The sequence below is a fragment of the Capra hircus genome, chromosome 15 (genome assembly GCF_001704415.2).
Source record: "Capra hircus breed San Clemente chromosome 15, ASM170441v1, whole genome shotgun sequence".
NCBI lineage: Eukaryota > Metazoa > Chordata > Mammalia > Artiodactyla > Bovidae > Capra > Capra hircus.
In genome coordinates, this window is record NC_030822.1 from 30295880 (window position 1) to 30872595 (window position 576716).

Below are 576716 nucleotides of genomic sequence, written 5' to 3' on the forward strand. Positions count from 1 at the left end.
GCAGTTCCCAAACTGGTTACATATTTTTCAGGGTGGCTGGACAGCATTCCAGCTTCTCCACTCGGGTGGCTCTGGAATGTATTGCCTGCTTGCCACCCACCTGGCTGGCCCTGTCCAGTCCAGCAGGGGAAAGTGATCTGTCATCATTCTGGAAACTCCTGCCTTTGCAGGAGGTGAGGTGCTGTGAAGGGAAAGCCCTGGACCCAGAACCACTGAGGGGCAGCAGAGGGCACTGGGCAGAGGCGAGGTCCCATTTCTTCCATTCCCAGCCGTGAGACCTGGACAAGCCTCAGCTCCACAACCTAACTCTCAATTTCCTTGCAATCTAAGAACAGTACGTGCCTCGTAAGTTTGTCAAGATAACTAAAGGAGATGATTTAGATTTTGTGAAATAATTAAAAGAGTTATGATTTTAGCAGGTGAAGAAGGTGGGCAGGATGCGGGTATTCCAAGAAGATAACAGCGGCAGGAAACGCGTGGTATTATGGGCAGAGTAGCAAGGTGACAGCCAGACTGGCCACAGATCAAGGTTCTCACACTGAAGGCCATCCTCAGAAGGGAGAGCAACCTAGGCACCCCCAGCAAGACGTAGACCTCACCACACCCCTTCACTCAGTCACCCTTTACAGAGGCTGCAGTATCTGTACCTCTGTCTGTGTGGGGCGCTTGGGGACTCTGAGGTGGGTCAGACCCTTCCACGATCTTGAGCTCAGTGTCAAGGTTGAGGGTGGAGGAGAGAGGGCAGGGGAAGATCCAGAAACAGTCAATGACATCTTAGGGTGATCAGGGCTGAAGGAGACATGAGGGCCCCTAATGGAAAGGGGGTGTGGTCAGGGAAGGCTTCCTGGAGGAGAGGACATCTGTTTTGGAAGATAGGTAGGAAATTAGGTGGGTGGAGAGAGAAGAGGAGCAAAGAGAGCAAAAACTGGGGCAGGTGATCCATAGTATTTTGGGAAACTGTCAGTTACTCTTATGGCTTGGGGCAGAGAGATGGTAAAGAGAGGGTAAGGCTGAGTTGGAGGACAGGGAGGAACTTTGGAGTCATCCTCTACCCTCTCCCAAATGTCCTCCCTGGGGCTGAAGGCCCGTAGGTGCCCAGCTTTGCCTGGTATGCTTTCTGCATCACAAATACTGGGGCCGGTCTGGGGAAATAGCTGAGGGGTAACCTCAGATGTTATCAGCAGGTGCTATTGCAGTGTGATTCCTCTCAGCCTCTTCTGGAGGCCCTGGGTCTCTGGAGCCCCTTCTGGAGTCTCTCTCCCTCTTGGGAGTCCTCAGGATCCTGACTGTGGGGGCCACCCATTGGCGTTGAGCTCAGAACATCTGAGTGTGTGGGTCTCAGAGGTCAGCCAAGCTGGTTCTCCTGCCTTACAGATAAGGAAACTGAGACCACTTCCTTAAACGGAAGGGCCTTATCCAGGTCTGGTGTTCGAATTATTTTCAGTGTGGGGTTAAGTTCCCCCCAGACAACCTCCAGGGCAAGACTCCAAACCAGCTGGCCCACCTCTGACACAATCCAGCCCAGAACAGAGCTACAGAGGTATGCTGCTGACCTGAATCAGCTCAGAACCATAATGCCCTGGACTCCACCCTGATCCATCACACCCGAAGGCCTCCAGCCACACTTAAGAGGCAAGAACCCAGGGTTCAGGTTCCAACTTGGAACGTCCATGCTGTGCAGCCTTGGTCAAGCCAGTTCCCCTCTCTGAGTCTCAGGTTCTTCATTGATCAAACAGGGAGAATTACTGACACATAAAAGCTCTCAGGAACCCTCTGCTCAAGAACCAACGATAGCTCTCCATGGAACAAGACCTTTTTCTATTATACACCTACTTTCTTCTGATCATTCACTTCCCCAACACTCACTGGCACCTACTCTGTGTCCAACTTGTGCTGGGTGATCTGGACAGAAAAAAAAAAAAGCAGGCCCAGCCTGGCCTACTCCTACAACTGACCTCTAGGGTGAATACAGAGGTGAGGAAGGCTCCCATAGTCAACCTCCCCACATCAGGGGCCAACAGCTGGGAGAGGCCAGGCCTGAGGACACAAAAGTAGCCTAAGCAGAACATGTGGGTCAAAAGGTGCACCAGGGATTTCCTTAGTGGTCCAGTGGCTAAGATCCCGTGCTCCCAGTGCAGGGGGCCCAGGTCTGATCCCTGGTCAGGGAACTAATCCTTGGCCTTCCCTAGTAGCTCAGATGGTAAAGCATCTGCCTGCAGTGCAGGCCTGGGTTCGATCTCTGGGTGGGGAAGATCCCCTGGAGAAGGAAATGGCAAGCCACTCCAGTATTCTTGCCTGGAAAATCCTGTGGACAGAGGAGACTGGCAGGTCACAGTTCATGGGGTCGCAGAGAGTCGGACACGACTGAGTGACAAAACACACACACGCACAGGGAACTGCAGCCAGTGTGACACAACTCAAGATCCTGCACGCCTCCACTAAGGCATGGAGCAGCCAAATAAGTTTAAACAAGGAACTTTAAAAATGGCGCACCACACAGACTCACAGAAGGAAGTTTGGGACGGGGAAAGATTTCACCGGGAGCAGCGCCACCTCCTGTCACCCAAATAGCAAGGTTTCTCCAGCCCTGTGGACAGCCTGAACAGATGCTATCTTAGCAGCAGCTGGGTCATCAGGCCACAGGCAAGACATATTTTCAGGAAGGAATTCAAACTTCCCTTCGCCTGAAAAGGAGAGGACCCCGCCTCACCCAGATGGGGATTCTGTCTTGAACGGGCAGGAAAAAGCTAGGGCAGGTGAGCAGGGATCCCTGCTGTCACCTTGGCTTTGTGGCCTCGGGCAAGGTATTCTCTGAGCCTCTGTTTCCTCATCTTCAAAATGGGGGCAATAATCTCCTTCACAAGGTTAAAACGAAAGTTGCTCAGTCGTGCCTGACTCTTTGTAACCCCATGGAGTCCATGGAATTCTCCAGGCCAGAATACTGGAATGGGTAGCCTTTCCCTTCTCCAGGGGATCTTCCCAACCCAGGGATCGAACCAAGGTCTTCTGCATTGCAGGCAGATTCTTTACCAGCTGAACTATCATGGAACCCAGTATATTTCACAGGGTTGGTGGAAGATAAATTAGGGACTTTTATAAAATGTTACTGGTAAGTTGTCTCTGCAGAGAGGGCACAGGGAGAGGAAAGCAGCCAATAGTTTAAATTCCAATAATCAGCACCATCCCTCACCATTGCATTCATGTTCTAGTATCGTCACAATGCATTTAGGTCTATGAATATCACACATCTCACCTGAGCATTGCACTTTACACAGGAGAGAAAGCCTAGAGATAAACCCACACACCTATGGTCACCTAATCTGTGACAAAGGAGGCAAGAATATACAATGGAGAAAAGACAGTTTCTTCAATAAGTGGTACTATGAAATCTGGACAGCTACATGTAAAAGAATGAAATTAGAACATTCCCAAACTCCATACACACACAAAATAACTCAAAAAATGGATTAAAGAATTAAATGTAATGCAGAACACTCTGAAATAAATTACAGCAAGATCTTTTTTGACCGACCTCCTAAAGTAATGAAAGTGAAAACAAAAATAAACAAATGGGACCTAATTAAACTTAAAAGCTTTTGCACAGCAAAGGAAACCATAAGCAAGACAACATACAGAATGGGAGAAAATATTTGCAAATGAAGGAACTGACAAGCGATCAATCTCCAAAATATACAAGCAGCTCATGTAGCTCAATATTTTAAATCCAAACAACCCAATCAAAATATGGGTGGAAGAACTAAGCAGACATTAGAAAACTGTGAATCAAAACTAGGTATCACCTCACACCTATCAGAATGACCATCATTTTTAAAAAATCTATAAACAATAAATACTGAAGAGGGTGTGGGGAGAAGGGAATTCTGTTGCACTGTTGATGGGAATGTAAATTAATATAGCCACTATGGAGAACAGTATGGAGGTTCTTTAAAAATCTAAAAATAGAACTACCATATGACCCAGCATTCCCACTACTGGGCATATACTCAGAGAAAATCATAGTTCAAAAAGACACATGCACCCCAGTGCTCATTGCAGCACTATATACAAACTGAGGCTAGGACATGGAAGCTACCTAAATGTCCATCAATAGATGAATGGATGAAGAAGACATGGTACATATATACAATGGAATATTACTCAGCCATAAAAAGGAACAAAATAGTGTCACTTGCATAGACAGACAGACCTAGAGGCTGTCATACAGAATAAAATAAGTCAGAAAGAGAAAAACATATACTGTTTATTGATGCTGTTCTGACCATGCCCTGCTCACAAACCTTCCATGGCTCCCTATTTGCCTTCAGGATGAAACCCAAGTTTTCATCTTGTACACCCTGAGTCCTGTAGTGCCCCGGGACACACTGTTAGGACAATCTGTGCCACCCATTCTGATGGCCTGACTGGTTTCCCTTTCTTTATAATGGTGTGGCGCTCCGCTGTAGACAGGCTTTCCCTAGGGACGCTGGGGACAGGGGACAGGGCTTAGCGGCTGCTGCTGCTCCCCCAGTTCATCTCAGTGCTGTACAGGATCCTGGCAGCACAAAAATGAGTGAGATCCAGTTCCTGCCCTCCAGGGGTTCTGAGACCTTGGGAATGAGAAGCAGGAGACAGAGACCTTAACAGTTCAGGGTAGAATTAGGGCTCTAAGACTGCAAGGGCCCAGACGCGGCTCCAATCCAACCTGGCTAAATAAGGACGGCTTACCAGAGGAGGGGGCATCTGCACTGGTTAGTTCTCCAACTGAGGAAGATGAGTAGAAGGGCATTTCAGGCAGTGAGCATGGACTATGGAATGGTCCAGAGGCAAGAAAGTGACTAGCATTTGCAGCAGATTACATGCATTTACGAGGATGGAAAGTCAGACAGGAGAGGTGGCTGGAGAGGGTGGCAAGGACCAGCTCTCAGATACCTTGAGTCCCAAGCCAAGAGGCTCAGATGTGATCCAGTGGAAGTTCTCTGAAAGTTTAGCCCAAAGAGCAAAATGACTGGGATTTGAATTTCAGGAAGTTACCCCCCAGGATCTGATCTTTCTAACCTCAAAGAGTGAGCCTGCCCAAGAGGACACTGGTGTTGAGCATGACCCACACGACAGCTCCTCTATAGTCCTTAAGTTCCGCATCACTATTATTCCCCTTTTACAGATGAGGCTCAGAGAAGGGACATGCCTTGCTCAGGGTCACATGGTGTACAAGGCATGATGGAGGGAAGGTCTCTGGGTGTCCAGAGAGCTTTTAGGGGGCCCTGTCTGCTCAAAGACTCTCTTTCCCAATCATTTCCACCAATAGACAGCTGAGACTTTATCTGGGCCCCACCCTGGCCCTCAAAAGCTCCCATTATTCCAGCCAGATCCAAAACAAAGTGGGCACTTCAGGCTGTAAGCCCAGGGAAACTGAGGGTGCGTACTGGAAGGAACAGCTGCCATCAGCCCCAGAGACCCCAAACTGGCATTTCTGGTCCGCAGCAGGGCCTGGCCCTTGGGTCTGGCTCCTGGGGGACCCTAAGCCTGACACTGGGAGCCCTCCTTAGGGGGGTGAGGGGGCACTGCCTTTCTCCAGGCTGACCCTTCCTACAGCAGCCCGCCAGATTAAAAGTCCCCAGACAGAGGCTTAACTGTCCTTCCAGGCCACTGCTCCGCGTGCCACCCACCCCCGGCCCCCGCCCCGCCCCAGTCTTGCCGATGCCCAGGCGAGGCTGCCACCCAGGGTGCCTCTGGAGAGAGGAGCTCGGGACCTCCAGGGTTGGCCTGTCTCTGGCTTCGGTCCCACGCTGCGGGGGCGCCCGTACCGGAGCATAAACACAAACAAGTTCCACAGGTTCAGCTACCCGACTCCGCAGGGGCGCACGCTCTCACCCAGGGACACACACACTTTCCCGAATATGCGCACTCACCCGGGGTATCCGTCCACATTCCCCGCGATCGAACTCCGGTGGAGCCCGAGCTTGACCACGGACCCGCCGGAGCTCTCACAGGGGTTTGGAGCCGTGCCTTCTCGGCCAGCCGCGCGCGCCGCTCTGCCTGCCCGGCGCCGGCCGAGTCGCCACCCCGCGCGCACCCGGGCCAGCCCGCCCGCGGCCCTCTCTCCGCCCGCTGGTCCTGCCGGCGGCCCGCCCTCACCTCGCAGGGCGCTAGTCCTCACGCTGTGCCCCGACCTGGCTCCCAAGTGCTAGCGCCACCGCGGGGACACACGTGCCCGAGAGCCTCGGCCGCCCCGCCCAGCTCCCCACCCCTCCGGGTCAGGCCGGGGGCGGGCCGGACTCCGGACAGACCCGGGCACTGCCGCCGCCACCTCCTGCCGGGGAGAGACACTCCGCTACCCGCTCGGGAACACTGCAGGGCCATAGCGCGCTGCCCGGGCAGGGATGGGCGGCGACTGACCTACCGCCTGGGGACCGAGGCTCCCTGGCCTTCCTCACTGGGGTGATGAAAGGCTTTCAGAAACTTTGCTCAAGTTTTGCAAAGTTCAATGTCTCTGTGACCGCTGTCACTGCCCAGCGCAGAGCTTCCAGAGAACCTGTTCAGGGACCTTGCTCAGAGCGCTGGCCTCCCATTGCCTGTGGGGAGGAAATCTGGGCGCTCAGGGTCCTGACCCTCCAGTTCTGGCAAGGAGAGTGAAGGGAGCCTCTTGCGCTCTCTCTGTGCTTAATCTCAGCCAGAAAGAGTCAATAGGAATTCCTTAAGAACAGGCTTTTTTTGGTCTGTCATCTTGAGCTACTTCCCATGAGCTGCCTTTTCAGCCTACTCCCGCCACACACATTATTCTCTTCTCTGCTCTCAACCCCATTCGGATGGCTCCTGTAGCCAGGGACCCTAGTCTATCCCTTTCCTGAACTGCGAGCTCCAGGAGACCAAGGACCAGTCTGTCTGCTGTCTTTCTCCTGGTCCCAGAGGCCTCAGGAGTTGCTTAATACTTGTTGGAATGCTTGAATGAATGAATGAAAATCACCACCACCCCCTTCTCATTCTGGTCTAGGCTTGGAGAGCGCAGGTTCTGACTCAGCTTCAGCCCTAACTCTGGGAGACCTTGATCCAATTCTAGCCCTTTTGGGGCCTCCTTTTCTCTGAAATAGAGGCGATCACAGTCACTCCTCCACCAGTCAGTGTTGTTCTGTGTGGGGCTCTGGACAGTCAGTGTCTGGACCAGTGCACAGAAGGTCTATTTCTGTGGCCGAGGAGCTTGCCCAGGGCCCTGGGACCCTGGGTCCTGCTAGGTCCCACATCAGCTGACTGGGCCTGGCTGCAGTCTTGCCAGGAGTGGGAATAGGGTGGACACACAGCTCTGTGTGGCTGGGCCGCCTCGGCAGTGCCCCAGGGACCTTCACCCAGGAGACACAAAGGCTCCTTGTCCAGCCTCCTCCATCTATTGTCTGAGTGGATCCATGCAGCTTCTAAGGGGCTAGGAATCCCTGGAGCCCCTACTTGAGGAGTCCAGGCCTTGGGGTCTCATTGTGGGGAAAGCCTCCTGGGCACTAGAGACCTCAGCCAACCCTCTTCTCGCCTCTCCCATCAGATGCCTACTGTAAATGCTATTTTGGCCCAGAGAAAAATTCCTTTGGTATCAGTATGAGGACCCAGGGCTCTGCCTCAGGTTCCAGCTTACTGGAGGGTGGCCAGCCCAGGGCTCTGCTTCTGCTCTGGTTCCACTGGCTCACTTTACAGCAGAAAAACCTGCATCCCTGAGACCCGCGGTGTCTAAGCTACCACAGCAGGTAACTTGGGCCTGAGGCACAGACAAAAGGGATTTGCCCTCAAACCCTACAACCAGCTCAGGTCCCCTTCTTGCGTCATCTCCTTTAAAGCTTCTCTGAGCCTCAGTTTCCTCTTCTGCAAAGTGGCAGTAATGATTCCTTTCTCAGTGGCTCATCTGAGGTTCTTGTTTCAGGGTTTTGCCCATCATCCCCAGTGGCCTAGGTGTGAAGGGTTAGGATGCCCTACTGTTGAGGGGCTGGAAGTCAAGGTCTCCTGACATCTTCCCCTGACTCTCTCCTCACTGGGCTTTGGAGCTCATCAGGTCCACCAGGTTCCAAATCCCCCAGCTAAGTCTCCTCTACTTACGGCCTAAGGAGCCGCCATCCCTCTTCAACCTGAGCTCCTTTGCTTTTATCTTTGTATTTACTTACATTTCCTTGTAAGAGTTTGATGAACCATTGATCCCAGGAACTGAGGCCCCGTGAGTTCCATAGCAAACCCCACCCAAGTCCCCATTATGAATGGGTAAAGAAAGAGCATGGAGGGAGCCTTCCTGTAACCACGCAGCCAAGGCAGGCTGATGGAGAAGGCCCAGACACGTCAGGTCCCCATGAGGAGAGGGGACCAGGAGAGGAGGCGGGGAGCAGGGTTCCATTAGCAGCAGCAGGTTAGGATGGGGAGGGCAGCAGCACTTCTCCCCAGGCATTAGGAGGCTTCCTGCATCTCCAGCTCTGAGGAGGCATTTGGCTCTCTCAAGCCTTCTCATCTTCCCTGACTGCTCTCATCTCCCCTGAGGAAGCCAGCTCTCAGAATCTGTGCTGGGGCTGGAGCCCCTGCCCTGGCTCAGGCCTTGCTGTTCAGCTGGGACATGACACCTCCAAGCCCTCCTTCACAGGCTAGGGTGGTGACTCTGTTACCCCTCCTAGCCTTGCCTGCCTTATACCCTCCCGTGTCCCCACCACCCTCATGATAAAGCCTGGCTCTACAGCCTGCCACAGGCCAGGGCCTTCCTCCCCCTACCTCACCTCCTGCCTCTGCTCCAGCCATGCTGCTACACTGGGCTATCTCCCACCTCCTGCCTGGCACTTGCTGCTCCCTCTGCCTGCAGTGCCCCTTGATGCTTCTCCACCCTTGGTCCTTTCTCCTGACTCCCCACCATCACTCCTCTAAGTCCCAGCCCAGGCGCCCCACTAGGTCCCTCTATCACACCAGTCATCACAATCTGATTACTGTCGATATCTATCTCCCCCTCCTATGGGGATCTATTTGAGGGCAGGGCTAGAGTTCATCGTATTCACAGTTAAATGTCCAGCACCTAGCACTGTCCCTGTCACCCGGACAACCTCCGTGGATATTTGTTATGTGAGTGAATAAGAACTCTACCGATCACATTCTTGTGATTGTATTTTCATTGCCTGAAAATATCTCATTTAATCTTCACCAGCACCCTAAGAGGTAGATCATTACCACTTTACATATAGAGAAATTGCAGTTCAAAAATCAGAAGTTAATGTCTAAATCACACAGTGAGCCTGCAGTAGGTCCCCTGGCCCTGAAACTGCAAGGCAGGGAGGAAGGCTGTGTGGCATTCCCAGAGTGATGGCTGAGCCGTGGTGCTGGCACCTGCACGGCGACTCCGGTTATGGAGAGCTGGACTGGCTCCAGAAGGCTTGTCTTGCTTGCTCTCTGGACTGCTGCATTGGCCTGGACCATCCCCTGCCTCCCTCACCGACCGGGAACTGTGCTCCTCAGATTTCCCCAGCAGGGGCCAGGCCTCCGATGTCAAATGCAGCCTGGAAGCTCTGGCTGTTGACGTGCCAGGATGCAAGCACCCAGGGGAGGCAGCCCGGGAGGCAGGAAGCCTGGTCCAGGCCAAAGCAAGCCTCTGTTCTGCCTCCCTGCCAACAGGACAGGCTACATAACTTGAGGGATCCATGGCAAAATGAAAATACAGGCCCCTTGTTCCAAAGCTAGTAAAACTCTCAAGATGGTATAGCAGAGTGCTAAATCAAGTATGGGGACCTTCGAAGCAGGGGTTGCAGACCTATGAAGCCAGGCCTATCCTCAGACCTTTTGTTTCTTCATCTGTCAAATGGGAAATGATGGCCACCTAGTCAGCAGTGGTGAGGATGAGGTGGGAGGTATAAGTAGGAGGTTCAGTGAACAGCATGAGTTTGGGTAGGGGGCTGTGTGACACCATGTGCTATTCACCTCTCAGCACTAGGTAGCAGACTAATTCTCATCAGGAGTTAGATTCCTCACACAGCTCCTTTCCATGAACTAAAAACTAAGGCTCGGGCAAAATGACTTGTTCAGGTTCACACACAGACTCAGTACAGGAAGCCAAGATCAGAGTCCTGGCCAGTCTCTGCAAAATGGGTGCTTTCTGTAACACAGGAGAAGGGTGGTTGGGAAGAGGGAGGGAGGGTGCTGCTCAGGACAAAGAGGGCCACTGTGCGGACACAAAGACCTGACCACAGAGGCCCCTGCGGGGGCTGGGCCCAGTGAGTGGATAGAAAAGCCCCATGGTGACTGGGGAGCTGCCGGGAGCTGCCTCCCAGCCTCTCCCTGGCCCTGCATTGATGGGGGCGGGGAGGTAGCATGCAGAACCAAAGAAACAGTTCAAGGAGGAGAAACAGACTCACAGCCAGACCCTTTACCCAGCCCCAGGCCCAGGCCCCCAGAGCTACCCACCCTGGCTCTCCCCAGCTTCTCCTGGGCAGCCTGCCAGCTTCAGGAATTCCCCACCCCCCGCCCCGCATACCACCCACCACCAGTGAGAGTAGGGCTCAGTTAGGTAGCTGACCATGCAACATTTCCAAGCTCACAATCCTGCTCAGAAACTTTTGGCTACTATCACCCCCAGAGGAAGGAAGCATAAGCCCTCACATGTCATTCAAGGCCTTTGTGACCTGCCCCGTTTACCGATCCACACTCTCCTGTCCCCACGCTCTATCAACCTTCCTCACCCTAGTCATATGGGACACTCCACAGTTCTCCAAAGCACTCAGTCCTTTCACACAGCCCTGCGTTTGCCCGTGCTCTTCTTTCTTCCTGCAGAGCTCGTTCCCCCTGCTCACTGCTGGCTGAAATCCTTTCTCCTTGAACTGGCCAGTTCAAGGCCTCCCTCTAACTAGGCAGCTTTCCCCAACCCCTCACAGTTGGATTTAACCTCCAATCTGCCCCCAAGGTTGGGTTCACCCATTCTCTTGCAGAGCTTATCCTGGTCTGGCTTGAGCTATAGTTTGGATCTTCAGAGCCTGCCTGGAGGAGAAGACATTTGAGCTGGGCCTTAAAGGGCAGGCGGACTTGACTGGTGGACAGCAATGGTAAGCAATGGACAAGAGCTCTCAGAACCAGAGCTCTCTCAAACATTTTATGTAAATCAACCTATTTGGTTCAGATAGCAAGGGGTCCACAGTTCAGAATGTGCTTAGTTGCTCAGTTGTGTCCGACTCTTTATGACCCCATAGATGGTAACCCGCCTGGCTCCTCTGTCCATGGGGATTCTCTAGGCAAGAACACTGGAGTGGGTTGCCATTTCCTTCTCCAATAGTTCAGAATGGCAGGAGATGAATGTGGGGTCCCATATCAAAGGGTAAGATAAAGTGCAAGCATCAAGTCATAACGGGTTTTATACAACATACTACAGACTGTTTCGGAGAAGGCAATGGCACCCCACTCCAGTACTCTTGCCTGGAAAATCCCATGGATGGAGGAGCCTGGTGGGGTGCAGCCCATGGGGTCGCGAAGAGTCGGACACGACTGAGCGACTTCACTTTCACTTTTCACTTTCGTGCATTGGAGAAGGAAATGGCAACCCACCCCAGCGTTTTGCCTGGACAATCCCAGGGATGGGGGAGCCTGGTGGGCTGCCGTCTACGGGGTCACACAGAGTCGGACACGACTGAAGTGACTTAGCAGCAGCAGCAGCAGCAGCACAGACTGCTCGTTTAAAATGCACCTGAATGTATTTCTCAGTACTATGGTTTACAAACTAATTCTGCTTTTATCTTTATTGTTTTCTTCCCTTTAACTACCTTGGGATAGCTTTTCTGTTAGTTTTCTACAAGCTTATTCAAATGAATGCCTGTTTTGTTTATTATCATTCTTTGTAAATAACATAAACATATAAAGCTATGTTTTCCCACTGCTTTGGGAAAATGCAGCTTTTGCTGTACATTGTACATTTTGATATGTAAAGTTGTCTTTATCTTTGTTTTAAAATAGTTGGTAATTGAATTTTTAAATTTCTCTTTGATCCAATAAGAGTCTTTTTGCTGCTGCTGCTGCTGCTGCTAAGTCACTTCAGTCGTGTCCGATTCTGTGTGACCCCATAGACAGCAGCCCACCAGGCTCCCCCGTCCCTGGGATTCTCCAGGCAAGAACACCAGAGTGGGTTGCCATTTCCTTCTCCAATGCATGAATGTGAAAAGTGAAAATGAAGTTGCTCAGTCGTGTCTGGCTCTTAGCGTCCCCATGGACTGTAGTCTACCAGGCTCCTTCATCCATGGGATTTTCCAGGCAAGAGTACTGGAGTGGGGTGCCATTGCCTTCTCCAAGAGTCTTTTTAGGAGGATATTTAGACTTAGGAATTTTTTCTTTTATTTATTTATTTTTGGCTGTTCTGGGTGTTCGTTGCTACAGGGACTTTAGTTTCAGTGAGCAAGGGCTACTCTTTAGGTGCTGTGCTTGGGCTTCTCATTGCAGTGACTTCTATTGTTGGGGAGCAGTGGCTCTAGGGCTCTCAGGCTTCAATAGTTAAGGCACTTGGGCTCAATAGTTCTGGTTCCTGGGCCCTAGAGCATAGGCTCAGTAGTTGTGGAGAACAGGCTTAGTTGCTCCATGGTATGTGGGATCTTCCCAGGTCAGGGATCGAACCCGTGTCTCCTGTGTTGGCAGACGGATTCTTTACCACTGAGCCACCAGGGAAGTCCATGTGTCACTTTTTATAGGATCCATGTTTTGGGACGTTATTAGTCTAGTTTTATTATACACATACATACACACATATTTTAAAATAATGTATATCTGTATTTATTTTTAGCCTATGTAATGTTTGTAACAGGCTTCCCAGGTGGCTCAAGTGGTAAAGAATCAAACATAGGAGCCTAGTGGGTTATAGCCTATGGGGTTGCAAAGAATCAGACAGTTGCTTGCTCAGAAGCAACTAAGCAAGCGTGAACTTAAGTATGAAACCATCTTTCCCTAACAAAAGAGCCATTTAAGATCTGTTTGCATTTATGTTTCTATTACAGACTGCTAATGATATATCCCAATACTTTATTTATATTAACCTTTTATTGGGGGCAAAGTGGGGATTGTGGTCCTGGGAAGAGCACTTCAGACAGCTCTGAGAAACTGCTCCAAAAAGGCAGGGAGGAATGTCTGTACATCTGTGATTTTGGTGAAGGGGGAATACATGCAATCAAGCACATATTTTCCCAGAAGCTTTATGCTAGTCACAAGGAGCAGGTGTCACCATGAAGGATTTAAGTGCTTATCTAGATATGAAGGTGGTGCTAATGGTTAAGAACATGTCTGCCAATGCAGGAGACACAGGAGACACAGGTTCTATTCCTGGGGCATGGCAACCCACTCCAGTAATCTTGCCTGGAGAATCCCATGGACAGAGGAGCCTGTCAGGCTACTTTCCTGCCAGTCCATAGGGTCGCAGAGTCAGATATGACTGAAGCGATTTAGCACACACACACAGATATGAAGAGCTATGAGAATTGGCCTCATAAAATCGGCTCCTGAAAATATCTAACTATCTGAAGACCTGTCCTGCCAGTTTTTCGCAGAGCACAGAATGCCTCATTTCTGCTCACCACCCTGAATGCCTTTCAGGGGGGTGTTGAAAATCAGCAGCTGCAGCAGCACATGATTTAATCCTTGTAGAGTTAAATGGCAAGTGCCCAAGGCAAGTGAAAATTGGTAGTTGACGAAAGTATCCCCCTTTTAGCCCATGTAATGCTTTTAGCCTCACTTTGTATTCGTTTTTTTATCACTATTACTATTCCCTACTTTTCATTTACCTAACATAGCTTTGTCTGTGGTTTTTAATGTATATTTTCTTTGTCGTTTAACTTTCTACTTCAAATTTTGAATGAGTAATGTATTTACATGTTTAGACAATTAAAAATACAAGAAAAAAAGATATTCAGGGGAAAATCTCCCTCCATTCTCCATTATTTACCTATCCAGGTCCCACTCCTCCCTTCACCCCTAAGCCAGAAAGTGGTTTTATTATTTTTTCATGTATCCTTGAGTTTCCCGGCAAACACAAATATTTCTGCTTATTTTCCTTTTTTAAAAAAACGCAAACAAAACATATATACACATAATCTTGCATTTCATCATTCAGTTGTAGCTTGGGGATTTTTCTTAATTAGTACATTGCCAGTTTCCTCATTCTTTCTAGGGGCTACAGAATAGCCCATTATATCAAGGTACCAGAATGTACTTATTAATCCTCTGTTGGTAGACATTTGGATTGTTTCCAATTTTTGCTGGTGCAAGCAATGCTGCAATGAATAACTGTACATATTTTTTGTCCACGTAGGAAAATTTCACAGAAATACTGTTACTAAATCAACAGGACTGTGTGTTTGTAAATTTGATAACTACTGCCAAATTGCATGCCATTGGGATTGTCCCGATTTACCCTCCCACCAGCACTGTATGAGAGACTTTACTCCTTCATAGTCTCACCAACGCTGTGATAGCAAACTTTGAGTTTTGCCAGTCTGATAAGTGAAAAATCGTATCTCTAGGAACTTGAATTTGCATTTCTATTATTTTGAGCATGTCTTTTCATAACAAAAGAGCCATTTAAGATCTGTTTGCATTTCTTTTTCTATTACATCCTTTAGCCATTTTTCTCTTAAGATTGTTGGGCTTATTGATTCTGTCAACTGAAAATATAGTCACAACCTGAAAGTAGATGGGAATCTACTTTGATGGGAATGTTTAGGACTCTGAGCCTGAGAAACAGCATCTCAGTAGTTCTGAGAAAACTGCTCCAAGGAAGCAGAAGAGGGAGTCAGGCTATATATATACAAGTTTGCAACAAAGGGAGCAGGTAGTCAGAAGCATATCAGATATCAAGTTAAGGAACTCAGCGTTCTGTGTGTGGGAAGATGCACGCCTCTGGGCTTACTCAATTCATTTCTTTCATTTGCACCTCAGCTTTGTTGTTGCTCAGTCACTCAGTTATGTCTCACTCTTTATGACCCCATGGACTACAGCACACCAGGCTTCTCTGTCCTTCACTATCTCTAGGAGTTGACTCAGACTCATGTCCCTTGAGTCGGTGATGTCATCCAACTATTTCATCCTTAGTTGCTCCCTTCTCTTCCTGACCTCAATCTTTCCCAGCATCAGGATCTTTTCTAATGAGTCAGGTCTTTGCATCAGGTGGCCAAATTATTGGCGTTTTAGCTTCAGTATCAGTCCTTCCAATGAATATTTGGGGTTGATTTCCTTTAAGATTGACTGGTTTGATCTCCTTGCAGTCCAAGGGACTCTCAAGAGTCTTCTCCAACACCACAATTCAAAAGCATCAATTCTTCGGCACTCAGCCTTCTTTATGGCCCAACTCTCATATCCGTACATGACTATTAGGCTGCTGCTGCTGCTAAGTCACTTCAGTCATGTTTGACTCAGTGCGACCCCAGAGATGGCAGCCCACCAGGCCCCTCTGTCCCTGGGATTCTCCAGGCAAGAACACTGGAGTGGGTTGCTGTCTCCTTCTCCAATGCATGAAAGTGAAAAGTGAAAGTGAAGTCATTCAGTAATGTCCAACTCCTAGCGACCCCATGGGCTACAGCCTACTAGGCTCCTCTGTCCATGGGATTTTCCAGGCAAGAGTACTGGAGTGGGGTGCCATTGCCTTCTCCAGACTATTAGGCTATCTGGGGCCAAATTCTGTTTCCTCATTCACCTTAAGGAGTGGCAGATGGTTGCTTCTTGCATTTCCCCAGCACCTCAGCAATCACTGTGGGGGGTGGCAGCATCTGCTGGATCACAGTTTTGGGAGACTTTATTACATTTGGAGGCCAGAAATTGCTGATGGCTGTGACTTTTCTTGTTTATTGATATGGCAGGAGATATTTTCATTTCACAATTCCTATTAGCTTTTTGTACTTTAGGAAGATTGTCTATTTCTGTGCTCTCTGAATTAAAAATATTTTTTTCCAATTTATCATTTGTCTTTTGAATTTACTTAGGTTTTTCTGTTTTTATTTTTCTGTGGTTGAATTGATCAATTTTTTTCTCCTATGGCTTTTGAGCCTTAATTAGAAAACACTTTTCTGTCATGGTCCGGACACACGGGTTGGAAAAGAATTTCCAGACATGAGACAGAATGAGAGGGAAATAAAGGTTATTAGAATGGGAGACACTGTTGGAACAGTGGGCCAGCTCAAGGGTGAACTGACCTTTGAACAGGGGTCCTTAGTCCACTTTTTTACTCATGGTACAAGGAGTGGGATAGGGGTCTTGGGGGTCTTTTGCTGATTGGATGAGGCATGTATACTGGGTAGGGGAAGAGTAAGGCAAGTACCTTCTCCCTGTGGGGTAGGAGGGGAGACAGGTTATACTGCTTAGGAGCACCTGAAATCTGTTAATAGTTACAACATGGGGAGAGAAGGATGATATGGGTCTGGTTTTTCCATTCCTGCATTCCAAGACCCTCTTTGGTTTTATCTGTTCTTTAGTCCTTGGGTCACCACATTTCTTACTCCAAGATCATTTCCCCATGTTTTCTTTTAATACTCATGTCTTAGTTTTCACATGTACATCTTTACTACACCTGGATATTCTGTGTATTTGAAGTATTTCTTATAACCAGAATATAGTCTAGCTGAATTTTATTTTTGAACTTGAGACTGTGACAATCTTTGCTGAGCATGGCGTAATTTATTTATATCTATTTCATAACTGATGTAGGCTCACTTTACTTCTTTATATTTGTGTTTCCTTACTGCTTTGTTTTCTGTTCTTTGCTGTACATCCTGGATTTTTCTCGTTTTTATCTTTTATAATGATTTAGAAAATGGAGCTCCAGTTTGTAATTTTATAAGCTTTTGGATTGTCGAGCACATATGTTTAAATTTGTATGTATCCAGCTGCTGCTGCTACTAAGCTGCTTCAGTCGTGTCCGACTCTGTGTGACCCCATAGACGGGAGCCCACCAGGCTCCCTGGGATTCTCCAGGCAAGAACACTGGAATGGGTTGCTATTTCTTTCTCCAATGCATGAAAGTGAAAATTGAAAGTGAAGTCACTCAGTCGTGTCCGACTCTTAGTGACCCCATGGACTACAGCCTACCAGGCTCTTCTGTCCATGGGGTTTTCCAGGCTACTAAAGTCACTTTCGAGTTCGATCCCTGAGTTGGGAAGATAGCACTTGTTGATTATGTGCTAGACACTGTGCTGGCTGATTTCCAAGGGTCTCTACTTTTTTTTTGGCCACATTGCAAAATGTGGGATCTTGGTTCCCTGACCAGGGATCAAACCTGTGTCCTCTGCATTGCAAATCTGGAGTGTTAACCACTGGACCACTAGGGAAGTCCCAGTGGGTCTCTACTATTCGCTGCATTTTACAGACAAGGAAACAAAAGCTAAGAGTGCTCAAGCAGCCTGCCCAATTTTTTTTTTTTAAAGGTTGAGTGCTTGTCACATGTCCAGTACTACTGCTGCTGCTGCTGCTAAGTCGCTTCAGTCGTGTCCGACTCTGTGCGACCCCATAGACCGCAGCCCATCAGGCTCCACCGTCCCTGGGATTCTCCAGGCAAGAACACTGGAGTGGGTTGCCATTGCCTTCTCCAATGCTTGAAAGTGAAAAGTGAAAGTGAAGTCGCTCAGTTGTGTCCGACTCCCAGCGACTCCATGGGCTGCAGCCTACCAGGCTCCTCTGTCCATGGGATTTTCCAGGCAAGAGTACTGGAGTGGGGTGCCATTGCCTTCTCTGTCACGGGATCTTCTTACAAAGCTTGCATTCTGCTTAAAGAGATAAAATTAACCCACTTAACACAATGGGAAGATACTCTAGGACTAACAAGTAAGGAATGAAAAGTTTAGTAAGAGTTAAAGGTCTTTGTTATGACCTGGAGTTTGGTGTTAGCCTGCCCAATTATTAATGATCTCCTGTGGATGATGCAAAATTTAATAGGCTTCAGGTCATCAGGGCCACCCCTGGAGCTAGAGTGGAAGATATCTCACTTAAAACGACACAGCTGAAAAGGCGGGAGGAGTGAATTCTTCAAATCCCCCAAAGATTTAAAATTCCCACAGTGTATTTCCTAAGGGCCTCACAATCCTGTGGTATCAACTCTTGAATTTATGCCAGTCTGCTAAGTCTAAGTCGCTTGCTTCAGTCGTGTCCGACCCTTAGCGACCCCATGGACTGCAGCCTACCAGGCTCCTCGGTCTATGGGATTTTCCAGGCAAGAGTACTGGAGTGGGGTGCCATCGCCTTCTCCGATGCCAGTCTGATAGTGAAAAAAATCACGTATCCTGTAGTTTTGGTTTGCATTTCTCTTAGAGAAATAAGCATCCTTTGATGTTTTCAAGGCATTTGCATTTTCATTTCTATAAACTGTTCACATTCTTTGCCCACTTGGGAGGCATCCAGCATATAACTACTGTATCAGAGCTTCCTGGGGTGTGTTTGTTTTGAGAATACCAAGCAGATGACTTTCAGAGGTTTATTCTGCTTCTTACAGAAAATCATTTCAGGGATCATAAGTTCTTTTTTTTTTTTTTAAGGATTATAAAAGTTATATTTATTCACGATGCTACATTTATTGCATTCCCTTAGAAAAATGGAGAACTATTTATGTACCCAATTTGCACATATAAAACTTTATACAAATTATGTGTAGCACATAAAGGCCTCTGGTACAGCTAAAATCCTGACACTACAATTTGGGTAATCCTGCTTCAGGGTCTCCAGTTTATCAAGTCTGTCCATAGAAAATAAAAACTGGAATTAAGTCATTCCTGCTGTTCACACTTAGAAATTATTTTAAATATAATAAAATAAAATTTTCAATTACTCTAAAACCCAAAAAAGGTTAAACCCGAAGGGGATACATTTTGTTACCAATTTCAATTTAACAGTATGACAAATTGACACCTTATTTTGGCTGGGTCTTTTGAAAAAAAGAAAAAAATCATCGTAAGTTTTGACATTATCTTTCCAAGTTGTGGCTGCTTCAGAAGTAATTTGTCAAAAATATTTACCAAACAATTAAAAATAATAATAATAATATCCTTTTACAAAATGGTACAATAACACCTTAAGGAACCAGAAAATACTAAATGTCTTTGGCTATACAACTAAAAGGCCATTCTTCCAAACAGAATAGGGCATATTCATCACCTCAGAACTATAGAAACAGCGCAACAGAAATATGCATAGAATTTAATGAGAATTTGTCTTGCCTTTTTTTCCCATTCTACCCATAATATAAGCAAGGAGAATGCAATGTACATAATCTTCCTGGATGAAACTCAATAGCACTACAAAGAAGATACCCAAACTTCTGCAAAGGCAAAGTGAATTAAAACAATTACACAACTAAGTGAAGACTGAAGGGACAAGTGTTATCTGCAATTTTCTTTTTTTAACTTGTTTGCTTCCTTTTAAGCGTCACAGGTATAGAAATTATAGCTCATAAACAAAGTCACGATCCTCACAAATGGAACTATAATAGAAAAATAAATCAAATGAAACATTTATTAATAAATGAAGCCTATTTTATTACTTCAAGTGTTAATGATAAAAAAATTTCAGCACAGCTGTTGCATTTAAAAAAGTGAAACTACATACTATGTCTCTAGCTCGGTAAACAGATGAACCTGATGTCGTTGAATGACATAACAATTGAGCATTGTACAGTACATCTTATGAAGACCCGTAAATTAAAGAACTACTGGTTTAAAGTTAGTGATTATGAAACAAATATGTATTCATAGTTTCAGCTTCTTTTTTCTTCCTCGGCCATCAGGTGCTCCATCCATTTTACGTTTCTGTGTTGAAGGTTTGGGTCCTCTTTTCTTCTTCTCTGCCTTCTCCTTTTCTTCTAGTTCCATATTTTCTCTTTCAATCAAGGTAATTAAGGTGTTACACCTCCTCTGGAGTTCCATTGCGGTTCTGGACTTTAGAAACCAGTCGAATCTGAACTGAGGAGAGTTGCGAATACACTGCCGCAGCTCATCATACACATTTTCCTTGTCGAATCCAAGCTTGTGAAGCATACAGATCAGGAAACGGTCTTCCTCTTCAGTGTAGTTTTTCCCTTTGTTAGTACCATAAGATATTCTCAGCTGATGAAAAGGTGCTTTGTACCGTCCGATCTTCGTGTCAAGTGCTTTTTTGATGCTAATTCTCCTCTGAATTCTCGCCTCTCCTCTCTCGATCTGAGCCATAATCTTTTCTATGTCCTGCAGCTCATTGCATCTTTCCCAGAACACAGCTGAGTATTCAATGACTTCTTCTGGAGTTTTTCCCTCTACTTCTCTTGCTATATTTTCAATATCATCACGACCCCACTTCTCATTAGCTTTGATAAACTGGTTAAAATCTCTCTTATTCCAATTGGTAAATCCCTGCGTCAGAAGCTTCTCTTTTTCCTCTAACTCTTCATCATTAAGGGGTTCAGCTTCATCAATTTTAAGCTGTTCTTCCTTCTGTGCCTGTGCTGCATTTGGTAGGTCAGGATTTCGAGGGACCTTATTACCAATTGTTTTTCTGTAATACAGAATTTCTTTTTCCAATAATTCAAATAGACATGGAGGAAAGAACTGGAAATCCTGAACACTGGGTTGTTTTGGAGGTCGAGGAGCCTTGGGTGCTTTAGGTTCACTGACGCGAAGAGCTTCCCTGAAATAGGCATCGACAGCATAGTTGGCTTTTCTTTCTCGTTTAGGAGGCTCAATCCACTCTGTGAATGCAATCTTTTGTTTTTCTCTGTAATCTTCTCCTTCAAAGTTATAAACGCTTGACTCTGTATCCATTGTAAAATTTCTAAGTGAGTTTTCACCCATCTTGGAGAGCTTTTCATTCATCTCTGCAGTCTTCTTTGCACCTCTTTCCAAAATACCATCAATATCCTCATCAGTAATCTCACTCTCCTTTGAAGCAAATACATGTGTTGCCCCATGCCTTATCATTTGAAGCATCTCATCTTTTCCAATTTTGTTCAGATTCTGATCCACAAGTCTTCCCTGCTGGATGACGATGGAATCCAGTCTGAGCTTCATCTCGGCACGCTCCACTATTCTTTCTTCTACAGTGTTGTCAGTTATGAAGCGGAACACTCTGACTGTCTTGGTCTGTCCAATTCTATGTGCTCGGTCCATAGCCTGAAGATCTACTTGGGGATTCCAATCTGAGTCATACAAAATCACAACATCAGCAGTAGCAAGATTGATGCCAAGACCACCAGCTCATGTGCTTAACATAAAAACAAACTTTGTGCTGTTTGGTTCATTGTACGCATTGATGGACTCTTGTCTCTCATCATGGGGTGTCTGTCCATCCAACCTACAGTACTCATAATTCCTCCACATGCAATTATCTTCCAAAATATCCAATACCCTGGTCATCTGACTGAAGATCAGTACTCGCGAACCTTGTTCTTTTAATTTAGGGAGCAGTTTGTCTAACACCACCATTTTGCCACTGTTGGTAACCAGATGCATGTCCGTTGTGTAAGGTGGACCCGGTTCAGCCCCATCAAAGAGATAGGGGTGGTTACAGCATTTCCGCAACTGCATCAGAATGTTCAGCAGCCGCATTTTGTCCATCTTTCCTGCAGAGTTCAGTATATCTATATCCTTCATTAATATCCGAGTATACCATTCCCTTTGCATTTTGCTAAGACCCACATAGATTTTTACTTCCTTCTTTGGAGGTAAACTCTTTTCAACATCAGCCTTAATTCGACGAAGGAGGAATGGACGCAAAACCATATGAAGCCTCTCAACTAGCTTTTGATCCCCAAGGCAATTATTTGTATCAAACCAGGAATCGAAGTCATCAGCTGAATTAAAGACATCTGGTAACAAAAAATTAAGAAGTGACCAAAGTTCATGCAAGTTGTTTTGAAGAGGTGTTCCAGTTAATAATAGTCGATTTGTAGTCTTGAATTCCCTCACTATTTCTGACAACTTGGATTTTTCATTTTTGATCCTGTGAGCTTCATCAATAACCAAGTATCTCCAATTAAATTTTTTGAAAACAGACTTCTCTTTAATAAGCATTTCATAAGAAGTTACACATACATCCCATTCTCCTGGTAACAAAACATCTCTGACAAAAGCAGCCCTCTGTTCTTTATCGCCTATTAAACAAACAGACCTAAGTGTTGGCACCCATCTCTTGAATTCACTCATCCAGTTGTGTAACGTAGACTTAGGCACCAAAACCATGTGAGGACCAGGAATGTTTCGATAGTGTTTCATGTACCCAAGAAGAGAAATTGTTTGAAGCGTCTTTCCCAGGCCCATTTCATCTGCAAGGATACCATTGATGCCATTCTCATACAAAGAAATGAGCCAATTTAATCCTCGGACTTGATAATCTCTCAGTTTACCCCATTTGACATATGATGGAGAGTCTTCAAACCGAGTGCAAACATTGGTTGCTTTGGAGCTTTCTGTTAATAATTCTTCATCTTCTTCTTGCTCTGTTCTTCGGTGTCGATAGTCGCCAACTGATAGCAAGTTCTGTTTCTCATCCTTGTTTATTCGTGGGCGCCCTGGTTTCATCTTCAAAGGTGAGGTTGGAGTCTTCTGAGCAGCAGGCTGAATGAAATGTGCAAACAGTTCTGTCTGCTTTAATAAATACTCAAACCTATTTGCCCGGTCAGTTTGCATTTTTTCTTCATAGGTGGGATCTGGTTCTTGGATTTCTTTTTGCTTTCCAGGAGATGCATTGTCAAATACTTCCTCCATCTCCGAGTCCGCGGGGCCGGCACTGGCCACGGAGGGAGCCGCCTGGGCTGCGACGCCCTCGGGGCCGCCTTTGTTGCTGCTGTTGCTCCCGCTGCCGGCGGCCGAGGCTGCGGGCTTGGAAGGCGCGCTCTCGGGAGGCGGGGGTGGCGGAGGGTCGGCCGCGGACGACATGATGTTCCGTCTGCGTCACCCGCTGCTGCCAGAGGCCGGGTCCGGCAGGGAGGAGGAGGAGGAGGCCTAGGCCTGGGTGGCTGCGTCGCAACGAGCAGATGGAGAAGCGAGAGGACTACCTGAAAGCCCCCTGCGCCGCGGCTCGGCGACGAGCCCAAACCAGGCCCAGCAACCTCCCCCTCTGGTCGCCTTCCTCTTCCGCCCATAAGTTCTTTATCTGAATCTTCAGAACAATTTTCTTCCTCCCATGTAGGACCTTTTCACAGGCCTTGTGTCAACTGTTTTTGTTCACTCTTGCTGCACTAGGCAGAGAAAATGCCAGGCCAGGCACTGCCTCCTGTCCCCCTCAGCTTGATGTTGCATCGCTCAGTAATGGTGGCGGTCTCAATTCCACTATGAAACAGACATTGTAGACACAAAAAATAGAGAAACTGATGGAGCTTATTAGGGAATTATCACCACTGTCATCAACAATAGCTGGAACTTAAATATCACTATATTTGTATCTATATCTAGATATAGATTATCTATTACGTATACCATAGTGAGTGAAAGTCCCTCAGTCATGTCCAACTCTTTGTGACATCATGGACTATAACAGTTCATGGAGTTTTCCAGGGCAGAATACTGGAGTGGGTAGCGGTTTCCTTCTCCAGGGGAATCTTCCCAACTCAGGGACTGAACCCAGGTCTCCCTCATTGCAGGTGGATTCTTTACCAGCTGACCCACCAGGGAAGCCATACCACATATAGTACAATATATATTATATAATATATATTATGGTACAATATATATTTATATATATGTATATATATATGCTAAGTTCAGTTCAGTTCAGTCGCTCAGTCATGTCCGACTCTTTGCGATCCCATGAATCGCAGCATGCCAGGCCTCCCTGTCCATCACCAACTCCTGGAGTTCACTCAGACTCACATCCATCAAGTCAGTGATGCCATCCAGCTATCTCATCCTCTGTCGTCCCCTTCTCCTCCTGCCCCCAATCCCTCTCAGCATCAGAGTCTTTTCCAATGAGTCAACTCTTCGCATGAGGTGGCCAAAGTACTGGAGTTTCAGCTTTAGCATCATTCCTTCCAAAGAAATCCCAGGGTTGATCTCCTTCAGAATGGACTGGTTGGATCTCCTTGCAGTCCAAGGGACTCTCAAGAGTCTTCTCCAACAGCACAGTTCAAAAACATCAGTTCTTCGGTGCTCTGCCTTCTTCACAGTCCAACTCTCACATCCATACACGATCACAGGAAAAACCATAGCCTTGACTAGATGGACCTTAGTTGGCAGAGTAATGTCTCTGCTTTTGAATATACTATCTAGGTTGGTCATAACTTTTCTTCCAAGGAGTAAGCGTCTTTTAATTTCATGGCTGCAATCACCATCTGCAGTGATTTTGGAGCTCACAAAAATAAAGTCTGACACTGTTTCCACTGTTTCCCCATCTATTTCCCATGATGTGATGGGACCGGATGCCACGATCTTCGTTTTCTGAATGTTGAGCTTTAAGCCAACTTTTTCACTCTCCTCTTTCACTTTCATCAAGAGGCTTTTTAGCTCCTCTTCACTTTCTGCCATAAGGGTGGTGTCATCTGCATATCTAAGGTTATTGATATTTCTCCTGGCAATCTTGATTCCAGCTTGTGTTTCTTCTAGTCCAGCGTTTCTCATGATGTACTCTGCACAGAAGTTAAATAAGCAGGGTGACAATATACAGCCTTGACGGACTCCTTTTCCTATTTGGAACCAGTCTGTTGTTCCATGTCCAGTTCTAACTGTTGCTTCCTGACCTGCATATAGGTTTCTCAAGAGGCAGATCAGGTGGTCTGGTATTCCCATCTCTTTCGGAATTTTCCACAGTTTATTGTGATCCACACAGTCAAAGGCTTTGGCATAGTCAATAAAGCAGAAATAGATGTTTTTCTGGAACTCTCTTGCTTTTTCCATGATCCAGCAGATGTTGGCCATTTGATCTCTGGTTCCTCTGCCTTTTCTAAAACCAGCTTGAACATCAGGAAGTTCACGGTTCACGTATTGCTGAAGCCTGGCTTGGAGAATTTTGAGCATTACTTTACTAGCATGTGAGATAAGTGCAATTGTGCGGTAGTTTGAGCATTCTTTGGCATTGCCTTTCTTTGGGATTGGAATGAAAACTGACCTTTTCCAGTCCCGTGGCCACTGCTGACTTTTCCAAATTTGCTGGCATATTGAGTGCAGCACTTTCACAGCATCATCTTTCAGGACTTGAAATAGCTCAATTGGAATTCCATCACCTCTACTAGCTTTGTTCGTAGTGATGCTTTCTAAGGCCCATTTGACTTCACATTCCAGGATGTCTGGCTCTAGATTAGTGATCACACCATCATGATTATCTGGGTCATGAAGATCTTTTTTGTACAGTTCTTCTGTGTATTCTTGCCACCTCTTCTTAATATCTTCTGCTTCTGTTAGGTCCATACCATTTCTGTCCTTTATCGAGCCCATCTTTGCATGAAATGTTCCCTTGGTATCTCTAATTTTCTTGAAGAGATCTCTAGTCTTTCCATTCTGTTCTTTTCCTCTATTTCTTTGTATTGATCGGTGAAGAAGGCTTTCTTATCTCTTCTTGCTATTCTCTGGAACTCTGCATTCAGATGCTTATATCTTTCCTTTTCTCCTTTGCTTTTTGCCTCTCTTCTTTTCACAGCTATTTGTAAGGCCTCCCCAGACAGCCATTTTGCTTTTTTGCATTTCTTTTCCATGGGGATGGTCTTGATCCCTGTCTCCTGTACAATGTCAGGAACCTCATTCCATAGTTCATCAGGCACTCTATCAGATCTAGGCCCTTAAATCTATTTCTCACTTCCACTGTATAATCATAAGGGATTTGATTTAGGTCATACTTGAATGGTCTAGCGGTTTTCCCTACTTTCTTCAATTTGAGTCTGAATTTGGTAATAAGGAGTTCATGATCTGAGCCACAGTCAGCTCCTGGTCTTGTTTTTGTTGACTGTATAGAGCTTCTCCATCTTTGGCTGCAAAGAATATAATCAATCTGATACTAAATTTACACACACACTGATATATTTAGTTCTCACAACAATCAAGATTGGCATTATTACTATTCCCATTTTACAGATGACAAAGTTGGGCACAGAGAGGTTGGGTTACTGCCCAAGCTCACACAGCTAGTAACTGATGGAGCCAGTACTCTACCATGACTTTCTGGCCCTAGAATCCATGCTATCAATTACCCTGACTGGCTTAGAAGATAATCCTGTGTGGTTGGGGCTTATGGCCAAAGGTCCATCTAGTCGGTGCTGCCCCTGGGTCCCTGAGAGAAGAGTAGGTAGTGGGAATTAGTCTGTTTATTTACTTAGAAAAGAGAACTATCGGGTCTTCATTCATTCATTTGTTAAAATCCTATCATTCATTCATTCAACAAGTATATATTAAATGTCTCCTACATGCCAAGCCTTGTGCCAAGTGCCAGAGACACCAAGATAAATTCTAGACATGGTTCTTGCCCTTAAGGAGCTTTCAGCAAAGGGAAGTGGGAAGCACATGGTCAGTTAATGGCACAGTATGACACATGTTATTCTGTTTTAGAGGGAGAAGCCAGTGATGTGTCAGCCAAGAATGTTTCTCAATCTGTTCCTGTCTACCATCTACTTAGTGCCATTCCTCCCTCATACTTTGTGTGTGATTTTCTCTTTATATAGTATCACAGCAAGTTTTTGTATTTTTGCTTATCCTCCTGATCACCTCGGAGGGAATAGATAGTGCAATTATCAGTCATATCTACCCTAATTTTTTTTCATCCAATAAACATAGCCTTGTTCCTGTGAGTGAAGGGGGGCCAGGAAGGGTTCTGAGGAGGAAGACGGGCACTTTAGAATGAGAACTCTGGCTGTACTGTGGGAAATAAATTGAATGGGGGAGTTGAAGCAGGCAGTGCAATAGTTCAGGTGGAAAATGAGATCTGAACAAAAGTTGTGGCTGGGGAAAGGGAGAAGGGTATGGATTCAAGGAATATTAAAGGAATGAAATTAAAGGGATTTGCTAATTCAGTCAATAGTGTTTAATGAGCAACTACTAAGTGCAGGCACTTTGCCAGGTGCCAGGAATACACCAGAAAACAAGTCCCTGCCTTCATTCAGTCTAGAAGAAAGAGACAGATAACTGGAGTTTTTACAATAAAAGATAATAAATGATGTGACAGGGGAAGTACAGGACACTGTAGAAGAGGGGGACCTGCAGGGAATGAGGGAGGAGTCGAAACTGATGCCGGGATTTCCACCTTGGGTGCAGGAGTAGATGGTGGCATCATTAGCTGAGCCAGGGAACCCAGGAGGGCAGAACCCTGAGGATGTCTCTCTGAGTCCCCCAAGCCCAGGACAGGCAGGAATAGGGGAGGTGGTGAGCAAATGACTAGTGAATGAATAAATAAATGAATGTGGGCTTGTGGATCCTCCCCAGCCCCCAGTCTGACCCTGGAAGAGGAAGATGGGGAGTAGTACAGAAAGAAACTTGAAGTTTCAAGAAGCCCAGTGGTTACTCAATGCCCACAAACCACTGACTCTTTTCAGTTTCCCAACAGGCCATATGTGGCTGCTGTGACTCCCTTGATGTCTATCACCCAGAGCCGGGCTGCCTTGACTCAGTGTACTTGGGGCCTGGGCAGTAGGCAGACTCCGCATACCCCTTAGTTATTTTGAGGCCACCAGCCTGGGCCCCACAGATTGTTAGAGGCAATGAGTGGGGAGAGAACCGGCCTTGCAAAGTCCTTGGGTACGTGTCAGCAGAGTTAGAGGCCCTTCTTCTGTCTCCCACATCCCCTGTGTGCCCTCTGTCTCAGCATCAATCTCCCAACTCTGGGTCTGTCTGCCTCCATCGAAAGGCAGGGATTGGCCGATCACTTTCTGTATCCCCAGCACCCAGCCCAGACACCCCGTTCTCCCTAGCACGTGATAGAACATGTGTCATGAGTTAGTTCAGAGCGCTATTCCTTGATCTCCAGGGGTTAGTCTCCTTGACCCTCAGAAGAAGTCCCACCAGCAGCCACACAAACACCAGTCCCATTCTTGGCATGTGGCAAGGTTATGTTCCTGACTGGGTAGGCTGAGGCTCTGAAAGCATCTGACCAGGTGGGAGAAGGTACCACCTACTGCCCCATCATTCCTTCCCTGACCCTGTCAATATCTGAGAGTCTTAGAATTGTGGAATCTTAGAATCTGAAGGACAGAAAGGCCCTCTGTGGTCATGACCTCCAACTACCCTTTTGTGAAATCTCAACTGTCCTGTCCAGGCTCTGATCACAGTGCCCTTGGCAATGGGAACTCACCCCAACCTAGGACCTGAGACCTGCCTTTTGTGATTTCTTTGAGGGTCTCCTTAAGCCCACACAGACCCCACCTGCCTGCAGGGCCCAGAACAACCCACCAGAGCCAGGGCTGGGCATGTTAGTGGGGTCTCTGCAACACTTATCTCCAGCTCTCTGCCACCCCTGAGAGATAAGGAAGTGAGCAGGAGTTCCTTTCTCCAAGGCCACAGTTAAAGTGTCATTACATGCAGTAACCAAACCATCAGTGGAGCTGCATCAAGGCCAAGAAGGACAAGAGACAGGCCACCCTACCAAGCAGAAAGCTGAAGTGTTGTAGGCTATTTTGAGATTGTGTGCAATTGTGGTTAAAAACACCTCTGTTATGTATGAGCTGTATAACCTGGTGCTTAATCTTTCTGACCTTAGTTTTCCTGCAGATAAAATGGAACACTGACCTGGTGGGCTTGCTGTGTGGGTTAAACAAATGTATGCAAAGAATTAGCCCAGTCCAGCACTAAGGAGGCATTCAGTGAACCAGGTTCTCACACAGCAATATCCAGGGACCACATGAGCTGTACACACTGCCTCACACACACACCACCCCTGGCTCCCCAGGACTCAGATCTGTCCAGGCTGATGGCTGACTGCAGTGCCACTGGGAAAAGAGAGGCCTGCTCCATCCTGGCCATTGCCCAGTGCTGTTTGGCATGCTGTGCCAGTCTTGGGGTCTCCCTGCCCCTCAGGTCCTTTCTACCTGAGCATGGGCTAAGGCTCTCCTTCCTGTTCTTGAGTCATTTATTTCTTTCACTCTTCAAACAAAAGTCATGTGTTTATTGAAGTTTTCCAAGTACCTGGATGGTACTGTATGCCAGCCTAGGAACTGTGCCCTGTTTGGGGAGGTCCACCCATAACTGACATTAAAATTTTGGTGTGTTTTGTATCGGAGTTTTCTGTGCATTGCAACCTAGTCATAATGTATGTATAACTGTATCCTTTGCTTTTTTAAAAAATTCACCATAATGGCATAAAATATTTTCCTGCATAAAATATATTTTCCTGGAATTTTACCATCTAGTCAGTTTGGTGTTTTGTTTTGTTCCTGCACTGCACGGTTTGTGGGATCTTAGTTTCCCAACCAGGGATCGAACCCATGCCCTTAGCAGTGAGAGAACACAGTCCTAAACACTGGACTGCCAGGGAACTCCCTACAACCTCCCTACAACTCCCTGCAGCCAGTAAAATTCTACCCCGTTGATTTCAGCTCACCATTCTAACAAAAATCCTTAACTTGTGTTGAGATTTAGCTGCCTCTTCCCAGGATAGAATGGTGCTGGTTGTCACCCTGGAGGAAAAGAGAGAAAGATGAGGAGAGGAAGGGGTCGGAAGTAGAGGTGAGGAGATGAAATCACCTCCTCTGGAGGTTCATTCTTCTTGCCCCTCTCTCCCCCTCAGGCTTTATCTGTTTCTAAGTATTGAAACCACCCCCCCGCCCCCACTGTCCCCGAGTCATTTGGGCATAGCTGATATCCTTCTCTTTCACTTTCATCAAGAGGCTTTTTAGCTCCTCTTCACTTTCTGCCATAAGGGTGGTGTCATCTGCATATCTGAGGTTTTTTATATTTCTCCCAGCAATGTTGATTCCAGCTTGTGCTTCTTCCAACCCAGCGTTTCTCATGATGTACTCTGCATAGAAGTTAAATAAGCAGGGTGACAATATACAGCCTTGACGGACTCCTTTTCCTATTTGGAACCAGTCTGTTGTTCCATGTCCAGTTCTAACTGTTGCTTCCTGACCTGCATATAGGTTTCTCAAGAGGCAGGTCAGGTGGTCTGGTATTCCCATCTCTTTCAGAATTTTCCAGAATTTATTGTGATCCACACAGTCAAAGGCTTTGGCATAGTCAATAAAGCAGAAATAGATGTTTTTCTGGAACTCTCTTGCTTTTTCAGTGATCCAGCAGATATTGGCAATTTGATCTCTGGTTCCTCTGCCTTTTCTAAAACCAGCTTGAACATCTGTGTATTGCTGAAGCCTGGCCTGGAGAATTTTGAGCATTACTTTACTAGCATCTGAGATGAGAGTGAAAAAGTTGGCTTAAAGCTCAGCATTCAGAAAACGAAGATCATGGCATCTGGTCCCGTCACTTCATGGGAAATAGATGGGGAAACAGTGGAAACAGTGTCAGATTTTATATTTTGGGGCTCTAAAATCACTGCAGATGGTGATTGCAGCCATGAAATTAAAAGACGCTTACTCCTTGGAAGAAAAGTTATGACCAACCTAGAAAGCATATTCAAAAGCAGAGATACTACTTTGCGAACAAACGTCCGTCTAGTCAAGGCTATGGTTTTTCCAGTGGTCATGTATGGATGTGAGAGTTGGACTGTGAAGAAAGATGAGTGCCGAAGAACTGATGCTTTTGAACTGTGGTGTTGGAGAAGACTCCTGAGAGTCCCTTGGACTGCAAGGAGATCCAACCAGTCCATTCTGAAGGAGATCAGCCCTGGGATTTCTTTGGAAGGAATGATGCTAAAGCTGAAACTCCAGTACCTTGGCCACCTCATGCAAAGAGTTGACTCATTGGGAAAGACTCTGATGCTGGGAGAGATTGGGGGCAGGAGGAGAAGGGGACGACAGAGGATGAGATGGCTGGATGGAATTACTGACTTGATGGACGTGAGTCTGAGTGAACTCCAGGAGATGGTGATGGACAGGGAGGCCTGGCGTGCTGCGATTCATGGGGTCGCAAAGAGTTGGACACGACTGAGCGACTGAACTGAACTGATGTCCTTCTGAATCGTTCCCCTGTTCATTCCATATGTCCTTCCCTGAAAGGAAGGGAACTCACTTTCTGGTGGGTAAAAAGCCTCCTTTTTCTGGGCCCCAGTCCTGCAGACCCTGGGCAAAAAAGACTCGGCTCCAACCTCCCTGCCCTCTTGTCACATGGCCTGGTTTCCAGGCCTCTGTCGTCCAGTTACCTTCTCCTGACCCAGAGCACACGCCAGCATATCCGAGAGGCCCCAGAGCTCCAGGTGGGTCTGGCTGGTGTGCAGCAGAGTAGGGCAGTTATCTCTCTCTGAATGCTACATCTCTCTGTCTTTTTTTGGTCTGTTTTTTTGCTTTGCCATGTGGCATGTGGGATCTTAGTTCCCTGACCAGGGCTGAACCCACACCCTCTGCACTGGAAGTGTGGCATCTTAACCACTTGACCGCCAGGGAATTCTCACTGTGTTAATGCTATCTTCATTTGTTCATTTGGTAGCTATTGCCTTGGCTCACGTAGAGTTGTGGTCAGCTCAGACTCTGAGCTCATTTTTGCATTGTTGTTGGTAAACCAGTTCACCCACATCCTATTCCTGGATAATCATTTGAAGAAACCAAAAAAAGGCTTGATACTTTGCTCTCTTAGGACACTTGAATTGTGATTTTTTTAACTCTTCCTCTTGGCTTCTTGTAAGTGAATTTGATACATGTGTGCAATCTTCATCAAAACCTACTGATAAGATGAGAACCTGAACTGGGCCCAAGGCAGGAACCCTCTTTACCACAGGCCCTGGTCCATAACCAGAGCTGCTACATAAGTTTGACCAGCTTCCTGAAAACTTGTGAAGATATATCACCTTCTTTAAAAGTCCAATCATGCATAGCTAAACACAAAAGAACTGAAAACAGGTACAAAAACAAATACATGAGTATTCATAGTAGCACTATTCACAACAACCAAAAGGTGGAAACAGCCCAGATGTCCATCGATGGATGAATGGACCAACAAAATGTGGTATATACATACGATGGAATATTCCTCAGCCATAAAAGGAATGAAGTTCTGACACATTCTATAGTACAAATGAACCTTGAAAACATTATTCTGTGTGGAAGAACGCAAACACAAAAGGTCACACATTATTGGATTCCATTTATATGATATATCCAGCATCGATGTGGGGCTGAGAGAGGGAAACAGGAAGTGACTGTTTGGTGGCTCTGGAGTTTCCTTTTGGGGTGATGAAAACATTTTGGAACTAGAGGGGCGGGGGTGTTGTACAACACCGTGACTATATAAATGCCACCGAATTATGCAATTTAAAGTGGTTAATTTTATGTTAAGTGAATTTCACCGCAATATAAAAAAAAAAACATCTGCAAACAAAGCATCTGCAAAAGAAAAAAGTCCACTGCTTTCAACAGACAGCCTTGTGCCAAGTATTGGGGCAGCTGAGATGGACGAGACCTGCTTTCTGTTAAAGCTGGTAACCCAGCTTTTTGGCCTTTGACGCTAGCAGGTTGCTACCTCCTGAGATTCGCCTCCCTCTCTGTGGATTCTCTCACTGGTTACCACTATCACCGCCAGGCAGACTTCCAGGGGTGCTGCCCCCCTACCCCGTCTTAGCGAGCTGGGTTGGTACACACAAAATGCATCCTCTTAGTGACTTTGAAGCGGGAAACCCGACAAACATAACCTTGGTCATGTGATAAAGGTTAACAACCACAGTAATGAGTCATGTTGATCGAATGTACCTTGCTCTGATGTGATGAGAACAGCGCTTCCAAAAAGAACTCTGAACTCCAGTTTAACCATGAGAAGAACATCAGGAAAACTCAAAATGAGAGACAGTCTACACAATTCTTGACCAATACACCTCAAAACTGTCAAGGTCATCAAAAGCAAGTGACGTCTAAGCAACTGTCCAGACCAGAAAGAGTGCAGGGAGGCATGATAACTAAATGTGAGGAGGAATCCTGAGACAGAAAAAGGATGTTAAGTAAAAGCCAAGGAAATTCAAATAAAGTATGGACTCTGGTTAGTTAAAAATGTACCAGTATTTGTTCATTAGTTGTGACAAATATAAGATGGTCCAATAGAGGAAATCAGGTAGGGGTATATGAAAATCCTCTGAACAATCTTTGCAACTTTTCTGTAAATATAAAACTATTCTTGGGACTTCCTTGGTGGTCCAATGGTCAAGACTCCATGCTTCCACTTCAGGGGGCACAGGTTCGATCTCTGGTTGGGGAACAAAGATCCTACATGCCATACCGCACAGGGGAAAAAACCAAACTATTCTTTTAAAAACTTGATTTTAAAAGATTGTCTTTCAAGTGTATGCTTTAAAAATCCTTACAAGGGCTATAACAAGGCTGTTCAGATAGAAATGGCAATGAAGAAATGAACAGAGTGGTATGTGACCTACTAGTTTGGTGTAACAGATGTTCTCAAGTGCGAATTGACCCCAGGAAGAAAAATAAGGGCTTACCCTACTTTCCAAGCCCCTCACCAGCCTCTTCCTGACTTGGAAGTCCCCTTGTAGACACCAACACCTTTAAATATCTAGACTAACAAACGTCTCTTGGTGAATGTCACACTGCACTTGAAAATATGTGAGTTATTTTCAAATATCTTTTGATATTGATTTCTAACATAATTTTACAGTGATAAGAGAACTGACTCTGTATGATTTCAGTACCTTGAGACCATGACTTTTTTGTACCTTGCTTTATGTCCCTTAATATGTTCCAGTGTCTCCTAATTTATACAGTCTATGGGAACTTGAATAGAATTTGTACCTGTTGTTGTGTGAAAACTGTATAATTCTTAATTATGTTGAACTGGTTCATAGGGCTTTTCAGATCTACTGTATCCTTCTACTTTTCTGTATATTCATTCTATTAAATTTTGAGAGTTTGATATTGAAACTCCAACTAAAAATCTTAATTTATCCACTTAAATAATTGTAATATATAGTGGAACTATATGTAACTTTGTTTTGTTCCAAGTCTCCTATAAATGCATTATCATACTTTCATAATTTAAAAAAGAAAAAAGAAAAAAAATCAGACTGAGTCAGGGTTTCACTTCCATGTCAAAGACCTCATAGCTGTTCTGCTTTCCAGGCCCTGGTCCACTCATCTTCCCTAGGGGGACTTAAACCAGGAAGAACTTTAGATGAGATGCCTCACTGCCTTTTCACAGGTGTAGTCTCAAGGCCTGATGGTTATGTTCTAAATCAACAGTAGAATGATATCTCAGTCCTACACAATATCCATAGATACTCCCACCCATTAATCAGGGATTATTTCCTCCTCTACTGAGCAAACATTCCTCCATTTGGTACATGATGATACCATGGATGCCTTTGAACAGGCCCTTTCTCAAATATAAATGCAGGGTGGGGCACTGTAGAGGCTAAAAGGAATGGTTTAGAATGTACAACCCTGGATTCAAACCCTGATTCCATTACTTATTAATTTATTTAAACCCTATGATCCTCAGTTTCCACAACTGTAAAATAAAGATTCATAATGTCTATTTTATAGAATTGTTGGAGGAAGAGAGAATTCATGTTATGTGCTTAGCACAGAGCTGATATAAGGTCTCAAGTTCCTGTCAAGGTTCTTGGATGGAGCTAAGAAGTCCACAGGCTCCAGGGAAGTGCCACCTGCTGCCAAGACCACCAATCCATGGGTGATACAGAAGCCAGAATAGAGAGAGAGGACTGGCTGGATACTGGAGCCAGAGGGAGAAAAGGAATGGGTAACAAAGGATCTATCCACAGATAAACTGAACTCCAAGAGTTACTGGTGAGGAGACTGGCACAGAATGGCTCTCAAGGCCTCAGGCATGTCCATGTCCAACAGTACTTTATATTCTCCAAGGCCATCATCAGGTGAATCATTGTGAAAACCACCCCCCGTCCCCCACCCGTGAGGACTTGCCCTGCACCAGGCACATACCTGGAGAGGACTGCAAAGTCCAGGAGGTCCAACACGTGGGTTGACTTGAGCTCTGAGAATACCCCTGTTGAGCCAGACACTAGCCCTTTAATTGAAGGACTGTGAGGAGGCCTGTATGGTACACTCAGGGGCAGCCAGGGTGGCAGAACAGTCAGAAGTCTCTGGGCATTTCAGCCTCAAATCACACCCTGGTGCCTAACACTGCCTGGCACGCAGTAGGTGCTTACTGAGGACACAGATGAGAGAATGGAATGTCCCTCTCCTCAAGTCCTTCACAGTCTGGCAGGGGAGACATGGTATACCACAAATCCATGAGGTATCTTGCCCAGAAGTAATCCTGAATCGTGGCCACTGAATACCTTGAGGGAGCAAAGCACTTGCAGGGCAATGCATAGTAGGACGGTGCCAGCCTGGGCCACAGAGGACGAAGGCTTTGTCTGTGCAAGGGGCCCAGCTGCCCCAGCATTGCTGGGGAGCGCATGACTCAGGGTAGGCAGGGCTGTGGGCTGGAGGAAGGGTGGGGCACCCTGGGAAATCACCAATGAACCCCAGGAGGAGCCAGCCTCACCTCTACCTTCCTGATTCCTTCTCTCCCTTATTGCTTCCGGGCAAAGGCCGCTGCAGAGCTCACAAGCAACAGCTTTGCCAGCATCTGCAGCATAAATCGGAGAAAGCAATGGCACCCCACTCCAGTACTCTTGCCTGGAAAATCCCATGGACAGAGGAGCCTGGTGGGCTGCAGTCCATGGGGTCGCTATGAGTCAGACACTGAAGCAACTTAGCAGCAGCAGCAGCATAAATAGCAAAGATCAGAAAGGGATAAAGCTGGAGTGAGCTTCTCAGTGCAGAGAATAGGCAACATCTCAGAGCATACTTTAAAAATAAGGGTGCCTCAGTGAAATAAAAGCTTGATCCTCAGCACTGGCTAAAGTTGTGTTAAAATCCTGGTTTAGCCTAGACGTCTAGCTCCTGAACTTCCTGCTTCTTTAATTTGGGCTTTGGAGATTATATCTGTAGGGGGCCTGGTTCACTGAGTTGGAGCTCAGTGCCTGGTAGGTAAGACTTCCCCAGTGGCTCAGTGGCAAAGAATCCACTGCAGTGCAGGAGACACAAGAGACGCAGGTTCGATTCCTGGGTCGGGAAGATCCCCTGGAGTAGGGCATGGCAACCCACTCCAGTATTCTTGTGGGAAAATGCCATGGACGAGAAGCCTGGCAGGCTGTAGTCCATGGGTCCCAAAAAGCTGGACACGACTGAAGTGACTAAGCACGCACGCCTAGTAGTTAGACACTGCCCGTCACTGTCACCGCACTGTTCCACACCATGGTGTGAAGCAGCCTGGATAATCAGACGCTGAAAGCAACAGGGGCCTCCGTGTAGGGCAGAAAGCCACTCACCTTATCTAATATTGCTGAGCAACTGTTTTCACCTACTAAAATTGGCCCTGCAACACCTGATGCCCTGAGCGTGACTGGTCCTCCGAGCCAGCTGGGAGCAGCCGTCCCCTTCCTCAGTTCTCTATCAAACCATCTTCTGTGTGGCGTTCTCAGCCCAGTTCTAGAGAGCATGACAGAAGAGAAAGACCCAGCCCCTGCCCTCTGGAATTGCACTCTCACAGGAGCGGCCACCCTCCGAGCAATGACACGTCATGATGCCATGTGGTCCCCAGGTCACAGGACCGCAGCACTGGAGCTCTTGGCAGGCTCTCAGCCTCATCTGTGCCGATTCGTCACATCCGTCACCTTCTCTCCCCCTTAGTTCATTGCACACACCTGACCTTCACCTGGAAGGCCCCTTTTCCAGCTGTGAGGGGGCAGGCCTCCTGGGAGGCCTTCCCCTGCTCTTCTCCCTCAGCACTTTTATGTTTTCCACTAACACAGACTGAACAGGTAGGGCCCCACAGGCACGAAGCCCCCAGTCACGTGGATTCATCTGTCCTGGGAAAGGATGATTATTCCCCTGTTTGGTGATTGTTGTGTGTCTGTCTCCCCACTAGATGGTGAGCTCCATGGAGGCAGGAGCTGTGTCTGTCCTGATCACTGCTATGGGTTGGGCACCTGGTTGGCTGAATGGCTCTGAGACCATGAGTCTGATAGCACTCAGAGGAAAAGGTCTTGATGGTAAAGAACAGCTGAGGGAGGTTCCTGCAGTGGATGGAGTTTGTATACGAGGGCAGCAGGCAGGAATACAGCAGGGATGTGGAGGTGGGAATGAGTCTGGGCTGTCCCATAGACGATGGCGGGGCCAGTCTGCCTTATTGGGAGGAGGGGTGGTGACGTTGGCTGGATATGGGGCAGGAGGAATCCAGGTGCTGCCTCCTGGGGCCTCTCTGCCTCTACACACAGCTCTTGGTCTTCCCCAGCTGCTGGTTCTCCCTCCCTCATCCCCCTACCTTCTTCTTTGAAAAAATTATTTATTTATTAATTTGGCTGTGCTAGGTCTTCATTGCAGGGCGAGGGCTCTAGGAGCGGCAGCTTCAGTAGTTGCGGCTCGTGGGCTCTAGAGTACTGAACAGTTATGGCGCATGGGCTTACTTGCTCCTCGGCATATGGGATCTTCTTGGACCAGGAATCAATACTGTTTCCTGCATTGTATTCCCTCAGCCACCAGGGAAATCTCGACCCCCACCCCCCGCCCCGCCCCACCTTCTAACAGGGCATCAAGAAGTCCATGGATAAGGAACTCAAAGAACAACAAGGCAGGTGATCAGACCTCTGGTCATCTGAGAGTACAGGACCTTCCTTTGTTGAAGTCCCAGCTCCAGTCACCTTCCCCATGTGGAGCTGCCAGATGAAATACCAGACACCCAGTAAATCTGAGTTTCAGACATACAGTGAATAATTACTCAGAATAAATAACACTGGAGACATGCCTATACTAAAAAGTTCTTCCTTGCTTCTCTGAAATTTCGACTTTTATTAGCTAAACATGGTAACACTTTCCTCACCCCCATTTCAGAACCTTCCACTTGCCCCTGTTTGAGCCTCCAGGGAGCCATCAGAGAAGTCTTGGGCCTCCAATAGCATCCTCAACAAAGCCACAGTTTAGATGGAAGCGATACTGAAGATTATTTAGTCTCATGTGTGTGCGCGTGCTAAGTCACTTCAGACGTGTCCAATTCTTTGCAACCCCATGGACTGTAGCCCGCCAGGCTCCTCTGTCTATGGAATTCTCCAGGCAATAATACTGGAGTGGGTTGCTATTTCCTTCTCCAGGGGATTTTACCAACCCAGGGACTGAACCTGTGTCTCCTGTGTCTCCTGCATTGGCAAGCAGGTTTTTTCTTTTTTAACACTAGTGCCACCTGGGAAGCCCATTTAGTCCCTTACCACCCCCCACACGTGGACTAGGAGACTGAGGCCCAGAGGGACAGGAATTGGCAAGCCCTCGGGCCCCTGCAACTCCTTGCCTGTAACTTGGGCCTCCTGGGGAGCAGAAGGACCCTTGGGGAAGGGGGTTTAGGAAAGGCCAGGGCCCTCCTGGGTAAGGCAGGGCAGGAAGGCTCCAGCTTAGCCCACCCGCAGGCAGTTTCCCGGGTCCTGACAACCCCAGGTGAGTCACCACCTGCCAGACTGCATCTAGGGCAGTTCCAAGTCCCTGGGCTTCTCAGCTCCTGCTGGGCTTGCTGCCCAGAGGAACTGGGGGTGGGGTGGCTGGAAGGGGGTGTCTCTTGGGCAGGAGCAAGTGGGTGGGGCTGGACTTCATGTGAGAGGACTGGGCAGCCACTCAGGCACTTCAGAGATGACTCAGTTTAACTCCCAAGGAGGAAACTGAGGTGAGGGGAGCTGGGAATGGTCTCAGTTGTTGTTCAGTTGCTCAGTCGTGTCTGACTCTTTGTGACCCCATGGACTGAAGCACGACAAGATTCCCTGTCCTTCACCATTTCCTGGAGCTTGCTCAAACTCAGGTCCACTGAGTTGGTGATGCCATCCAACCATCTCTTCTTCTGTCGTCCCCTTTTCCTCCTGCCCTCAATCTTTCCCACCATCAGGGTCTTTTCTAATGAGTCAGCTCTTTGCATCAAGTGGCCAAAGAATTGGAGCTTCAGCTTCAGCATCAGTTCTTCCATTTATTTAGGATTGATTATCCTTAGGACCGACTGATTTGATCTCCTTACTGTCCAAGGGACTCTCAAGGGTCTTCTCCAACACACCACAGTTCAAAAGCATCAGTTCTTTAACACTCATAGAGGCAGGGACTTAATTGAAATCACCCAGCCAGTCAGACCCACAGGCTAGGGTTTTTCTATCGAGTTGTCATTCCACTTTCCCTGCTGAAATTGCCCACCCCCCTCCCTGCTCTGTGTTTCTTCATCTCATTTTCCCCTTCTTGATGGTACATGATGTGTTTATTATCAGTCTCCAGTTAAAACACAAATCCTGTGCACTCTCTGGAGATCCCAGAACAGTGCCTGGCACTGAGCAGGTGCTGAATAAGGCTTTGTTGAAAGAAACTGCCCCTATAACATCTCACCTTGTGCGGCACACATGGCGTGATGCGGCAGTCCCCCAGCTGCAGGTATGCAGTACAACCTCTGCTAGGAGTGTGGCTCTCTGTGGGTCTGGGGGCCCCTGAGGCCCAGAGCTCCCTCCTCTAGGCACAGCCCCACCTGGCTCTGTTGCACAGGGATGAGATGGACTGACTGTGAGCTCTGGGGCTGGGCTCTCGCCTGTCTGTCCCAGAGCACCTGCTGGACCAGACAACACCGGAGAATGGTCAGGGGACTCGATTCGACCCCTGGGTCAGGAAGATCCCCTGGGGAAAGAAATGGAACCCACTGCAGTACTCTTGCCTGGGAAAACCCATGGACAGAGGAGCCTGTCGGGCAACAGTCCATGGGGTCGCAAAGAGTGGGACATGACTGAAGTGACTTAGCTTGCACGCAGTCGCTAAGCAGTTTCAGACTCTTTTGTGACCTCATGGACTGTAGTCCTATAGGCTCTTCTCTCTAACAAACTATCACCAACAGGAAGAATTTAAGAAAGGTCAAAAGGAGAGAGGAGACCCCAGTCCCTATGTCCTACCAATCTCCCAGAATTATTCTCTCTGAAATCTGTCTTGGCTGGGTGATGTCCACATTACCAGGAAAGACCCTGGGTCAGAGTGATTGGCCAGAGACAACCTGGAAACTCACCCTAAAACCACAAAACCCGGGACTGTGAGCCTCACGGCAGAGCAGTTCTCCTGGGTTCCCTTGCCCTGCTGCTCTCCACTCAGGTGCCCCTTCCCAACAAAGTCTCTTGCTATGTCAGTGAGCATGTCTCCTCGGACATTCATTTCCAAGTGTTAAGCTAGAGCCCACTCTCAGGCCCTAGAAGTGCAACATCTAGTCTCAGCTAATAGCTATGTTCTCATGCCAGGGTTGTACCAAAGACATCCCTTTTAGTGTATGGATAAATAGTAAGCTCTCAGTAAAATCATGGAGCCCTCTCATGGCAGTGATGGTGCGAGTGCTGATGGGGATGTGCTCGCCACGAGTAATGTGCTCTGTTCCCCTTTCTTTGGTTATCGCTCTGACATTTGTCACAAACGCACCTTCTGTTCCTCTAATAATGTCTGTGGCCTATTTCACTGTCAGCAGCGAAGCTCCCCTGGGTAATCTCAAAACCCTGAAGAAACAAAACCTTGGTGTCACATTCTCCTCCAGGTTTATTCTGTAGGCATCTTTGCCAACAATCACCTCTGATTATGTATTATACCGAGGGAGTGTACACTGTGCCAGCCACTAGCCTAGGGGCGTCCCTTACCTTTAGGCCCCAGGCTCCTCTCTATCCTTGACAGTCCCTTCACGGACCCTATTCCCTGTCCTTCTCTGAGGCTTGCATCCAGGTCTTATCTGTCTTGGAGACCGTGGGTGGTTGGAGCCTCAAGGACTGTCTTGGGGACACTTGGAACACTTCAGAGTCATCCAGAGAATGTCACTCCGAGAGGTCTGTCCAGATTTGTCCGGCCCCAGGCCTCTGCCCAGTCTAGATGCCTCCTCCTCTAGTCATATGATCTCCCTGTTATGTCCAAAGGTGAGCTCTGCATCTCTTCCCAAGACTGTTCCTGTCTCAGCCTCAGTGAGGGCGCCTCCAGCCAGCTGGGCACGTGGGCAGAACCTGAGAACCATGGAGCCTCCTCTCACCCCCTCCCTGCTCTCCTCCATTTCGCTCGGTCCTGGCTATCCGTCTGTGACATCCTGGGGAGAGCCCACGTCTCACCTTCCTTCGCCTCACCTTCATTTTTACTTCATCTTCTCTCACCTGAGCTTCTTCGATCTCTGCCCTCAGTCCCGTGCTCCCTGCAGCAGCAGGGAGGGATCCTACTGGCAGTGCATCCAAGCTCATCGTTCTCCTGCTCAGAACCTCTCCACAGCTCCCCATTGCCCTCAGGATAAAATCAGCTCCTTGGCCTGATAGCTGAGGTTCTTCATGATCTGGACCCCGCCAGCCTCACCAGCTCACCTCACACTGCTGTTCCCAGACTGCTAAGCATTGTGCAGCTCCCAGCCTTGCTTCAAGATGATCCCTCCACCTGGAACGCTCCTTCCTTCCTAACTGGTAGATTCCTTCATCTTCAATCATCGGGAGAGTCCACTGCGGGAATCAACTTGTTTTCCAGGGAGAGTGGGTAAACAAGGCTTTTCTCAGGGTGTATGTGTGTGTGTTTAGAGTCAGTCAACGTTTGTCTATTTATTCATGTACACATAGGCTTGTTTCTAAAAGGATCTGAGATGGGCCATTACGTATTTACTGAGTGGCAGCCATGCGCCGCGCAACTCCATGCGCCGCGCAACTCCATGCGCCGCGCAACTCCATGCGCCGCGCAACTCCATGCGCCGCGCAACTCCATGCGCCGCGCAACTCCATGCGCCGCGCAACTCCATGCGCCGCGCAACTCCATGCGCGCTGCGTGCGCATCCACACTCCCTCTGGCAGGCCGGAGACCCGAGAAATCTAGGGCAGGGGCTTGGGGCGCAAGGGTGAGGGAACTCAGAGGAACCAGAAAGGGGGAGGTGGGAAGAAGGGAACAGTGAGAAGGGCTTGACAGGAGATGGGAACAATCGGAACAGAAGGAGCAAAGGCTGCGAGTGGGGGATGGGGAGAACCACAGCTTCCTTCTGCGGCCCCTGCTTGTGTTTCCTTTCCCTTTCGCCCAGGTCGTCTTCAAGATCTGTTCCCCTTTCTTCTTGCAACATTGCCCCGTGGGGGACAGGGTGGGGATGAACGTAGTGGGGACGGAAACTGTGAGAGCCCCTCAGGGTCCAGATTACCCACAGGAGGGAGCCTGTCCCCAGTCAATGAGCGCTCCTGTGGTCACAGCACACTGAAGTTGCCAGCACACCAGCCATCCTCCTTTCATCCTCCCAATCAGTCTGTGACTGGGTATCAGCGCATCCATTTCATCAGAGAAGAACCCGAAGACCAGAATGTGGGTGACAGAGCAAGGACTCCACCCGTCTATCTTCAGAGGCTAAAATCTTCCTTCTGTCAACTATCGCAGGGGCCATCTGCTCCTGAATCCTCTGGGCACAGCACAGGGAGCTTAAGAAATATGAGTGGGGTTAGCATCAGGGAGGATGGATTCCTGAGAAGGGCCCCGTCTCTGCAGCGTCTAGGCCAATACCTGGGCTTAACCTTCATGGGCTTCCCTGATAGCTCAGTTGGTAAAGAACCCGCCTGCAATGCAGGAGACCCCGGTTCAAATCCTGGGTTAGGAAGATCTGCTGGAGAAGGGATAAGCTACTCACTCCAATATTCTTGGGCTTCCCTTGGCTCAGCTGGTAAAAAATCCTCCCGCAATGCGGGAGGCCTGGGTTTGAACCCTGGGTTGGGAAGATCCCCTGGAGATCCTCCAGGGGAGGATCCCTATTCTGGCCTGGAGAATTCCATGGACTATATAGTTCATGGGGTCGCAAAGAGTTGGACATGACTGAGCGACTTGCACTTTCGCTTTCAACCTTCATGGGCTACTTCAGTGGCTCGGCTCCTCTGCATTTCTATCCAGCATTTCTATTTCTGCATTTCTATCCCTGGTGCTCAGGGCACAGGACCTGGTCAGGCACCAGGAAGCTCAGGCTGCAGCCCCAGCACTGCCAGCCCTGGCTTCGTGACTCTGGCCGAGACCTCAGCCCTCTGCCCTTTGCCTTCTGCAGTCGAGATGCTGAGCTAGAGGGTGTTCGAGGTCCTGACTTCTCTGATCTTGGTGACTCCCAGATTTCCCTTGGTTTGGTTTGTTTGTATGCAGAGTGTGTGCCAGGCTGAGAACAGGATCAGTTCCCATCCTACCCAGCTGGTCAGCCCTAAGGGGTCCCTCCAGGCAGTGGGAATGGTTGCCTGGGTCAGGGGTTACAGATTCTAGTTTTATCTGTTGCAGCCAAAGCTGGGGCCAGCCTGGCCCACTCCCCAGCTGACCCCCACTGACCCCAAAACTGAGCGGCTGGGAATTGACCCAGGTTGAGCTGAGGCAGCTGTCAAGGCAGCCCTAAAATTAGCTTCAACAGGGATAGGGAGAGAGCCCTGGCCCAGGCTTCAGGCTCCAGCGTCCCCGAGGGACTGAGTCCACACTCCACTGAAGGCTGGAGAGGTCAGCCAGAGTTCTGGCAGTGGCCCCACCGTGATGTTGGCTGGAGAGTCACAGATGAGCATGGACACATTTCAGGAGGGGATTTGAAGGGCAGGCACCCTCTGCCAATTGCTTGGGCCCTGATGTAGCTCCCATCTCCCAGCCCATCAGAACCTGGGTGGGTCCAGGAAAGGACCTTGCTATTTATATTCTTCTAGAACAGGTTGAGTCAGCCTGCCTGTCTTCCCAAGGCCGAATTGGATGGCCTCACACCTAACATCAGCTCCCAACCACAGAGGAGGAGCCAGAAGGTCTACCAGCCTGCTGTGGGGGTAGGTTGCAGATCCCCAGCACTCTGTCTAAAGTCAGCTCCTCCCACTTAGGAACAGCAGCTGGATCCACTTTCCTTCTCTCTGCCTTGTGTTCTGAGGATCTTGCAGATTCTAATTCCAAAGGTCTGGGGTTGCACATGAGATGAAATATTCAAGATTCTAACAAGGTCCCAGGTTGGTCTGCAGACTACTCTGATCACAGATCTCACTCTCCTAGCCAGTCTGGGTGGACCTCTAGGCCAGACTTCCTTTCTTCGGTTTCACAGGTATTCCTCAACCAACCCCAGCAGAGCCTGGCTCAGGTACGTGGGCACATGACGCAGCAGGTAGCTGACTGTTATATTTTGTGCTCCTGTGTGGGTGGGTAGATGTGCATGGCAGTCCTGGTGCCCCTGAGCATCCAGCTTGTGACTTTTTACACTACAGAGTGTACAAAGATGCAGGTGTACAATAATAGCACAAATTGCTAACACTTTAAAAAATAGTCAACTTTTAGTCAGGTACTAACGAGATTACATATAATGTCTTAAGTCTCATAACAACTCTTATGAGTTATGGTCCTATTCTCAGATGAGAAAATTGAGGCTCACAGAGGTTAGGTGACTTGCTCAAGGTCACATGACTGTTAAGAGGCAGTCAGGGTTGCTGTCAGGGATGGTGAGGATGCACCTCACCCTGGTGCAGGTGAGCTTGGGAGCACATGTGCAGCCGGGTAGGCCTGGGTGAGTGCAGGAGTGAAGTAGCGCCAAGAGTCAGGGAGGCTGGAGTCAGTGCAGACCAATCAGAGTGCATGGAGAAGGTGGGGGGTGGGGAGGGGTGGCAATCAGAGCAGGTGCAGAAGGCAGGTGGGGAGGAAGGAGACCTAGGCCCAAATGAGCCCAGCCTGGGCTTGAGTCTTCACACTGCCCGGCTGAGTTTCAACTTTCTCCTCTGTGAAGTGAATATATAAGAGTTGTCTTCTGAGGCTGCCGCTTTGAGAAAGAAATGTGATAACATGTACAAAGAGGCTCTCTCAGGGCCAGCCCAACACAGAGTAGGTGCTCAGGATGTGTGAGCTAGCCTTTCCTCTCCCCCTGCCCCACCCTCTGTGGGTGAACTGCTTGGCAATCTGGGGAGTGGCTTCTGACCTGATGGTTGCTGCCAACTCATTGGATTAAAAGAGGCATCCTGGGAAGGGTCAGGGACAAGCCGGGGCAAGGCCAATACAGAGGTGCTGCGATCACAGCTGAGAGAGCCTCCCGGGAAGGAGACAGACATCCCTACAGAGCTTAGAGCCTGGCTTGCATTGGCTGAGACAGAACTGCAAAGCTGGAGACCCCTTCAACTCAGGATAAGCCCTCTTAGGAAAGAAACACCCTCTCCTTTGACTCAGCCCTTAGCTGTGTCAGACATCAGTCTTCACGGTCCTCTAGAGAGCGTGCCCACTGGGGGCCAAGTCTCCCCTGGGCTGGGCCGGACATCTGTTAGGTCAGGGTTTTGTAAGTCTCTGATGACTCATTTCCTCTTCCTCCTCCCACACCCCAACCTCACTGCCGGAGCTGGGTGTCCCTGGTGATGCCCGCATCTGAATTGCTGTGGGTCATCAGTGGGTAGACCCCTTACCTACCAGAGATGCATTGCCAGCAAGTTTGCTGCCCGAGTCACTCCTAGAGGAATAAACTGCTTCTTGTAGGCCTCTGCAAAAAGTGGGAAGTCGCCTTGGTAGGTGTTAATCTCTCCTGGGATCCAGAGTGGAGGGGAACTCAGTTGGATCCCCTGGACCACCAGAAGCAGATGCTGGGAAAGAGAGTCCAGGATACACTGCTGATGAGAGCTCGTTAAAGGTGGGACAGCGAAATATAGCACTGGTAATGCCACATGGCTCATTTCCTAAATTTCCCACGTGAGGATCCTAAGGCCAAAAGAGGGCCATCACCAGGCCAGGTCACCAGGAAAAGGGGCACAGAGCCCACCCCAGCCACCTTCCCAGGCTGTGAAAGACTCTGGCGTTTGGCGCCCCCATGTGGCTGAATAGACGAAAACAGGGCTGAGCTAAGATTTGGAAAAAAGTGGGTTGAGTGACTCCACTGCGTGAGGGGCATCCTTCCTGGATACAGGGCGAGGACTGTCTCCAATTACACAGCCTCGGCCCCAACTAGTCCCCCCAATTCAATATCTATCTCCCACACCGGACTGGGAACACCCCAGGAGCACGGTGGGATCTGATCTATCACATCCCTTGGATACCCTGGGAAGGCACTGTGAAGCCTTGAGGAAGTGGTTTGAACTGAATTGAATTCAGTGTAATGGAAGGAAAAGTAGAATGTGGACAAAGATTATGCACAGGACTGCTCACCAAGTCCATGTCTGTAAAAGCAAAATTGCGTTGATGTATTGCTGAAGTGGGTAATGGGTACAAGGGTCTGTTATAATATTCAGTTCATTTTAGAGTGTGTTTGAAATGATTTGAAACAAAGGAATTAATGGAAACCATAAAGGCCTAACAATAGAAATCTAAATAAATTACGATGCAGTTGTGCAAAGGAATAGTGTCTAGAGACATTAAAAATGCTGCCATGAGTTTTTTTGTTTTTAATTATAACAGCTTTATTGATCTATAATTCACATAACATACAATTTATGGACTTAAAGTATACAGTGGTTTTTAGCATATTCACGAACTTTTACAACCATCGCTGTGATAGACTTTGAGGCATTTTTGAAAACCCCCCAACAAAACCTTCTACCTGTTAGAGGTCACTTCTCATATGCCCCCAAGTCTCTCCCACCCCTCAATGCAGCCGACAAATCTTTCTGTCCCTGTAGATTTGCTTATTCTGGACATTTAATGAAAATGAAATCATGTAATATGTGGTCCTCTGTATTTGACTTTTTTTTTTTTAACACAGCACAATGTTTTCAAGGTTCATTGAAGTTGTAGCATGGATTGGTATTTCATTGTGGATGCACCAAAATGTATCCATTCATTAGTTGATGGATAGTTCATTAGGTTGTTTCTGCTTTGGGGCTATAATGAATAATGCGGCTGATAACATTTATGTACACGTGTTTGTGTGGATGTATGTCTTCACTTCTCTTGAATATACATTGCTGGAGTGAAATTGCTGGACCACATATTAACTCTATGGAGGACTTCCCTGGAGGTCCAGTGGTTACGACTCTGTGCTCCCAGTGCAGAGGGCACTGCTTCAATCCCTGGTCAGAGAACTAAGATTCCCACATGCCACACGATGCAGCCAAAAAATAAAATTTAATTTTAAAAATATATAAACTTTATGTTTAATTAACTGAAGAACTGCCAGACTGTTTTCCCAAAGCTCTATCATTCTACATTCTCACCAGCATTGTGCGAGTGCTCAGATCGATTTCTCCATATCCTTGCCACGTTTATGATCTGTCCTTCTTTCAGTCTAGCCATCCTAGTGGGTGTGACCCATGTGATTTTTAATGACATGGAAAATGTCTTTAGTGTAATGTTAGATTTTTTTTTAGAAGTAGACTTAGAACTGTTTATACAGTATAATCTCAACTCTATATATGTTTACAGAAATCAGACTAAAAAAAAATCTACTAAAATGTTCATTTGGTTATCTGTGGACAAGTTTGCATGGTTTTTATTTTTTCCTAATTTGACAGTTTAAACGTGCTTTGATGGGGGAAAAAAGTCAAAAGAAGGTTAAAAATCAGTAAATATTAGAAAGATAATGCAAATAAATTAAAATATTAAAAATGTATTGAATGAAGCTGATTAAGTGCCAGTATGTAGGACTTTGGGCTCTTGGATGAGGTCTGAGTAGAGATGGAAAAAGCAGATGAGTCGGGCCACTGATTTTAGGGTGCAGGGGTGTACAGAAAAGGAGCATCACTTTCAGTAGGAATTAGGGAAAGCTTCATGGAGGAGGCAACCGTGCAGCTACATGGACTGTGAGCGAGAGGCCAGTTTAGACTCACGGAGATGAAGTGAGGGGACAGATTACAGATTGTAGGTATATCGGACACAGGCCTGACCTCTGTGCACGCAGACTGCTGGGGTTGCAGACGAGAGCTCCAGTATCTCTGTAGGAGAGACGGTGACCTGAGCCAGTCTCACTCTGCCCTAATTTGGGGTAACTGACCTTGCCCAGTATGCTGAGGATGAGTTTCCTAATCTCTGAAATGGCTGGAATAAACTTCCTTGAGTGTTGTCATAGCGCTGAATGAGATAGGAATGTGAAGCAGTCTCTGGCATAAGCCTGACCCACAGCAAGTAAGGGACTTACTTCAAGGAAAGAGGGAGGTGCAAAGTTGACTTAAAGGATGGAATGATGTAGGGGGAGATCTGAGGTGAGGGACACTTACCTGGACCTTGAAGAATGAAGGATTGGTGGAGGAGGGGACTGACATTTCAGACAAAAGCAACCAGGATCCAGAGTCCCCAGCAAGAGGAAAAAGGTTAAAGGACAGGCCAACTGGGAGTAAGATATTGGAGGGTGGGGCACCTCGCTCTCTGACAATAGAGAAGTTACTACAGCAAAGATACAAGAGGCTTTCCTAATGGACCAGTGGCTAAGACTCTGTGCTGCCAATTCAGGGCGCCTGGGATTTTCAGGTGGCTTAGGGGTAAAGAATCTGCCTGCAATGCAGGAGACATGGGTTCGATCCTGGGTCAGGAAGATCCCTGGAGAAGGAAATGGTAACCCACTCCAGTATTCTTGCCTGGAAAATTCCTTGCACAAAGGAGCCAAGCAGGCTGAAGTCCATGGAGTTGCAAAGAGCTGGATGTGACTGGGCACGCTCGGGTTCAGTCCCTCGTAAGGGAACTAGGTCCCACCTGCCCCAACTGAGAGTTCACATGTTGCAACTATAGCTCCCACATGCCAACTAAGACCCAACATAGCTAAATAAATACATAACTTTTTAAAGTGAAATTGCTTTATTTACAAAAAGAGAGAGCAAGAGAGATACAAATAGTCTCCTGGGAGGGCAGCCAAGCAGTCACCTTATCTACTTTTACGAGCTAGCCCAGAGAGGCTCAAGGTCACACAGGGAGGCGGGGGTGTCCCAGGTGTGGGCTTTTCTGCAGGAAGTGGCCCCAGGACTGCAGATTGCTGTGGGACTCAGGGACTTGCTTCTGAGCCCTGTGTGTACTTCCATCCACTTCTCAGACAAGTGGCCCTCCTGGAATCATGGAGTTGAAATAAAGGGAAGAGGCAGTTTTATTTTCTTCTTTACTCCTGTGATTTTGAAGCCCTTCGCACTGGGCTAGTGCTGCCTTTGTCCCTTAGTAAATGACTCAAGTGGCTGTTGCTGGATATATTCAGGACAACTTGCTTCGACTTGGCAAAAAGTCAGTGTTACAGAATCTTGCAACTTATTGTCAGATGTTTCTGAGAGGAGAAACACATCCAGGGAGGCAGAATAAATGTAGCAAAATGTTAACAATGAATGTACTGCAGATGAAGGGCACAATACTATTCTTTAAACTTGCCAGTAGACTAAAAAAAAAAAGTTTTAAGTGTTTTGGGAAAAAATGCAACATATACAACGGTACATACAATGTGAACCAAAAATTAGAAAGAAGGAAGACCAAAGAAACAATCTTCTTGACCTCCAGTTAGTCAACATATTTATGGATACAATATCAGAAACATGATGTGCAAATGAAAAATATTGATAAGTAGGACTTTATCAATATCTTTATCTTTGAAAGACACAATTAGGAAAGTGGAAAGACAAGCCACTATTTGGAAGAAGCTATCAAAACCACTATCCATAGAAGGAGTTCTATCCAGAACAATTATAAAAGGCCAAAGCAAAAAATTACTGTGAAAACTCAGTAGTAAGAAAACAAACCACCCAATCCAAAATGGACAATAGATATGAACAGGTACTCTACCAAGAAGGCTTATGATGGAAACAAGCACATGAAAAGATGGTCAAAAGACAAAAATTAGTAGAAGTACAGGCAGAAATAAATGAATCTGCTATTGGAGTTGGAGACTTCAGCAGCCCTGTTAGAAGTGAACCTAGCTTTGGGGGAGAATGGATACATGTGTATGTATGGTTGAGTCCCTTTGCTGTTCACCTGAAATGATCACAACATTGTTTATCGGCTATACTCCAATATAAAAAAAGAAAAAAAATTTTAAATGAAGAAATGGATCTAGCATCCAGAAAATCAGTAAGGACATATTTCCATCAATCAGCTGGGTATGACTGATATCTATAGACTAATTCATCTAACAACAGCAAAATATACACTCATTTCAAGCTCATATGGAACATTCAGCAAGATAGACCACACTGTGGGTAACAGAACACTTACCCAAATTTAAAAGAATAGAAATCATGTAATTTTGGCTCTCAGACCACAAAATAATTAAATTAGAAATCAATAACAGAAAGATAATTGGAAAATCCCCAGACACATGGAAATTAAATAAGACACTTCCAAATAACATATGGGTCAAAGAAGAAATCTCCAGAGAAATTTGTAATATTTTAAACTAAATAAAAATTCAATATAAAAATTTGTGGGAAGCAGTGAAAGAATTGCTTAGAGGGACATTTTTAGCATTGAATGCATGTAATATTAATAGAACAGAAGAAACATCTAAAATCAATAATCTGTTTCATTTTAGGAAACTAGAAAAAGAGCAAATTAAATCCAAAGGGAGGAGAATAAACGAAATAATAAGATATAGAGATGAAATTGAAAACAGAAAATCAACAGAGATAAAGCAATGAAACCAAAGCTGGTTCTCTGAAAAGACTGATAAAATTGATATACCTCTAGGAGGCTAACTGCTTTTAAAAAAAGAAAGGATATAAATTACTGATCAGTTATACCCCAATGCAAAATAAAAAGTTTAATAGCAAAAAATGAAAGAGAACAATCACTACAAATCCTATGGACACTAAGATGATAATAAAGGAATATTATGAAGAACTATACCCACAAATTTGATAATCTAGATGAAATGGACCAATTCTTTGAAACAACCTGCAAAGACTCATACAAGAAGAAATAAACAATCTGAATAGGCTTATATCTATTAAAGAAATTGAATAAATAATCTAATAAACTTTCAAAACAGAAAGCAGCAGACCCAGATGAGTTCACTTGTGAATTCCACCAAATATGTAAGGAGAAATTATACCAATTCTCTACAATGTCTTTCAGAGGTTAGAAGCAGAAGGAATACTTCCTAACTCACTCTGTGAGGCCAATACTACCCTGATACCAAAACCAAAGACATTACAAAAAAAGAAAACTTGGAGATCATTACCTCTCATTAACATAGATGCGAGATGCTCAAACACATTTTTAGTCATTGCTGCTGCTGCTAAGTCGCTTCAGTCGTGTCCGACTCTGCGACCCCATAAGCTGCAGCCCACCAGGATCTACAGTCCCTGGGATTCTCCAGGCAAGAACACTGGAGTGGGTTGCCATTTTCTTCTCCGATACATGAAAGTGAAAAGTCAAAGTGAAGTCGCTCAGTCGTGTCTGACTCTTCACGACTACACACCTATTAAGTGAAGTCATTAAGTGATAGTCACTTAGCTTTGTCTGAGTCTTTGTGACCCATGGAACTATAGCCCCCCAGGCTCCTCTGTCTGTGGAATTCTCTAGGCAAGAATACTGGAGTGGGTTGCCGTTCCCTTCTCCATGGGATCTTCCTGACCCAGGGATCCAACCTGGGCCTCCTGCATTGCAGGCAGATTATCGTCTGAGCTACTAGGGAAGCCTGTATTCGAATGGCTAAAATTAAAAAGATTGACGATATCAAGTGTTAATGAGGATATGGAACAACTAGAACTCTCATATACTCTTGGTGGGGATGTAATATGGTACCACCACTTTGGAACACAGTTTAGTAATTTCTTAAAATTTTAAACATTAGTCTCCTATATAACCCAGTCATTCCATTTCTAGGTGGAATGAAACGAAAAGAGAATGAACTCGAGAAATGAAAGCATATGTCAAAATAAAGTCTTGCACACAATTAGTCAAAGCATCTTTGTTTGTAATAGCCTTAAACTGGAGATGACCCAAATGTTCATCAATGGATAAGTAAATAAACAAATTGTGGCCCATACATACAATGGAATCCTATTCAGCAATAAAAAGTAATAAGCTGATGGACAACTTGTGGAATGGTGATGTGAGGAGCCCTGCAGACCCTCTTCTCAGTGGAACAACCATAACTATATATATATTACAAAATCATATATACATGATGTGTGTGTGTCATTCTCTGGGAATTGCCCTCACAGCACATAGCAAATAAGGGGATGTTTATTCAAGAAAATTTAGGGGCTTCCCTGGTGGTCCAGTGGCTAAGACTCTGTACTCCCAATGCAGGGGGCCTGGGTTCAATCCCTGATCAGAAAACTAGACCCCATATGCTGCAATTAAGACCTGACACAGTCAAATAAATAAAAATAAATATTTTTAAAATCTATTAAATCTTGGCAAGGACAGTAAGTGTCTGGAGCATTTGGGCCATGACTCATTCTTTCTCTGCCCTACCAGCTCAGTGTATGGAAGCCCACTCTAGACAGGTGAAGCTAAGAACACAGAGCCCCTACTTCTCCCAGGTTTCAGACCAGAGCTATTGTCCAGGGCTGTGGTATCTTCCTGGGAGGAACAGGCTGCCAGCATTTCTCATTCTCTCAGCTCTGTGTTGCTGGGACACTTGGTGCCACATGCAAAAGAATGCAGTCAGCTGCTTCCTTCACACTGTATACAAAAATTAATTTTAAAAGATCAAATACAGAAACTTAAGAGCTAAAAGCATAAAATGCCAAAAAGAAAACAGTAAATCTTCAGGACCTTGAATTTAGCAGTGGTTTCTTAGATGTGGTAACAAAAACACAACCAACAAAATGAAAAAAATTTTTTTTACAAATTGAAATTTTTCAAAATTAAAAATATTTTTGTTTTAAAGGATACCATCCAAAAATGAAAAGACAATCTATAGAATGGAGAGAAATATTTATAAATCATACATCAGATAAATATAGAATCTAGACTATATAACGGAGAAGGCAATGGCACCCCACTCCAGTACTCTTGCCTGGAAAATCCCATGGGCGGAGGAGCCTGGTAGGCTGCAGTCCATGGGGTCGCTAAGAGTCAGACACGACTGAGCGACTTCACTTTCACTTTTCACTTTCATGCACTGGAGAAGGCAATGGCACCCCACTCCAGTACTCTTGCCTGGAAAATCCCATGGACAGAGGAGCCTGGTGGGCTGCAGTCCATGGGGTCGCACAGAGTCGGACACAACTGAAGCGACTTAGCAGCAGCAGCGGCAGACTATATAAAAACTATTAGTTAAATAATAAAAACAAATCAAATTTAAAATGGGCAGAGATCTAACTAGACATTTTTCTAAATAAGATAGACAGCTAAACAAATAGAAAAGTGGACCATAAACACAAGAATAGATTTCTGACATCATTAGTGATCAAGGAAATGCAAATCAAAACCGCTATGGGATATCACATCATACCCACAAGGATGGCCATAATTTTAAATATCGTAGAATGATAAATGTTGGTGAGGAAGTGTAGAAGTCAGAATCCTCATAGATTGCTGGTTGGAATGTGAAAGGGTACAATTACTTTGAAAAAATAATTTTAAAATATGTTTGGGGAAAACTGGGAGAAATGTGAATATGAACTGGATATTAGGTGATAGTATGGAATTATTCATCCTTTCCTCAGGATTGTGATTAAGAAAGTGTTCTTAATCTTAGAAGCTTTATGCTCAGGTATGAGTGTTATCTAGTGACATGGTATCTGCAAGCCATTTTCAAATGATTCAGATTTTTTGAAAGAGAAAGCAATGGGGCAAACAAGGCAAATCATTAATTGTTGAATCTAGGGCAGCATATGGATGCTCATTGTACCCTTTTTCCCCCTTTGCTTTTGAGGATTTTCTTAAAAAAAAAAAATAGAGAGGACCACAAAAAACAAATTGCCCTGCTGGGTATACAGCAGAGCCTCTCTGGGTTCAGGAAGGCAAAAAGAGACCGAAGCCTGGGGATAAGCAGCCCAGGGGCCAAGATTTGAAGCTCTTCAGCTTCCCTTTCTGGAATGAATGTGCCCAGAGGGATGGACAATGGGGAAATACCTCCAATATCAACTCATGCCAGCAAGGTGCTAATGAGTGACTTTAGAGGCATTTTCTCATTTAATCCTCACCACATCCCCATGATATAGGCACTATGATTATGCCCAATTTACAATTGAGGAACCTGAGGCCAGAATTCAACAACTGCTTGAAGATTCTTCTCCTGATCCAAGGACTGTGCTGGGCTCCCTGGAGGCCAGAGAGATCACAAGACTGTGTCCCCTATAATCAGCCTGTGAGAAGCCTGACCTAGCTCCCGGCCTTCAGGAAGAGGACAGCCTTCAGGAATCAGGACCTTTGATGCTGGGTAACCTTACCCACACAATCAACTGTGGAAAATTCTTAAAGAGATGGGAATACCAGACCATCTGACCTGCCTCCTGAGAAATCTGTATACAGGTCAAGAAGCAACAGTTAGAACCAGACATGGAGCAACAGACTGGTTCTAAATTGGGAAAGGAGTACATCAAGGCTATCTACTGTCATCCTGCTTACTTAACTTCTATGCAGAATACATCATGTGAAATGCTGGGCTGGATGAAGCACAAGCTGGAATCACGATTGCTGGGAGAAATATCAATAACCTCAGATAGGCAGATGACACCACCCTTATGGCAAAAAGCGAAGAAGAACTAAAGAGCCTCTTGATGAAAGTGAAAGAGGAGAGTGAAAAAGTTGGCTTAAAGCTCAGCATTCACAAAGCAAAGATCATGGAATCTGGTCCCGTCACTTCATGGCAAATAGATAGGAAAACAATGGAAACAGTGACAGACTTAATTTTTCTGGGCTCCAAAATCACTGCAGATGGTGACTACAGCCATGAAATTAAAAGATACTTGCTCCTTGGAAGAAGAGCTATGACCAACCTAGACAGCATATTAAAAAGCAGAGACATTATTTTACTGACAAAGGTCTGTATAGTCAAAGTTTTTCCAGTAGTCATGTATGGATGTGAAAGCTGGACCATAAAAGCTGAGCTGAGCACCGAAGAACTGATGCTTTTGAACTGTGGTGTTAGAGAAGACTCTTGAGAGTCCCTTGGACTGCAAGGAGATCCAACCAGTCAATCCTAACATCAGTCCTGAATATTCATTGGAAGGACTGATGCAGAAGCTGAAACTCCTATACTCTGGCCACCTGATGTGAAGAACTGACTCATTGGAAAAGACCCTGATGGTGGGAAAGATTGAAGACAGGAAGAGAAGTAGACAACAGAGGTTGAGATGGTTGGATGGCATCACCAACTCAATGGACATGAGTTTGAGTAAACTATGGGAGTTAGTGATGAACAGGCAAGCCTGGTGTGCTGCAGTCCATGGGGTTGCAAAGAGTTGGACATGACTGAGCGACTGAACTGAACTGAACTGAATCTAACCAGCGGCTTCTGGTGGCTCAGAGGTAAAGAATCCGCCTGCCAATGCCAAAGACTTGGGTTTGATCCCTCAGTCGGGAAGATCGCCTAAAGAAAGAAATGGCAACCCATTCCAGTATTCTTGCCTGGGAAATCCCATGGACAGAGGAGCCTGGCAGGCTGCAGTCCATGGGATCACAAAAGAGTTGGACACGACTTAGCGATGATACAACAACAACAACCTGACCCTGGAGGGGATGGAGTTGGAGTTCAAGGCAGGGACTGTGTACCTGCCAGCATCAGGGGTCCAACCAGGAGGTGAGTGGGGGAGACAGGGAACCGCGGGGAAGCTGTGATGGCCCAGGTACCTAGGGCTGTGACCTTTCTGACCTCATATCCTGGCACTTCCTCTTCTCCCTTATTCTGTCACTCTCAAGCTTACACACATAGACTCACCCCTCCATGCCTTTGCACAAGCTGTTCCCTGAGCCTGGAATGCCCTTTGAGTGCATGCTAAGTTGCTTGAGTTGTGTTCACAGGCAAATTACTGTTGTTCTCTAAGACTCAGCTGCAAGTGTCTTGCTCTGGGTTCCCACCTCTAGCTCATCCCTATCTATGAGATCATAATTGACTCCTTGAGAGTCTCCAGGACCTGGCCTAGAGGAGTGTTGGGGGGCAGGGGGTGGGATGATGGTAATTCCTCTTGGTCACTCCTGGACTGCCTCTTGTTCCAGCCCCTCATCCCCAGTGGTCGCTCTCAGGGGACCTCTTCTCCCATGTCTGGCGCCAGAATTCCTTCATTATTCTAGTACCTACCACAGGGAGGCACAGAGATCTTTCAATGAGCAAAGCCCTGGTTGGACTCAGGTCCCGCCGATTGGGCCCCAGGTGGCGCTATCAGCCAAGGCAAGAGCTGGGAACCCTCAAGCCCTAGAGCCTCTGGCCCTGGTGCAGCCTGGCACACAGAGATGGTGCAAGGCTGTCAAACCCTTAAATTCCAGAGCTGCTTCTCGTCCTATTCAGTGTGTCCATATCTAATTTAAAAGCTCAGAATGTCAGGCCTAGATTGACAGTGGTGATCCTCCCAGCGCCCAGATACACAGGAACAGCGATCCTTGCAAGGCCACACAACTGAACTAAGAGTGCCCATGTCTCCTGAGAGGTCCAGAATGAGCAAACACCTAGGCACAGTCATTTCACCTAGACTCTGCCACTATCAGCTATATGTTGGGATAGCCACCTTCCCTCTTTGAGTCCAAATCCTACTGCCTCCTGTGGGCACTGAGAGCTGAAAAATTGGCCAAAGTGCCGGATTCTGGTGCAGGGGTACTGCTCTGGCCAGTGCCCAACCCCTGAGCCTCAAGGACACTGGCTGTGAAATGGGAGCCAGATCCAAGGGTTCTGAGCAGCTGGCTTCAGGATACCTCTGGGCAAGGGAGGCCTGGGTGTGGGGCCAGTGCCTTGGCCAAGGACAGGCCGCTCCTCGAGCTGCCAGACGGGAAGCATTTTCCGGGAGCCGGAAGGGCTGGCGGAGCCCAGGGCTAGGCTGAGCGGCCACAATGGACCCTTGTGTGGAGGTTTAGCTTGGACCCACCCTCGGGCCTGGCCTGGGCTGGGGTGGGTCCAGTTTTCTGATCTGCAGCCAGACCCAGCTCCCAAGCAACTCATCCCATGCCCAGAGACTGGTATCCCTGTCCAGCTTCAGACTGATGCCCACAGGCTCACTGCCTGTGCCTGAATTTCCACCATCTGTCTTCCTGGAATCTGCTTGCCTGAATGACCTCACACAAAATGAAAAAGTCCATCTCCCCAAGAGGAGCCTCAAGAGGGCAGGGGTGGGCCTACTCCTCCAGCCAAAGGGAGCTCAGGATAGACTCCAGAGCCCGCCTGGTTCAGGTTTGACGAAGATTCCTGGTTAAGGTGCCTATCTGGGAGATCTCAGCTCTAGCCTTGGCTGAGCCTTCATTTTCTCCTCTGCTAATGAGAAGGAAGGAGGGGTGGTAATCCTCATTTGAGGGGGCCCAAATGCTGGTGGGGGAACTTTCAATGCATCTGGCTCCCCCTCTGCCTCAGGAAGGACTCCGCCTAAACCAGACAGTCTCCGCTCATCCTCCCCTTCTGCGGGCTCCCAATCAGACTCGCCCTTAGCACCCTGCCTTTGAGGCAGCCCTCAGGAGCCCCTCTGGGCCCTCATGTAGGCTACACAGTCTCCATTTTGGGGGGCTCCCATGGTCTTATATCCACCACTGCTTGGAGCAGAGGATCCTGTCCACCTAATGCTCACGGTCATCTCAGCAGCTGTTGCTGGGCCCCCTGACGTGATCAGGCTCACCAGGGAACACTTCACATCAGCCATCTCTGTGAGGTCCAGTAAACTGCACTAAGCATGAAAGGAGATGATGTGGAAGAAGCTGCACATAAACTGTATCTACCTCTGTGAATTGCTAATATTTAAAAGATGGAAATTTTAAAAAGACCTTGTACTTAGATCAAATTTATAAAGCCTTGGAGTCAAAGATGAGAGGAAAACAGTGGGACGTGACCAGCACAAAGGTGGATTTGACGTCTGGATGCATTAGCAGAGGCATAAAGCCCAGAATGTGGGAGGTGACCAACAGCTCTTCTAGGTAGTTTTGTGCCCATGTCTCAGGAATGACTTTGGCACTGATGCCCCTGCCCAGGTGGTTTTAGACCAGGAGCAGAGAAGATGCAGAGTCACCGTCCTCCCAGCTTGAAAGGGCCACTTGGGGCCATAGGGTAGCTAACTTTGGGCCCCAAAGGAGACTTGGGGAGAGCCTAGGAGGCTGGTCTCTGCTCAGAGTGAGAAAGGCAGTCCCTCAGCAGAAGGAGCTGCTTCTACAGATAAGCAGTGAGGGTGTGAGAGTGGGGTTTGGATGAACCCAGCTGGGAAGTCTGTGAAGCGGAGCCCTCTTCTGGTGGGGTGAACTGAAAGCTTAGGAGACCCTCTCCATGGTAGAGCTTTGAGAGAGTCTAAGCTCCTGGATGGCGCTAAGAATCTGAACTTCTGAAGCCAATGGTGCCTTGGCCCGAAGCCACTGGTAGTGGGTATCTCAGCAACACCAGAAGCCAGGCCATCACCTCTGTTTGCTTTGTGTGGCTTTGTTGCAGGGTGTGGACCAATATACCTTGAAAAAAAAAAACCCACCGCCAACAGGAGGCAAGATCTTGCTGTCCCAAGGTCGTTTCGGTTGATCTTTGTCGCTGTCACAACCGGGTAGCTAGGAGCCTCGGCAGTGTTTGGAGTTGGCCCTTGGCTTCCTCCTCCCCCTACTTCCTTGCATTGTCAGCCCTGGATCCCAAACCTAGGGACAAGAGCACAAGCTTTGGAAGTAAACAAACTCAGGCTTGAGTTTCTGCACTACCATCTACCAGCTGTGTGGTCTTAGGCAAGGGGCTTTGCCTCTCTGAACCTCTGTTCTTTCCATGACTTGTTAAACATGGTCAAGAATGTCTGCTTTGAAAGTTGTGGGGATTAGAAAGAATATGTGTTAAGGATCTGGCACCTACAGAAGCTCAGGAAGTGTGGGTTCCTTTCTCCTTGCCCTTTCTTCTCCTTGGGAGACTTTGGAGCAGTAAGAAAATCTAGACTGGGAATCAGGACGTTCTGAGTCTGGTCCGTAGGTTTTGTTGTTCCCTGGCTGCCTGGCCTCAGGCAAGTCTCCGGTCCTCTCTGACACTGCTTCATCTTCTGAGAAATAAGTCAGGGTACCAGATCATCTCTTGAGGGGTCCTTCCCTTTCCGCAGATGCAGAAAGAACACTGACTTTCCTGAGCATGGCTGGGAAATGCTCTGGCCGGGAGGCAGCCCTCTGGTATGAGGCTAGACCCTGTCCTGACCCACAGGTGACCTAGGAATACTCTTTTCTCCTCTGGACCTTGGTCTTTCCTGTAGTGTAATGGAATGGATGTCATGGGCTCTGTAGCCCCTGTGGCTCTGATGATCCAGGATCCAGTGACCCCCATGGGTCAGGCAGGTCCCCTGTCCATGGACACTCCCATCCGCCTCCCCACCTATAGCAATAATCTCAAGTATCGCATTCTCTGTGGCAGAATCCACCCTGTGTCCAGCCTCATGGTCTTTCCTTCACCATCTTCTCTAAGACCCTGAGAGCTACTGGAACTCCTACCCCACCTTTCCCTTCTCGGTGTTCAGCGTCCCATGAGCCACTGGCTCTCTCTAGGTCCTTCTTCCCTGAAATCATAGGATTTTCCCCAGTAGGGAATCATCTTGACCCCTCCCACTCATCTCACAAGAACAGAAGGAATGCTTGCTTGTGGAAAAGCCCTCACGTAATGATGGCTGCACTTTCGAGCACACTGCCTACATCCCCACCATTGCCGAGGCATCCTTTTTCCTGAAGCTCTGCAGAAACGCATGCCTCAGGTTGGGCTATAGGCCCAGAGGACTTTACACTTTGCACATCCTTGGAGAGGTATGCAGAGCACTTGAGAGAGCTCTGCACTTTGGCGTCACGAGCCCTGGCATGTGAGGTGAGAGGCGGTTACTGTGTTGATCTGGCTCCAGACAGCTGGCAAACGGCAAGTTCACAGCCTCACACCCATGTGAGGGCTCTAGAGGGCATCTGGAATGGTGAGAGGCCATCACGGCTGCTGGGAGCCCCACCCCTGCTCAGTGTCACCACAGGGGCCCTGCCCTGGTACTGTCCCACCTTCAGGAAGAGGGCTGCCCAGGTGCAAAGGCCGGGTCCACCCTGCCAGCTCCACTACAATCTTTATCTGATTTCCTCATGGAGAGGTTACCAGAGATAGAACTTGAGGTCCTCCTTCCCAGTGGGATGGCTGGCCTTATTGGCTACCCTGCTACCACGTTGGTGAAGTCTAGCCAGTATTTCTAAACACACCTGTTCCCCTCCCTCACCCTCTGAGGCTGGGGGCCTCCACAGTCCTGAGCCCTGTTTCCCATGGACTAGCTGACCACATTGTGCATGGCAGTCAGCATACTCCCCAGCTCGAGCTCTCTGGGGAAAGGGGATTGAGTCATCTTGATCCCCATGGCCCATGTTAGGGCTTAGCAAAAAATAGATACTAAATCGTTTCTCCCATCTATGCCCTGTTTTGAGTCTTCCCAGCACTGACCCATAAAGGCCCTGGCAGGGACCTTCTTCCAACAGAAACAAAGAGCCATTGGAGTGGGCAGTCCTAAGCTACAAATGATGGAATGCTAACGTTAGCCTCGAAGCAGATCCTGAAGGGAAAGCAAGGCTTGTGAATGGGATATAAAGGGCTCTGTGGGGTCCCACCTGTCCCTCTACTGTGGTCTCAGCCCGGTCTCTGCTTACATCCTGACTCCAGCCCAGCCAGACGTGCTGCCTGTGAACTGCCACATTTCTAGGTGTTCCATCTCAGGGCCGGGCCTCTCACTATTCCTCCTCTTGAATGCTTTCTTCATCCCCTTTTCCTTGGAAATCCTCCTGGCTCCAGAGTCTACTGACTGTGGCACACGGAAGTGACCTTTCCTCTCCACATTCTCTCAGTTTTTTCTGCTTATCAACTCACCTGGCCCCAGAGCTGTTGGTACTGTTTGTTTTATCTGTCTCAGGAGGGTGCTCTGAGAGAAAGCAAATAGCAGCCTCTGCAGCCTCAGTTCCCCATCTGTAAGATGGGGACAGTGATCCCTACCCTTCCAGGCTGATAGAAGGATTAAATGAAATTAGTCAGGTCACAACACAGCCCAGAGTCATGGCACTTGTCTACACACGTGGCAAGAAGTAAAGCATAGCCAACCTGCACCAAAGATTCAGGGGTCTCTGGGCTGGGGTTCTCAGCCCACTGGCAAAGCTCTGTTAAATCACTGAACACCTCACCTCACCTCCCAGGCACAGGGAGGAGTGGTCCGGGGACATGGGAGTTCAAGGGGAGAGGGCAGGCACATTTTAACGTCCAAGAAATTAACACTGCTAGTGACTATTAACTATACTCCAGACTTTAATTGACTCTCACCAGTTTTTCCAGCAATGTCTTCTTTTCTTCCAGGATCCAATCCAGGATACCACATTGCATTTGGTCGCTGAGCCTCCCACTCTGGTCTGTAGTTAAAGAGACTGATTTTTTTTTTTTTTTAAACTGGAGTTAATTGACTCTCACCAGTTTTTCCAGCAATGTCTTCTTTTCTTCCAGGATCCAATCCAGGATACCACATTGCATTTGGTCGCTGAGCCTCCCACTCTGGTCTGTAGTTAAAGAGACTGATTTTTTTTTTTTTTTTAACTGGAGTGTAATTGCTTTACAATGTTGTGTTAGTTTCTGCTGTGTTAGTCACAACAATGTGACTCAGCTATACACATACATAAATCCCCTCTCTCTCTTTAGCCTCTCCCCATTCCCACCCCACCCCCTCTAGGCTATCAGAGTAACGAGCTGAGCTCCCTAGAGACTGACTTTTTAACTGATGATTTCACATGGAAAACTAGAGCGCTTTTATCGTGGCTTGCTTCACTTTCACTTTCACAATTTGACTTTAGAAAATCCCCGTGAGCCATGACTTTTCTCACAGGAGCAGTCCACTCCTTCACTGTGACGCCCCTCCCAGCCTTCAGGCCCCCGGATGCCCCAAAGAGCTCATGCCCATCTCATTCTCCCTTTCCCTCCTTTTTCTTACTTCAGGGATATTTAATTCTGCCCTGCTGCTGCAACCCACCATGCCACATCGTCTTTAAGAATGCCAATGGTCTTTATAATGGGAATCACAAAACAGCCGAAATTTTAGTTCTACTTTGACTCTCTTCCTGGGGCAGAAACATTTTGCTCTCAGAGGAATGAATGGGGAGAATCACCAACACAGAACTCCCGCCCAGTTCATCCTCCCTTTCTTCTTTTCTGCAGTTCACACATCCCTTTAGGGAACCCTGTGGTCCCAGGGAAGCCAGCTCAAGGGGTGGAAATAAGACCTAAGCTGGACCGGTCAGTACATTCCATCTCTTGGCCACAGTGATTGGTTCAGGAGAGGCTTGTCCCCCGAGGTGACCAGCCAGAGTGAAACTTGGGACTTTTGCAGGCACCCTGTTTCACAAGTTCTCTGTTTCGCTCGGGGTGGGGTGGGGGTGGGGGGTTGGGATGCATCCTTTGGAGGTGAGAGGCCAGTGGCCATTTTGTTATTGAAAGTGATTGTCAAGGAGTTCCATTCAACCTGTTGAGGCAGACAACATGAAGCAATTCTGGGTCTTCTTTTCTTCCTAATTACTCCCTTTACTCTTTCCTCTTTTTTTTTTTAACATCATAGATAGAGTTTTTATAACTTTCTAGTCTCATTCAGTTATTTAAACTCAGACCAGCGAAGTTTAAAATTTCAGTCTGCTATCCAATTCATAGCGATTCTTTTACGCTATCCAGCCTAGAATTGTGACTAGAGGGGCTTAGCATGGGAATAGACCGTGATGTACCGATGACACACTGCTCTTTGCTGGTCACTAACTCCTGGAGGTGGGGAGGAAGCTTGACAAGATCTCCTGCCAGCCCAACTTCAATCTGCAGTAGAGAGGGTTCCCTGGTCTTGCTCTGGTTCCTTCTGGCCTTGGTGGCCCCTGTGATATGGTGGCCTCCACAGAGGGGATGTGTGTGGTTTCTTGGGTGCTGTTTCGCTCTACATTGGCCCCCTCTTTACCAAGGATCCCCACAGATGGGGCCACCTGGCCTCCCATTGTCCCTACCATTGGTTAGTCCCCAGCCCGTCCCTTGGATCAGGGGTCCTACTGCTTGGCCTTGTGCCTGCTGATTGGCCATCTGGTTCCTGTACCTCCTCTGACCCTCATACTCTTTCATAAGGAGCCATGGGAAGTATGAGGAACTGGGAGGGGTGGCCCTGTTTTCCTCCACCATATCCTGGTTTTGACAAGCTTGCTGACACAGGCCCTTCCATGAGCTTATCTCCAGAATGCTCTAATCCACTATCTGTGTTCACAAACAACCCCTGTCTCATGGGAACACAGCCCGGGGTCCTCCCTGCCCACAGCCCGGCTTTCTCCCTACACTTTATTCAGGCAGCAGCACCAGCATGAGCCTGCAGGGTTCTAGCTCAGAGAGAGTATCAAGAAGCCCTTCTCCCCCTGTGCAGGCACCCCAGTCTCTTCAAGGAAGCTCTTGGATGTCTCTATTCTCCCTCCTCTGTCTTCCATATGCACTTGCTTAGCTTTGATGGGGAAGAGAAATCTGGGAGATTTAGAACCTCTATTGGTTGAAATGTGGAAGAATTAGCATTTAAAGGGGCCTGGAAAGCCACAGTGGAATTTTCAGCCAGGATCTTCTCTTTTACTTCAGAGATGAGCCCTATGCCCACATCTTTGATCCCCGCCTTTCTCCAACACTAAGTAGGCCCCTGCCTGCCTCAGCTCTGAGCTCTCCATCTCCTATAAAGGGGAAAAAATGACGTATTTAGCTGAACTAGCTCAGAGGTACATCTACCACAAGATGGCTTTCCTGATCACAGTGAAAATAAGTGCTGGAGTGTTTCAAATTCCTAAGTCCTTCACATTCATTAGTTTGCCCTTCAATCTGATTAGCAAGTAGGGGCCAGCAAGTGCCAATCCTCCTGGGTACCAGACTCTCCTCAGTGGAAGAAGGGATACCCAGGGCTTTAGCCTGAGCTTCAGTCTGGCTCTGCAAAACTGTCTATTAGTTGCTAGCCTCCTGCCTGCATCAGCCCATGTCTCCTGCCAGGAAAGCAGACTCAGGAGGCTGGGTATATCAGCATCCCTTCTGCCTCCCCAGTTGGCACCGGCTCCTCTAGCCAGAACTCTGCTGCTCTTTCTTATTCTCTGAGGACTGCCCAACTCACCTCCCCTTCTTCTTCCTCCCACTCAGTTAACAGGGAGAATTTCAGAGATAGCATCATTTAGGGGCCCAGCAAGACCCAGATGGCCCACTCAGTGGAAAATGGAGGAGGTTTCTTTTCTTTCTTTCATGAAAAAAAATTTTTTTTTCTTTTTGGCTGCACTGTGCAACACTTGAAACTTCCCCAACCGGGGACCAGGGATGGAACCCATGCCCCCTGCAGTGGAAGTGAGGAGTCTTAACCATGGGCCCACCAGGGAAGTCTGAGTATAGGGGAACGTGAAGTGCGATAACCTGGAGCTGGTAGTAACAGAATGGCCTGAGTGGCCAAGGCGGGTGACGAGCAGTTACTAGAACCTGGAATGAGAGAGTCACATAGAGTCAGCCTCTTTGAGAGGAGCAGTGACCTTTAGGTGAGGGACAGAGCCAACCCAAGTCACTGCCACAGGAAGGGAGCCAAGGGAGTAAATTACCCTGCCCTCACTCTCCTCCCTTCTTGGGATCTCCATTGGCCAAGCCCAGCCTGAAGCCAGAAGCAAGCACTTCTGTTAACTAAGTCCACCCAGGTCAGCCTCCTGGGGCAGAGAGCAGAGTGGGGAAGGCTAGGGAATGGAAAATATCCAGCATAGGCAATCCAGCATCTGGGGAGTCTGTGCCTTTTTCAGTAAGGTTTCCCTGTCGCTTGTACCCATGGTTATCTGTTCTAGCAGGGCCAGATTCTCCAAGTACGTCTTGTCCTACAGCTCATGGCTCATAGAACAAGTCTTTTCAGTCTTAGGGCACATGGGGAGCACTTGTCTCCTTTCTGTTGTCTTTAAGATAAATGAATCCTGGCACCTCCCCTTATCACTGCACACCACTTTAAACGGCACTGGTCATTCTTGCACAGAGTTGAAGGCACTGAATCGCAGCTTTGAATCCGTGTTTGGTTCCTACTGCCAGAGCCTCTGCCTGCCTGCCTGCTAAGTCACTTCAGTCGTTTCTGACTGTTTGTGATGCTATGGACTGTAGCCTGCCAGGCTCCAATGTCCGTGGGATTCTCCAGGCAAGAATATTGAAGTGGGTTGCCATGCACTTTTTTAGCCAGAGCCTAAAACCTCTTAATTTTTGCCAATTCTCTCTTTCTATCCCACCACCATCCCGTAACATTTCGTTGGGAAGCTCTAACCACAACTCAGCATCCTCCTCTCTTGTCCCAGGGGCTACACTCCCTGCAAATATCTCTCCTTTCTGGTAGCATGTAGCATTGACCAGAGGTTTTCAGTGCTTGTCTAGCAGTCAGCTCCACAGAAACAGCTCCAGCTCCAGGAAATCCTGTCTCTGAAGCTAAGGCTGAGATGAGAGGGAGTGGGGGGCCAAGTCAGCCAAGGGTATCTCCCCCAGTCTACCTCGCCCCCCCTGGAGATACTCTGGTTTCTTAATAAGTCACGTGTCCTTCAGGGTTGGATTAAACAGCCTGGGGTCACACAAGGAAGTTTAGGGGGGAAGGTTTGATATCAATCTTCTGAGCTCATTTCATAAGCGTACACGTCTCTGTTTTTCACGGACTGCTATTTTCCCTATTCCCATTTCTGGTATCAGCACCTTGATTTCCTTTGGGAGATTTTCCTGCCTGTGCTCTGATTGCAAGTATTTCTTGTGTGGGTCACCCCATCCTCCTTGCTCCAGGGTTGGAGAAGTAACTCAGCAAGGCCTGTAAGACTCAACCCTGGTACTTTCTGCAGGACTCGGGACAGTAAGCTCTTTCCAGTAGTGTTGATGATATCCTGATTGTACTTCAGGGTATCATCTTGCCACCTCATGGGGGGACATAAACTGAGAGAGAAGCCAACAGCAAAGAAGGTGGAGTGGTGAGATGGAGACAAATTCTTGGAGCCTGGATCTAGCCATTCCTGAAGTTAGCCCTATTCCTGGCTTTCACATTTTTGTGAGCCAATAATTCCACCCTCTCCTTTTATGTTTTTGGGTTTTCTTTACTTGATTTGATTAACACATTAGAGTTGAACTTCTGTAATTTGCAACCAAAAGGGTTATGATTAATAAACTTTCTGAACAATCCACTTTTTAAAATTGCATTATAGTTAATTTATAAGGTGGTATTAGTTTCAAGTGTGTAAAGTGATTCAAAAGAATATATATATTCTTCAGATTCTTTTTCATTATAGGTTATTACAACTTATTCAGAGAAGACAATGGCACCCCACTCCAGTACTCTTGCCTGGAAAATCCCATGGACAGAGGAGCCTGGTGGGCTGCAGTCCATGGGGTCGCTAAGAGTCGGACACGACTGAGCGACTTCACTTTCACTTTTCACTTTCCTGCACTGGAGAAGGAAATGGCAACCCACTCCAGTGTTCTTGCCTGGAGAATCCCAGGGACGGGGAGCCTGGTGGGCTGCCGTCTATGGGGTCGCACAGAGTCGAACACGACTGAAGCGACTTAGCAGCAGCAGCAGTATTACAACATCTTCAGTATAGTTCCTTGCACTATACAGTAATTCTTTGTTGTTTACTGTTTTTAATACATATATGTATTATATTAATACACGTATTATATTAATTAACATATACATGTATATGTTAATCCCAAGCTCCGAATTTATTTCCTCCCACCCTTTGAGAATCCTTTGGACTGCAAGAAGATCAAACCAGTCTATCCTAGGAAATCAACTCTAAATATTCACTGTCCATGAGTCAGACATGACTTGGCGGCTGAACAACAACAACAACCCTTGCTATCCCCTTTGGTAACCATAAGTTTGTTTGCTATGTCTGTGAGTCTGTTTCTTTCTTGTAAATGAGTTCATCGGTATCATTTTCTTTTTACGGTCTACATATAAACAATATCATATGATATTTGTTGTTCTCTGCCTGACTTATTTCGCTTACGATGATAGTGTTGGGACTTCCCTGATGGCTCAGTGGCTAACACCCTGTGCTTCCAATGCAGGGGGCCCAGGTTCAATCCTTGTTCAGGGAACTAGACCCCACATGCCACAAGGAAGATCCTGGCTGCCTCAACTAAGACCCAGTACAGCCAAAAAAGAGATAATCTCTAAGTCCATTCACAATGCTGCATTATTTCATGCTTTATTATGGCTGAGTAATGTTCCATTACATATATATATACTACATCTTTTTTATCCATTCACCTGTTGATAGACATTTAGACATTAGTCTTGGTTATTGTGAATAGTGCTGCTATGAACAGTGGGGTGTATGTATCTTTTTGAATTATGGTTTTCTCCAGGTATGTGCCCAGGAGTGGGATTCCTGGATCATATAGCAACTTTATTTTTTGTTTTTTCAGGAAAAGTCCATACTGTTCTCAATAGTGGCTGCACTAAGTCACATTCCCACCAACAGTGTAGGAGGGTTCCTCTATTTCCACACCTTTTTGAAAACTCCATTCTTGATCAGGCCAGAATGCTGACCTCATAGCCACAACTTCCCTCTGGCAATGAGGTAATAGTCTAGGGTCATCTCTACTTGGGCTGAATCAGGCCACACTGGCACTTTTGCACCAGTGGGGCGGGAGTAGCATGTTGACTTTTTAATTTTTATACTGCTAAGAACTGCAGATGGTGGTTGCAGCCGTGAAATTAAAAGATGCTTACTCCTTGGAAGAAAAGTTATGACCAACCTAGATAACATATTCAAAAGCAGAGATATTACTTTGCCAACAAAGGTCCGTCTACTAGAGGCTATGGTTTTTCCAGTGGTTGTGTATGGATGTGAGAGTTGGACTGTGAAGAAGCTGAGTGCCGAAGAATTGTTGCTTTTGAACTGTGCTGTTGGAAAAGACTCTTGAGAGTCCCTTGGACTGCAAGGAGATCCAACCAGTCCCTCCTAAAGGAGATCAGTCCTGGGTGTTCATTGGAAGGACTGATGCTGAGGCTGAAACTCCAATACTTTGGCTACTTGATGCAAAGAGCTCACTCATTGGAAAAGACTCTGCTGCTGGGAGGGATTGAGGGCAGGAGGAGAAGGGGACGATAGAGGATGAGATGGCTGGATGACATCACCAACTCGATGCACGTGAGTTTGGGTGGACTCCGGGAGTTGGTGATGGACAGGGAGGCCTGGCGTGCTGTGATTCATGGGGTCGCAAAGAGTCAGACATGACTGAGTGATTGAACTGAACTCAACTCAAGAACACTCAACGTGAGATTTACCCTCTCCTAAGTCCACAATAGAGTAATGTTAACTGTAGGGACAATGTTGTATGTTTGGCTCTTTACTTAGGGTAATGATTGAAATCCATAGTAAGTTGAGAATTTAACTTCCTATCAAAAGCCCCAAGCAGGCAGCTACTGAAGCCTGCCTACCCTAAAGCCCATGCTCTGAAACAAGAGAAGCCACCACAATGAGAAGCCCACACTCCACATCTGAAGAGAAGCCCTGGCAGCAGTGAAGACCCAGCACAACCAAAAGTAAATAAACAAAGTAAAAAAAAAAAAGCCCCGGGCAGGGTCCAAAATTGCACTTCAGGTGTGTCTGCCCTCCCACCACAGCCTCTACTCATGGACCTCACCAAGGAGCAAGTAAGACTCACTACTCCTCTCAGTTATCCTAAAGTAGATCTTCACTGGGCTTCCCAGATGGCTCAGTGGTAAAGAATCTGCCTTCCAGTGTAGGACATGGGTTCAATCCCTGGGTGGGAAAGATCCCCTGGAGAATGAAATGGCTACCCACTCCAGTATTCTTGCCTAGAGAACCAAGGACAGAGAAGCCTGGTGGGCTATAGTCCATGGGGTCGCAAAGAGTCAGACATGACTTGGCAACTGAGCATAAGCAGGAAATCTTCACCACGAGGCCTTAGTGAGAAATGGACATCATATTGAAGACTTCTGTTTAGAGATGGAGTAGGGTTTACATCAAATGACTCTCTCTCCCCTCAAGTGATCCCAAGCCTTTCTCTTTTCCAGGGTCTCCCGTACCCTCTTTTCTTGCCTCCTTTTTTTGCAGCACAGTTTGCTCTGGTCTTTTCTTCCTTACCCATGATGTAAGGCTGTGATCTAGTGTAGGAAAGGCCATCACCCTGACTAAGACTTTGTTCTCAGCAAACCAGAAACCCTCGAACTACCTGGTTATAGCTTCCTGAGAAGGCATGGGAGGAAGAGAGGTTTTAAATCATCTGAAACAAATATATATATGTTTATATATATTCCTGCCATGTGTTTTAATTCTTTAGAATCAAAGGTATACCTCACTACTTAATCACCCTCTAACTGAAGTTTCTGCAAGTCACCTGGAGTCTTTTTAAGAAATTATTCTTCTGCTGAAATTGGTCCGTTTGTTTCTGTCCCTGGTTCCCACAGCCCAGCTGATGCAGCGGTTCTCTTCTTTCCCTCAGCCTCTGCTCCTCCTGTTCTGACTCAAGCCCTTCTCTCTGTCTTCCTGCCTCATCTCCTGCTGCTGATGGCTTGGCTCCTTCCTCAGAAGGAGGGTGAGGAATGCTGGGCCCACCTAAGCCTTGTTGCCCCAACTTGGGAAGAGCTCTGGGCCTGGCCATCTCTGCAGCCTCTAGCAAGTTTGTAAACCAGCTGCCATTGGGATGCTCAGCCTTAGCTAAGGGAGGGGGGTGGGGGAGCATGTAGAACAGGAGGAGGGGAGACTCCTTCACAAAACAACAGACATAGCAAACACTCTGTGGCTTGGTCTGTTCAGAACTGGAGGTGACTGTCCCCTTACCTCAGAGCTGGTCACATCATACCTGGGTCGTGGCTTCTGAATCCAATTCCCAGTCCAGGAGAGAGCCCTGGACTGATTGAGGCCTGGGTGACTAGAAGAGACAGACAAAGAGGGAACCAAGAGGGAACATCACCCACAAGGCCCTGGTGAGGGAAGGAGGGAGCCCAGAGGACATGGTCTCTACCCGTACCCACTGCCAGCTCTCCTAGTGCAGGGGCGGAGTTGCTCCAATGGAGAGCGTACCTGTAAGATTAAATTGGCTGAACCAGGTACTCTGTGAGGGCTCTTCCAGTCCTGAGCTTTGATATTTTGTATATTGTCTTGGAATAAATAAAGACTGAATGACTACTTAGTACTTTGTTTGCTAAATGCAGATTGATTTGTGAAATCAGAAAGAAAGTGAAAGATTTAAATTAACTGGTTGTTCCAATAAATGCAATATGCTTGAATAAAGACTGGTTCATTCATTCATTACGTGAATGAAGATTGATTGCTTCATTGCAAGAATGAATTAGCAAATACAGGGCATAGATAATCAGGCTGGTTAAATGAAGGTTTGATTCAGTTCCTTGGTTCCTGCTGTATTCACTTATCGTATCCTTGATCCTGCTTGTCTCTCTTTTTCTTCCTAGTGTAGTCTTGAAGAAATGTTTTCATTTTTGTGCTGGGCATGAAAAATATCACAGGCTAAAGATTCCTCTTCCATAATCAGGATTTCACTGTAGGCAAATTTGGTTGCCCAGGCACGTGCCTATGGTGACTGATCTAACCTGCTTCATGACTGATTAGAGATCTGAATTTAGCATCTTGGCCAGGGGAACTGAAGGTCAGAGCTGGGGCTGGGCCTCATCTGGGCTGGCTCATGTGTAGGCAGAAAAATGCTATCTTTGTGGGTTAGCAGAGGGTGCCTATTTGACAAGAAAATACCTTCCCAGGGTTTCCCTGGTGGTACAGAGGATAAAAATCCACATGCCAATGCAGGGGACATGGGTTCCATCCTTCCTCTGGAAAGATCCCACATGCCGCGAGACAACGGAGCCTGTGCACCATAACTACTGGACCAGGGTTCCAGAGCCCTCGAGCTGCAACCACTGAGCCCAGGCGCCACAGCTACTGAAATCTGCATGCCTAGAGCTCATGCTGCATGACAAGAGAAGCCACCACAATGAGAAGCCCGTGCACCATACAACTAGAGAAAGCCTGTGTGCAGCAACAAACAGCCAGTGCAAACAAACAAAATTTGATTTACATATATAAAAAGAAAATATCTTCCCAAACATTTGTTTCAAGGTTCTTAAAATTCCAGCAGTACAGAATCACACCTTCTTTGCACAACAGAGCTGAAAGACTGTTGAGGTGGTTCATTCCAACAACCTATTGCTCAGATATGCTTTGAACTGTGGTGTTGGAGAAGACTCTTGAGAGTCCCTTGGACTGCAAGGAGATCCAACCAGTCCATTCTGTAGGTGATCAGCCCTGGGTGTCCTTTGGAAGGAATGCTGCTAAAGCTGAAACTCCAGTACTGTGGCCACCTCATGCGAAGAGTTGACTCATTGGAAAAGACCCTGACCCTGGGAGGGATTGGGGGCAGGAGGAGAAGGGGACGACAGAGGATAAGATGGCTAGATGGCATCACTGACTCGATGGATGTGAGTCTGAGTAAACTCCGGGAGTTGGAGATAGACAGGGAGGCCTGGCATGCTGCGATTCATGGGGTCGCAAAGAGTCGGACTTGACTGAGCAACTGAACTGAACTGATTGCTCAGATGATTGCCTTTTGAAGTAAGATCCCTGGTAAAATGTGAATGGAATCAGGGAAGGGATGTATGTGAAACTCTAGTGGGTAGATTAACCTACTAGCGCCATCAACTCCTTAAGTTGCTTTGGTCTGTTCCCAGTGTGGTTCAGAGGGATCTGGACACAGGCTGGATAAGTTTGATAGAGGGAGACAACCTGAATACCTGAGTACAATCCTGGGGTATAGACCTGGGGGAGGGGGCATGGTGGAATCTTGAGGATGAAGAGCAGCTGGGAGCTCTTGAAGGGTACCTGAGAAGGACCTGCAGGAAGTGAAGTGCAGAAAGAGGCCCAGAGTTGGCTTTCCCTCCCATTTCCCAGGGTTCTCTTGAGCTGACTTCTGTGCAGAGGGATAATACATTTGTCTGGTCCTCCTCACCCTGCCTCAGGAAGTTGAGAACTACGTGGAACTGGTATGATTACTCCATCAGCTTAGGATACAAATTATAATCACATCCCCCCACCCCACCCCAATAATCACTTAGACTCCCACAAGGCCTTATTAATAGCAGGTTTTATTTGTAAGACTGTCGCTCTCACCTCATCAGACTGCTCACACACCTCAGGGATTAACTGATTTCAAACAAGGTTAGTGCTGAGCTCCAGGCTTGTTCCACCCGCTGCTCAGAAGCCCAGCAGCTGGAACACACAACCACCAGCACAAGTCCCCTCTCTCATACCACTGAGTTCCCCGGGGAGACCCAGGGGTCCTTACCCCACTGAGCAGTGGAGCTTACTGGGGATAGCTGTCTTGGGAGACAGTTGAGTACTTTTGAACCTCACAAGGGAAGGGGCTGGGCCTTCTTCCACCAGCATTCTGGAAGCTTCTTCAGTTCAGTTCAGTCGCTCAGTCATAACGACTCTTTGAGACCACATGGACTGCAGCGTGCCAGGCCTCCCTGTCCATCACCAACTCCCGGAGCTTACTCAAACTCATGTCCATTGAATCGCTGATGCCATCCAACCATCTCATCGTCTGTCATCCCCGTCTCCTCCTGCCTTCAATCTTTCCCAGCATCAGGGTCTTCTCAAATGAGTCAGTTCTTCGCATCAGGTGGCCAAAGTATTGGAGTTTCAGCTTCAGCATCAGTCCTTCCAATGAATATTCAGGACTGATTTCCTTTAGGATGGACTGGTTGGATCTCCTTGCTGTCCAAGGGACTCTCAAGAGTCTTCTCCAACACCACAGTTCAAAAGTATCAATTCTTTGGTGCTCAGCTTTCTTTACAGTCCAATTCTCACATCCATACATAACTAATAGAAAAACCATAGGCTTGACTAGATGGACTTTTGTTGGCAAAGTAATGTCTCTGCTTTTTAATATGCTGTCTAGATTGGTCATAACTTTTCTTCCAAGGAGCAAGCGTCTTTTAATTTCATGGCTGCAGTCACCTTCTGCAGTGATTTTGGAGTCCCCCAAAATAAAGTCTGTCACTGTTTTCCCATCTATTTGCCATGAAGTGAAGGGACTGGATACCATGATCTTGGTTTTCTGAATGTTGAGTTTTAAGCCAACTTTTTCACTCTCCTCTTTCACTTTCATCAAGAGACTCTTTAGTTCTTCTTTGCTTTCTGCCATAAGGGTGATGTCATCTGTGTGTCTGAGGTTATTAATACTTCTCCTGGCAATCTTGATTCCAGCTTGTGCTTCATCCAGCCCAGTGTTTCTCATGATGTACTCTGCATATAAGTTAAATAAGCAGAGTGACAATATACAGCCTTGATGTACTCCTTTCACAATTTGGAACCAGTCTGTTTTCCCATGTCCAGTTTGAATTGTTGCTTCCTGACCTGCATACAGATTTCTCAAGAGGCAGGTCAGGTGGTCTGGTATTCCTATCTCCTTTAGAATTTTCCACAGTTTGTTGTGATCCACACAGTGAAAAGCTTTGGCATAGTCAATAAAGCAGAAATAGATGTTTTTCTGGAACTTTCTTACTTTTTCAATGATCCAACAGATGTTTGGCAATTTGGTTCTTCTGCCTTTTCTAAATCCAGCTTGAACATCTGGAAATTCATGGTTCATGTATTGCTGAAGCCTGGCTTGGAGAATTTTGAGCATTACTATCATGTGAGATGAGTACAACTGTGTGGTAGTTGGGGCATTCTATGGCATTGCCTTTCTTTGGGATTGGAATGAAAACTGACATTTTCCAGTCCTGTGGCCACTGCTGACTTTTCCAAATTTGCTGGCATATTGAGTGCAGCACTTTCACAGCATCATCTTTTAGGGTTTGAAATAGCTCAACTGGAATTCCATCACCTCCACTAGCTTTGTTCATAGTGATGCTTCCTACGGTCCACTTGACTTCGCATTCCAGGATGTCTGGCTCTAGGTGAGTGATCACACCATTGTGATTATCTGGGTTGTGAAGATCTCTTTTGTATAGTTCTTCTGTGTATTCTTGTCACCTCTTAGTATCATCGGCTTCTGTTAGGTCCATACCATTTCTGTCCTTTATTGTGCCCTTCTTTGCATGAAATGTTCCCTTGGTACCTCTAATTTTCTTGAAGAGATCTCTAGTCTTTCCCATTCTATTATTTTCCTTTATTTCTTTGCATTGATCACTGAGGAAGGCTTTCTTATCTCTCCTTGCTATTTTTTGGAACTCTGCATTCAAATGGGTATATCTTTCCTTTTCTCCTTTGCTTTTCACTTCTCTTCCTTTCTCAGCTATTTGTAAGGCCTCCTCAGATAGCCATTTTTTCTTTTTTGCATTTCTTTTTATTGGGGATGGTCTTGCTCCCTGCCTCCTGTACAATGTCATGAACCTCTGTCCATAGTTCATCCGGCACTCTATCAGATCTAACCCCTTGAATCTATTTCTCACTTCTACTGTATAATAGTAAGGTATTTGATTTACGTCATACCTGAATGGTCTAGTGATTTTCCCTACTTTCTTCAATTTAAGTCTGAATTTGGCAATAAGGTGTTCATGATCTGAGCCACAGTCAGCTCCCAGTCTTGTTTTTGCTGACTGTATAGAGTTTCTCCATCTTTGGCTGCAAAGAATATAATCAATCTGATTTCAGTGATGTCCATGTATAGAGTCTTCTCTTGTGTTGTTGGAAGAGGGTGTTTGCTATGACCAGTTTGCCAGTTTTGCTATGGCAAAACTCTATTAGCCTTTGCTCTGCTTTGGAAGCTCCTTTGTCCCCTATAAATGTGTTGCCTTCCTCCTCAACTCTGCATCCCATTGGATCTTGTGAGAGATAGCCTTTGTCAGGCCACAAGGATTCTGTTTTGTTCTGCCAGGGGCTGTTTACATATGATAACCTCAAGTGGCTGCTAAAACAGAGAGGGCCTCCTCCAAGTTGGCTGGCTAAGTCCTTCCTCAAGGACAAAGAACAAGAAGCTTCCTCCTGTTACACCCAGCCTCCTCCACTTAGCACTCTAGAACAGAAGCAGCCATGAGTCAGGGACATTTTGAAACCATGGAATCCAGTTGGGACTGGAACCCACAGTCATTTAACTAAGATCACACACCTGGCTTCGGGACTTAATGAAGCTCTGGTTCTTGCTGTCTCATTGCAGAAAGAATTCAGTGAGAGACAAAATCATAGGTAAGTGGACTTATTTAGAGAAAAACACACTGCACAAAGTGTAGTCCACCTCAGAAGGCGAGGACAGGTACCAGGGTATGGGGTTGTCATTTTTTATGTTGTTATTGTTCAATTGCTAAGTCATGTCCGACTCTTTATGACCCCATGGACTGCAGCATGTCAGGCTTCCCTGTTCTTCACTATCTCCCAGAGTTTGCTCAGATTCGTGTTCATTGAGTCAGTGATGCTATCTAACCATCTCATCCTCTGTCACTCCCTTCTCCTCCCACCTTCAATTTTTCTCAGCATCAAGGTCTTTTCCAATGAGTTGGCTCTTCGAATCAGATGGCCAAAGTATTGGAGCTTCAGCTTCAGCATCAGTCCTTCTAATGAATATTCAGGGTTGATTTCTTTGGGGATTGACTGGTTTGATCTTGGACCTATTTGATTCTAATTAGTTTATGTCATGTCCTCAGGTTATGTCATTCTTTTAAGGGTTATGCCTTGCCCACTTCCCTCCTGTTTCAGTTTTACACTGTGCCACCAAATTCCTCAGAAAGACTTCAGGGACCTCTAGGTGGGGCAGGACAGGGAAGGAGAGACCAAAGTATCCTCACACATGAGCACCCCACCCCAACATCTCACCAGCCCCTCTTGTCTCCAGTCAGCCACTGACAGCTCCTCACCTAGACTTCATGAAGCCACCCAGAGAGGAGGCATGCCCTGCCCAAAGCAACACACTTTCATAACTCACTGCCCAGTGCTCTCTCCTGGGCTGGGATGTTGAGAACAGACCACGTTGGGGATGGCAGTGTTTCTCTGGGAGGAGATAATCTGTGGCTTCCTGGCTCTAGAAGCCTCTTCATCTGGGCCATGGTGGGGCCCAAGTCACTAGGAATCAAAACTAGGATAGTCCCCAGGGAACTCTGCTCAATGTTATGTGGCAGCCTGGATAGGAAGGGAGTATGGCGGAGAATGGACACATGTATATGTATGGCTGAGTCCCTTTGCTGTCCACCCAAATCTATCACATTGTTAATCTGCTCTATTTCAATGCAAAATAAAAATTGAAAGTTAAAAAAAAAGCAAACTAGGATGGTCCCACACCCAGGTGCAGAGGCAGCCACTTCCTTCTAGATGTGGTAGGGATGTCCCTATCCCCAAGCACTTCCCTGCCCATATACTTCCTCCTCCAGCCATGCCCCCTCCATCATGACTTCTCCTCCCAACTCACAATGTCCCTAATCATTTTTCCAGCCTGTGTCCTCAGGAGACCCCTTCAGGCACAGGATGACAAGGCAAGATAAACCGATAGCTCAGACAGTAGGATGCCCAGAGGAGTTTATCCAGTCAACCAACTGTCACCAAGAGGCAAAGCCTGCCTGAGGTACTGGGGAATTTTGATTTGGAGAGTAGGGTGTCTGGGGCCAAGGTCAGGGGCCTAGAGAACAGACATCTCCTCCTACTCTAGCTGCTCTTGCAGGCCTAAAATTCCCTGGCCTTAATTTCCTAGCAAAGTGAAAAAGTTTTAATAGAACCATTCCCAGCCCCAGAGGTCAAACAGCAAGGCCCTGACCTCGGGGGTGGGGAAATCTTGGAGTGCTTCCTGATGTAAGGGACCCCCAATTTGAAATCCAAGCAATCTATGAAAGTTGGGCAAGCCTAAGGGGTAGGAGTTAGAGGGAGGTGGTCTAGTCATAAGGAGGTAGCTCTCATACTGTTTGGGGGCCTCTGTGTCCTAAAGACCCAGTGTGAGCTGGGATGGGGGGAGGGTATAGGAGAGGATGGTTCTGGGTCCTTGGATGGAGGGATGGGGTGGGACAATAGGGGATGGCCTGTTTAGGAACCTTCAGTTCAGTTTAGTTCAGTCTCTCAGTCGTGTCTGACTCTTTGCAGCATGCCAGGCTTCCCTGTCTTATCACCAACTCCTAGAGCTTGTTCAAACTTGTCCATTGAGTCGGTGATGCCGTCCAACCATCTTATTCTCTGTTGTCCCCTTCTCCTCCTGCCTTCAGTCTTTCCCAGAATCTGGGTCTTTTTCAAAAAGTCAGTTCTCCCAATCAGGTGGTCAAAGCACTGGAGCTCCAATTTTTCAATTTCAGCATCAGTCCTTTCAATGAATATTCAGGACTGATTTCCTTTAGGACAGACTGGTTTGATCTCCTTGCAGTCCAAGGAACTCTCAAGAGTCTTCTCCAGCACCACAGTTCGAAAGCATCAGTTCTTCAGTGCTCAGCTTTCTTTATGGTCCAATTCTCACATCCATACATAACTACTAGAAAAACCATAGCTTTGATTAGATGGACCTTTGTTGGCAAAGTAATGTCTCTGCTTTTTAATATGCTGTCTAGGTTGGTCATAGCTCTTCTTCCAAGGAGCAAGTGTCTTTTAATTTCATGGCTGAAGTCACCATCTTCAGTGATTTTGGAGCCCAAGAAAATAGTCTGTCACTGTTTCCATTGTTTCCTATCTATTTGCCATGAAGTGATGGGACCAGATGCCATGATCTTAGTTTTCTGAACATTGAGTTTTAAGCCAGCTTTTTAGAGGAGATCTTACACAGGTTAGGGCAAAGGTGCCCAGACCTCTCAGGAGCCCAGAGTATGGAATCCCACCACCTTGGGAGAAGCCTCCAGGCCTTCCAGGGTGGGTCTTAGCTGACAGCCTGGCTGGTTGTGAGAGCTCTATTTGGCCTGGTGGCTTTCTTCCTGATAATTTCCAAACTCCCTCAGGATGTTTCTCCATCTGAAACCCCCTCTCCCCCTACCCCAGGCTCCACTTCTCTGCCTCTGTTTCCACCTACCAGCCTGGTGCAGCACTGGCCTCAGAGATGGGGTTGGGATGGCCTGTGTGGGGTCTGGGGTCAAGGGTGGGTGGGGATAAGATTGTAATTCATCATGATTTGGAACCCTATCATGTCAGCCAGAAGGGGACATGGGAATTGTCTAACACAAATTAACTATTTTAATTAATGAAGAAGCCTAGACCTAGACCTAGATGTGGGGAGGGAGCTGTCCAGAGTTATTCAATGAGCTGGGAACAGAAACAATATTAGAACCTGGGTCTTCTGAACCCTACTGAGCACCTTCTTTCTCTGCCCAGAATCCTGCAGGAAGGAAATAAGCCTTTTAGCTAGTGCAGTGAGTCTCAACCTTATGTCAGTTTGAGACACTGTATTGAAGTTCAGTGTGGCCTTGCGGGATTCTTTGGAGCCAGTTTGCTGATAAATCCAGACATGGGCACCAATGCCTGATTTTTTGGTTTGTTTCTTTATTTTGTTTTTGCTGCTTAATTTATTTTATTATTATTTTTTAAACTTTTTATTTTGTGTTGGGGTTCAGGTGATTAGGGCTTCCCTTGTGGCTCAGACAGTAAAGAATCTGCTTGCAGTGCAGGAGATGTGGGTCTGTGGGTTTGATTCCTGGGTCAGGAAGATCTCCTGGAGAAGAGAATGACTATCCACTCCAGTATTCTTGCCTGGAAAATTCCATGGACAGAGGAACCTGGTGGGGTACAGTCCATGGGATCGCAGAGTTAGACATGACTGAGCTACTAACACTTTCACTTTCATAGCTGATTAACAAAGAATATTGTGAATAGTTTCAGCAAAGGGACTCAGCCATACATATACATGTATCCACTCTCCCCCAAATGGCTCTCTTATCCAGGCTGCCATATAACATTGAGCAGAGTTCCATATGGTATACAGTAGGTCTTTATTGATTATCCATTTAACTATAGCAGTATACAAGCAACTATAGTTTATTCTGGAAGCCTTTGAGTCTGTTGCTGCTTTGTAAATAAGTTCATTTGTATCATTTCTTTTTAGATTTCACATGTAAAGGATGTCTTGTCTGACTTATGATACTTCGCTGTCTGACTTACTTCACTCAGTATAACACTCTCTAGGTTCATTCATGTTGCTGCAAATGGCATTATCTCATTCTTTTTAATGGTTGAGTAATATTCCATTGTATATAGGTACCACATCTTCCTTATCCACTCCTCTTTTGATGGACATTTAGGTTACTTCCATGTCTTGGCTGTTGTTAACAGTGCTGCAATGAATATCGAGGTGTGTGTATCTTTTCGGATCATGTTTTTTTCTGGATAAATGCTCAGGAGTGGGATTGCAGGGTATATGGTAGCTCTATTTTTAGTTTTTTTAAGGAACCTCCATACTGTTCTCCATAGCAGCTGTACCAATTTACATTCCCACTAACAATATTGGAATGTTCCCTTCTATTCATATCCTTTCCAGCATTTATTGTTTGTGGATTTTTTGATGATAGCCATTCTGGCTGGTGTAAGGTGCTATCTCATTGTAGTTTTGATTTGTATTCCTCTAATAATTAGCATCTAGTCAAGTCTATGGTTTTTCCAGTGGTCATGTATGGATGTGAGAGTTGAACTGTGAAGAAAGCTGAGTGCCGAAGAATTGATGCTTTTGAACTGTGGTGTTGGAGAAGGCTCTTGAGGGTCCCTTGGACTGCAAGGAGATCCAGCCAGTCCATTCTGAAGGAGATCAACCCTGGGATTTCTTTGGAAGGAATGATGCTAAAGCTGAAACTCCAGTACTTTGGCCACCTCATGCGAAGAGTTGACTCATTGGAAAAGACTGTGATGCTGGGAGGGATTGGGGGCAGGAGGAGAAGGGGATGACCGAGGATGAGATGGCTGGATGGCATCAACGACTCGATGGACTTGAGTCTGAGTGAACTCCAGGAGTTGGTGATGGACAGGGAGGTCTGACCTGCTGCGATTCATGGGGTCACAAAGAGTCAGACATGACTGAGCGATTGAACTGAACTGAACTGAACTGAATAATTAGCGATGTTGAACATCTTTTCATGTGCCTATTGGCCATTTGTATGTCTTCTTTGAAGAGATGTCTATTTAGGTCTTCTGCCCATTTTTTCTGAGTGAGTTGTTTTGTTGCTGTTAAGCATCATGAGCTGTTTATAAATTTTGGAGATTAATCCCATATTGATCACATCATTTGCAAATATTTTCTCCCACTCTGTGTGTCTTTTCATTTTGTTGTTTCCTTTGCCGTGCAAAAACACTTGAGCTTAAGTAGGTCCCATTTGTTTGTTTTTATTTCCACTATTCTGAGAGATGGATAGAAAAGATAGTGCTGCAATTTATGTCAGAGTGTTCTGCCTGTGTTTTCCTCTAGGAATTTCATAGTGTCCGGTCTCACATTTAGATCTGTAAGCCATTTTGAGCTTATTTTTGTGACTGTAGTTAAAGAATGATCTAATTTCTTTCTTTTTTTTTTTTACATGTAGCTGTCCAGTTTTTTTTTTTCATGTAGCTGTCCAGTTTTCACCATTATTGAAGAGACTGTCTTTCCAACATTGTGTGAACTTGCCTCTTTTTTCATAGATTCATTGACCATAGGTGCATGGACTTATTTCTAGGTTTTCTATCCTGTTCCATTGATCTGTGTGTCTATTTTTGTGCCAGTACCATACTGTTTGCTAGAGGAGGGCATGGCAACCCACTCCAGTATTCTTGCTTGGAGAATCCCCATGGACAGAGGCAGAGGAGTCTGGCGAGCTGTATTATAGTCCATAGGGTCACAAAGAGTCAGACATGACTGAGTGGCTGACACACACACCATACTGTTTTGATGACTAGCTATGTAGTATAGTATAGTCTGAAGTCAGGGAAACTGATTCCTCCACTCAGTTTTTCTTTCTCAGTGCAGGAGACTGATGCCTGTTTTATCAGATGTTCTGCATTCCAGCCAAGCCAGGATATTCTCCTGTCAATTTGTTTGTTGTTGTTGTTTAGTTGCTAAGCCATACCCAACTCTTTCACAACCCCATGGACTGTAGCCTGCCAGGCTCCTCTATCCATGTGATTTCCCAGGCAAGAATACTGGAGCAAGTTGCCATTTCTTTCTCCAGGGGGTCTTCCTGACCCTGGGGTTGAACACAAGCCTCCTGCGCTGCAGGTGAATTCTTTATCACTGAGCCATCTGGGAAGCCCGTCAATTTGTTTAGATTATTATTATTTTAAAAAATATTTATTTATTTGGCTGCATCTTAGTTGTGGACTTCCCAAGTGGCGCTGGTGGTAGTAAATAACCCACCTCCCAGTGTAGGAGAGGTAAGAGATGCGTGTTTGATCCCTGGGTTGGGAAGATCCTGTGGAGGAGGGCATGGCAACCCACTCCCGTATTCTTGCTTGGAGAATCCCATGGACAGAGAAGCCTGGTGGTCTATGGTTCACAGGGTTACAAAGAGTCAAACACAACTGAAGCAACTTAGCACACACGCATGCAGTTTAGTTGTGACACAGGATCTTTGTTGTGTCATTTGGGATCTTTCGTTGTGGTGCATGGACTCTCTAGTTGTGGCCTGCAGACTCAGTAGTTGCTGTGCTCAGGCTTAGTTGCCCCGTGGCACATGAGATCTTAGTTCCCCAACCAGGGATTGAACTCAAGTCCCGTGCACTGCTTGGTGAATTTTTACCCACTGGATCACCAGGGAAGTACTTGTTCAGTCCATTAATTAAAGTGAATGTATAACATTCTGAAATTCAGGTAATGATTTTGCAGACACTCATGACTGAGGCTAGAAACCCAGTTTGAGAAATGAGCTGGAAGGACAGACAATCCTGGAGAGGTGAGCAGACAGATCTACACTGCAGAGGCCACTGTGATAGGGCACAGTGTGGGGCTGGACTCCTGCCCTCTGCCCCACGCCCCAGTCCCTCAGCCTTCTCCCTGTGACAGGCAGTCCTGGGAGTGTCCTTCCTGTGGTTTGACCACATGAGAATCTGCAGGTTCCCGACAGAAGTCAGAGTCCTTCCTTGATGAGGGATCCTGGGCTGGACATGCCCTTTTCTGGGCTTCAATCTCCACCTGTAATTCAATGAAATGAAGGGATTGGTGGGGAAAAAGGTAGGGGGAAGGAGGCAGGAGCATCTGTTAGAGCTGCTGCTGAAAACTGGGCAGCTTTTCTGGTAGTTGAGATAGGTCCAGAGCTAAAAAGATCATCTTACCCTTTGCTCCAATTCTGAGATGTTGTCTTTCAGAAACAATCCAAGAGGGAAAGGCATGGCTCTAGAAAAAACTGATAATCATCCTTTGGTTATAATCCAGAGTTTTCCCCTCAGCTGGGGCTTCCTTGTGTCAGCCCTGGGAAATCAACAGATCCCTCCAAGGTCCCCCAAAGTGATCTCAAAGTATTATAGCGGGACTTCCTTGGTAGTTCAGTGGTTAGGACTCCATGCTTCCAATGCAGGGGGTGGGAGAAGGAAGCTAATCAGCGTGAAGTCAGGGAACCCAGAGCTCGGGCACAATAGGCCTGGTCCTGGAGAAATGGAAGGCCAGCTGACCTCAGTGAAGTTAAGAGCCAGGACTAGGGCCACCTCTTTTTTTCACCCTCTGTGGGCCTCCCAGCTTCTTTGGCTTAGGAACGCCCAGGATTCCGGGCATGTCTGCCTGTAGCCTTCTAAAAATACCCCGGCTGCCCAACGCCTCCCAGATGTCTGAGCGCTGACTCTCTGATTTCCCTGCTGGTAATAGGTCAGCCCTGACATGGGCAATTGGGCTGGCTCAAGCCACTTCCTCTGCCTCCCACCACCCAGTCTACCAGAAGCTTAGCTCAGCCCCTCCTCCCAACCCTTGAAAGGCAGGCAAGGGTAGAGGCGTGATGGCCTGAACTGAGAGAGCTCAGATTGTTGACTCCAGTCCCTTCTGAGAACAGACAGGAGACCTGAGGTCTGAGGACTTGCCCAGGGCTCTTTGGAACACTAAGGTCCTCCCCAGTCCACTCCCCAGTGCCGCCAAAATCTTGGCTGTCTGGGTGCTGATACTACACTCTGGCTAAATTTAGGATGCTTCAGAGGGCCCTTGAAACAACTCTAAGAGAGATATTAAAATAATTAGGTTCATCTGGTAGGTTATATTATGTGGGAAGTATTATCAAATGAGTAATTAATCTTCTTAGGTTATATTATATGGTAAATATCACTAATACAAATATTCTATAAATTATATGGAGTTCCTAAAATTCTGACATGTCCTGCTAAAATGTTATCAGTCATGATTCTAGTCACTATCTTAGAGTATTCTGTGTCACAACACCAGCACCCTGTTCATGCCTGCTGCCCACTTGCCACTTGCTTTCTGGGGTCCAGGTCTGAAAGCAGGATCTGACTTTCCCACTCCAGCTGTAAGCTCCTGACAGCAGCAATGGGGAGGATCTCTGTGATCTCCATGGTGCCTGGAAGAGTGTCCAATCTGGCGCACATGTCAATAAATGTAGATTGGATTAAATGCCATAGTGGCAGCTAGGGCTGTGCGCAGAGCCCTGGACCAGGGCCTAGAGCCTCTGGCTTCTAATCCAGGGTCAGCCCCTGTGATACTGTTCAGTTCAGTTCAGTTGCTCAGTCGTGTCCGATTCTTTGTGACCAGATGGACTACAGCATGCCTGGCTTCCCTGTCCATCACCAACTCCCAGAGTTTACTTAGACCCATGTCCATTGAGGCGGTGATGCCATCCAACCATCTCAACGTCTGTCGTCCCCTTCTCCTCCTGCCTTCAATCTTTCCCAGCATCAGGGTCTTCTCAAATGAGTCAGTTCTTCGCATCAGGTGGCCAAAGTATTGGAGTTTCAGCTTTAGCATCAGTCCTTCCAATGAATATTCAGGACTGATTTCCTTTAGGATGGACTGGTTGGATCTCCTTGCAGTCCAAGGGACTCTCAAGAGTCTTCTCCAACACCACAGTTCAAAAGCATCAATTCTTCTGTGCTCAGCTTTCTTTATAGTCCAACTCTCACATCCATACATAACTACTAGAAAAACCATAGCTTTGACTAGATGGACCTTTGTTGGCAAAGTAATGTCTCTGCTTTTTAATATGCTGTCTAGATTGGTCATAACTTTTCTTCCAAGGAGCAAGTGTCTTTTAATTTCATGGCTGCAGTCACCACCTGCAGTGATTTTGGAACCCAAAAAAATAAACTCAGCCACTGTTTCCACTGTTTTCCCATTTATTTGCCATGAAATGATGGGACCGGATGCCATGATCTTAGTTTTCTGAATGTTGAGCTTTAAGCCAAATTTTTCACTCTCCTCTTTCACTTTCATCAAGAGACTCTTTAGTTCTTCTTTGCTTTCTGCCATAAGGGTGATGTCATCTGCGTATCTGAGGTTATTAATACTTCTCCTGGCAATCTTGATTCCAGCTTGTGCTTCATCCAGCCCAGCATTTCTCATGATGTACTCTGCATATAAGTTAAATAAGCAGAGGGACAATATACAGCCTTGATGTATTCCTCTCCCTATTTGGAACCAGTCTGTTTTTCCATGTCCAGTTTTAACTGTTGCTTCTTGACCTGCATACAGATTTCTCAGGAGGAAGGTCAGGTGGTCTGGTATTCCCATCTCTTAGAATTTTCCACGGTTTGTGGTGATCCACATAGTCAAAGGCTTTGGCATAGTCAATAACGCAGAAATAGATGTTTTTCTGGAACTCTCCTGCTTTTTCTATGATCCAACGGATGTTGGCAATTTAATCTCTGGTTCCTCTGCCTTTTCTAAATCCAGCTTGAACATCTGGAATTTCACAGTTCATGTACTGTTGAAGCCTGGCTTGGAGAATTTTGAGCATTACTTTATTAGCATGTGAGATGAGTGCAATTGTGTGGTAGTTTGAGCATTCTTTGGCATTGCCTTTCTTTGGGATTGGAATGAAAACTGACATTTTCCAGTCCTGTGGCCACTGCTGACTTTTCCAAATTTGCTGGCATATTGAGTGCAGCACTTTCACAGCATCATCTTTTAGGGTTTGAAATAGCTCAACTGGAATTCCATTACCTCCACTAGCTTTGTTCATAGTGATGCTTCCTATGGTCCACTTGACTTCACATTCTAGGATGTCTGGCTCTAGGTGAGTGATCACACCATTGTGATTATCTGGGTCATGAAGATATTTTTTGTATAGTTCTTCTGTGTATTCTTGCCACCTCTTCTTAGTATCTTCTGCTTCTGTTAGGTCCATACCATTTCTGTCCTTTATTGAGCCCATCTTTGTATGAAATATTCCCTTGATATCTCTAATTTTCTTTTTTTAAATTTATTTATTTTAATTGGAGGTTAATTACTTTACAATATTGTATTGGTTTTGCCATACCTCAATATGAATCCGCCACGGGTATACACGTGGTCCCATCCTGAACCCTCCTCCTTCCTCCATCCCATACCATCCTTCTAGGTTGTCCCAGTGCACCAGCCCCAAGCATCCGGTATCATGCATTGGACCTGGACTGGCAATTTGTTTCATATATGATATTATGTATGTTTCAATGCCATTCTCCCAAATCATCCTATCCTCTCCCTCTCCCACAGGGTCCAAAAGTCTGTTCTATATATCTGTGTCTCTTTTGCTGTCTCACATACATGGTTATCATTACCATCTTTCTAAATTCCATATATATGTGTTAGTATAGTGTATTGGTGTTTTTCTTTCTGGCTTACTTCACTCTGTATAATAGGCTCCAGTTTCATCTACCTCATTAGAACTGATTCAAATGAATTCTTCTTAATGGCTGAGTAATACTCCATTGTGTATATGTACCACACCTTTCTTTTGCATTCATCTGCTGATGGACATCTAGGTTGCTTCCATATCCTGGCTATTATAAACAGTGCTGTGATGAACATTGGGGTACCCGTGTCTCTTTCAATTCTTGTTTCCTCGGTGTGTATGCCCAGCGGTGGGATTGCTGGGTCATAAGGCAGTTCTATTTCCAGTTTTTTAAGGAATCTCCACACTGTTCTCCATAGTGGCTGTACTAGTTTGCATTCCCACCAACAGTGTAAGAGGGTTCCCTTTTCTTCACACCCTCTCCAGCATTTATTGCTTGTAGATTTTTGGATTGCAGCCATTCTGACTGGCATGAAATGGTACCTCATTGTGGTTTTGATTTGCATTTCTCTGATAATGAGTGATGTTGAGCATCTTTTCATGTGTTTGTTAGCCATCTGTATGTCTTCTTTGGAGAAATGTCTATTTAGTTCTTTGGCCCATTTTTTGATAGGGTCGTTTATTTATCTGGAATTAAGCTGCAGGAGTTGCTTGTATATTTTTGAGATTAGTTGTTTGTCAGTTGCTTCATTTGCTATTATTTTTTCCCATTCTGAAGGCTGTCTTTTCACCTTGCTTATAGTTTCCTTTGTTGTACAGAAGCTTTTAAGTTTAATTAGGTCCCATTTGTTTATTTTTGCTTTTATTTCCAATATTCTGGGAGGTGGGTCATAGAGGATCCTGCTGTGATTTATGTCAGAGAGTGTTTTGCCTATGTTCTCCTCTAGGAGTTTTATAGTTTCTGGTCTTACGTTTAGATCTTTAACCCATTTTGAGTTTATTTTTGTGTATGGTGTTAGAAAGTGTTCTAGTTTCATTCTTTTACAAGTGGTTGACCAGTTTTCCCAGCACCACTTGTTAAAGGGATTGTCTTTAATCCATTGTATATTCTTGCCTCCTTTGTCAAAGATAAGGTGTCCATAGGTGTGTGGATTTATCTCTGGGCTTTCTATTTTGTTCCATTGATCTATATGTCTGTCTTCGTGCCAGTGCCATACTGTCTTGATGACTGTGGCTTTGTAGTAGAGCCTGAAGTCAGGCAGGTTGATTCCTCCAGTTCCATTCTCCTTTCTCAAGATTGCTTTGGCTAGTCGAGGTTTTTTGTATTTCCATACAAACTGTGAAATTATTTGTTCTAGCTCTGTGAAAAATACTGTTGGTAGCTTGATAGGGATTGCATTGAATCTATAGATTGCTTTGGGTAGTACAGTCATTTTCACTGTATTGATTCTTCCAATCCATGAACATGGTATATTTCTCCATCCGTTAGTGTCCTCTTTGATTTCTTTCACCAATGTTTTATAGTTTTCTATATGTAGGTCTTTAGTTTCTTTAGGCAGATATATTCGTAAGTATTTTATTCTTTTCATTGCAATGGTGAATGGAATTGTTTCCTTATTTTCTCTTTCTATTTTCTCATTATTCGTGTATAGGAATGCAAGGGATTTCTGTGTGTTGATTTTATATCCTGCAACTTTACTATATTCATTGATTAGCTCTAGTAATTTTCTGGTGGAGTCTTTAGGGTTTTCTATGTAGAGGATCATGTCTTCTGCAAAAAGTGCGAGTTTTACTTCTTTTCCAATTTGGATTCCTTTTATTTCTTTTTCTGCTCTTATTGCTGTGGCCAAAACTTCCAAAACTATGTTGAATACTAGTGGTGACATTGGGCACCCTTGTCTTGTTCCTAACTTTAGGGGAAATGCTTTCAATTTTTCACCATTGAGGATAATGTTTGCTGTGGGTTTGTCATATATAGCTTGTATTATGTTGAGGTATTCACAATAAACTGTGGAAAATTCTGAAAGAGATGGGAATACCAGACCACCTAACCTGCCTCTTGAGAAATCTGTATGCAGGTCAGGAAGCAACAGTTAGAACTGGACATGGGAAAACAGACTGGTTCCAAATAGGAAAAGGAGTACATCAAGGCTGTACATTGTCACCCTGCTTATTTAACTTATATGCAGAGTACATCATGAGAAACGCTGGGCTGGAAGAAACACAAGATGGAATCAAGATAGCCGGGAGAAATATCAATAACCTCAGATATGCAGATGACACCACTCTTATGGCAGAAAGTGAAGAGGAGCTAAAAAGCCTCTTGATGAAAGTGAAAGAGGAGAGTGAAAAATTTGGCTTAAAGCTCAACATTCAGAAAACTAAGATCATGGCATCCGGTCCCATCACTTCATGGGAAATAGATGGGGAAACAGTGGAAACAAGTGTCAGACTTCATTTTTTTGGGCTCCAAAATCACTGCAGGTGGTGACTGCAGCCATGAAATTAAAAGATGCTTACTCCTTGGAAGAAAAGTTATGACCAACCTAGATAGCATATTCAAAAGCAGAGACATTACTTTGCCGACTAAGGTCCGTCTCGTCAAGGCTATGGTTTTTCCTGTGGTCATGTATGGATGTGAGAGTTGGACTGTGAAGAAGGCTGACTGCCGAAGAATTGATGCTTTTGAACTGTCTGTTGGAGAAGACTCTTGAGAGTCCCTTGGACTGCAAGGAGATCCAACCAGTCCATTCTGAAGGAGATCAACCCTGGGATTTCTTTGGAAGGAATGATGCTGAAGCTGAAACTCCAGTACTTTGGCCACCTCATCTGAAGAGTTGACTCATTGGAAAAGACTGTGATGCTGGGAGGGATTGGGGGCAGGAGGAGAAGAGGACGACCAAGGATGAGATGGCTAGATGGTATCATGGACTCGATGGACGTGAGTCTGAGTGAACTCCGGGAGATGGTGATGAACAGGGAGGCCTGGTGTGCTGCGATTCATGGGGTCGCAAAGAGTCGTACACGACTGAGTGACTGAACTGAACTGATGTTGAGGTATATTCCTTCTATTCCTGCTTTCTGGAGAGTTTTTATGATAAATGGATCTTTAATTTTGTCAAAGATTTTCTCTGCATCTGTTGAGATAATCATATGGCTTTTATTTTTCAATTTGTTAATGCAGAGTATTACATTGATTGATTTGCAGATACTGAAGAATCCTTGCATCACTGGGATAAAGCCCACTTGGTCATGGTGTATGATCTTTTAAATCTGTTGTTGGATTCTGACTGCTAGAATTTTGTTAAGGATTTTTGCATCTATGTTCATCAGTGATATTGACCTGTAGTTTTCTTTTTTTGTGGCATCTTTGTCTGGTTTTGGTATTAGGGTGATGGTGGCCTCATAGAATGAGTTTGGAAGTTTACCTTCCCCTGCAATTTTCTGGAAGAGTTTCAGTAGGATAGGTGTTAGCTCTTCTCTAAATTTTTGGTAGAATTCAGCTGTGAAGCCATCTGGACCTGGGCTTTTGTTTGCTGGAAGATTTCTGATTACAGTTTCAATTTCCGTGCTTGTGATGGGTTTGTTAAGATTTTCTATTTCCTCCTAGTTCAGTTTGGAAAGTTGTACTTTTCTAATAATTTGTCCATTTCTTCCACATTGTCCATTTTATTGGCATATAACTGCTGATAGTAGTCTCTTATGATCCTTTGTATTTCTGTGTTGTCTGTTGTGATCGCTCCATTTTCATTTCTAATTTTACTGATTTGATTTTTCTCCCTTTGTTTCTTGATGAGTCTGGCTAATGGTTTATCAATTTTATTTATCCTTTCAAAGAACCAGTTTTTGGCTTTGTTGATTTTTGCTATGGTCTCTTTTGCTTCTTTTGCATTTATTTCTGCCCTAATTTTTAAGATTTCTTTCCTTCTACTAACCCTGGGGTTCTTCATTTCTTCCTTTTCTAGTTGCTTTAGATGTAGAGTTAAGTTATTTATTTGACCTTTTTCTTGTTTCTTGAGGTATGCCTGTATTGCTATGAACTTTCCCCTTAGCACTGCTTTTATAGTGTCTAATTTTCTTGAAGAGCTCTCTAGTCTTTCCCATTCTATTGTGATGTTGTATGTCCTTGTTAATTGCTCTGAATGAGCCTCCAATTAATGGGCTCTGGAGGAGATGGTATCCAGGGTCTGAGCCAGCTCTGCTGTCCCAAAGCCATGAACTGATGGCCTGTTAGGTATTCCTGCCTTCTTTACTCCACTGTGTGTGGGGAGAGATGGCATATCTGGGTGGTTCCATCCAGCTCTAGGTTCTCAGCTTCTACTACTCCCTGGGTATCTCTGAACATCCCACCTCTGACCCCACCCCCATCTCCAGACCCGACTCTTCCAGAGATGCCACCTTCTGACTCTGCAGTTGGGTACCCAGGAGTGAACACACCAGCCCCATCCCCCCACCTACTAACTGCATGAACTTAGGCAGAGCATTGAGCTTTTCTGGGTGTCTGTTTTATCACCTGTACAATGGAGATATGTTAGAGGAATGTTAGGAGAATCAAAGGAGATTCCACCAGTAGAATGTCTTCCCTGACCTGTTAGAATGGTTAGGTGCCTTTGCTGTCTCCCCAGTTCTGCCTCCCTCCCTCAGACCATGTCCACACTGTGTGGTCGTTGTCTCTCCATGCATCCATCCCCCACCAGACTGGGGGCTCCTCAAGGCCATAAGTCCCCAGGGCCTAAACCAGAGTCTTTGCAAATGGAGATCATGGGAAGCTTGTTGACCATCAACGTTTGAATAAAGCCTAGGGGAAAGGCAAAGGGTTGTGTAGAAGTCTGGGAGTCTGATTTTGGAAGGGCCTTGAGAGCAGGCAAGAATGGTAGGTAGGAATACAGAAAGCTGCTTGCAGCCCTGCTCTCACTTCTCTGATTGGTGAGTTTATCTATGAAGATCCCTGAGAAGCAATTTCTTCCCTGAGAAAGCTAGTCATCTGGGCACATGATGCACTCCACTGTAGAACTCTTTATGTGTTTGTCTCTCTCCTCACTGCGTGCTGAGTTCCCTGAAGACAAGACTGTGTTGGATCTCATTATGAAGGTGAAAGTGAAAGTCGTGTCTGACTTTTTGCAACCCCATGGACTATACAGTCTATGGAATTCTCCAGGCTGGAAAAATGGAGATTCAACCCATGTCAGATTCAGAAATCATTGCCTCCATCTATTTTTTTCTCTCCACAACCTTTTCTGTACTCACACTGGATCTATTGCTTGTGGCTCAGCTGGTAAAGAATCTGCCTGCAGTGCAGGGGACCCAGGTTCAATGCCTGGGTCGGGAAGATCCTCTGGAGAATCAAATGGCAACCCAGTCCAGTATTCCTGCCTGGGAAATTCCATGGACAGAGGAGCCTGGCAGGCTATAGTCCATGGCGTTGCAAGAGTTGGACACGACTTAGCGACTAAACAACCACCACCAGCCTTGGGGATGAAACTAAGTTACCAAGCGGTTGGCTTTCTTCGAGAGGCACAGGAGGGTTAATTTAAGTATGACCAGTGAGGACTGGTAAAGAGTTGTAAGAATATATTCCCAAACCCCATTTTTGAGCTTGGACTTTTCTCTGCTGAGGGAAGGTGGTAGAAGCCAGACTCTTAAGTATAAAAGGTCCCTGAATAAACCCAAGATGTTTCTCAAGCCCTTGATCTGAGCCTGTTTACTTGTATCTTACACATTAATTTTACACCATTGGTGATCTGGTTGTAGACTGTTTAAAGATTAATTGGCAGCCAGCTAAGGGGCGAGAAGTTGCTGTTGTGGTCAAGTGGGTGGGCACTCACCAAGGCAGCAGAGAAGCAACACCGTTGGATGGGGGCAGTGAAAGGCAGACAGAAGAACAAAACATTAGACAGGCAAAAACACTTATGAGCAACACAGATTGGGACTATTTAGTTCAGGTTGGGCTAAGTCGCTCAGTCATATCTGACTGCTTGCAATCCTGTGGACTGTAGCCCGCCAGGAGCTAGGGGGCTACAGAGATCCTGGGGAATCCTCTGTCCATAGGATTCTCCAGGAAAGAACACTGGAGTGGGTTGTTCTTTCCTCTTCCAGGGGATGTTCCCAACCCAGGGATCAAACCCACATCCCTTAAGTCTCTTGCATTGGCAAGCGGGTTCTTTACCACTAGTACCAACTGGGAAGCCCTTTTAGTTCAGGTCAGGCCTCCCTAAAATCAATGCCCTGGGTACGTCACTGCTTCTGTTCCGGGGAAATCCCTTTTTGAACCTCAGTCTCAGTCTCATGGGGGCTTCCCAGGTGGCGCTAGTGGTAAAGAACTTGCCTGCAATGCAGGAGACATAAGAGTCGCAGGTTTGATCCCCTAGAAGGGATGGATACCACTCCAGTATTCTTGCCTGGAGAGGCTCCAAAGAGTCGGACATGACTGGAGTGACTTAGAACGCATGCACGCTCCCCACCTGTAAAACAGACAGGCTCCATCAAGGGCTCTGAGTGTTTATAATTCTGCAAGAGTTCCCTCATGTGAGGCTGTTCACTTCACAACTATACAGGTCAAATGAGGTCAAGACTCCAATCTCCGGGATTTTGGGTAATCAGGTTTTCCTGCCACAAATCCCCAAGTGTGGAGACTGTCCTTAGCGGGAGTCCAACAGCAAACCTATCTGGGCTGGGCCCCCAGAAAAAAGAAAACTCCCAGGAGCTGGCATAGAGCCCGTAGCCCATGGTCGGCTTGCTGCCTAGGGAAGGGGTGAAAAGGAAGCCTGACTCTGAGTGAAACGGAAGTGCCTGAGGTCTGACAGTTGCTCTCAGTGTTCTGCAGCCAGGAAGGAAGTAAAACTGTCTGGGCACCTGGCAGCTTCCACCCTGAAAGCCCATGGGACAGCAACAGGTGAGAGCATAAGTGTGTTCTCTGGTCCAGAGCTAGGGCCCATGCTGGCGGGGGGTGACTGGGAGACAGAGGTCCCTAGAGAACAGGGAGATATTCACAGCCTAGTGGGAGATAGTTAAAGAATCAGGGATTGACTGTGATTATCAGTGTACATATGGGTGCTGAAAACCTGTCAACAGAGAGCACCCAATCTAGTCTGGGACTCAGGGAGAGAGAACTAAAAAGCACCAAGGTCACAGAACTAAAAAGCACCAGAGATTTAAAAGGAAAAGGAGTTCAGAAAAAGACACAACTAAATAGAAACCTAGTCAGCTTGTGCTTAGTGCTGGCATCAAGATCTTAACACGGCCGTGGAGATCTAGAGGCAGGAAGTTTAATTCTGATCTGGGAGAAGGAAGAAGGTTTTCCAGAAGCAGGGATTTTGAGTAGAAGTTTGGAGGATTAATATGAGTTTATCAGGCATTGAAGAGGAGGAAAAGGGTGAAGGTGGAGGGAACAGCAGGTTCAGAAATGTCAAGCTGCTAAAAGAACCTGATGAGGTCTGGAAAGGTGTGTATTAATGTTGTGTTTGGAACAAAAGACACCTAAAATGGTGAGACTGAGAGGTGAGGCCCAGTAGGTCAGCAGGGGTCATGTGGTGAAAGGCCTAGAAACTCACATTAAGAAGCCTGGGTTGCATCTGGAGGATAGGAGGAGCCTCAGAAGAGTCTTGAGCCACAGGAGGGCAGAAGATAGGAGACAGCTGGGTTAGGGGAGAGGCAGGAACGTTGGCAAGGAGGCAGTGACAGAAGATTGAGAGTATTAGGCCACTGTCAGACCCAACCCCTGTTGAGAAATTGAAACTTTTTAGGAGACTACAGAGGCATGGAGGAAATGAGAACTGAAACCTGGGCCCTGTTGCGCCTGCGGTCTGGACAGGTGTGCTTAGCAAGGGAAGTGAAAGCGTTTGGCTGACTGGCAGCCCAAACCTGAGGAAGGTGAGAGAGCTTGGGAGGGAATGTGGGAGACTTGTCCTGGGGTGGGAGCCCTGTTCCAGGCTAGGGCAGTGTTAGGCGCCACGTCCAAGGAGGCAGAGAGGCACCTGCCACCTGCCACTGCCACTGTGCAGCCCTCTAGGTCCCTGCTCCTCAGAGATCTCACTTCCTTATGCCAAGCCTTTGCTCAGATGTCTCTTGAGATAAGCTTTTTGTCCCTCTCCTCTCTGCCTTTCCAGCACCCTGTGATTCCCCATCAGGCCCTGCCCGGGCCTCCAGGGAGCCTTCTCTGGGCAGAGCAGGTTCCTGACTTCCCACCCTGCCTGAGTGGTGGCCTGGCCATGCCCTGCCTTGAGGCAGGTCTTGTTCTGTGGTCTTGGTTCACTACTCCAGTCACTGTTACCTTGCTGCAAGTGCCCCTCTCTCATCTGACTCTTCCCACAAGAGTGCATTTAGAGAGTGACATTCATAATCAGACCCTGGGGCCCTCAAAGAAGCCACATGCCACTTGTTTGTCCTAGAGCAGGTGCATGGGAGGGCTGTTCATAGACCACGCTGGTTGGGTTTTTGTTCTGGAGAAAGTCTCGACCTGACTGAGTCAAATAGGCAGGTCTAGGTGGAGGGTCCCATATTCTTTTTTATAGTGTCTTTTTTTTTTTAAATTGAAGTATAGTTGATATTGGAGAAGGAAATGGCAACTCAGTCCAGTGTTCTTGCCTGGAGAATCCCAGGGACGGGGGAGCCTGGTGGGCTGCCGTCTATGGGGTTGTACAGAGTCGTACACAACTGAAGCGACGCAGCAGCAGCAGCAGCAGCATAGTTGATATACAATATGATGTAAGTTACAGGTATACAATATAGTGATTCACAATTTTAAAGGTTATATTCCGTTTATAGTTATTATAAAATATTGGTTATATTCCAACCTTGTAGCTTATTTTATACATAACAGTTTGTATTATGCTTATCCATCCATATATTGCCCCTCCCCCTCCCCACTGGTTTGCTTTCTACATCTGTGAGTCTGTTCCTTTTCTGTTATTTTTACAAGTTTGTTATATTTTCTAGATTCTAGTTTCCACATATAAGTGATATCATTTGGTATTTGTCTTTGTCTGCTTTATTACACTTAGTATAATAGTCAGGAGGCTAGCAGGAAGCTATTTACCTCTAAGGGTGAATAGCTCATCCACCTCAATAGAAGGGACTTAATGAAGGGACTGCTGTATTGAGATGTGGGTTGGTGAATGGAACAAATGAAAAATGGTGAGGCACCCACTCAGAGACTAGGGCTGAAAGGAGGGGCAGGAGTCCCATCACTGGAGCCCAGGGAGAGGTGGGCCTGCCAAGAAGAAATGGGATCAAGGAGGTCGGAGGGGAGGCAGCAAAGCAGGGAGGGAGCAAAGGGAGAAAGCCCAACGTCTCTCTTCTCTCATCCTCTGCTGCTGCTGCTAAGTCGCTTCAGTCGTGTCCGACTGTGTGTGACCCCATAGACAGCAGCCTACCAGGCTGCCCCGTCCCTGGGATTCTCCAGGCAAGAACACTGGAGTGGGGTGCCATTGCCTTCTCTGCTCTCATCCTCTGGGCTCCTGTCATTCCTCATCATCAAAACCCAAGTAGAAGCCAGTTAGCAAGGGTGCCTTGTGATGCAGCCCACAGGAATCAACCTCTTGCAGGGCTGAGGGTCTGGGTCGGGGTGCAAATAGAGGATAACCATCTCCAGATATGCCTGAAAAATTGTCACCCAGATGGAATATCTGGATGATGCCTATGGCTTTGACCCAGTCATTTTTCTGTGATCAGTGCTGGGTTGGAGAAGGCTTTCCTTACTGCCCTAGAAAGAAAGGACCAAACTTCACGTTGACCTTCCTATTGCTATCATCTAGAAAGCACTGTCTGGGGACTTGGAGAATAACAGAGCCACAAGGGTCTCAAGGGTAACCATGTGTTTTGCTGAAAGTTTTAACTTTCATTTCAGGTTCAAAGGATTTGTTAACAAAAGAAACCACTTGTGAAAAAAGACACAGATGTGTATAACGGACTTTTGGACTCAGAGGGAGAGGGAGAGGGTGGGATGATTTGGGAGAATGGCATTCTAACATGTATACTATCATGTAAGAATTGAATCGCCAGTCTATGTCTGACACAGGATACAGCATGCTTGGGGCTGGTGCATGGGGATGACCCAGAGAGATGTTATGGGGAGGGAGGTGGGAGGGGGGTTCATGTTTGGGAACGCATGTAAGAATTAAAGATCTTAAAATTAAAAAAATAAGAAACTAATAACATGTAAAAAAATAAAAATAAAAATAAAAAGTAGTCATGCAAAGTAAAAAAATAAATAAATAAATATAGTAAAAAAAAAAGAAACCACTTGTTATACACAAGTAAACAATTCCAATATTTAATAGAGAATTATTTATCTTACTTTCAGTATACAATCATTAAAAAAAAGAGAATCAATATCTAATAGAGAATTATCTATTTTAATTCCAATAAACAATCATTAAAAGGAAAGAGAAATAGAATACTAAAGGAGAGTAATAGTACATACATCACCAAATTGGGTTTTGACCGGCATGCATATTCAAACAGTGCTGAGAAGTCCCACGTAACAGCAATCTGGAGTCCCAGTTCAGGAAAAGTCCCGGGCAGCGCATCTACTCCATGAGTGAGACTTCAAAATTGTACTTCGGGGTTCCCCTTTATAATCCCAGGTTGCAAACTGATAGCATCATCAGAGCAAACTGCAGCTCTGGTTTACGTTAATCTGCTATTTGTTTTGTTTTGCAAATCTTGGAATGTTGTTAAGCATGGGTGGCCAGACCCCCTCCAAGGGCTCAACAATTCCAAGATCTGTCCCCTCTCTAATCTGTGGTGCCAGGTGGCTTGTACTCACAGCAGCCAGGTAGTCAGGACAGTGTCCAGGCAGGTCAGAAGCAAGGTCAGAGGCCTGCGCTGCTTCCTCAGTCTCTGAAGGAAGACTTTTGTTGTTCAGTCACTCAGTTGTGTCTGACTCTTTGCAACCCCATGGACTACAGCATGCCAAGCTTCCCTGTCCATCACCATCTCCCAGAGTTTGCTCAAACTCATGTCCATTGAGTTGGCAATGCCACCCAACCATTTCATCTTCTGTTGTTCCCTTCTCTTCCTGCCTTTGATCTTTCCTAGCATCAGGAGCTTTTCCAATGAGTTGGTTCTTTGCATCAGGTAGCCAAAATATTGGAGCTCCAGCTTCAGCATCAGTCCTTCCAATGAACATTCAGGGTTGATTTCCTTCAGGACTGATTGATTTGATCTCCTTGCAGTCCAAGGGACTCTCAAGAGTCTTCTCTAGCACCACAGTTCGAAGGCATGGATTCTTTGGTGCTCAGCCTTTTTTTTGTCCAGCTCTCACATCCATACATGACTACTGGAAAAACTATAGCTTTGAATATATGGACATTTGTAGGTAAAATACTGTTTCTGCTTTTTAACACGCTGTTTAGGTTTGTCATTGCTTTTCTTCCAGGGAACAAGCATCTTTTAATTTCATGGCTGCAGTCACCATCCACAGTGATTCCCTAATACCACACCAACATACACAGTGCCTGAGAGACAGAGAGAGCTGGGCCCCGGGTCACAGGGCCAATGTGAGATAAACAGTATCCAGATTATACAGTGAAGACCGCATAGCTAGAAAGCAGTAGAGCCACAATTCAAACCAGTTAGTCTGATTTGTTTGAATTTCGGACAGAGGAGCCTGCTGGGCCACAGTCCATGGGGTCGCAAAGTGTCAGACATAACTGAATGACTAAGCACAGCATAGTCTGACTTAGTACTTAACCCAAGTGCTTAGCCATGACCCCAAGCTGAATGCCCAATGTACAGGGAGGAAAAGCAATGGAGTTAGTGTGACCCAACACAAGGTGCCTTGTCCTTCAGACCTACCTACTGTCTCCTTTGTGGTCCATGCACTCACAAGCCTCCCTCTGTGGGGAGGAGCAGTGAAGTCACTACCCAGTGTAGCTTGCGAGGAGAGAGGGCTCAACAAAAACAGAGGACAGGCCTGAATAGGCCCTCAGGCAACCCCCTCCCTTAGGGAGATGTACTGGGCCTTCTATTCTATTATCTGGCTGCCCACACTTAACACTCCACTGCTGGTAAGCCTCAGGTTCTTCAGGCTTTCAAATCCATCCATCCATCCATACAGGATTCCTTGTCCTAAGTGCTGGGAACACAATGACAAATAAAACCTCCTCCCAGAGATCTATGGGGACGGGGTGCACTGATAGGATGGGTGAGATAGGGAATGCACATGCTTATTACAAAGTGTGAGAAACACCTTAAAGGGGTATCACTTTCCAAAAAAAATTCATTTTAAATTTTATTTATTTTTGGCTGGGCTGGGTCTTTGTTGCGGTATGTGGTCTTCTTGTTGTCAGTGGCTTCTCTAGCTGCAGAGCATGGACTTTAGGTGTGCGGACTTCACTAGTTACAGCATGTAGGCTCAGGAGTTGTGGCTTGTGGGCTCTAGAGGGTGGCTTAGTTGCCTCACAGCATGGATCTTACTGGACGGGATTGAACTCGTGTCCCCTGCATTGGCAGGCAGATTCCTAACCACTGGACCACCAGGGAAGCCCATTTAGAGCAACATTTAGAGCAAACATCAAAGTGGGACACACATGGAAGACCACAGTTTACCTCTGCAGGCTATTTCCTAGGATTCACTACTCAGGCTGTTCCTAAGCATGGCTCAGGCCCATCCAGCCTGCGGTTTTTGCTCTCTCTCACTGTTCCTCCCTTGGGAATGTCCACCTCCCATGCATCAAAGCCCACTTCCGGTTCAGCCTTCCAAGTCCCCTCTTTTAGACAGAGGCAGCTTCCCCACTTGGAGCTAGCACAGCTAGCTTTGGAATTTCTTACTCATGCTCGAACAATAGGGAAGCAATTCTAGATCTTGTTTCTCCATCTGTAGCTCCTGTTAATTCAACTTTTCGTTTTCTCCTCCCTGAATACTACATTTGCTCTAAAAGTTTGACAGTTTGGCAGCCCAGTTTTTGAGAGAAGAGGTTGCCTGAGGCCAGAAACTATGACAGAGTTGTTAATCATCTGGATACCGGAGTTGGAATCCTGCTTCTAACTGTGTGATCAAGGGGAAGTTTTTAAACAGCTCTGAACTTCTGTTTTCCCATCCTTAGTGAAGTGAAAGTCACTCAGTCATGTACGACTCTTTGCGACCCCATGGACTGTCCATGGAATTCTCCAGGCCAGAATACTGGAGTGGGTAGCCTTTCCCTTCTCCAGGGGATCTTCCCAACCCAGGGTTTGAACCCAGGTCTCCCACACTGCAGGCAGACTCTTTACCAACTGAGCTATCAGGGAAGCCCTTCCCATCTTAAAGTCAGGATAATTGGTGTTGTGAGAATCAATGAGTTAATATAGTCAAAGTCCTCAGGGCTGTGCCTGGTACTCCATCAACGTGTAAGAAATGTTAGCTATTATTGTTACAGCTATCATGAGGGGTCAGACCAATGTGCTTGTAAACAACTCCTCACACCCAAGCAAAGCTTGTGCAGATACACAGAGAGGCTGAACACACAGCTATACTTTGAGATGAGGCTGGGTGTGTAATTGTAACCTCATTTTAGAGATGGGCATAGGCTCAGACAAGGCAGGGGCATTCATTCATCTAACAAATATTTATGGGCAATTTCCACATGTCAGGCACTGCCTCTCTTCCCACACAAAGATTTCTGAATCCTCAGGGAGGGGATGAAGATACTGTGTTTTAAACAAGCACCTTTAGGTGATTCTCAGCTGAGGCAAGTCTGTGAAAAACAGATTCCAGAATACTAGGGCAAGCATCTTGCCAGATTCCAAATTTGGAACTGAGTTTAATAGGAAATAGCATCTTTTGGTGGTAGATTTGCATATCAGTTAAGAGCACAGACCCTGGAGCCTTGATTAATTGGGTACAAATCCTAGTTTGCATTACCCTTAGCGACTGCAGGGTAAAACGTGGCCAATAATATTACCTACTTCAAAGTTGTTGTGAGAATTAAATTAATTATTTATGTGAAGTGCTGACACATAGTAGCTGTTGTATAAAGTGTGAGCTATTATTATTACTGTGGCCACTGTAGATAAGCATCAGAGAAGGCAGGGGTGGCGGATTTGACGCTTCTTACCCCAGGATTGGCTCTGCCTACAGTGTTGGCGGTGTCTGTGTCTTCAGGGAGACTCACCACCTGCTCCCTTCCGCTGGAAGAGCTTTCCTGAGCCAGGGAATTCCCTCTCATGGCAACTGACAGAAGCTCCCAGCATTCTGATGCCACATGCACTGCCCGCAGCAACATGGCAAGAATTAGATCCCATCGTGAGGCCAAGGCTGGACAGGGAAGACAGATGGGTTTAGGGATTGGAGCTGTCCATTTAGGAGGGCTGAAAATCAGAGAGGGAGTATAGGTCCTGGGGAAGCTTCTCTCCATACACTGGGCCAACTTTGGTTGAAAGCAGTGCTCAGCTCACCCATGCCACAGTACGCTGGTGTGTGGATGGATGTGTTGCAGACAGGCAAAGGGTGAGTGCCTAGGGAGAAGGCAGGATGCCAGGGCCTCTGCCAGCCCTCCAGGACACTCATTTTGGCCTACAGACCCCCCAGCAGGGAGCAGGCAAACATGTTCTGTTTTGGCATTAATTAGGCAAGCTGTGGGAAAGTAAGCAGCAGGCTTCCTAAGCTGAATAGGGTCTGCTCCCTCCACGGGCCAGTGCACAGTGGTTATAGAGCTGTCCCTCCCCGGCAACAACTCTCTCCCCTGCTCCCTGCCTGACCCCCCAACACCCAGCTCAGCCTGGAGGGTCTTCTCTGTGGAAGAGGCTCCCAGATGGGTAGCATCCCATGCCTTCCAGGCTGGGAAGCCCCAGTGTCCCAGAAGAGGAAACGAAGACTGAGGGAGGGCAGGGACTTCCCGGGTCCTCACAGTGAGTCAGGGCAAAACCAAGACTGTAGCTGGGCTCAACCTCCTCCCAAGGGAATTCCTCTTTTTGTGTTTTATTATTATTTTTTTAAACTTGCAAACAAAACCAGAATGAAAATGCAGGGAAGCTGAAGGAAAACACATGCATGCAAGAGGAAACTCATATTTGTAGGCCAGTATGTTGTAACCATTTTACATAAACATTCCCATTTAATTCCCATCACAACCCTGCAAAAAATCATTATTCTCCTTTTATGGACAAGGGAACTCGGTTTAAAAGAGGTTTTAGGACTTGGTCAAGAATCCAAAGCTAGGCAGAGGAGGAGCTGGACATCTGACCCAGGTTTGCTGACCCCAAATCCCTGTGCCGTCCACCCCAACCTGTTTTATCCATTGGTACAGCTTCACAGAGTTGTAATCACAGTGCAGCTCCCAGTGGGAAGCCCTGGTCAGCATCCCACATGGCAGTCATTCAGCCTTCCTTAATGTATCCCAGGTAGGGTAGTCACTGGCTTACATAGCTCCCCAGCCCTTTACAGATCATGTACCTGTTATTTCATTGGACCTGCACCCACCTACCTAGGAGGAACAAAGGACAGAATCTGCAATGTGCCAAAGGTCACACTCAGCAAGTGCCTGGTAGAGACAGGACTAGATCTGTGGCTTCCTGCCTCTTGAAGTCAAAATCATGCGATGGTTAGCTCCTATTATAGCCTCGGGACTGTCCCCTTACTTCCACCCCGAGTTGTAATACTCCTTGACAGGGGCACCGTCAGAGCCCGTAATTCCCTACCCCAGTGCCTGCCTCTCAGGGACTCACCTCTGGCCTTAGATCCCTGCTACCTGACTCTCCTGGGCTGACCTGCATGTCCTGACCTTACTGCTATACCTTTGGTTCATGTGCTGAGATTGCGGGCTGCTGGAGTACAGGGACTGGAGTATACCCCAGATAGCTGCTTACAACTGAGTCCAGAATAAGGGGCTTGTTGATGCTGGATAGAATCTAAGATCTAGTTCTGCCACAGACCCACGTTGTGCCCTAGGAAGAGCCTCTGTCCTCTTCTTGTGGCTGATTTTGAGGCCTTACTCCAGTGGGCTGTGATTCTCTGTCTGAGAGCTGTGGAGGAGACAGGCTCATTTCTACATCAGGCTTAACAGAGGCCTGTGTGAGAGATACCTTAGGCAGGGGCAAAAACCAGTGTGTGTGTGTGAGCTGGAGATAGAGGGGGAAAGGTGACTAGGGTAGAAAGGAGATGAATGGGGGTGGGGTTCACAGACTGCAGTCTCCAACAGCATCCCCAGGTCGGCTTGTAGGGGCAGGGTGCGGGGCTCAGGCAGGAGATAGCTGACATCTGGATGGGCAGACAGGTAGTCCTGAGCAGTCTGCAACAATGTGAGTGGGGGATAATGACAAAGCAGGGAAGGGAGTAGAGGAGGCTTTGAATCCCCACTACAGCAAGGGGTGCCTTGGTACAGAAAGGGCAGATGGGATGCTGGCCACCTTCTCTGGAGAAAGCTCTGAATGGAGTACCAACCTGCCGTGGGTCACATTCTGGGGTGCTGGAGTGAGTGAGGTGGGTGCTGTTCCATGCTAGCCATGCTCAAGTGCTGCTGCACACTTTACCTGAGGTTTCTCCTGGGATTCCTGTGGAATACGAGAATAGCTCGTCTTTCAATGCCCACTCTTATATCTGTACCAGGCCAACTTTCAGTCCTGGCTCTGACTTAAACTTAGAATCACGTTCCTTCCCTGGTGGCTCAGAGGGTAAAGCGTCTGCCGTCAATGCAGGAGACCTGGGTTCCATCCCTGGGTCAGGAAGATCCCCTGGAGAAGGAAATGGCAACCTGCTCCAGTATTCTTGCCTGGAAAATCCCATGGACAGAGAAGGCTAGTAGACTACAGTCCATGGGATCGCAAAGAGTCAGACACGACTGAGTGACTTCACTTCACTTCACTTTACGTTCCTTCCAGGAGACTATATAGCCGCAGGCATGCTGAAGGGAGAGCACAGCTTCAGAGCCAAAGGTAGTCAGGGGCTAGGCCTGGCTCTCCTGTCCTAACTGTGTGACCTTGGGTAGGTCATTTTACTTCTGGGCCTCAGTTTGTGAAATCTGTGAAATGGGTCATAGGTACTGCTAGGTGTTGTTGTGAGGGTTAGAAGCAATGAAAATATGCTTAGTTCAGAGCTTGAAACATGGAAGAGGCAAAATAAATGGTAGCTATTAATTCGTTCCCAGGGTAAGAATCCCATCTGTGGCCTCCTCAATGGAAGGGAGCCAGCACCTGGTTGCACAGTCACAGGGATGGAGGAGCTCACTCCCTTCAGGGGCCACTCTGCCTGGAAAACCTCTTTCTTTAGATGCAGCTGAGACCTGTACCAGTTCTGTCTCCAAGGCCACAGGAAAGTTCTGTGGCATTTCCCCCAAAGAATCTCAAGAGGTCTGACTGTAACAGAGTGCTTGCCTGCATCGCAGGAGCAAGGCTCTGAAAGTCCCCAGCCTGGTTCAAGGGGGACATTTTAGTCAGGCTTACATTACATCTGGTTTTTTTCCTGGGTGAACTCTCCCAATTCCTTTGAGCACTTCTCGTAGAGGCAACCTCAGGTGGTGCAGTGGTAAAGAATCCACCTGCCAATGCACGAGATGGGAGTTTGATGCCTGGGTCGGGAAGATCATCTAGAGAAGGAAATGACTACCCACTCCAGTATTCCTGCCTGGGAAATCCCACGGACAGAGGAGCCTGGCAGGCTACAGTCCATAGGGTCACAGGGTGTTGGACACGACTGAGTGGCTGAGCATGCATAGAGGCAAACAGGAGAACTGAGTTCTGGTCCCAAATCTATCACTTCAGGGCAAGTCACTTATCTTCACCTCGCCTCAGGTTCCTCATTTGTAAAATGAAGAAAACAACAATCTCATAGGATGATAGTGAAGATTAGTTTGGAAAAGTAATACAAAAGTTTGGGGTTGGGAAAAGGCACTTGGTAAATATTAAATACATTTTAAAAGAAACCATTTTTGAGAAAGCAGTTAGCAAATAAGCCCATCTGGTGCTGCCTCTTAGCTTCTTACAACACCTGTAAAGGAAATCATTCCAGAAAGTCAGTGCCATTCCTGGCTTTAGAATAAGGGCAAATCAGGTGGAGGGTACCCTCCTCAATCCATAAAGTCAAGTCCCAGGGTTTGACTTCAGCTGTGAAGAGCTTACTAGGTTCCAGGCTCATTCACTTACCTCTTATTCTGCAATTGTGGATCAAGGCCTAGAGAAGGCTTAGCAGATCAATGATAGAGACTGGATTCCAAATTTCCCAACATCCAGCACCTTTATATGCCTAGTGCTCACTACCAATAAAGAGAGGTGAAGGGAGGGTAATTCCTGGACCAGGCTAGTTGTAAGCTTTTGTTTGCAGGACACTGCATCTCGACAAGGAGTTACCCCTTCCTCTCCACTAGCCCAGTGTCATTCATGGAATGGTTAGCCTGGAACTCAGCCACGGTGAAGGTCCAGGCTGATTCTTCCTTGTTCACCCTTGTGTCCCCCGTGTCTGGTCCAAGGCTTGGCACAAAGCAGGACCTTAGCAAATACTTTTTGGATAAATGATGAATCAGCCAGCATGTATTAAGCACTATACGAGAGGCCCTGTGGTAGGAGAAATTTTATTTAATATAACGAGCCTGTGAGGCTGGTTTTAGATGCCCATTTTACAAGTGAGGAAATAGGTTGAAAGAGATGAACTGATTAGGTCAAGGCCTCACAATGAACTGCTGGTGGAACTGAGACTAAAGCCCAGCCTGGCTACCTTCACCCTAGGCACTAGCTGCCAGCCCCACAGAGGTCAGGGAGCTGGGCCTCCACCCACTTGTTCCCTTGCCCCAGGCTTTCCCAGATACTAATTGAGGACTCTGATAAAGGGTTCACTTTGAATGGCCTCAAGGAAACCAGAAATAGCAAGCCTAGTCTTCCAATTCCTATACAGGTTAATCTGACTCAAGCATAGCTCTGATTCTATCAACTTCCTATTCAAGAATCTAGGCTAACAGTGTAAACAATCTAGGTTGTTCCATCGTCCTAATAGCTGGCCAAGAGGCTTTGGTCAAGTTATTTGGGTCTCTCCAGGCTTCACTCACTTTCCTCTTTTGCCTGACTCCGCTTCTGAGAACAGGTGTTTGAGACCCCAACTTCTGATAAACTGGGGCATTCTAATTCACCCTCCACACATCCCTATGGCTCTGGAAGAGGTGTTTTTCATTTTTCTAAGGACTTCAAGGGAGGCTGATATCCCTACACCCAGATGGTCTGGATAGACGAGGAAGACGGAGTCCGGGGAGCAGACCAGAGCATCCTCGTTGGGAGATTAGGAAGCCTGCTGCTGCTGCTGCTAGGTCGCTTCAGTCGTGTCCGACTCTGTGTGACCCCATAGACAGCAGCCCACCAGGCTCCCCCAGGCTTCAGGATTCTCCAGGCAAGAACACTGGAGTGGGTTGCCATTTCCTTCTCCAATGCATGAAAGCGAAAAGTGAAAGTGAAGTGAGTCCGACCCTCAGCGACCCCATGGACTGCAGCCTTCCAGGCTCCTCCGTCCATGGGATTCTCCAGGCAAGAGTGCTGGAGTGGGGTGCCATTGCCTTCTCCTTAGGAAGCCTGAGCTCATCCAAACAGCTAGGCGCAGGCAGAGTGGACTGGCACCTACAGTGGGCTGGCACCTAGAGGTCCTGACTCTCATTCAAGAGCTTCCTCCACTGCCCCTGGAGCCTTTTACTCTTTCTCTTGATTATCATCTGCACCTGTTTCTCTGTACCCTCAAGAACACTTAGTTACCCAGAGATTCTAGTACTGCTGTGCTCAGTTCAGTTCAGCTCAGTAGTGTCCGACTCTTTGCGACCCCATGAATCGCAGCAGGCCAGGCCTCCCTGTTCATCACCATCTCCCGGAGTTCACTCAGACTCACGTCCATCGAGTCCGTGACGCCATCTAGCCATTTCATCCTCTGTCGTCCCCTTCTCCTCCTGCCCCCAATCCCTCCTAGCATCACAGTCTTTTCCAATGAGTCAACTCTTCGCATGAGGTGGCCAAAGTACTGGAGTTTCAGCTTTAGCATCATTCCTTCCAAAGAAATTCCAGGGTTGATCTCCTTCAGAATGGACTGGTTGGATCTCCTTGCAGTCCAAGGGATTCTCAAGAGTCTTTTCCAACATCACAGTTCAAAAGCATCAATTCTTCGGCGCTCAGCCTTCTTCACAGTCCACCTCTCACATCCATACATGACCACAGGAAAAACCATAGCCTTAACTAGACGGACCTTAGTCGGCAAAGTAATGTCTCTGCTTTTGAATATACTATCTAGGTTGGTCATAACTTTTCTTCCAAGGAGTAAGTGTCTTTTAATTTCACGGCTGCAGTCACCATCTGCAGTGATTTTGGAGCCCCCCAAACTAAAGTCTGACACTGTTTCTACTGTTTCCTCATCTATTTCCCATGAAGTGATGCTGTGTAACCTTCATAAAGTCTCCACTCCTCTGGCCTTCCATCTGTGACATGGGGGATGGGGCGGGTCTCGACCTTAACGACCTCATGCTCTTTGACTTGGACGCCCTGTAGCAGACAACCGATTTTTCCTTTGCAGGGCAACTAGTCGCCCTCGCCCTCACCCAAACCAGGCATCTGCGGCCGCTGCGAAAGGACTTGTCCACGCTCGCTCCTAGGTGCCTTGGCCCGCCAGGCTCATCTGCACGAGAGGGTAGGGGTGTTGGAGGACCATGAAGCAAAAAAGGCACTCTGCTACTCCCTCAAATAAATAGCCATACTGCCTGACCCCCCTCCCGCCACATTGTAACTAACACACACGAGTGGGCGTCAGGAGAAGACGGCGGCTTACGCGCGTGCGTCGGCGCAGAGCCCTCTCCCGCCCACGTGCGCGCCCCCGCCGGAGGCGCGCACCGCGGCGGGCAGGCGGGAAAGCGCGCGGGAAGCCCCCGGCTGGCTCCCACTGTGGGGGAGGGAGGACCGGAGGCTTTTGGAACGTGCCATTCTCGGAGAGAACGGGGGGGGGATTTCCATGCTGCGATAGCGTTGTTACCCCTCTCATTCGCCGACCGATCCGTTAGCTCCCTCCGTTCCCCGCCGCGATACGGTGCCCCGAGCCGCGGCCGCCCCCCCTCCCAGAAGCCTAGCCCGGCCCCTCGAGCCCGGCTGTGGCCTAAGCTGTCCCCTCCGCCGCCGGAGTGGGGCGCTGCGCCGCGCGTTGGGGCCGGAAATTCCCGCGGCCTGAGTGGAGGAACCGAAGCACAGAGCGCGGCGCCGCCTACCACCTCCCGGGGCCGGGCAGAGAGGGTCGGGCTGCCTTAGTGGGTGTGGGAGGGCCGCGTGTGAGGAACCGCGGAGCCGGCGGCGGGTGGGGAGGCGCGGAGGGCAGGGGACGGGACGGCAGGGTTGCTGCTCCGGAGGCGCTGGGAGACCCTGCGCCCCCGCAGCCGGGCCCCCGCCCCCTCGCGGTCTCCGCCTCCTTGCCTCACACACCCCCCGGGCCGCCAGAGCCCAGGCCCTCCCGGGGCTCCTCCTCCTTCTCTTCACACTCACCCTCCGACCCGGGTTCTCCTGCCACCCGCCGGCCTTGCAGCTTCCCGGGCGAGTCTTCGTTCTCAGGCTCTCCTTACACACACACAAGCACACGCCCGCTCCCGGGGCGGCCCTCTCCTCTCGACCCTCCTTTTCCTCTCCTCACTTACGCCGCCGTGGGAGGAGGATTGATGTCCCTTCAGCATCATGCAGCCGCCGCCGAGGAAGGTGAGGATGCAGCTGGGGGTCTTTGAGGTTTTGGGCGGGGATGCGTACAAGGAACGCGGCTGGGGCACCGCGGCGCCCCCTCCCCCTTTGCGCAGGGGGCCGTGACCGTCGTCGTCTCGGGCTTGTCACTCACTTGCCGCCGGTTCCTGGAGGGGGGCGCGTGTGTTTGGTGCCTTCGCAGCGGAGGGGCGGCCGTGGCTCGTCCCCTTCACCGCACAGGAGACCACCCCCCAACCTAGACATTTCACAAGAGTTTCGAGTGTGCGTGCGTGTGTGTGTGTGTGTGTGTGTGTGTGTGTGAGCGAGCGCGCATGGCAGTGCTGCTCTCTGCAAAGTGCTTTCTCCGGGGCTTCACCGAGGGGAGGTGGGGGAGCCCCTGCAGCTTTGCAGAGCCTTGTGTTTGTGTGATTGTTTAGTCTGCACCAGGTTTGAGCCCCCCTCTCGCTTGTTGCCACCCTCGCGCATTTGCGGATTTACAGGACATTTGTTACCAGCCTCGCCTTAAGATTTGGCCCGCTTTCCCCACCCGGCGACCGAAAAGAAGTCGCAATAGCCACCCCACCCCAGGGGAAAACAAGAAATTAAGCATTGAACGGTTCTGCCTTTCTCTTCCCGGTTCCTGCCCCGCCCCTCCGACAAGGGGGAGAGGAAGGTGGTGATTCTCTTCCCAGGAGAGCGAGAACCGGGCGGTGCGTGGCGTGTTCGCCGCGATCTGGGCTTGGGGTGGGAGTGACGAGTGCTCCGGGCTTGTCAGCAGCTTCAGCCCTTCCAGAACTGTTTCAGTGTCCTCTTCCCCAGTTTTTTTTCCCAGGGACCGAGGCTGTGTCCTTGTCGTTTCAATCTTGCAGATGGTTACTGAGTGTCTACTCAGGGCGCTGGATGGAGGAGCTTGTTCTGTCCTCCCCTTGTGGGCAAACATTCGGTGAATGCCTAACTCACTCGTGTCTGCTCCCTCTTCTTTTCTGTTTCTCACCTGGGTTCTCCAAGTGAGTCTTTTTCTTTTCACACATAGCCCTCCGGTAGCCCTGCTCCCGTGGCGGCGAGGGTTCCAGGCCCACTGTAACCTGAATCCTGGCCTGGCGGGCGAGGCTCTGGCCAATTTGCATTTACTGTTCTGTTTGAAGTGGAAATGCCACGGGAACCGGCTTGCTGGGGTGGCTTAAAAGCTCTGCATAGGCTGGCAGGTCACTTTTGCTTTCTTCTTTGTGAGCAAGAGATTGTGATTTGATGTGCTGTCAGCAAGGGCGTCATCCAGAGAGTGTGCTTCTCCTAGCCATTATAGAATAATTTTTGTAGTTGATTGTGTAAATTTCAGTCATTAGATATTAGGCATTCGTTATGTCCCCTTCTCCCATCTATGCTCTGCTCACCTCTCCTTATGGTTAATACATTTGAATCCTGTTTGGAAGACATAGAAGACAGACTCTTTTAAAGCTCTAAGAAGACCTAGATAGGTATTGTACATGAAATGAAACGACTAGCAGTTTATTTTGCACCTTTTTAATCTGTAATTTTTATACTCATGTACTTTCATTTAGCTTCTGCTTCAGGTTATTTTGGCTAGTTGTTAAAATTAAGTATCTGCAGTAAACAAAATTAGGTGGCTAATAACAGGATTGTGGTCCTCAGAGGAGAGGCAAGTAACAGTTATATATTCTGACAAGTATTACATATTTTCCTTAATTTTTTTAAAGTTGTGTTAAGCCCTTATAAATATATGGTATATTTCAGGTGAAAGTTACACAGGAACTGAAAAACATTCAAGTTGAACAGATGACAAAACTTCAAGCCAAACATCAAGCAGAATGTGATTTGCTTGAAGATATGAGGTAAGGTTATAGTAAATAGTTGGAGAACTTCTATATCTCTGTTTCAAAGAACCTTTGAGTTACCAAGCCCCAGGAACTGATGATGGAATTTCCTTTTGGATTTCCTGCTTTAAGGCTGTTAGAGCTTTAACTCAGCTAGAAATTGTAACTGGAACTAACACAATACAAACTTTTTTTCCTTCAGTGGAGAAACCTATAACGTTCACATACTTTTATGAAAAAAAAGTTCTTACAAATTTATCAAATTATATAAACAGTGAAATGGAAACTCTTATTTAATCCTTCTAGTAAATTGACCTTTTTGCATTTATTGACCTTAACGATTTCACATGGAATTTTAAACTGACACCTGGTTAATGATTAATATCTGGGGGTGAGCCAGTCAACTTCAGGTGATTATTAGAACATGACAAATATAAGTTTGAACATTAAATTTAGTGGGACATGTGTTTATCGGATTTTATTGTTAAACTTAACCTGTATCCACAATCAGCTAACTTTGAATTTAAAAGATAAGACATCTTGCCAGCATTGTGAAAGTCAATAACTTTCTTTATAGAGGTAATCATGACTCAGTTTATTGAAAGAAACACCACTGTTTTAGCAGTTCTATAATATAAAGTGACAGTTCAGCAAACATATTTTTGTAAAGGTTGATCTGCATGTTGAAACAAGAGTAGCTGCCATTCTTATTTCCCTATATTAATGTATTTATTAAATCGAAATTGGATCTGTAAACCTCATCAGATTTTTTCCTGTGCTGAACGAAACCTCATGTTGATTTCATGAAAAATACCAACTATATGTTGTCGTAATTATGTGTTCAGCTTGCTGAATTGTTCATAGCCCAAAGATTTTTGATAGCTCTTTTTCTCCCATCCCATATTTAATTTAAGTAGTGTTTATGACTATTTCTACTATTTACATATATTTTCAGGGTTTCTAACTAAGGCATATTAATTAGACTCATCCAAACTTGGATATACCAAGATCATTGTTTTCTGACTGGAAACTACTTTTTTTTTTTAACTTTTATTTTTACTTTGGCGTATAGGTGAGTAACAATGTTGTGTTAGTTTCAGGTGAAAACTCTGTTTTAGTTCTGTATTTGTTTCTTTGCTTTTCTTGTGGCCATAGTGATATTTTCAGACTGAAATAATTCCTGTGCAAGATACCTGAAATTTTTTATATAGTTAAAATTAAGTTTGTAACAACTATTAAGTGAACTAAGGCATTTTATATTTTACCAGTTTAGGAAGGCAGACTTAGTTTGTAAGTAAAGTTCCTCTGTGGGGTATGAATAGTCAGTAGTCAATGTCCTTTTGATTATATTCTAAAGACTTCTTGTTTGCATTCTTTTTCTCTATTTCCCCTATTGCCTTTTCCTTGACTTACGGTCAACTAGATGGACACACAGTTGCTGCTAAGTTGGTATAGGTTGTTGCTCCCGCTGCTACTGTTTAGTTGTTTGTATTATTCCTGACTTCATTACATTTCACTTGCATTGGTGCAGTAATATCCTAATTATTGCTTTAGTGTTCCCATATCTTCTAATCTTCTCCCAGTCTCCGTTTAAATCTGTTTTCCACATTGTCATCAGTTAACTTTCTAATAACTATTATAAATGAGGTTCTCTGTGGTCTTCTGAATAGAGACCAAACACTTTGTTATAGCATATGCAGCCCTTTGCAAGCCAGCTGCAAGCTACAAGCTCCATTTTCCTGGCTTAGTTACTATCATTTCATGCCCATTTATCCTTCCTTCTTAATCCTCTGGCTTGGCCACTCAGGACTTCTGGTTATCTAATTGTGTTCTCTAGATTCATGCCTTTGTTTGCACCCTCCCAGTTTTCATCTGGCAAATTCTAGTTACCATTTGAGTTTGTGAGTTTGCTCTTCTCTGTGATCTCAAATGATTTTGATTTGCACATGCTTCTGTCTTCATGTGAATTCCTTGAAGTCATAGGCTAAGTCTTATTCGGGTTTATATCTTTGTACTTTTTGTTTAAGCTGGCAGAATTGTTAAGTGGACGTAACTGGTTATATTTAAGTGCAGTTTATTAGTTTTTAGGTGATATATTTTATAAGCTCTATTTATAGGGAGCTATAGGTGGTGTTGGGTCTTCTTGGGTGGTTCAGTGGTAAATAATCTGCTTGTCAATGCAAGAGATGTGCAGTTCCTGGGTCAGGAAGATCCCCTCTAGAAGGGAATGACAACCTATTTCCAGTATTCTTGCCTGGGAAATCCCATGCACAGAGGAGCCTGATGGGCTGCAGTCCATGGGGTTGCAAAGGAGTTGGACACAACTTAGTGACTAACAACAATAGGTGGTGTCATTGAGCTTGTGTTTTAATTTGACTCATGTAGGCACTGTAAATTGTACTGTGGCTATTTGATGTTGAGTATATGTGTGTGTGTGCATGCTCCTTGTGACCCCCATGGACTGTAACCAGGTTCCTCTGTCCATGGGATTTTCCTGGTAAGAATACTAGAGTGGGTTGCCATGTCCTCCAGGGAATCTTCCTGACCCAGGGATTGAACCAGAGTCTCCTGCATTGGCAGGAGAATTCTTTACTACTGAGCCACCTAGGAAGCCAGAGTATATATGTATTTATGTATAATATGTAAATACAGTGATTGTTGGTACGCCAAGGATTAATGGGGTTCTTTATATTTTAAAGGACTGTGTTCTCCTTTGTATTAAATGAGATGAATCCCTTCTTTCTTATATAGTTGTGAGCAGAATACTGTATTACCTTCTAAAACATAACCTTAGATTTCTGACTTGCTTTTTTCTCCCTAATGGTAATGCAGAATTGGAAGTTAAAAATTGTCTATTCTCAATAGTCATAACTTTTATTGCTTGAGGAGAAGGTGGTCTGGCTTTTCTGGTCTGTCTTAGCAAGTGGAATGACCTTTTAAAAATTCATTAGAAATCTCTGAGCTTGGATTTTTATATGTGTTTTGTTGTAAAGGGTCTTCTTGCTTTTCCTTTTTTGAGGCTCTCACCACCACCTTCCACCCTAAAATCCCACAGATAGCTCTCCTTCTCACTGATGCATCCCCCACCAGTGTTATACTCAGTTTAAATTACTATAAATTTACTCTCCCCAAATTCAGATAGCTTTGATTTTTAACATAAAGAAGTAGACAGAGAAAAATTTTTTGTGACTTTAAAAGAAGTTAAAAAAAGAAAAAAGTCCACAACACATTAAACTGTAAATAGGAAAATTTTATACTGGGTTATAGCTTCCCTCGTGCCTCAGCAGTGAAAGAATCTGCCTGTAGTGGAGGAGATGTGGGTCTGTGTGTTTGATCCCCCGGTGTGGAAGATCCCCTGGAGAAGGAAATGACAGCCCACTCCAGTATTCTTGCCTGGGGAAATCCCATGATAGAGGAGCCTGGTGGACTACAGCCCATGGGGTCATAGAGAGTCAGACACAACTTAGCGACTAAACCACTATTACTACCAACCATGGCTAGTTCCCCACTCCCTCTCACCTTGTGGAATTTTGAAAGGAGGCTGATTATGGTATCGTGTTTTTTCCCCATTGCTCTTCTCCCCTTCTTCAGTTTATTTGTTCCAGGGGTGCATGTGGAAGCTGGTGTATTGGGAGTGAAGTATGAAAGATAACTCATTTGTTGTTAATCAGGGACATTCCATGCTTTGGGGGGATTTTATACTGAAGTGTTTCCTGTTGACTTTTGCTGTCAGCAGTAGACAAGCACACTTTACTTTCTTTTTAGTTTATTATTAGTTTATTCTCTCTTTGGTTTCTAAGGCCATGTAAGTAAGTTTCTGAATCCTATAGCCTATGTGGTATTTATTAATATATGTATTTCTTATTTATTCTAATGATGTGCTAACTCCAGTCAATAAAGAAAGTTCTTTGAAGGGACCCAGAATATAAAGAACTGCCTTCTTAGCAGACATTTTTAGGTTGTTATATAATATTTAAAAAATCTTAGAATTTTAGAGTCAGGTGGATACTATGGTATTTGTTGATTTTATAGATGAAAATGGGAACCAAGGCACAGTTAATAGGAAGTGAATCATATGGAGGTGAACTCTACCCACTCCAGTATTCTGGCCTGGAGAATTCCATGGCCTGGATTGTCCACGGGGTCACAAAGAGTTGGACACGGCTGAGTGACTTTCACTTCACTAGACTTGTTTACTTTCCCGTATCTGTATTTCCCAAGCTTTTAACCAAGGAACTCATAATGGCTCCCATATTTGGAAACATTTGCCTATCAGAATACATTTTAACAAATAATTTGTGTTCTTACTTTTTATTTTTCATATACTGAGCTGTGAGTCAGCTTTGAGTCAGTATTTTAAAGCTAGTAACATGAGTACAACCAAAGGCAAAGATTCGTAAACTTTACCTCAGAGAGGGCTAAGTGTATGTATGATTTCTTACAGATGTTCTGAAAAATTTAAACTGACTCAAGAAGCACTTGTCTTTTCACTGTAGACATCTGCAGGTCTAGTGACCTCAAGTGAGGAATTGCTATGCTATGTGTTACCTTCTGGAGAAGGCAATGGCACCCCACTCCAGTACTCTTGCCTGGAAAATCCCATGGACGGAGGAGCCTGGTAGGCTGCAGTCTATGGGGTCACTAAGAGTCGGGCACGACTGAGCGACTTCATTTTCGCTTTTCACTTTCATGCGATGGAGAAGGAAATGGCACCCCACTCCAGTATTCTTGCCTGGAGAATCCCAGAGACAGAGGAGCCTAGTGGGCTGGCGTCTATGGGGTCACACAGAGTCGGACACGACTGAAGCGACTTAGTAGCAGCAGCATGTTACCTTCTCTAAACTGTTGGTTCATGGGGGTCACTGGGGATTGGATTCTGAAGTCCGTTGATGTGAGCTCTGAGACTTTGTTTTCATTGTCGCAGATACCTTTATATATAAAAGGGAAACTTAGAGGTAATCTGGCTTCCCAAGTGTTGCTAGCAGTAAAGAACCGGCCAGTGCAGGAGACCTAAGAGACTCAGGTTTGATTCCTGGGTCAGGAGGATCCCCTGGAGGAGGGCATGGCAACCCACTCCAGTATTCTTGCCTGGAGAATCCCATGAGTAGAGGAGCCTGGCAGGCTATAGTCCATAGGGTCGTGCAGAGTCGGATATGGCTGAATCGACTTAGCACGCAGAAGTAATCTGGTCTTGTTTGTTGTTCATGCACTCATTTGTTTCCGACTCTTTGCGACTCCATAGACTGCAGCATGCCAGGCTTCTCTGTGCCTCACTGTCTTCTGGAGCTTGCTCAAACTCATGTCCGAGTCAGTGATGCCATCCAACCATCTCGTCCTCTCTTGTCCCCTTCTCCTCCTGCCTTCAACCTTTCCCAGCATCAGGATCTTTTCTAATGAGTTAGCTCTTTACATCACGTGGCCAAAGTATTGGAACTTCAAAATCAGCCCTCCCAATAAATATTCAGGATTTATTTCATTTAGGATTGATTGGTTTGATCTCCTTGCAGTCCGAGGGACTCTGAGGAGTCTTCTCCAGCACCACAGTTCAAAAGCATCAATACTTTGACACTCAGCCTTCTTTATGGTCCAAGTCTCACATTGGTAAAGGACTACTGGAAAAACCATAGCTTTGACTAAATGGACCTTTGTCAGTAAAGTAATGTCTCTGCTTTTAAATACACTGTCTAGGTTGTTATAGCTTTCCTTCCAAGGAGGGAGCATCTTTTAATTTCATGGTTGCAGTCACTGTCCGCAGTGATTTTGGAGCCCAAGAAGATAAAGTCTGTCATTTTCTATTTTTTTCCCCATCTATTTGCCATGAAGTGATGGGACCAGATACCATGATCTTAGTTTTTTGAATGTTGAGTTTTAAGCCAGCTTTTTCACTCTCCTCTTTCATCTTCATCAAGAGACTCTTTAGTTCCTCTTCGCTTTCTGCCATAAGGGTGGTGTCATCTGCATATCTAAGGTTATTGATATTTCTCCCTGCAGTCTTGATTCCAGCTTGTGTTTCATCCAGTCTGGCATTTCACATGATGTACTCTGCATATAAGTTAAGTAAGAAGGGTAGGGGTTTTAAAATTTTATTTATTTAAGAATTGTTTTTAAAGCTTATTGTCTACTGGCACCTAGTATTATTTATGATAATTCTTCTGACAGTTGTTTGGCTTTTAATTTTTAGCCATACCCCGAGGCATGTGGGCCCTTAGTACCCCAAACAGGGACCAAACCTGTGCCCCCTGCACTGGAAGGCAGAGTCTTAAGCTCTGGACCTCCAGGGAAATCCCTAGAGGGTTTTTAAAAAACAGATTTATTGAGATCTAATTCACTTGCCATACAGTTAACCCATTCAGAGTGGTTTTTTTTTTTTTTTTTTTGGTCTATTCATAGGGTTATACAACCATCATTATACTTCAGAACATTTTTGGTCTCCTTTCAAGAAACTACTTATTAGCAGTCACTTCCCATCACCTTATCCAGCCTTAAGCAATTGCGTTCTCTCTCTGTGGAAGTAAAATCTGTATAAATGGAATCATACAACATGTGGTCTTCAACTTTTACTTAGCATAATATTTTCAAGGTTCATCCATGTTATGGCATCAGTACTTCATTCCTTTTTTATGGCAGGATAATATTCCATTGTGTGGGTATACTACATTCTTTTAATCTATTCATCAGTTGATGGACTTTTTGCTATTATGAATAATGTTCCTTTGAGCAGATTTTTCTGTGGACTTATGTTTTCATTTCTCTTGGGTATATACCTAGTAGTGGAATTGCTGAGTCATGTGGTAACCCTATATTTAACTTTTTGAGGAACTTTGAAATTGTTTTCCGAAGTGGCTATACCATTTTATATTCCTGCTAGCTATAATGTAGGAAGGTTCTAGTTTCTATACATTTTACCAATGTTTGTTATTGTCTGTCTTTTGATTATAGTGATTCTAGTAGGCGTGATTGTTGTTGCTTAGTTGCTAAGTTATGCCTGACTCTTTGTGGCCCCATGGACTGTAGCCCGCCACGCTCCTCTGTCCATGGAAGTTTTCAGGCAAGAATACTGGAGTGGTTTGGCCTTTCCTTCTCTGGGGATCAATCCAACCCAAGTCTCCTGCCTGGCAGGCCGGATTCTTTACCACAGAACCACCTGGGAAGCCTTTATTAGGTATGAAGTGGTATCATATTGTGGCTTTGATTTGCATTTCTCTAAAAGCTTATGATGTTGAGCGCTTTTGTGTGTGCTTATTGGCTGTTTGCATATCTTTGGAGAAATGTCTATTCAAATCCTTTGCCCATTTTTAAGTTGGATTATCTTTTTCCTGTTGAGTTGTAAGAGTTCCTTTTTTGGCTCTGCTGGGTCTTAATTGTCATGTGTGCTTCTCTGGTTGTGGCACGTGGGCTCTTTAGTAATGGCATGAAGGCTTAGTTGCCCCATGGCATGTGGGATCTTAGTTCCTCAACCAGGTATCGAACCCATGCTCCCTGCATTGGAAGGCAGATTCTTAGCCACTGGGGCAACAGGGAAGTCCCATAAATGTTCTTTATACATTTATCTTATCAGCTATATGATTTGCAAATATATGCAGTATTTTTCCCACTCTGAGGTGATTCTTATGTGCTCTAAAATTTGAAAACCACTGAAGTGGTAAAAAAGAGTAAGAACTTGGAAGATAGGCCAGAGATTGAAACCCAGCTCTGCCACTTACTAGCTGGACCATCTAGGACAAATAACTAAGTTCTCTGAGCCTCATATTTCATGTATGTAAAATAAGGTTAATGCCTAACTTTTTGCTGCTCTGTAAAGAGTTAAACCAGATAGGTAAAACGCCAAGCATGGAAGATGTTCACCATTGGTAGCTTCAGGATATGCAAGATAACAAAGTAAGTTATTGTGTGTTTTTTTTTAATTTAGTTTTAATTTATTTTTAATTGAAGGATAGTCTCTTTTCAGTGTTGTGTTGGTTTCTACCATACATCAGTATGAATCAGCCATAGGTATACATGTGCCCCTTCCCTTGTGAATGTCCCTTCCACCCCATCCCACTTCTCTAGGTTGTAATAGTATACCAGTTTGAGCTCCTTGAGTCATACAGCAGATTCCCACTGGCTATCTGTATTTATTGTGTTTTATTAATTCTCGTAAGCATATATTTTTACATTCTTAGATTTCTAAAATCTGGATCCATCTTATACTTGCTTTTGTTTATGATGTGGTTGCTGTCTCTTCATGCACAGAACTTGCAGAGTAGTTTTCAGCAGGCTTGGAAGAAAATCCCAGAGATATGGTTAGAATACAAATGCTGGATCACCCAGGGATTTCATGACACAGAAGATGATATTGTGTGGAAAAACAGTAATGACTGATTTTAAAAAGTGATTCAGAAGAATTTGAGCCTGAGTGTGACCAATTTATTTCTTTTACCTTTTAAAAATTATGCACAGGAGCAATGTATGCTAAAAATTTAATGAAGCTCTTTTAATAAGTAAAGTTGTGATACAGCATTGTATCAGTTTAAATGGGAGCATTTTTTCTTAGTGTAACACAGCGTGACTTGTAATCAGTGGAGTTTTAGATAATGAAAATTGGAAGTCACAAGTCAGGTTCTGGACCCTGGTCTTTTGTTCATTCAGCAAATATTATTGTCAATCTAGTATTCTTTCAAATTAGAATTTAAAGATGAAGTAAATCATGAGAGGGAGAATTTTTTTTAAACAGAGTTAGATGGAATTAAACTAAGGAGTAATAATGAAAGTTACCCACCACTTGGGTTAAGAACAGAAGTGCTGAAAAATTTTTATGTGCGATATTCCTTGATCTGGTCTTTTTAGCCACAGTTATATGAATATGGAGATTGTAAAGGTGATCTGAGTGATAGGTTAGCTGATCACAGCTATTGGAATGAGCCCTAGCTTAGAGATACACAACATGGATATGAATCCTAGTTGTTAATCTTTATTAATTATGTGACTTTGGGCACAAGTCACTTAAACTTCTCTGAGCCTCATGTTTCTTATCAGCAATGATAATTTTAATACCTTATGGGGTTATTTTGATAATTAAAGTAGCTCACATAAAAGCTTTCTTGCCTAGTGCATGGAACATAGTAGATGCCCAACAAATGCATGTGGAATGCAGTTTCGTTAAGTAATTAAGAACAGTTCAGAAATCACGGTCTTTGACTTACTCATCCTGTAAAGAGTTAACCTGTGAATTAAAAAATGTAATGAACCTCAAAGGTAAACTGTTAAGTAATGCTAAAGAATTTCCTTCACCAAGTTCAGCAGTCCTAGGTACCTTCCATCTTTCTATGTGTTGATAATGATTCCCCTTTTGATTACAGATGGCATATGCAATTCTAAGTATGCTAATCTCATACAACATTAGGTAGAAAAAGAGGAAGTGCAGTTTTTCCTTACGCAAAATTTCTCTCCTTACCTTCCCTCCTTTCCTTCTCAGAGGGCAGACAATTTCTATCAGAAATTTTCCCAAAAGACTTTCCCTTGTATCTTGTTGCTTAAGTTTGCTTCCTATGCCCTTGCAGTCTAGCTGCAGAGGAGGCTGGGAATGTCATTACGTTCTTAGAGAAGTGATCCTTGCCAGTAAGAAATAGATACTGGTGGCACTAATACAGCTTTTCCACATTACTTATTGCCCTGTTTGCCACAGGGACCCATTTCTAGTTTACTCTTAGTAGTTCCCGTAAAAGATATGTTGATGTTAGATTATGAAAGATATAGCTAGAATTCCAGTTGTTCCAAGAAGATTAGGAATAAGAGATTCTTTAGAAACCATTTGTATCTCCTCCTCTCAATTCCTTTGAAGTTCACTGACTTAGGTCAGGAGCAGGTTTTTGCATTTACCTTAAATAATGGGCCAGTAGGCCAGTGACCTCTTAGGATTCTCCTCTTGAAAACACAGGAGAGGTTAATGATCTTGCCACTTTTGGCCTTCTGATAATTTGGGGAAATCATGGTCTAAGGACCCTCCAGAGAGAACCATTTTTGCTGAAGTCCTTTTACTTCTTAGGTGAAAGCATTAATAAGTAGTAAAGTGGCTAAACTGAAAGTTGGGAAGGACAAATATGAGCTTGAATTACTCCTAGCTGAGTAATTTACCCTAATAATTGAGGATTGGCAATTCAGTCTTGAACGTATAAAGTATGAAACCTCTTACCTGAGGAGGCCTGTGGTGCTCAGTTGATGTTTGTCTTTGTAAATTCTTCAAATGCCCATTTGAATCTCACAGATGCTGTTTGTTGGTGTCAGTCTTCAGGAATGATCTGATGCATAAGCAGGAGTTAGTTTGTAAGTCTGGTTTGTGCTGTTGACTCTTGAGTGACTAATTTGGGAAGTAGGCACAGAAACTTGCAACCATCTCCTTTGTTCCATTGCTGCAGATTTCCTGTTATGTGTTGGTCAGGACTAACTTAACAGAATATTAGCTGATATTTTTATTTCATTTTATTATTTCTTCATAATATTCTTGGTTATACTTTAACGTTCCATTTGATCTCATTTTTGGCTTTCATGTGCGAGTGTCTTGTCATCTGGATATTTTCTGTTTTGTGAGTAATCCCAATTCAAAAAGAAAATGTTATTTCTGGTGTTAAAGAAAAGTGTTACCACATCTGTGTCCCACAGGAAACAACTGGAAATGTATACCCCTTGATTATATTTTAGTGTTGTTTACCCTCCACTGGTGGGACCTTAGTTCTCCGATGGGATTGAACCAGTGCCCCCTGCATTGTGAGGCCGGGTCTGGATGATCAGGGAAGTCCCTTAGACTTTTTATTGTATACCTTTTTGTGTAAGTTTGAATTTGGAACTATGTGAATATTATATACTCTTAAAACTAAAACTAAATGATTCAGTATTGGTAAAAAAATTTTTTTTAAGCTCTACCATTAAGTGTCAGTGTAGCGTTTATTTATTTATTTAATTTTTTGGTTGCGCCTCGTCTTTGTTGCTGGTTGTGGGCTTTCTCTAGTTGTGACGAGTGGGGGCTACCCTTCATTGCAGGGCACGAGCTTCTCATTGCGGTGGTTTCTCTTGTTGCAGAGCACAGGCTGTAGGTGCATGGGCTTCAGTATTTGCAGCATTCAGGCTCAGTAGTTGTGGCACCCGGGCCTAGTTCCTCAGCATGTGGAATCTTCCCAGGCCAGGGATTGAACCTGTGTCCCTCGTCTTGGCTGACGGATTTCTATCTACTGTACCACCAAGGAAGTCCAGTATTGGTAAATATTTTATTGCATGTCTGTTAGAGATGGTATACTGTAAGAGTTTATATTGGGCGCTTCCCTGGTGGCTCAGAGGATAAAGCATCTGCCTGCAATGCAGGAGACCTGGGTTCAATCCCTGCCAGTATTCTTGCCTGGAGAATCCCATGGACAGAGGAGCCAGTTGATGATAAAATGTCATTTGTGACCTTTAATTAGTATTTAGTGAAGTTATTTTCATCATTAATAGACTTTACAGTTTATTTCTAATATATACCAAATATTAAGAACACTTGATTCACAAACTTCTGTTTGTAACATGACTGATCTCAAGCAGGTTATAATTCAGAGTTGGAGAAATAGGCTTTGTGTACTATTGTGTTCCTTTCTTTCTGTGTTTTTTAATTGTTTTGTCTTCAAACAGGTAAACATTGGGTGATTAGATTCATGTCCAGGCTCAAATTTTATTTTAGTTAACTTTATTCAGAGGTTTTATATCATAGTCATCATTTAACATATTGTTTCTATGGTAAAATGTATTTCTGGGGAATTCTGTTTCGTCTATAGAGGTATTTTATACACTACTTTTCTCAGCTTTATTGACCTAACTGAATATTTTTGGTATTCCATTTTCTTCTCTTGCAATTTTAGCTATACCTGTTTTTCAGGTGGTGGTTTTAGGTGTTACACCATGCATTTTTTTTAATTTCTTTTTTTTTTAATTTTTTACTTTATTTTACTTTACAATACTGTATTGGTTTTGCCATACATTGACATGAATCCACCACAGGTGTACATGAGTTCCCAAACATGAACCCCCCTCCCACCTCCCACCCCATATCATTTCTCTGGATCATCCCCGTGCACCAGCCCCAAGCATCCTGTATCCTGCATCAAACATAGACTGGCGATTCTTTTCTTACATGATAGTATACATGTTTCAATGCCATTCTCCCAAATCATCCCACCCTCTCCCTCTCCCTCAGAGTCCAAAAGTCCACTCTATACATCTGTGTCTCTTTTGCGGTCTCACATACAGGGTCATCATTACCATCTTTCTAAATTCCATATATATTACACCATGCATTTTTAATCTATCATTGTTTATCTTGAGTTAATAATACTAGATTGGTGAAAAGTAATTGTGGTTTTGGACCATGAATTTTAAATCATTATAACTAGATGCAGACATATCTTTATTAATCAAAATAGGAACCATTACAATCAACACATTTTTGCCAACGAGAAATAAGTCTATTTATGCCTGTAGCTTAAAAATACATGCCTTGGGATTCAATTAACTCTTAGAAAGCATTTTCTGCCTCCTGGTGGTTGTGGAAGCATTTTGCCTGCAAAAAGTTGTTGAGATGCTTGAAGAAGTGGTAGTCGGTTGGAGAGAGGTCAGGTGAATATGGCAGATGAGGCAATACTTTGTAGCCCGGTTTGTTCAACTTTTGGAGTGTTGGTTGTGCAACGTGCAGTTGGGCATTGTGGAGAATGGGGCCCTTTCTGTTGACCAATGCCGGCTGCAGGCGTTGCAGGTTTTGGTGCATCTCATCAATTTGCTGAGCATACTTTTCCGATGTAATGGTTTCACCAGGATTCAGAGAGCTGTAGTGGATCAGACTGGCAGCAGACCACCAGTGACAATGACCTTTCTTTTTTTGGTGCAAGTTTGGCATTGGGAAGTTCTTTGGAGCCTCTTCTCGGTCCATTCACTGAGCTGGTTGTCACATAATAATCCACTTTTTGTTGCAAATAGCCACCAATTGAGAAATGGTTCATTGTTGTTGCATAGAATAAGAGAAGATGACACTTCAAAACAATGATTTTTTTTTTAATCTGCAGTTAGCTCATGAGGTACCTATTTATCTAGCTCTTTCATCTTTCCAGTTTGCTTCCAATGCTGAATGACCATAGAATGGTCGATGTTGAGTTCATTGGCAACTTCTTGTGTAGCTATAAGAGGATCAGCTTCCATGATCAATAATCAGCTGCTTGTTGTCAGCTTTTGGTGATCTGCCACTACACTCCTCATCTTCAAGGCTCTCATCTTCTTTGCAAAACCTCTTGAACCACCACTGCACTGTATGTTTGTTAGCAGTTCCTGGGCCAAATGTATTGAGGTTGTGCGTTTTCTCCGTTGTTTTATGACCCATTTTGAACTTAGATAAGAAAATCACTCAAATTTGCTTTTTGTTTAACATCATTTCCATAGTCTAAAATGCATATAAAATAAATAGCAAGTAATAATTCATTAGCAAAAAACGTAAAGCAAGAAATGCACATTAAAATGATATATAACATAACCACATTTATTTAAGAATGTATTCCAATATCAAATGGCAAAGTTCAGCAGTGTAAAACTGCAATTACTTTTGTACCAGTCTAATAAAAAAAGTGTAATGGGATATCTCATTGTGGTTTAAATTGCATTTCCATTTAGTGTATCTTGAAGTTCAGGTCTGCTAGTGACCATTTAGTTTTGTTTTATCTGAAAATTTCATCATATAGTCATTTTGAGGGTATAGATGCTGGGTAATGATTGCTGGCTTGACAGTTTATTAAAATTGAAGTGTAGTTGGTTTACAGTGTTGTACTATATAGCAAAGTGATTCAATTATATATATACACATACATACGTATGTGTATGTGTATAGTCTTTTCAGATTATTTTCCATCATAGGATGTTGGATATAGTTCCGTTTGCTATATAGTAGGACCTTGTTGCTTATCTACTTTATTTTTTATAATTTTATTTATTTACTTGGCTGCATCAAGTTTTACTGGCTGCACGTGGGGTCTTTGTTGCACCATGTGTGATCTGTCTTTGTGGCACATGGACTCTAGTTGTGGCTTGAGGGCTCAGTAGTTGCAGGACACAGGCTCTCTAGTTGTGTTGAGCAGGCACCAGAGCTTTTGGGCTCAGTAGTTGTGGTGCATGGGCTTAGCTGCTCTGCAGCATTTGGGATCATAGTTCCCTGACCAGGGATTGAACCCTGGTGTCCTTCATTACAGGGTGGATTCTTAACCACTGGACCACCAGGGAAGTCCTGTTTATCCATTTTATATATAGTAGTGAGTACTTGTTAACACTGCTAATTTATCGCTCTCACCCCTGTTTCCCCTTTGGTAACTCTGTTTTCTGTGTCCTCTGTTTATGTTTTGTAAATAAGTTCATTTGTATCATTTTTTGGATTTCTTATATAAGTGATGTCATACGATATTTGTCTTTCTCTGTCGGATTTTACTTAGTATGATTATCTTCAAGTCCATCCATGTTGCTGCAAATGGCATTTTTCATTCTTTTTTATAACTGAAAGATATTCCATTTTATTTATATGCCATATCTGCTTTATCCATTCATTTGTTGATGGGCATTTAGGTTGTTTTCATATGTATTGTAAACAGTGTTGCTGTGAACATTGAGGTGCATGTATCTCTTCAAATTAAGAGTTTTCTCTGGATGTTTGCCTGCAGGTGGGATGGTTGTATGGTAGCTCTGCTTTTAGTTTTCTGTGAAACTGCCATACTGTTTTCCATAGCAGCTGTATCAACTTACATTTCCACCAACAGTTTGAAGTGTTCTGAAGTGTTCCCTTTTCTCCATATCCTCTCCAGCATTATTATTTGTAGGCTTTTGATGATAGCCATTCTGACCAGTGTGAAGTGATACCTCATTGTAGTTTTGATTTGTATTTCTCTAATAATCAACATTGTTGAGCATCTTTCCATATGCTTTTTGGTCATCTATATGTCTTCTTTGGAGAAATGTCTGTTTAGGTCTTCTGCCCAATTTTTGATTTTTTTTGTTATTGAGCTGTTTGAGCTATTTGTATATTTTGGAAATTAAACCCTTTTTTTGTCATAGCATTTGCAAATATTTTCTCCCTGGGAAATATTTCTTACCGTTCTGTAGGTGGTCTTTCACTTTGTATACATTTCCTTTGCTGTGCAAAAGCTTATAAGTTTGTTTAGATCCCCTTTGTTTATTTTTGCTTTTATTTCTTAGATATACCACATTTCATTTATCCATTCATCAGTTGATGGACGTTTGGGTTGTTTCACTTTTGGCTATTATGAATAAGCCTTCTGGGAACATTCATGTGCATGTTTTCCCCATATACCTGTGTCTTGTCTTTTTTTTTTTTTTTTTAACAGCAAGGCACTTTGAATAGATTGATTTTTTAATGTATTTATTTTTGGCTGTGCTGAGTCTTCATTGCTGCTGGCAGGCTTTCTCTAATTGTGGTGAGCTATGGCTGCTCTTTGTTGTGGTATGTGGGCTTCTCACTGTGGGCCTCTCTGATTGTAAAGCACAGGCTCTCAATGCATGGACTTCAGTACTGCAGGCTCAGGGGTTGTGGAACATAGGCTTAGCTGAACATGCTACATGTGAAATCTTCCTGGACCAGGAGTTGAACCTGTGTCCCCTGAATTGGCAGGCAGATTCTTAATCACTGGACTATGAGGGAAGTCCTATTTTCATTTCTTTTGGAAATATACCTACTTGTGGAATTGCTTGGTGATATTTTTTTACTCTGTCTTTATTTTTATTTATTTATTTGGCTGCATGGTATGCAGGATTTTAGTTCTCTGACCAGGGATCGAACCTGTTCCCCCTGCAGTGGAATCACAGGGTCTTAACCACTGGACAGTCAGGGAAGTCTCTTTTTTCTCTGTCTTTAAACGTTCAAGGAACTGCCAGACTGTTTACCAAAGGGACTACACCATTTTATATTCCTACAATGATATATTTTTCTAATTTCTCCATGTTCTTGTCAACACTAGTTGTTGTCAGTTCAGTTTAGTCACTCAGTTGTGTCCGACTCTTCATGATGCCATGGACCACAGCACACCAGGCCTCCCTGTCCATCACCAACTCCCGGAGTCTACTCAAACTCATCTCCATTGAGTTGGTGATGCCATCCAACCATCTCATCCTCTGTTGTGCCTTTCTCCTCCTGCCTTGAATCTTTCCCAGCAGCAGAGTCTTCTCAAATGAGTCAGCTCTTTGCATCAAGTGGCCAAAGTATTGGAGTTTCTGCTTCAGCATCAGTCCTTCCAATGAATATTCAGGACTGATTCTCTTTAGGATGGACTGGTTGGATCTCCTTGCAGTCCAAGGGACTCTCAAGAGTCTTCTCCAACACCACAGTTCAAAAGTATCAATTCTTCTGCTCTCAGCTTTTTTTATAGTCCAGCTCTCACATCCATACATGACCACTGGAAAAACTATAGCATTAATGAGACAGACCTTTGTTGGCAAAGTAATGTCTCTGCTTTTTAATATGATGTCTAGGTTGGTCATAACTTTCCTTCCAAGGAGCAAGCGTCTTTTAATTTCATGGCTGCAGTCACCATCTGCAGTGATATTGGAGCCTAGAAAAATAAACTCAGCCACTGTTTCCCATCTATTTCCCATGAAGTGATAGGACCAGATGCCATGATCTTAGTTTTCTGAATGTTGAGCTTTAAGCCAACTTTTTCACTCTCCTCTTTCACTTTCATCAAGAGGCTCTTTAGTTCTTCTTCACTTTCTGCCATAAAGGTGGTATCATCTGCATATCGGAGGTTATTGACATTTCTCCCGGCAATCTTGATTCCAGCTTGTGCCTCACCCAGCACAGCATTTCTCATTATGTACTTTGCATAGAAGTTAAGTAAGCAGGGTGACAATATACAGCCTTGACGTACTCCTTTCCCAATTTGGAACCAGTCTGTTGTTCCATGTCCAGTTCTAACTGTTGCTTCCTGACCTGCATACGGATTTCTCAAGAGGCAGGTCAGGTGGTCTAGTATTTCCATCTCTTTCAGAATTTTCCACAGTTTTTTGTAGTCCACACAGTCAAAGGCTTTGGCATAGTCAATAAAGCAGAAATAGATGTTTTTCTGGAACTGTCTTGTTTTTTTGATGATCCAGTGGATGTTGGCAATTTGATTTCTGGTTCCTCTGCCTTTTCTAAAACCAGCTTGTACATCAGGGAGTTCACGGTTCACGTATTGCTGAAGCCTGACGTGGAGAATTTTGAGCATTACTTTACTAGCGTGTGAGATTGTACATTAGTTATATCTCAGAGCCTTCCAGCAACAATAAATTCTGTCATCATTGTCGTCGTCATCATCACCCCCAGTTTATAGAGGAGACTGAGTGTCAGATTGGTTGAGTAACTTGCCCAAGATCAGAGTACTGAGTGATGAAATATCTGGGTTTGAACCTGTGTGTATAACTGATTTTAAAATTTAAGTTCTTTGTCTCATTGAAAATTACTGATATATATTGTTTGATATCAAGTGAAATTTCATAGTGTTTCCAAGCAGTGAGAGCACCTATGTAGATAGATATTTTTTCAGTCTCAGATTTTGGCAGAAATCCATTGAATATAGGAACATCATTTCCCTAGTTTTGATAGTTGTACTCAGTTTTCTTAAAAGTAGAAGGCAGACATCTTTCAGGATTATTTTAAATAAATGGGGCACAGCATTTTTAGTGCCTACATGTCTAGATATTTGGGAGGGAGTGTCTTCTTTCAAGAATTACTACTTAAAATAGATACCAAAGAAGAAGTGTAAGATTCAGTGCCTTGCAAATCTTTCAGTCTGGCTAATTAGTACAGTTTGGAAGAAGGTCCACTGGGTGGAGTTTCATGGTTTTTCTGACCCAGGATTGTAGAAGTACTATGTGAAAAAATGGAGTTTTAAAGATCTCTTGGCTCTTCCAATAATGATATCTAGGTTAGGTTATATTTTGAAATACTTCCATAGTCAAAAATGGCTTTTTTAGGTTGTTTTATAAGTTAAGACCAGGATGTTTTGTGGTCACAGGGTGAAGGATACCATTTCTGAATAGAGCTAAAGTCTTGCTATAGACCAAGATTTTTTCTGGCCACCTAATGATGTTTATTTTTAACCTTTTGCCAATGTACCTAAAATAAAATATATTCCACAAATAGCTTAGAATCAGCTCATACTGGGTGGTAGAAATGTGTATATTCTCATGATACTTTATATTAATAAATTCACTTTAATAAAAGATTACTGTTTAAATGTTTGAAGCTAATGTTATGGAAGTATTGAAATACTTTTTATTTAGGAAATAGGTGCTTATTAGCCAATTACATTGTTTCATTTTATATAGCTATATGCATGAGGACAAATACTTTCCTGAGGAAAGAATGGTTGTATATTTACTTCTAGGAAAATAATCATATTTTCAAAGTTTCATTAGTTTATAAAAAGTATAGAATAATAATAGTAGCAAATTGTAAAACTTTGTTAAGCCTTAAAAAATGGCTTTGACGATGGCCTATTTTGTTATATAGCATCTTTTGACATTTGGTCTAGTCTTGATATATTAGCACACGTACTAAAATTTAAGTCTTCACACCTCCTATATGTTATATATTAGTGTTGTTTTAAGGAAGGAGAAAGTAAGGAAAAAGACGTCACTGTTTAATTTTATGAGTAACTGTCAGGCAGAAAGCTGTGAAAAATTTATGATGTACTATCTTTTAAATGTACTGTGTAATTCAAGTGTGAGGAATAAGATATATCTTGCATTAATGATATTTAAAGACAAATAGTAGGAGATTGTTTGCTTTAATTTGCATCCTTTAGAAATAAAATTTTTCATTTAATTAAATTGTTTGATATTTGTTCTTTGCCATGATCTCAAAAGAATGTGTGTTCCATTTCAGTAAAAGATTATCTGACTAATGAATGTTTCCCACTCTTTTCCTGGCAAAGAAGACTTGGTATCTTAAATTGGGTCTTAAACATGATATATCATAAATGGAAACATTTAGAGTCATGGTGTTCAAAGGTGAACTTGATTATGGATCTCCTGACAAAATGATTTGGCAACTTGGTTAATATCGATAAATCTTAATGAAAGGTAATTTTTTTTTTAACTTAAAAGTGCAGTTTTAGGTGGGATTTTTAAATACTTTCATTCAGGTCTTTTGTGTGTGTGTGCACATGTGCCATGAGAGTAACATTTTGAAAATGAAAGGACATAGTAATCTGTTATCATGCAACTTTTACTGAACTGAACTGATGCTGTTTAAAGGATGTTATGATAAAATGCATTGGAAGAATTCTTGTGACTGTCTTCATCTTAGGGCTTTTTTTTTTCTTATTTATTAGGCTTCACCGGATCTTAGTTGCAGCATATGGGCTCTAGTTCCCTAACCAGGAATCGAACCCCAGACCCTTGCATTGGGAGCTTGGCGTTTTAGCCACTGGACCACCAAGGAAGTCCTTTTTCTCCCCTTAGGGCCTATTCATGACAAGCTTGGTTTCAATTTCTTTGTGATAAAATTATCTGTTTTCAGTAACTCATTTTGACATTATTTCTCTTTATTTATACATAAAGAGACAAAGTATATCAAGAGCCTAAAGGCAAAGAAATTTGAAGATGCCCAATTAATATGTCAGTTGATCAACACATGTAACTAGAGAAAAAGCCACTCTATTTTAGGCTGCATTTAATCAATCTGAGAAGTTATGTTCCCCAGCTCTTGTGTTTGGAAGTAAGGGGCAGGGAAAGGAGGAAAGATAGTTATGTGATGAGGAAGATCATAGAGTTTTTCCAGATTTTTGAATATTGCCATCACAGTTTGATGACATTGCCGTCTTTGAAATAGTTTTGAATTCCTAGAATTAAACATAGGTTATTCAGATATAGGTGCTAACAATGCATTGTATAAGGAAGAATCACCTGTGTACGTTACAAATGATTGGCCCTACTCTTAAGATGGAGTAGGAAATGGTGACCCACTCCAGTTTTCTTGCCTGGAGAGTCCCATGGTTGGAGGGGCCTGGCGAGCCACAGTCCACGGGATTGCAGAGTCGGACATGACTGAGCAACTAACACACACACTCTTAAGGATCACAGTTGGTTGATTTGGGGGAGAGATCTGGGCATATATGTATTTAAAGGCATCACAGATGATTCATATTTGTAAATAAAGATGAGAAGATGAAATATTTATTTATTTGTAAATAAAGATGGTGTTACAGGAGTTAATACACATTTCAGATCTTCTTAATACACATAAACATACTTAATACACATTTCAGATCTTCTTCCTGACCTTAGGCATTCCAGGAAATATTCCCTTGGCTAAGAGATGCTATAGGAGAGGTAGATTTCTAAGATGTTTAGAATTATCAATTGGACAGTTAGTCCTGAATAGATTATTTGTAGGTTGAAAATGTCAACAAAGGACTTCCCTGGCAGTCCAGTGGTTAAGACTCTATGCTTTTACTGTAAAGGATGCAGGTTCAGTCCCTGGTCGGGGAATTGAGATCCCACACGTCACATGGTGTAGGCGAAAAAAGAAAGAAAATGTCAGCGAAATAATGTGTGACTTTTCAAGTTTATTTTACTTTTAACAAAACCTTGTTGGATTAATAGGAAGGTGCTGGTCTCGTTTGTTATTGTTTTCCTCCCTTTCACGTGTACATAATTTTCATATCTATATCTATAATGACCTAACTATTTTGTTTTTGGTGAAACAAGGAAGGATGAGTAGTTTTATAGTTTTAATTCTTTGATTCTCAAAGTGTGTTTCCTAGATTAGTAGTATCTGTACCGACTAGGAACTTGTTAGAAGTGCAGTTTCTCTGGCTTTATCTCTGTTGACTGAAAAAAAATACATAACACGAGAGTTGTGAGTTAAGTTTTATTTGGGGCAAAATGAGGATTATAGTTTGGAAGATAGTCTCTCAGATAGCCCCAAGGAACTGCTCTGAGGAGGTAAGAGGAAAGGTCAGCTATATGTGATTTTGGTGGAGGGGGCTATGTGCAATCAAGCACACATTTTGGTAGAAGGTTACTGCTAGTCACAAGAAGGTTACTAGTAGTCACAAGAAGCATATGTCTCTGTTAATGATTTTAGTGCTTTTCTAGATGGGAGAAAATGTAAGAAATTGGGCTCATAAAATCTTCTCCTGAAGATATCTAACTAACAGGACTTGAGAAGTCCTGTTCTGCCAGTTTTTTTCCAGAGAACAGAGTGCCTGATTCCTTATCTCCACTCTTATCACACTCATTCAGGCTGTTTGAAGTTTAGCAGCTGCATTGGCAGTGACCTAATCCTTGTAGAGGCAGATGGTAAGGGACAATTTTTGGTTAGCTCAGTCCCCTCCTTGTCATAAATTCTACTGTGATTTGGGAGGCACTCATGACCATTTCTATTTTGTCCCATGGTACTAGGAATGCTCATTCCTAGGTCAGGCAGGGATTTTGTTGATAGCCACACAATTTGCTCTTACTGGACTAGGCCCTGTTAATAGTAGCTGAAATCTCTGGACCACCTATCATACCACCTGGTATGGCCCAGGAAATGATTCCCTCTGTTGCTTCTTCCCATATCTAAACTGTTAAAATCACTGACCTTATATAGAACTATTTAGACAGCTGCTTCAAGTCACCTAGTAGTCATTTTATCAGAGGCTCATGCACACATTTGGTAATGCAAGAAAGAATAATTTTGTAAAACAGGCAAAATACAAGTTAGTAAGGTCATTAAGTAAGAATTTAAGCCAAGAATGTCTGCTAGGCGTTGCCTAGTGTATTCTTAGATTGTTTTACTTAGTCTGTTCTGTACCAGTCTTTATCTTTGGGGAGATTATATTTTGGTATTATTCATAGGCACCCAGCCCAATTTCCTAGTATTATTAATATGGCCTCTTGATTCCTAACATAAGGGGAGCCTTAAATCTAAATGACTGCAGCCTGGTGTTAACCACATGAATCCATTCCACAATTGAGGGAGGTTATAATTTTTGGCTGAAATTTTGCTTGCTGTTCTGATTGAGTTTGAGTGATCTTGAAAACAAATTTGTGTTTATGGCCAGGGTCATACATAGCAGGTATTATTAATTGGCCAGGTGGGGGTATCCCAGCTAATAACATCAGCTAGTTGCCTGAACAGAATTATATCTTTTTTCTAGAGTAAATTTCCTAAGGGCTATTCAGTTAGAGCCTTGGAGTGGAGAAATCCACCAGGGTAGCCTGAAAATACTGGATACAGGTAATTGACCATAAAGCTAACAATTAAATTAACTGTGCATAAGGTTGTGAAATGCATTTAGTTAGCAAGCAAAGATGTGAGCAGATATCAAAGTAATTGGTATACAGGCCTGGTCTTGGATCTTGAGTCACCTGGGTCAGATGTTGTCATCTTCTCATCCTGTTGTTGTCATCTCATCCTGGCTTGGTAGTGTCTTCCCTTGTTTTAAGGTCAACCACCCTCTCTATAGGCCAGTCCGTGCAGGGGCTTCTTCTAAGTGTAAATATTAATTCAAGAGTCTGTTCCCTTCAGTTTTGCTGTGTAGGAGGTAGTTAAGAGTATTTGATGTGTCCTCCATCTAGGCAAGAGATTGCCCTTTAAATTATATCCCTTCTAGTATACACAATACCCTGGTTTCAGGTCATGGGCATCTGATTTTCATCCAAAGATTTAGAAAAGCTTTAGAAATAAACTTCTTAAAAAATAAAAAACTAAAAAAAAAAAAAAAGAAATAAACTTCTTTTAATAATTCAATTAAACTTTTAATTGAATTATTTCTTAATTGAATTTATTTTTTACAATAATAAAACATAACAGCAAGGAGCTGTCTGAGAAGTAAGTCTTAGGCAGTAAATACAGACCTCAATTAACAAAACTAGAATTTAATATCCACTGAAACATAACACTTTTCTCTCTAAAATTACCCTCATTTCTACTGAATATAGCCAAATTAAGACTAATTTGTTTGCAAAATAAATCTGGTTTCAATAAACTTGGCCTGATGATTCACATGGGCTTTTTAAAAATTGGCTTTGCTGGAACTCTTTATAAGGAATTTCAGATTAAACTTTTTAAAAGTAAAAGAGGCCAGCTTTTCTGGCCTCTTAGATCCAGGAAAGCCGTGCCAAAGGCCTGCCACATATTTCACCTTCAGATCTAGGTGAATTCCTCCCTTTTTGAAGTCCCCCCAATACTGTGCAGATCACAATAAACTGAAAAATTCTGAAAGAGATGGGAATACCAGACCACCTGACCTGTCTCTTGAGACACCTGTATGCAGGTCAGGAAGCAACAGTTAGAACTGGACATGGAACAACAGACTGTTCCAAATAGGAAAAGGAGTACATCAAGGGTGTATATTGTCACCCTGCTTATTTAACTTATATGCAGAGTACATCATGAGAAACACTGGACTGGAAGAAGCACAAGCTGGAATCAAGATTGCTGGGAGAAATATCAATAACCTCAGATATGCAGATGACACCACCCTTATGGCAGAAAGTGAAGAGGAACGAAAAAGCCTCTTGATGAAAGTGAAAGAGGAGAGTGAAAAAGTTGGCTTAAAGCTCAACATTCAGAAAACTAAGATCATGGCATTTGGTCCCATCACTTCTTGGGAAATAGATGGGAAACAGTGGAAACAGTGGCTCCATTTTTTTGGGCTCCAAAATCACTGCAGATGGTGACTGCGGCCATGAAATTAAAAAACACTTACTCCTTGGAAGGAAAGTTATGACCAACCTAGATAGCATATTGAAAAGCGGAGACATTACTTTGCCAACAAAGGTCCGTCTAGTCAAGGCTATAGTTTTTCCAGTGGTCATGTATGGATGTGAGAGTTGGACTATAAAGAAAGCTGAGCACCAAAGAATTGATGCTTTTGAACTGTGTTGTTCGAGAAGACTCTTGAGAGTCCCTTGGACAGCAAGAAGATCCAACCAGTCCATCCTAAAGGAGATCAGTCCTGGATGTTCATTGGGAGGACTGATAATTGAAGCTGAAACTCCAATACTTTACCACTTCATGCGAAGAGTTGACTCATTGGAAAAGACCCTAATGCTGGGAAGGATTGGGGGCAGGAGGAGAAAGGGGACGACAGGATGAGATGGCTGGATGGCATCACCAGTTCAATGGACATGGGTTTGGGTGGACTCTGGGAGTTGGTGATGGGCAGGGAGGGCTGGCGTGTGGCGATTCATGGGGTCACAAACAGTTGGACACGACTGAGTGACTGAACTGAAATACCTTGAGATTCCTGCTCCTGTTAGGAGATGGCCTTCCTAATTTATCTGATAAAATTGCTGGTAACTTGAGTGTTTTCAGACTCTGGAAGGATCAGGTAGAGAAAAAAGATAAATGTTTCAATTCTGCTTGCAAAGGTATAATTTGCCAAAGTTCTGTAAGTCATAATTAGCTTGAGGGGAGGGGTTTCCTTATATCTGGAAAACATAGATTTAAAACTAACAACGTTTCAAACAGAAATCGGTGTGCTACTTGTGAGTTTAACACCTCTAGGAGTCACCCTAGAGTCATTTCAGCCCTCTTATGTGGCTCAGTTTCTCCTTTGTTAGTCTGAGACCACTGTGGATATTCAGATCACTGAATGGCCAGTTCTTACCCATGACCCCTCCCCAACCCCCACCCCAGGTTGAGAGCAAGTCTTAATGAGTGGGTTTCACTGTGGGACCCACTGCATGGTATGAGGACTCTGCCTACATCACTCCTGTAAATGTTTCAGTTTCCTGAGGAAGCTGTAACCGATGGGGAGAAATCTTGTCCCTCTTCTTCGGAGCAAGGCTCACATGTAATATCTTTACTTTTATCCCAACAAATTCTGTCAATACATTTTTCTAAATTTGGCTATAGTTGCTTCACAATCTTATGTTAGTTTCTGCTGTACCATGAAGTGAACCAGCTCTTGTGTATCCATATATCCCCCTTGTCACTCTTAGAGCACTTGTCATGTGGTATATTAATCTTCTATCTTTCTATTTTTTGTTTTCTGGTATGTTTTCCCCTCCATCCTGTGGGCTTTTTGAGAGCAAGACTGGTATGTAGATGCTGAAGAAGTATTTGTTACTGAATGAGGTATTGTTGGCCAAATAAATATTTAATAATTTTTAAAATGTGGCTTTTAAAATTGTTGTTAAAAGTTTTCTTTTCCTTTGTTTACATAAATACCATGTACTACAATATAGTACCTAATTTGCAGTGTAGCATGGTCATTGATATCCTTATTCACATCCTTATATATTTATGTAACTATCTTTTTAGGATAAATTTGTAGAAGCAGAATCGATGGATCAAACATTATATACTATTTAAATGATCATTTATACTTGTTGCCATATTACCTTTTCTTACTCCCCACCCCCACTGTTGATAGATATTTCCACATGTGGGAATAGCAATATATTATCATTATCCTGATGTTCCAATATTGGTCATCTTATAGGCAGAATAGTCTTATTGTTTGAATCTGGATTTCTTTGGTTGTTAGAAAGATCAGGGTTTTTTTCTTCATATTGGACTATTTTACATTATTTTATGTTTTTTGTTAATCATCTGTGCTATCTTCCTCCATTGGGGCTGCTCTGACAAAATACCACAGATTCAGTTCAGTCGCTCAGTCGCGTCCGACTCTTTGCGGCCCCATGAATCGGAGCACGCCAGGCCTCCCTGTCCATCACCAACTCCCGGAGTTCACTCAGACTCACGTCCATCGAGTCAGTGATGCCATCCAGCCATCTCATCCTCTGTCGTCCCCTTCTCCTCCTGCCCCCAATCCCTCCCAGCATCACAGTCTTTTCCAATGAGTCAACTCTTTGCATGAGGTGGCCAAAGTACTGGAGCTTCAGCTTTAGCATCATTTCTTTCAAAGAAATCCCAGGGCTGTCCTTCAGAATGGACTGGTTGGATCTCCTTGCAGTCCAAGGGACTCTCAAGAGTCTTCTCCAACACCACAGTTCAAAACCATCAATTCTTTGGCACTCAGCCTTCTTCACAGTCCAACTCTCACATCCATACATGACTACAGGAAAAACCATAGCCTTGACTAGACAGACCTTAGTCGGCAAAGTAATGTCTCTGCTTTTGAATATGCTGTCTAGGCTGGTCATAACTTTTCTTCCAAGGAGTAAGCGTTGCACTCCTTTTCCTGTTTGGAACCAGTCTGTTGTTCCATGTCCAGTTCTAACTGTTGCTTCCTGACCTGCATACAGATTTCTCAAGAGGCAGGTCAGGTGGTCTGGTATTCCCATTCTTTCAGAATTTTCCACAGTTTATTGTGATCCACACAGTCAAAGGCTTTGGCATAGTCAATAAAGCAGAAGTAGATGTTTTTCTGGAACTCTCTTGCTTTTTCCATGATCCAGCAGATGCTGGCAATTTGATCCCTGGTTCCTCTGCCTTTTCTAAAATCAGCTTGAACATCAGGAAGTTCACGGTTCACGTATTGCTGAAGCCTGTCTTGGAGAATTTTGAGCATTACTTTACTAGCATGTGCTACTGCTACTGCTAAGTCACTTCAGTCATGTCCGACTCTGTGCGACCCCATAGACGGCAGCCCACCAGGCTCCCCCGTCTCTGGGATTCTCCAGGCAAGAACACTGGAGTGGGTTGCCATTTCCTTCTCCAGTGCATGAAAGTGAAAAGTGAAAGGGAAGTCGCTTAGTTGTATCCGACTCTTAGCGACCTCATGGACTGCAGCCTACCAGGCTCCTTCGTTCATAGGATTTTCCAGGCAAGAGTACTGGAGTGGGGTGCCATTGCCTTCTCCGTTACTAGCATGTGAGATGAGTGCAATTGTGCAGTAGGTTGGGTAGCTATAAACAACAAACATTTATTGCTTACAGGTTTGGATGCTGGTAAGGTCAAGATCAAGGCACCAACACAACTGTGTTCTCTTGTTTTTTTTTTTTTTTAATTTTTTTTAAATTTTGAAATCTTTAATTCTTACATGCGTTCCCAAACATGAACCCCCCTCCCACCTCCCTCCCCACAACATCTCTCTGGGTCATCCCCATGCACCAGCCCCAAGCAAGCTGCACCCTATGTCAGACATGGACTGGCGATTCAATTCTTACATGACAGTATACATGTTATAATTCCCATTCTCCCAAATCATCCCACCCTCTCCCTCTCCCTCTGAGTCCAAAAGTCTGGTATACACATCTGTGTCTTTTTTCCTGTCTTGCATACAGGGTCGTCATTGCCATCTTCCTAAATTCCATATATATGTGTTAGTATACTGTATTGGTGTTTTTCTTTCTGGCTTACTTCACTCTGTATAATTGGCTCCAGTAACTGTGTTCTCTTGTGAGGGCCTCTTTTCTCGTTTATAGCTGGCATCTTCTCGCTGTGTCCTCACAACACGGAAGAGCTGGGGATCTCTTTGAAGCCTCTTTTATACGGGCACTGACTCTTTTCATGAGGATTCCACCCTCATAACTTAAGCACTTTGCTAAGGCTCACTGACTGATACCATCACATTAGTATTGGTACTAAGATTCCAGCATAGGAATTTTGGTAGGATATAAACATTCAAACCATACCATGTCCTTAATCTAATGTTCTATTTGAATGTTAGGAGTTTTGTAGGAGTTTTTAATATTTTAGGTTGCTTAATTAATGCAAATGCTTTCCTCCAATTTGTTGTTTAACTTTGTCTTTTTTTCATCTAAAAATTAAAAATCACCATTGGTACATACTCATGGGACGTATGTAAAAAACCTAATGATACCAAAAATTGAATATAAAACTATAAAAATATTCTAGTACTTTAAAGAGACATGATAGTCCATTATTAGATAAAATAGAATTAAAGTCTAATCATTAATAGGAATAGAAATACTTAAAGTTAAGTGGATTCACCTGAAAGAAATAATAAGCATGAAGATTTATTCACTTAATAACAAGAAAGGACAGTTTGCAAAATTGTAAGGAGAAACTGACAAATCTGTAGTCACAGTGGGAGATTTTGACATCAAACAAATTTTAAAAAGTATGTGGAGTATTTAAATTCCATAATTAATAAGCTTAGTTACATATATATTGATAGATTCTGTGTCTAATATGCAAAATATATTCATTTCAAACACAGAAGTTGATTATATCATTATTAGTTCATAAAAGAAATATCAGCACATTCCATGGAAATTATACATGCATTCTATGTAGTACGTGCTTAAGAGAGGGCTCAGGGACCAAATTCTGGTTCTGTCCTAGCCATGAGCCCTGGGTAAGTTACCTGACATATGGGATTTAGTGTTCTCATATATAAAATGGAGGTGATAATAGTGTGCCGCTCAGAGTTGCAAGGATTACTGTTCAGAGCAGGGCCTTACACGTGGTTGAGGCTCAGGAAATGTTTAATGTCATCATTATAATTATCATCATATCCTCTGATCCCAATGCAGTAAAAATAGAATTAATAATAAAGAGAAGCCCTCTTTCCCACCTGTAAAAGAAAACTCCATATATACTACTCAGTAGTAAAAAGGAGTGAATTATGGATATATACAGCAGTGAGAATAAAGGACACACTGGTGAGTGAAAGAAACCAGAGAGTACCTGCTGTATGATTCTGTTTATATTAAGTCTAGAACAGACGAAACCAGTCTGTGATGGAAAAGAAACTAGTGAGTGGTTTCCTCTGCAGGTTAAGTGGGGGAATTGAGTAGGAAGGAGTATGAAAGAAAGGAGTATGAAAGTATAGCTATCATTCTGTATGTACCTTGATGGGCATTTGGATTACTCAGGAATATGTATTTGTCAAAACTCACACATTTTATGTGTATAAATATATATGTGTGTGTGTATATATGTTTATATATGTGTCTGTATATATATATATATATAATTTGTGATTTTAGTTTATGTAAGTTTTACATGAAAAGACTCAACAGGAGAATGAATGGATATACACATTAGAAGGGGGAAAAGTGGAAGCAGTGGCAGATTTTCTTTTCTTGGGCTCCAAAATCACTGTAGACAGTGACTGCAGCCATGAAATTAAAAGATTCTCCTTGAAAGAAAAGCTGTTTCAAACCTAGATAGCATGTTAAAAACAGAGACATCACTTTGCCAACAAAAGTTCTTACAGTCTAGACTATGGTTTTTCTAGTAGTCATGTTCTGATGTGAATGAGAGGACTAAAATTCATGCTTGAATTTTACCTTATGGTTAAAGAAGAACTGGTTAAAGAACATCAGTCCTTTTCAGAATCTTCAAAAAAACAGAAAATGAGGGAACACGCCTAACTCTGTGATGTCTTTATTACCTTGATAACCAGTCAGGCAAAGATACCACAAGAAACTACAGATCAGTATCCCATATGAACTTTGATGTAAAAATCCTTAACAAATACTAGCAAACTGAGTCCAACAACACATTAGGATTATACACAATGACAAAGAAAAATTGATTCCAGGAATGCAAAAGTTCAACATAAAAAAATCAAGGAATAGAATGAAGGGGGAAAAAAAAAACACATCATTTCAGTAGAGGCAGAAAAAGCATTTGACAAAATTCAATACCCTTTCATGATAAAAACTCTCAGTAAACTAGGAATTGAAGGAAACTTCCTGAATATGATAAAGGGCACATATGAAAAACCCACAAGTAACCTTATACTCAATGGTGAAAGGCTAAAAAGCTTTCCTCCTAAAGGAACAAGACTGGCTGCCCACTCACCACAGCTACTCTCTTGTGACTTTGACACTCTATAAGCATATCTGGAAGCAGTGTTTGCCTCACTGGGGTTTTTTGTTTATTTTTTAAGTTTTAAAAATGCATCTGCTCTATGGCAGCATTTTTCTCATGAATGTTTCTCAGCTACTCTCTTTTTCCTGTGCCTTTTTTTCTTCTTAAAGTTTTATATTTGCATAGATCTCTTCTTGCTCCCTTTGGGGTTATTTTTGAATGAAGAGGGTTTTTCCTGTACAACTTTTTAGGATACCAAACTTTTTAGAATACAGCTTTTTAGGGTAGTTACAGTCTTTGACATTTACAGTAGTTTTCATTGTACCAGGATTGAGTGTATGAATTATTTTATTTCTCCTCAGCCAGAGAAGATTGGCTACTGCAGGCTACATAGAACAGGCTATCTCACTATTTTTTTTTTTTCCTACTACACCAGCAATCTAATTTCTGCCAGTGTAAATTGTTTGTGTGATTTCTAATTTAATACTTTCTCCTCTATTTCTTCAAACTAAACAGCAAAGCTTCCTCCACCAGCCTGTGTCCCTTGTTTTTGTTGTTGGGAATGTGGTTTAAATTTTATACCTCAGTAAGTGCAGTTGAAGAAATGTACTCCCTGCATCTTTTTGAGTTTTGTAACCTCATGCCTTATATAGTTTACCCTCTTTCTCCAATTTAATTGTCTCTCCTCAGGCCTCTCTTCCACTTACATTTCATGTTTCCTAGTTTTATTGGAGAGCATGTTTGCATTTTGTTTTTTATTCTGTTTGTTGCTTTTGGGTAATTTCTGAGAGGAGAAGGGAGATTCTGACTTTATTATTTAAGACCAGAAGTACTTTAAATATATTTTTTGATAGTGCTTTGCATATTTAATATTTTAACTGGATTAAATTTCATAGTTATAAACTGTGGGCATGATATTTTCACTTAGTAAATACTTTTCTAGTTTTTGCTGTGTACCAAGTCTAAGTGCTTTACCAATAATCCTATATGAGATAGATGTTCTTTTTATTCCTATTTCATGATAGGAAACTGAAACATGATCAGGAAAATTAACTTGCCCGAGGTTACCTAATTAATAAGAAAGAAAAATGCTTTCTACTTTTCACTCTGTGCCTGTAGTATTTGTGGATCTTGGCATCATTTGTTTATCTTATACTAATAAATACCTTGAGAGCAGAGTCCATGTCTCATTCATTTTTACACACTCAGTGCATATATAGTAGAATACCTGAAATTCAGAAGATGCTCAATGAATGTTGGTGAATTAATATTTTTTATTAGGAGCAAAATAATTTCCTGTCAGGTTTGTATAGCTTCAGTTGTTCATTCCACTTGTCTTGTTCAAAATAAACTTTTTTTTTGTATTCTCATGTCATCATTTTAATGCTATTGCCATATTTTTGGTAATAATATCTCTAAAAACAGCTGTTATATTCCAGGACAAAATTGTAAAGTTTTCTTTATGAAAGAGTCACCAGTGTCCTGATAAATAAGTAGTAGTTCCCTTACCCTGGTTTGCTATCTGTGCTAATGAATGATTTTTTTTATATTCTGATGTTATTGTTCAACTTTGTTATTTGTAAAATAAGAGGTCAACTAACTAACAGTAGTAGACATGTGATCATCTTATAGTTCATTTGTTATTCTTGCTCAGTTTTATTCCATTGTAAGAATGTATCACTGTTTGTTGGCCTATTATCCCACTGGTATAATTTCCTGTTTAGGGCTATTTGTGAATAAAAGTGCTGTAAATATTTTTGTCAAGTATTTTTGTGGACATTTGCTATCATTTCGCTTGGTAAATTTCTAGCATAAGAAATCTGTCAAGATAGATGTTTAGTTACATAAGAATATGTTTTTTTCTTTTCCCTCAAAATGGTTGTACCATTTTATATTCCCACAAACAACATGTAGAGTTTCATTGCATTTTATCTTTACTGATACTTATCAGTCTTTCTAATTTTAGCCATTGTGGTGGGTGTGTTTATTTTTAATATTCATCATTATGGTTTTGATGTCCCATCTCTACTACCACCATTAATAAATTGAATGTCCTTAGGTGTTCTGCTTATCCTGGTGATGAATTACAGAGTTAGGGAGCCCCCAGACAACTCTCACTCCTGATACCAATTGCAAATCTGGAGGCCTCCTAAGACCTCCTCATTTAACAGACTGTTTTCTAAAACAGGTGTACCATGTTACATTGCTATAAGCACTGTATGAGAGTTTTCAGTTTTCTAGGTCCTTGCTGGCACTTGTTTTTGTTCATCTTTTAGTAACAGCAGCCATTAATATTTTAAAAGAGATTTTATGAGAAACTGATGTTGACTATTAACAAATGCCTTTACGTCTTATATGAAGATTATCAGAAGATTTTTTGCTCCATTGTCTTGCTTTCAGTTCAGTTCAGTTCAGTCATTCAGTTACGTCTGACCGTTTGCGACCCCATGAACCACAGCACATCAGGCCTCCCTATCCATCACCAACTCCTGGAGTCCACCCGAACTCATGTCCATTGAGTCGGTGATGCCATCCAGCCATCTCATCCTCTGTCATCCCCTTCTCCTCCTGCCTTCAATCTTTCCCAGCATCAGGGTCTTTTCAAATGAGTCAGCTGTCCGCATGAGGTGGCCAAAGTATAGGAGCTTCAGCTTCAACATCAGTCCTTCCAATGAACACCCAGGACTGATTTCCTATAGGATGGACCGGTTGGATCTTCTTGCAGTCCAAGGGATTCTCAAGAGTCTTCTCCAGCACCACAGTTCAAAAGCATCAATTCTTCAGTGCTCAGCTTTCTTTATAGTCCATCTCTCACATCCATACATGACCACTGGAAAAACCGTAACCTTGACTAGATGGACCTTTGTTGGCAAAGTAGTGTCTCTGCTTTTTAATATGCTGTCTAGGTTGGTCATAAGTTTCCTTCCAAGGGGTAAGCATCTTTTAATTTCATGGCTGCAGTCACCATCTGCAGTGATTTTGGAGCCCCTCAAAATAAAGTTAGCCACTGTTTCCACTATTTCCCCTATGGAAAAATCCATAAAAAAATTGCTATCTTAACTGTTTATAAGTGTATAGTTTAGTGCTGTTAAGTACATTCATTTTGTTCCACTGCCACGACCATCCATCTTCAGTACTCTTTGCATCTTGCAAAACTGAAACTTTGTGCTTATTAAGTAATAACTACTTTATCCCCTCTTCTTAGCTCCTGGAAACTACCAGTCTACTCTGTGTCCATGTGATTTTGACTGCTCTAAGTCAAATCTTGTATAAATGATATCATACAGTATTTGTCTTCTTGTGACTGATTTATTTCACTCAGCATAATGATCTCAGAGATCTCACAGTTCATTCGTGTTGTTGTGTATGTCAGAATTTCCTTCCTTTTTAAATTTAAATAATAGTTATTCATCCAAAACAAATGTAGCAAAATCTTAAATACCTTTATTTTTATATAAGAGATGAATAGTTATGTTGGTAAATTTAAATAATTATTAGAATAAGTTTTGTTTTACTGCCTTTTTTCTATTCCAGCTCTTTTCTTTATATTTTTCACTTTTCACTTTGATATCTCTGCCTTATTGAAGTGTTTCTAAGAACGCAGGTACCTGACACCTCACAGAAAAGCCTTTAAACCCAATATGCACGCATGTGTGCTAAGTTGCTTCAGTCACGTCCAGCTCTTTGTGACCCTATGCACTGTAGCCCACCAGGGTCTTCTGTCTATGGGATTCTCCAGGGAAGAATACTGGAATGGGTTGCCATGCCCTCCTCCAGTTAAACGCAGTATATTTAAGGTTAATTGTTAATGTTATCATGTTTAGTTGACTCTACCTTGCCTGTGGTTTGTAAGAAGTGAAAGTGAAAGGTTGCTGAGTCGAGCTGGATTCTTTGCAACCCCGTGGACTGTAGCAGCCCACCAGGATCCTCTCTGTCCATGGATTCTCCAGGCAAGAACACTGGAATGGGTAGCCATTCCCTTCTCCAGGGGATCTTCCTGACCCAGGGATTGAACCTGGGTCTCCTAAATTGCAGGCAGATTCTTTACCACTAGCGGTGGTTTGTAAGGTCCACTGTTATTTCGTGTACTGTTAAAATAGAAGAAAATACTGCTAATTACTTAAAAAATGAATAATAATATCATAAAATGGGGCTTCCCTGGTGGTGCTAGTGGTAAAGAATTCACCTGCCGATGCAGGAGATGCAAGAGATGCGGGTTCAATTCCTGGGTCGGGAAGATCCCTTGGAGAAGGGCATGGCAACCAACTCCAGTATTCATGCCTGGAGAATCCCACGGACAGAGGAACTTGTCAAAATTGTTCACTGTAAAATCTGTGAAATATAATACATGTGTGAAAAAGGCTCTCATACTATAACATGTAGTGCCCTTGTACTTTCTTGACTCTTACAAAAGACTAGAATGAAGGAAATGATTTGACTATTTCATGCTGAGAAGCTGATGAAAATTTGATTTTTACCTTGTTTTCTGTGGTTCCCTCTATGTTACTATCTTCAGTAAGCATTTTCATACCTACTATGCACTAGCCATACTGATGACAGTAGCTAATAGGCGCACACACCTGTCTTTTACTCTGTGCTAGACACTATTTTGAGCACTTTATATATTTTTACATTATTTATTTTTTACATTTATTTGTATAAATTTTACATTATCCCTATGAGGTAGATACTATTACTATACCCATTTTACCAAATAGAAACCTGAGGCACAGAGAAGTCAAGTGACTTGACCAAGGTCATACAGCTAATCAGTGGTGGAGCTAGGATTTGAATGTCCTAAGATTGTGTTAACTCCAGTCTATGGTGTCAGCGGTATTCTTAGATACATAGATCATTGACATATTGTGCCTTCCCTCACACAGCTTATGAAACAGTGTTTGAGGGTATGTTGATAACTTTGCATAAAATTATTGTTATGTTTTCGGTAATGAATTTTTACTTTTATTTGTGTTTTTAGGACATTCAGTCAGAAGAAGGCTGCTATTGAAAGAGAGTATGCACAGGTAAGCTTGCAAGTGAAGGTCCCCATCCTCTCATCCTTCTTTGGCTTAAGGACAGATATGGTTGTTGGAGAGAAGCATTGGTATCCCTGCATTCTCCATTTCTTTGGCTCTCTCACTTTTTTCCTCCTTTTACTCCATTTGAATTTTCAGATGAGGAGCTGAGTTGCTTCTTACTACAAAGAAGTTTATGAACATTTTGGAAGAAAATAATATTCACAATATTTTGAAGTATTTACAAGTATAAATAATAGTGAATAGATTTTACAAGTATATATATTCACAACCGTATATTTCATCCCTATGACTCATTTATTTTGTAACTGAAAGTTTGCTCCATTTGATTTCTCTCACCTGTTTTACTTATCTGGTCACTTGTCTCATAAAAAGCTTTTACGAATAATCCAGGTTTTTTTCTTCATGATTAGATTTAGGTTAAAATTTTAACAAAAATACTGCACAGGTGATGTTGAGCCTAATGAGGTTTTATGGTTTGTTGTGGTGACAGATAAACTAGAGCACATCACTGATATTGCTAGTTTTCTAGCCTGATTGAATCTTTAACAGTGATAGTAGAGCATTTTATCATTTATCAGTTTTCAAGATTATCTTATGCCTTTTCTGTTTTTTGTTTGTTTTTTTTCATGCTAGAAAAATGAATATTTGTTATGTTAAAAACATTTGCAAGGCATAATTAAAGAAAAATTAAACATCTGAGAATGTTTTAATTTTAACTTACACATTTCAGTTTAAATTATTAAATTTTTTAAAATGTCAAAGCTGGTGTATTCTTAGCTTTCATTTATACACATTTAAAAATCCACTGAAAATCAGAACATTTATCTTTTGCTGTGGAAATTTCCTTTAGAGAGACTGCTAGTTGTTAAATTGAAAGTATGTGGAACATTCATGCTGCCAACTATCTGATGGATAATATTTGATAATGACACTTCCTTTCTGGGACATTCCATAGTTTTGGCTATTTGTTGTTGGTATATCATCTAAACAATCAAGACTATTTAAATATATTTAAAAGAAATGGGATCATAATTTATGTGAACAACTTCTTTGAATTTTTAGTTTTCTTTATCAATTTTACCAATTTTAAAGCAGTCTTTTAAAATATGGTAGTTATGTTTTGTTTCTTTTTTATATTTAATATTCTTTTTTCCATGTGCTATACAATAGGTCTTTGTTGGTTATCCATTTATAGCAGTGTATTTACTATTCTTTTAAGTATTTTAATATTTTGGTTCATCTCTGTTAGGAGCTAAGTCTTATGAATATTGATAATTTCCTTAGTTGAACTGTAGGTGAATGGGGAATCTATGCTCTATAAGGAATTACTCTAATTTTCTTATAAAAGTATTATTTTAAAATTAGTTTATTTAAAGATATACCACTTTTTATGTGTTGAGAAAATATTTTGAGCACTCTTCCAGCTTCTGTGGATATGAGTGCCCAAAAAAGAAGAAAAAAAAAGTCCTAGCACTTACAGAACTTCTGTGGTTGTATATTAACTTCCAATTAAATGTATTAAATTCATTCTCTTCAGGGAGTTCCCTGGTGGTCCAGTGGTTAGGACTCTGCACTCTGTCAAGGGTTTGATTCCTGTTTGGAGAACTAAAATCCCATAGGCTGTGCAGTGCAGCCAAAATGAATAATAATAAAATAAAAAAAAAATTCTCTTCAAAACAATTGATATGGCATTATAGTCAATTGAAAAGAATGAAGTTATTACTTTATAGAAGTTATTACTTGTGGTATATGCATCATCTACACAAAGAATTAATGCACCAAAAAGTTTCAGTATTATTTGTGAGATTTAGAGATCATATAGATGAGCTGTCCCAATAGAAAAATACGAAGGAAAAGAATTCAAGTGGGATTGATTAGATGACAGCAACTTGAAAAATAATACCTCAAGTACATGCAACCCACTCCAGTGTTCTTGCCTGGAGAATCCCAGGGACAGGGGACCCTGGTGGGCTGCCATCTATGGGGTCTCACAGAGTTGGACACGACTGAAGTGACTTAGCAGCAGCAGCAAGTACATGCAGACTAAACTTGTAATACATTTTTAGGGGAATGTTAGAAGAAAGAAAGAAAACAATACTGTATATCCTTATTTACACTTGAAGGAATTTGAGCCCTGAATTTTTTCAGGTTTCTTGCTACTTTCAGTTTCCTATAAGAATATTAATGTTTTATTTTTAAGCACGGTTTGTGAAATGCATTTTGTAATTCTCCAGAAATAATAGATGTATGGCATATCTATTCAAATAGAGCAAATGAATCTCCAAAAACACAGAAGCAATGTGAGTCATTAAACAGCATTAAGTATTAGGGTAAAATTTAGTCTGGCTTTTAACTACAGTTAGCTAACCAATGAGGTATTGGTAAAATTATTTGGAATACTCAAACTGAAGTTGCTAAAGGCGAGTTCTGTGTATTAATATACTTCCTGTAGTCTTTGGCAGAATGCTGCTAGTGAAGGAAGGATACAAAAGGTTACTGTGGCTGGAGAGAAAGAGCAGGAAAAGTTTGTGGGCTTTAAGGGCGGCTCCTTGTCTGAGGACAAACACAGAGCAAATACGGACACCCTGTCAAAAAGCCTGTGGTATCATACAGTCACAACTCAAGTGCAACTTTTTGCTAATTTTATTCTTTTAAGAAAGAAATTTATGAAGAGTTGGGCATACTACCTACTATCCTATGTGTGTGGCAGGGTTCTTTTTTGGTGAATTTCCTCACAGTAAAAGTTTCAAATGTAACTTAATTTAGCTGTGTACAGTTAGCTTTCTGGCCATTGCTCTTAAAGAATCATTGGTAAAGTTATTTAAAACAGTGGACTATATACTTGGAGTTTTCTATTTTGCTAGCCTTGTCCTGTAGAGCAGTAAAGATAACTATCTTGGCAAAAAGTTGAGGATTATTTTGTGTTCATGTTGATACTTATGTTTTAAAATTATTTTACTTATTGAACTCCTTAACTTATGCAACAATAATTAGAATAAATTTTGGGAGAAAAGCAGACAAATTTTTTTTCCTCAAAATACTTGATATACATAGTTTGATTTTTAAAGTATTAAGAACTATTAGGAGAAACAGTGGTAGATATGAGTAAATGTTAGTATTCTTTGGCATGTAGATTTGCTATTAAGTTTTGTCTTTTTTTTAGAAACTTTGTTGTATTTAGTTTTATTATCTTGCTTGTTTATTTGTTTTAATTTTAAGAACTTGTTTAGCTCTGATCACACATAAAATTGAGGATTTATATGCAGGATATACTTTTAAATCTTACTTTTTATTTTTTCATTGAAGTATAATCAATTTATAATATTTTATTAGTTTCCCAGTGTACATACAGTATATTGGTTCAGTTTCTTGCATATGATATTCCATTATAGGTTATTATAAGAAATTGGGTATAATTCCCTGTGCTGTACAATAAATCGTTATTGCTCATCTCTCTTATGTATAGTAGATTGTTGATTTTATACCCCTAATTTGTTCCTTCCTCCTTTCCTCTTCCCTTTTGTAACTGCAAGTTTGTTTTCTATATCTTCAAGTCTCTCTTTGTTTTGCCTGTACCTTGGTTTGTGTTTTTAGCTCCCGCATATAAGTGACACCGCATAGGATTTTCTTTCTCCGTGTGGCTGGCTTCACGCAGCATTATATTCTGTAGGTGTGTCTGCAGTGCTGCAGATGGAGGTGTTTCATTCTTTTTTACGGATGAGTTACATTCCAGTGCATGTGCCACACGCGTGCATCTTGTATCTTCTTAACCCAGTTGTTCCTCGATGGGCACTTGGGTTGCTTCCATGTTATCACGGCTGTTGTAAATGGTGCTGCTGTGAACATTGGGATGCATATATCTTTTCAAATTAGTGTTTTTGTTTTTTCCTCATACAGATCCAGGAGTGGAATTATTGGATCATATGGTAGTTCTATCTTCAGTTTCTTGAGGAACCTCCATACTGTTTTTCACAGTGGCTATACCAATTTACATTCCCATCAACCGTGTAGAACAGTTCTCTTTTCTTTAATGGCTGGCTCCTTAAAGGGAAAAAGTGAAAAATGACAGGAGGGAAAACTATTAACTCTGAGAATGAGAAAGAAAAAGAATTGAAGAAAAGAAAACAGAGCCTAAAGAAACTCTGTGATACCGTCAAACAGACTAATTATACATTGTAGGAGTCCCAGAAGGAGAAGAGAAAAGGTTAGAACTAGGCTTTGAGTGGTGTTATATCATGTTTGAATAGGGTATATTCTGCTTAGTTTTTTTAAAAAGAACCTGTTAACAAGGATAGTGGATATAGCAGGACAATACATGCTTTGCATTGTTAAAATAGGAATATTTTTTGATGTTATCATAAATGAGATTATTTTCTTAGTTTTCTTTTTGTATAGGTTGTTGATATAAAGAAGCACAACTGATTTTAGTACGTTGATTTTTGTTTTCTTCAACTTTAATAAATTCATTTATTCTGATAGTTTTTTTTTAAATAGAGTCTTTAGCATTTTCTGCATATGGGGTTATGTATTTGTAAACAGAGGAAATTTTGCTTTTTCCTTTCTGATTTGGATGCCTTTTCTTTATTTTTTCACGTCTGATTGCTCTTGCTAGTACTTCCAGCATTATGTTGAATAGAAGTGGCAAGAGTGGGCACCCTGTGTAAGTTGTGTATATAACTTTTTAATCATGTTTTGGACTAGTAAGTTTTAAAGTCAAGAATCTAGTCAGTTTGATTTTTATAGGTGATTGATGGGCAAATTGTGATGATATCCATTTATAACAATGTTACACTAATAGGTTACATCTGAGATTGTCTATTTAAAATTGAATATTGGTATATGTAGTATATACTATGTATTGCCTGATTTTCATAGTCGTTTGTGCAGTGATAACCTCAGAACTTAATGCCAAGTTGCGATAGCATAAGCCTGACTGGTTTCATGACTTTTAGAAAAAGTGTTGTAAAACTTTTAAAGAATGCAGAAGTGGCAGTCTTGGCATCTCAGGGCCTCATGCCTCTCTTAGTTCGCTGAAAGGCTGAGGTATTCTCATTCCTGGTATTACTGTGGGGATGCAATACATTACGTGGGAAGCTCTGATTGAGAGCTAGTACATAAGGAACATATTCTCCTTTAGAGCCTCAAAAAGAAACCAAGGCTGCTGACATGTTTGTTTCAGACTTGTAGACAGCAGAATTCTGGGGGAATACATTTCTTTAAAAAATTTTTTATTTATTTATTTGACTGTGCTGGGTCTTCGTTGTTTGGGCTCTCCCTAGTGTGGCGAGTAGGGACTCCTCTCTAGTTGTGATGCATGGGCTTCTCACTGCAGTGGCTTCTCTTGTTGCGGAGCACAGACTCAAGAGCGTTCGGGCTTCAATAGTTGCAGGTCCCGGGCTTTAGATTACAGGCTCAGTAGTTATGGTGCATGGGCTAGTTGTCCTGTGTTGTGTGGGATCTTTCTGGACCAGGGATCAAACTGGTCTATGTCTTTGGTATTGGCAGGCAGATTCTTTACCACTGACCACAAGGGAAGCCCTATTTCTCTTTTAAGCCTCCTAGTTTATGATACTTTGTTACAGCAGCTCTTGGAAACTAATATAGTAACCGATGATAATTTTCTTATTCTGGTATTAATTTGAGACGCTTGATGTAGCTACATGTATAAATATGATTGAAAAGAGGATCTTTTCCCTCCTAACTTACGATAACCACAGTTTTTGGAATACTAAGTATTTGCTAGACATCATTATTTTATTTAAATTCTTAAACACTGTAAGATACTATTATATCTTGTACTTTAAAAGTCACCAAGACTCAGAAAGAGGAACCCTTACGCAGTCTGAATGTTGGTGTCTGACCAAAAGCCTATGTTTTCTTTCCTCTATCACTGTTTCTTTATGTACCAACAGAAGCCAGTTTCTGTTGGTGGCAGTAGCTAGTATTTATAGATTTTCTTCTTTAACTCACAATTTACATTTGTATAATCTACACAGATAAAGAATGATGGTCTCTTAAATGTGCCCTTTCCCAAAGTTCTGAGTTCTATATAATTTTAATATTTGTTTGCATTTTAAATTTTCAGCCAAAGGCCAGAATATAGAAATAAATTGTATCCTTCTGTTCATCTGGGATCATTGAATAACTAAAACCATTAAGTACCAAAAATTTCTCATGGAAGTTCTGAAAACTTTAGAGTTACCTCTAGAGAATCAGAATGATTACAATATCCATTCTTGTTTATTAGCAGCTTAAAGTAGATCATTCAGAACAAATGGCTAGGGATCGATTTTTATTTGAGAGCCCCCCCAAATGGAGTGACTGCTAATAAAGATGAGTGTAATTGATAGAGTATCATCTATCCCATTTATGATGACTGGTTATAGGGAAAAGCAAACCTTTAAAGTATCTTTAGTGGAAGAAGATGACATGGTCTTGAACATGATGGTTTTGTGTTCATGTCTGATGACAGATGTTTTTGGAGGGGGACTTGTGACACTGCTGAATAAATATTGAAACACTGCAGGGACCAAATGCATATTTGTGCAGCTTCTTCATTCAGTCTCTTTGCAAATAGTATTTATTAACAGTGTAGTTTGGCTAACATTGAAGACCTACCATGTGGCGGCTGTTCTTAGGTGGTGAGAATGTCCTTAATAACATTGGAATATTTCCTTTTCAAAGTGAAGTGAAAAATTTGTATGGGTAATGAATGGAAAGTAACATTTTTTTTTTTTTTTGAAAGTAACATTTTAATTGGCCTTGTTGTTCTTTAGTTGCTAAGTCGTGCCTGATTCTTTGTAGACCCATTGACTGTCCTTCACTAGAACTTTGCAAATATACAACTAGAGTTTTTAAAAATGGTATATATAGGTAGTTAATTTGATCATGGCATCTGGTCCCATCACTTCATGGGAAATAGATGGGGAAACAGTGTCAGACTTAATTTTTTGGGGCTCCAAAAGCACTGCAGATGGTAATTGCAGCCATGAAATTAAAAGACACTTACTCCTTGGAAGAAAAGTTATGACCAACCTAGGTAACGTATTGAAAAGCAGAGACATTACTTTGCCAACAAAGGTCCATCTAGTCAAGCCTATGCTTTTTCCAGTGGTCATGTATGGATGTGAGAGTTGGACTGTGAAAAAGGCTGAGCGCTGAAGATTTGATGCTTTTGAACTGTGGTGTTGGAGAAGACTCTTGAGAGTCCCTTGGACTGTGAGGAGATCCAACCAGTCCATCCTAAAGGAGATCAGTCCTGGGTGTTCATTGGAAGGACTGCTCTTGAAGCTAAAACTCCAATACTTTGGCCACCTCATGCAAAGAGTTGACTCATTGGAAAAGACCCTGGTGCTGGGAGGGATTGGGGCCAAGAGGAGAAGGGGACGACAGAGGATGAGTTGGCTGGATGGCATCACCAACTCGATGGACCCGAGTCTGAGTGAATTCCGGGAATTGGTAATGGACAGGGAGGCCTGGTGTGCTGTGATTCATGGGGTCACAAAGAGTCAGACACGACTGAGCGACTGAACTGAACTGAAGTGGAGCCTGATGGACTGCCGTCTGTGGGGTTGCACAAAATTGGACATTACTGAAGCGACTTAGCAGCAGCAGCAAGCAGCATAGTTTAAGCTTTAGTAATAAAGGAGGAGCATGCATTCTAGGATATTAAAAATCTGAAAGAAGAGAAGCAGTCTCTGTAAAATATTTTTATTAATTTGTAGTTATTAGCAGGAATCATGTAACACTGTTTCTTTGTGATGGAATTGAATTGTTACATTCTTCATAAAAGTAAAAAGGACATGCTTACTGTATTTGAGTTAAGTCTTAGTGTAATGGAGAAATAGATCTATAAACAAATGAAACTAGCTCACCTGATTTTGTGTAAGAGAATCATTATCCATTGTTAAATGCATGTCTAGGAAGCATCACTATGAACAAAGCTAGTGGAGGTGATGGACTTCCAGTTGAGCTATTTCAAATCCTAAAAGATGATGCTGTGAAAATGCTGCACTCAATATGCCAGCAAATTTGGAAAAGTCAGCAGTGGCCACAGGACTGGAAAAGGTCAGTTTTCATTCCAATTCCAAAGAAAGGCAATGCCAAAGAATGCTCAAACTACTGCACAATTGCACTCATCTCACACGCTAGTAAAGTGATGCTTAAAATTCTCCAAGCCAGGCTTCAGCAATACGTGAACCGTGAAATTCCTGATGTTCAAGCTGGATTTAGAAAAGACAGAGGAACCAGAGATCAAATTACCAACATCCATTGGATCATAGAAAAAGCAAGAGACTTCCAGAAAAACATCTATTTCTGCTTTATTGACTATGCCAAAGCCTTTGACTGTGTGGATCACAATATACTGCGGAAAATTCTGAAAGAGATGGGAATACCAGACCACCTGACCTGCCTCTTGAGAAATCTGTATGCAGGTCAGGAAGCAACAGTTAGAACTGGACATGGAACAACAGACTGGTTCCAAATAGGAAAAGGAGTACGTCAAGACTGTATATTGTCACCCTGCTTATTTAACTTATATGCAGAGTACATCATGAGAAACGCTGGGCTGGAGGAAGCACAAGCTGGAATCAAGATTGCCGGGAGAAATATGAATAACCTCAGATATGCAGATGACACCACCCTTATGGCAGAAAGTGAAGAAGAACTAAAAAGCCTCTTGATGAAAGTGAAAGAGGAGAGTGAAAAAGTTGGCTTAAAGCTCAGCATTCAGAAAACTAAGATCATGGCATCCGGTCCCATCACTTCACGGCAGATAGGTGGGGAAACAGTGCAAACAGTGGCTGACTTTATTTTTCTGGGCTCCAAAATCACTGCAGATGGTGACTGCAGCCATGAGAAGAAAAGATGCTTACTCCTTGGAAGGAAAGTTATGACCAACCTAGACAGCATATTAAAAAGCAGAGACAGACATTACTTTGTCAAAAAACGTCCAACTAATCAAGGCTATGGTTTTTCCTGTGGTCATGTATGGATGTGAGAGTTGGACTATAAAGAAAGCTGAGCACTGAAGAAATTGATGGTTTTGAACCGTGGTGTTGGAGAAGACTCTTGAGAGTCCCTTGGACTGCAAAGAGATCCAACCAGTCCCTCCTAAAGGAGATCAGCCCTGGGTGTTCATTGGAAGGACTGATATTGAAGCTGAAACTCCAATACTTTGGCCACCTGATGCAAAGAGCTGACTCATTTGAAAAGACCCTGATGCTGGGAAAGATTGAGGGCAGGAGGAGAAGGGGACGACAGAGGATAAATTGGTTGGATAGCATCACTGACTCAATGGACGTGGGTTTGGGTGGACTCCGGGAGTTGGTGATCGACAGGAAGACCTGGAGTGCTGCAGATCATGGGGTTGCAAAGAGTCAGACACTGAACTCCTCAGTAGAGCACTGCTTCAAAGTATTGCCCACGTGAAAGACGTTTTTGCACTTTAAATCACCAGTTCAGTTGAGTTTGAATTTGAAATTCATATCTGAAATCACTTATCTTTTCTCTTAATGTACATGTTATGTCTTTTATGATCAGCAATCACATAGGTCTCTTGTTTTATTGTATCTGAATATCAGTTGTTCTGTAGTAAGTAGAACTGTCTGTTTCTTTGATGAATTCTTTACATAACCTGCAAAGTGGCTTCTGGATAAGCAGCATAGCCTTATTTTAAATCAGCTGGTCCCAAATAATGTAAAAATTGGGTGAAACTCCATCCAACCTTTTAATGTAATGTAAGAGTAAAAATAATGAACAGAAATTTGATTTTAATTGAAGTTTAAATTTAGTTTAAACTGCTGTTACTCTAACATAAATTGTTGCTCTTTCTAATTCTCTAAGTTGGTTTGCTTTATGGATTTTCTGAGAAAGCAGGAAGTGACCTAATGCTTTTGCTTTAAAAGAAGAAACCATAACACTGTCCAGGAAATACTCACACCTCACTTCCCCACCTAGAGAGTCCTTGAATACAGTATTATATTTCCCTCTTGATTTATGTCTACTACTTAGTACAATATCTTGCACATCATAAATACTTAAATAACATTTGATGGGTGAAATGAAGAATGCTTTTTTCATGTCTGCTATGAAAATTCCAATTCAGAATAGGAATCAATATAATGTTATTTTTAAGCCAAAAAGTGATATTGCTAGAAAGAAATAAAAGCATATCTTTTGACCATTAATTGATAGCCACAAGTGGCTTGTGTAATGTAAATTTCTCCTTTATAGTCTCAGAAATCAATCATTTAATGAAGCTTATATTTAAATAATTTGCAGAAACTCTGTTTCTCATAGTAGGATTAAACTCTTACATCCAGTTAATGACATTTGCATTCAAATTTTAAAATATTGTATGTATATAATTTAGCAGAATTATACTCTTAGTATTCACAAACTAATGTAAACTAAACATTGGTTCAAGGAGTATTCATTTGTATTGAACTATTATTAATGGTGTTAACTAATTTTAATGAACATATATTAAAATAATTTTATTTCTTTAGTTATGACTGCAGTGGGTCTTAGTTTGAGCATGTGGGGTCTTTCACTGTGGCCTGGGCTTTTTGTTGTAGCGCTTGAACTCCAGAGTGTGTGGACTTAGTAGTTGCGTTGCATAGTAGTTGTGATGCACAGGCTCAGTTGCCCTGCAGCATGTGGGATCTTAGTTCCCTGACCAGGGATTGAACCTGTGTTCCCTGCATTGGACGGCATATTCTTAACCTCTGGACCACCAGGGAAGTCTCCAAATAATATTTTTTAGTGACTTAAACATTAGAACTCGATGAGTTGTGAAATATAAGCAAGTGGTTACTTTTCAATAGTGTATTGGTTTTGCCATACATCAATATGAATCCGCCACAGGTGTACACGTGTTCCCAATCCTGAACTCCCCTCCCACTTCCCTCCCCGTACCATCCCTCTGGGTCATCTCAGTGCACCAGCCCCAAGCATCTTGTATCCTGCATCGAACCTAGACTGGCGACTCATTTCTTATATGATATTATACATGTTTCAGTCTGACTCCTTAAAAATGATCAGTGCAAACTGAATGAGACCCCCCCCTTTTCTTCTGTTTAATTTTCCATTGTGTGCTGTTAACTAGTTCTCTATTTCTGTTTTTAATTCAAATAATTTGTACTTGTGAAGCAAGTACAAATTTAATTTGTACTTGTGCTTCCTTTCAAATTCTTTCTTTGCAGCCAAGTGTATTGTAGTCACTAAATTTTTCAACTGTTGTCATATTGAGAGGATGTTAAAATATTAATATGCTTAATTTTGTTCCCTTTTATTATTAATACATCTAATCATGCAGCAAAGTTGAAAAATATAACAGTTAACACCCATATACTCACCCACCATTTAGTATACTTGCTATATATAGCAAGTATATATACACCCTACCATTTAGTATATTTGCTTTATCACATATCTATCCATATTTTGGTCTTTCTTTCATTTAGTATTCCATTTTATTTTTGATGTGTTTCAAAGTAAATGCAGACATCAGGACTCTTCCCTCTAAATTCCTCAACTAAGCTTTGTTTTGAAAAGATCTACTTTTCTCCTTTCCTATTGCATTCAGCATTGATGTTTTAAAACTTTTTCTTTTCTATTTATTTGCTTTATTCTATTTACTTTTTATTATTTTTGTTACGACTGCACTGGATCGTCATTGCTCTGCATGGTCCTTCTCTAGCTGCCGCTGGCAGGGCTGCCCCTTATTGTGCATGGGCTTCTCACCGCAGTGGCTTCTCTTCTTGCGGAGCACAGGATCTAGGTGTGTGTGGGTTTCAGTAGTTGTATCACTCAGGCTCAGTAGTTTCAGCACGTGGGCTCAATAGTTGTGGTGCATGGACTTAGTTGCTCTGCAAAATGTGGGATCTTCCCACACCAGGGATGGGATCCATGTCCCCTACATTGGCAGGCAATTCTTATCCACTGTACACCAAGGAAGGAGTCCCATTCTCCTTTTTTAATATAGAAAACAGGTTGGCAAGCTGCAGCCATCTGGCTTGACACCTGCTTTTGTACGTAAAGTTTTATTGGCCCATAGTCAGTGCTCATTTGTTAATGTTATCTCTGGCTGCTTTCTTGCTGCACTGGCAGAGTTGACACAGGGATCATATGGCCTGCAAAGCCAAGAATGTTTACTCTCTGCCCTTTACAGAAAAAATCTGCAGCCACTCATACAGAGGCCATGAAACTTCTTTCTAAATTCATTGATAGTAATTGTGTCAATCAAGGCATTCATCTTCTAGTTAGAAAGTTCCTATTTATATTGAGCAAAAATCTTCTTTTCCAGGTAATCTTGGATGCATGACAGTCTTTTAGGAATTTGAAAACTGTATGCTTGCCCTCATCTCTTTCTGCAAGTCTATGCACCACTCCTAGTCTTCCCAGTTGTAAAATTCTGTAGTTTATTCAGTTCACACTTAAATGACCTATGTAACTCAATTTTAAACCTTTCACCTATCTTGTTTCCTGTCATTATTCCTTAGACATTGATACTCAGATCAGAATCCAGTTTATTAATCCTATCGGTGTGATTGGCTCAGAGCAGTCTGTTTCTTCCATATTTTAATTTTTATTAAGTTTTACTATGCATTTCTTATATACTGTTCACCCAGTGATGTTATTACTGTTAATATGGGCTAAGATGCATTATCCTTACAGGTAGCTTTATTACATTAGTGGCTTTTATTGAACTTAAATTCAAAACCACAAAGTCTTTTATGTATCTTACTGTTATGGCAGATCTTCTCCATTCTTTTCTGAACCCACAGCAGAACTTTTACCTTTGTGAGAGTCCACTGTATCGACATAGCTGACTTAGCCATTTTTATTGAGAAGTTTTTGCATCTTGTCTGTCATTCTTATGTTTTCTGTTTTTCTTAGCTGTCCTGTGAGAATTTAATAGTAGTTACTTCAGGTTAAAGCGTCTGCCTCCAATGCGGGAGACCCGGGTTCGATCCCTGGGTCGGGAAGATCCCTTGGAGAAGGAAATGGCAATCCGTTCCAGTATTCTTGCCTGGAGAATCCCATGGACGGAGAAGCCTAGTAGGTTACAGTCCACGGGGTCGCAAAGAGTCGGACACGACAGAGTGACTTCACCTCTGCACCTCACTTCATCATCACCTTGCTATATGTGCACAATCATTGAACACAAGTGAAATTTTTGTGGGAGTTTCTGTTAGAATTTATGGTAAAGTGAATAATTTCTCAGCAGATAATCCTCTCCCATCCTTTTCCTTGGGCTGATATATTCATCTCTGACTCACTGACTTTGGACTTGATCATATGGCTTCCTTGAGCCAGTAGAATGGAGATGGAAGTGGCAGCAGGCAGTTTCTAAGATGAGGCTTTAAGAGCCCTGCAAAGTTTCTTTTAGCTCTCTTGTACTTTACCCATTTCCTACAAGAAAAAAAAAGATTGCCTCAGTTAATTACTGCCCCTTTGGATTGGGTTCCAAAATAAAAGATAAGTGAAGGAGAACTGAACTTGATTCACAAACTGAAAGCAGAGATTCTCCAGCCAAATCTGAGTTCATGAGAAATTTGTATTTAATACTGTAAGCCATTGGCATTTTTGGAGTTATTATACAGCATTAATTCGCCAATAGCTGATCCTTATACGGTTAAGCAAGCCATTCTGTTTGTAGGGAATCGTCTCTGAAATGTCTATTACTTGTAAATAGCAAAGTGACACTAGACCATCTTGAACCCTGGGTGAACGGAGATCAGAGGTAAATTTTGTGCTAAGATGCGTGTCAATGGCAGGAGATAAGAGATCCTCTGAGGAAAGGGACTATAATTACTAAATTATACAGGATACACAGATAGATGCTACTGCTCTGGCTTGTGCCTCAAATACTTTGGGCCATTTCCTTACTTCTTTGCAGTTTGATTTGCTACCATTGTTTGATTTTTCTACTTTTTTCTATTCTGTTTTTCTATTTCTCCTCATGTTCTGTGATGTTTTATCACTTTTGGAAATAGTACATGTTTTCACAGACTATAAGTAGTATGTAAAGAAATAACAGAATAAGACTATTGGAGTTCTAGTTCTGGCTCTACCATTTGTTAACACAGTCACTCCAAATAAGTTACTTAAACCATTTCCTCCTTTTCATAGTGGGGTTAATAAATAACTCATAGTTGCTGCTATGCTGAAATGAAACGACAGAGTCATTGGCTCAGCATCATTTGTATATAGTCATTTAGGAAATACTTATTGAGTGAACTCTGAGGAATACAGTGCTTTGCACATTATAAAAAAATCAATGCATTTTATGGCATTTTGATAATTAACAGTCCTAGAAAGTACTTGTTGGTATTATATTGATGCCAGATGAAAAGAAAAAAGAATTCGACTTCTATCTGTGGAGTAAAGAAGATAAATATTTGCTGCTGGAAATCCTGAAACAGTTTTATAGATGTGTTTTATGTTACATCATGGCTTAATACTTTATTTCAGGACTTTTTACAGTACCCTTGAAAATGAATAGGTATTGTCAGTAGCTGTTGTCTTGTTTTTGTTTTATTATTTTTTTTTAAATTTTGGCTGTGCTATGTCTTCATTGCTGTGTGCAGGCTTTCTCTGGTTGTGGCGAGTGGGGGCTCCTCTTCATTGCGATGCTCGGGCTTCTCGTCGTAGTGGCTTCTCTTGTAATACAGAGGCTCTAGTCACGGGTTTTAGTGGTTGTGGTGCATGGGCTTAGTTGCTCCGCAGCGTGTGAAATCTTCCCAACCAGGGATCGAACCCATGTTCCCTGTGTTGTCAGGCAGATTCTTATCCACTATACCAATAGGTGGTATTTTTTGTTCTATCTGAAGAACAGATATTAAGAAATAAAAAACTGCCTTTATTCATATAGTTCTATCTTTATTCATATAGTTACTCTTTATTCATATGGTTCTATCTGTATGAATCCAAGGCAGAATATAAGAAGATTGTTTATGCTCTGTTCCCTCTTCTAGCTGACATTTATTTAGAATATAAATTCAAGTATATATCATGCCACTGAGTATTATGCATGATCATATTCTTTTTGTATAACCTTGGATAAGGTACAATAAAAACAATGAGGCTAACAACTCTTCTCTCCTATTATTTGGGCATGTATCAGACATTTTGACTGGTTCATAGGAATCTTTTTGTTTTAATTTAAAAATTAGTTGTGATTTTAACAATTCACATATTACAGAGGCACATACACTAAAATCAATTGTCTTTTTTAGTTTCTTTTCAAATTCACCTCCTTTTGTTTGGTGTGAGTCTTTTTCTTGCACAGGGGAGGTATTGATGGGCCAGACCTGAATGTGGCTTGCATTATTTCTTCCCATTTTCCATTTGCCAAAACTTACTCAAATGATCATATCTAATTTAAGAGGAGGCTGGAAAGATCTCATCTGTGTGTGTGCCTTGAAGGAGGGGAAAACATGGATACCAGTAAAGCTAGCAGTCTCTGCTATATGTTTGATTTTAAAATTCAGAAATATTATTTTTATTCTGAAAATATTTTATCTATCTATACTGTGATGGACAGGGAGGCCTGGCGTGCTGCGATTCATGGGGTCGCAAAGAGTCGGACATGACTGAGGGACTGAACTGAACTGATACTGTCTACTGCTGAGTCAGTGTTTTAAGAGAACAATAATAATTGTATGTCATTTAACTGATTAATTCCTTTAGTTACACAAATGGTCAATGGGTCTGGTAACCCAAATAGGAAGGAACAACTAAAGAAATAGAAATTTTAAGTGATATATTTTAAATTCTTGACAGATTGCCCAGAAAAGTAGGTGGAGAGTGATAAATAGTTGCTTATGCAAGCTAATAATATTTGCATTCACTACTTAATAGAGGCTTTTAATGATTTAATCTATGATGCAAACAGTTTTGTCCTATACCTAATAGAAATCTTGTGCATATTTCATTAGATATATAACTGAGTATTTCATTTTTTAAATGATTATGTAAATGGTATTATGATTTTAAGTTCCACTTTTCATTGCTGGTTTGTAATAAAGTAAGTGACTCTTGTGTATTAACTTTGTATCCTGCAACCTTATTGCAATTATGTGATTAGTTCCAGAGAGTTTTTTTGTTGTTGATACTTTAGGATTTTCTGCATAGACGATCACATCATCTGCAAACAAAAGGCAGTTTAATTTCTTCCTTTCCAATCTGTATACCTTTTATTTCTTTTCCTCGTCTTATTACATTAGCTAGTATTTCCAATTTGATGTCAAAAAGGAGTAGTGAGAAGGGACACCCTTGCCTTGTTATCTTATCAGGAAAGCTTCAAATTACCCACCACTAAGTATAATCCTAGTATTTATCAAGTTGACAGAATTGGTATTTATTCCTAGTTTGCATGCATGTATGCTCAGTTGTTTTAGTTGTGTCTAACTCTTAAAACCTATGGACTGTAGCCTGCCAGGCTCCTCTGTCAATGGGATTCTCCAGGCAAGAATACTGGAGTGGGTTGCCATTTCTTTCTCCAGGGGATCTTCCTGACCCAGGGATCGAACCCCGGGTCTCCCTCATTGTAGGCAGGTGCTTTACCGTCTGAGCCACCAGGGAAGTCCTGGTGATAGATTACATTAATTGATTTTCAAATGTTGACTCAACCTTGCATACCTGGGATAAATCTCACTTGGTCATGGCATATTTAATACATCATTGGGTTCAATTTGTTAGTATTTTATTCACAGTTTTTGCATCTACAACTCATGAGTTTAAATCTGTAGTTTTCTTGTAATGTCTTTGTCTAGTTTTAGTATTAGGGTAATGCTGGCCTCATGGAGTAACTTAGGAATCATCTATTCTGCTGTGTCCTCTGAAAGAGATTCTAGAGGATAAAGCTCAACATTCAGAAAACTAAGATCATGGCCTCTGGTCCTATCACTTCATGGCAAATAGATGGGGAAACAGTGCCTGACTTAATTTTTCTGGGCTCCAAAATCACTGCAGATGGTAATTGCAGCCGTGAAATTAAAAGACGCTTACTCCTTGGAAGGAAAGTTATGACCAACCTAGACTGCATATTAAAAAGCAGAGACATTACTTTGTCAACAGAGGTCCATCTAGACATGGCTGTGGTTTTTCCAGTGGTCACGTATGGATGTGAGAGGTGGACTATAAAGAAAGCTGAGCACCGAAGAATTGATGCTTTTGAACCGTGGTGTTGGAGAAGACTCTTGATAGTCCCTTGGACTGCAAGGAGATCCAACCAGTCCATCCTAAAGGAGATCAGTCCTGGGTGCTCATTGGTAGGACTGATGTTGAAGCTGAAATTCCAATACTTTGTCCACCTGATGCGAAGAGCTGATTCATTTGAAAAGACCCTGATGCTGGGAAAGACTGAGGGCAGGAGGAGAAGGGGATGACAGAGGATGAGATGGTTGGATGGCATCACCAACTCCATGGACATGGGTTTGGTTGAACTCCAGGAGTTGGTGATGGACAGGGAGGCCTGGAGTGCTGCAGTTCATGGGGTCGCAAAGACTCGGACATGACTGAGTGGCTGAACTGAACTGATATAATTTTTTCCTTAAGTGTTTGGTGGAATTGAGCAGGGAACCCATCTGGACGTGGTGCTTTCTTTTTTTGGAAAGTTGTTATTGATTCAGTATCTTTAATCATTTGAACATCAATGATTTAAATGTACCAGTTAAAAGACTGGATCAATAAATAAGACCCAACAGTATGTTGTTGACAACAAATGTATTTTATATATATGTTTGTGTATATATATATGTGTGTTTGTGTATTCAGGAGAGGCCTATTCATATTGTTTATTTCTTCTTGTGTGAGTTTTGGGCCAAATCGTGTCATTCAAGGAATTAGTCCGTTTCTTCTAGGTTATTGAATTTATGGGCATAGAGTTACTCATTCAGTTCAGTTCAGTCGCTCAGTCGTGTCTGACTCTTTGCGACCCCATGAATCGCAGCACGCTAGGCCTCCCTGTCCATCACCAACTCCTGGATTTCACTCAGACTCACAACCATCGAGTCAGTGATGCCATCCAGCCATCTCATCCTCTGTCATCCCCTTCTCCTTCCCCCAATCCCTCCCAGCATCAGTCTTTTCCAAAGAGTCAACTCTTCGCATGAGGTGGCCAAAGTACTGGAGTTTCAGCTTTAGCATCATTCCTTCCAAAGAAATCCCAGGGCTGATCTCCTTCAGAATGGACTGGTTGGACCTCCTTGCTGTCCACGGGACTCTCAAGAGTCTTCTCCAACACCACAGTTTAAAAGCATCAATTCTTCGATGCTCAGGCTTCTTCACAGTCCAACTCTCACATCCACACATGACCACAGGAAAAACCATAGCCTTGACTAGACGGACCTTAGTCGGCAAAGTAATGTCTCTGCTTTTGAATATACTATCTAGGTTGGTCATAACTTTTCTTCCAAGGAGTAAGTGTCTTTTAATTTCATGGCTGCAATCACCATCTGCAGTAATTTTGGAGCTCACAAAAATAAAGTCTGATACTGTTTCCACTGTTTCCCTATCTCTTTCCCATGAGGTGATGGGACCAGATGCCATGATCTTCATTTTCTGAATGTTGAGCTTTAAGCCAACTTTTTCACTCTCCTCTTTCACTTTCATCAAGAGGCTTTTTCGTTCCTCTTCACTTTCTGCCATAAGGGTGATGTTATCTGCATATCTGAGGTTATTGATGTTTCTCCCGGCAATCTTGATTCCAGCTTGTTTTTCTTCCAGTCCAGCGTTTCTCATGATGTACTCTGCATGTAAGTTACATAAGCAGGGTGACAATATACAGCCTTGACGTACTCCTTTTCCTATTTGGAACCAGTCTGTTGTTCCATGTCCAGTTCTAACTGTTGCTTCCTGACCTGCATACAGGTGTCTCAAGAGGCAGGTCAGGTGGTCTGGTATTCCCATCTCTTTCAGAATTTTCCACAGTTTATTGTGATCCACACAGTCAAAGGCTTTGGCATGGTCAATAAAGCAGAAATAGATGTTTTTCTGGAACTCTCTTGCATTTTCCATGATCCAGCGGATGTTGGCAATTTGATCTCTGGTTCCTCTGCCTTTTCTAAAACCAGCTTGAACATCAGGAAGTTCACGGTTCACGTATTGCTGAAGCCTGGCTTGGAGAATTTTGAGCATTTCTTTACTAGCGTGTGTGATGAGTGCAATTGTGCGGTAGTTTGAGCATTCTTTGGCATTGCCTTTCTTTGGAATTGGAATGAAAACTGACCTTTTTCAGTCCTGTGGCCACTGCTGACTTTTCCAAATTTGCTGGCATATTGAGTGCAGCACTTTCACAGCATCATCTTTTAGGATTTGAAATAGCTCAACTGGAATTCCATCACCTCCACTAGCTTTGTTCATAGTGATGCTTTCTAAGATCCACTTGACTTCACATTGCAGGATGTCTGGCTGTAGATGAGTGATCACACCATCGTGATTATCTGGGTTGTGAAGATCTTTTTTGTACAGTTCTTCTGTGTATTCTTGCCACCTCTTCTTAATATCTTCTGCTTTTGTTAGGTCCATACCATTTCTGTCCTTTATTAAGCCCATCTTTGCATGAAATGTTCCCTTGGTATCTCTAATTTTCTTGAAGAGATCTCTAGTCTTTCCCATTCTTTTCTTTTCCTCTGTTTCTTTGCATTGATTGCTGAAGAAGACTTTCTTATCTCTTCTTGCTATTCTTTGGAACTCTGCATTCAGATGCTTATATCTTTTTTTTTCTCCTTTGTTTTTCACCTCTCTTCTTTTCACAGCTATTTGTAAGGCCTCCTCAGACAGCCATTTTGCTTGTTTGCATTTCTTTTCCATGGGGATGGTCTTAGTAGTATTCCTTTATTATTCTTTTTATGTCCATAGGATCTGTAGTGATACTCCCATCTTTCATATTCTATATAAGTAGTTTATATCCTCTTTTTTTCTTAGCCTGGCTGGAAGCTTATCAGTTTAATTGATTTTTTTTCAAAGAACCAGCTTTTAGTTTTATTGATATTCTCTGTTGACTTCCTGTTTTCAATTTAATTGATTTGTTCTCTAAGTCTTATTATTATTTATTTTCTTGTACTTCCTTTGAATTTAATTTACTATTTTTCCCCTCTAGTTTTTTGAGGTGAAACTTAGATTATTGATTTTAGATATCTTTTTATTTATTTTATTGAAATAAAATAATTTATTTGACTTACAATGTTGTGTTAATTTCTGCTGTACAACAGAATGATTCAATTATATATATATATATATGCATTCTTTTTTCTATTTTTCCATTATGGTTTATCACAGGATATTGAATATAGTTCCCTGTGCTATATATAGTAGGACCTTGTTGTTTGTTGATACCATATATAATGGTTTGCATCTGCTAATCCCAAATTCACAATTCATCCCTTCAACCCCCCCACCCCCACCCCGGGAACCAGAAGTCTGTTCTCTGTGTCTGTGAATCTGTTTCTGTTTCATAGATAAATTCACTTATGTCATATTTTAGATTCCACATATAAATGATGTTATATGATATTTTTTCTTTTTCTGAGTTAACTCAATTAGTATGGTATTCTCTAGGTCCATTCTAAAACATGCGGAAATTAAATAACACACTTCTAGATAGTACAAGGGTCAAAGAAGAACCTCAGGAGAAATCTGAAGAGAAATGTTAAAATATGTTAAACTAAATGAAAATGTAAACAACTTACCAAAATTTGTGGGATACAATGATAACAGAGTTTAAAGGGGTATTTATAATATTAAATGCATAACATATTTTCATTGTGGTCTGAAAGCAGTCATTGTGTGATTTCTGGTCTTTAAAATATTATAAGTTATGTTTTATGGTCTACCGTGTGATATGTCTTGTTGAATCTTCCATGTTAACATGAGAAGAATGTATATTCTACTGTTCTTGTATGAAATAGTGTGTAGATGTCAGTTATTTGATTGATGGTGTTATTGAATTCCACTGTGTCCTTGATATTCTGCCTGCTGAATCTGTCCATTTCCAACAGAGGGGTGCTGGGGTCTCCAAATATGATAGTGGATGTATCAGAAAAAGAAGATTATTTATTTTAACAGAGGCTAAAATGCAGAGACATTACTTTGCCAACAAAGGTCCATCTAGTCAAGGCTATGGTTTTTCCAGTAGTCATGTATGGATGTGAGAGTTGGACTGTAAAGAAAGCTGAGCACCGAAGAATTGATGCTTTTGAACTGTGGTGTTGGAGAAGACTCCTGAGAGTCCCTTGGACTGCAAGGAGATCCAGCCAGCCCATCCTAAAGGAGATCTGTCCTGGGTGTTCATTGGAAGGACTGATGTTGAAGCTGAAACTCCAGTGCTTTGGCCATCTAATGCAAAGAGCTGACTCATTTGAAAAGACCCTGATGCTGGGAAAGATTGAGGGCAGGAGAAGGGGACGACAGAGGATGAGAGGGTTGGATGGCATCACCGACTCAGTGGACATGAGTTTGGGTAAACTCCAGGAATTCATGATGGATGGGGAGGCCTGGTGTACTGCAGTCCATGGAGTCGCAAAGAGTCAGACACGACTGAGTGGCTGAACTGAACTGAATTACTTTACAGTGTTGTGGGTTTTGCCATACATCGACCTGCATCAGCCATGGGTGTACCTGTGTCCCACCATCCTGAACCTCTTCTTGCAGTTCTGCTAGTTTTGTCTCATGTGGTTTAGTGCTCTGTTGTTAGTCATATGCATATTAAGCATTGTTATGTCTTTATGAAGAACTGACCCTTTTATCATTAATGCCCTTACTTATGCCTGATAACTTTCCTTGCTTTGAAGTCTGCTCTGTGTTAAATTCATGTAGCTACCCTTGCTTCCTTTTGATTAGTGTTAGCATAATGTATTTTTCTCCATCCACTTACTTTTAATCTATAAGAGTCTTTATATCGAAAGTGGGTTTCTTGTATACAACATATCTTTGCATCTTATTTATTGATCTACTCTGACAGTGTCTGTCTTTTACTTGATGCATTTAAACCACTGGTGTTCAGAGTAATTATTGATATTGTCAAATTTATATCTAGCATATTGGTTACTATTTTACTATTTTTCCTGCTTTTTGTGGTTTTGACTGGGCCTTTTATATTATTCCATTTTTGTCCTTTCTTAGCATATTAGTTATATCTCTTTTTTAAATTTTTTATTGTTTGCCCTAGAGTTTGCACTATACTGCTGCTGCTGCTAAGTCGCTTCAGTCGTGTCTGACTCTGTGTGACCCCATAGATGGCAGCCCACCAGGCTCCCCCATCCCTGGGAGTCTCCAGGCAAGCCACTGGAGTGGGTTGCCATTTCCTTCTCCAATGCATGAAAATGAAAAGTTAAAGGGAAGTCACTCAGTTGTGTCCGACTCTTAGTGACCCCATGGACCGCAGCCTACCAGGCTCCTCCGTCCATGGGATTTTCCAGGCAAGAGTACTGAGGTGGGTTGCCATTGCCTTCTCTGTTGTACTATACATTTATAACCAAGTCTAAGCTCTAAGCCTACTTCCAAAAACCATTATACTACTTAGTGGATAATGTGAGTACCTTATAACAAGAAAATAATCATAATTCCTCCTCCCGTCACTTGTATGATTCCTCTCATTAACTTATAGATAAGCATACTTAAACATAAGTATACACAATAGAATTAGTTCAGTTCAATAGCTCAGTCATGTCTGACTCTTTGTGATCCCATGGACTGCAGCACGCCAGGCCTCCCTGTCCATCACCAACTCCCAGAGCTTGCTCAAACTCATGTCCATCAAGTCGGTGATGCCATCCAACCATCTCATCCTCTGTCCGTCCTCTTCCCCTTCCAACCTTCAATCTTTCCCAGCATCAGGGTCTTTTCAAATGAGTCAGTTCTTCACATCAGATGGCCAAAGTTTGGAGTTTCAGTTCCAGCTTCAGCATCAGTCCTTCCAATGAATATTCAGTACTGATTTCCTTTAGGACTGACTGATATGATCTCCTTGCTGTCCAATGGACTCTTAAGAGTCTTTTCATCACCACAGTTCAAAAGCATCAATTCTTCGGCGCTCAACTTTGTTTATCGTCCAAATGTCACATTCATACATGGCTACTGGAAAAACCATATCTTTGACTAGACGGACCTTTGTTGGCAAAATAATGTCTCTGCTTTTGAATATGCTGTCTAGGTTGGTCATAAATTTTCTTCCAAGGAGGCAGCATCTTTTAATTTCATGACTGCAGTCACCATCTGCAGTGATTTTGGAGCCCAAGAAAATAAAGTCTCTCACTGTTTCCATTGTTTCCCCATCTATTTGCCATGAAGAGATGGGACCAGATGCCATGATCTTAGTTTTTTGAATGTTGAATTTTAAGCCAGCCTTTTCACTCCTCTTTCACTTTCATCAAGAGGCTTTTTAATTCTTCTTTGCTTTCTGCCATAAGGGTGGTGTCATCTCCGTATCTGAGGTTATTGATCTTTCTCCTGGCAATCTTGATTCCAGCTTGTGCTTCATCCAGCCTGACATTTCGCATGATGTACTCTGTATATAAGTTAAATAAGCAGGGTGACAATATATAGCCTTGACGTACTCCTTTCCCAATTTGGAACCAGTCTGATTTTCCATGTCCAGTTCTAACTATTGCTTCTTGACCTACATAGAGATTTATCAGGAGGCAGGTAAGGTGGTCTGGTATTCCCATGTCTTTAAGAATTCTCCACAGTTTTTTGTGATCCACACAGTCCAAGGCTTTGGCATTAGTCAGTAAAGCAGAAGTATATGTTTTTCTGGAACTCTCTTGCTTTTTTGTGATGAAACAAAGTTGGCAGTTTGATCTCTGGTTCTTCTGCCTTTTCTAAGTCCAACTTGAACATCTGAAAGTTCTTGTATTGTTGAAGCCTCACTTGGAGACTTTCGAGCATTACTTTACTAGAGTGTGCTGCTGCTGCTACTAAGTCACTTCAGTTGTGTTCAACTCTGTGCATCCCCATAGACGGCAGCCCACCAGGTTCCCCCGTCCCTGGGATTCTCCAGGCAAGAACACTGGAGTGGATTGCCATTGATGAGTGCAGTTGTGTGGTGGTTTGAACATTCTTTGGCATTGCCTTTCTTTGTTTTTGGAATGAAAAGTGACCTTTCCAGTCCTGTGGCCACTGCTGAGTTTTCCAGATTTGCTGGCAAATTGAGTGCAACACTTTCACAGCATCATCTTTTAAGATTTGAAATAGCTCAACTGGAATTCCATCACCTCCACTAGCTTTGTTCGTAATGATCCTTCCTAAGGCCCACTTGACTTCGCATTCCAGGATATCTGGCTCTAGGTGAGTGATCACACCATCGTGATTATCTGGGTCATTAAAATCTTTTTAGTATAGTTCTTCTGTGTATTCTAGTCACCTCTTCTTAATATCTTGCTTCTGTCAGGTCCATACCATTTCTGTCCTTTATTGTGCCCATCTTTGCATGCTGTGTTCCCTTGGTATCTCTCATTTCTTGATGAGACCTCTAGTCTTTCCCATTCTATAGTTTTCTTCTATTTCTTTACATGATTATTGAGAAAGGCTTTCTTATCTCTCCTTGCTATTCTTTGGAACTCTGCATTCAGATGGGTATATCTTTTTTTTTCTACTTTACCTTCAGCTTCTTTTCTTTTCTCAGCTATTTGTAAGGCCTCCTCAGACAACCATTTTGCCTTTTTGCGTTTCTTTTTCTTGGAGACGGTCTTCATCACTACCTCCTGTACAATGTCATGAACTTCTGCCCATAGTTCTTCAGGCACTCTGTTTAAGCATATAGAATAAGAATAGTTCTTATTTCCACTTTGCCAGACAACATTTATCTTATGCCTACAGATGCAGTGGTCAAAAGTTAATCCATTTTTGTATGTATCTTATTGATAAGTGAAGGTATAACCTATAGAAGAGACTTGGTATTGATAGAAAAGCAGAGCAGAGTCACACAGCAAGGAGAACTTAAGGAAGAGGGTGGAATAAGCTGTGTATGCTATCTGAGAAATAGACATCAAACCCAAGGACACATACACAGCCCTCCCGATTGCCACCCATGCCCCCGAATACATACAGTATATAGCCTTCTCACACTGGCGTCTTTCACTTGGTAATATGCACTCAAGACTCTTCCATGTCTTTTCATGACATGTGTTTGTGTATGTGTGTTTTTAGATCTTACACATATTGTGGTGGTAGCCTTAATGAAAGCACTTTGCCTACACCAAAAAAAAAAAAAAAAACCTGCTTGTTTTTCCACATGACTGCAGAACAATTATAGCTTCTACTAGGAGCCCTTCTCCTGTTCCTGGGAAAATAACTGGGTTGGCTGGCATTTGCATAATCGTCTTTAGGGCTATTGTGGGTGGGTTTGGACTGCTGACACAGAGCTGCAGACTGGCCACCTGTCCAGAACTTGGCTTTTGTGCAGTATTATTATCTATTTCTCTATAGTGTTATTTCTGAGTGATGAATAATTTGATTAAAATATTATAAACCATTAGGAAATGTTTATGTTGAACTTAATTCTTCCATTTAGGGGAGAGAGAAATTTCCTGTCTCTTCCACTGGCACAACTATATATTTTCATGCCCCCTCTGGCATAGTTTTGTAACTGCCTTTGTGAAATTATCCTCATGAATATTAATTAGGGATGTGAGAATTTTAAAGGAAACTTCAAAATGATTTGTATTCATTCTTCTATAAATTATAAATTAAGTATTGTCCAATGTTTTGTACAAGTCCATTTCACTTATGTGGAGTAGTTAAACATTTGAAGTCAGCAAAGAAGAAGAAATATCTAAGGTCTTGAAATGCTAACCAGTCCTACTTCATTCAGTTTCCTTGATAATAATGAATCCCATAACTCATTTAGAAAGTCTCTGTCCAATAATGCACACATTGCTGTTTTCACTAATTTTATTATTCATTTATATTCAGTCTATGATGGGAAATTTTTGTTGTTTTTTTAAACTTACATGTGACGTAATGTTGATATTTCTTATACATAATGACCAACTGAATTAAATTTTTATGTTAAAGTTAATCTATAATTGATTGACCCTATAATCATACTATGTAAGGGAAGTCTAAAAATCAAAGAAGCAATCAGTGACTTAATAAGCATTTTTTTAAAAAATTACATGCCAGAGTTATTTAAGGACAATATTTGTATGTTTGTGAAAGTCACTTCTCTTAGTTGTCATTAAATATTTATTGAATGAATTAAAGATTGAATACTGCTAAGAGACATTATTAAATACCTGTAGTATACATATCAGGATCTTCCCTGATCAGGTAATTTTTTTAGTGTGCTATTTCGTTTGATTAATGCAAGTCTATTTTTTTAGGTAGATGGTATTCTTATTTTTTAATAGACTTAAGTTTTAGGAGTTTTAGGTTTCCAGTAATTTTGAGCAGTAAGTTTAGAATTCCCACATATCCTCTGCCCCTGCACATGCATGGGGCATGTGGGCATATGACTTCCCTGACTATTAACATTCTACACCAGAATGATACATTTGTTACAGCCAGTGAACCTCCATTAATATTATCATCACCTAAAGTCCGTAGTTTACATTAGGGTTAACTCTTCATGTTATACAGTCTATGGATTTTGATAAATGTTTGGTGACATGTATCCAGCATCATACTATCACACAAAATAATTTCAATGAGCTAAAAATTATCTATGCTCCACCTATTTCCCTTTTATCCCTCCTAACCCGTGGAAACCTCTGATCTTTTTACTGTTCCATAGTCTTTATTTTTCTAGAATGTCATATGGTTGAAATCACACACAATATAGCCTTTCAGCTTGCCTTCTTTCCCGTTATGATATCCAAGTTTCCTCTGTGTTTTTTCTTACTTGAGAGCTCGTTTCCTTTGAATGCTCGGTAATATTCCATGGATGTGCTGCAGTTTGGTTTCCCTGGTGGCTCAGAGGGTAAAGAGCCTGCCTGCAGTGCGGGAGACCCAGGTTCGACCCCTGGGTTGGGAAGATCCCCTGGAGAAGGAAATGGCAATCCACTCCAGTATTCTTGCCTGGAAAATCCCATGGACAGAGGAGCCTGGCAGGCTACAGTCCATGGGTCACAAAGAGTCGGACACGACTGAGCAACTTCACTATGTTTCAGTTTGGTTAGTCTTTCACCTATTAAACTATGTATTCACTTACTGATTTTACAAATGATGGAATTGAAGCTGAGATCAAGTAATTTGTCCAAGTTCACATGTATATTAATAACACATAATCTAAATCAATGGTCTCTAGAACAGATTGATTGTTCACACTGTTGGGGATGTACACAATAAGGGATTTTTACAAAACTCTTACTGTTTGCCTTTGTTGCACCGTATAGCACTTTCATCTAATTGGATTTATTGATGATAATTCTCTAATTTAAACTCTCACAAACTGTACAAATAGCTTTAAAATATCACTGATATAGCTTTAAAATTTAGGAAAAGTCATTGAAGATAATTCTAATAATGCAAGAATGTGCAAACACCAAGAAAAAAGCAGAGATAACATTTCTTTTAAAAACTCTTTATCAGCTTAAGTATAATGTAAAAGTAATGATAGCCCACATAGACTGGAAAAAAAGCAACCCAAAGATAAATTGAAATTACATAGAAGACCATTTGATAATGGATTTATAACCACTTTTATAGTTTTTATAGTTCATAGTTTCTAAGACGGTAGGTGTTGTGAGAGGCATCAGAGGGCAGACACACAAACCATAATCACAGAAAACTAGTCAGTCTAATCACATGGACCACAGCCTTGTCTAACTCAGTGAAACTAAGCCATGCCGTGTGGGGCCATCCAAGATGGGCAGGTCATGGTGGAGAGGTCTGACAGAATGTGGTCCACTGGAGAAGGGAATGGCAAACCACTTCAGTATTCTTGCCTTGAGAACCCCATGAACAGTATGAAAAGGCAAAATGATAGGATACTGAAAGAGGAACTCCCCAGGTCGGTAGATGCCCAATATACTACCTGGAGATCAGTGGAGAAATAACTCCAGAAAGAATGAAGGGATGGAGCCAAAGCCAAATCTACCTCATTTAAGTGGAAACTGTATAGTATTTTTCTTTCTTTGCCTTCTTTCATTTAGCATGATGTCCTCAGGGCTTATTTGTATGATAGGTGTGCATCAGAATTTCTTTCCTTTTTACAACTGAATAATATGAAATTGTTTGTATATACCACAGTTTGTTTATCCATTGGTGGATGCTTGGGTTGCTTATATCTTTAGGCTATTATGAATAATGCTGCTATGAATATGTGTATGTGCCCAATCATATCCAAGTCTTTTCGACCCGTAGACTGTAGCATGTCAGGCTTCTCTGTCCATGGAATTTTTTAGGGGAGAATACTGGAGTGGGTTGCCAATTCCGCGTTTAGGGGATCTTCTCAGATCTCCAGTGTCTCCTGCACTGGCAGGGAGATTCTTTACCACTGCACCACCTGGGAAGGCTATGAATATGGGTGTATAAAAATCTATTTGAGTCCATCCTTTAATTCTTTTGAATATATACCCAGAAATGGAATTGCTGGACTGTCAGGGGAATGTGTAATTTCCTTGGTTCCGTCTCACTGCAGCAAAGATTTGAAATGGGGCAGGGGTTGAGGGGAAGCAGTGTTATAGCTCAGTTACAGCTCAGTTTTATTTGGCAACCAAAGGAAAATACCTCCTTGAGGCATGAAGGTGGGCTGACCCAAAAGAAGAGAGGGGCTCAATTTTGGCTCCTCTTTTTATATGGGTTTTCTCCTCCCACTGAGCCTGCTCTATGTAAATTGGGCTAGCCAGGAGGGCTGTTTGTTTCACCTGGCTCTTTGTTCTCACTCTGGTCCTCAGATTTTCTTTTGTTCCATTTTCACAGGCTTTTCCTTTCTGTGTTTTTTAGCCACTTCCATTTTGGACTCCTTTTTCCTATTCTAACTACCCAACAGGACCATATGATAATTCTATACTTAGTTTCTTTTTCTTTTTTATTCCCTTTCAAAATATTTTTTTGAGTATAGTTGATTTAAATGTGCTAGTTTCAGCTGTACAGCAAAGTGATTCAGTTACACATATATGTGTCTTCTTTCTTTTTCGTATTCTTTACCCATATAGGTTTTTTACAGAATACTGAATAGAGTTCCCTGTGCTCTATAGTAGGTCCTTGTTGGTTCTGTTTTATCTATAGTTGTGTTTATGTTAATCCAAAACTCTGAATTAACCCTTCCCCCCCATACTTAACTTCTTAAGGAACCTCCATACTGTTTTTCCTAGTGGCTGTACCATTTTACATTCCTACCAACAGTTCTAGTTTCCTGCAACCTCATCAACACTTGTTGTTTTCTGGTGTTTTTTCATAGTAGCCACCCTAATGGGTAGTGTAGCTTTTAGACTTTTAAATTTATGATCAATATTAAGATATTTTTAATGGTAATTAGTCTTGATTTTGTCTGAGGAGTGTGTAATTTCCTTGATTCTGTTTCATCACAACAAAAATTTGAGGCGACAGACGGACCAGTGTTATAGCCCTCGGATGGACCAGTGTTAACAGCCACGTGTAATTTCCTCATACGGACCAGTGTTACAGCTCCATGTTACAGCTCAGTTTTATTTAGAAAGCAAAAGAGAATATATCCCTGAGGCATGAGGGCAGGCCAACCCAAAAGATGCAGAGAAGCCCCTGGCCCAATTTTGGCTCCTCTTTTTATATGTTTTTTTCTTCCCCCTCGGCCTGCCCTATGTAAATTGGGCTAGCCAGGAGTGCTGTTTGTTTTATCTGAGGTCCTCACTAAGGTCCTCAAACCTTCCTTTGTTCTATTTTCTTGGGCTTTTCCCTTCTGTGTCTTTTAGCCACCAGCATTCTGGACTCCTTTTTCTTATTCTAACTACCTAACATTCCCCCTTTAAGAGATGGGAGGCCCAGTTCTTTGGGAATAGGTGTGTCGAGGGTCTCTCTGGCTACTTCCTGCTGAACTGGGATGGTGAGGGGCATTGGGCCTGCCCTCTTGCTAGTCTCAGAGTCCTTATAGCTGTGTCTGTCAAAGAGTGAGCGGTATTTTCTCTGGTTGGCTGTAGTTTTATATGTTCTTGTTGAACTGGCACTGCATATTGTAGCTTGTTGACCTGGGCAGAGACAAAACAGGTTAGACAATTGATAACACATGGAGCAATCATAAGCAGTAGGGGCATTAGCCAACTCCAGATTTCCCATTGCCAGGAGGATCCCCCAGAGAGAGATTGTAGCCACCCTGAGAACTCTCCAGCTCATTCTTTGAGATCCTGTAGGGTCTGAATGTTTTTCTTGAGGACTGTGAGACTTTAACTTGGCTGGAGGTATTTACCAAGAAACAGCAAGTGTCATTCAAGATGACTCAAGATGCTCCTTGTTCAGGAATCAGGAGATCTGTCTCCTGTCTATTTTGGAGTACAACTCCTATCAAGCAGTGTTGGCTCTTTAGAACTATCCTGAGAAATCTTATGCCCCAAAACTTAGTTTTGAGGGTGTTCATTAGAATGATACTCATTTGTAGTCCTGCATAGGTATCTGAGATCTCCCAGGAGCTCACAGGTGTATTGAGTGTCCTCTTCTGTTTTCTTCCATGGCTTGACTCGTGAGTAGTGAATCCAGGAGTCATGTCCTGGTACCTTGACTGCTGTGGGGGTAGAAAGTATTACAGGGTAGGGGCCTTTCCATGTGGGCTGGAGTTGAGTCTTTGGAGATCCATCTTTCCAGACTTTAATTAGGACGTGAGTCCCTGGAGCATGTAGTGGCACTTTAGAATCTTTTGGGTCCTGGTTGATACCCCCAAGCATATATCCTGTTGGGATTGCCCAAAGCCATGGTATAAGACCGGAGGGTCTGAACCTCTGGATCTAGGAAGAGGTCATTGACGTAAACAAAAGGTCTCCCATATAGCATCTCTTAAAGACTAAGACCGGCCTATTCCTTAGGGGCAGTACAGGTGTGGAGGAGAGCTTTTGGTAAAGCCTCCTTCCATCCCAGGGAGGTCTCCTGGGTTATCTTCTTTATCACTGATTCTAAGAATTCGTTGGCTCTTTCTACTTTTCCTGAAGACTGAGGCCTCCCTCCAGGCACAGTGGAGATAATAAGTAATGCCCAATGCTTTCAAGACCTCTTGGGTAACCTTAGAAATAAATGATCCCATTGTCGCTTTGTAATAACCTGGGCAGACCAAATCTCAGAATGATTTCATGGAGCGATTTTTTTTTTTTTTTTTACCACCTCCTCAACCTTCTCAGTCTGGGTGGGAAAGCCTTCAATCCATCCTGTGAATGTGTCTATCATGATTAATAGGTATTTATACCCTTGAGAAACTGGCATCTAGGTGAAGTCCATCTGCTAGTCTTCTCCTGGGTAGGTCCCACATCGTTGAATAGGCTGGGCCAGCTGTGGTCTTCGAGCTCCTTGGGAGTTGTTTAATTGGCAAGTGGGACAAGAGGAGACCACTTGCCTTGCAATTGTTTGAAGGCCTGTTCGTCTGAAGGACCTTCCTAGTAATCTTTGGAGGGCCTTTTCCCTTAAATGAGTGGTAGCATGTAAGGAGTTAACCAACTTCCATTGGAGATTCCCAGGCAGAAAAAGGAGTCCATCCTTTTCAAACCACCCCATATGATCTTCTTGAAAGCCCTCACTCTTAGCCTTGAGTCTCACCTTCATATGAAGGAATTTCTGGCAAATTAGTCTGTGGAACTAAGGTAGCGACCCCTATTACATCATTGTTCTGTAATGCTGCTCTCTTAGCTGCCTGATCAGCTGCTTGGTTCCCTCGTGCCACTTCTGTGCTCCCTTTTTGGTGTCCTTTACAGTGGGAACTGAAACCTCGGTGGGCAGATGTACTGCCTCTAAGAGCCTAAGGATTTGGTCACCATATTTGACTGGGAACCTTGGGTGGTCAAGTGGCCTCTTTCTTTCCAAATAGCAACATGTTCATGTAGCACCAGAAAGGCATATTTGGAGTCAGAGTAAATGGCTACTCTTTTTTCTTTTCCCAGCTCTAAAGCTTGAATCAGGGCTATGAGCTCAGCTAATTGGGCTGAAGTACCTGGTGGCAAAGGTTTAGCCTTTATGGTCTCAAAATTGGAGACTACTGCATATCCAACTTTCTTTTTCCATCCAAGGCAAAGCTGCTTCCATCAGTGTACCAGATTTCCTCAGGATAGATCAGAGGATCTTCTTACAATCCCTCTTGGGGTTTTATCCAGTGGTCCAAAATTTCTAGGCAAGAGTGAAAGAGGAGAGAGCCCTTGGGGGTAGGCAGGAGGGTAGCTGGGTTAAGAACCTGTCAAGAGGATATAGTCAGGCCTGGATTTTCCATCAACAACAGTACTTGATATCTGAAGATCCTTTGATCAGACATCCATAAATGGCCTTTCCCATTCAGGAGTTGTTTCACTTGGTGGCTGGTAAAAATAGTTCGCCCCCAAGAGAGAGTTTTAAAGCATCTTCTATCAGGACTGCAATAGCTGCAAGATTTCAAAGGCAGGGAAAGATCTCTTCCCAATAAGGGAGTGGGACACTCAGGGACCACCAGAAACTCGTGGGAAAATATTTGCCCATCCCAGCAACAAAGAAGTGCTCAGGTGAATATTTTTGTAATTGTTTTTCCTGTAGCACCCAAAATGGTACAGGTTTATGGGGAGAAGGCTCTGGAGCAGGAGGTCAGGACAGAGTAGGTAGCCCCTGTGTCAACCAAGAAATTCTCAGACCTACTTGCCACATCCAGTTGCACCCTTAGCTCCAGCCCCATGATGGTTGTCTGTAACGGCAGGCTGGCTGGAGTGGGCTGCTTTAGTCCTGTTGAACCATCATGAGGGAAGGCTTGGTGCTTGATCTTGAGGTTCTTGGGTCCCAAGGACAGAGTGTCACCCAGTGTCCCAGTTGATGGCATTTGTAGCAAGCTGTTTTAGGAGACTTGTCACGGTTTGGACACTCTTTGGTCCAGTGTCCCGCCTGTCTACAGATTAGGCATTTGCCTTGTGCCTAAGACTTGGGGTTTGCCATAGGGCTTCCCTGGAGGGCGGTCAGCACCTGGGCATGCCTTGTCTCTTTCCTTTTCTCCCTTTCCTGGGCCTTGGCCTCCCTCTCTTGTTCTCTATTATAAAAGGTTTTGGTGGCTCTCTGGACCATCTCATCTATAGAGGTGGCAGTGTCCTGCTGGTATAGCTGTTGTATCTTTATCCTGATGTCTGATGCACATTGGGACAGGAATTTGTCCTTTAAAATCACCTGTCCCTCGTAAGAGTCTTAAGTCCAGATTTGTAGACTTTTGGAGGGCCTCTTTTAACATTTCCAGAAAGGCAATGGGGTTCTTGTTGGGCTCCTGAGTTATTGCTGAGACTGGGCCTAGTCCCACAGCTAATAGGCTTCCTTCTATTTCCATGGGTGGACTTCCTTAGGGATGATTCCTACTGAAGCTTATCCTACCTAGTACTCTTGCAACCTGAGGCCCGGGCGTCCCTGGGTCAGGGTGCAGATCCCCAGGCAGGTTGAGGCATGGCAGCCTCCTGGAGATCAGCAGGTCAAGGCATGTTGGCCTCCTGAGAATTGGTCCCTGGGCAGGTTGAGGCATGTCGACCTTCTGGGACCCCTGGACTGGCAGATCCCCAAGCAGGTTGAGGCGTGACAACCTTTTGAGGGCCAGATCCCTAGGCAGATCAAGGCAGGTCTACCTCCTGGGACCCCCGGACTGGAGTTGGGTATCCCCAAGGTCTCCAGCATGACCAGTGCTGGGTAGAATTAAGGGGTTGTAATCTTAACTCATTGCTGGTTTGTCCACTGTGGATGAGAATAGATAACATGATGTAAAGTAATTCAAGCCTGTGTCCTGAGACTGCAAACCTGGTGAAACAGTCATAAGCCTTATCATCTTACTGCTCTGAGGGAATGTAAGTCACTGATTTCCTCCCCTAGTCCTCCATAAGAGCAGTTTAGGGTGTTTCCAATCACTTTAGGTAGTAGCAGATGTAATGACAAAGGAGTGGGTTATCTGGTCCTGTTAGGGGCATTAAGAGTATTTTAATAATAAGTAGGGTGGAGCAATGTGGCCTACAAGGGGGCAGAGTCCTGACTGTAGAGTTAGTAAGTGGCTTAAGAACAAATTCAGAAGAGGCAACAGATCAGGTGTTCCATAAAAGTGGAGTGGAAATTTGGTCCAAAGTTATGTTTGTAACTTTAGGAGAAGTGTGGCAAGGGTTTGGGCCCAAACAGCCTGCAGGGCTAACTCGCAAAGTGGCAAACATTATCTCTGGAAGCCCAATCGCCCTCGAAGGGATGCCACCAACAGATGGACTTCTAGCAGGCATTGTGTGTCCGTCACCCACCCTGGCGGGTCCATTGAGAGATGCTGTTGTTTCACATGTTGTAGGAAGCATGGAAGATGAAGGCCTGACTATCTAGAGGGCTTGGATATTGTATAGTTTTTCTCTCTCAAGGGCTGTTTTCTGGTTGTCCCTCCAGAAAATTGTAGAGGCTACATTGTGGGTCCAGATGGGACTCAGGAAAAGAGCATGAAACAGGAAGGAAGGAGTCTGGGCATAACTTTTGAAAGAATGACATAGCCCAAGGGCATAACATAAGCCAATTAAAATCAAATGGGTCCAAGATGACAAGTTAAATTCAACTAAACCTTGAGCCCCAGTCTGCAAGCTAAATGATACAGAAGTGCCAGGACAGTTCCAAGGCACTGCCAAAAGACTGAGGAGTGGGTGGTTCCCCCCACTCATCACCATATGAAATCACCTAGCTCATAAAAACTAACCACACCAGATTCCATGGCCAGCGCCCTTGCCCTCTGCGATGGCCCACACCCTGTGGAGTGTGTTTTTCTCTGAATCCTAACAAATCCACCTCTTACTTATCCCTGTGTCTCTCACTGAATTTTTGCAATGAGACATCAGAGCCTGAGCTTCATTAGGTCCTAAAACCGGGGGTTTTGGCCAGGCTCAGGTCCCAGCTGGATATGACTGAATGACTAAGCATATAGCACAGGGTCCCTGCCACATGGGGTTGAGTCCCAATCTTAGGTAAATGGTTTCAAGCGCAACTTTCAGAAATGGAAAGATGATTACTTGCCCAAAACTTAGTAAGCAGTGGCATAGATGGAAAGAGGAGCTGAGGGACAGGAGGAAAAAGCAGTGGGAAAAACATATTAGGAATACCCTTCATAACCTGCTGGAAAATCTGCTAAATACCTGACCTGCGCTTACAGTTTGCATTGGCCTGATCTTTGACACAAAGAAGATTAAGGACAGAAGAACCCGCACTCACTTGGGCAACAGCTACTGGGGCCCAAGCAAATAGTGGAGCTTTTGGGACACACTGAGGAGTAGCCCCTGCCAGAGTCCCTCAGTTGCACCCATTGCCACTCACCTGTTCACGGGGGGTTCAAGGAAACAAGAAACGACTGTAAAGGAGTCATTTACAATCAAGAGAGATTGTAAAGGAACCGTTTACAATCAAGAGAGATTGTAAAAGAATCGTTTACAGTCAAGAGAGATTGTAAAGGAAGTAAGACTTTGTTAGCCATATGTATGTCCTTCCAGCCTTAGGAGCGAGAATCTCCTACCTTAACTGGAGGTCTTCTGGAATCTGAGACTGAGCCGCCTGAGCTTTCTGTTGCGTTTGTTTTTGCTATTCGGTTTCCAGCACACTGGGCTTCTTGTCACTTCCCCTGTGCTGGTTTTTTTTTTTTGCATTCCTCTTCCACTGTGGAAGCTTTCGCCGAGCTTCTGCTGTGCTTGGCCTCTATCTTGTGGGGGCCAAGCCAAGGTTGCTTCAGCTGGGTTAAATCTGAGTCACGGCACCATAGATGTCGGGAGAGCATGTAATTTCCTCAGTTCTGTCTCATCGCAACAAAAATTTGAAGCGCCGGAGGGACCAGTGTTACAGCCGCATATAATTTCCTTGGTTGGGCGAGTGTTAAGAGTCTAGTTTTATTTCAAAAGCAAAGGAGAATATATCCTTGAGGCATGAGGGCAGGCCAACCCAAAAGACATGAGGAGAAGAGAAGCCCCTGGCCCAATTTTGCCTCCTCTTTTTATGTTTTTTCTCCATCGCTTGGGCCTGCCCTATGTAGATTGGGCTAGCCAAGAGGGCTGTTTGTTTTACCTGAGGTCCTCACTCCAGTCCTCAGACCTTCCTTTGTTCCATTTTCACGGGCTTTTCCCTTCTTTGTCTTTTAGCCGCTACCATTCTGGACTCCTTTTTCCTATTCTAACTACGTAACAATTTCACTTGATTTCAGTCTTTCCCCCCTACAACATGTGTTAGTTCCCAGGCTGCAGTTTTGCTTTGGAGCATCTCTTTTCTTTTCTCCTTGCACTGCTTAGAGCACATAGTAACTTCGTGATTGGATCACCCACCTTTCTCTTTATAATGAAGCTTCCACATCAGCATCATTGATCTAGAAATAAAGATCTGATGATTACTCCCTCCTTTGAATTTCAATGGGATATTTAAGACTTATTGAATGCTTATTAAAATAGCTTTGCTTAAACTTTACACGCCCTGTAAGTCATGAATTTACCTCCATTTTACAGATAAGAAAGGAGATAGGACTTGTTTAGCATTGTACTACTAGAGAGTAATGGACCAAGATTTAAATCCAGTGTTATCTGACTCCCCAATTCCTTCCCATTATTATGCTTGACACATTTGTGTATGCACATCATTTCCCCTCTCCCTGGTCACTGGGAAGTCCTTTATACTTCTTTCTTTAAGGCCCAACTCAAATATCACTTTTTCTGTGAAACTTTCCCTTGACTCTGCTTTTCCCGTCTCTCAAATCTGTCTAGTGTCTTTTACTCTGTTACTTCATAGCACTTGTACATAGCTGTATAATAAAATTTTCTCTTGATAAAGGATCATTCAAAAACAACAGAAGATAACATGTTGCTTTCTAACAAAGATTTCTGAATTTGTGAAAATTATTCTCTTACTGGTATTGTTAGAAGCATTAGGAATGAGAAATTATTTTTGTAGAAATGAGATCTACAGATTACCCGTATTTTAAGAAAAAATGGTGGTGACTGAAACTTTCGAAACAGCCAAATTATGAAATGATTTGCATAAAACTTTCTCATCTTATGCAGAGTTTAGTTCAGTTCAGAGTTCTATGATTATTATTCACAAAAGTTAGATTATATGTAATCATAGTCATAATCATATCACTACTTTAGAGTGAAATACCACCTGTACATATTTTCATACTTAGTCCGTTGTCAGAACTAACCTTGGAGCCTTAGTTTTTTCCTTTTTCACTAATCTGTTTCCCTAAGTCTAAAGATTCCTTTACCTTAGTTAATAAAACTCAATGTTGAAAATACAGATGTTAAATTAAAAATGTCTTCTCTGAGAAAAAGACTGTTAAGAAAATGAAAAGACAGGACTGGAAGAAAGTATCTGCAAAACATGCGTCTGATAAAGGACTTAAATCAAAAGTATACAAATACATCTTAAAATTCAATAATAAATAGATGACCCAATTAAAAAATAGGTCAAATACCTGACCTGATACTTCAACAGAAAAGATATACAGGTGGTAGATAAGGATATGAAAGATGCTTAACATCATAGTCATTAAGGAATTGCCAGTAAGATACCACTGCATACTTGTTCGGCTGAAATCCAAAATACTGACAATACCAAATGCTGTCTAGGATGTGGAGCAATGGTTTCCCATTGCTAGAGTAAATGGAAAATGGTGCATCCGCTTTTGGAAGCTGAGCACAGTCTTATCACAAAATCAGGCAATTGCACATTTTGATGTTTGCTTAGATATGTTCAGAACTTAAGTTCACACAAAAAACCTATACTGTATGAGTATTTATAGTAGCTTTGTTTATTACCAAAATTTAGTAGCAGATAAGATGTCCTTTAGTAGGTGAAAGTGTGAACAACTTGGGGTACATCTTGACAATGGATAGTAGTTAGTGATAAACAGAGCTGAGCTGTCTAGCCACTAAGAGACACAGCAGACACTTAAATGCATCTTGTAAAGTGGAAGAAGCTGATCTGAAATGGCTACAATGCTATATTATTCCAAATATATGACATTCTGGAAAAAGCAAAACTAGAGATGTAAAAAGATCAGTGTTTGCCAGGGATTGAGAGTAATAATTGAGTGCTCAGAAAGTGTTTTAAACTTTGAAAGAAGACCTGATTTTGAACCCAGGCTTAACTAATCTTAATCAGATTACTTAGCCTCCAAAAACTTATGTTGCATCTACTGCGTAAAGTGGTGACCTTAAATATTTGTTTTGTTTGCTTGTTTGTTTAGTCACTTAGTCATGTCTGGCTCTTTTTATGACCCCATGGACTATAGAAAAGGCAGAGGAACCAGATATCAAATTGCCAACATCTGTTGGCTCATAGAAAAAGCAAAAGAGTTCCAGAAAAACATCTACTTTTGCTTTATTGACTATGCCAAAGCCTTTGACTGTGTGGATTACAACAAACTGTGGAAAATTCTCAAAGAGATGGGAAGACCACCTTACCTGCCTCCTGATAAATCTCTATGCAGGTCAAGAAGCAACAGTTAGAACCAGACATGGAACAACACAGTGGTTCCAAATTGGGAAAGGAGTACGTCAAGGCTGTATTTGTCATTCTGCTTATATGCAAAGTACATCATGAGAAACGGTGGGCTGGATGAAGCACAAGCTGGAATCAAGATTGCTGGGAGAAAAATCAATAACCTCAGATATGCAGATGACACCACCATTATGGCAGAATGTGAATAAGAACTAAAGAGCCTCTTGATGAAAGTGAAAGAGGAGAGTGAAAAAGTTGGCTTAAAACTCAACATTCAGAAAACTAAGATCATTGCATCTTGTCCTATCACTTCATGGCAAATGGAGAAACAATGGAAACAGTGACTGACTTTATTTTTGGGGCTCCAAAATCACTGCAGATGGTGAATACATTCATGAAATTAAAAGACGCTTACTCCTTGGAAGGAAAGTTATGACCAACCTAGACAGCATATTCAAAAGCAGAGACATTACTTTGCCAACAAGGTCCGTCTAGTCAATGCTATGGTTTTCCAGTGGTCATGTATAGATGTGTGAGTTGGACTATAAAGAAGGCTGAGCACCAAAGAATTGATGCTTTTGAACTGTGGTGTTGGAAAGATTCTTAAGAGTCCCTTGGACTGCAAGGAGATCCAGGCAGTCCATCCTAAAGGAAATCAGTCCTGAATATTCATTGGAAGGACTGATGCTGAAGCTGAAACTGCAGTACTTTGGCCACCTGATGTGGAGAACAGACTCATTTGAAAAGACCCTGAAGCTGGGAAAGATTGGAGGCAGGAGAAGAAGGGGATGACAGAGGGTAAGATGGTTGGATGGCATCACCAACCTGATTGCACATGAGCTTGAGCAAACTCTGGGAGTTGGTGACGGACAGGAAAGCCTGGCGTGCTGCCATCCATGGGATCACAAAGAGTCAGACCTGCCTGATCGACTGAATTGAACTGAACTGGACTGTAGCCCACCAGGCTCCTCTGTCCATGGGATTCTCCAGACAAGAATACTAGAGTGGGTTGCCATTTCCTTCTCCAGGAAAGGATTGAAACTGCATCTCTTGTAATGGCAGGTGGATCCTTCACCACTGAGCCACCAGGGAAGCCTGACTTTAAATATTACTTGAGTGCGAATATTAAGTACTCAGCTATTAACTTTAATGGTTAATTATGTTTTCCATCCAACAGGAGAAATGAGGAAGAATGGCTTTCATTGACCTATATATTCAGTCACATTTTGTCTGTCTCTTCTGGATTGCCCCCCTCTATTTCAAGATAACTAAGGATGCTTTTCATACTGTTCATGGAGTTCTTACAACAAAAATACTGGAGTGGTTTGCTTTTCCCTCCTTCAGTTGAAAGGAAAACTGTAACCAACCTAGACAGCATATTAAAAAGCAGAGACATCACTTTGCTGACCAAAGTCCATATAGTCAAAGCTATGGTTTTATAAGTAGTCATGTACAGATACGAGAACATCAACAAAGAATTGATGCTTTTGAATTGTGGTGTTGAAAAAGACTCTTGAGAGTCCCTTGTACTGCAAGGGAGATGAAAGCAGTCAATCCTGAAGAATTGAATATTAATTGGAAGGACTTATGCTGAAACTGAAACTCCAATACTTTTGCCACCTGATGCAAAGAGCCAACTCATTGGAAAAAAATGTGATGCTTGGAAAGATTGAAGGCAAAAGAATAAGGGGGTGGCAGAAGATGAGATGGCTAGATAGTATCACTGACTCAGTGGATCTGAATCTGAGCAAACTCTGGGAGCTAGTGAAGGATAGCGGAGCCTGGCATGCTGCAGTCCATGGGGTCCAAAGAGTCAGTCATGAGTTAACGACTGACCAACAAAAAACAAAGGGTCCAGCCCATGAAATTATTTGCTTGTTGATTTGAAACATTCCAGTTTCTGCTTGAAGAAGGAACTGCTTTTATAGCTGTCTTGGAGATCAAGTGGATAGTTCAGTTATGTTGACTAATATAACACTTTTGTTATTATTTAAAAACAACAGCACCTACCTTGTTTTTCCCCCTCAATAAGACCCTTCAGTCAGAAGCTTACAAATAGGTATCAGCTAATACAAGCCTTGAAATCTAACTTTAATTTTAACAATTGAAAAAAACATAATTTTGATGATGTCTAGTGACTCTTTAACATTCTAAATAAGGCAAAGTTAGTATATTTTGCTCTAAAAATGTGTCATCATTTATGTCTTCCAATTGGTAATGTTTTAAATATTATAAAATAAATCCCTTAAATTTATTTGTTGACAGCAAATGATATAAATCTCTATTGGAAGATGACTGTAACACTTAGTGAAAACTATTGTTTTTCTTACTAATGGCTTCTAGCAATGTGAAAAGAAAAATTCCCAAAATATGGGGGGAAGAAAAAAAATTCATAAAAGTATAACCATCATTTTGTAGTTAAACAGTCTACTGAAAAATGGAAAAATGCAGTAAAAACTATTGAAGTAAGAGAGAGAAGCTAAGTCAGTGCTTTTAGTCAGTAGGATTTTCTCTTGATTAAAACTTATATATAAATTGTTTGGGAATAAGTGGAAGAACTCTATAGGAGTCAACAAAACTGGAGTGAGATGGTTGACGTGAACTTGAAAATGATCAGATAACTGACATTTAGTATTTAATATCAGGTAGGTTTGGCCTTTTGCCTCCTAAAAGGAAGATAACCTTTTACTGGACAAACTTCCAAGTTATATTGGCAACAGCATTGTATAAACTGGACATTTAACATGTCTTCTCTGTTTAAGTCCAACAGAATTTATGCACATACTTTCTCTTCATGGTTGTAACAGCAACATTCATTGGAGAACTAAGCATAATTCAAGCAGATAATTTTCTACCTCTTGTTTATATTAAAGGAAACACTGAGCTTTATAAGCACAGTAAATTAACTTAAAATGATATATCCTAGTTATTATTAAGACCACAACTCTTCAAGAAAACATCTTTGTAAATGTGTTTTTATGATTGCATTTTAAGCACAGTGGTAGTAATAGTGCTTTTACTCTGAATTATGTAAAAGAAAGACATTGGAGGGTCATTCTTAAAGTACAGGAATAACTTCGTGGAAAACTTCTTTGAGAGTAGTTATCTCCTAAATACTAAAGAAGAGTTCATTATATAAAGTATAAATGTAAGCTTCAAAGAACAAGTTGGTTGCTTTGAAGTAAAAATTTACCCCATCGACGTTTCTCTTCATTTTCCCTATTATTTTTTATATCACAGTGTTTTTATCACCTAAGTTTTGCCAAAACCTGAAACACCCTCTTCCTTTCTCAGGTGGTTAAATTCGTGTTTGCCTTTTTCAGATCCAGTTCCAGAGTACTTAAGTTCACATAGGTTTTCCTGGCATCTCTCACTTTAGGAGAGATAGTGACTTCTCTTTTCTTATACTTCTGCTAAATCTAGGATCATTTATATTATAATCCAGCAGCCCTTTCTGCAGTTAAGTAGCCTGCCTGTGTATTCATCCCTGGGGAAGGTACCACCATCTGTCCATTTGTATAAAGCCAAAATACAGAGAGTCATCTTTGCTGTCTCCTTCCTTCTTATCTCTTCCTCTTGTGTGTTCATTTGCTCAGTTCAGTTCAGTCACTCAGTGGTGTCCAACTCTTGGCAACCCCATGAACCACAGCACACCAGGCCTCCCTGTCCATCACCAACTCCTGGAGTCTACCCAAACTCATGTCCATTGAGTCGGTGATGCCACCCCAACCATCTTATCCTCTGTCATCCCCTTCTCCTCCTGCCTTCAATCTTTCCCAGCATCAGGGTCTTTTCAAATGAGTCAGCTCTTCGCATCAGGTGGCCAAAGTATTGAAGTTCCAGCTTCAACATCAGTCCTTCCAGTGAACACCCAGGACTGATCTCCTTTAGGAGGGACTGGTTGGATCTTCTTGCAGTCCAAAGGGTTCTCAAGAGTCTTCTCCAATAACACAGTTCAAAAGCATCAGTTCTTCTGTGCTCAGCTTTCTTTAGAGTCCAACTCTCACATCCATACATGACTACTGGAAAAACCATAGCCTTGACTAGACTGACCTTTGTTGGCAAAGTAATGTCTCTGCTTTTTAATATGCTCTCTAGGTTGGTCATAACTTTCTTTCCAAGGGGTAAGCATCTTTTCTTTTCATGGCTGCAGTCACCGTCTGCAGTGATTTTAGAGCCAAAGTAAAGTCAGCCACTGATTCCACCGTTTCCCCATCTATTTCCCATGAAGTTATGGGACCGGATGCCATGATCTTAGTTTTCCAAATGTTGAGCTTAAGGCAACTTTTTCACTCTCCTCTTTCACTTTCATCAAGAGGCTCTTTTGTTCTTCACTTTCTGCCATAAGGGTGGTGTTATCTGTATATCTCAGGTTATTGATATTTCTCCTGGCAATCTTCATTCCAGCTTGTGCTTCCTCCAGCCCAGTGTTTCTCATGATGTACTCTGCATAGAAGTTAAATAAGCAGGGTGACAATATACAGCCTTGACGTACTCCTTTCCCAATTTGGAACCAATCTGTTGTTCCATGTCCAGTTCTAACTGTTGCCTCCTGACCTGTATATAGGTTTCTCAAGAGGCAGGTCAGGTGGTATGGTATTCCTATCTCTTTCAGAATTTTCCACAGTTTATTGTGATCCACACAGTCATATAAAGCAGAAATAGATGTTTTTCTGGAACTCTCTTACTTTTTCGATGATCCAACAGATGTTGGCAATTTGACCTCTGGTTCCTCTGCCTTTTCTAAAACCAGCTTGAACGTCAGGAAGTTCACGGTTCACGTATTGCTTGGAGAATTTTGAGCATTACTTTACTAGCGTGTAAGATGAGTGCAATTGTGCTGTAGTTTGAGCATTCTTTGGCATTGCCTTTCTTTGGGATTGGAATGAAAACTGACCTTTTCCAGTCCTGTGGCCACTGCTGACTTTTCCAAATTTGCTGGCATATTGAGTGCAGCACTTTCACAGCATCATCTTTTAGGATTTGAAATAGCTCAACTGGAATTCCATCACCTAAACTAGTTTTGTTTGTAATGATGCTTCCTAAGGCACACTTGACTTCACATTCCAGGATGTCTGGCTGTAGGTAAGTGATCACACTATCGTGATTATCTGGGTCGTGAAGATCTTTTTTGTACAGTCCTTCTGTGTATTCTTGCCACCTTTTCTCAATATCTTCTGCTTCTGTTAGGTCCATACTATTTCTGTCCTTTATCGAGCCCATCTTTGCATGAAATGTTTCCTTGGTATCTTTCATTTTCTTGAAGAGATCTCTAGTCTTTCCCATTCTATTTTTTTCCTCTATTTCTTTGCACTGATCACTGAGGAAGGCTTTCTTATCTCTCCTTGCTGTTCTGTGGAACTCTGAATTCAAATGGATTTATCTTTCCTTTTCTCCTTTGCCTTTTGCCTCTCTTCTTTTCACAGCTATTTGTAAGGCCTCCTCAGACAGCCATTTTGCTTTTTTTGCATTTCTTTCTCATTTGCTCAGTCTTGTCCAGTTCTTTGCAACCCTAGATGAACTTAAGCCTGCCAGGCTCCTCTGGCCATGGAATTTTCCCAACACAATACTGGAGGTGGATGGCATTTCCTCCTCCAGGTTCCCATCCCACAGATCAAACTCGCGTTGGCAGACCGATTCTTTACTCCTGAACCGCCAGGGAAGCAGACCATTGCCAGCCATTATCATGTCAAATTTCCCTGCTAAATATCTTTATCAGTCTGGTTTGATCTCCAGTGTCTCCACCGAATTTTGAACTCTCATCATCTCTGCCAGAGTTGCATAGGGCAAGTGTATGTAGGAAGGGATGTAGGGCTTCCTTGCCTTCCTTGGATATGCCATTCTCCCACCATCTGTGCGTTTTCACCAACCTGAAAACTCTCAACCCCATACTATTGGGATGTTTATGGAGGCTTCATCATGTGAGTATGATCAATTATTAACTCCAGTCTGGCCCCTTTCTCCTCTCTAGAGATTAAGAAATGGGGCTGGAAATTCCGGAAATATGGCTTGGTCTTTCTGGTGACCAGCCCTCATCCAAGAACCCACCTCAAGTCACCTGATAGAATAAAAGACATTGCTATCACCCAGGAAAATCAGTGAGACTTAGAAACTCTGTGTCATGAACTGGGGCTCAAAGGCTAAATGTTAGAACAAAATTCTCCTAACACCTCTATCCACAAGAGTTTTATGAGCTCTGTGCCAGGAACTAGGAACAAAGACCAACACGTATTTTATTTCAAAAGGTGTATATATAGCTTTTTTATTTGTTTTTTTTTCCAGTTGGCAAAATGCATTTAGGATTTATCCAGGACTTCCCTGGCAGTCTAGTGGTCAAGACTCTACACTTCCTCTGTGGGGGATACAGATTCAATCCCTGGCTGGAGAACTAAGATCCTGCCTGCTATGCAGCATGGCCAAAAATTTTCTAGAAGAAAAAACTTTAACATGAATGTTGAGGTTAGACAGAAAACAACAAAACTCTGTAAAGCAATCATCCTTCAATAAAAAAATAAATTAATTTTAACAAGAAAAAAGGCTTATTCAAGTTGTACAAATTTTTAAATTATTTTTTATTTTTTAATTAGTTTTTATTACTGCATGGTACTCTGTTGTAATGATGTACCATAGTTTGTTCATCTATTGAGGGATGTCTTGGCTACTTCCACTTTCATGAATAAAGCCGCTTGAAACATTCATGTGCAGGGATTTGTGTAAGCATAAATTTTCTCATCAGTTTTGTGGACTACCTAGGAGTGCTATTGCTGAGTCATATGGGAAGTGTTTAATTTTATAGGAAGTTTCCAAATTGTTTTCCAGAGTGGTTGTACCATTTTACATTTCCGCCAGTAGAGGCATGTCCTATGGCTGTGCATTCTCATTAATGTTTAACATTGTACTATTTTTTTAGATTTGAGCTATTCTAATAGGTATGTAGTGGTACCTCATTGTTATAATCTGAATTTTCATAGTGACAAGTGATGTTCAGTATTTTTCATATGCTTATTTACTATCATTACATCATCTTAATGAAGTGTGTGTTCTAATCTTTCTGGGTTGGTTTTTTCCTTACTGTTGAGTTTTAAGGGCTCTGTATATCTTTTGGATGCAGTCCTTTATCAGATATGTGATTTGCATGTATTTTTCCTAGTTTCTTTCCCAAAGGAAAGTTTAATTATGATAAAGTCCAATTTTTAATTTTTTCCTTCATGTGTTACTTTTGATGTTACCTGCAAAAACTCTTTGCCAGACGTAAAAGAGATTTGTGTTCCCCTACATGTTTTGTACATGTGCTTTACATTTACGTTTATGAACTATGTTGAGTTAATTTTTGTGTAAGTTATGAAATATGTGTTTATGTTCATTTTTTGGCATTTGATTATCCACTTGTTCCAACCATTTACTCATATAGACTATCCTTTCTTCATCTGATTGCATTTGTGCTTTGTGAAAAATCAGTTTACTATATTTGTATGGATCTATTTCTGGGCTCTTTTCTATCCATTGATCTATATGTCCTTTCTTTTGCCAATACCACACTGTAACATTATAGTGTAGTGTTGTAATTAGCTTTGAACTCATAATGTGAGTCCTGTGACTTTGTTCATATTTTTCAGAATTGTTTGGCTATTTCTGGTACCTTTACATTTCCATGGACATTTTAAAATCAGTCTTTTGATATTTAGCTTTCTGGAAATTTTATTTGGATTGCCGTGAATGAATAAGTGAAATTCAGAATAACTGACATCTTAATAATGTGAACTCTTCTAATCTATTAACATGGGATTTTCTGATTTTTTTTCATCAGTGTTTTGGACTTTTCCCTCTATAGTTCTTACATGTATTTTGTTAGATTTATTCCTGAGTTTCATTTTGCCCACAATGCTATCCTATTTTTTTTTTTTTTGTAAGTTTCAAATACTACTTGTTCATTACAGGTGCACAGGAGAACAGTGGAGTTTTACATGTTGTCCTTGTATCTTGCCACCTGCTAAACTTAATTATTAGTTCCAGGAGATTTTTTTTGTTGATTATTTGTGGTTTTCTACATAGACAATCATGTCATCTTTAAATAAAGGTAGTTTTATTTTTTCCTGTCCATCTGTATCTCTTTTAACTTCCTTTTTTTGCCTTTTTGTACTAGGTGGGACTGTACATGAAACTGAAAGTGTTAGTCACTCAGTCGTGTCCGACTCTTTATGACCTCATGGAGCCTGCCAGGCTCCTCTGTCCATGGGATTCTTCAGGCAAGAATACTGGAGTGGGTTGCCATTCCCTTCTCCAGGAGATCTTCCCAACCCATAGATTGGACTTGGGTCTCCTGCATTGCAGGCAGTTTCTTTACTGGTTGAGCCACTAGGGACTACATATACAGTGTTGTAAAGGACTGGTGAGAGAGCACATCTTTGCCTTATTCTCAATCTTAAAGGGAAAGCATTCATTTTCTACTAGAAGTTTGTTAACTGTAGGCTTTTTGTATATACCTTTTATTAGGTTAAGGAAGTTTCCTTCTGTTGCTAGTTTTTGAGAGTTTTTTTTTTCATCATTGGTGAGTATTAAATTCTTTCTCTTTTTTATTCTGTTTGGTTCTAAAATCAAATAGGTCATTTAATATGTTGTTGTTCAGTTGCTGAGTCGTGTCTGACTCTTTGCAACTCCATGGACTGCAGCACGGCAGGCTTTCCTGTCCCTCACTATCTACTGTAGTTTACTCAGATTCAATTGAGTTGGTGATGCTATCTAACCATCGCATCCTCTGCTGCCCCCTAATATGTCATTAGAACTTACATAATTACATTTTTTCTTATATAATTACATTTAAACACAATTAATCTTTATTTTTGATAAAAGGAAGAGTCTTAAAATATGTAAATACATGTTTAATATGTAACATGAGATTAATACCTCATTTTATCATGGAATGAATAGAAAAGTATGCAAAGGCAATTTATTATGTAATTTAAAATAATGGGTTTTTTTACCTTAACTTTTATATGCTGTACAAAACAATGAAAAACATTTCAAAACTTCCCTTAAGGAGAGGATGTTAAGTTCTCTATTACTATTAAAATAATTTTAGAATAGTAAAAGCATTGTATAATATACATCAGTTTGAGAAGTATCCAACTTATTCCGTGGACTTTAATTTTTAACAATCATTTACACAGTATTGGGAATTTCATGACAAAATTGGATACAGAATAACCTGTGTGAGAGCCACAGAGCACACTTCTGCTCAGCCTCTTGTGGTAAATGGACAAAAGGTTAAGCCATCAGTCCATTTCCCAGTGTCTATTGAACAGTGACTTTCTTTGTGTTGCTTCACTTGTTAGAGCAATATAACAAGTGTTATTGAGAGGTGAAACAAAGCGAGTCTTACATCAGACACTGATAGCTTTTTAAAAGTTGAAATGGGATGTTATCGGGTGTTCCAAAGAGTATATTGATAGTACATTTTTGTGGAAACCACTGCTCCAGAGTAAACTATATTAGAAATCAAATCAGCATTATATTTTAATGATACTAATGTAAATATAAATAAATATTATATGTCTAATGCACCAGTTTTAGATAATAATACTGTGGGCTAGGGAAGAGATTTAAAAAAAAAAAACACTTAAACAAAAATTGCCAGCCACAGGTTTATTTTCCTTAGCCATTTACTCATGGTAGATTTTATTTTCTGTACAAAGAAACCTTTTATACATAAGATATAGCCTTAGGCATGATGTAAAAGGTAGACCAGTTAAGTATATAATGCTTTCAGAAGCATGCAATGTTATTTATGACCTTTCCTATCAGGGCCATGGAGTATTTCTTGGGCGTCCATGCAGATTAGATCTTGAACAGCTGCATGGAACACACAGGAGTCATGATTCCTGTTTCTGTGAACTAACTTGAATAAAGTCTTTCATCTAAAGCTCTCGCTGTTTGTCTATTTCATGAATCCCTCATCTCATCTCTGAAGGGCTCCATTCAGTTTAATACAGTTCAACATTGTAGTTTAGAGCTCTAGAAATTGCTTTTGTAACTCATAATGCACAAAAAAGATAAGTTGAAATAATTTCAAAAACTTTTTAAAGAATTATATAAAATCTGCTTCAAAATGATTTTGAGGGTGAAGATTTAGAATGACAACTAGGGATTCTAATTCAGACTTAACTAGTTTTGAGACTTAAAGTAGAATTTGTGTATTCTAAGTGTCCAAAAATTTTTCTGTATTGTAACAGGGCCTAATGGAATTACAAGAAATAAGAATGTTGAGATGTTTGTTATATATATCTTTAGAGTGCTGCCATTCTGCCCTCTTAGTCCTCATAATCTGAGGCTATGTTCTGTATGGAGTGTCCTGCAGCCACTTTAGCAGTGATTAAACTGAAAAAGTCACTGTAATATTATTTAAATTAATTTGTTAGGAAAATATCAGATAATTTTTTCCTCCTGGGTACTTGTATCACTTACTGCTACTTTTAAGGCAGTAACCCATCTGTTGCTTCCCATTTTATGTTGAATGCTTCTTACTCTGTCTACACATTATGATTTCTTTGCATTCAGGAATCTTAATTTACTTGAATCTTCATAAAATATGTTCTTTTTTCATTGCTTGGGTATCCACATGTGTGTTCCCTTTTGATAATGAAGATGGTCAAATTTGACTGTACTTTTATTAATGAGCTTATTTATCATATTAAAACCATCTGGTCATAATGTTAGAAATCTGGTATATGTTTTTTCTCTTTGAGTGTATGAAAATTAAGGACCCAGAGAAATTTTGGTCTAAATGTTTCTAACTCCAAATGGCAAAAACACAAAAGGAGTTTGAGTATTATACAGTAGGAATGAAATTATGTAGGTGGCATTTATTTATGCAGTCAGGGAACATTATTGCTATCAACTGAATACTAGGCTCTGCTACATATAGCTTGGAGACAGAGTGATTAAAAAAAATGACAAGATTGATAGCTGAAAGAGCTTATAGTCAGCAAATAGACAAAACATATTGAAACCACATAGTAACAGTGAGCAATGTATAAGGATTATGAATACTGTAGGACAGTGTGTTCATTGGAAGGACTGATGCTAAAGCTGAAACTCCAATACTTTGGCCACCTCATGCGAAGAGTTGACTCGTTGGAAAAGACTCTGATCCTGGGAGGGACTGGGGGCAGGAGGAGAAGGGGACGACAGAGGATGAGATGGCTGGATGGCATCACCGACTCGATGGACATGAGTTTGAGTAAACTCCTGGAGTTGGTGATGGATAGGGAGGCCTGGCCTGCTGGGATTCATGGGGTCACAGAGTTGGACATGACTGAGCAACTGAACTGAACTGAACTGAACTGAGGGTAGTGTGAGACTCCGCAGCTGATTAAAAAGTGAGCTACTTTGTATACAGTGTGATTAGAAAAGCCCTCTTAGAGGAAGATACAAAGTATGAGCAAAAGGATAAGGAAGTAGCCAGAATTGTGGTCTCTGAATATGGTTTCTGTCTGAAAGGAATCAGAATTCCTTGGAAAACTAGCTTACTGAAGATCTGGAGTAGGAACTGTAAAAGAAAACAAAATTATTTAAATATGTTGGGGTCATAATGTGGGCGCCAACTTGGAGGAACTCCCACTGACCACTGATGTAGCATTTGGAGCACTGAGAGAATAATGACTGCAATAGATTGAAACTCATCTGTTATTCAAAACATGTGAGTGCATAATGTTACTTTAAAAATTCATCCTTCACTTTTGGACCAAAACTAGGCAGTCAAATATTTATCTTGCCTTTCCTGTAAGAATTGTATCTTAGCATACCCAAATAGTGCATGAGGGGATAGTTCTTTAAAAAAGAATTCAAGCTAACAAATGCAGAAAGAATGATAAACTGTTCTCTTTTAATGAAACGAAACCAAACAGGCAATGAAACTTTCTACATTTTTCTTTATATACATTTTAATATTTTGTGTTAGGAAATTTAAAAATCAGTTTAAAGGAGGAACAGCGAGAATTCAGCCAGTAGGAATGAGAGTGATGGGAAGATATTTCATACAAATAACGCTTTGAAAAAGGTACAGAATTGAAAACAAATTCTGTCCAGATTCAGAGAAGTTTTAATAATTGTATTCTCTAAAGTACAAGGCATGTAAGTGAGAGTGTTGTGGATATGCAATTGTTTGTTAGTTTTCAGAATACATAGGACCTGAAGACAGTGAAACCAAACTACTGCCAAGTTCAAAAGGAATTGAGATTCAAAGGAGCTTCTCTATTATTCTTGGTTGGACTCATTAAAAAAATAATAAACAGAAGCATTCAACAGTGAATTTAATTAAGCCAAATTGATGTGGCATCAGACCTTACTAGAAAGGTCTCGTGTATAGAGTGCACCATCGATTTTACGTGGGCAATTTGTGCTGAAAGCAGGCAGCCAGTTAATGTGATTGTTCTTCATCTCAGCACTCTATTTGTTCCGTTTAAAGTTGCATGTATGGAGACGAATACCCCAAACTTAACGATTTCTGATTCTTTACATTGGGCCCTGTTATAATATTAGGGGACCACATATGTTTCCTTCCAAAAGTAGTATGTTCTATACTCAGAGTGAGTAATTTAACCTCTCTTGCCAATGAAATCGTCTTCTCTATTCAAATTCTGATACCCACTCTACCTGTTATGAATAAATGCTGTTTTGTCTAGCTTCATGTTTGTATGGATAGCAATAATTGGGTATTTCTTTGTGAAACTAATTTTTCCCATTTAAGTGATTTGTGCTATGGTATTATTTAAAAAGAAGAAGAAAAAAACCTTGAAGTCTTGTCTTGAAAATTACTAGTATGGAATAGCACCAGAGTTTGTGCATTAATTTTTCAAGCCAGTATTTATCTGTCTGCTCCAAACTGAATGTGTTATACTATTTTCTGGTATATGAGTTTGGCTCCTTGGGTTCAGAAATGCAGTAAATGCTGCAGCAGAGGAATGATGGGAAATTGAGATATCAAACTGAGTCATCAGAGCTCTGGAGGTGGACAGCTGTGTTCCCTGTCATATACCAGGGGTAGTTTGTTTCTATGGCTGGTCACATAGTTTGGTGAAATGAGAAGCATTTCAATTAAGTTTCAATTTTCTCATCTTTATACTTGACCTTTTTCCTAAAAATGAGGACAAAAGAAGACTTTGAAAATAATGAAACCAGTTATAGTGTTCTGCCGTTTATCATTGGTTCTTTACTTCTGAATTAAATTTACATATAGAAAGATGGGATTTGCTAAGTAGTATATTTTAAGGAAAAGAGCTTCCTTTATAGCACAATATTTATTTTATAATTTAATTTATATTACATTTGTATTTTTTAACAGGGTATCCAGAAGTTGGCTAGTCAGTATCTGAAGAGAGATTGGCCTGGAATAAAAGCTGATGATCGGAATGATTACAGGTAACTTAATCAGTATTCTTGCCCATTTTCTTTAAAACTTGTTTCACACAGAGCCATGTCCCATGTATATAATATAAAGACTCCAGTTTTTAAAAAAATTTCTTCCTTTCCTCTGCTGTGTTTTTAGATAGAATGTCAAAATTATTAAACACTGTTAATGTTCTGCAACATATATAATGATATGCAGTAGATCATTTTCATATGTCTTAAGTCTAGTTACATTCTGTTTAATTGATGGACACTCTCATAAAGCATTTAAAGTAGATAGATGACAGGGAACACAACTTGTTTCCTCAGTGACCTATAGATGAAACACACTATTATAGCAATAATGAAACAGGATAATAATGTTCTATCATGATCTTGATTCTTTACTTCTGAAACAAATTCCGTGTGTGTGTGTGTGTATACTTTATACACACCCAGGGTATCCAGAAATTGACTAGTCAACATCCACATACAAATTTTAAAGAAGGTAGGTGACAGTGGAATATAAATTGTGTCGTCGTACAGACGACTTATAGCTGATTAACAATTTGGTGACAGTTTCAGGTGAACAGTGAAGGAACTCAGCCATATATACACACGTATCCATTCTCTCCCAAACCCTCCTCTCACCCACGTTGCCACATAACATTGAGTAGAGTTTCATGTGCTATACAGTGGGTCCTTGTTGGTTATCCATTATAAATATAGCAGTGTGTACATGTTCATCCCACACTCCCTAACTATCCCTTCCCCCAGAAACTGATTTGTTCTCTGAGTCTCTGTTTTTAAGTAAGTTCATTTGTATCATTTCTTTTTCAAGTCCACATAAAACAGATATCATATGATATTTTTTCTTCTCTGTCTGACTTACTTCACTCAGTATGACAATCTCTAGGTACATTTGTGTTGCTGCAAATGACATTATTTCATTCTTTTTAATGACTGAATCATATTCCATTGTATATATGTACTACGTCTTCTTTATCCATTCCTCTAGATAGATATTCAGGTTGCTTCCGTGTCTTGACTAATGTAAAGAGTACTGCAGTGAACACTGGGGTGCATGTATCCATCATTCTGACTGGTATGAGGTGATACCTCATTGTAGTTTTGATTTGCATTTCTCTAATAATTAGCAGTGTTAAACATCATTTCATTTGCCTCTTGGCCATCTGTATGTTTCCTTTGGAGAAATATCTACTTAAATCTTCTGCCCATTTGTTGATAGGATTGTTTGCTTTAATGCTGTTAAGCCTCATGAGCTCTTTGTAAAGTTTGGAGACTAATCCCTTGTTGGTCACATCATTTGCAAATATTTTCTCCCAGTCCATACAGATATCTTTAAAGTATTTATAATTTTGTTTTTTTGCAGTTAATTTGGAACTATTTTTTAGCTTTTGTACTCAAGACTGTCCTTAGTGTTGAGGGTTTCAGAGTTTGCACTCTGGTTGGAGTTAAGACTAATTATTACTCATGAAGCAATAGCAGAGAATCCAGGGTAATTAAGAACTCAGTATTGAAATGTGTGGTTTGGAATCTGAATATTTATCAGGTTACTGGGTCATAAGATAATTTCTTAATAGGGCTAGAAAACTGAATGATATATAAGAAACCTTAACAGTATTGCTGATGTAAGTAAAGCCTGACCTAGGAAAAGGTTGCTTGCTGAACAGTAGAGAAGAACTCCAACTTATAGATAGGTTATATTCCAAGTTTGTTTGAAATTCAGGATGTGGGCTACCAAAGAAATAAGGATAAGGTTATGCCCCCAGGCTAGCTTATACAACCTAACTTTTAAAAGTATAGTAGTTCAGTTCAGTTCAGTCACTCAGTTGTGTCCGACTCTTTGTGACCCCATGAATTGCAGCACGCCAGGCCTCCCTGTCCATCACCAACTCCCGGAGTTCACTCAGACTCACGTCCATCGAGTCCGTGATGCCATCCAGCCATCTCATCCTCTGTCGTCCCCTTCTCCTCCTGTCCCCAGTCCCTCCCAGCATCAGAGTCTTTTCTAACGAGTCAACTCTTCGCATGAGGTGGCCAAAGTACTGGAGTTTCAGCTTTAGCATCATTCCTTCTGAAGAAATCCCAGGGCTGATCTCCTTCAGAATAGACTGGTTGGATTTCCTTACAGTCCAAAGGACTCTCAAGAGTCTTCTCCAACACCACAGTTCAAAAACATCAATTCTTCGGCACTCAGCTTTCTTCACAGTCCAACTCTCACATCCATACATGACCACTGGAAAAACCATAGCCTTGACTAGACAGACCTTTATTGGCAAAGTAATGTCTCTGCTTTTCAATATGCTATCTAGGTTGGTCATAACTTTCCTTCCAAGGAGTAAGCGTCTTTTAATTTCATGGCTGCAGTCACCATCTGCAGTGATTTTGGAGCCTGGAAAAGGGAGTGGCAAACCACTTCAGTATTCTTGCCTTGAGAACCTCATGAATACTATGAAAAGGCAAAAAGATAGGACACTGAAAGAAGAACTCCCCCAGTCGGTAGGTGCCCAATATGCTACTGGAGATCAGTGGAGAAATAACTTCAGAAAGACTGAAGAGACAGAACCAAAGCAAAAACAACACCCATTTGTGGATATGACTGGTAATGAAAGTAAAGTCTGATGCTGAAAGAGCAATATTGCGTAGGAACCTGGAATGTTAGGTCCATGAATCAAGGCAAATTGGAAGTGGTCAAACAGGAGATGGCAAGAGTAAAGGTCGACATTTTAGGAATCAGTGAACTAAAATGGACTGGAATGGGTGAATTTAACTCAAATGACCATTATATCTACTACTGTGGGCAAGAATCCCTTAGAAGAAATGGAGTAGCCATCATAGTCAATGAAAGAGTCCAAAATGTAATACTTGGATGCAATCTCAAAAATGACAGAATGATCCCTGTTCATTTCCAAGGCAAACCATTCAATATCATAGTAATCCAAGTCTATGCCCTGACCAGTAATGCTGAAGAAGCTGAACAGTTCTATGAAGATGTACAAGATCTTCTAGAACTAACACCAAAAAAGATGTCCTTTTCATTAAAGGAGACTGGAATGCAAAAGTAGGAAGTCAAAAAACACCTGGAGTAACAGGCAAATTTGGCCTTGGAGTACAGAATGAAGCAGGGCAAAGGCTAATAGAGTTTTGCCAAGAGAATGCACTGATCATAGCAAATACCCTCTTCCAACAACATAAGAGAAGACTCTACACGTGGACATCACCAGATGCTCAATACCAAAATCAGATTGATTATATTCTTTGCAGCCAAAGATGGAGAAGCTCTATACAGTCAGCAAAAACAAGATTCCCTGGAGAAGGGAATGGCTACCCCTTCCAGTATTCTGGCCTGGAGAATTCCATGGACAGAGGAGCCTGGAGGGCTACAGTCAATGGGGTCGCTAAGGGTCAGACACAACTGAGCGATTTCACTTTCACTTTCCTCTTTCATGCATTGGAGAAGGAAATGGCAACCCACACCAGTGTTCTTGGTTGGAGAATCCCAGAGACGGGGGAGCCTGGTGGGCTGCCATCTACGGGGTCACACAGAGTCAGCAGCAGCAGCAGCATTCTGCCTTCACCTCTGCAAAGCCTCACCTCCTAATACCATTATCACCTTTGAGGAATAGGATTTCCAGATATGAATTCTGGGGGAACACAGAGATTCAAACCATAGCAGATCTTTTCTATGTAAATTATTCCTTGGAGTTCCCTCAGCTTTCTGGTGACTATTTTAAGTAATCTTATCTATTTTCCTGTCTTTAAATATTGCCTATAGACTAGTAATGATCTGTGTTTTTATGAACTCTGCAGCTTGGGAACAGACCTCATTTTCTGTTAGGAATGTTAAGTAGCTGCTTCTCTGCTTTCACAGTTTCATTTGCCACAGTACCACCAACCATATATATGTCTTTGTAAAACAGGCCTACTCTCACCCCTTACTTGAAAATCTTGTATTGTTTCTCCCTTCTAATAGTATGAAATTTTTAAAGAATTATGATATCCAAAGCTGCAAGGAATCTTGACCCCAAATTACCCTTCTTTCCTCCTTTCTGGCTGTTTCTCTTTCTTTCATGCTTGGTTCCCAGCTCTTGGGAGCTTTAAGCCGCAGCTGTATTGCAGTTCTTATCACACCTCAACTGGACTAAATATCAGTCATTCCCTGCCTTTACTTCTGTTATCTAGGATGTGGGTAGTCTCCCTATCTACTACCAAGACCAACAATATGTGGACACTTATTTATTAAGCACCATACTTTCTCCTTGTATCAGTCACTATATAAGTTAATCTTACATTATGAGTTTAACTTGCCAGCGTTTTCTAGAGTCTTCTTGATGTGTGATGTTGTTTTCCAAATCAAGAAAGATTTGTGATTTTGTTAATTTTTTCTTAAAAAAGGTAATAATGGTTTCACGTGCAGTTTTAAGATATAAGACAAAGAGCACTCTGACAGTCTTCACTCAGTTTCCCCAGTGGTATTATCTTGCATAACTGTAATATAGCATCACAATTAAGAAATCAATATTGATACAATCCAGCAATGTAATTCAGAATTCACCAGTTTTACGTGCACTTGTTTGTATGTAGGTGTATGCATAGTAAGTTCCATGGTGTTTTATCACATATGTAGATTTATGTGACCACTGCTGCAATCAAATAAATGTGTTGGTTTGTTTCCTAATAAAAATTTTTCCTGATAAGGTTTGATCTGTTTTCTAGTGTATTAGTTATATGAGAAATAGTTTACAGCATGATTTTAGGTGGTATATGGATCAGTTTTGTTTTTTTTTTTTAATTTTTTTGCCATATCATGCAGTATGTGAAATCTTAGTTCCCCCAGGAATCAAAGCCATGCCTCCTGCTTTGGGAGTGTGGGATCTTTTTTTTCCCATTAATTTTTTTCATTTGAGTTGGAGGATAATTGCTTTACAATATTGTGATGGTTTTTTGCCATACATCAACATGAATTGGCCACAGGTATACATGTGTCCCCCCATCCTGAACCCCCGTCCCACCTCCATCCCCACCCTATCCTTCTAGATTGTCCCAGAGCACTGACTCTGGGTGCCCTGCTTCATGCACTGAACTTGCACTGGTCATCTGTTTTACATATGATAATGTACATGTTTCAGTGCTGTTCTCTCAAATCATCCCATCTTTGTCTTCTACCACTGAGTCTAAAAGTTGGTTCTTTACATCTGTGTCTCCTTTGCTGCCCTGCATATAGGATCATTGGTCCTGTCCTTCTAAATTCCATATATGTGCATTAATATACAGTATTTATCTTTCTCTTTCTGACTTACTTCAGTCTGTAATAGGGGGAGTATGGAGTCTTAACCACTGGACCAGTGAGGAATCCTAGATTGATATTTTTTAATTCTACTAATTATAACTTAATTATGGCAAGTTTTATTTTTCAATTATAGCAGAATATAAATTGTAAGATGCATATATCTTAATTTAAAAGGTGAGTCATTTTAACAAAAAAAAGATAACAATGGTATAGGAGATATGAGGCACAAACTATGTAAGATATACACAAAGAACTTAGGATACCCTTTTATTAGAGTGAAGACACTTTTTTTTTTTTTTTTACTTTTAATTTTCTTTCTGGTTGTGCTGGGTCTTCATTGATTCGCATGGGCTTTCTCTCGTTGCAGCATGCAGGACCTACTCTTCCTTGTGGTGCTCAGGTTTCTCATTGCAGTGGCTTCTCTTGTTGCGGAGCACAGGCTTCAGGTGCATGGCCCTCAGTAGTTGTGTCTTGCAGGCTTAGTTTCTGTGCAGCATGTGGAATCTTTCCAGACCAGGGATTGAACCCATATCCCCTACATCGGCAGTTGGATTCCTATCCATTGCCCCACCAGGGAAGTCCAAGACTCTTTTAAAAAATTCTTTAATAGTGTTGCTGGGACCAAGAGCAATCTTACGTCAACAGAAGAGCAGAGGTTTGGAAGCCAGACAGATCCTGGATTTGAATCTGGTCTCCATCATTCCCTCCTCTCCTTCCTCCCATAAATATATATTGAGTGAGTGCCTGCTATGCCAGACCCTGTTCTATGTGCTGAGGATACTAGAGTGAATAAGACAAAGCTTCTGCTTTGTAAAATTAAAAATAAAATCAGAGTATCTTCACTCTAATAACATTGAACATTGAAATCGCTCAGTTGTGTCCGACTCTTTGCGACCCGGTGGACTGTAGCCTACCAGGCTCCTCTGTCCATGGAATTTTCCAGGCAAGAGTACTGGAGTGGGTTGCCATTTCCTTCTCCAGGAGATCTTCCTAACCCAGGGATCGAACCCGGGTCTCCCACATTGTAGGCAAATGCTTTACCGTCTGAGCCACCAGGGAAGTCTCTAATAAAGAGGTATCCTAAGTTCTTCGTGTATATCTTACACAGTTTGTGCCTTATATCTCCTGTACCATTATCTTGTTTTGTTAAAATGACTCGCCTTTTAAATTAAACGTATATATCTTACAATTCATATTCTATTCTAATTGATAAATAAAAGCCTTCATTCTAGTGAAAGACAAGACAATAAGCATATGAGTAATTAAACATTATGTCACTCTGCGATAAGGATAGTAAGCATAGTAAGAAGAATACAGTACTGAGAAGTGCTGGGCACTGCAGTGGCTATACTGTGTAGAGTGTAGCCTTCAGGAAGATAGGAGCAGAATCAGAGGGAGGTCGTATAGGCCGTTCTAGTAATCCAGGTATAGGGCAGTGGTGGCTGAAACCAGGGTAGTAGCAGTGGGTAGACAGAGATAGACAGTAATCAGTTTCCTTTATATTTTAAAAATCTAGTGAACAGTATTTCTTGGTGGATCAGGTGTGGAATATGAGGAGAAAAAAAGAATCAGTGATGACTCTAGTGGTTTTGGCTTGAACACCTAGAAGGTTTGAGTAGCTGTCAGTGAGGTGAAATAGATTAATAGAACATTTTAGGGAAATCAAGAATTTGGTTTCAGACATTAAGTTTTAAGATACTTACTAAATATCCAAGTCAGATATGTTAAACAGGCAACTGAGTGGTTACAGAAGATGTCTGAATTAGAAATTCAGGAATAGTCAGCATATTGACGGTCTTTAAAGCCATGAGACTGCATGAGCTTATCTAAGAGACTGTGTGGTTATGGGATAGAAGAAGCTGACTGTGGGGACACTCCAGCATTTACAGGGCAAAGAGATCGAAAGGAACCAGCAAAGGAGACGAATCTGTGGCTAGTGAGATAAAAGTAGACCAAGAGAGAGTAATAATCCGGAAGCCAAGTGAAGAAAACATCTTAAGAAGGATAAATTAGGTCAGTACGGCTGATGGCTGAATAATAGGCCTAAACTTGAGTTGACTATTTGGATTAGCCCACAGGGAGATCTTTGATGACTTTGACAAGTAATTTCAGAATGGTGAATGTTAAAGCCTTATTTGAATTGAATCAAGAGTGACCAGGAAAAGAAACAGAAGTAGTAATTTCAGACATTTCTTTCGAGGAGCTTTGCTGTTAAAGAGAACAGACATTGGGGTGATAGCTAGAGAGAAATGGAAGGGTTGATGGAAGATTTATTTGTTTATTTTTAAGATGGGAGATATTATATGAATATGATCCAGTGGAAAGGAAAAAGTTGATATTGTAGGAGAAAGCACAGCTGCTGAATTGCTATTCTTGAGTTCAGTTCAGTTCAGTCACTCAGTCGTCCAACTCTTTGCGACGCCATGAACCACAGCATGCCAGGTCTCCCTTCCCTTCACCAACTCCCAGAGTTTACTCAAACTCATGTCCATTGTGTCGGTGATGCCATCCAACCATCTCATCTTCTGTCATCCCTTTTCCTCCCGCCTTCAATATTTCCCAGCATCAGTGTCTTTTCAAGTGAGTCAGTTTTTCGCATCAGGTGGCCAGAGTATTGGAGTTTCAGCTTCAGCATCAGTCTTTCCAATGAATATTCAGGACTGATTTCTTTAAGGATGGACTGATTGGATCTCTTTGCAGTCCAAGGGACTCTCAAGAGTCTTCTCAAGCGCCACAGTTCAAAAGCATCAATTCTTTGGTGTGCAGCTTTCTTTATAGTCCACCTCTCACATCCATACATGACTGCTGGAAAAACCATAGCTTTGACTAGATGGACCTTTGTTGGCAAAATAATGTCTCTGCTTTTTAATATGCTGTCTAGGTTGGTCATAACTTTCCTTCCAAGGAGTAAACATCTTTTAATTTCATTGCTGCAGTCACCATCTGCAGTGATTTTGGAGCCCCCCCCCAAAAAAAAAGTCTGTCACAGTTTCCATTGCTTCCCCATCTATTTGCCATGAAGTGATGGGACCAGATGCCATGATCTTAGTTTTCTGAATGTTGAGCTTAAGCCAACTTTTTCACTCTCCTCTTTCACTTTCATCAAGAGGCTCTTTAGTTCTTCTTCACTTTCTTCCATAAGGGTGGTGTTATCTGCATATCTGAGGTTATTGATATTTCTCCTGGAAATCTTGATTCCAGCTTGTACTTCATCCAGCCCACCGTTTCTCATGATGTACTTTGCATGTAAGTGAAATAAGCAGGGTGACAATATACAGCCTTGACATACTCCTTTTCCTGTTTGGAACCAGTCTGTTGTTTCATGTCCAGTTCTAACTGTTACTTCCTAACCTGCATACAGATTTCTCAGGAGGCAGGTCAGGTCATGTGATATTCCCATCTCTTTCAGAATTTTCCACAGTTTATTGTGATTCACAGTCAGAAGCTTTGGCATAGTCAATAAAGAAGAAATAGATGTTTTTGTGGAACTCTTTTGCTTTTTTGATGATCCAGCTAATGTTGGCAATTTGATCTCAGGTTTCTCTACCTATTCTAAAACCAGCTTGAACATCTGGACGTTCACGGTTCACATAGTTTTGAAGCCTGGCTTGGAGAATTTTGAGCATTAGTTTACTAATGTGTGAAATGAATGCAATTGTGCAGTAGTTTGAGCATTCTTGGATTCCCTGGTGGCTCAGATGTAAAGCATCTGCCTGCAGTGCGGGAGACCTGGGTTTGATCCCCAAGTTGGGAAGATCCCCTGGAGAGGGAAATGGCAGCCCACTCCAGTACTCTTGCCTAGAAAGTTCCATGGATGGAGGAGCCTGGTGGGCTGCAGTCCATGGGATCACAAAGAGTCGGACACGACTGAGCGACTTCACTTTCACTTTGAGCGTTCTTTGGGACTGGAATGAAAACTGACCTTTTCCAGTCCTGTGGCCACTGCTGACTTTTCCAAATTTACTGGTATACTGAGTGCAGCACTTTCACAGCCTCATCTTTTAGGATTTGAAATAGCTCAACTGGAATTCCATCACCTCCACTAGCTTTGTTCATAGTGATGCTTTCTAAGGCCCACTTGACTTCACATTCCAGGATGTCTGGCTCTAGGTGAGTAATCACACCATCGTGATTATCTGGGTCATGAAGATCTTTTTTGTACAGTTCTTCTGTGTATTCTTGCCACCTCTTAGTATCTTCTTCTGTTATCCATACCATTTCTGTCCTTTATTGAGCCCATCTTTGCATGAAATGTTTCCTTGTTATCTCTGATTTTCTTGAAGAGATCTCTAGTCTTTCCCATTCTATAGTTTTCCTCTATTTCTTTGCAGTGATCACTGAGGAAGGCTTTCTTATCTCTCCTTGCTATTTTTTGGTACTCTGCATTCAAATGGGTTTATCTTTCCTTTTCTCCTTTGATTTTTGCTTCTCTTCTTTTCACAGCTATTTGTAAGGCCTGCTCAGACAGGAAGTCTTGAGCTAGAGGTTATATAATGTATAGATGTGAAAGATTGGCCTTCAGAGCATAAGTCATTTTTGGAGTAAAAAGAAGTAAAACAGTATATGAGTGCAAAGGCAGGGAAACAGGGAGATGTGGAGGGAGCATTGTCTTCATGCTTCATTACCAGCTGACAAGTGTGGTCACATTAGAGGTTTGAGATGAGAGGAAGATGTAGGAAATAGTTATCTATAAGAGTAAGCAGACGGGATTTCCCTGGTGGTCCAGTGGCTAAGGCTCCATGCTCCCAATGCAGGGGGCCAGGGGTTCAATCCCTGGTCAGGGAAGTCAATCCCACATGCTGCAGCTAAGACCCAACATGGTCAAAGAAATAAATAAAAACAGATATTAAAAAAAAAAAGAGTAAGCAGAAAAGTAAATTAGGGGAATATAGTAGGATTGCTGAATAACATGGGCTTCCCTGATAGCTCAGTTGGTAAAGAATCCGCCTGCAGTGTGATTCCCCAGTTTGATTCCTGGGTTGGGAAGATCCCTTGGAGAAGGGTAATACTAAGGTTTATTTGACATCAATTTAAAGTGAGAGTAGGTAGCATGATTATTTTCTCCAGCAGTGTTCTGTTGCATAGACATTGGTATGGTGTAAACAGAATTTTGGATTTAACCAAGTTTGGAAATTGTAAATTATAATGATGGGAAGAGAGTGAGGCAGAGGTAATAGGGTGTACATTAGAGAGTGATAATATTGGAAATCTAGGCTGGATAATGGGAGCCATAAAGGGAGATTATGAGAAGGGCGTAAAAGAGAATGGAAAGGACGCAGGATGAAATGGCTTGTGGGCTCTGATTGGGTTGAGTAATTGTTGAAGTGAGAATCCTAAAGGGAGTGAGGAGAAGCAAGAGGCATTGGTCAGAGATTAGATGATTAAATTGGTATTAGAGTAGAGGGGTTAAAATAAATTTAAAAAGTTAAATCGCTCGCTTAGTCATGTCCCACTCTTTGTTACCCCGTGGAGACTCCTCCGTCCATGGGATTCTCCAGGCAGGAATACTGGAGTGGGTTGCCACTTCCTTCTCCAGGGGATCTTCCCGACCCAGCGATCGAACCCAGGTCTCCCACCTTGCAGGCAGACGCTTTAACCTCTGAGCCACTACTCATATAGAGTAGAGGGGTGGTTATTGATAATGGCAAAGTCTAGGTTATGACCATGAGAGTACTAGTTCCTGGTGAATCGCCATAGAAAAATTTCTCAGCTTCTCCAAGCCTCACTTTTTCCTCTCTGCAAAATGGGGATAATGCCTGTCTTACAAAGTTGTCCTAAGGATTAAATGATGTAGTACATGTAAAATACATGACACAGTGCCTAGCATGTGATAGGTTCTTCAGAGAATTTCCTTGCTTTCTTTTATAATTTTGAGTCTAATTTCCTGAACTGAGCAGAATAGTAAAATACTGTAAATGCCCGATACCTTTCCTTACGTTTCAAAATTTTATATATGAAGCCTAGTGAAATGAAATTTTTAGGAACTCACTCTACAACCCATTATTATTTTTTCAATTGAAATGAAAAACACTACTGTCATTGAAACTACCACTATTATGTTAAGAAGAAGCTCTTCTACAAAGTACTTCTGTAGTATTTCTTCTACAGTTCTGTGACTGTTACTATTTATTCATTTAAAAGAATCCGTATGACAAGAATTTTCACATTATTTGCATTAATTTTTCCATTTGCCAGTAGAGGAAATGAAAGCGTAGTGAGATGTGTTACAGAAGATTATATTGGTTAAACTAGAACTGGAACCGAGATCTTCTCACTAACTGGTAACCAAATTTCAGGCAATTCATGGTGTTCCACTGTTGAAAATATTTGCCTGCTATTTATTTGTCTGCTAATCTCTGAAGATCTCTTTTTAAACTCTATAATGAAAGGATTTTTCTGTTTATTTTACAGTCCTTATGATTTATACATTCATCCATCCATTCATTGTTTTCATTCAATACATACTTATTATAATCTTTCTAATTATTAGGCCATGTGCTAGGCCATAGAAATACAATTGTGAGAAAGACATACACCCCTCCCTTCAGGAAATTTTTTCTACAGTGAGACAGACAAACATTAACAATTACATAAAGATACTTATAATTGAAGGAAAAGTGCCAGAACCATGTGAACAGACCATGTGAACCATGTGAACAGGGAGGGATTTGATTGAGTCTGTGTATTGGCTTGGTGGTGATCATGAGACTTCCCTGTAAGTGTCAGTCACTCAGTCGTGTCCGACTCTTTGTGACCCCACGGCCTGAAGCCCACCAGGCTCCTCTGTCCATGGAATTTTCCAGCAAGAATACTGGAGTGGGTTGCCATTCCCTTCTCCAGGGTGAGTTCCCTGAGGAAGTTCCATTTAAGCTGAGATTTGAAGGATGAGCAGCAGTCAGTTAGATGGAGGGGTAAAAGGAAGAAGGGGCAAGTGTGGATGAAGGAATTCTTTCTTCCTTATTCCCCTCATCTCCTAAGATTTCTTTTCTTGCGTCTAATGGATTTCCTGCTACAGAACATGGTCCCATATACTGCTGTAGTAGGAAATCCATTAGATGCAAGAAATCTTAGGAGATGAATATTATATCAGTGCAATATCTCTTTTTAGCAAAGTACCACTTATTGTTATAAGTTATAAAATATGTTTATAGCTAGTATAGGATCATGTTGGGACTAAGGCATTTAGGAAAGCAGAAGAGAAGGTTTGAAAAGGAAATTGACTATAGAAAGCAAAGGATGAATAATTCTTTGATTTTATCAAAAGATTGCTGTGAGCACATTTATCAAGCAAAGGTGATGGAACTTGGTTGGAATGACTCCCAAGCTGCAGTGAGATGCTGGCTCTAACTTCCCGATGCAGGGATCGAACCCGGGTCTCCTGCACTGCAGGCAGACGCTTTACCCTCTGAGCCACCAGGGAAGCCACCCTAAGTGTTATTACAACAGTGAAACAGATGTAGAGCAATAATACCATAGACTTCTTTTGTCTAACAAATAGACTTCTCAAGAACATAAGCAATTGTTCATGATTTTTCTTCCAGTCACATCCATTTATGTAAGAGAGCAATATAATATAGTTGAAAGAAAAGGTACTTTAGAGGTATTTGTCTGTATCTCAGTACTGCCACATTCTTGTGTAAGCTAGGGTGATCTTCTAAATCTGAGCCTCAGTTACCTCCTCTCTAAAATCAGGAAAATACCTTAATGGAATAATGAAATTTGGTATTCATAATGACAGTCCTGAAACAGTGAAAGGCCTGGAAAGTCTGAATTATCCACTAATTTTTTATAGTGTTAGCTTTGTCTAGAATTGTAATCCTTGTATCACTTTATTCCAGTATCAAGAATAGCTAATGAATCAAAACAGCCCATTGTCAGGCTATAGAGAAATAGAGTGTATTCCATGTTTCTACTTGTTATGTATACTAAAAACATTACTACTACTATGAACCAATATAAATACACTTTAAACTCTAAAGAATGTATTAATTCTGTTTGTCGGTGCTAGCCAGAGAGCAGAAGGTTAGGCAACTTATTCTTCCATTTCTCTGCCTAATACTTTTCTGTCCCTCTTTGAATTTAGGAGCATGTATCCTGTTTGGAAATCTTTTCTCGAGGGAACAATGCAGGTAGCCCAGTCTCGGATCAATATATGTGAAAACTATAAAAACTTCATTTCCGAGCCTGCAAGGACAGTGAGAAGCCTAAAAGAACAGCAACTAAAAAGGGTATTGTTTCTATTTATTCTTTTCCTTTAATATCTCATTACTACATTTATAATCTGTAAGATTATGTTCAGTTGCATTTTACACTTTGAGTTTTTCTCTATGGTCCAAATGTTTCTGATTTTAACATAGACTTTCTGATTTCAACATGTTCCCTTTGGCTACTGTATTTTATTAATTGACAAAGGTGAGTGTGCTATGAATCTGAAAGCTCAGTAAACATTTCTTACAAATATCACTTTTCAATTTATCTCAAGGAAGTAGACCTACTTAGATTGGTGTATATTAAAACAATTACAATATTATTAATCTCACTAAGTCTTGAGAAAATCTTAGTTTCAGTTTGATCCAGTTTACATAATAATTTAAAGGAAATTGATACATCTTGACCATATATAGCAAACTTATTACCAAATTTGGGTTACTCTAAGGTTTAATTATATGAACTACATAAAAGTTTTAAAATGATTATGCAGAGTTTTAAAATTCATGGAAAGAATAATGCGATTTTTATGAAAAGCTTGTGATTGAAAGTAGATAATTGAATTATATCCTCTTAGGAAATAGTTACAAGATTAGAGATTATGATGCCTATAAAGTATTCAAATGTTTTTTATGGAAGTATCAATACTTTAAAAATTATTAAAGTAATTATTTAAGGAAATAATATTTCACAAGCCATTGTTTTGGTTCTAATTGTCTTTCGCATTTTCACTAATTTTTACAAACAAAAACTAAATAAACTAATCTTCCATGTTTGCCAAAGATGATTTTAGTAGCACAAAATCAATGTTATTAATAAATATATCTCTTTCAAGTGCTCACGTAGTATCAGTGGGTTTTTAACATATTTCTATAAGAATGCCTCTGCTCAAAATTCTCTTTCAAAATTTTCTTTCAAAACAATACATGACCACTGACCGAACAAAGTTTTCAATTGGAAGAAAAAATGGTTTTTTTGTGTGTGTGTATCCATCAGCGCATGCAGAGAAAGAGTGGGAGACAGAGGTAAAGAACTGATCCAACTCCTTCCTCACTGGGAGGAAATATGATGTTTCAAATAGCCAGTTCATTCACCAAATCTAATTGAATTATTGGAAGTTCTACATTTCTCAATATCAGAATATTTTGAAAGAGTTAACCGATTTGTGCTCTTCTATGATCTGAATTTCACTTAACATACCTGGGCAAAGAATGTTTGGTGAGGTTTGACAAGTCCACTTATCTGTGAATTAACTTATAGCCAGTAATAATGGTGCTTATGTTTTATCTAAGCAGCTGTTGAACACTAAATATATTTTGAGCATTTGAGGAGGGAATGGCAACCCACTCCAGTATTCTTGTCTAGAGAATACAACGGACAGAGGAGCCTGGCAGGCTACAGTTCATAGGTCACAAAGAGTTGAACACAACTGAAGCGAGTTACACACACACCATAATATTGAGCATACCTATCAGAACTCTGAAATTATAGATGGCAGAAACTTACTTCAAACTGACTTAAACCAAGAAGAGAATATATAACTAAAAATTTCGGCATGGGTGGAATCCAGGCAGGAGTGGATCCAGGAGCTCAAATGATGGCATTAGAATTCATGTTTCTTCCCATCCATTAGCTCTGCTTTCCCAGTGGCTTCATTCTTCAGCAACTCTCCCCACATTGTGCCGCCCCGACATGCCAGATTTACGAATATCAGAGCTAGCAATTCCACATTTTCCACTTTCCCCAAAGTTCTAACAAAACTATCAGAATTGAGGCTCATTGATTTGTCTTGAGTTACAGAGGTTACAGTCCTCATGCAAACACAGTGGACTAAAAATGGGAAAAGATGATTCGCCAAAGGAAAATTGAGATGGATTCCCAATGGAGCAAGAAAAGCAACACATGGCCACAAATACTGACTTCTCCAATTGTACTTCCCAAACTTTACAACAAATTGACTTCACATAGGATCAAAAATCATCTATTTTTCATTCTGTACTCCAACCCTTTCTCAGTACTTTCTTTTTTTTTTTAGCCTCCTTTTGGATTAATCTTGTATTTTTCTTTTAGTGTGATGAGAACACTTAACATGAGATCTACCCTCTTAACAGATTTTTAAAGTGTGCAATACAGTATTGTTACCTGCAAGCACAATATTGTACAGACAGTCTCTAGAACTTACTCATTTTGTATAACTGAAATTTTTTATGTTTGATTATTTAATGTATTTCATGTAAGTGGAATCATGCAGTCTTTGTTCTTATGTGACTGACTTATTTCACTTGGCATAATGTCTTCTAGTTTCAACCATGTTGTTGCATGGATGCATGCATGGGATATCCTCTTTTAAGGCTGAATAATATTCTTCTGTATTATATACCATATTTTTTAATACATTCATGCATTTATCCACATTTTGGTTATTTCCATATTTTGACTTTTGTGAATAGTGCTGCAGTAAACATGGGAATACTAATATTCTTTGAGATCCTGATTTGACTTCTTTTGAATAAATACCTAGAAGTAGAATTGCTAGATAATATATGATAGTTATAGTTTTAATTTTTTGAGGAATCGCCATACTCTTTTCCATCAAGAGCTGCACCACTTTGCATTCTCACCAACAGTGCACATGGGTTCCAGTTTCCCCCCAACCTTGCCAATACATGTTGTCATTTGGTTTTTTTGGTAATAACCATCCTAACAGGTATGAGGTGATATCTCATTGTGGTTTTGATTTGTAGTTTCCCTGGTGATTAATGACACTGAGCAGTCTTACACTTTTTATTATCAAAATTTCCTTCACTATTAGCTTTTTAATTTTATAATCTTGTTATTCTTTTAGTAATTACTTCGGAGATTCCAATATGCTTTTTTGACATACTATAATTTACCATGAATTGATACCTTTACTGGTCTTCAAACTTTAAGTCTATTGTGAATTAGTATTTTGCCACCTCTTAAACAATGTAAAAATGTTTTAATAACATAATTCCATTTACCTCCCTGTTAGGACTTGTTTGCTATTAGACCTTTTGTCTCTGTCCATGTCTTTTGTACTTTATCTGCACTTTCTTTATTAATGTGATTTTTTCTGCACTTCAGTCTGAATATTTTCAACTGTTATCTTCCAGTTGATTAACACTATGTTCTGCTATTTACCTTTTTCTTTCTGTGTGTTTTTATAGATGGATTGAAGTAGAGTTGATTTACAATACTGTGTTATTTTCAGGTATACAGTAAAGTGATTCAGTTTTATATATTTTTCAGATCATAGTCCAGTATAAGTTATTTTAAGATATTAAATATAGGTCCCTATGCTATACAGTAAATCCTTGTTACTTAACCTGTTTTATTCATAGTAGTCTGTATCTGTTAATCCCATACTAATTTATCCCTCCTCTCCTGCTTTTTCTCTTTGATAATATAAGTATGTTATATGTGTCTGTGAGTCTGTTTGTACCTAGATTCATCTGTATTTTTTGGATTCCACATATAAGTGATATCATATAATATTTGTTTTTGTCTTACTTTCTTCATTTAGTATGATATTCGGTAGGTCCATCCATGTTGCTGCAAATAGCAAAACTTTGTTCTTTTTATGCCTAAATAATAGTCTAGTGTGTGTGTGTATTGTGTATGCCACATCTTTAATTTTTTTTTGAGTATCGTTGATTTATAATGTTGTCTTAGTTTCTGCTGTAGTGCAGTTATATATACACTTACATCCACTCTTTTTTAGATTCTATTTCTGTATAGGTAGTTACAGAGTATTGACTAGAGTTCCCTGTATATGTTACATCTTCTTTATACAGTTATCTCTCGATGGGCACTTGGGTTGTTTTCATTTCTTGACTATTCTGCTATTTCTAATCTGCTTTTAAAATTTATCTTTTGGAATCTCAGTGTATTTTTCAGTTCTAGAATTTTTTATTTTTTAAAAAATGGAGTCCATGTTTCCGATGCAATTCTTCATGTTTTTTCTTTCTCCTGTTTAATGTATTACTCCTAATCTCTGTTTCATAGTTCCACTGTCTGAACACTATAGGTCTCTTTTTATCATTAACTATTTTTTTGTTTGTTTGCTTGTTTTTGGTTATTTGGGTCTACTGCTTTTGTAAGCCTCATGGCGCTAGATATTGTGGATAAAAATTGTAGATGCTCTGGAAGATGTGTTCTGTTTCCAAAGAGAGTTAAGTGTTTTAGCAGGCAGATAGAATACTATTTAATCACTTTGATTCTGTTAGGGTCTAGCGTTAGACTTTTTAGGCTTGTCTGTTTCACTTTTGTCCTTACTTCTGGGGTCCTACCTGAAAGTATGGGATATTTACCGAAGCCTTTCTGTTTTGACAAGACTTGAACTCCAGCCTTTGTCTTCTCAACATCATGTAGCTGCTCTGCTCCCTCTGTTCATTGCTCAGCTCATTAGCCTTTTAGCTACTGTTCTTTCCTGAATTTCTTGGAGCTTCATTCCACACATGCCATTTAGAAGTCAAACTGATGACTTGGGGAAATTGCATACAGATTTTATGACTTGCTTCTCTGTAGTACCCTTCTTCCCAGATTGAGTCTCTCAAGTTCCTACTCTTTTGGCACCCTCAAACTCCAACCTCTGTTTCCACAGTCTAGTTAAAAACAAAAACAAAAACAAACCCACTTTCTGTTTATATTCTACTTCTCTGTACCGTGATTCAAAAATTGCCATAAGGAAAAAAGTCAAGGTGAATGTAGAGCTTACCTAACTGTGCTTCTCTTCTTCCAGATATTAAGTCCCTTAAGTCCAGTGTGTATTGCTGTTCTTTAATTCTAGCTATTTCTAAAAATCTCCGTTGTCTAACTTTTACAGTTAATAGACTAGAAGAGGATAGTCTAAAACAAATTGTTCATGATCAAAACCAATTTGACTTAAAATTCTCCATCTGTAATATCTTTTTAATTGAAATATAGTTGATTTGTAGTATTAAACTAGTTTGAGTTGAATAATATAATGGTTTAAAATATTTATAGATTATACTTCATTTATAGTTACTGTATAGTACTGGATATATTCTTTGTGCTGCCCAATATATTCATGTATCTTGTCTCTTGCCCCTCTCCCCTTACCTCACTCCACTGGTCTCCACTGGTCACCACTGGTCTGTTCTTAATATATATGAGTCCTCTTCTTTGTTGTATTCACCACATTATTTTTTAAATTCCACATATAAGTATTAAAGTACACTGTTTGGCTTTCTCTGACTTATTTCACTAAGCATAATACCCTCTAAATCCATCCATGTTGTTGCAAATGGCAAATTTTTGTTCTTTTTTTATGACTGAGTAGTATTCCTTTGTGTGTGAGTTATATATAATACCATATCTTCTTTACCCATTCATCTGTTGATGGACACTTAGATTACTTCCAAATCTTGGCAATTGTAAATAATGCTGCTATGAACACTGAGGTGCATGTATCTTTTTAAATTAGTGTTTTCATTTTCTATGGGTATATTGCCGGGAGTAGATTATTGTATCGTATGGTAGTTCTAAGTTTTTTTAAGGAAGCTTCATACTGTTTGCCACAGTGGCTACCCTGATTTATATTCCTACCAACAGAGTACCAAGGTTCCCTTTTTTTTCCACATCCTTGCCAGCGTTTGTTATTTGTGGTCTTTTTGATGATAGTCATTCTGATAGGTGTGAAGTCATACCTCACTGTAGTTTTGATTTGCATTTTTCTGATGACTAGTGATGTTGAGCATCTTTTCATGTGACTGTTGGCCATCTGTATATCTTTGGAAAATTGTCTGTTCAGGTCTTCTGCCCATTTTTTAATCAGGTTTTTTTTTTAATATCAAATTGTTTGAACTGTTTATATATTTGAATGTTAACCCCTCTGTAACATTTTAATGTTCATGTTCTTTTTTAAAATTTTCTGTTTCATCAATTTTATTTATTATTTAAATAGTTTTATAGAAAAATAACTTCTTCACCTCAGTAGACTATGTTTCCTACTCCTTTACCTTCTTAGTTTTTATAGTAGTTGTAATTAATACATGGATATTATTTTTAGAGTATTCTGTTTTTTTGCATTCTCTATTTCCTAATTTATTGTTAATGTTTCTATACAAGCTTTATGTTTATTATATTTTACTTCTGAATACATCTTTCATTTACTCTGCTTTATTTAATCATTCCTCTGTTTTATTACCACTAAGGTAATAAAAATTAAAATTTTTAAAGTTATTTTCTTAGGATGAATTTCCAGGACATGAGTAGTAGGCCAGAGAACCTTCAAGTTGTTAGCAGGTCTATCTATCCTAGTATCTGTGTCATACTCAGGAATCATACTTTTAATTTCTTCAATAGAATTCTGAATTATAATATCCACATTTTTCATTTGGTATGGTCACTTAGCTCTAATGTAAACTTATTCATGTCTCTGCTCAGTGCTAATACATCTTAGGAAAAAGTTGGACATATATCAAGGCTTTTCTCAGCTTCTTTTTAAGTATATAACTTAATCCTCCTCAGAAAATTGGATTTCTACAGATAAAAAAATTTTTTATTTTAAAAGTTGGAAAGGAAATCTTATTCTTTTGCAAATTAAGTTTGATGACCTTTATTTAATATTTTTGATATTTTGCTGTGTGCAGGCATTTTCCTTTGAAGAAGAACCCAAATTACTCTCACTTGAAAGAGTTCACTTGGGTGGTGGAAAACACTTGGTTGTTATTTTAATGAATGCTAGGGAAGAAAGGGTCACAAGAGATCTCTTCATTGTGCACACAGGCTCTCTAACACTGTTTTATAAACTATCTTATAAACTTATGTAAAGAGAAAAAGCAAGTAGGATAGACCCAACTAGACTTTAATGAAGAGATTTTTGAGAAGTCCTTTTAAAAATATGAATAACACAAAATTCATCTAATATTGTGGCACATATAGAATGTAATTTAATTAATAACCTTTTATAGGTGGAAATTAATCAAGTAATATTTATGAGATATTTGGTTACCTGAGAGTAAGGAGAGATGTCTTTTCCTTCAAAGGGTAGGGAAATAAGGAGTGAGTGGCTCTGTGTGTGTGTGTGTGTGTGTGTGTGTGTGTGTGTGTGTATATGCATGTGCTTATGTGTATGTGCTCATGTACCCATGGTGTTCACTCTGTGTGAATATTCCAAGATTCTATCCACATGGCTTGCAATCCTCAGGAAAACCTTTGACCTACTGTGTTTCATTTCCTCTCAAAATATTCAAATTAGCAGACCTTTTCAGTGCTGTGTATCACCATGGGACTCGGACTTCCCTTCATTGAATAGTTTTTCTGAGGCCAAGTTTTCACTGTTTTGATTGTACATTTTGGATATAGACCTTACACCTGACTCTTCTTTTAAATAATCCATCCCCTTTGCCCATTAAACACAGCTGTATTTTTTCAGGCTCTGCTCCACTTCCTGACTGTTAATATCTAATTGCAGCCATGGAGCATTCTCTTAGCTCTTCACACATGCAAGCATGGCATTATTGGGATGCTTAGCACTATTCTATGGGAGTGTCAGGTTGTCGTGAAGGAAGAAAGAGGTGTTTTTGTTTTGTTCTACCCTTTATTCATAGCCTGACACTTATTACGTGCTCAATATAATGTACCCATAGGGAACCTTTCAAGTCTCTCTCTTCCTGTAGAGTAGGCCCTTTCTTAACACCTAAGTTACTGAGAAACTCTAGCCTGTGTGTTAGACGTTTAAGTTTAAATTTGTTTGTGCTTTACCCTTGCTCTTCTGACGTTCTTGTTCTGCTCTACACTGTTCGTCCTGGCACAGTAGTCTCTTACCAGTGTCTCTTCCTGCTTTGCTGAGTTTCTTCAGTCTCCACCATATATTGACAGTGTTATTCCAGGCTCAGAAGTTTTTCAATGGAGGCTGCCCTGAATTGACCTCAGACTGGTGAAACTGGGGAAACTGGCCTCAAACTCTTTCCAACTGGGGAAAAAAATTCCACTTTGGACATCCAGAAGGGTCCCAAAGCAGTGTTACTTGGGCCCCATTGTGTTATAGGAGTTATTCATTAAATATTTCTTTGACTTACTATGTCTGTCCCTTCTCCTAGAATCTGTATGTGTATCCAAAGAGTTGAATTTGGGATAGTTTTGAGTAATAATTGTTATATGGTACCCAGGTTTCTTAGTTCTATCCTTCATCTTGGACTTACCATGTTAAACTTCTCAGATTTCACTATTCCTTCACTCACTTCTGAGATGAATCCTTCAGTATCCTTTGTGCCTAAGTTCCCCAAACATATAGGTAGGAGACTTTATTAATATTATGAAGATTACGGAATTACTTTAATCTTTTGCCTTTATTGCTCTGCTCCAACACTGAGAACATTTTCTTTGTTGCTCTTATGCCCTAGTCAGTTATCAGCAGCACTCAGAGGTTATTTCTCAAAGCAGAGTTATTAGGCAAAATGTGACACTATTCCATACATTACTTGAAATGGGAGTACCAGCTGTTCACTGGATTTTAATTTGCAATTTGAAGGGTTCTAAACATGCTGATTCTTCTCCTGGGTTTCCAACCTGAGGGCATAGTGCATAGTTCTTAGGACACACTCATTTTTTGTAAGCCTAAAGACTAAAGTCATAATAACTGCACTTTGTATTTTACAGTGTGTGGACCAGTTGACAAAGATCCAAACTGAATTGCAAGAGACAGTAAAAGATTTAGCTAAAGGCAAGAAGAAGTACTTTGAGACTGAACAGATGGCTCATGCAGTACGAGAGAAGGCCGACATCGAGGCAAAGTATGTGTTTTAGCATTTCTGAAAAAGTAATTATGCAAATAAATGTTATTTTTGCCAGTACTTTGTTTTCTGTTAGTACAGGGCATTTCATCAGACCTGTAAATGCTACATACTTTAGATCAAATTTTTCTCTTACATTGGTTGATTTAATTTAAATTAATATTAGCAAAATGAGAATGTTTCATCAGTTTTCACATTAAATTGAATTTTGAAAAAGACAAATGAACATTGTATTGGAAGCTTAGCAAAAGTCTGCTTAAGTTGCTTAGATGTCTGAATATCAGGGTTTTAGAGCCTCATTTTTCTTATGCCAGACTAAACCAGTTGTAGTTGAAAAATCTCTGATGCTCAGTGTGCCATTGAAGGATGATGGACACATCAAGTGAACAAGAGCACTGACCTCAGTGTAGAAATCCTGCCCTAGAATTTTCTCCTATATGAAGTTCTAACATATACTTTTTAATGCATGCTTTAGCAACTGTGTGTGAATTTTACTTTCAGTATATGTGAATTACAAGTCCTTTATTTGAAAAAAATTAGAAAAAGAAGGAACTGGCAGTTTATAACACAAAGAAATGTAAAGCTAGCAGTTAGAGATTTTTGCAGTGACAGCTTGAGGAAAGATTAAAAATTTCTAAGAATAAAGAAACCTGTGTTATTGAATCGTATTCTGAAGATGTCTGTAAGGAAGGGTAAGACTCCCATTCAGTCAGCTCACTGATGGAAAATGTAGGAGTTTGAACTCCTAGTGATGGAATCAGAAAGTCTGTACAATTGAACACTTGTGCAGACTAGGAAGGAGTCAGGGGTGTCTTTCTAATATATTTTTCTGTCTGTAGGAAATTAAGCAATCTCAGGCAAATATAAAAATTTAGGGGCTCCTGGAAAGTATATTTTGTACCAAGGGATGGTAAATGAATACTCATAACATGCTTACTGTTACTGGAAAACATATTTAATATTTCCCATAGTTTATTTTCTTAATTATTTTATTTTTATAAGCATACAGATATTTCCTATACTTTCTTAAGAGTTGGTGAACCCATCTCCCAGTAAGATCTGAAGTTTTTAAGATTAGCTTCTCTCCATTAGGGATATCCTGTCATGGTGGTTTTTAAGAACTTGTTTTTTTAAACTCTCAGGGATTTGAAAACAGAATTGACAGATTTTGTAGAGCATATATAAATACCTATTTGAGCCAAGGTCCACGGGTGAAAATGAGGACAGTTATGGGGCTTTTCTTGAGAAGTACACAGGGACTTTCCTATAGCTCAAACGGTAAAGAATCTGCCTGTGATGCAGGAGACCAGGGTTCAGTTCCTGGGTGGGGAAGTTCCTCTGGAGAAGGGAATGGCAATCCACTCTAGTATTCTTGCCTGGAGAATTCCATGGACAGAGAAGCTTGACAGGCTACAGTCCGTGGGGTTGCAAAGAGTTGGACACAACTGAGCGACTAACACATACACAAATGGATTTGGCACAGATGCTGATCACAAGAAACTGCCTCCTAGTATGGCTTAGATTCAAAGAGGATACAACAGATCAGACATTTAGTTCCACGTGTAGCTTTTCATGAAAATTAATTCTACAACAGGGAAAGAAATATCTCTTTATTCACTTGCTAAGGTTTTTTTTGAATGATTATATTGGGTACCGTGGATCCAGAAATCAGTAAGATAAGCTTTGCCCTCAAAAAGTTTAAAGCCTAGAATTAAAAACAAATGTATATTAAAGTAAATTTACGGTTTGTTTATTCACAGCAAACTCAAAGAAAGTAAATGCCTAATGTCACCTGGTAATTAATTTATTTTAGTAGTTATGTGAAAACACTGTTATGTAAGTCTAGAAGATAGATTAATTTTACCTAATGAGAAAGGAAACCTTTATAGAAGAAGTGGTATTTGGACACAGTTCTGAAGAATGGTTTTTCTAAGTAGAGATGAGAAGAAAGACCAGGAGGGGGAAGTGAAAACTGGGCTATATACAGTTTTGACAGATGATTTGATAGGTAGTGAGATGTGTACATTAGGCGAGAGCATAGAAGGAAGTATACAGTTTGATGAATGAATTCCACTTTAAATATATAGGTTCTAGAAAACCTGTGGGACCGTGGAGTTAATATATTTGGTAGAGCGTTATGTATCTGACTCTCACAGGAGAATTTAGGCCTGAAGATCTTGCTTTGGGGGTCAGTTGCATATCAGATGATAGTTAAAAGGATGGCATCATATATAAAATGAGATGAGAAGTTGAGTTTGGAAACCTAAGGAACATTAACATTTGGAAGGTGGGTGAGGAAGGGGAGTATGCAGTATAGTTCATTGTTTGTATCAATATATATTTTATTTGTTTTAGATGATAATCTTTGAAGTTAGAAATTTTATTATTTTACTTGTTACTAGTATTTTATTGCCACACAAGGATTGTATGAAGATTAGCAAATGAAGTAGAAATCGTAAACTTAAATCCTTATATTAGAAAATCCAGATGCAACTCAGACTATTTAGATAATGGCTACAAAAAAAGTAGAAATGAGTATACCCCAAACACAGTCTTTCTTAACCCTGAACAGGCACTTGTAGCCTTTGTTTTTCTAAATCAAAACGAATAAGAATCTGATTACTAAAACCCCCATCAAGTATGAATATAATAACAAAGTAGAAAAATACAGGAGTATCTTAGATCCAACTATTTTTTTTAAACAGTGGAGCAGTTGGAATGCATATTTGTGCATCTAACAAGAGAATGTTTTTCTCTTTTTAGAAAGTTGAGAGACAGCTTTTGCTATCCTCTTCACATTTGCTCAGCAGAGACTGTCTTGCTCTGTCCTCCAATACCAAATGGCCTGCAACTTTACTTCGTATTATGGCATAGCTTCCAGCACACGCATTGACTTGTCCCATGGCAATCACCATGACACTGTAGTCAAGACAAACAGCTTCAAAAATCACCGGTCGTGGGAATGTTGGTTGTTCCTTAGCATTTGTCTGTTGACTTTCTCCTTACTTTTATCTCTAGTTGTTTGGGTAAAGTTACGATATTTTTATTACTGATTTTGATTGTGGTTCCCCTCACAAGCTGAGAGGGATTGAGAGAAATAAGGACCCTAGAAAAGAGAAGGTTAAACAGAGTAAAATCATACAGGGTAGAAAGTCAAAGGGCTTTATCACTATGTTCTGAATAATATATTAAGAGTGGAGGGAGCACTCCAACAAGAACCGTTAGTGGGAGACATGATGGAGTTAAGGCCTTTGTAGAGCCTGTCTATATCATACCATAGGTTGCATTCCTGGCATTGTTACAGCCTATTGCAGCCTATTGTTACGGGCCGGGAAAGCCTGCTAATCTTTGCCTCCATAGGTTGGTTGTCCGTGGGCCTCTTTAAGCTTCCTTGCAGGTACTCAAGTACGTGCAACTATATGATACTGGGAATAACCTATAGTTTGATGGCTTCTGTTTATTAGGCAATACTAACATACTGAATTTGTCAAATTGTATTTTTGTCATTCAGGATATTTTTATTTTATTAATCCCACTATTTTCTTTTTCACCATAATATTAAATTCTTCCTGTAGTAAAATGAAGGAAAATAATCATTGCTTTTGGTTTTCTATTTATGTAGTTCTCTTTTAGAATAGTGTTATGGGAAAAGGTCACTTTAAAAAAAATTTATTAATTATAATATTTAATCATTATGTAATTTGATAATGTTATTAAATATACTTTTCTATTTTCATTATAGATCTAAACTTAGTCTTTTTCAATCAAGAATCAGTTTACAGAAGGCAAGCGTAAAGGTGAGTTTTTTAAAACTTTATTTCACAAAAAACCTTAGCTTAAAAAAAAAGAACTGAGCCTTTTGAAGGTGTAGTTAAATTATTTCCATCTAGTTTCCATATAGAGAAGCATTTTAAAGTCATTAGGGAAGAACTTTTTTCCCAGTTCATGGGATTTTTCAACGAGATGTCAGCCCTTTGGATACTCCCTGCTTCTTAAGATTGCATTAGAGGTAAATTTCTGTGCCTAACCTGCTTAGGACTGTTGCCTTTAGCACTTAGTCCAAGAGACTTTAACTGGTCTATTGGCTTTAGAAAGCTTTACAAAGTCCGTTTCACTTATATTTATACCTCTGAGCCCAATATTCTAGGCCAGATGCAAGTGAATTTTTCCTGTGGTATCCTCAAGCTGTAGAATACCTGATAAATAAGCTTAGTGACCTGCCTTTGTCTGCTAAGCTCCCCTCTAGCATGCATTTCTTTTGGCGCATTAGAGGGTGTTGATTTTTTAAAAATGATTTTCTAACTGATGTCCTTGAAGATAAGAGACTTACTTAATTTGAGAAACATTATTGTCCCATCAGAATAAAATGAGCGTACAATTTTGAAGTTCCCTCAAAAGCTTTGAAAATACATAAAGTATAAATAGTAAATATTTAAAAACCCTCTAACTATGTGAGGCCTAGCGTGCTGCAGTTCATGGGGTCGCAGAGTCGGACACGACTGAGTGACTGGACGGAACTGAACTGAACTGAACTTACTATGTGACAGAGTTCTAGTCACTGTTTATTGAATTTTTCAATAGTGTTGAAGAATTCTTACATGCATATAAATGTTTCTTCACCTGATCATCTAATTTACTCTTATTGGGGAACTGATTAAGAGTGGTAGTACCCTTGTAAGTTTTTCAGTACTGTATCGGTTTGCACTAACTATTTTTTCCTCTTACTGTGTTTTAGTTAAAAGCCCGGCGATCTGAGTGTAATTCCAAAGCTACCCATGCAAGGAATGATTATCTTCTTACATTAGCGGCTGCAAATGCACACCAGGATCGCTACTATCAAACAGATTTAGTTAATATTATGAAGGTAATACAGCCTAATATGCAGTAATTTTGTATGAGTTGACTGTTGGGTGTATGGGATTGAGTCTATAGAATAGCAGGCAGTACCTTGCATTTTGCTGGAATATGGAATATACTTTGTCTTGTTTATGTAACCTCTGTTTCATATAATTCTGAATTAATTTTAGTATAAGAAAATGTTTAAAGCCAAATCATAGTGAAAGGTTGTATTATTCCCTAGCAAAAGCATTTATTTACTGTATAGTGGTTATTAATATATGATTATTTTTTAAAAGCTTCAGTTCAGTTCAGTCACTCAGTCATATCTGACTCTGCAACCCCATGAACCGCAGCATGCCAGGCCTCCCTGTCCATTACCAACTCCCAGAGTGCACCCAAACCCATGTCCATTGAGTTGATGATGCCATCCAACCATCTCATCCTCTGTCATCCCCTTCTCCTCCTGCCCTCAATCTTTCCCAGCATCAGCATCTTTTCCAGTGAGTCAGCTCTTTGCATCAGGTGGCCAAAGTATTGGAGTTTCAGCTTCAACATCAGTCCTTCCAGTGAACACCCAGATCTGATTTCCTTTAGAATGGACTGGTTGGATCTCCTTGCAGTCCAAGGGACTCTCAAGAGTCTTCTCCAACACCACAGTTGAAAAGCATCAATTCTTCTGTGCTCAGCCTTCTTTATAGTCCAACTCTCACATCCATACATGACCACCTGAAAAACTGTAGCCTTGACTAGTTGGACCTTCGTTGGCAAAGTAATGTCTCTGCTTTTTAATATGCTATCTAGGTTGGTCATAACTTTCCTTCCAAGGAGTAAGCGTCTTTTAAAATCATTGCTGCAATCACCATCTGCAGTGATTTTGGAGCCCAGAAAAATAAAGTCAGCCACTGTTTCCACTGTTTCCCCATCTATCTGCCATGAAGTGATGGGACTGGATGCCATGATCTTCGTTTTCTGAATGTTGAGCTGTAAGCCAACTTTTTCACTCTCCTCTTTCACTTTCATCAAGAGACCTTTTAGTTCTTCTTCACTTTCTTCCATAAGGGTGGTGTCATCTGCATATATGAGGTTATTGATATTTCTTCCTGCAATCTTGATTCTAGCTTGTGCTTCCTCCAGTCCAGCATTTTTCATGATGTACTCTGCATATAAATTAAATAAGCAAGGTGACAATATACAGCCTTGACGTACTCCTTTTCCTATTTGGAGCCAGTCTGTTGTTCCATGTCAAGATCAAACTGTTGCTTCCCGACCTGCATATAGGTTTCTCAAGAGGCAGGTCAAGTGGTCTGGTATTCCCGTCTCTTTCAGAATTTTCCACAGTTTATTGTGATCCACACAGTCAAAGGCTTAGATTTTTTAAATTTAATCATTTTATACTTACTTGGTAGATAAGCTTGTGCATTAATATTTTATTATTTTGAGGTGCCTGGGGGTAAAACAAGAGAAAATATAACTAGAGGTATATGAGAATGTTAGAATGGGTTACAATTACTTGTATGCCAAAGTTCGATCTTGGTCTTCCTCTGTTTATACATCTATATGTATCTTTAACTTTAAACTTTAACTCAAGGAAAAGACAAAGGGTGGAGAAGAAACTTTTTTAACCTGCTGCCAGTTTTGCCCTCAGGGCTGGTAGACAAGTTCTGCTTGAAATTGTATCTCTTTCTCCTCTGTCCTCTCAAGGGCCCAAACTTGATTATTCTGTCTTTATTTTCAACCCATCCCTCTCAAATACATTGTTCTTAATGACTGTCCAAACACAGTGCTTTGATTGAATTGCTTGCTCTACAAATCAGAGATGTTGAGAAGGGAGTGCATCAAGTTTTTGGTTTTTTTCTTTTTTTTGATACGATGGCTCTGAGAAAGAGAGAAACTCTGTCCAGAAACTACAAGTTCTTTCCTTGAAAATAGAGACAGGACATATACTGGAACCTTTAAGGAAAAATGGTGGGATGGAGAGAGTAATACTGAACTAAAGTGAAAGTGAAGTCGCTCAGTTGTGTCCGACTCTTAGTGACCCCATGGACTGCAGCCCACCAGGCTCCTCCATCCATGGGATTTTCCAGGCAAGAGTACTGGAGTGAGGTGCCATTAAGAAGTATCCTATTGCAGTTTTTTTATTTCCTTTTGATTTATTGTGTGAAACCCCTTTTCCTGATTTCTGTGCTATTCTGACTTCTGCTGGTTAGAATATAAGAGATGAGAGAGATCTGAATTGTTTTGACATCCTAGACGAGAACTCTTCGTACATTTTCCCATAAAATAGTTGACCTAGAGGTTTAGACATTTTATTAGGTGTTGTATAGTGCTTCAGACTTACAAGGACCAACTGTAGACTTGGCAAATATATACTTTCCCCTTTGAATATTTTTAAATGAACATTGTATTAATTTAAACTAACAAAAATAAAATTTTTTTTTTAATTGAATCCACAGTCAAAAAAGATTTCTTACCTAAAACCCTATGACCTTTTTTATACCAGGAAAGGTACAGTATTATTTGGGGGATCTGCTCCCTGCCAGAAACAAAGAAGAGGTTAATGGGCCTAGCTGGGCCTCAGATTATGTAACTTTGAACACACTTTGAAGTCCTTGTATACCTAGGTATTTGATCGTCATTGGGTAGATGTGCTTCAGATTACTCATTTCGTGAAACATTAGAGGGTATTGAATGATAAAAAATCGAGGCAGGAATCCCTCCTATACTTCAGAAATAGGAAATTGTATTCTCAAAATTCACATTGTGTGTACTAATTCATTTCCTTCATTATGCGAATTCTGTAGTCTGCAATATTGAATAATATCCATTAATTACACTATTAGCTACTTAGTAAGCTTCTATCATTGAATTGATAGTGGCCCTTTAGTGGCTGTCTATTTTCTGGATTTTTGTTAATGTTACAATAGCTTAACTGGAATCTTTTAAACAAAATTTTTATGATGGTATAGGTGATCTTATGTGCAAAGCAGAAGTAGAGACACAGATGTAGAGAACAAATGCATAGATATCAAGGGGGATAGTGGGTACATGGGAGGAATTGAGCGGTTGGGATGGACATATATACACTATTGATAATATGTACAAAATGGATAACCAGTGAGAACCTGCTCTACAGCCCAGGGAACTCTATTATATGCTCTGTGGTGACCTAAACAGGAAGGAAATCTAAAAAAGAGGGGATATATGTATATGTATAACTGATTCACAGTAGTAACTAACATGACATTGTAAGTAACTATACTCCAAAAAAATTACTTAAAAAAATTTTATATGAATAGCTTGAAAGCAGGAAATTTGAGTCATTGATTTTATCATACAATGATACACATTTAATAGTTACTTATAGTATGGTTGGAGAAGGAAGTGGCAACCCACTTCAGTATTCTTGCCTGGGGAATCCCATGGACCGAGGAGCCTGGTGGGCTACAGTCCACGGGGTCACAAAGAGTTGGACACGACTAAGCGACTTTACTTTCACTATAGTATGGTAGCTACTAGGCTTGGAAGAAGCAAAAATAAACAAGACACTCTTCTTATTCTTAAGGAGCTCAGACTAGTTGAAGAAAGATAATTTAGAAATGATGAATCAGAATAATGAATTCACATAAAAGGACCATGGATAGTAGTAATCACAACTGTCTTTTTTTTTTTTTGATTACTTGATATTACCCTGCTGCTGCTGTTGCTGCTGCTGCTGCTGCTGCTGCTGCTGCTGCTAAGTCAGTTCAGTCGTGTCCGACTCTGTGCGACCCCATAGACAGCAGCCCACCAGGCTCCCCCATCCCTGGGATTCTCCAGGCAATTCTAATCACTTTATGCATATTATTCTTTCTCATTTTCTTCTTTGACCTGGTTAGTGTGTATAGTTCATTGTTTAACACACTAGCCTATAAATAAATGAAATCCCAACTCTGGATAAACTACTCTTTACCAGCATATAAATGCTGCTAAGTCAGTTCAGTCGTGTCCAACTCTGTGCGATCCCATAGATGGCAGCCCACGAGGCTCCACCGTCCCTGGGATTCTCCAGGCAAGAACACTGGAGTGGGTTGCCATTTCCTTCTCCAATGCATGAAAGTGAAAAGTGAAAGTGAAGCCACTCAGTTGTGTCCGACCCTTAGCGACCCCATGGACTGCAGCCTTCCAGGCTCCTCTGTCCATAGGATTTTCCAGGCAAGAGTACTGGAGTGGGGTGCCATTGCCTTCTCCGAGCATATAAATAATCAAGTCCTATTGAAGAAAATCTTTCAGTAAGGCACATTCGTGATCATAAATTACTGTGGTTGTGCTGTGCTTAGTCGCTAAGTCGTGTCTGACTCTTTGTGACCCCATGGACTGTAGCCCACCAGGCTCCTCTGTCCATGGGGATTCTCCAGGCAAGAATACTGGGGTGGGTTGCCAGGTCCTCCTCCAGGGGATCTTCCCAACCCAGGGATGGAACCGAGGTCTTGTGCATTGCAGGTGGATTCTTTACCATCTGAGCCACCAGGGAAGCCCAAATTAATGGGAACCAGTTTCAAATGGATCCTCAACACTGTTCAGATATCCTCCTGTATTTCCCTGGTTGACTTTCTCTACTATTTTCAACAATTTTGTCAACTTTTCCCCTTCTCTTAAAATCTCAGACTTACCCAGCTCTTTCACACTTGGCAGGTGGTCTTTCTTGCTAATTTTTAGAGAAAATAGAAACCATTAAAAGGGAATTCCATTACTGTCCTATTATAGGCTTCATCTGTATTGAAGACTCTTCCAAGAAGTCTAATAACAAGAGTTGTTTCTCCTTTCTAAAGATGATCGTTTCACTTCAGCTTTGGATGGTATCTCATTCCCTCCCACCTTCTCAGAGATTTAAAACAACTGACTATTCTATTTTTCCCCTTCTATTTCTGGGATGTTCTATTCTTTGATTATCAGTTGATAGCATCTTAGACGACAGCCCTCCCTATGTTTATCTTTTGTGTTACAGTCCTCTAGTCTGGTTTAATTGCCCTCTGTGTGCCCTGTAATGGGGTTGTTCTGGGACCTCTCTTTGCCTGTCTCCTGTGTAGTGTCCTCAACTGTCTGTATCGCATCTTCTTTGTTCCTAGTATACTTTGTTCCTTGGTGGAAAGCGACTTAGCAGCAGCAGCAGCAGTACTTTGAGAGAGTGGGCATGAGAGATAAGTTTTTTAAGATACTATGTTATGAAGGTGTTATTTTTCTGTGTTCATATTTCGGAATAGAATTAAAGGTTAAAAACTTTATTTATTCAAATGTTGAAGACAATTGTTGTCTTGTTTCCTGTTGTCTTGTATAGTCCATGGGGTCACAAAGATATTGAGAACTCTGAACCATCTGATTCTTCATTATTCATATCTGCTCTAGTGTTTTTTCTTTTCAGTTTATGAAATATTTCTAGAATGTCCTTTGATTCTTAAATTAGTTTTTCCCTTTTGTTTTCTTTTTCTGGAACTCCTGTTATTAAGATGTTAGATCTCCAGGTCTAGTCCTGCAAATTTCTTTTTTCTTCTTTTATTGTCCTTTATCATTATGCTCTACTGTATGAGATACCTCTTCAGCTTTATAGTTTTTTGTTAAGTTTTTAATTATTTTCAGCATGGTTTTAATATCCTTTTGTTCCTGAATATCCTGAATTTTGTTCCTTTAATATCCTGAATGTTCCTTTTTTTATATGTAACAGGTTTCTGTGCTTTATCTTTTCTTTTTAATTCTGATGGTCTCAATGACAGAATTTATTTTGAAGTTTTCTTTTCCATATGTGGTCTCTCTTTTAGCCCGTGGGTAGGACTTATGAACTTTGAGCTTCCCTATATGGTGTTCTGGTGGGCCATTTGTAGGGGAAGCTGAATATTAGTATCTTTGTATCTCTTCTTGAGCTGGTCAAAACTACTACTTTGCTCCTTTCATCATTTCTTCAGATCTTTTCTTGTGTTGTTTGCTGAGGAAGGCTTTCATGATCTCCTTAATCCAGTTACACTCCCACCCAATCTGATGGTCTCATAAAATGATTTATCTCATCTTTGAAGCACTTTGAAACATGGTTGTAGTTTTACCTGTATTTGTGTGATTTATGTGATAATTGCCTTATCTTCCACTTAATTATGCATTGCATGAGGACAGTAATTATTGTCTGTGGGCTCCATTCTTGCTATCTAGTACAATGTTTGATTCCTAATATGTGCTAATGTGTATAAATTAATACTTATTGAAGAGTGAATGAACAATTACTCTCATTTTTATCCTTGCAGAATGAATCATTCTCATTTTACAAATAAGGAAGCTATGACAAAGCCTGGATTCAACTCTGGCAGGTTTCTCTGCCTTCAGAGCTGGTGCCATTAGCTCTTTAAATTATACCCATTCATTAGGCTTATTTCCTCTTTCCTTGTTAAATGTGGAATAATCCTGCCCTATCTTATCTCCTTTGACTTCTGTCAGGAGCAAATAAGACAATGAAGAGTATTTTGTTTATTTTGAAAATTGGTATACATGTCATTATCATCCTATTAAATAACATAAATTCTGTTATTCTGTTTTAAATAAATCTTACTTTTTTAGGATGAGGAGGGGGAGAGCATAGAAGAGACCTTGAATGCTTGGGAGTGAGAGTAGAGCAACTGTTTACATGTCTAACATTGCTAGGTTCTTCTCTAGGTAGCTTAAAATACATTATTTCATTTAGCTTTTCATAATTTCATAATATCTTTCAAAGTAAATATTATTTTTTCCCTGTTTTACAAATCAGATGGTGGAGGCACAGTGAGATTCAGCTGATCTATATAATAGTTAGGGCTTCAATCTAAATTTCTGTAACTTCATACCCATATCTTTCCTAGATTTCATGCTGTGTTCTTTTCTACATACCATTCCAATATTATTGATAGTAAAATTTAGTATAATAAGCAGTAACATACCATGAATGTCATAAATTCTGAGAGAACTATAGAATAAAATTAACAATTGAAAATTGCAAATTCTGCCCCATCATGATTATTCTAAAGAGTAAGATCATATCAGTTTCTAAATAAAAGTATTTAGACAGGTTTCCCAAGGAATACTTTGTATACTTTATGATTAGAGTAGACATTAAATGTATTACTAGTGTCTGCGTATTGTCAGGCAGGTTTTTTTGAACACCAAAATAAAACAACAGTAGCAACAACAAAAAAAGAACTGTTGCTTGGCCATGCAAACTGGATAACTGATTTTATCAAATCTGTGGGAAAGTTCAGCTGACTGCTAGGACATCTTGTAGTTTGTTCCTCAAATGCTCCTTTTTTGTAGAGTGTTCTTGATATAAGTTGATATTTTTACTTTTAGAAGCTTGCGGAATATTTTTCTTAGTGGTTTGGATGAGGAAGGATGAAGTATAATGCATCTTAGTAGAAAAGAGAACAAGATGTCAATCTAATGAAAGACTTTTTGAAAAACTTAATACTCGGACCCTATTTCTAGACAGATATTTAGTGGATGCCAAACATATCTAACTAGTTGATAATTAGGCCAAGTAATAAAAGGTGAACATGTTTATATGTGACCAAAATATAGAAAATATGATAATATGGTGTATCTTTTACAGATATTTGTCTTGGTTAAATGAAGAGAAAGTCATTATTGGTATCCAGGTCTCTTATTTTTAAGGCTTTTCTGACTAAAACACTAATTATTCCAAAAGTCTTCTTCATTCTCCTGTAGGATTTGTAACTCTCATCTTCTTGATTTTAAATCATAACTTTTCTGGTTTTCCTGCCATCGCTCTAGATGTTATACTTCTGATTCACCTAGTAATGTTTATTCACTTAAAAAATTAACATGGAAGACCTCAAAGAGGTTGACTTCAACAGAAGAGTCAAGACTGGCTCTCTGCTTCTCTTTACATACTTTTTCTTGGAGAGAGTAATTATTTGGCCTTTTTTTTTTTTTAGTATTGTATAATTCTCAAATCTATTTGTAACTTTTCCCTTAATAATTATCCATACTTTTGCCTTTCCATCAGTGGCTGAAACTTTCTAAACTAGAGGCAACTCTTTGTTTCTCATTGTTCCCCTTGAAGAACCCCCTCCTAGATTTCAGGTGACAACTGAAGCAACATCTGTACTATCAAATATGGTAGTCCTTAGGTTCATGTGACTATTTAAAGTAATTAAACCTAAGTAATATTTTTAATTCTGTTCTTTAGTAACAAGAGTCACATTTTAGGTACTCAAAAGTGACTTGGGTAGTGGCTATCATATTGAACAGTACAGATATAGAATCTTGCCATCATCACAGAGAGTTCTGTTGGACAGCAGAGGTCTAAAGCTTATTTAGTTTTTGTTTTTCTCCCATCCTGGTCATCATTTTCCCCAATAACCATAGCCATAATTGTATTCATGTTATTTCCGGATTAATTGCTTCTTCATTTGCATTCTATATCTTGAAATCGAACAGAAAGAGGTGAGCAGCATTTTCTTAAAGAGCCTAATAGTAAATATTTTAGATTGCTCAGTTACATTTTAGATCGCTCTGTTACAAGCACTCAACTCTGATGCTGTAGGATAGTCATTGATAATATGTAAGCAAATGAATGGCTGTGTTCCAGTAAAACTTTATTATAAAAATAAGCATCAGGCTGGATTTGACCCACAGGCCATAGTTTCTGACCCTTGGTATAGGACTTTAAAAGCTATGTATGAAATTTTCCAAATGTACAAATACATTCAGAGAAAAATTAAATGACTACCCATTAGCATACCACTCAGCTTCAGAAATGAAATAGTACTAGCAAAATGGAAGCTCCCCATGTGACTGCATCTCATTTTCTTAACTGAAATTTTAGTTGTTTTTGTTTTACTCTTATAAACAGTGCTGCTATCAACATTCTTTTATGTGTCTCTTGGTGTATTTATGCAAGAATTTCTTAAGGAAATATACATAAGAGTGGTATGTATTAGCAGCTTTACCAAAGAGACAATATTGTATTACAGCAACTTTTTCTTATATCTTTTAATGTCATTTGTGTGTCATCTTAAACTCAACAAGGGTCTAAGTGTATATTTGGTGATAGGCATGGTGATACAGAGATAGATTGGACATGATCCATATAAACAGTGAGACAGAAACAAGACGGTTCTAATTCTCTAGAACAGCCCCTAAAGGGTACATGGAATATGAGGTTATAGATCCTTTCTGCTGTTTCGTTGTTTATATTATGACTGGCTCCCTGTAACAAAAAGAGATAATTAGGAGGCTTCTTGCCCATTTTTACCAAACTTTTAAAGCAGTGATTTTAAAATATTTTTAACAGTTGAATAATTGTTACAAACTCCTACATAACAGTTGAATAACTGCTACAAACTCCTACATGGAATCCTTATATAGAAAGCAGATAAAAGGGAAGCTGTTTGGTTAAAGCTGTGAGCCTTTTTCCCTTTTGTGTGGGCCCCATTACCCATACATGCATATGTCATCCTCTACTTCTTTCCCTTAGTTCCTGAGGCATATGCTGAATACTAGAATTCCTTGAAATATGATTTGGAAACAACTGTTCCAAGACAGGGTTTTGTTTTGTTTTTTTAAAATAGAATTCTGAGCTTTAGCTGGCTAATCCTCATGCTACTTTTTTTTTTTTTCCAAAATAATCTCTTAAAAATGTGAATCAGATCATGATAATGTACTGCTCATATTCTCCAGTGGACAGGGCCAACAGGAAATTGAGTATTCTCACTTGAGAGCTTAATTGGATGTCTTGGGCTGGAGAGTCAACAATAATGGACAAAAGCAATCCTGAGAAAAAAGAACAAAGCTGGAGTATCATGCCCCCTCACTTTGTAAATCTTTGTTTTACAAAGCTACAGTAATTAATAAAAAGCATGATACTGATACAAAAACAGATGCATAGATCAGTGGACTAGAACAGAGAATCCAGAAATAAACTCACACACGTGGAGTCATTTAATCTATAGCAATAAAGGTAAAAATGTACAATGGAGAAAAGATAATTCCTTCTATAAGTGGTGTTGGGAAAACTAGGCAGCTACATTAAAAGAATGAAATTAGAACATTTTCTCACACTACTTAAAAAAAAAAAACTCAAATGGATTAAAAACCTAAATATAAGACCTGAAACCATAAAATTCCTAGAAGAGAACATAGGCAGAATACTCTTTCACATAAATCCTAGTGATATTTTTTTTGGATCTGTTTATACTAAGGCAAAAGAAACAAAAGCAAAAATAAACAACTAAGATCTAATTAAACATAACAGCTTTATATAGCAAAGGAAACTGTGGACAAAACAGAAAGACAGCCTACTATATGGGAGAAAATATTTGCAAATGGAATGACCAATAGAGGATAAATATCCAAAATGTGTACACAGCTCATATGACTTAATGTTAAAAAAAAAAAAAGAAAAACAATCTGATTTAAAGATGGATAGAAAATCTGAATAGACATTTTTACAAAGAAGATATACAAATGGTCAACTACATATGAAGAAATGCCCAACATAGCTGATCATCAGAGAAATGCAAATCAAATCCACAATGAGATATCACCTCACGCCTGTCAAAATGGCTGTCATCAAAAAGCCTACAAGTAAGCAGAGCTCCCTTACCTACCCACTTGCATCTCTTACAAGCATCCTATATTAATAATTCTATGTCTTGCCTATCACTTTGCCTCTCTCTGAATTCCTTTTGTGCTGAGACACAAAGAACCTGAGCCTCAGTGTGTCCAGATACCAGATGCTAAAACCACCACCAAATGGAAGAAATTAACTACATGATGATCATGAGCATGTAGCCCCAAGACCTATGGTCATTGAGGAGTGTAATGTTAACCCGTGACGCTTCCCTGTTACCTCACCATCAGCCAATCAAAAAGAATTGTGCGTTAGCTGATCACATACTCTGGTGTGCCTCTTTCACCTTGCCTTTAAAAATGCTTTGCTGAAACTCTTCAGGAGTTCAGGGGTTTTGAGCATGAACCACCCTTTCTCCTTGTGTTGGTGCCTTGTGATAAACACTGTACTTTCTTTCACCACAATCAGATGTCACTAGATTAGCTTTACTGGGCACAGGTAGACATGTTACCAAATCCAAGCTTGTTCTGCTCCCTGCACAGCAGGCCAGTAAATGCAAGAGACAAGGTCTTGAGGCAAGGAGTACAACTTTATTTGGAAAGCCAGCTGACCAAGAAGATGGCAGACTAATGTCTCAAAATAACCATCTTCCGTGGGTCTGAATGCCAGGTTGTTTTATAAAACAGAGGTGGGGGAAGGTGAGGAAATATTAATAAATTTAAAAAGGCAGAATGGAGAGGGAGAGGTGGTGAGGAAATAAAGTAAAAGGGGCCATCCGTCCTGCAAAACGTCTCTGGAAGGAAGCCTTCTGAAAGGAAGCCTATGAGGGAGGGAGACTAATCAGGCACAGGCAATATTGCCTTTTATGAAATAGTCTCAGAGGTCAGAGAGTGTTCCATTCACTGAAAAAGTTACAGAGTTGTATCCATCATCAAAAGGGATTGATAGCATAGATTCTACTTCTTAATGGGGTGGGAGTGCAGGTGGTGCAGAGTTTATGGAAGAACATGTGCACCAGAAATGTTGCTGTGGCTTTTTTTTTTTCTTTTTACTTTATTTTACTTTACAATACTGTATTGGTTTTGCTATACATTGACATGAATCCACCACGGGGCTTTTTTTTTTCTTTTTGCAAATGCAGTTTTGCTGCATGACCTTGTATCCTATAGTTTTCCTAAATTCACTTATTCTGGTATCTTTTTTGTGGATTGTTTACTATTTTCAGTGATCATGATCATGTCACATTGAATAAAGATAGTTTACTCCTGTCTTTCAAGTCTATAAGTCTTTTTATTTCTTGCCATATATCGTTGGTTAAGATCCTTAGTACAGTTGAATAGAAGTGGTGAAAGTGGACATGCTTGCCTTGTTCTGAGATCTTTTGGGGAAAGGAAAGTGAGAAAACTAAACTAACTTCTTAATTATTCTGGTAAAATATAAATAACATAAAATTTACCATTTTAATCACTTTTATATGTGTAGTTTGGTGATGTTAGGTACATGCACCATGTTGTACAGCCATCACCACTGTCCACCTCCACTATCCCTCCTTTTTCATCTTCTCAAACTGAAACTCTGTACCCATTAAATAATAACTCCCCATTCCCTTCTCTAGCCCCCTGGAAACCACTATTCAACTTTCTATCTCTATTAATATGACTACTGTAGGTATCTCATATAAGTGAAATCATACAATATTTGTTCCTCTGTGTTTGCTTTATTTCACTTAGCATAGTGTCTTTAAGGTTCATTCATGTTATAAGCGGGCTTCCCAGGTGGCTCAGTGGGTAAAGAATTTGCCAGCAATGCAGGGGACACAGGAGACTCAGGTCCCATCCCTCGGTTGGGAAGATGCCCTAGAGCAGAGCATGGCAACCCACTCCAATATTCTTGCCTAGAGAATCTGATGAACAGAGGAACCTAGTGGGCTATAGTCCATAGGGTTGCAAACAGTTGGACACCCTGAAGCAACTGAGCGCTCATGCACAGATGTTATTAGTGCATGTCAGAATTTCATTCATTTTCAAGACTGCACTTTTATTTTCTTCATTCTGTATAACATGTAATTGTGAGTGCCTCTTTACCGAAGAAGTGAGATGTTGCAATGTTAATCCTTGCTACTGGGGCCTTTAAAATTAGAAGTGGAATGAAGACCTTCATAAAAATAACTCCATTCTAAGAACATGTAATAGTAATAGCTATTATTTATTGAGCTTTTATTCTGTACAGGCTTTACATTCATATTATCTCATGTAATCTTCAAGGCAACCCTATATGTACATGAAAACTTCCTTCCAATTATACATTTCTATGAATACAAATGGTACAGGTAGCCATCAGATCTCATTGGAATGTAAGATTCCTGAGAGTAGGTTCTCTGGTTTTGTTCCCTGTTTTATACCTGGCACCTAAAATTGACATCGAGTGAATGACGAGGGAGTGGTTCCAGTCGGTCTTTGTGGAGGGCCTTGCTTCATAGTTAGCATTTTAGCCAGGCCTTATATGGGTGTAGCATGTATAGTGGCAGAGTACAGGATTTCACAGGAATGCACTCCAGTGAGCAGGGGGCTGAAAGTGAGACACTGCAAAAATCGCTGCTTCCATCTGTCTCGGGGAGAGGGATGAGTAAGGAGAGAGCTTTGGGAGAGCTGAGAGTGCTTGCAATAGGGATTTTCAGTGAAACTGAAAAAATTTTGACCTTGAGGAAAAAATTCTAAAATGCCTTTAAAGTAGCTTTAAAAAAAATAAATTATCTGAGGATGTGAATATTAGACTATTTATTATCCTAGCTTTTTATGCAGTTTTCAATGAAGTTTAATCTTTTGCCATGAAATTTGATTATTTTTTGTATTAGGCCACTTTTATATATTAGAAATATTAGATTATTTTTGCGCACTGGAAATATAGATTTAGGTTTTCATTGGTCTTCCTAAATTATGTAATGTATTTATTGTTGGTTAAAAAACTTGAAGTAGTGGAGACTGATGATGTTAGCTTTGGGGCTAAGAAAGGAAGTGACATGTGAACAAAGTCTTCAGCATTCTTAGCCGTTTCTGGCTGTAGAAAGTTTTCTTTGTTTGTCAGTCATTTATCAAAACCTTTCCCTTTTGTTTTTCCTTTTCAAGCTATTTTGAAAAGGCACATAGTATTCATTTTTCTGATATTCTGATGGCTTTTGCTTCTGAGTCTCAGGCTGATGTAACGATGTCACAGAATATAATACAGAGTATATTCTGTCACTGAGGTAGTTAGTCGCAGTTAAAAATAGTCTTTGCCTTCAGACAGGTGTTTTTCTGAACAGAGTAGCCTAGTCCTATGATTGAGGATCAGGCCTCACTTGCGTGCATTTGGTGATATTTTACCTAGTGTGGACAATGTGTAGGTTTGAAGTTTCATTCAGGAAAGCATTTACACTTAAATTTTGTATCTCTTTACCACAAATAACATGCATAAACTTTGCTCTATGCTCAAACTCATAGAGTTTGCGAAATTCCAATTTCAGACATGATTTTATAATATCTAACTTAAACACATGTCAGGTCATTTTGTTTTCTTATTAAATCAGTTAGTTGACACATACCATATTTCCTTGGTTCTCAGATTCAGGGTTTTTAAAAATCTTTTAATGTTTTTAAATCAGTGGTGCATCTTATATTTTGTGATTTCTTAAAGAAAAAGGAAGATAATTTTTCCTAAATTTCTACTTTGTACAAAGCACAGAAGAGGAGGTAAAAAAAGTGATTAAACATTCTATTCTCAAAAAATAAAGGCAAAGACTGGTCTTTGTCTCTTTCTTTTTCTCTCTTTCTTTTTGTCTCTTTTTTTGTTTCTGTCTCTCAGATGTACTTTTAAAAGTTAACTGACCAAAAAAAAAAGTTAACTGAATATGCAAGGTGGTACAGCCTAAATTCTTAATAACTTTTTCTGCATAATTCGTTAATCTGATTTTTATTCTTGAGAAAAATAGCTCAAAGCCAAATGAAATGAAATGATCCAAGAAGGAGTAAGTCTGTAGATGAAGAATCACTGGAATGGAGTTTCAGTTCAGTTCAGTTCAGTTCAGTCACTCAGTTGTGTCCGACTCTTTGTGACCCCATGAATCACAGCACGCCAGGCCTCCCTGTCCATCACCAACTCCGGGAATTCACTCAGACTCACGTCCATTGTGTCAGTGATGCCATCCAGCCATCTCCTCCTCTGTCATCCCCTTCTCCTCCTGCCCTCAATCCCTCCCAGCATCAGAGTCTTTTCCAGTGAGTCAACTCTTCACATGAGGTGGCCAAAGTACTGGAGTTTCAGCTTCAGCATCATTCCTTCCAAAGAAATCCCAGGGCTGATCTCCTTTAGAATGGACTGGTTGGATATCCTTGCAGTCCAAGGGACTCTCTAGAGTCTTCTCCAACACCACAGTTCAAAAGCATCAATTCTTCGGTGCTCAAGCTTCTTCACAGTCCAACTCTCACATCCATACATGACCACTGGAAAAACCATAGCCTTGAGTAGATGGACCTTTGTTGGCAAAGTAATGTCTCTGCTTTTCAATATGCTATCTAGGTTGGTCATAACTTTTTTTCCAATGAGTAAGCGTCTTTTAATTTCATGGCTGCAATCACCATCTGCAGTGATTTTGGAGCCCAAAAAAGTAAAGTCTGACACTGTTTCCACTGTTTCCCCATCTATTTCCCATGAAGTGATGGGACCAGATGCCATGATCTTTGTTTTCTGAATGTTGAGCTTTTTTTTTTTTAGGTAACTAGTCTTTTTATTTTTATTTTTTTCGCTTCATATATGATATTATACATGTTTCAATGCCATTCTCCCAAATCATCCCACCCTCTCCCTCTCCCAGAGAGTCCAAAAGACTGTTCTATACATCTGTGTGTCTTTTGCTGTCTCGCATACAGGGTTATTGTTACCATCTTTCTAAATTTCATATATATACGTTTGTATACTGTATTGTTGTTTTTCTTTCTGGCTTACTTCACTCTATATAATAGGCTCCAGTTAAGCCAACTTTTTCACTCTCCTCTTTTACTTTCATCAAGAGGCTTTTTAGTTCCTCTTCACTTTCTGCCATAAGGGTGGTGTAATCTGCATATCTGAGATTATTGATATTTCTCCTGGCAGTCTTGATTCCAGCTTGTGCTTCTTCCAGCCCAGCGTTTCTCATGGTGTACTCTGCATATAAGTTAAATAAGCAGGGTGACAATATACAGCCTTGAAGTACTCCTTTTCCTACTTGGAACCAGTCTTTGTTCCATGTCCACTTCTAACTGTTGCTTCCTGACCTGCATATAGGTTTCTCAAGAGGCAGGTCAGGTGATGTGGTATTCCCATCTCTTTCAGAATTTTCCACAGTTTATTGTGATCCACACAGTCAAAGACTTGGCATAGTCAGTAAAGCAGAAGTAGATGTTTTTCTGGAACTCTCTTGCTTTTTCCCTGATCCAGCGGATGTTGGCAATTTGATCTCTGGTTCCTCTGCCTTTTATAAAACCAGCTTGAACATCTGGAAGTTCACGGTTCACATTTTGCTGAAGCCTGGCTTGTAAAACTTTGAGCATTACTTTACTAGCATTGAGATGAGTGCAGTTTATTCTCTCCTAAGATTTTGAAGGGAATAAGTAGACAGTTACCATTGAATTTTACATTGTGCAGTAGACTTTACGTATTTACTTTAACAAGTGAAACTGAGGCTAAGTGATGTTCCAGGTGTACTATTGAAATTGATCTTAAAGAAAAGCTGATAAAAGGTAACATATATACACACACAAATACATACATGCACACGCACATGTGCGTGTGTAAGAAAAATCGTTTTTCATGTGATATGAATCCTTGAATGGGGCCTTAAAGTCATTACCGATCAATTTTTGAAGGGAAAACTAGCTGGTCTTGGATTTTGTTTTGTTTTGCCAGTTTGTAGCAACATCTTTTAATATTACTATTATAAAACCATCAAAGCACCAAGGAGAAGTGTTGGTCAGAAAATGAATCTCAGATACATAGAAGCACAGCTGGAGCCCTCGAGTGAAGGTGACTGATCAGAAGCATTGACTTCTCTGAGCAGGCCTTATGATTATCAAGTAGTTCATGGCCCTTAATGCCATCAAGAACAGTAGTGAGTTTTAGGACTTTCTGGAATTCCATCTCAGTACTGTCATTTTGGAAATCAGAATAAAGGCTCATTTAGGAAATGAAAATTTATCCTCCATCAATATAGTTGGAGATAAAGATTATTTGACAAGAAATGTTATAAAAGTTTAAATCAGAAGACAGAGAGATTTCTGCATGTTGCAAAGAACATTGGGTTGTATATCAAGAAGTCTATTTATTTGTTCAAAAAGTCATTTTGGAAGTGCTACTCCATACCCTACGTAGAAACCTCATGGCTTCTTATTCCTCCAAAGGAAACCATAAAGAAGTCAAGATAATTTAAAAGACTGTGCTTGCTCTGTTCTTTTGCCAACTTTATTTCTTGATATTTAGATGTAATTTACATACCATAAAATTCAGCATTTTAAGGTGTCATGGGTTTTAGTATATTCATAAGGTTTTACAACTCACACCCCACTATCTATCTTAGTCTAGAATATGTTCATCTTCCCAAGGAGAAACTTTAGACCTCATTAATAATCACTCTCTCTTTTCCCTACCCACTAGCTCCTGCCAGACTAAACTGCTTTCTATCTCCGTGGATTTGCTTTGTTCTTAATATGTCATAGAAATGGAATCATGCAATATATGGCCATTTCTGTCTGGCTTCTTTCACTTAGTATAATGTTTTCAAGATTCCTGCATGTTGTAGCATGAATCAACATTTTATTATTTCTGTGATGAAACTCTACTCCATTGCATGGCTATACTGTATCTTGTTTATCCACTCATCAGTTGATGGACATTTGGGTTATTTCACTTTTTTACCCTTTGTCTGTCTCTTTATTCTCATTTCATGAATCTCCCTACTTCATTCTGCCCTTCAGTAAATGATTCTCTTTTAGTTCCTCAGTAGTACCAAGCTTTCTCATCAAGGTATTTGCATATATTCTTTGCTCAGCCTAAAACCGTTCTTCTCCTCGCTCTCCCCATTCACTTTTTAAACTCTTAATCATGGTTCATTTCCCAGTTCAAATTTGTTTCTTTAGGGAAACTTCCTCCAAACTATATCAGATTCCTCATTATATGTTTTCGTAACAGCAGATTTCTTTCCTTCATCATATTCCTCTTACTTTGTGATTGCATACTTGATTATATTGCCTTCTTGCTTTCCTGCCTGTTCCCCAGTATACTTTCTACCTCATGAAAGCAACGTTGTGTCTGTTTTATACTCAAAATTGTGTCCCTAGAGCTTGGCACAGTACCTAGTATATAATTATTTGTTGAATATATTAATGTATGAATCTGTTTACAAGTATTAAGAGCATAAAAATGAGAAACAGTCTGCCCATATGAAGTGTACAGTGCAGAGCCAAGCAGGCAAGTGAGCAGTTATTTTGCAATAAATAATGCTGTAATGGCACTATGTGCAAATGTAATGAGACCAGAGGAAGGAGGAGGAAAGTCAGGAAAGGCTTCACAGAGGTGTTTTTTAATGCAGGTTATTCTGTCTCACTTGATAGAATGTAAGGCCTTGAAAGGAGGAACTGTGTATTATTTGCTATTGTGTTTTTTTTTTTTTTTTTTTTGCTATTGTGTTTTATTCCATAGAAGATTGCTTGAGAACATTCTAAATATAGAGACAACTATGATTCCAGACTACAGAGGTACGTAGTTCGATATCTGTACAGTAGAGTGTGTGGTAGGAGCACATAGCAAGAGATAGGACTGGGCTGTAGGAAGAGCATATGACTGGACTTATATGCCCTACTGAAAAGATTCTGTGGACAGTGGGGAGCCATGGAAGACTTTTGAATCAAGAAGTGAAGTGATCAGATTTTCATATTAGGAACTTGACTATGGCAGCAGTGTGAAAGATGGATACTACAAGCAAGAATACAAATAAGGCCATTACCACCTGACCTGGGGGCCGTTAGTTTAAAAGAATGAGAGGATAGATTCAGAAGTTACTAGGAGAATTCTGCTGATCATGATGATAAAAGTTAACATTTATGCAGTGCCTACTATATGTCAGGAACTGTGCTGGCCTCCAGATGAAAAGATAATGAATGACACAGCACTTGTCCTTGAGGGATGAGAAGGACAAATGTGTACCTTTAGAACATGGATGCAGTGTGATAGAGCACAGAGTAGAAAGAATGACCAACCTAGTCTCCAGGAGTAAGGAAGACTTCTTGGAGGTAGTGACATTTGTGTTGGGCCTTGAAGGATAGACAGTGGGCTTTTCCTGTTCAAAGAAGAGGTATAAGAGGCATCTTAAGCAGAGAACCAGTGCAAAGGCCAGTAGAGTGTTTTTTCTCATCAGTGTGGTTGGAACATCAGTGTGGTTAGAGCCTTCAACCAGTCATCCTTTACCCTGTACGTTTTCCACTGAGTTTTTTTGCATTTGTTCCTTTAAAATTAATCCTCTTGATTTCTGTTTCATTATTCCAGTCTTTGGAGATTCATTTGAATCTTGATTCTTTCATTCATGATATTTCATCTTTGTATATTTAGTAAGCTTTCCTTCTATTTATTCCCCCATGATTAGATAAAATCATTGAAATGGATAGAAGCCTGTGGTTACTAGGTTATTAAAGATCTACTTCCAAGTTTACGTGTCTCTTAATTAGCCACTGTTAATTAAACAGCTGTGAAACCTGTTAGTTATTAACACTCAGTTTTTTCATCTAAGTTTTTTTCAGTTTTATTCATAATTAAGTATAATGTAGTGGTTAAAGGAGAAAAGTTTTGGAGCAAAATCTGATTTGATTCTTGGCTCCATCACTTCATAGTTTCGTGACCTTGAGCAAATTATTTCCATTTTGTCAGTTAACTTGTCTGTAAAATGAGGCTGCTGAGTGTCCATATTGGTTTGAGGAATATTTTTTGAGGTAAATGTTTATTAAGTGCTTTCTCCTTTTGCCCAGAATGTAGCAGGCACACAGTATGGTGGGAAAGTGCATGCTTAAATGCTCAGTAGCTTCAGTCATGTTTGACTCTTGGCAACCCCATGGACTTAACCCGCCAGGCTCCTCTGTCCATGGGATTTTCCAGGCAAGAACACTAGAGTGGGTTGCCATGCCCTCCTCGGGGGATCTTCCCAAGTCAGAGATCAAACCCACATTTCTAAACTACACATATTTAAAGCAGCACTAAATACAGAGGAACACAATTCAAAATGGCCTGGAAGCAGCACGATTTGATGTACTTGTAGTTCAGTTCAGTTCAGTCTCTCAGTCATGTCCGACTCTTGTGACTCCATGAACCGCAGCACGCCAGGCCTCCCTGTCCATCACCAACTCCTGGAGTGCACCCAAACCCATGTCCATTGAGTCGGTGATGCCATCCAACCATCTCATCCTCTGTCATCCCCTTCTCCTCCTGCCCTCGATCTTTCCCAGCATCAGGGTCTTTTCAAATGAATCAGCTCTTCACATCAGGTGGCCAAAGTATTGGAGTTTCAGCTTCAACATCAGTCCTACCAGTGAACACCCAGGACTGATCTCCTTTAGGATGGACTGGTTGGATCTTCTTGCAGTCCAAGGGACTCTCAAGAGTCTTCTCCAACACCACAGTTCAAAAGCATCAATTCTTTGGTGCTCAGTTTTCTTTATAGTCCAACTCTCATATCCATACATGATCACTGGAAAAACCATAGCCATGACTAGACAGACCTTTGTGGACAAAGTAATGTCTCTGCTTTTTAATATGCTATCTGCTGCTGCTGCTAAGTCGCTTCAGTCGTGTCCGACTCTCTGCACCCCCAGAGACAGCAGCCCACCAGGCTCCTCCGTCCATGGGATTTGCCAGGCAAGAGTACTGGAGTGGGTTGTCATTGCCTTCTCCAATATGCTGTCTAGGTTGGTCTTAACTTTCCTTCCAAGCAGTAAGCGTACTTGTAGAGCAGCTAATAATTAGGGCAGGCAGAGAACACACTTTTAACTGAGCATTAAAAAAGAAAAGCAAGGATAAAAGTTGCAGTATTAAAATTGGAAGGCATTTGATATAAGCATTGCTAAGAAGCCTCACATGTACAATACCTTCCCATCCCTAGGTCATCATAGATAACCCCTCTTTGCAACCAACCAGTAGTATTTCAGATCAAAAGTAGGAAAAAGCATGGTGAATAAGTGTGCCTGTCTCCCCAAGAAAAATTTATTCTCTGTAGCCTCAACCCTAAATTTCTGGCTCAGCTTTCTTAACATCTGGGAATTCTTTTTGTCACAGCCTTTCTTTACTTGCATCCTTTAAGCCGTAAGATTATTGCTCTCTCCCTATCCTATACCTTCCCTCCACCCCCAACATTATCAACGCAGAGACAACTTTTTGGTGGCTTACAGAAGGATGCTATTTGCTAAAAATATTGGCAAATCTAAAAGAAATCGGAAAGGCAAGCGAGTTTTGGTGTATGTGCCAATTGTAATAAATTAGTGGCTGTTTGGAATGCTGGGCCAAGAAGTATTCTGAGACTGCTAGGCTCAAAGGCCATGATCCATTAGCAGTTTCTGTTGTGAGTGTGAGAGGAGCAAATGCTAGTACATGGGCCCCATATTCGATGTCCCCAGCCTAGTAAATCTCTGCTTTGGATTCATTTAGATCTATAGGAACAGCAGATTAAAACATACATATGCCAAATTAATATGTATTTGAAGTATGTAGATTTTTTTTTCTATATATCTGTCCTTTTAAAAATGTCTTCCTCAAAGTCATACTTAGGTCAGTACATTAAATATCTGAGGTCTCTTTTTTTTAATTTTTAATTTTTATTTTTTATTTTTTCCTGAGGTATCTTAATGACAGCAAAAACAAAACAAAACAAAAAATACCCCCAGAAACTTAGAATCAGAGGAACTTGCATTGTAGTTCTACCTCTGCCAATCATTATGTGACTTACTTATAACTGACCCAGTGTCTGACAATGCAATATTAAATAGTTTTATTGCTCCTTTCAAAAAACACAGAAAGCTATTGGGAGCAGAGCTGAGAAATGGCTGCCGTTGCAGTTCATTGAAATCAGGCCCACCCTGTGTGGGGACTTGTCATTTAGTGTGACACTTGACCAACTATAGGAGCAGATCTTAAATTGATAGTCCAGATTGTTAATCTCAAAACAGACCAAGCCTTTCTGTTGAACAAAGACTGTAGACCACATGAAGTAGAAGAGAAAGATGACCGTTAAACCAGGATTAAAGTTTCTGAAATTGGTGAAGAGTACTGACAGAAACTTAGAAACATCCAGGCTTGCAAATCATTTTAGCTCGCACCCCAACAGCTCACCCTCTAGATTCTAACATTTAGAGGATGGCATATGCACACCCAAGTATTTCTGGTGAACATGCATTGTGTTCTTTAGGTGTGTCCAGGGAAGAAAGCAACTGAGACGCTGATCTAGTCCAGTGCTGTTTCCAAAGATGGAAACAGGTCAGGTATTTTGGTAGACTAGAAAGTTCTGTTCTGAAACAAGATTCTGGAGTTTTGTTTTCAGCTTTAAAAAATTACTTCTTAGGAGTATTTGGTTAAGGTAGATTCTTTTTCCTAAATCTGATAAGTTTTAAGTGATTACAGATAAGAATTAGGGAGATGAGACCTTTCTCTGAATGTGGTTTTTAATAAAAGGAGAATATAGAATTGATGAACTTGGGGTAGAAACTGATTGATCAGTGTGGGAAAATAGTTCTCTATAAAGAAAATCCAGTTAATAGATTTTGTCCCACAGTGTTTATTTACTTGAAATCCAATGACTGTTTTAGAACATTTCATTCTGTTTTTGTATTCTGCTCCTTAGTTCCAAAGGTTCACCTGCGATTTGACTTAAAGCAAGCCATTTTCGCTTTGTAAAATACTGCTTAAGTTTGCAGGCGAAACAAAGTCAAAATCTTAAAGACTAAAGCAGAGTAAAGTAGTTAAGTGGTAAAAACATGATAATGTGTTTATGTGTGTGTGTTTTCACATACGTGTGTATGTATAGAGCTACTGGACTTCCCAGGTGGCCCTAGTGGTAAAGAACCCGCCTGCCAACGTGGGAGACATAAGAGACATGCAGTCAATCCCTGGGTCGGGAAGATCCCCTGGAGGAGGGCATGGCAACCCACTCCAGTATTCGTTTTCTTTTTAAATAATGTTATCTATTTTGGCTTTGCTGGGTCTTCGTTGCTACGTGGGCTTTTCTCAAGTTGCCGTGAGTGGGGACTACGCTCTGGTTACGGTGTGCAGGCCTGTCATTGCAATGGCTTCCCTTGTTGCGGAGCACGGGCTCTAGGACGCACCGGTTTCAGTAGTTGGGGTCCCCAGACTCTAGAGCACAGGCTTAATAGTTGTCGCACGTGGACTTAGCTGCTCCACCACCTGTGCAATTGCCCCAGATGAGGGATCGAACTCTGGTCTCTTGCATTGGCAGGCGGGTCTTTTACCATTAGCACCATCTGGGAAGCCCACTACTCCAGTATTCTTGCCTGGACTTTCCCCATGGAGGAAGAGCCTAGTGGGCTACAGTCCATAGGATCGCGAAGAGTTGAACACTACTGAAGTGATTTAGCTTTCATGTACGCATGCATATAGTTATCACTCAATTTTTAAAAGCTTTATTTTTATGTTAATTGTTATTTTAAATAATTTATGTTTGTATCATTCCCACCTTATAGAAAAATTGCAAAAACAGTAAAAAATGAGAAATCCCGTTTACCTGCATTCCTCCATTGATGTTTTATTCATTTTCTTCTTCTCCATTTAACATGTAATGTATATGTATGTATGTGTTTGTGTCATTATTCTTTTTCCTATCCATTTGAGAGCAAATTGCAGACATAATGCCCTGCCACTTCTAAATGCTCTAGAATGTTTTTTACCCCAAATAAAGCTACTTTCCTACCTAACTATCCAAGCCTTAAGCCATCCATATCAGGAAATCAGTAATAATAGAGCACTACCATCCAGTCCATAAACAGAATACAAATTTTACCAGTGTTCCAACAATATCTTTTTTTGATTTCTAATGTGAAATTGAATCCAGTACCATTGTACTGGTTCCATTTAGCTATCATGTCTCTTTAGTCTTCTTCATTCTGGAAGAGTTCCTCTGTTTTTTCCTCCATTTCATGATCTTCACAGTTTAAAGAGTATAGGCCTTTGATTTTGTAGGTTGTCCCTCATCAAGTTGGGTTTGTCCAGCATTGCTACACGTCCAATGTCAGGCCATACATTCTTGACAAAAATACCTTAGAAATGATGCTGTGCTCTTCTTAGTCATCATATGAAGAGACATGTGATGTCAACCTCTCCTACTGCTGGTGATGTTAATCAGTTGGTTTGTTATCTGCTAGGTTGTTTTGCACTATAAAGTCACTATTCTTTCCTATACAGTGTTAAGTATTTCGGGGGGAAAGTGTGCCAACATCCTGTTGTTCATGAAACCACTACCCACAGTCTTAGCATACTTGGATGAAACCTTCCTGAGTCAGCCACTTCTCTGATGGTTGCCAAATGATGAGACATCTTCATCATTTCTTCTTCATTTGTTAGTTGTCACTCTACCATAAGGAAGAAGTTTCTATTCATATCATAGTCATGGATTTCTATTTTATTCAGTGGATTGCAGTTTGTTGCTCTTTTTATTTATTACTATGCTAAAATTGCTCCATACTTGATCAATAGGAATCTTGTCAAGTTGGCTCCTGTCCTTCACACATGTGCCTATTATTCTCTTAGTGTTTCCTTTCTGGTGAAAGATACTCCAGGCTTATCATTTACTGTCTTTGTCCTGATTCTGGAATAAACTGTTTCCTAGTAGAAGATAATATTTAGAAGCTAAATTCTTGGAAATCGGTATGCTCATTGCGTCTGGGAATTATTGCTTCTGGTCCCCTTTCAGTGCCCAGGGCTAGGATGTACAGACATATTACACAGCTATACCTGTTTCTGTATCTGTCAATGAGTGTATAAACATAAATTCACCTTGAGATGGCCAGTTCCAACCTTACTACCTCAGAATTCCATCTAAGTTTCCCCTTATCTGTATTTGTATGCAAATGCTTTCTTTGACAGACGTTAGGCTCCTGTAATCCTCAATATATTTACTGAGGCTCGGTCTCTTTGTATATACTCATCTCATGACCACCCTGGTCACCTGCTAAACTTTGATTTTCCCATCCCAAACTTGCCACTATTGAATTTTCCTAATCTCAGTAATTGCAGCTATGTCCTTGCAATTGCTTGGGCCAGTGTTACCCTTGTTGCCCCTCCCCAAATCCTGTATCTGTCCCATCAGTACATGCCTTCAGCTGTACCTATAAATAGGACCACTTTTTCCCCATCCCCACTGCTATTATTATTCTAAACTGAGCCACTGTTATTACCTCTTGCATGTACCTTAGCAAATCTATTTGACTCTCTGCTTCTACCCCTCCCTTCATTGACTGTTCTTCATGCAACAGCCAAAGCAGTCCTTTTAAAACCCAAGTCAGGACTTCGCTGGCAGTTCAGTGGTTAAGGCTCTGTGCCTCCAGTGCCGGCAGCACGGTTTCAGTTCCTGGCTGGGGAACCCGCATGCCTCACAGTGCCCTACCCCAGAAAATAAAAACCCTGAGTCAGGAGTCTTTCCTTTGCTCAAAACCTTCTGGTAGCTTCTCTTCTCACTCATTTTAAAAGTCAAAACTCTTAAGTCCTCTGTCATCTACCACTTTTCCATCACTGTAATTCAACCATATTGGCCTTCTCACTATAAACAATCATTCTCTCACCTCAGGACCTTTGCCGTTGCTATTTCCTTAGCAAGTATCCCCCAGATATCCATATAACTTACTGTTTCTTCACTTTAGGTCTTGGTTTGAATGTGACTTTACTAGTGAGGCTTTTCTGATTACTCAGTGTAAGATAGCATCCTTTTCTTCACTGTCTAATCCTTTACTTTGTTCTTCTTTATTGTACTTGTTATAACCAGTCATAATAATTAAGAGCAGGGACTTGGTCTGGTTTTCCTTTCCACACAATATCCCCACCACCTTAGAGTAATGTATGACAAGTAGTAGACCCTCGATAAATATTTGTTTAATGACTTTTTGCATATTCACGTTTAATAAATTTTGGGGGGGTAAAAATGGTTTGGGTGACATGTTAGTGATGTCTGTTTATATAGCTGTAAATTAGATAGATATTTTACTTTTTTTATGAGGAGAATTAGTGTCAAATAAGCTAAGAAGTATCAAGGAACCTGGCTTTTAGTGTCAGTTAACTTTCAAACTGTAAATCAGAAAATAGAATTAGAGATTAGGGATATTTTGACAAAGAACCTGTTAATGGAATTGGCATCACCAGTTACAATTTTCTAAGACCTGGATTTTACTTTTCTGCCTTAGTTTCTGATGCTTGGCAAACCCTCTTAAGACCATTTCTCAGAATATTCTTCCTGAAGTTTAATCTTTCTTTCTGATCCAAGACTGTTAGGCATCTCATCTTTTTCTGGCATATTTTATTTTGCTTAGTATTTAATACCATATTTATTTTATTTTCTATTGGAATACAGTAACTTCACACATTTATTTTATTCTTTCCACTTCCAGTAATAAAATTTTTTGAAATTTGAAATATTTAGAGCCAGTAGAGAAATAGCTCTTTTTGCTTCAGGGTAGCCTGAGGTTCTTGAGAAGGTGATCTGTTTCTTTCACTTGAGGGGAGTTGTTATTGAAGTATAATTGCGATACAGCATTGAGGTTAGACGACTGACATTAAGAAAAAGATAATTTTATCATGAAAGTCTTCCTCCAAGAGTAGGCTTTCAGTGCAGGAGACCCAGATTCGATCCCTGGGTCGGGAAGATCCTCTGGAGAAGGAAATGGCAACCTACTCCAGTACTCTTGCCTAGAAAATTCCACAGATGGAGGAGCCTGGTGGGCTACAGTCCGTGGGGTTGCAAAGAATCGGACACAACTGAGCGACTTCACTTTCAAACGTATGTAAGTGGTTAGCACATAGTAAGTGTTCTTTGAATGTTCAGTTTCTCTTTCCACCTTCTGTGATCTTCTACTAATCAACATAACAGCATTTTCAGTTCAGTTCAGTTCAGTTGCTCAGTCGTGTCTGATTCTTTGCAACCCCATGGACTGCAGCACTCCAGGCCTCCCTGTCCATCACCAACTCCCGGAGTTTACTCAGATTCATGTCCATTGAGTTGGTGATGCCATCAGCATTTTAGCTATATTAATAAACTCCTTTGCATCTAACCAAATTTTCTTACAAGGATAGCTAAAGTTGGTGAACACAAGTAAACAGAAAAGTAAGTATATGGAACTGTTTTTTGCTCTAAAAATACTGAAGGCTAATAGTAGGTTAGTGTTTTCCCTTACAGACCTTATATATCTTTCTGGCATTAAAATAGAGAAGAGAAAGTGACTTCACCTGAGTAACCAAGCAAAACCTATATAAATGAAAGTATGTAGGGAGTTTCCAAGCATTAGACTCATGGTACTCTTCCTTCTTGTTTATCTTCCTTTGGTAAAACATGTGCAGGCATAACATAATGATGTAGAGATTTTTTTGGTTCTTACCAAAAATAAAATGCCCTAAAATGTGCCTATTGAGAGTGCTAACAGCGTGTGGATTCAGAAAGTTATCTTTTAAGTGAAAGAATGTATTTTTTATAGTATTCTTCTCAGTTAGAATATTCTCAGTGTTATGAATAGCACCTTTATCTGCTTCACTCAACTCTAGCCTCATTTCCTCAGCATGATTGATCTCAGTTAGATATTAAGAACTTAGAAACAAACTTTGAAAAGGTAGATTTCAAATGAATGGGAAAGTTGATTATAAAGGTAATGATGGTGAGGCTCTCTAGAGAAAGGAAAATTTTGATCCCTATACATACCAGATTTTAGATTTGTTAAAGATAAACATAACAGAGAAAAACATAGGTAAAAATTTAGCTGATCTTAGTACTCTTGCCTGGAAAATCCCATGGACGGAGGAGCCTGGTGGGCTGCAGTCCATGGGGTCGCTAAGAGTCAGACACAGCTGAGTGACTTCACTTTTACTTTTCACTTTCATGCATTGGAGAAGGAAATGGCAGCCCACTCCAGTGTTCTTGCCTGGAGAATCCCAGGGACGGGGGAGCCTGGTGGCTGCCATCTATGGGGTCACACAGAGTCGGACACGACTGAAGCGACTTAGCAGCAGCAATGTGAGGAGGAGATTTTTAAATATTCTGGCAAAGGTAGACACTATATGGGAATATGGTGATAAATTTGACAATCCCAGAATTTTAAAATCTGTAATGCAACAACGATAATAACAACAATAAGTAACATTTATTGAGCTAAGTGCCAAGGCTTGTAGTAAGTGCTTTACATGTAAACTACAGTGCCAAGATTGAGAAACTCTGTCTTAGAACTAAACAATCTATAACTCTGGTCTACTGGCCACGTTATACAGGCAGCAGTATCATCTGATGTTTTGCCATAGTATAACAAGTATTTCCAGCTTTCCAATCTGCAGCATCTGTTTTCTCTACTCTGTTGCTTAGCAGATGTCACTTATACTAGCTTTTTGGTGGTTGTTGTTACTGTTATAAGAGCATTCTACTACAAGATGCTAGTTCTGTATCAATTAGGATACAGGCTAACCTACAGAAATAGAGAGACTCAAAATGTAATGGCTCAAACAAGATAGATGTTAATTATTTCTCATCCCATAGTTCAGGGTAGACAGGTTCTGCCTCAGGAAATATTCAAGTACCCAGGTAGCAAGATGACTCTATCACTTTCTCAAATCATCTGTTTGGCCAAACCTGGATCTTGACTTATTTGCCTTCTAGCTAAAGGGTACCGGAAAAAGAACCTTTCTCTGGAGAGCAAAGACATAGTAGATCTTAGGATGTAGTGCTGAAAGTGGCATATATTATTCCTGTTCACATTTGTGTTGGCTCCCAAGGCCCACACCTAACAGCAGGGAAAGCCAGGAAGTATAATCCCACCATGGGCCCAGGAAAAAAAGGAGAACAGATTTTGGTGGACAATAGATAGTTTCTACCACAACTACTATCTGTGCTGTTTCTAAATATCTGATAAGGTAGATGACAATGTAGGAGTTAAAAGGTTCTTATAAATCAGTAAGAAAAATTAAAACATCCTAAAAGAAATAAGAAAAAGTTACAAGCCCAGTTTTTAAAAAAGGAGATAATACTTGCATATACAAGTTTAACTAATATTTGACAAAGGAGCCAAAAATATTCAAGGGGAAAAGTATAGCCACTTCAATAAATGGTTTTGGGGAAACTGGATTTAACTGTATACAGAAGAAATTGGACCCCCTACTTTATACCATATATAAAAATTAACTCAAAATGGATTAAAGACTTAAGCATAAGATCTGATATCATAAAACTCCTAGAAGAAAACATAGGGAAAAAGCTGTTTCACATTGGTCTTGGCAGATTGTTTTAGATACGACACCAAAAGCACAAGCATCAGAAGCAAAGACATTTAAATAAGTAGGACTGCATCAAACAAAAGCTTCTGAACAGCTAAAGACACTATCCACAAAATGAGAGGGCAACTTATGGAATGGGAGAAAATATTTGCAAATCATAGATAAAGGGTTCACATCTATAATATATAAAGAAATCATGCAGTTCAATAGCAAAAATAAAAAACTGAGCCCCTAAAAATCTCAGGTAAAAAATGGACAGAGAAACTAAATAGACATGCATGAGATTACAATGAAATGAAAAATTAAAAGGAACTAAAATGTTTAAAAATAAAATATTTAATAATTTGAAGTAATATAATATACTTTAAAATATTAATTAATAACAAATAGAATGTTATATATAATGTTAATTTGTACAATATAAATATGTAATACAAAATATAAGCAATGATTAAGATGTATCTAGATGTTATATGCTATAATTCTTCTTTAACTTATGTTGTAGAAGATTATTTAATGACATGGAAAATAACACTATACTAACTTTAAATGGATCATAAATAATATATAAGATATGGCTTTGAATTTATTTTTAAAGTCTATTGTATAAATACATGTCCAGATAGATAGAATAGTCATCAAAATATTTAGAAGTGATTATTTCTAGATAGTGAGATTATATATGATTTTTGTACAAAATGATTTCCCATATATTTCTCCAACCCCATAAAATTCTGTTCCCTCTGTTCTAGCTGCTCTTTGTATATAGTGTACGGTTTTCAAATTCCATGTTAGTTTCTGATGCTGTCTCTTGAATAGACTGACGTTTGTGTTTTATATACTACTCTACCACACAGGAGTGACTAAGCTGTAATGTTTCCCTTAGAAGCATATTTTAGACGACACTGTGGTTACTTCTGGCCATTTGATTTGAATTTAACTGTATATATTACATATGTTTTTTATTTTATTATGTATATTGTTTTTATATTATATACTTTAATATAATTTATAGTTTTAACCTATATAATGCTAAGCAATAAGTGAAATGCTGTTCCATAGCAGTTTACCTATTTTCCATTCACGTACACAATAAAGTGAGAGTGTCATTAGTGTATATGTTAAGTCATGGGGGTAGAGCTGACCAGAAGATAGCTGCCCTAATTATAAATCAAAATCAATTATCAGTGTAAGTGAAAGGTGAATTAATGTATTTCTGTTGTTCATCTGTAAGCTTCATCAATAATTCTCTTCCATTTTCTCCCCTTTAATTACAGCTGTTAATAACTAACAAAGGTGTGTGAATTTTACCTCTCCTGCCTTTCTGTAATCAAAGGTAGAAACCTTAATGAGTACTGAAATTAGAGAAAGTGAAGAAGCAGAAGAAATTTCTTTCAAAACCCCTAAGTTAGCTGTAGATTTGTTTTCTACAGAATTTTAAGTCCCAACCAAGACTTGAGTCTTCCTGAACATCTGTGCTCTACCATACCAGTATATACCATGCCATTCTGTGCTGACTTTGTCCTGATACAATCTCTCACTAATAACTTTTTCTCTCAAACCTTTCTGTCAGGCATCTTGGACTTTTGTTCAGTAGTAAACAAATTTCCTATTTCAACATTAAGAAATCATAAAATATTTCAAACATATAGAAAAATACAAAAAAATAATACTGTAAGTGTTCATGTGTCCATTACTAAAGTTAGCAAATTAGATTTAGATAAATTTTTTTTAAGGAAATCAGATATAGATATATTTTAAATCCCTTTGTGACTCATCTCTTCCATTTCTTGTTCCCTTGTTTCTACCCTAGGGACAGCCACTGTTCTGAGGTTACCATCTTTTATTCTAACCATGTTTTCAATACTTTTTACAAATTCACAAAGTATATATTCATAAGCAATTTAAAATATTGCTGTGTGCCTTTAAAGAAACTGTATACAGTGGCATTGTGCTTATTCTGCAACTTAATATTTTTAATTAACACATTATGGTTTTGAAATGTATCTAAATATGTATAACTCATTCATTTTAGCGTCTGTATTAAATGCCTTTTTATAAACTGCATTTGATTTACATATGCTATTGAAACTATTCGAGTGATTTCTAATAGTTTACTGTTAAAATGATGCTCCTGTGAATATTCTTGTACATGTTTTCACATCCACATACATCTGCACCTGCAATTACTGAACCACAGAGTACATACATAGTCTAGTGCTACCCAAAGAACTGTGCCAGTGAGGAGAATGTGGGAAATGGGTACACCTATGCAGTACTGGAGACAGTATGCAGTGGTGCAGTACTACGTATATAGTCTAGTGCTACCCAAAGAACTGTGCCACTGCATACTGTCTCCAGTACTGTATAGGATTTTCCCACATCCTCCTCAGGGCATAATATTGCAGATATTGTAATTTTTACCAGTTGTTGGGTTTTAAATGGTATTTTCTATTTTCATTTCCCTTATCACTAGTGAAGTTGAGCGTTGTTCATCATTCCTGTTTTTTCTGCTATGAATTGCTTACTCATATCCTTCATCATTTTTATTTTTTTTAATGTTTTTAAAAATTTGTTTTATTCATTTCTGGCTATGCTGAGTCTTCGTTGCTGCACATGGGGATTTCTCTAGTTGGGGCGAGCAGGAGCTGCTCTAGTTGCAGTATGCAAGTTTCTCATTGCAGTGGCTTCTGTTGTGGCGCGCTGGCTCTAGGGTGTGCCAGCTTCAGTAATTGTGGCACATGGGCTTAGTTGCTCCACAGCATGTGGAATCTTCCCAGATGAGGAATCAAACCCATGTCTCGTGGATTGGCAGGCAGATTCTCAACCACTGGACCATGAGGAATGTCCTGTTATATTTTTCTTATTGATTTTTAGGAATTCTTTTTATGTTATGAATACTAATTGTTTGTTATATATTAAAGGTAACAAAGTCCAGGAAATTCCCCATGGTTCAGTGATGCTACCACTGTAAGGATCTTAGTGGGTTCCATTCCTGGTTGGAAAACTTAAGATCCTCCATGCTGTGCAGCGCAGGCCACCCCCCACCCCCTGACAAAAGTAACAAAGCCTAATGCTTTTAAATTTATATCTATGAACAGAAGATTTGAATTTTTATATAATCATAAATTATCATTCTTTTCCATTATTGTATTTTTTATGCTTCTGCCTAGAAATCATATGGGTTTTAATCTATGTTTTCTTCTAGATGTTCTAAATTTTTTTTGTAGAGTTGGCCTTTAATCCTTTTGTAATTTACCTGTATGTATGATTAAGAGAGGAATTCTATATTTCCTCTTTCTAGATAACCACTTGTCCTAATACCATTTGTTGAACAGTCAAATTTGGACTCATCTCTATTATAAATCTGTTGGACAATCTGATTTGGACTGACCTCTTTTATGAATCAGTTCCCTTATACATGCACATTTATTTCTTGGTTTGGGGATCGTTTCATTGGTCTTTTTGTCTGTTTCTGTCCAATATCACACTGTCTGTTCTTCAAAATTATATTGATCTGTAATGGTCCATCTCTGTTACCTTTAGAATCAGCTTATTGTCCTATGTGTAGTTTAATTGGGATTACATTTAATTTATACATTACTTGGATGATATATTTTAATTTTGAGTCTTCTCATCTCAGTACAGGTTTCCCCTGTCAACTGAAAGTAGAGTGTTTCTATGAAACCTTTTATAAGCCAAAGTGGCATAAAACAAAGGAGCAATTACCTTAGGACACATCTTGCTAACAAATGCACAGAGTAAGTAAAACACAGCTGTTAACAGACACAGTTCAAAGCTCCAGTGGCTTGGTGCTGAGAGGCTGAGTGTAGTTTCTGGGGACGGACTTGGCGGTGCCAGTCTCGCAGCTTGGGATGTGCACTGCCTCTATAACAACTCACTCCAAAACAATGCTGAATGCTGTTTTTGCTATCTGTCTCTCTTTTTTTAAAGTGAAAATCCTCTTTAGATTTCTTTCAGTTAGCAGAATATATACTAATGTAAGCCTTTCATAAAAGTGAAATAGCATCAAGCAAGCTTTCAGAAAGTGGTAGATACCTATATTTTTAGGATTTTTTTCTTATATCATTCAGTTAATGTTTATAATTTTCTTCCTGCTGGTGTGGAACATCTTTTTTTCTATTATATAGTGTCTGTTGCTTTTTTGGATATATTTTCCTTATATTCCTTACATATTTTTCATAATGCATATGAATATAACTTTATTAATATATTGACAGTTTTTTAAAACAGCTTTATTAAGATAATTTTCATACCATAAAATTCACCCATGATAAATATATAATTCAGTCAAGAAAATTTATAAAATTTATGATTTTATTTTAGAAAACTTCTGTCACCCCTGAAAGTTCCTTTATACCTGTTTGCAGCTAATGCCAGCTCCCACTGTCAGCCCCAGACAACCACCAGTCTGTTTTATGTGTCTGTGGGTTGCTTTTTCTGTAGATTTTATATAAATGGAATCATACAATTTGTGGCTTTTTGTGTTTGGCTTCTTTTACTTAGCATGATATTTTTTGAGATTTCATCAACTTTGTACCATGTACCAGCAGTTCATTCATGTGCAAGTCTTTGTGTCATCTGTTGCTTTTATTTCTCAATGCATGGATATCCAGCTATGGAGATTCCTTATTCATTAAGTGGTTATTATATTTTCCTTTTAGTTCTTTGAACATTTTTTTTCCTAATTGTTTACTTATTTGGCTGCAGTGGATCTTACTTGCAGTATGTGGGATCTAGTTCCCTGGCCAGGGATCAAACCCAGGCTGCCTGCATTGGGAACATAGAGTGTTAACCACTGGGCCACCAGGGCAGTCTTACCTTTGAACATTTTATAAAACTTGCTTTAAGGTCTGCTTCTACTAAATCAAATATATTGGCCTACTCAGGCAATATTTATTGCCTCTTTTTTTTTTTCTCTGAGTATGGGAGACATTTTAACATTTCTTTGCATGTCTCATAATTTTTTGTTGAAAATTGGACTTCTGAAATTACATTTCTGAAAGATCTGGATTCTTTACCCCATCCATCCTACTCTCTAAGGGTTATTTTTGTTGAGTTGGGTAGTTGGTTGGGTCATTGCTTGCCCAGACTAATTCTGCAGAATCTGTCTATTCTGCTATATGCTGCTACTGGTCTCTTTGCTCAGTTTCTTTTTAATTCTTATTTTTAAGCCTGGATCTCAGCGATTCATCCCTGAGTCTGCATAGTTTGGTAGTCAGTCTGTGATTAGTCAGAAATTGTACTCAAATACCTCAAACCAGTAAGGCTTTTACCCTTTGGGTGGATGCGTTTTTTGCTGGGGAGTGTATTAAAAGTCTAGGCCTTCTTACCTTTCTTTTTTTCCTCGTGGGCCTTCTAAGGTCTCATCTGGATGTACAAATAGCCTTCCTATTAATCTTGGGTGGCCTCAGCCTGCAAAGGCTTGGAGCGGGGCTTGGATTCCCAGCCAGAGATTGAGACCATGTTGCGGCAGTATAAGCGCCAGATCCTAGCCACTAGACCAGTGATCAGTGACAAGGGCCCTGGTCCTACAGCTTTGCAGAAAAGAATTTCCAGAAAGACAGAAAGTAGTGAAGCAAGTAGAGTATTTATTAAGAGGAAAAAAGAGTATGGTATATGTGGATAGACACACAGGCAAACTCAGAGGAAGAGTCTCTGACTCACGCCCTCTTGCCAGTTTAAATCATTTATATGGGCATTTCTTCTGGTTTTCCTTTGGGTGGTCATTTTGATTTGCCTTATTCACAGTCCATATTTGGTATTCTTAGGATCCTTCCATGTGGTGCACACATTTCTTAGCCAAGATGAATCCTACTGAAGAGGCATATGGGTAGCTCATCCCTTGACGTTGCTCCCCTCTTTGGCCTGCAAGTAGCTTTTCTGTGCATATGTAGTCAGGGAGGTTTTGGGACTTGAGAAATAAGAGATACGTGGTCTGGGCAGGGCCCAGCCTCCTCGCTTAATTGTCCTGTTATTCTTGTCTTGGAGTGTTGGTCAATAGAGAATGAATCTCCAGTTGCCTTATGGTGGGAGGTGGGGGTCGTGGGTTGGCATCTGCCTCACGCTTCACTATCAGTTAGGGATACATGGAAAGTTTCTGCTGTTTCATTTCCAGGATCTTTGTGTTAAATTTCTGGCTAATCTGCTGCTCAGATGATCACCCCAACTAGGACCACAGTCTCAGACTAGCAGAGCTACTGGTTTTCCTGATGCACTTCCTACCAAGATCACTACTTTTGTTAAATATCTCTAGACAGGGTACTCACCCTCTGTGATGGCCCATACTTTGTGTAGTGTGTTTCTTCTGAATAAATCCACTTCTTGCCTATCTAAAAAAAAAAAAAAAACCCTCTGGACATGAGTTTTTTAACCCTTTGCTCCAAATCAAGTTAGTCTCTGTGGCAGTGAACCTGCTGGTTTTCATTGCCACCATTATCCTAATAGAACTATTACCTAACGGAATGGAGATGGGACCAACCCTAGGCAAAAATGCCTCACATTGCCACTATTCTTACCCAGAGGTCAACAGTTTTTCAATATATTGTTTGCTTTTGGTTGATTTCCAGAGCCTGTAATAGGTTTAAGTGAAAGCCACTCAGTCGTGTCCAACTCTGTCCAGTCCATGGAATTCTCGAGGCCAGAGTACTAGAGTGGGTGGCCTTTCCTTTCTCCAGGGGTTCTTCCCAACCCAGGGTTCAAACCCAGGTCTCCCTCATTGCAGACAGATACTTTACCAGCTGAGCCACAAGAGAAGCCTAAGAATACTGGAGTGGGTAGCCTATCCCTTTTCCAGGGGATCTTCCCAACCCAGGAATCGAACTGGGGTCTCCTGCATTGTAGGTGGATTCTTTACCAACTGAGCTATCAGGGAAGCGTAATAGGTGTAAATACGTATATTAAAAAAGAAGAAAGATCTCAAATCACTAACCTAACTGTGCATTTTAGGAACTAGAAAAATGAGAGGAAACTAAACCAAAGCAAGAAGGAAGGAAATAATAAACATTAGAGCAGAGATAAATGAGGTAAGAAATAGAAAAACAATGGAATCAGCAAAACCAGAAGTTGGTTCTCTGAAAAGGTCAACAAAATTGACAGACTTTAGATAGACTGACTATATTTCTCTCCTACGGCTGCCATAACAAATTATCACAAATATGATGGCTTAGAGCAACAAAAATTTATTTCTCTCACAACTCTGGAAGCCAGAAGTCTAAAATCAGGCTGTCAACAGGATTGGTTCTTTGTGGAGGTTCTGAGGGAAGAGAATCCATTCCATACCTCTGCAAGTTTCTTGTGGTTGCTGGTAATCCCTAGCAGTCCCTTGGCATGTAGACTGGCATCACTCTGCTTCTGTTTTCATCTCACTTTTTCCCATGTCTCTTTTTCTACTGTCTCTTATAAAAGAACGGATGAGAGTCTTAATTACACATGTAAAGCCCCTTTTTCCAAATAAGATCAGTTTTATAGGTTTGAGGAGTTAAGACATGGATATATCTTTTTTTTTTTTTGACTGCACAGGGCTTACAGGATTTTAGTTGCCCAACCAGGGATTGAACCACCACCCTTGACAGTGAAAAGACAGATTCCTACCCACTGAAGCTCCAGGGAAGTCGCAAGACATGGATATATCTTTTATGGGCCACCATTCAATCCACTACACTGATACCTCCCCTCGTCCCACCCTGCCACCACCCCCCCACACACAAAAAAAAGATTTAAATTACTAAAATCAGGAATGAAAGTGTGATATTACTACCAGTATTACAGAAATCAGGATTACAAGAGAATACTATTAACAGATACCAATAAATAACCTAGACAAAATGGACAAATTCCTAAAAACACAAACTCAAAACTAACTGAAGAAGAAATAGAAAAATGTAAATGATTTTATAATAAGTAAAGTGATTGAATCGTAGTAAAAAAATTCCCCTATAGAAAAATGTAGTACCAGATGGCTTCTTAGGTGAATTTTCCCACATATTTGAAGAATTAACAAATTCTTCCAAAAAAACATAGGGAGAACTTCCTGACTCGTTCTATGAGGGGAGCATTATCCTGATACCTTCTAATTTTTTCTATGGATATATTGTGTATACATGCTTCAAAATTGGTATAATTTTGTTTTCACAAGTACTTTTTTCATATAAAATGCATTTTGAAATATTCTTGCCTTTAAATATTACTTGAAAATGTGATTTTAATGACCGCATAGTATTTTATTATATTAACATGCCATAGATTTTCATGTCCCTTTTTGTCCGTTTTAATAAATCTGTAGTGACTATTTTTTAACACTAATTTTTGTATACCTCTTTGATAACTTCCTTAAGACAGCCTGTAAGAAATGTGCTCCCTGGTCAAAAACAAAGATTTGTTAATATTTTCCGTATAGACTCATTACCTTCCACAAAGATTATATCAATTTATACCCTGAAAAACAGTGTGCAAAAGTACCTATTCCTGATGTTATCAAAGCTGTGTTTTAAAATTAAATAAATATACATAGAAGAGCAACAGTTTGGATGAATGTAATACTCTTAATTTAATATTATTTTAATTTTTTGCTACTGGTAAATTGCACGTTTTTATTTTGTGCTATGTAAACTCTTCAGAACAGTTAAAAGTTGAAGAAAAGAATGGATCATTAAACGGATAAGATAGTTAATGCTAAAGATAGTGATGATGCAGTAACAGAGTTGGAGTTGATATTTTATACCAAACAAACTGACATCCAACATATTTTTATTAAGTACTTATATTCTCTTACATACTACTCTAGATATGGAAGATATAGTACAGTTAGCTCACATTTTCATTGCAGGGCATTCATTCATTGATAATTTAACAGATATTTATTCAGTGCCTTCTAGATCCAGATGGCCTCTGGCCTCTTAAAGGAGAATAAAAATATCAAAATAGTCTTATTCATTGACTACTTACTATTTTCCACACATTATATTGATACTAACCTGTTTAGTTCAGTTCAGTTCAGTCGCTCAGTTGTGTCCTACTCTTTGCCACCCCATGAATCGCAGCACGCCAGGCCTCACTGTCCATCACCAACTCCTGGAGTTCACTCAGACTCACGTCCATCGAGTCGGTAATGCCATCCAGCCATCTAATCCTCTGTCGTCCCCTTTTCCTCCTGCCCCCAATCCCTCCGAGCATCAGAGTCTTTTCCAATGAGTCAACTCTTCGCATGAGATGGCCAAAGTACTGGAGTTTCAGCTGTAGCATCATTCCTTCCAAAGAAATCCCAGGGCTGATCTCTTTCAGAATGGACTGGTTGGATCTCCTTGCAGTCCAAGGGACTCTCAAGAATCTTCTCCAACACCACAGTTCAAAAGCATCAATTTTTCGGCACTCAGCCTTCACAGTCCAATTCTCACATCCATACATGACCACAGGAAAAACGATAGCCTTGACTAGACAGACCTTGGTCGGCAAAGTAATGTCTCTGCTTTTGAATATGCTATCTAGGTTGATCATAACTTTTTTCCAAGGAGTAAGCGTCTTTTAATTTCATGGCTGCAGTCACCATCTTTACATGACGTTATTTTATTTTATATTAAACTAATATTTAATATTTGGAAACTGCATTTTGTAGACTTGCATGTGTCTGATCAAATTCATTCATATCAAATAAAATACTGACTTGCTTTTTAAAAGGCCTTTAGGTATTAAAAGTGTGGTGCTTTTGTGATAAGCCTAGAGTGAACACACATACACACAAAGTCTCATTCTATTTAAATGTTGTAACACTTTCAGTCTTCAGGCTATTGGTAGTTATGAGTTTAAAAGGCTAAGGATGCTGATTCCCACTTAGGGCTAAAATTTATTTGTCCTGCTTCTATGAAATTAGAGCTAAGAATAATCATAAATGCCTTTTTAGTTTGGCTTTGATTGCACCTTCTACGTAGAGGCTATTAGCACTGTTGCATAAAACTCTAATGGCTCTTGCCAGAGGAGACTGAAAAAGCAGTCACATGTTGTTGGAAGAAGCTCCCTGAACTTTACTTCTTGATTACAGGAAGATTCACTCACCATCTTCATAGATTTCCTGTAAACCAGATAGTTTTCTCCAAGAGATCAAAATCTAACAGAGAAAAACTGGAATCTTTTTACCAAACAGGCAGCATTGAAAATCAGAATAAACTTCTATATCTCTTTAAAGAAATCTGTTATAGGTACCATGCATGGAACTTTGGAATAAAAAATAGAAACTTAATTTTTTTGATACTTTTAAATCCATTACTTAAAAAGATATTTAAGGCACAGTCTGTTACACCTGCAGTCTTACTTAGTGGGTACAAAAATGCTTAGTTGTAACTTTTAGAAGCTGAATCATTGTTGTTCTTGCTGAAAAATGGATCTTGTCTTTCTTGACCTTCCTTCCTTCTTTTTTGAATGTCCTGAGCTAATGGTTTTTCTGTGTTCGATTACTGCTGAGTACAGCAGAGCTTGTTGCTGGAACTGACTTCAGTATGGACATGTGAATGTTTATAATAAGAAAAGCCAAATTCTTTTCCATGGACTCTATAGTTGAAAGCTTTGATACACTGAGTAACGATGTGCTCCCCACCACACACCCCCCCGCCCCATATATTTGACTACTCTATTAAAATATGAGAACATTTTGCTTTACATGTTTAGCTCAGAGCCCGCTTTTATTAAATGTAAAGACCAAAATGTCTATGATTCTTATCCTTACTGTATTTTTTAGAAAACATTGTAATCTTAAATCAGCTTTAGAGTACAACTTAAAAACCATTTTAAAACCTACTGAACTGATTTATTAGGAAAACAAAAATAATCAAAATGATGTTAGTCTTAGGTAAGCATTGATAAATACTGATTTCAGTTGCTAAGAATTGAGCCACTTTTTAAAATTTAAAATGTGACCAATGTAATTCTTAAGGTTTTCAGATGTGCTCAGGCATCATTCCTCCAGAAAATCTTCCTTAAACCTCCACATTTGTTCCAGTGCCTCTCTACTAGAACCCTGTATAATTAAATCATACTATTACATGCTTGTCTCTAATACTTGGCCAAATCCTTCATGGTTATGTACTCAAATACACACATATAAACAGACTCAACCCTTAGCAGCATTCTTGGCACAGCGTAGGACCTCAAGAAATACTTTTTTGAACTGAACTGTTGAATAATTATTTTTTAACTTTTTTTTAATTGGAGTATAGTTGATTAACCATATTGTGTTAGTTTCAGGTGTACAGCAAAGTGATTCAGTTATACATATACATAAATCTATTCTTTTAAAAATTCTTTCACCATTTAGATTATTAACATAATATTGAGCAGAGTTCCCCTTTGCTATAGAATTAAGTCCTTGTATCATAGTAAAATCACATAGAAAATTCAGGTGCAAAGAAATGTAGCTGTCATATGTTAATGTACCATATATCTAAGATTGTTCCTGTCAGAGGCTATCTTTGAGCTATAAAAGATCAGACCCCATTCAGTACAACCACTTGTAGTTCAGAAGAGCACTAATCTGTTTCCTTTCCACTAATGGTTCTGTATATCCAAGAAATGTGTATTAACTCTCCGCTGAAATTTCAGTGTGAGAAACTTTCAGATTGCCTATATCTGGAATAATGCTTCCTGAATTAAAACTAAGGCTTTATATTCTTCATGCTAAATATTTTCTGGTGTTTCATTACTTCAGTCTCAAAAGTGCTTTCAAAAGATGATTTTTTTTCAGTTTTTTTAAAAATTTTTATTTTTACTTTATTTTACTCTACAATACTGTATTGGTTTTGCCATACATTGACATAAATCCACCACAGGTGTACATGAGTTCCGAAACATGAACCCCCCTCCCACCTCCCACCCCATATCATCTCTCTGGGTCATCCCTGTGCACCAGCCCCAAGCATCCTGTATCCTGCATCGAACATAGACTGGCGATTCGTTTCTTACATGATAGTATACATGTTTCAATGCCATTCTCCCAAATCATCCCACCCTCTCCCTCTCCCTCAGAGTCCAAAAGTCCGCTGTACACATCTGTGTCTCTTTTGCTGTCTCACATACAGGGTCATCATTACCATCTTTCTAAATTCCATATATATGTGTTAGTATACTGTATTGGTGTTTTTCTTTCTGGCTTACTTCACTCTGTATAATCGGCTCCAGTTTCATCCATCTCATTAGAACTGATTCAAATGTATTCTTAATGGCGAGTAATACTCCATTGTGTATATGTACCACTGCTTTCTTATCCATTCATCTGCTGATAGACATCTAGGTTCTTTCCATGTCCTGGCTATTACAAACAGTGCTGCGATGAACATTGGGGTACATGTGTCTCTTTCAGTTCTGGTTTCCTCGGTATGTATGCCCAGCAGTGGGATTGCTGGGTCATATGGCAGTTCTATTTGCAATTTTTTAAGGAGTCTCCACACTGTTCTCCATAGTGGCTGTACTAGTTTGTATTCCCACCAACAGTGTAAGAGGGTTCCCTTTTCTCCACACCCTCTCCAGCATTTATTGCTTGCAGACTTTTGGATCACAGCCATTCTGACTGGTGTGAAGTGGTACCTCATTGTGGTCTTGATTTGCATTTCTCTAATAATGAGTGATGTTGAGCATCTTTTCATGTGTTTGTTAGCCATCCGTATGTCTTCTTTGGAGAAATGTCTATTTAGTTCTTTGGCCCATTTTTTGATTGGGTCATTTATTTTTCTGGAATTGAGCTGCAGGAGTTTCTTGTATATTTTTGAGATTAGTTGTCAGTTGTTTCATTTGCTATTATTTTCTCCCATTCAGAAGGCTGTCTTTTCATCTTGCTTATATTTTCCTGTCTTGTGCAGAAGCTTTTAATTTTAATTAGATCCCATTTGTTTATTTTTGCTTTTATTTCCAGTATTCTGTGAGGTGGATCGTAGAGGATCCTGCTGTGATTTATGTCGGAGAGTGTTTTGCCTATGTTCTCCTCTAGGAGTTTTATAGTTTCTGGTCTTACGTTTAGATCTTTAATCCAGTTTGAGTTTATTTTTGTGTATGGTGTTAGAAAGTGATCTAGTTTCATTCTTTTACAATTGGTTGACCAGTTTTCCCAGCACCACTTGTTAAAGAGATTGTCTTTAATGGTACTGGCACAAACACAGAAATATAGATCAACGGAACAAAATAGAAAGCCCAGAGATAAATCCACACACATATGGACACCTTATCTTTGACAAAGGAGGCAAGAAAAAGATGATATTTAAATAACACAATCAAAAGATGAATGTGGGAAAATTCTAGATTCCATTCTAAATTGGAATGCCCCAAATTTTTCTATTTTCAACAGTCCTATTTACTGGCATGTATGGTTTTCTGGTTTACGTACCTAAAGATCTGAGTTTCAGTCATGTTAATAGACTTTCTCCTTTCTGTGTCCTCCTTCAGTCTTTTGTCCCTTCACATCTTCTTGCTTCCAGCTATGAAACTATGTGCATATGATGGCAGTACTCCAATAAAAGATGATCATCTGTATAATCCTGGGTTAAATTATATCCTTAAAATGATTTATTAAAATGAAAGCAAAAAATGTAAATTCTCACAGATAATTTGTGGACAGCAAAAATTATGTGATTATATCCCCAGCTTCCATTATAAGGAAAGCTAATCTAATTATTTTTGCCTCTAAGTATATATGTGAGTGACAAAATAGATTTGAGACTGGGATGGGGCAAAAGAGATTTCCTAAAGTGTATACTCAGGCCAGGATAGTCTTGGTATGAGTCCCTTGAAGTATGCTGCTTTAATTTACTCACCTTTGTCACATAATTTTACTTGATTGCTAATTCTGCTGTGTTTATTAAAAATGAAGATCGTTTAGCAGAAGGGTGAGATGGAAAATAATGAATGTCTGAGGGACTGAAATTCATAGATATTTAAAAGACAGTTGAAGTGATATACACTAAAGCTTTTAAATTAAGTATTTGAGGAGTGCGTGAAGTTCCTTATAAAGTTCTGAGATTCCCTGGAGCACAGAGATAAAACATGATCACTAAATAAACAAATAGCAGCAGCAACAACAAATCCTAGAGAGAGGGGAATCTGATTTCTGGGCTTCCCAGGTGGCGCTAGTGGTAAAGAACCTGCCTGCTAATGCAGGAGACATAAGAGACACAGGTTCAATCCCTGGGTCAGGAAGACCCCCTGGAGAAGGGCATGGCAACCCACTCAAGTATCTTTCCCTGGAGAATCCCATGGACAGAGGAGCCTGGCAGGCTACAGCCCACAGGGACACAAAGAGTCGGACACAACTGAAGCAACTTAGTGCAGGACAGAATTGCCACATTATGTTTAAATGTCCTATTCTTCACCAAAAACTAGACATATAAAGAAACCAGATGATATAACCCATTCACAGAAACACAAGGAGTCAATAGAAACTGACCTCAAGGAAGCCAATACATTGAACTTACTAGACAAAGATTCTATTAAATCACCTCTTCATGAGCGAAGACCATAAATATGATTAAAGAGCTAAATGAAACCACATCCAAAGAAATAAAAGAAAGTATGAGAACAATGTTTTACCAAAGAGAGAATATCAACAAAGAGACAGAAATTATAAAAGGAAACCAAGTAGAAATTCTGAAGTTGAAAAGTGCAGTAACTAAAACTAAAATACACAGAAGGATTTGGCGGTAAAGCTGAACCAGCAAAAGAAAACATCCATGAACTTAAAGATCAGACAGTTGAGATGATCCAGTCTACAAAAGGAGTAGATAATTTAAGTCCGATTTAAAATACAGTGCCTAAGGCAATCTCATAAAGTTTTGATGGGCTTATACTGTATGAAGATATATCTCTATGATGATAATAGCACAGAAGAGGGAGAGTAGAGCTATAAAGGGACATAGTTTTTGTATTCTGTTGAAATTAAGTTTGCATTAATCCAAACCAGTTTGCTTAAATTAACGTGTTAACTGTAATCCTCAGGCAACCACTACAGAAATCTTCAAAAGATCTAGTAAAAGAAACAAGGGATTTAAAACAGTATACTATTTTACAGACCTCATGAGGAGATACTATTCTTATCTCTCTATAGAGGAGAAAACTGAGGCTTAGAGAAGTTATACAGCTTAAGTACGTAACAGAATCAAGACTCAAAACCAAATCTTTCATCAAAATCTTTTATTATAGGTCCTCTATGGGAAATAGGTGAAATTCTTGGGTAGAATATAGAAATATTTAAGCTTTATTATTTTAATAACCATCTTTTATAAGTACCATACTCTCTAGTCTCTATCAGATCAGGAATTTAAATTGGGGTCAGTGTCTCCCCAGAGTGTCATTGCTAGTTAAGTAGTAGATCTGAGATTTGAATGCAAGTGTATGTGGTTCAAGGCTTTCTATTGGACCATGCTGCCTTGAGGTTGCAACCCAAATATTGAGATGGTTTTAGCACATTCACAATTAGATGACACACGCTTGTAACTCAAAGAGGATGATACAGACTTTATAGAAAAGCAGTATTAAATTTTCCTTTCCTGGCTTTGTAATTCACAGGTAGAAGCTTTGTTTTCCTCTTTCATAGAACCTGAAGTAACTCAGTGCTTTTAAATAAAATAACCGAGTAAAAATTTAGGTGATATGTTTCTAATTTTACTTTATATCAATTGACAAATTCAACCGTATATTAAAGATATTTACAGTGATGCAAATTTAACCCAGAACTTGCTTTGATCTCTTTAAATTTGTAAAAATATACTTTCTATTTGCATCCTAGTTAAGTGCAGCTTAAAATCTTCTCAGAAAGATACACAAATGCAGGCAGGCAATCATTGTTGTTTTGCATCAGTAAAGGAGGACTGTAGAATTTCATGATTTAATTTTAAGACAGCTCTTATTTATCATCATCTTGATATTTATATTCTTGACTTTTACCAAAGACTATTTGGAATGTCCGTTGCTCTCAGAAAAAGAAGAGTTTGCTTTTTCTAGGCTTCATTAAGGAAACTCAAGAGATTTCAGCATAGCTCTGTTACTACAAAATCTCTGCCCTTCCTGGATCTATATAAGGAGGCCACTGTTTAAAGTTCTTGCTTTAGGGGAAATTGCATCAAATGCTTAGAAAAATGACACATTTTCTTTCTCCTAACTCCTAATTAATTTCCCTCTTCAAACAAGTTCCAGGAATTTATACTTCCCTATAAAATAATTGTTTAGTGGAACACCCTAGAATTCTAAGCTTCTGAATTTGTCTTTAGCATATCCCAATTTTCCTTTACTATTTTGAGTTTGGGTTCCAAACTCAACTGATTTTAGAGATCAAGTTGATCAAATGAATAAAGAAAGCAAAAGTAATATATAAAGGGGCATTGTAATATGTAAGGAACATATATATATAATATATAAGTAATATATAAGGAATCTGAAAAGAATATGGATGTTCAAAGGCATTCAGAAGCCTTTCAGCTTTTTCAAACTATGAAAATTATTAAAACAAAAGCCCCATGTTTTCTCAATTTAGATATTATAGACTTCTTCCCATGGCAATTGGTTCCAAGTAATCAGAAACAAAATTTGTGTTTAAAAGTTACATTTGAGTGAGTTCCTTACCAAATTTTTGCATGGTGGAGACCACTGAGAATCTCATACTGCCAGATTAACTCATATTTGTATAAACCTTAAGAGAATGCTTATCCTACCATTTCTGAGGATATATATGAATTCTAATGTATCATTGATTATGAAATTTATGGCTGTGCATGCAGATCTCTGTAGGAATAGAAGATTGTGCACATCTACTGGTTTGAAATTGAACAAACAAGTGTACTTAGAGAACATTCTTGTGCCTTGCTCATGTAAATACTAGACAGGGCTCAGTTCAGTTCAGTTCAGTCGCTCAGTCGTGTCCGACTCTTTGCAACCCCATGAATCGCAGCATGCCAGGCCTCCCTGTCCATCACCATCTCCCGGAGTTCACTCAGACTCACATCCATCAAGTCCGTGATGCCATTCAGCCATCTCATCCTCGGTCGTCCCCTTCTCCTCCTGCCCCCAATCCCTCCCAGCATCAGAGTCTTTTCCAGTGAGTCAACTCTTCTCATGAGGTGGCCAAAGTACTGGAGCTTCAGCTTCAGCATCAGTCCTTCCAAAGAAATCCCAGGGTTGATCTCCTTCAGAATGGACTGGTTGGATCTCCTTGCAGTCCAAGGGACTCTCAAGAATCTTCTCCAACACCACAGTTCAAAAGCATCAATTCTTCGGCACTCAGCCTTCTTCACAGTCCAACTCTCACATCCATACATGACCACAGGAAAAACCATAACCTTGACTAGCCGGACCTTAGTCGGCAAAGTAATGTCTCTGCTTTTGAATATACTATCTAGGTTGCTCATAACTTTTCTTCCAAGGAGTAAGCGTCTTTTAATTTCATGGCTGCAGTCACCATCTGTAGTGATTTTGGAGCCCAAAAAAGTAAAGTCTGACACTGTTTCCACTGTTTCCCCATCTATTTCCCATGAAGTGATGGAACCGGATGCTCAGATGCATCTTTATCATGCATGTCCTTGTCAAACTATTATAGTTGTGACACTTTTATTGTAAGCTTTAAAAGTATTTACCTTACTTTAAATTTATAAGAAATACAGGTAGCTTTTGGGTTGTATCTGATTTGGCTTTGAAATAAAAATTGTCTATTTCAAGCTTTTGGATCTGTTTAATTGAAAAGAAGTAGAAACAGTAAGGCAAGCTGTTGAATTATTATCACTTGCACCTAGTGATCTGTATGAATCAAGGGTGACAAGAGTGGAAGCTGCAAAAGCAGGCCCCAATTATAAGAGAAGGGAGGCACTGAAGATTTATTTTGAGAGTGAAGTAGATATAATCAGGCATTTACTTTATCTTAATTGGGTCAGTTTTACTCTGATGAAAAAATAACATGTAGTATGTAATTTACAGACTTAAATTTTAACCAGACACTATTTCCCTTCTCTGAGCTTCACACTTATATATCATACTGTCTCTTGAGCTAAACCATTCTCTTCTCCCAACTGCGCTTCTTCTTGTGTTCTTGGCACAGTGTATAATACACTCACCTGCCTAGATCAGACACTTGGAAGTAAAGGTTTACTTTCCCCTCTGCCTTTCTTTCAACATCTAGTTAATCACTAAATCTTGTTAATTTTATTTCTTACTTATCTACTACCTTCCAGACATCCTGTTTCATCTGGGTTATTGCAGCAATCTCCTATTGCCCTGTATCTTGCCAACCCATTTCTACAGTACAGCTAGGAGAATGTTTCCAAACCACATATTTTACTTGACTGCTACACTATGTTCATTAACGACTCATTGCATTTAAACTAAAGTACAAGCAAAACAAACCAAAAAATTTTCTGACTGCATGATCTGGCCAGGGCTTACCTCTTGGTTCTTCACTTATTCTCCCCATTTCTCTTCCCTGTTATCCCAACAATGTACATCTTTTAGTTCTTCCAATATTCCTCTTTTGCCTCTAGGTTTTCACAAAGGCTTCTCCTCTTTCTTGACTTCTGTCTGTCCCTCTCCTCCTTGGTTTTGCTAACTCTTGCTTATTAAGATTTTCACTTAATCATTATCTATTCTGGATAGCCCTCTGTCTTTTTGCTTCATAACTCCTAATGATAGCATAAAATCTCAGCATAAAATAGGCACTTATAATGCCTATTTGTCTGTCTTTCGTTTTGGTTTGTTAAGTTCCGTGAAGGGAAGGATCTTGTCTGTTTACCACTGTGTCTTCTGTGCTGAGTTCAGAGTCTGACATACTGGTAGTACTTAATATGTATCTGTTAAACAAATAATATGCCAGTCAGAATTCACATGCTAAAAAAAAAATGAGCCCACACTCAAGTCCCATATCAAAAAAGTAAGCCTAATGATGTTATGTAACACTGGTAAAAATTTGTATAAGCTGGAAAAGAAATTAATTTCACAAAACTTTGTCTAATGCAGTAGTTCCAAACCATTTTAGTAGTGGCATTTTTTATGTGGAATCCCAAGACGTAAAACATATATGACTCTGCATGCCTTCTCTCCCTCAAATCCTACTTTCTTGACCACAGGGGTAAACTTACAGGCCAAGCTGGTATGCAAGAGAGAGCATCACACCCCTGTCCCTTCCTCAGGGTTACTGGGCAGATTTTGGCACTTGACCTAAATTAGGTCATCCCTGGGATGGAAGCTGAAAGATAAGTTGAAAATGGCCTATTCTTCCCACTAGGAAACTCAGACCAACTCACAGGGAAAAGCAGTGATGAGAAACTTGGCAGAGTAAAGCTGGGAGTGAGGAGCAGAGGAGAGGGACAGAGACTGTCCTTGAATTTGGTAGTTTCTGAGCAAGCATCATCTTGTCCTTATGATTTGTTTACCTGAGCCGTCAAACTCCCATTTTGTGCAAGTTACTTTGAGTTGAATCTTTGTTATCTGCAGTTAAGAGACTCCTTACTAAAGGGTGGTGGATGGTAATTGTAGCTTATATCAGCCCTTCCAGTAGGCAGTTTGGAAGCATCTCCTATCTGCAGTGTGGAAATGAGTTGGTGGGAGGGACAGCTGTATGCCGAGGAATAGGAGATTGCAGCAATAATCCAAATGATATACTTACTAAGTACTATGATAGAAAGCGATAAAGTACTCTGTGTGATAAGGATAAGTACTGTGATGAAAGAGTTTTTATAAAGCATTTTCAAGCTCTGTCCTTTGTTTCCCAGTATTTCATTCTGTTTTAGGGAACTAATTCTTTTTAACTATTGGATTTTTATCAAAGTCCATATATACAATCTACCTACTAAACGCAAACCAGGTTGAGACAGTACTACCCAGAATTGCTTTGAACTTCATCTCTCAGCACCATCACTGGTTCAAACAATTGCAGTTAACTTGAGGCAGGGGTAGAGCCAGTCACAGGGTAATCATCCACTTCTTTTGCTTTGAATTCTAACCATTTCTTAATTTTTATACCTCCTGCATTAACTTTATGAACATGAGCAATAATACACCTAGGCCAGAAGGCCTCCAGCTGTCTCATTCTTATCAACCAGAAAAATTGGCACATGGGTAAGTTAATGAATTCTGTAACCCTATAAAATTTGGGGAGTTCTGGTAGGGTTCCCAGAATTCTGAATATTCTCATCATATTCTGGGGAACATGATGATTTAATCTCTGTCTGCTAGAAGAGACTTTCAATCACTTGACCCACCTCCTACCTAATGTAAATTCATTAAGCCTCATTTGAATTGCTGAAGCCAAGAGATGCCTATACTGTGTTTGGTACATGATTAATGGTACGTTTTTCTCTTAACTGGAATACAGTGAGAATAGCTTGCCTGTGGGCTTCCAAGGTGGCGCAATGGTAAAGAATTCGCCTGCCAATGGAGGAGACGCAAGAGACTCCAGGTTCAGTCCCTGGGTTGGGAATATCCCCTGGAGTAGGAAATGGCAAACCACTCCAGTATTCTTGCCAAAAAATTCCACGGACAGAGGAGCCTGGCAGGCTATAGTCCATAGGGTTGCAAAGAGTTGAACATAAGTGAGCAACTCCGTGTGTGTGCACATGGGTGCACGTGCACACGTGCGCGCGCACACACACACAAACACACACGCAGAGCTTGCCTATAAGCTGTCTAATTCAGGGCATTTTTGTTGCTATATTAAACTCTATAGAGTAAAGCATTCTTTCATTTATTCTATAAATATCTTTGAGCATCTGCTATCTGCCAGGTTCTGTGCCTGAGAAAGACTTAATCCATGACTTGCAGTAACACTCATGCAATATACAAATTATAGAAACACTAAGGAGGAACTGGTTAAATCAGTTTTGTAAAGCATTTGCAACATTAGTAAGCCATTAATAAATATTAGTTGCCTGTTAGCCATCATTATTACTATTTGAGTAGGTGAGAAAAGGGGAATGACATTGCAGGCCAAGAGAATAACTTAATTGGGAAACGTGATAGTAAATGTCATTTTCCAGAATGACTTGTGGTTGGGATATGAGTACAGTATAGACAACAGTGATGAGAGATGATACTGATGAGAGGTAGTTTGGGACCAGATTATAAAGGATCTTAGATACCAGCTAAAGAATTTTAACTTTTCAAAATGTATAGTGGGAGCTTAGCATTTTGGCGGATAGCACCATGTTTTCTTTCTAGTCTGGTATTCAGATTTTCTTCTTTATGGAAAATTTCCCATATACACCAAAGTAAAAATAGTAATGGAATGACCCCCATGTATTCATTACTCAGCTTTAATGATTATCAATATGTAGCCAGTCCACTGAAGATTTTTAAGCAAAGCAAAAAAGGAGACTAACACTGTGCCATTTCCTTGCATTAGTTGATCTTTACAGTGTCCCATGGAGTATGTGGTATTCCCACTTTCCCTATTTATAGAAGAGAGAACCTTCAAAATGATGAAGTAAAAGTTCTGAGATTCTAGCCCATATCCAGCTTATTTTCAGAACTCAAGTTCTTTCCCATGCTGCCTTTATAACTCTGAAGTAGAGCATGGTTCTCAGTTGCTCCTCTGCCTAATTGATATATTGGTGCTATTGACCCCATTCACGATGGACTTCTACCTCCAGTCACTGTGCTGGAGTCACAGGGTCACCAGGATCTAAGTCTATGTAAATATTCAACATAATCAGCTAAAATGACTCTTCATTTAGTGCAGTGGTTGTCAAAGTATGGTCCCCAGACCACCAGCAGCAAGTTGTTAGAAAGTACAAATTCTCAGGTCCCACCCCCAACCTACTCGGAAACTCTGAGGGTGGCACCGCATGATGCCTGTATTCCCATTTGCTATGTTCAATAAAATGCTGCAGTGGTTTCCTGCAAACACAAGGTTATGACCATCTACCAAGAGCATTTCTAAAGCAAAAACCTCATATCAGTTGTATGTTCATTTTTTAACAAGTTCATGAAAAGTAGTTGTAAGGTAAGAATTATTATTCAGACTTAACACCAGCAGTCTCTCTGGGGATGTTACATAACCTCATGGAAAGAAATCTTAAGGAGTTTGCACTGTCTATATTTATAGTGCTTGCTGGTGCCATCTAGTGGTTTAAGCACAATGGAACGTGCAGTTGTATTACTGCTTTGAGGACGCAATTTGTGGTTTTAAGTCAGTTTTATAGTAAATGTTTAATTAAATAACCAAAGTAAGAAAAAATATTTTCCTTACTATAAAACCTCCATTGAGAATTCTTAGATATAGCACCAAAACACAAGTGAAAAACATAGTTAAATTAGGCCACAACAAAATTTAAAACTTTTGTACATCAAAAGACACTATTGATAGAGTGAAAGGGTAGCCCACAAAGTGGGAGAATATATTTGAAAATCATATATCTAGTAAGATGTACTTAGTCGCTCAGTTGTGTCCAACTCTGCAACTCTTCGGACGGTAGCCCTCTAGGCTCCTCTGTCCATAGAATTTGTCAGGCAAGAAGACTGGAGTGGGTTGCCATTTCCTTCTCCAGAAAATCTTCCTGATCCAGGGATCAAACCTGAGCCTCCTGTGTCTCCTGTGTTGAAGATGGATTCTTTACCCTCTGAGCCATTGGGGAAGCCCATCTAGTAATATATATGTATCCAAATATATAAATAAGTGCTAAGTAATTTCAGCCATGTTCAACTCTTTGCATCCCTATGGATAGTAGCCGACCAGGCTCCTCTGTCCACGGGATTCTCCAGGCAAGAATACTGGAGTGGGTTGCCATGACTTCCTCCAGGAGATCTTCCCCACCCAGGGATCGAACCCGTGTCTCTTACTTCTCCTGCATTGACAGGCAGGTTCTTTACCACTAGCGCCACCTGGGAAGCCCAAATATATAAATAGTATCTAAATATATAAAGAACTCTTACAACTCAACAACAAAAAGACAAACAACAGCAATTTTAAAAATGAGTGGAAACTGTTATATTTTAAATGGATAACCAATAAGATCCTATCCTGTAGCACAGGGCATTCTGCTCAATGTTACGTGACAGCCTGGATGGGAGAGGAGTCTAGGGGAGAATGGATACATGTATATGTATGTTTGAGTCACTTTGCTGTCCACCTGGAACCATCACAACATTGTTAGTTGGCTATACTCCAATATAAGATGAAAAGTTTTGGAAAAGTGTGTATAGGACTTGAGTAGACTTTTCTTCAGAGAATATATACACATGGCCAATTAAGCACTTGAAAAGACGCTCAACACCATTAGTCATTAGAGAAATGCAAAATCAAAACTACAATGAGATACCATTAGGGCAGCTTGAATAATTAAAAAACAAAACAAAACAGAAAATAGCAGATGTTGTTGAGATTGTGGAGAAACTGGAACCTTTATATATTGCTGATGGGGATGTAAAACGGTGCAGCCACTGTGGAAAACAGATTGTCTGTTCCTTAAATAGTTAGACACAGAATTTCTATCGGGAGACCCAGCAATTCCACTACTAATTCTAAACCCAAGAGAATTGGAAACAGGTGTCAAGCAAAAACTTGTACACAGATGTCCACAGAACATTATTCATAATAGCTAAAAAGTGAAAACAACCCGAAGATTCACCAACTAATGAATAAATAAACAAAATGTGGCATATCCATAAAATGTAATATTTTTCAGCCATAAAGTTGAAAGTCGCTCAGTCATGTCCAACTCTTTGCAACCCCATGGACCGTACAGTCCATGGAATTCTCCAGGCCAGAATATTGGAGTGGGTAGCCTTTCTCTTCTTCAGGGAATCTTCCCAACCCAGGGATTGGACCCAGGTCTCCCACATTGCAGGGGGATTCTTTACCAGCTGAGCCACAAGGGAAGCCCGAGAATACTGGAGTGGGTAACCTATCCCTTTTCCCTGGGATCTTCCCGACCCCAGGAATTGAACTGGGATCTCCTGCATTGTAAGCGGATTCTTTACCAACTGAGCTATCAGGGAAGCTGTAAAATGATGTACTAATTCATTGATGAACCTTGAAAATATGTTAAATGACAGAGGCTGGCACAAAAAACCACATATCATGTGATTCCATTTATATGAAATGTCCGGAAGAGGGAAATTCATTGAGTTAGAAAGTAGGTTAGTCAAAGATACAGAGAACAGACTTGTGGACATAGTGGGGGAAGGAGAGAGTGGGATGAATGGAGAAAGTAGTATAGCTCTGTATACACTACCATGTATAAAACAGATAGTTGGTGAGAAGTTGCTGTATAACACAGGGAGCCCAGCAAGGTACTCTGTGGTGGTCTAGAGGGGTGGGGTGGGGAGAGGGGAGGGAGACCCAAGAGGCAGGTGAGATAGATAGATAGATAGATAGATAGATAGATATGTATATGTATATAATTGTGGCTGGTTTGAGTTGTTGTAGGACAGAAACCAATATATTTATAATGTTGTAACAATTTTCCTCCACTTAAAAAAAAGAAGAAAGTAGATTAGTGGTTGCCAGAGATGGAGAGAAAGGTAGGAATGGGTGTGACCACTTAATGGGTATGGGATTTCTTTTGGAAGCAATGCAGATGCCCTGGAATTAGATAGTAGTGATGATTGTACCACATTGTGAGTGTACTGAAAGTCAGTGAGTTGCACACTTTAAAATAGTTCAATGGTGACTTCAATGTGTGAATTTTCCCTGGTTTTAAGAAGATCTCTGTTGATTTGCAAGACTCCAGAACCTTTATTTTCATTATTATTGATATATTGATATATTTTCCCATCCTTGTTGCTAATATGTATATATTCCATTTGTTCTGCTTTTTTAACCTAAAATTGTTCAATGCATTGTTTACCGTCTACACGGTTTCCACGGTTTTTGTTTTGGTGGCTATGCATATTTTAGTCACTGTGTATATCATAACTTAATCATTTCTCAACTGTTTAGTGGTTTTCTCTTTTTTTTCAATTTTTAAGGAGTCCTGATCTAAATACTTAAATAAGAATGTTTAAATTTCTTTGTAGATATTGCATTGATGTTTCCTGCCCAAAACAGAATTTCTTTTTTTTAATTTTACTGTTTCTATTGTAGTTTTTCTCTGATTGCTGTATAGTAAGAATATATGACGGAGAAGGCAATGGCACCCCACTCCAGTACTCTTGCCTGGAAAATCCCAGGGATGGGGGAGCCTGGTGGGCTGCCGTCTATGGGGTCGCACAGAGTTGGACACGACTGAAGCGACTTAGCAACAGCAAGAATATATGAATTTAGAATCCTACCAATAATGGGTGAGGGAAAATGGAGGAAATTAATGTTTGTAGAATGTCCATTCTGTTCCAGGCACTGCGTATGGATCCTTTACATCGATTATTTCATTCAGCTCCCACACCTAATCTTATCAACGGACTAGAGATGTAGACATAGCTAGTAAGTGGATGAGCAAATATCAGAAACCAAGCATTCTGTCTCTCAAATTTTATACTGTCTCCACATCTTTACCAGTATTGGGCTCTACCTTTTTTGAGTTCCTACTTATTAGAAAAGTTCAATGTTTTCCCAAGTGATTGTTTAAGATTTATATTTATTCTTTACTTAGAAACCTACCTATATCTTTTATTTTATATTAATAGATTTTAAACTGAATTTAACATTTAAACAGCAAGCATTGTATGTCAGAGCTTTCTCATAGTTTTTTTGCTTTTGTTTACTCTTTTATAGGCTCTTGATGGAAATGTGTATGACCACCTTAAGGATTATTTAATCGCCTTCAGCCGGACTGAGCTAGAGACATGCCAAGCTGTGCAGAACACATTCCAGTTTTTATTAGAAACCTCCAGCAAGGCAAGTTACCTTCAGTGCAGTATGCGATATATCCATTTAGAATCTAAAATGTCTTTAGATACAAACAAAATGAATGTACCAATGACATTAGAATGCTTTAAAGGACAAATTTTTTGAAAACAGTATTCCTTCTAACAAAGTTGAAAGGTGTTTCATTCTTCTTGATGAAGGTCAAAAAGGGAGGTGATGATGCAGGCTGACTCAGGACATCAGTCATTATTAGCATGTCTGTTGCTTTTGAAAAGAATGGTTTTAAGAACTTTATTTTCCACTTAATTTTGAATGCACTCAGTTCACATAAAACAACAGGGTCATGTGTCGGTGCGAAGAATAATAAAGGGACACAAAAAGGAAAATTAAAATTTTATAATTGATAAACAAACTAATGTTATAATATCTTGCTTTAAACAATTAACCTTGCCTTCTATATGCTGTCATTCTTTGATAGTTATCTTTTCATTCAAGTTTGCTAGCATGTCACACTGTTTACATAGAAAATAAATCAAATTGTTTTTCTTTAGGATCTGACAGATTAAAATATTTTGTAGTAGAGAAAGTATCCTTTGGAAGATAAATTGTTCCTATGGTTAATTAATCTTGTTTTCTTTCTGATAAATTAAGTGCACAGTAAATGTTTCCTGACTGAATGCATTTATTAAAATACATTCATTTTATGACTACCATTTTAAAAGATCCAGTTCAATTCTCTTTTTTGGCCAGCAGAGTGGGAACTGGCTAATACCTTAGAAAGTTGTTTGGAAAGGAATCAGGGTATCCATATTACAAACAGAGGCCAAAGACAGGAAAGAAAAGGGCACAGTCTATGTCCCTTTTCTTTTCCTGAATTGCCTCCGTGTGTATTTATTATTTTCAGTGAATCATAGCTCCAATTCTGTTTTTAGAAAAACATTTAAAATGCTAAGTTTATTTGGAAATACAAATATCACTAGTCTGGTGCTTTGAAATCCTGTCATATTTTTGTATTCTTATATTTTTACCCCTAGGATTCAGTAAAAGATGTAAAAGGATGAACATATAGAGAGGATAAATAGATGGGTAGATGGATAGTTATATGAAAGAAAATGTAGAAAAATGTTAATTAAAGAGTCTAGGTAGTGGTATGCAGGTGTTTCTGTACAGTTCTTTTTATTTTAATGTGTATACATTTGACATTTTCCATAAGAGAATGTTGGGGGTAGAAGTCTATAAAAATGTCTTGGTTTGTTCCTTTTATGAAGAAGTTGATTTTTAACTAGTAATCAGATTGTTTATATGTACTGGTCCATTCGGGTTTTCTGTATCTTTTTTAGTGTATTTTGGCAACTTCACTTCCCTAGATAAATTGTCTATTTCATTTATCAAATTTGAAGGCATAAATTTGCATATAAACTTGTTTGCCTCTGTAATTGTCTCCCTTTTTATTTCTAATATTATTTGTGCTTTCTCTCTTATTTTAGTCAGACTTGCCAATCTATTTTATTAATCTTTTCCAAAAGCCAACTCTTGTTCTACTTCTCAGTGTTACTGTTCCCTATCTCCTTGATTACTACCTTTATAGTCATTATTTCTTTCTACTTTATTACAGTTAATGCTTTTAGGCTTCTTTTTCTATTAGGTTCTCTATTTTCAGCCTTTTCAAATAAAACCACTTGAGCCTAAAAAATTTCTCTTTCTACTGTAATTGTATTCTGTGATAGGTACGTAGGGCATTTTAAAATCGCTTCTGCCATTTCCCTCCCCTCATTAACCCATGAATTATTTAGAAGTTTTTCCAGTTTCCATTTAATGGAGGGAGCACATAGTGGGTGACATTTTTCATTTCTAATTTTATCAGAGAGATTGTCCCCAGACAAAATTTTTTTGAAATATTTCTCCAAGAATGTTTGAGTACACTGCCAACTAAAGGCATTTAGTCTTTAAAATGTGCTACTATTTTATATAGCAGTTCACAGTTTTCTAGTTTTTAATACATCCTCTGAGGTTGGTATTATCTTGCTCATTCTGTAGAAAGAAAAACAGACCCAGGAAGTTTATGTGATTTGCCTGAGGTCACAAACACACACATAGTGTTTTCCATGCTCTACTAATATCTATATTATCTCTTTAGCTTGTATTGTTTTCATAGAAAATGAATTTAAAATGTATAAACTGATTTGGACACAGAAAGAGATAAGCTTTTATTTTCCTCTGCATTCATTCATATGGGTATCTTACTCCCCAGGGATGAGGAAGAAATAAGATGCTCTTATGTTTAGATTGAAAGTGGTAGTAATAAAAATTTAATAAGAATGATGTAACTAGGAGATGTGCCCTTTTATTCCTACTACCAGAAGAGCTCACACCCAGAAGTTTTATGCTGTGTGCTTTTCTGTTAACAAAGAGCTTGTTCTGCTACTTTTGTTATCCTGCTAAAAGCAACCTAGTGATCTGATATCCAGAAGTTTAAAATTTTTTTATTTTTATTCTACATCATTACTAGCTTGTCTTTGGGGGAAGTTCATTTTCCACATTTCTAAATTGTAACTGTACATGTATTTTGGGGATAATCCATAGACACATTGTAAATTGTATAATGCCCACTATACCTTTCATTCCCTAAAGGGAAACAGCTGGCCCTAGGAACTTCTGTTTAATTTTAATTATTTATGAAAGCTTGCTTTTCTTCTTAATATTTTATGAAATGCTTTGTGCATGTAACTGAAGCAGATATTGTCAGAGAGATTTTCTCTAGTATAGTAATTCTAAAGGTGGTTCTACTGGCCTTACAATTTGTTTATGTATGCTTGCTTTCTGTCTGTATAAGGAAATTCCTACCAATTAATAATGTAGCTCTTTTAACAATTCAAAAATAGCAGGGTTATTCTACATTTCTTCAGAAATTAAATTGTCTAGTATTGTCACTCTTAATACCTTAAAGATACGCCAAAAAAGTAAACTTAATAAAATAAAGGGGAAAATCACATGGTCATCTCAAAAACACAGGAAAAGCATATGACAAAATTCAGCATTCTCTTATGATAAAAATGCTCAGCAAATTAGGAATAGGAGGGAACTTCCTGAACATGGTAAAAGACATTTTTTTAAAAACCTACATCATATATCATACTCAGTGTTGAAAGACTGAAAGCTTTCCCTATCTAAGATAGGATCAGACAAGGATGCCCACTTTCACCACTACTATTCACTACTATTCACCATTGTGGTGAATGGGCCTCCTGTGTGGCTCAGCTGGTAAAGAATCCGCCTGCAATGTGGGAGACCTGGATTCAGTCCCTGGGTTGGGATGATCCCCTGGGGAAGGGCGAGGCTACCCACTCCAGTATTCTGGCCTGGAGAATTCCATGGACGGTATAGTCCATGGGTTGCAAAGAGTCGGACAGGACTAAGCGACTTTCACTCATTCACCATTGTACTGAACGTCGTGATCTGAGCAGTTAGGCAGGAAACAGAAATAGGAGGCACCAAAATGGAAAGAAAGAAGTAAAAGTATATACTTGTACATGACATGATTGTATATAAAAACCCTGTAGAATCCACAAAAGTCCTGGAGCTAGTAAATGAACTCAGCAAAAGTTGCAAATGCAAAATCAAAACACAAAAATCTGTTATGTTTCTATACTTCATCAGTGAATTAACTGAAAGAAAATTATGAAAATAATTCCAGTTACAATAGTATTTGAAGAGTAAATACCGAGAAATAAATTTAACCAAAACACAAAAGACTTGTACATTGAAAAACTATAAAACATTGCTGAAATTAACATTGCTGAAATTAAAGAAGACCCAAATAAATGGAAATAATAAATGTTTATGGATTAGAAGATTTCATATCTCTAATATTTCAGTATTTCCCAAAGCAATTTATAGATTCAGTGCTGCTGCTGCTGCTAAGTCACTTCAGTTGTGTCCAACTCTTTGCGACCCCATGGACTGCAGCCTACCAGGCTCCTCCATCCATGGGATTTTCCAGGCAAGAGTACTGGAGTGGGTTGCCATTGCCTTCTCCGAGATTCAGTACATTCCTATCAAAATTCCAATGGCCTTTTTTGCAGAAATGGAACAGCCAGTCCTCAAATTCATATGGAACTACAAGGAATCCTGAAATATTGAAAAGGAAAAACAAAATTGAAGGACTCACACATCCCGGTTTTAAAACTTACTACAAAGCTATGATAATTAAGAGTGTGGTGCTAGCATAAGGCTAGACATGTAAGAATTCAGAGTCCAGAAATAAGCTCAAACATTTGTGGCCAATTGATTTCAACAAGGTTGTCAAGGCCATTCGATAGAGAAAGAATAGTCTCTTCAACAAGAGGCGATAAAACAATAGGATAACCACATGCAAAAGAATAAAGGTAAACCCCTTCCTCACTCCATATATAAAAATTAACTCAAAATGGGCCAACAACCTAAAACTGTAAAATTATAGAAGAAAATACAGAAGTAAATCTTTGTGACCTTGGGTTTGCCAGTTTTTTCTTAGAGTTAACATGAACGCACAGCAGCAAAAGACGATAGATAACTGAACTGGTGGGCTGCAGTCCATGAGGTTGCTAAGAGTCAGACACGACTGAGCGACTTCGTTTCACTTTTCACTTTCATGCATTGGAGAAGGAAATCACAACCCAGTCCAGTGTTCTTGCCTGGAGAATCCCAGGGACGGGGGAGCCTAGTGGGCTGCTGTCTATGGGATCGCATAGAGTCAGGACTGAAGTCACGACTGAAGTAACTTAGCAGCAGCGGCATCAAATTATAAGTTTTTGTGCATCAAAGAACATTGTGGAAAATGTGAAAAAGCCCAAAGAATGGGAGAAATATTTATAAATCATGTGCCTGATAGGAATTTAATATTCAAAATATATAAATAACTTTTACAACTCAACACATAAAAGACAAATGACCCAATTTAAAAATGGGCAAAGGACTTGAATAGACATTTTTCCACGGAAAATGTACACATGAAAAGATCCTAAGCACCATTAGTTATTGGAGAAATGTAAATGAAAACCACAATGAAATACCACTTCCTACCTAGTAGGATAGCTTTAATAATTAAAACAACACGCATATAATAGCAAGTATTGGCAGGGATGTGGTAAAATTATAACTCTCGTACGTTGTAGGAATGTAAAATGGTGTAGCCACTGTGGAAAGCAGTTCAGTAATTCCTCAAAAAGTGAGACAGAGTTACCATATGACACTTCCACTTTTTTGAAAACAAGTGTTTTCAAAAAAATTGAAACAAAAAATTGAACAAAAAAATTGTACAGAAATGCTCACAGCAGTGTTATTCATAGTGAAGTCACTCAGTCGTGTTTGACTCTTAGCAACCCCATGGACTGTACCCTACCAGGCTCCTCTGTCCATGGGATTTTCTAGGCAAGAATACTGGAGTGGGTTGCCATTTCCTTCTCCAGGAGATAATAGCCAATAATTGTAAACACCCTAAATGTCAATCACCTGGTGATTAGATAAATACAGTTTATCCACACTATGGAATATTATTTGTTCATAAAAAGGAATGAACTACTGATATATCATACAACACATGTCCCACAGAATAAAAAAAATACAAATAGCTATTACCATATAAAAAAGATGCTTTTATGGGCTAAGTTGTATCCCCTAAAATTCATATGTGGAAGTCCTAACCTCTGGTACCTCAGAATGTAACTGTTCTTGGATATCAGGCCTTTAAAGAGGTTAAGGTAAAATGAGGTCATACAGATGAGCTCTAATCCAGTATGACTGGTGTTCATAAAAGGTTAGAGTGTGAATAGGCACAAAGGAAAATCCACGTAAGACACCAGGAAAAGACGATCATCTGCAAGCCAAGGAAAGAGGCCCTCAGAAGAAACCAGCCCTTCCAGCACCTTGATCCTGGACTTCCAGCCTCCAGAACTGTGGGGAAACAGAATTACCTTGTTTAAGCCACCTCCTCTATGATCCTTTGTCATGGAAGCCCTAGGAAACTAGTACAGATGCCTAAACTAACTATTAATCAAATAACCTGGAAATTAAAATCACTATGAGATTCTATTTCACACTTATGAGATGGACAAAAACTGACAAGAATGATTGTTGATGAGAATATGGATTAACAGAAGCTTATATACTGCCCTGAGGGGTACAGATTGATATATCCAATTTCAACACATTTGGCATTATCTAGTCAATTTAAAGACGCACTTAGCTTATGACTCAGTAGTTCTACTTCTTCGAATATAACATAGAGAAACTGTGGCCCCAGAGTGGGTACCAGAAGACTTTGAGATATTGTTCATAGCAACTTCCTTTGTCAGATTAGAAAAAGCTAGAAATAACTGTCCACCACCAGTAACATGAATAATGGAATACCAAATAGCAATAAAAATGAAAGCTCTGTAGGCACATGCATTAATATGGATGAGAGTCACAAATGTGATGTTGAGCAAAAAGCAGATTGCAAAACAAGGACCTACTGTATAGCACAGGGAACTGTACTCAGTATAGTAACCTATAATGGAAAAGAATCTGAAAAAGAATGTGTATGTGTATGTATAGCTAAATCACTTTGCTTTAACACTGGGAACTAACACAACATTGTAAATTAACAATACTTCAATTTTTAGAAAAGCAACTTGCAAAGAATATACACACATTTATACAGCATTCAGAAATATCTAAGAAAACAGTATCATTTTGACATACATCATATGTAATAACACTGTTAAAAGGAAAGGGAAAAAGAGCAGCACAGTAAAATTTGGTAGAGTGGTTATATCTAGAGGAGCATGCATTCACAGAGGGGCAGATAGTCCCCCAAAGGAGTAAAAAGTGCTTCTGGATGTTGAGGGGTTGTTTGCCAAAAGAATCTTATGTGTTACAATGGGCCACAGTGCATAAATATGTAACATATACTTGTAATATTAAAATGTAATCAAAGAGGGCAACTAGGGGGAAAATGTCTTGAAAGGGTCCTTGGATTGGGGAATGGGAGAGATTCCCCAACTTAAAAAAAAAAATTCAAAAAAAGAAAGGTTGAACACGCCTTAGGAAGTAAGGTGAGAATGTAATAAGGAGAGGATGTATAGATTTCTACGGTAATGGTAATGTTTTATTTAATCTCAATGGTGGATACAGAGGTGGTCTTTAACAGCTGTTTATTGAATACTGCTTTAGACGGAAGTCATTGTGCTAGTTGCTGAAGGTTACATCAGTAACGAGATTGAAGGCCTGATCTCAGTTGTCACAAGGAGTAACTGAAGGAAGCAGAAAGGGAAAGATTACAAAGGGAATGAAGAAACCTTTGGAAGTGAGGGATATGTCCATTATCTTGATTGTGGTGATTTTTACAGATATATAGGAAAGTTAAAATTTATCAAAGTATACACTTTAAATATGTACAGGTTATTATATGTATGTCAGTTATACTTCAGTAATACCTTTACAGAGGAAAAATAGGGCATATATCCTAGAAAAAATGAAAATTTATTTTCACACAGAAGCTTACACACAAATGTTCAGAGTAGCTTTTGATCATAATAGTTGAAAACTGGAAACTCCTTAAATGACCTTTAGTGAGTGAAGGACCAAAATAAATGGTGGTGTTTCCATACTATGAAGTACTACTCAGCAATAAAAAGGAGTGACTGTTGTTACATGCAACAGATTGGATGAACTTCAAGGAAATTATGCTGAATGAAAATAGACTTCCCTAGTGGTCCAGTGGTTAAGACTCCATACTTCCGCTGCAAGGGGCGTGGGTTTGATCCCTGATTGAAGAACTAAGATCCCTCATGTTACTCCATGCAGCCAAAAACATACCAAAAGGTATATGGTACATGATTCCATTATGTAACATCTGTGGAATAGCGTATTTATAGAAATAGAGAACAGATAAGCAGTTGCCAGGAATTAGGGACGAGGAGAGTAGAGGGAAGGGACTTCCCAGGTAGTTCAGTGGTAAAGAATCTGCCTGCCAGTTCAGGAGATGCAAGTTCAATCCCTGGATTAGGAAGATCCCCTGGAGAAGGAAATGACAACCCACTCCAGTATTCTTGCCTGGGAAATCCCATAGACAGAGGAGCCTGGGAGGCTACAGTCCATGAGGTGGCAAAAAAAGTCAGATGCAACTTAGTCACTAAACAAACAAAGTAGAGGGAAGTATTATGGAATAGCACAAGGGAGTCATGTGGCAGTGGTTCAGTTAAATATCTTGATTGGGATAGTGGTTTCATGAAGTTATACACGTGATAAAATTGTATAAACCTTTACACACACATATCCCAAAATGAGTGCATATATTAATATAACTGGTGACATCTAAATAAGCATTATGCTTTGTACCAGTGTCAATTTCCTCATTTTCACATTTACTGTATTTATGCAAGATGCTGACATTGGGAGGTGCACAGGATCTCTTTGCAACTTCCTTTCAAAATTAATTGTTTGAGAGAGAAGACCAGTTACTAACCCAGTGCCTCTATTGTACAGGTCTTGTTTTCCATGTAATTCTCCTACTCACTTTAAAAAAACAAAACAGTGCTTCTTGGGAAAATAGCACTGATTCTAGATCTGGGACATAAAATATTTAAGGTAAACATTAAATAATTAGTCATAATGGAAAGCAGCTGCTGCTGCTGCGTCACTTCAGTCGTGTCTGACTCTGTGCGACCCCATAGGCAGCAGCCCACCAGGCTCCCCCGTCCCTGGGATTCTCCAGGCAAGAACACTGGAGTGGGTTGCCATTTCCTTCTCCAGTATGGAAAGCAGGGAGACTATCAAAAACTACTAGGTCATCCCCAGGGACTCAAGATGTGATCTTGCTAGCCAAAGATGGGATTATTTTAGCATTGATAATGATAGCAGTAGATTGAAATAATCGCAGTTTTAAATCCATGACTTTATAATAATTTATTAAAGCTACAATTGATCATTCTTTTGAGGTTACTAGGGAAACAGACCAATTTGAAAACTAGATAATAAAGGGAAGAGCCAAGTGTTTATCCTGCTTTATACAAAATCAGCCTCAAGGTAACTAAATAAATGAATTTGAAAGTTTCTCTTATAAAAGTTCAGTTCAGTTCAGTCGCTCAGTCGTGTCCAACTCTTTGCGACCCCATGAATCACAGCACGCCAGGCCTCCCTGTCCATCACCATCTCCCGGAGTTCACTCAGACTCATGTCCATCGAGTCCGTGATGCCATCCAGCCATCCCATCCTTGGTCGTCCCCTTCTCCTACTGCCTCCAGCCCCTCCCAGCATCAGAGTCTTTTCCAATGAGTCAACTCTTCGCATGAGGTGGCCAAAGTACTGGAGTTTCAGCTTCAGCATCATTCCCTCCAAAGAAATCCCAGGGTTGATCTCCTTCAGAATGGACTGGTTGGATCTCCTTGCAGTCCAAAGGACTCTCAAGAGTCTTCTCCAACACCACAGTTCAAAAGCATCAATTCTTCGGCACTCAGCTTTCTTCACAGTCCAACTCTCACATCCATACATGACCACAGGAAAAACCATAGCCTTGACTAGACAGACCTTAGTTGGCAAAGTAATGTCCCTGCTTTTGAATATGCTATCTAGGTTGGTCATAACTTTTCTTCCAAGGAGTAAGCATCTTTTAATTTCATGGCTGCATTCTAGCTAAATGAAAAATGATGAAATTCCTTGATAAAGTGATAGAAAAATATAGAAAACTCTCTAGTTCTTGCAGCCCCTAATATGTCTAGGCATTTATCATCGTAGATCTCTTCTATTAGTTTCCTAGTGTTACTATACAAATTATCACAAATGGGAAGACTTAAAATGACTGATATTTATTCCCTCTCAGTTCTGGAAGCCAGAAGTCAGAAATGAAAGTGTCAGCAAGGCTGCACTCCCACCAAAGGCTTTAAAGGATAATCGGTTTCTTGCCTCTTTCAGTTTCTGATAGCTTCAGACTTTTGTTTGTCTGTGGTCACATCACTCCAATATCTGCCTCTTGTCTCACTGGCTCCTCTTCTGTCTGTTTCCTTCTGTTTGTCTTTTATAATAACATCACTTATCATTACTTTCAGAGCCCAACCACAGAATCCAGAATATTTCCTAATCTCAAAATTCTTAATAATTATATCTGCAATGGGCCTTTTTCCAAATGAGGTAGCATTCACAAGTTCAGTGCGAACGACAGGGATCTCTCTTTTGGAGAGCCACCATTCGTTCAGCCCACTACAGCTGTTAATAGCAAAAAGAGGCAAGTCAGAGGCAAGCCTCCTTACAGAAGTAAACACCACCTTGCCAAAAAATGAAACAATAAACGTGAATGCAGTGAAACATCAACTTACAGGACACACAAGAAATAGAACACTACAAGGATGGAGAGAACAAAATTCAGACTTTGGGAAGCTACAGAACAAAAACTCAGTTTCTTCAGCAGGTAAATTGCAAGTGAGGTGGGTGAGAGAGATGGAGGAAGAAACATATGTGATTTTTTGGGGGGGGCCACACCATGTGCCATGTGAAATCTCAGTTCCCTGATCAGGGATCAAACCTGCAGCCTCTGCACTGGAAGCGTAGATTCTTAACCACTGTACTGCCAGGGAAATCCCAAGAAATCTATATATGAAAAGAAACCTAAGCAACATCATCCATATGCTCTGTAGGAACCATATTGTGACCCTAATGTGAAAAACATGGACAAAATATTAAAGTTACTGTTTTATAATGTTTATTGTACATTTTAATATATGTTTTCTGAAGTCTGTCTTTTAGACATTGCACTGAAATATTTATAGGTGACATAATATGTCTAAGACTTCCTTCAGTTTAATAGAAGGTGGAAGGGGTAGTTCGGTTTTAGAGGAAACAAAAATCGATGTGTTTTAGAAGTTGGTTGATGGTACGTGGAGACACATTATACTGTTTTCTCTTTAAAATATTCCATACCAAAAAGTTAAAATTTTTTAAAAGATTAATACCTCCCTCTGGAAAGAAAGGAAGGAAGGAAGTTGGGTTTGTTGTGCTTCAGGGTTTAGGTTTAGCAACCAGAAGGATGATCTTCTTAGCTTTTTCTGCATGGTGGCTAGTGAGGCTGTGTCTCAGGACTGTATCAGGAGCTTTCTCAGTTATTCTAGCTTGAAGCTGGAATCCAGGAAAAGAAAAAACACATTTCCCTATAAGAATATGTTTATTCAGCCAGCCTTCCCTGACCACATATTTCCAATCACTCCTCCCTCTCCCCCACCCCAGAGTCTGGATTAAACAGCACTTGCAGTCTCCTAGTGCCTTCTATGTACTTTGTTAGTGTGTTTTAATTGTGTAATCTGTTTAATTGTCCAAGTTTCTAGATTATAAATTCCTTGAAGATACTAACTTTATTTGTTCATATTTATTCCTCTGTGTATAACCCCTTCTCTGCTGCATTTAATATTAGGCCTGGTAAACTCTCTCAGTAAATGGTTGTTGAAGGCAGGGGAGGGAAACAATAGAGAATTGGCATGTACTGGTAAGTAAAATGCAAAATATACCTCCTACTTTCTCCATCTCCTGAATGAATTCTTTTCCCAGGTCTACTAAAGTATAGCCAAAGACTGCTGTAAACTTTTATTTCCTCCTTCTGCCCATCTTTTCGCAGAGGTTTAATGAGCTTTAGCAGATGAAAGGCAAGTCAAGGGTAAGCAGTGTAGCACACTAGAAACTGGATTTCTGTGCAGTCAAATGTTGCTGGTTTCCACTCTCCCAGGGAATATAACAGTGAATTTTTTTTAGAGGGCTCTCTTCAGTGCTATTTGTTTTGCTAGTATCTGTGTATCAGAATTTTTCTTCTCTATAAAGCCTTTCTAGTCTGTTCTTCTTGGTATGCTTTAAGATGGTAATTGGAATATAACTTCCTTAGAAATGTGGCAAGAAATACTAGAAAAATACTATTTTGTGCTGTGTATAAAGTTATGTGGCAGTTTCCTAGGAGATGGCAGGAAACTTTAAAGAGGCCTACAAAACTTCAGAACTGGTTTAGAAAAAACTGATGTGCTTCCCTGTTTGCAGCTACCTATCCCCATTCAAAAGAATAGCCATCTTTCTGCAGTCTTAAAATGGTACATATTGTCGAGTCCCCAAATCTGGGCTAGTTTCTAACCTAGTACTTTCCATATTTAGATTCTTGAGAAAATGGGGCACAAGGATAACAACTATTATCCAAAATGAAAGGGCTCCACACTTCCCTGGTGGCTGGGGCTCCACACTTCCATTGCAGGAGGCCCAGTTTCAATCCCTAGTCAGGGAACTGGATCCCAGATGCTCAACTAAGACCTGATGCAGCCAAATAAATACATAAAAATTTTAAAAAATAAATGAAATGAAAAAAATTGTAATAATCATTTCTTTTTGACCATGTAGTACTGGATGATTTCTCATTTTTTGAAAACTACAGAAAAAACCCTAAACTTTTAAAATGCAATTATTGAACATTGTAACCTTGTTAAAGACTTAAAGATATTTTATTTTCTCTTTAGGTGGTACGAGACTATAATCTTCAGCTGTTTTTACAAGAGAATGCTGTGTTTCACAAACCCCAGCCCTTCCAGTTCCAGCCTTGTGACAGTGATACTGTAAGGGAATTCCAGATTTTCATTTTATTTATTTTTAAGCTGTTTGTGCTTCAATAACTGTTCTCTTTGGAATAGACAGACAAAAAAGACTGAGTATATCTCAATTTTATAACAAAACTATAAGGATGCCGAGAAACTGTGACATTCCTTTCTAAAATATGACTAACACACCCAACATCTTTATGCTAACAACTTTCTACTTAGTAGGGTTAAATTATAAAACAAGTTACTGGAAATCTGAAAGCTGAACTGAGGGAAGAAGAGAAAAATATTCAAGAAATTTTTTTCAATTCAGATGTAAATTTATACTTTCTATTTATTAAATTCTTCACATATATACCCTTCCGAAGAAACCAGTGGTTTTTTAACCAGAATAGAATTAATAAATAGAATAATGAATATGTGTATACAAATATTTTACTGGGTTTATTAAAAATTTTAGGCCCTTTATAATTCCTTTCAGATTTCTTAGACTGTGGAAGTATTAACACAAATGCCAAACTGGCAACATATAAAAAGCAAACATTAATCATATACTTTTATCCTTGAGTTTTTCTCTATGAAAAATGATAGCCATTTTTGAATTTTACAAAAAAGAACCAGAATACTAATTTAATAACATTTTTAAAAGGTATTTCATTTCTATAAGGTAAGAAAGCACATATCTAGCACACTCTCTCAATGCAGGTAAGCCAAGAGGGAAGTCAAGTTATACTGGTAAAGTCTGTGGTAAACTTAAACTCAAGACCAGGGGAGTTTATGATAGCAGAGTTTAACGGTATCAGTTTAATAGAAACCTTTGCTGGAGGTATCTTCATTACTTTTCCTACTAAATTTAAAGTAGCCCTGTTCGTGGCTATATAAAGAAATGTAGGAAATCAGGATTTCCCTCTAGGTTATTAACCTTTTCCCTTAGTAGTGCCTTTTTTTAATCTATCAGCTTTTGCTTAACGACTTGGAGACACTGTCCTGAGGATACAGGGTATGGACAGGTTTGCCAAGCTCGACTTAAAATTGTGACCTATTTGAGATTATTTCATCTTTTCCCAGTTTCCTCAGGAAAATGAGGCTGATAGGGACTGATCTCACTCATCTGAAGCCCCATGACAACCCTAAATCCTTCTTTGTTTCTAAACGCTGTGCTAAATGTTCTTAGCTCTGTGTCCCTGTTTGCCTTACAATTCTAACTCTATGCTGTTTTCTGTCCTTGTGCAATCTGTACTGGGCAGAGTTTAAAAGCTGCCCAGCTGGTGGATATTGAGTTCTCCCCTGTCAGTGCTCTGAGAATGACCATAGCTGAGGTATTTGGGGGTATGGGTCAGGGGTGGGAGGGATGGGGTACGTGGGTTTGCATGTTTAAAGAAGGGTGGGACCTGGTATTGGGATGAAAGTTATAAATATATGTGTAAAGGGCTACTGAATGCATAAGCTGGGGCTTTTCCTTTTCCTTTATATATTAGGGATTTCTTTTCCTATTTATAGTGAAAAAATTGAGCTTCTCATTTGTCATCTTGTCTGAAGCATCTTAGTTTTCCTCAATAGGAGTGCTGGAAAGAACCTTAGAACTAATCTTGCCTTTATTAAAGAGGAAACTGAAGCCTAAAAAGGAAAAGAGAGTTGTCCAGAGTCATACAGTGAATTAATGGCACATTGACATCCTAATTGCGGTTTAATGTTCTTTCTAAATGCTACTGTGTTTTCAGGGAAAAAATGTTCAGCACTTGGGGAGCAATTAATCTCTTCATAATGGAAAACAATAAATGCTCACACATTTATAAAAATCATCCCAGATTGTTTCAACTGTTGAAAGTTTTAGAATAATCATTTTGAAAATGTTTTTACCTGTAAAATTTGTTGTATATACTTTTTGTTTTGTTTTAGATTTAAGTATTCATATTGCCCACAAAAAATAAAATCCCAAGTAATTGTTTTTACCCAGTATAGACTAGTACTGTTATTTTATATGAGAACAGAACCATTGTTTACTTGCTTTTCTGGTTTCCTCTTGGAGTTGGTAGTGCTAAGCCTGTCACAGAGTGGAGAGCACCAGTCAGTGCCCCATTAACTTACTTCTCCTGCTGGTTAAATGTAGGGCATGTAGGAAGGACTAATTGCCACTATCTTCTGTTTTATTTCTGAAATTGCTATTGTTCCTGTCCTCTTCTGGAGCACATTTCAATGCAACAGATATTAAGTTCCTACTGTACCTATCTGAATGTCAGTCATTCAGACAGATGCTGAGGATAGCTACTACATGTGAAGAGCCCAAACTCAAGAAGCTCACTGACATGTACACAAATAAGTAAAATATAATCAGGCAAGTGCTGTACCTGACAAAATGCTCTTGGTGTCCGTTGATGAGTACAATTAATGCATCCTAATGTGGTATAATTTTTTTTACAAATTTATAGAGACATTTATATATCATATAATTCACCCATTTCAAGTGTATTATTCACTGGTTTTTAGTAAATTTACCAAATTGTGCAACCAGCATCACAAATAAGTTTTAGAACATTTTCATGACCCTGGTAAGATCCCTCATGTCCATTTACTGTTAATCCATATTCCCATCCCCTGTGCAGGCAATCTCTATAATCTGTTTTCTTTCTTGATAGGTTTACCTTCTCTAGACATTTCATATAAACTGAACCATACAATATGTGGTCTCTTATGTCTTGCTTCTTTCACTTAGCAAGTTTTTGAGGTTCATCTTTGTCTTAGAATGTATTGATAGTTTGTTCCCTTTTATTGAATAGTATTCCGCATACTACATATTGTTTATCTGTTAATCAGTGATAGAAATTTAGGTTGTTACCCACTTTTGGCTATCATCAGTAATGCTAATATTAATATTTGTGTACAAGTTAATGTATGAATATGTTTTCATTACTCTTGAGTTGCTGAATCAATTGTATGGTAACTTACGTTTAACTTTTTAAGAAATTGCCAGACTTTTCCAAAGTGGCTACCATTTTGTGTTTCTGCCTACCATTGTATGGGTGTTTTGTTTCTCCATGTCTTCACTGCCATTTGTTATCATCTGTCTCTTTGCTTATAGTCATCCTAGAGGGTATAAAATAGAATCTCATTGCAGTTTTGATATACATTAACCTAATCACTAATGATATTGAATATCTTCTTATGACTTATTAGTGATTCATATATTTACTTTGATAAAATGTCTGTTCAGATCTTTAGTTTTTTTTTATCAGATTGTGTGTTTTAATATGGATTAGATCTTGAAGGTGAATTGAAATTTACTCCGCAGGACTAAAAAAAAAACATGCTGGGATGTGAAAATAACAATTTAAAATGATAAAAATAATAAGTGACATTCACTGAAGGTTTATTTCATGTTAGACATTTTTCTAATTGAATTCCTTGTATTCAAATAATCCTCCCAACAATCCTATATTTTAGGTGCTGTTTTTAATCTTCATAGTTTAGGAAACTATGTTTAAGAAATTTGCTCAAGATCACTCAGCTAATAAGTATTAGAGCCAGAAAAGCTTGAAAATGCATTACAGTATTTGAAATAGCAAGTAGGTTTGGTATGGTGAAGAAGTTGAACAACACTGTAAATGTAGGTTGCAACCAGATTTTGTGTTTGAGTTTTACATATGGTAACTATGGAATCTTTTCAAGTATGACAGCCATGTGATAATTGCAAACAAGTTCCCTCTGCAGGACAGTATTGTTCCTTTATTTTATTTTGGATTTTATAATTTATATTAGAAACTTTGAGTTCCTTATGGATTTAACACATTCATTTTTATTCACCCAATAGAAATTTATTACATAAAATTTTTATATGCCCTTGCCTTATATAGAGAAGAGTAAGAGTAGTCAATAAATATTTGATCTAGATTTAGATAAGATAAATTTAGGAAAGCCATAGGACTTTTAAAGTCATCATCATGATTAAATTTAACTTATTTTCTTCTGAAAAGTTTTTAATATAAACCATTTCAGAGTCCAATATTTTCCCTACAAAAGTAAAAAATGTACAGTTGAAAACAGTCACAGTATAACCACTGGGATTTAGTTAAGGGTTGAAAGTATTGCACTTCTTGTTTTTTATTGTTGTTATTATTGTTATTGAGTTATTTATTTTTTCTTAGGCTTAATCTTTTTTTATCTGCTAGTACATCAAAATTCCTTTTCATTTTATTTTAATATATGATTATTTTAAGTCATGTTTTAGAGTGATATACCAAAGGGAACTAGCCAAAATTATTTTCTAAAGTCACAATGATCTATTCTGTACAGCCATAGAATTAAATTAGGAATCTTAGTTTAACCTTGAGATGATTATAAGTGACAGTGATCAATGGCAAGTTCCATCTGATGTAGTAATTTAGTAGCTGCCTCATGGTTAATACTGAAAGATTTATATGTCTCTGTTTCCGTATAGAATTGCTGATTTCCAAGGTATCCCTTCTTTGTATCTCCTGGTATCAGATGGTACCTGAAAGGCAAAAATCTTTCTAGAAATAATAAAGTTCATCTTTCTTCACTGAAATGAAAGTTTTTAGTATAAGATTGTTCTAAGAAGGATATGGAAGGTACCCTAAAATTCCCCCCCACCAAAAGAAGGATAAATGTAAATTCTGTGAGAGAGATTTTACAAGTGCATTTATCAGAATCTCTATGTTTAGTCATTCAGCTGTCACATGGGTAATAACTTTGTGTTAGAGATTCATGCAGGTGTTGTACAATGAGAAATCATGGGCTTTGCAGTCAAATCCTAGCTATGCTATGTGCTGGCTGTATTTATTTTTATTTACATATTTATGTAACAGTAGAAACAGTGTCAGACTTTATTTTTATGGGCTCCAAAATCACTGCAGATGGTGATTGCAGCTATGAAATTAAAAGACACTTACTCCTTGGAAGAAAAGTTATGACCAACCTAGATAGCATATTCAAAAGCAGAGACATTACTTTGCCGACTAAGGTCCGTCTAGTCAAGGCTATGGTTTCTCCAGTGGTCATGTATGGATGTGAGAGTTGGACTGTGAAGAAGGCTGAGTGTCAAAGAATTGATGCTTTTGAACTGTGGTGTTGGAGAAGACTCTTGAGAGTCCCTTGGACTGCAAGGAGATCCAACCAGTCCATTCTGAAGGAGATTAGCCCTGGGATTTCTTTGGAAGGAATGATGCTAAAGCTGAAGCTCCAGTACTTTGGCCACCTCATGCGAAGAGTTGACTCATTGGAAAAGACTCTGATGCTGGGAGGGGTTGGGGGCAGGAGGAGAAGGGGATGACAGAGGATGAGATGGCTGGATGGCATCACCGACTCAATGGATGTGAGTTTGAGTGAACTCCGAGAATTGGTGATGGACAGGGAGGCCTGGTGTGCTGCAATTCATGAGGTCGCAAAGAGTCGGACACGACTGAGTGACTGAACTGAACTGAACCTCTATGATTCAGCTTCCTTATATGAAATGACTGTACTTTATTGAGTTTGAAAATTAGACTTGACTCAATGCCTGGCACATAGTAGAGAGAAAATAAATGTTGACAGCCTTTTTTCTCCTGTCCTCAAGACAAGCATGTTTCTTTTTCTTTTCTTTTTTTTTTTTTTTTTAGGTTGTGCCACAAATTACCATGGGAAATACTTAAATATAAAATATAGAAGACATTACCAAGATTATGAAATATGATAACACTTTGTAGTCATGGCCTCCAGTTTTCAACTCCCTTACTAAGTTGATCACTGGAAGTTCCTTGGGATTTTCTCTCCTGTTTTATTCTACAAAGGATAACTCACCAACCTCTCAGAAATTTTTAAGGCTAAAGGCAATATGTCTGGAATAAAAAGTAGCCACTAGCTAATAGTTACTGTCCATTCTTATTCCTCTTAAAAATACATGACTTGCTCTGCTTAGCACCTCTCTGCCCTGCATACATCTCAGTGTGTCTCCCTTCCATTATCAGAACTAGTGTTGTGTACACTTAGGGAGCATTTCCTCACATCATGTGACAAATGACAAAGTTAACCTGGGAAAGAATACAAGAAACATGCATGTCCACAAAACTTAGATAAGTATGATCTATACAAGCAGGCAATGATTCAGTGGTAAAAAAAAATCCACCTGCAACGCAACAGATACGGGTTCAACATCTGGGTTGGGAAGAGCCCCCAGAGTAGGAAATGGCAAATCACTCCAGTATTCTTGCCTGATAAATCCCATAGACAAAGGAGCCTGTCAGGCCACAGTTCATGGGGTTACAAAGAGTCAGACATGGCTGAAGCAGCTGCACACACGGCACACATACAAGCAGGAAAACCTTAAGGGAACATTTCCCTCAAACTTCCTGGTGGGGATGAGAGGACCCTTTCCTGTTTACCTTCTCTGAACTGCAAGTAATAAGGTCTTCACAGAAATGATGAAAAAAAAGAGCTAACAAAATATATGATCTTTTCCTATTATTTAAAATGCTACTTCTGACATTTAATTCCACCTTCTATAGATTAACAGTTAAATAAGACAACTGCTTGCTATAATTAGAATTTTGCATATTAAAGTTTCACTTAAGTGGGGCAATTTTTGCATCTGTTTAAAAATAAGATTTAGCAAAAATGTCCTTGTCTGGACTTCCCTGGTGGTCCATTGGCTAAGACTTAGTGCTCCCACTGCAAGGGACCTGGGTTCCATCCCTAGTAAGGGAACTAGACCCACCATGCCGCAACTAAAAGACCCCATGTGCCACAACTAAGACCCAACACAACCAAATAAATAAATATATTTCAAATGCCCTTGTCTATAAAAACATCTATATGTGATCAATATATCCTGCAGAACATTTACCTGTTATAAGTGGCTCTTTCTGTTGATGGGAATCTTATATTACATTTAGCATTGACTCATTAGCATGAACACATTGTGGTAGAGAATTTATGGAAAATACTCATGATGGATAGAAAGATACCATTGTCCTGTACATATACTGGCAATAATATCCAAATTGAAAGATTCTGATTGTAGACATGAGTGTCCCTTTCTAGAATCAGCAGTGTCTACTGTCAGATGTTCAGAGAGGACTATATTAAGTTCTTCAGCCTTAGGACAGAAAGGAAATTCAGAAAGGGAATTCCCTGGCAAACCAGTGGTTAGGACTCTTGCTTTTACTGCTGAGGGCCTACATTCAATCCCTGGTCAGGGAATTAAGATCCCGCAAGCCACAGGAGCAGCCACCCCCCAAAAAAATTTTTTTTGTAGTGTAGTTCTTTAAAGTTGTTTAATAACTACAAATTTTGAAAAGACTTTATTTTAATATTACTTTCTAAAAAGATGAGTGATTTTTTTTTTTTTTTTTGGTGATTTTTGAAAGTAACATTGCTAGGCTCTGAAAGCCTTCCTAAACTCTTGAAATGGTTTGACTTTTGTTTTTCTAAAAACAACATTAAGTTTAAAAAAATCTTTTTTTTTTTTTGCTACACTGTGCAGCTTACAGAATCTTAGTTTCCATCCAGAGATGGAACTTGTGTTCCTGCAGTGGAAGTGCGAAGTCCTAGCCACTGGACCACCAGCAAAGTCCCACATTTTCCAATATTCTTGACGTATTAGTTTAAGCCAAAAGATGTCTTCAGTTCAGTTCAGTCACTCAGTCGTGTCCGACTCTTTGCAACCCCATGAATTGCAACACGCCAGGCCTCCCTGTCCATCACCAACTCTCGGAGTTCACTCAGGCTCCCGTCCATCGAGTCAGTGATGCCATCCAGCCATCTCATCCTCTGTCATCCCCTTCTCCTCCTGCCCCCAATCCCCCCCGGAATCAGAGTCTTTTCCAATGAGTCAACTTTTTGCATGAGGTGGCCAAAGTACTGGAGCTTCAGCTTCAGCATCATTCCTTCCAAAGAAATCCCAGGGCTAATCTCCTTCAGAATGGACTGGTTGGATCTCCTTGCAGTCCAAAGGACTCTCAAGAGTCTTCTCCAACACCACAGTTCAAAAGCATCAGTTCTTCGGCACTCATCTTTCTTCACAGTCCAACTCTCACATCCATACATGACCACTGGAAAAACCATAGCCTTGACTAGATGGACCTTTGTTGGCAAAGTAATGTCTCTGCTTTTGAATATGCTATCTAGGTTGGTCATAACTTTTCTTCCAAGGAGTAAGTGTCTTTTAATTTCTTAGCATTCAGTAAAAGCTTAGCCAAAATTTCATTGAAAAGAAATTTGTATTTTAGCAATGTCTTTTTCAGTATCACTCTCTCTATGTTATCAGTGTTAGATAAATAGAACAATTAATAGACAGTATGGTCATATAAGTATGGGCTTCCCTTGTGGCTCAGCTGGCAAAGAATCTGCCTGCAATGAGGGAGACCTGAGTTTGATTCCTGGGTTGGGAATATCCTCTGGAAAAGGGAAAGACTACCCACTACACTATTCTGGCCTGGAAAATTCCATGGACTGTATAGTCCATGGGGTCGCAAAAAATCTGACACGATTGAGTGACTTTCTCTCTCTCTCTCTCTCTCTCTCTCTCTCTCTCTCTGGTCATAAAAAGATAGCAAGAATCTCAAGAGGTCTCAACACAAACTCTGGATCTAGCTCTTACTGGCTAAAAGGCTTTAGAGAGACATATATCTTTTTTGAGCCTAGATTTCCACACCTATAAATTGAGAATAGTCTCTATTAGTATTGTTTTGAGATCTAAAAGTATGTAAAATACACATTTAAGCACAGAGCGTAAATATTCAATAAATGACACCCTTTTAAGAATTAAAATAGCTGTATAGTTTTCTAATTATAAAAAAGCATTAAAAAAATTTTCACCTAAACCCTCACTATTCAGAGATAACCACGGGTAACATTTTGGCCAATATCCTTCTGAACATTTCTCTGCAGATATATACTTACCTAGATAATGGACATACAACTTTTTATAAGTAGATTTTTATAAAAGTAGATTATTAATAGACTTGAATTTAAGCTATTTTCTTCTCATTCAGTAGTGCATCATGGATATTTAATATCTGCATTATTTATACTCCCTAGCCATCTTAGAAATTTGACATCCTGCACCTTCCATGGTTTGTCTTTATGGTTTTCATCTCCAGTACGTCCTAATCCTAAAATTATGTCATTAATTAAAAATTCCAAGTAAATTAATAGGTTTTTAGAATATTTTAATAATCTTTACAGAGGGCCTTCTGCTCTTGAGACTATCCTCTCAGATAATGCTAAGAAGAAATTTGGAGCAGAGAACAGTAGCAATAGAATAGCGTAATTTCTGGGTCTCTTCTGCAGAGAAACACGCTGTTCCTCTGATTACAGCCAGTGCGTGAGCCTGTTTGTTCTCTTAATTGCAGCACTGGTAAGGATCTGGGGATTTCATCTCATCTAGAGATGTCTTGATTTTCAGTTGAGAAAGCTGCGGCCCAGAGAGGAAGTTAAGTGTATGAGCCAGAGTGACATACCCAGGCCTCTTGGAGGAGTGAATGCACTTCATATTCAATGGCTGCTTTTTAAAGAAAAATAAATTTCATAAAATAAAATGTATAAAGATTCCTTAAGTTGGGGTTCCAAAAAAAAAAAATTTCCTTCCTTAGCCATCCATTTTGAATGGATTTTGTAGTGAGAATTTAAACATGAAAAAAGAGATCTTTCATTTTACAAGAGCAGAGGGATCTCAGTCCTAAAATGAGCTTTGAGAATCTGGATTAAAATGCACGGCACTAATTTACTATTAGTCCTCTTTCTCCTCTGTTCATCCTGTTCTCCACACAAAATACTTTCCTTTATCCATTAGAAACTGATTCCAGTTCAGTATGTTACTCTCATCACTCCTGAAGGCACCATACTAATAATCTGGTGGCCTGCCCCTCACTTTAGGTTATATTTGTTAACCAGCCTTTACTGAGGGCATTCTGTGTACTATTAGGCATGGTGCTACATGCCAGGAATGCATCCTTTAGGGCCTCATATTGCCTGAAGACAAACAGGAAGAAACATATGTGCAGCAGTCGCAGTATAATGTTATGTTAGCCTGACAGCAGCCACATAGTAGATGTTTTACGAATGAACAAATTAATATAATGGAGATATGTCTAAACTGAAGGAATCCCTGAGTCTTGTCTGGGAATATCAGGGAAGATTTCACAGAGAATGTGGACTTGAACTGAGATTTGAAAAATAACTGGAAATTTGTCTGTGGACCAAAACAGATAGGGGTAGTTATCCCAACCAGAAAGAAGAGTACTCAAAAGCATAGGCTTGTATTTGGATTGACATTTATTTTCCAGGAAAAGATCTGTCTGCTTCTGAAATGTTTTATTAAAGCTTGCATGATTTCTGAAATCTCATGTTTCCAAAAATTTCAAGAATCATGTGAGTTGACCTGAGTTATCAAATAACCCAAACTGACAGACTAATAAACTACCTAACCTACATTTAAAAGTCGATAGGAAATTCCTTTTATAGCATTTCTCTTCATTTTGTAATTTGAACTATTTTTGTCTATTATGCAGAGAATCGTTATGTTATAATATATGCCTCTTTAAAAATAATCAAGTTGAATAAGTAAACTTTTCCAGAGCTAATCTACTGTGTTGTTTGGTATTTAATTTTTAGTCTCATATTCTGCTTTAGGAAAATAACAATGTTTTTTTAATTATTTCTGAATAGCCTATGTATGTTACTGTTCTTTTATATATTTTAACATATTTTTAAGAAATATAGGAAAAGTATTAAAAGTATGAACTAAAGATTAAATTCAGTTCAGTTCAGTCGCTCAGCCGTGTCCGACTCTTTGCGACCCCATGAATCGCAGCACGCCAGGCCTCCCTGTCCATCACCATCTCCTGGAGTTCACTCAGACTCATGTCCATCGAGTCCGTGATGCCATCCCGCCATCTAATCCTCTGTCGTCCCCTTCTCCTACTGCCCCCAATCCCTCCCAGCATCAGAGTCTTTTCCAATGAGTCAACTCTTCGCATGAGGTGGCCAAAGTACTGGAGTTTCCGCTTCAGCATCAGTCCTTCCAAAGAAATCCCAGGGTTGATCTCCTTCAGAATGGACTGGTCGGATCTCCTTGCAGTCCAAGGGACTCTCAAGAGTCTTCTCCAACACCACAGTTCAAAAGCATCAATTCTTCAGTGCTCAGCTTTCTTCACAGTCCAACTCTCACATCCATACATGACCACATGAAAAACCATAGCCTTGACTAGACGGACCTTAGTCTGCAAAGTATTGTCCCTGCTTTTGAATATGCTATCTAGGTTGGTCATAACTTTTCTTCCAAGGAGTAAGCGTCTTTTAATTTCATGGCTGCAGTCACCATCTGCGGTGATTTTAGAGCCCGAAAAAATAAAATCTGACACTGTTTCCACTGTTTCCCCATCTATTTCCCATGAAGTGATGGGACTGGATGCCATGATCTTCATTTTCTGAATGTTGAGCTTTAAGCCAACTTTTTCACTCTCCTCTTTCACTTTCATCAAGAGGCTTTTTAGCTCCTCTTCACTTTCTGCCATAAGGGTAGTGTCATCTGCATATCTGAGGTTATTGATATTTCTCCTGGCAATCTTCATTCCAGCTTGTGTTTCTTCCAGTCCAGCATTTCTCATGATGTACTCTGCATATAAGTTAAATAAGCAGGGTGACAATATACAGCCTGTCTGACGTACACCTTTTCCTATTTGGAAACACTCTGTTGTTCCATGTCCAGTTCTAACTGTTGCTTCCTGAGCTGCATACAGATTTCTCAAGAGGCAGGTCAGGTGGTCTGGTATTCCCATCTCTTTCAGAATTTTCCACAGTTTATTGTGATCCACACAGTCAAAGGCTTTGGCATAGTCAATAAGGCAGAAATAGATGTTTTTCTGGAACTCTCTTGCTTTTTCCATGATCCAGCGGATGTTGGCAGTTTGATCTCTGGTTCCTCTGCCTTTTCTAAAACCAGCTTGAACATCAGGAAGTTCCCGGTTCACGTATTGCTGAAGCCTGGCTTTGAAAATTTTGAGCATTACTTTACTAGCATGTGAGATGAGTGCAACTGTGCGGTAGTTTGAGCATTCTTTGGCGTTGCTTTTCTTTGGGATTGGAATGAAAACTGACCTTTTCCAGTCCTGTAGCCACTGCTGAGTTTTCCAAATTTGCTGGCATATTGAGTGCAGCACTTTCACAGCATCATCTTTCAGGATTTGAAGTAGCTCAACTGGAATTCCATCACCTCCACTAGCTTTGTTCATAGTGATGCTTTCCAAGGCCCACTTGACTTCACATTCCAGGATGTCTGGCTCTAGATGAGTGATCACATCATCAAGATTAAATTAGCCGCCATTTTAAAAAGAAGCAGTTACTAACAGATCCTTTCCTGGAATCAACCACTACTGATACTACCATCTTAAAAAGGTAGTGATCTTTCAGTTCAGTTCAGTTCAGTTCAGTCGCTCAGTCATGTCCGTCTCTTTGCGACCCCATGAATCGCAGCACGCCAGGCCTCCCTGTCCATCCTTTCTCATCTACTCTGTGCTCTACAAGTTTATTCTTTTTGGATCTCAGTCTTTCATTATATCTTCAACCTTGTTTTTGACTCATTATTTGGGCTATCAAGAACCTGGGAATTATTTGGATTTTTTTATTAGCAATAATGCTAATTTTTTTGTTTCAAGTAGTTTTCTTTTGGGTCTTTAGCAATTACTGTCTATTGGATACTTACACATATGCTATAAGAAAATGTTTAAAATATGACCTCATTTTGTCCTAAATGTCCCTTTGAGATAGATAGCATTTTCACCAATTTCAGCTGTAACTAAAACACAGATTAACTAACAACCCAAAAGATCATAAAGCTAGTAAATGGCATAGAGAAGATTAAAACTGGATCTGTCTGGCTCAAAAATCTGTACCTGAGCTCTTCAGAGTATACCTTTCTACCATACATCCTATAGATTACATTTCCATTCTGCATTCAGGGTTTAACATTTTAAACCTTAGCTTCTGAGTACAGAGATGAATTTAAATGCCTAGATCCTTTTGCAAACCAAATATAATTCCCTAATAGCCCAAAGAATGAATCAGTATAAAGTATAAATGTAAAGTTGGTTAGATTTGGATATGTTTCAATTCATTTATCATTGCATAATCTAGCTTTAGCTGAAATGTCTGCATAGAGAAAAGGTTTTTCAACCTTGCCTACAATCCCCCCCCCAAAATATTAAGTTTTTAATCCAATTTTAATAAATTTGTTTTTTTTTTTAAGAATTCTTCATTGTTTAGAAGAAGTTAACAGTTTAATGATTAAGAGCTCTTATCCTGGAATCAGAAGTTGATCTCTGAGCCTCAGTTTCCTTTTCTATAGAATGACCATGTGACCCATCTCATAACATTGTTATAGAAGTTACATGAAGCACTTGCCACAGTACCTTGCATAATAGGGGTTAACTATTAACTCTTGTTTAGTTAGATTTTGCAGTTTGTTCTTTGTGATCATTTGCTCTAGCATCCCTATCTTTGAGGTGACAAGTAAAGCCCAGAAGAAGGACAAAAGCTAGCTTAAGGTTTGGTGGTAAGTTGGTGATCGACCTGTAACTAAACCCCAGTATTTTTGAGGATGGTTAGGTTGTGTTGCTATTATTGTATCATTTTTTTTTTCTTTTCACTTCTATCCAGTGATTCTTTTTTTAATCCCACTGAAATTATTAAATTGTTTCCGTTTTGTCTATGCAACTATTTTAGTGTCATAGTAAATTGGCATGAATACTTTTTCTTTTTTGCTTAGCTTAGTCTTCTTCACACCCAAAATGGATCACGCTACAGTATTAGAGATGAAGCTTTAATGTTCAGCAATGGAAGACAAAAATCTGCGGTCATTTATGGTTTTTATACCATCCTCTTTGTCTTCTGCTAATCTCCTATGACATATGAGACATTGCTTTCCACAGTAGTGGAGCATGCCTCCTATTTTGAGTGCTGATTAAATGAAGGCCCTCTGGTCTACCTACAAAATGGTAGTGATTTCAACAAGAATAACAGTACTTTTCCCTCTGTTCTCTCTTGTGTTGTAGAGCCGACAACTAGAATCAGAAACAGGGACCACAGAAGAGCACAGTTTAAACAAAGAGGCTCGGAAATGGGCCACACGTGTGGCACGGGAGCACAAAACTATTGTTCACCAACAACGGGTAAGTGCAATAGAGAATCGTAGGTTATATCTAACTTTGAGTAGGTTATATCTAACTTAAGTCAAACATCAAACCAGTTTAAGGAGTTGAATTTTATTGTGTGAAAAATATCCGATAGATGTTTTTCCTATAACTCAACACTCAGCAATGTTTTCCACTATCTATTAAATACCTGTACAGTATTTCCCTATAGCATCTTAATTTTATGCATGTTTATACCTCTTAATCCTCTACCCCTATTTTGCCCCTGCTTCATTCTCTCTTTCCACTGGTAACCACTAGTTTGTTCTCTGTATCTGTGAATCTGTTTCTTTTTTGTTATTTTCACTAGTTTGTTTTTTATTTTAGATTCCACATATAAGTGCTAACATATAGTATTTGTCTTTCTCTGACTTAAAAAAATTTTTTAATTAAATTTATTTGTAATTTCAGTGAAATCTCAGTGAAACTTTAAAAGTATTTTCAAAGGAACTTCAAAATCTGATCCTAAAACGTGTCTGATATCTGCCAGCCTAGCAGGAGAAGTAGATTCGATTCCTGACTTGGGACAATCCTCTGGAGGAGGGCATGGCAATCTACTCCAGTATTCTTGCCTAGGAAATCCCATGGACGGAGGAGCCTAGCAGTCTATAGCCATGGGGTTGCAAAAGAATCTGACACAACTTAATGACCAAACAGCAAAACAGCAATAGCCAATAAGAATAATAATGAGATGTTTGTAGTTTAGCACATACTGAAAGATGCAGTAATGATTATAGTAATTAAAACTGTAGCATCATACAGGAGTTAACAAATGTATCAAAGAAAAATGATCTGTATATGGACCTTTAGATATTGATTTGAAAAAACACTATAAAAAGTCATTTTTATACAAGCAGGGAATTTTAATGATGAACAGCATATTAACGTGATCAAGGGATTATTGTGACCAAGGGATTATTGTGACCAAGGGATTATTGTGAAGTCTGATAATGGTATTACGGTTGTATTTTTTTTAACTTTTTAGAAACTTTTACTAAAGCATGTAGGAGTGAAATGACAAGATGTCTAGAATTTGCTTTAAAATGCTTTTCTATTAGCACAGAAAAATAAAGAATAGGTAAAACAAATGTGGAGAAGTTTCATTAACTAGTGAATCTTGGAGATTGATATTTAAGAATTCATCATACTATTTTTGTATTTTAGTGTATTTAAAATACACTAGTCTATTGAGTGTATTTAAATATTTCATAATAAAAACTTGTTAACGGCATATCAAATCTTTGAGTAAAGGATTTACTCAGGAAATGGCATTATAGCAATTATCTGTGTATTTGGAAAAATATATAAAGCTAGATCTCTCCCTTCTGCCATATACAAGGTAAATTTCAAAAGAATTAAAGACCTGAGTGCTAGACACAAGACTACTGAAAATGAACAAAAAAAAGAATAAGAATATTTTTGTCATATTACAAATGGTTTTTTAAGTAAGACACAAAACCCAGAAAATACACAGGAAGATGATTGATGAATGTGACTACATAAAAGCTAAAACTTTCTGTAAAACAACAGGTCTTCTGAAAGTTAAGAGAAAGGCAGTAGAATGGGAGGAAATATTAATGACATAAATAACAGAAAAAGGACTCATATCTAGAAGGAAATATATTTAAATAATAATAAAAAGACAGAAAATTAGAAAAATGAATAGAGGATATGAAATGATACTCTATTACAGAGAAACAAAAATTGAAACGAGATAATCTTTTTAAAATTTCTAAGATTGATGGTATCCAGTGTTGGTGAAATGTAGAGAAATGTGCTCTTACACACTACTAGGAAAATAAATACAGCCTGTCGTGAGCAATTTGGCAATGTCTGTAAAAATGTACAATTTCTACTTTTATGTTTTTGCCTTAGATAAATATTCTCATATGTTCAAAGAGTCATTGACTAGGCTGTTGTTGTTTTTGTTTAGTTGCAAAGTCTTGTCTGACTCTTTCGTGACTTCATGCGCAGTAGCCTGCCAGTATCCATTGTCTGTGAGATTTTTTCAGGCAAGAATACTAGAGTAGGTTGCCATTTCTTTCTCCAAGGAATCTTCCTGACCCAGGGATTAAACCTGCATCCCCTGTGTTATAGGCAGATTCTTTACCACTGAGCCACCTGGGAAGCCCAGGTAGTTAGTACAGTACTATTTATAATATTGAGAAATTTGAAAACTCAAATGGCAGTAAAGTAAGAGTAAATAAAGTATGACACAGTTGAATTATTGAAACAGTGGATTAGAGAATGATGTCAGTCTATTTGTACAAACACACAAAGGTTTCTTAGACACATTTGATAGATCTCATTATTTTTTAAAACTGGGCAAAGTATATGGGAAATACATAATAAATGGTTTGATAAAATGCAAGTAAATTGACGGGACAGTGGTTATTTTGAAGTAGGGAACACTTGGTAGGGTATGAAGCTACAATAGACTTTTTGCCATTTTATATTAGTTGTTTGGAAACAGTGCTTTATATTCATGCAATTTTTAAGTTAAAGGTGTGCATATAAAAAAATGCAATTCAAATAAGATTTATAGATTGTGCCAATGTCAGTTTCCTGGATTTTATCTTATACAGTAGTTAGACAGGTTTTTACCTTTGGGGAACCTGGGTGAAGAGACTCTCTGTCCTACTTTTGCAGCTTCTTGTAAGTCTGTAATTACTTCAGAGCTTTTTAAAAAATTTTTTCAAATAAATAAATGGAAACAAAGGATAAAAAGGTAATCATGGAAACTTGTCACTAAAGTCTTTAACATTATCTAGACGTTCTAGTCATTTAATGGAGAGAAAAATAGAAAACAATTATCATTTTCCTATTTTCTTTAATAGGTTCTAGATGATCTGGAATGCCATGGAGTTTCAGTATCAGAACAAAACCGAACAGAGTTGGAACAGAAAATAGATGAAGCTAAAGAAAATATTCGTAAAGCAGAGGTGAGGTGGGAGCTAGTTGTGGCGTTTAGCCCAGCTCCAGCAGTGTAACAGCCGCGATGTGGACCTTTAGAATCCACTCTCTATACACTGACCAATTTGAAGGATGATTCACCATCTGTGTCCAGAATATTATCTTTAAGTGTCTGTTTCATACAAGATAGTACACATAGCAAAAAGACACTAAGCCCACTATGATGGGTTTACAATCATGAAATATTAAATAGCAAAAGAATTAGGCCACGATAAAGATTAATAGTACAGAAACTGATCCATGTACATTCAGTGCCAAGAGTTGATTAAGCAGACAAGGCAAAAAAAAAAAAATGTTAAAGCACTGAATTTTAATCTTTTGGGAAGTCAGGGAATCCTTTGAGGATTATATGACAGTATAAAACCCTCTCTACCACAGAAAAATACACATTTTATGTGTAGTGTGCAGAAGTTCATGTACCATACACTAATATCCTGTGACCTAGAGAGGGAGAAGTTGAGATGGAAAGAAAAGTTATTTGCAGAGGAGAAAGATATAGGATATAGTTGGCAGTTGGATTTGATTAGGATAGAAGATTTTTGTAAGAAGATGTGGTACAAAGTAAGGAAAGTCATCATGGTTAAGACCAGTTCATGGAGGACCCCTGCTCATTTGTATTTAGTTACATATCCAATGCATCATAGTAAAGGGGTATGGAAGTAGATATTTAAAAAAAAGACTAAGAGTGTCCAGCACTCAGTGAGAATACGTTCTTATTAGAAAGGCTGAAAGAATGCCCAAGATAGTTAAGACTCTAAAGCATAAGTGCCAAGGAGTGGTCTACACTTAAGGAAACCAAAGGGCACAGGGGTTGCTGTGGGAGAAGTAATTAGGGCAGGTAATACAAAGAGGTAAAACTTAAGATGGGCATTGACAGATGAAAAACAGATGGCACAGTTTTGTGCCCTGCAACCTCAAGAGACAGAGCTAGAACTGAAAGAAGAAGGTAGGAAGAAGGCAGATTTGAGCTTGCTACTGGGAAATACTTTCTAACAGTCAGATATGCCCAGTGGCAGAATAAGTTGCCCAGGATCTAGTGCAGCACTGTAAGTGCATATGATTCTGTGCAAGTACTTCTTGCATTGGATTGAGCATTAATCTAAACTAGTGATTTTCAAACACTCTCTCAGATCTCTAGTTTGAGGAAGTATTTCAGTGATTGAGTTGGGGCAAGGAGTAGGGGTTGGTGGTGAGCAGAAAGGCAGCATCAGCAAGGACAGGGAATATGAGTGTGTTTGTGACACCACCCATGGAAGTGATCTGAACTGGACAAGGCTTGCTTTCTACCTGGCCTGGAGAAGCCCCAGCAACACCAGCTCGCCTTTATTCCTAGCACGTGACCCACAGCCTCCATAGTAAAGAGAGCAGAGTGAACAATAAATAGCCCTTTTCCTCACTGAATTCAAGGTCATGGCTAAACAGCTGCCCTAGGGTGCTGGCCAAGTACATTGGCAGGCTCTTGCCTAGTCTGAGACACATGTGCTTGTGTAGAAGAGCTTTTCTTGTTTGATGTTTCTCCAAACTCTGGGTGAAGTCAATTTCAGAGTCTTGACAGGACAAGTCTCAGAAGCTTTCTAAAGGGTGTGTTCTCTCTTATATTTTCCATTTCCAGACTTTATCCATAGTGTCACCATCTGGTACCCTACCTCCACCATGCCCTCCAGTAATAGCAGTAGTAGGTATCAGTCACACAAAGTCTGCATTTAGGTTGAATGACCTGTTATTTCCATGAATGTGCTAAACTGCCCGGTGTTTGTAAAGCTTAAAATATGAAGTGAGATTCACACAACAGAATGTTCATCTCTCCTAATACTAGTATGTAAGTCTGCATTCTCAAAGATAATTTTTTTACCGGAAATATGGAATATGCTAAAAACCACAAGCCAGAATCACTACCTGTTTTTCATATCTGTGAAATCCAGTTAATCCTACCACTTTTATAAAATGATCTCTCACTTGATTTCCACTTATCAGTTACAAAAAATAACCCAACTAAAATTAGATGGCAAATATGAGGGTAGTATTAGGGGATTATTTGCAGTATTGTCATGATGAGATTTTTTTATGGGCTAGACCGCGAGAGCCTTCAGAGGAATTGACAGTGATAGTTTCAATAGATTTCCTTTTTCTTTCTTCTGCCTATGTATCATTTGCATTGGATTTTCTCTTTCCATTCAACAGTTAACTTACTTTACTATAAATACTGAAACAGAAGGGATAAGAAACTAGTTAAAAATCCATTATATCCTTTATGTTTGGTGTTTAACTCCTACAACATGAATCCTACCCTCCCTTGTTGGTTAATCTGCTTTATCCTATCTTTTTCTATATTATGTTTCCATTTAGTGTTGTTAATTAGAATAGAAACCTTTAAGGTACTCAGTAATAGATTAAATTTTTTTTTCCAGTCATAAGAAATTAAAAATGTAAATGGCCTGTGCTTTTCTAAAGAATAGCAATAGATTACTATTTCCAAAGAACAGTATAATAGAGGTTGTATAGTGATTAAATAATTACTGGCTGGTTAATTTTGGGTTGGACTCTTTGTTTAGTTTAACAAACAGTTAATGAGTGTCTGCTGTGTGCCATATTCTGATGAATATACTACACGTAAACTGATGAACAAAATTACTGTTACATTGTTATGATCTCTGTGACTACTAGCTGTGCTACTCTTTGTAGCCCCTAGTTTGAGAATTGAAATGAGGCAATAGCTGCTCAAATTAAAATTTTAAAGAGTTTTCTTAATCTGGTATTTAGGTATTTGAATTTTTTGAAATGTCTTTTGTCATGGAGAAGGAAATGGCAACCCACTCCAGTACTCTTACCTAGAAAATCCCATGGACAGAGGAGCCTGGTGTCCATGGGGTTGCAAAGAGTCGGACACAACTGAGCAACTTCACTTCACTTCACTTTGTCATACAGATACACACTTCTTGATCTGACATGCTAGTGCTCAGTCACCTCAGTCGTGTCTGACTCTTTGCAACCCTGTGGACCATAGCCCACCAGGCTCCTCTGTCCTTGCAATTTTTCTGGCAAGAATACTGGAGTGGGTTGCCACGCCCTCCTCCAAGGAATCTTCCAGACCCAGAAATCAAACCTGTGTCTCTTGTGTGTTCTGCATTGCAGGCAAATTCTTTACTGTTGAGCCGCCCATATCATACCCATTTTTAAGATAGCTTTTCAAGAAGCTAGGAGTTTTAAATGCCCTTTCTGGAAACTGTACATGACTTGTGTTTCAGGACACAATTCTCTTGTACTTGAGTAATTCAAAATTACAGTGTCACTTTTGTACTCAAAGACTGGGAAATGGTAAGATCTTTGCCATAATGCTATAAGAGAAGTATAAAAACTTCGGTTGCATAAAATGTGAGGCCTCGTTGTTTAGTCACTAAGTTGTGTCTGACTCTTTTGTGACCCCATGGGCTGTAGCCTACCAGGCTTCTCTGTCCATGGGATTTCCCAGGCAAGAATATTGGGATGGGTTGCCGTTTCCTTCTCCTGGGAATCTTCCCGACCCAGGGATCAAACCTGTGTCTCCTGCATTGCAGGCGGATTCTTTACCACTGAGCTACGTGGGAAGCCCCTGAGTCCTCGTTGCTACGAGGTTAATGAAATGCTAAGGGTGACCCTGCTATAAAAACAAAATTTCCAATCATATATATCCAAATTTATATTACCTTTAGACTTGTTTATTGTGAGGTGACACTGTACTCTTACAATGTAGTATGTTGGTAGACCTCTTAACTAATCACTTTCTTCAGTTTTTAATGTGAATATTTTTCAAATGTACAAAAAAGATGAAGAGTATTTATTTTTCAACATGCTAAATCAACTATTAATGTTTTACAGTATAAAATTTATGAGTGTATTTCTGTGCTATAAGTTGCAAGTTTAAAGGCCTGATCATAGTCTTATTTTAGGCAAGACTACTTTATAGATGATACTGTTTTTCATCATAGTATGTTTTTATCAAGTTTTCTCACAATTGATGCTAAGAATAGTCACTTTCAATTTAGGTGGTACTAGCAAATCTTTCCACTGTTAAAGTTCTTTTTTCTTTTTCCATTGCAATTGACAAGTACTAGTCACCTCCAGTGAGTCTTTTTCTCCCTTTCTTAAGTATCATTACAATGTCATGGAATTTAAAAAATCAATTTTATTAAGGTATAATATACATAAAATGTAACCATTTCAAGTAAACATTCTGATGTGCTTTGACAAATGCATACCCCTATATATCCACCTCCACAACCAAGATAGAAAATATTCCTGTCATCCCAAAAATTCTTTTGTGACCAGGCAACAAATGATCTGCTGTCAAATAGGTTAGTTCAATTCCAACAACATGAATAATATATCACTTGATATTGTCTAACACATCACATATAAAGATCACCTCACACTTTCACCACCCTTATTTTTTATCATACTCTCAGTTTGATGAGTTGTTATGTATTCAAGTTCATGAATCTTTTCTTCTGTAGTTATAGCTTGCTATTAAGGCTATCCTGTGAATTTTTATTTCAGATATTACATTTTTAGGTCTATAAGTTCGGTTTGGTTCCTTATATCTGCCAGTTCACTCTTGTTTATTTTCATGATGTCCTTTAAGTATATTTATAAAAGTGACTTTAAAGTTCTCATCTACTCATTCCATGATTTCTGACTCTCTCCTGACTGATTTTTGCTTTGGTTGTGGCTTGTATTTTCCTCTTATTCAAATACTTAGTACTTTTTTTTTTCACTGAATACGAGGAATAGTGACTGTTTGGCTATTGAGTGTCTGGATTCTCTTTTCCTCTGTTAAAGCCTGTTGAGTTTTGTTTGGGCAGCAAGCTCAATTTGACCTGCAGATCAGTTAGATCTGTTCAAGACTTATTTTTAAGCTCTGTTTAGATTGGTTTAGAGTAGCCTTTCCAGTAGGCCTAGTTCAGCCTTATTACTAATGGATCTCCTTTCTGCCATTTCTTCTTATTCCTTGAGAATCCAACAAGGTCTCTGGTCTCTCAGCTCTGGCTGGATAGAACTGCAACATCTTTCAGTCCTATACAATCTCTGGGAATTTTTCAGTTCACAGCTCCATGGTAGACATTCTTTCCATAGTACTTACTCTTTGTGTCTCCTCATGGAGTCCCACTTTATGTACTTTCAATTTATTATGGATTTTTATTCATTTAATGTATTTTTAATATTATAGTTGTCCTGCTTTAAGCCCCATATTATCTAAATTTGGCCAGTGAGAGTCCATTTAAGCTGACTTCTGTGTCCTTTTCACATTACTCTTGTTAGTCTTTTGACATTAATTTGTTTTCTAGCACAGCAAGCTATCTTACTGCTGTTCAGTCACTCAGTCCTGTCCAGCTCATTGTGACCCCATGGACTACAGCATGCCAGGCTTCCCTGTCCTTCATCATCTTCTGGAGCTTGCTCAAACTCATGTCCATTGAGTTGGTGATGCCATCCAGTCTCACCCTCTGTCATCACCTTCTCCTTCTGCCTTCAGTCTTTCCCAGCATCAGGGTCTTTTCTAATGAGTCAACGCTTTGTGTCAGGTGGCCAAAGTATTGGCACTTCAGCTTCAGCATCAGTCCTTGCAATGAATATTCAAGATTGATTTCCTTTAGGATTGACTGTATTGATCTCCTTGCAGTCTGTGGGACTCTCAAGAGTCTTCTCGAACACCACAGTTCAAAAGCATCGATTCTTTGGCACTTAGCTTTCTTTATGGTCCAACCTCACATCATACATGACTACTGGAAAAGCCGTAGCTTTACTAGATGGAACCTTTGTCGGCAAAGTAATATCTCTGCTTTTCAATATGCTGTCTAGGTTGGTCATAGCTTTTCTTCCAAGGAGCAAGCGTCTTTTAATTTCATGGCTGCAGTCACCATCTGCAGTGATTTTGGAGCCCCCAAAAATAAAGTCTGTCACTGTTTCCATTGTTTCCCCATCTATTTGCCATGAAGTGATGGGACCGCATGCCATGATCATTTTTTGAATGTTGACTTTTACACCAGCTTTTTCACTCTCTTCTTTCACTTTCATCAAGAGGCTCTTTAGTTCCTTTTCACTTTCTTCCATAAGGGTGGTGTCATCTGCATATCTAAGGTTATTGATATTTCTCCCAGCAGTTTTGATTCCAGCTTGTGCTTCATCCAGCCTGGCATTTTGCATGATGTTAGACAACAACTCTGCATAGAAATTAAATAAACAGGGTGACAATATATAGCCTTGATGTACTCCTTTCCCAGTTTGGAACCAGTCTGTTGTTCCTTGTCTGGTTCTAACTGTTGCGTTTTGACCTGCATACAGGTTTCTCAAGAGGCAGGTAAGGTGGTCTGGTATTCCCGTCTCTTGAAGAATTTTCCAGTTTGTTGTGATCCACATAGTCAAAGGCTTTAGTGTGGTCAGTGAAGCAGAAGTGGATGTTTTTCTGGAATTCTCTTGCTTTTTCTGTGATTCAACAGATGTTGGTAATAGATCTCTGGTTCCTCTGTCTTTTCTAAATAACAGCTTGAACATCTGGATGTTCTTGGTTCAGGTACTGTTGAAGCATAGCTTGGAGAATTTTGAGAATTAATTACTTTGCTAGCATGTGAAATGAGTGAAAGCTATCTTAGGTTCGCTTTGTATTTTCTCTGCCCATATTTAGAATTAACCTTTTCTCCAAGAAGCCCTGATTTCTTTTAGTATATAGAATAATATTTAGATACCAAAGTCTAGGCTGTGAAGGTGCTTATTGCACCTGGTTTGTGGTATAGAAATAAATGGGAGTCATTTATTTCTTGGCCCTTTCTTGGCCCATGGTTTAGAGCTAGGAATTTTTTTAGAATCATGAGTTCATACTGATATTTTCAGTTAAAATTTAAAATTGGAAAGATTTTTATTAAACTTCTTTGGTTTTTATGTGTGTATCTTTTATTTTACAATGAGATTTTTACTTCCTATATTATCATGATATTTTATTTGCTTTATTCTACATATGTATTAAATAGTTTCAAAATTAAAATGCAAATATTATTAATAATACTACAAAGTGACATTTAAGATCTCTTGGAATTCTGCTTGAATGTAGGCTATATCTCTTCAAGGGTTTCTGATTCTGATAATAAGGGACTAGCTTATATCCTCTTTTAGATAACAATTGCTAATCTAATCTAGGGTAAAAATATTTAAGATACCTATTTGATAGAACTGGAAAATGCCCCAAAGCATATAAGAACTTGAGAGGAATAGACTCTTCAAAGAATGAGACTATACCTAGTGATATTTACATTTTACAGCTCTTCCTGAAGGGCTGTACAACTAAGATTCAAGCAGAGAGCCTCAGCCTCACTGGCTGGAGCTGGGATGTCAGGGAGTTCTCAAGTTTGCATATAAATAGCCATCCAAATCCTTGGCCAAACCTAAATAGACATGTGGAACAGAAACTGCAAGGAACTTGGCAAGAAACAACAGCTAGAAGGCCCCCCCAAAATAAATGAGCATAAATTTCAGCTGTTGTTCATCAGAGGGAAGCAATGCTAATCATTAGAAAATGGAAGTGATTATATTAATATCAGACAAAATAGGTGGCATAAGAAATGTTAAGAGAGATGATGATTCATAATGATTAAAAAGAAGTACAGTTCATCAAAACAATCCTGAATGTGTTTATAGCTAGTAACAGAGTTACAGAATAGTTCATGTAAAAACTGAAAACAAAATGAAGAAATAAAAAGCCTCTTGATGAAAGTGAAAGAGGAGAGTGAAAAAGTTGGCTTAAAGTTCAACATTCACGAAACAAAGATCATGGCATCTGGTCCCATCCCTTCATGGGAAATAGATGGGGAAACAGTGTCAGACTTTATTTTGGGGGGCTCCAAAATCACTGCAGATGGTGATTGCAGCCATGAAATTAAAAGACGCTTACTCCTTGGAAGAAAAGTTATGATCAACCTAAATAGCATATTTAAAAGCAGAGACATTACTTTGCCGACTAAGGTCCGGCTAGTCAAGGCTATGGTTTTTCCAGTAGTCATGTATGGATGTGAGAGTTGGACTGTGAAGAAGGCTGAGCGCCGAAGAATTGATGCTTTTGAACTGTGGTGTTGGAGAAGACTCTTTAGAGTCCTTTGGACTGCAGGGAGATCCAACCTTTGGATCAGAATGATCCAAATCATTCTGAAGGAGATCAGCCCTGGAATTTCTTTGAAAGGAATGATGCTAAAGCTGAAGCTCCAGTACTTTGGCCACCTCATGCGAAGAGTTGACTCATTGGAAAAGACTTTGATGCTGGGAGGGGTTGGGAGCAGGAAGAGAAGGGGACGACAGAGGATGAGATGGCTGGATGGCATCAATGACTCGATGGATGTGAGTCTGAGTGAACTCCGGGAGATGGTGATGGACAGGGAGGCCTGGTGTTTTGCGATTCATGGGGTCGCAAAGAGTCGGACACGACTGAGCAATTGAACTGAACTGAACTGATAATCGTAGTTTGAGACTTCAGCTTTCTGTTCTGTAGTTGATGGAACAAGGAGCTAGAAAATTAGTAAATATATATATAGAAGACTTGAATAACACATGAGCCAACTTTACCTAATAGACATTTATAGAACCCTCCACTCCACAGGAGTAGAATATACTGCTATGTTCTTTTAAAGTAGACATGGAGAAATTCCCTGGTAGTCTAGGCGTTAAGACTTTGTGCCTTCACTGCTGAGGGCCTGGGTTCAATCCCTGGTCAGGGAACTAAGCTCCCACAACCCATGAGGCCTGGCCAAAAAAATAATAATAATAATAATATAAATAAAGTAGATATAGAATATTTAGTAAGACCATAGACTATACCACAAACCCGTGTCACTGAGTCTGAAAGGATGTCATGTGGAGTTTGTTCTCTGGCCCATCAGAATAAAATTAGAAAGCAGTAACAGAAAGATATCCCAGATATTTGGGAATTAAATTATTAAGTACAGTAATTTGTTGCTGCCTTTGGAAAAAAAAATCCAGTTTAATGGCAAAAACAACAATGATTTATTTTCTTTCATCATCTGGGTTTTATCTGTGTAGTTCTCCCCATGATTTGCCCATGATTACTCAAAGAGCTGTACACAGCTAGAGGATTAGGTCTTTTTCCCATATGGCCCTCCATCCTCAAATAGGCTAAACAGGTCTTCCTCACATAGTGGAGGCATATACCAAGAAATCAAGGCCTAGTAACGCTCTTATCAAGCCTCTGCTTTTATCAGATTTGTATATGTTATGTTCCATTGGCCAAAAAAATAATCATGTGGACAAGGCCAGAATCAATGTGGGAGGGGATGCATGGAGACTCCTGTGTTTCATTGGGAGTAAAACCACAATTGATATGACCTTGGTTAAGTCATTTTTCTCACCTATTCAGTAGAGTTTATGATATACATTCTCAGGCTTGTTGTGTGAATTAAATGAAATAGTATAATTATATAGTACCTAGTATATATGATAAAAGTTGTTTGAGGGTGAGGGGGGATTTAAGATACCAGAAGTAATTGAGTGGTAAATGGTATTATCTACCATTATTCATTTCCTACTGTATGCACTGACCTAAATAGTAGGGTTACAAATAGACACAGTTCTTATTCTTAGAGAAATGATATTTTGAATATAAGTTAATTAAGCCCAAATTAGGTTTACAGATTTTGTAAACTTTGTCAAAAAGTTTCATAAGCTCAACCATGGTGTGACACTTGGATACGAATATGTTCAGTTTTACATTAAAGTTGATTAATTGACAGTGTTAATACTCCCAGGTTTTATATCTTAAAAGATCTGACTTTTTAAAACATCATTTTAAAAAGCTCTATCTTTTTACAAGTTTTAAAAATGATTTGGTCATGCAGTATCTGGAATGCCATCAAGTTTCAGAGAGCTATGCTCTACAGAATTTTAATCAATTGGCAGATCATCAAAATGTACTTGAAAACACTGGAAAGTTCTGCTTTTAAATAGTTGTTGAAATATAAACAGTTGGAACTCTGAAGGAAGGCTAACATAGTTTATTCTGGAACTGCAATCTAAGTTTGCAAATATCATGTTCTTTAATTGTTTGGCAAAGTACTGACAAAAATAAATCTTATGAAAACTAGATTACTTAGATTTGAGAAAATAGAATATACTGATCTTTCTCACTCGTGTGTGTGTGTATGTGTGTCTTTTTCTCTCTCTCTTTCTTTGTATTTTCTTTGCTTCTCTGCTTTAGCAGTTAAATGACTTACACTTATAATTTCCAAAAAGAGGTTTGTTAGTTTACTCATTTTTTAAAAAAATTTCATTGCCTATATTAGTTTAAAATACCTACTAGAATGGTTCTGAGACTACTGGATATCCACATGCAAAAGAATGAAGCTGGACCCTGACCTCACACCATATACAAAAATAAACTCAACTCAGAATGATCAAATACCCAAATGAGACAGTTAAAGCTATAAAAACCTTATAAGAAACATGGGGATTAACCTTTGTGACCCTGGATTTATTTGATATGACACCAAAAACCCAAGCTACAAAAGAAAATAAATAAATTGGACTTAATCAAATTTTTTACTTTTACAACCCACAGAATGGGGAAAAATATTTGCAAATCATTGCACATGGTGACTGCAGCCATGAAATTAAAAGATGCTTGCTTCTTGAAAGAAAAACTATGACAAACCTAGACAGCATATTCAAAAGCAGGAAAAAAAAAAAAAAAGCTGAGACATTGCTTTGCTGACAAAGTTCCATCTAGTCAAAGCTATGGTTTTTCCAGTAGTCATGTATGGACGTGAGAGCTGGACCATAAAGAAAGCTGAGTGCCGAAGAGTTACAGTTTTTGAACTGTGGTGTTGGAGAAGACTCTGGAGAGTCCCTTGGACTGCAAGGAGATCAAACCAGTCCATCCTAAAGGAAATCAGTCCTGAGTATTAATTGGAAGGACTGATGCTGAAGCTGAAACTCCAATACTTTGGCAGCCTGATGTGAAGAGCTGACTCACTGGAAAAGACCCTGATGCTGGGAAAGATTGAAGGCAGGAGGAGAAGGAGACGACAGAGGATGAGATGGTGTGATGGCATTACCGACTCAATGGACATGAGTTTGAGCAAGCTCCAGGAGTTAGTGATGGGCAGGGAGGCCTGGCGTGCTGCAGTCCGTGGGGTCGCAGAGAGTTGGACACGCTGAGTGACTGAACTGACCTGATTTGCACATCAGATATCTAATAAGGGACTTTTTATCTAAAATACATCAAAAGGCTTACCATAAAAAGACAAAGACACAACAAAAATAGTAAAAAGACAACCCAACTTTAAAATGGACAAAAGTTCTGAATAGACATTTCTCCAAAGAAGATATACAGATGATTAATAAGCACGTGAAAAGACGCTTGACATCGTTAGTCGTCAGGGAACAAATCAAAACCAGAGTGAAATGCCACTTCACGCTCACTAGGATGGCTAGAATCAAAACTGGCCAACATTAGCAAGTGTTGCCAGGATGTGAAGAAATGGTAATCCTCACACCCTGCTGGTGTGATTGTTAAATGAGGTAGCTGCTTTGAAAAACTATTTCCCCAAATGGTCAAACATACTGCGACTTTATGACTAAGTCAGTCCAGTCCTAGGTATACATCTACAAGAAATGAAAACATAGGTCTACGGGAAAACTTGTACACTGATGTATAAGTTGTATACAAATGTTTATAGCAACATTTTCATATTAGCTGAAAAGTTGAAACAACCCATCAACTGGCAAGTAGATAAACAAAATGTGTTTATATCCATGCAGCATCCATAAAAAGGAATGAAATACTAATACATGTTACAACGTGGATGGACTTTAGAAACATTATTCTAAGTAAGAGAAGCCAGACAGGAAATATTGTATGGTTCTATTTATATTAAATGTTCAGAATAGGCAAATCTAAAACCTGGGTTGGGAAGATCCCCTGGAGATGGGAAAGGCTACCCACACCAGTATTCTGGCCTGAAGAATTCCGTGAACTGTACAATCTATGAGGTCACAAAGAGTCCGACTCCACTGAATGACTTTCACTTTCTTTCATAGAGAAAGACAGTAGATTAGTGGTTTCAGAGGCTGCAGAGAATAAGGGATAGGGGAGCAATAGCTAAAGGGCGGGAGTGCGGGGAGGTTTGGAGGTGATTAAAATGTTCCAAAATTGTGGTGACAGTGCTATAGTTAAAATGGATAACCAACAAGGACCTACTGTATAGCACAGGGAACTCTGCTCAATATTATGTAACAACCTAAATGGGATAGTAATTTGAAAAAGAATAGATACATGTATATACATATACATATACATGTATATGTATAGCTGAATCACTTTGCTGTATGCCTGAAACTGTCACAACACTGTTAAATAACTATGCTCAAATAAAAAGTTAAAAAATAGAAGAAAGTTGTGATAATTGCATGTGTCTATGAATATGCTGTAAGTCAAGTGTATTATATAATTTAAATGAGTAAATTATATGTGTACTTTATCTCAATAAAGTTGTTACCAAGAAAAAATTATGAGAAGAAACAGATTTTTTCAAGTCTATTTACCAAGTAGTGTGCCACAAGCCACAATCTTTAATTACTATATATTAAGGTCTATGTGATATCCAAAACCACTGAATTGTGTACTTTAAAGTGACTAATATGGTTAATCTTATATGAATTTTTATCTCTCTTTTTTTTTTTCCTTTGGCTGCCCCATGTGGCATATAGAATCTTAGTTTCTCAACCAGGGATCAAACTTGTGCCCCCTGTAGTGGAAGAGGGGGATCTTAACCACTGGAGTGCCAGGGAAGTCTCACTGCAAAACTTAGGAATACAAAATAAATTCAGCAATGAGAGCTCAGTGAAAGAAGTCAGAGCTCAGATCCTTTTTGATACCAACTCCCTTAGCAGAGAGTCCAGAGAGTGATCAAAATTGTATACTGTGAGGGCTCAGTGAGCACACTTGTTTTTCCGAGAGTTGCATAGAAGGCCAGCCAGTGAAGGTCCTCAAAATTATCTCAATGGAGCCTTCAAGTGTTGAGGAAGACACCACCACTCTTAATACGAAGAACAGTGAGGCTGAATTTACTACTTGCTAAACCGAAAAGGAATGATATTTATAAAATATAATCTCTCTGACAAAGTAGAACTGATGCAAAGGGTTTTGAGAAGTGTGGGTTTCAGGGACTGGCAGATTTTCAAAACGGGGAATGTACAGACTTGTTCACTTTTAACTGGTGTGTAGAGATAGGACTTCCCTGGAAGTCGGTAGGGAAGGAGGTCTGTTCTTCCCTAGACAGTGAAGAATCCGCCTGCAATGCAGGAGACCTGGGTTTGATCCCTGGGTTGGGAAGATCTCCTGGAGGAGGGCATGGCAGCCCACTCCACTATTCTTGCCTGGAAAATCCGCAGAAACAGAGGAGCCTGGCGGACTACAGTCTGTGGGGTCTCAAAGAGTCAGACACAACTGAGTGGCTAAGCACTAGCACACAGAGGTTGGTGGACTGTTGGAAGCCGGAGTGGACGCTTGACTGCTGATGCTTACTGGAGTGAGGCTGTGGTTGACTGGCTGCCTTGCAGAAGCAAGGGACTGTCATTGATTGGCTGACTTAGAGGCATGGCTACTGGGCAAAGCAGTTACTGTTTGATTGGGACAGGTTTGAAGTAATTCTATGATTACTTGCTTATGGCTTGGAACAAGAGCTAAAGAACAGGCAATGTTTCCTTTTCTTGATGGAGCATAGAAACTTCTTTTATTCTCAACATCTCCTATTTCTGATAGCTGCATTAGAATCTAAAATCTTTACTCGGTAGGCAGTCAGGAATCATGGGTGTTTTTAAGCAGTGAAGTGAAGTGACTGATGAGATCGTTCGTAGACTTGTAAAAGGTGGATTATAGAGGAGAAGAGAAAGTCCAGGAAATGGGTTAGAAGGCTGTTAAAAATGCTAAACTTAAGAATGTTCTGAGGCATAGCCTTATTAACAGGAGAGGAAAGCAGACTTTATGTTGCATTAACATCTTCCTTTTCCTTCCCTGTTACCACTCTCTCTCTCTCCCTCTCATCAAGTGAAAAATTAACATCTATGCCAAGAAAGAATTACTAGTGAATATCAAGATTGTCCTAATTACTAAATCAGGAATAACTTAAAAGCAATTAATTTGAGGAAAGAATGCTTTGCTTTCTGACCATTTTCTTGGTTCTCTTAGATAATTAAGTTGAAAGCTGAAGCCCGACTGGACCTACTAAAGCAGATTGGTGTTTCTGTCGACACATGGCTAAAGAGTGCAATGAACCAAGTGATGGAAGAACTGGAAAATGAGCGATGGGCCCGCCTTCCTGCAGTGACTAATAATGGAGCCTTACACTCGGTACAGTTTCTCTTGAATATGATGGGCTAACTTCACTAAAGGATGCTCTTCTATGACTGTGTAACCAAACTTGATAATAGCCAAAATTTTAAAGAAAAAGTAATGGATTTTCTAATGGTTTGTGGTTTTTTCCTTTAGTCTATCACTAATTGAGTTAAACTTAGTGTAGGAAAGAGAGAAGAAAAGAATAGTACTTTTTAAAATGTGCATTATATAGTGATAAAATATTATCACTGGTAGGTTTATCATTATCCCATTCATAAAAGTAGGTATATTTCTTATCCAGAGGTAGCAGGTTAAAAATTTTAGTCTAGTGTTTCCAGAGTTTTCAGAGGTCTTCTTCAGTGTAAATGAAAATAAACATCCGGAGCATTGTGAATAGTGTTGAAGAAGGGGAAGGAACACAGCCTATGACTTAGTCTGTTCAGTTCACAAGGACCGCCACACTCTGCTCACAGTCTCTTTCATCAGGGAGACAGTGCTACAGGTACAGGTTTATGAATAAGGCCAGAACTCACGCTGAAGTTTTCTTACTGCAGGTTCAGAGTGTTCTCCCCTCTGATGCATCCAGTTCAACCATGGTTTTTCATCCTGGAAATCTGAGTATCCGAAAAGTTCAGTGATTTGCCTGATACTACATAGGTGGATATATAATGCCTTGCTGGTCGAACTATTTTTTCCTGCTACCTCCCTACCCATTATTCTCTCTCATCTAGTTTATTTCCATATGGCATTTATTACAATCTGTATTTGTCTTCTTGTTTTATTTATCATCTATCTTCTTCCCTGAAATATAATTTCCATGCCTACCTGGTTCACTGTTCTGCACAGCAAAGTGTCTGGCACCTATCAGTACCCATAAATGTCTGTTGAAGGACAAAGTGAATGAATCAACAGATAAATGGAATAGTGTGTGTGCTCAGTTTCTCAGTCATGTCTGACTCTGCAACCCCCTAGACTGTAGCCCGCCAGGCTTCTCTGTCTATGGAACTTTCCAAGCAAGAATACTAGAGTGGGTTGCCATTTCTTACTCCAGGGGATCTTCCCAACTCAGGGATCAAACCTATGTCTCTTTGTCTCCGGCAGTGGCAGGTGAATTCCTTACCTCTGCACCACCTGGGAAGCCCAGATGGCATAGTAGCAAACTAAAACTCTAACCTCCTGACTTTCCACTATATCCATAGTGCCTCTTCAATATTTGTGCCCTTTCAGATAAAAGGAATCGAGCTAGAGAAAGTGGCCATAGTTTAAGAACATTCCTGGAAGTTTTGTCAGTTTTTTCACATGGCATTCTGACTTTCTAATGAGAATACGCTTGTACATTTAAAAAAGATTGTGAGTGCATGTGCAATTTAAGGAAAAGCAATCTACTGAAGGTTTATTTTTATTTCACTATTAATGGTAATCCAGCTGGGGAAAATAAGTACATATCACTTACTTGACTTTGGGGTTAGAAGAACTTACCTTGTTTCAAATACAACAGAGTTGCTCTGTCTCATGGAATGTCTCTTCCCATTGCATCTTTTAAAAGCCACAGCTTCCATCTAATTCACATTATTCTGTTTAACAAAACTTACAGTGATAACAAATTCCAGATACATTCTTGCTTTTGGCTTCTTCAACAGTACTTACTATTGGCAACTTATCAACCCCATGGTTTTCTGCAGACTAGCATCTTTTCTAACTCTATCAACTGGGCAGGCCCTTATCCTTATGTGCCCACTTCCTGGGCAAATTGGAGATGAACAAGACTTGGTATTTCTCCTCAACAAGCTTACAAACTGGTAGAGCAGACAGACTTCTATGGATCTTAATGATACATGGAAGTATATGACTGAACTATTGTGTAGCAAACTTGAAATTGATAACTCCTAACTCCTCAGCACATATTGGAAAAAGTCTGGATTTCAGAAATTCTAAGATACCCTCCAGCTCCAAAATCTCATGGTTTTGTAAAATTGTATCAGAAAAACTTAACATACCTCATTTTATTGCAATTCACTTTATTGCGCTCACCAACAATTGCATTTTTTAACAAATTAAAGGTTTCCTTTTTCATTTTGGAGAAGGAAATGGCAACCCACCCCAGTACTCTTGCCTTGAAAATCCCATGGACGAAGGACCTTGGTGCAGGCTACTGTCCATGGGGTCGCAAAGAGTCGGGCACGACTGAGAGACTTCACTTTCTTTCTTTCTTTTTTCATTTTACGTTTGTTATGGTGATCTGTGATCAGCCATCTGTGATGTTACCACTGTAACATTTTGGGGCACCACGAATCCCATCTGTTAATTGATAAATGTTTATGTGTTCTGACTACTTCCCTGACTAGCCATTCCTCTGTCTCCCTCCGTCTCTTCTGGCCTCCCTATTCCCAGAGATGCAACCATATTGAAATTAGGCTGATTAATAATCAATAGAGTGGTCAGGTGAAAGGGAGAGTTGCACATCTCTCAGTCTGAATCAAAAGCTAGAAATGATTAAGCTTAATGAGAAAGGAACATCAAAAGCCAACAGAGGCCAAAAGCTAGACCTCTTGAGCCAAACGTTTGGCCATGTTATGAACGCAAATGAAAAGTTCTTAAGGGAAATGAAAAGTACTACTCCAGTGAATATGTGAATGATAAGAAAGAAAAAAAGCTTTATTGCTGGTAGCAAGGAAGTCTTAGTGGTCTGGATAGATGATCAAACCAGCCACAACATTCCATTAAGCCAAAGCTTAATCCAGAGCAAGGCCCTAACTGTTTTCAATTCTATGAAGGCTGAAAGAAGTAAGGAAGCTGTAAAAAGAAAAGTTGGAAGCTAGCAGAGGTTGGTTCATGAAGTTTAAGGAAAGAAACTGTCTTTGTAACATAAAAGTGCAAGGTAAAGCAGCAAAATGCTGATGTGGAAGCTATAGCAGGTTATCCAGAAGATCTAGTTAAGATCATTAATGAAGGTGGTCACACTGAAAAACAGATATTCAATGTAGACAAAATAGCTTCACCATGGGAAAAGATGTCACCTAGGACTTACATAGATAGAGAGAAGGCAATGCCTGGCTTCAAAGCTTCGAAGCACAGGCTGACTATTTTGTTAGGGGCTAAGGAAGCTGGTGACTTTAAATTGAAGCCGGTGCTCATTTACCATTCTGAAAATTCTAGGGACTTCAAGAATTATGCTAAATCTACTCTGCTATTCTCTGTAAATGGAACAAAACCTGGATGACAGTGTATCACTTTACAACCTGACTTTATGAATATTTTACACCCACTGTTTAAGATCTACTACACAGTCTTCCCTGGTGGCTCAGTGGTAAAGAATCTGCCCTGCCAGTGCAGGAGACAGGGGTTTGATCCTTAGTTCAGGAAGATGCCACATGCCACAGAGCAACTAAGCCTGTGAGCCACAACTGCTGAGTCCACGTGCTGCAGCTACTGAAACCTGCGCCCCGGGAGCCTGTGCTCTGCAACAGGAGAAGCCACCGCAATGCAAAGCCCTCCCACGGCAGCTAGAGAGCAGCCCCTGCTTGCCGCAACTAGAGGAAAGCCCATGCAGCAACAAAGACCCAGCACAGCCAAGAAACATAAATACATTTTCTTAAAAATTTAAAAGATCTCAGAAAAAAAGATTCCTTTGCAAATATTACTGTTCATTGGCGATGCACCTGGTCACCCAAGAGCTCTGATGGAGATGTACAATTAGATTCATGTTTTCATACCTGCTAATACAATATTCCATGGATCAAGGAGTAATTTTGATATTCAGGTCTAATGACTTAAGATACACATTTCGTAAGTCTGTAGTTGCCTTTGATAGTGATTCTTCTGATGGCTCTAGGCAGAGTAAGTTGAAAACCTTTTGGAAAGGATTCACCATTCTAGATGCCACTTAGAACACTCATGATTCATGGGAAGAGGTCAAAATATCAATTTGAACAGGACTTTGGAAGTTGATTGCAACCCTCATGGATGACTTTGAGGGATTCAAGAATTCAGTGGAGGAAGTAATACAAGAGTAGTAGTAACACCAAGAGATCTAGAACTAGAAGTGGAGCCTCAAGATGGGACTGATCACTGCAATCATGTAATAAAACTTAATGGATTAAGAGTTACTTCTTGTGTATGAGCAACGAAAGTGGTTTCCTGAGATGGAATCTACTCCTGGTGAAGATGTGAAGATTGCTCATGTAACCACAAAAGGTTTCGACTATTACATGAACTTAGTTGATTAATCAGGGTTTAGGAAGATTGCCTCCAGTTTTGAAAGAAGTTTTACTGTGGGTAAAATGCTATCAAATAGCTTTGCATGCTACAGAGAAATAGTTCATGAGAGGAAGAGTCAATCAATGCCACAAACTTCAGTGTTATCCCATTTTAAGAAACTGCCACGGGCACCCAAGCTTTCAGCAGTCACCACCTTGATCAGTCAGCATCCATCAACATCGAAGCAAGACCATTTTACCAGCAAAAAGATTATGACTCACTGAAGACTCAAATGATAGCATTTTTTTGGCTATAAAGTATTTCTTAGTTAAGGTATATAAATTTTTTAGACATATAGTATTGCATGCTTAATAACTACAGTATAATGTAAACATAGATTTATGTGCACAGAGATCAAACCAGTCAATCCTAAAGGAAATCAGTCCTGAATATTCATTGGATGGACTGATGCTGGAGCTGAAGCTCCAATACTTTGGTCACCTGATGCACAGCACTGACTCATTGGAAAAGACCCTGATGCTGGGAAAGATTGAAGGCAGGAGGAGAAGTAGACAACAGAGGATGAGTTGGTTGGATGGTATCACCAACTAGATGGACCTGAGTTTGAGCAAGCTCCAAGAGTTGGTGATGGACAGGGAAGCCTGATGTTCTGCTGTCCATGGGGTCACAAAGAGTCATACATGACTAAGCGACTGAACTGAACTGACTTTATTGTGGTGGTCTGAAACCAAACCCACAGTATCTCCAAGGTATGCTTACACCAGCTAGAAAAATGGGAGAGAAGGAAATGTCCTCATCAAGGAAATGTCATTTGGGATAGTCTTTAAAGAAATTTAACAAGAGATAAAGGAAGGCATCTGAGTATGGAAGAAGGAAATGAAGGAGATATCCCTAGTATAGTGTCTGGCAGTGAGTGGTACAGACTGATTGTACGTGTTGAATAAATCAGATATTTTTGACAACTGTCCCAAAACATCAGCTCATCTAGAGACATGTCGTATCCTCTGTGAAAGCAGCATTTTGCAATCCCATTCCACTCTTTCTTCCCTCTAGTCGCTCTTACAGAACCTGTATTTTCTCAGTTTCAGCTGAGGGATGTGTTTTGTGGATGCTCTACTATCAGTATAAATAAGGGAAAGATGTAAGAATAACATAGTTTAATGAAGTCCCAATATTTATTTAACCTGATTTTAAATGACAACCCTGAAATAACTTGGAGGAATTTGTAGCTCTTCACACTGACAGCTAGCTGGAGAGGAACAGAGAGTAGAAATACACATTCGGGGTCCAAATTATTTCTTCCATTACAGATGCCAGCAAAAGCATTAATCATCAGGTTTAGAATTCCCTTTCGTCTGGAAAACATAGTTAATAGTACTATTAGACATTACTAGTGTAAAGTGCCCTATAGAGATAGATATTTTTAAAACATATGTTGTCTATCTTATAGAATAAGGAAGGGACTATACTTTCTTGAGTATTAACTCTTTGCCTTCTGTATTATGCTGTGGTATAGAATATAGGAATAGGAAGGGGAAAAAAATCACAATATAGCAATATTTTTTAATGGAGAGCATTCTGCTGGTATAATTATTCAGTTGATGGTTAATCAGACCCTGCATACAGTCTCCTATGATTGGACTGCTGCCAGTGACCCAGTCACCCCTTCTGTCACTTTATCCCTTCTCATTTTCTTGCCGTCTCTTACTCAGAAACCCATACCCAGTTTAAAACCTAATTTTGAAATTATATTAATTGTAGAATAGAAAAATCATATAACTAGATAACAAAAAATTAGGAAGTATGGCAGAGAAGAAAATAAAAAAAGCTCCATCCTTATAACAACACTGTTAGCAACTTAATTGAATTCCTTCCTCTTTCTACTCTTCCTTTTTTGAACACCTTTATCATAATAAGGTTAATTTTGATATTTTTATCTAACATTCCATATTGATGGATGACCTTCCTAATCATCCTTTTCACGTCTGTGTAATATCCCATCAGGAATGCATTTACTTAACTCTTTGTGGTTAGTATTTGGCTTGCCTCCACATAGTCTAAATAACACTCTTTAAAACATTTTTACACATTTTTTCATACTGGGGATTTTTTTTCTGTAAGTTAGAATCTTAGAATTACTGAGTCAGAGATTCTTAGTTTGAGGTTGGTTTATTTTTGTTCTTTCTGTCTATTCTTTTTTCCTCTCTAGATTTCCAGACTGTAGCTGACAGTGCTTACATGACTTCCTTGTTTTCAACCACTTCCCCCAACTACTGTGCCAAGGCATCCTGACATCTACTCTGTTGGGAAGCATCCCTAAGTATATCAGCATTTCACAGAGTTGCATAGAAATAAATTCTAGGTCTGTTCATTATGAAGATCATGCTCAGTATGTGTCTGAAAGGCAAGAGTAAAGATTTTAAACCTTTAGGATGCTAATTTGGTTCCCATCTGCCTCAGTAATGCCTTATAGTCCTCGCAGCCAATGTTGTTTTTATAACACAGAAACCTGTTTGTTGGCTTGAGCTAAATCCCAAAGAAATGAAGAATGGATTTTCATGATGAGAGAAATGTAAACTATAGAAAATAATGGAATACACCTACGAAAATCTTCAGTGGCTTTTTTATTTACAGTATTTCCAGATGGGCATTCACCTTTTTACTGGACTAAACTCCATACTCAAAATGTCCACACTTTTAATGAAACTGACATTTCAGGTTCCCAGAAGGATCAGTTTAGTTCAATTTAGTAAGCATGTATTGAGCCATCACTGCTCATGAGACCCTTTGCCAGGGGCTGGAAATTATCTAGCTGCATATAATGACTGTTGGGTTGGTGTCCACAGATCAAGAGAACCAGTGTCACTTACTGACAGCCAAGACCAAAGATGGGCATTGAAAAGCTAGAGCATTTCACTTCTATGAGAAGTATCTCTAGCCGTGTTATGTTCTTTGACTTTCTCCATAGCCATAACAAGTAAAGTGCTTAACACAGGTCCTTACACATGATACATGTTCAAAAATATTAATCTGAACTTTAAGCAGTTTATTCCAGTTCTACCAACTAAGCTAAAAATGCTACCAAAAAGAGGGTATTCACTTTGATAAATCATCTATTCTGTACCAGGTACCATGTCAGGCACATTCATATATTATTTTAATTAATAATCACAACCATCCTGAATGTATTTACAGATGAGAAGATAGACTGAGAAGAATTAACTATCTTGCCCAGCAGCACGCAGCTAGTAAGTGGAGAGAGCTGGGATTAGAACCCAAATATGTCTGTCTCTAAAGCCCTGCTTTTTTTTCTCACTCCTTAGATGACTCTTTATTCCTCTAACCTTTTTCATGATTCATTTCAATTGCTGTATCTTTTCTTTTTTAATTTCTTGTTTTAAGCATCTGGTGAATTATTGACTGCCCTATTTTGATGTAATTAATGGTCTTATAGCATCTTCAAGTACTGTGCAGCCCGTTGTCATTAAAATAGTGTTGAGCATCTTTTCACATGCTTGTTTTACACATGTATATCTTCTTCAGTGAACTATCCATTCAGATTTTTCAAGTATATTTCATTAGGTGGTTTGTTCTCTTTTTATTGTATTTTGAGAGTTCTTTTTATACTCTGGATACAAATCTTTTATCAGATAGATGATTTATGTAATTTTCTCCGAGTCTGTGGCTTGTCTTTTCATTTTCTTAACAGTATCTTTCAAAGAGCAGAAATTTTTTGGTTGAAGTCCAACTTACTTTTTTTCTCTTTCATGGACCATGCTGTGATATAACTAGGAAACCTTTGTCCAACCCGAAGTCATAAAGGTTTTCTTGTATGTTTTATAATTTTAGGTTTTACATGTAAGTTTGTGATTGTATGAGTTAAGAAGAGTGAGTACAATTCTTTTTTCTTGTTTTTGTTTAAAAGACTGTCATTTCTCTACTGAAATGCCTTTACATCTTTGTCAAAAATCAACTAACCATATATGTATGGGTCTATATTTGGACCTCCTATTCTGTTTCATTGATCTGTTTGCCTAGCTTGATGACAGTGCTGCTGTGTCTTAATTATTGTAACTTTTAGGTCCGGAAGTCAGGTAAAAACTTCCACGTTTCTTCCTTTTCAAAATTGTTTTGGATATTCTCATTTCTTTGCTTTTCCATATGAATTTTCAAATCGGTTTTCTACCAGAAAAACCTATCAGAATTTTTTCATTAGGATTACGGCGAATCTGTAGATCAGCTTGAAGGTATTTGATATCATAACAATATTGAGTCTTTCAATTGTCTTTCATCTCTCTAAGCAGTGTTTGATAGTTTTCAGTGTGTAGGTGTTGCACATCTTTTGTCAGACTTATCTCTAGTCCATAGTTTTTGATGCTGTCCTAATAGTTTTTATTCCAACTTCTGATTGTTCATTACTAACATATAGAAATACAATTGATTTTTGTATATCGATTTTGTATCCTACAACATTGCTAAACTCATTCATTAGTTTTTTTAATGTAGATTTTCTATATAGATAATTACGTAACCTGTATACAAAGACAGTTTTACTTCTTCCTTTCCAATTCAAAGTGCCTTTTATCTCCTTCTATGCTTACTTCCCCCCTACCCTTATTATAACAGCTCCAGTGTCCAGTACACTGCTTGAATAGAAGTGGTGAGAACCAACATGATGTTCTTGTGTTGTTCCCAAACTTGGGGAGAAAGCATAGTCTTTCACCATTAAGTATGATGTTCATGGTAGGATTTTTGTAGATGCCCTTTCCCATGTCAAGGAAGTTTCCTCCATTTTTGTTTAGTTTACTAATAGGAATGGATGTTGAAGTGAAGTGTTAGTTGCTCAATCCTGTCTGACTCCTTGCAACCCCACGGGCTCTAGCCCTCTAGGCTTCTCTGTCTGTGGGACTCTCCAGGCAAGAATGCTGGGCTGAATTGCCATTCCCTTCTCCAGAGGATCTTCCTGACTCAGGGATCGAACCCCACTCTCCTACATTGCAGGCAGATTCTTGATCCTTTGAGTTACAGGGAAGTCCTAAATATTAAATGATTTTTCGTATTTGTTTGTTAATATGGTGAAGTACACTGATGATTTTTCATATATTAAACCAACTTTGCATTCCTGATGAACTATTATCCTTTTTATATATTGATTAGAATTGATTTGTTAAAATTTTGATTAGCATTTTATATGTCTGATTATGGAAGATACTTTATTAGTCTATAGTTTTCTTAAACTGTTTTTGTCTGATTTGGGAATAATGCTTGTCTCATAAAATAATTTGAATCCCTTCCTCTTCAATATTCTGGAAGCCTATGTAGAATTTTTTTCTTCCTTATATGTTTAGTAGAACTCACCAGAGCCTGGACCTGGAGGGGAGTTTTGCGGGAGTTTTTTATTAAGCAACAAACTCAATTTCTTTAATAGAGATAGGGTTCTTCAACTTAGTCTTCTTGAATGGACTTTGATCATTTGTGTCTTTCAAAGAATTTGTTGGTTTCATGTAAGTTGCCACATTTATTGGCATAAAGTCGTTCATAATATTTTTTATTATTTGATTATCTGGAGGATCTGTAGTGAGATCACTTCTCCTACTCCTTGATGTTGGTTATTTGTTTCTCCTTTTTTTTCCCCTTGATCATCCTACTAGAGGTTTATAAATTTGATGTATCGTCACCAAAAAACAAAACAGCTTTTGATTTCATTGACTTTTTTCCCTGTTATTTTTCTGTTTTTTTATTTTATTGATTTCTGCTCTCATTTTTTTTTATTATTTCCTTTTCCTGATTAATTTGGACTTAATTTGCTGTTTCCTAACATTTTTAACATGGAAGCTGAGGTCATTGATGTGAGACTTTACTTCTTTTTCAGTATAGGCATGTCATACTAAACATTTCCCACTACATGTTGCTTAAGCACCACCACACAAACTCAGATACATTGTGTTATTATTTCCATTCAATTTTAAATATTTTCTAATTGGCCTTTTAATTTCTTCTTTGTTTCACGGGTTGTTTAGAAGTATTATTGAATTTCCAAATATTTGGGAGTTTTACAGATACCTTTCTGTTAATGACATAATTTATTTCCACTGTGGTCAGATAACGTACTTGAATCATTTTTAATTTATCAAGACTTGTTTTGTGGCCCATTATATGATATATATCAATAAATCTTCCAAGTGTACTTGAAAAGAAAATATAATCTGCTATTGTTAGGTGTTATCTTTTATAAACGTCAGTTAAATTGGTTTGTAGTGTTGTTCAAGTCTTCCGAATCCTTACTGATTTTCTAATTTCTCTACTTGATGCCCTATGCCTTGTGAGGTTTTCTGCTCTGTTAAGAGGGAACAGGAAATATTCCCAGGCCTATGTGAATGCTGAGGATGGTTCCCTCTAATCGTTTGAGGGGTTCTATCAGTGGCTTTGGGTAGTTCTTGATGTACATGTGCTTATCAGTACTTAGCTGAAGACTTAAGGAGGACCCTCTGTAGATTTCCAGAGTTCTCTCTATGCGTTTCTCTTTTCTTCATTACTGTGCAAACCCTAGCCACTTTGGCCTTCCTGAAGTCCCAGTTTCGTGTCTTCAATTCCAGTAGATCACCAACCTCTTCCTGGATTCTCTCCTGCTGTATCTCATCTTGGAAAATTTTTTCAGATAGTAGGTTGGGGAAATTGTTTGTTTCCTGCAAGGATCAGTGTTCATCATCACATAATGTCCAGTGTCTTGAAAACTGTTCTTTTGTAAATTTTGAACAGTTTTTTAGCTGTGTCTGGAAGGTTTAAACCTGGTCCCTGATATTCCATCTTGCCTGGAAACAGAAATCCATTTGGCTGATATTTTCAACATCATCTTTTATAATATACCTGTGTTGTATTTGGAATGATGTTCACTTTTCTGTCTAGATGGAATTCAGAGGTTCTCCTAGCCACTTACAGGGAGCTGTCTTCCTCTAAGCTGGAGATCACCAGATTTGTTTTTTAATCTATCTTCTCCTTTCCTCATAAAAACAACAATTATGTATTAAGTGTCTCCTTTGTAACAAGCATATATTAAGGGTTTAAGTGTTGCCTCACTTAATCCTCATGATAACTTTGTTAAGAAGTAATTGTCTTCATTATAGAGATGAGGTAATTGAAGTTGAGAAATCAAATAATTTGCCCAAGGTCATACAGCAAGTAAATGGCATAGTCAGCATTCAGACCCAAGTCTGTCAGATCCATAAAGCTGATGAAGCCCTTCAGAGGTAATTTGCTGAGTATGAGGTCAGCTACTAAAACCAGCTCAGAAAGGTTCTTCTTATCTGCCGTTGCAATAACAGTAAGCATTTTACAACATCCCAGAAAGGAAAATTATTAGTACCACTGGAAAGAATAGTTTTGATTAAAATTCTGTCGGGTGACAGGAAGGAAAAGGGATAAGTGAGCAGTTAAGAAACAGGAAGAATGTGCTTTTAGAAATGCTAGGTCAAGAAAACATTGCAACAGTTTAAAAAAACAAAAAAAAAAGGAAACATTGCAACAGTTAAGTTACAGAAGGTGGAAGAGGAAAAAGGAAGAAGCTGTCCTGAGATGACATACTTTGGAAAACTGCAAGATCAGTGCAAAAGCATGTAGCAGTGACCCCTGCTGCCGTCACTGCAACCTTCCATTCCCTTCTGTGAGAATCAAAAAATGAATTCAAAATAAAGAAAGAAAGAATGCGTAGTATCAGATAACATTGCCAAGATGAAACATTTTGAATTGATTCCCAGTGCCAAAACACAGTACATATTAACATTCCTTATACTGTATTTTTGGAAACTCACTCTACCCACATTGGCTTTAATTTTGTTATGGATGTATGGGTGTTTTGTTTTGCTTTTTGTGCCCACAGTTGTCTGTAACCTTTTCTAGAATATAAAGGCATCTTCCAAATATATGTAAATGTGTTTGTTAGTTTGAGGGCTTCCCAGGTTGCGCTAGTTGTAAAGAACCTGCCTGCCAATGCAGGAGAGTAAGAGGGTTCAATGCCTGGGTCGGAAGATACCCTGGAGAAGGGCATGGCCACCCACTCCAGTATTCTTGCCTGGAGAATCCCAGGGACAGAGATCTGCTCTGACCTTCTCGAGTCACTCCACACTCACAGGGCTGTCTGTGCACTTAGCGTTTGGGTATGCTGACTTCCCACTCTAGGTTGTGAACTCCCACAAAGCAGACTGTCCTTCATTTCATATCTCAGAGCCTAGCTTAGTGTTCAGCCTTTAGTAGGTGTTTGATATTTTAATTAATTGTTCTACCATAAGGCCCAATTCTGACTGCCCATTCCTTATATCCTTACTGTGTAAACCTTAATGCCTTTGTATGTTTGAGCATTGGGAAAAGTAGCCAAATAAGTGTTTGTATGTAGCTAGAAACCAAGAAACCTTTGAGCTTATTTTGTTTCTTCTTTGCTGGATTTTAGTTTAAAAAGTAAAACTTACTTTTTGTTTATAGTTCAGAGGTATATAGAACAAGCCCATCTCCTATGTTCTCCAGTCTTAGTCCTTACTCTGCCTACCTCTGTGAGATGTTTATACTCATTTAAGTGTTATTTGCATTTTAATGTAATAGACAATACTCTAGATAGATACATTTTTACACTTAATACCATTTTAATTAATATATGCCTTTTAGCTATGGGCAGTAATATACCTTGAAACTGGATTTATTTTCATTTATTTTCTTTGAAATTACATTTCAAAAGAAACTGTGCCCTTTTCTGTGGCAAAATATATGAAACATAAACATCATCATTTAAACCATTTTAAAATACAAAGTCCAGTAGCATTAAGTGCATTTTTTTGTGCAACCATTAACCATCATCCGTCTCCAGAACTCTTTTTATCAGTAGAATCATGCAGTATTTATCTTCTTTGTGACTGGCTTATTTCATTTAATATTAATGCCCTTAGGGTTCACCCATGCTGTAGTATGTGTCAGAATGGCCTTCCTTTTTAAAGCTAAGTAATATTCTGCTGTCGAATACCACCGTTTGTTCATCCAACCATGTCAGTGGATGCTTGGGTTGCTTCCACCTTGTGGCTGTTGTGAATAATGCTGCTGTCAACATTGGTATACAAATATGTATTCACATCCCTGCTTTCAAACTCTTTTGGGAAAAATAATTGAAAAAATAGAATAGAAATTAAAATTGAAGAGCATTGGGAGTACAGAAGTGAAATTGCTGGATTATACAGCAACTCTATGTTAAATTTTTTTAAGGAACCATCATAGCATTTTTCCAAAGCAGCTACACCATTTTACATTCCTATCAGCAGAGCACACATGCTCTAATTTATCCGTATCTTTTTTTTTTTTTTAAGTAATTTTATTTATTTATTGTTTTTGGCTGTGCTGGGTCTTCATTGCTGTCCAGGTTTTTTTTTTTTTTTTTCAAGGAGGTACCAGTGTACGTTTAAACCAGCCATGGATGAAAACCTGTTTCGCTACCTCGTTGGTTCAGTTCAGTCGCTCAGTCGTGTCCAACTCTTTGCAACCCCATGAATCGCAGCACGCCAGGCCTCCCTGTCCATCACCAACTCCCGGAGTTCACCCAAACTCATGTGCATCAAGTCGGTGATGCCATTCAGCCATCTCATCCTCTGTCGTCCCCTTCTCCTCCTGCCCCCAAATCCCTCCCAGTATCAGGGTCTTTTCCAATGAGTCAACTCTTCACGTGAGGTGGCCAAAGTATTGGAGTTTCAGCCTCAGCATCAGTCCTTCCAATGAACGCCCAGGACTGGTCTCCTTTAGGATGGACTGATTGGATCTCCTTGCAGTCCAAGGTGTTGGTAGCATTTAGAAATCTTTTTAATGTTTGCTAATATGATCAGTTTAAAATAGTAAGAGGCCTTCATTAGTCAGTATTTAACTGACTCTTGGTTAACCAACACACTATTGTAAAATAAAGTAAAATTTAAAAAAAAAAAGAAAAATCTCAGTCCTTTCATAACATGAAAAATGCAAGTGAGAACAGAACAGATACTTTCCTATGTGCGGATGAATGAGTAAATTAACATTTTGAAACAATCCGGTTGTTTGCTGCTTTCATGCATCTTCTTGAAGTAACTGAGTAAGCTAGCCAGTGGCCTCTGATTTTTCCTAGCTTAATGCAGATACTGAAAGAGAAGAAGGAGAAGAGTTTGAGGACAACATGGATGTTTTTGATGACAGCAGTTCCAGCCCTTCTGGTACCTTAAGAAATTACCCACTCACCTGCAAAGTTGTTTATTCCTATAAGGTTTGTATTTCTCTAACATATTTCTCATGTTAAATTGTGACAACTCTGAAGATACAAGTAACAGTCTCTACCCAGCCTCTTATGATGTACTTACCATAATGTTGGTGTTCTGTTCATTTTAGAGGCAATGTAACATAATGGGGAAGAGTCTAGGCTCTGATGTCAGATGGCCTCGGTTAAAATCTTGTCTCTGCCACTTACAACCTACATAACCATGCTAGTCCCTTGGTTACCGTGAGCCTCAGTTTTCTTATCTATATTATGGGGATAATACTATAGGCCTAATGTGGAGACTAAATGAGATAACACTTGTATAGCAAAGCATTTAGCACAGTGCCTGGCATCTAGTAAATTTTCTGTAAATAGAACTCCTCTCCTTATCAGTTGCCTGCTTGGCACAAGGCTCTCCATTAGGATAGTTCTCAAAATTGGTATTAAAGTAAAATTGCTTAAAAGAACAGTTTTGTTAAAACTTTGCTTATCCTAATATTAATATAACCATCTCTTATTTCCAGGTTAAGCAGGGACCTGGATAAATAGATTTTCTTCTAACTTCCAAACCTGATTTGGTATAATAGTTTTTAATCTCTCTCACCCCTGCCCTGCTTTCACATTAACTCTTTACTCAAAGTAGATTGTTTGTTTTCCCAGTTCCCCTCTTTTCCTCACTCCCTTCACCAATCAATAGCCAGTCCTGTTGAGTCCACCTCCAAAACATATCTGGAATCCATTCACATTTCACATCTTGGTCTAGGCCATTACTTTGATTAGTGTAAAAAAAATTAATAACTGGTATCCCTTCTTCATACTTGTCTGCCAAGAGTCCACTTTCCACCCTATAGCCAAACTTATCTTTAACATATATAGGAGATTACTTTATTCCCCTGCCTAAAACTCTTTTTAAGCTTTCCATCACACAAAGAAAAACCAACTCTTTACTAGGCTCTGAAATGTCCAGACTGATCTGGCCCCTGCCAATCTCCTTAGCTTCATGTCAGACCAACCCACTGAACCTACTCACTACATGTTAGCAACTCTGGCTGCCTTTCAGTCTTCAAAAGCACTTGCTGCTTCCTGACTTGACAACTTTACACTTGCTTTCCCTTACCTAGAACTGTCTTTTCCCAATTCTTGGTTGGCTGCCCAGTGCTCTTCATATAGGCTCAACTCAAATAGTGCCTCCTCAGGCTTCCCCTGACCACCTAAACACATGCACAGCTTCCCAGTCACAACTCTATCCCATTGCCCTTCTGTCCTCATTTATTAACTGATACTATATAGAACCTGTCGCCAACCAAACTTAATCTTGTTTGTTTTCACATGTCTTTATCTAACTCTGCACTAAAGTTCCCTAAAGGCAGAAACTTTGTGTGCCTTGCATATGTGTCTTCAGCACCTAGGACAATGCCTGGCGCATAGTTGGTCCTCAGAAAATAATTGCGGAACAAATAAATGAATGATGTGAGGAAAGCATGAACAAATGAATCCCTTTCACGTTAATGAATTCCTTTCACGTTAATGCCATGCTTGAGGAACAACAACAGAGGAAGTATGTGGAGAGAATCTTAAGCATACAGGGAATAGTCTCACTCCCACCAGCACCCTGCCTGGAGAGTGAAAAACTGACACCATTTACTCCTCAATACCAGTGATTGCCAGACTTCTTTTCATCTGACATCCTTTTATTATATATTTAACAATACTTCTTTTCTAAAAGAGTTGGGGTTTGTCTTCCCAATGTAAACTGTTTTGATAATCTTCTGAAAATTTGAAGTCATCTTTAAAACACTTATGCAATGTTTTGAAAATATTATACAGCTAGGTTGGGATTGTTTCCCTGTCTTCTGTCTCAGTGTTATATTTACTCTGAAGTTCCAGAATTAAAATTTAAGGTCTTTAAATGGAGAGGCTCCTAAGTATCTGAGTGATTATTGCATCTGAGGAATTTTGCAGATAAGGTAGCATTTCAGTGAGGTCAGGAGTAAGATCTTTCTAGTCACAATGATGAGGTAGAGAAGGGAAAGAGCGTTCTATGCAAACAACAGATGCAGAGACACAGTTTGATGAGATGATAGAGTGTCCAGGAAATGTTAAACTCAGTGGTGTGTGAGCATCAAATGTGGGAAACAGAGCAGCTGGAAGTAAAGATATCAGATAGACCTGTAGATCACACCAAGGTTTGGCTTCCATCCTGGCTGAAGGAAGCCGTCGCGTGTCCTAAAATCAGACTGGGCTTTAAAATAAGGTAACCCTGGTCGTAGTATAGATATTCCAGAGAGGGCAGGTTAGAGTACAGAGAGGCTTAACTATAAGCCTAATTGTGATTCCTATGGTCCAGACTAGCAAAGAAAGCCTAAATTTAAGAAAAGCTAAATTCAAGAATTTGTTTCAAAAGCCTTAAAAATGCTTGTCACTTTGACCCTACTAGCATTTGTCCTAAGGAAGTGACCCACAATATAGAAAAATATTCTGGGTACAAAATTTTTTTTCATCATAGTACTACTTTATAAGGGCAAAGTTAGCAGTCCAATAAGGAAATAACTAAATAAATTAACCATTCATATAATATAACCATAACAATATAATGAGGATAATTGAAAAATTACATTTGAGTTTTTTTGTAAGAAGAAATGGTACGTCAAGAAAGTAAGATACCAAATTGTATTACCTTCAGATCTCAATTATACCTATTTCTAGCTTTTCTACAGTGAGCATTTATTACTTTTATGACCAGGAAAAAGCGTATTGTTTTAACAGAAAACAGGAAATTTAGAAAGGTGGTGGTGGAAACAGGGCATGGCTGCTTCTGGGGTTCTGGTGGCCACTGCATATCAGGACTTCATGAGGTAGTGTATGACCATGTGTTTATTTAATAACCATTTACCGACCACTTGCTGTCCTTGGTTGGGATGAGTGAGAAAAATTACATTCCCTGCCTCAAAGAAGTCATTCTATTAGAAAGCCCACAAGTGCAAACAGCTAACTTGAGTGCCATAATAGTTAGTGTTAGAGGGATACTCAAAGCCTTATAAGAATAAAAGGAGGAAAAAGCAACCAGCTCATTGGTGGTCTTGGTATACATATAAGCCAGGCATCAAATCATGGGTAATAATAATAGCTACCATTTATTAATTCCTGTGTGCCTAGTATCCATATATATATATATATATATATATATATATATATATATATATAATCCTTTCAATAATCCTATAAGGAAGAAATTATCAACCAATCCATTAATTCAACAAATATTACTTGAGTACCTTCCATGTACCATGCTATGCTCTTTTCTAGGCTTGGAGATACAGCATTGATCAACACAGACAGAAATCTCTGCCTTCATGGAGCTTGCGTTGTAATAGGAATAAAAAAGAAAACTGAGGCTCTGAAAGGCCTTACAGTCACTTGCCTGTAGAAAGAGACTGAAGCTGGACTTGAACTCACAGTAATCTAATTCCAGTTACCAAATGGGAAAGAGGGATCAAGGCCTCTTGGAAGGAAGGCATAGAGACAATACATAGTATATTCAGATACTAGGGATTAGTTTGCTGGGGCCAAAACATCAGGAGACCACAGGGTCTTGAGTGTCATGGGAAGGACTTGACCTTGTCAAGTGAAAGAATTGCTAGTATAACAATGCTGTATATAGCACTGCTTATATAACAATGTTGGACAACTTGCATGGACCTTCATGACTTTTCTACAGGGGCAGCAATATATTTAAAGGTGTTTAACTCCCCTGCTTTGCTCTCACACACATTGAAATCTGGTTGTATTGATAACCTTTGAAAAGTTTTGCCACAGAATTAGGAAAAACAACTTTGTTATATAGGTGCCTTTTTCTGGTATATTCAAGGCATAGTGTGGTTTCAGATTAGTGAAGAAATTCCACTGGAAAAGCCATCAGAAATCAGTGGACTCTCTTTCTCTTATTTTGAGGTCAGAGGTAATCTGCTTAAAATTCTGATCCTGGAGTATTTCTGTGATTAGTCAGCCATTTTCAATACTGTTTTTCTATCTCAAGCAGCTATTATAGCAATGTCCAGAATCTGGGTTTGATGAAATGTACATGCAATGGGAAGTGAGCCTTGCTTTATTTTTGCTTATGTAACTTGGAGATATTTTTATACTTTGAGACTGTGAGATCTGAAAAGCTATATGGTCTTAACTGATAGTTTTCACTGATCTTGAGACTTGGGGAAAGATTTTACAGCTGTTCACTAAGAACCAGAAGATGCCTGCAGATGCCTCCTGTTACGTGTAACAGACAAGTCTCTTCAGGAAACACAGTCTCTTTCTCTGACCCCTCTGCAGAGTCCCTGAGAGTTTGCCCTCAGATTCTACAGCCTCATGGGCAGCATTTGGGTGTCCAGTGTCAGTGGACTCCTGCTTTTATTTACTTTAAAAAAAGTCACAGAAACTTCTGCAGAAGCACCCAAATGGATCAGCCCAGTGTCTACAGTTAAGTTGGAGCATAATAAATCCAAGCCTTGACCAATATCAATCATTTCTCTCCTACAACTTACTTCTCTTGGCCACTGTTTTACGGTGATTCGAGACCAATTCCAGGCACTGCTCAAGCTGTCATTCAATCCATATACATAGCTCTTTGCATTTTCACAGCCTGCACCTCCACTGTAGCCCTGTGGTGCGGTTCTGATTCACTGCTTTCTCCTTTGCCTGTGCTTCCCAAACCATCATGGTTCTGTGCTTATTCATCCCACACTGACTCCACCCACCCCCACCCCCCATCTTCCCGAGAATGGCGGGATTGTCATTTTGAAGAAATGGAGGCATCAAGAAGTTGAATAACTTACCAATAGATAATAAGCTGGAGCTGGAACCCAGGTCCCCTACTCCAGCAGAGTGCTGTGTTCACTGAGCCTGACTGCCTCTTGAGGATTCCGTTTCTCCAGTTTTTGTTGTGGCTTTATTTTGTTTAGTTTTTTAAGTAAAACTTCACCTCATTATGATAGTTTTACAGCACTCAAATTTTTATGTTCAGTACGTTTTTCAAAATCATTTCAATACTTTGATCCCCAGTTTCTGTTATAATCAGTTCACATCTGCTCTTTATCTAACCTTTTTAATTTTGTCCATGACCATCCTACATTGCAGGCTTCTCAACCAGATGAGTTGACCATTGAGGAGCATGAGGTGTTAGAAGTGATTGAAGATGGAGATATGGAAGACTGGGTAAAGGTATATTCCTTTGCTCATATCACCCCTTCTTGTGACATTTTCAGGAGTTTGTTTTGGTTCTTGTTGTACCCTGTCCAAATTGTGTGTGCAAACCTGTTTTGTCGCATGTCTTTTACTCAGGCTCGAAATAAAGTCGGCCAAGTGGGTTATGTGCCAGAAAAGTACCTACAGTTTCCCACCTCGAACAGTCTGCTGAGCATGCTGCAGTCCTTGGCTGCCTTGGACAGTCGGTCACACACATCCAGCAATTCCACGGAGGCCGAGCTCGTTTCAGGCAGCCTCAACGGAGATGCCAGTGGTAAAGACTGAAACAAGGCACTCTTTATTTGGTCACATTTGACGTAAACCCTATTACCTTGGAGTCAGCCTTCAGCTGGTTAAAAACCTGGGTTTATTCCCTTTCTGTAATGTATGTATTTGGCCTCATGTGTCCTGTACAGTGGAACCCTACAGTTGCTCTTCAGTGAGTACAGAACTACAGCTCTGCTCTTATTCCATTGGGCACTCTAAGCTGTCACCTGTGCATGGGGTGGTTGTGAGAGTCACCTGGTTGTTGGTGTTCTTACTGCATTTTTCTCTCTTGCTACCTAGTCTGTTTCGTGAAAGCACTTTATGACTACGAGGGCCAGACAGATGATGAATTATCTTTTCCTGAGGGAGCAATCATCCGAATCTTGAACAAAGAAAACCAGGATGACGATGGCTTCTGGGAAGGAGAATTCAATGGGCGGATTGGAGTTTTCCCATCGGTGCTAGTGGAAGAACTTTCAGCCTCAGAAAATGGTGACACTCCATGGATGCAAGAGATTCAGGTGCACAACAGGGGAAGAAAGCTGAATTAAAAGATAGTTCAAAAAAATAACTCCCAAAGAGTCTGTTGACCCACACAGAAGTGGGCTGTGGTCTCAACCTCACCCTTACCACTCCAGTTTTTGGTTGCCAAGTTTCCACAAGACTGAATTTGGGAAGCAGAGACTTGTCAGCCAGGCTCTGCGTAATGGCTGTATTACACTTCATGTCTCCCACATTCTGTTCTCTGAATTGAGGAACCAAAATACTACACTGTGTGTGACCTACAGAAGACTGGTTTGGCGTAGAGAAAGAAAGAAACCGGAGAGGGAATGTATTGTCTCTGTGGTTAGTTTATACAGTAAAAATATTAGCAGCCTCTTTCTCTCCCTCACTGTCAGAACCTCCCTGCCCAGCCCAGGCGCTGCTAATCCTTTTCAGAGAACTAATGAGACTCCCAAAGCCCCATGTACTCATGTGGCCTGAGGCTTACTTCATCATAGCAAAACTTGTCTTTACGGGAAACTCCTAATTCAGATATGTCACAACAGGCCTGGCAGGTCCAGGACCGTAAGGAATATGTCTGCCCATCTTGCTTGTACCGTATTATGACCACTGAACATGACAATTACAAAGCCTGGGGAAGTCAGAAACTCAGCCAATTTTTTTTTTTTTTCACCGAAAAATAGAACTTGTTTTTTCTTTTGTTCTTCACTGAATTGACTACTTTGATATGTTTTCAGTAGAACTCTAGAGAATGGTTTGACTTGGTAAATGTTTAATTTAAACTAAAATCAGTAGTATAATGAGATCTATGGAAGGAAAAAGTTAAATGCAACACAAAACTGGTGGTAGTGTGGTTATTCTAGGCTCATTTGCTTTTTTATTTTACTCTTTTTTAATTATGAAAGGATGATAACACATTCACAGGAGACTTGGAAAATACAGAGCAAGGTTGCATATAGTTCCACCATGTTTTACAATTATTTTTTAAGTAGATAAATTAAGATTTTTAGATGGAGTTTCAATATCAAACTCTCAAACATTAGTAGATTGAATATACAGAGAAGTAGGATATAGTAGGCCTGAAAAGCACTGTGAACCAACTCAATGTAATTAAGATTTATATAATTTTCACACAATAGTAGGATACAAATTCTCTTCAAGTTCCCATAGACTGTAAATTAGGAGACACTGGAACATATCCAGGGACATAAAACAAGGTGCAAAAATGTCATGGTCTAAAGGTATTGAAATCAAACAGAGTCTGTTCTCTTAGCACTGTGGTATTATGTTAGAAATCAATATCAAAAGATACTTTAAAATAACCCACATATTTTCAAGTGCGGCTTTCCAGGTGGTGCTAGTGGTTAAGAACCTGCCTGCCAGCGCAGGAGACGTAAGAGTCGTGGGTTCGATCCCTAGGTCGAGAAGATCCCCTGGAGGAGGGCATGGCAATCCATTCCAGTATTCTTGCCTGGAGAATTCCCACAGACAGAGGAGCATGGCGAGCTACAATCCACAGGGTCACAAAGAGCCAGACACAACTGAAGGGACTGAGCATGCATGCATTTACCAAGAGAGATCATCTTCAACTTAGCCATCAAACTAGGCTTATTTGCTTCTAATTAGGCTGGTCAAAAAAGTTAACAGTCATAATGTAGCTCCGGAGAAGGGTTATTTGCCAGGAGCAGTCAGAGAAGCCAGCTGACCTCCCTCCTGAAGTGAGCACTGTGTAACCTCTGTTCCCTTTGCTGCAGGTCTCTCCTTCCCCCAAACCGCCCAGCTCCCTGCCTCCACTGCCGCTGTATGACCAGCCTCCCAGCAGCCCTTACCCCAGCCCAGATAAGAGGGGCTCCCAGTACTTCTCCCGCTCTCCTTCAGCAAACGGTAAGGGGTCTCGTGGGCATTTGTCAAAATACACTTTCATTTGGAAAGCCATGTGTTCATCTGAAGGGTAAACAGATCTGAACTACCATCTGTATTGCTCAGAAACACAAATAAATTGAGCTGCTTTGATTCCCTCCCTTAGAAAACAGCTTCCATGCCGAATCGCCAGGATTCTCGCAGGCATCCAGGCATACTCCTGAGACCTCATATGGGAAACTGCGACCTGTAAGTCTCTTATCTAGCTGAGTAATAGAGTGCATAGTTCTTCCAGATTGAAAGTTAGAAATTAATGGAGCTCCATGACCCCTGTGTTGTTACTAATTTCTTCCATGCCAGGTTGCGATGGACTTGGGAAGTTAAACAGAGCTCTGGAAAAGGAAGGCTATAAAAATAAACACATCTTGGAAGGTCTAGCTTATTACGCTGGCACTTTCCTCACTAAGCCATGGTGAGACTGCCAGGTGACAACTATGGAAAGTGTATTTAAATTATAACAAGTTCTGTGAGCATTAAAGCAGTCTAATTGTGAAACAGAATTTTTTTTTTTTTTCCAGCAGGCGTTTATTGAGAACTTTTTTTCCAGGCCTCTACTTTCCTCTTCGACAGACAGTGAGATGATATAAGATACATGCCCTTTTGAGGTTTGAGAGCTTCTATTCTCAAAGAAATTATTTGTTCTTTACAAATAATCACCTCTACCCACCCCTTACTCGGCTGTCATCAAATCTATCCCACTACCTCACTGTGAAATAGTTCTTCCAGGGTCATAACTTCCGCATGGTAATCTAGTTACATTTGCAGTTTTATTTTCCTAGACCCTCTTATCAGCATTTGACACAATTCTTTGAGCCACTTACAACCTTTGTCTTTGTTCATTCAGCAGATACTGAGTGCCTTGTTAAGGACTTGGTTCGTGATCCTAAATGTGATAGGAAGATGTTGTAAGATTGTAAACCAGATAGTGATATGACTGGTTGTTCATTTTTAAAAATTATTTTTACTTAATAATTTTTATAATTTTATGTTGGCTGCACTTGGTCTTACTTGTAGCATGTGGGCTCTTTGTCACTGAGCATGGACTTCTCTTTAGTTGCAGTGAGTGGGCTTAGTTGCCTTGAAGCATGTGGGATCTTAGTTCCCCAACCAAGGATCAAGCCTATATCCCTTGAATTGGGAGACCACCAGGGACATCCCAGCTGTGCATTTTAAAAACACTACTGTGGCAGCTAGGTGGAAAATGAGTAGAAAGTGTCAGAATGAACATGAGGAGTTGTTAGGAGGCTGGAGCAATGGTCCAAGCAAGAGAGGACAGTAATGTGAACTAGTGGGGAAGAGCAGTAGTGGAGAGAAGTGGACCCATTTGTTCCACCACACTTTTCCTGGTCTGCTTTCTACTTCCTGGCCTTCCTTTTCATTGACCTTTGAGGGCTTCTCTGCCTTTATCCAGCTCTGTTGATGCTTCTCAGGGTTCCATCCACTAACCACTTCCCTCTTTTTTTTTTTAATTTGTTTGGCTGCGTCAGGTTTTAGTTGCAGCAGGTGGAGTCTTTGTTGCATCGTGTGGGATCTTTTTGATGCGCTGCACGGAGTCTGTAGTGTGGGCTCCAGCGCACACAGGCTTTAGTAGCTGCTGTGTGCAGCCTCGGTATTTGGGCACTCAGGTCAGCCTCTCAGCTGTTCCATGGCATGTGAGATCTTAGTTCCCTGACTAAGGGTTGAACCCATGTCCCCTGCATTGCAAGGCAAATTCTTCACCATTGAGCAACCAGAGGAGTCCCAGGGCTACTGCTCTTAAAGTCGTTAAACTTACTCCTGAGTTATCTCATTTACTCCCAAGACTTTGATAACCATTTATTTCCTGACAGCTCCCAGATTTATAACTACCTATCCAATCTCTTCTCTGAGCTTCAGATCTATGGAAATCTTAGTGTATATATATAGCAAACCCCCAAAACTAGCAAAAAAACTAGTTAATTATCCTCCTTCTCAGACATCATCCTTCTCCCTTATTTCCCATCCTGGTGAGTGGTACCCCTATTCTGCTAGTGCTTTGGGATCACTCGTGACACCTCCCTGACCTGCCTTTCATGAAGAGTCATCGCAAGGCCCGCCAGGGTTACCTAGAGATGACTGTCAAGTTGTCCCCCTCCATTCCCCCAGTGCCAGCCAACATCAGCTCTCTTTCAGACGATCACAGGAGGCTCCAAAACTGTCAACCTGTATTCCTGCCCTCCACCACTCTTTTCTTCAAACTTTTACCTGAGTCATCTTTTCACACATCTAATATTACTGCTTAAATCCCTCAAAGACGCTTCTTTGCCTACAGAATAAGGCTCAGATTTTTAAATATGAGTTAATAAGGCCCTTCATGACTTACCCCAGCCTGTCTCTCTAGTCTCATCTCTTGCATCTCTCCTTCCAAGACACATTTAAAGGTTTTTCAGTTCTCCAAGCATTGCTCTCTCTCGCTTCCAACTCTAGGCCTTTGCTTGGGCCAAGGTTGTCAGGACTACAAAGACTCTTGTGGCCATGAGGCTTTCAGCCCAGGGAAGAACCTGAGTCTTGAGTTTCACATTTCATCCAGAGCAGTCGGTCCTTCTCAATGTAAGAAGCTATAAAAATTAAGTTGAAAGCACATGCCTAGAACATTTCTGAGAGCCCTCGGGTGCCCATGTCCTTGAATAAGTGATTGGTCGGATTTCGATGCTTCAGCCACTGAATCAGGAAGCTGACTGACCATGTGATGGTTTCCTGCTCAGGTCCGGGCAGCTCCCCCTCCTCCTACGCAGAACCACCGAAGGCCCGCAGAGAAGATCGAGGATGTGGAAATCACACTGGTGTGATGATGGGTTTGCCTGTCCGTTACTGCTACAATCAAGGCCAGGCTTGGAGTTTGGCCAGTCTTGTTTTTTAGGCACCTTTGCTTGCATGATGATGACTCGAACAGAGCAAAAACAAGGAGGACTATATGTGACCGGGTGGCCTGGTTGACACCTCCCACGTTTTTAATATTTCGTGCCTTTTTTTGTTGTCATTTTCTATGTCATCTCTCCTAGCACAGCACAAATCCTAGTGGGCCTTAGAAGCAGAGAAGAGGGACAGTCCTCTTGCCTCCTAGGGACCCATTTTTGTATGAGACTCAAGACCAGGCCTCGTTCAGGGCACAGTCACAGAGATACTGATCATGTGCACTCGTACAGTATATTACTGTGGCCACGAGGACGTGGCAAAGATGCTCATCTTTCTTCAAGTGGCTTTGGCTTATCTGATTGAGTTTAATCAGATCATGTCGGCTACATAAGGAAGCAGCAGGAGGGATTTCAGGAGAGGCTGGCTCCTCCCCGCAATTGGTCCCCAAACTGAGAAACTGAAACCTTATTGGAAAAAAGTAGACTGCCCTGAGTTTAGCACCGATTGCAATAATGCACATCTCTTCCACAGCTAACAGATTTAAAACAATTAACAGTGTCCTTTGTATTAATATTTATGCCATTCATTTAGTATTAGCGGAGCTAACATGGAGGGGCTGAACTAGTAGCCGAATCTCATCCATCACATAGACTAATAGAAAGGAGGCTGTGGCTAAAGCAGAAATGGAGCTTCCAGATCTGCAATGAGCTGACTTAGTGTTCTTTTTATATTTGGGTATTTTTTCATCTTAATTTTTGCAGCATATACTATCATGACCAGTATCCTTAGAATTTGAATGTCTTGATAAAACTGGGGACACATACTTGCCTTGTCAAGATTCTCTACTGGGGAGGCACCTAGCATTGTTTTATTCCCAACCTAGTCCGCTGGCCCAGGCAGCCAAGTTGTGGCTGGCCCAGACCAGCAGCCACCCACCACATAAAATGCAGCTTCCCAGGTCCCTCTGACCTGACATTTCCTTGGGAGGAAGAATCTGTGGCTCAAGGAGTAAACCAGCTTCCTATGAAGAAGGACAAAAGGATTGTATGGTGCAAATTGACAAGGAAAGGACAAGTTCTCCATGTCACAGGGAGAGCCATGAAGAGCCTTCCCTGCAGACTAACAAACCCACAGCAGTGGCTCCCAGAGGCCTCTGGTGGCCCTCCACCTCCAATGGAAGATAGGGAGTGCATTACTTAGGAACTAAGGGATGTTTGCCAGTTGCTTTTTTTTTCCTTTTTTTAAAAAAATCAAAATTCTCAGAATTTAATCCAAAAGTTGTCTTTTGCTTTGAAAATGCCATCCCTCCTAAGAATCTCTAAAAACTTGAAATGCTCGCCGAATGTCCCCATGGGATTTTTGACTAGAAATAAGGTCATAGCTGAAGAAGTTTTCAGATAGTCATTTGATCACTTCAATGACAGTATCCATTGATGAATCTTCTCTGTGATTTGAGGATTTTTTTTTTTTTTGCATTTCTTAAAACCTGTTGATCTATTTGAGGTCTTTTTGTGTTTATCAAACTTATTCTTAAGTTTACAAAAGAAATTAAAAGGGTGGGCTTTTTCTTTTTAAGATTTTAAAGTTTGTGGACAAGTTAAAAATCTTCAAAGCACTTTAAAAATCTTCAAAGTGCTGAAATTGGGCAGTTCTTGCCACCCAGTCTTGTATTCTCTCTTTAGCTAGCAAAATTGTCCTTGAATCTGGGTTTTCCACATTCTCAGAGAGTTATTTGAAATCTTTTGTTATATTTTAAAATATTTTTTGGAAGAGCTGCTAATTTTATTTTAAAAAAAAACGAAGTTGTAAGAATATGCCTCCTTTTTAATAAGAACCCATCCCTCTAGGACATGTAACCCCGCACCACAGTGCACAGGGCTGGGCTCAGAGGAGGCGCCTCTGTGCAGAAGTGCTTTCTTTACAGTGGCTGTAAAAACTTTGTATTTATTATGTATAAAATGTTGAATAATAAAAAACAATGGAATTACGTTTCTAAGTTTTTCTTATAAGAAGATTTGGGTAAACAGGCTTTTCCAAATAGACAGTGTTTGTTTTAAAGACACTCTCAGGCCCTCCTTTAAATCTTACAACAGATACAAAGAGAGGGAAGTAAATTAACCCATCCATGGGACAAACAGCCCTTCGTGCCACCCACCTGTCAGGGGTAATACCCTGAATGTTAGAGATAAAAATAAGTAAGTTGTGGCCTTGGCCGTCAAGGTTCTTTCCATGGAGGTAAAAAGAAGGATACGCCTGAGGACAGTACTGTATGATATGTGCCAGAAAGGAGAGGCGGAGAATGTGCTGAGGTGACTGAGGAGGGAGCCCCAGATCTGCAGCTGCGAGGGCCAGAAGGAGGCCACTGAGTCCCCTCAGACTGATGCGACTGCAGGCCGTGGGCACTCTGTACTCCTCTGTCCTTTTCCTAAACCTCTACCCTGAGGAGTCATGAGGCAAGAGAAGGAGATTTTACTGTTTCTAGGGATGGCTGGAGGATTCCAGGTAGAAAGCTGAGTCCATCTGGCTACTAGCCACCCCAGTGAGGACCACTGTTTGAGGCAGGCCCCCACAACCCTCCTCTTCTAGAGCTGGGCAAGTGTGATATGTAAGCTTCCAGACATTTTCTGTGCATAGAACTTACATGTGCCAACACTACCTTTTTCATATGTGAAGTTATATAATACATTTAGATTTACCTCATTCTTTCTGAAGGCAGCATTATATTCCATTGTTTGGATATAGCATGATTTAAACATTCCTATAGTGATGGATGTTGAGGCTGTATCCATTCATTTGCTTTCAGAGAGCTGAAATTAATACCTTTTTACCTATTATTTATAAATTTGTTCCAGTAAAAATATCAGGTAAATTCCTAAATACGTAATTTAAGAGTTAAAAATATATGTGTGTATTTAATTTTGTCATGCTGTGTGCTAAGTCACTTCAGCCATGTCCAGCTCTTTGTGACCCTGTGGACCATAGCCCACCAGGCTCCTCTGTCCATGGGATTCTCCAGGCAAGAGTACTGGAGTGAGTTGCCATGCCCTCCTCCAGGGGATTTTCCTGACCCAGGGATCGAACCTGCATTTCTTACATCTCCTGCATTGGCAGGCAGGTTCTTTACCACTAGCACCACAAATAATATGTATAGATTTGATTTTGTTAGATGTTGCCAAATTGGCCTCCAAAAGAATCATATCTGTCGACACTCCCACCAGCAGCATAGAAGACAACGTGGACTTTGGACTCAGAAGGTCTGAGTTAAATCCTGGGTCCCACTTGACAGCTGTGGGACCCAGCTTCAGTGTCCCCATCAGAAACCTAGTGATGCCGTGGCTCCAAGGACATGTGAAGTGTGTGGCACAGCGTGGTCCTCCTCAGCGTCACTGCCCAACCTTCAGCACCTCCCCTACAGAGCTGTGCCTTGCTGTCCTTCCAGAGCTGTCATAAGGCCCAAAGGAAGGAGTGGCTGTGAAAGTGCCTTACCATAAATATGTTAAGGGCATACACATTAATATCAATACAATATCAATACACATTAATATCATCTCCATCTTCTGTCTTCCCCTCCTAATGAAAGCTGCTCACATTTAGCACTACCATTGGTACCAGAGGCCTGGTCAATGACCAGGGGACAGAATTAAGCTGGTTGCCCCACCCCTGTATCATAGTTATAGGGGGGCCTCCTTCATCATAGGAGCTAAACGTGAGGCAGCCAAAGCAGTCGCAGCGCATCACCTGAATCCCTTTCCTCTCTAACCCGCCCCAGCCGCCCCAGCCCACAACCACAGGCAGGCGGAAACGAGCGGGAGGATATCCTGCAGCCTCAGCCCTGCCGCCGCCTGATGGATACCCTTTCCATTGGGCTGCCACAGCCCCCAGCTTTAAAAGAAGCGGAATGAGATGATTTCCAAGGACTCATCCAACCTTTAGGTTCCAGGTAAGTTCAGTTTCTAGATGCACAATGAGAACATCACACAAAAAAGTCACAGTATTTGAGAAGACTCTACTAAAACAGACTTCTCGGAATGGCCAGAAGTTGAAGATTCAAGCCACTGGACTCTCCACCAGGACAAAGCAAACTCCTTCCTCTGGGTTGTAATCTCACTGTGCTGCACCCTTCCCTCACTGCCCAGGGAACCCAGCCAAAGCTTTCAGTAGTGAGGCAAGTTATTTCTTTGGCCTCTGAGTGGCTTTATGACACAATCTGGCTGAATCTTTGCATTTAATTGCTCATTATGAAGCTGTTTTTCATGACAAAAATACAACCAAGTTACAGGAATTTTAGTGTATAAGGAGAGAGTTGTAATTTGTCCCCAAATCCTACAACTTAACACAACCAGTATAAGTTTCCTCTTAGAGGCTGTTACCGCTTGATCTGTCAAGAATTAATTCCAGAGGGCGTCTCATTCCTGAACCAATTTCCCCTGGTCCCACTGGCTGAAAACACAAATGCAATACTTCTGCCCCGTCTGTTTCAGAGAGCCCTGGTCTGGAAATACTTTACTGGAATGTTATCCTGAAACAACAGAAAGGAACACCTCTTCCACAGTGTGCTAAACAAATACGCATGCTTCTTGTCGCTCACTTGCTCCTGTGAACAGCAGGAGAGTGGTCAAGAGACCTGTATTCAAGTCCCTGGGCTACCTCACTTAGCTGTAACCTTAGACTCATCCCTTCACCCTTCTGGGCCTTGCTTTTCTCATCTGTAAAGTGGGAAGAAGACAATACGAGCTTCATAAGAGCCAGGAGAATCGAGTAAGATAATGCAGAGATAAGCTGAAATATTATTGACTAGTGAAATGTACATCTATAAAAAGAAAACAGCCTGTACCAGACACAGCATTTCACATATTGCAGATGGGGCCACGCCTCGTGCCACCAGGATTCCTCCAGAGCAGATCTAAGGTCCAGGACCACCTCTACTCAATCACTGTTTGTCTAGTCAGCAACTTCCTGCCCCAGGCCACATTCTGGTCCTGGAGACACGGATGGCTCAGTTCCCATTCCTGTCACCAGAGGGCTTGTGTCTGGTGGGGGTGACTTGGGAACAGCAGTTTGAAGCCAAGGTGCCTCTCCCAGGATAGGGAGATGACCGGGGGCAGTAGGAGCCCAGGACAAGAGCCTCTGTCACATCTCCCTCTCAAGCCTCAGGCTAGCAGAGGAGGCGGTAGTCATGTCTGTACACCAACCCGGGGAAGAGCCAGGTCCCCACTGGTGAGGCCCAGAGCCATGGCACAGGGTCTCACAGGTGGGGAAAATCCACCCACCGTGATTTGCCCACGGTCTCAGGAAGACAACTGGGAGTGGAACCTAGAACCTGGCCTCCAGAAGATGGGTCAGCACCTCTGCAGAACCTGAGTCCAGTTTTGAGAAGAGTGAATCAGGAGCCTGGATTCTTATCCCAGTTCTGCTGGTTCCTCTCTCGACCTCAATCCGTATGGACAGCAAGGACAACAGTTTTGAAGGGTTTTTTTAATATTTATTTGGTCTCAGCTGCAGCACTCAGCATCTCTGTAGCATTGCACGGGGTCTTGTGCTGTGGCTCAGACTCCAGAGCACACGGGCTCAGTAGTTGCATTGTACAGGCTCAGTTGCTCTGCAGCATGTGGAGTTCCCTGCCCAAGGATCGAACCTGTACCTCCTACCTTGCAAAGACCACTGGGCCACCAGGGAAGTCCCAGAGGCGACAGTTTGGACTTTAGGGAACAAACAGGCCAGCAACCTCAGAGTAGGTTGTGTAGCGACTGGAGTACGGAAACCCAGAGCAGTCTTCCGTACAGGGTTCTGGCCCCGCCCGCTCTGCTGCCCAGGACTGCAAAGACTAGAGGTGTAGCCTGCCCAGCTGGCACCCCTCCGAGATCTTCCCCTGCGTGGCATTGCCAACCCTTCTTCTCACACTTGCCTCATTTCCTGGAACGCCTGGGCCCATCTCTGACCCTCCAGACTTGCCCCTTCAGGAAGTACTCCCTCCAAGTAAATTAAGGTGTGCACATGCTCCCTGAGGTGAAGCAAGCGTGTGCTGCCCCATGAAGAACGGGAGGCTTGAGGGGAATGGAGGGCACTTGTGCCAGGAGTTGAGTCAGATAATTTCCCAATGACCACTTCTGTGTCCTCTAAGCAGTCTCCACTGCAGTCCTGGGAGGTCCTTGCCCCAGATGGTGGAACTGGTAACAGCCTTCCAGGATCGAGTTCACGTCCCTCCTGTAGCCCTGCATGTCCCTCAGTTCAAAGGATACTAACCGTCCAGGCTCAGACATAGGCTCCCAGGGCCAGAATGAAGAAAAGATGCAGGGAGGGTTTCCGTAATTTTTTAAAATTTTGTTTATTTTTGACTGCTGGATCTTCATTGCTACATGTAGGCTTGCTCTCGTTGCAGTGAGGGGGCTACTCTCTAGTTGCAGTGGACAGGTGTCTCCTTGCAGTGATTTCTCTTGTTGCAGAACACAGGCTCTAGGCAGGCAGGCTTCAGTAGTTTCAGCTCGCAGACTCTAGAGAACAGGCTCAGTAGATGTGGCACATGGGCTCAGCTGCCCTGCAGCATGTGGAGCAGTGATTGAACCGGTCGCCCTTTCATTGGCTGGTGGATTCCTAACCACTGGACCACCAGGGAAGCCCAGGGAGCTAGAATCGCCCACCTGGTGGTGGGGGCCGTGAGCACACCGCTGGAGCATGGCAGGGAATACCCTATAGCTCTGCTTAATTGGGAGCCCAGATTCTCTGATATTAAAAAAAAAAAAGTTAAAAGACCACAGTCCAGCTGTCCCAGCTCTGGTGACCTCATATCACTTACCCTCTCTGAGCCTTGATTTTCTCATCTGTAAGATAGCTACATCACAAGGTGGTTGGGAGAACAAGTAAGATACTGGATAGAAGGCACAGGGCCTGACAGCTCAGTAATGGCGGCTACTGGAAGCATTGGTCTTTCCACCCCAGGAGGTGGGAGAATGGCCTCGGCAGACCTAGGCAGCTGCTGACTCCTGGTGGCCACGAGAGACTTCGACTGTCAGACTTGCTGAGTCCTCGAGTAAGAGAATTTAATCATTTAATAAACATCTCCTGAGGCTTTCTCTGTGGCTCTGAGGCCTGATCCCAGAGAGTGCTTTGCTCCCATCCTGGCCTCCTTCAAGAGCTCCCTGACTGAGACAGAAGCAGACCCAAAGCAGGGAGGCACAGAAATAGAGAAGGCTCCTAGCCGGCCTGGCAGGTGAGGAAAGGCTCTCAGTGAGGGGATCCTAAAGGACAAATGTGAATTAGAGGCTGGGCAGGAAGAACATTCTGGACAGAGAGAAAACCCTGTGTGAGACACACTGCAGAGTAGCAAGGAGGTGAAGATGCAGCTGAGGCCAGCAGGGCCACATCCTGCGGGCAAGGAGTTTCTCTGCAGGCAGTAGAGAACGTCAAAGGGCCGGATGTGTGACCAACATACATCCTCAGAAAGTCACTCTGGCTGTGGCAAAGAGGGGTCTAGGTTGGAGAGAGAGCAGGTCTAGGAGAAGGTGGCCTGCAGTGGCAGCAGGAATGGAGAGTTAGACACAACAGCCCCAGGCCTTGGTGCCCAAGAAGATGTGGGGTGTGAGAAGAGATGATGCCTGGGAGGCAGCTGGGTATGTCACCAGAGCCCAGGGGAGAGCTGGGCCAAGGGTGGTGAGTGGGCTGGGATCAGCAGAGTGTAGATTTGGGTATCCAGTGCGCCAGGAACTTTACAGATACTAATACACTGAGTCCTTACTACCATCTTTGAGGTAGATGCTACTGTCAGCCCCTTTTACAGAGGAAGAAACTAAGGCACAAAGACATGAAGGTAACTTCCTCAAAATCATTCAGCTACTAAATAATAGAGCAGAGATTCAAACCCTGACAGTCTAGCTACAGAGTAAAGGGTGTTAGCTCTCTCCTGCCCATCCTGGAAATGGTTTCCGAAACCCTGGGACTGGCATCAGGAATCCCCAGGGAGGATTCTGTAAGGTAATAAAAGGAGGAGGCTGAGAGTTCCAGAGTAAAGCCTTTGAATCTCAACTAAGCAGACCACCAGAGGTCAGCCCCCATCACTCAGAGACAGGCGTCCCCTTCGACACCCAGTGACTGGCAGTGGCTGTCCTGCTGACCCTCCTCCATGCCCTCGGTTGGGGAAGAAAGTGGGGTGCCCAGGTTCCACCCTACTAAGTCTGCTCTAGAGGCTTGTCATGTGGATTAAATCTGATGCTAAAGTAAGTGAAGGCCCTGGCCCAGCCCATGGCTGTCCTCCCTGACACACATGGAGGGTGTTCCCCACCCACTCCAGGGTCTGCCTCTGGGGCACAAACATGGCCCCAGTCTAAAGGCAGGCCTGGTATTCAGAGTACCTGACATCGCTCTGGTTTTGTAGGCTTCTTTCCACAGGGCCCCCTCTAGGCTGTCTCTGTTGCGCCTCCTCTCTCAGAACTCACATGGTCCCTCCTCAGCCTCAGTCTACCCTGGGCACCTGAAGAGAGAGCCCAAGGACCAGGATTGTCTTGGAGCACAGGTGAAATGTCCACAGCTCCAAAAGCCACTGCCCTTTGCTGCCTCTGGGCCTTTCTTCCTGCTGTCTCCTGATCAGACTGCTCCGCCCTGGCTCTGTATGGAAGGGACAGGAGCCAAGCCTGGGTCTCCGTATGCCTCCAGCCCAGAGGCTTCTCCATTCCCTAAAGGCTGAAGAGAAGCAAGCACACACCAGTTTAAATGCACTTTTTTTTCCCACTTTTGCTGGGAAAGTGAAGGAAAAAAAAAAAAACAATAATACTGTGATTCCCCTCTTTCCAAACCCACCCACACATTTTTAAACCAACAGGCCAGGTCCTGCCAGGCCTTCCTACCCATTAAACACCCTGAGCCACCCCCACCCCGCTGCTAGCTCCGGAGTGTCTGGGGCAGCAGGGAACTCCTCCGGCTTCAGGCTTCGGACCAAAGCCTCAGCTCAGGCAGGGAAGTCGTGGTGCTAGCGCCAGAGCACAACCTTCCTGGCCTGGTCCACGCTCACCACGTGGCTCCCAGAGTAGCACCAGGCCACAGCGTTGACAGCAGCGCTGAGGAGAGGGAGGGACAGGATTTAGGAGCGTCGGGAGCCGGCCCTGCCCCTCCTCACTGGACCTGGCTGTGTGAGGGCCTCTCTGCGCCCATCACCTCACTGTAAAGTGGGCTCTAAGGGCTGTGGTGGGAGTGGACCCAAGTGCACATGGGAATAATCTGTGAACTGTGAAGGGCTCTGAAGGGGCAGGGATGGGAGGCATGGGACAAGAGCCGGGGACTCCATATCCCAAGCACGTCAGGACCTGGGATCAGCTTAGCAGGACTGGCCGTGGGGCTGGGGTGGTGGTCAGTGGCCATGCTCACCTGTGGGCTCCCCGAAGGCTGCTCTCTAGTTTCCCAGTGTCTACGTCCCAGATGTAAAGGGCTCCATCCCAGGACCCTGCCAGGGCATAGCTTCTGTCTGGGCTGCAGGAGCCACAGCAAAGCAAGAGAGAAGAGACCAGAGGTAAGGACACGGACATGCAGACACCCAGACAGACAGGACATACTCAGGCATGGGTGCTCTCGCAGACACACCTGAACACGGCTTTGGTCCAGTCAGAACCGCACTTGAAACCATCAGCCCTGAGAATAGACAGGTGAGGATGGAGGGGGCTGCCACTTCCTGCCCTCAGCCCAAAACTTAACGAGCTTCCTCTCTGTCAAGGGCTTCGGCACCTCAGCAGGCCCTGGTCCAGAGGGGCCTCCACGGAGGGTCCCCCGCCAACAGGCCTTGCACAGGCCCAGCTGCCCCAGTCAAAGCCACAGGGCCGGTGGACACAAGGCAGGTACCTGAACACCTGGCGGATATTGCTGACACGCAGGTCGATGACCTTGAGTGTGTCATCTCTGGAACAGCTGAGCAGATGCAGCTGGTCATGGCTGAGGCTCAGGGAGGTGACCCGGCCCTGCACAGGGATGACCTGGGTGCAGCGGGGGCCCCTAAGGAGCAGGAAGGGAGACGAGGGTGAGGAGCAATCTCCTTGACAAGGCTGCTCCTGATAGACCAACAGAAGTCCAGAGCACCCCTCAGGCCCCAAGGCTGACAACTAATCTCCCACCACAGCCAGCCCCTTCCAGCGGGAACTTACTTGAAGCCAGAGCCCCTGAAGCCTTTGAGCCACTAAAATAAGTGCTGGGGGGAAAAGCAATGAAAGTCTGTCTTTAAATATGTGAAAGGGAAACCAAAGGGTTTCAAAGTAAATTGCTACAGATGAGGAAGAAGCCTGAGGCAGGGCTGGCTCTAGCTCTGGTTCTAGCCTTAGCTATTTTTATAAACCATTCAAGCCTGACGCTGGGCTCTTAGGTTCTTTTTGACTAAAAATGGGTGACTACACCACTTTTAGAGAAGGTTGGAGAAGACTCTTGAAAGTCCCTTGGACTACAAGGAGATCCAACCAGTCCATCCTAAAGAAGTTCAGTCCTGGGTGTTCATTGGAAGGACTGATGTTGAAGCTGAAACTCCAATACTTTGGCCACCTGATGCGAAGAGCTGACTCATTTGAAAAGACCCTGATGCTGGGAAAGATTGAGGGCAGGAGGAGAAGGGGATGACAGAGGATGAGATGGTTGGATGGCATCACTGCCTCAATGGACATGGGTTTGGGTGGACTCCAGGAGTTGGTGATGGACAGGGAGGCCTGGCATGCTGTGGTTCATGGGGTTGCAAAGAGTTGGATGCGACTGAGCCACTGAACTGAACATGGGACTCGATTGGCAAGACCCAGCAGAGTATGGTGGTTGGACCAAGGGTCAATAAGAAGGCACGATTCTCGAGGCTGCAAAGCCTTCAAGGGCCCAAGCCCAGCACAGAGGCCACCAGAGCCTCACTTCCCTAAGGTACCCTCAGCTGCTCCATGGCCAGAAAAAGGAAGAGAACACAGGAGCCCTGTCCCCACCTCCCCTGCCCACAGCCTGCGCCTATCACCTGCTGTCCCAGAACCGGATCTTCTGGTCATTGTGACCACTAATGATGATATGGTCCCCACATACCACGTCGTTACAGTAGGAAAGGACGTTGATGGTCCTGGAACCTAAACCAAGGAGTAGAGAGAGCCCTGGACTCAGAGAAGGGTTATTATAAGCCAGCCCACTGGACGTGTGGAGAAGCTGAGGCCCAGAAGCCCCAGAAGTACAGTGTCCTCCCAGAACTAGAACCCAGGCCCCTGTTTTCCAGCCCAAAGCCTGAGGTCACAAGAAACCAGGGAAAGCGTCACCAATGGAGGACAGAAGAGGAGCCTTAGGAGGTTTTATCCCAAATGCCTGTAAGTCTTGGAGCCCCTCCCAGAGATCAGGTTGCAGCCCCCCATGGCCCAGCCTGAGAGGGTCCTGGTGGGTGGAGAAGGGGAGGGCTGGGCCTCACAGTAGGCTCGGCAGAGGTCCCACTCCTTCACTGTCCGGTCCCGGCTCCCAGTCACCGCTTGGTGCCTCGTCAGCTTGAATTTGGCAGCCGTGACCTTGTCTGTGTGTCCAGATAGTGTCTCCTGCACATCCCAGGGAAGCATCAAGGGCATGGCCAAGACCCCGTCACCAACCCTTCCACCCGAGGCGTGATCCCTGTCCCCCAGGCTGCTTCCCCAGTCAGACCTCACCTTGGACTGTGCCTCCCCAACCTTCCAGAGCTGGGCGGCCTTATTGTAAGTAGCTGCCAATAGCTGGGAGCCCTGGGGAGAAGGGAAGGGAAAGGAGAGATCCTGGGCCTGGCCAGAAAGCCAGAGTCGGGCCGCCTCAGCGCTTCCCCTGGCCCAGGTCACCCAGGCAGGCAGAGGAGAATCGAGGCCCAGGAGAAGGATTTATCCAGGCACCCTCTCAGGACACATGACTCTAGGATACCCATGATGTTCCCCTGGGTCCCAGAGCCCCACCTGCCCAGTGTGGAGACTCGGGGAGGGACATCCCATGCCACCCAGGTCCTCTCACCGAGGGGTCAAAGTCCACACTGGTGATGCTGCCGCCAGCTCCTTCAAGGGTCTGGTTGGCCTTCAGGTGCCCTGGGGGGAGCAGGGGAAGGAACAGGCGAAATGAAGTCACTAATCTCATGGAACAGAGGACCCTGTACTGTGAGTAGGAAGATGAATCTCTCCCAAGTTAGAGGACAGAATTGCTGGGTCTGTTCTTGGGGGCGGGGAGATACGGGTCGGAGGAGCCTAGCTAGAGGCTGCACCTTCCTGAACTGCCAGCAGGGGGCTGCAGGTCATCTCACAGATGTCTGGAGAGGACTAGAGAGAAGGGACTGTGCCTAGTCACACAGCAAGCCAGGCCGGGCAGCTGGGGACTCGCCTCCTCCAGGAAGCCTCCAGGAGCCAGCTTTCACTCCCCAGTGCACCCCCATCTGCAGAGCACAGAGCAGACAGCTAACACTTGTCTCAGAACTGAGTTCTGAGAGCTCAGTGATGCTAGGTGGCCTGGTGGACCCAAGAGACCTGCTCAAGGGTCTATCCCCGTAGAATGTCCTGACATGGTATCCTCACCACCCCAACGGGGACCATCTGAGCTGAGCCCTGCCCACCGTGCAGGCCTCAACTCCAGGAGGTGAGAGGCTCTGCCCTTCTTAGGAGCACTGAGCCCAGAACTCTTGCCAAGGGGTCATCTGGCCACTGCCCACAAGGCTGACCGGGTGAGGAGACACAAAGAAACCCAACACCTTTCCCACAAAGGAGCAAGCTGAGGGTGAGGTCTGGAGAGAAAGGACTGAGCTTGCCTATGGGCAGCGACCCTCACCTCCCACAACATTCCAGAGGAGGATGAGGCGGTCAGCCCCTCCGGTGGCCAGGAGGCTGCTGTTGGGGCCAAAAGAAACAGCACTGACCTCGGAGAGGTGGGCATCCTGTGGGGAAAAGGGAGGTCAGTGCTCCTGGTCCTTGCCACACACGCCTCTTTGTGCACACTCACAGCCAGCTCTCTGTCACGCATCCTTGCACACATGGGGTCCCTCTCTGAACTCTGAGTTTCAAACTTGGCCCCACAGGGCCTCATCACCTCTGACTGGACCCTGGTAGCAGCCTCCTTCCATGTTCCCAGTACTCCCCTACCTGGCCTCCTGTCTCTCCCTCTCATTATAAAATGCCGAAGGGCTCCCAGCACAAGCTGTGGGCGGAAAACTCCTGCTCCTGCCGAAGGGCCCATCCTTGCTTCCCCGGCTTCCTGAGACTGCTCCTGAGACCTGCACTCCCATATCATACCCCATGCACTTGGCCCAGCTCCTCCTTACCAGCACATCCTGAGCTTGGGTGGGAAGTCGTGCAGTCACACACACGGGGATGCTCTGGTATCGCTGCTCAGGGGCTCCCCCGATTGAGTGGCCTCTTCTCTTCTTGAAACTGGGGTAGGGGGTCAGGAGGGCATTCAGCAAGGCCTTCTGAGAGGGAGAAGGCCCTTCAAGCTCTCCTGAAGCAACAGCAACAGGAAGCAGACACAGAAGGCGGCAGAACATGGCCAGCAGCACCAAGACAAGCACAGAGGCAGGGCGGGGTCGGTGGATCCTGAGAAACCTCGGAGCACTGCTTGGTTGGCACTGTGACCCTGATCGAAGCCCTGACATTTCTGAGCCTCTGTTTCCCAAATGAGTGGTAGTTCCTGTTTGGCCTCACCTTGGAGCCCTTGGTCCCCTGTGAGGACCCTGGATGAGGGGCAGAGCCCAGAAGACCGCCAGGCAGGGGCGAGGAATGAGGCCATGCACCCAGCTCCTGCCTCGGGCTCAGCAGAGACACACACACACACAGTGCTGGGCAGAGTATGGAAGGACAGACCAGGACTCATACACAGCCCAGGCCTGGGCTCCAGGAGTCTGACACAGGCATCCAAGGCGCCCAGCACCTTCACTCACACGGTGCTGCACACACACTTACTCCAGAAGCCCCTTCACTACATCCACACAGCGGGACATCGTCAGGGAGGTGGCAGAGGCTGACCTGGGGCAGAATCGAGAGAGATGTTTAAGGGATTGGCCAGTGGGTGTGTGGACCACAGTCATTCATCCCTACACTCTTTAGCCACAGCAAGAACGTACTCCTCCAACGCCAGGAGAGCACGGTGACCCAGAGCAGTCCCAGGAAGGTGGAGGAGGGCAGGGATTTGGAAGGAAGTCTCCCAGTTTCACCATGATAGCTAAAAACTGCCTCACCACCTAGGTGCCCCCCAACAAAAGTTCATGGGAGGCTGAGCTGGGACCTGTGGGGTAGGATGGAGGTGCCCCCAACCTGAGATAGCACAAGGTTGGGGACAGGGGCGTGGGGAAACCTAGATCCCAGAAATACCCAGGAAAGCGTGTGTCCTGAGATGACCTGGCCCACCAGGGCTGCCAAGGCTTTGGGGACCACCATCTCATGCCCCTCCCCAGGGTTCCTTCACCACCCTGAGGCCTGGACACCAGCCACCTGCAAGAAAGGGCTAGAGGAGAGGGCAGTTTCAATGCCAGGCAAATCAAGATAGATGAGGGAGATGGAGGGAGGGGCACCCAAGAACTGAAGCCTCAATCAGGTCCCACCCACATGAGTCCACATCTACACATGCTTCACACGCATTCAGGTACGCTCACCTAAGTCTGTACACATACATGCTCTGATGTCCCCATGTATGTACACACATGCTTGTGACAGCTGAGCCTTGGGCCTTGCCCACAGGCTCCCTCCTGTCACCCTCTTTCACCAACCTGCCATCCCAGCCCCAGAGCTCTGGTCTTGGGAAGGAGGAAGAAGGCGAGGACAAAGGTTGGAGTCCCTGGCATGGCACTGACCCCAAGGGGCTCCAGCTACTGAAGTTTCAGCTGCCCTGGGGTCCAAGTGTACCCCAGTCTCTGCACAAAGCCCTCTCAACCCAAAGCCTGACCCAAGGTCCTTTAGGAAGACTGGAAGGGCCCAGCTCAGAGTTTGGGATAGTCCTCACCTTAAAAAGATTGGAGGGGGCCAGCTCAGAGCGCTGGGACAGTCCTCACCTGAAGGGCCGCTTCCATTTCTCACCAGCCTCACTCTCCAGGTAACCTGGCTGAGCAGCCAGGACCTGAGTTTCTGCTTCCTCTCTGATCCCATCGCCTAGTGTGTCTGGGCTCCTGGGAGAGAGAATGAAGCTTAGGACGGCCAAGGGAGCAGGCCAGCCCCTCCGTGCCCCTGTGCCCTACTCGGTGAGGACGGGCACCCCCAGAGACGAGGGTCAGTGCGCGAGCATGTGTGGTGGGCGCAGATGCTGGCTCCTATGACCACCTGTGTCCGCACGTGTCCTGGGCTCAGTCTACCTGGGGGCTTCGGCACCGTGACTGTGCACACTTGTGGTCAGGTGCACAGATGGCCGCAGGCAGGTAGGGGCGGGGTAGAACAGTAGTGGCCCGGGGACAGGGCATTGCAGAGCCCCCAGCGGAGGCTCGGCAGACAGGTCCCCGGCGGCGCATCCTCGTTCTTACTCGCTTATGCTCACTGTCCGCTTGGCTGCCTTCTTCAGCTCCTGGGACACCCGCGCTTGCTTGGCCCTGGGATAGAAAAGCCTCCAGAGTCGGGTGGTTCCCGTGTCGGGACGGGGGGGGGTCAGGGCCCTCCCCGCCAGGACAGCTCGCCTCCCAGCCTGACCCCCGGGGCGCTCTCACCTTTCCCGGCGCTCATTGCGCAGGTTGCGCTCGGCGGCGGCGCGCGCCTTACGCTGCACCAGCCGCTCCAGCAGGTCGCGAGCCTCCTCCTCGAGCCTGCGCAGAGCCGCCTCCTGGTGCCCGACGCGCGCGCGCAGCGCCTCGTAAGCTGCCCGCTGCTCCTCATTCAGTGCGCGCCGCGCGTGCACCTGTCCGGCCTTCTTCGCCCGAACCTCCTCCAGCTGCTCCACGCGGGCCTTCAGAGCTGCCAGCCTAGAGGACCGGGAGCATCTCCGTCACCACCCTGGGGGAACCGGTCTGAGAGCTGAGACAGACTTGCTCCTGGCCACGCTGCCAGCGCGAAGGCTAAGCCACGTCTCCCTCGAAGTCCTGCAGCTCCCGGCCTCTGCGACCAGCCACAGGCCTTGGGGGCGTTACGCTGTCGGGCCCTTCTGGAGACCCGCGGGGTGACCGCGTGCCCCCCACCCCGGCAGTGATGGCCTGGAGCCTCCCCGAGGAGCGCCCTGCCCGCGCCTCACCTGCTCTGCCGCTCCTCCAGCTGCGACTCCAAAGTGCCCAGGGTCTCGCTCTTCTCCACCACCTGGTAGGCCATCTGCAGCGGCGGAGCCGCGGGACAGGTAGGCATGGGCGCCTGTGTGCAGAGCCTCCAGCCCCTCTCCGGCTGGAGAGGCTGGTAGGACGGGGTCTGCCTCTCTTCCCACCCGCCCCCTAGCTCAGCAGAAAGCTGAGAAGCAGACAGCTAAGGCATCAAGCACAGGAATACACTGCCGTTTCAGGGATCAACGGAAGGGCCTTAGGCTCTGGAGCCTAACACCTGAGTTTCACTCCTTGCAGCGCCACTTTTCTCTGTGACCCGCGGTAGTGTTTTAACAGCTCTGAACCTGTCCAACGCGAATAGCAGTGCTTACCTCGTAGGGTAACACTGAATTACTATAAGGAATAGTATTTCAAATAATGGTGATGGTTATGTAGCACTTAACATGCGCTGGGTCTTGTTCTGAGCACTCTATAGTACCAACTCTTTTATAATCTCGTAGTTACTGCCATTCTCCCCAGTTTACAGATGAGGACATTGACACTTCTCTAAGTGTCTTGCCCAAAGTCATACAGCTAAGTGGCAGAACTGATATCTGAACCCAGGCCACCTAACATGCTCCAAGTAAAGGGCTGCTAATGTTCAAAGGATGTGTGTTCTGTTCCTCGCGTCTCCAAGCCTTGGCTTACCAAGCATAAGTCCCAGAGAGCAACAAGATGCTCTGAGCAGAGGCACGCAGGCTAAGAACAGGAATGGACTGTGGGAGCACAGGGCCCAGACTGAATAATGGAGCCGCCCCCCAGCCCCAGAGTCGGGGGAGGGTCATCTCATCTGTACCCTGCCTTACTGAACCGTCCATCCAAGAGCCAAGAGCTGGGGAAACCACAGAGCTGAAGGGTCAGTGAGAGTGACAGATGCTTAGGGAAGCAGTTCCCAGCATGGCGGCAAGAGGAGCATGAGAGCACTGAAGCTGGGGGCTCTTGCTACTAACCCGTCCCTGTGTCCTTCCTCATGTGGGCCTGGTGAGAGACGAGCTGAGGAGCAACGTTGGTGTCTGCCTGCACTGACTCCCTGTGTGAGTGGGCTGGGGTAGGGGCCTTGCACATTCAGGGTCTATAACTGGCCCAGTTGTTTTTTGTGTGTTTTTTTTTTAGTATTTATTTAGATGTGCCAGGTCTTAGCTGCAGCACATGAGATCTCAGTTGCGGCATACAGGATCTAGTTCCCTGAACAAGAATCAAACCTGCACCCCCTGCATTAGGAGGCATGGAGTCTTAGCCACTGGACCACCAGGGAAGTCCCTGGCCCAGTTTATAACACTTATAATTCCTTCCACCATTAAACAATCTGATCATCACTTCTGTTTCCTCACCTATCATATACTTTCATTGATGTTTTGGGATTCAGTATTTTTTGATGCTTTTCAAAACTCAAATAATAGAGGTGGAAAACAGATTAGTGGTTAGGAGTTAGGGATGGTCTGAGGGGAGGGCTGAGTTGTGACTAAAACGGGGTGGTCATGAACTTGTGCTGTATCTTGATGGGCACACAAATCTACACAGGGGGCAAAACGACAAAGAACTGTATACACTTCATACTAACATCTATTCCCTGACTGTGTGTATTACAGTCAGGCGTAAGATGTAACCAGTGGGAGGTACTGGGTAAATGGCTGCACGGGACCTCTCTGTGCTGTCTTTGCAACTTCCAGTGGATCTAAAATTATTTCAATAAAAAGTTAAAATGATAACACATGCTTGTTGTGATATGTGAAACAGGACTAAGAATTAAAGAAAAAGTCTCTCCTTGTCCCTTGGCATATCCAATGGGAACTGACTGGTTTCTGGCTGAGGATGTCATGAGGAGGGAGTGCTGAGGACAAGGGGTGCCTGGAAGCATCCCAGACAAGGGAACCAGGAGCTCAGGACAAGAGAGTGGCAGGAAATGCAACCTGAGGCTGGAGAACCCAACTGGGGAGCCAGGCTAAGCTTTGGAGAATATGCACCACACTGATAATGGGGAGAGTGGCGAAAGGGGCTTTTACTTTTTCACTGTATGGACTTCTGTTCTCTTGAAACATTCACAACAAGCATGTATTTGTGTATCACTCGTCTTTTTTAATAGAGATCATTTTTTATTATTAAAAATATATCACTCTTGAGTGCTGAATGGAGAATGGAGGGGGTGCCAAAAGAGGAGTTATCCAGAGAGTAATGAGAATAACTTGGACCAGGTCAGACAGGGTACAGGAAGTGGAAGTTGATGGATTTGGGGGCAGGATCCATGAGCTGGTGACTAGCTCAGGATGGATGGAAGGCTGCAAGGGGGCAGAGGTGACCCTGGGTTTCCTGACTGTTAACTACCAGTGGAGGGGGGAATGATCTACCTTGTTTTCTTAAGTATGCTTTTTTTTAAAAAAAAAGAAAAACTATTTAGGTGTGCCGGGTCTTTGTTGTGGCATGTGGGATCTAATTCCCTGACCAGGGATCAAACCCAGGCCCCTTGCATTGGGAGTGTGGAGTTTTAGCCACTGGACCACCAGGGAAGCCCCACTGTTGTTGTTCAGTCAGTAAGTCATGTCCAACTCTTTGTGACCGCATGAACTGCAGCATGCCAGGCTTCCCTATCCTTCACTATCTCCCTGAGTTTGCTCAAATTCGTGTCCACTGAGTGATGCCATCCAACCATCTCATCCTCTGTCGCTCCCTTCTTCTCTTGCCCTCAATCTTTCCCAGTATCAGGGTCTTTTCCAGCAAGTTGGCTCTTCGCATCAGGTGGCCAAAGTATCTACCTCATTTATCACCTGCTGCTGCTGCTAAGTCACTTCAGTCGTGTCCGACTCTGTGCGACCCCATAGACGGCAGCCCACCAGGCTCCCCCGTCCCTGGGATTCTCCAGGAAAGAACACTGGAGTGGGTTGCCATTTCCTTCTCCCATTTATCACCTAGTCTATAAATATTCATCAGCATGGATTGTGGAGACAGGCCCCAGAGATATAATGGAGGCAGAGGAAAGACATCTCAATCCTTGGGGTGCTCACAGCCCAGAAAGGGGCTCAGATGTTTGAGAATCACCTCTCAAATGTGGTTGCAACTACAGTAGGGGCTCTGAGGGAGAGGCTCTCCCTGGGTTCATAGTCCCAGCTGGACATTAGTTGAGCGAGTGACCTGGCAATTCTTCAAGCTAGGCTTCAGCAGTATGTCAGCCAAGAACTTCCAGATGTACAAGCTAGGTTTAGAAAAGACGGAGGAACCAGAGATTAAATTGCCAACATTCACTGGATCATAGAGAAAGCAAGGAAATTCCATAAAGACATCTATTTCTGCTTCATTGACTACTCTAAAGCCTTTGATTGTATGAATCACAACAAACTGTGGAAAATTCTTAAAGAGATGGGAATACCAGACCACCTTACCTGCTTCCTGAAAAAACCTGTAGGTGGGTCAAGAAGCAACAGTTAGAACTGGATATGGAACAATGGACTGGTTCAAAATTGGGAAAGAGGTATTTGAAGACTGTATATTGTCACCCTGCTTATTTAACTTTTAAGCAGAGTACATCATGCGAAATGCCAGGCTCGATGAAGCACAAGCTGGAATCACAAGATTGCCAGGAGAAATATCAATAACTTGAGATATGCAGATGATACCACCCTAAAGGCAGAAAGTGAAGAGGAACTAAAGAGCCTCTTGATGAAGGTGAAAGAGGAAAGTGAAAAGGCTGGCTTAAAACTCAACATCCAAAAAATGAAGATCATGGCATCTAGTCCCATCACTTCATGGGGAAACAATGGAAAAGACAGATTTTATTTTCTTGGGCTCCAAAATAACTGCAGATGGTGACTGAAGCCATGAAATTAAAAGATGCTTGCTTGCTGGAAGGAAAGCTATGACAAACCTAGATGGTGTATTAAAAAGCAGACATCTGTTGATGTATGGCAGAAACTAACACAATATTGTAAAGCAATTATCCATCAATTAAAAATAAATATTTTTTTTTAAGTAAAAAAAAAAATGCAGAGACATCGCTTTGCCAATGAAAGTCCATATAGGAAAAGCTATGGTTTTTCTAGTAGTCATGTATGGATGTAAAATTTGGACCATTGAGAAGGCTGGGCACCAAAGAATTGATGCTTTTGAATTGTAGTAGTTGGAGAAGACTCTTGAGAGTCCCTTGGACTGCAAGGAGATCAAACCAGTTGATCCAAAGGAAAAAAAAAAAAACGCTAAATATTCATTGGAAGGACTGATGCTGAAGCTGACACTCCAATACTTCAGTCACCTGATATGAAGAGCTGACTCATTGGAAAAGATTGAGGGCAGGAGAAGAGGATGACAGAAGATGAGATGGTTGAATGGTATCAATAACTCAATGGACCTGAGTTTGAGCAAACTCTGGGAGATAGCAAAGGACAGGGAAGCCTGGTGTGCTGCAGTCCATGGGGTTGCAAAGAGTTGGACACAGCTTAGTGACTGAACAACAACATCTAGGTAGGTATGTAATGGCTCCTCAGCCTCCTCCAGTGGACTAGAAGGTTCATGGGGCCAGGTCTTGTTTACTGCTGTTCTGCCTGTGCCTTGAATATAGTACTTGTCAATAAATATTTATTGACAGAATAAATGGAGATCACAGAAAGCAGATTCGAGTATGAGAGAGTTCAGATCCTGGCTCTACCTCTCAAAGCCTCTGCTTCCTCTGAAACCATAGAGTAGAGGATTAGCTGAAGTAACACTTAACCCAGTATCATCAGCTGGTGTTGACCATATTATTACAGGGGTGACGATAAGTCTGATTTTAGACATGAAGTCCAAAAAGCAGCTGAGAAAGAGTCTGGAGCTCCTAAGAGAAACCTGAGCTAGAGACGGATCTGGGAGTTAGCAAACACAGCAAGTCCATGGGAGTCAGTGAACCCACCCAAGTTCTAAAGAACACCCACATCTACAGGGAGGGGGATAAAGAGGAGGGAAAGTAGCCAGAAAAGGAAGTTCAGAAGCAACAGAAGCCCAGAGACGCCATGGCAGCAGGAGAGGTGGGGGATGGTCAGTGTGAGGCAGAGGTAGCACACCCTGCCCCGGAGGTGGACCACCTTATTTTCAGTCTGCAAATGTGTACTGTCAGCTGGTGCTGGGCCCCAGGGTTTGCAGGGCAAGTGAGGAGCAGAGCAGGCTGAACCATCCAAGGGGAGCAGAGGCTGCCTGTTCGCTGCACACCTCATACTCCTCCCCGAGCTCTCACCTCACTTCCTCCAGCTGCTGTTGGAGCCCACTTCATCCCAGGCTGCCAGGGCCAAGCTCGAGAGCACTCTGAGCCCTGTCTGGCCTCAAGGCACTGGACTTGGAGGATCTCCCTCACTTGCTGGCTCCCTTGGACCACATCTCCCAGCCTCAAAGTTCTGGATCCTGGGCCCACCCATTCTCTCTCAGACCCCTGCCCCGCCTACCTCTCCACACACCAGCCGGAGCCCCTCCGCCTCCTCTTGCCACTTCCCCCTCAGAGCTGCTGGTGAGAGGCCTTGGTCTGACTCCTTCTCCCTGCCAACCAATCAGAGTGGTGTTCGTTTCCCACCATTCATCCAGAGGACGCATGTGAAAAGTCTAAAGCCAGAGCTATGCATTTTCTCCTGAGGAAGGTGGGAGCCCAGAAGTCAGCAGAGGAAAGATCAAGTCTCCAGGAACTGGAGCTGCCCATGACTCCTCTGCTCTGGGCTTGCCCCAGAGTTCCTCTGCCAGGACCCCTCCCAATTCTGAGCCCCAACCCATCCCTGGTTCTCATTTTCACTCCTTCTTTGGAATAGGTGGCATCATGTACTTTGTGTAGGCATTAGGTGAGGAGCAGGCAAACAAAAAGACAGATGTGCGGAGGGGGAGGAGGTGGGATAAAGGCAGAGAAATGAACTGAGAAGGACATTCTAAGCAGCTGGCCTGGGGGAAGGCTCAAGAGCCTGCCTCCCCCTCCCCTGGGCAGCAGCCAAGGGCCAATGAGGTGCCAGGGAGAGAATGAACCCAGCAGAGGCGGTGGGGGCAGGGCCTGCGTACAGGAAGCCCATTGTGACCACAGACACAAACACTCACCAGGGACCCTGGTGGACAGAGGGAGTGACATCGTTTGGCTCTGGCTGCAGCTTCTCTGAGAATCGGGCCAGCAGCTCAGCTTTCTCCAGGAGGCGGTTATCTAGGGGTACAAAAGGGTGAGCCTGGAGCAGAGATGGACACTTTCCAGCAGATCCCAGGCAGACAAGTTACCTCTCTGGCTGGGAGGGCTGCAGGAGTCCAGTGATGCAGAAGGGGGAGCCACTGGCAGGCTGGGCTCTGCCTTGCCTGCAGAGGGTGAGTGTAGCTCCATCAGGACCTCCAGCCCTTGCACAGCCTCCTAAGAGCATAGCCCCCAGGCCCTCCCAGGAGAAGACCTGCTCTCCCAGGGACAGAGAAGGACAACCATTAGGGGAAAGGAGATAGCTGGCCAATGCCTGCTGAGGGTCTCGAGGGAAGGAAGGGGCCAGGGATTGATTCAACCTCCCCCAAGGAAGGGCCTGGCCCCAGAGTGATGAAACAAACTAAGCTCCACTAGCCTGTGGCCTTTGGCAAGATACTTCCCTTCCAGGAGCTCTAGCTTTCTGTATCAGTACTAAAAAACAGTCCTGACTTCCCCTGGGTTGTTGTAAGTTTCCCCTCAGGCCAGAACAGAAAGTTCTTGAGTTTGGTAGTTTCTGTTACAGACCCTGGAATACAGCCCCTCCACCCGGATCCCTGGTCATTTCCTCTTTTCTCACCAGTTTCAGGGTTGGGTAGAGGTGAGGCCCAGGCCTGACTCCTCAGCCCCTTTCCCTCTCCCTGTCCCCTACGGGTCACCTAGGTCGATCACCTAGGTTGCTGGCCTTGTTCTCACACAAAACCCCACCCCAAGCCCCAGGGCATTGTTCTGGCCCCCCTAGCAAATCTAAAGAGGATGCCATTTTGCCCGCTTTATGAGTGAGAAATCCAAGGCTTAGGGTTAAGATTTGTCCAAGACCATAAAGAAAACTGGACCTGCAATGTCTCTGAGTTCAGCCCTCCAGGATCACTCCACTCCCACAGATTTGCAGCTCTCAGGGGGTGGGTAGGGGTGACTACTCTCATATTGGAGGGTTCCATTGTCCATCAGAGCCCTGGAGAAGTGAGGCTGCCTACAGGTAGAGGGCTGGCCTCACATCCCCAAACAGAGAGGACCAACAGCTTGGAAGGTTGCAAAGACATGTCCCAGGACAAGAGCAATAAGTTCAGTTGTGAGGCTGGGGGAGATGGTTAAGCAGCAGCCAAGATTAGGACCAGTGTTGGAGCTGGAGGGACTGCGGTTAGACTTTGAACCTCAGACATACAATCTCAGATAACCAGAGGTGCACAAACAGATGCACACCTGCTCATCCTGGCTTGAACGGCCACACCCCTTCCTGACCAGCTCCCCAGAAACAGTTCTCAGAATCTGACTTCCCCAGGCTCAGCCACCTCCCTCTGCAGCCTGGAGCCCCTACGTCCAGCTCAGGCTGAGGTTGGTTGGGCACAGAGATGCTCCAAAAACCTGAACCAGGATCACCTATCTGTGGCGAAACCTCCGACTCTGAGCTCCCTCTCTAGAGATTCAGAGTTTAGAAGTAGCTGTTTTGGCCAGTCCCGAGATCTTTCACTTTCTTATGGGGACCAAATGGAGGGAAGGCTAAGAGACCCTAAAAATCCAACACACGCTTATGAACCCGTGCATAGGAAGCCCAGCCCAGCCCAGGCCCTGAGGGGCGAGAAAGAGCGGGAAAACCAGGAGGGAGCTCGGTCCAGGAGAGGGGGGATCTCCGCAGAGCCTGGATCGGAAAAGGTAGGAACGCCGGCTAGTCGGAGATGGGGCGTAATAGACAGCGGGGCCACAAGGCCCCAGGCTTCGGAGGCGACAAGGCATCGGTGCACTTGAGTCACAACCGGAAGAGCCAGCCAAACCCTCTCCCTGGGCCGGAGCCCCATCCCCTCGACGGTCCCCGGGCGCAGTGCACTCACAGGCCGGCACCAGCTCCAGGAATAGGGCCTTTTGCGTTCGATCCCGCTGTCGAAGCTGCCGCACGATGTGGCGCTTCCAGCGGGCGGCGGGGGCGCCGGGGTCGCCGGGCCCCTCCATGGCCGCCCTCTCCGGCCAGCACCGCGCGCGGTTCTAGCCGAGGGAGGCGCGGCCGGGCAGGGGCGGGGCCCCGAGGGGACTCCGTGACATCAGGGGGCGGGCCGCGGCGGGGAATCCCCGGATTGTACCAAGTGCGGTCCTGGGGGGAGAACGGAACAAAACCAGGAGGGAACCGTCGATAGGGTCTAGACCATCAGGAGTCCACAAAATGTCTCACCTCCCTGGGAGCTCCTATGGCAGTCGGAGCTGTGAGCGAGGACCGAGATCGGAGCCTCTGAGATGGCTTCCCCTCTCCTGTTGGCGCGCTCCGCAGGCGGGGCCTCCGGGGGGCGGGGCCTGTGTTCCTTAACCCCACCGCGCCCGGACCGAAGTCAACAAAAACAGACACTCTGGACCAGGCGGTGCACTAAACTGGGGACCTGGAGATCCCCTCACACCCGGACCCTGCTCTTCGAGGCGCTCAAGATCTGTGAGGCGAGGCGATACGGACACAAGGCAGACAGTGTGAAACAGCGAGATACGGAAGAGGAAGGGACTGAGGGACGAGGCCCTGCTCTGCAGAGGTGATGGCACTGATCTGGATCATGAGGAATGAAGTAGGAATTGGCCGAGAGAAACGGATACCAGGCAGCGAACGAGAAGAACAAACGCAGAGCTTTGAGGATATAAAGACTTCCAGTAGATTCGGGCCTGGAAGGAAGGGAGGCAGAACTGCCCTTGTCCGGAGCAAGGTTTTAGGGTCCAGTTCATCGCAGAAAATTTACGACCTTGAGAGTAAAGGAATACAGCTGATTTCATCGAGCAAACCCCTGCCCCAGAGGGGAAAAAAAGGCTTTCCTGAGACTGCACAAGAGGGGATGGCTGAGCCGGCCAGCACCTATCACTCCATGTGGGTGGCTCTGGAAGAGCGGCAGCATCTCTTGCTGGTACACTCACTTGAGTCCTCAGCTTGCAGGAACTGTGATAAAACTGTCTCCAGCCAGACCCCAGTCCAGAGCTCTGCAAACAGGCTGCTGTGAAGTATGAAAGGAGTGATTCAGTGGAGCCCTGCAGGCCGTAGAAGTGACAGGTCTGTTGAGATGCAAATGGGAATGGGTGGCAAGTCTTGGAAAGCTGTAATTGCTGGAGACCCCGCAGGAGCGTGTATGCTGCTGTGCTTTGAAACCACAATGAATTGAGCTCAGTCCTCCTGTGCCATTGTCTTTGACCTTCATTTCCTTTGCACATGCCATGCCTGTTGTGTACAACACCTTTCCCTCTAGTGAGCCTGACTCCTACTCATAAGTCACCTCTTCCAGCAAAGCTTTGTTGAGCCTGCACTTTAGTTAAGCCTTCTCTAAACTCGGCCCCAGCCTAACCCTAGCCTTGTCCCTTGAAGGAATGGGTGGTGGGTGTTAACATTAACTAGAAGTTGTGCCCAGGAGAAGGGGATGGTACGCATGGAGGCTCAGGGCCAATTGGCAACAATTAAATTCCCTCTTAGGAGTGAGTGACTTGCAGGTGCCTGGGGACGCCATCAGAGGAACTGAGGCTGTGTATATTGAAGGGCATATTGTCAAGGCTTTGCCTTACTGTGAGGCAGAGAGGTAATATTTCTCTCAGTTGGAGAGTCATATTGGGGTCAGGATTTCCTAATCTAGGAAATGTAAAATAATTTTGTCATGTTTAAATAGTACATGATAAAGAAGTATTTGATTTTGACTAAAAATATTTTTATCTTTAGAATATGAAAAGTTGTACTATAAAGTTCACTTAAATTTTTAGATGATATTCATAATATATAGACAAATTATTTATGCTTCACATTTAACATGCTGCTTAATATATCTTTGATTATGTTAGAAAGCCATGAAGTGATGACCAATAAATATAAAAAGTGAGTATATCATGATTTAGAGACCTAATGTACTTTAGCGTGTAGTTTGAAACTTGCACCTGGATTAGGCATCTCCCAGCAGCCAGAGTGATTAAAACCTAAATCAGTTCCTGTTACTCTACTTAAAACCCTCCTAAAGCTTTTCCGCATATTCAACTCAAATTCCTAAATGCTTTCTGTGGCTTTCAAGGCCCTGCTTAGTCTGGCTCCTGCCCACATCTCTGCCTTTACCTCTCCTACTGTTGAATGAAACCTTATTCACAACACTGAAATGACTGCTAGGACTTCCCCAGTGGCTCAGTGGTAAAGAATCTGCCTGCCAGTGCAGCAGACAGGGATGCTATCCCTGGTCCGAGAAGATGCCACAAACTGAGGGGCAACTAGGCCTGTGCACCATAACTACAGCTTGTACTCTAGAGCCTGGGAGCCGCAACTACTGAAGCCCCAGAGCTTGTGCTGGGCAACAAGAGAAGCCACTGCAATTAGAGTAGCCCCCACTCACCGCAAGTAGAGAAAAACCTGCGCAGCAACAAAAACTCAGTAGAGCCAAAAATAAATCAATTTTTCTAAAAAAAGAAAAACAAATCACAGGCAAACTCCCACTGTGGAACCTTTGCCCTGGCTGTCCCCTATTCCTGGTGCTCTTCCTCCTAAACATTTATGGGCTGACTCTTGCCTGCAAGTCAGATTTCAGAAGACCCAATCTGAATGAAATAGCTCCTATCCTAATCAGCGTCTGCAGATCATCCAGTTGTTGTTCCTTTCAGAGCATTTATTACTCTCAGAAAGGATCATGCTTCTGTGTTGTTTGTTGCTTGTTTTGTTGTTTATGACCTATCTCTCCTACCAGGCTGGAAGCTTCAGGATAGCCGGGACCAGTTCAGCTTTGATCCCAGCTCTGTCTTCAAGCACCTAGAACAGGGCCTGGCATCAACTGACTAGGTGATCAGTAAATATTTACCCCTGTTGCTCTCATTAAAAATATGCAGAAACAATTCTCACGACCCAGTGCATAGAAGTCTTGAATTCAAAACTGTAACTATTTTTAATTGAAAAATAACATGCACATAGTCAGAAATTCAAATAGTATAAGAGAAAGCCTCTTTGCTTCACATGTGTCTATTGGCTAGCATAGGACAGACTATTCAGTGGTCTCTTGGTTTTATGTGTGTATGTGTGTTCAGCCTGCCAGGCTCCTCTGTCTATGGGATTTCCCAGGCAAGAATACTGGAGTGGGTTGCCATTTCCTCCTCCAGGTCTCTTGGTTATTTTTTACTTAATACAACTCTTTCTTAAGAGCTCTCGTGATTCTGAGTGTTGGCTGAGCTCCGGTGATTCTTGCTTTGAGTTTCTTACATAGTTGTAGTCACAACCACTGGAGTCATATGAAGACTCGGTGGGGCTGGTTGCTGATAATGGCTCACTGATTTAACCAGCAGGAGATGCTGGCTATTGACTGGAAGGTGAAACCTAGCTGAAAACCTAAAATGAAAGCCCTGCATATGGCCCCTCACACAGCAGGTTTCTCCAAACACGGTGGCTAGGCTCTGAAAGGCTACATCCCAAAACAAGCATTCCAGCAGACAGCAAGAAAGCTGCTAGTCTATTAAGGTTCGAGACCAGACACTAGCATAGCATTACTTCCTCTGTGTTTTGTTGGCCAGAGCAGTCCTAGTCCAGCCCAGATTCCAGGACAAAGACCCCAGCTTTCAGAATAAGCCTTCAGATCTCAGTGGCTTAAAACACAAACATTTATGTCTCCCTTATTTTCCAGTGCCGGGTAGACCATGTTGGTATACTATTCTCCTTCAACAGTGACTCAGATCCAAGCTGCTTCCACCAGCATCTCCATCATCTCAAAGTTCTTTGATCCCAACTGTTCAGATGGGAGAAAGGTTGCGATGAGGGGAGAAGGGGGTGGACATTCACACTGACATTTAATTGCCTTAGACCTGAAGTGACACACTCTTTGCCCGCATCCTCGCTGGTGAGATCACATCTCCTAGGAAGGTTGGGCAACAGTGTTCCCCTGCTCCCTGGAAGAGAAAAATAGGCATGAACACGTCATTTTACAGATACACACCAATTTCCCAGTCTCTTTCTAGAAGCATCATCATTAACAATTAACACCATTAACAATTTAGTGTGTATCCATCCTTTCAGAAATATTTATATATGTGAAAGTGAAAAGTCACTCAGCCGTGGTGTCCGATTCTTTGCGACCTCATGGTATATACAAGAATATAAAAACACAAATGTAGCATTTGCACACTGTTCTACATGTTGCTTCTTCTTTCTGTAACAATATATTTTCGATATATCTTAAAGAACTTCACATATCAGACTACATAGATCTACTTCATTTCTTTTTTTTTTCACTTGAAGAAGACCACCAAATTTATTTTGTACATATTGATTTATAATATGGTATTAACCTTTTTTTATTTGCCAAGCATTTTATTTTCTTTTTTTAATTGAAATATAATTGCTTTACAATGTTATGTTGGTTTCTGCCATACAACATGAATCACCCATAAATATGCATATATCCTCTCCCTCTTGAACCTCCCTCCCACCCCCATCCCATCCCACCCCTCTAGGTTGTCACTGAGCACTGAGTTGAGCTTCTTGAGTTATACAGCAACTTCCCATACTTCATTCCTTTTAAAGCTGCAAAATAGGGAATTCCCTGGCAGGCAGTGGTTAGGACTCTGCACTTTCACTGTTGAGGGCCCGGGTTCAGTCCCTTGTCGGAGAACAAAGATCCCACAGGCCAGGGGGCATGGTCAAAAATAAATAAAATAAAGCTTCAAAGTATTTCATTGTAGAGATGTATTATATATATAAATCAATATCATAATGATAAATATTTAGACTATTTTGATTATTTGCTTTTATGGTGCTACACTGAACAAGCTTGTATATAGATCTCTGCTTAACTCTGTTAGTAAACCTGTAGGAAGTAATATATAGATAATATATTCAGAAGTTATTATGCATCCCAGTAATATCCAGTTAGAAAATGTAGTAAAAACAAAGTCATTCATGATAGCAACAAAACCAAATATATTTAGGAGTATAACAAGAAAAAAATTTACTAGATGAAAATGAACAACATAAATTAATTTGATTGTATCAATTATATATTTCATGTATCTTAATGGAATCAATTAAATTAACTGAAGAACATACAAGAATATCTAAATGAAAGAAAAAATATAAATGTTTGGAGTTGGAAAGACTAAAAATAAAAATGTAATTTACACAAATTATGAAGTCAATATATTCCTATTATATTCTAATAGGATTTCGTTGTTATGGAATTTGACAAGTTGTTTCTAAAACTCATCTCAAAAAGAATACCACAAAAATATTTTTAAGAATGAGGAAAGATAGGCAAGACTAGGCAAGATTAATAATAGAATAGAGAACAAAAATAGATCCTCCCATGTAGGAATTTAATATAAGGTAGCATTTCAAATATATAGAAAAAAGAAATCTTTTCAATAATTTATGTAAGGACAATTAGTTATCCAGTTAGCAAAAAATATAGTTATATTTTTTTCTTCATACCATATGCAAAAGTAAATTCCAGGTGAATTATATTACATTATGACTTATAATCATAAAATGATAAAGATATCAGAAACAAGTAGAATAATTTATTGATAACCTTGGGATAGGGAAGACCTTCCTAAACAACATGCATAACACAAAAGTCATAAGGGAAAAGATAGGTAATTTAACCATATCAAAATATAAAATTTCTGGACAATAGAACACATCATGCCCTATCAAAATTACAAGTCTTTCATGCAGAAATGGATTGCTAATCCTAAAATTCATATGGAATTTCAAGGGATCCTAAATAGCCAAAATAATCTTGAAAAAGGACATATTTGAAGGACTTTACCCTTCAAGGTATACTACAAAGCTACAACAGTAAAAAAAAGGGTGGGGGTTGTAATGGCATAATGATAGACACAAGGACCATTAGAATAAAATTGAGATCCAGGAGTAAACCCATACATCAATGGCCAATTGCTTTTTGACAAGGATGCCAACTCAATTCAATAGAAAAAAAATTTTTTCTTCAACAAATGGCTGAGACAACTGGATTTGTATATACAAAAGAATAAAATCAGACCCTTACCTCATGTCACATACAAACCAGCTAACTCAAAATGGACCTAAACTTAAGAGCTAAAACTGTTTTTAAAATCTTTGAAAAAGCATTAGGGAACATCTTTATGACTATAATTTTATGAATATGAAAGCAAAAGCTACTGCTGCTGCTAAGTCGCTTCAGTCGTGTCCGACTCTGTGGGACCCCATAGACAGCAGCCCAACAGGCTCCCCCGTCCCTGGGATTCTCCAGGCAAGAACACTGAAGTGGGTTGCCATTTCCTTCTCCAATGCGTGAAAGTGAAAAGTGAAAGTGAAGTCGCTCAGTCGTGTCCGACTCTTCGCAACCCCATGGACGGCAGCCCCCCAGGCTCCTCCGTCCATGGGATTTGCCAGGCAAGAGTACTGGAGTGGGGTGCCACTGCCTTCTCCAGATACCAAAAGCACAGGCAATAAAAGAAAAGAGCTTTTGTGCATCAAAGGAGATGATCAAGAAAGTGAGAAGACAACCTACAGAATAGGAGAAATCATTTGCAGATATATCTCTGATAAGGGTCTAGTATTCAGAAAAAATAAAGATCTCCTAAAACTCAACACCCTCTTGATGAGAGTAAGAGAGGAGAGTGAAAAAGCTGGCTTTAAACTCAATATTTGAAAAATTAAGATCATGGCATCTGGTCCCATCATTTCATGGCAAATAGAAGGGGGAAAAAGTGGAAGCAGTGACAATTTTATTTTCTTGGGCTCCAAAATCACCGCAGATAGTGACTGCAACCATGAAATTAAGAGGTTTGCTCCTTGAAAAAAAAAATATGACAAACTTAGAGAGCATATTAAAAAGCAGAGACATCACTTTGCTGACAGAGGTCCAATAAACAAAGCTATGGTTTTTCTAGTAGTCATGTACAAATATAAGCATTGGACCGTTAAAGAAGGTTGAGCACCAAAGAATTGATCCTTTCGAATTGTGGTGCTGGAGAAGACTCTTGAGAGCCCCTTGGACTGCAAGGAGATTGAAACAGTCAATCCTAAAGGAATTAGTCCTGAATATTCATTGGAAGGACTGATGCTGAAGCTGAAACTCCAATACTCTGGCCACCTGATGTGAAGAGCTGACTCTTTGAAAAAGACCCTGAAGCTGGGAAAGATTGAAGGCAAAAGGAGAAGGGAGCGGGGGCTGAAGAGGAAATGGTTAGATAACATCACCGAGACTCAATGCACATGAATCTGAACAAACTCTGGGAGATAGCGAAGGACAGTGGAGCCAGGCATGCTACAGTCCATGGGGTTACCCAAAGTCAGATACAACTTAGTGACTGAACAACAACAAAAATAACCCAATTCAAAAAAATGAGCAAATAATTTGAATAGACATTTCTTTAAAGAAGATATACAAAAGACCAATAAACACACGAAAGAGCGCTCAGTGTTGTTATTGATTCAGTTCAGTTCAGTTCAGTTCAGTCGCTCAATTGTGTCCAACTCCTTGCGACCCCATAAATCACAGCTTGCCAGGCCTCCCTGTCCATCACTAACTCCCGGAGTTCACTCAGACTCACGTCCATCGAGTCAGTGATGCCATCCAGCCATCTCATCCTCTGTCGTCCCCTTCTGCCCCCAATCCCTCCCAGCATCAGTCTTTTCCAATGAAATCAACTCTTCGCATGAGGTGGCCAAAGTACTGGAGTTTCAGCTTAGGGAAATGCAAATCACCTTATGCCTACTATGATGACTATGATTAAAAAAATTGTTTTAATGGAAAATAACAAGCACTGGCAAAGATGTTAAGAAATTGGAACCTTTGGGCATTCCTAGTGGGAATGTAAAATGGTGCAGCCACTGTGGGACAGTTTGATTGTTTCTCAAAAGGTTAAACATAGAACATAATGTATTAAACATAGAACCTACCAGTAATTCCACTCCTAGGTTTACTGAAGGCAAGGACTCAAACAGATATTTGTATACCCTTGTTCATAATGGGGCTTCCTCAGTGGCTCAGCAGTAAAGAATCCACCTGCAACGGAGGAGACACAGGAGACTCAGGTTCGATCCCTGCATCTGGAGGATCCTCTGGAGGAGGTAATGGCAACCCATTCCAGAATTCTTGCCTGAAGAACCCCATGGACAAAGAAGCCTGGCGGGCTACAGTCTGTGCTGTTGCAGGGTCGGACATGACTGAAGCAACTTAGCGCACAGGCACAAGCGCAGGCACAGGGTCATAATATTATTCACAATAGGAAAAAAGGTGGAAACAACTCATGTCCATTAACAGGTGAACAAATAAGCAAAAGGTGGTTTATACATACAGCGAAATGTTATTCAGCCATAAAAAGCAATGAAGTTCTGATACATGCTATAGCTTCTATGAACCTTGAAAATTTACACCACATGAAATGTCAGACACAAGAGGACAAATATTTTGTGACCACATATAAAATATATGGAATAGTCACATTCATGGAAACAGAATGTAGATTAGAGGTTACAGAGGCATGTGGAGGAAATGGGTAGTTATTACTTGATGTTTGCAGAATTTCTGTTTGAGATGATGAAACAGTTTTGGAAATAGTGGTAATGGTTTTACAATATGATAAATGTAATTAATGCCACTGAATTATTGTACACTTAGAAATTATTAAAATGGTAATATATGTATATATTTTTAGGCTGCTTCCTGTGATCCTAGTTCCCTGACTAGGGATAGGACCTGCACTCCCTGCTGTGGAAGTGTGGAGTCTTAACCACTAGACCAGGGAAGTCCTTAAAACAGTAATTTTAAGTTAGATATTTTTTCTCAAAAAAAGACACTATATACTAAGTAAAAACAGAGGCAGATAGAGAGGTAGATGAGGAGGAAATATTTGCAACATGTATAACAAATTAGTAAAAATCCAAAGGATGGAAAGAACTCCCACAAGTCAGCCAAAGAGCAGGAAACCTAATATAAAAATGGGCAATGATTTTATCAGAAGAACAAAACCAAATGGTCCACACAAAAAAATTATGTGCAACTAGTGAAATGTAAGTTAAAGTATGAATGAGAGGTCATGTTACAGTCATCAGGTTGGTAAAAATTAAGAAATTTTTTAATATTTAGAGTTGCTGAGGGTGTGGGAGATGGAACCATCATTCCTGCTGGTGGGAGTGTAAACAGACCTAACCTCTTGGGTGGGCACTTTGGCTACATCACAGTCACACACACACACAATCATTCAAACACACTCTTGGTCCCAGCAGTTGCACTCCAGTATATGACAGGATGAATGGCTGCATATGGTATACTCAAAAGATGGAATTCAGTAAAACCCAAAGGAGAAACTGGATCTGTGAGTCCTAACATTGGAAGTATATGTCTGAAATACTTCATAATACTTTTTAAAATCCAACAGGCTTATTTTTTTGCTTCTAACGTTTATGTTTTGTTTCTAAATGATGAGATTGAAGGTTCAGACTGCCGTTTGCAAGCCGTTTTCACAAATGACACCTGTGAGAGGGGACTGGCTTTATTCTCCAAAGCCGTCGTGTCTGCTTTTTTTTTTTCTTTCTTCTAGCTGTGGCTTTGTAGTCTCTGAGACATCTGGATATGCTGTATATAAATTTTGATTGGATAAATGCAAGAATCTGGTAACAGTCATCTTTAGACAGATTTACAGGTTTATTTTTATGCTTCTCTTTAAATAGTTGTTTATGTCTATAATCAATGGTCCACCAAAGATTATGAATTAAACAATATAGAACTAAAAATTAAATGGTTTAGAAGCATGAAGAGGTCAAAACGCTCAGGCTTTGAGGGAAACAAGCTCATCTGTAGCTGATGGGGTCCTAGGATCCCCAACCTTCCTTACAAACCACATGAATGCACTGTTGACTATTGCTTTAAAGGGAAAACAATGTTTGAAATGGGATACTGAAGCTACATCCACCAAGGAGAGAAACTTGTGATCTGGGCATCAGTCAATATGGGTAAATGTAAACAGTGCTTTGAAATGGAAGGGAAAGATGACCCCTTTTCATTTTCCAAAAAGTCAGGTCAAAGTAACATGAATAAGAGGAATACAAACATCTTTGGTAGATGAGATGTGGCAGAGGTGAAGTGGAATAGAAATGGCTAGAGGGTCCTTCACATAGAAGTTAAATCCTCAAGATGTTGAAGTGTATTTGCTTTTAGCTGTGTTTAAGAGAAAACCAAACACAGCCCAAGATGAAGCTTCTTCCCACAACGTTCACCCTCCCTCCAGGCAGCAGGCAGGCCACACCTCACCCTTCTACATAGCCACCAGGCTCAGTGGCTATGAAACAGTTGGCTGTGAAATTTCCAAGGCACTAGTAGGGTCTAAGACTGGATGAACTAGAGACACCACTGGAAGAGCTTCCAGGGAGGGGACCATGAGAGATGAGGAGGGGAAGACAGGTGGGATTGCCTCTGCAGTCTCTTTCTTGAGGCCCCAGCCATTAGAGGGATCAGGGGAAAGGGGCAGAGTAATTGAGACCCACTTTCCACTTGCAGCCCCCAAGCCCCGCACCCTCCCCTAGCTTTCTAAGGTTTGGGCTGCTGACCTATGTGGAAAGCAGCTGCCCAGTGCGCTGCAGTTTGAGGACAGTGTGTGAGGAGGTATCTGACCCAGGTGAGGAGTGTCCCTACCCATATCATGGTCAGAGGTGGTCAGTGCCTAGTTCTTACTTGGAGCACAGCAGTGAAAAGTGGCTGCCCCTCCCCTCCAAAGAAAGATTCAGTGTTAAATTCACAGAGTTTAAGGAACCTGAGTCAACCAGAAGTAGATGTCTCAGAGGCCAAAGAGAGACCTAAGCCATAAATTGTGGGCTCATCAGCTTATGGATGGAAGTTAATGAGGTCATCCAAAGAGTGTATGCAGTGAAGAGAGGGCCTGTGAGGGAACCTGGAGGACACCAGTATTTCAGGGTGTTCTAACCCAATCAGTCAAAGACCACCAGGGACAATCCATAGTCCAATGGAGTCAGGTTTATTGACCCATTGCTATGAGGAAGACAGCACATCAGAGGAATCATGGAGAGTCCTACCAAACACAAAGAAAAAGAGTTCTTATAGGATCTGAGAGAATTAGGTGAAATGTAAATCAGGCAGTAGTTTGATAGCTCAAAGCAAACCAGAATAAAAGAGCCTACATCAGGTCTGGACTGCTCAGTGGACTCAGGGTCTTGTTTCCTTGGAAACAATAAAGTTCAGGCTCATGTGGAATACATGTTTAGAAGTCCCTTTTCTGAATCTCTCCACACCTGGGTTTTAAACCCTGTCCTCTTAGTTATTTAGCTCTTCCAGGCAAGAGTTTCATTCCTATTCTAAAAGCAAAATTTCTGATAGTCTATGATTTTAGAAAACAAAATTGCTCAGTGAGTAAGAAACAAATAGTCACTTCAAGAAGAAGGTTGTTATGATATTTTATAGCTGCAGTATGTCCCTGGGAAAAATTTTGTTTCTTATTAATTTTGTGGCTGGCTTTCTCTCTGTTATTTCAGCCTGATGAATACCACAGCAGGTTTTTACAGCCTGAACTAATTTTCAGATTTTCAAGGGACACACTAAAGAGGTGGAATCTGCAAAGACTGAGTGTAGTAAGTAGGCAGTGTGGACCAAAAAAAAATGTTGCCTGTCAAGTAAACAAAAATCTTTCCTGCCATCAAGTCATCAGCCCCTGCAGTTACCCCTCACAATGGGTGCACCCTGAAGGGGAATTCTGGATGGAGAAAAACAGTATACTAACCCTAGATAGTTTAAGATGCATCAGTTCAGTTCAGTTGCTCAGTCATGTCCAACTCTTTGCGACCCCATGGACTGCAGCACGCCGGGCCTCCCTGTCCATCACCAACTCCCGGAGTCCACCCAAACCCATGTCCATTGAGTCGGTGATGCCATCCAACCATCTCATCCTCTGTCGTCCCCTTCTCCTGCCCTCAATCTTTCCCAGCATTAGGGTCTTTTCCAATGAGTCAACTCTTCGCATCAGGTGGCCAAAGTATTGGAGTTTCAGCTTCAGCATCAGTCCTTCCGATGAATATTCAGGAATTATTTCCTTTAGGATGGACTGGTGGGATCTCCTTGCTGTCGAAGGGATTGTCAAGAGTCTTCTCGAACACCACAGTTCAAAACCACCCCAAAGGAATAATTTCAGTGAGCCTAGACTCTTGCATCTTCCCATACATAAAAGGGCACTAAAAGTCAATTTTTGACGTCTGGTTTCTTGTGTATCAATAGTAATAATCTTTGGATGTTCACTACACTATTTTTTTTTTTCAGGAAAAATTTCTTGCTCCTCCCTTACCTCTTTTGAACAGTCCTTCAGAGCTATCTAAGAGGCTGCCAACCCAGATTATAGTCCTCAGTCAGGAGAAGGCAATGGCAACCCACTCTGCCAGTACTCTTGCCTGGAAAATCCCATGTGCGAAGGACCTGGTAGGCTGCAGTCCATGGGGTCATGAAGAGTGGGACACGACTTCACTTTCGCTTTTCACTTTCATGCATTGGAGAAGGAAATGGCAACCCACTCCAGTGTTCTTGCCTGGAGAATCCCAGGGATGGGGGAGCCCGGTGGGCTGCTGTCTATGCGGTTGCACAGAGTCGGACACGACTGAAGAGACGCAGCAGCAGCAGCAGCAACAGCAAGGCTGCAAATAAACTGTAGTTCTCAACTTTTACGTGGTGTACTTTTTTTCAGTCGACAGTAGAAAGGAAACTATAAAGTCTTAGGTCTCACAAATCAGGAAGATGATTGTTGATTATGAACACGAGGAGGTCTAGTACACTGCGCACTCTGGAATAAGGTGGCCACTAGCCATAGCTGAAACTCCAATAGTTTGGCCACCTGATGCGAAGAACTGACTCACTGGAAAAGACCCTGATGCTGGGAAAGATTGAAGGCAGGAAGAGAAGAGGACGATAGAGGATGAGATGGTTGGATGGCATCACCGACTCAATGGACATGAGTTTGAGTAGGCTCCGAGAATAGGTGATTAACAGGGAAGCATGGCAGGCTGCAGTCCATGGGGTCGCAAAGAGTCGGAAGTGACTGAGCGACTGAACTGAGCCCGTAAGTGGCTCTTTAAATTGAACTGAAAAGTAATTAATTGGATTTAATTTTTAAATAAATTCAAATAAATATTTTTCTTCCTTGATGGCACTTAACCTCATGTCAAATGTTCAGTAGCCACAGGCTAGTCTCTACCTTATTGGACAGTGCAGCTGTAGAATATTTCCATCGTTACAAGCAGTTAAGAAAAATGAGAGTCACAGGCGATGGTGACCCGTGGGAGTGTAGTCTCAGCCCAACACTCAGCCCAACAGCGCTACTCTCTTCGTTTGACAGCTACCGTGTAACTGTAGCTTGAACCACAACCAAGGCTAAAAGCCGGAGGCTCCACCGCTTCTTCACGTTTCCCTTCGTACACAAACTCACTACCATCGCCACACTCCATCTCCCAACAAGCCCCGGGCCCGTCTTCTGCGACGCTGGCCTCTCGGACTTCTGGGAAATGTAGTTTAAACAGCGTTCCAACTCCGGAAAGGTTCTAGCCACGAACTAAGGCTCCCATGAGGCAGTGCGTGGTCAGTTCCGGTCCAATTCACCGCGGCCGCCAAGTGTGCCGTGAGGGGCCCGCAAGTTGGCACTGGAGTCTTAGTGCAACGGTGACTTGAGATGCAGGAGTCTGGAGGGACCGCGCTGTGCCTCTCCCTGCCACTGCTTAGGTCTCCGCCCTCCGGAGTTGTAGAGACGCCTCAACCCAAGGCGGAGCCGACCGGGCCCCAGGGAACCGTAGTTACACTCCAGCCACAACCACTAGGGGACTTGAAAGCAGCGTCCGACGGCGGTCGGTGGGGCGATCCCTGACGGGAAGCGCACGCGTAAATGCCGGGCCTCAGGGCTTCTGTAAACACCAAAGAGCGCCTGCGCGAACGGAGCGCCTGGAGACGGACACGCGGGGGCGCCTTAGCAAAGATAACAGTAATGAACAGTAACGTGACGGTCCCGTTATTTTTCTGCCTTTTTTTTTTTTTTTAATGGTTTGCTAAGCACAGCTCCCTTCACTGAGTCTGTTAATCTGATCTTTGGGGCACTCATTTTACCAGTGGGACAGCGGGTCAGAGAAAGTGATAGCGAGAGTCCTAGCATCTTTGCGTGTGAGGGACCAACGATGGTTCAGGATGCAAGGACTCTAGACTCTGTCTCTGAGTTGCTGTGTGACCTTGGTAGTTCTGTTCCCCTGAGGACCTAAGCTTTCTGATTTGTAAATGGAAATAGGATATTGGAAGGATCAAATAAGACGCAGAAAAGAAACTAAGTTGCCAAGCAATCTATAAGGACAGAAGATTATTATAATCGGGTGATTGCAGATTGAGGAACTATTTCATCATACTACAAATTGCAAAACTGAGGGCCCCTACAGGGGCAGGAGCTTGCTCCAGGTCTCAGCAGTCTATGAGCAAGGGCTAAAACCTAGGCTGCCAGCGTTTGGGCTTAGAGCCCTTCCCTGCACCTCCAGAATTAGTGTCTTTGTTGCATACAGGCTTAGAGAGGCAGACTGTGCCCAGAGTCCAGAGAAGCCCCTATTCCTAATCCTTCTCCTACCTGCTGGGCCTAGTGGAGGAAGACCCTGCTCTGTTGAGATGACTACCAAAGGCAAGAAATTAAGGAGGAGCTGGAGAATCCTGGAGACAGAGGACAGTGTGGCAGAAGCTGTACAGATCCTACTTCTCAGAAGAGTGGCCCAGGTAAGGGAAGGAGATCAGATGTGACAGATGAGGGGCTAATGTTAAGGGGACCGACCCTGAATGGAAAAGGGTGGTCTCTATTTCTGAACCCGAGAGGAATTGGGTGCTCAGATGATTCCATCTGGGGCTCTGACAGCTGCCCGTGACAGCTGGAGGGGGTGCCTGTGCTGGCTTGGATGCTAAGGAGAGGAGGTGATGCAGGTTGAGCTGAGAGGCTTTAGGGGCCACTCGCCCAACCAGGTGGAGCTGTCAGGTGGCATCGTGGGCAAACCATACCACCAACCAAGATACTGACCTCTCTGTCCCTTGGAGTGGGGCTGTGCCCAGCTGTCTCTCTGGAGTGCTCTAAGAAGTTCTGGACATAGGTGTGGGAGGGGCTTGGAGCCGCTAAGGTCTGGTTGCAAATAGGGCCTCTTCAGGCAAGTCATGAAAGGAAGGTGTTTGTAGAAATAGAAGTTCAAGATCTTCCCCACTTCTAACTGTCTGATTCTCTAGGCCTTCACTTGTCTCTGTTTTCAGCAGGGGAAACTGAGGCTAACGGAAGAAAAGACTCTTGAGGATGCACAAGGAGCTGGCGTAAAACTGGACTAGGATAGGGATCTTTCCATGACATGGCAGTGATCAAACATCTTCATCAAACATTTATTGAGTATCTAATGTATATGCTGAGAAGAGCTACCTTAGGGTACAAACAGAATCCAGGATTGCAGTCAGACTCAGCTTTTAACTTGCCCTCCCAGTGACTTAATGCTGTGATCCTTGGTGAGTCACTACCCTACTCTGAGCCTCACTGTCTCTAGAGTGGGAGTGGTAAGCCGTATCCAGGGCTCTCTGAGGTGTAACTATGAATTAAATGAGTTAAGAACTGTTAAGTGCATATAACAGCACTAGGCCCATGGTACCCGCTCAGTAACTATTAGTCGCTCTTTGTTCCTCATGAACACAGGTGGAGGCCAGCTGGAGATAGGGTTCTCCCAGAGTCCGGCAGGAGCGGAGATGCCACCACCTCTGGTCTGTTTGCCTTCCAGATACCTCCACTCTGCAGCCAGGCAGCCTGTGTTTGTGAAAGTTGAGGGGTGGGGGGACACTTGCATCCCCATTTCTCCCTCTGGCACTGGGAACCTGGCAGGGAGCATTTACACCTCCACACACATGTGATGCATGTTCCCGACGACCTGGGTCCAGAGTTAAGGCGATTCTTGCCCAGTACAGCTGCACAGTACAGCCCTGGGCAGTGAGACCAGAACCATGACTCTTCCTCCCTGCAGGGCAGAAGTCCCAAAAGGCTGACAGCAGGGTCTTGACCTGTGTGTGTCCCCTGAACAGATCAGGAGCTGGGGGTAGAGAGGCGCCTGGGTGGAAGACAGGGCCCAATATCAGATACCCTACCCCCAGCTCACCCTGTTTGAAGGTGGTGGTCTGGTCCATTGGTACTTTCAGCTCTGGTCCAGGCCACCCTAGTGGAGGTCTGGTTCAAACCCCTTATTTATAGAGAAGGAAAGAGATGACCGCTCAGCTCACCCAGAGCCCCACAGTAAGGTGGGGGTGAGTCTAGGGCAGAACTCAGGTGTCCTGGTGTTTGGCCAGGGCTCTGCCTGGCAGCTGGTTGGGAGGGGGCAGGCCTTGGCTCCATTTCTCTTTTCCCTCTGCCACTGCAGGCGCACTTGGAGCCAGATGTGGACACCTGGGTGGGTTGTGGGTTGGGGCATAGAAGGGAAGGGGAGTACAGGACCTGGTCAGCAGTCCAGAGCCGAGCTGGGGTGGGTGGACTGGGGAGCTCTCAGTGGTGTGTGTGTGGCTGCTGCAGGATTCTAGGGCCTTATTAATCAGTCTGAGGCAGCAGAAGATAAAAATACTGTGGGAGCACACTCCTGGAGGAGGGTAGCAAAGCAGATTCAGTAATGAGTCACAGAGCCCAAGCCCTAAATTTAGAAGGTGCTGAAGGAGGCAGCCGCCCCTGGGGAAGCACCGTGGAGATGCCCACTAACCAGGGGTACCAGTGCTTCAGGGCAGAGGGCAGTGGTTGGCAGGAGTCCCCAACACAGCAATGCCCCAGGAAAGCTGGGCTGCTTCTAGGCCTGCCCCAGGTATGAATTTTGGACCTCAAAATGAACCCAGACCCAGGGCACAGTCTTCAGCCCCACTCACTGACAGAGCTCCTAGCAAGCCTTCCCCACACGAGCCCTTCAAAGGGTCCTAGAAACTAGCCCCTGGGGCCTGGACATCTCAGTACTGTCCTGCCAGCTGGCTGGGTACAACCAGGCTCCCTGGGGCCTGCTGCTGTCCTGGTACCCTGTTGTCAGACGCTGAGAAGGGAGGCTGTGTGGATGCAAGGAGCTCATGTCGTTGAGTGAAGGCCTCCCATAGGGGACCCATCCAGGCCTTTGTAGCTCTGTTAGGAATTGGGCCGAGGAAGCAGGGCAAGATGTTATAATGGCCACTTCTGCTTTATTCTCAGCCCTCCAGGTTCCAGGTGAACCTAGACTGTTTCTTTTTCTCCAGGTCAGAAGAGGAAGGCACTGCCTCCAGGTCAAGGAGCAGAGACTTAGAAAAGAGGCTATGCCTTGGGGACAGCTGCCAGACCTGGGGTAAGGGAGCTTAGGAGACAAGAACTGATAGTAGCTGTGGCGTTTATTGAGCGCTTGTTGCTTGCCAGGCACTGTGCTAAGCTCTCCACGTGCATGAACTCACTTCATCCTGGAGGCAATGATGTAAGTCCTACTAGCTTACTTGTTCACAGAAATGGGAGTACCAAGACAGAGAGGTTAAGTAACTTATTCTAGATCACACAGTAAGAGGTTCTAACCCAGACAACCTAGCTCCCTAGCCTAGGCTCTTAGCTATTACGCTAGACTGCTGAGCAGGGTATTTTACCCTATCTGTGATGCCTCTGCTCCTGTCCTTCCCTCCCAGTCCTCCAGGGCCTGGGAGCTTCTCTCTGGGCCTTGCAGGGTCTTGATGCCCAGGGTGCTCCTAGGTTTGGAGGAAAGAAGAGACTAACAGAGCTCTACTGTGTGCACCCCCCACCACGCAGGACTCCACAGTTTACAGAGCCCACCCAGCTGCCCCAGGCCAGGAGAGAGGCATCTTAAGCACCTCAGCAGGAAAACAGACCAGAGAGGTGCCAGGCCTTGCCCACAGTCGGTAGGGCCCAGAGTAGAACCATGAAGACTCCCTCTTTGGGAGGGCCCCAGACCCAGATGGCCAGCACCCCCTCTGCAGGCTCGGTCCTCCTCCTGCTAATGTCTGTTAGGCACTGCCGCCTGCAGGAACCCAGTTCGATTGCTGGGTCAATGCAACCTTCTGAAAGCCCTGGAGTGTTTTGTCAGGGGCTCTTGATCCATCTGCCTGACCCCAGGCCCTCCCTTCAGCTCTGTGCTCAGGCTGGATGGCAGTAGCGGTGGAGGTGTCTTTGTGTGTCTTTGGGGAGGACTAGGTTGTCTGGCCCTTTTACCAGGGCAAGAGCTCCAGCCCTGGGACGATGCTTTCTTTTCTGGAAGCTCCCCCCAACCCCGACACACACACCTTCCTTCTTTTGGTTTCTTCATATTTTTTCATCTCAAAGCTGAGCCCACAGTGCCCTGACAGAACAGTTTCCACCTCCTGGAACTAGAGGGGCCTCTGGGGGAGCTATTAGTATCACCCTTGAATGGGGGAAGGGTCAGAGGGCCCACCCCCAAAGCCCTAGGCTATTGTTCCTAGGGGGAAGAGGCTCCTTTGAGAGGCCTGCTTGAGGAGCTCAGACCTGCCAGGGACACAGCCTGGCCCAGGTGTAACAAGACTTCCCTTACACCCCTTCTTCCCCCTGCCAGAGAGCACACGTGGGGATACCACGGATAGGTTCTGTTTCTTTCTGGGCTTTATTTTCCTCATTTTTCAAATGGGGCTAAGAGTCCCAGCATGACCTTCCACCTAAGGTTATTGTGAAGGTTAGACAAAATGAGTGTGGTAGACTCTTACTCTGCCCCAGGACCTCTTCACAGAGAGGATGTGCCAGGCCATTTGTGTGTGTGTGTGTGTGTGTGCGCGCACACACACACACAACAGCTGTAACCCAGGTGCTGACTGCATTCCCAGGGCAGGCAAGAGACTGAGGTCTGTGAGGGGACTGGTGAGTAGCTCTTTGAGGCTGTGTGATGTGGGTATGACAGGGCCCCAGGTATAAGGTTGCCAGATTTAGCAAATATTTGAAACATGCTAACAATAATTTTCCTTATCTGAAAATCAAATTTCAAGATGTGTCCTGTGTTTTATCTGGCAAGCCTACTTGGGTGACCTGGCGTGCTCAAGCCAGTGTGCCCCTGTTGGATTCCCAAGCGTGAGACTGAGATGGTATGTGGCTGTGTGGACTGAGGCAGGAGATGGATGTGATCGTGGAACCAACTGGGATCATTTCAGTGGGGCTCCGAAAAGCTTCGATACCGTAGTCCTTCATGTCAGCATGGAGAAGAATCCAGTGAGAGCAAAGTAGTAGATAAGAAATGATTTATGAGAATAAAACCCTTGTGAGGCTTACAAGCAGATGGGTGGGAAGTGCCCCCAGAACTTAGAGGGCTACAGTTTTATAATCAAACGAAAAGTGGGGAGGGGAAGAAGACCTTCTTTGTCTCTCTTGAGTAGACGTGACGTTTCCATCAGCAGCTCCTCCCCAGACAGGGCAGGGAAGTTTACTTGTCCTGGTTAGACCAGGACTATCATAGCACTTTCAAAAAATATTTTCAGGTCTCAGTACAGTGAGGGTCTTTCATTTTGAAAAGTCACCTTTCCATAAATGATGGGGTTTTTTGGTGTGTGCACAGAGCCTGTTTTGGGGGTCATTAATGTATGGATGTGAGAGTTGGACTGTGAAGAAAGCTGAGGGCTGAAGAATTGATGCTTTTGAACTGTGGTGTTGGAGAAGACTCTTGAGAGTCCCTTGGACTGCAAGGAGATCCAACCAGTCTATTCTGAAGGAGATCAGCCCTGGGATTTCTTTGGAAGGAATGATGCCACCTCATGTGAAGAGCTGACTCATTGGAAAAGACTCTGATGCTGGGAGGGACTGGGGGCAGGAGGAGAAGGGGATGACAGAGGATGAGATGGCTGGATGGGCCTCATTGACTCGATGGACCTGAGTCTGAGTGAACTCCGCGAGTTGGTAATGGACAGGGAGGCCTGGCGTGCTGCAATTCATGGGGTTGCAAAGAGTCGGACATGACTGAGCGACTGAACTGAACTGACTGAGCTCAGTGTCTGGATGTGAGTCTCATGGCACCATTGTTTTATTGTTTGGGGGCATGTCCTGTGCTTCTGTTGCATGGTTTTGTTGCTAAGCAAGCCTGCTTAGTTTTGTGGTTAAGCAAACCTGCTTTTTCGAGTAATCATTAATTTACAGGAGTTTTTTTCCCCATATTTTTCTACTTATAATCCCCTAGTGGGATTAACTATTTAATCACTTATTTTTGTCCCTCTATTCTATCACCCAGGAGATCAGCCCTGGGTGTTCTTTGGAAGGAATGATGCTGAAGCTGAAACTCCAGTACTTTGGCCACCTCATGTGAAGAGTTGACTCATTGGAAAAGACTCTGATGCTGGGAGGGATTGGGGGCAGGAGGAGAAGGGGACGACAGAGGATGAGATGGCTGGATGGCCTCACCGACTCGATGGACGTGAGTCTGAGTGAACTCCGGGAGATGGTGATGGACAGGGAGGCCTGGCGTGTTGCGATTCATGGGGCCGCAAAGAGTCAGACACGACTGAGTGACTGAGCGACTGAACTGACTGATTCTGTCCCTATCACAGCGCTTGGCTGTGTCAGCGTCACCAGCAGGAGAGGGGATAATAGGTCACTCTAACTGTGTGCTCTGTGATTCCCTGAGGCTCTAGCAGCTCACTCAGGGCAGTGTTTGAGCTGTTTGCTCAGTGAGGCCCAGCAGGGCTAGGAGACCCACCCTGGGCAAACACTCAGATCCGGCTCCAGGTGGGACTAGGGTGCTGAACCTGTTGCCGCCTGCCATCAAACTGTAAAGGACACATCCCTCAAGGCCATGCCAGCCCTGGGGACCTCAGAGTGCTCTGTCCTCAGCCCTTCCAGGGGGGCCTCTGGAATCACCTCTCTGCTGCTTCCTGGTGACATCACGCAAGTCGTTGCTCAGTCTTCTAGAACAGTGCCCCCAGGATATTGCCTTGTTCCCCTAGGCAACCTGGGAATTTTCTCACCCAAACTGGCAAGGCCGGTTACCCCAGAGGAGAGGAGCTGGGGGAAGAAGGGGTCAGGGGGGCCTTCTCCTCATCTCCCAGAGGGGAGATCGAGGCAGCCATCCGTCTGTCTGACTAGATGGTGAGTAGGAGGGAGCACCAGGAGCAAGTCAGGATGTGGTAGCCCCTCATTGTCTAGTACACTTGGGCAGGGGAGGAATCTTGAAGCAAAGAGGTTGGTAACTGCCCCCAAGGCCACCCCTAGGGTAGTGAAAGGGGTGGCATATAGTGGGGAGCAGGGACAGAGCCTTGGGTTAGAAGCTGGGAGACCTAAGATCTTATCTGTGCTCTGACCGTGCTGCTTGGGCCTTTGTTTCTCCGTCTGTACAGTTAGGGGCTGTGGTCCTGATGGGAGCTCAGTGAGGGGAGTTGAGAGAGGAGTGTTACAGACCAGGTCATAGATGGCTCCAGGCAGGTGTCCTGACTCTGTTCCAACAGCTGGCAGGGGTCAGTGAGCAAGAACTGGTGTGAATATCTCCAAACAATCCCCCACCCCATTCCGGGAGTCCTACTGGGTACTTGTGGTCCCCAGATGGCTTCTGTCTTACTTTGATTCAGGGGCGTCGCTATTCCTCCCACACCTCAGCTTCTCTCTCTGTGAGGAGCGCGTGTAAAACCCGCACTTGCTCAGTGCCCTGGGTCACGATTCCTTGCATTCTTGTGATGCCTCTCAGCCTGCTAAGCACTGTCTCTTTCTCATACACACTCCTGCCTTCCACCCCAACTCTGAGTCCTGCTTGGTGTTGTCCCCATCCTGGGGCTGGGGTCCGGAAGGGCACCTCCACCCAGTCCACTTTCTGTTGAGCCCTGTGACTGGGACAGGGGCTGCAAGGGACACACAGGGTCGCGCTTCACCAACCTTTTCCACTGTTTACTCGTTCATGAGAACCTTAACAACCATCCTACCAAGGTATTTCCTTAACACTTTTTGTAGGAAATATGCCATGTTTGAACAGTGTATTTATTCCTCCCTACCTTTCCCCTTCCAGTTTATATTTTTAGTTATTTGGGCATGAAACTGACATGTATACAACTCTTTTCCTTGCAGTAATTCTCAGAGAGTAGGTATTATTATTCTAGATGAAGAAATTGAAACTCAGACAGGACATGTCACCTGCTCTTGGTCACACATTTAGGAAATGGTATCAACAGAATTTGAACCCAGGTCCACTTTGCACTTCCAGGCTGTGGGAAGCAGGGATCACCAAATCCTAGGACTCCTCTCCAGGCTCCTCCCCCAGGTCACACATCCCAGCCCTCCCAGCCTTCTCTCTGCTGCTCAGGGGTGTTTGAGACAGGATATGAATCTGCTTTGATCCAGGCATGTTTGGGCGGTTGTTATGAACCCTTGAGCCAGAGATACCTAAATTCCTGGGGGACTAGGAGGGCCTGCAAGGGCAAATTGTTGATGAATGAGGATTTATGCTCCAGCCAGCCTGGCAACCTCCAGGCAGGGTTGAGCCCAGAGCATGGCCACCTGAGCCCAGGGGTACCAGGTCACCCACCTTTTTTGACCCAAGACCCAGAAGATTCATTCTTGGTTAATCTCTATTTGGATTTGAGTGCTGGTTTGATTTCTGCCATCACTACTTCCCTGAATTTGTGTGTCTCAGACTGGCAGTGCTCTCAGGGGTGGAGGAGTCCTGGGAGCCTGTCCTCGCTGCTATCTCCTGCTGTCACTTCAGCCTTATCTCTTCCTCCCAGTACTAGGCGATGGGGATGAGAGGTGTACAGTCCTGGTGCCTGCTGTCAGCTGACGTGTGTCACTGGGGCCCTAAAAAGGCAGAAGCCACCAGGCCAGTGCTTCTCTCCCTTTTCCTCATGGCAGATCCCAGAGGCTACAGTTCACAAAGCAGGCTCTGTATACCCCTCTTTTGAGTCTCTCATCAGCCTGGGTATGAGGCTGTCAGATAAAACGACTGAAGCCGGGGGAGGGGCAGTGAACTGCCTACGGCTGGGGTGAAGGCAGAGGATGTATATAGCAGAGAGCCAGAGCCCTGGCCTCCTGAACCCAAAGCCCACCCTCACGCACCCCACCCCCAGGCCACCCACTACCACACGCTTAAAGAATGTGGGTTAGAAGGGCCAAGGATGATTATCTGACTGTGCTGCTCACACTGGAGATCCAAGATCACGTGGGGACCTGCAACTCATTTTACAAGACTTACTTTGCAGAATGCCCCTTGGGGTGACTTGCCATCACACTTGCCTCCTCACCCCCTCGACTTTTAAAATTGGGCCTGATTCACGAACGTCTCAGAGCCCTAAGCACTTGAGTAAGAAACACCTCTATTTGTGAATCCACCATGACAACTCCTCATCTTTCTCTAGCACCTTTAAGAAAAGCTATTCCATCCTGGAACTCAAGGATGGTGAGGCTAGGAGGTTATACATTCTGATGCTCACATTCTACAGATAGGAAACTCAGGCCCAGAGAGTTGGGGCAGCCAGAGCCAAGGAAGGAACCCTGGGGTGGGAGGAGGCTGAGATCTGGGATCTTGGCAGGATGGCCATGTACTCACTGATGACACTGGGCAAGTGATGGGGCACTTGTGCCCTATTAGCTGCCCATCCAAGGGAGCTCACCATGAGCCCTCCCTAGTCACTAGGGTAGTGAATGCTCAGCCTTGAGCCTGTTGCCACACTCACATTGGCCTGGCCTCAGAAAAATTGAGCTATTGGCCTCAGTTAACACAGAGCAGCTGGAGACAGAGCTAGCACTAGGACCCAGGGGGCAGGTAGCAGTCTCTCTGGCTGGAAGGGGTGGCTGGAGTGCTGGTGGACATATCTCCCCTGTGGCTGTGGAGCTCTGGCCAGCTCTGCCTGGGGAGGGCCAGGGAGCCCCAGAGCTCTGGAGCCAGATGCTCTGGAAAGCCTAGTCTAATCCATGGGAGGTGTGTGAATACGTACAGGGGTGCTCAGGAGGACTGGGGGTGGACAAGGACCAGAGTCCGGGACTGGAGGAGGATTCAAGCTCCCAGCTGGGAGTGCGATGGGAGTGGAGATTTTGTCCAAGTCTACCCACCTTGTGAACCTTGAGGCCAGGGGTTGGTAGGGGAGGCAAGCTGTGGGCTCTTGATTGTGGTGGGAGTGTGCCCATCTTTGGCTCTGAGGGGTGTGGTGTGGGGATGTCTCTGGGTGGTTCTAGGGACAGCTGCTTGTGTATCTTAAGTAGGCTGTTGCAGAGGTGTGTACCTGTGAGTGTGGGAAGGTGTTGGAGATAAAGGGTTCACAATTAACTTCCAGAATCCCTCTTCTAGCACCTCCTCGCTCTTCCTCTCAGAGCCCTATCTATCTTGGACCCTCCTCAACCCCTGCCTGAGGACTGGTCCGGCCAGGTCCTCTTCGGGGGCGATGGGGGCGGGCGCTAGGACCCGGCTGGGCGGGGCGGGGCGGGGCTCCAAGCCCCGTCAGCTGTACCTCCGCAGCCTGGAAAATACCAAGCGCAGGCGAGCGGAGCCCCCGAAGCCCCCAGCCTAGCCCCTGGGGAGGGAGGAAGGTGGGGTGGGGGGCGGGTGGTGCGCGCGGGGCCGGGGGAAGCGGGGCGGGGCCGGGCGGCGGGACCCGCTGCTCCTCCCCCCAGAACCCCCGCGCGGCCCCGGTCGCCCGGGCAGCGGCGGCGGCGGTGGCGGCAGAGGCGCTCGCACCCCCGGCCCCGGCCGGCCCCCGGCGAGTAGCGGGCACAGGTGAGCCTGCCGGCCCCGCGGGCGCCCCCCCCCGCCCCCCCCCCCCCCCGCCACCGGCCCAGCGCGCTTCCCGCGCCGGCGCCGCTGGCGAGTTAGTTGAGCCAGTCCGGCCGGCGCTGCGCGGACCCCACCGGACCGTCCGTCACCTCGGGTCCCGGCCTCCCCTGGGTCCCGACGGGCTTCCCCCGCACCCCGATACGCAGCCCCCAGTACGGCTCCCACCCCCGGCGGTCTGAGGTCGCGCTTTTGCGGAGAGAGAGAGGGGCGTACTGCCCAGTGGCGGCGGTACGCTCTGGCCAGGGGGCCAGCCTCTGCCTCTCTCGAACTCGCTACCTGCCAGGACCCCGGACAGCCGCACGCGCGCCGGCAGCGTTCTGACTCCTGTTTCCAAACCGGTCTTGCAGGTCCCTGGAAGGTGGCGTCAGCATCTGCAGCCGCGTCGACGTTGTCGGAGCCTCCGCGGAGGACCCAGGAGAGCCGGACCAGGACCAGGGCCCTGGGCCTCCCCATGGAGCAGTCAGCTGCCTCCCCAGAGCCCCCGGGGCCTCGGCCAGTCCTGGGCCGCGACAGCGTCCAGGTGCCCGACGACCAGGACTTCCGCAGCTTCCGGTCAGAGTGTGAGGCCGAGGCGGGCTGGAACCTGACCTACAGCAAAGCTGGTGTGTCTGTGTGGGTGCAGGCTGTGGAGATGGATCGTACCCTGCACAAGATCAAGGTAGGGTGGCCCCGCAGCAGGTGCAGCCGACACTGCGCCCTGACTCCCTCTGACTGGGAGTCTCCCTGTCCTCCAGCAGGGGTACAGACACCTGGCTGTGCACCTCAGAGTCTCCTGCGAGGACCCAGGAGGCACAGTTTGCTGGGAGACAGGGGGTGTGACTCACTCAGCCCCTGCCTGCTCAGGAAGGTGGACCACTGCCAAGCCCACCTAGGAGAGTGGCCTTCCTCAAGGAGCCCTCTGCCCTTGAAGCCTTTATCAGGTCCTGACTTGAGTCATCTCAGGTGGGAGACTGAGCCTTTCAGTCCCGAATTCCTGATTCTCTCAGCCTGAGCTGGGTCTCATTCCGCACTCTCTGCGCTTCTTCCTGCCAGATGCTCTGCTCTTCCCTCTTCCCTCCTGGCTGTCCCCTGAGTCTCTCCTGCAGGGACTCAGGATCCTGGGTGGCAGATCCTGAAAGCGGGGCTTAGATGTCCCTGCCTCACACAGGGCCAGGCTGGGCCGGCAGGCTGGGAAAGGAGGGACCAGGGTGTAGGCCAGCAGAGGCAGGGAATATGCAGGCATAGTTGGCCTCTCTCACAGCCATGCACTCCACTCCTCACAACCCCATGATTTTCTTCTGTTTGTCAAAAGAGGGCCGGCTTGGGGTTTGGGACCCTGTGAGTCCACCTCCCCTGGGGACTAGATGGGGAATAGGCTAGTAAAGACTCTGATGAGAGGCCTCAGTGACTGCCTCCAACACAACACATCTGGCATTGCTGTGAGTGCCACTTTTCAAGGTGGCAGATCTCCCTTCCGCGGCTCCTGGCAGTAGACTGTGCCCTCCCCTCTCTCTTGCCTCAGCCTTCCCACTCTCTCAAACACGTGGAGAAGTGTATTCCTGTGGTGGAAGCCGGCAGAGGTGGGAGCAGGGCAGTGGACTTGGAGAGCGCGCCCGCCCTCCCCCACTCCAGCCCCTCCTGCCTGGGACCTGCCCTTGGATTCGGATTTAGCTCTGGCATCAGGGCCTCATAATAGGGCCAGAGATGTCTGACCTTCCCTGCTGACCTGTGCCTTTCTGTCTCACTTTGTCTTAGTCATTTAGAGCTTCGTCTATCTGTCCTCATGTAGGCACCTGGCTCACCCGTTCTGCCTTCCCTGCTCCCTTCTTGACTCTCTGTCTGCACCCTGGCTATCTGACTGTCTTTTTCTTTCCCAGTTCCCATGTCTGTCTCCTTTTTTCCCTTTCTGGAACTCTCTACCCGGGCCTGAGGACTCTGGGCCGGGGGCTTCCCCAGAGCTGGACCTGTGCCTAAGCCTGAGGAGTGGGGAAGGGCAGGGCCACTGGCATGTTCCAGCTTAGTGCTCTCCAGGGACAGGGACACGTCCTATCCTTTGCATCCTCAGCCTCCAACACAGGCCCAGCAGGGATGTTGGTTGAATGAAGGATGGAAGGAACGAACGAATGAAGGAACACATTGAATATAAAGTGAGCAAAGTTGTTGTGAGAAAAAGGTTGTTTTCCTGCCTGTAACCTGGGAAAGGCTCAGGCTGGCCTGTGCCAAGGGGTAGGGAAGCATAATCTCCCCATCAAGCTGGCTCTCCAGAAGGAAGGGTAGGGGAAAGTCTGAACTGAGCCGGGGACTCCCACCCTCTGTGTCAACAGAGTGGAGCTGCCTCCTCCATCTGGCTTGGTTAATGAATAAACCCAGCCCAGTCCAGGACTGGAATTGGTGAGTCTGGGAGCCAGACCTCCACAATAGACCCCTTGTGGCCATATCAGATTTGTCAGGTGTTCTTCCTTGAGAGTAGAGGGGACTGGGAAAACTGGGGTATTGTGGGCTTGTAGTTAGGGCGTACACCTGGCCTTCCTTCCCTCTCAGACTGAGCAGCAGAGGTTGGAGGTGCCTTTGCAATCCCCTTTTCAAATTCACTCCTTACTGGAGTGCAAGTCCAGAGAGGAGCAGGGGCTAGCCCAGGCTCACACAGCCAAGCCCCAGCCAAGCCAGGCTTGGAACCCAGATCTCTAGCCTCCCAGCCTAGTGGTCTCTTTTGTGCTCCCCACAGTGAAGGGGGCTGGGGCCATGAGGTGAGCAGAGCTGGGGCCTAAGGAGGGTGCTGAGCCTTGGCTCAGGGAAGGGAGGTGATCCTGAGATCTCAGATCCCCTCAGCATAGCCACGTGGAGCTCTGGGGGACAGGCAGAGGTCTCCGAGCTCCCCCATCCCCAAGACTCCAGGAATCCCGTTTCTGATAAGAACCCCTGCTCTGAGTCGAGCATTTGTCTCCATTGCCTGATTGACCTTCAGACCAGTCTGGGGCAGTAGTAGGCTTATCTCCAAGCTACAAAGAAACTGAGGCTGAGAGAGGTGAGGTCACTTGCCTGAGGTCACACAGTAGCTGAGGCAGGAGTGGAACCCAGGTCAGCCTGGCTCCAGAGCCCCTGCCTCTCTCCACTTGGGCTCACATCTTGTCAACATTTTGGCATTTGACCCCATCAGTAACTCTGAAGGACACGGTGTTCTCATCATCCCATTCCTGTTGATAAATGAAAAAGCTGAGTCCCAGAAAGGGGAGTGGCTTGCCAAGGTCACACAGCAGGTCTGAAGCCAGAGTTCCCAGCGTCACTCCAGGAGACTGGGACTCAACCACAGGTATTTGTTGAGCTCCCTGCTCCCCACAGCCGGTTCTTGGTCTGCCCCCTGAGCTGGGAAAGCCAGCTGCCCGTTGGACATGCCCTGTGCACGTGAATCTAGGGTGGGGGAGGAGCCACCTAGCTGCCTACCTGATTGATTTCCTCTACCTCACCCCCCTTCCCCCAGACTTATCTTCTCCCTACCCCTGTGTCCAGAGGTTCCTGGAAGTCACTGTGGCTCTGGCCCAGCATTTGGAGCCAGAAAAAAGGGACAGAGCTGCTGGAGGCCACCTCTGCCCTTTCCCTCCCTGTGGTCTGGCCTGGTCCCAGGCTTGCATAGTGCTCTGGGCACCAAAGAGGAGGCAGATACCGCCTCCTGTGAGGTCAGGCCTTGTCCCAAAGGCTGATGCTGAACATGGATCCTGGGCCCAAGGGCAGAGGGCTGCTGGGCACCTGAATGCAGGTCTATCAGTGCCCAGGCCAGGCTTCCTCAGAGCTGCTGTAGAGGAGAGAATTGGGAAACCAGGGGGCTGTCATTTATTCAAGCAAGGCCAGCTGGAGAAGAGGCTGAGGTCCAGTCCTGGTTATAGTATTTTTTTGCTCTGTGTGTAACTGTGGGCACATCCCTGCCCTCTCTGGGCTGTTTCTCCATCTGTGCCATGGGGCTCTCCTGGCTCCAAGAGCCTCTAGACTCGTACCTGTGCTGGGTCCCATGGAGAGGGATGGGGCACAGGGGACAGAAAGCTGGAGATGGCATGGCATGGCTGGCCCAGTCCTGCCCTGATGCTCACGTGCTCAGGTTCTCTGATCCTGCTGTGCACCTAGCTACCTGAGAGGCAGAGGGTGGCCAGACCTCCAGAGGGTGGAGAGAGACTGATAATTCCAGATGGCTCCCTGCCCACTGCTTGAGGCAGATATTCACAGGCAAATGACTGAGGCAGGAGGGGTTCCCAGTGAGTAGGGGCCTTGAGGGCCTTGGCTGGAGCAGGGGTGTGAGGTCTCCTGGGGGAGCATGGCTGAGAACCTGAGGTTCCTCTTGCCCACAGGAAGCTGAGCAGTGGGGACCTATCTCTTCTGACTTCCTGTCCTACAACTGCTCCTCTTCCCCTTTGGAGAAAGCTTGGTGACCCCTCTCTGACCTGTCTCACTGTCCACCTGCTTCCATACCACAGCCTCCTGGGTAACCAAGCTCTCAGGCTAGTTCTCAGGCCTGTCCTCTCTCAGCACCTCATTTTCTTCCCCTGTGAAATTTGGGATCATCTCAGGGATCTCCAAGGACCCTTCTTACTCTTAATGGTCTATGGGACTCAAAAGGGTCCTGGGGATGGTGGAGACAGTCACAGGGCCAGGCGTTTTCTTCAGGTCTTTCCACTGAATCTTCACAAGTGTCCTACGAACTCCATTGAACAGATGTGGAAGCTGAGGTTCAGGGCAGGAATTCACTTGTGCAGTCAAACAGCTTGAAGGCAGCTGAGGCAGGATCGGAACCCAGGTCCTTGAGACTCCAAGGCCAGGATAGCTTCAGTGTCTCGGGCCTGCTTATTAGCACCACTGGCCCCTTCGACCTCCTGGACCCTGTCGCTCAGAACCCACCCCTCTCTCCTGCCTTAGGTCACCCTGTGCTGTCATTGCAAGAAGGCACCCTGGAGGGGTCCCAGCCAAGCAAGAGCCCAGTCCTTACTGTGTGACCTTGGGGTTCACGTTACCTTTCCGGGTCAGTCTTCTTATCTGTGGTGGCAGAGGCAGGTTTTAGGGGTTTGGATTCGGTGAGCTCAGGTTTAGGCTGGGCTTCTGCCCCCTCAGGGGCTCAGTTTCCATATTTCTCTAGAAAGATGCTGGGCAGGTGGTTTGTAGAGCCTGGCCTTAGGGCATGGTAAGGGTGTCTGCAGTACTGGACACAGGGTAAGGATGGAGAGCTAAAGCCTTGCTGGTCTGTGCTGTCTGAGAGGTCCCTAGATGGGGCTCCTGAGTCCAGGCTGGGGTCCTGATAACCCCTGGCCTGGATTCCTGGATGGTTCTAGCTCTGACTTGGAGTAGGGGCAGCTGGAGGAAGTTGTCCAGACCTGTCCTTAAGAAACAGGGCTCCCAGAGAGCTGCCCCCCAAAGTCGGGGTCTGGATCTTCAGGTGGAAGAAATCAGAGACAGGAAAGGTCAGAGCTGGCTGGAGGCTTCAGGGAGGTATTCCTGGAGGTCCTTCCTACAGGGGGAGAGAACAGGTTTCAGGGTCCTGGCCATGTGGCCTTGGGTAGATTGCTGCCCCTGTCCCAGCTTTAGCTTCCTCTTCTGTCACATGCGAGCAGCTGTGCTGGCCTGCCTGTCTTTGGGCACTTCATTCAGGTTGGAGACAAAGAGGGAAATCAGGATGCTGGAACAGACACTTGTCACAGGAGCTGCAGAGACCTGGAGGGGGCCTCTCAGCCATCCCTGGAGACCAGGGAGGGCTTCTCAGAGGAGGAATGCTCAGGTGATCGGTTTGGAATTGGGTTGAGAATGAGGAGTACAGGTTTGACAGCACTGGGAACATTTCATACAGAGGAAGAGGTATGTAAAGGCCCCCGAGGAAGGAAACAGGCAATGTTGGGAGAACTGCAGGTGGTATATTGTGGGTTTGGAACTCAGGGGGCTGGAGGTGATTAGACAACTAGATCAAGGCTCTTGAATTTGGGTCCCAGAGGTTCTAGGCTACTGGGGAGGGTTTTAGACAAGGTGGGTGGTAGGAGGCAGATGCTGCTCTATTTGTCTGCACAGACTTGCCAAGGCCTGCAGTAAAGTAGGGCCTGTGGGGAGTGGAGCACGGGATTGCCTCCAGAAAGATTTTGGAGGGATAAGGGACAACATAGTGGTTATGGCATAACTCTTGAGCAGGCTGGGATGTGAGATAGGATAAGATGTGCAGCCCCCGGGGGCAAGGAGCTGGTTGGGGGGGTGCCTTCAGTCAGTCCACGCTGGGCGCAGAAGAGCCCTCAGGCCCGCAGGCTGGCTCTGTGCCTCCACGACCAGCTCCCCAGGCTCTGGCTTTTAAACTTTAACGAGCCCAGCTCAGTTTCCAGCCGAGAGTCTTTAAAGTTTCAGGAGATGAGAGAAAGGAGGCAGTCCTGGAGACAGATGGGTTTCCTTTCTTCCCCCGCTTCTCTGTGCCTGGTAGAGCCGCCTGGAGCCAGAGCTGTGGGCTCCAGGACCCTGGAGGCCTGGCACTCTTTAGGGATCTTGGACCTAAGCTGGACCTCTCCAGTCTGTTAATGAGGGGCCAGCAACCACCAATGGAGTTAGAAACTCTATTTCCGCCCTGCTCTCTTACCTTTACCCCTTACCTGGGCAGGTAAGCATCACCCCCACCTGCCCCCTCAACAGGGGAGAGGAAAGGTGCTCAGACCAGGCACTGGGCTTGAGGTGCCTGGGCCTCCTGTGCTTCACTTTGTCTCCTCAAGCATATTTGGTCTGGCCTCAGTGCTCCAGGGCCCCTGGAACTGCAGAAACACAGGCCGTGGAGGAAAGTATCAGGCCCAGAACTTAGTGGTGGGTCCCACACCAAATACAGAACCCTCTCACTTGTCATTAAAGAGAGGCTGGACAGGTGGCACTGGGCAACTGGAGCTGTTCTCCGGGGCTTTAGTATAACAACTGCCTCCCTATCTCTCAGCCTGGCTCCCCGAAGGCAGCTACTTGTTGCTTCTGACCTGCGTCTAGAATCCTTCTGTCTTGGGGCAGTTGAACAATGCCGGCAAGTTTTCCTCCTCCATGGGAAGTAGGGGTGAATCCCACCTTTGGTCTCCTCTGCACCGCCTGGGCCATTTAATCTCGCCCTTTGAGTTTCCTGTCATCTAACCCTGGCTTTCTGAGAATCCCCTCCAGCCTCTCCTTGATGCCCCCTTCCTAGTTTTGGACCCTTCTAGATTGCCTCGGGCCTGGTACTGGACCAGAAAAGTGTTAAGTCTGAAGGCAGAGGCCTGACAACCAGAGTGGATGGAGTTCCCTTATGTGTCTCCAGTCTTCATTCATTCAACATACTATATGGTGAACATACTATACACCAAGTATATCCAGGAATTTAGTGGCAAACCAAACAGATCAGACCCTGTTGTCATGAGTTTACATCCTGAGGGGGAGACAAGCATAAGATACCAGATGGTGTTTGTGTGTTATGAAGACAGGATGATGTGATGGGAGTTGTCTGGCCTTCTATATTTGGGCCTTGTGTGTGTGGAGCTGGCCTGTGGGTGCCTGTGTGTATGATCTGGTCCTTGGTTAGGGTAGACTGTGAGCCCCTCAGGGGCAGGGCACCTGACAAGGGTCATCAAATCCATATTGAATGTGTGTGTGTGTGTCTGTACATGCACCTGAGGTTGTGTGTGTCTGTGCCTCTGAGTGTGAGACTGCGTGTGTTTCTGTGTCTGGCATTACTCTGTGTGTGTGAGTCACACCCCCTCACTGCAGCAGAGTTGTCTCTGATCCAATTATGTCTCCTCAGCTGTCTCCCAGCGGCTTCCGCCCCCCCCAGCTCAGCCTTGGCTCTGCCTCGGTCTTCCCCTCCCTGCTTCCCTGCAGCCTCCTATCTTTGCCTCTGGGCCTGGCTCTGGGTCTGAGTCTCCCCTTAGGGTGACTCTATCCCTGTTTGTGATGGTTACTACCTCTGCCTGTATGTCTCTACTTGTACCTTTTCTCCCCCGCCCCCTTTTTTTCCCGTCTCAATCATTTATTCGTTCAGCAAACCTCTTCTCATGCCTCCCACCCACTCTACCAGCCTCTGTGCTGGTGCTTGGGGCCTGGGGATGGATCACACCTGAGTTCTGCTCTGAAGTCCTAGTGGGGAGACTGATGGAGATGGTGACAGCCTTCCGTGACTCCTCAGGCCAAGGGAGATGTGGGTGACAGCATGGTGGGGTGCAATAGTATCTGGGTAAGACCTGGGGGGCCCAACAGGAGTTAGGTGGCAGGCTGAGAAGGTCTTGGTGGGTGTGGACTAAGGGTGAGGAAGGAGAGGAGGCTGAGCCAGAGTGGGGAGGACGTTTTAGGGTTTGATCTTAAAGTCGGGGAGAAGCAGCAGAGGCTTTCAGGCTGGGCAGTGCCATCATCACTGGGTTTTGTTTTTTATTTTAATTGGCTGCGCCACATGGCTCGTGGAATCTTAGTTCCCTGACCAGGGATCGAGCCTAGGGCCTTAGCAGTGAAAGCACAGAGTCCTAACCCATTGGACCACCAGGGAATTCCCATCACTGGGTTTTAGAAAGCTCCTGGCCGCAGGTGACAGCTTGACCTGGAAGTCAGGAAACCAGAGTTGAAGGTGGGGCTGCAGTGGTCCAAGCAAGGACGGTCAGGCCTGCCTGAATCTGGCAAAGGGAGGCTGCTGGGAAGGTCATGGCCAAGCTGAATCCCAGGTTCCAGGCACAGGAAGGGAGCAGAGGCGGGTGGGCATTGGGGTTGGGTAATACAGCAATAGTGGACATGGTCAGGATGAGCTTTGTGGGCTGTGCAGGGGGTGGTGCCCAGGGAGCTGCTGAAGATGCAGTCCAGAGCTTACTAGAGAGCTTTGGGAGCCTGAGGCCACTGGCAGCCCCTGAAGTCCTGGGAAGTGTTTATCCAATTTGTCTCTGTCTACTTGTCTGTGTGTCAGCCCTGGCCCGTCTTGTCTCACTGATCTCTCCGACTGTCTCTCTTTTCTTACAGGCCCACCCACTCTGTTCTTTCCCAGGTCTCCCTCCTCTGTCGGGCTCCCCCACCTCCCCCAGGGCTGGAACAAAGTGGTGGGAGCTCCAGACCAGGAGGTCAGCTTCTCAGAGGTCAGAGCAGGGTGTGCCTCAGAAGCCGAGGTCAGATGCCGAGGCCTGGGGGGCGGGGGCGGGGGTCCAGGGAGGCTGCTGGAGACTAGGGGGAGGGCAGGGGGGTGGAGGCAGAGAGGGGCTGAGTCACTCAGCCCTGGTAGAGAGCAGCAGAGGGGCCTAGCTTGGCCTGCCTGAGCAGCCCCTGGGAGCTGTGTTTCGGGTAGACATGCAGTACCACCTCCCACCAGTCTCAGGAGGGCCACACTTTTGTAGAGAAGATGGGTTGAGGTTGTCTGTTGCCAGATGCTCTTCCCTTCAGAAGAGGCTTGTCTAGTCATTTTGCAGATGAGAATTCTGAGCCAGGGGAAGGAGAGCCTGTGAGGGGCCCACACCAAACCTGCTGCGTGCTTCAGCTCCCCTCGCTCTAGGCAGAGCTGCCTCCATAGCCCAGTCCCTGGTGGGGACTCCCCAGGGACAGGCCTTATCTGGCCAAGTGCTGGCCCCCCTGGGATTCCTTGAGTCCTTGACAGCAGAGCCTAAATCTTAAAGAACAACTTTAGCAGTCGACTTTGGGTCACACTGGGTTCCTGAATAGTTCTTCACGTTTCTTAGCCACTATTTACAAATGGGCCTAATCTTCCCTCCTCCTGGGTAGTTGAAAGGATGGAATTAGGAGAATTTGCAAGGCCCCAGCACAGCACCTGGCACAGAGCTGGCACGCTGTTAACGTTTGCTGAATGGATGAATGAATGAACAGTCTGAGGTACCCAAGGGACAGCTCCATTTCCTCCCGCTTCCATCTTTCTTCACTCGGGTTACCTTGTGGAACCGCATGAGCTCTGTCCTTCCCCCAGCCAGTCCAGGCCCTTTCCAGTCCAGCACCTCTGCCAGGAGCCTCTTCCCTGTCCTTACATGTGGGTGCCATCTGCTATACATTCTGCAAGATCTTGCTTCAGGGTGCCCCTCCCTGTACCTATGTCCCCCTACTTTTCTCTGTCCCTGCCCTGAGCCCCCAGGTTTCATGCCTGTATCCTGGCTGAGAATGGAAGGACTCTAAGTCCCCTCTGGCTCCACTCTCAACATGGCTGTAGTACACAGAGCATTTCCAAGGCAGCTCAGCATCAGCCTGGGCAGCCTGAAGCCCGTCTCAGCTGAGTCCAGGCTCCCAGGTCTAGGGAACAAGGCCTTTGGGATTCTGCACAATGCTGTTAACCTAGAGAAAAAATATATAGTTTCTTTATCTTGTATAAACTCTATTGTACCGACAATGACAAGAACCCCAAAATGAGGCACAGCTAGCCTCAATTCCTGAGCAAAACTTTTCCCTGTTTCCTTCCAGCTCTCATTCGAGGGTGTAGATAATTTATATACAATCAAGCCTGTGGCACAGATACAAGTTTGTGTCCTCTTTTGTTCATTTAACATTGCATCTGTGGAAATTTCTTGCACTGCTACAGAATTATTAATTCAGGAACATTTCCGGCAGCTGCTGCCTGCTAGGCCTCTTCTGGGTTCAGAGGGGCCCCTGCCCCTGTCCAGAGGGACCCCACTGTCCTTCCTCAGCAGCAGCGCGAGAATCTTCAAGGTAATGAACCATTCTTAACTCAACCAGGCCCTGCTGTTGGTAGTGTTCCAGGTTGTCCTCCAATATATTCTGCTAATTACAAATGCAATATTATTGTCATGAATATTGTAACAGAACTTTTTTTCTTATTTCGTATTACCACCCCCCAACCCCTCAAGTAAAATTTTCAGTTCCTGGAGGTCCAGAAACTGAGTTAAAAGATACATTTTTATGATTTTAAAAATATTTGCCAAATTGCTTTTCAGAATAGTGGAACCAGCTTTTGCTGTCACTAACTGGGTAACAGTTTTACCATATCCTCATGAGCAGTTGGGTATTTTGTATATTTTTGCTAATTTACTGAATGTAAATTGATGTTTCAATACAGATTTAATTTACCTTTTTTAAAAATCAGAGTTATTAAAGGTCTTACAGAAAATCCCAGAATATCCTTTAACTAGTCTCTGCCCCCTCTCCCCACTTACACTCCATTTTATAAGAGGATGAGGGTAGAAACAGAAATCAGCCTCACGTGCCACAGAGAGTTTGATGAGCGTCCAGGAGGTTTTCACAACGACCCTTCCTTCTTTCTCCACAGAGCACTGAGGGCCACCAGTCATGGCCCAGAGCTCTAAAAGTCGAGAAGCTCACATGGGCTTGGCATCTTTGGTGGCTCACCTGTCCCTCTTTCCATTCAGGCAACGTTTCTTTACTAAACTACGCCAGGCACTGGGGATGCCAAGACGAACAAGGGGCCAAGATGAATCGATGCATCACAGCGTTGCTGATGAAGGGAGCCAGTGGGGCGGAGGAGCAGGCCCCAAGACCAACCTGCAGAGTGTAGGGACAGGGTAGGCTGCCTGGGCAGGGCACAGCCAGGCTCAAGTGGGAGAACAAAACAGCGAAGAACCAGCGAGTGGCAGTCTTGGGAAAGCGGGCCTCAGCAGACCTCTCTCTCCTGCACACCTCCACCTCTGCTTCCCTGTCCCTTGTGTCAGTCCCCTGGAGCTGCTCTTGAGATTTGGGGCGGCCATGAGAAGGCCTTGCGGTCTCCATTCTGGGGCCCCAGGAACCCAGAGGCAAGGGCAGGTGCTCCAGCAGCTGGGCTTCATGTTGGCCCTGTGGGGCCTCTGGGAGGGGCAGTGGAGGGCCCCGAAGCCAGCGAGCAGGCAGTGAGTGGCCCCGGGGAGGAGGACTGGGAGCAGAAGCAGCCAAGGCAGAGGGGCTGCTAGCGCGGAGCCTCTCGTGCGCCGTGTGTCCTGGGCCAGTCTCTGCGTCCTTCAGCACCTGGACTGACACGGTGAGGGCAGTGCCTGGTGGTGGGCTGTGAGGGTGGAACCTGTGGGCTTGGGCAGGGTCCTCCCACCCCCTCCCTGTCCATCCAGCCTGTGGAGGGTTCTGGGGGTATTCTTGTTGTTTTCAGCTTTCTTCCTATTGCTTTATCCTGCCTTTTGGTGTTAGCAGGCAGGGCCTGCGAAGTCAGGGAAAACTGTGGGGGCCTAAGGCTGAAGGCAGGGCAGCTGCCACAGGGGGCTTGGTGTGTAAGTCTCCTTTAATCCTCACAGCTTTACTCTGAGGGGAGGATTATCCCTGTTTGACAGATGAAGATACTGGGACTCAGAACTGAAGTCCTTTGCCCAGGCCAAGGCCATACAGGCAGAAAGTGGCAGGGCAGAGGCCTGTCTGACCAGACAGCCTGGAATTGCTGTGAGTGTGAGCCTGGGAGGGAAATGCGATGCTCCAGGCTTCTCAGAGGAGACTTCCAAGTGCAGAGCTCCAGGGCTGGGCTTCAGAAAAAGCATGGCCCTGCCTTTCAGGCCAGTGAGAGCCAAGGATGGAGTCAGGAATTTGGTTCAGAGGAAGAATCGCTGAGCTTTGCCTCCTTGGTCAGCAAGTCCTTCTGAATACAGTGAGCACTTCATAATAACCACCAATTAACTAAGGCAGCCTCCAGGTGCCAGCATGTTTGTTTTTGCTGGGTCAGTCCTGCCTCTTGAGGAGCAGAGCATTAAGTCCTGATGCTTTCAGGTCAGGCTCCCCAGGCTCTGGTTTGCTCCACCACTGTTAGCTTTGTGGCTGTGGTCAGTCATTGTACCTTTCTTAGCCCCATTTTCTCCATCTGTAAAATGGGCTTGATGATATCCATCAGAATGTTGGGAGGGTAAGAGACAGTGTCTACATAGGATGCACCTTGGCACCCTTGACAACTAGCAGAGGTGGTCTGACCTAAATTTCAGCCCCTGCGGGGTCCATGGTCTGGCGCTGCCGTCTCCTTTGTGGGATGATTTGGAGCACTCGATACTGGTTGTTGAGGTCTATTATTTGGGGCTGTGATTGATTTGATAGCTAGTGCTCCACCCTGGTCAGGAGTGCTGCTTCTGTGTTAAATATGGCTCTTTTGGGAGAGGATGATGTGCTTAATAGTTTTTCTTTAACAAAACTGCTAAAATGCAACATGGTGGGAAGTAGCACAGCCTGAGGGAGGTTTCGGAGCCCAAGTGGACCCCTTCCCCTTCTCTAGGCCTCAGCTTCCCTGGTGGTAACCTGAAGAGGAATAGTGGAAGAGGTTGTCTCTGGAGTCCCTAGGTCTCTGGGATAATCTGTATGCCCCATCTATTCCACAGGCAAGCATATTGGAGACCCGCTGTGTGAGGTCTCAGAGTCTGAGCCAGACTGGGATCCATCTGCCCACGTCTCAGTTTCCTTGTTACTGCCTTGGCCATTGACCCTCAAGGTCACACCACAGCCCTGTGGACATGACCTGACTTCTTTTCTTCTGTCTTTGGTCTGCCATCTCGCTGGGTCCTGGGAGATACTGCAGCCTCTCCCCGCGACACTTCCCTCCTCCACTGGACCATCTGCCAAAGCACAGGGCAAGGGGTGGGAAAGAGGAGGAGAGGAGAGTGAGACACCGGGATGGCCCTGGATCTTGCTCTGTACTGATTAATTTAAGCCTCCAGGCCTTTGCCACCCACCAGTCTGCCTGCTGGAAATGCCCTTTCTCCCCTTTCAGCAATTCAGCTCTGTTTAGGTTCCGTTGCCCTCTGATCCCACAGTTCCCATGCCCCCTGCCAAGTTCATTCTCCTTTGGGGTCTTATGTCCCCTTCTCTCCCACTTGCCACTTGATGGGCCCGTTTTGGGGCAGGGCCCAGGTGTGGTTTACTTACCCGTCCCAGCTGCCCAGTTGCAGGCCTGGCATGCAGCAGAATACTGCAGAAGGTAGTGAATGGATGGATGGAAGGGCAGGGCCAGGTGAGGCAAGAGAGGCGCCTGGGGCCCAGAATATAAAGAGATACATGCACACGTCTGTGGTCCTGGCCTTATGGAAGGGTGCATGGCTGCTTGTGGAAGCCTGCTTAAGTAATAACAGTACTGGTTTGGGGCATACCTGCCACATGCCAGGCATACTGCATACATTGAAAGTGTCAGTTGCTCAGTTGTGTCCGACTCTCTGCAACCCCATGGACTGTAGCCTGCTGGTCTCCTTTGTCCATGGAATTCTGTGGGAAAGAACAGTGGAGTGGGTTGCCATTTGCTTCTCCAGGGGATCTTCCCCACCCAGGGGTTGAACCCTGGTTCTGCATTGTAGATAGATTCTCTACTGTTTGAGCTATCAGCGAGCTCATTTTTGTCTCATATATTATCTCATTTAATTTGATCACAACATCCCCATGAGGTAGGTATTTTTATTATCACCATTTTTCATACAAGGAAACAAAGACTCAAACTAACTAAATCTTGTGCCTAAGGAGAGGAGTAGAAATTGGAACCTGGGATTGCCAGACTCAAAGCGTGCAGGAGTCACCCTGATGGCCTTCCTTGCTTGTCCATTCCCTCTGACCATGGTTCTGTGGGGGTTCTGGGAAATCTCAATTTTCTACATCAAGGAGTCTGGTGGAGTGTAGCAGGTACAGAGTCTAAAAATTTCTCTGGTGTCACCTGCTCCCTCTGGGCCTCAGTTTTCTCAACTGTAAAATGACTGCATGTGAGACTTCCTGCAGTAAACCAGGCCTTAAGAGCTTTGCAGCCAAGCATGGCTTGCTCCCTGGCCGAGCAGCTCTGGCACTGCCTCCAGTTCAGTTATGGTTTCCAGGAGAAGCTCCCAGGTGTCCAGCCAAAGTGACTGACTTGCCCAGGGCCCAATGGCTATGGATTCTGGTCACAGCCCTGCCCACCAGGTGCTCTCTGATGACTCACCTCTGCTCCCACCCATCCCTCCAGAAGCCTCTTAGAATTACTTTGCCCATGTGGCAGCTGCAGTTGCACACAGGAACGACGCTGGATGTAACTGACCTCTCTTGCCTCAGCCACGGAGCCTCCTGGGGGCTGTGGAAAGAGGCAGGCCCAGAGCCAGGCTGGTCACCTGGACTGCCTCGGTCTCCTTACCTGCAGCGCCACCACCGCAGCCTGGGTTCTCACCTTCTCAGCAGGCCCTGCAGCCGACCTTCTTCCCGAGGAACATACCATGAGCTTGGGAAACCTTTGAAGTTTCCTTCTTTATCTTAAAGATAAAATATCACACAGAGTTTATCCTCAGCTTGGTGCCTGTTCTGTCTTGTGCCCCGCGTGCTCCTCCCGCTGCCTGCTGTCTGAGAGCGAGGCCCTAGGTCCTGAACGACAGTAGTGTGCACCCAGCCGTGGGTACAGCTGGCCCTGGGGGCACTGAGGCTGGCCTGAGGAAGGAGGACTTCCCGGGTGGACTCTAACCTGCAAAGCATAATTCTGTTGTCACTCCCTCTTCATACACTCACGACCTGGGACAACACATTTGAGGACTTGCAAAGCCAAACCAGCTTCCAAACTTGGTTTAGAGAAGTTCTGGTTTCCTGACAAGTCACACATGAGTGCTCCTTGAGGGTTAACAGTATTGGAAGATCCGGTTTTTAAGTTTGGCTGCTTTCTTGCTGTAAGATTTGGGCAGGTTACTTCCTCTCCTGAGCCTCGGCTTTCTGTTTTGCAGCACAGCGGAGAAGCTGGGGGTGAAGGGTGAGTGTGTGTGTTGACCGTCCAGTGCAGCACCTGGACCTATGTGTCACCACACAGCAGACACTTGCGTGGGTGCTCCTGAGGATGCAGATCCAGCCTCTGCCATCTTCTCCATCGCATCCCTCTCCTCGCTCTGTTTACTCTCTCATTTATTCACTCGTGTTCTATTCGTCTCTCTCAGTCTGATATAGTTCCTGAGTCTTTCCTTGACTTTCGTTTCCCTTAGAGGCCAGATATTTTGTAAAAGCCCCTCATTTAGGGTTTGTCTGGTTAGCCCCTCATGATTAGATTTAGATCATGCATCTTTCATTGCATTCTGTCAGGAAGCATCTGAGTCGCAGCTTGCCCTGTCACTAATGACGCTCCCTTTGATCACTTGATTAAGGTGGTATCTGCCAGGCAAAGTGAAGTTACTGATTTGATGGAAGGTACTTTGAAACTCTGTAAATACCCTATTCCTCATTAAACATTCAATGTATTTATTTATTCAGACTTGTGTATATTTTGGTTTCCTATTTTAATCAGTGGAATATAATCTGTTACTATCATTATTTACCTTAATACATGAGTTGGCCTAGCTTTCGCCCACGGTAGGAGACCAACTGCCTGGGACTGAGAGTTTTCCTGGGATAAGAACTTTCAGTGCTATACTGGCAAACCCTGATGAGTTGGTTATGGAACCAGTGGGGAGCCCTCCACGCCTGCTCCTGTGTCTGGTAGGCAAGGTCCTTATCATTTTGTGAGGACACTGTCTTTACTCTCTGACACATTAAGACATTCTAGCCTCCTCCTATACGTACTCCCACCCAATCCCAGGATCACACATTTCTCTAAGAAGACCTGGCAGCAGGACCTTTTGAGTATTAGGCTGCAGCACACCCTGGGCACTGGAGCAGATGGAGCTCATTCAGCTGGCCGACAGGCCACTCTGTCCTCTCTGCCACGGCCTCTTGCTGGACACCTACTTTCCACACTGAGCTTCTCTGGAAACCTGATGCCCCGCGTCTCACCCCACACAGCTGACCACCTCCTCTGTGTCCCCTTGGACTGTCTGGGCACCTCCCCATCTCTACACTAGTCTCCTCTCTCAACTGGAAGCCTCTGAAGGACAGGCCTCAGATTCATCTCTGACTCTTCTGTGCTCTGCACAGAGCTGAAGCTGGTGAAATGACTCAATCTAGTCATACCTTCTTGCAGAGTAGGAAAGCAAACAGAGGGTGGGGAAGGAGTCTTTTCAGTCTGAAGCTGTTCTTCAATTTCAGTTTTCTTTTTTTTAATAATTTATTTATTTGGCTGTGCTGGGTCTTAGTTGTGGCATGCAGGCTCTTCCGTCTTCATTTTGGCACATGGGATCTAGTTCCTTGACCAGGGATCAAACCGAGGCCCCTCTGCACTGGGAGCACAGATTCTTAACCACTGGACCACCAGGGAAGTCCCGCACTTCGGTTTTCTTGACTAAAATGAGGCTAATACCTCAAAGTGATAGTGTGTAGAAAGCACTTAGGATAGTACCTGGCAGGTGGTGAGCACACGTCTCAGGATCTCTGGGGAATCTTTTTATTTAATTTTTTTCATTATTGAAGAGGCAGTACTATATATTTTAGAAAATTAGAAATACAGACAGCAAAAAGAAAATAAAACTATCATATGCTCATCATTTAGAGATTGCCGCTGTTAATACCTTAGCTTCCCAGGCCTTTTCTGTGCATAGATTTCCCCCGCGGCCCCAAAGTGAGATTATATCATGCATCCATTCTGTAACTTGCTTTTTCTTCAGGCAGCAATATCCACGATTTTGTCTCAGTAAATTTTCAGCACATCTAATTAATACTCAGACCATGTTCACATTTCTCCAGTTGTCCCAAATGTGTCCTTTCTGCTGTTGTGTCCAAGCCAGTATGCAGTCCAGGACTGCACTTTCTATCTGGTTATTTGTCCTATAAATCTCAGTCCCTTCTTTATGACATCGATGTGTAGAAAGACTAGACCAGCCGCCCTGCGGATGTCTCATCATCGGGCTTTGTCCTGTATTCTTGTGGTGACACTTAACTTGTTCCTCTGTCCATTGTATTTTTGTTAAGTGAGGCATATCCAGGGCTTGATGAGTTCACTGGTGCCTAGAATACTCAATGGGTAGTGTCCTTCCTTGTCCTTTCATCACCATTAGTGGGGCCAAGGCCTAACAAGATTAGGGGGAAGGCGATGTGACCCCTCCCTCATATGGTTGCATGTATTTACTTTTTAGTAGAGTGGTAGTTTAGTATGTCTAAACACCCAGTTCTGGGAAACCTTTTTAAGCTACACAATAGAACTTGTCCATTTACCGAGGGGAACTTGATACTGGGGTATGGGCTTTCGGGTGAAAAAAAAAATCACAGAACAAGGATATGGACTGAGTTTCATCTTACCGAGTGTAAATCTAATGAAACCTGGTTCTGTTTTTATTTGCTTTCCAGACGTGTGATCTAGGTGAAGTCCCAGCTTTTTTTTTTTTTTTTTTTTTTTTCACTTTTTGGCCACATCCTGTGACACGTGGGATCTTAGTTCCCCACCAGGGATAGAACTTGTGCCCCTTGCATTGGAAGGTGGAGTCTTAACCACTGGACCACCAGGGAAGTCCCAACCCCAGCTTTGCTGCTTATCAACTGGGTGACTGTGAGCAAGTTCCTTAACCTCTCTGGGCCTTAAGTTCCTCTTTGGATTTCTTGTCTGGCAGAGTTATTGTGTGGGTTAAATTTTTTTAAAAAAAGTTTCCTCTGCTCTTTTCTCCCTAGCTGGAAGGCTCTTTGAGAACAAGGCTAATAAGTAATAAGAATTCAAAGATGTTTGTTGGGGGAATTCCTTGGTGGTCCAGTGGTTAGGACTCTGAACATGAAGAGGGGGCATGGGTTTGATCTGTGGTGGGGGAACTAAGATCCCACATGCTGCATGGTGGGGTCAAAAACAAAACAAAAACAAAGATTTTGTTGGATGGTGTAAAAAAAGGAAGGAGGGCAAATGGAATGGCCAGGTGATAAGTACCATGGGGGAAAGACAGCCATTTAGGCATTCTTTTGTTCATTCATGCTTTCATTTCATTTAACATGTACTCATGCTGGGCTCTGTACTGAATCGACTGAGCCTCTGCACATGAAATTCAGGGACCTGGAGAGCACAGGTAGAGAGGAGGAGAGCACAGTGTATAGGAGTCCAGAAGGTTGGCTGGGTAATTCAGGAGGACTTCCTGGAGGAGGAGACCGGGACAAATGGGGAGGTTTGGTGGGGGCTGAGATGGGGGAGATAGTATCTAGATGCAGAGGCTAACTTTGTCTGGCACATGTGGCTTCTGGGAGGGCTGGATGGGGCTCATGGCAAGAAGTGAGTCCATGTTGGTGTCAGAGGTCGCTGTTCCTGCCTGTCCTCCTTCTCCTCCTACCCCGGCCCCCTTTGCCTGCATGCCTTCCTATCCTGATTAGCGCTTTGAGCCCTGCGTGACCCTGACAACCCATGTGTCTGTCTGCAGTGTCGAATGGAGTGCCGTGATGTGCCAGCAGAGACACTCTACGATGTCCTACATGACATTGAATACCGAAAGAAGTGGGACAGCAACGTCATTGAAACTTTCGACATTGCTCGCTTGACAGTCAACGCTGATGTGGGCTATTATTCTTGTGAGCAGATGCAAGCACGCCAATCCCAGCCCCCTGCACCTCTACCCAGGGCTCTAGCCCAGCCTCTTCCTACCCGCTTCCCTCCTCACAGTCACTCCTGGGGCCAGGCTGCTCAGAGACCTGAGTATAGAGATATAGGGCTGCCTTCCCTGAATCCTTGTCCGCTCCCAGACACTTGAGCATATAGAAACGTGTACTCACAAACACACATGCACTCCCATGTTCATGCATGCACATTCCAGACAAACACACTTGCACAGAGTCATGTATAAAACCCACAGCCACATGCCACCTACTCACCCACCTACCCACACTTCATGGAGACACAGATATACCATTGTTTTCTCCTACACTCACATTCACATACACAAACAGATCAGGCCAGCAAGGTAAGGGCCCTGTGAGGTGGTGAGGAGCAGGGGAAGCTGGATGCAGGAGGGGAGAGGGGCTGTTCTGTCTCCTTCCTAGCTCCAGAAATTAGATCTGGTGGGTGGGTCCCTGTTTAGATCAGGGGGAGCTGGCAGTTAACCAGGCATCCCTGTGTCTCTGGGCTTTGCCACCCCCTTTCAGGCAGGCAGGCCAGTGGTCTGGCTGAACTATCCCTTGCCCTCCACAGGGAGGTGTCCAAAGCCCCTGAAGAATCGTGATGTCATCACCCTCCGTTCCTGGCTGCCCATGGGCACTGATTACATCATCATGAACTACTCAGTCAAACATCCTGTGAGTCAACCTGCCTTCCCTGCTGGGTGGGCAGGGGAAGGTACCAGGTAGGGCTAGGCCAGCAGGCCTAGCCCAGGGAGAGGCCCCTGGCTGCCACCAAGACTTCTCTGTGACTTCAGTCCAGACATGAAGCCTCCTGTCCCTGATTCCTACCTACACAGTGAGAATAATGGCTCCTGTCTCCCTGCTGGGGCTTTTAGACGGGTGTGGACCATCACTCTGGACAAGTGGGTGGGAGGGGCTGGCTGGGAAAAAGGGAACAGGAGTGAGATGTAGGGTCACCTGGCCCTCCCTGAGGCTTGAGTGTCTTGATCTCCATGGCAGGCAGGACAGGCAAGTGCAGGTGGCCTGGGAAAGGATGAGAGAGAGTGTGTGTGTGTGTGTATGTGTGTGTGTGTATGCACACACCCATGTGTGTGCTTATAAACCCTCACCCCAGACTGGGGTCTTTCTGGAGGGGAACAGGAAATTCAGAGTGGTAATAATGACCTAGTCCGACTCCTCTTTTTCTTCTTACCCTAATATCAGGCCTGGCCTGGAGTGGATGCCAGGGCATGTGAACCAATTCTGTGTGTGTGTTTAGTACTCACAAAGACACCACTTTTTCCCACACCTTGAGTCTCACCTCCCTGTGCCTTCCATCCCCAGAAATACCCGCCTCGGAAAGACTTGGTCCGAGCTGTGTCCATCCAGACGGGCTACCTCATCCAGAGCACGGGGCCCAAGAGCTGCGTCATCACCTACCTGGCCCAGGTAGACCCCAAAGGTGAGGGCTTGGCCCTGGAATCCCATCATGGGATCCATCCTTCCCTATACCATGGCGATGGGACTTGATCTAGTTGATCTACTGGGATCCAGAAGGGCCTCTGTTAAGAGGGGTTTTGTATTTTGGGGCATCTGTACCCAAAACATTCTTTGAGCCAAAGTTTGTGACTTTTATAGTGTTTTGAAAAGCAAGGATCAAGGAGGTAGTCACTGCCCCAAGACAAGCTTACAGCTCTCTTCCTGGGCTCCTGCGCTCCCATGCTCTGACTTGCTCCCCTCTCTGGCTGCTCCCCCTGTCTTGGCTTCTATCCTGGAGGTCTGGGTTTCCCAGGCCCCAGTCCTTTTTCCCTTGGGAGGGCTCAGCCACCCCCCAGGCTTCTGTGGCTAGGTGACCACATGTCTTTCTGCTGAGATCCAGGTCCCTGTGGCCATTGGCCTCCTTGATGTGTCCCTCAGGATGTCTCTCTCCTAGGACCTGAGGCTCAATGTGTCCAATGCTGAACTGTCTCCCTCCCTGACTTGTCCCTTCTCCTGAGTCTCTTCCCTCTAGGCACTCGTACCCAAAACATGGTGGTTGTGGGGGGTCCCCTATTGCCAGCTCCCAAATCATTAATTAGTATTGATTCTACCTCCTAAATAGCTCCTGAATCTGTCATTTCTTTCCACACTCAGCCACCCTGTCTGTCCATACAGATTTTTTCCAAAGGACTTATTTCCTTGTGACTCTCTTCTGCTTAAAATCCTTTTGTGATTTTTCCATTGCCCTCACAGTGAAGTCTAAGCCCCCACTCCCAGGTTTCCCAGTCCCTTCTCATAGCATATACCTTCCTTCTTATCTAGGCAACCCTTTCCCTCAGCCTAAAACACCTCTCTGCCCTTACTCATCCCTCCAGGGCTGCTTCACCTCCTCTATCCCTGATGCCCAGAGGAGCTGCTCGCTCCCTGCCCTGTGGGCCCATCCCCCTCTAGCAGAGCACTTGGCACACTGTCAGGCTCCCCCAGACAGTGAGTTCCTCTCTGGGTCCCCAGGGCTGGTCCAGGGTGGGTGTCACTGAGTGACTGTGGAGTGAGTGAGGGAATGAATGAATGACTAGAGGAGGGGTAGGCTCTTGAGCATCTTTGCCTGGGTATCCCCCCAGCACCACTGAGGGTCCACTGGCCCAGGCCCAGAGCTCCCCAGCACCTCACTGAGTGAGTTTTTGGGTGTCAGAGGCAGAGCAGACGCTTGGGGATGAGGCGGGTGGAGAATCAGTCCACGGACTCCAGGTCAGGCCAGGCTGGAAGAGGTCATGCAGCAGCTAGGCTTCCTGCACCAGGGGGCTTGGAAGGACAGGCAGAGCAGGCGGTGAGCACCAGGGCCATTCAAGATAGTGGGACTGGGTGTGAGAAAATGGAGGTAAGTGTGAGTTGAGGGGAGGCAGCAGGCAGAAGCTTGACTGGCCAGGATTCTAACTCATGTGTGGCCTGTGATCACCTCGGACCCTGTGGTCTTCTTTCATGCAGCCCTTGGACTCAGCAGAGGGCAGAGGCCATCGGGTGGTAGAGGTAGAGGGTGTTACAGAGTTGAGCCTGAGGACCTTGGTCTGAGGTGGAAAAAGGGAGTGAAGTCGACGAAGTCTTACAGGTCTTGCCTCACTCTGCCCCCTCCTTGTGGAGAAGAGTGTGTTCTCCCTGGAAATCCCGGGTTGGAGTAAGGGAGCTGGTGTGTGTGTTTGTGGGGGGCTGGATCCCTACGGCTGCTGCTTCCTTTTTCTTCTCACTACCCTTTCCTGCCCTCATAGGCTCCTTACCCAAATGGGTGGTGAATAAATCTTCTCAGTTCCTGGCTCCCAAGGTGAGTGACCTTGGGACTTGGCGGGTGTGGAGGTTGGGGGAGAGCGTTCTGGGATGCAGGGATGGAGTCCGGGAAAGGGAGTCAGGGGGCGGGGCTAGGGCTGAGGAGCGGGGAAACGAAACCCCAGCTGGAGTCAGGATCCTGGGAACACTGGTCTGAGCCGCTGGAGGGCGTGGGAGCGGGCGCGGTGAAGGCCTAGTCCCGCTCCCAGCTCACCCCTTATCCGGCGGTACAACGGGTCCGCAGGCCATGAAGAAGATGTACAAAGCGTGCGTCAAATACCCTGAGTGGAAGCAGAAGCATCAACCACACTTCAAACCGTGGCTACACCCGGAGCAGAGCTCGTTGCCGAGCCTGGCGCTGTCGGAGCTGTCAGTGCAACATGCGGACTCGCTGGAGAACATCGACGAGAGCGCGGTGGCAGAGAGCCGGGAGGATCGCACAGGCAGCGCGGGCGGCGGCGAGGGCAGCGATGACGACACCTCGCTCACCTGAGCGCGGCACCACGGCAGGGACGGCGATACTACGGGGCGGAGCCCAGAGGCGGCGGATCCTCCCCCGCTTTCTCCCCTCCCCCACCTCCTGCGCCTCCTGGGGACGCTGGGCTCGGGCCCAGGCTGGCGCTGCGGCCTGGCTGGACACAGCCCCAATAAATGATCCCACAGCCTCATCTGGCTCATCACTGTGCCTCCTTCCCACTTGCTCGGGGGCACGGGCACCGCCCTCGGTCCCTTTGTTCTACAGTTCATTTTGTTAGTTTTATTACCCATCACGGGCTTTTGCTCCTTTAGACATCCCCTCATTTACCCATGTGAAGCGGGGGTGGTTGTCAACCCTCCTGTCCGTGGTTGTGTTCATTCATTAGTTGACTCTTCATTCATCCACTTGTCCTTGTTGTGTGTGCATCCTGCCATTCACTCAGGCTCTTAGGCTAACTTTCACTGCTCTAAGAGAAGAAACAGGTCTGGTCAGGGTCAGAGAATGGGCTTCTATTGTAGGACCTGCAGCCCAAGACTCCCTGGGTCCAACCTATGGACTGAGGGTCTGACATGTGCCCGTTGTGACAGAAGGAGGGGCAGAGGTCCTTGGCACTCAGACCACAGGGCTGTAGGCCCAGAGCTTAGGTTGGGGCAGCATTCTCTGCAGGAAGTTTGGGGGTTGAGGGGAATGTTGTCAGACTCCAGTGTAGTGAAGGGACCAGGCCCTGTGAACTGAGTCCTTTCTACCTCAGGCCCGTGCTAACAGAGAAGGTGGGGCCTCCAACCCCTTGCCAAGACGCCAGTCCCCTGGTCCTGTGTTCCCCACAGCAGCTTTGAAGTCTAGAGGGGTGTGTGGCCTCTCCTGCTCTCTGTAGCCCATAGGTGCCCTCTGCTGCCTGAGGGTCACCTCTGCTCTCAGGTCGGGAGGAGGGCGCTGTGCCCCACCCCTCTCCAGTGTTTCTGTACCCCATATGAACTGGGGGCCAGAAGTTCTCCCCAAGGTCTGGCCCTCCACGCTCCCGGGAAACGACCTACCTTTGCCTTGTCAGGAAAGCACTCGGAGTCCACTTTTTCCAGGAAGCGCAGGGTGAATATCCAGTAGGGGTAGGCAGGAGATTCTGTAACTCACTAAGGCTTGGCTGGTTTACCCAATACTGGCTTTGTAACTTTGGGCAAGCCCTGGAGCTTCTTTGGAGCCTCATTTCCTAATCTATAAACTGGGGTAATAGTTTTTAACCTTCAGGCAGATTGAGATAGAAGAAATCAGTTGCCCAGCCCTGGGCTTGGCATGTAGTAGGTGCTCAAATTAATGACACCCAATCTCAGCCCTGGACACAGGACCTGGGAATGCCTGTCAAACCCCAGACCCTCATCTGTTGTGTATGCTGGTAGGATGAGTAGAAATCTCCCATTCTCTAGGCCAGGGAAGCTGCCTGGCCGCCGGGATCTCAGGCTGCAGCCTTTAACTAAGGGATCCTTGGACACTCTGACTTGCATCTTCCCCACCACCCTGCTCCTGAGAGATGTGGGCCCAGGGACAGAAGTAGGATATTCTCGAAGAATGAAGTGGGTAAGGACTTCCTGGAGGAAGAGGTCAGGAACTTGCGTTTTCCAGTTTCCCACTGCCCCTTACCACTCTGGGGGTGGGGCGGTTTGTGACTTGTCCCTCCCAGCGAGAGGGGTGGCAGAAAGCGGAGAGGCTCAGGAGGAGATGGGAGACTCAGAGGGCAGGGGTGGTGGAGGCAGACCTCAGCTTCAGGAGACGTAGACGGATCTGTGAGCAGCGAGATGGACAGGGGAGACGCACAGATCAACGTGTCCGCAAGGCCTGCGAACTCCAGGAACGTGACTGGGCGTGGCCGGGAAGGGGCGGGTCCTTGTCCCCTTCCCCGCCCTCTCCTCCCCGGGGCGTCACGTGGGGCGGGCGGAAGAGCCCGGCGGGGTGGGCGCGCCCGGCCTACGGCCGCGAGTTGACTACGACGGTGTCGCTGGTGGCGCCGGGGCCCCGGCTACGCGCGTGGAGTCTTGGATCAGAACAGGTCAGTGCGGCATCGGGGGCTTCCCCGTCCGCCGCCCCTTGGCCAGGTGTGGCTCGGAGTTTCCCCATTCCGCGGAAGGGAACGCCGAGGCTGCGCGGCAGCTCTGCGCCCGGCACCTACTTCCGCGGGAGTTTCACTAGGTCACGTCTTCTGTACTGACTGGCGGCGGGGATGGAGTCGCCTCCTGAGGATATGCGGTCGGACCAGAAACGGTAGGGAGGAGGGTGAACCAGCGGGAAAAGGGGCTTCCAGCCCTTAGCCCTTTGGCGTGAAGCCTCCCAGGTTCCAGAGCTAACCCGCTTTCGGGTGCCTTGATTTTTTCATCTGTGAAATGAAGGCTCCCACTTCGTTGACTGCGGAGACCCTTACAGATCTGCTGGTTCATACGACCTTATGCACTGGACCTGGGGCTCTAGTGATCTTGGGCAGACGACTTCCGGTCTTTCCGCCCCAATTCCCCACCAGTAAATGGGGGCATGGCCTCCCAAGAGCCCCTACCTGCCCCAGTTGCTGGAAAAAGAAGGAGGTGTGTGTGTGTTCACTGAACGGGGTCAAGCCTGGAGTGGGTTATTGGGACTGGAGGAAGCAAACTCAGAATGCGGCCTGAGGGTGTGTGGTGGGTGTCTGGTCCTAGATCTCCAGGGCTGATTTTTAGCGCTGGTGAGCTCTGGTAGGCATCTGGTATATGCACCCCACTCCCCCAAGGCTCCTGTCCCAGGGAGCCTGCTTTGATCCCCAGGCTTGGTTGGGGGAGCGCAATAGGGTTGGACAGATGTATGGAGGTACTCAGGGAAGGATTTGACTGTGCAGTAAGGTCCAGAGACACCCAGAATACCTGTGCTCAGAGAGCAGTGTGTCTAGGCTGGGAGAGACCTCCCAGCAAGCTCATTACAGGGTAGAAGGAGCCCAGCAGAGTCCGAATACAGGTGCAGACAGGTACTGGGGTGGAATCAGACACTGAGACTCTTGGAGGCTCAGGGAGGAGGAGATGATTGGAATTGGCCTTGACAGTTAAGTGGTAATTCACAAGGATAAGGACTCTCAGAGGAAGGCAAAGCTTATGCAAAGGCAGGAACTTGCGCGGTGTGTTTGAGGAATGACAAGGAGATGGAAGTGGCTGGAATGGGTGGCAGAGGTAGGGTGTAGAGAGAACCAGTCCCCCAGTCCCATGGTTGGCTGAGGATGGTCCAGACCCTGCCTTGGGGATCCCCTCTCCCTGTTTGCTGCTTGCTCACTGGAGTAGGGCAGGAGGGGTGGTCCCAGGCAAGAGTCTTAACAACTGTGAAGTGGAAGTGGACAGATTTCTCCCAGGCTTCGTTGGGGCATTCAGGCCTCCCCCGTCAACCCTAGCCTCACCCCCGCCGTCTCTCGGACTCCAGTCATGCCTTTCCACGTGTCAAGCTTCAGCTGTGTGTGCAGGTTGCTTGTCTTCCCCACTACCCGCCTGCCTCCGCCCCCATCCCACCCGGGGAAGTTTTCTCCCCATCAGACCTCCTGGATCTCCTTGGAACTGACTGGGACCTGGGACAGTCTCTGTGCAGCCACCAAACTCTGTGTGTCTCTGCACATTCCCAGACTTCTCCATTTCCCCATCTACAGCGTTGAGTAATAAGACCTGGTCCCGCGATCCAAAGAGAGAGACTGCTGGAGCAAGATTTGAGCCTCTCTGAGTCTAAATCCACCCCCCATCTCCACCAAGGGTGTTTGGGAGAACACTCACTGACCCACAAGGAGAACACTCACCCCCAGGGAGAACCTGAGGGGAACGAGTCACTTCAGAGGGGTAAGGGGCCTCTGAGAGTCCAAGAGGCTAGGTGTGGACTAGCTAAGTCAAAGCCCTAGGAGAGAAGGGAGTCCCCTCCACTCTCCAGGGGCCCTCTCCCTTCCCCACCCCACTCTTCCTTTGGCTGAGCTCAAAGCCAGCCAGCTGATGCTCAAACAAGTGGCCTCTGTTCCTAGGATAGGGGGAGGGGAGGCAGGCCCTGGGCTGCAGGCCCGTCTGTCCAGCACTGACCCTGGCCCCCCGCCCTTCACTCTGGATCTTAACCCTTGGGGACCTGGGGTGGGTACTGGGCTGCTTGCAGGTGGGTACCTCTTGCCCACCAGCTGTCCCCTCCACCCCACTGTAGGGTTCCCATGGTTCTGTTACTGAAGGAGTGGGTGCAGTAGGACATGAATTGGAAATGGAGAAGGAAGGACGGAATGGAGGTAGGAAGGAGGCCACGGACAGTCAGCAATCACTTGGCCCAGAAGCTTTTTTCATAGATAAGGAGACTGAGGTCAGGGACCAGAGGTCAGACCAGGATAACACAGCAAGCCCTGGGCTGAGGCGGGGCGGGAGGCAGGGGGTCCGAAGTGACCCGACTTCTCGTCTGGGCCCTCTTGGGGAGAGGAAAGGGAAATGGAGAGAGCTCTACTTGATTTGAATACCTGCTGTGTGCCTGACACCGCAAATTTGTTACTATATTTAACTTGACATCATTACGTGAGACAAGGGTCATCTTCTGGTAACATAGGGGAAGAAGCAGCCTCAGAGAGAGCTGAGTAATAGCGTCAAGAGAGAATGACCTCGGCAAAAGCACACAGCACCTCTGTGGGCACTATTACATATGTTAACTAGTTTCGTCCTCCCAACAAGCTTAGAAGTCAAGTACCATTCTACAGATAAAGAAACTGAGGCACAGAGAGGTTAGATAACTTGCCCAAGATCAGATCACAGCAAATAAGTGGTGGAGGCAGGGTCAGGACCCAGGCTTTGGTTTGCCTCTTTTGATCTGATTTCCCCTCCACCAGCCTGACATCACTCCTTGAGCTCCATCCAGGGTTCCTCTCAGTGAGGGGCTTTCTCCTGGGCAGTGGCCAACGCAGCCTCTAGCACGGAGTGTGACCCCAGTCAGGCAGACCTGGCCCTCCCTTAGGAGCAGAATTCAGTCCCTTGGGCCGCCCCTGTCCTGCATCTCAGTCAGGCTGGACTCTTCCCCCTCCACAGCCCCGTGTGGCGGGGCATTTCTTGTTTTAGGAAGAGATTGCACCAAGGATTTGAACAGCTGGAGGATATGGGGAGGCTGTCAGAGATTCCCAACAAGTGCACTCCCAACAAAGTTCGGGGACTCAACACCAATACCCCAGCCCTGATCAGAGAGGACATCTTGTCCACTTAGACTCTCCGCCCGCACCCCACTGTCAGGCCCCCAGACCTGTAGATTCTAACCAGGGTTCTGGGGAGGACAGTCCCAGCCCCTGAAGGCAGATGACCCCAGGTTCAGGGAAGGCCAGAGGTGGAGGGAGTGAGGGCAGTGCATAGCTGGTCTTCCACGTGACCTTCCTGTGGAATTTCTCGCTGTCTCATCCTTTAGAACATAGTTCAGAAAGGGAGGAAAGATTCTGTCCCATAAACAGGACATCTGTCCCAGACCACTGGGACAGTCAGAGTCACTGGGACGGGATGTGGAGTTAAGTGACCAACTCAATAACAAAATTATTTTTTGATAGTAATACTAGTAGCAGTAGCTACTGTTTCTTGGAAGCTTATTATGTTTCAATCACCATGCTAAACATTTTATGTAGTGATTTCATTTAATCCTCAGCAATAGTTTTATGGATTAGGCACTGTTCCCATTTTACAGATGAAGAAACTGAGGCCTTGAGAAGTTATGTAATTTTCCTGAGATTGTTTATTATATGGAAGAGCTGGTAGTCTGAATTTCTGAAACTTCACAGTGAGAACCCTGAGCACTAGGAGATACTGCAGGCAGACAAGAGCCAAACCTCATCCTTCTCTGGAAACTCCTGGTTGTGGTGGCGGACAGGGACTGGAGGGCCGCCCGGGCAGGTACTTTCCTGGCGATGTCCTGTGGGGATGGGACGCCAGCTTCCAGGCTGTACTGGGTGCCGTCAAGTTCTAACCCTCAGACACCCAGCCCTAGGATGAGGGAACTCCTGTTCACTGCCCTTGTCCTGTCCAGTTTGGACAGGGGTTCTCCTGTATAAACGGACAGGAAAGGGCAGTGGTTGAGTACAGTGGTTCTCCTTTTTACTGATGAGAAAACTGAGGTCAGTAGATGTTAAGTGACTTGCCTAGAATCTTTCAGCCGAGGGAAGGGAGAACTGGGACTCTGAGGCACTCCACCTCCCCGCCTGGTCAGGGCCTTCTGGGCCTCTGAAGCTCTGAGTGTCCTTCAAGTACTGCTCACCTGCCTTGTCACAGAGTCCAAGTCTTCCTCTCTGACCAAACCAGTGTCAACTGAAAAAATAGTCACAACCTAGCAATTGAGGGTTCTGTTTTATTTCGTGGGAATTTTTAGAACTTCAGGCCTCAGAAACAGCATCTCCAGTGACCCGGAAAGAGCTATTCCCAGGAGGCTGGGAGAGGAGTTACAGAAGCTTGCTGCAAGGGGCAGGTAGTTTGAACATCAAAAGATTATTGTTAATTAAGGAAAATCAGATATCTCAAATTAAGGAATTTAGCGCTTTTCTATGTATGGGAACATGCAAGGAAATACTCCATTGCACAGTGGAATGGATTCCTATCAAGGTACCTGGGGCCTGGTACCTGTGGGGTGTCTGAGATTGAATGAACAAACCTGGGGAACATGGTTCCAGAGCTAAGAGGCCGAGAAGCAGAGACCAGCTGTGGTCAAGAGTGTGATGCCCATGGCCAGTGGGGTCTAGAGGAGGATTCAGGGATCAGAGAGCACACCTACCCCACCCTGGGAAGAGGATGTGGCCAAATCTTCCTCCTCCTCATTGTTGTGAGGGCGAGCACAGCCACCCCTCTGTCCCCATTTTCAGGGCAGGGAATCTAAGGTCACACCTGGAATCTCAGCTGCCCAGGGCCTTTGGCAGAGCCTAGCCCTGCCCTCCCAGCCCTGCCCTTCCTCCTTCTGGCCAGGCCAGTGCTGGGGTGGGTCAGACCGAAGGACAGGGGAGCAGGAACTGGGCTGACTATGTACCAGTGCAGATTGTCCCCTCTCCCAGGTGCCTGGGTCTCCTCTGCGGCCTTCCCTCCCCCCGCTGGGGCCACTGCCCTGCCTTTGGGTATCCCCTTCTCTCCTTCCCTCCCCTCCTTCTGTTTCCCACCATAATGCTGGGCCAGGGCTCTGCCTATAATCAGGCCTAGAGTCAGGACCTTGGCCGGTCTGTCCCTGGCCTCTGGATCAGTGAGAGACCTTTGGCTGGTCATGGACTCAACTTTCCTGGAACTTCAGGGAAGGAACAAGAAGCAACAGCACCGTTTTTTAAATATCTGTATTTATAGAAATACGCTAAGATAAATATGTTTTATGGCAACCCAAATATCTCCTGTTGACTTATGAATATGATCAATAGGAACTGTTATAGAACAGAAGAAAAGGTAAATCCTTAAAATGTGAAGTGAAAGTCACTCAGTCGTGTCCAACTCTTTGCGACCCCATGGACTATACAGTCCATGGAATTCTCCAGGCCAGAATACTGGAGTGGGTAGCCTTTCCCTTCTCCAGGGGATCTTCCCAACCCAGGGATCAAACCCAGGTCTCCGGCATTGCGGGTAGATTCTCAACCAGCTGAGCTACAAGGGAAGCCCAAATCCTTAAAATACTCAATTCTTAAAAAAAAAAAGAAGCAGCAGCAGCAGTACCTGGGACTTACCAGGCTCCCAGGTTCAGACAGCTCAGGACAGAAACCAAACAGCACAGATGGGGGGTGGGGGTGGGTTTCTCCATTCCCGCACTTCCTCTCCCCACATTGGGCAGCTGGGATTTTAGGAGTCTGAGATTGTGGGCATTGGGAATCAAGGGTTTTATGTGTTGGTGATCCCCAGCTTCCAGTTTTCTTAGATTGGAGAGTCTAAGAGTCTGCAGAGCCTCGAGATGGGCTGAGTGGATCCTGAGTTGAGGCTAAGCCCTGTGCCACACTTTGGCCAGCTGGTGCCAGATGGACAAGGCCTGGAAAGTTTCTCAGGGCTGCCAGGGCTGGGGGTGAGGCAGGGGGAGACAGAGGCCCAGCCACCTCCAGGCCCTGTGTGCCCTTTGTACCCACTGCTCCCAGCAGACACACCCAGGAGGCACACACCTCTCAAAAAATCTGAGAACCAGGCCCTGGAATGGACTAGGTGGTAGCTGAAGAGATAGCCATCTTAATAGGGGTGGGGGAAAAGACAGACAGCGGCCAGGCCTCTTCATTCCCTGGGGGTGGGTGGGGCTGTGCTCCTGGATACCGGACTAGGATTGAGAGGGGACCAGCTCGGCTCACAGAGCAATGCTTGGTCACTACTGGCGCACCAGGCCCTCTCAGGACGTGTGGAATGTGGCTCAGCAGGCCCAGGTCCAGCTCTGAAGTGTCAGAGCCAGGCTCAAGGGCTCTGATGGGATGGTGGACAGAGACCCGGGTGCGGGAGGCCCTGAGCCTCCTTGGGAGACCGGGAGACTGGGCCTTGACTGAGAGCCTTCAGGTAATTCACAGTGCCTCCCCCATCTCCTCCCAGTGCCCATGTGGGTCTTTGGGCACAGCAGTTGCCCTCAAAGAGACCTGGGCATGGAGGCAGAAGCTGCCCCATGGGGTGGAGAGCTGTTCCCTCCCCATGAGGGAAGTGCAAGACTTCCTGGCTGGGTGAGCCCCTTTCTGCTGCATGTTCCTATGTGTGCACTGGTGTGTTCTCAGACCCACATTCTTCCTTGGAGGACCGTGCTTTTGCCTTTGCGTGGGTGCCATCAGGATTTCATGTCCCTGGCTCTGCACCCCTTAATGTGTGAGCTGGATGAGCCTTTTGCCCATTTGAATGGGGGCCTTCATCCAGTCAGGCCCTGTGTGGTTCTGTGTTTCCAGTGGCTCTAGCATGTTAGGGAGACAGGGCCTCCCCGAGGGGCAGGCTGGGGACTGAGCTTTGCCAGAGGACAGTAAGACAGCTTTGGGCTGGAATCTCTTGCTTGGTAAAGGGGTCCTGGAGGCCCAACTCAGGTCCTGCCTTCTCCCTTAGTTCAGTTCAGTTTAGTCGCTCAGTCATGTCCGACTCGTGACCCCATGGACTGCAGCATGCCAGGCCTCCCTGTCCATCACCAACTCCCGGAGTTGACTCAAACTCATGTCCATTAAGTCAGTGATGCCTTTTCCTCAGATTGGGGCTGTTCTCCTGGGGTCTCCTTGCTGTAAAGACGGATAGCTGAGTCTAGGGAGGCCAGAGATGCAGGGAGTGTCTAATAGTTTTAGGGGCTCTGTTCCAGGATGTGAACCCAAACACTCATCTGCCTCTACTGCCTGTGACTTGAAAATCCGCATTTCTTAGTGTGAGACTGGCCCAGCCTCTTGGAGATGGGAGGTTAGTCCAGTGTCTCTGAGGTCACCTCCCCCTGATACTTCTTTTCCTGGGAATAGTTCTTTCCAGTTCAGGCTGGGTGGTCTGGGTCCTGTCCTGACTTGTGTGGCCCTGGTTAGGTTCTTGTTCCTTTCTGGGGCTGACTTTCCCCTTCTGGAGGTGGGGAGGATTGGGTTGGGAGGTTCCTAAGTGCCTCAGGAGCAGGTGCTTGGGGATGTGGGGCCAGGAAAAGACAGGGCTGGGATCTGACAGGCAGGAGCTAGAGCTGCAACTGGTGTGTGTGAGCAGAATGGGAGGCACCTGGTCTGGCGGCCTGAAGGCCAGGTTCAAGCCACTGATAGCAGTGTGACCTTGGGCACATCATCACTTGCCTGGGTTCCTAGCTCTCCACTTGTAAAATCAGGAGATTTCATGCAAGCAGTAGATATTTCCTGTCTGCCAACCTTAGGCTAGTAGCTGAGGATGCAGGGAAATCAGACCCTGGTCCTGCCTTCAGGGGGCACCCAGCGAAAGCTGGGGCGAGAGAGAGTGTGTGTATATGTGAGACAATGATAGTGACATCTCGGTGGGACCCAGGCTGTGAGCATGGGGGTCGGAAGCTGCTGCCTGGAGAAGGTGACACTTGAAGGGTGAGGTAGAGGGAACATGATGAGTGAAGTCCTGGAGATCTAGTGTCCAGCGGTGAGAGTGGAGGGACTGGACTGGAGGGGAGGAGTGAGGGGCAGGAGCCAGAGGGTGGGGGGAAATGGGGAGCCACGGAAGGAGCAGGCAGGCAGGCAGGAGAGGCAGGTGTTGAGCTCAGAGACTTCTGGAAGTCTAGGGCAGTTCAGACCTGCTCCAGGGAACCGTCAGTGGTGTCTGAGAGCCAGGACTTCCCCAGTGTGGCTGAGGGCCCCTCAGCGGTGTTTTTCTGGCCGGCCCAGTAGGAAGTGGCTGGAGCAACCTTAAAGGTGGAGAGAAGGGGCAGGCCCAGCCACACAGGGTGCCAAGGCATGTCAGAGTTAAATCTTTCACTCCTTGAGCTCCGGACTCGAACCTTGAACCTTTACACCTAACCTCCTCCAGCCATCCCTTACCCTACCCATGTCACAGGCTCCTGCCCCGAGTTCCTGACCAGGGTAAGTCAGGCCTCTGTAGATGTCCATTCATGCACCATCCCCCTCCACCCCCACCCCAGGCCAGACACTTGTAACCGCTGGGAATAGAGCCACGAATGAGACAGTGCTTCATCCTCCAGCTGAGGAGACTAACACATGAACAAATATGTAATCCAGTGTCTGCTGGGAAAAGCCCGAGAGTGAGTTGCACTGGTGTCTGGAAGAGCATTTCAGGCCGAGGGAGCTCCAGGGCCCAGCCCTGAGGCGAGAGCACTCGGAGTAGGCTGGGATGGTATTGAGGCAGGGACAGTATCATCCTGGACAATAGTATCCAGGTGCTGTGGTGTACCTGCAGGCCTGGTGGGCTTTGGCTTTTACTCTGAGGGAGGTGGGAAGTCATTGGGAAGGGAGAACGGTTAGGCTGGGCTCTGTTTTGAAGGGTTACATTTATTCCCACAAGCCCAGTATACAGATGGTGAAACCAAGACTCGGAGAAGCTAAGTGAATTCCCAAGTCTCACAGCAGTAGGACCCGTGGCCACCTGCCTGCCCGTGGCCCCGTGCACCCTGCAGCCCTTCATGGCTCCCTGTTGTCTGGACAGTCAGGCTGAGTGTCTTAGAGCGGCCTTCAAGGCCCTTCTCCGCCTGCAGTCACGCTGCCTCCCCTCCCCCACATGACCTCCTTGCTCCTGATCTCCACACTCGGCCCTCGGAGGACGTGGAGTGGAAGGAGGGGCTCCAGTGTGATGCTGGGCAAGTTGCTTAACCTTTCTGAGACTCAGGTTTCTTCCTTGTCTGTAAAGTTGGGCTAAAACCATTTACTTTCTAGATTGTCATGAAAATTATATGAAGCTATCCATGTAGCAGGGTTGGCCCAGCGCCTGGTAGGTGGGAAGCACTCCGTAACTGTGGCCTTTTGTCTTTTTAGGCAGGGATGGCTGGGTCAGATAAGTAGGTTAGAATGTTCCCTGTGAGTGAGAGAGGAGTTTTCCCTGCCTCTTATCTGACTATAGAGTGGGGGGCAGCTGAGGTCCCACAACAGACTGGAGGCCAGAGCCTGTGGGGCTGGTCCCCCCGCCCCTGCCTCCATCTCCCTCTCTCCCTTCCAGCCCCTGCCTTGCCCATCTGGTCACCTCCATGCACCGAAACAAGAGCTTCCTCTTTCAGGTACCAGCAGCAAGGGGGCTGCTGGTCATCTGGCTTGTCACTTCCAGGGACCCACCTAGGGAGAGGACAGGGTCAAGTCCTGTTCTCCTGGGAGGTTGCTTGGGTGCAGAGGAGCCCCGGGCTGTCCTCCCAGGTAGCAGCCATGTCAGGCACCTGGCCGCCTCAGAGGAGATGGAGTCAAGCTGCCTCCCCCCTGCTCCTACACCCCCGTCAAGCCAGAGCTGCCCTCTGTCCCTCTGGCGTGAAGCGAGGATCTGACAGACCTGTCTGCTTCTGTCCACTCCTGCTGCTTGGGGCCCTCGTCAGCCGTGTGCACTCCCATCCCCCATGTGGTCAGCCCTGTTTCTTCCTGTTCCTGCCTCATTTGCAGTGTTAAGAGGCCCCCCCGACTCCCTCCTGGGGGGCAGTGGTCACAGAGGACGATCGTCCTGGAGTCGTGCCGTGGTGTACCTCAGCACCTTTGGTGGGGGTGGCTTCCTGTCCTGCCTAGGGCGTTCCCAGCCCACGAGGCGCCAGGGGGCCAGGTCAGAGCCCGTACTTTCCTGATGAGAGGGCCCTGGGTCTCTCCAGGTGCAGGGTGGCTGGCTGGGCCACCCTTCAAGGCAAGAAGGGTGGGACCTGAAGAGTGAAGGGTTGGGGGTCTTGGGAAGGTGGATGGATGTGGCTCAGGGCTGTGGGGTTTGGGTTTGGAGGAGCTCTGTCTTGAAGGAGGGTGGTTAGAGGAGCAGGTGGAGGATGCTCTGATTAAAGGTAGCAGAAGGGCAGGAGGCAGGGAGGAGGGCCCAGGGATCAGGCCGGCTGGGGAGGGGCAGATGGAGTAGAGGGGTGCGTTAGAAACATGGCAGTGGGGAGACAGGGGAACGGGAGGGAGTGGTCCAGGGTGATCCGTTTGGGGGGCAGGTACTGGTAGGGCCAAGGAAGCTAGTGTGTCTTAGACTTTTTTAAATTGAATTATAGTTGATGTACAATGAATGTTGGGTTAATTTCTGCTGTACAGCAAAGTGATTCAGTTATACAGTACATGTATGTTCTTTTTTATATTCTTTTTCACTATGGTTTATCACAGGATATTAAATACAGTGCCCTGTGCTGTATAGTAGAATCTCGTTTGTACGACAAGGCCTGAAAACCAAGCCTTTTAACTTTGCTCTTCTTTTACTGTGAGTGAGGTACTTCAGGCATCCACACTTCGTCCTCTCCAGAGTAGAGAGGGGCTTGGGCATAAGAGTGGGAAGGTTTGGGGGAATGTGGGTGAGGGGCAGTGATAGGGTGGGGTCAGATGCTGTCTAGAAGCAAACCACAGGAACCCTGGAGTCTCCTGTTCATAATGGACTCAGTCCACTTTGCATTTGAAAGTCCGTGGGCTTCAGTCTGTGATTGGCCTCTGGACCTCTGGTCGGTGGCCGGCAGTGGAGGGGGGAGGTTGTTATTTAATAAACTATATCTGAGAACTTCGGGCGGATAAGAAGTGAGGGAGGAGGTAAGCTTTGCAGCTAAGTTTTGCATCTTCCAGTCCAGATGGCCCAGAAAATCAGTTTTGTTTACTATAGTTCTCTTGGTATTCTATGCATATTATATTTAAAATTAAAAAGGTACTTTATAATGATGGTTTTAGGGAAAACTGGGACAAACTCAATTCTAATAGACTGAAAATACTTTTATCATTTTTTGTTCTAATTATGAAAGTGATAATGCAACTGTGAAAACTTTAAACAGTCCAGACGTGGAGGTTGTAGAAAGTGATTAATCTTTCAAGATTGGAGTAGGAGTTAGGAGTAGGTTTAAAATTTAAGTTGGGGAAGTTCACTGTCCCTTAAATGTCCATCGATCATTAATAAAACTAGTTTTATATTTATTAGGGTGATGCTGAAGGGACTGCCCTAAGGAGATTGTTAAAATATCCTGCCTCTCACCTGGTCCCCTGGGTTCAGATGTGCGCTGCCCAAGGGTACCTGGCTGGGCGAGGGCTGGGAGAGGGGGATTGAAACTCAGCCTGTCCTCTTTGCTGAGCTGCATGCCCTGCTGTGGGGCTCTTTTAGCAAGAGGTATTTTGTCCAATTTGCTCAACGGCCTCACCTGCTTTCCCCAGGAGAGGGGAGTGGGTGGGTTCGCTGTGAGGTGGAGAATGCACTGTATCTGGGGTTCCTCTAGAAGGAGATCCAGGAGGCAGTGGGATATCCAGTCTGGAGCCCATAGTGGGACATTGCTGGAGGCAGGGTGCAGGAGTCATTGGTACCTGGGGAACTGAGAATTCCAGGGTGCTGAGGGTGTCTAGACTAGAGTCTGGCTCTAGGGCCAGCACCAAGGACCCTTCTGGACAGGCCCAGCCAAGGCCTTGGGGCTCAGAACAGGAAGTGTCTATCTCAGCAGCGGAGGCGTGAGCAGATGCCGAGTGAGTGTGGCCTCTAGTACACACATGGTCATGTGTCACGGTCATCTGGGTGACAGCGCTGTTCTGTGGAAGGGGAAACTGAGGCTCAGAATGTGACATGGCTTGCCCAGGGCTTCAGGTGAAAAGTGATGGAGCCAGAACCGGAAACTGACCTTGCCTGGCATCCTGGGAAGGATGGGTTCTGGGTTAGAGCTGGTGGCCCCCAGCTCCCCATCAAATAGGTGGCCGAGGCAAGCCATGGGGCCTGGACTCAGTCAGTCCTCACTGCCCTATGGGCTGCACCTTGTCAGCCGCCATCATTCCTGGGACCCCGGAGGACAGGCTACATTAAGGACAGGGTGGGGGCAGGAATATAGTGGGCAGGTGAAGGGGCAGAGATCTGGGGCTGGGGTTGGGGCAGGAGACCCCAGCGTGCCTCCTCGGAGCCCATGTGGCCATCAGTCCCTGAGAAACAGAAAACAGGCTTCTTGGTTCAGGGGTTCGTCAGCTGCCTGCCTGAGCGCTGCACCTGCTGCCTTGCCTGGCAGGGCCCGAGAGAGCTGGCAGAGATCTGCAGAGGGCAGGGGCCACTTCTGCATGCTCTGGGCTGGGAACCCAGCCCCCGCCTAGTTCCTCATATCTGAGGGAAGTGTCTCCAAGTCCTCTTGTCTATGTCAACGGAACCCTGAGAACGCCAGGAGGGGAGCAGCTGAGGGTGACCCTGCCCACAGGTATGACCTGGTGCTTGGGCGGGGGGCACGGGCAGTGTGGGGCTCTGGGCAATTGTCTACAGTCGGACTGTTGGTAGTGAGTGTGGGGACTGAAGGCTGTGTGTGTGGTGCGGTCAGGTCGGCCGTGTGGCTGCTAGGCGGGGTGGAAGGTGTGTGTCCCCGGAGGTTGTGTGAGGTGTGCAGTTTGTGGTACGGGTGGGCTGTGGTTAGTAGACCCAGGCCTAGCTGGATGTGTAATGCTGTTAGTTCCTGTGTGGAGGGCCTGAGGGCTTTCCTGAGGTCTGGGCGCTGGGGTCCCTGCCCACCCTGCCTTGGGTGGGGTGCTGTGAGGGGGAGGAGGGGTTGGGGGGTGGAGAGATATAGGCCCCAGGTCTGAAGCTCTAGGCCTGCCTTCGTCCCCTTTGACTCCCTCCACCATTGGGCCTGCTCTTGAATCTGGAGCACAGCTCTGTGTGGGGCGGTGGCGGAGGAGGGCTTTGAAAATACAGTTGGGAAGGGTCCTTGCTGAGAGGACTCCAGAACTGAGTGGGGAAGGAGTTAGGATCAGCAAGGCCTCCAGATCCAGGCCTAACTCGTTCATACAAATCAGAATGCAGAAGAGGCTCACACCCACATGGGCCGCCAAGGGCAGATCCCTCGACCTCCCCGGGTGTCCTTTTGCGTCCCCTGTTCCTGCGCCACTGAGCTCTCCCCATCTCTGCATCTGCAGGTCCTTTCCCATCCCTGGGCCCTGCACACTGAGTTCCCTTGGCTTAGAAGTGCAGCCTCCTGCTTATCCTTCAAGGCCCAGCTCATAAGTACCTCCTGGAAGCTTCTCTGCCTCTGCCAGATAGACAGTTAAATCTTCTGAAGACCCGTTCTTGGCTCTACAAGTGACCCAGCACCTTACACAGCCTCCACTGAAACAGGATAAAAATCCCAGGCTTGGGACTTTTTTATGGGGACAATTCAGGTGAAGGTGGAAATCTTGTAGGGGCTGGACATGTGGCAGGTATTTAGGAAACCAATTAAGTGGGAGTGTGCTTGTCCTTAGCTGAGGCTCAGGGCTGCCTTCCTGCTGGACTGGCAGTGTTGAGGTCCTCAGTCAGGAGTGAGCAGGGATGCTTGAGAGAGATGCTGGGCTGGGACAGAGAAGGGGGCGATGAGATTTAAACTCTGCCCTTGGGGTTGGAATGGTAGTTAAAGGACAGAAGTGTAAAAGCTTTGGCTCCAGCAAGAGGGACTCAGGCTAAACCTGAAGAAGGACTAGTTGGCATGGGTTAGAGACTCCAAACCACCCTTACTTACTCCTGGACTAGGTAAGTGTCCTTGTGAGCCCAGTCAGGTCCTGAGCTCTACTGTGGAGGGCAGGGGGAACAAAACGGTGCAGGCTCTCAGGCCGGGTTGGAGGTTGGGTAGACCCCCCTCACAAGTGGACAGCCAGGAACCGAGCAGGAGCAGCACTGAGCTGCATGACTCAGCATCTGAGGCTTAGGAGCCCAGGGGGCGGTCAGGGAGGACTTTCTGAAGGACGCAGCCGAGTCAGCACCCGAAGGTGGGAGGATGTGGTTCATTTGCTCATTGTCAGCAGACCATCTGGGGGGCTTCCATGTGTTAAGCTGGTGCCAAAAATGAAATGGAGGGAGTGGTGGGCCAGCTGAGTCTGGTTGGGGCTTGAGGCACGTCTTGACAACTTGAGCAAGTCACTTCCTCCCTGTGGGTGTTTGTTTCTTCATCTGTAAATGGCAGGGCTGGAGCTGGTCGAAGGATGATCCGAGGAGGTGTACTTGAGGACACTGGGAACCGTGGAACGGGTTTTGAGCAAGCATGGGACCCAGGCTGGCCCAGCAGCGTTGCTGGAGGGAGCCAGGGTAACAGCAGGAGCAGGGTGGGCTGGTGAGATGTTGAAGCCTGAGCTGGACCCTTGGGGTGTTGGGGAGGGGAACCCCCAAACTTGTGGCCAGGCTGTCGCAACAGGATGACACTCCTCTGCTGGTCCCTGCTTCCTTGCAGTGGAGATTCAGTGATGTGTCATAGCAGGGGAAGGGCTTAAACCTCCAGACTCCAGACCAGAATTATCATGGAGCAAGTGAGGCAGAATAAGTGAGTGTGAAATATAAGGGGGAGCGGGGGACCAAAAAAACTTCAGGTAATCCAGGTAAATATTTTTCAGCAATATTTTTTTTAAGATAAAAATTAATGAAAAAAATCCAAGGTAAGCAACATAGCCAAAATTTAAATAAAGAGGTTTAGTATTGCAGATTTTTTTCTTTGTCTTTTTCGGCCCTAGCATGGTTCAGCAGCGCACTGCTCCAAACTTCTTTTTTCAAAGGGCTGCTTCCTTCAGGAAGCCTTCCCTGACCCCCAGCCTGGTGAGGGCCCTGTGGGCTGTTTTTTGCTGGCTGGGTGGTATCTGATGCCATCAAGCCTGAGATTTCTGAAGGGGGGGTTGAGGTTGGTCTGGCTCATGCTTTCAGTGCCTTGAATGAGGCTGTCCTAGAGGAGTGTCAGTGTGGAGTCCCTGAATCTGACCTTGGCCTGAAGCCCTTAGTGCAGGAGTAGGAACTTGAGAGAGGCCCTGGAGGGGGCTGGGCCCTTCCCAGGGACAGAGAGGTAGTTTCCTGTTTCCCAGCCCTGGTCATTCCAGTAGCCTGGTTGGGCTGTCATGCATCAATCCATGTTGAATCCTGAGAACAGTGCCTGACCTGCAGCAGCTGCTCAGTTAGAGCTTGTCGTAAAGGCACTATGTAGAGTGGTTAAGAGTCTGGAGCTGCACCGTCCGGTAGCAATGTGATGCAAGCCACAAATGCAATTTAAAATTTTCTAGTAGCCACATTAAAAATAAACAGGTGAAATTAATTTTAATACCATAGTTAATCCAAATATCCAAAATGCTATAATTTCATTATGTAATAAAAAGTTACTGAGATATTTCATGTTCTTATTTTTTTTACTAAGTCTTTAGAATCCAGTGTGTGTTGTATAGAGCACACTTCATTATATGGTCGCATTTCAGTACCTGTATGTTGCTTCTAGAAGTTATTGTATTGCAGGTCTAGACTATATTTAAATTACCCCTTCCCAGCTGTGTGACTTTGGGCAAGTTGCTTAACCTCTCTGTGCCTCAGTTGCTTCATCTTAAATTGTGAGGTATGTACCTCATAGGGTTGCTATGAGAATTAAACAAGTTAATAAAAAGTGCTTTAGGTGTCTGATGTATATTGATAGTAAAGACTATTTGCCGCTGCTATTTAGTTGCTCAGTCGTGTTCAACTCTTTGCAACTCCATGGACTGTAGCCTGCCAGGCTCCTCTGCTGCTAAGTCGCTTCAGTTGTGTCCGACTCTGTGCGACCCCATAGACAGCAGCCCACCAGGCTCCACCGTCCCTGGGATTCTCCAGGCAAGAACACTGGAGTGGGTTGCCATTTCCTTCTCCAGTGCATGAAGGTGAAAAGTGAAAGTGAAGTCGCTCAGTCATGTCCAACCCTCAGCGACCCCATGGGCTGCAGCCTGCCAGGCTCCTCTTCCATGAGATTATCCAGGCAAGAGTGCTGGAGCAAGTTGCTGTTTGCTTCTCCAGAGAATCTTTCTGACCCAGGGATCAAACCTGCATTTCCTGCTTGGCAGGTGGATTCTTTACCACCGAGCCACCTAGGAAACCCAAAGACTACATTGTCTTATTAAATTCTTTTTTTAAAAAAACATCATTTGAGTAGTACTGCCGTTTTTTGGGTTTTATTCCCCCAACCCTTTATGAAGTACCAATTACTTAAGATTTATTTTAAAATACTCACTTTTGAAACCTGTAGCCCCTAAAGTCACCCTGCAGAGACCAGCAGTTTGCGGTTGACCCTGCGCTAGTGGCAGGAAGCGTGGCTCGGCCCAAGACCTGCCCCTTCCACCCACCCACCTGAGCAGAGCCCCGGCTTCCTGGCCTTGCTGATGGCCTGCTCTTTGGGATGGCCACTCCTTTCTCCTGCCTGGAAACACCTTCTTTTGGTCCCCATGCACATTTAGGAGCAGGGCCCCTGGGTCTCATGGCCCTGCCTCACCCCTCCACCGGCCTGCCCGCCGCCGCCCCGGCTCCCAGGCTTCGAGCCTTGTCTCCTTGGATCTCCCCAGGGTCCTCTTCTCTTTCTGGCAGACTCTGCATTGTGGGGACCCTGCCTCAGTCGTGGAGCTGTATCTGCCACTCCCGTGTCTTCCTGGGGGCAGTCCAGCCTCCTGGCCAGGCCACTGGTCCTGGGGGAGGGCTGGAGAACAGGGGTCCCGGCTCCCCTCTTCCATGGTGTGGTCTCCACCTCCAGGCAGCCTGTTGGGTCTGCCTCTCACCCCCTTGTCAGTCAGCCCCGTGGGAAGGCCCTCCTCCCTTTAACCATCTCCTGCTGCTCCCTGGGCCCTCCCCTCTCTTCCTCGGTCCTCTTCCCCTTCTCGCTTTCTTGCTTCTCTTTCCTTTTCCCCATCTTTCCCCCGACCCCTTCCCCTTTCCTTTTCTTCTTCCTGGCATCCAGCCATTCACAGTGACCTTGCCTCTTAGACTTTCTCGTTTACCCTTGTCCTTGCAGCTTCCACCTCAGGCCAAGATGAGGAGCCATTCAGAGTAGCTGCCGCCTCTGGGGGACCCCGGCATCCTGGGCAGCCCCACCGGTGAGTCACGGGGAAGTGGGGAGCTGGGCTGGGTGTTGTAGGCTAAGCCTCCACCAAGGCCTCATGAAGGTGAGACCCAGCGTCCTTTTTCCATTTATTTATGTATTTTTTGGCTGCATTGGGTCTTCGTTGCTACACATGGGCCTTCTCTCCTTGTGGAGAGTGGGCACCCTCCCCAGTTGCCTTGTGTGGGCTTCTTGTTGCAGAGGACGGGCTCTGGTGTGTGGGCTTCGGTAGCTGCGGGCCGTGGGCTCTCGAGCACAGGCTCAGTAGTTGTGCTGCATGGCCTTAGTTGCCCCATGGCACGGAGGATCTTCCTGGACCAGGGATTGAACTGGTGTCCCCTGCCTGGCAAGGCATTGGACCATTGGACCACTGGGGAAGCCCCTGTTTTCCGTTTTGAAAAACTGAGGTTAAGAGGCAGAGAGAGAGGGTGAAGCCAGAGATCTTGCGAAGAACTTCCCAGGAGAGCTTTGAAGGATGGAGTCAAGCAGGGATCAGTGAGACAGGTGAGGTGTGTACCTGATTACTTGATTTCCTTCCGTGCCTGGTGCATTATGGTCTTATTCTTACTTCCAGATAATCCTGTTATCATCTTAAGTTGTAATTTGTTGGAAAATGGTATGATATTAAAAAGATAAAGAGGATACAGTGAAAGGTAACCCTCCCTTTCTTGTCCTCCCGGCTGGGAGTCTCCTCCTCAACAGCAGTGTCTTGTATACATATCCGAGTGTTTTGTGTATATGCGTGCGTGTATGTATACGTATATATTTTCTTTTTCTTTACCCTAGATTTTTACATAATAAAACACTGTTCTGCACCTTTCTTTTCCATCCAACAATAGATCTTTAATATCCATGAATATGAACTTTATTTTTTTGGCCGTATCTTACTTTTTGGCTGTGCCTCGAGGCGTAGGGGAACCTTAGTTCCCTGACCGGGGATTGAACCTGCATCCCTTGCATGGAAAGCACAGAGTCTTAACCACTGGACTGCCAGGGAATTCCCTGAATATGAACTTCAGAATCTGCCTGTGGGTAATTTTAGCTGGGATTGTGTTAGCATTAGCTTAACCTGGGAAGAACTGCTGTCTTTATAATGTTGAGAGCCCCTTATCAAAGAACATCAAATGTATTTCTGTTTGTTTGTGTCTTCCTTTGGGACCCTCAGGAGCCTTTTAGAAAAATTCACATAGTTCAAAATTTGGGTAATAGAAAAACATGTAAAGTGAAAAGTTTACCGCCACTTGAAGCCGGGTTTCCAGGGAAGCTGATGGGGCCCAGGGAGGGCCCGGGCAGTGTGTGCATGTGGTCATGTTTTTTTGGTAAATTTTTAACAAACCCTCCCATCCCCCTCAGCCCTCAGCATTCCTCCCTAGAGGCAACCAGCATTGCCTGTATCCTCTGTATCATTTTAGCCATCTGCATTTAGCCGTGGACACGCACTGATCTATCCTCTCCTTTTGTTTTTATTCTCGTGTTTTTTCATGTGGAAGGCAGCATGTTCGGTATGGTGTTTTGAACCTTTCTTTAGTCGGTTGATACATATCGGAGGTCATCCTTAGCAGCATGTAGCGTTCCCTCCTTCTTATGGAGTTTCTTCATTTTTCTTTAGTCACTTAGCAGCTCCTTAGGAGGTCACCCCACACTGATATGTAAGGAGTCTCCTCGTTCCCTATGGCTCAGCATTCTCCTGTGTGATTACACAGTAATTTAGTTAGCCATTCTCCAGTCTTTGTGTATCTTGATTACTTCATACCTTTTGCCGTTGTACACAATGCGGTATACGTCCTTTTGGACATGCGCCAGGAAGACTGCAAGGGAACTAGCCACGGGCGGCTGGGTCAGAAGGCCAGAGCATTGAGGTTTTCACAGCCTGGTGGCGTTGCCCTTCCCAGAGGCACTGCCCCATCCTGGGAGGGGAGTGCCTCACCTCGTCACCACTCGCTGTAAGGAGGGGAAGTTCCATGTTCCATTTCTTGCGTTTAGAACCATGTATACTTTTCTTTCTGTCAGTTCATCTTCTTTGCCCATTTATCTATCAGATTATTGGTCTGTTTCTTATTTCTAGGTGTTTTTAACTGCCTAGGAAAATTAGCCTGTGCTTGGGGTAGGAGTGATACCCCCTAGTTTGTCATTTATCCCTTGGCCTTGCTTATGATGTTTTTTTTTTTTTTAATTGTGCAGGAATGTTTTGCCTGCAGTTGAATATTTTAGTCTTTTCTTTATCCTTCTGGATTTGTATCATTTCCAAAAGGCCTTTGCCTCTCTGAGACAAAGATTTTTCATATCCTTTCATGATTTACTGTAACTTATCCTGTCGTAAGGTGTAGGGGTCCAGCTTTGTAGCTCACTACACAGTTGCGCTAACAATTTAATAATGCATCTTTTCCCTCCTAGTTTGAGATGTTGCTTTTGTTGTATTACTAAATTCTTAAATGTATTTGGGTCTTTCTTTTAAAATTTTTATTAGTTATTTATTTGACTGCCTAAGGGATCTTTAGTTGTGGTATTTAGGATCTAGTTCCCTGACCAGGCATTGAACCGCACCCCCTGCTTTGGAAGGTGAAATCTTAACCCCTGGACCAACAGGGAAGTCCCTAACTTCTGTGCTGTTTTATTGATTAATGTATATGTTTTAATATGTGGTGAGGCTGATTCTCACTCTACCCTTCCTTTGCCCACTCCTTCACTTCCAGAATTTTCCTGCTTTTCCTGCTTGTTTGTTTTTCCACATGAACTTTTAATCAGCTTGTCTAGCCACCACCACCCATCCCTCCAAGAAGTTCTATGTGTATGTTTAGTAGGATAGCACATATTTATAAATTAACTTAGGGTTAATATCTGTATGATGCTCTCTATCCAGGAACATGTCTGTCTATCCAGAACTTCTTTTTGCCCCTTAGTACCACATTTTTCTCCCTATAGATTCTATGCATTTCTTACTAAGTTTATTCTTGGTGGTTTTTATTTTGTGATGCTGTTGTAAATGAGGTCTTCCATCCTGGTTTCTACTTCGTTAATTGCTTATAAATATTGATTCTATTAATTTTGAACCTAGCTATCTTACTAAATTCTTTTACTGTTTGTAATACTTTCTCAGCTGAACTTTTTGGGTTTTCCAATTCAGAACTCATATTTAAGTAATGGATTAACTCTTCCTTCCCAGTTTTTATACCAATGGTGTACTTTGGTTGAACTTTTAGAGTAGTATGAATAAGAATAATGATGGAAGTTTTTCTCTCGTTTTTCTGTTAAGCAAAGTGCTGGTTTTATTTTAAGAAAGTATCGATCTGTTTCTGTTTTACTAAAATTTTTGTTTAAGTGTACTGGATATTGAGTTTTATCATATGCCTCTTTAGTATCTATGGAGATGAGCAGTAAGCGTTTTCTTTTGATCTGTTAATCACTGCTTGGCATCATCTGTTCCTCGACTCTTGCCAGGTCAGGAGTTCTTGAGTATCGTTAGGGGACCTCAGTCCCCATTGCCCAGTACAAGGCTGTTTTGAAAGAACAAATGAAAGAATGGCTTATCCTATCCATTCCCATCTTTCCCTCCTCAGTGGTGGGAAGGGGTTACTCACCCACAGGCCCAGGACATCAGACTGTGTGGTGCTGTGCTGACGCACCTCCTGGAGTAATCTGCTTCCTTCAGGAGCATGGAGGTGGGGGTAAGGCTCACCCCACAGACTGGGCCTATAAAGGGACCAGCAGTGGTATCCCTCAATCCCACCTATACTTGCTAATATCCCTGGGTCTTGCAGAACGTGGGAGGGGCAGAGATGCAGACACAGCCATAGCAGTGGCCAAGGCCGTGGATGGGGATTAAGACAGCACCAACTCTGAAGGTCCTGGAGGACTTCCTGGAGGAGCTGGATGCTAGGAGGCCACAGAGGTGGGGTGGGGGAGGAGGTGGCAGGTTTCAGGAAGTAGGAGAAGCCTATGTGTTCAGAGCCCAGGCAGTACCTTGCCTTGCCTGGCACATGGGATGCAGGGGAGAAAGCTCAAACACAGAGCTTACCCCATGGCATGGAAAAGCCACAGAGAATTGTTGATTGGAGACCTGTACCTGGACAGCTTGCCTCTGACCTGTGCCCGTGTGTCTATTCCAGGTCTGGACAGAGCCCTGCTGGCTGGCCTCTGCTGGCAGGAACCATGGCGGAGGCCGGGGACGGGGCGCTCTCGGTGGCGGAGTGGCTGCGAGCGCTGCACCTGGAGCAGTACACGAGGCTCTTCGAGCAGCACGGCCTGGTGTGGGCCACAGACTGCCAAGGCCTCAGTGACACCCGCCTGGTGGACATGGGCATGGTGCTCCCTGGCCACCGCCGCCGCATCCTGGCTGGCCTGCTCCGTGCCCACACACCCCCAGCCCCTGCACCCCGCCTGGCCCCACGGCCCGTGCCCATGAAGCGTCATGTCTTCCGCTCACCACCCACGCCCACCACTCCCCCGGAGCCACTGCCTGCGGCTGGAGAGGATGAGGGGCTGCCCACCGCCCCACCCATCCCGCCCCGGAAGAGCTGCCTTCCGCCCACCTGCTTCTCCGCCCCATCCACAGCGGCTCCAGACCCTGTGGTGCCCCCGCTGCCCGCCAAGCGGCATTTGACAGAGCTCAGCCTTCCGCCCGTGCCCCCCCGCACCGGGCCCCCCCGCCCACTGGTGAGGTGAGTGGATGCGTGCAGGGTGGGAGGGACATGGGCAGAGAACCTAGAGGGTCAGTATGGGGAGAGGGCAGGAGGGAGGGTTGCGGCTTTTGACACTGGGGTAAGAAAGGCACCTTGGTGGCGGGAACAACATGTGCGAAGCTCAGAGGTGGAAAGTGCAGTCCTCAGGTGCTCTGAGCAGACAGTGCAGTATGAGTGACGGTGAGGCTTGTGGATGGCACTGGTGGGACATGCCGTGAAGGCCAGGTGGGGAGCCGGGAGAGTTTTCAGCGGAGCAATCAGTTGAAAACTGAGTATGAAAGAATGACCCTGGCTGCTGGTAACGTTGATGGAGGAGGAGGCTGGGAGACCAGTGAGAGGGCACAGGGCCACCTGTGAGGCCCCCACTAAGGCTGTGCGCATGAGACTGGAGAGGAGTGGGCAGATTGGAGTGAGAGCTTGACCCCAGAGTGGACAGGACTTGGGGCTGGGCCGGTCATGAGCAGAGAGGGCACGAGGAAGTACATGGCATCCAGCTTTCCATCTTGATGGTGCCATGCTTGATCTGTGATCTGAGCACAGAGGGGAGTTTGGGAGGAAGTTGGGTTCATTTTGGGGCCTGGCGAATATGAGTTATTGGGAAACCGGCACCTGTGTCTGCAGTCGGGAGGTAACATTTGGAGGAAATGGGGAGTCTGGAATGAAGAAATTGTCCTGGAGGTTGCAGCAACTGCCCCGGCCTTGGTGCTGGGGCTCTTGTCTTCCCCTTTCACATGGCTCCTGCCAAAGGTCAGTTCTCAGGCCACATCCTGCTCACCCTCCCTCCTCCCCAGAACCATTTTCCCCGCTCCTAGGTCCTGGTACTCCTGTTTCCTTTCTTTCTTTTTCAGTATGTTTTTATTTTGGTGCGGGGGCACCGCTCCATACGGCATGTGAGATCTTAGTTCCCTGACCAGGGATTGGACCCACGCTTTCTGCATTGGGAGCATGGAGTCTAAATCACTGGGCCACCAGGGAAGTCCCCTTCTTGTTTTCCTGAGTTTCCGCCTACTTCTGTGGACATTGCATTTAATCTCCTTTACAAGTATCCTCCCTTCCTGCGACTTGCTGGGGTGCCCAGTTTAGGGGAGATCCTCAGGTGTGGCTGTGTATGTAATGAAGGGTATAATGGGGCTTTATTGTAGCACTTGGGCCAAGTCAGCCTAATCTGGGAAGGCTTCTTAGAGGAGGAAGGGATGTGTAGAGAAAGATCCCCTGGTCTCAGTTATTGTTGGGCACTGTGCTGGGTGCTTTACTTACATAACCTCGTTCGATCCCTGCGCAGTTCCTCTGGGGCATTTGTGTCCTATTTCAAGCAGAGAAACTAAGGCTCAGAGAAGAGAGGGGAACACTGGCTGGATCCATGCCAAGTACATGCTGAGGGAGCCCCTCTGGGGAGGACCTGGGAGGTTTTCCCCCTTCAAGAGGGGCATTAAAGGGCCTTCTGAGGCCAAGCCAGGGCTGTGGTGTTTTGAGGTTTGATTGGTAAGAGCACAAAAAGAGTTCATTGTGCCTTTCATAGGTTCACACGCTGGGAGAGGTAATGGGATCCCCTGGGAGCTTGGCTCGGAGAAGGCAGTGGCACCCCACTCCAGTACTCTTGCCTGGAAAATCCCATGGATGGAGGACCCTGGTGGGCTGCAGTCCATGGGGTCGCGAACAGTCGGACACGACTGAGCGACTTCACTTTCACATTTCACTTTCATGCATTGGAGAAGGAAATGGCAACCCACTCCAGTGTTCTTGCCTGGAGAATCCCAGGGACGGCTGAGGCTGTGGGGTTGCACAGAGTCGGACACGACTGAAGCGACTTAGCAGCAATAGCAGTCGCAGGAGCTTGGCTTAGAGGCCAGATTGGAGTTTCCTGGTGCCACTGCACCCTCTAGTGGCCACCCTTCTGCCTGCAGAAGTAATTTTTATTTCCTTTAACTACATCTTTAGAATGGGATGTGTGTGTATGTGTGTTCATGCACACCTGTCTATGAAGGCTGGGAATAGGTGAACAAGGGCAGGAGGCAGGGCCCTGTCCATAGAACGTTCACGAAGGCTGAGGAGGCATAAACCCTAGCCAAGAAGTGTATGCCTGGGTTCCTGCTTAGAAGGCGAGCTACCTGAGCAGGTCCAGCTGGATGCATGATTCTGACTAGGAAAAGCTGCTCCTTTGGGCCTGTCTCCCCATCAGGTATCCTCCTTGGCTCTCCATGGCCCTCCTGAATTCAGGAGACTTTCTGGGTAGAGCAAGGGTCCTGTCTTTGCCCTAGGATGCCAGGCCCCACTCTCAGATCTTCATTCTGAACTTAGCCAACCTCTGTGGGAAGCCAGATTCCCATGGTCAGGAATCTGGCCCCTTGTAGCTAGAGAACCTAAAATTCATTCCAGGCTGAGAGACTTCGTAGGCAATTATTCCTTGCAATGTGGGGCTATTCCTTGTGGTAGAATGGCAGGTGAGCTGCCAAGCCTGGCTTCTGTATCCTGGGGTCTTTGACACTTGGAATTGTGGGCATCTGCAGTCCTAGCCTCCTGGGCTTCCAGGGTGTGCAAAGTCTTTACAGTCCAGAGATAGAAAAACTCTAAGGGCAGAGAGAGCCTCACATGTGGTTAACAGACAAGGGCTGGGCCACGTGTGGGTAACAGATAAAGGCTGGGCAGGTTTTGGACCCTGACTGGCTTCCCCTCACAACGCCTTTCTGTGACCCCAGGCTCTGTGGTGCACAGTGGAAGACAGCCCAGCCTGGCCGGCCCCTGCCTCGCTTGCAGGAGTCCCCACTTCCTGATCTGGCCTTCCTGTCCTTGCTTGTACCCTCTAGTGACGTAGGTCTTACTCTCTCAATCTTAGGGCCTCTTACACCAGATCATGAGGTGACTGAGGGAGCGTTTTTCCCTGGCTCCGGTCCATCACTGGGCTTCCCAGTGGAATTTGTGATTGATTACTGTGTGTGCATGTGTGTACTTAGGAGGGAGTAACTCCACGTGAGGGCGTGGCTGGCCAGTTTGTCTGTGTGCACCTATAGGTGTACATCTAGCCAGGTGGTAGCATGTCTGTGTATTTCTGCAACCGCACATGTTCTAAGGGAGGCAGCGTGTAATAATTATGTGTATACACAGGTGGGGATTTATACGATTTCAGTGGTTACGTGCTATAGTGTGTATACAAATTTATCACGCCCTGTATGCACACATACATGTGCCCAAGTGTTCTGTACTGTGGGGGCTCCAAGAACATGAGTGTATTTGTGAGTGCGTGTGTTGTGGGTGGTGAGTTGTTTCTTTGTGTACGGTCAGGTGTGAGCCAGTGTGTACTTGTGCTGTGTTTGCAAGTGCTGCCAAAAGGCCGAGCCCCCTAGAATGTCAGCTCCATTAGGGGCTCAGATCCTTTTCAGTTTCATTTACTGCCACATACCCAACATTTGAAACAATGCCAGGTGCCTGACAGGTACTCAGAAAATGTTTGTTGTTTGAGTAAATAGATGAGACCTGCATGAGCTTCTGTACCACCAGGTGCTGAGCTTGTGTGCTGCCCATGCTGACTCAGCACCCTGTGAGTGCCCTCCGCACACACTGGACCCTGGACAGTAGGGTTACAGGATACCCCAAATCCCTTCCCACTCCCCGACCTCTGTCACCCCAGGCATCTTGGAAAGGGAGAGACCTTTAGGGGAGGCAGGCAGAAAATGAGCAAGGATGGCATCTCTTCCCCTCTGCCCCAACTGGGTCAGAACTCTCAGAAGCAGGTTCACTATTTGCCTGGCCTAGGAGGACCCTGTTTCACCCCCAAAGGGTCTGCACCCCCACCATCACCTAAGCCTGTAATGGGTAACTAACTGACAAGTCCAGAGACACTGAGAAACTTGTTCAAAGTCACACAACCCAGTATAGGAGAAGGCAGTGTTCAAACCCTGCCTGTTGGCCTGGGACTGTCTACTCAGCTTCAGGTGTCATAGATGTGAACCCTCTGAGCCTGCTTCCCTGACCGTGGCAGCGAGGTCATTTCTGACCCAGGGTCACTCTGCAGAGCCTCCCCTAGCCTGCTCTGGGCCTCCGTGTCCTACTCCGATACTTGGATGTCTGGAGAAACCTGGAGAAGAGGGAAAATTTGCCCAGAGTGGGCAGCAGCCAGCTGGAGTCACATCGCAAGGCCTCCCACCTGTGCCCTCGACCCTCTGCAGCCCAGCCAATCCCTGGGCTTCCTGGAGACTGATCACTTGTTGCTGGGGCAGAACTTGCTCTCTTCAGAGAGCCTCTTTCCTAGCTTCTCTGGGCCTTGTGTGAGTGGGGAGGGGCCAGCCAGAGTATCCACTCTGGAAGGCCCTGCTTGATGTCACTGGAGTAGTTTGTCCACCCACTTCAGCTTAGAGGGGGAGCCAGCCTGGGGGCGGGAAGGAAGTGTCTGCCCCAGGGGATTCTGGGTGACTTTTCTCTGTCTCAGTCGAGTTTTCAGGAAGTGTGTGTGTTGGCCAGGGCTGCAGGGGGCGGGGGGAGGCGGAGAGCAGGAAGCTAGAGAAGACCAAAGCTGGATTCAGACACAGACACGCACATACACGTACACGTACACACACTCACTCTCCCAGACAGACTCACAGTCACACACAGAAACACACACTCCAACAAGTGATCACAAACACTCCGACACAAATCACGGGAGTGCAGAGCCATACCTGGAACCAGACGTGGCCTCAGGCACACCCAGGGAGTGGGGCCAGGCTGTCTGCGAGACCAGCGTGGGTCGGACACAGGCTGGACAGTCAGGTACCCGGCTCACATTGGGCGCAGCTGGCCAGAACCACGGGAGCTCTTGGGCCCTGGATCCAGAGGGCGTCTGAGGGTGAGCAAGGGGCCACCGTGGGCTGGGCTGTCGGCTGAGGGAAGGGGGCAGTCTCTTCCTACGGGCCTGGGAGGGCAGGAATCCCAGACTGTCTGTCTGTCTGTCACCTCTCCCCAGGTTAGGTTTTCTGTGCTGCTCTCCTCCCCCTCCCTTTTTTACTCTCAGACTTCCCTCTTTTCTTTCACTTTCTCTACATTTTCTGTTTTCTCCTGCCCTTTCCTTTTCTCCCCTCTCTCTTCTCCACTTCTGCCCTGGGCTTTCCGCAGCTCCATCTCCCTGTAAGTGTCTCTCCTGGGTTCATTGGGAGCCTCCGGGGCCTGTCTTCTGGGCCGCCTGGACTGCTCCTCTGTGGGGCCTCTGCCCTAAAGCGATCTGGTGCTGATCTCACTTCTGGCTCCCTGCACCCCCCTGAGGATTCCCTTCGGAGGCTTAGGTGACTTACCTCAGGGTCAAGTTCAAGGGTGCTGTAGCTCTGGAAGCTCACCTATCCAAGCCCTCTTGCCCTCCCCTCTTCCAGGCAACAGGGAGACCTGCCAAGGGCTGACCCTTAACTCGTGTCTTCCTACCCCTTCTTCCAGGCCTGCTGGTATGGTGGGTGTGCCTTTGTTATTGGGGGGATCTCCCCAGTTGCTGTAACCCCTAATGAACTCAGTAACCCCATACTTGGGCCACTAGGGGCAAAGAGATTCCTCTAAGCAGATTCTGTCTGTGTGGCTGGCCCACCCCTGCACCCTTGGCTCATCTTTCCACAGGGCCCAGCAAACACCTGCACCTTCTCCTCTGGCCAGGCCAGCCCAGGGATGGGGGAGAGGGGCTAGTACAGTCATGTGCTCCCTGAGGGGTGAACTTCCTCCCCCCACTGCCTTCACAGGCCAGCATTGGGTCAGGCCTAGGAGGCGTGAAGAGCTGCCACAGGAGACCTAGGCCTCACCCTTTGCTGCCCACGACAGCAGGGCGCCCAACTGTGAGCTTAGAGGAGGGAGCAGTTGGGTGGACTTCCTGAAGGAGGAGGTGTATCTTGAGCACAGGAGAGTTGATGATCTGGGTCATCATGAGGATTAAATGAAAAAAAAAAGACTTCCATGAGAATGCCTGGCATAAAGGGGATACTTAAGCCAGTGGTAGTTACATTGTTCCAAGGGCATGTGCAAAGAGCTGGGTGAAACATTGGTTTTAAAGGTGGGTGCCAGGTCAGTTGGGCACTGCTCTATGGAGGGATGGAGAGATGCTGACCTCCAGTATTCAGTATGTGAGTGGGGTGATGGTCATTCATTCACTCAAAATGCAGTCACCAAAGCCCCCTCTGTGTTGGGTGATGCTGTGGCATGGAGAGGGCTTGGCCTGAGAGGATTCACAGCTTATGCAAAAGCTGAGAGGCGTCCAGCAGACATCATGTCTAAGGAGTGATACCCTGGGAAGGGCTTTCTCCACTGTGGCTTGGGCAGAAGTAAATAGAACAGAACCCGGAAAGTGCTAGAGGAGCTGAGCTTTGGGCCTCATGATGGAGAAGGAAGGATAAGGGCAGCCATGGAGGAAGAAGGAAGCATAGGGCTGAGGCATGGGCCCCAAGGAGGACAAGGAAGTGGGGAGTTGGGAAAGGCTGCCCTCGTGGGTAGAGGAGGTCAGGAGAGGAGGCCAATGTGTCCAAATCATGGTCTGACCCCACCTCTTGGCCCTGCTGGTGCAAGTCCAGGGGCTGGTTTGGGCTGGGTCCCTCCAAGGCCTGTGTGACCCTTTAGGGAGAAGATCCTGACTCAGGACGGAGTGTAGACCCGGGTCCTTGGTCCTCTGAGGTCAGTACAGTGAAGCAGACAATGAAAGATACAACTATACTGAGTGCTCAGAAGCCTGAAGGCTAGAGAAGCGTCAAAGAGACCCCAACCCAGCCAGGGGTACTAAGGGAGGCACAAAGTGGAGAAGAAGGATGTATGACTTGCACCTTTGGAAGGAAAAGTAGCAGGTGGCCGGGCAGGGAGCTGTGTTCCTGGTGGAAGGAACAGTATGGACAAAAGCCTGCAAGTCCGCATTTATGGAAAGCAGCTCAGCTCAGGATGGCTGGAGTGTGAGTGGGGGATGAGTTCCAGGCCAGCCTGAGATATTCAGACTGCCCCGTCCTGTATCCCGGCCCCTCTGCCTCTGGGGTGACTGAGATCCAGGGGCCACCCTGGAGGAGGGGCCATGAAGCAGGTTCCTGGTTCAGCCTGTGCAGCCTGGGCCTCCTGCAGAGTGGCCCTGTGGCCTCACCCAGCCACAGCCAGGGTGAGAAAATTGTGTTGACAACTTGTGACCGTGGCTCTCTACTGGTTGTCAGCGAGCCGGGAAGCAGATCAGAGGGGAACTTGAGGCTTGGAGGTGAAGTGATATGCTTTGGAAGGACACAGACCGATCAGTGGTTCAGCTGGATTGGAGGTCCAGGGCTGCCTGGCTGCCAAGCTGCGTCTCTTACCTACAGTGACGACATGTCTCATTTCGCCCAGGATAAGCCCACTTGCACCTGTGACCTGACATAGTTGTTAATAGTGCCTCTTTTGGGACTTTCTGGTGGTCCAGTGGGTGAGATTCTACACTTGTTCACAATGCAGGGGGCATGGGTTTGATCCCTGGTCAGGGAACTAAGATCCCACATGCTGCGAAAAAAAAAAAAGTGCCTCTTTTAACTCTTGGAAATGTTATCGTTTATATGATTAATTACATGGTCACCCTACTCCTCTGTTCTTACCCATTCTGGCTTGGGACCCTCACATGTCCCCTAATCTATAGATATGTAAGGTTGGCTGTATGTATTTGCTGTAACCCAGTAAAACAAACCTCCTTAGGCTAAGGGCCCAGGCTGGGGTGCCCCCTGCCCTAGAGTGCCTAGCCTTGCTTTGGGCATAAGGTGGAGAGCAGATGGGTCCATATGCCACTTAGATAGAGAAGAAAGGGGCTGAAGGAGCAGAGGGGTCAGGAATGAGGGGCAGGCGGAGAGCAGCTTTGCATGGGCGTCGCGGAGGCTGCCCAGAGGAGGACTATTGAGCCGTGTTCAAAGGCACAGACAGGCTTTCCACAAGCTGAGATGTAGGGAGAGGGCCAGGAGGTGTAGGCAGGAAGAAGTGGTGTGAGCAGGGCTGCTGAGTCCATGCCCAGGCCTGGGACTGATCTTCCGGTCTTGTAGGGCCAGGGGTCAGTGGGAGCACCCCAGCTGGGCTTCAGCTACAGATTGGAGCTGGGGCTGCTCTAAGGGGTGCAGGCACCAAGTGGTCAGGACTCTGGCTAGTTTTCGGGCACTCTGTGGGCACTGCCCCGTCCCCCAGAATTTCCCACATCTGTGCCTTCCTGATACCACTTCTCCTTTCCTGGGCTTGGCCCTGACTCAGCATGGCCCTGGTCCCCCGTGGTAGGCGGGGAGAGGGATCAGCTAGGAGGCTTCCTGGAAGAGACGTCTAGAATGAGATTGGGAGGCCCGTGGGGTCCCCTTGCTCCGCTTTCTTGGCATATAACCCTTTTCCTGCAAAGACTTTGCTGGGAAAGGAGCCCTTAGCATCTGTTCCTGTCTCCCTTATCACTATGGTAACAGGGCCATCAGAAATGTGATCACATTTCCTTTTGGATGGAACATCAACTCAGAGCTGTCTGGATCCTGAGTTGTAGCCAGTGTGAGGAGGCGGATCTCAGAGAAGCCCTGGGATCCCGGCTATGGCCTCATTTGCCCCTGATGGTTGAGTTTGCAGCTGTGGTGCTGTACTTCCTGGGTGAACATCCTAGTTGTGGGACCAAGAACAAATTACTTCCTGTCTCCATGTCTCAATTCCTCATCTGTAAAGTGGGGATAGCAAGAAGCCCTGCCTTAGGGAACCCTTGTGATGAGTAAATGAGTGAATCCACTTAAAGCTCCTGGGAAAGTATGCATACACACACACATACTTAATAAAAATTAAGTAATCCAGGTCTTCATTTATTAATCCCTGCTGAGTGCTGGGCATACAGTAGTGAAGAAGGAGGATATGGCAATTGTCTTAGGGAACCCACGTGCTGGGGAGCCAGGCCTCAGGAAGGGCAGGTCCCTCACAGATGATCAGGACGGTGGTGGGGGAGGACTGGGGGCCAGAGATGAGAGGACTGATGCTGCCTGGGTTCTGAGGATGCTCTGTTGCCATCAGCTTTGCCTCAGTGCTGGCTCTGAGTCCTGGGGGAGGCAGGGAGCCAGGCCGACACAGCCCTGCTTGGCATTGGAAGGGCAGAGGCTGTCCCCCCTGCTCTGAGCACGTCTGATTGGTCCTGATCCAACATCCTAGAGCTCTCCTCTCAGCTGATCACAGGCTGGGCCTCCAAGGGCCCCTTCCTATTGGAGTCTGGGAGACTATGTGTGATAGTTTGCTTTGGACTTTAGACTTGACCAGCTGGGAGCTGACACCACAGGTCATGCCCTCGGGCCTGCCTTTTATTTGCTTCCCTCTTGACCCTATTGGCTAACCTGTCCACCTACCTATCCACCCACCCACCCAGCCAACATGCTCTTGTTGCTATCTCAGCCAGGCCCTGTACTAGGTGGGCTGTGGGGATAAAGAGTCAAGATCAAGGCTGCCCTTGCCCTAAAGAGATTCAGGGTCATGTTGGGGAGACAGCCTAGTACAGTGCTCATTGTAGGGGGAGTCTTCGCAGGTCCAGCTAAACTCCCACCCTAGGCCCACTTGGCATCAGATTCTCTGAGAAGCATAGAGAGAGGGAAGAGCTGGCCACCAGGACAGCGGTGGGTCTTCCTCTGCTGGAGGGTGCTCCTGGCAGTCACTGCCGCCGTCCACATAGCTGTCTGGGGGCCATTCTCTGTGGTCCTCCAGGGGGCAGCTTGGGGGTGGGGGACAAGACTCACAGTGGACAAGTGTGGGAGCCACCCTGGCTTGGAGACCTCTTGCTCCAAGGAGCCAATATGTCTTCTAACAACCTAGCAGGTGTGGCTTCAGGTCCTTTGCACAGGCTGTGCCCAGTAACAAGCTTCCACACTCTGGGAAGCCCAGAGCTCCAGCTTCTCCCCCAGGTCAAGAGATCACTTACAATTTCTCCCAGTCCAGGTGCAGTTCCACACTCAAGCCACTAAAGGTAGTGTTGCCTGGGAGCGTGGCTGACATACCACCTTCATCAGGTTTCTAGGGAGAAAGAATTTTGTCCATTCTTTACCTATGGAGAAAAAGAAGATAGAGTTCAGGGTGATCTAGAAGTAGCCACTACGTGTCCTAAGAAGCATCCAGACTGTGGCATCAGGGTTCAGGTCTGGCTTAGATGCTAGCACAGTACCTGGCACAAAGGAAGGCGTTACTAAAAATCGGGTTACTTGGAATAATTCACCTAAAAGCTCATCACAGAGGATAACATGGGCAGGGCCTAGGGGAGCAGGAAGGAGGGGTCAGGAAAGACTTTGAGAGAAGGGGCATTGAGTGAGAAGTTAAAGGATGAGTAGATCTCAGTGCAAAGAAATAGAGGAAACAATAGAATGGAAAAGACTAGAGATCTCTTCAAGAAAATTAGAGATACCAAGGGAACATTGCATGCAAAGATGGGCACAATAAAGGACAGAAATGATATGGACCTAACAGAAGAAGAAGATATTAAGAAGAGGTGGCAAGAATACACAGAAGAACTATACAAAAAAGGTCTTCATGACCCAGATAATCACGATGGTATGATCACTTACCTGGAGCCAGACATCCTGGAATGCAAAGTCAAATGGGCCTTAGGAAGCATCACTACGAACAAAGCTAGTGGAGGTGATGGGATTCCAGTTGAGCTACTTCAAATCTTAAAAGATGATGCTGTGAAACTGCTGCACTCAATATGCCAGCAAATTTGGAAGAGTTAGCAATGGCCACAGAACTAGAAAAGGTCAGCTTTCATTCCAATCCCAAAGACAGTCAATGCCAAAGAATGCTCAAACTACCGCACAATTGCACTTATCTCACTTGTTAGTAAAGTAGTGCTCAAAATTCTCCAGGGCAGACTTCAACAGTACGTGAACCATGAACTTCCAAGCTGGATTTGGAAAAGACAGAGAAACCAGAGATCAAATTGCCAACGTCTGTTGGATCATTGAAAAAGCAAGAGAGGTCCAGAAAAATATCTATTTCTGCTTTGTTGACTATGCCAAAGCCTTTGATGGTGTGAATCACAACAAACTGTGGAAAATTCTTCAAGAGATGGGAAAACCAGACTACCTGACCTGCCTCCTGAGAAATCTGTATGCAGGTCAGGAAGCAACAGTTAGAACTAGACATGGAACAACAGACTGGTTCCAAATTGGGAAAGGAGTACATCAAGCTGTATATTGTCACCCTGCTTATTTAACTTATATGTAGAGTACATCATGAGAAACACTGGGCTGGATGAAGCACAAGCTGGAATCAAGATTGCCGAGAGAAATATCAATAACCTTGTGCAGATGACACCACCCTTATAGCAGAAAGTGAGGAAGAACTGAAAAGCCTCTTTATGAAAGTGAAAGAGGAGAGTGGAAAAGTTGGCTTAAAACTCAACGTTCAGGAAATGCAGATCATGGCATCTGGTCCCATCACTTCATGGCAAATAGATGGGGAAACAGTGACAGACTTTTTTGGGGGGGGGGCTCCAAAATCACTACTGATGGTGACTGCAGCCATGAAATTAAAAAGACACTCCTTGGAAGAAAAGTTATGACCAACCTAGACAGCATGTTAAAAAGCAGAGACATTACTTTGCCAACAAAGGTCCATCTAGTCAAAGCTGTGGTTTTTCCAGTAGTCATGTATGGATGTGAGAGTTGGACTATAAAGAAAGCTGAGCGCCAAAGAATTGATGCTTTTGAACTGTGGTGTTGAATAAGACTCTTGAGAGCCCCTTGGACTGCTGCTTGGACTGAAAGATCAAACCAGTCCATCCTAAAGGAAATTAGTCCTGAATATTCATTGAAAGGACTGATGCTAAAGCTGAAACTCCAGTACTTTGGACACCTGATGTGAAGAACTGACTCATTTGAAAAGACCCTGATGCTGAGAAAGATTGAAGGCCGGAGGAGAAGGGGACGACAGAGGATGAGATGGTTGGATGGCATCACCGACTCAATGGACATGAGTTTGAGTAAACTCTGGGAGTTGGTGATGGATAGGGAGGCCTGGCATGCTGCAGTCCATGGAGTCTCAAAAAGTTGGACATAACTGAGCAACTGAACTGAACTGAGATCTCTGATCAGAAACCAGGGAGCAAGGTATTCCTGGAGGAAGCAAGAGCAGGAGCCAAGGCCTGGCATCGTGTTCATGCCGAGCCCTTCCTTGCTTTCTTGGTGGTCACACACTCTTAGCCACTGCCAGGGACACTGGGCAGTAAAGAGGCTGAGGTCAGCGGTGGGGAAAGTGGCCCACCGCTCGGGTGCTCCTTCTCAGTCCCTGCTGGACCCTGGCAGAGATGGCAGTTGGTGCCAGGCTTCCAGGGCTCAGGCACCTGATCCGGCTGGTGGTCTCTGCCTCCTGTGTGTTGGCCTGTGATACGCCACGTCTTGTTTAATCCTCCAGCCACCCTGCCACAATGGATTGGTAGTTCTCAGTTCACCAAAGAAGAAACTGAGGCTCAGAAAGGCTAGGTGCTTGCCTCAGGGCACACAGGAACTGAAACCAAGGCAAGGCTCAAACCCATGTCTCTGATGCTGAAGCCCTTTGGAGACCCTCAGCCTGCAGGGAGCAGTGTGATCTGTGCTGAGACAGACAGACAGACAGGAGTCTAGTGGCTCTGGGAGCCCAGGCCTTGGAGTCTGGAGGGCTTCCTGGGGCAGGGGTAGCAGAGATGAAAAGCAGGGAGTGTGGTGGGTTCAGATGATTTGAGAGGTCTGAGGGCACTGAGAGGATGGTGAATATCCAAGACAATAAAGAAGGTGGTTATGAGCCAGAGATCCATGACTTGTTGCCTCAGGACTTGGTTTCTGAGGCTCTGGTCTGTGCCCTTGGCCTCGATGCCCATTTCAGTCTTGTCTCGTCCATTCTCAGACAAATGCCTTCTTCTTAAAAGCTCAGGTCCAACCTTCCCTGGTTCCCTAGGCTGGGAAGCAAACTGCCTCCCACCCCGTTCTGGTCTTCAGCCCTGTTTTAGAGTGGAGACCCAGTGGGTACGTGTGGCTAAAGATTAGCACTTTGGGGCCAGTTGACCCTGCCCAGCAGTGCAGGGCTAGCTCATGAAGCCAAGGAAGGCACCTGCTTTGGGGAGCCTGGAGGGGGTGGGCAGGGGAGTGAGGCAAGGCGGGCTTATCTCTGAGTGTGTGGAATGAATGAGTTGTGCTGCAGCTCAGGGGAGCTTGGGGCTCAATGAGTTTGAGTCCTGGCCCTGTTGCAGTGTTGCAGACTCAGTGACTCAGCCACACTGAGGTTGATGCCCAACTTTTGGTCTGTTCCCAGCCTTCCCTCCAAAGAAGAGAAGTTACTATCACCACCATCACCGCCCCCTCCCCAACCAGAGCCTGTGGAGCCTCCGGCCACTTTCCCCAGGGGGCCTCCTCAGCCCCTGTCTGCACCTTGCAGTGCCCCAGAGGTCCCTCCGAAGCCCCCCCGCCTGCCCCCGGAGTTTGGTGAGTGCTGTAATGCAGCATGGGACTTGGGGTGGGTAGCCTGGGTTCAGGGCTGAAGAGTCTATAAGGATGCAAGGATCACACTCCCCTTTGTCCTGGGCCCTGCCACTGACCCGCTGTGTGGCCCTGGACAGGTAAGCATCCTTCCCTTCAGCCTCTGAATGGAGACAGCACCCAGCTCTCCAGCAGACTGACTGCTAGGTGGGGACAGATGGCAGACTTCTTGAGTTACTCACGGTTTAAAGTTTAGGACTATTTTCCATGGTCCTGGGCAGTTTGCTTTTCCTTGGCTTGTCCGCTTTTCTTGAGTCTCGATTCTTGGTTTGTTTGTTTGTTTGGTTTTTTTTTTTTTTTTTTTAGCCTTTTTAGGAGAGTCCCTGCCCTGACCCCCGAGCTTGCTGCCTAGTTAGATCTCCTTGTGGCGGCCTGGCCTCTCCTTCTGCTACCCTCTAATTCTGTCCTATGAAGCCTCGAGAGTATAAATAGCACTTCCTGTCCCTCGTGCCTTGTTTTGAAAACCAGGCCAGAGTCGGGGCAGGGGTCACTCATGGGCTAGGCGAGGCCTGGTTTCCTTGCCTCTGAGTCTCTCCCACCCGTCTACCTCCCCAGATGACTCTGACTACGATGAGGTCCCAGAGGAGGGGCCGAGGGCCCCAGCTGCCGTGATGACCAAGAAGGTAGGGCAGGTGGTGGTTTGGGTTTGGGCTGTCTGCCTGTCAGCATGGAGGGTGGGCCACCCGCTGCCTTTCAGACCCTGGGGACCACCCAACAGAGAGTGAGCAGCCGACTCCCTGGAAAGTTCCCTTGCTCTTCTCTGTCCAGATGTGCAAGGGTCTGGGGGCTCTGGTTTGTGGCTCCAGATCTAGTCTTAAGCTGCATCTTGGATGGCTGTGTGACCCCCTCTCTCCCTCTCTTTTGGGGTGTCTGTCCCTGTGTCTGTCTCACTTTCTGTGTCCCTGTCTCTCTTGAGTGTCCTAACTTTCCATCCGTGTCTTTATCTGTTTATCCTTCTGTCTTTGTCTCTGACCTGGGCCCCTGCCTGCACTGGTTTTCTCTGTCTGTGTGACCCCATCTCCCTGGGTCCCTGGGTAGTCTGCTGGGGGTTGGGGAGGAGAGGTGGGTGAGGAAACAGAAGTGCCAAGTTGTGTGGGCCCTGGGCCTGGACAGAGGTGGGTGTGGCAGCCCTTAGAGGTGTGATCTCGGGCTTGAAGGAGAGCGTGACACTGAGTGGGTCTGGGGGGCAGGAGGAGCCCCCAGCGAGTCAAGTCCCACGGGCCGTGCGTGTGGCCAGTCTGCTGAGCGAGGGGGAGGACCTGTCTGGAGACGACCAAGGGGATGAAGATGAGGATGACTATGCCTACGAGCATGTCCCCAAGTAAGTGTCCACTCCTCTCGGGTGGTTCTCCCAACTGGCCACCCTCCTTCACCATGCCCAGCCTGTTCTCTCCATCTCCTCTGCCCCAGCCCTGGGGGAGTCCCCACTCTGGCCCCCTCATCCCCTCTCTTCTCCCCACAGTGGTGACTGGCACACCAGCAGCCTGAGCTCATCTTTGCCCAGCAGCCTCCTGACCCCTGAGCTTCCCCCACACCCCATGGACGGCCTGCCTGTGGGCCCCACCCCCACCCCACTGGTCATCAAGGCTGGCTGGCTGGACAAGAACCCCCCGCAGGGGTGAGTGAGGCCTGTTGGGTTGTGCTGGTGCCCTGCACGGGATGGGCTCAGTCTAGTATATTTGGTATCACGGATCAGAAAACCAGAAGGGACAAGGTTATTTGAGCAGGTCTCCCTCTAGGTAAACTGTAACTGCCCATCATCCCCACCAGATTTATGTGTTATTACCCTTAAAACTGGGAAGTCTTTTTCCTGGTGGTCCAGTGGGCAAAACTCTGTGCTCCTAAAGCAGTGGGGACAGGTTCAGTCTGTGGTCAGGAAACTTAAGAATCCCCCAGGCTGCATGGCGTGGCCAAAAACAAAACAAGAAAAACGCTGGGAAGTCCTACTTTGAGTCTGATTTCATTCGCTCTTGCTATAGGTAAAGTCCATTTTCTTCTCCATGATCATTTGGGATCCTTCCTGCCTTCAGTCTGGCTGTTCCTAGCTTTGTACGTGACTGCCACAGGGGGCTAGGGTGATCTTGGAACTGCTCCCTAATTCCCAGTCCTTTGCTCTGTTGTTCTGCGTCTGCCTCTCCAGATCTTACATCTATCAGAAGCGATGGGTGAGACTGGATGCCAGTCACCTGCGATACTTCGATAGTAACAAGGTGAGGCCTGTTAGTCCCTGATATGACCCTGCTCCAGCCTGAACCCTGACACTGGGCCCAGGCAGAGTCCCTGCCTAGATGAGTCCTGACCAGAGCTCTACTCTGACTCTTTGGACTATGTCCTTCTGGCCCATTGACCAGCCATGGCCTTGGCCCGGGTTGGTATAGGGACTGTCACTGACCCCTGTGGGAGACGGGGCTGCCACCTTCATTTCAGCAGAGGTTGAGGGGGTCACAGAGGGGCTGGGCCTCTGTGGTCCTCACCCCCACAGTCTGGCTTCTCTCCCCTAGGATGCCTACTCAAAGCGCTTTATCCCCGTGGCCTGCATCTCCCGAGTGGCTGCCATTGGGGACCAAAAGTTCGAAGTGATCACGAACAACCGGACCTTTGCCTTCCGGGCAGAGAGTGATGGTAGGGAGCGGGGTGGAGAGAAGACTGGCAGTTCGGCCTGAGAAGTGGGGGAGGAGAACCAAGGAAGGTCTGCTCCCCCCGTATCAGACCCAGAGAGGAGTCAACCCTCTGTGAAGTAGGGGAGGGGAGGGCCCTCTCTCACCAGCTTTGTGCTTGAGACACCACTGAGTCCTCAGCACCACACATCCCCATTTCGGGGGATACAGGCTCGGAGAGGCCAGGGGCCTTGCCCACCCTAAGTGGCACAGCTGGGATCGGAGCCTGAGCTGGTCCACATCAGAGAACTTGGAGATGACAGAGACAGGAGGGCTAGTCCGGGTGGGCTTTCTGGCAGAGGTGTTGCCTGAGGAGCTTGGAGTGGGCACCCTGAGGGAACCCCTGCCTGTCTGAGCTTGGGCCTCCCCTTTCCCTTTGCCTGCAGCGGAGCGGAAGGAGTGGATGCAGGCCCTGCAGCAGGCAGTGGCTGAGCAGCGTGCCCGGGCCCGCGTGTCTAGTGCTTACCCATTGGGTGTTCAAGGCTCAGAGCCCCATGACCATGCTGGCAGCCTGGAGCTACGTGGCTTCAAGAATAAACTCTACGTGGCCGTGGTCGGGGACAAAGTTCAGCTTTACAAGAATCTGGAGGTGTGACTGGTCTGCCAGGCTGCTGAACCTCTGCCTTGTCCCCTGCCCACCAAGTCCCTTAGTCCCGCCTTTCACCCACCTGGTCCTTCAGCCCCGGCTCTCCGCCCTGGTCCCTCAGGCCCACCTGCTTGGTCCTTCTTCTCTTGACTCCGCCCTTTGCCTGCTGCCTCATCCTGCCGCTTGCTCTGACCCCTTCTCCCTCCTGGTCCCTGAGCGTTACCCTCCCATCACCACCCTGGCTCCTGCACCCCCTGTTTATTGCAACATGGCCTCTGATCAAGGTCCGTTTACCCATGCCCAGATTCCTGAGCCCTCCCATACCTCCTTCCTGGGCACTTTCTAGTCCCTCAAGTCCCACTTCCCCTTCCTCTCTCCCCCATCCCTGGGTCTTGGCGCCCCACCCCCCAGCCTTGCCCTCTCCCTTTCCCACCCACTACCAGGAGTACCGCCTGGGCATCGGCATCACCTTCATTGACATGAGCGTGGGCAACGTGAAGGAAGCGGCCGACCGGCGCAGCTTCGACCTCACCACCCCCTACCGCATCTTCAGGTGAGCCTCCCGCCCCTTGTTCACCTGCATCCTCACTCCCTGATCGTATTTTCTTGCATGTGGAGGAAGCTGCCCCTGCTTCTAGGTTCCTTTCCTCCCCTCTCTCCCCAGCCCTGCCCACCTTGCTGGGCCTTGCTGACCTGCTGTGATCCCTTCCGAGAAGTCTCACACCCCCGCTCTGTCCATCACCGTCTCCCCTTGCCTGCCACACTGCCGCACCGCCCACTCACCTGCTGTCCCCTGCGGCCTGCCGTGCTCCGCTCACAGGTGCTTGTCTGGCACTGACGGTGGCTTGAGATCCAAGGCTGCGCCTCACTCCCTGTCTCATGCCCATCCTGTGTGCTGCTCCCTGAGCCTCCAGGACTCTACCAGCTTGGTTTCCTCTGACCTCAGCTGCCCATCAGTGATCTGTCTCTGTTCTCCATCCTCTCTGGAGAAAATTGCCCACTCACAGACCTTCAGCCACCTCCTCTGAGGCTCTGTGCCATGCCTGGATTCAAACGCTTTGTATTCGTCAGCTCAGCTGCCGTGACAATACCACAGACCCCAGATCTTAAACAACAGGTTTATTTTCTCACAGTTCTGGAGGCTGGAAGTCCAAGGTCAAGATGCTGTCAGGGTTAGTTTCTGGCAAGGCCTCTCTTCCTGGCTTGTAGGTGGCTTCCTCCTCCTCCTTGGGTCCTCAAAGGCCTTTCCTCTGTGCACTTGGAGAGAGGGATGTCTGGTGTCCCTTCCTCTCTTTATAAAGTAGCCAGTCTTGTCGGGTCAGAGCCCTGCTCTTACAACGTCTCTTAACCTTAATTACCTCCCTTAGTGGCCCTGTTTCCAGATGCAGTCACACTGGGGTTTGAGGCTTCAGGGGACACAATCAGTATAATATCCTGGGCCTGTCAGTGGGTCACTGTGTGACCTGGACAAATCATGTGACCATTCTGTGCCTCAGTTTCCTTCTCTGTGAGCAGGATCATGGCTGTCTCTGTAAAGCCATTATCTGACACAGCATCATCATCCCGCCACGTCATCTTTTTTGTCCTTAGTCAGATCTTCTCTGCCTCCGGTGGCTCTTTCTCCTGAACTCTAGACCTTCGTGTCTAATAGTTCTGTGGACATTGCCCGCTTAGTCCCTCCTCAGCTCACTTCTCCTCCCTGGCCCCCGTCTCCACCCACGGGGACCGTGCCTCTCCTGCTCACCGCTGGGCAGACCCTCTTCCTTCCGTCACGTTTCACCGCCGTGTGGTCCCTCTCCTGCAGGCCCTAGGCCTGTGGGCCTTCTGGCCTGGCTCCTGCTTCCTCACCCTTTGGCTGTCTATCTGTGACCACCGGAAGGTTCTTTTTCTTTTTTGAAAGCTCAGTTTGCATTTGTTCATTTCTTACATTCGTAGTCATCTTTGGTTGACATCTGTGGCCAGAGATTCTTTGCCATCCTCCCTAACTGCCATGTGACTAGTGGACACTTTCTCTGGAGTTGTCCTTCCCTGTCAGTTTTACAGAGTCTTGCCCATTTCCCTAGTTCCTTGTTGTCATGAACTTTAATTTGGTTGATTTGGTATTCAGCACCAAGGGCCTCCACCAGCCTGACCACATGGGCTCACAGGCAGATGTAAGTACACAGAGATGGGCTTAGCACTTGGCTAAAGCCTTGGCATTTTGCAGATTCAGTACACTAGGACTTAATGGATGAGGGTGGTCTTCACACCTCTCGTGTTGACGTGTTGACATCTATTCCATCTCCAGCAGCAGTACCTGCCTTGGCCATGGCAGTGGGTTACGGGTGAGCTGAATCTTGAGTCCACACGTGAGACTTGGTGGCAATAGGGAAGGAGCCAAAGGGAAAAGATCTCTGTACCCCCTGAAACCTGCTGTTGCTTCTCTGTTGTCCTCTGGGTGCACTTTGATCTCCTCTGCATGGCACAAGTTTGCCCTCTCTGTCTGTCAGCTTCTTTTCTGCCAGTATGCCCACTGGAATGCCCGGTGTACCCTCATGTCCCTTTGCACGCACTGTTCCCTCTGTCTTGAACACCCTTCCACCTCTTCACCTCACCACCCCTCTCATCTGTCAGCTCTTGGGCCCCATTTTTTCCTAGTATCACTTTCTACTCCCTGGGTGGGGCTGAGGTTGCGGGGTCCCTGTTGCTGTCCATGCCCGTCCTCCCCAGGGGCCCTGGGCGCCTCCCTCTTCTGTCTATCAGCTCTCAATACATGGTTACCCCCACTTCGTGCTGTGCCCCCTCAGGCTGCCACCAATCGTTCTGGGCCCTTTCCCAACCAGTCCCCCACCCCACTCCTGTGTCCCCAGCTTCTCAGCCGAATCAGAGCTGGAGAAGGAGCAGTGGCTGGAGGCCATGCAGGGAGCCATCGCCGAGGCCCTGTCCACCTCGGAGGTGGCCGAGCGCATCTGGGCCATGGCCCCCAACAGGTTCTGTGCTGACTGTGGGGCTGCCCAGCCTGACTGGGCCTCCATCAACCTCTGTGTTGTCATCTGTAAGCGCTGTGCAGGTATGAAGCGAGCAGGGTGCCAGGCCAGGGCAAGACAGGGCTGGGGTGTCCAGAAGGCAGGTGGTCTGTCTGGCTGGAGGGACTGGAGCGAAGGCAGTGTCAGAGAGCATCATTGATGAAGTGGCACCTATGTGTCAAGCCTTTCCCACCATGATTAACCTGCATGGCAGGGATTCAACTTCTCACGTACCATGGGAACTCTGAGGCACAGAGAAGGAAAAGGGCTTCTTCAGGGTCCCCTGGCAAGTAAGTGAGTCTGGATTTGAGCCCAGGCCTGTTGGAATCCAGCACCCCAGTCACATCAGAGGAGCCGGAAGTAGGCTAGGTCAGGCGGGGCTTTGGCAGGCAGAGGCGGGAGCTAGTGTTTTCATCCACAGGGGGATGGAACTGTGTGCGAACTGCAGGCCTAGCCCTGGGGTCCTGCCCAAGGCCTCTCCCTGACTGCCCCCATGGGCCCTGGGGTGTGATGGGGGAAGGGGGCTGCTCCTGTAAAGCAGAGGGCCCCCCAATGACCATGTGTCTGGCCTTCTGTCTGCAGGGGAGCACCGTGGCCTGGGCGCTGGTGTCTCCAAGGTGCGGAGCCTGAAGATGGACAGGAAGGTGTGGACGGAAACACTCATCGAGGTGGGGAGCCAGCTGTGTTTGGGGTCTGTCCCCCTTGGCTGTTGCCTGGGTCTCCCACCCATTTTCCCCCACCTCATCAGCCCCAGTGCCTTGGAGCTAGAGAGACCTTCGGGATCAACTAGTAGGTGGAGTTTGGAGCAAGTTGATTTTTGGCAAAGTTAGCAAACTGGCTAGTGAGCTAAGAATGTTTTTACAATTTTAAAGGTTGCTAAAAAAGAAGAAGAAGAAAAAGAATATGTCACAGAGACTATCCTGCAAAGCCTAAAATATTTACTTCATTTTATCTCTACTCACGTGGGCCAGTGGGTCTGAGCCTGTCCTTTTGGGGGATACTCACGCGTGTACATTTATGCCTGTGTGCTTGGGGTTGCCAGGTACTGATATGTGTGATAGTCACAGGGGAAAACCTGCAACAGGAGGCTGGACCAGGGCCTGACCGCATACCACCTTCCTTAGCCCCAGCCAAGCTGCAGACTCCAGAGCAGTTTGGGTGTCATATCCCCTGTGACTTAGGGTTAGAACCCCAGTTTACAGAGGATACTGAGACACAGGGAGAGAAAATGACTTTCCCGGAGTCACAGTGTGAGTCAGTGGCGGCTGGGACTGTTTCTGCTTTGTTCTCTGCTCTGACTCTAGCACCCTACGCAGCACCTGGCAAGCAGGCAAGCTGGGGGGCCCAGGAAATAGCTGTGGCACAAGTGATGAGCACAGTGAAAGAATGCATACCCTGAGTGCCAGAGCCCTGCAAAAGTCTGCCCTCACCCCTCTTCCTCTGAGCCCAGAGAGGAATGTCAGGGACAGGAGGTGTTTCCATAATCCCTGTCCACCCAGCTGGCTGACAGGCTAGGCCCTCACCAGCTGTGATAGTCTTAGGAATGCAGAGTTCCAGATGTGGGACTAGGTGGGGAGATAGCAAGGCACCCAACCAGGCACCCAACCTGGGCCTCCACCTGTTAGACTGTCTGCCTCTGGTCCCATAACTTGAGCTGGGGGCCTGGGCTCAGGCCCAGCGTTAGTGAGGGAGCACCCAGGGCCACCGGCAGGCCAGGGTATCCCCTCAGCTTCCTTGATGGGAGAGTGGGCGGATGGTCTGGCTCTTCCAGCCCCTTACTTACCAACCTCAAAACCAAGGCTTTGCTAGGCACGGGCCCCAGCTGTAGGCTGCCCTTCTGACCTCTTTCCTGCACCCACAGCTCTTCTTACAGCTGGGCAATGCTGCCGGGAACCACTTCTGGGCAGCCAACGTGCCCCCCAGCGAGGCTCTGCAGCCCAACAGCAGCCCCAGTGCCCGGCGGTGCCACCTCGAAGCCAAATACCGCGAGGGCAAGTACCGCCGCTATCACCCACTCTTTGGCAACCAGGAGGAGCTGGACAAGGTCAGGGCACTGGGCCCGTGAGGCCCCCTGAAACTACCCCCATTACTCATGCTCCCATCATTCCTCACACTGTCTCAGCCCAGCTTTCCCACTAGCTAAGAGTAAGGAGTGGTCCTGTAGGGAAACTGATGCCCAGACGGCAGAAGACACTGCCTAAGCCACAGGGACAGTTGGGACAAAGGAGGAGCCAGGCCGGACCCTTGGGCCAAGGCCATGTCCCCAGCATCTGTCTGCCTCCCTCCCTCCCCGATTCCTCTGTCTCCGCACCCTATCCTGCTCCTTCTGAATCCTGCCAAAAGGAGTGAACTTGATGGGGATGCTATTTCCTGTCAGGCTCATGAAAAACAGCTGGCTGCTCCGACCCACCCCCCCCCATCCACACCCCAGTCAAGATGAGGCCCCTCATGGGTCCCCAAGCTCGGGCAGACCCGGAGCCAAGCCCTGTCCCTGGTCTGGCTTGGCCTGAGTGGGAGGTAACCGCCTCTGAAGCAGGGGGCTGCCACTTGTGACCTCTGGTCAACCTTCAGCCCTTCCCCCAAGTAGCCCCACCCAGTCAGGCTCAGTCCGGTTAGAAGCCCAGTGGGAGCCAGGCCTCCACCTCCCAGGAACCCAGGCGTCCAGCCCCCAGCCCAGCCCAGTCTAGCCGCCAGCCAGGAGGGGCGGCAGCTCCCATTGGTTGGGAGGGATGGGCAGGCGGTGAGGAATTCAAATGTGGGAGGAATGAGCTACAAAGCCCCCCCCCCCCTCCTGCCCTTCCTCAAGGCAGAGGGAGCTTGAGATCCTCTAGAGAACAGGCCTGGTGGCTGACGGTCCCAGGGGGCTGTCGGCAGGGTGAGGCCTGGGTGGCTGGGACCCCTGAGGGGATGCCCCTCCCCGCTCGCGCCCTTTGCCCTTTCTTTTCTCCCCTTGTCAGTCTTCCTCCCTTGCTTCTCTTTCACTCTGAGGGTGGGCCCTTGACCTGGGTGGCTCCTTCCTCTTCCTCCCTCGCCCCTGCATGACACTGTCCCACTGGCCCCCACTCGGGCTCGGCCTGACCCTCCCCTCTCCCTCCTGCCAGGCCCTGTGTGCTGCAGTCACCACCTCAGACCTGGCTGAGACCCAGGCGCTCCTGGGCTGTGGGGCTGGGGTCAACTGCTTCTCGGGGGACCCCAAGGCCCCCACGCCCCTGGCTCTTGCCGAGCAGGCGGGACAGACACTGCAGATGGAATTCCTTCGGAACAACCGGACCACAGGTGAGTGGGACTGTTCACCTCAAGGGATGGCACCTCCCTGCTGCCAGGCTCAGGCCCTTGGGAGGGGATGGATGCTGGTTGTTGGGTGCCAGTGGAGGGGTATCGCCCTGTGAGGTCTGGTTCATATACCACTTGAGCTGTCATTGCAGCTTTTCCAGGGGCCCTCGTGCGACAGTGTGTGTGACATTTACATGACTTCTGGGCATTTGTGTCTCTGGCTTCCCCTTCGTACACGTGTCCCTTTGTGTCTCTGTCCCTGCATCTCTCTTTATGTGTTTGTGGGTCCCTCCCTGGCCCACAGTGTGGGACCTCCCGGCAGCGTCCATGAGTCCAGGTCTGTGTGTCTCTGAGCTGCTGTGGCTCTGCTTCCTTGCATCTGGGGGTGTCGAGGGCCTCAGGGTTTGTGTGTGTGTGCAGAGCGTGTCTGTGTTGCTGTGTATGTGGGGGGGTGTACTGCATTTCCTGTGTGCGGAGGGACTCACCCGGGCAGCCTTGTCTGCTGCTCTCTGGGTGGGGCTCTGTTGCAGTTGGGTTGGGTCCCACTTGGCTCCCACTCTCGGGGTAGCGGAGAAGCGGGTGGTGGGGGTGAGCGTCGCTGGTCATGGCCCAGTACTAGCCTCTGGGGCTACATCGCAGGACCAAGGGTGGAGCCCGGCGGCCAGGACTCTGGGCTCAGGGCCATGGGTGGGTGGGGCGCACTGGGCTGGAGGGAGCCCAGGTGTCCGGGAAGGCACAGGAGACCACCCAGCTGGCTTGGGCTTTGGGACCGCTGGGAGCAGGGCTGGAGCCAGGCTGCTTCCTTAGGCTTTGCATTGTCTGAGACAAGCTCCCTCTGGGGATTGTTAGAGAGTTTGCTCCAGGCCCCCCTCATTCTAGTGTGCTGGCCCTGTGCTTCCAACAGGAAGAGCTGGGCTGGAGAGTCAGGGAAGCTCCCTGGAAGGAGAGGTACTGGACCCAGGCCCTGTGAGTGGGACGGAATTTACACAAAGTGGGAAAGGTGGAGAAAGGTTTAGGCAAGATCCGGAATGCGGCAATAGGAGCCCAAGGGTGCTAGTCAGGGAACAGTGTTAGGGAGCAGGGGTGGGTGAGTTGAGTGCCAGCTTAAATACCCAGTCCAGGTTGGGGTGAGGGAGGACTCCCTTGGATAGTGACCAGCCACTCTTTCCCTCCCTTCCCCAAAGAGGCACCTCGGCTGGATTCAGTGAGGCCCCTGGAAAAGCACTACTCAGTTATCCTGCCAACTGTGAGCCACAGCAGCTTCGTCTACAAGACTGCTTCTGCAGGGAAGCTGCTGCAGGACCGCCGGGCCCGGGAAGGTGGGTGCCAGGACCCTGCCCTGGCCATGGCATTCTGGCATGGTGGCAGGGCCAGAGAAGCCAGAGCTGGCCAGGCTGGGGGACCCCCGAGGGCGCAAATGCACTCTGGTCTAGTCACCCTGCAGGGTGTCCTGGGGGTGGTCTAGGGTATACAATGAGTGCTTAATAAATGGGCTGATCCAGTGAGAGTGGAGCATGGCACTGCAGACTGAGTCACTTCCAGAGTTTCCTTGAACTCAAAGAAGCCCTTTATTGAGCGCCTACTAGGTGTGGGCCCTGTGCTGGGGTAGCTGGTATTTGGAGTACTTGGATCCTGGGAAGTTTAAAGACTAAGCTTAAAGCTCTGTCATCTCTCTTCTTAGCCTTCCCTTTGCTCCCATCTCTGAGTACAATCTGAGTACAGTCCTCCCAATTCCTGCAAGGACGCACACATTGGCTGTCCCACCCCATTACCTTGCTGACTCCTCTCCAGCTTTACTGGCCTCCTTGCTGCTTCTTAAACACACACTCACCAGACTGTTTGTACTTGTGGTTCCCTCTGCCCAAAGTGCATTTCCCTAAATATCTGCATGGTTAGTCCCTTACTTAAAAACAGATCTCTTTCAGTGTCAGTCCGTGAAGACTTTATTCCCAGCCACTTAATCCAAAATAGCAAGCCCTTCTTACCCTACTTTCATACTACTTACCTGACCTTAATTTGTGTATTTCTGAGTCTGTTTATGGTTCTCTGTGGGCCTGTGTGCTGCAGGGCTACAGGATGAGGAATGACTGAGGCAGGGCGGGGGTCCTGGAGGAAGCTCAGCCTGGAAGGCAGCCTCTGGGGCACACCGCCCTCAGAGGGCGAATGTCATGTCCTCCTAGACAGGATGAGAGACTCTGCTGTGTGAGCACTGTTGAGGCCGTTGCTCACTGCATCCCTTAGCACCCCCAGAGGAAGCTCTCCAACTCCTAAACAGATTTCTTGGGAACTCTGTGCAGCTCACCACCTCACTGCCTCTGGGGCACTGCCCCTAGTCTGCTTCCCTCTGCTTGGCAATATCATTTATGTAACCGCCTGACTCATCCATTTTTTTTTTTTGCTGTGGATGCCAGGAAGCTCTGAGCCTATGTGATGCTCAGTACTATGAATTATACAAGCCTGTGTGACCTTGACAGTCTGTATTTTTTCCTGCTTTCCTGGTCCAGACTCCCATTTCTGTTTCTTTATGGGATCTTGTCACTCTCCTTAGATCCATTATAGGAGGAAGCAGAGTACAAAGCAGTAGGTCCTGCTGGCAGAGGAGGGTGGGGCACGGGGGTTCCGTTATGGAAGTCTTCCTGGGCATTTGGGTTGGCCTTGAAGGGTGGGAGGGTGTGGGTAAAGGGAATAGGGTGAGCAAAAGCAGGGAGTGTGGGATGTGTATCCATAGTGGTCAGAGAGGTGGCTGGAGAGGTGGGTGGGGCTGGCTTGCTGGGGCTATAGGGAGGAAGATGGGTTTGGGGGAAGCTTGTGAATTAGAGTGAAGAGGACATGAGTCAGATGGGAGTGGGGGCCCAGGGAGAATGCAGTGGTTATGTTCAGGTGAGGGTGGAGAGCTCCCTCATTGTTCCCCTGCCTGTCTTCTCCCCAGAGTTCAGCCGACGCTGGTGTGTGCTTAGCGATGGGGTCCTGAGCTACTATGAGAATGAGCGGGCAGTGACCCCCAACGGGGAGATTCGGGCCAGTGAGATTGTGTGTCTTGCAGTGCCCACTCCTGACACCCATGGGTGAGCACCCCTGGGCAGAATCACAGACTGTTACTGATGTAAGGTCCAACCCTCCATTGGGGAGATTGGGAAACAGGCCCAGAGATGGGTGGGATCTCCCTGGGGTCACACAGCAAGCTGGTGCTATGCAAGGGCTAAACCAGGTCTCCTGAGGCCCTAACCTCTTACGGGACCAGGGAAGGGTAGTCACAGGGGCAGTGGGTGGAGGTGGGCCAGTGCTTGGCAGAGTGGGCCTGAATCCTGGCCTGTGTATCAACAGTTTTGAGCACACCTTTGAGGTGTACACAGAAGGAGAGCGGCTATACCTGTTTGGGCTGGAGAGTGCAGAGCTGGCTCGTGAGTGGGTCAAGTGCATTGCCAAGGTGGGCCTGGGTTAAGCAGGCGGGTGTGGGGGGAGTCTGTCAGGGTGCTGGGTAGAACCCCCGGCTTTCCCACTTTATGGATCAGGGCTGGATGGAAGGCAGAAGACACAGGACCCAGGGCCAGATGTAATTTGCAGCCCCTTGGGGACGGGGGGGAGGGGGCAGTCAGGAGACCTAGCTCAACTCTGTGGAAGCAGGGCCGTGGGCCAGAGCTCCCTAGATGCTCAGTATATGTTTAATAATGAGTCAGAGTCATCCTGAGATGGACAGTGCTGCCCCTAGTGGAGCGAGCACCTTGTCCTGGAGGAAGGAGGCAGGGAGGCTGTAGAGGAGAGCTCTGCCCTGGGGACTAGAATCAGGTACCCTCTAGGGTCCCTGTGTTTTGAGGGCCTGTGACTCTCATTCTCCGGTTCATTGGTCAGTCATCTGGGGGCCTCCTGAGGGTCAGTCCTCAGAGCCCTGGGGACCTGGATGAACCAGTCATGGTCCCAGCTCCTCAGTGGCTCGCAGGCTGGTAGAAGAGACAGATGGGTCAAACAGCAGAAACTGTAATTGGTACTACAACAGAGGGCAAGAATGCCTTGGTGCCCCAGAGAAGGGACATCCCTGATGGTGTCTGGGAAGGCATACCAGAGGTGGGCATATCTGAATGGTATGAAATGGGGCATGATACCCACGTTAGTTCACTGCACTGCGTGGAAAATCGGTACATGCCCACAAGCCAAACAGTTGGGGTATCCCAGGTGGGCAGTGCTGTTGGCTGATACAGTCTCCCTGGCCGTCTCCACTGTCCCTGGCCTCCCCACCAGGCGTTCGTGCCTCCCCTGGCTGAGGATCTGCTGGCTCGGGACTTTGAGAGGCTTGGACGCCTTCCCTACAAAGCTGGCCTGAGCCTACAGCAGGCGCAGGAGGGCTGGTTTGCCCTCACCGGCTCCGAGCTCTACGCTGTCTTCCCGGAGGGGCCCTGTGAGGAGCCGCTGCAGCTTCGGAAATTACAGGAGCTTTGTGCGTACACCTGGACCTGGGCCCCAATCTCCAGGGCACCCTATCCTCGGTTCCCAGGCCCCAGCCCCTCTCCTTAAGTCTGAACTCTACCCTAACCTGGCCAGAAGGAGCAGCCTGCCTGCTCATGTCCTCTCCTGTCCTTGGGATGCATCTCAGCCACCCCATGGATTGGTGGGTGGGTCCCAGGGGTTTGTGGACCCAGAGAGCTTCGGGAGGGAGCAGATTAGGGACCATGAACGAGGCCTGGACCTCACCTCAACTGGCTTCTCCACAGCCGTCCAGGGGGACAGCGAGAACCAGGTGCTGGTGCTGGTGGAGCGACGGAGGTGAGCCTTGGCTTCCTGAAGGGGCTCTGAGAAGCCTGGGCAGTCTGACAGGCCTGGGAGGGGTAGGACAGGTGGGGGGGTCCCCCAAGTGACTGACTTCCTGGCCCAGGACGCTGTACATCCAAGGGGAGCGGCGGCTGGACTTCATGGGCTGGCTAGGGGCCATCCAGAAAGCAGCGGCCAGCTCTGGGGACACGTTGTCAGAGCAACAGCTGGGAGATTCGGATATCCCGGTGATTGTGTACCGCTGTGTGGACTACATCACACAGTGCGGTGAGCTCTGCTTTCTGGCACAGGCCCCGCCCCGCCCCGCCCCGCCCCCGCCCCGCCCCGCCCCGCCCCGCCCCGCCCCTCCTAGAGAGACTCACCTCCTGCCCAGAGCCTCGCCTTCCTGGGATCTCCCTGAAAGCCTCGAGGCCCGCCCCTTGACCAATGCCCATAGCCCCTCGTGTTTGGCCACGCCCCATCTCAGCCACGCCCCCAACTGAGCCCCACCCTTCTCCAGGCCTGACCTCGGAGGGCATCTACCGCAAGTGTGGGCAGACATCAAAGACACTAAGGCTGCTGGAGAGCCTACGGTTGGACGCTCGCTCTGTGCGCCTCAAGGAGGGCGAGCAGCACGTGGACGACGTCTCTTCAGCACTCAAGCGCTTCTTGCGAGATCTTCCCGATGGGCTCTTCACTCGAGTCCAGCGCCTGGCCTGGCTGGAGGCCTCAGGTGGGCCCTGCAGCCCATGCCCAGTCTGAGACCCAGGCCAGTGCTGCTGACTTGTACACTCTGATCTCAGTTTTCCCTGCCCTCCCCTTCATGCGCTTGGGGCTAAGCATACCCCAGCGGTGGACTCTAGTGCCCCTTCCTCCTTGCCTCTCATTCCCATTGTCACTCTGTGCAGAGCTGGGGTCCCTTGGAGTTGGAGAATTCTTTATTTTTGTTACATGGCTGGCCTTATTTGACTTAGAGGTGGGTAGAGAGTGGTATCACCTAGGATGAGGCAGAGTAGCCAGAGGGGTGGGACAGGGAAAGTGGTTACTGGGAGGGATTCCTGACCTGATCCATCTCTCCCCACCCAGAGATTGAGGATGAGGAGGAGAAGGTGTCCAGGTACCGAGAGCTTCTGGCACGTCTGCCCCCAGTCAACCGGGCCACAGTGAAGGCTCTTATCAGCCACTTATACTGGTGAGGAGCAGCACTCCTGGGGGGCTGGGGTGGAAAAGACTCTTCTTCTCCCAACCTGGCTGGCTCTTCTCCCCTGGGAACCAGGTGGGTCTGGGAACTGAGTGTTGCCTTATGATGTGCCCTGGTCTTGGACACTTTGGCTCCCAGCTTGCTTCCTTCAGGGTGGGAGAGTAGAGGTTTCAGCTAGCAGCCACATCTCTCACGTTCCCAGCCTTGCTTCTCCCTGGGACCCAAGACTTGGTCAGAAAGGCTGTTCCCTCTTCCTCTTAACTAGTGGTCCTCTCTGATTGGGACCTACCCTGGCTTCACTCCAGGAGCCATTCATGGACCTGGCAGGAATTAGGAAGGTGAGGTAGGGAAGTCCTGGGTTAGACCCCTCATTCAAGGCTTCCGTCCTTCTGTGTCCAGTGTCCAGTGCTTCTCAGACACGAACCAGATGAACACACACAACCTGGCTATTGTGTTTGGGCCCACGCTCTTCCAGACAGATGGGCAGGACTACAAGGCCGGCCGTGTGGTGGAAGACCTCATCAGCCACTACGTGGTGGTGTTCAGTGTGCGTTCCCTAGCCGGTGGGCAGCAGCGGGCAGCATTCAGCCTCACAGGCGACAGTGACCGTCTGTCCCTGTCCCTTCCCCCTTCACAGGTGGACGAGGAGGAGCTGAGGAAGCAGCGGGAGGAGGTCACTGCCATCGTGAAGATGCGTGTGGCTGGCACTGCCAGTGGGACCCAGGTGAAGGGCAGGGCCTGGGGTGGGGGGCTCGGGCCAGGCACCTGCACCCACTTCCTAGGCTTCCTGCTGAGCCCTGTCTCCCCACAGCATGCTGGTGACTTTATTTGTACCGTGTACCTAGAGGAGAAGAAGGCGGAGGCGGAGCAACATGTCAAGGTGGGGACCAGGGACCGAGAGGCCAGGGGGCTAGGAGAGTCAGGCTGGACCAGGCACAGGCTCCGATGACCAGGGAGCATGGCTTCCACCCCCAGGGGGGCCCTGGTTTGGGACCTGTATCAGGCCAGTGCCAGGGCCTGTCTCTTTCCCCTGTCACCAGTCAGGACCACTCAGAGACAGCCTCCTACATCCCAGTACTCCAGAGGACGCTGAGAGGGTTGGCTCACAGCCACACAGCAAGGTTGTGACAGAGTCGGGGCTGGGGGCTGGGTAGGCTGATCTCCTCCTCCTCCTCCTGGGTCCCTGCAGATCCCAGCATCCATGACCGCAGAGGAGCTTACCTTGGAGATCCTGGATCGCAGGAATGTGGGCATCAGGGAGAAGGACTATTGGACCTGCTTCGAGGTCAATGAGAGGGAGGAGGCAGGTGCGTGACCAGCAGGACTGGTGCAGGAAGTGGGGCAGCCCCAGTCTGTCATCCTCTATCCCAGTTTGGTGATACTGGTGGCAAGGGGGGTTTTGGGTGATGGATGTTGCTGTCAAATTGTGACCTCAGTGATGGTGGTGAAAGTGTGCTGGTGGGGGTTCAGGTGGCAGCTATAACAAGGAGTAGATCGTCAGCTATGGCACTTTTGCTAGTGTTAATGAGACTAGTGTTGCTTGCGACGGTGGAGATGCTGAATTTGATAATGGGATTGTGAGTGACAGCGTGGGTGGTGATAAGCATGCTGGAGAAATGGGGTGCGGTGCTGGTGATGGTGTTGTTAAGGGGCCAGGGTGGTGCAGGGGGGTGATGATGGCATTTTAGGGTGAAGGATGGTCTCAGTGGCAGTGGAGGTGGAGGGCGTATCTGTTCATTTGTTTTAGTATTGTTTGTTGAGTGCCAGGCAGTCGGCAGGAGAGTCGGGCACATAGTCCCTTCCCTCACAGGGGTTACTCTAGTATGGAATAGAGATACTGATCCTGTGATCACACCCATAAACGCACAACTGCAGCTGTGTTAACTTCTGTGAAAGAAAGGGCCATAATGCCACCAGAGCTTATAACAAGGTCTCTGGCTTTGGAGTCCCTGGACTAGGAGGTTAGGGAAGAGTAGGGGTTACTTGGCGAAGAAGAGAGGAACGTACTTCCAGGCAGTGGGGCAGCGTGGACAAAGGCCCTGTGGTGGCCAGGGGCACTATCCTTTTAAGGAGCTTGAGATAAGGGCAGTGAGGTCTGAAGCACGGGGTGGGGCTGAAGATGGAGGCGGAGGCCGCGCTCATGGCCTGACAACAACACAAGGCCATTGAAGAGTTAGTGGTTGGGAGCTGGAAAAGATTCCTCCTTACTGCTGGGTAGAGGGACGCGGAGAGGGGGATGAGCGCCCATGGCAGGGACTGCGTCAGAGGCCACACCATTCTTCCAGGAAGATGGTGTCATGTGCCAGGGTGGCTGCAAGGAGCTGGAAAGGAGCAGAGAGATTCGACACATTGCAGGCTGAGAGGGAGGAGAGTTTATTTCCGGCTTGAGTAGCCTGGTGGGCGGTGCTCTTTGCCCTGATGAGGACGCACAGGAAAGATCACCAGCTTGGTTTTGAATGTGGTAGGTTGGAGCAGATTTGGTCCTGCCCAGATGTGTCAGGAGTGGTCAGGGAGCCATGTGGCACTAGGAGGCAGAGGCAGCGGGCGGCGCCGTTCGCCACATAGGTGATGTGTGTCCATGGGCCAGCTCTCAGTGCTGTCCGGCCTTGTGGCCCCAGTGAGCAAGTGTCCTCTCCCCAGAGCGCCCCCTGCACTTTGCGGAGAAGGTGCTTCCCATCCTGCATGGGCTGGGCACAGACAGCTACCTGGTGGTGAAGAAGCACCAGTCCATGGAGGCCATGCTGCTGTACCTAGGTAGGTGGTGTCCCTGGGTGGGAGGCGCCTGCGGGGCTGGGAAGCTGGGAAGCCTGGCTGGGGGGTCCCTCCATCTAGACCCGGAGCAGGGTATGGTGGAGCCAGGCAGGAGAGGCTCAGGCAGCAAGTACCAGGGGGACAGGCCTCTTCAGAGGCTAGGGCAGGACAGGGCAGTTTCCTTCATTGGGGGACCCTGCCCCGGGTGTCTGTGTCCACGGGTGGGCACAACCTGTGCCACTCCACTCCTCCCCCAGCCAGCCACGTGGGCGAGACCAAGCACGGCATGATGAAGTTCCGAGAGGACCGCAGCCTCCTGGGCCTGGGCCTGCCCACAGGTGGCTTCCACGATCGCTACTTCATCCTCAACAGCAGCTGCCTGCGGCTCTATAAGGAGGTCCGGGTACGTGACCCTGCTGGGTCCTGCCCTGCAGTGGGCACCTGCACCCACGCGTGCTTGGGCGCCCAGGCTCCAGTGTCCCCCTGGGCCTGATGGCGGGAGCATCCCCATCGTGGGGTCTTGATACGGCACAGCACTGGTTGTGGGGAGCTGTGGACTCTCAGAGACCCTCCCGCTGTGGCTCTGGCTTTGCCCTGGGGCCCTCCAGGCCCTGGTACCTGAATGCCGTTACGTCAGGCATGTGCTATCCCCCCGTGCCTGGTCATGTCACCCAAAAGAACCTGCTGTGTGGTGACAGCCCCAAGTTGTGGCCTGTGCATGCCTTGTTGCTTCATAGGCCGTACCCACTCCCGGCCCATGCTGTGCCCACTCTATGCCCACTCTGTGCCCACGCTGTCCACGTCAGATGTCCTCCCTGACCAGACACCATCTCCATCCCAGTGCCTCCCCCTCATCTTTTGCACATACGAGCCACATCCCGCCACACACCAGTACACACACCGTCCTAGCCCTGGGTCTCCTTCGTCCGTAACCCTGATCCTCTATCAAACAGAGCCAGAGGCCATGGAGCGGGGCCCCTGAGACCGTGAGTAGCTCCGGGTCAACTGCCAGCTGCCTTACACCGCCTGGGGGCCAGATGAGCCTGGTGGGAGCACAGGGTCACAGCCAGAGCTCCTGGCCATCTCCAGGCATGGTTTCTTGGCCTCTACCCAGGGGCTGTGCCCTAGGCTCCTGCTCTTTTCATCACCAGCCAGCCCTGTCCCAGAGTCCTTCGCCAGGGTCCCCCATCAGTGCTTTCAAATTCTCCAAAGGACTCAGCTGTGGAGCCAGTTAGTGGAGGCCCATAGGAGCCACCCTCCTTCCAACCTTGGAGAGAGTTCCAGTGCTATTTAGAACATCATTGTTACTTTCCGTATCCTAAAACACAGGAGCAGGACTACAGAAGCTTGTGGTATGTTCCCCAGTGGTAGCTGGTTGCCAGCCTGTGTTTACATACCCTGAGAGAGGGAAGCTCAGCCTCCCCTCCTGGGGGCTGCCCTATCCCTAGAATGATACTCCTGTCTGGGAGAAAGCCCTTGCTTAGCTTCAGCTGAGACCTGCCTCCCGCAATACCCCTGTGGATCCCAGCTGTGCCTTGGGTACCGCAGAGTGCAGATCCTCTGTGGAGACGGTCAGCAGAAACATGTTTCTACGCCCAGGGGCCCAGCCTGAGCTCCTGCCAGCGTCTCCTGAGGACGTCTGAAGAGGCCTGGCTGCCATGGAGGAAGCAGAGCAGATAGCAGGCCCCTCGCTTCCCTCTCTCTGCTCACTGCATCTCTGTTAATGCAGCCTGCGCTCCTGCTGACCCTTGAGGGGAATGCCTCCTCTTCGCCCCTTTGCCTCCCTTTGTCATCATCGTCACATCCTTACCTCTGGGCCTTACTCCTCTAGTTAGTCCCCCTTGGTTCTGGGATGCCTTTTTCCTGGCTCCCTCCCTCTAGGGACTGTTTGTGTGTGGACAGAGAGCAGGTGCCTCAGGTGTTGAGGCACCTGAAGGAGCATCGGCATCTGCTAATCCCTTGACGTGGAGGAGGGAAGGCGGGAGAGCTAGAAAGAGGAAGCAGATCTAATGTCTGTGGAGCCAGGCTTTGTGTCCAGCCTTTCCTGTACTGGGACATGCAATCTCCCTGCTGTCCTGTGGGGAGGGGCATTGTCCCTACTTCACAGGGAGAGAGCAGGCTTCAAGTGCTTTGTCTAAGGCCATCTCTAGGCGGTAGACTGGGTTTCGAATCCAGACTTGTAAGTCTCAGTCAGAGCTCTAGCTTTCTACCCCTTGAAGTACAGGGGCAAAGGCCTCGGCAGCGAGGGCTGGTCAGAGTGGGCCCTGGCGGTGCAGTCCCGGGGCAGCCAGCACCAGTCTCATAGGAGCCAGTGAGCTGCTTGTAATCCTGGTATTTGCTAGTGTGTGGGGCAACAGGGAAGACTTGAATTTGGAACAACCCCGGGCAGTTCAAGATAGGTGAAGACCCAAGCCTCATCCTGGGGTCTCCCGTTGTTAAAGACCCTGAGGCACCTGGAAAGGTACATTCTAGAAAGATCTGGGTTCTTGCAGAGGTCTTTGAGCTTCGTTCCGTGTCAGTGACCTTATACTCGGAAATGCTGGGAAGATAAGCTGCTTGATCATAAGGTCCCATTGGCTGATGCGCCCCTTGCACCCCAGAGCCCCCTCGGCCTCCCTGTCTTGGCCACGCTCATGTCACACACCTGCCATGCATACACCACGCGCACCAGCACCTGAGGCTTGGGGGTGGTGGTGTTCTGACGTTCACAGAGCCGCAGCCTGGCCTGAACTCCTTCATCCCCGCAGTTTTCTCCTCGCCCTGCTCTGCCCACTCTTGGTTCACCTTATTCCTTGCTTTTAGTCCTCTTCCCTTCACACCCGCAGCCTGACTTCTTGAAGCCCTCTGCCTGCGTTTCATTCCCAGCCTTTTTCCTTCTGTACCTGCAGCCCAGCTTCCCCCGCATCCTTTCTCCGGTCATGCCGGGAGCCGGATGTTTTCCATGCCGACAGCCTACGTTATCTTAGGACCTCTGTCTCAGTCTTTCCATTCCCGCTGCCTGGTTTCTTCCAGCCTCAGTCTGGTTTTGTCAGTGCTCCCAGCCTTGGATCCTCCCTGCTTGCACATAGGCATCTCCCCTACTGTATTCTTCTCACACCTGTTCCTCTCGTATCCACAGCCTGATTTCCCTTCCCTCCACCCAGTTCGGTTTCCTCCCTGCCCGCAGCCCCGCTTGTCCCTGGCCCTCTTGGGCACCATTGTCCTGCTACATGCCGGAGATATAGGGCTCCCCCAGAGGCTTGGTCATTAGGGGGACTAGGGGTGAAAGCAGGATGAAGGTTCCTAATAAGCCCCTCCTAAACCACAACCCTGTCACAGGGCCAAAGTCTCCACTGATCCCTAGTCAGCCCACCGTATCATGACCTCACAAGGAAGTCCACCAATTCCCAAAACGCTCCTGCTTCCTGCCCATCCCCTAGGTCCCCTCTTTTATGTTCCTGCTGAGGAGCCATGCCTAGGGGTGGGGCTGGGAGCAATGGTGGGGAACAGAGCAGAGGTGGCTCAACTTTGGACCCCCAGTTTCGGTTGTAAGTGAGTCCCCCCTCCCCTGCCATCCACCCTGGTGTCCCTGCTGGTACCAGGGTTGCCTGGTGGGGGCAGGGCTTCGAGCAAGTGGCTCCCAGAGCAGGAGGAAGGCTTATCAGCTTGACCTCTAACTAACTGCTTCCCTGGAGGTCATTGCTCCCATTCTGCCTCGGAGCCAGCCTGCTTTTTCCAAGCCCAGACCCATATGCAGAGGCGGGGACCAGAGGTGAGCACGCCGGTGATCTGGTGCCCCTCCCCAGTACATTGGTCTGCTGCTTCCTGACCTAGACCATCGGGAAGTTCTTCCTGTGGTCTGCCGAACAGCCGTTCTGCTTAGCTTGAGTCATTAGCCTTCACTTCGTGGGATCAAAGAATCAGTAACTGCTCACCCCGCAAGCCTTCTGTTCACACAGTCAACCCTGGAGCCTCCGCAGGGCAGGGAGGGGTGAGGAATAAATGACCTGAGACAGACGGACACAAGCAGCCAGCTGAGGTGCCCAGCTTGCACACGCCCATTTAGTTCGGGGCCAGAGGGCGATGTGTGCGTGCAGATGTGTCCCTCTGCGGATGAGCTGGATCAGCTGCTGCTGCGCGTCAGTTCTCATTTGCAGGGCAGCAGGGAGGGACTGGCGGTCACTGCTGTGGACAGCTGCCCCGGGGACTGAGGGTTGACTGTCTGATGCTGCTGCAGGGAGAGAGGCCTGGGGCTCTGTTGGGCTGGATTGTGATCAGGGAGGGCTTTATTAGGAAGGCTTCCCAGAGGAGGGCCCCTGTGCTGGGATACGGAGGGGCTGGGAGAACGGGATGGGAGGCACCCAGTTGGAAGACCTGCCCCAGTGCCCACCCCGACTGGCTGAAGTGCCCACTCCCTCTGCCCTCCCCTACCCAGAGTCACCGGCCTGAGAAGGAGTGGCCTGTCAGGAGTCTCAAAGTCTACCTGGGAGTGAAGAAGAAACTTCGGCCGCCCACCTGGTGAGCTGGGGAAGTGGGTCTGTGCAGCTCAGAACTGACGGGGGAGACTTGGCTGAGGGCTGTGAACTTGATAGGAGCTGGTTCAGTAGTTCTAAAGGTGTGATCTCCTAAACCAGCGGCATCAGCATCACCTGGAAACGTGTTAGAAACCCAAATTCTCCGGCACCATCCCAGCCGTGCTAAATGATGGATTCTAGGGGTGGGGACAGCAGTCTGGGCTGTTACAAGCCATCTTGGGAATTCTGATGCTTGCTCACGTCTAAGAACCATTGGCCTGGATGGAAATCCAGTTAGTCACTGAGTAACTTTGGGACCTCTGTGTGCCTCACTTCCCACATCTGTAGAATGGGAAAAATAATGGCACGCCTGTTCCAAAAGCTGGTTGTGTTTCTTCTTCTTTTTTTAAATTGAAATATAGATGAGATGGTTGTATGTTTTAAAAGTTGAAAAGCGATGCACAGCCACTACCGTTGTTATTAATTGCAGTCACTTGACTTGGGTTTCTGGCATTCTCCTCTTAGCCCCTGGATGTGCCTGCTTGTCTCTGGGGGATAGGGCTCGGGGATAGGGAGCCAAGGCCCTGGGAGGCTGTGAGAGGAGGAAACAGAGGCTGGGGTGTGCTGTGCCTGCCGAAGGCCCTGAACTCTGCCCCCAGCCCTTGTCCAGGCTGCTGGGCTGTGAGGCCTCTCCGGGTTGTCAAGTGACCCCACCTGCTCTTTCTCTGCAGCTGGGGCTTCACGGTGATACACGAGACGGAGAAACACGAGAAGCAGCAGTGGTGAGCAAGGGTCCCAGGCCGAGGAGAGGTGGTAGCACGTCCCCTTGGACTGGGTCCCCTCACTGTCCAGGTCTGGGCCCTGCCCCTGAGACCCTGGGCAGGGGAGCAGGGTAGGATGTCCCTGCTCAGCCGGGCCGGCCCTGATGGTGTCCAGATCTGTGCCCCACCCTGCAGGTACCTGTGCTGTGAGACACAGATGGAGCTCCGGGAGTGGCTCGCCACCTTCCTCTTCGTGCAGGTACCAGGCGCGGGGTGCAGGGCTGGGAGTGGAGTCCCAGAAGGCCTCCGTTACAGAGCATGTGTATGTGTGTGCTGCTTCACTGTTCAGGCCACCGATTGCTTCAGGATTTTGAATTGCTTTTAAGGCATTTGTATGTTCGTTCTCTTATAAACCCTTCCTGGCACCTGCTGTGATCCAGCCTGGAGCCAGGCATGCTAGAGACAGAGGGTGCGGGCCCCTGCCCTCGGGCACTCACTCCTCACTGGAAAGGAAAACAGATCCAGAAGGGACCTGTTAGAGCTGAGCGCTTCAGTGACAGGGAAGCCAGAGACACTACCTCGTGGCGGTGGTGGCAGGGTGGGAAAGGTAGCAGGAGAGGGTATCATGGAAGTGGAATCTTTGGGGATCAGGGAGTGGTCCCCAAGCAAAGGTAGGGGCAGGGGGGATTCTAGGCCAAGGAAACAGTTTGCTCACAGGCATGGCAGGACTGTCCGAGAGGGCATAAAGGGAGAAGCCTAGGAGTGCTAGACATTGGTACTGAAAAGGGAGCTGGGAGTAAAATCTCAGTCTTGAAGGCCATGCCAAGAAAGCTGAACTTGTCAGGCGGCAATTCTAAGGGAGACTTTTTAAGCAAGAGTGGTGTGCAGGGTTGCATCTGAGAGGAGGGTTCATTGTGGGTGCGGCTTGTAGGGAAGGATGGACTGAGGGCTGAGCCTGGAGGTGAGGGGTCCCGTGAGGTGGCTGCTGCAGGGGCTATGTGGGAGCAGGTTGGAGAGGACTTGAATCCAGAACAGGGCTAGAGGGGTGGGCTGGAAAACAGGTGTGTTTTTATTTTTGTTTTGGCTTCACGGCATGTGGGATCTTAGTTCCCTGCTGCTGCTACTGCTGCTAAAGTCATTTCAGTCGTGGCCGACTCTGTGCAACCCCATAGACGGCAGCCCACCAGGCTCCCCTGTCCCTGGGATTCTCCAGGCAAGAACACTGGAGTGGGTTGCCATTTCTTTCTCCAATGCATGAAAGTGAAAAGTGAAAGTGAAGTCGCTCAGTCGTGTCCGACCCTCAGTGACCCCATGGACTGCAGCCTTCTAGACTCCTCCGTCCATGGGATTTTCCAGGCAAGAGTACTGGAGTGGGGTGCCATTGCCTTCTCCGCTTAGTTCCCTGACCAGGGATCAAACCCTACATTGGGAGTACAGAGTCCACTGGACCACCGGGGAAGTCCCCAAACAGGTTTTTTAAATGAGAACTCAGAATCGTCTGGGGAAAAGGGAGACGAGACTGTACCAGGGCCTCAGGTTGAGCCCTTGTAGCCCTGAGCTTCCTGGTAGTCAGTGTCTAAAGGGGATCAGAGTGGATTCTGTAATTTTCTGGGTTTCTGGTGAAAGGAAGCAGGCTTGTTCCTGTAGAACTGTTTTCTTGGCGCTGCATTCTTGGAGCGGTTTGTTTTGGGGCCTGGAAACGAGAGTTGTTGAGTAACATAATAGGCTGGGCTTTGCCGGAGATACAGTCATGTTCTGTAACAGCTGTTTCTCATATCGGCTGGGATCAAAGCTGAGGGTTTCACCTCAGATCATAGCCGAGGCATTTCTGGGAAGGGTGGGTGGATCCAGAGCCATGTCTGGGCCCGGCGGAAGCCGAGCCCAGGCCCAGCGCCCCTCTTCTCCCCTGCCACCCAGCACGACGGCCTGGTGTGGCCCTCGGAGCCCTCACGCGTGTCCCGGGCAGCGCCTGAGGTCCGGCTGGGCAGCATTTCGCTGATCCCCCTGCGAGGCAGTGAGAATGAGATGCGCCGGAGTGTGGCTGCCTTTTCTGCGGACCCCCTTTCTGTGAGTGGCTCTCCATCCCTGTGTGCAGGTGTCCGGGGACCTGGCTGGCACCCACTTTCTCCCTGACTCACCTTTGTTCCTCCTCTCTGAGTGCCCTCCAGCCCCGTCCGTCAGTCCTCAGTGGGAGCCCTGACAGGCCCCTTGGGTTCACCTGGTTCACCGGAGCACCCTCTATTGCTGGCCCCTGACCCCCTCTTCCCTGTGAGTCTTCACAAACCTGCTCATGGAATCTGGGCTTCTCTGCCTTCCCACAGCTTCTCCGAAACGTCTGAGCCCTGTTGGGACTTCGCCACGCCACCGCTGCCGTGAAGCCTTCCTGGGCAGACGCCCTCATGCCCTGCGTGCCTGGCGTGAGCCAGCAGGGGCCTCCTGAGGAAGCCGCATCCCCACGCCCCTCATCCTGACTGCAGCCTGGGGTTCCCTGGCCAGGACATGGGGGGCCAGGCAGCAGGGTCTGCCTGAGGAGGAATCCCTTACCTGCTCTGTCCAGGTGCTCAGCCCTGCTGGCCTGCTCCCCCACAGGGTCACCCACCCTGACTTTGGAGGGGTTGGAAAGATGGGTGTCTGTCAGGAACCCTGGCAGGCTGCCGTCCTTTCAGAGGCTCGAGGCCCTGAGGGCCCCGCTGGAAGGGAGCCCACCCTTTGACCACAAACTCCAGAACAGCCGAAAGCGGATGCTCTGAAGGAACACTCAGCTGGGGTGGGGAGGGAGCTCTGGGTAAATGTGTACAGGGCTGAGAACTGGACTTGGGGGACTTGAGCCCCTCTTCTAGTCTGGGCTTACTGGGAGGGCCCAGGCTGCCCGCGCCCCTTCCCCACTTTGGGGACCTTTTGATAATATAAATATATCTGTATATTTTATCCCCTGGTGCTGAGGCCTCTAATTGGTTGGGGGTTTCCGGTGTCCCAGGGTAAGAGGGGCCAGGAGGTCCAGAGGTGAATGCCTTGTGCCCTGAAGCTGGGGACCTGGCTCTGCTCCCTCCAGACCCTCCCCTGTTCAGACACTGTTCACCTGCCCCAGGCAGAGCCCCGGCCAGGCTCCAGGCCACCCTCATTGTACTCCTGTGCAGCCAGGATGGGAATTGCGGGTCCTGACTCTGGCCAGGACAGACCCCAGCTGGACTCGCCCTGCTGCAGTCTGATTCCTAGCCAGGGGCTGGGTGTGTGAGACACAAGGTCACAGGCACCAGAGCTATATTAGGAAGAAGGGCCTCAGGTTACCCTGGGCTTCTGTGCATACCCCTCTAGAGGTGCCCTGCCTTGGACCAGGAAGCTGCCCTCACTGGACACTGCCTGGCCATCTCCAAGAAGACAAGGCCCTGGCAAGTGGGGTGCAGAGACGAATTTGGGACTCCCTGGGAAGGTGCCAGACACCACATTCCTGCCTCTGCCTAAAGCCTCATTACCAGCCTCTCTCCGGGGACCAGCGGGCAGACAGGCTGACCTCCCAGCCTAAGCCACTGGGGCTGGGCAAAGTGGGTGGGGGTGGGTCGATCACATGACTTCTAACTGATCCGGTTCAGTGGGGAGGCCTGGGTGAGGAGGGGGGTCTTGGGGACCTGGACTCCAGGCTTCTTGTTCCTGTCTCTTGGGAAGGGAAAGTGGATGCCAGACTGAAATAGGTTCTCTGGCAACTTTTGTCCTAGGTAGGCTGCTCCAGACCAAGCTGGCCATCCTACCAGCAGCTAAGATAAGACCCTTGTCCAAGTGCTTGGGGGCTGGAATTCTTCCCTGGATCTGACCTTGGACTGAGCAGCTAGCCCTGTGGCCCAGAGAAAGGGTGGGTGAGACGAGGCACTCCCCTGCTAGGCTGCCAAGTGTCATTTACCCCAGCTTAGGGGCGGACAGGCTGCAGTGACTGCACTGGGCCACCAGAGGGCAGCCATGGACAACTCAACACTGCTGGTCCCAGCACAGGCTCTGGAAGGCCCCCTTGTGGCTGTCCTCTGTTGGAGTGTCCTGTGGGACCTGGCCCTGCCTTTGACCATAGGGCTGGTGATGTTCTGGAAGGCAGCACAATGGAGGAAGTGCTTTGGACTCCCAGGCTTTTGGAGTCCGAAGGAGGGAGGAAAGGCCTTTGTGGGTCAATGCCTGTGTAGGCGCTATCTCCTGGCAGAGGAAGAAAGACCCAGAGAAGGGAAGCGACTTGTGCAAGGTCACACAGCTCTCCTGAATCGGGGTTACAATTCATTTCTACTGCCCCACTTTGGGAGGTTCTCCTTCCTTCACTCTGATTCTGACTCTGCTGTCTCCTCTCATAAATGGCCCCATTTGTCTCCTGGGGAAGGGGATCTGAACTGTGTAGAGTTAATGATAGCTTAAAGTGCTCTTCCTGGGGATCAGGGGTGACATCCCAGTAGGAGCCTTCTGGGCCTCAACTTAATGAAACATGGCAAAGACAGCAGTATTGGGTGGATTAGGGCAGGAGGCTCTGCTGTTCTTTGTCACAAAGATTTCTAGAAATGGGGCCCCTTGGGACCTTGGATGGTTTGTTCACATATTATTTGAAGTTGGATTGAGGGGGATGAATATAAGGAACCTGGAGCCAGACGTGCCGAGGTGTGGGCAGCGGCTCTTGGAGAGTGAGGAGGCTTCCTGGAGGAGGAGGTGCCCCTAAGTTGGCACTGAAGACTGGAAGCCTTGCCGGGTACGCATAGTAAGGAGGGTGCAGGTTGGGATGGGGGAGGGAGACAGACCTTTGGGGTCAACCCAAGTCTGGGCCTAATGGCAGGAAACCATGGGGAGGGAAGGCATGGGAGGGAAGGCATGTCAGATCTCCGGAGTTAAGGCATTGTGGATGGAGAGGAGGCTGAGCTGGGGGAGGGCTGGCAGGTGGGGTGGGGTGTCAGTCTCTCTTCTGTCTCCTTCCTGCTTAACCTGCCCACCCTGCAAAGTGTTCAGCAGCCATCCAGCTGTCAAGGGCCTCCAGGCCTCAGGAGATCCCTAGGCTCCACAAGAAATCAGTGGGGTTGGGGGAGGGGAAGGTGAGCTCTGCCTCCTCCTCGCTTCCCCCTGAGCCCAGGGATTAGAAGGGGTGTCTGGAGCTGAGGCCTTCTTTCCTGGCCCCATGCTCTTGTGGCTCCCAAGCCCCCTGCCCACAACTGGTGGTTTTGAAAAACATGGGTGTAGGACTTCCCTGGTAGTCCAGTGGCTAAGACCTCACACTCAATACAGGGGGCCTGGGTTCAATCCCTGATCAGGGAACTAGATCCCACATGCCACAACTAAGACCTGGCACAGCCAGATAATAATAAAAGCATGGGTGTGAATGCCAACTGGGCAGATGCCAACCCTCCCATCTACACACTAGTTTTGGCTGAGTTCCCGAGATCTTGGGTCCTCAGTGTTCTCTTCCGTACTTTGGAGATATTAATAGCACCCACTAAGGGGAAGACTAAATGAGCTAATAAATGTGAAGTCCCTAGCACTGTCCCTCAGTAATCCCCTCCCAGATATATCTGGAGAGACATCATGGCACCCAGAGTCCTTTCCAGGACCAGCATGTTTTCACTCCACAAGCTTTTCTTGAACTCTTACTGTGCATGCAGGGCTTCACAGAGCACCAAAAAGCTGGAGCAGGTGAACAGGCGGGGTGGGGGAAGGAAAAGCTCTTCTGGTTGGGGGAAACTGATCAGGAAAGACTCCGAGGAGGAGGTGAGCTTGGAAGGACAAGTACTGTTTCTGCAGGTGGAGTTGAGAGGGAGATATCTCTGGGGGAGGGATTGGCATGAGCCACAGGCAAGGTGGTGTGGGCCCGCAGTGAGCCATCTGTTTTGATTGGAGCCTAGTGCACCACGAGCACTCCGGGACCTGTCCCCCCAGCCTGTGGTGTTGGGATCTTCCCCAACCAGCATCCCTTCACTCTGTGATCTAAGTGACCCAGTCTTTGATCTGAGGAGAGTATCTCATACAGAGTATCTCATAAGCATAGCTGGCACGAACCTCCCAACCTCTCCTCCAGTATGACACCTCCTTCAGGAAGCTCTTCTGGATTGCCCCTCCATCATACTGCACTGTGCGCACTTAGGGTGTGTGTGTGCACCCAGACTGCTTGAATCCAGCTAGAGATTGGCCAGGGAAGAGCTGTCAGGGACAGGGTTTCCCGGTCAGTCCAAGCTGGTTCAACCCTAGGATGTTCCCCTCTCCCACGCCTCTTTCAGCCTGTGGAAATTTCCTCATTTTCTCTGCCCTGGTTATAGCTTCTACTGCTGTATTTATCACCCTGGAGACACAGTGGCACGGGTGCACACGCACAGTGCCTGCACACCTCCTCCTGAACTCCAGACACACGCACACGCGCGCACACAGACTGCACGTGTATGAACACCCCCACACAAAGCTCTCTAGGAAAATGGCCCCCCTCCCTCCTGCCCTTCCTCCTCCTCCACTCTGTCCTCCCACCACCACCCACCTCAAAACACTGAGACCAAAGAGATGGGCTGGATGGTGCCTCCCACCGCTTGTCAGCTTGGGAGGTACTTCCCCCTTGGTGACTACAGTGTGCTCTTCCCCACCACCCCACCCTTCCCCCGCGCCTCCCGGCTCTCCCTGCCTTCCCCCACCTCTGCTGTTCCTTTGTGTGTCTTCCCCCACTCAGTCGGTCAGAGTCCCTCTCTGCCACTCCTCTGACCCTCTGAGGTGGAAGGTGTTCTTCCTTCCTGCCCTCCGTCCTGCGTGGCTTGTGGCACTGATGGAGAGAGAGCCAGGCTCGCAGGCCCCAGGGCCTAAGCTGCCTCAGCTCCTGTCACTTCCAGTTCCTCCTCCTGGGTGAAGGGAGGATTGTGTGCCTAGCACCATGGAGACCAGCGTCATGGCAACACAGCCCAGGTGGGCGCAGCCTTCCTCCTCCAGGGTCCTGCAGAGACCCCAGGAGGAGCTGCCAAGAGGCCCCAAGGAGGTGGGCCTTGTACTGGTGCCCAGTGCTGGCTGCCGAGCCCGCCTCCATCTCACACCACCCCCACATCACCAGCATCCTGACCAGCTCTACTTGCAGCTTCCAGTGCCACAAGCCACTAATCCCAGTGGAGTAAAGTCTTTTTGCAAATATGAACTCCAGAGCTGGGGATCCTGTGGGCTCATTTACAGACTAAGGGCCAGAGAGGGCAGGGGCTTGCCCAAGGGCACACAGCTCATCCAGCCAAGCTCCTGTCTCAGATCTCAGTTCCCTCTGGCCTCCCACCTTCCACTCAGGTCAGCTGTTACTGGGGCAAAAGGGTCATTTCAGCCGCCTGGGAGGTCTCTAGCCAGTCCTTAGCATTGACAGTGATGATGCTGATAAGCCTTTATGAAGCACCCACCTCCTCCTGGGCTAAGGGTTTGCATGTGTCATTTTATGTAATCCTTGTAATGAACCATATGGAAACGATACCTCTTGTTCTTATTTTATTGGTGAAAAAACAGGCATAGACTTAGCAGTGTCAGGTGACTGGTGAGCAGTAGGGCTGGGACGGGAACACAGGTCCTCTCCAGCTGGTGCGGGTGAGCCAAGGCTTCATGCCTTGTGCCCTCCCCAGCAGGCACTCTTCTAAATCAGTGACAAGCTGTGTTTTCAGTTCTGTCTTTCCTTCTGGAAAGAGTTCCTGGGGGAAGATCTAGGGTTTAGTCTAGGTCTGGCCTTAGGGTCTTCACAAGACAGAAGGCTTCTTAGGTGATGAAGAGGGAACAGAGCCTTCCTCGCATGCCCTAGAGAAAAGCTCTCTTGCAGTATAGTAATGCATAAACTAGCTTGCAGTCTCCAGGTCCTTTTAGAGTCCTGTCTAAACCCAGCTTGGAGCCTCAGGATGCAGGAAGGAGACCCTGCCTCCTGGGCCCAGACTCAACTTCTCTCCCGACCTTGATGGAGTCACGTTGCAGCTGCTTCCCTCTTAGCTTATGTAATCATTCAAATATAGCAGCTGCCTTTATCCCACTGAGTCACACCCCCTCCTCCCCCCACCCCACCCCACTCAGGTGCAGGGAGTTAAGGGGAAAGAGGTAGATCAGGGCTGAGTGGGTGGCTCAGGGCCTCCTGGCAAGGACAATCCTAGTTTGCTGGGTTGGAGGGTGGTGGAGGTGAGGGAGCTGGGCCAGGGCCCCAGCAGTTCCAGAGTTTGAAGCCACAGTCATTTCTGCTCTGACCTGTCTCTGCTGAAATGACGTGTTCCTGGGGATCCCTTTCCAAAGTTATAAGCTGTATCTGCAGACTTCCCTCCCAGCCCTCAGTCTGGCTGAAAGGGCGAGGAGGAAGATTACAAGAGGAGGAGCTAGTCTGGTGGGGCAGTGACCAGGAGTCCTTGATCCTAGGCCCAGCCCTGTCCTTTACTCCCTGCGACCTGGACCTGTTTCTGCCCTCCCTCACCTGTTTCCCCATCTGTACAATGAGGGATTGGCCTCTGCTGCCTCTAGCATCTTGAGCTGCCTGATCCACATCCCAGGAGGTGACCTCAATCTTAGGCAGAAGGCACTGCCAAGTGTCTGGTTCAGCCTCATCCAGGCTGACTTCCTGCTCTGCCTACCCTAAATCTACCCATCTTCTCTGGACAAGTTCAACGCTCCCGCCCCATCCATGGGCAGTCTAGGTAGAAGGGAGGATTCTGAGAGGGGCTGCCTCTCCCTCCTCTAAACTTTCTGTCTGTTCCACCGCTTTATCCTCCTGCCCAGCAGATATGGAGAGCTTACTGCCCCCGTCCTGAGGTCACTCCTTCCCCCATAGGGCACCTCTGGCTGCTCCTGGAACCTGAAGTAGGCCCACAATGCCTCAGCCCTCATTCCTGCGTCCCCAAAGCCACCTTCCTGAGATGTGGAAGAAGCCATTCCCAGAGGCAGTGGTGGCCTTTTGTTCGTTTATGCAAAGGCCTGTCACCCATGGTGTGGTGGGGTCTGTGCTTACCCTGACAGTGCAGGGAATTATGCCAGGCTGTTGCCAAGGACATGGTGCTCCTCTCACCATTGTCCTTGGAGCCACAGGTGGCAGCTTCTGACCGAGGAGGAGAAGCACTGTGAGATGTTTCTCTGAGGCCTCCCCCACTCCCCCAATGGGCTCCTGTTGCCAAGACCCAGATGTGGACATCCTGGCTCCCAGCCAGAGGGAGTCACCCAGGGGTTTTCAGGCCAACCCTCTGTGAAAGCCGTGTTCCACCAATTACCAGCCTTACCCTGGAGTGAAGTGATCTGTTTCACACTCCGCAGCCTCAGTCTTCCCCAGCAGGGAAGGTGAATTCCCACAGAGCAGGTCAGTAAGCACCCCCTCCAAACACACACCACCTGTGTCCCCACATCCACCTGCAGCCTCTTTTTGAGGCTCCAGTGTGTCCTGGACCGAGCTCCGAAGTGCCCCATCTCATTTCCACACTCTGTGTTGCCTTCCTACTTTCCTCCATCAACATTTTTCAGTAGTACCTGGTGAGGCCATTCAAAGGCAGGGGCCTGGTGCCAGGGTGAAAAGGACTGGCCTGTCCTTGAGGAAGATGAGAACCAGTGGGAGAAAGGAGGTGAACCTGAGCGAGGGAATGAGATGTTGGGACGGATGGCAAGTCAGGGAGTTGAGTCAGCCGGGCCTGCTCTGCCCAGAATCCAGGGATCCCTCCTGCCTACCTGGTCCACTGTGAGTGGGGGCAGGTATGTGTTGAACTTGCCCAGAAAGGCTGAGCCAGGATTTTGGATGGGCAGGGAAAAGGAAGGTGAGAGAAAGGGAAGTCAACCTAGGAAGGGAGACAGACTGTACCAAATCAAGGAGGAAGAAAGGACCAGCATGTCCTTAGGGACTAGACCCTTCTCCACTTGGAGCAGATGATGCAGGGGTCAGCCAGGGTCAATCATGAGAGCCCTCAAATGCCAGGCCGAGGAGCTTGACATTTATCCTGAAAGCACTAGGAACCAAGCAAGCGTTTTGAGGAGGAGTCATATGACCAGCTGGATGTCTTAGAAAGTCAGTGCTTTTGATGCTGGGTGAAGGTGGAATAAAGGGGTTGAGTTGGAATAAGGGGCTGGAGAATGACAGGGAAGGGGGGAAGTAAGCTGGGGCTCGGGGCAAGGAGGGGTAGATGGAAGAGAGGGAGATTTGACAGAGGAAGTGAAGGAGAGAGAGGGGAGAGGCAAAGCGACTTTGAAGTTTCCAGACCGCGGATTAGAGATTTACTGATGCCTTTGATAGAGACAAAAGATGTCAATATTGGATATTGAGTATTGTGAGTGTTAGGGCCCTAATGAGATGTTCCCAGATACATTCAGTGGGTAGCCACGCTGGTGGTATAATGGTGAGCATAGCTGCTTTCCAGGAGGTAGCCTGTACTGGACATCTGGAGCTCCAGAGAGAAGGCTGGTACTCAGGGGTTGGTGTATTGGGGTGGACTCCATGCTTCGTGGGGTGGGGTGGAGAATGAGGAGAAACAGGGCCCATGCTCCAGTGAGGGGGGTGAAAAATAGGAAAAACCAGTTAGTGAGACAAAGGAGAGGCCGGCTGGAAGGTGGGAGAGAAACAGCCACAGGGGAGGGGCCGAGGAGGGCACAGAAGAAGCGGCCTTCTTAGGCAATGAGGAGGTAGCTGGAGCCTTTGGAGCCTACAGTCCTCCTGAGGCGGTGGGCGCGGGGCGGAGGCCGAATCCCAGAGGTTGTATCCTCCCATCGCCTTGGGCCGCTACCCGCCTCTCAGGAGCGTCCTGCTTCCCTTCACCTTTCTCCAGCCCCGTAACAAGCCCCCCAAAATGGTGTATGCTGGCCCGCTACGGGCCAGAGCCTGTGAACGCCGCACGCGCCGATCAGCACCATGGAGAAAGGCGGGGGCGGGGCCTGCTGTGGGGCGGGGCTTCGCCGTAATTGCGCTGGGTCATTGGTTCCTGCCCTGGCTGGTCTAGAAGGCCGGTTCTAGGTGGAGGAGAGAAGTGCAGGCCCGGACAGTCTCAGGGCTTCTGCCTTTTCCTCACTTCCCCGCTCCCAACACTGCCTTGCAGCAACCCCTACCCCAACATTTGCTGCTGTTACTCCCGTGGCCCCATTAATTCAACCTCTTTAGGAGAGGGAAGCGGGGGCAACTGTGTACTGGGAACTTGATGGACACTCCCCAAACCTCGTAACTCTTTGAGTCGCTCATCATTCAGATGAGAAAACTAAAGTGAAATTCAGAGTGGTGAACTTGCCCAGGGCACATGGCAGTGCTGGGGTTTGAACTCCCGCCTGCCTGGCTCTAAGTCTTGGAGGGCCCATGGTCCTAGATCTTGCACCTCATTCCTACAGCCTCCTTACTTCTGGGACAGTTGTGGAGGCTGGTGTGGCTGTGGGATGGGGAGGAGACCCTCCCTCCCATCTGACCTGCGCGAGCATAATCCCAGGAGATTTTTGAGGATGAGGACTCCACCATCGTTTCAAGAGCAAGAGAACAGAAAGAAGGCTGAGGGCCAAGTGAGGCCTCAGTGCACCTGCACCCCTCTGGGAGGCACCCTCCTTTGAACTCCTCTGACTCAGCTTCTTACCGCCAGGATCCTCAGGGCATGAAGGAGAGCTGTGAGAGGCCAGGACTGGACATAGGCCAGGGCCTTGGCTTTCTGAGCCCATAGAATGCCTTCCTGGCTGGCAGGTGTGGAGGAGCAAGGCCCTAAGGGTGGGCCTGGCTGAGGACACAGTTTGCCCACAGCTTTCAGAGATCTAAAATTCCACCTTCTGAGGCCACAAACTCCCTTGCATTTTCTTTCCTAACACTTCCTAAGCCACAGACAACTGCTCTCTGTAGCACTCAACCTGGGCAGGCCTCCTGCACAAGCTCAGTCATTCTTGTCCACCCCCCACTACTGAGCACCCCCATGCCCCTCAGCAGGATCAGGTTTCCACTTAGCCTCATGGATTTTTCTGCCTGGAGCTTGGTATGTGCAGCAGGAGTTACTCCCCCCATAGCTCAGAGAGGAAGGGTTACTGGTGAGGGTCATATATAGCTCCTCTATCTTGGAATACACCCCCTTTTTCTGGGCCCCTCTCTTTGCCTTAAAACAACTCAGCTGAGAGACTTCCCTGGTGGCCCAGTGTCTAAGACTCTGCTCCCAATGCAGGGGCCCTGTGTTCGATCCCCAGTCAGGGAACTAGATCCCACATGCCACAACTAAGATCAAAGATTGAAACTAAGACCTGGTGCAGCCAAATAAATATATTTTTTAAAAATCCAGCTGATGTCCCCTCTTCGGGAAACGCTTGCCAACTGCTGGGCTCCCTCTAGGAACCACAGACCCTCCCCTCTGTCATACGGCCAACTGCCCCCTTCCCCTAGCCTGGGTGCATCTCCAAGGCAAAGCACAATCTGAATCATATCTGATGAGATTGGCCAGTGGTAGGGGTTTGTGAATGGATGAGGAAATTAGTGGTGGAAGCAGGACATGAACTACCATCTCCTGCCTCCAGCTGTAGAGCTTTCTTTCCAGTTATTCACCTGACCCTCACCCCCAGATCCCGTCCTGGCTGACAAGAACTGCACATGCCTCAAAATCCCTCAACCGCACACTTGTCTCTCTGGGCTCCTCTGTCAGCTTCTCTCTCTGGGTCTCCATTTCCACCTCTGCTGTCTCGCCCAGTCTATGTTCCTCTGTGTGTGTTTTTCCCTATGCCTCTCTGATCTCTTTGTGTTTCCATCTTGATCTCTATGAGGCTCTGATCGCTCTCTCCTCTCCTTCGTGTGTTTCTCTGCGCCTCCCTGTCTCTCTTTCTCAGTCTCTCCTTCTGTGTGTGAGTCTTTCTTTTCCTCTCTCCCAGCCAGTCTCTCTACCCCTCCCTCTCCCTCTCCGTCTGGGTCTCTCGGTCCCTCCTCCCTCCTCCCTCCCCCTTCTGCATTATCAGACCTGCTCCAACCTCCTGCCAGAGCCAGCCTAGCGGCAGAGGCAGTGACAGCGGGAGGAGCGGGAACTGCCAGGGCAGCAGGGCTGGACTGGGGTGTCGAGTCCAGGCTGAGCCGGGGACAGGCCACTGTTCTTGGTCCCCGTGCCTGCTGGGCCAGGCGCCCTGCCTGGAACCCCGGGCAGGGTGCACAGGGTGAGGTGCCACTTTAGTCTGGCTGGGGAGGCAGACGATGAGGAGCGATGGGGCAGGCATGCGGCCACTCCATCCTCTGCAGGAGCCAGCCGTACCCGGCTGCGCGACCGGCTGAGCCGTGAGTACTGCTGAGGGTCTGGGGTCTGGGTGAGCGGCTCGGGAGGTGCTGTGGACTGGGTCCTGGGAGTCCCTCCAAGGAGCTGGGGTTGGTGTAGAGCTGAGCCACGTGGGAACATCGATCCTGCTCCAGGGTGCCCGGTTGCTGGACCATAGCATGGCGGGGGCGGCGGGGGCAGGGAGTGGGATCTCTGTGTAGGGCGGGGGTGCCTGACATCAATCTAGGGTGTGTTGCAGCTGGGGTCCCATAGAAGGGGCTGGTGGCTAGGGGAGGGTTTGGTGATGGACATGAACCATCCCTTCAGGGGCTGGGGGGTAGGGGAGGTCTGTGGGGAGTGTGTGTGTCAGGGTGGGGGGGTGTTGAGGGTATTTCCAAAGAGCTCCGGAGTCTGATAGACTGATTCAGGACCCTGGAGAGGGATGATGTCCCAGACCAGGGTGGGGGTGTGTGTGTGTGTGTGTAGAGAGAGAACATGAATTATGAATAAGAGTGGCCCTGGAGCAGGAGAAGGTCTGGGGGAACTGCCCTCCATGGAACGGGGATTGGGATTCAGAGTCACCAATGTAGGCATGTTTGTCCCCAAAGCCCCTATCCCAGAGAGAACCATGGGGCTGGTTGGAATGAGGCTCCTGTGCACCAGCCTCGTGAGCACCCACGTGCAGGGAGACGCATATGCAGGTGAGCAGAAGGGGCTCCGTGGAGGTGCCCCTCCATCATCTGAGGGCTGCTGAGGTAGCAGGCAAGTGACATGTGTCTCCAAGTCAGTGATAGTGCAGGTCCAAGCCAGGCTATGTGAGGGTGTGTGTGTGTGTGTTTGTGTATAAATGTTGGGGTGTAAGGGAACATGTGGAGTATCAAAGGGCATGTAGGGATCCTTGGTAGTTGGGTATGCAGCAGGGTGTGTGAGCATCCCAGTGTGACTCTTGAGAGTTTAGGTAAGAGTATGTGTGTTGGTGTGTGTGTGTGTGTTGGTGTGTGTGTGTGTGTGTGCTTGAATTTGTCTATTGGCATGCATGTTAATATGTGTGCTGTGTCTGCAAAATAGAATGACTCAATATTGAGCATGTCATTTGATTCTATGTGTATTCATGTTTGTGTGTGTACTGATCGGTGTCTGAATATTAGTGCTACTGTGTGTGTATGTGTGTGTTATGTAGGTGTCTGTGTTAGCATAACTGTTCTTGTGTGGGTGTGTGATCATGCATGGGTCCTAGTGTGCATGAGTGTGTATGTAGGTGCTTGTGTGGCTGGTATGTGTGTGTGTCTATATGTGTGTGTTCATCTGAGTGTGTGTGGGTGGCTGTTTCCTTCCCTGGTGGATGGGGACACAGCTGAGACACTGTGGCCCACCAAGGCTGGGCAGGGGTGGCTGAATGTGTGACCACCTCCATGAGCTCAGGACAATTCATTCTACACCCTGAGGGGAGATGGAGAAAACAAATAGGCAATAATGGCTCTGCTCTCTGGGGCCTCTTAAGCTTCCTAACATAAAATAGCTTGAACATAATTAAGCAGTAAAGACCAAGAACAAGCTAACAGGTGGGGGTGGTGGGCATAGTATAAGCAAAGGCCCTGGGTTGGGATTGGGTGTGTGCCTGCAGCCATGAGGAGGCTAGAGGGGTGGGCAGGGACCATATCCTATGGGACTTTGACCTCCAGGCCTCTTGGGCTTTATCCTAAGGCCCCTGGGGAGTCCAGGAAGGTTTTGTACAACACGGGTATAACCGGTTTTGGGATTTAGAAAGTTGCCTCAATGGAACTGTCAAGGTTGAACTGGAAGGGAAGGGTGGCGGCCCGGAGACCAGTGTGAAGGCTAAACCACTGTGGGTATCAGGGACGTCTGGGGCCTATTGGACCAAAAGGCAGATGAGACCAGGGGCTTTCTGAAGGGAGAGTTGTGGGGGCTTGGAAGAGAGGATGGGAGCAAGGGAGCGTGGAGGTGGCTCAGACTTGGGCTAGAGCTGGGGGTGCAGTGGCAGGACCTCAGAGGGTGTACATGTGGGAAAGGAAGAGCTCTTGGAAGGTTGAGACAAAGAAGGTAGTAGAGGGACCTGGTAGGGTTTATAGCCGGGCAGAGGGTTGGAGATCCTGGAGCCATCTCTTCCCAGACAGAGAAAGCAAGACTGCTGTTTTGACTCTCTCCTCTAGCTGCCAGGCTGGGGCTGAGCCTCGGGCCCCTTCCTCTCAGGCCTGCTCAGCACCTCTTGGTTCCCTGAGCTGGATGGCTCTCTGAGGGTTAACTGCCTTTACACTCCTGCACCTCCCAGTTCCCCCTGCCCACCAAGCACTCCTCCTGCTACTCTTCCTGCTTCCCACTCCAGCCTCTTGTCCCAGGGGATTACTGATGGCTTGGCTGGGATCTAGCCAAATGAGGGAGGCAGGACTCCCAGCAATCCCCTCCTTCAGCCTTAATGGACTGGGAGTCTCACCCTCAGCCGTGCTGCTGTTGGGTCCAGCCTGCACTCCTCAGGCTTCTGCTGCTTCGGCCTTTCCAATCTACCCACTGGGCGTGCTTCCATTCCTGCATTCATGTCTTCATTCCTTTTTTGCAACAGAGATCCCCCAGTGCCTGCTTGGTGCCCAGTGGGCGGGCCTCTGAAGACACAGCACACTGACCCAGACCTTGCTCTCAGGGAGTGCCCAGTCTGATGAGGGAGGCAGAAGTGGAAACTTACAACCCTCCAGGGAATAGTGCTGGGCAGAGAGAAGTCTAGGGAATGGGGGACCCACACCAAGTCAGGGCGGCCGAGGAAGAGACATTTGAGCTGGATCTTGAGGGATGGATAAGAATTGCCCAGGCAGGGAAGGGCAGAGAAAAAAGCCTATGAAAGTGGGTGGATGTGAGAAAGTGCAGTGTGTTCAATGGACAGAGTTTGGATTGGCAGAAGTGAGAAGGGAGATGAAAAGAGGAAGAGAGAGACAGAGGGGTCAGATTCCATTGGATCTCAAGTGCCAGGCTAAGGGGCTTATAGAGGCTTAGACTTTTCCTCTTAAAATTAAGGAGCTAGAGAAAGGCTTCTGAATAGGAGACCTCCCCTAGGAAGCCCTCCTTGGTTCCCCCTTCCCTCTGACCCCATGACCCACCCTGAAGTCTTTCTCCCTGAGGGTGCAGGATCAAGCACCATGGGACTTCCCTGGTGGTCCAGTGGCTGGGACTCCCCTCTTCTGGTGCAGGGAGCCTGGGTTCCATCCCTGGTTGGGGAACTAGATCCTGTATGCTGTGACCAAGACCTGGCACAGCCAAATAAGTACTAAATTTTTTTTAAAATGCAGCCCCGACTTAGCCTTCCCCTGTGATGTCCCCTGTGTGTGAGCTCCTTATCCAGCTAGCCAAGGAATTCCTCAAAGGCAGGAGCCACCTCCTTGCGCTTCTCCACCTCACTCACAGCCCAGGGTTTGGCACCCAACACAGTGCAGCTTCCCAGGGTGGGGGGAGGACATAAAGAGCATCTGGGCCACTGTCTAGCATTCTCTTCACTCCTCTCTACAGCTTGCCCTCAGATCTGTCCAGCTCTGCTTACATACCCCCAGGGTCAGGATGCTCATTCCTTCCCTCTTGGGGAGCCCTTCCCTTGTGGGCTCAGCTACTCCAGGCTGCCTGGCCTTGCATCATTTCTTGATCCAGGGTCACTCTCCTTTCTAAGCAGGGCCAGGCTGGGGCATGGTGGTTCAGTAGTGCTAGGAACATGCCTTGGGCAGAGAGAGGGGAGAGATTAGCAGCCTTTATTCCAACTATAGATGGTAAAACTGAGATGGAGCAGTCCCTGAGCCCTCTCCAAGAATAAAGATAAAGAAGCAGGCATGGCCAGAGTAGGGAGTGAGGGTAGACAATGAGGAGAACTTCCTACCAGCACAGAGGGGCTATAAAATCACCTGGCTTCACAAGAGCAGACTGTGGGCATGAAGGGGGACATTTCCAGGACAGGAGGGGGAGTTGGAGGCAGAGGCACAACTTGGCCGTGCTCTTCCTGCAGTTGAGTGATGTCCTCAGGGAGAGGGGACTGGGGGGGCTCAGACATACAGAGGAGAGGGGTCAGGATTCATTCCTTCCTTCCTTCGTTCAGCAGCCATTCAATGGATTGCTGCCCAACCAAACATGGCAGCCCTGCGGGGAGAGGGACAGAGCCAGTGACCACTTGGAGGGAAGCCTGTGGTCTTTCCTACCTCTGCCAGTGTCAGACGAAGACATTTAGGAGGAGGGGCCTTGGGCTGGCCTTAAAAGGAAGAGTCACTTCTCCAGACAGAACTGAGAGAGAGCTCCAGGAAGAGGGAATGCCACATGCAAAGACCTTGAGGTGAGCGCAAACATGGTTTTGTTTCTGTGAGGACTATGAAAGTTTGAAGTGGCCTAAGAGTGAAGTTCAAGGGCAGGGGGCGGAGGACTGGGCAGAGATGGGGCAGGAGAGAAGTGAGGGAATGGAAGTTAGAAGACAGGAAGCACTTTCTGCCACCAAAGGGTCCCCCAGCAGCTTTGACATGTAGGCCTGCTGCAACTTCTTGGTCTCTCCCAGTGCCCCCAGCAGGGTCTGCTGAGGACCTCCTCCTCATTTGAGAATGGAGTGTTCAGTGAACAGAGACTCTGGAAGTGAGGGAGGAGCATCGGCTGAAGAATGTGGGCCCCTTCCAGAGAGTGGAATGCAAATGAATCCAAAGCAATATGCAAATAAACCAGCCCAGGCTTGGCAGCTTTGGCTGGGAGGATGAGACGTCACCCCCTTCCATGCTGGCCTCCCACCCCTTCTGCCCCAGCCCCCGGGACAGACCGAGTAGCCTGGTCCGATGCTCTGAACACTCCAGCGTGCCTGAACCACAGGACTGCGGCCTCTAGGGTGGGGGCCGTGGGCTCCCTGTCAGCACCCCCACCCTCTCAGGGAAGTAGGTATATTTAGTAACAGGGATGTTTTCAACACATTTATCTCCCATTGTTCAGCTGCCCATTCCCTGGGAAAGGCCAGGTCCCAGGGGATGTGACCCACTTCTTTAAGTCCCTGAAGTCACCCTTCTCACTGCCTACCCTGAAAAACAGGGAGCAGTGGGGGCTTGGTGCAGCAGGAGGGATTTAAGTTAGACAACCGGGAGGACTTCCCAACAGTGTGGTTGCTGAGATATGAGAACCCTGGGGCTTCCAGGCTCTCACTATTTGGATGGCTATCTTGGGTTCAGAGGGGACTTTGAAAACAGGATTGAGAAGGTGGCAGACAGACATAGTTTCCAGTTTCCGTAACTTTATTTTGTGTCGTCCTGGGTGACTTAGCTTCTTTCTCTGAACCCCATGTGAATAACGGAGGGGGAATAACAGTACTTTCCTGGCAGGGTGACTGAAGAATCTGGAAGTGGAGTGCTTAGCACCAGGCAAGCGGCAGGTGCTCATAAAGGTTAGCCACTGCCCTTATGAAACACCCACCCTCACCTACACTTTTAGAAAGATTCAGTGAGGGGCTGGAGCGGGAGAGACCAGAGCTAGAGAGCCCAGAAGCTGTCATCCTGTGGGTGAGACAAGAAGTCTGAAATGGAGCCGAGGTGGTGGGAATGGTGAGAAGTGTGGATGTTCTGTGGGAGGAGCTGAGGGGCCTTAGAGACACGTAACCACCTCCCCAGGCTGCTTGGTCTGGGCTGAGATTAATCCCCAGGGGAAACAATGGCGGAAAGGGCTTGATGAGGGCTCAAGTCTGTGGCCACACCCATGACAGTCTGTGAGTCATTCTGGGAGTTGTAGTCTCGAGTGAACTTGCAGTGAGTACGTTTTGTACTGCCACCTTGGATCCAAATCCATGCCCTGCTGCTGAGGCTGGCTGGGGCAGGCCCTGGTGAATGCTGGAACATTCGAGGCCCCAAAGGTGAAGCAGCCTGCATCCCTTCCCTCAGGGATCACTCAGCCTGCTGAGTGCTGGCAGGTGCAGGGGGCAGGGATAAAAGGATTAAGCCATAATTATGACTCTTCACACGTTCACAGAGAAATTTACAGCTTCCAGAGCACTGTTTTCACATCTATGATCTCATTTAATCCTCACCACAAACCCAAGAGACTGCTGTTTTCTAGATGAAGAGACAGAGGATCTGAGAGGGGAAATAACTGGCCCAGAGGTATTCAGCTAATCCCTAGAGCACAGATCTGTCATTGTTGTTCAGTTGCTAAGTTGTGTACAACTGTTTGTTTGTGACCCCATGGACTGCAGCACATCAGGCTTCCCTATCCTCCACTATGTCCTGGAGTTTGCTCAAGTTCAGTCCATTGAGTTGGTGATGCACAGGTCTGTCTGCCCCTAAAGCTCCTGCCCTTTCCATGAATTATTGTCCCAGATGGCAAAGGCCAGGCTTCGAAGGACAGACAAGATATGGACAATTAGACATCTCAGCAGAGGAACAGCTGAGCAAAGACCTGGCTCAAAGGTGAGAAGGCCAGGGTTGGGCTCCTTGGGATATGACACTAAGAGATAGACTGGTCAACCCCAGAGGCCTAGCTCCAGACTGAGTTTGGACTTCTTGCTGTGGCTCACCAGGATTTACCCAAGGGTTCTGAGCAGAGGCAGGAACTGATTAGAGCTGGTCTTGGGAGGCTTGGACTGATTGGATGGAGGTGGAGAAGCCCGAGATGGCCTGAGGCTTCTGAACTCCACTCCTGGTGCTCCCAGAATTTTGCTCCTCTTCCTCTGGTACACTTCTTCGCAACCTCTCCTTCCTCCCCCCACCTAACCCCCACAGCCCCCCACTTCCTCTTCCTCTCCCTTCTAACAGCCTGGGGAGTGATGACCAGGTAATCTTAGAGCTGTGCTGTAATGCCACATATCTCCAGCAGGGGTGCTATCACATAAGTCCATTCTAGCCTGGGTCTTCAAGTTTGATGGATAAGGAGTAGAGAGGAAGGGTAGGGAGAGGAGGACCCATTGTTCTCCACTTGCTTTGTGCTGGAAGGTGAGAGGGCCCCGCTGAAATAACCTAGGGAGATAGGGAGGCTGGAGAGAGGCTGGACCCCACGCAACAGGGACAGACACACTGGAGGGGTTGAGCCTGGAGGCAAGAAATTTGTTCCTCACAGTTTTAGGGTAGGTTTAGATATGGAAATGGATTTAGACTGAAATTATAGATAGTGTCTGGATTTCTACTGGATGGCGATTTCCCTGATACTGAGGTGAGGGTGAGGTTGGTTGATTTCTTTGTTTCTGTGTGTGTCAATGTGATCTTCCCGTTGTACGTGTGTGTATATGGCTCTGAGAAGGTGAGAGCATTTAGATCAGTGTTTGTATAGCGTCTGGGCATATTTATATGCGTGAACATGTGACTGTCCATTCTTTCGCCTGCTCTGTTGTTAGAGGGCTATATGCGTGCTGGTGTGGCTTGTGTGTGTGTACCTGTGTATAGAGTGTTATGCAGATTGTTCTGGTGAAACTGTGTGTCAGTGTCTGTGTCTGTGTATGTGGGTGCCCATGTCCGAGCAGGAGAGCACAGATGAGTAGGTATGTGTGAAGGCTCAAATACCTGCTCTGCTGACAGCAAGGCCACACCCAAAGTATAGCTGCTGCTGCTGCTGCTAAGTCGCTTCAGTTGTGTCTGACTCTGTGCGGCAACACTTTGTCTCCTGGGTACCACCTATCTAAAGAAAGAGAAAAGATGTGTGTAGACTTAGGCTGAATGGGCTGTCATGTGTGGGACTGGGCTTCCCTTTGGGGACTCTGGCCTGCTCCTAGTCAGTGAAAGCCCTGGAAGGAGCAGATTGTCTCTATATTCAGACTCAGGTAGGGCCAGCCAGGATACTGAGCCATCATATTGAAATGCTGGACATAGCTGAGAGGTGTCTAGCTTCCATTCTCCTGGGAACTCTTAATGGCCACACCTGTGTCCTATTAGAAAGTTTCAGGGACTCTCAGCCCAATTTTTTCATTATATAAATGCAAATATTGAAGCCCAGAGAGAGGCTAGTGATTAACCCAAGATTACACTGCAGGATCCAGGGAAGGGTGGGAGGGCTTGGAGCAGAGAGAGGGGTTATGTCTGGCCTGGGAGACCTCCCTCCCTCTACCCTGGACCAAGAGGAGAGCTCGGGGTAAAGAGTCAGGTCTGTGGCAGGAGGCCACCCCTGTGCCTGGGCATTTCCACCCCTCCCAGGCCTCAGATGCTGCCTCTGAAGTTTCTACCAGAGCTTCTGCCTGCTGTGAGAGTCCTCCCGGGAACCTATGAAGTCTGTCTCTCCGCAGAGCATAGAGGCTCAATGGAGGAGAGTCCAGCAGTGGGGCAGGATCAGGGAAGGGCCTCCTGTAAGAAGCCTCAATGTCCTCATCTTTGCATCAGACACCTTTTTAGGTCTCAAGTGTTGTAACATTCTGGGCTTTCCCTAAAATCTCTCCATGGGCTCTTAGTACTGAGATAGTGCTGGGCCCTGGGGGAGTCCTGGAGGCCCAGCTTGGCTCAATGTGGGGGTGCAGGGCAGTCCCATAGGGGGAGGCTCTGCCCTGAGGAAGGAAGGATGAGCTTCCTGTCCATGGGGCGGGCAGGTATGAGCAGGGGCTGGGCAGCCTGGTTAGGGAGGCAGCCAGTGAGATTCCTGTCCTAGCAGGGAAGTTGGTGGCAAAGTCTCTGAAGTTCATTCAGTCTGTAGCTGCCATGGAGGGGCCAGAGAAGGACATGCCTTTGCCCCTGCCGTCAGGCAAAGGGAGGTTTTTGAACTCCAGAGTGCTCCCCCTGGCGGTCTGGGCATCGGGAAGGTGTGAGATGAGACCATCCAGCTGGAGGCAGGGAGCTCCCCTTCCTTGGGGGAATGCAAGAGAAATCTGTCTTCCTAGAGTTTGGGGTTGGAGGCCGGGGAACTGGCAGTGAGGATGCTCTGGTGGAGATGGGAGTGCAATGGCTAGGGCTGGGCCACTCTGCAAAGGTTTTGCTGGTTGAGCGCTGGTGGGGAGGGAGCAGACAGCAGGCGGGCAGACAGGAGGCAGCTTGCTTTGTGCTGAGTCGTGGGGATTCTAGGGTGGGAGGCTGCTGGCTGGGGGCTCAGACTTTGAGTGAGGCAGGGGGCTGGGCAGGAATTAGGGTAGGAGAGGAGAGGAGCAGGCAGCCCAGTATTGTATCCTTCCAAAGCCAGAGAGGATGCAGAGCTATCTTAAAACTTGAAGTGGGATGGGGCTTGGGGGCTAGATGGAGAGAACTAATGTTTAGAGAGTGCCCTTTGTATTCTGGTGGGGGGGTGGGGATGGTTCCAGGATCCTCTGTGGACACCAAACTCCAAGAAAGCTCAAGTCCCTTATCATCTCAGTTGCTCAGTTGTGTCCAACTCTTTGCGACCCCATGGACTGCAGCATGCCAGGTTTCCCTGTCCATCACCAATTCCCGGAGACTGCTCAAACTCATGTCTGTCAAGTCAATGATACAAGTCCTTTATAGAAAATGTCACAGTATTTGCATATAACCTCCCATGTGTTTACTTTAAATCATCTCTAGATTACTTACAGTACCTAATATAATGTAAATGCTCTGTAAGTAGTTGTAAATACAATGTGAATACTATGTAAATAGTTGCAGCCAGTGGCAAATTCAAGTTTTGCCTTGTGGAACTTTCTGGATTTTGTTTTTTTCAAATATTCCCCATCCATGGTTGGTTGAATGCGTGGATGCAGAACCTGCAGATACAGAGGGCCAACTGTAGGTTTAAATCACCTTTAATCACCTCAACTGTCCTTCAAGAAGCTAGCGCTGTTTTGTGGAGGGGAAACAGATGACACACTCAGGCGGTTTAATTGAAGGCAGTTTGATGATGCAATGATTACAGAGGTGGGGTAGGATTAAGAGAACCAACAGGGCATGTGGAGGCACTTAAGACTAGCATCTGAGAGACCCGAGGAGCAAGGAGAGTGCTCCAGACCCTAGCTGGGGTTCTGGATGAGGGCTGCCCTACAGAGGCCATCAGAGGAGGTGGGGTGGGTGAGGGTGCCAGTACCCTGGGTCCTCTTACTTCTCATCACCCCCTCCCACCCTCACTGGCAGAACCAGATTGGAGGCCAGAGACTAAGGGAGCCTGTTGAAGCAGCACTGAACATCAGCCTTGGGGCCCAGAAAAGGGCAGAAAATGATGGAGAGTTGGAGGGACAAATGGATGATGGGAAACTGAAACCCAGAGAGGGTGCCCACTTGCCCAAGGTCACATAGCCAGTAGGTCTCAGAGCTGGAGCCAGAAGCCAGGCCCTGCCTCTGAACACCCACTTTGTCATGTCCAGTGGGGCATGGTGAGTGACCTAGTAATCTGCTCTTAGGCTCGAGCTGCTTCCCTGTCTGAGCAGCACTGGGGCTGCTGAAGAGTGTCATCCAGGCTATGGTGAATTTTGGGTTTAGGAAGTCCTAAGTGAAGGGAGAACTAAAGAGCCTCTTGATGAAAGTGAAAGAGGAGAGTGAAAAAGTTGGCTTAAAGCTCAACATTCAGAAAACTAAGATCATGGCATCTGGTTCCATCACTTCATGGCAAATAGATGGGGAAACAGTGGAAACAGTGGCTGACTTTATTTTTATGGGCTCCAAAATCACTGCAGATGGTGATTGCAGCCAGGAAATTAAAAGATGCTTACTCCTTGAAAGGAAGGTTATGACCAACCTAGACAGCATATTAAAAAGCAGAGATATTACTTTGCCAACAAATGTCTGTCTAGTCAAGGCTATGATTTTTCCAGTGGTCATGTATGGATGTGACAGTTGGACTGTGAAGAAAGCTGAGTGCCGAAGAATTGATGCTTTTGAACTGTGGTGTTGGAGAAGACTCTTGAGAGTCCCTTGGACTGCAAGGAGATCCAACCAGTCCATCCTAAAGGAGATCAGTCCTGGGTGTTCTTCGGAGGGACTGATGTTGAAGCTGAAACTCCAGTACTTTGGCCACCTGATGCAAAGAGCTGACTCATTTGAAAAGACCCTGATGCTGGGAAAGATTGAGGGCAGGAGGAGAAGGGGATGGCAGAGGATGAGATGGCTGGGTGGCATCACTGACTTGATGGACATGGGTTTGAGTGAACTCTGGGAGCTGGTGATGGACAGGGAGGCCTGGCGTGCTGCGGTTCATGGGGTCGCAAAGAGTCGGACACGAATGAGCGACTGAACTGAACTGACCTGAAGGGACAGTTGGAGGAGCCAGTGAGGAGGCTGGTGTGGAGACCCAAGTGAGGGACAAGAAGGCCGCATCAGGGGTGGCTGGACATGTGAGTGGCATGGACGGGTCAGGGGAGGAGTGGCAGCGCCTGCCCCCACCTCCCCTGCCTGAGCTAGGGCCCGAGTTCCCATTGTCTGCCCACCTACGCAGGGATGTGTGATAACTTGAGATCCCCCTCCAGGAGCACTCCTCCCTGATTCATCCCGCTGGGGCTTCCACACTCCACAGCGCCCATCCATGGCACCCATAAGCCACCCCCTCAGACTATGGCCCCCCAGGAACAAAGTTATGTCACTGCTGCCTCATCTCTTAATAATATTATGACCTGTCCACTGCCAAACTGGATTCAAGTCCTCCCATTTGAGACCTTTCTGCTGGAGTTTGATCTCAGTCCTTCTTGCTGCTCAGAGTACAGTCCTTGGGCCTCCCTGGGAGATGAGTCAGCGAGACGGCCCCTCCTGGTGCTGGGGTGGTGAGGGGCCTTGGCCTAGCCAGCTCATCTGAGTGCCCTGTGCCAATGGGGACCCACTCTCAGCCTCTGCTGGGCCTCAGGCCGCTGACTCATCATCAGTGATAATTAGCATCTCCAGGGCACCCTTCCACCCCACTAAGTGCTTGACAGTCATTAGGTGCTATTGTGAGTGGCTGCATTGCCACCCCCAGCCCCAGGCTGCTCCTCCAGTACCAAGTGCCCTGGCCACAGACACACCGCTCCAGGCCCGGGGGAAACAAATGCAAGCAAAGAGAAAAGCAACACAAGAAGAAGCAGCCCATGGCCTACAGGCATGGAGAGCCCCACACAGAAACATCAAAATACACCAGGAAACAGTTTGGCCTGAATGCAAAAGAAACAGTGAACTGCAGTACCCTTGCACACAACCCAGGTGTACAGAGGCAGGCACGCAACACAGATGTGGATTCAGCACACGCACACAGAAACACTTGCACTCCGCATAAACACAGAATACCCATCAGGTGGCCAGGTCAGGCTCCCTTGGGCTCCCCACCTGTCCAGCATCTCTCACTCTGGGCTGTTGCATACGCTGTTCGTTTTGCCTGAAACACCTTTCCTCAATAGCCTCTCCCTTCATGGCTAACTCCTATCATTCTCCAGGTCTTGGTGGCCCTTCCATACTCCCCAGCTCCCCTCTGCCACATAGCATCACTAATGGTTTTCCAACCAGTCTTTACAAGTTTGGGGATGAAGGCTTTTTGCCTGTGCCGGGTGAGGTGATGACTAAATTCTGAGTGGGCGATTAGGGCCGAGAAACTCTGGGAAGAGTGAGTCAGGTATAGCTGCGAGGAGCCCTGGCTACTCAGGGCCTGAACAGGCATTTAACATACCAGCCAGCATAGCCAGATGCCCTCTGCCTCATTTTTCAGATTCTGATTCCTTTTGCCTTTCTTCCAGGCTTGTTGCCTGACCCAGTTCCCTCCTTCCCAAAGCCGGCTCAGCCTCTTGCCACCTCTCTGAGCTCACTCACAGGCTCATTTGCCATCTTCACTTGAGTGTGCTCCACCTCCACTTCTAAGCCTAGTGAAAACCTCATTAATGAGGGCTTGGGTCAGAGGCACATCCTCTGTGTATGGCTTCCTAACCCCTGCCACTTAGTGTGGGAAAGGGAGGTGGTGGAGACGAGTGATTATGAGCCCAAGCCTTGGGCACCGCCTCCTGCTTCAGCTCGCAACTCTTCCACTTCTTAGCTGCAGGACCTGTGCTGAGTTCTGCCACCTTTGTTCCCTCTTCTGTAAAAAGGGGACGATAATAGAGCCCACCTCGTTAGGGCTGCTGTGAGGATGAACTGAGACAAAGCGTGTGATGCACCTGTGCCCAGTTCCGCTCCCTCCCCGGGGCCCGCGTGAGAGCAGGGGAGCTAATGAGATCAAGCCACGTGCAGCCGGGAGGTGCCTAGTGATAGGAACTGAGTGAAACCGGCATCTGTGGTGTGAGCACCTACTGTGCGCCTCTACTGGCTTTCTGCACCTCCCTGCCTCAGTTTCCGCACGGCTGCCAATTCTGCACGGTTTTTATACTATGGCCAGGAAGGTAGGGGTGTGACTTCCTTAAAAAATTCTTCACATCCATTTTATTGAGGTATAATTTACATACAGTAAAATCACCAATTTAAACTGTATGATTTGATGAGTTTTGGTGAATCTATATAGTCATATAACCATCATTATTTCAATCATGAGAAGATTATTTTTATCATCTCCTGAGACTTTCCCTGTGCCCTTTGCAGTCAGTACCCCTTGAGGGTGATGTCTTCCAGGGCTGTGAGAGGTGCTGGGTTTTCCTTGAGCTGATAGCCTGGGCACAGAGTGAGGACTGCTGGTGCATGCCGCGAGACACCGAGGAATGGCTTGCGCTCTCTCAGCCTTGGTTCCTGTGGACTGGTGAGGAGCCCGAGGCCAGGGGAGGGAAGGGATGGTCAGGCCACAGTGTCCTGACGGTCGCCCCTGGGTGTAAGGGCTGGGTCAGCTGGGAGTGGTGGCCTCAGAAATCCACAGTGTGGATGACAGAGATTAGGGAGTTGGTGTTCCCCAAAACCCTCCCCTCCTGGAATCAGATGTGCCCCGTGGCCCAGGTGGAAATGGTCACATATTGTTCAAGCAGGGGGTTCTGCAACATGATTCAACTTCTTATCTCCCCCACCAGGGGCCATAAACCCTCTGGGGACCAGAGATTCTCCTAAAAGAAGGGGGCTCTTTTGTTCCCCACTCTCAGAACCAAATATTAAAGCAATTATGTAACTAGCAATAAATTACTTAAAGTAGTGACTCACTCAGCTTAATTAGAGCACGAGCAGGGAGAGATTAAGGTATTTTTAGCGCACACACCTCACTCCCTCCCGTGGAGGGAGGCCTCTGAGCAAGGTGGGGGTGGAGAAAAGACTGGGAGCTCATAGGAGGACCCCAGGTGTCTGCAAGGAGATGAAAGCTGATCCTCTGCCCACTAAGGTCCCAACAAAGAGAGGGCAAGTCAGAGCTGCAGCAGAAGGGATTCAGATGAGACTCAAGGAACACTTCTCAGTGGTGCTCCTTGAAGAGCTGGGACAGGTAAACTAGATTATGAGCTCTCTGAGGGCAGATACTATGTCTGTGAGCCCCTCTCCACCCAGGAACAGAATAAGAATGAGACTTGGGGTCAGACAGGGATTCCCAGGTGGTGCAGTGGTAAAGAACCCACCTGGCAATGCAGGAGATGCAAGAGGGGCAGGTTCAATCCTTGCGTCAGGAAGATCCCCTGGAGTAAGAAATGGCAACCTACTCCAGTATTCTTGCCTGGAAAATCCTGTGGACAGAGGAACCTGGTGGGCTACAGTCTATGGGGTCACAGAGTTGGACACGACTGAGTGACTAACACACTTGGGGTCAGACAAGTCTTGGTTTGAATCCCACCTTTACTGGGTACTAGCTGTGTGGCCTTGGGCGGTTCCTTTATCACCCCCAAGCTTCTATTTTCTTCACTGTAAAAATGGGCATAATAATATCCCCCTTTGTATATATTGTAAGGATCAAATGGATTACTGTGACATGTGAAGCAAACCCCAGTACTGACTTTACAGGACCCAGACCTCCAAAAGGGCAGGAATTAAGTCTGTTTATGTAATGTATCCCAAGCTCCATTCACAGGGCCACACATAGTAGGCATTCAATAAATGCTTATTGAGTGAATAGATGTTAGTTTCATTTCCATTCTCCAGATCCATACGGGCTCCTTGTTTTGAGGTTTTGTGAATAAAGGAACTTGGTGAGTAGAGGGCAGGGGTGCCTCACAGGTGGCATTTGGCCTTTCACTCTCAGGTAGAGGGTAACAGGTGACTTCCAACAGAAAAAAGGCAGACTTCTGGGGAGAGGCCTGGGAGGGTTCAGGACCACGGACAGCCCCAACCTGTGTCTCCCGTGTGACCAGGAGACTTGCTGGGATGAAAGGGTCTACCATATGTGCCCTCCACAACCCCGGTGGGAGGAGCCAGTGGTCCAGTCTGACTGGGGAGACCAGGACCTTCACCCACCATCACTGGGAGTTCAGAGGAGAGGGGAGGGGGCAGTGTGGGGCATCCTGAACAGCCAGGGATCTGCAAAATGTGGTAGCAATTCTGACTCTGTAAGTGTTCTGGGGGGATTAAATGAGCTACTTCTTAGGAATGCCTGGCACGTGACTGCCTGGAGAGGGCACAACATGGGTTCACTTCCCTCCACTTCTCAGCCCCTGTGGCATGAGGGATGTCCCCCTGCTCTGTTGAGGGCCTGGACATCTGCTCACAGGCCCCAGGGTGGGAACTTCCTATTCTGGGCTCCACTGACCCCTACCTCTGAGGCTGGGCTGAGATAGGCACACAGTAGGTGCAAAGGACAGCCTGGGGAAAGGTCTGCCCTCCTCTTTCCTACCAGAGCATTGGGAAGCTGAGAGAAGGTCACAGATGACCCTCCTCCAGGCCCAGAGCCCCAAGGCTCCTGCCCCCAGTAACCACTCTGATCAGTTCTGACCAGCTCTCCTCACACCTCGCTGGCCTTCCAGGGCTCAGGCGATGAATTAGTGATGACAGCATCTCAGCATCACTATGACGACCAGGCATGTCCTTAGCCTCCAGTCAGAATGCATTGGCAGAGGCCAGAGACCCCTTTGACTCTGGGCCTTGGGACTGGTGTGTGTGTGTGACAGGGGCCAAAGGGGAGAGAGGGTGGGGCAGGACCAGACACGGGGCCTCCATCTCGAGAGGACTAGAGTTCATTCAGATTGTTAGCTCCACAGGGACCTTGGAGACAGCTGTTTCTCTCTCCTTCCTTCCTCATCTCTTTCTTTTCATTCCTCCCTCCCTCGTTGCTTCCTTCCATGTCCCTAAGCCCCTTCTCTGTCCAAGGTCCTGAGCTGCCCACCACCTTCACACACACCCCTCAGTTGGGGAATGAGGCCCAGCCTGACCCTCATCCATGGGAGCTCAGAGTGAGACGGGGGCATAGACGCTTCCTGGTCTAGGCTCCAGAGGTGTGTTGGCCGCTGGTGGCTCTGTGGAGGGGGTGGTCCTGGCTTAGCCCTGCCAGGGTCTGTGCAAATGGCTTTGCAGAGGGGGTGATACCTCTTCCAGCCCTGTTGATTGAGGAGGGGATTTTTCCAATGGAGAGACAGAGGTCCAGGGAATTCCCTGCAGTCCCTGGCAATGGTTAGGACTCAGTGCTTTCACTGCCAGGACCCTTAGTTCCCATTCTGCAAGTCACACCACTCAGCAGAAAAAGAGGAGAGAGAGACAGAGGTCCAGAGGTGAACTGGGTAAACCATGAGGTATAAGCCCATAGGTGAAACATAAAGAGGGATGAGGGATTGATGAAAGTCCAGAACAGCCTAAGTGTGGGGTCTGCCGCGGGGAGCACAGGAGGAATGGAGCCTGGGGAAGGATTGGGAAGGAGTGGATGCAGTGAGGAGTTTGCAGTTTGTCTCACAGGGGAAGAGGAGCCCCCGAAGAATGTTGTTGTTGTTGCTTGTTCGCATCCTATTTTAGGGATGGGAAAACTGAGGCCCAGAGAGGGAAAGTGACTGGATTCAGCTCAGTGAGGTCCTCAGGGGCAGCCTGAGACTATGGGCTCTGCTAGGGTCCACTAGACCCCAGCTAGGGCTTCTTGCCCCAGACTTGCTAACCTGAATTTTCCCAAGTAACCACTACCTCCACTGGGTGGGGAGGCCCGTGAGTGACTTTGCCTTCAGATATAAGGAAATTTGCATAGGCATGGGTTGTGCTTATGGCCCTTCCTGCCTTGGAAGGATTGGGTGTGGGTGGGAAGGTAGTGGGGGAGGGCATCCAGGTAAGGCCCTGGAGGAAATCAGGGGCTTGGCTAAGGTCAGCAAGAAATTAGAGTTAGAAATTGAATCAAGCTTGGGTCTTTGGGCTCCCAGCCCCACACAGCGCCACATCCCCTTACTTTACACCTTCAGGGATCTTTGGCTGAGTTGGGCGCTGATATAAGAGGTAAAGCCCTCTCTGAGCCCCTCATGCTCCCCTAAGGGTTCTTCCTGGTCTTGGTGTCTGCTGAGGTTGGAACTCATCTGGGCTGAGAGGAGACATTTAGCTCCATTGTTCTGATGAAGACACTGAGGTCCCAAGGTAACAGTGACTCACTCAATATCAGGTCAGAACCAGACTGGGCCTGACTGCCTGGCCCTTAGCTTGTCCACACTTCCCCCACCCAAAGCTGTCCCTTGCTTCTCTTCATCCTGCTGTGCAGCCTTGCTGGGCCTGCCAGCTTTGATGGATGGCCCCACGTCTCAGCCTCCCTTCCATTCCTTTCTGGATGCTGGGCTGTTAGCCTCCTAATCACCAGTCCTGCCTGTGGTTTGCCAAGCCATCCATCTCTCCACAAAACCTCACCCAGCGCAGGTGGGTTTTTTGGGGTGCAGCAGGTCCCCCTTCTCTAAGGCCAAGCTGAAAGTGTGGCTTCAGGCCCTACTCCAGGGGAGTCAGGGGTCAGGAAGCTGTTTACACCCTGTTGCTAGAGGGCCAGAAATCCCCACCAGAACTTCCAAGGGAACTTATACATGCATACATGTGCATACACACATGTGAGCATACACACTTGCTCACAATAGCAGTATAAAAGCTTTCATGTATCAAAAAATACTATATGCTAAGCATTGTGCCAGAGCTCGGCAAGTATGATCTCATCCAGTTCGTTCATTACTGTTGATAACCCCAATGTACAGATAAGGAAACCGAGGCTCAGAGGGTCACATATCCAGGAGATGGAGGAAATGGGATTTGAACCCAGGTCGTATTGGCTCACTTTTATATTTGCCACTTCTCTGTTCTACTGACTTATGCATACACACACGTGCACACACACACGTGAGCACGTGCACACGTGCATGCACGAACACCAGCCTCCGTGTGGACCCCTGCCCTGCCCGTCTCCCTGGACCTGGTTCCTAAGGAGTAGAGAGAGTGCTGGGCTGAGGAAGAGATGAGGGGTCACTACTCATTGTCCACAGGCTGCCCCCAGGCTCCCACCCTGACAGTGACACTGATCAGCCATGGAGGCTGCATGGAGGAGGCAGCCCAGGCAGTAGGAAGAGGAGGCTGAGAGGCAGCTGATCGATTGATTACCCCTGCAGCACTGCCTTCCAGGAACCTGGGCCCAGGGCAGTGTGGCACCATGGGTCGATCATCTGGGATGCAGCCCAGGTTCCACATGCAGGGGGTGTGTATGTGGGGTGAGGCTGGCATAGGTCCCCTGCCTGCCCCCTTCCCCCTACTTTGCTGACCCTACCCCTTTCCCCTGCTCTCCCTGCTGCCCCCCACCATGGGCACTGCAGCTGGGAATCAAGCTACCTGTTCCCAGACACCTATGTGCACCCACTCCTGTGGGATTATTGTGCTCCAGAGACTGATCCTAGGGTTGCTGCTTCGAGGTGAGGAGAGGTCAGGCAGGGAGGTCAGGAGCCAGGAGTTTCAGGGGGTTGGAGTGAGCCTTCATAGATCTTTATGGCCAATTTAATAAGATAATGAATGTAAAGTGCTTCGTACCACCAGAGCGTGCAATAGGAGCTTAGTCTTTGCTGGTTCCTCCCTCAGGAATCTGCAGAGAGTGAGGCTGATGGGGGGGGGATGGGGTGCCTCTGAGGGCACCTGAGGTCCCAGAGGGACTGTCGGGTGCCACTGACAGTGTTAACAATGGCAGGAACGATTTGGCTCTGAGAGAGAAAGAGGGAGAGAGATTAGTACCTGACAAGTGACAGTCTAGCCAAGCATTATCATCTTTCTGACACAGGGAAGGGAACAGCTGGTGCTGGGAGGAGTGGTTGGGACCCCTCTCCACCTTCCTACTGGGAAGGGCCCCTGAACAGGTCTGTGTTGCCCCCTTCCTGGATCTGCTTCCATTCTGGCAGAGGGACCTCCACCAGGCCCTCCAACTTGCACTGGTCCCCAAGAGACCTGGGTTCAAGTCCTGGTTCAGGCACCTGCTGGCAAGTCATTTTCCATCTGTCTTCTCTGTGGCAGGCCGCTCCGGGGGCCTCTGTCTTCTCATCTGTGGCAGGTCCCCAAGAGGATTAAGTGAGATGTCACCTGTCCAGTGCCTGCCATTTCCCTCCCCACAAAAGGCCATGCCCCCTGGGTTCCCCAGAGCCTGCCTTCCCTGTTCACCGCCCCAAGAGCCACAGCTGTGGTCCATCTCTACCCTGGATGCCATCCGCTCCACCTTGGGTCCCCACTGTCCTGACACAGGGCCTGTTGTTGAGGAAGAAGGTAGTAAGGGGATCCCATTGCAGGCTCTGTCATCTTCTCTCTCACTCTGGGGAGAAGAGCGGGAGGAGAGTGAACCTCTCTGTACTGACGGTGACTCCATGGGTCACCAAGGCCCGGTGTGACTCCGACGGGTGTTGGCACAGGGCTCAGGACTGGGATTCCCAGGGCCGGACTTCCTACTGTTCCAGACGCTGCCTTACTGTACGAGCTTGGGCACGACCTGTCCTGGGGGGTGGGGTAAGAGAGACACGGAACCTCTCTGACCAGCCTCTCTTCTGAGGATCTGTACCCACATGATTCTGTGTGCTGGGGGAGAGGCTGGGTGGTGAGGCGGTGGTACAAGGCTGGTGACCTCCATGCCACAGATGGGCAGCCCCAGGAGGAGGGGCTCGGGACTGGGGCCAGCTTAGGACTCCTGTGGTCCCAGCGCCTTTTGTCCCCATACCGCCCCTGCCGCTGTCTGCTCTGCCCCCGGGCCCGTTGCCCCCACGCCCCAACCTGCTCCTCCATCCCTAGTCCTGTCTTCCTTTTTATGTCTCTGTATTGCCTTCTGCCTCGGGCTTATCTCCTCCTGTCGCACTTCCATCCATCTCTGTCATTCCCCTGTGGCTGCCTCCTGCTCCCTGGCACGCCCTTTCCCCCTGCAGGAGTTGGGCTCGTCTGAGAGTCAGTTCCTCTCTACGCTTGCGTGTCTCGGTGGTCTGAGTCTCAGCGCTCGTCTTCCTGCGCCTTCCCGAGTCTCCCTCTCTCTGATGGTGCCTTGTGCTGCCTCTGAAGCCCCTTAGTCTGTCTCTGTAAGTCTGTCTCTGGCCTCGTCTCTGGCTCTCTGTCTCTTAGGACCCACCTGGTCCTGTCTTCTTGGCCTCCCTTCCTCCCCTCACAAGCCCAGCCAGAGCAGCGGGTACAGCCCTCCAGCCTGGAAAGCGGGGTGGTCCACCCTCCCGCTCTCTCGTGCTGGCTGCCTTCGAGGCCCCTGACAATTGCCCTCCGCCCCACACCACTCAGGGCCTCGTTGCTAGGCCTTGGGCTGGCAGCACCTGGCTTCCATAGCGACGGGTGCCTAGAAACAAAATGCCACGTCTGCCGGTCCCACACGGAGTCTTGGCAGATCGAGCTCCTTTCGATCAATCAGGACAGGAAACGTGGCCGTCTCTGGGCTGCCTCCAGCTTGAAGAGGCGAGGAGACCACAGTCTCTGCCTTCTGGAACTTGGGAGCCACTGGGGTGAGAGGAACTGCTCCAGCGTGGTCCTGAAGTCAAAAAGGGAGCCCTCTCCCCTCTGGGCTCTTCTCAGAGGCATGCGTTTGCAAGGGGCTGGGTTTGGGTCACTGTTCTACTATTTCTAGCTATGTGACGTAAGACAAATGGCCTCCTGTCCTGTGACCGCAGTTTTATCAACTGTAAAGTTGAACTAATAATATAATGATGATTAAATAAGAGAATCACTTGTGTGGGCCTGGCACTTAGTAGGTAGTCCCTGACGGCATTGTCGTTCCTGCCCCTTCAAAGTTGTCTCAGATTTAATTAGCAGAGATGAGGGCGATGGAACTTTAGGCATGGATAGTGGTGTGAACAAAAGGTGGAGGCTGGAAGGGAAGTGTAGGGGCTCACAGGGGCCCTCTCCTCACCAGTATTCACAGAGACGCAGCCCACAGACCAGCAAGCTCTGAGGGCTGTAGAAACCCTGGAGCTTGAGTCCTAGAGTCTCGGTGTTATAGGCAGTTAGGATAATAGAGTGTTAGGATCTTGGGCTCCGACATTCTCAGGGCTCCAGGCTCTCAAATTCATAGGGTGTAAAAAGCACAGATTTTTCTAATAAAGGGATCTGCAATAGAAACTCTGATTTTCTTATATCACAAAGCTCTGGGAGTTCTTGGAAACTGTAAGCCACAAACTGGGTCTCCCTCTATGACTGTGTCTGAACAGGCAGAGAGTTTTCAGAGCATGGGGCTTTGGGTCCCTGTGGCTTAGAATTTCTTGTGCCTTGGCACCCCTCATGGGCTCAGCTCTGAGCAGTCCTGGTGTGTGTGTGTGTGTGCCCACGTGCATGGGGCACTGGGGTCAGTGACCAACTGCAGCCCGAGGCACCTCTGGAGAAAGGCCAGCCCAGGAATAGCTGGTGAAGGAAAGCTGGGCAGCTCGTGCGCAGCAGCGGTCCAAGTGGTGCTGGCTGGGTCTCTGGAAGCCACCCTTGGCCGAGGACCTGCTTGCCTTCATCCACCCAGCCTGCCCAACAGGGCTCAGGAGGAAACATCCCATGGGACATCCTAGGGTTGGAGTTATAGCAGCTCCTTGAGGTCCTGCAGACTGAAGGGCAGGAGGCACCTGTAAGGGGAAGAAATGGGGTAGGTGGGAGCTTGGGGGATGAGAGAAAAAGTGAAATCAGTGGGGCAATAGTGCCCAGTGGAGACTACAGTAGTGATTCTCAGCACCGCACTCTCTCTGCATTGCCCCAGGCTCCTGGGTTGGGTGGTTTGGGTTGGGGGAGCCTAAGCACCCTGAACCCACCTGCCTATAGTAGCCTGGGGTAGTCTCAGAGGAATGAGCTCCTTTTCCCACCTCTGCTCAAAGCTGGAAAGGCCAGTGGAGCTATTCAGAAAGCTGGAATCTGCCTTTCCTTTTGCTCGTCTTCCCAGTTTCCATGGGAATCATGGCTCAGGATGATCAGGATTTGATGGGATGGTGCTGTGGGAGGAGTCAGTGTCAGGCATAGCCATCCCACATGGGCAGGAGTCTGCTGCCAGGAAAGCGAGCTCCCCATCCGGGGGAGCATGCAAGCAGAGGCTGGATTGCCAGCCTCTGGATTACCTCAGGGTGACTTCAGAAAGGAGCTTAAGTGGGGAAAGATGGGCTTTGTATGACTGGCCCAGGGGCCCACCCCTTCTAGACATCACTGTGCTTCATTAAGGCGGGGCCACCATCTGCCCCCATCCCCTGCTCCTGCTCTGTGTGCCTGGCCCTGGGCCGGAAACAGACATGGACACAGACACATGGAGCTGAATTAGACCCCAGTCTCTTTCGGGTCTGGTGGGAGAGGCACTTAAGGAAACAAATACAGCTGGGCAAGTCCTTCAAAAGTGGCAGATCAGGTAGGGTGGAAGTTTCTACCACTGATTCCTACAGTCCACAGATGTCTTTTTGAGCAATTCCTCTGGGTCAAGCCTTGTTCTAGGTGTGGAGCCACAGCAATGAGCAAAACAGAAAGAGAGCCCTGTCCCCTGGAGCTGACAGCATAGTGCCTGGCGAAAGGACAGAGGTGCTGGTTGGAGGATTGGTGAGTGGTGAGGGGTGTGGCCAGAAGACAGGGTGGGTGGAGAATGAAAGGATGGTTTGGAGGCAGGGTTAAGGAAGATGAAGGCCAGGACCAGAACTCCAACTTTATCCAGTGGGCAGTGGGGAGCCATGTGGCTGTGGGTGAGGAAGAGTCAGACTTGAGGGACGAAAAGATCACTCCAGCAGATACGGACATTGGAGAGAAGAAGACACAGTCGTCCCCAAAGGAGGCACTAATGGGCAGCTGTGCCCATTAGTGTTCCTTGTGCTGGAGCCATGTGAGCACGTGTAAAGGGATGAGTCTGTGTATAGGAGTATGTGTGTGTGTGTGTAGGAGTAATGGGAGTGTGTATGCATATCTATAAAAAGATAGTAATTGTATAGGTGATTGTGTGTCTCCTGGGACAGCTTTGTGTGGCAGAAGACTCTTGGGGTTTGTAGAAAATAGGGGGCAGATTCCAAGGTGTGCCAAGGCCCAAGTCCCCTGGACCTCAGTCCATATATGAGTTGGCAGGTCCTGGACTAGTCTAGACTAGAATCCTCCAGGCTCCCTTCCCCCTCTAAGGTCATGGAGCTGGCCATCTGCTGCAGAGAAGACAAATGTGTATGCAAATAACATGGGGATGGGTGAGACCTGTGGTTGACCACCCTCCCACCCCTTGTCCCTTGAGCCTGGGTTCGCTCAGCTTGTGTTCTTTCCCACTCGGAGCTGCTGTGGGGGCTCTGGGAGCTGGCCCTGCCCACTCTGAACCCAGATCCACATTGTCCCCAGCACCTGCCTGTGGCCAGATCCTTTCTCTGTAGGGGTCACCCCCACATCTGGGGCCAGTGCCTGTGGACACTCACAGCTGACCTGGGCTAGTGGACATGAGCAGCACCTCTGTTAAGTGTGAATTTGAAAACACACAGACTCACACATTTACACATACATTTATACATGAATGCATCTATGGGCCATATATGGACACTTGTGCACACACACAACTGTACATATATACATGCATGTGTTCATACACACTCATACCTGTGCACACATACCTGTCTGCATACACATATAGGCATATTTCTGTAGACACACATCTCTGTACACATACAGGAGTTCGGCTCTACTGTGGAAGCACTGCACATCCTTACAGACACAAAGTTACAAACCTGTCCTCTGCCTCTTCTGCCCTCACCCACATCATGCTCACAGCCTGTGTGCACGCACACACTGTGTGCACACACCAGGGCTAGCCAAGGGTGGCTCACCAGGGTATGCCCTCTCTGGGCTGAAGCACTGAGGGCGGGCTCCGGCTGGATGCACAACCTGCAGGGATGTCAGTTCCTCCAAGATGCCTCTTGGATTGTCCCCTGGCAGGGTCCCTGGGGTGGTGGAGCTCCCTTTAAGTCCATGGGCTCCATCTCTAGTCACAGAGAGACTGAGCCTTGCACACTGCCTCCTGAGAAGCCCCCATGTTGGGATCTGGCCCTTGCTCACAGTCCTTGGGCCTAGCATGACCAGGCAGGCTTACCTGCCCCAGAGAGCTGCCTTCTGCTGGCTAGGCCTCCCTGGACACTGCCTTCCTCCACCTGAACTGCTCGAGTCCTCAGAGAGAACCAGGCCAAACTTCATAGGGCCAGATCCCTGCCTGAGGTCACCCAGCACTTTGGACAGGGCTCAGCTTGAACCTGGGACTTCCAGGAGTCTGACCACACTCAGCAACCAGAGGATAGATGCATGTCAGGTGCACAGATGGGCTCCTGGAAGCCGGACACATGGTCAAGGGGGATGGGAGCAGATTTGGGGTCTATTGAGGGTCTGCTGGCATCACACCCTGAAATAGAGAGATGGAGAGTAACAAAGTCTGCTCTTCAGACCCGCAGTGTCCAGAAAGGGGTCATTATTAGGAACAGAGATGGGCTGGTTGGACAGGGCCCAAGGTTGAGAGGCCCAGTACTCAGACTGACAGGCTCTCAGCTGAGAAACGTTGTCCTAACATACCCAGTCTGAAGTAGCTGGGTCCCTGGACAGCTTAGTGTGACCTGTAAGGTGGAGAGATGAAAAGAGGTGGCCGCGGGTCTGGGTTAGGCATCCCTAAAACTGAGCTTCCTCATGGCAGAGGTGGGATAGGGCTCAGGGCCTGGGAGTATAGGACCCTGAGTGCATTCTTGGGGACAACAGGAGAGCTGGGAAAATTAGATTTTCTCTCATGCCATTCCTTAAAAGACAGCATGAATATAAAGCACAGATTGGAGCCAGATGGCCTAGGTTTGACTTTTGGCTCTACTACTTAATAACTCTGTGACTGTGAGCAAATTACTTAGTCTCTCTGTGCCTCAGTTTTCCTTATCTGTTAAATGTGACTAATAATGGGTCCTGCCTTCTAGTACTGTTGAGAAGACAAACTATGAAGCACAGAGTGAGTGCTCAGCAAATGTTAAAGCCCAAGAGATGCTGGCTGTGCCAGGCCAGGGTTGGCCCTTGACTCTGGAGTCTGAGATATCCTCTCCTGAAGAACAAATAGCTCTGGCCTGTGGCTGTAACAGATGTCTCCTGGATACCTTGTCCTACCTGTACTGTCTGGAGCCCAGGATTGAGTTGATAATAGATGCTCAGGATTTACCAAGAGATTTGTGTACTGGTTTCAGACTCAGTCCTTATAATAGCCCTTACATTGGTCACCCCCTTAACAGAGTAAGAAGCTGAGGCCAAAAAAAGAATGGAGGCTTTCTCTTTTTGGTCAGAACCTTTGCACATCTTAGCCCATGTAATATTTTCTACAACATTAGTAAGTAGGACAAGTCGCCCCCAGTCTGAAGGTGCAGTAACAAACACTGACTTGGCCTGGATTACTTGGTGACAAAGGAGTTTCCCATCCCTCCCTGTGCCCCTAGACATGACTCCTAGTAAAGATACAGGAAGGGGGACCCAGAGGACTAAGGTAGCATCCAGGGAAGGCCTACTGAAGGAGGTGGCATCCTACTGGCCCCTGAAAGATAAGCAGGCCCAGAGGGCATTGGGGTTGGGGTGGTTGAGTGGAGGCCGGAAGGTGAGAATGAGTCAGTCACCCAGCTGAATAGAGAAGGCAGTATAAATTTAAGGAATGGTGGTAAGAGGGTCAAAGCAAAACAAGTTTGCTCAAGAGGGTCTGCCATGTCAGACTGAGGGTTTGGGCTTTACTGTGCTGCCAGCAGGGAATCACTGAAGGTGTGTGAGCAGGGGAGGAGGCATGTCCAGAGCTGGACCACAGAAAGAGAGGTGGGGGAACTCTTGGCTCCCCCAGAACTGGTGGCACAGGTGGGGCTCTGCCCAGCCTGTGTGCCTGGTGCCTGGACTGTGTCCAGGACTAGGTTCAATGACTCAACCTTGAGGAAATCACTCCCCAGGGAGAAAGGACCCAGATGAATCAGCCCAGTAAGGTGGGGAGCTGGGAAGCTCGGGGTTCACTGAGTCACCCTCCAAGAGGGGCCAGGGCGTGGGGGATAAGGGGAGAGTTGCAGAAAGAGGGGACTGCAGTGCAGCGGAAAGGATTCAGGTCAGACCACAGCGAGGGCTGTCAGGGGACTCTGGCTGCCTTCCCCCCATTGTGGGGTTGATTCTCCTGACAGTCTTGTGAAAGAGATGGGAAAACTGAAGCCCAGAGACCAACTGGGGAGGGGATCTGACCAAGGTCACGCAGTAAGCAGCCAGCTGGCAAAGGCGAAGAAAGACCCAAGAGCACCCTCCAGTCCAGACACGTCCCACCGCCTCAGCCGTCCTCGTGCCAAGCGGAGGCTAGGAATGGGGTGGGTCCAGGCAGGGAGTTGGCCCAGGTGACCCCTTCCCCCTCGAAACCCCCACACACCCCGCGCAGATGGCAAATCGGGCCGGGCCGCGCCGCCGCGATGGGACAGCAGAGGGCGCAGGAGCGTCACGGCTGCCGCAGGCGCCTGAGCACAGAGGCCGCTCTGCGGAGAACTGCGCTTCGAGCTCGCCAAGTCCCACCGCGGAACCGTGGACTGTGTGGCCCTGGGGCCTGCAACCTCTCCGGCTTCCGGGGACGCTCACGCAGACCTACCTGACCAGTGTTGGGGGCCCAGTGCCCCTACCTTCGATTCAGGAATGGTGCGCCTATCTGTGCGCTCGCATGTCAGTGCGCACGTGTCTCCCTCCCAGATTTGCTACTGCTCCCAGAGCCTGTCCGACTCTGAGCGACCTCTAAAATTTTCCCTCATTCCCCTCTTTTTCCGGGAAGAAGAGCAAGCCCAGGATTCCGTGTGTTGTGCCAGTGGTCCCTTCCCTTCTATCTCCCCTTGCGGACCTCCCTCCACTCCCTCACTGCACTAGTCTCTCTGCCTTGGGGCTGTGGCCCGGCTCCAGGACTTTATAAGTAAGTGGTGGGGGAAGGATGTGATCATACAGGAGAGGGGCTCAGAGAGGCGACCCCTGAGAGATAGTGAAAGGAGTGGCGGTGGAGCAGGAGAAGGGAGCGAAGGCGGAAAGCCGGCTACCTGGCGGGGGATCCCAGTAGCGGACCAGCTGGAAGAATCTTGAGAGCGCAGAGATAAGGGAAGTGACAGCTGGTGGGGGGCTCTGATGGGGGTCCGAAGATCGGACAAGCTGAGAGGTGCCGTTCACTGATGCGCGGAGGTGGGCGGGGCCGGGGCGGTCGAGGGGCGGGACGTGGGCGGTTCTGGGCGGGGCCCGGCGGTCGAGGGGCGGGAAGTGGGCGGTTCGGGGCGGGGCCGGGGCGGACACTCGCGCGGACCCGGCGAAGCTGTCGCGGACGCGCCGACCGAGCGCAGCGGCCGGGCCGGCGGGCGGGCGGGCGGGCGGCTGCGAGCATGGTCCTGGTGCTGCACCACATCCTCATCGCTGTTGTCCAATTCTTCAGGCGGGGCCAGCAGGTCTTCCTCAAGCCGGACGAGCCGCCGCCGCCGCCGCAGCCATGCGCCGACAGCCTGCAGGTAGGGAGCAGGGGCCCGCTCTGGGCACGAGGGGAACCGGGTGCTGGGTGAGCGCCCGGCCGGGTCCTCCGCTGAGCGTGCTGTCGCCGGCCTCATGGTCCACCCTGCTGGAAACCCCCACCCCCACCCCCGCCCCAGTTGTGAGTCCCACTTCTGTGCTGGGACTGCAGCCCATACCCAGAGACCTTGAATGCCCAGCTCACAGTTCAAAACCTCATGCCAGACTCTGAACCTCTTTCAGATCTGGGACTCCACCCCGAGCACTGAACTCCCAATCCAGAGTGGGACCCCCTGGCACACCCAAGAATTCTGCCGGAGCCTGGAACCCCCTGACTCCCATAATAGTAGAGGACCCCTGCCCATACCCCTGGACCCCCAGTATATTTTCAGATTCCAGATACACCCAGAACACCTGAATCCTAACTTTCAGCCAGGACCCCACCTCAGAGCTGGAGCCTCACCTCATGCCCCTGAGCCCCTACTCCACAGCCTTATCTATGCCCGCATCCAGGTTCCTACTCAAACATCTGGTCTCAGTCCTCACACGGGACCCCACCCCTGAATCTAAATGCCCTTTCCATCTCGGTTTCTCTCTCCTTCTCTGCAGGATCCCCCTCCCACTCTGTTCCTGCCCCTCCTCCCTCCTGTGTAAGAGATCTTAGTCTTTTCTGGCTTGTCTCACCCTCTCCTCTTGTTTCTCTCTGGGTATGTTGGCTCCAGTTTATTCTCTGGTTTCTTTTCTGGCTTCTCCGAGTCTTTCTGGGCATCGTGTCTCTCTCTGCCCCTCTGTCTCTCTCTTGTTTGGTCTCTCTTGCCCATGTGCCCACCTCTCTCGGTCTGCCCATCACTCCTCCAATTTCTCCAGGTTTCTATCTTTGTTCTAGGGCCTTTCCATGTGGTCATCCTTCCCTTTATGTCAGCCTCTGATTTTGGGTGGTGAGGGGACTGGCTCAGAATGCCAGGCCAATGTCCCCGGAGCCTCCACCCCTACCCATGTTGTCATGGTGTGGGTGCTGGTAGAAGGGGCTGAACATGGAGCACGCAGCCCTTGGGCGGTGCCCAGGGATTTAGGGTGGGTGGGGATTGTGCAGTAGGGCACTGGGGTTCACATGATCAACGATGAGTATATGGCATTGCACAGCACGTGCAGCTGGGGAGGCTGCGTTGTGAGTGTGGAGTGGTAGCTGTTCATATGACTGTTGTGTGTGGGGGGAACTTATGTGTACATGGTGTGTGTCTGTCTTCATGGGGTGGAGTAGTTGTAGGGGCCACTTACACAGGGGACTGTGTGTATATATATGTTATAAACTGTTGTATGTAACCAGGAAAAGCCACTGCTGGGCCCCAGTGAAAGGTTTTACTGGATGTCTTACTTGAAGGGGGTGGGGAGAGGGTCACTGTGAACATGTGAGTGTGTTTGCAGCCAAGGTGACTGGCTTTGAGTCACCAAGTTACATCCTGGAGTTGGTCAGGAAATATATGGGGACATGTGTGTTGGTGTTTGAGTGTCATATGCCTATGTGATGGCTGTTGGTACAACTCTGGGTAGGAAAGAGTGCAGTGGCCAGGGCCCAAGGATCCAAGGCAAAGACTTGTTGACTAAGTGTACGTGTGTATGTGCACACAAGTGTGTGTGGGGAGGAGGCAGTATGCAGGCAGGACTGTCTGTGCCAAGGAGCTGTGTGTGCCCGTAAACATGTGATATTTTGATGTGACATTAGGCATGCACATTGTTTATGCAGGGTGTGTCTGTGGCTGGTGGTGTGTGTGTATTGAATTTAACTGGATGTGTGTGTGCTTGGAGAGGTGAGTATAGGGTGTGAGAGGTGCGTGTGGGAGGTTGAGTGTGAGTGTGGTGTGAAGCGTGGGTGTGTGAGCTGGATGACTTTTCCGTGTGATGTGGATTATGTGATCTTTTCTCCCTGTGAGCTGTTTATGTATGAAGGGTGTCCAGGGAGCAAGGGTCTGTGTGGGGCTGAGGCAGTGTGGAGGCCTGTGGAGGCTGCTACAGGGGGTGAGGGAGTGTGTGTATAAGGTGTTTGGGGTAAAGAACGAGGTGTGTGATGTTCAAGTGTGCAGAATACAGCAGGTGTCCCAAAAATGTGTGTGTGTGAGGAGGGCTTGACTGCCACCCAGTCCTTGCTTTCCTCCCAGCTAGGTCCCCAGAGATGCCCAAGCCAGGCTGCCTCTGCCCTTTGCCCTTCATTCTGCTCGCTTTCACCGGGGCCTTTGTCTTGGATTTCCGGTCGAGCAGGCGCTGGACAGGCGGGTGGCGGGTGCTGCCGAGGGCCAGGAGCCTTCGTTCTTTTCCTCTGAGCCTGTCTCGCGTTTGGGACCAGGGTTGGAAGGGGTGGAGAGGATGCCCCATGTCTCGGGGTCACTGTGCTTCGCTACCAGCTCACAGCATTCTGCAGAGGGTGGGGGTTCAGGCACAGGTGCTGAGGCCCAGGTGGCATCCCCGTGGCGCCTTCTTGACACAAGAGCAGCTGGGGCTGGGCTTGGAGTTGGACGGGTTTGCCAACCGTGAGGTCTTAGTCGTGAGCGTCGCCCAGTGCCCTTCCTGCTCACGTCATCTCCAGGGTGCTGAGCAGCCCTGTTCTCTCTTCTGTAGGTGCCTGGAGAGGGTTCCTGGGCTGGGAGACAACCAAGAAGACCTCAACCAGTCTCCACTCATATTGACCCCACATCTGATGGGGGGATAGTTTCTGTCTGCCCAGGGCTTTAATCTAAAAAAGGAGGCCTGATCACACCTTCTGGGACCTTCTTGTTTGATGGACCCAGTAGGAAGATCCAGGTCATACTCTCCAGAGAAAGCTATGGGGAGACCTTAGTGGGCAGCTTTCCAAAAGGGACTCGAGAGCACGAAAAGACAGGACTCCTGATGGTTGGGAGCCACAGAGACCATCAGAGTCAGTCAGGGGAAGGGACTCAGGGCCACTGCCTCAGCACCACATTCCAGAAGGTTCTCTGAAGTTAGTGAGCTTGAGCTGAGCCCTGGAGGGGATGTAGAGAAATACAGCCCGAGGAAGGAAGGCTGAGGAAGATTCTGGCCCAACTGGAAGAAAGGGATCTTGAAGGCTGTTGGACGTTCCCAAGCAATACTGTCTGACTTCAGGTGGCCATCTCTGGGCCTCCCCCCCTCTCAAGTTTTCATGTTTGGCCCATCCCGCTTAGCCAGAATCATCATTGTCATTATATTCATCATCAGCGTTAGGCAGCTCTTTCCAGATTCCAAGCTCCTTTCACAAATGTCTCCTTTAACAGATGAGCTCATTCCATTGTGTCTGAAAGCATTTATTGAGCACCTGCTAGGCATGGTATTAAGTGCTGGGGGTATAGCAGTGACCAAACAGGCCTCATGGGACTCCCACTTTCTGTGTCTAAGGAACTCCGTCTTTGTGGCCCATCCACACTGTCAGCCCCTCCAACCCTGGGCAGACGGCCCTCTGTCTGTGTTTTCCTGCAGCCTGATGTGCACTTGATGTGGTGTAGGGGTCTGGCTCCCACTAGAACATGAGCTTTTCAGAGGCTGGGCAGGGTCTGTCCATCCCATGTGTCCTGACCTGGGCTTAGCATAGTCCAGATGCTCATACTGATTATCAGAGGTCCTAACCCCCTGTAGGGTTGGCAGCCCTGCTGCCATCTAGGGAAACTGAGGCCTAGAGTGGGAGGTCTTTAGGGGGCCTCCTCTTAAGACTCTCCTTTGCCCAGTGTTGCCAGAGACCAAGAGAGGTCAGGTGACTTGTGCAGGTTTCACAGCAAGGTGGCGGGGCTGGTCCTAGAATACAGCTCTCTGGCTGCCAGGCTGGGCTCCGGCCCCAGCACCATGCTGCTCCCTGGCTGGCCTCCGGGCTGCCTGTGGCGGGTAAATGATTATTAATGACCCCCCTGGCAAGGAGACAGGAAACATTTCCCGACCACAGCTGGGGACCTGCTCCCTGCCAGCCCCAGCCATCCATACCCACCCTGACCATGGGTCAGCATTGATGTTATCACTATGCCACCTTGGCCTTCTGTCTGTCTTCCTGCCCATCTGACTCCCACCTCCCTTTCCTCTAAGGGATAAAGGACAAGACAGAACAGAGCTTTCTCTTTCACATCTCTGTCTCCAATTTGCTTCATCTCCAGCTTCCCCCTGGCCCCAAACCAGCTGGAAATATCCTTTCCTCCAGGAAGTCTTTCCTGTATGCACCACCATCCCCTTCTTCCAGTGGCCTTGTCCTGGGCTCTGGTCACTGAATCCCCTTCATCGCAGACTCTGGTCTCAGTCTGATGCTTTGCTCTGACGGTCCTAAGGCTGGGCTGGTGACTTCCTGTGTGGCCTGTCCTCAATTGCTGTCTAAGGACTGACACGTGGAGTATTGTCCCAGATGCTTCCTCCAGGAAGTCCCCAGCCCAGCCCAGGGACTCTCACTTCCTCTGACTATCCCAGTGCTCCCTGTCCGTGCCACAACTTTGTACTGCCAGACCTTTATGAGCACCTACTGTGTGCCCAACAGAGATGGTAGGCAGAGAGAACACAGTGCAGACCTTAAACTTCAGCCACACATTGCCCCAAGTCTGAGCAGCAAGGCATCTGCCTCTTGGCAGGTGGACAGACCCGGGTACCAGGGCCAGTGGTGGTCAGGTGATGGGGTGATGGAGGGGCACAGACACAGATGCATGCTGATAAGACTGTGTGAGGAGGGCAATGCTGGAGAGAAACTTGGGGGCCATGGTGGGATGGGGCAGGGGCCCCTAATTCAGCCCAAAGTTGCAGGGAAGGCAAGTTGGGGAGCTTCCAGGAGGAAGTATAGCTAAAGCGGGAGCTGAGGGATGAGCCAGGAGAGAGTTCTGGACAGAGAGAAGGAGAGAATCGGGAATGTGAAGGCTTGCTGGTGACAGACAGAGGGAGGGAACCGTTCTGTGGAGCAGGATGCTGGACTGCCAGAGCGGCTGAGTGATGGGATGGCTGGGAGGGGGCTGGTGCTGAAGCATCAGGAGATGAGGCTGGTGAGGCCGGCAGGGGCTAAATTGTGCGGGACTTTTATGCCATGTCAAGGAATTTGGACTTTCTCCAGAGGGAACTGGGCATTAGAAGAGTTGAAAGCAGGACAGTGACTGCTCAGACCTGCGTGTTCTGAAGCTCCCTGGGCCCAGGGTGGGGAGTTCATAGAAGGGGTGAGGTGAGAGGCTGGGGCACTTCCTTCAGATGTGGAATGATGAAACTGAGCAGGGAAAAGCCTGAGTTGGAAGGGAGGGGACAGAGGAGCAGAGGTGGAGGAGGAAGCTGGTCAGCTGTAGAAGAGAAGAGAGAGCCACCCTGGGGTCTGGGTGGCCAAGTGAGGGGAGACAGGGTTTGAGAGCACATGCCTGGGCCTGGGTCAGGGCCCTCTGTGGAGCAGGTCTCAGGATGGCTTCCCAGGTTAGGCGTTTTGAGGCTAAATGGAGACCTGGATTCCACTGGGGGTTGCCGCATCCTTGTCTGTAGTGTGGGAACTTGGGATCTGCCCTGGGCAAAGAGTATTCAGCATTCAAAAATTAAAACAATCTGTAAAATGTAATATTTAATAAAATTCAAATTCAAAAATATATGAATACATTTGAAAATGAGTTAAAATGTAATTTATGAAAATGCTAAGCATCATCCGTGAGGGTCTAGTATCAACTGTACCTTCCCTGCTTCCCACCCTTTGGATCTGGCTCGCCTGAAGCCACTGCTCCGGTGCGGCCGGACACCTGCCCCGGGGTGGGGTAGGGGTGGTCTAGGACCTTCTGACTTCTCATCCAGGGCACCTCCGCTGGGAAGCCTGCTCTCTGGCTGGTGGTTTCCTGCAGCAGGCATTTTGCTTTTTCTGTCCCTCACCTTGAGGACCCCTTGAACTTCACCCATTTTGGGGAGAGGGGATGGTGAGGGAGTTTCAAGAACTGAGGGTGAGGGGTCGGAGAGAAGAAGTGCCCACTTTAGGACCCAGTAGGGGTAGGGAGGGAAGGAGGGGAGGTGGGATGGGACAGGGCTGAGGAGTGGGGCGGGGGGCGGGGGCTGGGAGGCAGGAGATGTGAGCAAAGCTAAAAGAACAGCATTACTCCCACTTGAATATCTGTATTTCCTAATGTAAAGGTTGCACCATTTCTGGAAGACCAGATGTTGAGGTCCCATCTTACAGTCGCAGGATTGGGCATTGCTTGGCTCCTACTGTCTGGTGATCTTGCGTAGCACCACTTTTTAGGCTGCATTTTCTCACCTGTAAAAAGAGGAAGTCGGGTGAGATGAGCTCTCAGGAGCATCTGGCATTGTCAGTTTGTGGGGTTCCAGCTTTTCATGGCTCTTAACTCTCAGCCAGGGCTGTGTGGATGCCTGGCTGTGTGGTTCTGACATTCTGTGACTTTAAGATGCTGAGACTCTAGGAGCTGAAGAAGCAGACTTTCTGTGATTCTAAGATTCTAGGATTTGATGATTCAATGATTCTAAATGGGGTTTCTGGGAAGAGCTGCAACCACTTGCCTCGTTAATGTTGATGTTCAGTTATTAAAAACATAGCGAGAAGCAATGGAGACAGCTTGGGGCCAGGGGCGGCCCCCACCCCCAGGGAGGGAGTGGAAGAGGGGCTGGGTTGGCAGTTAGTGGGGGAGACCCTCTCAGTCTGGGTTGCACAGACCGTTCTCTGCTGGTAGACCAGCAGAACTGGAGTACCTGCACATGCGAGATCCACCAATCCCTAAGCTTGCAGGGTAAGGGGTCATTTCCTTCATCCCTCTGTCCCTAATCATTTCAGATCATGGCAGAGAGAGGAGTGCCCTTTCCTCCCAGTCCCTAAAGCCTATGGGAGAAACGTCCACAGTAGAGGAAGGAGAGGCCTGCTCACCCCCACCCCCTCCTTCCCTGGCAGCCCCGGCCTGAGGGGGAAAACAGGACATGAACACTTCCTGGACACAGACATGGGAATGCACGAAGCTCTGCCTGTGAAGCCCAAGTACAAAGGGCCTCCGACTAGGGCAGAGGCCAAGCAGCTAGAGGGGCAGTGTGGGCATCGGTTAGGGACCCATCAGCACCCCTTGAGGACAGGCCAAGGAGAGAGGACCCTGGGGGTGGCTGTGAGAAGGACTTAAGGAAGGGAGGTCCCAGGCTAGGGGGCCTGAAGGGCTAATGACTGATGGGGGCTCAGGCCACCAGCCCAGCACAAGGCCAGCTCACTGGTCCAGCAGTTCGTTGCCTCTTGGGTTGTGCACAGTCTTAGCACCACACCAGAGGTGGGGAAAGAACCTCCAGGTAGGGGAGAAAGATCTCAGTCCTCTAGACAGCCCACCCTGGCCAGCTCCCTCAGAGCTCAGTAGCGCTGTCCAAGACCCAGCCTGATGGGTTCACAGATCCCGTGACAGAGGCTGGGACCCAGACCCATCACACAGCAGGGCCTGAAAGTACAGGCAGGACATGGGTCAGGGGGAGAGCGCCTTTGTCACCTGCCATGTTTTTCCTCCCACAGGCCAGGAGACAGGTGGGGTGGCGATAATTGCTCGCTGTCATCTATGAGGCTACATGGTCTACCACAGCCTGTCTTGGCCCTGAGGCTAGGGTCCCCAGCAGGGAATCCCTCCCCAGCTGCCCAACCCACAGGCGGCCTCCCTGGGGTTCCCCTCCCTTGTCTTCCTGCTGCACCCCTCACTCTCCTCAGCTCCTCCCTGGGCTCTCTCCTCATTCCTATAGGTTTCTGCCTCTGGCCATCTTTGTATGTCAGTGTCTTCAGAAGATTGTTAGACTTGGAAGGGCCCTAGGAGATCATTGAGTCCACCCCTTTTATTCCTCAGGTGAGGACGGTAGCTCAGAGAGGGGAGGGTCCTGTCCGCGGTTGCACAGTGGGCTACAGTGGGGCCCAGGTCATGGAGATGCAGTCTTGGCGTCAGGCGTCTAGGGTTTCAGGACTGCCCGTGTCACGGCCAACCTGACAGGCTTCTCTCCTTGGGTTTGGGCTGTTCTCCTCTCTTCCTTTGCCCGCTTCTCTGCTGCCTGGCTGACCCCTACCTTGGGCAGACACTGCCCATGGGACACAGACCAGAGCCTAGGACTCTATGACTGGGGTGCACACCCTTGCACACATGGACACACAGACACTTGCAACTGTATATAAGTCCTAGGTGCAAACCTCTATTGTGTAGTTAGGAGGCTGTCCTGGAACCTAGTTTCTCTTCCTGTGAGGCACTGCATACCTCTTCCAGGGACTGCTCTGCAGAGTCCCTTTCCCGCCAGTCCCTTTGTGATAACTGAGTTCTGTTGAGCCTAGGTTCCCCCTCTGTGACCCTAAGGACACGGCTGAGTCTCCCTCTGGCCCTGGAGCCCCTCCTTCAGTGTTCCCTCCTTCTGTCTCCAGGAGGGGCTCAGCTTCCTGTGGCTGGGTGGGGAGAGTCCTGAGGTCCCCAGAGGACAGTGGGACAATGGGGAGGCCGTGACAGATGAGACATTGCGTCTTTCCCAAAGTAGGCTCCACCCTACCCTGACCTCCTGGCCAGTGTCTGGGGCATAACCCTGGCTCGTGGGTCCCTTAGGACTAGGGTCCTGGTCTGACTGTCCCCCTCCTGCTCCCTCTCAGTGCAGAGGTCACAGCATCAGAGCTCCTGACCCAGCAGCAGCTCTCTAATTGGAAAGCTGTGGAGTCCTGGTCCCCAAGGTGGCAGCAGCATACTAACAGGATGGTGCATACTCCTGGGGCCTCTGGTGGGGGTGAGCTGGACTGCTCTGAGTAGGAAGGTGATAAACATGAAGTTTGGGGCAGGATTATGGAGGCACTGTGAATGCCTAGCTGAGACTCCCACCCCCAATCCTGTCGCCTTCCCTGTGCTTGCGCTGGGTGACGGGGAACCAGAGGGCATGGGGCAGGAGCCTCTCCAGGGAGCGGTGGAGGACCTGGGGTGCAGTTAGAATTGAGTGAAACTCGCACTGCCTCTTCTCAGGTGGGGGCGGGGGCTGTCCCAGGGCAACTCAGTGGTGGCGGTGGGTGGACCATCAGAGGCCAGGGTGGAAAAGAAGGCTTAGGCCTGTGGACAAAGGGATGGGCCCTTAGGTCAGACACTTATCTTGGCCCGCGTCATTTCCTCTGCCGGACATGGCTGGGTTAGCGGGGTCATCACACAGAGGGAAGGAACAGGCCGAGCCAGCGCACATGAGGCCCTGCAGTAGACTCGGGCACATGGTGACCTTGCCACGCCCTGGGCTGCAGTCAGTCCCCCATCAAGGCTGCGCCATGGAGCCACGGTCACTCTGGGAGATGGCGCCGTCTAGACCATCACCCCTCAGCCCCTAGACCCAGGCATCCTTGGCAACACTTGGGCCCAGCTGAAGGCCCTGCTGAGGAGGGAGACCCCACAGGACACAGGGACACGTGGGACAAGCAGACACTCTGCCAGAGCCCCCCCACCACAAGCATGCACACACCAGGTGCAGCTACTGTCACCCGGAGCGTGACCCAAGGAGAACCGCAGATTCCAGCAGGTGTCCAGAGCCTGAGTGAGATGAAAGGAGCTCCAGGCAGGGAACCCAGAACTGCTCCCCTCCCCCGCTCCCACCCCACGCTGACTTGTGCCCTCCCTACCAGCTCGCTGAGTGCCCGAGGCTGTTTATTTCCTAGCAGGGATGGGTGTCTCATCCCCACCCGCTCCCCCTCCCCACCACACTCTTGCCAAGCTGCCAAATCAAATCAGCCCCTGCGCTCGCGCCAGGCGGGCATGGCGGCCAGCAGCTGACGGGAACGAAGCCAGGCTCAGAATATCCCGCCGCCTGTGCCTGTCCGATGCCTGGGTGCGCTGGTGGGTGGGGGTGGGGAGGGACAGCCGGCCCCTGGGCAGCGCCTCCCAGCGTGGATCCGATTCTGGATGCCCCTCTGGCTGGTGGGCTCCCACGAACGAGTAGGCAGGTCCTGGTGTGTCTTCCAGCCCATGAGGAGCTGTGGAATAGAGCTGATAGGATGCACCTTGGGGGTCCAACTGGAGCCCGGACGTCTGGGCACTGGGCTGGGCTTGGGGACTCACATGTATGATCCCATTCTCTTCCCAGCAACCCTAGCTGGGAGCCCAACCCAGTGGCTGTGAGCTGAACAATACCAACCCCATTTTATAGACAGGAAGCTGAGGCTCAGACAGCAGAGTGAAGGGAGAGAAGCAGAAGCGGAGGGGACCTCAGGAGGGGTAACAATGTGGTCATGTCCACCCCTGAGGAGCCCCAGGCTGAAGAAAAGAGTTTGGCTCTATTCTCAGAGTTGAGGGACTGAGAACACACCAGAGCCATACGTGCCCATGGGAAGCAGGGCCATCAGGCAAGGCTCCCTGGAGGAGGCCGCCGCCTGTGGGAGACAGGCGGTCCCGAGTCTGCTGGGGGCTGGTGGAGGGGCAGCCTGGGGAGACGGGGGAGGCCTCAGCCGCCCCGTCTGGCTGGCCTCAGCCCCTGGCATTCTTGTCTCTGCAGCCAGCCGGGACCTCCTTGCACAGGAGCCAGTGCCCCCGGGGAGTGGAGACGGCACATTGCAGGTGAGACTCAGCGGAGGGAGGGAGGCCTGGGGTGGGCTTGGGGGTGGGGGTGGGGGGCGCAGGCTGAGGGCCAGTCTGAGCGCTACCCCCACCCCTGGGAGGACTGGGAGGCTGGAGCTGAATCCCAGCCCCACCCCCTCCAGCTTAGGGTCACCCCAGACCAAGACCACCTCTCCCTCCCTATTCCTGCCCAGAGTTCCCTCCCCATGAGGATTCGCCCTCCTCTGGAGTCACCTGGGTGTCGCTGGGGCTCCTCCCTCATCCTCCCCACCCTCACCCAACAACTCCCTGTTGATTCTCTGCCCTGAGTATCTGATGAACTCCTCTCCAGCTCTCCCACTGCCTGCCCTGGTCTGGGATGGGCCACCTTTCCCCTGGATGGCTCACTGGCTGTCTCCTCTCAGTTGTCCCCCTTCTCCAAGTGACTGCCAGAAACATCTTTCTAACACAAAAACCTGAACTTGTCACTTTCCAGCTTAAAAATTCTCCATGCTCCCCCTCCCCCTGCTCCCTCTGCAGCCCCAGCCAGCTCACAGTTCCCCCTTCATTCGCTCCTGCCTCCCTAGCACCACTCTGGCTGGCCTCTTCCCCCTTCAGCTTCCCAAATCCTTCTGGGCTCAGCTCTAGCCTCGCCTCCTCCAGGAAGCCCTCCCTGCCTTTCATGCTCCCTCCTCTGAGCTCTCCTGCTTTGGCCGTCAGCTGCTGGGACATTCTGCTGCCTGTGCCATGAGCACCCTATTCTCTCCATCTTGTGACTGGGTTGTCTCCTCCTCTGAACTGTGAGCACCCTGAGCCTAAGGATGTGCCTTGTTCATTCCTGAGTCTCCCACCACCTTCCAAAAGGTGCCTGATGGGGGCTCAGCAAGCACCTTTCCTCTGAGATGAGGGGTGCCATCTCAGTCCCTGACCATGCCTTTGGGGGAGCCTCATAGGAACTGTCAAGTGTCCATAGGATCCTGAGTCACAAGGGGATGGGCTGGGGTTGTTGAAGGTTGGCACAGAGGAGGGGTGTGTGTGAGATCAGAGAGCCTTTGATGAACCTCCCCTGTGCCCTGGGGTCCTGGCTGAGAGGAAAGGGAGACTGTGGCTATATCAGCCCCTCCTCTGGGCCAGGAGCTGTAGATCCACTTCCTTGTTTAATCCCCACGACCTCCCTGGAAGGCAGGGGCTGTGATTCTTCTACTTAGGGGAAGCTGAGGCCCAGCAGGATCACACAGGGAGTGAGTGAATCGGAGGCAGAGCTGAAAGTGGACCTATGTCACGTATTCAGCCCTGGCTCTCTCCCTGCCCTTGGGTGAGATGGCTGAAGATACCCACTAGGGGCCTGGTGCCCAGTGGGGTCAGCATGGGCTCACTGCTGGGACACGGAGCCCAGCCCTGAGGATGTGCCTGCAGCTGGGTGCTAGGTGAGGGAGAGAGGGGGGACCTGGAGAGTCATTATTAAGTTATCTCTGGCCATGACATTCCCCATGGGGCGGGGGCTCCCCCAGAAGCTGGGACAGATGGTGTTCCTGGGAGCCAGCAGTGTCTCGGCAGCCACTGCCACCCGCCAGGAAAGACTGGATTTGTCATCCTCCCGGGAAGCTGAGAGGAGAGAGGGCTTTGGAGAAACTGAGCCCATCCTGGGCGATGGGAGCGGGGCTGCAAGGGCAGGAGCCGGGCCCAGGCTTCTCGTTTCTTTCTCTGTGCACAGCCCCCTCTCCCTTGGCCCTGCTCCCAGCAAGTTCAAGTTCTGCCTTCTTCCTCACCCTCCCCACGAGGCTTCCCCAGAGCATCTCTATTTGTTCCTGCTGCCTTTCCTTCGCCTGGGTCCCGCTGCCCCCTCTCTCAGCCCTAAGATATGGGCTATGAACCCCCCCGGGTCTCATTTCTTTTCCCCCAGTCCCACACGCATCATGGAGATGGCAGGTGTCTGCCTGGCTTCTGAGCAGTGCCTGCTGTGTTTCTGGGTTCACTTAGCACCCCTTTCTGGGTGCCCGGGCCCATGCTCAGCCCTGCTGGAAAAAGGTTGCTGCCCCTGGGGACCCCCTAACGCAGAAAGGCTAGGACTGGAGAAAGTAGGAACCCTAGGGTGTGGCTCAAACTGTTGGGACCCCTGGAGGGAAAGAGGGATGGGAGACTGATGAGGAGCCTCCTGTGAAGGTGGAGCCTGTGGAGATGAATGTACTCATCCAGTGGACAGACTATGGGGTCAGGTGGGCATGAGTTCAAGTCTTAGTTTCACCACTTCCTAGGGGTGTGACCTTGGGCCAGTCCCTTAACCAACCTGAGCATCAGTTCCCTCACCTGTCAAAAGGGGATAAGAAGCTTCACCATCATTGGACATAATCACTATTATTGGACGTAATAATCACGACAGGCCTGTTGGGAGAAGTTACAAAGATAGTATGTGTGAGGTGCCTGCCCCAGGCCTGGCCCACAGAGAGTCCCTGGAGGGAGTTGGCAGCCTCCCTGCTTCCCTCAAGGGTGAGATCCTTGGAGCCAGGTCTAGATGGCTCTGCTTTGTGAGACCAGGTGCCCCACGGGGCTGGGTGGGCACAGCTCATTCTCCTGCCGCTGGCAGCACAACAGCCACGAGAGTGGGGCTGCCGGCTCCCATGCCCTCCCAACAGGTGTCTGTTCAGCACACCTTCTTCGGATGGCTCCCTGGCCCCTGTGCCAGCTTGCCGGCTTGGAGGAGGGGCTCTTCAGGCACCATCTGGAATCCTTCAACGCCAGAGCCATTACTCCCTCTGGATGTCAGGGCTGAGGCAGTTCAAGCAGTGAGTCGAGCACTCTGGGTGAATGCCCTCCCTGTGCTGGCTCTCAGGGCCCAGACGAGGATTAGGAAACCCAGCGGGGGCAGGGGCTGGGAAGAGGCAACCAGGAACAAGTGCACGGGTATCCACACCAAGCGCCCTAGTGCTCGCCCAGCACTGGCTCCTCTATGGCTTCCCACTGGATGAGGAAAGACCACACCTTTGCCATGGCATTGACAGCTGTACCTGCTGGACCCGCTCCTGTCCACCCCTTGCCCCCAGACATGGCAGTGCTCACTTCTGGGACACCTGCTCTTCCTGACCTCCCTGACTTTGTTCACACTGGCGCCTCTCTTTGGAATGCCTTTCCTTTTTTCCTCTACCTACTCCTTTTGGTGCTAGTGGTAAAGAATCCGCCTGCCAATGCAGGAGACAGGAGACTCAGGTTTGATCCCTGGGTCGAGAAGACCACCTGGAGGAGAGCATGACAACCCACTCCAGTATTCTTGCCTGGAGAATCCCATGGATAGTGGAGCCTGGTGGGCTACAGCCCACAGGTCGCAAAGAGTTGAACAAGACTGAAGCGACTTAGCATGCAGGCACACACGTGCTCATTTTTCAAGCCCCAGGTTAGATGCCACCTCCTTTGTGAAGTCCTCTTAGATTGCTCCCTCCACTTCAGGTCAAGTTGGCCTCCCCCACCTCCTGGGCACTCATACCTCCAAGCTTCCCTGAACTTAGTCAGACAACTTGTTACACCATGTGGTTATATATCCTTTCCCATATAGTTGTAAGTATCTGGCTGGTAGGAACCAAGGCTGAGTCTTCTTAGTCTCTCCTGGGCTCATGTGGGGCCTGGCATAGGCCTGGTATATAGTAGGTGCCTGATAAATGCTTCTTGACAGAACGAATGGCTATGAGATGAGGGTGAAGTAGTTCTAAGAACTGTATTGTGGTATTGGGTGCAGTCTTGGAGATTTCCTGGAGGGGGCACCTTAGAACCTTGAAGGATGAGGAGGGTTAAAGTCAGTGACTAATGAGACCAGAGATCAGCTGGATAGTCTGGGAGGTCTACGTGACTGGCTTCTGAGAGGACCCTGAGGGCAACGGGACGGGGACCAGGCGTACAGAGAAGCCTGGAGCAGGGACTCAGAGGGGGCTGCAGGAGGCTGGCTCTGTGCTGAGAACCCAGTTCCAAAACCCTCTTCGCCCTTGGGTCCTGGTCTGAGGAATGCTTGATCTCCGAGTCTAGAGTGAGGCTGAGGCCAGCAATGGTGAATAAGTGGGCCCTGGGCTAGCCATAGGCAGTGGCAGGAGCCAGGGTGGTGCTGTTGGGTAGGATTGCTATGGGGGTTGGGAAAGGCTTCGAGGGTGAGAGGAGCAGCTTGTGCAAGGGCATGTGGGTAGGATGTCCCTGGGTCTGCACGGGAGAAGGCCAACATGCCAGTGGAGCCCAGGTTACTGTGCCAGGAACGTTGGGGTGAGGCTGGAGGGGCTGCTGCAGGCAGCTCTTCCCATGCTCGTATTTAAGATTCTTAAGTGACTGCTCCGAGCTGCCAGCACTCTTGCCTGGAAAATCCCATGGACAGAGGAGCCTGGTAGGCTGCAGTCCATGGGGTCACTAAGAGTCAGACATGACTGAGCAACTTCACTTTCTCTTTTCACCTTCATGCATTGGAGAAGGAAATGGCAACCCACTCCAGTGTTCTTGCCTGGAGAATCCCAGGGACGGGGGAGCCTGGTGGGCTGCCGTCTATGGGGTCGCACAGAGTCAGACACAACTGAAGCGACTTAGCAGCAGCAGCAGCAGCTCCGAGCTGGGAGACCTGCCAGCCTCCTCCTGGATTCCGCACATCAGGAGCAAGTGGCCTCAAAGCTGCCCCACGGCCTGCAGGGAGCTGCTGCCAACAAGTTGGCCGTAGCATCTGGTGTCCACGGGAGCCCCCAGGCCCTGCCATCTGTCTGCGCCCACCTGTCAGGCTGCACAGGCCCAGGGTGTGCAGGGACCTGGGCCAGGGAGGCGATCTCAGCTGCCACCCCAGCCTGTCTGTCTGTCTGTTCATCCATCTGTCCACATCCCTGACTGACCAAGGACGAGGCAGAGGTGGGCAGACGCAAGTCCTGCCGTTGAAGAAGCCTAGTCTGCAGGGGCAGGCATCAAGCACCAGGCATTTACACCCAGGGAAGACACAGCTGAGCCTGGGCCAGACCTGTGGGCAGCCAAGGCCCCGGGTGGTCCCCTCAAGCACTTGAAATGGAGGCTCAGAGGAGGTGGGGACTGTCTCCGAGGCAGATAGCAGGTCAAGGCCAATGCTGGGCCAGATGCTGTGGCCCCAGGGCTAGACGAGGCGCCTCTGGCTGGCCCCTCCCCCACCACCCTGCCTGGCCCTTGGCTGTAAACACAGAGAGAACAAGTTCCGTTTCCCGGGAAATATTTATCTCAGGCCGTGTGGGGAGCGTGCGCTGGCCTCCGCCTGTTCTTCCTGCGGGCTGGCCTGGGGCAGGAGGTGAGGGGGCTTGGTGGCCTTGGGGGGCAATCTGTGGGGCCCCCCGAAGGCTGAGCCAGGAAGGGTGTGCCCTGCGGCTCCCACCAGAGCTGGAGTCTGAATGCCGGCTGCGCGGGGAGAGGAGGCAGTTGATAGGAGAGAAGCCGCCGCATAACCTCGCCTCTGTCGCGTTCCTATTTTCATCCCTGTCAACCCGTCTCCGCTGGTTCCTGCCTCTAAGCCTTTGCTTCTGTCTGCTGCCCCCACCTGGGATGCTGTTTCTTCCACTTCCTTGTATGCCCCAGCTCTCAGCTGGCTTCCTCTGGGAAGTCTTCCCTGACTCCCTAACCCCCTAACCCTTTGTCCTCCCTGCCCAGGAGCCTGTCCTTCTGCTCTGGGTCCCAGCAGCTTCAGACCGAGCCCCACAGATCAGTAAAGGTCTTGTTCCAAGCCGCTCAGGCAGTCCAGGCAGCTGTGTCCAGGCCGCCCAAGAGTCCCCTTCCTGGGAAACACAGATCTGGGCCCCCTGGGGGTGAGGCAGGGCCCAGAGGTCACCTTTCAGTGATCCAGGACAGGCCCAGGCACGCGGGGGAGCCAGGCTGATTGAATGGGGTGCAGGGGAATCCCACACGGGCCCAGCAAGGATGGGGGCCGGTAGAGGGGCCCCAGGTCCCTGCCGGGCGGTGGGGGCAACTCTTGGGCTTTAGGCTGTGTATCCCTGACAGGGGCCCTGACAACAGGAAATCCTTGAAGGAACAGGCAGTGGCTGAGCACTCTAAGCACAACAACAGGAAGCAGCCTTGACATGGGGCAGCAGCTCTGGCGATGGGACCCGGTAGGGTGGGGGTGGGGCAGCTGATGGGTCCCAGGGTGATGCCCAGGGTGACACCGAGACACTGGCAGTGGGGCAGCGGGGCTTCTGCTGTGTGACACTGAGTTTGTGAAATCATGGGATACTGTGTGGAGAGTGGGCGAGTCACTGAGTGTGACACCACTCGTCCAAGACTGTGTGAGACAGTGGACATGCTACCGATGGTGTGACCCTGTGATATTGATTGTGTGATGCTGAGTGATACCAAGTGTGACACTGAGGGTGTGGCACCGTGAGGATCAAATACGCAAACACAGACGCATGACACTGTGCAGTAACAAGTGTGGTCCTGAGTTTGGGGGCTCAAGTGTCTGACACTGAATTGTCAATGTGGGCCCCAGGCATATAGGGAGGCTGAGTGTGCAGCCAAGGGTGTAACACAGAGTGACATCGTGTGTGAAAACCAGCATGTGATACTGTGCAATCCCGTAATGCTTGTGAGAGTGTGAGCTGGTAGCACACAACCCTGTGTAAAGTGCTGTCATGGGAAGACCCTGATGGGTTCAGGCAGGGAAGTGACATGGTCTAATTTGTGATTTTGAAAGAGTCTATACTCTTGTTGCAGAGTGTATGGTGGGGAACCAGTTGGAGGGGCCGAGAGGAGGTAGGCAGAGAGTTGAAGGCTATTGTAGCCACCCAGGCTGGAGACGGTGGTGCCTGGGCTAAGGGGAGGGCAGAAGAGTTGGAGAGAAATGAACAAACTTTGGAGATATTTGCAGGTAGAAATGACAGAACTTGCTGATGAATCAGAGGATGAACCAGAAGGAAAAAAGGAGAATGGCTCCCAGATTTCTGATTTGAAGAACCAAGAGATAGCTGGTGGTGATGTTCCTGGGAAAGGCATGGGGTGGGAGAGGACAAGGAGACAGAAATTGACAGACCTGTTTGGGATATAAGTCAGACATCCAGGTGATGGGCAGCTGAGGCCAGGCTGGGGATATATTTACAAGCCAGTGGGTAGGGCTGATTTATTAAACCACAGACCTGGCTGGGATGACCTAGGGAGAGACAGTGAGAGAAGAGGTGAGGACTGAGGACTGAACCCTGAGGTGCCGAGCTGCAGCAAGACAGAGCAGGAGCAGCCAGGGGGGTGGAGGAGACCAGATGGGGTGAAGCTGGGAGTCAGGGAGCGGGAGTGGCTCAACAGGGTGAGCTGCTGCCGAGCCGCCAGGTAAGGTGGGAACAGGGAGGTCGTGCTGGGCTGGGCCATGTGCTCAGCTGAGCCAGACAAGAACCCTGTCGATGACAGGGTGGGGCCAGAAGCCAGATGGCCTGGGCAGGTGGTGAGTGGCGGTGAAGACAGAGCGTAGTCAGTCCTCTGGAGACCTTTGGCTGTGAAGGGATGCAGAGAGGACGTGTGGTTGCTCCAAAGGGGTGTAAGGTCAAGGGAGAGTACAATTTTTTCTTATTATGGAATATGTTAAACACACAATGCTTGGGAGAATAATACAATAAGCTGGTCATACACCCATCACCCAAATATAACGGTCATTAAGATTTAGACATATTTAGTTCATCGATCCCTCCTTTTTATTTTCACTTTCCTTTCTTGAAATATTTTGAATTGTGGTTAAAATATGCATAATATAAAATTGACCATCTTAATTATTTTTAAATAGAAAGTTCAGTGGTGTTAGGTACATTCGCAGGGATGTGCAACCATTTTCCAGAACACTTTTCATTTTGCAAAACTGAAACTTATACCCATTAAACAACTCCCTCTCCCTCTAGCCCCAGGTAACCACTATTCCGTTTTCTGTCTCTATGACTCTGACTATCCAAGATATCTCATATGAGTAGAATCAAATAGTATTTGTCTTTTTGTGATTCTCATTTCATTCAGCATAATGTCCTCAATTTTCATCCAGGCCATGCCATAACATATGTCAGACTTTCCTTCCTTTTTGAGGCTAAATAATATTCTATTGTATATAAGCCACATTTTGTTTATCAGGTCATCCCTTGATGTACACTTTGGTTGCTCCACCTTTTTAAGAATAATGATACTATGAACATGGATGTTCAGATGTATCTTTAAGATCCTGATTTCAGTTTTTTAGACACATACCCTGAAGGGGAATTGCTGGATCACATGATAATTTAGTCTTTAATTTTGAGGAACCAGCGTACTATTTTCCACAGCAGCTGTACAATTTTACATTCCCAGTGATGGTGTCCCAGGGGTCCAGTTTCTCTGCATCCTCACCAACATTTATTTTCTTTTTTTTAAAAATAGTGGCCATTGCAATGAATGTGAGGTGGTATCTCCCTATGGTTTTGATTTGTGTGCCCTGGTGATTAGTGATGTCAAACATCTTTTCACGTGTTTGTCAGCCATTTGTACATCTTCTTTAGAGAAATGTCTATTTAAGGTCTTTGCCCATTTAAAAATCAGGTTGTTTGTTTTGTGGCTGAGCTGTAGGGCTTCTTTGTATATTCTGGATACCAACCCCTTATCAGACATAGGATTCGCAAGTATTTTCTCCCATTCTGTAGGCTCTTTTGCTGAAGTATTTTAATGCAAATGAAATTATGTCATTTCATCAAAGGTGGGTATTTTTAAGGTCCTGGATGACATGAAGCAGTGCAGCCCAGAGCCAGCTGGGAACTGTGTGTGTGTGAGTCCGTGTGAGGGTGTGTTGAGGACCTTGGGAACACGGTGTGTGAGTGACACTGAACGTGGGCCTCACCCTGAGTGAGGACCCAAGGGATAGTTTCACTGTGTGTGGCCCCGTGACACTCAGTGATGTGTGGCACTGTTGCTGCTGCTAAGTCACTTCAGTCGTGTCCGACTCTGTGTGACCCCATAGACGGGAGCCCACAAGGCTCCCCCATCCCTGGGATTCTCCAGGCAAGAACACTGGAGTGGGTTGCCATTTCCTTCTCCAATGCATGAAAGTGAAAAGTGAAAGGGAAGTCCCTCAGTCGTGTCCAACTCTTCGCGACCCCATGGACCACAGCCTACCAGGCTCCTCTGTCCATGGGATTTTCCAGGCAAGAGTACTGGAGTGGGGTGCCATCGCCTTCTCCAGTGTGGCACTGTGGACACCATGAAATGACTGTGTGTCACTGAGTGTGTGGGACATGCCATGTGATGGCAGCAGCGATCGTGTCCTCCCTGTTGTCACCCTGAGCCGATGAGTGTGACACACAGAGTGGATGCTGCATGGGATGAGAGGAGTCACTCGTATGTTGTGAGTGATGGGGGGTGTGATTGTGTGGGATCAGCCCCAGCCTCGGCTGCTGACCATCAGACAGAGGACAGACATCACAGAGTGGACGAGCAGGAGCACTCAGTGGGGACAGAAACGGTGTCTGGGCCCAAGTTTGAGCTGGTGTGAGGCCTCCTCCTTTCTCTGAGCTCCCCAGGAGGGCTTCCTGGAGGCAGGATGGGAGCGCGGCACTGGGATGCTGCAGGTACCTGGTAAGAGCAAGGGCTATGGTGTCTGGCTCTGACATTTAGCAGGTCATTTTACCTCTTAAGCCTCAATTCTCTCAAGAACAAAATGGGGCTGGTGGGAGGATTACGTGAAACGGTGCTTTTAAGTGAACACGGTGCCTGGCACGAAGTGAATGCTCAGTAGTCCCTTGGGGAGACCATCTCTTGCATCCCAGTGTCCAGGCACCTGGTGTGATGTGAGCACCAGTGGGCGTGCAGAGGGGCTGAAGGGAATGAATGATGTGTTTTATGTTCATAGCCCTTCGCTTTCCCTCTCCCATCCCTTCCATCCTCTGCTCAGCGTCGTCAGGACCTCCCCATCCGATGTTGCTCCCACACCCCCTCTCCCTGGCTCCTGCCGTCCTCACCCGCTGTCAGCCTCCAGCCCAGGCTCCTGCAGCCTCATTCAATTAGGCCGATGCAATTTGCTCAAGAAAAAATGCCATAATGTGGTTATCACACCAGTGGGGGATCTGGCCAGGGTTGCGGTGGTTGGGGGGGGGGGGCTGGTGGGTAGGAGACCCACACTCACAGCTGAGGGCTCAGGTCTGGAAGGGCCTTTCTTTTGGATCTTCACCCACTCCCTTGGGCTCCATTTCGGAGCCCACAGAGTCCAGAGCTTGGATCTCTCCAGCTCCAGGTCCAGAGATCTTGAGACAGAAGCTTGGAATGACTAGGTTCATTGTGTCCATGGAGGGTCCCTGGTCCTCTCCATGTCTCAGTCTCCCCTTCGGACAAGGAGAGTTGTCATTGGTGGGGGTGGAGGTGGGGGCAGGGGTGGTCTCTGATCCTCTGGCTGGCCTAGCTCATCTCTGCATCCCTGATCTGGTCAGTCCCCCTCATGGCTTCCGTAGGGCCTTCTCTTGGTCTTTGGAGAAGGCAGGGTAGAGGGTAGGTGAAGGGGAAAGAACCCCAGGGGAGTTTGGTGGGAGTGGGAGTCCTCAGAGCTTTATCTCTGTCCAGAGCCAGAGATCCTCTAGTTCCAGGCTGCATACCTGGAGCGGGGACAGGAAGAAAGGGAGCTTCTGTTTCCTGGTCATCTGCAAGCCCACAGCTTCTAACCTCACAGGTTGAACTTTACTCATACAGGGTTCCAACAGCGCTGAAGCCCAGCTTACACTCGCCCCTGCCCCTCACCAACGCTTGTCCCTCAGGCTGCATTTGCCCAGAGGGTTGGGATCACCTCTTTGTAACTTGCATGGAAGTGCCCTAGCCCCCTGGCTGGGAGCCACTTAGGCAGGACCGCAAGATTCCTCTTGAGTCTTCTCAGCGGCTCTGGGAGAAATCACCACTTTATAGATGAGAAAACTTAGCCCAAGGAGATGAAAAGCTTGTCCAGTGCCACACAGATGACGTGTGGCAGGGAAGACTTGGGAGCCCAGGTCTGCCAGAGGTGATGGAGGAGGTGATGGGGCGCACAGGGCAGGTGAATCAACCTGTGAATCAACCCCACAGGCACAGATGCCAACACTCAGCCATAAACTCATTCATTCGTTCAGAGACAAAACCAGCCGCCAATGCACTCAGGTTCCACAGACAATTACACACTTGCTGTGTACACCCAGGCCCACGCAGACATCACCAGCCCACATCGCACCCACACAGGCCCCTGCATGCACAGATGGCTCATGCAGAGACATGGCCTCAGGGGTGTGCTCACACTCCCAGAGTCCCAGGCTCGCATGCTTTCACACAGACATCCTCCTAATGACCCAAGGGACATATTCTGCTGTGGTCACATGATGGTCCATAGGGACATGCATTATGGACAGTTGAGGGACAGGCCACACGTGTGCTCAGGTCACCAGCTGAGGAGGAGGAGCTCCTCATAAAGTGGGGGGAAAAGTCAGGTGGGATGAGTGTATCTGGAATTTTGCAGTCAGAAAAGTTAATGCAAAAGCAATTCTAGTGTTCATTTCCAAGACAAAATGGAGAAGGTCTGGAGGAGGGCATGGCAGCCCACTCCAGTATCTTGCGTGGAGAATATCATGGGCAGAGGAGCCTGGTGGCCACAGTCCATGGGGTCGCAAAGAGTCAGACACGATTGAGTGACTAACACACACACTGGTGAGGTTGGGGGACAGTCTCATCTTTTTAGGGTTTTGGGGCCTCTAAAGGACCTGCACAGATAGATTCTCACAGGCACAGCAATAGCACGATATCTCCTGAGCTCATGTGTTTACTGGCCCTGAGCTGTGTTTGTGTGTGTGTGTGTGTGTGTGTGTGTGTGTACACATGTGCTCAGTGGCTCCCGGATTCTTGGGATGTGAGGAGGGAAACTAGGAGAAGTTCCAGAGACTCCGGATGTTTGTTCTGTGGCTTCCTGGGCCCTCCAAAGGCAAATACTTTTGGATGCCAGCCTGCCTGCCCAGGCGGGGTGGGTGGGGTGGTGGGTTGTGTGAGGAGTCTGCCTCTGGAGCCCCACGGATGGGGACCCTGCATAACGATGCTGCGTGGCCGAGGCCCACGGCCGGCTTCCCGTGGACTCGGGGGCCCATCACCTCCCCTCTCTGGGGCTCGGTTCCCCCATCTGAAAAATGGAGGCAGAGAGGAGGTGAGACTGGATGGGCCTTCCCCTCGAGACTGAAATCAAGAGACATTCCAGGCCCAGGGTCCAAAAGAGAAAACCAAAGCTGGTGGGGAGATGCTGGGGTCAGGGGAGGGTGTGGGACCCCAGAGCCTGCAATGTCTCCCCACCAACGACCTCTTCCCTGGAGAAGGGCAGTGCCTCGGAGCTTTGCTCAGGGAGTGGAAGGGGAGGGAGGCCCAGCCCTTGCTGATCTGCCAAGGGGAGAAGAGGAGGCAAGGTGGGGCTGAGACTCTCCTGAACCCTGAAGGACTGGATGGGGAGCAGAAGAGCACAGCACGGGTAGGGCACCAGAGCAGACCTGGGCTGAGCCTGGAAGGACAGGAGGGGAGAAGTGAGGAAATGGAAATGGAGGAGCCAGAGCCTGGAGGCGGGAGGATGATGGGGTAGTCAGGGAGAAGGTTGGAGAGTTGGGAAGAGGCTGGAGTGTGGAGCCTGGACCCGGGCGTCAGTAGGAATAGCAGTGGCCTCATCTGGGGTGCCTCACAAACAGTTCCAACAAGTCCCAGAGCTCAGAGCCTATTCTGGGGCCCTGGGAGCCATGGCGGGTGTGTATGTAGTGGGTGGCTCAGAAAGGCCCCTGCTCTGGGGAACAAAGTCGTTGGAAGCCCAGAGGCAGGGGCATGCCTGAGATGAACCCTGGCCAGAAGATTTCTCATTCCAACCCCCAACACCGTGGGACTATTTTTAGGAACAATGAGAATGCTCACACATTCCTGCAGGGGCAGAGGGAAGGAAGGGGGGCCAGGAGCCAGTGCAGAGGGGAAGGGTGTACCCCGCCCCTCCCTCCAGTTCGGGCTTCGTCCTCAGGGCCAGCGAGGTTTGAGGACCCTGGCCAGCCCTGCCTCCCTGGCCCAAGCCCCAAGGTCCCCTCCTGGCTCTTCTTTTGTTCCTCAGCTTCTGAATCGGTCCTTATCTCTGTCCCAGTCTCTTTCTCATACTCACCCTCCCTCCCAACCCCCAGTCCATGCGCCGGGAATTGGGGAACAGCTGAGACGGACCAGACCCTAAAGGCAGAGCCAAATACAGTCATGGGACCCAGCAGTGAGGCTGTGGGAGAGACGCATGCCAGAGAAGAACAGACTGAGAGAGAGGGACAGACGTGGAGCATCCAGGAAGGCTGGGAGGGAAACAGAGCTCAGGTCAGAGCCGGGAAAGTCCCCTCTGTGGCCTGCTGTTGGCCATGTGCTGGAGGGGACTCCCTGCCCGGCCTGCCCCCTTCACCCCCAGCAGCCCCTCCCCAGGCCGGCCCTTCCTGCCTGCCCTCTGCAGGCCCACACTAACCCTGTGCCAGGCCAGTGCCATCCGTTATTGTTCCCACTGTGGGCACCATGTCTGGCACAGGGAGAGACCAGAGGCCCTGTCCCTGACTTGGAGGAAGACACCCAGCCCCTCCCCACATCTGAGAGGGTCTCAGTCCATCCAGCCAAGACAGAACCTGAGGGGCCTCTAAGACAACAGTGCTCAGCAGGGAGGGAGCCTGGTGTGTCCCGAAGGCCTCTGGCCAGAGCAAGGCCTCCTGACTCCAGGTACATGCATGCTTAGTCGCTCAGTTGTGTCCAACTCTTTGTGACCTTATGGACCGTAGCCCGCTAGGCTCCTCTGTCGATGGGATTCTCCAGGAGAGAACATTGGAGTGGATTGCCATGCCTTGCTCCAGGGGATCTTCCTGACCCAGGGATCAAACCCGTGTTTCTTAAGTCTCCTGCATTAGCAGGCGGGTTCTTTACCACTAGTGCCACTTGAGGAGTCTGACTCTGGGTGAGAACTGGGCAAGTCCTTTCCTGCTTCTCCTGGTCTTAGCCTCCCCTGGTCAAGCTGGGGACTAGGTTCCATAGGCCTGAGGCCCTGTAGACTCTGGTCCTGTGCGAATTCTCAGGAGGGCTGAGAGGAGGACAAATGACCCACCCAGGAAGGCTGCCTGGAGGAGGTAACCTCACTCATAAAAGAAGGTGATAATGTTAGTGTTCCAGGGGAAGGGCCCCTTCCCTCCTGACATACCATCTATCCCCTGCCCTCTCTGCATAGAGAGGTGATCCTGAGGCAGAAGGACCCCCCAGTCTGCAGAGATGTCTTGGAAATGTTGCTAAAGTCCTCTGTACAAGGCACTCTCATCCCTTAGGCTCCTCTAAGACAGTAACTGTGCTAGACTTGGGAGACTTTGGAGGACTTAGCTGTCTTCCTGGCCCAGGAGTCTCCAGAAGTCATGGGGTCCACCCCTCTTGCTTGGTAATGGCATATACCCTTCATAGCCCAACAGCCCTGGGCACTTGGGAGTCTAGCTGATCATTTGATAGCTCAGTGAATACCTCCTGACACCCGTGATGGGGGTTGCATGATACTGGGGTCCCCAGGAGGAACAGGATACAACCTCTGCCCTCTAAGAGCCCCCGCTGTGATGGGGGAGCCAGGTGGACCGTAGTGGGAACTCTGCACGCCATGCCATCATGGGGAGCACAGGCTATAAGAGCCCTGGGTGGGAGACTCAGACTGGCCTGAGCGAGGGAGCAAAGACAAAATGTTCCTCGAGGGAGGCCCAGAGAAGGGAGGCCAGTCACTCATTTATGCAATCATTCATGGGTCCGATTGTTCCTTCGACCATCGTTTCCTGAGAGACATTAATTCGTCTCTGATGCTGATCCCAGCGGGTCACTCGGCTCCATCCTTCTCTCCTGCTTGGGCCACTGTGTCTGCCTCTGAGAGGCTCCTGGACTTGCTTTGTTCAGCTCCCAACCCACCCTGAAGGGAGGGGGTGAGGCTGAGAAAGGGTTCAAAGACATTAAGGGTCATGGGACCCAGAGCTGAAGGCCAGCCGGGTTCACCCAGTCCTTTGTTGGGGCACAGACTTCCTGGCAGGGCCCTGTCCTTGCCTGCACACCACTGGGGGCAGGCAGCGCACCTTCCTCGGTCCCAGACTTCTCTTTAGTGGTATGACTGACTCATGGCCAGCTTATACCCGTCTCCCTGGGACTCCCAGGCCATGCCTCACCTTGCCCGCATGGGCCCTTGGCCAGGAGTCAAGAACAGTAGAGGCATCAGGTGTTGGGGATGGCAGTGATGAGCGGCTGCTGCTGGTGTGCTTGGGAGGAAGGCTGTGACGCTGAGGAGGACGTGAGCAGTGGGGCTGGAGGCTGCTGTTGGCTCTGCCGTGAGAATGAGGCAGAGGGGCATGGGTGGCATGCTTGGGCATGAGCCTGTCCTGAGCCCACCCCCACCCACACACAGGCCATCTTCTGCCTCCCCCACTTGTCTCTGGCCTCCCTCCCTCTGCCCACTCTGCTGCTCCCTCATCCCATCCTTTCCTCACCCCAGACCCTGTGCTAGGGGCCGAGGGGGCCAGAGAGTCAAGAACACAGAGATCTGACTGGTCGTACGATTCCTACCTGGCTGAGATTGGCTTGGAATCGGTGAGGGGCTCGGGAGGGGCTGGTTGTGAATGTTGGAGGCAAGGAGCCCACAGGATGGGGCTGAGCTCATCAGGGAGGTGGGGGGATGTGGTGGGGGGTCTCCGGGACCAGGCTCAGGTGTATTCTACAGTGCACGTGTCTCCAGTGTGGCTCGGAGGCTGGAGACGCGGCCCTGTTGGAGTAACAACTGAAGCCAGAGTCTGCGAAGGGTGGGGGAGGGGCAGAGAAGGGGTTGGTGGGGAGAGAGGGGGACCCAGAGGGGAGAGGAAGGAGCAAGAGACGGCGGGAGAGGGCAGGCTCTTCCTTCAGGCCTGGGCCCCTGAGCTCTGGGGCCCTTCCACGCGCTGCTCTCTTGTCAGCCCCCTGCCCTACCTCACTCTTCTTCCAGGACCTCTGCCTCTCCCTGCCTGGGGACCTTCTCTGAGGAGTCCCCTCATATGTGGAAGTGGCATGGACTTGCCAGAAGATGGGCCATTCTCGCCTGATCCAGGCCCCTCCCTTCTGATCCATAGTCTCCTCACCTATGAAACAGGATGGTCAAAACAAGCACCTCCCAGGGTTCATGGGAGGACTAGAGAGAGTGTGTGTTGCTGGGTCTCCAAGTGTGGTCCCTGGGCCAGTAGTGGGGAGTGTGTTGGAAATGCAGACTCTTAGCCTTATCCCAGACCTACTGCATCAGAAACTCTGGGGGTAGGGCCAGCAATCTGGATGCTAACAAGCCCTCCAGGAGTTCTGGTGCACAGGTTTGAGAACCACTGATGGATGCCCCTAGCACACAGTAGGTGCCTTTTCTTCCCTGAAGCCTGATTGCCCCACTCAAGTAGGACTCTGACATGTGAACTTGTCCAACTGAGGCCTGGGCCTCTCTCCTGCCATCTCCTCAGATCAGGTCTCCCAGGGATCACCAAGTCCAGCTCAGCTTTGTTAAGGGGAGGTCTGGGGCTGCAAGATCTTAGCACTCCTGGGCAGCTCTCCTCTGTGTGTTTAAGGTGCCAGATCCATTCAAGGCATCTCCTTGGGTGCACAGCAGGTCTGGATGGGCAGGAGGGGAGAGAGGAGGAAGGGCTGCCCCTCCTGCTTCCTGGCTATCTCCTGACTCTATGGGGTGAGCCACGCTGCAAGGGCTATGAGAGTCACAGAGTAAGTTCCAGGTGCTTAGGCTTGGCTGGGGTCTGAGGCCCAGTCCCCAGGGGCTTCTCTGGCCTAAGCCCCCAGGAAGTCTCCTTTGGGGGAGCTCTGCCAGTCATGCTGGTGGAGCAGATGGGCTTGCAAGTGCCAGGCACACGCTGAGTGCAGAGACAGATGGGCGCCTTTGTCCCTGAAGGCCCTGTTCTCTGGGAAGAGGAGAATATGTGTGTGATGCCCACCAGAACAGGAGGCAGGAAGCGGAAGAATAGATGGCATCTGCCCGGGCACCTCTGGTTTCTCCCATCATGGCCACCTTGCTGGGTACCCTCATTCTGGGGGTGCCAATCTTGGGTCAGACCTTTTCACTGCAAGTTCTTAAGATGACCACCTGGGGAGTTAGGGAAGGAGTGGGCAGGAGAGACAGGAGTTGGGCGCAAGGAGCAGGAGTGTACAAAAGGGAGAGGGCGGAAGCCATCTGAGAGGAGAGAGGATTGGAGGTGGGAAAAGACACTGAGACTCAGAGGTGAGACGCGAGAGCACACGCTGACCAACGTGGACCGAGGGAAGCAGGGCAAGAGGGAGAGGCCCACTTGGAGAGATCGGGGAGACAGAGCCTGAGAGAGACAGGTCCAGAGGGAAGGAAAGAGGAATAGAGTGAGAGGGGCTCCAAGGTCCTCGAAAGTCCCCATTTTAGAGAAAGGGACACGAAAGCCCAGAGAAAGAGGAGGTTCCCCAACCCCAGGCCACCCAGGGGACCTAGCTCAGGCAGAGGTGGATAAATCAGCATGTATGGCCAGTCGCAGTAACACAGCTTGCCTTAGGAGGTACCTTGCCATTGGGTTTGATGTTATTGCCTTCTTGTAGGTCACTCTGGGGGCACAAGGAGGCTTCCCTCCAGAGAGCAAGGGATGGGCTCTAGGTTCCCAGCAGTAGGGAAAGCAATAGGATGGTTGATGGAGGTCGCGAGAGATAATGAGACTCACAGAGACAAGACAGGAGAGCATGTGACACTGACCTTGACCTTCAAGAAGGCCATCAGTGCCTCTGCTGGTGGCTCCAGAAAGGATAAGACCAAGGTCTCTGGCTTCATACAGTCCATCAATGAGTTAGAAGTCATTTTGTCCAGACTCTCTCCCTACCCAAATGAGTGCAGAAAGGCTGATCCAGTCCCACTTCTGGTTCCAGAGGAGACCTCGCTCCAAATAGGCCCCATTTTTTTGGGGTACTTTCTAGAGTGTGTGGGAAGTGGCACCATCTACAGTGTTGAGTGGACCTACCTCCAACCATAGGGCTACAGGTAGGAAGCTGGGGAAAGTATGAAGGCTCCATCCACCCATCCATCCATCCTTCTACCCATCTATCCATCCACTCATCCATTCATCTATCCATTCACATGTCCATTCAGTTCTGTTCAGTTCAGTCGCTCAGTCATGTCCGACTCTTTGCAACCCCATAGACTGCAGCATGCCGGCTTCCCTGTCCATCACCAACTCCCAGAGTTTACTCAAACTTATGTCCATTGAGTCGGTGATGCCATCCAACCATCTCATCCTCTGTCATCCCCTTCTCCTCCTGCCTTCAATCTTTCCCAGGATCAGGATCTTTTCCAGTGAGTCAGTTATTCACATCAGGTGGCCAAAGTATGGGAGTATCAACTTCAGCATCAGTCCTTCCAATGAATATTCAGGACTGATTTCCTTTACGACTGACTGGTTGGATCTCCTTGCAGTCCAAGGGACTCTCAAGAGTCTTCTCCAACACCACAGTTCAAAAGCATCAATTCTTCGGCACTCAGCTTTCTTTATAGTCCAACTCTCACATCCATATATGACTACTGGAGAAACCATAGCTTTGACTAGATGGACCTTTGTTGGCAAAGTAATGTCTCTGCTTTTTAATATGCTGTCTAGGTTGGTCATAGCTTTTCTTCCAAGGAGCAAGCGTCTTTTAATTTCATGGCTGCAGTCGCCATCGGCAGTGATTTTGGAGCCCAAGAAAATAAATTCTGTCACTGTTTCCATTTCTCCATCTATTTGCCATGGAGTGATGGGACCAGATGCCATGATCTTAGTTTTTTGAATGTTGAGCTTTAAGCCAACTTTTTCACTCTCCTCTTTCACTTTCATCAAGAGGCTCTTTAGTTCCTCTTCACTTTCTGCCATAAGGGTGGTGTCATCTGCATATCTGAGGTTATTGATATTTCTCCCAGCAATTTTGATTCCAGTTTGTGCTTCATCCAGCCCAGCATTTCTCGTGATGTACTCTGCATAGAAGTTAAACAAGCAGGGTGACAATATGCAACTTTGACATATCCATTCACCCATTCTCATTGAATTAAAACACAAAATGGTAAAACTATGTGTTGTTAGCTGGAAGGACCCATTTTTACTCATGAGGAAACAAACTCCGAAGAGGAAAGGGCCTACTAAGGCCCTGTGCACAGAGTTTCCACAGTCAATCTGGGACACACTGGAAACAGCTGCTCTTCGCTATACACCAGATTCTCCTCTGGAGTCTGGGAAAGTGCTGGTTGTCATGCTGATAGTTACCCTGATGTTTGTTCACAAATGCTGCAAGGGCAGGAAAAGTGACCTCTTTCACCCCGCCCTGAGCTTGGCTGTGTGTGTTTGAGTGTGTTTATTTGTGCACGTGTGTACATGCTTAAGTGTATGTTTGCGTGTGCATTGTATATTGCATGCATGTGAGCTCGGTCGTGTCCAACTCTGTTTGACCCCGTGAAATGAATAAAGCCTGCCAGGCTCCTCTGTCCATGAAATTCTCCAGGCAAGAGTGTTGGAGTGGGTGGCCATTTCTATAGGGCCGCATCCTTATCCAGGTGTGTGAGTTTGTGTGCAGACCTGTGCATGGCAATATGTGCACGTGTGACATAGGCAGATGTGCATGAGAGCAGGTGTGGCCCTGCCTGTACTCTCCTCTCCTCCTCTGTCTAAGGTTTCTGGGGTTTAAAACCCTTTGACTTGAGCCTCAGCCATTGACTCTTCTCCCTTCACTGGGGCAGCCACTCTGACCTCTGAGCCTCACCTCACAGTCTGTGGAATGTGAACTATTTCCTCCCTGAGTTGATGCCGGAGGTGAAATTGCTTTGGGTTCTTGGCAAGATTCAAGGAGAAGGCAGCATGAGAGCAAATCTTGAAGGCCAAGTGTGAAGGGGCGCTTCCCAGCTGTGTTTCCTACACTCAACACCCGCCATCTTGGGGCAGGCAGGCAGGGCAGGGCCAGGAGGTGGTGGGTGGACAGAGGATATCAGGCAGAGGCCCCCCAGGGCTTCATTGCCGTGCTTCCATCCCACCCACTGGGCCCCCTCCCTGCTGCTCCAACTGTCTTTAAGTTTCCTTCCCAATTCCCCTCTTGTGCCATTATCTTGCCCTTAGCCTGAGGAGTCACAGAAAACTGACCAATCCAAGCAAAGGCCAGACAGGCTTCCACCAATCTCAGTAAAGGACAGGTCAGGGCATTCCCCAATCCGAGTAAAGGGCAGGTCGAGGAGCCACCAATCAGAACAAAGGACAGACTATTCTCTCTGAGGGCCCTGGAGAAGGAGCTGGGGGTCAGTCCAGAGGAGGAACAATACAGAGGCTGGAGATCCAGAGAGGTGGGTTCTGGACCTGCCTCTGTCCTGACTGGCTGGCTGACCACAGATGGGACATTGCTTTTTTTTTGAGCCTCAGTTTCCTCATCTGTCAAATGGGGAGACTTAGCTGTCCTAAGCCTGTGGGTTTGAGACATGTCTCCCTGGACATCAGAGCTCACTCTGTCACCTTGGCCCCTCTTCTCCAACTTCCACACTACACACACAAACTCCATTAGAGGGCAGGGCCCCCCACTTAGCTTATCCTTCCCCACTGCCTCCAGGCAGGAACAGATGGACCTAAACCAGCACTACCTTCTGGGGCCAAGCCCTTGGAACCACTGTCTGAGGGGCCTGGGTTGGCAGACTTTATTTCAGGATTATCTGGGACATCAGCTCTTCCTCGCCTCTTTAGTCTGCAGAATTGACCTAGAAAGGCCACAGTGGCCAACATGTTGCTGAGCCCTGGACCTGTGAATCCATTAGGAAGCATCTGCACCTGTGTGAACCTATATGTGTACCTGGAGGGTGTCTGAAGGCAGGCTGGGATGTTTCTGTGAGAATATGAGGGTCTATGACTGGGTAGCCAGATATGTGTGGTGCTGAGAGTGTGTGAGCTGTGATGAGGAGTGCCTCAGGATCAAAGGACAGTTCCTGGTGTCCTAGGATGGAGACACATCTTCGTGACTGAAATGTGTCTTCACTTGAGCAGTGGAAGGGATCAAAGGGAGGTTGGGGGTTGGAGAAAACAATGCCTTTTGAAGAGAAAGCCCACCACTGCTCCCTCAACCTGGAACACAGGACTGGGTGGGAATGGGAGTCAGGGTAGGGAAGGAAACTGAAGCCGAGAAGATGCAAGGTGAAATCTGGAGCCAAAGCCCAGACCATAGGCTTCATCTGGACCCCAGTGCAGGACTCCCCTCTGTAACCTTTCTGAAGAATGGGCATCTAGCCAATTTTTGCATACCCCCAAGTATGGGGAGCTCAATTCCTCACCTCTCTTCTAGTGGCCTCTGCTTATATAGCAAGGTTCTACCTGGAAGAAGATCTTTCACCCCCCTGGGCCAAGGTCAGCCTCCTGTGAAATCCTATGAGTCTCCAGGCTGTCTCTGGGGCCACTGTTCTGCTGCAGGCAAGGCATCTCCAGGTTCTCCATGCAGGATGTGGTTTCTTATTCTCTCTTTACATATGTGGTTTCCTTTGAATGAGTCTCTTCTTGTCCTTACCTGGGACATAGTGCACTGGGGATGATCTAATCAGCCCACAGACATGGAGGAATTCTCATCTTCCCTAGTTAGGGTAACAGATCTTTATAATATGCCCTGCAATCTCATCATTTTAATATATTACCAGCCACATTTATGGTGTGGGCTCATACTGAGCTTATGGCCCAATAAAAGCCTCAAGCTCATGTTGCTTTTACAGGAATGGGGGCCACGCCATGTGTCTTCCATCCTACAATTAATCACTTGGCTCTATGAACACAGACTGATCCTTCCACAAGGAAGACATCAGAAAAAACTTGCAGGGGCTAGCGGGGAGGGCCTGGCTGAGTGGATGGTATGAGTCACAGTCCTGCTTTGGCCCTGGATCCTCTGTTCTGTTACCTTTCTCTTTGATCCCCATGGTTTGGGCCAAGTTAATAGAGCGAGAAGCAGGGACCTTTCTTGTCTTGGTTCCGGCTCTCCAAGGACGAGGCCTGTTCCTGGGACAGGAAGGCTGTTAGGCAGTCAAGGCTGGTTTCTCCTTCCCCTTCTGTCTCACCGGGGGCTGGCCTCACTGTGTTTCTTGACTCTTGTGGGATCATGTACCCCGTGGACTCTTGCTACTCCCAGCACCTCACTAGGCTGAAAAATGAGACTGTGCGAGACCACCCCCCTCCTCGGGAAACTGAGTGGGACCCAGATTCAGCAAATGTTTCGCTGAGCACTTATGTGTGTGGGCACCCAGTTTCATCACCATATCAGCCTGTAAGGGGAGATAGCCTTAGTTGCCCCCAGTTTACAGATAGAAGACTGAGGCTCAGTGACTTGACCAAGATTCACACTGCTTATAAATAGTGGAGCTAGAATTCAAACTTGGAACTTTTTGTTTACTTGTTTTGTTTTATATTAATGCAGAAGCTTGTACTTTCCCTGCTATGCCTGAGTTGTCCTTGGCTGAAGGACAAGAGACCTAGGGTCTAGATGAGACTTGACCTCTTGACTTATCGTGAGTTCTTTGCTAAGTCCCTGACCCTTCTCTAAGCCTCAGACCCCTCACTGTAAGATGAAGGGACTTGGACATTTTAAGGCCTTAAGACTGGTTGGGGAAATAAAAATAGATTGGTTGGGGGGAAAAAGAAAACTGGATTCTGAGTTCCTAAGATCCTGGGACTCAAGTGTCTGCTAGCCGTAGGCCCCAGTTTAAGCTGAGAATTTGTATTCCCTGCCCCCTGGGTAGGGGCGCTGTCCTGGCCTGCCTGGCAAAGGCCCTCACTGCCCTTTCCTCTCTTCCAGGATGCTTTGCTGAGCCTGGGCTCCGTCATCGATATGGCAGGCTTGCAGCAGGCTGTCAAGGAGGCCCTGTCAGCTGTGCTTCCCAAAGTGGTACGTGCCTTGCCCCATACTTTCCTGCCCCTTAAGCCTTTGCTCCGCTCCTCTTAACCTACAGGGTTGAGAAGGAAAGAAGAAGCAGGTCTCTGCCCAGAGGACTTCATGGGGAAGTGAAGGGTTTGGGTGAGTGTTTAAGAGGGCTTCCTGGAGGAGGAGGACTAAAACTAAGCCCCAGTGAGTGAACTGATAAAGGAATTCTGGAATGTCTGGGACAGAAGGGGCATTAGAGTGTAATTGGAAAGATCATGTCGCAGATTATGGAATGGATTCACTTAGGATAATAACCTAATGGGTTCACTAGGTAGGACCTAGTGAGTCACGTGAGGTTTGGAATATGTGTAGCAGGAAGGATTGAGAGTAGACATGCAGAAGAACTTCCTTGGTACCAGCTGTGTGCTGGAATGGGGCTCGGCCTTGATGAATAGAGATGTGCTGAGTTCAGGTGTCCTGTCTAGGGTCAGGAGCCTGGATAAGATGTCCTCTAGAAGCCTCTAGTAGCCTTTAAGCTTCTCTCTGACCCATCCCAACACCATAGATGAGGTTGCACACCAGGAACAGGTGGAGGGTGGCTGCTTGGGCCCCTGGTCACCGGGTCAGCATGGTTTCCTGGGCCTGGAGCGCCTGGATGAGGAGACTGTACTCCCCTTCAGTTGCCCCAGGCTACTCCTCAACTCAGCTCCAGTGGTCACTATGCATCCCTTATGCAGCAGGATGGATGAACTGGCTCTCAAGACACAAAGCAGCAGTGTATCAGTTGTGCCAGATAGCAGGGAGCAGGGGACTGTCAGTCTGGGGAGGGGGGCTCTGACACCCTAAGAGGCAGGGGAGACTTACCAGAAGAGAAGATGCCTAGACTGAGTCCCCATAGCCTGGGGTGTTCCCTCTTCTACCCTGGACACCAGCCACCAGCAGAGCCCAGTGTGTCTGAATCTGCTGGATGAATGATCCACCCAAGGCCCAGAGAGGGAGGACACTTCCCACAAGGTCACACAGCATGACAGGAACAAATGGGGCTTGGCACCTAAGCATCCCCATTCGCTTTCCTCAGCTCTGTCTTTTCAAAACCTCCTGGAAGTTCAGAGCCCAGGAGGAAGACTAATGAGTGAGCTTTATTGAGCGTGAAATTGGTAGGAAGTGGGTGGTGTGTTGGCTCCCAAAATAAATCCTCCCGGAGATGGGATTGAGGCAACATCTGGCCTGGGGTGGAGAAACATCTGGAAAAGAAGAGGTGGGGAGGTTGGCTGGTCAGCATCCACGAGGCTGCCCTGGGAGTGGGGAGGAGGAGGGTCTTCACAGGCAGGATGCTGGTGATGCCAGCATAGATGCACTTGTACTGGATTAATTGTATCCCCCAAGCCGGGGACCAGGAAGCCAGCTCTGGTCCAGGTGACTAGATCCCTGGGACAGTGGGAAATGTCTGTCTTGGTCCACCCCAAAGACCTGCATGAGCTAGGGAAGCCCTGACTTTGGGGAGGGAGCCCTGTCTTGACTGCATGGAGGAGCTCAGCTCTCCACAGAGGAGTGGGGAGATGGCAGGTCTGCTCCGCCCCTAGGGAGGGGTGCGGAGACGCCAGGGAGGGGAGCTGCTGGCACCTGGCTCCCTCATCAGCACCCATTGTGGCAGGCAGCCGCAAATGCAGATGGGACTGATGTGTCTGAAATGATTCCTCCTTCTCTCCAGTAAACTCAGCTAATTTTAACCCAGAGGGCTGCGAGTGAGGGGGTGGAGGCAGATGGACACCCGGAAGTGAAGTGAGGATCTGCCTGCCTGCCTGCTCCCCACTCTCGGACTGCCCACCCCTCTCTTTGCTAGGGCAGGACTCTGGGGGCTAGATAGCTTCTTAACCTCTTTGGGGGATCAAATCCTGCAGGCCCCTCCCAGGCTGCGTAAAGGGTTGGTTGACAGGAAGAGGCTGAATGTAGATGAGGCATGAGGGCCTCCTTCCCAGCGATTTCTTCACCCCCGAACTCCCCTACTAGACCCTCCCCCAGGGGGACAAGGGGGCCCGGGTCTCCCTGTGTCTGCCCCGCTCACTCTCCTCAGGCCCTGGCATTTCTGGCCCATGCCGCTTCTGAGCTTGGCTCAGGTTCTCTGGAGGCGGGACTGGGGCATCTCCTGGGGGTTGGGAGAAGGTGGGGGCTGGCTGGGGACAGCCAAGGGCAAGAGTGTCTGACTCTTGTGGGTTGTGGACTCTCACAGCTGTGAAAGCCAATGGCTTCTGAGAAGGACTCCATGCTTACTTACTTTAACATGGAGCTTCAGTGTCACCTCCTCTAGAAGCCCTCCCTGATACAGTCAGCAGAGAGGAGAGCCCTCCATTCTCCCACTGAGAAAACAACGCCTCTCAGGATACTGAGCCGGGCACGTGGGTACCCCCTCGATGGGGTGTAGGCTCTGCTGAGCACCCGGGTCTCCCTCATCACATGCTACTCCAGCAATGGAGATGCTCTGCAGAGAGGTTGGCTGTGGGTCTCTAAGAGTGGCCAGTCCTGCTTGGAGGGAATGTGGATTTTCTCTTGTGGGTCAGTGAGGGCAAGTGCTTCTGCCAAGACATGGTCTGCAACTGAAACCAAGACTGCTCTGGTGGGGAGTTCCTGACAGTCCAGTGGTTGGGGCTCTGTGCTTTCACTGCCGAGGGTGTGGGTTCAATCTCTGGTCAGGGAACAAAAAATCCTGCACACTGAATGGCATGCCCTCCACCCCTCAAAAAGGATGGCTCTGGGTCCTTGGGGGGGAGGATTGACAAGCTGCCGACTTGATATACTTCAAACAGAGCTTTGATCTTACTCCAGGGAATGGTCATTCCAAAATACAAATCAGCTCCGGTCTCACAGGGCTCACCAGCTCCTCCCTTCCCAGTAGCAGTCCCTCTCCTCAACAAAACCCTCCCCAAGCTCCCTTCCCACTCAGCACCGCTGATCCCAAACCCACCTCCTGTGCCCCCTCCCTGGCCCCACCACTGTCGGTTCCATCAGTGCTTTGGACTCTGTACACCTACCTACCTATTATTAATACTTGGCCCAGAAGCCATTCTCACCCACTCCCTTTTGTTGTTCAGTTGCTCACTCATGTCCGACTCTTTTGCGACCCCATGCACTACAGCACACCAGGATTCCCTGTCCTCTACCATCTCCATCTCCAACCCACTCCCTGAATATGTCCAATTCCCATGTCAGTTACAACTTTAAAGTCACTCCCTCCAAGAAGTCCTCCTGGCTTGGCTCACAGTGTGTGATTTCTTGGCTATGTATCTGAGGTAGGAGGGAAGATTCCAGGTTGTTCAGAGCCTCTTCTGCAGTATGGCCCCGAGTGGACGCTCAGTTATTGTTTGTTGAGGCTGCAGTCTCTGCAGGGAAATATCTCAGGGTTGTGGGGTATTGGCAGGTTGTGGTCTGTTCCTTCAGCCCATCAGACTCTCCCCAGGAGAGAGTGAAGTGCTGAGATCACAAGGGAGTTTTCCTACCCTGGCTGCACTTGGAATCACCGGGGGAGTAATGATGGACAAACAGATGCCCACGACCTTGGCACCCAGACCTGTGTCGGACTGGAAGTGGGTGGTGGGAGGGCCTTTCCTCTGGATCTCATGAGTGCCTTCTGTTCTAGGAGACGGTCTACACCTACCTGCTGGACAGAGAATCCCGGTTGGTGTGTGAGGAGCCCCCCCACGAGCTGCCCCAGGAGGGGAAAGTGCGGTGAGCTGCTCTCGACCCCGTTGCCCTCTCACATGATCAAGGGAGACCACAAGGTCTGGTCTCACCCTCCCCATATGACCTGGACCTCAGCCTCCCTGCCAGCTGGGGTCCCCTGGCCAGCTCACCGACTGCAGCATAGAGGGGAGAAGCATTGTCTTCTGTTGTGTTGTGTTAGGGGAGTGGATGACACAGGGACAGTGCCAGCTGCTAGATTTCCTCCTGGAGAGCTATTCTAAACCACTGCAGCCTCCTTAGCCTGAGTCTCAAAAGGTCGGGGCTACAGCTTGTTAGCGAGAACCCCAGCAGTTTACGAGAACTGCCTGCAGGTTTTCACAGAATCACAGAACTTGGAGTCACAGAATGCAGGACCTTGTGGTGTCAACTCTGAGGACGGGGAGATCACAGACCACGTCCCACTGTGCGTCCTGGAGCCCAGCTGCTTGGGTTCAAACCCCAGCTCCAGTTTACTATCCAGGGCAAGGGACTCAGCCTCTCTGTGCCCCGGTTTTCTTGCTTGTAAACTGGCGATAATAATAGTACTCATCTCGTAGTACTATTATGGGAGGATTCTTGGGAGGATTAAATGGTTAACACATGTAATGCCCTTAAAACTGTATCCATAATGAGTGCTAAATGTCTGTTTTTGTTTTCATTATGGTAGAACACTGGAATCACTGACTTCAGGAACACGGGCTCAGTGCCCTCTGGTCCCTTGGCACCTCTGAGCCTATTGAATTCAGCCTCCCTGTTTTCCACATGAGCAGACGTCGTGAGACGTGTCCAATGCCGCATACTTGGTGTGAGGCACAGCCAGGTCTGGGACATGGTATCCTAGCTCCTGGCTGTCCAGGGAAGAGAGAAGGGAAATGGAGCTTGTCTGATGAGAAAGTGTGGATGGGCAGGAACTCTGGTCCAGAGGAGGCCAGGCCAAGGAGGATATGAGCACTGCCTTCTGGGTGGTGCAGAGGCGTCATGGGCCCAGGGAGCACTGGGTCGGGAGCTAGGAGGGCTGAGAGGACACCCGTGGGGGGATGTTACCAGGAGGCAGCGCTCCACTCCAACAGGTCAAGCAGTCAGGGATGTGGCTTTTTCAGGTAGTAGCTGAGGTTGGCAAGACACCTGTCACAGAGGCCATGGAAAGAGCTGCTTTTGGGGGATGCCAGAGGTCCTAATACTGGGGGTGCTGGTGGTCCTGAGACGCCCCCAGCCCTGGCACATGGAACCGTGGCTTCTTTGATGCAGTTCTATCCTCTGGCACTTCCCCATGGAAGAGGATGGTGCCTCTCCAATAGGTCTGAGGCTTCCCACTTCCTTTTCTCCCATTTGATTTTCCCACAAGGTGGGCAGGTAGGTGACACTGTCCCCTTTAGCATCGTTTGACAGCCTCTCCTCTCGAGGACTGTGTGAACTAAGGCAGCCATGCTCGTCTCTGGCTTCTAGTGTCCCATCTGTAAGATGGCAGGATAGGCCTGGGAGGTCTTCAGAATCTTAAGGAAAAAAATGCTATAATGTCCCCTCTTCTCCTCTGAGCCCTACCCCTAATCCTCAAGAACTTTATTTACTATGAGCCTATCCGATCCAGTAAGTTTCCTCGAGGCAGCCTGGGAAGGCTCTCCTGAGAGAGGGATGCAGGATCAGAGACTCAGACGGCAAGAGGGGAGCATCTTTCAGGGTCTGCACTGCTCCTTCTGAGCCTGCGTGAGCTGGAGTGGGGCTGGGGCGGGGGGGCTGCAGTCCAGGCATCTTTGAGGGGCTCAGATCCTCTGCAGCATCAGAAGGCCGAGGAGACAAGGCCATTGAGGCTGGTGGGGTGTCCCACCAGCAAGTATGGGGGTGAAGGTTCAGGCCTGTCCTCTCTTTTGAAATCTGTGCTCTGCCCACTCAGCCACTCACTGTGTGTCTGGTGAGCCCACCTCCTCGGCTTGGACTGAGAGACAGAGGTTTGTGGAAGAGGCAAGGGCACTTGAATGGGAGTCAGATAGGCCTGGATCCTAGCCCTGACCCATCACTGCCCCACTCAGGCCCCTTCCAAACCTGTTTTCTCATCTACAGAATGAAGATAACAGTGGGCCCTGCCTATGGGCTTAATGAGATCATAGATGCCAGGGCTTAGCCTAGGGCCAGCATACAGTAGGAGTTTAATGATTGCTGATTGCCCCCCACCCCCACGTCCCAACGCATTTACTCATTGGGTGACCTTGAGAAAATTACTTCCCTTCCAGGGCCCTTCCAAAGGTGCCCTCTGTGGCTCTCTGAAGGGCCCTCTGGTGCACCATTGGGAGATCAGGCACCAGCCCCAGCCCAAGGTGGAGCCTGAGTGCTGGGCATGCCCAGTGGAGGGGGTGCTCCTCCAGGAAACCGTGGAGGGCCGGCAGGGCTGGCAAACAGCAGCAGGTGTGAAGTGAAGGCGGATCATAAAGACAGATAAGGGCCTGGGGTGGTGTGGGGAGGCAGGGTGGAGATGGGTCAGGAGGGAGTGAGGCGGCCCCACCAGCTACCCAGCCCTTCCCGTGATGCCCCGCACCCCTCCGCAGGCTCACAGATGCCGTTTCATCCCCTCGTGAGTCCTGGGTTCCCTGCCTCCTTGCGCTTGCTGTGCTGTCTCCTCCCCCCGCGAAGTCCTTCCATGTACCTTCTCCATCCTGACCAGCCCATTGCCCTTCTCTGCCAGGGCCCAGCCTGAGGGCCACTAGGAAGCCTACTCCATAGATCCCCAGCACTAAGGAGGATTCAGTTTTCCAAAAAAGATGTCTGGGCCTTGGCAGCCTCCCTAGGGGATGGGTCTGTCCATGAGAAGAACCCTGGGCTGGGAGCCACCACAGCATGGCTGCCGTCACAGGCTCCTGCTGTCTCCCCAGGCCTCAGTCCATGCTTCTGTGCGCTGCTAAGCTGGGGCACGGTGACGTCTGAGGGCTGCCGCTCGGAATCCTGAGGCTGCAAGTGGGGGTGCGCTTCAGGGCTGGGGAGGGAGAATCCTGGAGGGCTGCCTGGGTGAGAGGCTTCCTGGAAGACTTCTCCTCTCTCCTCCGTGCCCCGCCTCAATCTCAATCAGCCTATTTCAGTCCTCTTCTCATTGTGTCTCCTGCCATCTTAAAGCCTCTGATTACTCCCTGCTGAGTACAGTGAAAGCCTTTCTGACTAAAGCGGAGACACCGCCCACCCCAGTCCCAGCTGGCTGTCTCCCTCTGCCACTGTCTGCGGGGGGGGTGCGGGGGGGGGGGGCCCAGGGGCCGAACCTTGAGAGAAATTTCTTCCTCAGAGTTGACCGGGTCCCCACTCACTGCAGAATCCATCTGTCCCTCTGATTGATCTCAAGGGACACAGAGAACAGTCTGTTCCCATCTCCCTGGAGTCTCACTTTCTGTGGGAGGGAGAGGGAGATGGAAAGGAGGGTTGGGGTCTTGGCCTGAATCATAATTTGTCTCCAAGAGAGATGAAAGATGAGAGTGAAGATGAGGTGGGGGGCTCCGTCAGGGGAGGGGGGCCTGACCTAAGAAGGGGCTCAGAGGAGTGGAAGAGGGCCTGGTGCTCTTTCCAGGCCATTGACCCCACCAACAGAGAGCCTTTTCCTCTACCCTCCGCTAAGCAAATAGTTGTTAAAGGGACGGAACCGTCATAAAATCCACGCCCGTTCCTCTCCCGACTCTGTGTCCATCTGTCTTTATCTTCACTGGGGCAGCCCATGACCACCCCGGCACCAGGGCTGAGTCATTAGCCTTCAATCTGGACAGCTGGCCCCGGGGCTGTGACATTCCCTCCCCTCCAACATCATCCTGGTTGGAGGGGGCAGTCAGGAGGGGAGAGGAGGCAGGGCGGGGGCGCTGAGTTGAGGGGACGTCATGGGGGATGGGGGGCTTCCCCGGTGGCTCAGCGGTAAAGAATCCGCCTGCTGCAATGCAGAAGCTGCAGTAGACACGGGTTGGATCCCTGGGTCAGAAATATCCCCTGGAGGAGGGCACAGCAACCCACCCTAGTATTCTTGCCTGGAGAATCCCATGGACAGAGGAGGCTGGCTGGCTATAGTCCATAGGGTCTCAGAGAGTCGGACATGACTGAGTGACTTAGCAGGCGCACAGGCAGACAGACGAGAGGGGGGATGTGAGCAGTAGATGAAGCCCAAGCCCTGACTGGGTGGAGGAGACACAGCCTTGGAGTCCCCTACCCACTTCCAACATCTCTGAAACCTCTAGGGGGTCAGCAGTTCTGGGAAGGGTGAGGCAGCAGAAAAGGGCTCATAGCAGGGTGGGTTGAGGTGAGCATGGCCTTGCACAGCCCTGCCCAGGGCTCTGGGATGTGGCCAGCCAGGAGAGGGTGGGTTACAGAGCAAAGTTCCGAGGTGTGGGGGGGACTCCTGAGGGTGGAAGATCCTTGGAAGGCCCAGTGCCTGATGGAAGATCTGGACCCAGTCAAGGCTGACCTGCCCCAGCCCAGCCTCCCTTTTGCTGTTCCAGGGACCTCTGAGACTACAGGCCCTCAGTGAGACCCAGTTTCTGTCTCTCAGATTCTCCCTTTCTAGTGAGAGTTTTACTCAGCAGCCAGCATGATCGGCCTGAAATTGAACCTGACCTTCACCTTGTTCTGTTCAAGTCCCTGGGCTCCCACTGTGCTCAGGATCAAGCCTAGTTCCTCAGGGTTTTGCCCTCTGCAGCCGCCAGGCCGGTGGACCATCCAGCAGACACACATTCTTTCTTTCCTCTGAGCCTTTGCCATGCAGTTCCCTCCACCCGCACTTCCTTTCCTGTCTGCCTTGATAATGTCTGTGTGTCCTCTAAGACTCAACTCAGGCATGTCCTCCTCCAGGAAGCCTTCTCCTTCTCTGATCCCACTTCTGTCCTGCACCCAGGTCAGCAGGAGCCTGCTCTTCCTTCCTTCGTCAGGGCTCCCATCTCTGCACTCAGGCATGAGTCTGTACTTCATTTGCTGGATGACACCATGACTCCTCTTCTTCTCTCGGTCCTTGGTACCAAACCTGAGCCAGAGGGACTCTGTGGAATAAACAAATACTCTGTGGGATGGCTTTAAGCAGAATGTCCCCACAGTTAGGACAGCTGCCCTGACTCTGGTGGGGGCTGGATTTAAGGGACCCGACAGGAGGCAGGAAGCGAGGAGAGAGGCTGCTGCAGGTCTAGGCAAGAGGTGTCTATTTGAGCTGGGCAGTGGCTTGGGAATGGAGAGCAGGGGAGAGCTGTAGAGATGCAGGGGCAGTGACTCACCCATTGGATGGGGAGGTGAGAAGAGGGAGACACCCAGGACAGTTTGAGGATAAGCTGCAGGGGACCCAGTGGATGATTGTGCTATTTCCAGCGAAGCGGTGGAGAGAATAAGTTCTGATCAGGACTGGGGGAGTGTCTGACTATTTCAGGGACACCCGGGGAAGGCCTTCAGCCGGACTTTGAGTCCTGGAGCTTAAGAGATTGGGGGCTGGAGAGTCATGAGACCATGAGCACAGAAGGGGAGTCGTGTGCAGAAGAGAAGAAAAGCTCGGGGCAGTTCCTTCATCAGGATCCTTGCTTGAGGGCAGAGTGGGGAGGGAGAAGGAGAGAAGCCAGGGCAGCCCACAGTCTGGGGGTTGGGAAGAGAGGAGTCAGGGGTCAGTGAGATGAAGCTGCAGCACTTACTGACCAGCAGTGCAGGGACCAGCGCCACCTGGTGGCTGACCGATAACCAGCTTATCTGAGGCCAAGTGATTGGGTGGGGTCCGCTCCAAGGGGTCTGGCTGAGGGTCAACAAGGCCAGTTCCTGTCTCCACGAAGCTGCAGCCTTTATCACCTTAGTCACTCGGAAACATGGCTGCCATTGCCTCCTGCCACCCTAGATCCCTGTTCCTTCCTGGGGTGACTGGCACAATTGGACAGCTCAAAACTGGAATCCGGCCCTCCAGAAACCTAAAGGTCCAGGTGTGAGGGCTGGAAGGTGGGAGACACCAGTGGTCATCGTAGAATGTGAACCAAGGAACCAGGAACGAATGGGTTGGATCCAGAATGTTGCATAACCCTGATTGAGGCATTCAGCCTCTTTGGTCCTTAATTTCTCCAGCTGCTGTGACCTGGTCTGGGGACTCGCAGACTGCCCCTCTCGTTTCCTCCCCTGACCTTTGCTGGGCTCCCATGAGTGACCCCACTTGCACACACCAGAGTCCCAGCCCTGCATGCGCCTCTTCTCTCCAGGCCAGGCAGTTCCTACAAACACAATTAAGCGGAGGCAGCATGAGGGATGAAGAACCCAGGACTATTAATCACCAGGGAGTGACATTTGGTGAAAACTCAGGAGCTTTATTAAGCAGGAAGAGCCAGAGGCTGGGTTAGGGGCGGGGATGTGTGGTGAAGGCAGAGAGAAGCTCCTTCTTCCCACCACAGGCTCCCCTGTCTCAGTTCTCACCCCTGCCCCCATCACACCGATGCCTCCTGGACATTCACATGAGTCCCCATTGGAGCCTCAGTCCTCTCTGGTCTTTAGGAAGACTCAAGCGTACTGGTTAGCAGTATGGGCTCTGGTGCCAAATGCCTGGGTTCAATCCAGGCTCTACCTCTTGCTAGCTGTGGGACTTTGGACAAGTTTCTTAACCTCTCAGCACACTAGTTTCTCCACCTGAAAAATGGAAAAGATAATAGTATTTAATCTATGGGATCATTGGGAATTCATCTATGTAAGTTGACTGGACTTCGTGGGCACATCAGTTCAGTTCAGTTCAGTTGCTCTGTTGTGTCCAACTCTTTGCAACCCCATGGAGTGCAGCATGCCAGGCCTCCCTGTCCATCACCAACTCCCAGAGTTTACTCAAACTTGTGTCCATTGAGTCGGTGATCTCATCCAACCATCTCATCCTCTGTCGTCCCCTTCTCTTCCCATCTTCAATCTTTCCTAGCATCAGAGTCTTTTCCAATGAGTCATTTCTTTGCATCAGGTGGCCAAATGATTGGAGTTTCAGCTTTAGCATCAGTCCTTCCAATGAATATTCAGGACTGATTTCCTTTAGGATTGGTTTGTTGGATCTCCTTTCAGTCCAAGGGACTCTCAAGAGTCTTCTCCAACACCACAGTTCAAAAGCATCAATTCTTCGGCGCTCAGCTTTCTTTATAGTCCAACTCTCACATCCATACATGACTACTGGAAAACCATAGCTTTGACTAGACAAACCTTTGTTGGCAAAGTAATGTCTCTGCTTTTTAATATGCACATAAGTAAGTAAAGTAAGTGAAGTTGCTCAGTCGTGTCTGACTCTTTGCGACCCCGTGGACTGTAGCCTACCAGGCATCTTCATCCATGGGATTCTCCAGGCAAGAATACTGGAGTGGGTTACCATTTCCTTCTCTAGGGGATCTTCCCAACCCAAGGATCGAGCCCGGGTCTCCCGCATTGGAGGCAGACACTTTAACCTTGCCTAATAAACTTCTGGAGTCCCCCTCCTGTGCTTAGCACCAAAAGTTGCTCCAGATGATTTTCTGAAGATTCTGATGTTTCGATTTCTACTCTCTCCACCCCAGATCTCCCTGGAAAGCTCAGAGAGGTTAGGTCACTTGCCCAAAATCAAGTGGTAGCTATGGTAGGCTTTAACCCAGACAGCCTAGCTCTGAGCCCTGGCTTTTACTTGCTCTGTGAGATTTGTGCTGTACCCTGAAGGGACCTTTCCCATATCTACCAGCAGGAGGCACCAGAGGCCAGAGTCCCCTCTGCGTGGGGAGGGCAGAGTCAGGGTCTGAGACTCTGATTTTTTTTAAAATTTATTTATTTTTTAATTGAAGGATAATTGCTTTACAGAATTTTGTTGTTTTCTGCCAAACCTCAATATGAATCAGCCATAGGTATACATATGTCCCCTCCCTCTTGAACCTCCTCCCCATCTCCTTCCCTACCCCACTCCTCTAGGTTGATACAGAGCCTCTGTTTGAGTTTCCTGAAACATACAACAATTCCCATTGGCTATCTGTTTAACATATGGTAATGTAAGTTTCCATGTTACTCTCTGCATACATCTCACCCTCTCCTCCCCTCTCCCCGTGTCCATAAGTCTGTCCTCTATGTCTGTTTCTCCATTGCTGCCCTGCAAATGACTTCTTCACTACCATCTTTCTAGATTCCATATATATGTGTTAGTATATGATATTTATCTTTCTCTCTCTGACTTACTTCACTCTGTATAATAGGCTCTACTTTCATCCACCTCATTAGAACTGACTCAAATCTGTTCCTTTTTATGGCTGAGTAATAGTCCCATTGTGTATATGAACCACAACTTTTTTGTTCATTCATCTCTTGATGGACATCTAGGTTGCTTCCATGTTCTAGCTGTTGTAAATAGTACTGCAATGAACATTGGGGTACATACGTCTTTTAGTTTCCTCAGGGTATATGCCTAGGAGTAGGATTGCTGGGTCATATGGTAGTTTTATTTGTAGTTTTTTAAGGAATCTCCGTACTGTCTTCCATAGTGGCTGTATCAATTTATATTCCTACCAACAGTGCAGGAGGGTTCCCTTTTCTCCTGAGACTCTGATTTTTGCCTTCGTCATATCCACCTTGCAGCAGCTCAGCTTGTCCAGATTCTCACAGATGTGCAGAGTCCAGCCCACTGTGTGTCCCCAGGCTGGGGCCTGTTCCTCTTTGACCCAGAGACTGAGCGTGTGTGCTAAGTTGCTTCAGTAGTGTCCAACGCTTTGCAACCTTATGGACCATAGCCCTCCAGGCTCCTCTGTCCATGGGATTCTCCAGGCAAGAATACTGGAGTGGATTGCAGAGCCTTCTCCATGAGATCTTCCTGATCCAGGGATTGAACCCTCATCTCTTGTGTTCCCTGCTTGGCAGGCAAATTCTTTACCATTAGCACCACCTGGGAAGCCCAGAGACTGAGAGGTAGAATCATATCCTCTTTTCAGAGAGGCTGTGATCTCCCGGAAGCGGCTGGGCTGCAATGGACTGGGCCCCTCAGACCTGCCTGGGAAGCCCTTGGCAAGGCTGGTGGCTCCACTGGCTCCTGACACCCAAGGTAAGGGCTGGGAGCGGGGCAAGGGCAGGGGCAGGGAGGGACTGTGGCCCCTACTCCCCAGACCATATCTGTCTTCTATCCCTGTCTCCATCTCTGTCTCCTTCTTTCTCTTGCTCTGTGTTTCTAGCAAACCCGCCATCTAATTCTCTCCCTATTGTGCTACTAACCTCTCTAAGCCTCAATTTCCTGGTCTGTAAAATGGGAACAACAGAACCTACCTTGAGGGGGTGTTGCTTGTGCTGGTGGTTAGATGGGCGGTAGTTGTCACACTCTCTGTCACTCTCTGTTATCTTTCTTTTCCTCTCCATGCCCCCTGTCCGCATGTCTCTCTGCTTCGTGTCTCAGTCTCTCTAGGTCTCTGTCCTCTGTCTCGATGTGGAAAGTGCACAAGACTGGGAGTCAGGAGACCTGACTTGCTGTGTGATCTTGGGCAAGTCACTTCCCCTTTCTGGACCTCAGTTTCCCAATCTGTAAAATAGGGGTGCTCAGCCTTAACCTGCCTCCCTCCATCCCAGGGTTGCTGGGAGGATCATGAGAAAGTTGCCTAGAGCGGGGACTTCCTTCTGTGCAGGGGTTGTCGCTGCGGTCATTTTTGTCACTGCCTCAGGACCCATCTTTCTGTCTCTCCGGGTCTCTGGGTCTCTCTGTGTCTCCGTCCTAGCCTCTCCCTGTCTGTGTCTTTGTCTCCCTCCCTGGGTCCTGGCTCAGTACCTCTGAGCCTCACTGGCCCCACGGGACCACCTCATTGCCCTCTCCCCCTCAGTGCTGGTCATACCGCTGGTGGACAAGGAGGCCGGGGCTGTGGCAGCTGTCATCTTGGTAAGAGCAGTTGTGGGTGGGATGGGGAAGAGAATAGGGGAGGGAGCAAGGGAGGGTGCACTGGACGGAGCCCCACTGGCGCGTGTGTGTGTGTGTGTGTGTGTGTGTGTGTGTATGTGTGTGTGTGTGCTGAACAGCAAGTTGGGGTGGAGATGGGGAAAACGCGGTCTGGGAGGAGTCTGGGAGGAGCCCTCTGCCCCACCTTGAATGGGCAGGATGAACATGCTGCGTGCCCATCAGCAACTTGTGGAGGGGTGTGCGAGCCCCATCTGGACTCTTACCTTATGGAGCCTTGACACAGCTCTGACCAAGACATCCGTCAAGACGGGTTGGGGACACTGTCCCAAGAGGCCATGCATGCAGCCAAGTGGGAAAGGACCAAGTGACACTGAGGAGGGATGTGCAGATACCACCGACCGGGCCAAGAAATGTGGGAAAGCCAGTCAGAGATGGGGGCGACTGGAGCTGGGAGGCTTGAGGAGAGGAGGCCCCCGGAGCAGGGCTGCCTGGGAAGGCATCCAGCCCCATCCAGACCCACATCCGAGGCTGGGACAGATGCCAAGCAACAGGGCGGGCTTCCTGGGGCGGATGACTGGAGGGGAGGGGGCCTCAGCTGGAAGGAGGGACGCTGCTGGGTGGAGGGAGTTGGGCCGGCACCCAGAGCCAGGGCCCCTCCTGCTCTCTGCTGCCCCCTCGCGGAGCTTCCCGCTTTCGGCTCCCTCTGTGGAGTTGGGTGAGCTTTGCGGGGTCCGGGCTCTGTGTTTCTCCAATCTCTTAGGACTGGACACAGGTTTTGAGAGTCCGTGGGGAAGTGCACCCTCAAAATCTGTGTCCAGTCCTAAGAACCGAAGGGTTAGCGCCCTCAAATCGCCGTTATTAGGGATCGACTTCCGCGGAGGGGACCACCGCCTCGGTAAAGGGCGCGGACAGATAAATGAGCCGGTCTCGGAGCGCCCGCCCGGGGACTCCTCCTGAGCTCATTAAAACGAAATTAAAGGTTTCCGAGGCGCCTGACCTTTCCCGAGCTGCTGGCGGGGGAGCGCGGTGGGCGCGGGGGGCGGCCACGGGGAGAGGAGAGGAAGGAAGGGACACTTGGCTTGGTCTCCTCGGAGCCCCATCTGCCTGGTGGAGGGGGAGGCGGCCCCCTTGGTTTCTCCCGCAAGCTGCTCCGCCACCCCCAGCTCCTGTTCCCGCAGGGAGCGGATCTGCCGTTGGCACCCAGCTCTCAGCGCCGCTTGCCTCCCTCCTCTCGTCCCCATCTGTCCCAGAGCTGGTAGCTTGGAGGAGGACCTGGGTTAGGCACACTGCGCAGAGGTGGGGCATGGGAGGCGATGGCTTGGTCGCCCACCTTTGTTGAGGGAAAGGGGTCTGGGGTGCCAAGTTCCTAGAAGGACTTCTGTGTCGGGGGCTGTGACAGCTGGGCCAGTAAGGAAGCAGCTCCTACAATGGCAAGATGCTTGGAAGGTTGTTGTGTTGTGGACAGGAAGAAGGATGATTGCTGTGACCGCTATTCACCATGGCTCATGTCTGACCAGGAGTTCAGGCTTCAGCTGTCTCCTGGGGGTAGGAAAGGCTCTGTGTGTTGGCAACGGGGATTGGTCAGATCACTTAAATTTATGGCACCCAAGCAAAATTCTGCTCTGGGCCCTGCCTGCCCCAGGACAGGTGCTGAGGCAGAGAGAGGAGGCAGACTCATTCCTGCCTTCTGGAGGCTCAGTCCCGGGGAAGGCAGGGCCACCCTCAGACCACCACTGGCCAAATGAAATAATGCTGGACCGCCAAGGGGTGCCTCACATTGGAGACAGTATTTGAGTGGGACTTTGGGACGTAGGGAGAGGGGAACAGGCAGAGAAGAAGGGATAGGATATTCTAGGACCAGCATGAGCCAGAGTCAGGGTGGCAGAGTGTGGAGGGGAAGAGTGTGATACAGCAAGGCTGAGGAGTGGGGTGCGTGCTGGTGAGCAAGATGCTACCTGTGGCTGCCAGGAGTTCCTGACTACTGTCCACTCACCTCCTCAAACACCCTGGGCAGTGAGGAGCTCTTGAAAAGTTTTTGGATTATTTGCAATCTTCCTCTCCTTGAAGCCTGGCCCTTCCTACTCAAGGGGAAATGTTCTTCTTCGGGACACCCCCTCCCCAGAGCATACAGGTCTGACACATCCTGTCTGGCTGATCCTGTCCGGCTGCCCCATGCCCCTCCCTGTCCTATGCTCCTGGGGTCACAGGGTCTCACATCCTCTGAGAGGCAGCACAGACATCCCCAGACCTCCCTGCTGTTGCCAGATCCCAAGGACTAAGGTTCTAGAGGGTAAAGGGAGTACCCAGGGCAGATCACTTGGGAGGGCTGACTCCCCAGCTCCTCCCTTAACAAGCCCCAGTCCCCTCTCTGGGTCTCTGCTCTTGTATTCATCATCCCTCCATCCATCCACTCTTCCATCCATCAGTTGAAGGCATATTTCTTGAGCACCGCCAGGCACTGTGCTATACGAACATAGCAGCAGTGACCGAGACAGACCAGATGGGCCCTGCCTTCACAGACCATACAGTCTGGAGGGGTGAGGGCACTGGACATTAAACAAGTGAGCAAAACAGAGAGAGAACTGCAAATGATGGCAAATGACAGCAAGGAAACCTGGGAGCCCTGCAAGGAATACTGGGGCCTGATAGAGAGGGGGTCAGCAGAGGGCTCTCTGAGGGACATGCCATCCTGCGCAGAGCTCTGGGCTCCTGCAGCTCGCAGCTCGGGTGACTTGATTGCAGATTCTTTGCAGGGTCTTTGGCTCTGTTCTTCGATTCTGGGATAATAAGTCCCATTGAGGAGCGGGGAGCCTTTGGTCTCTGGCATTTGATGTATGATTTGTGCCCACTCTTTCCCTGAGCTGTGCCAGCTGTACCAGTTCCTTACTTGGGGGAAGGGGTGTCCTGTAGTTCTGTTGAACTTGCTGAAGGGGTGGGCCTTTGCTGGGCTTTCAACCTTCTCTGCCGCCCTGGTCCCCACTCCTGAGAGCTCCCACTGGGTCGTAGATCCGCCCCCTAGTTATCAAGAGTAGGTACGTGCGTTCTGTTGGTGGGCAAGGAGCCAAGTGTGTGTGTGTGTGTGTGTGTGTGTGTGTGTGTACGTGCTGCTGATTATGTTTGCTTAACGTGAGGGGGCAGGTATGGGCAGAAGCGTGTGCATGGCTCTCCAGTATGTGAACTCAAGTATCCTGTGTACAGATATGAATGTGCATGTGTGGATGGTAGTCACTGTGAGTGTGTGGATGTCTTTGACTGCACTGTGTGTGTGTGCAAGTATGCACATGCCTGATCTCTCTATGGGACAGTGAGTGTGTGTGTGTGTGTGTGTGTGTGTGTTGGAGGGCACTGAGGGTCTCCATGAAAGTGTGCCCTGTGTTTGTGCACGTGCTTGCTGGGATGCAGGGAGGGGCAAGCCCAGCAGGTGGAGAGGATTCCATGATTCCTTCCTTCCCTCCAGCACTCTGAGGCTCATTCACCCTCCCAGCTCTGTCCTGGGACCAGGCTGTTTTGCCAACCCCACAGCCCTAGAGGGGTCCCAACCTTCCCTTTGTCTGAGACATGAGTCCAGGTGGCAGGAACAAGAAGGATGTCCTCCTCCATCTACTAATAGTAAAATGCCAACATGTTTCTGTAAACCGTATGCAAATGAACCATGCTCCCAGCCCCTTTCAACAACCTGTCTTATGGGAATCATAGGTGGAGCCTCATCCGGAGCCTAACCTTCCACACGATCCTTGGTGGCCCAGGCCCCTTCTGGGTCTTCCTGCCTCCAGTCTTGCTCCGTCCAGTTCTCCCTACCTTGTAGACCGTGGTCTGCAGATGCTAAAGGCTGCCCTGAATCCCCAGTACAACCAAGCTAAAGTCCAGTTCCTTAGCCTTGCTCTCCCCCTTTACCACGGACGGCACCCCTGCCTGGGTCCTCAGCTCCCCGTACCACCTACTACCCAGCACTGTCAGGACAGCCTCCTGCCTACAGCATCCTTTCCGGGCTCTGCTTGTCTTCCCAGACTTCAGTGACAGTTTCGGAAGCTCCCCAGGTGCTCTCCCACTCTGAGCTCCCACAGCCTTTAAGTTCCCACCCACTCAGTCTGCCCTCTTCTTCCCCAGGTATGAAGTTCTACACCCCCCTCCATCATATCGCTCTCCTCCAGACCCCCAAGCCAGGCTGTGAGCTTCCTGAGAACCTGCTGGTCTCCTCCTCTCCATCTGCTCCTGGCAGGGGACCTAGAACAGAGGCAGGCAGGCAGGGGCTGCTGAGTGGAGGGTGGGGAGGATGAAGGAGGGGACCCCAGTGCAAGCACTGTGGGAAGTCCCGCAGGTGGTGAGCAGCTCTGAGTAGGTGCCCGGAAGCTGGTGACGCAGGTGGGGAGCTTTGCTGTCAGGGCCTGCAGTACAAACCACCGCCCCCACCATCTTCTTCACCAAGCACCCAAGCGGAGGTGGGAGAAGAGACTTCACAGAGCATGAAAGATGGGTGGAGGGGACTCCAGGTGGCTGACACAGAGAAGTTGGAGAGGGACAGGACAAGGGGTGGGGTAATGAAGATGGATCTGGAGAGGGGAAGATGTGGGCAGAGAAGGGGAGGGAATGGCAGTGCTGTCCCAACTCTGCCACTTTCTGCTCTGTGACCTGGTGCAAGTCACTCAACCTTTCTGGGCCTTTCGTCTGAAAGATGGAAGCTTGACTTACAGGCTGGTGAGAATCACATGCAAGGCAAAGTACCTTGTCACTCCATTCACTCATTTCTTAATTTATCCATCCTTTCTCCCGGGTTCTTTAGGCACAACAGATGTATTGTAAATGGTGGACTTCTTCCCCTATCCCAGACTTAGGGTAGGCTCAAATCCCAACTCAGAAAGGATGGAGCTGGGAGGCTGAAGTTAATAATACTGATGCTATCATCAGGGCCTGAAAAGCTCCATAGACTGAGAGATGGAGAGGGGGTCCAAGGTCACCCCCTGTCCCTCACTATACACCTGGCTTGTGCTATAGATAGGACAGTGGCTGAAAAGTCAGAGATCAGAAAAGTTCCACTTCTTTGGATTAGCCCTTGAAAGCTTTCTGGAGGAGGGGATTTCCCAGCCATCTGCTTGGTCAGAGGATGGACTTATCATTGAGGCCACAGACTGGAGTGTGTATGTGTTGGTGGGGGCAGGCGTGTGCCAAGCATAGGGAGGGCACTCTGGTAGAGACAAGAGGCTAGGGAAGGTCACAGCTGGTTCCCCTCTCCCTCTCCTCCAGGTGCACTGTGGTCAGCTGAGTGACAATGAGGAGTGGAGCCTGCAAGCCGTGGAGAAGCATGTAAGTGGGGGGTAGGGCTGGTGTAGGATGGGGGCTGCTGAAGACCCTCATCACAATTGATGGGAAGATATCTGGCCAGGGAGATGGACAGAGCTGGGTTCTAGGGCTGCACTTTTGGGCTGTGTGACCTTGAGCAAGTCACTTAAGCTCCCTGAGCCTCAGTTTTACTTCTGAGAATCAGGATAAGGATAGTACTGACCTACTTAGGGTACTAGTGATATAAGGCAAGTCAAGACCCTGATGCTGGGAACAATTGAAGGCAGGAGGAGAAGGGGATGACAGAGGATAAGAGGTTGGATGGCATCACCGACTCAATGGACATGAGTTTGAGTAAACTCTGGGAGTTGGTGATGGACAGGGAGGCCTGGCATGCTGTGGTCCATGCGGTCTCGAAGAGTCGGACATGACTGAGCGACTCAACTACATAATGATACTCAGGCTCTTCCTTGAGATTATGATTTTGTGACTTTAACAAGAACTCAACGACAACGACTCCCCATGGCTTCTAGAGACAGAGCAATCTGACCCTGTTCTTGCCTTGGAAGAGTCTAGGGGCTAGGATTGGAGACAAACCCAGTATTTATCTGATCATGGACCGAGGGACTCTCCGCGGAAAGAGGGAGCCCACGGGAGTGTGGGGGTGGGGGGCGATGGCACCGCAGGCAGAGGAAACGGCTCAAACCAAGGCTAGAGGTCCCACGGTGGCGAGGGCGATAAAGGTGGGGCGTGTGGCTTGCTGACCGCTCCGCCCGCCCCAGACGCTAGTGGCCCTGAAGAGGGTGCAGGCCTTGCAGCAGCGCGAGTGCAGCACGGCCCCGGAAGCGACCCAGAATCCTCCGGAGGAGGCGGTGGGAGACCAGAAGGGCGGGGTCGCGTACACAGACCAAGACCGAAAGATCCTGCAGCTTTGCGGTGAGGACCTGGCCGCGGCGGGGAGGGGCGGGGCGCGAACCTATGAAGGCGGAGCCACGGGTGGGAAGGGCCGTGGGTGGGCGGGGCCTACGCTGGGGCGCGGCGTGGGGCTGGCTGGGGCCGCGGCTGAAGAGGAGGTCCTGAACTGGGTGGGGGTTGGAATTGGAGGGCTCACGCCCTTGGAGGAAATCTGTGGGCCCTCTGTCTGACTCCTGCCCCGCCATCGCAGGGGAGCTCTACGACCTGGACGCCTCTTCCCTGCAGCTCAAAGTCCTCCAATATGTGAGTCCCTGTGCCCCTCCCACTGTGTTCCTCCCGGGACGGATGTCCTCTTGAGCCCTCCATCTCAGTACAGATTCAGATGTCCTGACCCTCCTCTCTTCTCCACCTACCTGCGGAGCCTCAGAAAGGCAGAGGGTGGGGAGTGGGGATCTCCCAGATGCGAGGTCAGCCCCTCGCTGTGTCCCTCCCTCTCAGCTGCAACAGGAGACCCAGGCATCCCGCTGCTGCCTCCTACTGGTATCCGAGGACAATCTCCAGCTCTCCTGCAAGGTGAGGGCCCAGAGCCACTGTGGGGCAGGGCGAGGGACCTGGGTCTCTGAGAGGAAAAACCTTGTCTGTCCTTTAACCAGTCCACGTCGTTCTGCCCATCAGGTCATTGGAGATAAAGTACTGGAGGAAGAGATCAGCTTTCCGGTGAGTTCTGCGTCTGTCCCCTTTGTTGGGGTCTGAAGAAGCAGTTAAAGCGGACCAGGCATTCCTGGGATCTGCCCAGTGAGACTGGAATCTACTAGAATCTCTTGGAATCTGATGGAATTATCTGGACCTTCAGATCTACTTAGAAACGTTATGACAGATCATAACCTCTCATGATCAGATCCCTTAGGAGAAATCACTCACAATCTACAGAAAGTTTTACCTGGGGCCAGGTCACTTCTGTTGGAGTATCTCTGGGCTTGGCTCTCTTAGAATCCATTAGGATCAGTGAGAATCCTTGGATTCTGCTTTTTTCTCTCCTAGTTAGGGAAGACTCTTAAGTCCTTCATAGGGGATTCTGGTCAAGAGCCTACTCCCCCAACCCCACCCCCATTCCTCAATGTTGACTCCATCCTCGATTTGGACTGACTGAAGAGGTAGTTGAAACTTTCAGACTTGATGAGGGGAGAGGTCTCACATGGCCTGATCTTGGAAAGAGTTGGGCCCTGACTGGCTCTCCTCACTCCCTCAGTTGACCACAGGACGCCTGGGCCAAGTGGTGGAAGACAAGAAGTCTATCCAGCTGAAAGATCTCACCTCTGTAAGCCATGGCCTGGCTGGACCAGGGGAGGATACAGGGGAGAGCCCTCTGCCCAGTCCCAGGGCCAGGTTCTCTGGGCCTGGGCAACCTAGGAATAGGGGAGACAAGACCCGGGAACTTTCTCCTAGCCCACCCTGTGTCATAGCACTTCCCACCCTGCTGAGCCCTTCAGACCCTCCTGTTGCAGTGTGTGGTGGAGGGCGGGGGGAGGGAAGCATGTTCTTCCTTCCCTGCCTGACTTGCCTCCCCTCTTGCTTCTCCTTTGCAGGAGGATGTGCAGCAGCTGCAAAGCATGCTGGGCTGTGAGGTGCAGGCCATGCTCTGTGTCCCTGTCATCAGCCGGGCCACTGACCAGGTCGTGGCCTTGGCCTGCGCCTTCAACAAGCTCGGAGGAGACTTGTGAGTCTGGGTGGAGGGATATGGGTCAGGAGATGGAGCTGAGAGGCTGAGCAGGGCTTGAATCGGGTAACAGTGTAGGAAGGGTACTGGACAGGGGGTACTATTCTAGCAGTGGTGGGCTGAATGGTTTGTCTGTGCAAGAGATGGAGATTATGGGAGCAATAGACCCTTATTGCTGCTCCATTGGGCTTTGTAAAATCATGCTGAGGTCCAAACAAGTTCCCCTTCTCGTTTCCACTTCCTACAGTTTGGATTATCCATGTTTTGGTATTGGCCTTCCCCGACTTGCCATCCCTGTATTAGCATTTCTGCTGGTAACTGATGGAGGAGCGATGTGCTCTAGGACGGTTGAACTCTCTGGGACCCACAGAGCATCACTGACGTTGTGCACAGTGGCTCAAGGGAATAGGCATGGGCGTGGGACTAAGCTGAGGCTCTTCAGAGGCATTGATAGGGCAGCTGTAAGAATCATGTAAAACAGAAGGGTGGACAGGACAAGAGTCAGGTACACAGGCTTAGTCAGGAAGTATGTCTCAAGAACTGAGGTCAGATTTGTGGTATAGAAGTAGTATCACAGATTTCATGTCCTACACCAACTCATTAATTGCTGCTGAAGCATTGTATTAGTTTACTGAGAAACAGTGCTGTGATCAGCCACATCTGTCCTGGGGGCATATTTAGGATGTGAATGCTGCCACAGGTGGTCCAGCATGCCCAGTAGTCGGGAGTAGTGGGCAGGTGAGGGGTTGCATTCTGATTCCAGGATGCAGAGAGATGCTGACAAGATGCTTGGCCCCTGGGGCCCAAATTGGCAAGCTGGGTTTGAGGCATCAGAGCTCCTGCAGGAAGTGGAGACTGGAGATGTTGGGACTAGAGAGGTCAGAAGCCCAAGGACAGTGTCTGCAGGGGTGGAGCAGAGATCTGGGAGTCAAGTCTGAGTAGCAGGACCTGCCAGCATGGAGGCCTGGGGAAATGAAGACAGGAACAAGGCAGGACTAATTGAGGCGGGGAGGATGGGGATCTGTGTCATGGGGAACTGGTGAGCATCCTGGTGTGGGAGTATTTGTGCCATTCAGTAAGCACACATTGAATGCCTAGTGTGTCTGACCCTGTGCTGGCTGGATGGCCTTGAGTAGGCCTTTGGTGAGGGAGAGTGCAGAGTGGGAAGTCCAGCAAGGGTTGTGTCCTCTGGCTGCCGGCCTGGTTCTGAGATGGTCTTAGACCTGGAGGAGAGGAAATATCAGAAGGGAAATGAGATGGGGACTGGGTGACAGCCTTTAGGCTCAGGGCAGAGACAAGGTCATCTCTAGGTTCCACATCTTTCAGGAAGTAAGTGCTGAATAATTGCATGAGCCAAGGTG

The 576716-nt window shown here is 45.8% G+C and overlaps 6 protein-coding genes, 1 long non-coding RNA gene and 2 pseudogenes across 25 annotated transcripts in view; 4 read left to right on the forward strand and 5 right to left on the reverse strand.

Annotated features, from left to right (window-relative positions):
• P2RY2 (purinergic receptor P2Y2) overlaps positions 1–6236 on the reverse strand; it is a 20158-nt gene extending 13922 nt beyond the window's left edge. For 3 of the 5 annotated variants that reach the window (XM_018059381.1, XM_018059379.1, XM_018059378.1), the window contains exon 1: positions 5910–6110. The gene's annotated coding sequence lies outside the window, so the exon portion shown is untranslated. Of the gene's footprint in view, positions 1–5909; positions 6111–6135 lie in introns of those variants that run through there. The other 2 variants (XM_018059380.1, XM_018059377.1) reach the window with 2 other exon arrangements.
• LOC108637664 lies at positions 18480–23041 on the reverse strand (annotated as a pseudogene). Its single transcript, XR_001919219.1, has one exon. The product of XR_001919219.1 is annotated as an SWI/SNF-related matrix-associated actin-dependent regulator of chromatin subfamily A member 5 pseudogene (transcript).
• Positions 19455–22158, reverse strand: LOC108637665 (annotated as a pseudogene). The gene has a single exon (XR_001919220.1). The product of XR_001919220.1 is annotated as an SWI/SNF-related matrix-associated actin-dependent regulator of chromatin subfamily A member 5 pseudogene (transcript).
• On the forward strand, positions 106627–348924 carry FCHSD2 (FCH and double SH3 domains 2). Of its 2 annotated transcripts, none has more exons than XM_018059383.1 (20): positions 106627–107073; positions 108805–108902; positions 143576–143621; positions 195520–195596; positions 208961–209105; positions 217732–217865; positions 221608–221662; positions 222601–222729; positions 277478–277600; positions 290068–290163; positions 304188–304304; positions 307163–307267; positions 321517–321678; positions 336008–336142; positions 341264–341347; positions 341468–341645; positions 341939–342159; positions 343897–344026; positions 344169–344251; positions 344363–346889. In XM_018059383.1, exons 1-20 carry the CDS (start codon positions 107053–107055, stop codon positions 344384–344386), a joined length of 2163 nt encoding a protein of 720 aa, XP_017914872.1. In that variant the 5' UTR covers positions 106627–107052; the 3' UTR covers positions 344387–346889. The 2 variants fall into 2 exon arrangements, with proteins under 2 accessions (XP_017914872.1, XP_017914871.1); XM_018059382.1 differs by having other exon boundaries at positions 106636–107073; positions 346786–348924.
• Positions 351377–371338, reverse strand: ATG16L2 (autophagy related 16 like 2). 3 transcript variants are annotated; one of them, XM_018059384.1, is made up of 18 exons: positions 371094–371338; positions 369147–369246; positions 368516–368606; positions 363059–363132; positions 362541–362792; positions 362361–362426; positions 361899–362012; positions 360814–360876; positions 360177–360285; positions 359687–359792; positions 358886–358956; positions 358558–358629; positions 358329–358449; positions 357894–357999; positions 356759–356908; positions 356504–356551; positions 356291–356392; positions 351377–355983 (listed from the first exon to the last, which is right to left on the reverse strand). In XM_018059384.1, the coding sequence occupies exons 1-18, from the start codon at positions 371209–371211 to the stop codon at positions 355896–355898; spliced, it is 1851 nt and encodes a 616-aa protein (XP_017914873.1). In that variant the 5' UTR covers positions 371212–371338; the 3' UTR covers positions 351377–355895. The 3 variants fall into 3 exon arrangements, with proteins under 3 accessions (XP_017914873.1, XP_017914874.1, XP_017914875.1); XM_018059385.1 differs by lacking the exon at positions 360814–360876 and having other exon boundaries at positions 371094–371302; XM_018059386.1 differs by lacking the exons at positions 368516–368606; positions 371094–371338 and having other exon boundaries at positions 369147–369236.
• LOC108637666 lies at positions 374821–396289 on the reverse strand. The gene is made up of 3 exons (XR_001919221.1): positions 396212–396289; positions 379121–379226; positions 374821–375123 (listed from the first exon to the last, which is right to left on the reverse strand). It is a non-coding gene; the product is annotated as an uncharacterized LOC108637666 (long non-coding RNA).
• STARD10 (StAR related lipid transfer domain containing 10) lies at positions 395617–419154 on the forward strand. Of its 4 annotated transcripts, none has more exons than XM_018059390.1 (7): positions 395617–395641; positions 396283–396593; positions 415018–415165; positions 415782–415885; positions 416534–416651; positions 418432–418484; positions 418731–419154. In XM_018059390.1, the coding sequence occupies exons 2-7, from the start codon at positions 396387–396389 to the stop codon at positions 418977–418979; spliced, it is 879 nt and encodes a 292-aa protein (XP_017914879.1). In that variant the 5' UTR covers positions 395617–395641; positions 396283–396386; the 3' UTR covers positions 418980–419154. The 4 variants fall into 4 exon arrangements, with proteins under 4 accessions (XP_017914879.1, XP_017914877.1, XP_017914878.1 ...); XM_018059388.1 differs by lacking the exon at positions 395617–395641 and adding an exon at positions 395779–395878; XM_018059389.1 differs by lacking the exon at positions 395617–395641 and adding an exon at positions 395989–396087.
• On the forward strand, positions 420891–482797 carry ARAP1 (ArfGAP with RhoGAP domain, ankyrin repeat and PH domain 1). 7 transcript variants are annotated; one of them, XM_018059391.1, is made up of 35 exons: positions 420891–421002; positions 438204–438285; positions 442397–442948; positions 456176–456345; positions 456955–457022; positions 457557–457720; positions 457862–458017; positions 458540–458609; positions 458901–459021; positions 459443–459645; positions 460086–460195; positions 462492–462691; positions 463230–463315; positions 464509–464691; positions 465749–465923; positions 467105–467239; positions 468850–468985; positions 469245–469347; positions 470157–470352; positions 470627–470678; positions 470788–470951; positions 471184–471396; positions 471750–471855; positions 472264–472411; positions 472502–472588; positions 472676–472744; positions 473054–473171; positions 474505–474618; positions 474873–475018; positions 475569–475601; positions 479030–479112; positions 479840–479890; positions 480065–480128; positions 481787–481936; positions 482191–482797. In XM_018059391.1, the coding sequence occupies exons 3-35, from the start codon at positions 442440–442442 to the stop codon at positions 482206–482208; spliced, it is 4401 nt and encodes a 1466-aa protein (XP_017914880.1). In that variant the 5' UTR covers positions 420891–421002; positions 438204–438285; positions 442397–442439; the 3' UTR covers positions 482209–482797. The 7 variants fall into 7 exon arrangements, with proteins under 7 accessions (XP_017914880.1, XP_017914881.1, XP_017914882.1 ...); XM_018059392.1 differs by having other exon boundaries at positions 457590–457720; XM_018059395.1 differs by lacking the exon at positions 420891–421002 and adding an exon at positions 421066–421214.
• PDE2A (phosphodiesterase 2A) overlaps positions 492970–576716 on the forward strand; it is a 509398-nt gene continuing 425651 nt past the window's right edge. The window contains exons 1-13 of the mRNA XM_018059398.1: positions 492970–493040; positions 520528–520600; positions 553838–553927; positions 557538–557626; positions 566500–566609; positions 567373–567428; positions 572688–572747; positions 573506–573659; positions 573889–573941; positions 574137–574211; positions 574314–574355; positions 574888–574956; positions 575225–575355. Coding sequence (XP_017914887.1) covers positions 492970–493040; positions 520528–520600; positions 553838–553927; positions 557538–557626; positions 566500–566609; positions 567373–567428; positions 572688–572747; positions 573506–573659; positions 573889–573941; positions 574137–574211; positions 574314–574355; positions 574888–574956; positions 575225–575355 — 1073 coding nt within the window. The remainder of the gene's footprint in view (positions 493041–520527; positions 520601–553837; positions 553928–557537; positions 557627–566499; positions 566610–567372; positions 567429–572687; positions 572748–573505; positions 573660–573888; positions 573942–574136; positions 574212–574313; positions 574356–574887; positions 574957–575224; positions 575356–576716) is intronic.

What these genes read in the sequence shown, in the direction of transcription:
- FCHSD2 (XM_018059382.1), top strand. Translation starts at nt 107,053, where the DNA reads ATGCAGCCGCCGCCGAGGAAG. An exon ending in ATTTAGTTAATATTATGAAG is followed by an intron (nt 222,730 to 277,477) that starts GTAATACAGCCT and finishes ACTCTTTTATAG; the next exon opens with GCTCTTGATGGAAATGTGTA. An exon ending in CCTCAACGGAGATGCCAGTG is followed by an intron (nt 341,646 to 341,938) that starts GTAAAGACTGAA and finishes CTTGCTACCTAG; the next exon opens with TCTGTTTCGTGAAAGCACTT.
- ATG16L2 (XM_018059384.1), bottom strand. Translation starts at nt 371,211, where the DNA reads ATGGAGGGGCCCGGCGACCCCGGCGCCCCCGCCGCCCGCTGGAAGCGC. An exon ending in CTGGAGGAGCGGCAGAGCAG is followed by an intron (nt 362,793 to 363,058) that starts GTGAGGCGCGGG and finishes CCGGTCCTCTAG; the next exon opens with GCTGGCAGCTCTGAAGGCCC. An exon ending in GGACCTCTGCCGAGCCTACT is followed by an intron (nt 358,000 to 358,328) that starts GTGAGGCCCAGC and finishes TCCTTGGTTTAG; the next exon opens with GTTCCAGGACCATCAACGTC.
- STARD10 (XM_018059390.1), top strand. Translation starts at nt 396,387, where the DNA reads ATGGAGCAGTCAGCTGCCTCCCCAGAGCCCCCGGGGCCTCGGCCAGTC. An exon ending in ACTACTCAGTCAAACATCCT is followed by an intron (nt 415,886 to 416,533) that starts GTGAGTCAACCT and finishes TTCCATCCCCAG; the next exon opens with AAATACCCGCCTCGGAAAGA. An exon ending in CTCAGTTCCTGGCTCCCAAG is followed by an intron (nt 418,485 to 418,730) that starts GTGAGTGACCTT and finishes ACGGGTCCGCAG; the next exon opens with GCCATGAAGAAGATGTACAA.
- ARAP1 (XM_018059391.1), top strand. Translation starts at nt 442,440, where the DNA reads ATGGCGGAGGCCGGGGACGGGGCGCTCTCGGTGGCGGAGTGGCTGCGA. An exon ending in GATACTTCGATAGTAACAAG is followed by an intron (nt 458,610 to 458,900) that starts GTGAGGCCTGTT and finishes TCTCTCCCCTAG; the next exon opens with GATGCCTACTCAAAGCGCTT. An exon ending in GGGTCAAGTGCATTGCCAAG is followed by an intron (nt 469,348 to 470,156) that starts GTGGGCCTGGGT and finishes CCTCCCCACCAG; the next exon opens with GCGTTCGTGCCTCCCCTGGC.